The sequence below is a fragment of the Colletotrichum phormii genome, assembly GCF_030913505.1.
Source record: "Colletotrichum phormii strain CBS 102054 chromosome Unknown BDP81scaffold_6, whole genome shotgun sequence".
NCBI lineage: Eukaryota > Fungi > Ascomycota > Sordariomycetes > Glomerellales > Glomerellaceae > Colletotrichum > Colletotrichum phormii.
In genome coordinates this window covers 1744667-2275504 of record NW_026851448.1, presented here as the reverse complement: position 1 = coordinate 2275504, position 530838 = coordinate 1744667, and the positions used below count along the sequence as shown (strand labels likewise).

The 530838-nt window shown below is 53.3% G+C and overlaps 136 protein-coding genes and 2 non-coding genes across 138 annotated transcripts in view; 68 read left to right on the top strand and 70 right to left on the bottom strand.

Annotated features, from left to right (window-relative positions):
- BDP81DRAFT_405066 (Rad17 cell cycle checkpoint protein) overlaps nucleotides 1-2658 on the top strand; it is a 2995-nt gene extending 337 nt beyond the window's left edge. The window contains exon 1 of the mRNA XM_060588924.1: nucleotides 1-2658. This exon is cut by the window's left edge and continues 337 nt beyond it. Within this exon, the coding sequence (XP_060447839.1) occupies nucleotides 1-2409 (2409 nt within the window). The 3' untranslated portion in view covers nucleotides 2410-2658.
- Nucleotides 2659-11444: 8786 nt separating this feature from the next.
- Nucleotides 11445-13228, bottom strand: BDP81DRAFT_459733 (protein phosphatase type 1 complex subunit Hex2/Reg1; the record flags this gene model as incomplete). The annotated part of the gene is made up of 2 exons (XM_060593576.1): nucleotides 11445-12480; nucleotides 12528-13228. 2 exons carry the CDS (start codon nucleotides 13226-13228, stop codon nucleotides 11445-11447), a joined length of 1737 nt encoding a protein of 578 aa, XP_060447838.1.
- An 18721-nt stretch (nucleotides 13229-31949) lies between these two features.
- Nucleotides 31950-32608, bottom strand: BDP81DRAFT_199029 (uncharacterized protein). Its single transcript, XM_060582526.1, has one exon. The coding sequence runs from the start codon at nucleotides 32480-32482 to the stop codon at nucleotides 32099-32101; it is 384 nt and encodes a 127-aa protein (XP_060447837.1). The 5' UTR covers nucleotides 32483-32608; the 3' UTR covers nucleotides 31950-32098.
- A 465-nt stretch (nucleotides 32609-33073) lies between these two features.
- BDP81DRAFT_515149 (Met-10+ like-protein) lies at nucleotides 33074-34758 on the bottom strand (the record flags this gene model as incomplete). The annotated part of the gene is made up of 5 exons (XM_060595851.1): nucleotides 33074-34088; nucleotides 34137-34214; nucleotides 34268-34369; nucleotides 34429-34684; nucleotides 34753-34758. 5 exons carry the CDS (start codon nucleotides 34756-34758, stop codon nucleotides 33151-33153), a joined length of 1380 nt encoding a protein of 459 aa, XP_060447836.1. The 3' UTR covers nucleotides 33074-33150.
- A 446-nt stretch (nucleotides 34759-35204) lies between these two features.
- Nucleotides 35205-36301, top strand: BDP81DRAFT_459731 (2OG-Fe(II) oxygenase superfamily protein; the record flags this gene model as incomplete). Its single annotated transcript, XM_060593575.1, has 3 exons — nucleotides 35205-35285; nucleotides 35352-35614; nucleotides 35665-36301. The coding sequence occupies 3 exons, from the start codon at nucleotides 35205-35207 to the stop codon at nucleotides 36299-36301; spliced, it is 981 nt and encodes a 326-aa protein (XP_060447835.1).
- Nucleotides 36302-36337: 36 nt separating this feature from the next.
- On the bottom strand, nucleotides 36338-37448 carry BDP81DRAFT_448061 (Di-trans,poly-cis-decaprenylcistransferase; the record flags this gene model as incomplete). The annotated part of the gene is made up of 3 exons (XM_060592251.1): nucleotides 36338-36828; nucleotides 36885-37296; nucleotides 37365-37448. The coding sequence occupies 3 exons, from the start codon at nucleotides 37446-37448 to the stop codon at nucleotides 36338-36340; spliced, it is 987 nt and encodes a 328-aa protein (XP_060447834.1).
- A 6250-nt stretch (nucleotides 37449-43698) lies between these two features.
- Nucleotides 43699-46530, bottom strand: BDP81DRAFT_480108 (uncharacterized protein; the record flags this gene model as incomplete). Its single annotated transcript, XM_060594909.1, has 5 exons — nucleotides 43699-44096; nucleotides 44183-44999; nucleotides 45052-45482; nucleotides 45573-46313; nucleotides 46492-46530. The coding sequence occupies 5 exons, from the start codon at nucleotides 46528-46530 to the stop codon at nucleotides 44049-44051; spliced, it is 2076 nt and encodes a 691-aa protein (XP_060447833.1). The 3' UTR covers nucleotides 43699-44048.
- Nucleotides 46531-48316: 1786 nt separating this feature from the next.
- BDP81DRAFT_345536 (uncharacterized protein) lies at nucleotides 48317-50798 on the top strand. The gene is made up of 2 exons (XM_060586094.1): nucleotides 48317-48902; nucleotides 48964-50798. Exons 1-2 carry the CDS (start codon nucleotides 48787-48789, stop codon nucleotides 50525-50527), a joined length of 1680 nt encoding a protein of 559 aa, XP_060447832.1. The 5' UTR covers nucleotides 48317-48786; the 3' UTR covers nucleotides 50528-50798.
- Nucleotides 50799-51566: 768 nt separating this feature from the next.
- Nucleotides 51567-55558, bottom strand: BDP81DRAFT_198951 (uncharacterized protein). The gene is made up of 2 exons (XM_060582525.1): nucleotides 54086-55558; nucleotides 51567-54028 (listed from the first exon to the last, which is right to left on the bottom strand). The coding sequence occupies exons 1-2, from the start codon at nucleotides 55409-55411 to the stop codon at nucleotides 51809-51811; spliced, it is 3546 nt and encodes a 1181-aa protein (XP_060447831.1). The 5' UTR covers nucleotides 55412-55558; the 3' UTR covers nucleotides 51567-51808.
- An 8436-nt stretch (nucleotides 55559-63994) lies between these two features.
- BDP81DRAFT_198917 (uncharacterized protein) lies at nucleotides 63995-65010 on the bottom strand. Its single transcript, XM_060582524.1, has 2 exons — nucleotides 64290-65010; nucleotides 63995-64232 (listed from the first exon to the last, which is right to left on the bottom strand). Exons 1-2 carry the CDS (start codon nucleotides 64859-64861, stop codon nucleotides 64214-64216), a joined length of 591 nt encoding a protein of 196 aa, XP_060447830.1. The 5' UTR covers nucleotides 64862-65010; the 3' UTR covers nucleotides 63995-64213.
- An 850-nt stretch (nucleotides 65011-65860) lies between these two features.
- Nucleotides 65861-68472, top strand: BDP81DRAFT_314114 (exocyst complex component Sec10; the record flags this gene model as incomplete). The annotated part of the gene is made up of 2 exons (XM_060583965.1): nucleotides 65861-66056; nucleotides 66116-68472. The coding sequence occupies 2 exons, from the start codon at nucleotides 65861-65863 to the stop codon at nucleotides 68470-68472; spliced, it is 2553 nt and encodes an 850-aa protein (XP_060447829.1).
- A 2643-nt stretch (nucleotides 68473-71115) lies between these two features.
- On the top strand, nucleotides 71116-71829 carry BDP81DRAFT_423703 (uncharacterized protein). Its single transcript, XM_060590092.1, has one exon. It carries the CDS (start codon nucleotides 71294-71296, stop codon nucleotides 71600-71602), a length of 309 nt encoding a protein of 102 aa, XP_060447828.1. The 5' UTR covers nucleotides 71116-71293; the 3' UTR covers nucleotides 71603-71829.
- Nucleotides 71830-77335: 5506 nt separating this feature from the next.
- Nucleotides 77336-79092, bottom strand: BDP81DRAFT_423701 (major facilitator superfamily domain-containing protein). The gene is made up of 3 exons (XM_060590091.1): nucleotides 78430-79092; nucleotides 78266-78365; nucleotides 77336-78195 (listed from the first exon to the last, which is right to left on the bottom strand). The coding sequence occupies exons 1-3, from the start codon at nucleotides 78671-78673 to the stop codon at nucleotides 77682-77684; spliced, it is 858 nt and encodes a 285-aa protein (XP_060447827.1). The 5' UTR covers nucleotides 78674-79092; the 3' UTR covers nucleotides 77336-77681.
- On the bottom strand, nucleotides 78836-79407 carry BDP81DRAFT_515124 (uncharacterized protein). The gene is made up of 2 exons (XM_060595850.1): nucleotides 79363-79407; nucleotides 78836-79282 (listed from the first exon to the last, which is right to left on the bottom strand). Exons 1-2 carry the CDS (start codon nucleotides 79392-79394, stop codon nucleotides 78907-78909), a joined length of 408 nt encoding a protein of 135 aa, XP_060447826.1. The 5' UTR covers nucleotides 79395-79407; the 3' UTR covers nucleotides 78836-78906.
- Nucleotides 79408-81367: 1960 nt separating this feature from the next.
- On the top strand, nucleotides 81368-82950 carry BDP81DRAFT_459726 (uncharacterized protein; the record flags this gene model as incomplete). Its single annotated transcript, XM_060593574.1, has 5 exons — nucleotides 81368-81466; nucleotides 81536-81702; nucleotides 81757-81944; nucleotides 82016-82566; nucleotides 82618-82950. The coding sequence occupies 5 exons, from the start codon at nucleotides 81368-81370 to the stop codon at nucleotides 82948-82950; spliced, it is 1338 nt and encodes a 445-aa protein (XP_060447825.1).
- A 2159-nt stretch (nucleotides 82951-85109) lies between these two features.
- BDP81DRAFT_423697 (uncharacterized protein) lies at nucleotides 85110-86604 on the bottom strand. The gene has a single exon (XM_060590090.1). The coding sequence runs from the start codon at nucleotides 86391-86393 to the stop codon at nucleotides 86139-86141; it is 255 nt and encodes an 84-aa protein (XP_060447824.1). The 5' UTR covers nucleotides 86394-86604; the 3' UTR covers nucleotides 85110-86138.
- Nucleotides 86605-90000: 3396 nt separating this feature from the next.
- Nucleotides 90001-91474, top strand: BDP81DRAFT_448054 (uncharacterized protein; the record flags this gene model as incomplete). The annotated part of the gene is made up of 2 exons (XM_060592250.1): nucleotides 90001-91158; nucleotides 91430-91474. 2 exons carry the CDS (start codon nucleotides 90001-90003, stop codon nucleotides 91472-91474), a joined length of 1203 nt encoding a protein of 400 aa, XP_060447823.1.
- Nucleotides 91475-92365: 891 nt separating this feature from the next.
- Nucleotides 92366-92653, bottom strand: BDP81DRAFT_423692 (uncharacterized protein; the record flags this gene model as incomplete). Its single annotated transcript, XM_060590089.1, has 1 exon — nucleotides 92366-92653. A coding segment is annotated over exon 1 (256 nt), but the record flags the coding sequence as incomplete, so codon positions are not given.
- Nucleotides 92654-94094: 1441 nt separating this feature from the next.
- On the top strand, nucleotides 94095-95734 carry BDP81DRAFT_459723 (uncharacterized protein; the record flags this gene model as incomplete). Its single annotated transcript, XM_060593573.1, has 3 exons — nucleotides 94095-94154; nucleotides 94211-95523; nucleotides 95557-95734. The coding sequence occupies 3 exons, from the start codon at nucleotides 94095-94097 to the stop codon at nucleotides 95732-95734; spliced, it is 1551 nt and encodes a 516-aa protein (XP_060447821.1).
- Nucleotides 95735-99662: 3928 nt separating this feature from the next.
- Nucleotides 99663-103337, top strand: BDP81DRAFT_515114 (RNB domain-containing protein; the record flags this gene model as incomplete). The annotated part of the gene is made up of 4 exons (XM_060595849.1): nucleotides 99663-99800; nucleotides 99878-99953; nucleotides 100023-102133; nucleotides 102647-103337. The coding sequence occupies 4 exons, from the start codon at nucleotides 99663-99665 to the stop codon at nucleotides 103010-103012; spliced, it is 2691 nt and encodes an 896-aa protein (XP_060447820.1). The 3' UTR covers nucleotides 103013-103337.
- Nucleotides 103338-103471: 134 nt separating this feature from the next.
- BDP81DRAFT_314467 (uncharacterized protein) lies at nucleotides 103472-105256 on the bottom strand (the record flags this gene model as incomplete). Its single annotated transcript, XM_060583994.1, has 1 exon — nucleotides 103472-105256. The coding sequence occupies one exon, from the start codon at nucleotides 105254-105256 to the stop codon at nucleotides 103472-103474; it is 1785 nt and encodes a 594-aa protein (XP_060447819.1).
- A 938-nt stretch (nucleotides 105257-106194) lies between these two features.
- On the top strand, nucleotides 106195-106959 carry BDP81DRAFT_314232 (uncharacterized protein; the record flags this gene model as incomplete). Its single annotated transcript, XM_060583978.1, has 1 exon — nucleotides 106195-106959. The coding sequence occupies one exon, from the start codon at nucleotides 106195-106197 to the stop codon at nucleotides 106957-106959; it is 765 nt and encodes a 254-aa protein (XP_060447818.1).
- Nucleotides 106960-107538: 579 nt separating this feature from the next.
- BDP81DRAFT_198774 (uncharacterized protein) lies at nucleotides 107539-108996 on the bottom strand. The gene has a single exon (XM_060582522.1). It carries the CDS (start codon nucleotides 108890-108892, stop codon nucleotides 107588-107590), a length of 1305 nt encoding a protein of 434 aa, XP_060447817.1. The 5' UTR covers nucleotides 108893-108996; the 3' UTR covers nucleotides 107539-107587.
- A 2037-nt stretch (nucleotides 108997-111033) lies between these two features.
- Nucleotides 111034-111887, top strand: BDP81DRAFT_423682 (uncharacterized protein). Its single transcript, XM_060590088.1, has one exon. It carries the CDS (start codon nucleotides 111110-111112, stop codon nucleotides 111686-111688), a length of 579 nt encoding a protein of 192 aa, XP_060447816.1. The 5' UTR covers nucleotides 111034-111109; the 3' UTR covers nucleotides 111689-111887.
- A 4145-nt stretch (nucleotides 111888-116032) lies between these two features.
- Nucleotides 116033-117265, bottom strand: BDP81DRAFT_459719 (uncharacterized protein; the record flags this gene model as incomplete). The annotated part of the gene is made up of 1 exon (XM_060593572.1): nucleotides 116033-117265. One exon carries the CDS (start codon nucleotides 117263-117265, stop codon nucleotides 116033-116035), a length of 1233 nt encoding a protein of 410 aa, XP_060447815.1.
- Nucleotides 117266-119579: 2314 nt separating this feature from the next.
- BDP81DRAFT_314818 (inosine-uridine preferring nucleoside hydrolase) lies at nucleotides 119580-121082 on the top strand (the record flags this gene model as incomplete). Its single annotated transcript, XM_060584031.1, has 4 exons — nucleotides 119580-119619; nucleotides 119692-119794; nucleotides 119860-120029; nucleotides 120091-121082. 4 exons carry the CDS (start codon nucleotides 119580-119582, stop codon nucleotides 121080-121082), a joined length of 1305 nt encoding a protein of 434 aa, XP_060447814.1.
- Nucleotides 121083-121354: 272 nt separating this feature from the next.
- Nucleotides 121355-122251, bottom strand: BDP81DRAFT_198724 (LSM domain-containing protein). Its single transcript, XM_060582521.1, has 3 exons — nucleotides 121961-122251; nucleotides 121812-121888; nucleotides 121355-121730 (listed from the first exon to the last, which is right to left on the bottom strand). Exons 1-3 carry the CDS (start codon nucleotides 121986-121988, stop codon nucleotides 121536-121538), a joined length of 300 nt encoding a protein of 99 aa, XP_060447813.1. The 5' UTR covers nucleotides 121989-122251; the 3' UTR covers nucleotides 121355-121535.
- Nucleotides 122252-122820: 569 nt separating this feature from the next.
- Nucleotides 122821-124062, top strand: BDP81DRAFT_392549 (uncharacterized protein; the record flags this gene model as incomplete). The annotated part of the gene is made up of 3 exons (XM_060587724.1): nucleotides 122821-123042; nucleotides 123114-123501; nucleotides 123569-124062. 3 exons carry the CDS (start codon nucleotides 122821-122823, stop codon nucleotides 124060-124062), a joined length of 1104 nt encoding a protein of 367 aa, XP_060447812.1.
- Nucleotides 124063-124436: 374 nt separating this feature from the next.
- BDP81DRAFT_371075 (ubiquitin-conjugating enzyme E2-binding protein) lies at nucleotides 124437-126724 on the top strand. The gene is made up of 2 exons (XM_060586623.1): nucleotides 124437-125206; nucleotides 125713-126724. Exons 1-2 carry the CDS (start codon nucleotides 124538-124540, stop codon nucleotides 126430-126432), a joined length of 1389 nt encoding a protein of 462 aa, XP_060447811.1. The 5' UTR covers nucleotides 124437-124537; the 3' UTR covers nucleotides 126433-126724.
- Nucleotides 126725-126752: 28 nt separating this feature from the next.
- Nucleotides 126753-127478, top strand: BDP81DRAFT_198666 (uncharacterized protein). Its single transcript, XM_060582520.1, has one exon. The coding sequence runs from the start codon at nucleotides 126823-126825 to the stop codon at nucleotides 127273-127275; it is 453 nt and encodes a 150-aa protein (XP_060447810.1). The 5' UTR covers nucleotides 126753-126822; the 3' UTR covers nucleotides 127276-127478.
- A 470-nt stretch (nucleotides 127479-127948) lies between these two features.
- Nucleotides 127949-130599, bottom strand: BDP81DRAFT_198664 (pre-mRNA splicing factor CLF1). The gene is made up of 2 exons (XM_060582519.1): nucleotides 130461-130599; nucleotides 127949-130403 (listed from the first exon to the last, which is right to left on the bottom strand). The coding sequence occupies exon 2, from the start codon at nucleotides 130308-130310 to the stop codon at nucleotides 127971-127973; it is 2340 nt and encodes a 779-aa protein (XP_060447809.1). The 5' UTR covers nucleotides 130311-130403; nucleotides 130461-130599; the 3' UTR covers nucleotides 127949-127970.
- A 6782-nt stretch (nucleotides 130600-137381) lies between these two features.
- On the bottom strand, nucleotides 137382-139588 carry BDP81DRAFT_459714 (TAP domain-containing protein; the record flags this gene model as incomplete). Its single annotated transcript, XM_060593571.1, has 3 exons — nucleotides 137382-137417; nucleotides 137473-138912; nucleotides 139088-139588. 3 exons carry the CDS (start codon nucleotides 139586-139588, stop codon nucleotides 137382-137384), a joined length of 1977 nt encoding a protein of 658 aa, XP_060447808.1.
- A 1358-nt stretch (nucleotides 139589-140946) lies between these two features.
- Nucleotides 140947-144336, top strand: BDP81DRAFT_392545 (uncharacterized protein; the record flags this gene model as incomplete). The annotated part of the gene is made up of 2 exons (XM_060587723.1): nucleotides 140947-141150; nucleotides 141208-144336. The coding sequence occupies 2 exons, from the start codon at nucleotides 140947-140949 to the stop codon at nucleotides 144334-144336; spliced, it is 3333 nt and encodes a 1110-aa protein (XP_060447807.1).
- Nucleotides 144337-147091: 2755 nt separating this feature from the next.
- Nucleotides 147092-149513, bottom strand: BDP81DRAFT_315379 (uncharacterized protein; the record flags this gene model as incomplete). The annotated part of the gene is made up of 3 exons (XM_060584086.1): nucleotides 147092-148430; nucleotides 148482-148708; nucleotides 148770-149513. 3 exons carry the CDS (start codon nucleotides 149511-149513, stop codon nucleotides 147092-147094), a joined length of 2310 nt encoding a protein of 769 aa, XP_060447806.1.
- Nucleotides 149514-151631: 2118 nt separating this feature from the next.
- BDP81DRAFT_198521 (uncharacterized protein) lies at nucleotides 151632-152360 on the top strand. The gene has a single exon (XM_060582518.1). The coding sequence runs from the start codon at nucleotides 151810-151812 to the stop codon at nucleotides 152200-152202; it is 393 nt and encodes a 130-aa protein (XP_060447805.1). The 5' UTR covers nucleotides 151632-151809; the 3' UTR covers nucleotides 152203-152360.
- Nucleotides 152361-154914: 2554 nt separating this feature from the next.
- On the bottom strand, nucleotides 154915-156153 carry BDP81DRAFT_448040 (uncharacterized protein; the record flags this gene model as incomplete). The annotated part of the gene is made up of 3 exons (XM_060592249.1): nucleotides 154915-155308; nucleotides 155368-155533; nucleotides 155715-156153. The coding sequence occupies 3 exons, from the start codon at nucleotides 156151-156153 to the stop codon at nucleotides 154915-154917; spliced, it is 999 nt and encodes a 332-aa protein (XP_060447804.1).
- Nucleotides 156154-158621: 2468 nt separating this feature from the next.
- BDP81DRAFT_459711 (uncharacterized protein) lies at nucleotides 158622-160904 on the top strand (the record flags this gene model as incomplete). The annotated part of the gene is made up of 1 exon (XM_060593570.1): nucleotides 158622-160904. The coding sequence occupies one exon, from the start codon at nucleotides 158622-158624 to the stop codon at nucleotides 160902-160904; it is 2283 nt and encodes a 760-aa protein (XP_060447803.1).
- A 341-nt stretch (nucleotides 160905-161245) lies between these two features.
- On the bottom strand, nucleotides 161246-162440 carry BDP81DRAFT_423645 (cryptococcal mannosyltransferase 1-domain-containing protein). The gene is made up of 2 exons (XM_060590087.1): nucleotides 162252-162440; nucleotides 161246-162158 (listed from the first exon to the last, which is right to left on the bottom strand). Exons 1-2 carry the CDS (start codon nucleotides 162369-162371, stop codon nucleotides 161487-161489), a joined length of 792 nt encoding a protein of 263 aa, XP_060447802.1. The 5' UTR covers nucleotides 162372-162440; the 3' UTR covers nucleotides 161246-161486.
- Nucleotides 162441-163777: 1337 nt separating this feature from the next.
- Nucleotides 163778-166274, bottom strand: BDP81DRAFT_448037 (dolichyl-phosphate-mannose-protein mannosyltransferase; the record flags this gene model as incomplete). The annotated part of the gene is made up of 3 exons (XM_060592248.1): nucleotides 163778-164205; nucleotides 164262-165897; nucleotides 166017-166274. 3 exons carry the CDS (start codon nucleotides 166272-166274, stop codon nucleotides 163778-163780), a joined length of 2322 nt encoding a protein of 773 aa, XP_060447801.1.
- Nucleotides 166275-167784: 1510 nt separating this feature from the next.
- On the top strand, nucleotides 167785-168623 carry BDP81DRAFT_423637 (endoribonuclease L-PSP). Its single transcript, XM_060590086.1, has 4 exons — nucleotides 167785-167977; nucleotides 168051-168064; nucleotides 168142-168345; nucleotides 168398-168623. The coding sequence occupies exons 1-4, from the start codon at nucleotides 167821-167823 to the stop codon at nucleotides 168512-168514; spliced, it is 492 nt and encodes a 163-aa protein (XP_060447800.1). The 5' UTR covers nucleotides 167785-167820; the 3' UTR covers nucleotides 168515-168623.
- Nucleotides 168624-168661: 38 nt separating this feature from the next.
- On the bottom strand, nucleotides 168662-170013 carry BDP81DRAFT_423635 (ubiquinol-cytochrome C reductase). Its single transcript, XM_060590085.1, has 5 exons — nucleotides 169835-170013; nucleotides 169740-169762; nucleotides 169529-169594; nucleotides 169333-169381; nucleotides 168662-169209 (listed from the first exon to the last, which is right to left on the bottom strand). The coding sequence occupies exons 1-5, from the start codon at nucleotides 169835-169837 to the stop codon at nucleotides 169150-169152; spliced, it is 201 nt and encodes a 66-aa protein (XP_060447799.1). The 5' UTR covers nucleotides 169838-170013; the 3' UTR covers nucleotides 168662-169149.
- A 179-nt stretch (nucleotides 170014-170192) lies between these two features.
- BDP81DRAFT_345472 (calcium-translocating P-type ATPase) lies at nucleotides 170193-174440 on the bottom strand. The gene is made up of 4 exons (XM_060586093.1): nucleotides 173272-174440; nucleotides 171375-173215; nucleotides 170939-171324; nucleotides 170193-170886 (listed from the first exon to the last, which is right to left on the bottom strand). The coding sequence occupies exons 1-4, from the start codon at nucleotides 174164-174166 to the stop codon at nucleotides 170409-170411; spliced, it is 3600 nt and encodes a 1199-aa protein (XP_060447798.1). The 5' UTR covers nucleotides 174167-174440; the 3' UTR covers nucleotides 170193-170408.
- A 577-nt stretch (nucleotides 174441-175017) lies between these two features.
- BDP81DRAFT_198419 (uncharacterized protein) lies at nucleotides 175018-175556 on the top strand. Its single transcript, XM_060582517.1, has 2 exons — nucleotides 175018-175483; nucleotides 175542-175556. Exon 1 carries the CDS (start codon nucleotides 175070-175072, stop codon nucleotides 175313-175315), a length of 246 nt encoding a protein of 81 aa, XP_060447797.1. The 5' UTR covers nucleotides 175018-175069; the 3' UTR covers nucleotides 175316-175483; nucleotides 175542-175556.
- An 835-nt stretch (nucleotides 175557-176391) lies between these two features.
- On the top strand, nucleotides 176392-177334 carry BDP81DRAFT_198411 (uncharacterized protein). Its single transcript, XM_060582516.1, has one exon. The coding sequence runs from the start codon at nucleotides 176572-176574 to the stop codon at nucleotides 177196-177198; it is 627 nt and encodes a 208-aa protein (XP_060447796.1). The 5' UTR covers nucleotides 176392-176571; the 3' UTR covers nucleotides 177199-177334.
- A 2238-nt stretch (nucleotides 177335-179572) lies between these two features.
- BDP81DRAFT_392535 (vacuolar protein sorting/targeting protein 10) lies at nucleotides 179573-184158 on the top strand (the record flags this gene model as incomplete). The annotated part of the gene is made up of 2 exons (XM_060587722.1): nucleotides 179573-183465; nucleotides 183522-184158. 2 exons carry the CDS (start codon nucleotides 179573-179575, stop codon nucleotides 184156-184158), a joined length of 4530 nt encoding a protein of 1509 aa, XP_060447795.1.
- Nucleotides 184159-189474: 5316 nt separating this feature from the next.
- BDP81DRAFT_315230 (glycoside hydrolase superfamily) lies at nucleotides 189475-191380 on the top strand (the record flags this gene model as incomplete). Its single annotated transcript, XM_060584074.1, has 2 exons — nucleotides 189475-189640; nucleotides 189777-191380. 2 exons carry the CDS (start codon nucleotides 189475-189477, stop codon nucleotides 191378-191380), a joined length of 1770 nt encoding a protein of 589 aa, XP_060447794.1.
- A 1572-nt stretch (nucleotides 191381-192952) lies between these two features.
- Nucleotides 192953-195458, bottom strand: BDP81DRAFT_198350 (WD domain-containing protein). The gene is made up of 2 exons (XM_060582514.1): nucleotides 194259-195458; nucleotides 192953-194200 (listed from the first exon to the last, which is right to left on the bottom strand). Exons 1-2 carry the CDS (start codon nucleotides 195327-195329, stop codon nucleotides 193034-193036), a joined length of 2238 nt encoding a protein of 745 aa, XP_060447793.1. The 5' UTR covers nucleotides 195330-195458; the 3' UTR covers nucleotides 192953-193033.
- Nucleotides 195459-199423: 3965 nt separating this feature from the next.
- Nucleotides 199424-200363, top strand: BDP81DRAFT_198294 (uncharacterized protein). The gene has a single exon (XM_060582513.1). The coding sequence runs from the start codon at nucleotides 199723-199725 to the stop codon at nucleotides 200245-200247; it is 525 nt and encodes a 174-aa protein (XP_060447792.1). The 5' UTR covers nucleotides 199424-199722; the 3' UTR covers nucleotides 200248-200363.
- Nucleotides 200364-201337: 974 nt separating this feature from the next.
- Nucleotides 201338-205076, bottom strand: BDP81DRAFT_314470 (chitin synthase 4; the record flags this gene model as incomplete). The annotated part of the gene is made up of 2 exons (XM_060583995.1): nucleotides 201338-201771; nucleotides 201824-205076. 2 exons carry the CDS (start codon nucleotides 205074-205076, stop codon nucleotides 201338-201340), a joined length of 3687 nt encoding a protein of 1228 aa, XP_060447791.1.
- A 3603-nt stretch (nucleotides 205077-208679) lies between these two features.
- BDP81DRAFT_198268 (uncharacterized protein) lies at nucleotides 208680-209627 on the bottom strand. Its single transcript, XM_060582512.1, has 3 exons — nucleotides 209239-209627; nucleotides 209072-209183; nucleotides 208680-208733 (listed from the first exon to the last, which is right to left on the bottom strand). Exons 1-2 carry the CDS (start codon nucleotides 209508-209510, stop codon nucleotides 209162-209164), a joined length of 294 nt encoding a protein of 97 aa, XP_060447790.1. The 5' UTR covers nucleotides 209511-209627; the 3' UTR covers nucleotides 208680-208733; nucleotides 209072-209161.
- Nucleotides 209628-214225: 4598 nt separating this feature from the next.
- BDP81DRAFT_198195 (uncharacterized protein) lies at nucleotides 214226-215469 on the bottom strand. Its single transcript, XM_060582511.1, has one exon. The coding sequence runs from the start codon at nucleotides 215297-215299 to the stop codon at nucleotides 214601-214603; it is 699 nt and encodes a 232-aa protein (XP_060447789.1). The 5' UTR covers nucleotides 215300-215469; the 3' UTR covers nucleotides 214226-214600.
- Nucleotides 215470-215671: 202 nt separating this feature from the next.
- On the top strand, nucleotides 215672-217970 carry BDP81DRAFT_314165 (uncharacterized protein; the record flags this gene model as incomplete). The annotated part of the gene is made up of 2 exons (XM_060583973.1): nucleotides 215672-217655; nucleotides 217711-217970. 2 exons carry the CDS (start codon nucleotides 215672-215674, stop codon nucleotides 217968-217970), a joined length of 2244 nt encoding a protein of 747 aa, XP_060447788.1.
- Nucleotides 217971-220249: 2279 nt separating this feature from the next.
- BDP81DRAFT_314141 (uncharacterized protein) lies at nucleotides 220250-221666 on the bottom strand (the record flags this gene model as incomplete). The annotated part of the gene is made up of 8 exons (XM_060583969.1): nucleotides 220250-220422; nucleotides 220558-220578; nucleotides 220632-220832; nucleotides 220941-221028; nucleotides 221106-221145; nucleotides 221210-221297; nucleotides 221358-221472; nucleotides 221541-221666. Coding segments are annotated over 8 exons (852 nt in total), but the record flags the coding sequence as incomplete, so codon positions are not given.
- A 1307-nt stretch (nucleotides 221667-222973) lies between these two features.
- BDP81DRAFT_423609 (uncharacterized protein) lies at nucleotides 222974-223417 on the top strand. The gene is made up of 3 exons (XM_060590084.1): nucleotides 222974-223021; nucleotides 223082-223204; nucleotides 223287-223417. Exons 2-3 carry the CDS (start codon nucleotides 223087-223089, stop codon nucleotides 223325-223327), a joined length of 159 nt encoding a protein of 52 aa, XP_060447786.1. The 5' UTR covers nucleotides 222974-223021; nucleotides 223082-223086; the 3' UTR covers nucleotides 223328-223417.
- A 371-nt stretch (nucleotides 223418-223788) lies between these two features.
- Nucleotides 223789-225460, bottom strand: BDP81DRAFT_459699 (major facilitator superfamily domain-containing protein; the record flags this gene model as incomplete). Its single annotated transcript, XM_060593569.1, has 5 exons — nucleotides 223789-224345; nucleotides 224394-224410; nucleotides 224474-225213; nucleotides 225269-225339; nucleotides 225412-225460. The coding sequence occupies 5 exons, from the start codon at nucleotides 225458-225460 to the stop codon at nucleotides 223789-223791; spliced, it is 1434 nt and encodes a 477-aa protein (XP_060447785.1).
- Nucleotides 225461-226156: 696 nt separating this feature from the next.
- BDP81DRAFT_314727 (major facilitator superfamily transporter) lies at nucleotides 226157-228090 on the top strand (the record flags this gene model as incomplete). The annotated part of the gene is made up of 5 exons (XM_060584024.1): nucleotides 226157-226457; nucleotides 226538-226670; nucleotides 226758-226965; nucleotides 227042-227498; nucleotides 227591-228090. The coding sequence occupies 5 exons, from the start codon at nucleotides 226157-226159 to the stop codon at nucleotides 228088-228090; spliced, it is 1599 nt and encodes a 532-aa protein (XP_060447784.1).
- A 301-nt stretch (nucleotides 228091-228391) lies between these two features.
- Nucleotides 228392-230207, bottom strand: BDP81DRAFT_314964 (uncharacterized protein; the record flags this gene model as incomplete). The annotated part of the gene is made up of 3 exons (XM_060584049.1): nucleotides 228392-229563; nucleotides 229626-229887; nucleotides 229941-230207. The coding sequence occupies 3 exons, from the start codon at nucleotides 230205-230207 to the stop codon at nucleotides 228392-228394; spliced, it is 1701 nt and encodes a 566-aa protein (XP_060447783.1).
- Nucleotides 230208-231618: 1411 nt separating this feature from the next.
- BDP81DRAFT_314647 (uncharacterized protein) lies at nucleotides 231619-232695 on the top strand (the record flags this gene model as incomplete). Its single annotated transcript, XM_060584016.1, has 1 exon — nucleotides 231619-232695. The coding sequence occupies one exon, from the start codon at nucleotides 231619-231621 to the stop codon at nucleotides 232693-232695; it is 1077 nt and encodes a 358-aa protein (XP_060447782.1).
- A 488-nt stretch (nucleotides 232696-233183) lies between these two features.
- BDP81DRAFT_392527 (uncharacterized protein) lies at nucleotides 233184-234771 on the bottom strand (the record flags this gene model as incomplete). Its single annotated transcript, XM_060587721.1, has 4 exons — nucleotides 233184-233534; nucleotides 233604-233910; nucleotides 234009-234532; nucleotides 234622-234771. The coding sequence occupies 4 exons, from the start codon at nucleotides 234769-234771 to the stop codon at nucleotides 233184-233186; spliced, it is 1332 nt and encodes a 443-aa protein (XP_060447781.1).
- A 1506-nt stretch (nucleotides 234772-236277) lies between these two features.
- Nucleotides 236278-237697, bottom strand: BDP81DRAFT_392526 (uncharacterized protein; the record flags this gene model as incomplete). Its single annotated transcript, XM_060587720.1, has 7 exons — nucleotides 236278-236513; nucleotides 236629-236870; nucleotides 236950-237049; nucleotides 237114-237171; nucleotides 237255-237300; nucleotides 237359-237510; nucleotides 237575-237697. The coding sequence occupies 7 exons, from the start codon at nucleotides 237695-237697 to the stop codon at nucleotides 236278-236280; spliced, it is 957 nt and encodes a 318-aa protein (XP_060447780.1).
- A 465-nt stretch (nucleotides 237698-238162) lies between these two features.
- Nucleotides 238163-239991, top strand: BDP81DRAFT_371029 (cytochrome P450; the record flags this gene model as incomplete). The annotated part of the gene is made up of 5 exons (XM_060586622.1): nucleotides 238163-239073; nucleotides 239153-239340; nucleotides 239397-239479; nucleotides 239561-239742; nucleotides 239829-239991. The coding sequence occupies 5 exons, from the start codon at nucleotides 238163-238165 to the stop codon at nucleotides 239989-239991; spliced, it is 1527 nt and encodes a 508-aa protein (XP_060447779.1).
- A 135-nt stretch (nucleotides 239992-240126) lies between these two features.
- On the bottom strand, nucleotides 240127-240828 carry BDP81DRAFT_448022 (oxidoreductase; the record flags this gene model as incomplete). The annotated part of the gene is made up of 1 exon (XM_060592247.1): nucleotides 240127-240828. One exon carries the CDS (start codon nucleotides 240826-240828, stop codon nucleotides 240127-240129), a length of 702 nt encoding a protein of 233 aa, XP_060447778.1.
- Nucleotides 240829-241318: 490 nt separating this feature from the next.
- Nucleotides 241319-242540, bottom strand: BDP81DRAFT_314631 (alcohol dehydrogenase GroES-like domain-containing protein; the record flags this gene model as incomplete). Its single annotated transcript, XM_060584013.1, has 3 exons — nucleotides 241319-241735; nucleotides 241815-241926; nucleotides 241990-242540. The coding sequence occupies 3 exons, from the start codon at nucleotides 242538-242540 to the stop codon at nucleotides 241319-241321; spliced, it is 1080 nt and encodes a 359-aa protein (XP_060447777.1).
- Nucleotides 242541-247669: 5129 nt separating this feature from the next.
- BDP81DRAFT_t121 lies at nucleotides 247670-247747 on the top strand. The gene has a single exon. It is a non-coding gene; the product is annotated as a tRNA-Gln (tRNA).
- Nucleotides 247748-249361: 1614 nt separating this feature from the next.
- Nucleotides 249362-250618, bottom strand: BDP81DRAFT_480078 (uncharacterized protein). Its single transcript, XM_060594908.1, has 4 exons — nucleotides 250316-250618; nucleotides 250100-250189; nucleotides 249877-249995; nucleotides 249362-249773 (listed from the first exon to the last, which is right to left on the bottom strand). The coding sequence occupies exons 1-4, from the start codon at nucleotides 250581-250583 to the stop codon at nucleotides 249456-249458; spliced, it is 795 nt and encodes a 264-aa protein (XP_060447776.1). The 5' UTR covers nucleotides 250584-250618; the 3' UTR covers nucleotides 249362-249455.
- A 498-nt stretch (nucleotides 250619-251116) lies between these two features.
- Nucleotides 251117-260839, top strand: BDP81DRAFT_515006 (uncharacterized protein; the record flags this gene model as incomplete). Its single annotated transcript, XM_060595848.1, has 11 exons — nucleotides 251117-251626; nucleotides 251695-251815; nucleotides 251880-251971; nucleotides 252098-252323; nucleotides 252379-252705; nucleotides 252763-255547; nucleotides 255608-255828; nucleotides 255897-257839; nucleotides 257873-258875; nucleotides 258938-259058; nucleotides 259118-260839. 11 exons carry the CDS (start codon nucleotides 251117-251119, stop codon nucleotides 260670-260672), a joined length of 8904 nt encoding a protein of 2967 aa, XP_060447775.1. The 3' UTR covers nucleotides 260673-260839.
- A 468-nt stretch (nucleotides 260840-261307) lies between these two features.
- On the top strand, nucleotides 261308-261379 carry BDP81DRAFT_t122. Its single transcript has one exon. It is a non-coding gene; the product is annotated as a tRNA-Trp (tRNA).
- An 853-nt stretch (nucleotides 261380-262232) lies between these two features.
- Nucleotides 262233-265410, bottom strand: BDP81DRAFT_448018 (kinase-like domain-containing protein; the record flags this gene model as incomplete). The annotated part of the gene is made up of 4 exons (XM_060592246.1): nucleotides 262233-262772; nucleotides 262823-264512; nucleotides 264566-265014; nucleotides 265072-265410. 4 exons carry the CDS (start codon nucleotides 265408-265410, stop codon nucleotides 262233-262235), a joined length of 3018 nt encoding a protein of 1005 aa, XP_060447774.1.
- Nucleotides 265411-266678: 1268 nt separating this feature from the next.
- Nucleotides 266679-267596, top strand: BDP81DRAFT_392518 (optic atrophy 3-like protein; the record flags this gene model as incomplete). Its single annotated transcript, XM_060587719.1, has 2 exons — nucleotides 266679-266744; nucleotides 266835-267596. The coding sequence occupies 2 exons, from the start codon at nucleotides 266679-266681 to the stop codon at nucleotides 267594-267596; spliced, it is 828 nt and encodes a 275-aa protein (XP_060447773.1).
- A 407-nt stretch (nucleotides 267597-268003) lies between these two features.
- On the top strand, nucleotides 268004-269100 carry BDP81DRAFT_405022 (uncharacterized protein; the record flags this gene model as incomplete). The annotated part of the gene is made up of 3 exons (XM_060588923.1): nucleotides 268004-268066; nucleotides 268133-268428; nucleotides 268554-269100. 3 exons carry the CDS (start codon nucleotides 268004-268006, stop codon nucleotides 268924-268926), a joined length of 732 nt encoding a protein of 243 aa, XP_060447772.1. The 3' UTR covers nucleotides 268927-269100.
- A 6646-nt stretch (nucleotides 269101-275746) lies between these two features.
- BDP81DRAFT_198039 (uncharacterized protein) lies at nucleotides 275747-276834 on the top strand. Its single transcript, XM_060582509.1, has 3 exons — nucleotides 275747-276056; nucleotides 276116-276432; nucleotides 276490-276834. Exons 1-3 carry the CDS (start codon nucleotides 275999-276001, stop codon nucleotides 276547-276549), a joined length of 435 nt encoding a protein of 144 aa, XP_060447771.1. The 5' UTR covers nucleotides 275747-275998; the 3' UTR covers nucleotides 276550-276834.
- Nucleotides 276835-278425: 1591 nt separating this feature from the next.
- On the bottom strand, nucleotides 278426-279705 carry BDP81DRAFT_423573 (shwachman-Bodian-diamond syndrome protein). The gene is made up of 3 exons (XM_060590083.1): nucleotides 279363-279705; nucleotides 279005-279128; nucleotides 278426-278944 (listed from the first exon to the last, which is right to left on the bottom strand). The coding sequence occupies exons 1-3, from the start codon at nucleotides 279524-279526 to the stop codon at nucleotides 278888-278890; spliced, it is 345 nt and encodes a 114-aa protein (XP_060447770.1). The 5' UTR covers nucleotides 279527-279705; the 3' UTR covers nucleotides 278426-278887.
- A 920-nt stretch (nucleotides 279706-280625) lies between these two features.
- On the bottom strand, nucleotides 280626-283866 carry BDP81DRAFT_515000 (RhoGEF domain-containing protein; the record flags this gene model as incomplete). The annotated part of the gene is made up of 7 exons (XM_060595847.1): nucleotides 280626-281524; nucleotides 281602-281802; nucleotides 281856-282090; nucleotides 282144-282362; nucleotides 282414-282614; nucleotides 282675-282995; nucleotides 283057-283866. 7 exons carry the CDS (start codon nucleotides 283864-283866, stop codon nucleotides 280626-280628), a joined length of 2886 nt encoding a protein of 961 aa, XP_060447769.1.
- Nucleotides 283867-285778: 1912 nt separating this feature from the next.
- BDP81DRAFT_197984 (calcium-translocating P-type ATPase) lies at nucleotides 285779-289405 on the top strand. Its single transcript, XM_060582508.1, has 4 exons — nucleotides 285779-286133; nucleotides 286199-286356; nucleotides 286425-289048; nucleotides 289106-289405. The coding sequence occupies exons 1-4, from the start codon at nucleotides 286016-286018 to the stop codon at nucleotides 289194-289196; spliced, it is 2991 nt and encodes a 996-aa protein (XP_060447768.1). The 5' UTR covers nucleotides 285779-286015; the 3' UTR covers nucleotides 289197-289405.
- BDP81DRAFT_197980 (proteasome component PUP3) lies at nucleotides 289085-290418 on the bottom strand. Its single transcript, XM_060582507.1, has 4 exons — nucleotides 290317-290418; nucleotides 290221-290239; nucleotides 289693-290144; nucleotides 289085-289625 (listed from the first exon to the last, which is right to left on the bottom strand). The coding sequence occupies exons 1-4, from the start codon at nucleotides 290317-290319 to the stop codon at nucleotides 289482-289484; spliced, it is 618 nt and encodes a 205-aa protein (XP_060447767.1). The 5' UTR covers nucleotides 290320-290418; the 3' UTR covers nucleotides 289085-289481.
- On the bottom strand, nucleotides 290128-290660 carry BDP81DRAFT_371015 (uncharacterized protein; the record flags this gene model as incomplete). The annotated part of the gene is made up of 2 exons (XM_060586621.1): nucleotides 290128-290239; nucleotides 290317-290660. A coding segment is annotated over one exon (264 nt), but the record flags the coding sequence as incomplete, so codon positions are not given.
- Nucleotides 290661-291210: 550 nt separating this feature from the next.
- Nucleotides 291211-292769, top strand: BDP81DRAFT_314149 (UBX domain-containing protein; the record flags this gene model as incomplete). The annotated part of the gene is made up of 2 exons (XM_060583970.1): nucleotides 291211-291344; nucleotides 291398-292769. 2 exons carry the CDS (start codon nucleotides 291211-291213, stop codon nucleotides 292767-292769), a joined length of 1506 nt encoding a protein of 501 aa, XP_060447765.1.
- Nucleotides 292770-293194: 425 nt separating this feature from the next.
- BDP81DRAFT_315468 (60S ribosomal protein L36) lies at nucleotides 293195-293533 on the bottom strand (the record flags this gene model as incomplete). Its single annotated transcript, XM_060584090.1, has 2 exons — nucleotides 293195-293357; nucleotides 293439-293533. Coding segments are annotated over 2 exons (258 nt in total), but the record flags the coding sequence as incomplete, so codon positions are not given.
- A 1691-nt stretch (nucleotides 293534-295224) lies between these two features.
- BDP81DRAFT_423563 (uncharacterized protein) lies at nucleotides 295225-296628 on the top strand. The gene is made up of 3 exons (XM_060590082.1): nucleotides 295225-295504; nucleotides 295561-296083; nucleotides 296160-296628. The coding sequence occupies exons 2-3, from the start codon at nucleotides 295719-295721 to the stop codon at nucleotides 296338-296340; spliced, it is 546 nt and encodes a 181-aa protein (XP_060447763.1). The 5' UTR covers nucleotides 295225-295504; nucleotides 295561-295718; the 3' UTR covers nucleotides 296341-296628.
- A 745-nt stretch (nucleotides 296629-297373) lies between these two features.
- On the top strand, nucleotides 297374-298681 carry BDP81DRAFT_459683 (lipase; the record flags this gene model as incomplete). The annotated part of the gene is made up of 1 exon (XM_060593568.1): nucleotides 297374-298681. One exon carries the CDS (start codon nucleotides 297374-297376, stop codon nucleotides 298679-298681), a length of 1308 nt encoding a protein of 435 aa, XP_060447762.1.
- Nucleotides 298682-299428: 747 nt separating this feature from the next.
- On the bottom strand, nucleotides 299429-300539 carry BDP81DRAFT_197895 (uncharacterized protein). The gene is made up of 2 exons (XM_060582506.1): nucleotides 300052-300539; nucleotides 299429-299918 (listed from the first exon to the last, which is right to left on the bottom strand). Exons 1-2 carry the CDS (start codon nucleotides 300243-300245, stop codon nucleotides 299582-299584), a joined length of 531 nt encoding a protein of 176 aa, XP_060447761.1. The 5' UTR covers nucleotides 300246-300539; the 3' UTR covers nucleotides 299429-299581.
- Nucleotides 300540-303495: 2956 nt separating this feature from the next.
- Nucleotides 303496-304855, top strand: BDP81DRAFT_459682 (14-3-3 family protein; the record flags this gene model as incomplete). Its single annotated transcript, XM_060593567.1, has 4 exons — nucleotides 303496-303507; nucleotides 303903-304252; nucleotides 304339-304426; nucleotides 304496-304855. The coding sequence occupies 4 exons, from the start codon at nucleotides 303496-303498 to the stop codon at nucleotides 304853-304855; spliced, it is 810 nt and encodes a 269-aa protein (XP_060447760.1).
- A 1012-nt stretch (nucleotides 304856-305867) lies between these two features.
- Nucleotides 305868-306575, bottom strand: BDP81DRAFT_448007 (uncharacterized protein; the record flags this gene model as incomplete). The annotated part of the gene is made up of 1 exon (XM_060592245.1): nucleotides 305868-306575. One exon carries the CDS (start codon nucleotides 306573-306575, stop codon nucleotides 305868-305870), a length of 708 nt encoding a protein of 235 aa, XP_060447759.1.
- Nucleotides 306576-309749: 3174 nt separating this feature from the next.
- BDP81DRAFT_345425 (phosphoinositide 5-phosphatase) lies at nucleotides 309750-314347 on the bottom strand. Its single transcript, XM_060586092.1, has 6 exons — nucleotides 313541-314347; nucleotides 312201-313493; nucleotides 311618-312153; nucleotides 311447-311556; nucleotides 311282-311391; nucleotides 309750-311229 (listed from the first exon to the last, which is right to left on the bottom strand). Exons 1-6 carry the CDS (start codon nucleotides 314164-314166, stop codon nucleotides 309987-309989), a joined length of 3918 nt encoding a protein of 1305 aa, XP_060447758.1. The 5' UTR covers nucleotides 314167-314347; the 3' UTR covers nucleotides 309750-309986.
- An 817-nt stretch (nucleotides 314348-315164) lies between these two features.
- On the top strand, nucleotides 315165-316841 carry BDP81DRAFT_197785 (uncharacterized protein). Its single transcript, XM_060582504.1, has 2 exons — nucleotides 315165-315451; nucleotides 315512-316841. Exons 1-2 carry the CDS (start codon nucleotides 315260-315262, stop codon nucleotides 316670-316672), a joined length of 1353 nt encoding a protein of 450 aa, XP_060447757.1. The 5' UTR covers nucleotides 315165-315259; the 3' UTR covers nucleotides 316673-316841.
- Nucleotides 316842-318166: 1325 nt separating this feature from the next.
- Nucleotides 318167-320890, top strand: BDP81DRAFT_514993 (pre-mRNA-processing factor 39; the record flags this gene model as incomplete). Its single annotated transcript, XM_060595846.1, has 5 exons — nucleotides 318167-318238; nucleotides 318322-318537; nucleotides 318622-318725; nucleotides 319129-320334; nucleotides 320393-320890. The coding sequence occupies 5 exons, from the start codon at nucleotides 318167-318169 to the stop codon at nucleotides 320565-320567; spliced, it is 1773 nt and encodes a 590-aa protein (XP_060447756.1). The 3' UTR covers nucleotides 320568-320890.
- Nucleotides 320891-324152: 3262 nt separating this feature from the next.
- BDP81DRAFT_423545 (heme peroxidase) lies at nucleotides 324153-325334 on the top strand. Its single transcript, XM_060590081.1, has 2 exons — nucleotides 324153-324623; nucleotides 324723-325334. The coding sequence occupies exons 1-2, from the start codon at nucleotides 324315-324317 to the stop codon at nucleotides 324939-324941; spliced, it is 528 nt and encodes a 175-aa protein (XP_060447755.1). The 5' UTR covers nucleotides 324153-324314; the 3' UTR covers nucleotides 324942-325334.
- A 536-nt stretch (nucleotides 325335-325870) lies between these two features.
- On the top strand, nucleotides 325871-326202 carry BDP81DRAFT_423543 (uncharacterized protein). The gene has a single exon (XM_060590080.1). It carries the CDS (start codon nucleotides 325967-325969, stop codon nucleotides 326192-326194), a length of 228 nt encoding a protein of 75 aa, XP_060447754.1. The 5' UTR covers nucleotides 325871-325966; the 3' UTR covers nucleotides 326195-326202.
- Nucleotides 326203-327448: 1246 nt separating this feature from the next.
- Nucleotides 327449-328426, top strand: BDP81DRAFT_314724 (ATP11 protein; the record flags this gene model as incomplete). Its single annotated transcript, XM_060584023.1, has 1 exon — nucleotides 327449-328426. The coding sequence occupies one exon, from the start codon at nucleotides 327449-327451 to the stop codon at nucleotides 328424-328426; it is 978 nt and encodes a 325-aa protein (XP_060447753.1).
- A 314-nt stretch (nucleotides 328427-328740) lies between these two features.
- Nucleotides 328741-333066, bottom strand: BDP81DRAFT_392500 (peroxisomal biogenesis factor 6; the record flags this gene model as incomplete). Its single annotated transcript, XM_060587718.1, has 3 exons — nucleotides 328741-329368; nucleotides 329442-332823; nucleotides 332886-333066. The coding sequence occupies 3 exons, from the start codon at nucleotides 333064-333066 to the stop codon at nucleotides 328741-328743; spliced, it is 4191 nt and encodes a 1396-aa protein (XP_060447752.1).
- A 2065-nt stretch (nucleotides 333067-335131) lies between these two features.
- BDP81DRAFT_197683 (uncharacterized protein) lies at nucleotides 335132-335577 on the top strand. The gene has a single exon (XM_060582503.1). The coding sequence runs from the start codon at nucleotides 335181-335183 to the stop codon at nucleotides 335469-335471; it is 291 nt and encodes a 96-aa protein (XP_060447751.1). The 5' UTR covers nucleotides 335132-335180; the 3' UTR covers nucleotides 335472-335577.
- Nucleotides 335578-335682: 105 nt separating this feature from the next.
- Nucleotides 335683-337896, top strand: BDP81DRAFT_315046 (Alpha/Beta hydrolase protein; the record flags this gene model as incomplete). Its single annotated transcript, XM_060584056.1, has 1 exon — nucleotides 335683-337896. One exon carries the CDS (start codon nucleotides 335683-335685, stop codon nucleotides 337894-337896), a length of 2214 nt encoding a protein of 737 aa, XP_060447750.1.
- A 202-nt stretch (nucleotides 337897-338098) lies between these two features.
- Nucleotides 338099-340241, bottom strand: BDP81DRAFT_423538 (uncharacterized protein). The gene is made up of 2 exons (XM_060590079.1): nucleotides 339797-340241; nucleotides 338099-339720 (listed from the first exon to the last, which is right to left on the bottom strand). Exons 1-2 carry the CDS (start codon nucleotides 340055-340057, stop codon nucleotides 338383-338385), a joined length of 1599 nt encoding a protein of 532 aa, XP_060447749.1. The 5' UTR covers nucleotides 340058-340241; the 3' UTR covers nucleotides 338099-338382.
- A 395-nt stretch (nucleotides 340242-340636) lies between these two features.
- BDP81DRAFT_423537 (uncharacterized protein) lies at nucleotides 340637-341336 on the bottom strand. The gene has a single exon (XM_060590078.1). It carries the CDS (start codon nucleotides 341266-341268, stop codon nucleotides 341020-341022), a length of 249 nt encoding a protein of 82 aa, XP_060447748.1. The 5' UTR covers nucleotides 341269-341336; the 3' UTR covers nucleotides 340637-341019.
- Nucleotides 341337-344036: 2700 nt separating this feature from the next.
- On the top strand, nucleotides 344037-344978 carry BDP81DRAFT_197658 (uncharacterized protein). Its single transcript, XM_060582502.1, has one exon. It carries the CDS (start codon nucleotides 344377-344379, stop codon nucleotides 344854-344856), a length of 480 nt encoding a protein of 159 aa, XP_060447747.1. The 5' UTR covers nucleotides 344037-344376; the 3' UTR covers nucleotides 344857-344978.
- Nucleotides 344979-351470: 6492 nt separating this feature from the next.
- BDP81DRAFT_197630 (uncharacterized protein) lies at nucleotides 351471-352076 on the top strand. Its single transcript, XM_060582501.1, has one exon. The coding sequence runs from the start codon at nucleotides 351510-351512 to the stop codon at nucleotides 352035-352037; it is 528 nt and encodes a 175-aa protein (XP_060447746.1). The 5' UTR covers nucleotides 351471-351509; the 3' UTR covers nucleotides 352038-352076.
- Nucleotides 352077-352115: 39 nt separating this feature from the next.
- Nucleotides 352116-354249, bottom strand: BDP81DRAFT_447997 (dual specificity phosphatase; the record flags this gene model as incomplete). The annotated part of the gene is made up of 3 exons (XM_060592244.1): nucleotides 352116-353629; nucleotides 353684-354001; nucleotides 354222-354249. 3 exons carry the CDS (start codon nucleotides 354247-354249, stop codon nucleotides 352116-352118), a joined length of 1860 nt encoding a protein of 619 aa, XP_060447745.1.
- Nucleotides 354250-356120: 1871 nt separating this feature from the next.
- On the top strand, nucleotides 356121-356574 carry BDP81DRAFT_447996 (transcription factor Pcc1-domain-containing protein; the record flags this gene model as incomplete). Its single annotated transcript, XM_060592243.1, has 2 exons — nucleotides 356121-356164; nucleotides 356274-356574. The coding sequence occupies 2 exons, from the start codon at nucleotides 356121-356123 to the stop codon at nucleotides 356572-356574; spliced, it is 345 nt and encodes a 114-aa protein (XP_060447744.1).
- A 396-nt stretch (nucleotides 356575-356970) lies between these two features.
- On the bottom strand, nucleotides 356971-359304 carry BDP81DRAFT_197619 (helix-loop-helix DNA-binding domain-containing protein). Its single transcript, XM_060582500.1, has 2 exons — nucleotides 358651-359304; nucleotides 356971-358596 (listed from the first exon to the last, which is right to left on the bottom strand). Exons 1-2 carry the CDS (start codon nucleotides 359212-359214, stop codon nucleotides 357109-357111), a joined length of 2052 nt encoding a protein of 683 aa, XP_060447743.1. The 5' UTR covers nucleotides 359215-359304; the 3' UTR covers nucleotides 356971-357108.
- A 3625-nt stretch (nucleotides 359305-362929) lies between these two features.
- Nucleotides 362930-364438, top strand: BDP81DRAFT_392493 (velvet factor-domain-containing protein; the record flags this gene model as incomplete). Its single annotated transcript, XM_060587717.1, has 6 exons — nucleotides 362930-363183; nucleotides 363243-363297; nucleotides 363355-363434; nucleotides 363494-363786; nucleotides 363845-364112; nucleotides 364171-364438. The coding sequence occupies 6 exons, from the start codon at nucleotides 362930-362932 to the stop codon at nucleotides 364436-364438; spliced, it is 1218 nt and encodes a 405-aa protein (XP_060447742.1).
- Nucleotides 364439-365106: 668 nt separating this feature from the next.
- On the top strand, nucleotides 365107-365503 carry BDP81DRAFT_423525 (uncharacterized protein; the record flags this gene model as incomplete). Its single annotated transcript, XM_060590077.1, has 1 exon — nucleotides 365107-365503. A coding segment is annotated over exon 1 (215 nt), but the record flags the coding sequence as incomplete, so codon positions are not given.
- Nucleotides 365504-365978: 475 nt separating this feature from the next.
- On the bottom strand, nucleotides 365979-370754 carry BDP81DRAFT_315178 (RhoGEF domain-containing protein; the record flags this gene model as incomplete). Its single annotated transcript, XM_060584069.1, has 3 exons — nucleotides 365979-366095; nucleotides 366163-367257; nucleotides 367308-370754. The coding sequence occupies 3 exons, from the start codon at nucleotides 370752-370754 to the stop codon at nucleotides 365979-365981; spliced, it is 4659 nt and encodes a 1552-aa protein (XP_060447740.1).
- A 10199-nt stretch (nucleotides 370755-380953) lies between these two features.
- On the bottom strand, nucleotides 380954-381880 carry BDP81DRAFT_197559 (uncharacterized protein). Its single transcript, XM_060582499.1, has one exon. The coding sequence runs from the start codon at nucleotides 381604-381606 to the stop codon at nucleotides 381040-381042; it is 567 nt and encodes a 188-aa protein (XP_060447739.1). The 5' UTR covers nucleotides 381607-381880; the 3' UTR covers nucleotides 380954-381039.
- A 686-nt stretch (nucleotides 381881-382566) lies between these two features.
- BDP81DRAFT_423519 (uncharacterized protein) lies at nucleotides 382567-383289 on the top strand. Its single transcript, XM_060590076.1, has one exon. The coding sequence runs from the start codon at nucleotides 382646-382648 to the stop codon at nucleotides 383144-383146; it is 501 nt and encodes a 166-aa protein (XP_060447738.1). The 5' UTR covers nucleotides 382567-382645; the 3' UTR covers nucleotides 383147-383289.
- Nucleotides 383290-385336: 2047 nt separating this feature from the next.
- Nucleotides 385337-387066, top strand: BDP81DRAFT_314656 (uncharacterized protein; the record flags this gene model as incomplete). Its single annotated transcript, XM_060584017.1, has 2 exons — nucleotides 385337-386021; nucleotides 386075-387066. The coding sequence occupies 2 exons, from the start codon at nucleotides 385337-385339 to the stop codon at nucleotides 387064-387066; spliced, it is 1677 nt and encodes a 558-aa protein (XP_060447737.1).
- A 1249-nt stretch (nucleotides 387067-388315) lies between these two features.
- On the bottom strand, nucleotides 388316-391274 carry BDP81DRAFT_470282 (uncharacterized protein). The gene is made up of 4 exons (XM_060594544.1): nucleotides 390539-391274; nucleotides 389942-390454; nucleotides 388961-389884; nucleotides 388316-388903 (listed from the first exon to the last, which is right to left on the bottom strand). The coding sequence occupies exons 1-4, from the start codon at nucleotides 390989-390991 to the stop codon at nucleotides 388796-388798; spliced, it is 1998 nt and encodes a 665-aa protein (XP_060447736.1). The 5' UTR covers nucleotides 390992-391274; the 3' UTR covers nucleotides 388316-388795.
- A 617-nt stretch (nucleotides 391275-391891) lies between these two features.
- BDP81DRAFT_423514 (uncharacterized protein) lies at nucleotides 391892-392627 on the bottom strand. The gene has a single exon (XM_060590075.1). The coding sequence runs from the start codon at nucleotides 392441-392443 to the stop codon at nucleotides 391991-391993; it is 453 nt and encodes a 150-aa protein (XP_060447735.1). The 5' UTR covers nucleotides 392444-392627; the 3' UTR covers nucleotides 391892-391990.
- Nucleotides 392628-397057: 4430 nt separating this feature from the next.
- Nucleotides 397058-398580, top strand: BDP81DRAFT_197459 (uncharacterized protein). Its single transcript, XM_060582497.1, has one exon. The coding sequence runs from the start codon at nucleotides 397463-397465 to the stop codon at nucleotides 398366-398368; it is 906 nt and encodes a 301-aa protein (XP_060447734.1). The 5' UTR covers nucleotides 397058-397462; the 3' UTR covers nucleotides 398369-398580.
- Nucleotides 398581-401615: 3035 nt separating this feature from the next.
- On the bottom strand, nucleotides 401616-402855 carry BDP81DRAFT_197393 (uncharacterized protein). The gene is made up of 2 exons (XM_060582496.1): nucleotides 402127-402855; nucleotides 401616-402038 (listed from the first exon to the last, which is right to left on the bottom strand). The coding sequence occupies exons 1-2, from the start codon at nucleotides 402620-402622 to the stop codon at nucleotides 401752-401754; spliced, it is 783 nt and encodes a 260-aa protein (XP_060447733.1). The 5' UTR covers nucleotides 402623-402855; the 3' UTR covers nucleotides 401616-401751.
- Nucleotides 402856-407349: 4494 nt separating this feature from the next.
- Nucleotides 407350-407966, top strand: BDP81DRAFT_392486 (uncharacterized protein; the record flags this gene model as incomplete). The annotated part of the gene is made up of 4 exons (XM_060587716.1): nucleotides 407350-407375; nucleotides 407536-407611; nucleotides 407719-407795; nucleotides 407888-407966. 4 exons carry the CDS (start codon nucleotides 407350-407352, stop codon nucleotides 407964-407966), a joined length of 258 nt encoding a protein of 85 aa, XP_060447732.1.
- Nucleotides 407967-408020: 54 nt separating this feature from the next.
- On the bottom strand, nucleotides 408021-408737 carry BDP81DRAFT_423500 (uncharacterized protein). Its single transcript, XM_060590074.1, has one exon. The coding sequence runs from the start codon at nucleotides 408502-408504 to the stop codon at nucleotides 408118-408120; it is 387 nt and encodes a 128-aa protein (XP_060447731.1). The 5' UTR covers nucleotides 408505-408737; the 3' UTR covers nucleotides 408021-408117.
- A 20-nt stretch (nucleotides 408738-408757) lies between these two features.
- Nucleotides 408758-410421, bottom strand: BDP81DRAFT_423497 (uncharacterized protein). Its single transcript, XM_060590073.1, has 6 exons — nucleotides 409966-410421; nucleotides 409790-409855; nucleotides 409663-409678; nucleotides 409415-409540; nucleotides 409093-409317; nucleotides 408758-408887 (listed from the first exon to the last, which is right to left on the bottom strand). The coding sequence occupies exons 1-6, from the start codon at nucleotides 409966-409968 to the stop codon at nucleotides 408841-408843; spliced, it is 483 nt and encodes a 160-aa protein (XP_060447730.1). The 5' UTR covers nucleotides 409969-410421; the 3' UTR covers nucleotides 408758-408840.
- A 2067-nt stretch (nucleotides 410422-412488) lies between these two features.
- BDP81DRAFT_314820 (caspase domain-containing protein) lies at nucleotides 412489-414090 on the top strand (the record flags this gene model as incomplete). The annotated part of the gene is made up of 4 exons (XM_060584032.1): nucleotides 412489-412873; nucleotides 412928-413753; nucleotides 413828-413997; nucleotides 414065-414090. The coding sequence occupies 4 exons, from the start codon at nucleotides 412489-412491 to the stop codon at nucleotides 414088-414090; spliced, it is 1407 nt and encodes a 468-aa protein (XP_060447729.1).
- Nucleotides 414091-414646: 556 nt separating this feature from the next.
- BDP81DRAFT_447984 (uncharacterized protein) lies at nucleotides 414647-418293 on the bottom strand (the record flags this gene model as incomplete). Its single annotated transcript, XM_060592242.1, has 4 exons — nucleotides 414647-416690; nucleotides 416741-416959; nucleotides 417007-417419; nucleotides 417478-418293. The coding sequence occupies 4 exons, from the start codon at nucleotides 418291-418293 to the stop codon at nucleotides 414647-414649; spliced, it is 3492 nt and encodes a 1163-aa protein (XP_060447728.1).
- A 1528-nt stretch (nucleotides 418294-419821) lies between these two features.
- BDP81DRAFT_392482 (uncharacterized protein) lies at nucleotides 419822-420470 on the bottom strand (the record flags this gene model as incomplete). The annotated part of the gene is made up of 2 exons (XM_060587715.1): nucleotides 419822-420235; nucleotides 420384-420470. 2 exons carry the CDS (start codon nucleotides 420468-420470, stop codon nucleotides 419822-419824), a joined length of 501 nt encoding a protein of 166 aa, XP_060447727.1.
- Nucleotides 420471-421414: 944 nt separating this feature from the next.
- Nucleotides 421415-422554, bottom strand: BDP81DRAFT_392481 (ATP phosphoribosyltransferase; the record flags this gene model as incomplete). Its single annotated transcript, XM_060587714.1, has 3 exons — nucleotides 421415-421785; nucleotides 421843-422412; nucleotides 422482-422554. 3 exons carry the CDS (start codon nucleotides 422552-422554, stop codon nucleotides 421415-421417), a joined length of 1014 nt encoding a protein of 337 aa, XP_060447726.1.
- A 2508-nt stretch (nucleotides 422555-425062) lies between these two features.
- On the top strand, nucleotides 425063-426959 carry BDP81DRAFT_314795 (sucrose transporter; the record flags this gene model as incomplete). Its single annotated transcript, XM_060584030.1, has 5 exons — nucleotides 425063-425151; nucleotides 425212-425237; nucleotides 425297-425608; nucleotides 425670-425741; nucleotides 425806-426959. 5 exons carry the CDS (start codon nucleotides 425063-425065, stop codon nucleotides 426957-426959), a joined length of 1653 nt encoding a protein of 550 aa, XP_060447725.1.
- A 585-nt stretch (nucleotides 426960-427544) lies between these two features.
- BDP81DRAFT_197187 (ER protein Pkr1-domain-containing protein) lies at nucleotides 427545-428614 on the bottom strand. Its single transcript, XM_060582495.1, has one exon. It carries the CDS (start codon nucleotides 428150-428152, stop codon nucleotides 427574-427576), a length of 579 nt encoding a protein of 192 aa, XP_060447724.1. The 5' UTR covers nucleotides 428153-428614; the 3' UTR covers nucleotides 427545-427573.
- A 2130-nt stretch (nucleotides 428615-430744) lies between these two features.
- BDP81DRAFT_470274 (F-box domain-containing protein) lies at nucleotides 430745-434532 on the top strand. Its single transcript, XM_060594543.1, has 3 exons — nucleotides 430745-431523; nucleotides 431587-433497; nucleotides 433663-434532. Exons 1-3 carry the CDS (start codon nucleotides 431245-431247, stop codon nucleotides 434218-434220), a joined length of 2748 nt encoding a protein of 915 aa, XP_060447723.1. The 5' UTR covers nucleotides 430745-431244; the 3' UTR covers nucleotides 434221-434532.
- Nucleotides 434533-440440: 5908 nt separating this feature from the next.
- On the bottom strand, nucleotides 440441-441346 carry BDP81DRAFT_423479 (uncharacterized protein). Its single transcript, XM_060590072.1, has one exon. The coding sequence runs from the start codon at nucleotides 441223-441225 to the stop codon at nucleotides 440764-440766; it is 462 nt and encodes a 153-aa protein (XP_060447722.1). The 5' UTR covers nucleotides 441226-441346; the 3' UTR covers nucleotides 440441-440763.
- A 540-nt stretch (nucleotides 441347-441886) lies between these two features.
- Nucleotides 441887-442645, bottom strand: BDP81DRAFT_197121 (uncharacterized protein). Its single transcript, XM_060582494.1, has one exon. The coding sequence runs from the start codon at nucleotides 442479-442481 to the stop codon at nucleotides 442032-442034; it is 450 nt and encodes a 149-aa protein (XP_060447721.1). The 5' UTR covers nucleotides 442482-442645; the 3' UTR covers nucleotides 441887-442031.
- Nucleotides 442646-447411: 4766 nt separating this feature from the next.
- Nucleotides 447412-447933, top strand: BDP81DRAFT_423475 (uncharacterized protein). The gene has a single exon (XM_060590071.1). It carries the CDS (start codon nucleotides 447482-447484, stop codon nucleotides 447755-447757), a length of 276 nt encoding a protein of 91 aa, XP_060447720.1. The 5' UTR covers nucleotides 447412-447481; the 3' UTR covers nucleotides 447758-447933.
- A 1030-nt stretch (nucleotides 447934-448963) lies between these two features.
- BDP81DRAFT_423473 (uncharacterized protein) lies at nucleotides 448964-449212 on the top strand (the record flags this gene model as incomplete). Its single annotated transcript, XM_060590070.1, has 1 exon — nucleotides 448964-449212. Exon 1 carries the CDS (start codon nucleotides 448975-448977, stop codon nucleotides 449209-449211), a length of 237 nt encoding a protein of 78 aa, XP_060447719.1. The 5' UTR covers nucleotides 448964-448974.
- A 611-nt stretch (nucleotides 449213-449823) lies between these two features.
- Nucleotides 449824-451306, top strand: BDP81DRAFT_314460 (uncharacterized protein; the record flags this gene model as incomplete). The annotated part of the gene is made up of 4 exons (XM_060583993.1): nucleotides 449824-450236; nucleotides 450303-450367; nucleotides 450437-450920; nucleotides 450994-451306. 4 exons carry the CDS (start codon nucleotides 449824-449826, stop codon nucleotides 451304-451306), a joined length of 1275 nt encoding a protein of 424 aa, XP_060447718.1.
- A 7817-nt stretch (nucleotides 451307-459123) lies between these two features.
- BDP81DRAFT_197006 (uncharacterized protein) lies at nucleotides 459124-460021 on the bottom strand. The gene has a single exon (XM_060582492.1). The coding sequence runs from the start codon at nucleotides 459838-459840 to the stop codon at nucleotides 459379-459381; it is 462 nt and encodes a 153-aa protein (XP_060447717.1). The 5' UTR covers nucleotides 459841-460021; the 3' UTR covers nucleotides 459124-459378.
- A 1030-nt stretch (nucleotides 460022-461051) lies between these two features.
- BDP81DRAFT_423462 (Cullin family protein) lies at nucleotides 461052-464138 on the top strand. Its single transcript, XM_060590069.1, has one exon. The coding sequence runs from the start codon at nucleotides 461217-461219 to the stop codon at nucleotides 463968-463970; it is 2754 nt and encodes a 917-aa protein (XP_060447716.1). The 5' UTR covers nucleotides 461052-461216; the 3' UTR covers nucleotides 463971-464138.
- A 9051-nt stretch (nucleotides 464139-473189) lies between these two features.
- Nucleotides 473190-473990, top strand: BDP81DRAFT_196909 (uncharacterized protein). The gene has a single exon (XM_060582491.1). It carries the CDS (start codon nucleotides 473240-473242, stop codon nucleotides 473747-473749), a length of 510 nt encoding a protein of 169 aa, XP_060447715.1. The 5' UTR covers nucleotides 473190-473239; the 3' UTR covers nucleotides 473750-473990.
- Nucleotides 473991-475810: 1820 nt separating this feature from the next.
- BDP81DRAFT_314865 (uncharacterized protein) lies at nucleotides 475811-477989 on the top strand (the record flags this gene model as incomplete). The annotated part of the gene is made up of 3 exons (XM_060584037.1): nucleotides 475811-476618; nucleotides 476679-477023; nucleotides 477085-477989. The coding sequence occupies 3 exons, from the start codon at nucleotides 475811-475813 to the stop codon at nucleotides 477987-477989; spliced, it is 2058 nt and encodes a 685-aa protein (XP_060447714.1).
- A 4536-nt stretch (nucleotides 477990-482525) lies between these two features.
- On the top strand, nucleotides 482526-484570 carry BDP81DRAFT_196884 (cytochrome P450). The gene is made up of 2 exons (XM_060582490.1): nucleotides 482526-483048; nucleotides 483123-484570. Exons 1-2 carry the CDS (start codon nucleotides 482774-482776, stop codon nucleotides 484546-484548), a joined length of 1701 nt encoding a protein of 566 aa, XP_060447713.1. The 5' UTR covers nucleotides 482526-482773; the 3' UTR covers nucleotides 484549-484570.
- A 1379-nt stretch (nucleotides 484571-485949) lies between these two features.
- BDP81DRAFT_196865 (uncharacterized protein) lies at nucleotides 485950-486337 on the bottom strand. Its single transcript, XM_060582489.1, has one exon. The coding sequence runs from the start codon at nucleotides 486292-486294 to the stop codon at nucleotides 486070-486072; it is 225 nt and encodes a 74-aa protein (XP_060447712.1). The 5' UTR covers nucleotides 486295-486337; the 3' UTR covers nucleotides 485950-486069.
- A 1-nt stretch (nucleotide 486338) lies between these two features.
- Nucleotides 486339-488366, bottom strand: BDP81DRAFT_196864 (protein phosphatase methylesterase 1). The gene is made up of 3 exons (XM_060582488.1): nucleotides 487827-488366; nucleotides 486874-487706; nucleotides 486339-486800 (listed from the first exon to the last, which is right to left on the bottom strand). Exons 1-3 carry the CDS (start codon nucleotides 488051-488053, stop codon nucleotides 486634-486636), a joined length of 1227 nt encoding a protein of 408 aa, XP_060447711.1. The 5' UTR covers nucleotides 488054-488366; the 3' UTR covers nucleotides 486339-486633.
- Nucleotides 488367-489409: 1043 nt separating this feature from the next.
- On the bottom strand, nucleotides 489410-491782 carry BDP81DRAFT_447973 (uncharacterized protein; the record flags this gene model as incomplete). Its single annotated transcript, XM_060592241.1, has 3 exons — nucleotides 489410-489771; nucleotides 489826-491403; nucleotides 491464-491782. The coding sequence occupies 3 exons, from the start codon at nucleotides 491780-491782 to the stop codon at nucleotides 489410-489412; spliced, it is 2259 nt and encodes a 752-aa protein (XP_060447710.1).
- A 7734-nt stretch (nucleotides 491783-499516) lies between these two features.
- On the bottom strand, nucleotides 499517-502942 carry BDP81DRAFT_314701 (C2H2 finger domain-containing protein; the record flags this gene model as incomplete). The annotated part of the gene is made up of 1 exon (XM_060584020.1): nucleotides 499517-502942. The coding sequence occupies one exon, from the start codon at nucleotides 502940-502942 to the stop codon at nucleotides 499517-499519; it is 3426 nt and encodes a 1141-aa protein (XP_060447709.1).
- A 4501-nt stretch (nucleotides 502943-507443) lies between these two features.
- Nucleotides 507444-508062, top strand: BDP81DRAFT_392468 (uncharacterized protein; the record flags this gene model as incomplete). Its single annotated transcript, XM_060587713.1, has 3 exons — nucleotides 507444-507452; nucleotides 507512-507636; nucleotides 507708-508062. 3 exons carry the CDS (start codon nucleotides 507444-507446, stop codon nucleotides 508060-508062), a joined length of 489 nt encoding a protein of 162 aa, XP_060447708.1.
- A 1786-nt stretch (nucleotides 508063-509848) lies between these two features.
- Nucleotides 509849-511571, bottom strand: BDP81DRAFT_514957 (uncharacterized protein; the record flags this gene model as incomplete). The annotated part of the gene is made up of 3 exons (XM_060595845.1): nucleotides 509849-510803; nucleotides 510858-511088; nucleotides 511262-511571. 3 exons carry the CDS (start codon nucleotides 511569-511571, stop codon nucleotides 510232-510234), a joined length of 1113 nt encoding a protein of 370 aa, XP_060447707.1. The 3' UTR covers nucleotides 509849-510231.
- Nucleotides 511572-521621: 10050 nt separating this feature from the next.
- BDP81DRAFT_392465 (superoxide dismutase) lies at nucleotides 521622-522492 on the bottom strand (the record flags this gene model as incomplete). Its single annotated transcript, XM_060587712.1, has 3 exons — nucleotides 521622-522106; nucleotides 522168-522366; nucleotides 522421-522492. 3 exons carry the CDS (start codon nucleotides 522490-522492, stop codon nucleotides 521622-521624), a joined length of 756 nt encoding a protein of 251 aa, XP_060447706.1.
- Nucleotides 522493-524586: 2094 nt separating this feature from the next.
- BDP81DRAFT_196729 (uncharacterized protein) lies at nucleotides 524587-525521 on the bottom strand. The gene has a single exon (XM_060582487.1). It carries the CDS (start codon nucleotides 525274-525276, stop codon nucleotides 524773-524775), a length of 504 nt encoding a protein of 167 aa, XP_060447705.1. The 5' UTR covers nucleotides 525277-525521; the 3' UTR covers nucleotides 524587-524772.
- A 2140-nt stretch (nucleotides 525522-527661) lies between these two features.
- On the top strand, nucleotides 527662-528076 carry BDP81DRAFT_392464 (uncharacterized protein; the record flags this gene model as incomplete). The annotated part of the gene is made up of 3 exons (XM_060587711.1): nucleotides 527662-527699; nucleotides 527772-527922; nucleotides 528002-528076. 3 exons carry the CDS (start codon nucleotides 527662-527664, stop codon nucleotides 528074-528076), a joined length of 264 nt encoding a protein of 87 aa, XP_060447704.1.
- Nucleotides 528077-530838: the final 2762 nt, after the last annotated feature.

Genomic DNA, 530838 nt, shown 5'->3' with positions numbered 1-530838 from the left:
TCGAACAAGAACACAAAGAGCCCGAGTACCAGCCCCGAAAAGTCCAAGGGCAAACCGACGAAGCGCGTCAAGGTGGAAGAGAAGGGCCGAAATGGAAATCTTATGACGCTGTTCTCGAAGCAGGCATCAAAGTCCAGCGCAAAGCCAGCTGCTTCTTCGAGGACCGTACCTCTCGACGACATAATAAGCGACCCCATATCCGAGGACGATGATGTTGCAGAGCAGAAAGCTAGCACCTCGAGCATTGTAGGGCAGATTGCACGGAAACGCTTTCGAGACAGCACGCCCGTCTCGTCGTCAACAGGTCTGGCGTCAAGCCAGAGGTTCCTCAAGCCTCCGCGCCCGAATAAACCGGCGGCTCTCGACGACGATTCGCGACCATGGTCGGAACGCTTTGGGCCCCTGAACTTGGACGAGCTGGCGGTACACAAGAGGAAGGTCTCGGATGTGAGGAAGTGGTTGGAAGATGTCCTCGCCCGACGGATGCGCCAGCGGCTTCTGATTCTCAAGGGTGCTGCGGGTTCGGGAAAGACTACCACCATGCGACTTCTAGCTAGGGACATGGGCTACGAGCTCCTGGAGTGGAGGAATCCGACCGGTGCTCTCGGCGCCCATCTCGGGTACACATCAGCATCCGCCCAGTTCCAGGAGTTCCTGGGCAGAGGCGGAAAGTTTGGCCAGCTGGATACCGATCTGACGACCGAGGCACCGCGTCCCGCCAGCACGAAGCCCGACCTCTCCGGGAAGATCATCCTCGTGGAAGAGTTCCCCAACACCTTTTCAAGGTCTTCGACAGCTTTGACATCCTTTAGAAACACCCTCCTGGAGTACTTGGCGTCGAACATGCCATCACTGTCGAACTACGGGCGGCGACCTGCAAATGAGCCCATCACGCCGGTCGTCTTGGTCATCTCAGAGACACTACTGACCACAACGTCAGCCTCGGCAGATAGCTTCACTGCGCACCGACTGCTTGGCCCCGAGATCTTGCGGCACCCTGGGACACGAGTCATCGAGTTCAATGCCGTTGCGCCTACCCTGCTCGCGAAAGCGCTGGAGTTGACCGTGATGAAAGAAGCACGCAAATCCGGGAGGAAGCGCACACCAGGACCTCAAGTGCTGAAACGCCTGGGCGAGATAGGGGATATTCGCAGTGCAATCTCTTCTCTAGAATTCATGTGTTTGAAGGGCGACCAAGACGCGGATTGGGGAGCCAAGATCGCCTTGAGCAAGCAGTCCAAGGGCGCCAAGGCGGGCATCTCTCTTACAAAGGGGGAAGAAGATACCCTGGAGCTCATTTCTCAGCGCGAGGCGAGTCTCGGCATATTTCACGCTGTTGGAAAAGTGGTCTACAACAAGAGGGAGGAAGCGCCCTCAACATCGAACCCAGCTGAGCGCTTACCGAGTTACCTCGCGCATCACTCCCGCCCGAAGCCGTCAGAAGTATCGGTCGATACGTTGGTGGACGAAACCGGCACAGATACGCAGACTTTCATCTCGGCTCTTCACGAGAACTACATGTTCTCCTGCGAGAACGTACCTCCCTTCGACGCGTCGACACCCCTGGATTACGTCAACGGATGTATAGAATACCTATCCGAGAGTGACCTGCTCCTCCCGTCATGGGACTCCTTTTTCGGCGGCAGGGGCACTTCCAACTTTGGCAAGGACTCGGGAAGCCATGTCCTTCGACAAGACGAGATTGCCTTCCACGTCGCCGTTCGAGGCATGCTCTTCTCTTTACCTTCACCCGTCAAGCGCAAGGCCTCGACAGGTGCCAAGGGCGCGGACGCCTTCAAGATGTTTTACCCGACCAGTCTCAAGCTGTGGCGGACAAAAGAAGAGTTTGAGGCCCTTGTTGATGTCTGGTCTACGAAGCTCATGAAGGGGGAAGAAAGCGCTCCGCGGAAGAGTCTTACCGAGGGCGCCAGCGCGTTTCGACGGCCCAAGCAGGCAGATATGGGCAGCTGGATGGCTAATCATCAGTCAAAGCCCAAGTCAGCCAAGGAGATCTCATCAAAAACGGACGCGAGCGCGGCATCGGCGCCGTTGCTCTCCCTTGGCAGCTCGGCTCGCAGGGAAATGCTTCTCGAGCGCCTGCCGTATATGGCCTCCATCGTCCGCGGACGCAAGTCGACGCTCCACTCCTTCAAGCTTAAGGATCTTGAAAAGGTTGTGTCGTTCCAGGGCATCGGTCCGCAGACGGGCGACGACGACGAGGCGGAAGCCGAGGACGCGCAGGAGAATGATGGTGTTATGCCGGGCGATGCTTGGGCTACGGATAAGCCTTCGGAGGAGGCTTCGCCGCGGAAGAAGGGGTCTGCGTTCCGGCATAAGGGCGATGGGTCTGTGGCTGGGTTGACGGTGCAGAATTTGGTCATTAGTGATGATGATATTGAGGATGATTGAAAGTGGTGAAAGTGTGATGGAGGAAGAGACATGGATTTAGATTTGTACAAACACGCTCCGGAGACATGAGTGTTTTCGGGTTGGGCTGGCGAAGAGTTCTTTTTGGTGTGGGGAAACGGGGTTTGCGTTTGATGTCCTTCTAGAGGATTGAGACCTGAGGACTCCGCCTTGATGTAGACGCGGCGTCTTTGCTGAAGAATATATAAAGATTAAACCGTGTCTTTGGTCGTCATATCATCTCGTGCGAAGTATCTGTGTTCAGGGATTGGCCTTCTCGATGCTTGCGAGTTGCGTGTTTGGCGTTTTGCTGTGTCAGAGAGAGCCGTCTGTCGTCGGCACTTTTCCGCCTTGTGCTCTGGCGATGTACGACTACACACATCCTCGAGACCCTCCCGTCCTGCGTGGCTCCCAGGCTCCTCTTCAACAGGGTTATCTAGCTGCGACAAGGTGGCTGCTGACTGACGGGGTTTTGAGGACGGAAGCAAGCGATAGGCTCCGGTATGTCCCTATAAAAAGGCCGATGTTGACTGCTTTACGGGTTAAAGAAGGCAGGGCTGTATTGTCGCGAATAGACTGCGAGCGCGTAGTTGTCTCTGTTGTGAAGCCAACTTGAATACTCTGGTCGACTGGTTATAAGCTGAGGGGTAAGTCTGCCGCACCATCTCGGCATCTTCTATCTACATTAGACCCTCGTACCTTAACTCAAGTTCGCGGCTCGGTAGTGTTCAGAGTGGAATACTCCGAAAGGGAGGATTGAGTTTGAAGAAGTATGTTAGGGTGAAGTTTTATATGCGAGCCAATTTAGTGTTGGCCATCGTCATTTTGTTAAAGAAGGATCAGGAGAACATTCGGATACTTAAGGTGCCTCGAAGCGCAACCAGCCCAATAACCTGTGGGGATGAGGAGGTATCAGTGCTCTATGAGCAGTCTTTTTATAGGTGCTTCTAGACGACGGTGAATGGAAGGCATCAGGGGTACAATTGCCAATGATGTGTGGCGCGATACCATCGTTGCAAAGGGACTCGCGTCATAATGCTGATGTTGTACGCGACATGTCTTTTAGGCCGTCGTCCTCTATGATCTCAACCGGAGCTACTAGTCTAAGGCCGCTCTAGGTTCGTTTCGTAGCCCGCCTTCCCACGACACTCCCGATTCTAGATTCGCAGTCGTGTCTGCGTAAGAGCTGGCACTCTAGAGTCGCCGACACCTCAACACGGAGCTCCAGCCAAAGCGTGCCGTTACATTGACTAGTTCAAGTTCTGCGGCCCGAAGACTATCTTAACGTCTTGGAAGACATTCGCAGAATGAGGTGAAATAACTGAGCACAGATAAGTCACGTCTCGGATGGCATGTTGCTCATATCTTCTCACCGCTTGCTGCCCAATCACCTTGGTCAATGTCTTGCGAGGAATAAGATGTGGCCATTCCGACGAGAGCATCAGTAGGAAAGAGAATCAGAGCAAGGCATAATAGTTTCGATTTGGCAGGAAGCTGCCCGCGGTACATTCTGCACCACTTACTCAGACAGCGTGTGCCCATAATCAATCCTTCGACGAGGTTTAAAAGCTCAGCAATATAGATCTTTTGAGAACAGTTACAACAAGGCGCAACATGGACTTGACCCCTTTTACTTTACTGATCGATAAGTTGGTTATGAAAGCGCTGTTATTAACGGAACATACTCACTATCCAAATACCTAAGTCACAAACGCTCTATTCCTACCTGGTATATAGAACCTATACTAAGCATCTCGAACTTCTAGTCATCCGGCATATGATCCATCTTGAATACATACTCACCAATGATTCGGGATACGCAGTAATAGGAGTCTATCTTGGTGATAGTAATGAAATATAGAAGTACAAGCTACGTTAGCTCTTATGAGTTCGCAGAGAGGCGTGCTCTGTACTGATGTCAGCCTCCTGCTTTGGCTCTGTAAATAGCGGAGCAAAGGCAAAATGATAGCTTCAGTCTTGCTCTGCTGTCCTAGACGTACGATCGTGCAGAAGCTTTATAGTCCTCGTTACCGCCAATTACAGCAGTACAGAAGTTGGCCAGGGGCTGGTCTTCATGTGCCGCCGCGCTGAATTGGTTCAGAATATCGCCGTTCGGTTCATTGTGTCTAAGCCGCATCTACGGCTACGATACTCAACAGTAGCCTTAAGTATTCTCCTATACCCGCTCACCATATAAAGCCCGGGAAAACTACAGCCTACTGCCCGAGCGCGGTAGGCCTATAACAGATCTCAAAAGGCACCGGTAGGACTGGGTGTTTTTCAGAAGTATAAAAAGCCAATGGATACAACATACTAGATTGTAATTTAGCAAGCCTGCCACGTGCGCTAATTCTCGTGGTAATCAAGGTCGTCTACAGTCCACTCTATAGTCTCTTCGAAGACAGAGTCCTTCAGTACGGTGATGGTCTTTGCTCGCCTGGCAACATACATACAACACTCAACCTTAAAATACTTATTTCACCGCTCGGCGACCCTACTTTCTATCTTCTTACATTTATACCGCTAGAATACTTTAGAAGAGATGACCAGGGGAAATGAACCGAGTCGTTTGGTATAAAGTCATGTGAGTTGTCGACTGCTTATAAACTCCTCTGCTTAGTCTCCAACATGTTTTGCAAGATCTCAAACGACAAGGCCTACAAAAACCACAAGCCTCTGAGCTTGTGGAAAGTCGAAAGCGAAACTTCTGGACAGAACTCTTAGTTATTTATGTATAAGACTAATGCCCTGATCCCACAAAGATCGGTGTGAACAAGTCAGCCCCTTCCATGTCCAGCTCTTAGCGATCGTGTGGGCACTGTCGAAAGCCTGGTCACACCAAAACCTATATCATGGGATTGGGTGAGTGATCATACATGTAGGCTTTAGTCTACACTACTCGAGCTGCGTTTGAGATGCTGGCTTTCCTGTCCGTCCCCTACTGCTTTGGGTGGGGGGGCAACATTGAACGAGTCGCAGCAGTTCTTTTCTTCGATTCAGGTCACTTGGGGCTGTATCAATAAGAACATGGTACTGACCCCCAGGGTGGATGGGTGACTGACGAATCTCGAGAGAAACCTTGCTCAGCGCGAAAGCAAACATCTACAAGACCACGGAGGGTCTCAGCAGGACTGTGAGATTACTCAGGTCCTGGCAACTAGTTTTAGTTGCTGCTTTGTCACCACCCACAATCTCTGCTGCGATTCACTTCTCTATCATACCTTGATCAAATTGGCTTCATATAATAGTCAAAGAAAGCTTCCGGAAAAAAATGTGGACCGATGCCTGGCTGGACATGTCTGAGAACGAGTGTAGAGATTTGCCTTCTCACCAGTGCTATTGTTATTTGATGGCTCGCGCCCTACACGGTACAGCTCAAGTCCCGGGGGCAAAGAACCTCGGTCACAGAAGTGTATCTTCAATACGCGGGTTCGATATCTAACTTGCAGTAGCTCTGCTCTGGTCCTAGCACAACGGTAGCACTACCGTATTTCGTTCCAGACTCGACTTCGTAAAACTACTCTGATCACTCGCATCTCCAAGGACGAGCATTACTCCGTTAGTCCCATCCACTCTAGTGAGGCTCCAGCATCCTTAGCTGCGGCTACTTATCAAGTAACACTCCATCTCATAGAAAGACTGCATCCCGGGTAACCTATGCAACGGTTCCGCTCGCGCGGCGGCAAGAGTGTCAGCCTCGAGTCAGTAGTGCTACATATACCAACCTCTATATGAGGCTTGCAGGGTTCTCTCAACCACATGTGAGAAGAGACACCCGAAACTGTCGGTGTCGCTAACAATTTTCTATCAAAAGGCAAGTACGATACGACAACGACTCTGGGAGTCATGACTTGGGATCATATGCGAGCGCCTAGTCAGTCACCGAACCTTACACTTCGTCGGCTGTAACAGAATGGGATTCTCCTCTCAACCTACTGGTATCTTTACGCCTCTACTCCCAAAGCCAAATTTCATTGGCATCGATAGAGACAGCAACGCAATCACTATTGGATACCCCCTCATCACCTTCTAAGAGAGTCGATATCTCAAACGAACACAACTGACGTAAATTGAGAGTACAACGGAGCTTGATGATCGACACAAACACGCACGTCGTCAATCTTGACTCCTTGGGTCTCTCTGCTCAGGGCAGAAAATCAAATCCACGCAGAATTCCATCATCATCCCTTAGAATTACGAACTTCGTCGCACATTCGCGCCGCACCCCCTTTCACCCCTCGTGTTTGGTTGCACAAAATACACAATCACACAGGACGCTGGACAAACGGGTGGAACACGCGGCTAGCCACCAGAAGCCCAGATCAATGTCTCACTGATCCTACCCACCCCCAAACTGCTTACCATCTCCACGTTCTTCTCCGCCTCTCCCCCGTGGAGAACTGCCAAGCAAGGGAGTCGGAGACATTTGCAAACTCAGAGACAGGACGAGAGCCAAGGCGTGCTAACCTAGTGTTACCATGAGATAAGGACCCCCAAACTTCAAGGGGCGTCAAGCCATGTCTTCATCTAGATGTGAAGTAAACAATCCAGATCATTCTCCACATCTAGGGAAACAACATGTCTCTTGATGTCCACACGCCCGGCGCCGATGCCATCGAGACAAGTCAATTCCTAGGATAGTGCGGCTCCCTCCCCAGGCCATCCAATCTCGTCAAACAGCACACCATCCGTCCCGACAGAGTGTGTGAGTGCGTACGACACAACGAACGGGCACGCTTCCCTTTCCAGCACTCTCATTGGCCAATGGCTCATCTTCTTGTCAAGATAAAGCTACGGGCGTATGTGTTACACGCTCGAATTCCCTCGAAAGGACCATGATAACAAGAACCACCACCACCACCACCGCACAAGCGCACACCATCCAGTCATCTACACCACACCCTCAGACTCCTTCCAGGTCTCCCTCCTAAGGTCGCTCTGGCGCTGAGAAACTTTCTCCTAGCTGCTTTGCTAGACCTACACACATCACATCGTCCAGAGTTATCAACAGCCACTACTTATTCCCTCTCGCACCCCTTCCCACCAAGGAATTCACCAAGCCTTTCCAGAGCCGCCTAGCTACCATGGAGCCATGGCACGGCCCCATGGGGCCACCCCACGCTTGACCGTGCAATATCTCTCCAATGTAATCATACCTTCCAATGCCCCGCCCATCGGCCGCCCTTTTGCGTCAGCGCACATATCTCGGATCCGTCTATCCGTAGCTGACGCATGTATCTCTCTCCCACCCTCACACGTATACACTATCTTTCTCTCCTTTCCGTTGATACTCAAACTAGTCCGTACCTCGTAACACCAGAATACGTGCTCTCGATGCATCTCGCCGGCGGGATTAGTCTCTACACACGCACAGCGACTACACACCCCGTCTCCGGCTCAGCCACTCACCACCACGCGGTCCGGCAGACGGCATCTTCACCACGATTCGCTGACTAAACTCGGCACCCGGGGAGAAGATCGGCACGGGGGGGGAGTGGACTTTTGTGAGGTGTGTGTTGCCCAGTCCGAGCCTATCCTCGGCACCCATTCACCGAGGGAGGCGGGATCTCAGGGTAAGGTACGGATACGACAGAGTCTGAAAGTATCCAGAAGGGCGTACGAAGAGAGCTCCTCCAGACATCCACCCATTCAGCCACTTTACATGGTCACGGTGAACCGCAATCCCCCTTCTGGAACTCCCGAGATCGTCGCTGCAACATGTACGTAAGCAGGAGCAGCATATGCGACATGTAAGTAAAACCACGCCTCACACCAGAAAAAGCGGGTTTCTCTCCGCCTTTCCTAAATTCTTGAAGTGATCGACACGGGTCCAAACTTGACAGCGGAACCACTGCCAATGCGTGTTTTCCCTCTCGATTCCAGGTTCCGTTTCGCCACCTCCACCTCCACACGAAGCTCTTCTTCCCCCCAAAAAACCAGAAACACGTCTCCAGACAACGTAATTCATACTCCAGTCAAATCCCCCTGTTGCCCCCCTGTCATGTGCATTTGACCTTGCGTCCCTGGCTCCAGGACCCTGATTTTCAGTAGGGGCACAACTCCGCGTCCTCCCGATACCGTCCGTTTCGGTATCATGCTCTCATCGTGCATATCATCATGAACTTGTCACATGGATCCTTGCTTTTCTACTGTATGTATCCGTATTCACCTTGCCACGTCCAATGCCTTCAGATTGCCGCTCCGCGTTGGTGAGTCGGCGCCAAAATATCGGTGCAACCCGCAACCTAAAATCGCCAAAATCACCGAATGAAAAAAAAAAAAAAAAAAAAAAAAAAGGATAGATAAAATCGTCCGATCAACGTAGCATTGGTTACCTTCCCTGTGCCCCCCCTCCTCTCCTCCCTCAGGATTTTCCGCGCGTATCTGAGATGGACCCTTACTCAAACCACCCCGATTCATGAGATAAGCCGGCGGGCTTAACACACTTCAGCTCAAAACTAAACGGAAACCGAAGGTGAAAAAGAAAGAAAAAAAAAGGCGCGGGAAAAGGCTAGATAGCTAGAGAGAGTAGTGACACGCATATTGTCAGATAAGTCTGCATAGCCACGAACGATTCAGGACACTGCAGATGTACAGGTAAACGCAACTATCCCCCCAAAAGGTCCAAAGGAGGAAAATCGATGGAAGTTGGTCAAAACTATGGGAAAAGAACCATATGCAATGTCGTACATAAAACACTGTTAGCGACCAAAAAGTCCACAATTTATCAAAAACGCCCCGAACGACAAGACGGCTTGAGGTAAACTTTGAGCCACGTATTGGACCCTGAACATCTATTTCTCTTTGCAGAACTTGCTTCACACGGGAGGAAAAAGCCACAACTTGTAAATAAGAAATAAAGCATATGGTATCGAAGTTTCTGCCCCCCCCCCATATACACCCGTAGCAGTACTTTTTACCATAAGCCCCTCGTCAGCACGCAGAGAATGGCGTTTACATCATCAGCCACCGATATCACGCTTCCACACCGCTTCTTTACCGTCACCACCACCACTACCATCACAACCTAGTAAGCACATCAAGCAACCTTGTACAACCCCCCGGAAGGAGCCGATAACCTTTGAGTTCCAACGTAAGCAGCCTAAACATCACATCACATCACATCACATCTGCCTTGGGTTTCCTTGAGAAATCAGAAAAAACAAAAAACAGGGTGAAATTCGTAGCCAGCTACCTAGATAGACGTGTCGACGGAAGAGAGAAAGATCTCCGCAGGGGTCAAGGGAGCCTCATCATCGACATCAGCCGCATTCCAAACACCTCATCTAGGCGTGCTAGGTAGGTATATCCACCTCTGCCTTATGCTCCCTTCCCTAGCACGCCTAGCTAGCAAAATCTAGTTCACGTCTCCCCGTCCTCCCCGATCCCCATCCCGCGTCGTAGAGGTTCTCAGGGTTCTCAGGGTTCCCAGCGGTTCATCACCCGGCGGCCGCGGGAAGGCCAAATGGATCCCAAAATACATACCAAAACAAAAAACATCCCCAGGTACACAAACGAGAGTCTAACTCCAGCCCCCTCCCACCCCAACGGGATAGGTCCAAGGGCAAATGGGTGGACGGAAAGCTCGAGCAAGAAAAATCCATGATTTGCGTACACGAATGATCTAGAAGCACGTCATCCCGTACAAAAAACAAAAAAACAAGAACACACCTATATCTCACAGCCGTCTAGACTCCAATCGAAATCGAATAAACACACCCTCGCACAACACCACTCTGGACCTGAGATGCCCCCCGCCCCCAAGAACTTACATCCCACATAACGCCGCACCTTATCAGTAGCAGGAGGCGCCAATCTTCCTTGCCTCCATGGCGGTCAAGCCCAATACCTAGCTGTCCACCCCATCCCTTGCTTCCCAGAGATGGCAGAGGAAAAGCAAATATACTGAGACATTGGAGATGCTGGGAGACATTTGGCGTAATGATACACGTAAACCACGAGGTAAACGGCCGGGACAGGTACACAAGCACAATCTTTCTCATAGTAATATCATCCTGAACGTCAGCGTGAGGAGAGAGGCATCACAAGAAAACGTACAAGCATAACAAATGTTGTTAATCGTGTAAATATTGGCATCTTTGCCGCGGCGAGTTCATTTGCTCGAGCCTTTTTCTGCCTTTCTAATACATTGGACCCGGGTCTCATCCAGGTGTATGTATCCGTTCCCCTCGGCGATACACATTTGTACGCCACTTTCCCACTGCTCATCCCTTGATACCCGGGGGGTTTTCCTGCAAGCCATCGCTGCCAAGAATGCTCGACATCTCCACCCAAGACACGCCGAGCCCGATATGGACGAGACCAGCATTGCGGAGTCGACGTCAAGTTTGCAGCTACGCTATGCCTGGGATTCCACCTCTTCCCACAGTCCAAGCTCCGAGTGCTACAATACAAGCACATCAAATTCGACTGCACCACACTCTGATGAGACCCTGCCAATTTTTTTTGTTGTGAAACAAATCATTTTCTTTTGTTCTCCGCCCATCTTTCCCGTTGCGCCATTGCTGAAACCCAAATACCTGGACCCAATTCGCGTGCCAGGCCTTGTTGGTGAAGACCAACTAGTATCCAAGATATCCCCAAAATGATTGTTACAAGCATATTCCGTGAATCGTCATTAAACCCCTACGCAACATTCATTGCTGCCGTGATAGTGAGGGTATTGACCAGCCCATTACCATGATTCGCAAGCCTAAGCGCCGGTGCCCACCATGTACCATTCCATATTGAGCTCGCGACCAAATGTGATGGAGCCGTCGACTCGCTGTGTGATAATGCTCCCCGTGTGTAATGGTGTGATTAGACCAGAACCGTCCGTGACCCGTTGTGCTGGCCTAATTACATCCTCGTAGTCGCTTCAAGATGTGAAAATCCTCCAGCTTCTCGCAGATGCATGAGGATATATGCGTCCGCTTTTCTCCGTATCGTACACCCACTACCAATAACGACGTGCCGATTGAGTTTCGCTGGAGTCGAGCTAGGAAAATCCGAGACCCAAACCGCTTTCAACGAGTTCTTTACTTCCTCCATCCAACGTTCCAAATAACATGAGCAATATCCCGGGCTGTATTAACTGTATCAATGACCCGGCCGATGATTCCTTCGTTGGAAGATGATTCCCCCTCTTCATATGGCATGAACATACCTGACGAGGTCCGACGCATGCCAGCTGGTTCGGCGTTCAGACTGTTGGTGGACGATGATCGTTGTAAGCCTGTGGATTTGTCGTCGGTTTTTGTTGGTGACTGCCAACCCATGGAAACGGCTTCCTCCTCTTCATCGTCATCATCATCAAAGAAAAACTTCCCAGAACCCTTGCAAGGTCGAAGAGTTTCTTGAGATGAGGATGGCGACATGACGGGGCTTCTGTACGAAGTGCTGTGCTTCATGGCTGTTTCTTGTGGCTCGGGAGTATCTTCGCGGTACTTAAGAGTGGTCGACGGCAACATCGCGATCGTCTTGCCCTCAGCGGCAGCGGCAGCTTTTGACGACTTTTTTCTGAGCAGGGGTGCCTTCTTCTTTGTTCGGGATCTCTTCATCATGATAGCTCCTTCGTCCGAGTCGCTGTTGTCGTAGCGCTCAGTGTCTGCGTCATCATCATCATCATCGTCGCCCTTGATATCAACTGCGATGCATTGAGACACCTGCTCGTTGAAGTGGATGTGCTTCTTCTCACTGGAGGGAGAGATGATGCCGGATGATGTACTTGACGGGCACAGGTTGGAGCTGTCGCGACTCAGTCTTCTCGATGAGAATGGAAACGTGACGTAGTCTGTGGTGGCTCGCTCCAGTGTTGGTCGAGCCAAACGTCTCCGTCCGTCCTTTTCTTGGGCTTGGACTGCCGCGGCAGCCTGCTTCAGCAAAGAAGACGCGGATAATGACCTCTGTAGCATGACTTCCGACATACTCCTCTTCTTGAGGATAGGCTTCTTGTTGACAAACGAGTTATTCTTGGTAAGCCTGGCGCTGTTGGGGTCGGTGGTGATGGGGTTCAGGGTGTTTGGACCCGTCTGTAATGGTCCATAAAGCCAGGTAACATCACAATCCTTGAGCCTGCCAGGAGTTAGTTTGGACTGACGTATGCTTCCACGATTACCTACCAGTTCAAGGTCTCGGGGGAGACGGTTTTCAGCTTGTTCTTCGACTTCATCCAGGTCCTCCATGATGCGTTTTCTAAGCGAGCCGCGTTGCTGTATTCGGACCTCCGGGACACGATGAACTTCCATGACGACCAGATATCCTCCTCTTTCCAGTTGTGCGAGAGATAGTCAACGTGACGCGAGGGTTGTACTCGAACAGCGGTATCGTCTTCTGCATGTTCTACATCCAAAATGAACTCTGGGGTGTTGGGTCTGGAAGTGTTTCCATCGGTGTCGTTGTCGACGGGTGAGACAGTGTACGAGTCACCAGTCCGGGGACTTGCTGGTGCTTCCAGGTCTTCTTCAACTTGGTCAAAATAGCCAGACTCCTCATAGTGGGGAATGACGAAGTGGTCGTTGGCGTGCACCGCGAGGTCTAATGTGTCGTCGCAATCGGATGCAATGGAGACATTGCTGGCAGGTGTTGAGGAGCAAGAGAGGTCGGTAGATTCGGCGTGAATGGTCCTGGGGGATGAAGGGGCAGACGATGGTGCTGAGTCGGGATACACCTTGGCGTCTGCAAATACGTCGCTGATATGGCTGGGGGCAGGAGCCGAGTGGAAGCTCGATTGTTTTGTGACGAACTTTGGTTGTGAGTGCGAACGTCGCAGGTTGGATGAGGAGAAGTAGGTGTTCTCCTCTGAAGATAGAACGACAGCCATCGTGAAGGTGGTTAGGCGAATTGAGGAACGTTAGTCCCTAATCGCCGCTAATTCGGTACAGAGGCGAGCAAGATCGGTCATAAGTATCCAAATGGAAGCTGTGCTCGTCGGGTTGGTGGTGTTTTTTTGTGATAGTTGTTGTTGTTGTAGGTGGATAGGAAGGAGGTGATAGCAGCAGGTCGTAGATCGTGGACCAAAGAGTCGGGATCGGGGCGACCGGCTACGCAGGACGGAGAGGGGACTGTTTTGTCCGGGATGACGGTCCCTTTTTCTTACTCCTCCCACACCAGGCCGTTGGTTGTACCGTGCAGGTTTTCGGTGGCTCAGGACCTAGCGCGGTGGCGTCCCAAGAAACAAAGGCGGTGACTGGAGCGATGCGCGGGGAATTCGCCAGTGGAAAAGGCGGAGGAGTCGTAGATCAGGTAGGGCGAAACGGAAGAGCAAAACTGGCTGGCGCGAGCTTGGACTGACGGTACACGCGTGAGGGTCAGTGACGACGGTCGAGAAGAGACGACGGCTTGGAAACGCAAACGAGAAGGTGAAAAACCAGGCGAGTCGCGGGCGGCAACGGGAGGAAGCGGGAGGGAGGCGGTTTGTATATTTGCTCGAGTCTCGAGTCGGGTAGGTAGGTGGAGAGTGAGGACAAGAAGAACACCCGAGGTGTGAAGGGAAGAAGGGATGGGTGGACGGATGGAAAGGGTAGGTAAATGTAATCCGTGGTGTATGGAGAATTTGGGCTGCTCGATAGCCAGGCACGCCAGGCAGGGTAGGGGAAGAGAAAAAAGAGGTAAAAAAGTAAAATACTGGATAGGGAAGCGGATCGAGAAACTGGAACGACAACCGGCACGTTCGAGCCCCAGAGGCTGATTGCAGGTCTCGTTCTTTTGCCCGCCCCAGTGGAGTCTCTCAGTGGATTAGGAGGAGAGAGAGAAAAAGGTAGGAGAAAGAGTGGGAGGTACGGACACCACTCACATACCGGTACGCCAGGTCAGGGCAGGTATACGACCGGGGAGGGGGGTGAGGAGGAGGTACCGGTATCCGTACGAATACCTACTGCAAAGATGGAAGATGAGGGGGGGTCCAAGTCAATGTGGAGGGGGTCAGAATGCAGAAAGGCAGAGCGAGGAGGGAGAACTTGAGAAGAGAGAGAGAGAGAGAGAGAGGGGGGGGGGGGGGGGGGCGTGGGAGATGACGCTCCGGGGTGTGTGGGAGACACAAGATTTTATTTTTTTTGCCTTTGCGTCTGGTTATTCGGGAAAGGGCTCGATGATGCAAGCAAGGGTGATGGTGGGCAAGGAGTCCAAAGGGTGGCAGGGGGAGACCTCGTCTGTGTGGAGAAGTAGCGAGGACTGGACCCGGGCTTGGAGGGAAGCACTCATTATTATTGAGACTTGGAAACGGAGAGAGTGAGTGAAAATAATAGTTGATCGAGGGGATGAAAGCTTCACATGGTGTTGGATCACAGCCTGCTGAGCCGCATGGAAGACAGACACTGGGAATCTGGAGACCGAGAGACGAAGACAAGAGGAGGAGGAACTTGAGGAGAGACATCTGGGGACTTTGCGAGATGTTCTGGGGCCCGGGGATGAACAATGTGGATGGGACTGCGACGTGGACGTGGACTGGGGAGGAGGGATCAGGGCACTAGCAGCAAGAAAGCAACAAGCAACAAGCAAGAAGTGAATGTGCGGTGCAGTTGCGATGCGAAAAGAGGTACTTTGCCATAGTCCGGCACGCCACCGACTACTTCACGTACAAGGTAGTTCCTTACGAACAGACAGACCTAAAGATACGTACTTTTGTATCTCGTGAAGTGCCTACCTACCTCGGGATACCTATGAGCAAGTGGGACAAGGACCTCAGTCTTGTAGCCACTTAGCAGGGACAATATACGTGGATGTGGATGGGTAGCAGATGGACATACGCAGGCTGTACGTAGGCAGAGTAGCCGGAGTGACGGATGCAAGTACAGAGTAAAGATACCGGTAGATTGGTGTCGTTGAGGAGGCAGGTATGATGCTGAGGGAATTCGAGGCAACTGAAAAGTACAGGGGCTATGCGAAAGAGAGAGAGAGAGAGAGAGAGAGAGAGAGAGAGAGACAGCAAGAGAGAAAGAGGCGCAGGTGTACAGTAACAAAGTAGGGGCGCAACGCGACGCAACGCTATGCTGCGCTGCGCAAGCGTTTATCAGACCCCTGCAAGCCAATGCACACACCAGAGATGCAAGTGTGGCAGCTTGCAGCCAGACCGACAACTGGGGTGAAAGTGGGAGGGTATCGGAGGAGAGAGATCCAAGGTGCAGGAGACAGCGAGTAACAAACACACCGGTACCTACCTCGATGTCTATTCGTCAGGGCTCGTCCACCAATGCGATGATGCTGGTGGTGGTGGTGACGATGATGATGATGATTAAGGTGATAAAGAAGGGGGGAAACTTGTCTCGAGGAAGAGGCCATGAGAGGGAGGCATTATGTCTATATATCTGTGTTTCTGGGGTTGGAACTCCTACATGCAACTTCAGGCATGTAGAATTGAACGAGAACAAGACACAAGACGGCGAGGCGGCGAATGCGGCGTTCAGCGAGTGGTCAATTGATTGGTTGATACGGCCAGGAAAAGGTCGTCGAAGCAGAAAAGGAATCCGCAAGGAGCTATCTGGGCGAAATGAGGATGATGCGGAGGCGGGAGATGGGGGCTCTCTCTATGGATACACAGGACGTTCAAGGGAAACTCCAAAGACAGATTCGAGCTTCATCAACCTCAATCAAGTTGGATTCACCCTCCCCGGAATACAAGGGATAGACAGAGCTTAAGCACGGACTGATACTGAGCAGCGGTTGAGCAGCCCTCTACGCCGTCGTAGCGGCGGCCGGGGATAATAAACAAGAGACATGGAGGATGATCCGGGGCAAAGCAAGATAAGGGCATTAGAGGGATGTGAGCCAACGTCACTCAGGTAAGCCAAGGTCTGGAGATGAAGACGGTCTCAGCAGGGGACAAAGCCCTCGAGAGAACGGATTCGTCCCGGCCGTGGGCGCGCGGGTACGACAACCAAGGTGAATCGTAGACCTGCGCAAATGAAGGCATGCCAGTGTCTGGTGAACGATACCACCGAAACGGACTTGGGAATGGGCGTTGATTCTCCGTTACCGCAAGGAGGTGAGAGAATATGTGGGGGGACACTTGTTCAGCACTGTTGCCAGACCGATGAGCATACGAAAAGCGTCAGGCAGGTAAGGCGGTCGTGGCGGTCCTGGGGAAGTGGAGGTTGCAATCCCGGAATGCCACGACACATTGGACGAAGAGAGAGCGAGACAGGCTCGTCGCGGATGTGGTGCCAATGAGAGCAACCTAAAGCGTGTGTTGGTGCAGTGGTATCCGATACCTAGTGCAAGCGTAAACCATTACGGGCGAGAGTGACGAGATGACACATAACCCAGCCAAGTGCACTGTATGAGGTACCAAGCATCGATGAGTGGAGGAATGACGGTCGAAGGAGTGAGATACCCGGTGATCTTCAGGTCTTTGGGTCTCTGATCTTTAGCCATATCCAGGTCGTGCAAGCCCGTCTCACGTTTGTGTTCCTGGCACAAAGACGTCAACGTGGTGACGTTTTGTCGTTTTGTCGAACCCTGTCGGATACATCGAATCTTGTGTGCAAGACACGAATACGTTTTGCCGAGGGAATAAACGCAATAGCAAATGCCAACAGCTCTTTACGTGGCCCCAGGCACTTGACCGACTGGTCCTGCAGACCTGCACGTACAGCAGCGATTTGTAGGTTACGAGGGCGGATAACGGCGTGTATCTCTGCAGTATCCGTACCGTACGGAGGCATCCGAATCGAATCTCTCTTGGCTGTGGAATGCCACTAGGTCCTGACGAGGCCTGAGCACAGTGAGACCTCGTGATAAAGCCAAAAACCGCTCGAGTGATGATGGCGCAAGAACGATAATGGGAATGGCAATATCCAGTGACCTGGGCCAAGTTGCGATCCTCGGATGGTCGGACGCCTCAATGTCTGAGGGTTCGAGTAGGGCCAGCTCCCCAGCCCCAAGCCCCAGGCCAGTGTGAGTCTGGCCCACGGCTGGCTAGGCAAGCCTCAAGCGAGGGAAGCAATGGGCCTTCTTGGCTGCCTTTCGGCAGGCTCGAAATTGGCAAGACGACTGTGGTCCTAAACGACAGGGGGGTTGTCGGCTGGACCCTGGGCATGAGGGCGAATGGAGTTGAAAATTATTTTCGAAAAGAATTTTTCCTCCATCTGTCGCGCTCTCGCCCCGGTCAAATCCCACGTTGCTGCACCCACTAACAACGTGATCCCCGCCCTCACCCTCGAAACCTCCCCGACGGCGGGGACAAGTTGGTCGGTGTCCATATGTCTCGCCCGTAGGATTTTCGTTTTCCGTATAAGTCCGCGTAATAATTCCTCATGGTCCGTGTCGATCCCGGGAGACTCAAGTCGCCGCCGTCGTTACCGGAAGGGATGACCGTTCAGGCCGAAAGACCATCTGGCCCAAGATGGGGATTCCAAGACAGGCCTGGAATGGATGCTATGGCGACAGGCGTGGGCAAGGAAAAGGAACGACCGAACGAGGCCGAGAGCTGATATCAAAGGTGACAAATATGGTGCGAGGAAACCCAAGGGTCTTTGATGCGCTAGCATCAGACATAGGGCGCACTTGCAGTAATACTTTCTCTCCCTTCACTCTTGAAGTTTGGACCAAGAGTTTTGGATGCCGTTTGTCAAGCTCAGATATGCAAGTTGGGGGTTTTCTCTTGCTGATCCCGCCGGGAGATTCCAGTCAGCAGTACGGAGTAGAGATGTCAAATGCAAGTGACGTTAGCTGGCATCGATCGTGGATCATTACCTGGGCAAGCAGAGTAATGCAGAGTATGTTCGACATGCAGCGGATTCGGAGGCCTGATGTTGAATTAAAACAAGATATGCAACTCTGCCCTGATGTTGACGTTGAGCAAAGAGCAAACGAAGATCCAAATCCAGAGCCTCCTTCCTGGGCTGCGCGTCTGTCGGACAGGCCGTCCAAGATACGGATACGTACCGAGTCTTAGTAAGGCAAGGGCAAGCCGATGACAAGGGTCACGTGGGGGTGTGCGTCGGAAGTAGAAGGTCACGACGGTCAGAGCTGCCCCGCAATTTCGCCGCGATGATGTGGATCCTGGTTGTGGCTGGCCCCAGATGGAGACTTGCGCATGACCGGAACCTTTCCCCGGGCTGACGGTCTGGTCACTCGGCGCTGTAATTTAGCGTGTCATGGACTTGGACATTGCGGGGCAAGCTGTACCTCGCTAACAATTACGCGCAGGCCCCTTTTCTTTCCCGGGGAGATGGCAACAGCCAACAGGGCCAACAGCGACGCACATTGACGATGTCGTCAACTCGCGTCGGCAAGACCCCATCGACGCAGGCCGTACCTGACTGTTGGGGACTTCCAACTGGCAACAGCGAACAAGACATTGTGTCAAAGTAAGATGGGCAATCGCTCAATGCTCGAAAATTACGCTCAACTTCCAATCTTTACCGTCCGTCTATCCACCTATGAATAAACGCCGAATAGCTGCATCGCCTCGGGTCTTGTCACACAGTCGTCGAACGCACTCGGTAGCACAGCTCAGCCGAATGTCCGCAGGTTCAATGCGTCTCTCGTCTTGGCTCCATACGCTCCCCCACGGAGACCCCATCGACAGGCTCCACGGTTTCTGGGGACTCGGAAGTTTGGTGGTCTCGCCTCGTTTCTTCTCCTAACCTTACGCCATCTCCCAGCTCACAAGAACGCAATGTACCTTTGCTGTATCCGTACGCATTAGGTCCAGTATTCAGGCATGCCAGGGCGTTTGCTTAGCATGGTCTGCTCACTGGAGCCGCCCTGCTTATCTTTCCATTGTTACGGCTCGGCTGGTCGGGGCTTTTCGATCGGACACCACACCATAGCATTGAAGGAAAGACACAACCCACCCAGGCAGTATGGTGATATCATTTGGTCCCCAGCGCCGGGCTGTGGCATCATTGCTTTCAGAATTGGAGACAAGGTGAATGCTTCTCACCACAAACCACAGTCATCTCGATGCTCTATCTCGATGCTCTACTCCTCGGTCCTACTGTATGCACTACGCCTTGTGCACTACGAGCACGCCCGGTCCTAGCTTCGAGCCCTGCAGTGAGGGGAGCATACGGAACTGCCTTTTGGCATGCTCTTTTGCCGCGATGGCAAGACCACCAGGCGAGGAAGCATGGCTTTCCTAGCCATTTACATGTACTCGTGCGTCAGCTATCTCATCAAGCTCGCTGATCGCCAGCTCCAGCTTCGTCGGGCCCTGACCGCCAATGTCATTTCGTTGGCTGCCAATATCAGACGTTCGCTATGTTCGATGGTAGCAAGTAGCGCCAGCTTCAAGCTTCCCCTCGCCGAACGTCAACATCGATCGACATTTTGTTGGGGACTCGGCGGCCGGTCCACCCCCTGGTGGCTGGTTGTTCAAACTTCAAGGGTCCATGTCTCCAACCAAACAAAGTTACTAACAACTGGGGAACATCTGAAAAGGCAACAAAAGCAAGCGTAGCAGCGACCTCCGCACATATCAGACAAACTCTGTCGACCTACGACTTGGAGGCTTGGTTAATGTAACCCGGATTTCCCCCCAGTTCCCAGTATGTCAGATCCGCCGGCCACTATGCTGATAGCAGTCGCTTTAACCAAGATCGTTATCACAGGCGGAACGCACCATGGTACGCCAGAGTCTTTACCCCGCCTCGCCTGGCGTTAACCCTCCTCACAAGAATGGCGAGACTGGGAGCCAGCCTCTCTGAGTTTTCATTCGTATTATTCAAAGAGCCCTCGATCAATAAGACCTTACGCAAGAGGGAACTGCAACTAATCGCTAGCTGCGCAACATCGAACGCACCACTGCACTCTGCTTTTGCTTCCGGCCGCTAGGGAGCGTAGTGATTGCTAGGCAATTCATTTGTGCGAACTGGTCTACGGCCTACCTGGCACACCGTCAGCGAGCCCAATCATTGGCCGTGAAACATCCTTCTTTTCGCTCTTTTCTTACGCATACCTCGCCCCTCCCGCGACCGTTGTGGAGCTGAAGTAGCAGTACGGATAGCGGCTAGAGGCAAAGAGCGAGGGCCATGCGGCAAGATTGACCCTTGAAAGTTGAGGCTCTAGAACTCCGAGGCGTGAATTTAACGTGGGCTAGGCTGTGTGCAGTTCGCTTGCTTCCACCATGGTTCCCAATGCCCCGCAGATTGATATCAACCTGGACGTATTATAATAGGAAACTCTTGGTTCAGCGAGTTAGTGCTTTGTGCTGGTGCTGCACGCGACTACAATCCACGCGCGACCTTGGCTTCCCCGGTTTTCACCAAAGTCTACGATCATGTAGGCAGCGAGCCTATCTGTGTCTCCGATTGTGCCCAGTGGCACTTCAGGATTTGGGTACACGCATACACATGGATGAACACTCTGGGATATACGCAAAGTCAACTTGGTCAGTGCCATCAACAGCCCTTCTTCGTGAGCCCGGGAGAGGCATGTCATGCACGGAAGGTGTAAGATGGTGAGCACCACTGGGCACGGCGCGAGGAGGAGACCAGGCTGAAGCCAAAGGCAGGGGGTCATTGCAGACAATGCACTGACTGACAACCAATAGGAGATTGGTAGTTGATTCGGTTGCGACTCCAACAAGACCCGAATCACGCCGAGCTAGGCTGAGGTTAGGTTCAGAAGAGATGTCTCATGAAACGTAGGCTGTTCTTGTCGTGGCATCTCGCGTGTCACTGTCACGGCCACGGAACCTGCTGGCGAGATTGAATTGACGCATCCAAAGTCTGGAAGCAGTGGTGGGCGAATGGGGAAGACGCCATTTCGACGCGGTTGACAGCAATGGTCCCTGACTATCTCTCACTGGATGGGTCGGCCTCCCCGGGGAAGAGATGGGACAGTCGAGCCGGCTTGGCTTGGCTCTGGAGATCCCCCACAGGTAGCACATCACAGATCCAAAATCCATGTAGCACTCACCCTTGGCCTCGAGCTCGGTTTACAGATAGGTATTGCATCCTCTACCAGTCACACTTTAGTGCAATGGGATACCAGAATCGATAGCTGGAGAATACTTTCCACAGCGCTTCGGCATGAACCGGACAAGCCAGCCCATTCAAGGAGCTGAGCGGGCTTCTCAATTTCCTGTATCTCTAGTCCTTTGCCTAGCTGATGACTCTCCTTAGACGCGTCCGATGATAGCTCAGTCTCACTTCCAGGGAAGCAGTCATTGCAGTTCCTGTCAGCGCCAAACGGTGGAGCTTCGCCATGAATTTGCCTCTCCCGCCCCGCCATTCTCTTTCTCTCCGTGTCTCGCGGAACAGGATAGGCTACCTTCCAATAATACACCGCACACTGCAGATACTGATGGCAGGCCTGTATGTAGCAGCAACTGTTTGGCACCTGTTTCCCGCTGGACGAACTACTCATTGCCGTCCTGAACAGCGGGCGGAACCTCTTCAAACTCGGTCGGGAAACACGGCGGCCGTCAAGAGCAGGGATGCTGCTAGCCACGGATACAATAGTCTGCTGAGACGCTCTGGCAGATCGGTCCAGACCACGAGTCGCTGAGGCAGAATAAACCCTGGCTGACTGTTCTTTCGTTTCTACCTGTCCGTACGTTTCCTGTCCTGCGATGAAATGCGCGGGCTAGAGGACGACTGCGTTGAACCTATCATCTGCACCTGGGTGTACATGTCTAGACAGCCAGTGCATCATCTGGCACAGGTATGGCGAATCCTATGTGAGTTACACTAATACGCAGGTTGCCAACACCTCGAAGATTACAGTTCGAGTTCTTCCCCTCGCCCTCGGTCTGCCTACGTACACACCCAACCCGGCATCGTCCGACAGTTGTCCCCCGGTCTTCCAGCTTCTCCGGTTTCTCCCTCCACCATCTGAAGCAACTCCACACTCCACACTACAGGCATTGTTCATCGGCCAAACACGAACCTTTGGAGCAGAGGCCATTCGCTGGCGGTTGCTTGTCGCGCGCAACAAACCCACGAGGCTCTCCTCTCCTCCTCTCCGCAAACTTACAGAAGAAGCAATACTGGCTCCAGATTCGTACAGCTTGCTACCCTGCTCGGCCTGTTTTGTCTGGTCGTCGTCCTGCCTTGGCCTGGCTTGCCATGCCATACCATGCCATACGATGCCATACTCTGTCTTTTCCGCGCCTCGCCGACTACGGCTTGAGTCGTCCAATGGATGGCGCATGTTTCAAACCGTGCCTAGCCCGGGCGTCTGAAAGAATGCAGCGCTGCAGGTCGACGCGACGGGAGACAGAGTTCACAGCATCCCGACTACACACAGCTGTATAGTCCGCTGTGACACAATAGGACGCTTCTCTTCTTCGTCGAGAACTGGCCTGGAGGCATCCTTGCAACGGATATCTTGACTGCCTATGTAAATTTGCGGATAGTCAGACTTGTTTTCAAGACCTTGGTACGAAGTCAACCATTCTACAGACAGTGCATGACCAGGACATGGACTAGTCAGCCGTCCAGCCAGCCAGTCATTCCGTATCTTCGTTGCAATGCTACTTGTCTCTCAGGCATTCAAAACGACGCCAGTATCTTGCGCCGTCACCTCATCAGCCCCGCTCAGCCTGTGGCAGCGCCAGGTAATCGAAGCTGTGCGACCTTGCAACTGGACGCAAGCCACACAAGCTAATGTCTTCTTACTTAAGACTGCCACTAAAAGACGCAATGGCGGGATGCTTCTACGGGTACTTAGAGGGAGACTCGAAGGCAAACCTGGCAACGGAGAAGACCATCCGCCACCATTTGCTCATCGACCGGCTGATATGCATAGTTGCTGTTTATTAAGAGTCAGGTCACCAACCTCGTCCCCGACTGGTAAAGTATGGCAGCGGGGTGCGTGTGTGTGGGTGCCAGCGACGAGATAAGGACAACAACAAACGGCTGCAAGATATCAGAACTGGGAAATCCCTGAGTGCCGTTCGGTTTCATTTGTATGCTGTCCCATGCTGCCAGCCATCTCGAACAGTCAACGGCCCATGCCGTACGACTGTCAGCCACCTCTCGCACAGGAGACGTCTCAGCGGCGCCCGTCTGCTGTGACTTCAACCCAGTAAACGACTTTCATCTCTCTCATTGAGATGGGAACGTGAACTTCTTCCCCGTTGATCATGTAGCACTGATCACGCCGTCAGCAACGAGGCAAAATGCAGCAAGTATGTGCTTGAGAAACCTGAGCGCGTTCAGCATTCCCTTCTTGTACGATCCGGGGCGACGGGGTCCGCGCCGAAGCCGCCCGCCCAAGGTCCGGGCGCGGCCAGTGTGCGGTGGACACTTGGGTGACTGGGTGAGGATGGACCCAGATCCTACCGCTAAGCCGCACTGGCGACAGAGTTCGCTTCGTCGAAACTCTCTTCAGGGTGTAGGGCACACGGGAGCCAGGACCCTGATCGGCGCAAGTGCAGTACTTATCTAACTCGGTCAAGTCTCTACCATATAATGCCTCAACGCAGTTCAGTGGATTTGAAGCACTCAAGAGTCCAAACTTCATCCGAGTCGAAGCATTGATGATGGGAGCACTTTGACAAGGTGCTTACTTGACCGCGACGGAACAGCTCCCCGTGGCAGACGGAGCTCAAGTCAATGGAACAGAGAGGCCGAACGAATGCGAACATTGGGAGGGCCATGCCAAGTCCTCCAACGAGTCCAGGCCCGGCAAGGGCCAAAAGTACGAATTGGTGTCGACCGTGGCATCGTGCCAAAGGCCATGACTCCCGCACCGGGCAGCACATCGAGGAATTAGCTCCTGAGTACTCAAAGAACAGGGGATCGCCAATTCTGTGAAGTGGTGTTTCCATGTTGCCTGGCGAAAAGATCACATAGAAGAAACAGAAAGCTGACAACCCGTTTCCGCTTACTGCGGTTGCCGGACTGAACTCCGCAAAGGGACTTTTGCTGCACAGACAACAAGAAGCTCTCACGTCACTGCCTCCTCTAGGTATTTGTTACCTTTCGGTGCCCGTCGTCTTATCACAGGGTAGTAGTAGCAAAGACAGTACGTGGGATAGAGCTCTGCAAACGCGTTGGCGCAATCAGAAGGACCAAGTGAATCCTGAGACGACATGCAGCTTAGGAACTGACGCCGCTCGTTGGCCAAGGCGTCCTGCACGTCTTCAACAACGGTTGAATGGGTTTCGACCGGTGTGGTTCATGAGTCTGGCCTAGCACACCTAGGTGCGCGCATCCCAAAGATCTAGGTCTTCTATATTGTGACTCGTCACATTGAGGCACTCTCGATGCGGTGCTTCTCAAGTTGACGACTTGCCAGAATGCTACCCACGATGCAGAGAATCCTGGTAGACGTACAAGGGCTGCCACCCCTGCCCGCTGCCCCCATCTCGTCGGGGAGGACAGCCTCTTGCATCCAGAGTCTGCAACGAGACGCCTCTCTGTGTGTGGAATGCCCCCCACTCCCACGCTACCTCCAGACGCCCATCTGGATGACTTTCGTCCAATCGAGGTCTAGATCCATCGACGATGGTGTTTCTGTCGTTGAAAAAACACGAACAAGCCACGCCACTTCTCCTGCGCCTCTTCGTTGCAAGTCGTTCACAGGTCAGCACTGTGGCTCAATTTATGGATCTTGATGGGGGGGTGGACTTCCGCTCTCGTCACTTACAGTCTCTGCGAGGTCTTCGCCAGAACGCCTAGAATCCCCAAGAGCACGCAACTTGCGCGGCCGCCATCAACACCAAGCTTGTGAATTGACGTCTGCAAACAATCATATCAGGCAGCTGGAGGTGAAAAACTCGGAGTGCCCTCGGCTTCTTACGCGCGCAAGTGGGGTCAAATATCCTTCCTGGAGCCCTTGGAGACCTTGGAGACCTTGTTGCCTCTTCGCGTTTTCAGCACCGTGGTCCGCGAGAACAAGGACGTAGGCGCCGCAGCCTCGCGGCAGCTCCGCCTGCAGACACATGTCACAAACCCCGGTGCCCTTCAAGTGTATCAATCTTGTTATCGTGAAGATCACAAATGTCCCGAAACCAACAGACCCCCCCCACAGAGACTCGACGATCCGGCATGCGTATCTTTCAGCCCGAAGACGCGAGATACGGACTGCCTCGCTTAAGTACTCTAGCGAGCCAAGGAGCCTCACCTCAAACATCTTGAACATTAGTATCAGTCGAAGCCGTGGTCACTAGCTGACGCATACATCGGCTAGTGTACACATTGCCCATCGCATGCCTATCACAACTTTTGATTATTCGGCGGCTTTGTGAGTTCTCCACGGGCTATGCGACAACGTTGGACTCATGTCGCCTTCTCCACCTGGCAAAGTTGATGCAAGTGGACTCCGCCGAATCCCTTCACGTCACTTTGGGTACGGGGAAGATCTGCACTCCCGCCCTTTCCCCGGCTGCAAGCTGACGGCCCCCCCCTAATATCCTCATCTGGTAACCCGATATCAGTCACTGAGAGAGTCTCGTCGCTGTTGGCTGGCTGCCTGGCTGCCTGCGAAAGAGGCTTCCACAGTACTCCGTACACCACTACCTCCTACCTGTTTTGACGAAGGCCGAGCCCCTCTGCCGCACACCCGAGAAGTATATGCGGCGTGACGGCCTCGACCGTGTTCGGGAGATGGCCGGGACCCCTCCCGCCTAGAAAACCTAGTCTATAGCTTACTGTGTACGGACTATCCAGTCCAGCCTTGGTGATCAACTCGCGGCGTTCATCTGATCCCAGAGGAGAATCCTGCGCTGCAACGAGGGTGCACGTCATGATACCTCCAAGTTGTCAACAGCCAGCCGTCTGTCTGCGAAGCTCGAGGCCGAAGTCAGCTTACCTTTGGGATATCACGCCATAACCAGCCGCATTTGCTCGTGCCGGCCGAGAGAGAAGATTATGATGGTCCTTGGGGCATGCTACCTGGACAAAGCGGGCCAGGAACAATTGGCTGGAGCTGCTTACATCGAAGCGTAACTTCACTGAAATGCGACGCTCCGTAGGCCTCTTTGCGGCTGACACTAAACCAAGTCATTGCAGAGGCGTCTACACTACAGCTTCGGCATCGAGCAAGGAGCGCGTTTGCAGGGAGCAGTTCTCCTGAGCCCGCTGGCCCGAAAGAGGTTCGGAACGTGGGGACTGGCTACCAGGGATGCCTTTGGACGGTGCTACGCAGGCTTCTGGACGGAGGAGAGCCGATTGAATGGCCGGAGGCGGTCCGTAAACTCTCGGACGGCCCGGCGGAAGCCTCCAAACGAGAGCCGAGTCTTTCCGTCGAGTTAAACATTCCAAAAGGGGGTGGGCATTCACAGTCTTCAAACGAACAGTGCTTTTGCTTGCTGACTGCAGTGCTGCCGCTGAAGCCAAAGCTCAACCGGAACTGCTGATGCTGCTTCCCCGCGTTTTTCTTCCAGCTTGCATCCGTCAGGTTGCTCAGCCTGGAACCGGGCGGTTCACGAAAACCTGGAACTCGCACACACACACACACCCCTCTCTATCTGTTGTATCTCGGACTGTGCGCCGTATTCGCACGCAGGATTCTTGCTCCGAGCATACCCGTCTCATCATTCTTCTCTTCTCCGGCGTGACTGTGGTGGTAACGGATGTTCGGTCGCACGCCCCAATACTAGCCCGAGCGATCCCGATCCAATACGTCCTTGGAACTTTTTCCTTTTTTCCTTTTCCCCATTCTTCCCCAGACGTTGGGGACATCTTACGTGTTTGAGATCTCTTCTCGCTGGAACCAACAAGATACTTTCTGGGGTCGGCGATATACCACAAAAGTCAACAGGGACAGGGGTTCATAAGGTTCCCTAACGGATGCCTGTTTGTCGCTGACTTGGGGCGGCGACACGCGGGGTTGATCCTCGAGCGTGAGCTTACTTTTACCTGGAGACGTACGGATACAACAAAAAAATTTGTCTCTTACTTTACCAACGTGAATGTATGTACGGCAAAAAACGGGTTTGCCACGTTTCTGCAAAGGAAAAAAGTCTGTAGATGACAAGACACAAGAACTATGTGAGTTGCAAAACGCGGGGACAGGGGAAAGCTTCGTCGTATAGTTTGACAAAGGCTTATTACACAGTTAGAACTTGTATTCCGTAAGACCAGTCGGTAAGAAAAAACGAACGAGTTCAAGTTCGAGCCAAGGCCTTAGCTGCGGAAACTCTGTTCATTTGACGTCGAGCTTCTTTCCCTTTTCCGCGGGGTAGAATCCTCACACTGCCTGATGGACCACACTACAGAGCATGCTTCCAGGGATGTGGGCAGAAATTATTTTCCTGGTTGTCCTTGACCTAGACCGTTCGCGATGCCTGCAATGGTGAGCAGCTCGCATTTACAATAAAGCTCCGGAACGAAAAGGCTCAGCCGGGATAATGATGGACTTGTAGCGGCTCGGTCTAGGTCCAATAGCTATGCGCACTTCAATGCAAAAGCCGATGGGACATTACCCTTAACTCCTACATACATGTACGTCTGACCTCGTTCATGATCGAGGAAATGGCTGCGACGTCTTGGAGGCATGTAAGCCAGCATGGCATTACAGCATCAGAGAAGCCCCCCTGCCAAGATGCCGTTGCTTCCCCGCGCCACCGGCAATAGATCCAGACTTCCGCGGTGGCCGGCATCCGGGGTAAGGGAAGAAGATGGGATTATCGTCGCCAACAGCTTCTCGATGAGGAACATCAAGGGTGTTAGGTATGTCCTGTATTGGACAGAGTTTCCAGTAAAGAGGACTAGACTTGGACTCAACTCAACTCGGCCGGGGAAGGCGTTCCTGAGCTACACGGGACTTACAGGTCTGAACTAGGGCTAGCCAGGTACAACCGGCGGCGCGGATGACCGGACAGGTCGGGGGAAGCTATGGACAATTTTGTCTTCTTTTTACCTAATTCACTTCCTTTAGACGGTGAGGAGGACGGAAAGAGTCAAAGGGGTGTGTGTGTGTGTGTGTGTGTGTGTGTGTGTGTGTGTGTGTGTGTGTGTGTGTGTGGTGTATATGATTATCTGTGCTCTTCCTGGGTGCAGGGCATGGGCCATTTTCCCACGATCTTGCAACAGATGATGGGCGAGTGCGTGCGTGCGCTTTGCTTAACAAACCGGGGAACCGGGGAAGGGGTACCGGTGTTGTAGGTAAGGTATGCTGTTTGCAATGCCGGACGGAGGACGTGCTCTCGCGGGGCAGGGCGGCGGGGTGCGGTTGAAGACGGCTTGTTGGGTTGTTGAACCTTTGGATTATCCCTCTGCGCGGCTCTGTTCCCCAGAGATCCTCACAGGCTCACACATACTCTCTCTCTCTGTGTGTGTAAGTGTTTGGACTGGAGGGGCTGAAAGGGAAACGTCATGTTTACTTTCCCCCGCCTCCGCTGCCTCCTCCTACTCTCGGGGCGCGGAGAGTTGACCGAGCAGATGTGATGAAGTTGGGATCGTTTTGGGTTATGCGAGGGGTATGGTCTAGGACTTCATTAACAGGCTACGGAGCTTTTACCGGAGGACTTCCGATAAGGTGGAAGCTAGGCAACTGTTGGTATAGAGACGATGGAGGGGGTACGGATAGATTGTAGGTTTGATAGAGCTTGGACGGGGTGGGCATTCTTTCCTTGGGTTCATGATCGGGCGACGATGGAGGATCCGGAGGTTGGGCAGTGTGAAAAGCAAAGCAGAGCAAAAGATGTCATTTGCGTTAGGAATAGCTAGCGAGCCGACAAGTGACGGGACGTTTCCCGCGAGGACTTTGATCAGTCAGTCAGTGAGTACGGCCGGCCGGCCATGTCGTCTTTGGGATGGGGTGGTAGGTTGGTTGTTTCCACACACACCCGAGCCTCATCGAGGCTCGCTGGATAAAGCATTTACCAGATAGTGTGATAGCAAGCCCGGATGGTGAGATGGATGAGGCGAACGAGGCGAACGAGGCGTGTGCTGAGTCGGCTCGCTCTTCCTTTTCGGCGGCTCTGTTGCGGGTCCTTGATGGACGACGCTTATCTATGTCTTCCGCAAGCGAAGGGCGGCTCTGGCGGGCGCGTTGTCGAATTCGACGGCTCACATCTCCCTACGCGAAGTACAGGTAGATAGGTGCGTGATGTGGTGGTTGGTTTTCCCTCGAGAACGAGATGGCTGGCTATGGCTGAGGTTGCGACTTGCATGGCAGTCTCAAACTTCTCTAGGTATCATCCGTACGGGTACAGTAGGTACTACAGACAATCAGTATTCCCGGCCGAAAGAGAGGAGTCTTTCACTCTGCGACGGGCTTCGTCCGGGCCTCGATATCTCACTAAGCATGCCCAAGTAGCCCAGTAGCACCTAGTAGAGGCTCGTGAAAATGGCGCCTCCGCCTCCGGGTTCGTTATTTTGCCCCCCGTTTGCGGAGCATTTCCCACGACCGGAGTTTTTCACGGTGGTACGGCGGCCGAATTTCAAAGGGGGATCGCACGCATTGGAGGGGGGCGGGCCGCCCCCCGTTTTATTTTCGTGGCCCGTCGAAGCCGTCGACCAGTCAGCGGGCGGTCCTTTTGGCTGCTTTTTTTTCTCTTCGTCATTTTGTTGTTCCCGAGGGAAAAGGAGGGCCGAGACGGAGATCATAACGGAGATTCGCCGCGAACGTGCTGTGTATTCTTAGGACTGGTGAAGTTCTAGGCGCTAAGATAATTCACCCACGAGTACGCCCATTTGAGGGTGTACGAACTAGAGAATGTGAGACACACACACACACACACACACACACACACATACACACACGCAGAGAAACGGAGAGAAAGAGAGGATGCTAGGCTCGAGTTGATCAGATTCTAGTCTTGGTCTAGGAGGAGATCGTCGATCAGGGCGCTGAGGCGTTGAATTTCCGTTCGCTGCGTAGTTTTTGTTCGTTTTCCGTTCTTGTACCTTGCGCCGGCGCGTTGGCTTACACGCTGGGCTTGGTTTGGGGATGTGACCAGCTTCAGTTGTGGTTCTTCTATCCCCCGCTTCCATCCACTAATCACGGATAAAGAGACTTGGACTTCACTTGATAGACGCAGACGGAGGGGGTTCTTGGCCTTTACGTGATTGAGCCGCTGCCGCCCCAGAGAAACATGGAGGCAGAAGCGGAGTCTTTCTTTTCCCTGTGGGAAAGCAGAATTGAGTCCGAGGTAATCAGGAGATTTTTAGTGATCTCAAGGTGACTATCCGGGTTCTGAGCTACTGCTTCGAGTTCGGGTTGCCCAATTCGTTGGTTATGATTGTGATGTGATGTACCCTAAGAACTGATCAACAATACCTGCTGCAAGAGTCAGATCAGCGAAACCAACCAACTGTGCCAATGTGACAGGGCAATTCTTTCGGGGATTTTTACCACGTATCTCTCCATAGAGGTTCTCTCCGTAGAGGAAATACATACAGTTATTTTTTGTCGACTTGATCAATCGGTGCCAGGATTCAAGAGGCTCTGCAGATATAACCTCGTAGTTTATGTACATATACGCCCCTTCTTCATCGCAATTGAACTGAGTCGAACTACCAATCCACGATGTTGACGTTGCATTACGTTTTCCGATGTCAAGATGTGTAATTCAGTCGTTTACGCACATCATCATGCCCAACACCCAAAGTCCCGAAACTCGCCTCGCATGACGGCAGGACAAATGGTGGGGGAGGGTGTCTCTCCTGCGAAAAGCTGGCGCATACGGAGTTCCCTTCTCTAGGTACAGCTCTTAACTTGTGTAACCATGTCTATACGTTGGTCAATTGGGACCGTTCATATGGCTTCGGAATGTCACTCGTCCAAGTTATCTGGGCGGCATATGCGACGAATCGTGAAACGGCTCAGATCTGTACCTATGCTGTAATTGGGATCTTTGGAGGGGAGTATGCTGAAGCTCATACACATACACAGCCACAGATTTACACGCATATGTGCTTCGCTGGCGTTGCTGACGCCCCGGGGGATACTGCAACGTCGCGGTATGCGTTCTACGGGCGTACATCGTACAGCATGCACGCCATGCCTCGTGCCCATGCCCCATTTTCCCAGTCCTTTTTACAGATACTTGCACGCTCGCGAACGCTGTCTCTCTATTCCCTATCTCCTAGATTGTCCTCATGTCATGCATACGATGGGGTACCCACAGTACCTATGCAAACCGATATAGACATTGCGACGAGAAATTCTACGGTTGGATGAGAGTGCGATTATTGGAGCCCGTGGAGAGAGAACCTCTCAATGACGAGCGCGATAGGGAGTGGGTTTCCCCGAAGACAAGACTAGAATGACGTTTCTCACAACTCAACGGTAATCTTGGTTCGGGGAATAGGTAGCAATATCATTTTGGCTTCTGAGTAATATCTATCGCCCGAGCCAGAAATGGTTCCCTCCCTTCCCCTCCCGCCTTCTCCCCGAGAGGCTGACCAGGGCAAGGGGGACGTAGGGGGCCCCTAAGCGGCGCCGCGCCGCGGCAGGGCGCGGACCCGCTGCCGCTGCGACGGGATTTAGTAGATAGTGATAGATGCGTGAATGTGGATGCTCAATGTTGGGTGTGGTGTGTACGGAGAACATTGTTTATGGTGTTGGAAGGACTCGATGTATTGAGAGGTCGAAAGGATACTGGTTTACTCGTGGTACGCTGAACACACCACGAACAGCCCATTGAGACATATCCCCGGATTGTCGCAAATTTGACAAGAAGGAGACCCATAAGACATGCACACACGCATACAGCTTTGACAGGTCGCAGTAGGTGTTGAAAGGTGGTGGGATGGGACAACCACAGAGAGCCGGGCCTCCTCGCGTTCTAGGCCCTGCCGAGCCCTCCTCTGGGCGACACCCCGCTTCACCGGGGCAAAACCCCTCGTCATCATCTACATGTCATGGTGCAGCCGCCGCGGCGCCTGAAAGTACACCAGAGGAAGAGAGACGCGTTTCGTGTGAGTGTAGCTGTACCAAGCCATGGCTTGAAGAAGTAGAAGGAGAAGTAGAAGAAGCGGGGCGATACGGGGCCGGGGACGAACGGGATGCACGTCGAGCTTCGGCTGGGCGGGACTGGGGTGGTTGCGAAGATGGGGTCGCACGGCGTCGCGAGATGGAGGCTCGGTCTAGGTGAAGGGGCTGCCCCTTCGACGGTTCGACCACGCCGAACCCTTGGACTGGGCGGGCCTGGGCAGGCGGTATCACATGCTGGACGTTGTGGTGGTTTTGGCGTTCGACGACAACGACACCCACCACTACCTCCAGGGTTCATAGATGAAGGGGGATGGGACGCGCATATGCATAACTGGGATGGAAGCAAGTAGTCATGATTGCAGGTGTATCGGGGGGGCAGATATAGGAATGTGCGATTGGAGGTGGGTATTGGTTGGTATCGAAGCTGGAGTCGCCCAGACACGACGAGTCGAGACGAGGTGGACCTGCCTCCTCCTCATCCTCCTCCTCCGCCATCTCCTGTTGTTGTTTCTTTTCTCTTCACTTTGCAACCTCTTCAATCTCCGCATTTGATGAAGGTGTGGCCAGGTTCCCCGTCACGACACCGTCAGGTTGCCGTACGTTATCTCTGCCGGCCAGCCCCCTCTCCTGCACGACGGTCGATCAGGCAAGTCCTTCATCTAGGTACACCAGATATACGAAAGGCGCTGAAAAGCTCTTTCCTGGGAGCTTTGTCAGCCTTACACCGGCTGCAAGTTGGGCGAAGCGAGGCGGGGTTGGCCAAGGCCTGGAGGACGCGGTTGGAAATCGGTCACGGCCGTGGAGGATGGTGATGCTTCCCGTATGGCGTGAGTGACAGTGGTGTCGCCGGGTAAAGGTGTCACCGAGAGGTTGTCACCAAGCGGACATCGACACGTCCATCTCGGTGACAGTGCCATCGAACTATGCCTGCGGGGGCGGCGATTCTGAAAACCGAGCGGGCGAATCTCAGCTTTCCGTCGCAAAGGCGACCTCGGGAGGGATACGGAAGCTCGCGCAGAACATGCGCTTCTTCGGAGCCACGTCCCGCACGTTGTAGATAGTCATCTCCCCTTGCTTGTCCGCGTCCCCAAGCTTGAATCTGACGCCGATCTCGGCGTAGATGCGTTCGAGGATGTCATTCAGGGGTACCTCGTCGTCGCTCTTGAGGGCAAAGCAGTGGACGTGGACCATGGGCAGCTTCGCGCACGTGTGAGGTTCGAAGAGCTGCTCGTGTCCGCGGTAGATTCCCTTGTAGTGGTTGACAAAGGTGTAAGCCGAAGCTGGTAGGTTCATGACAAAGTGCGAGATTGTAGGAGGGATCGGGATGTGCTTCGGCTGAGGGGGCGGGTTTTGGGGCTTGCTTCTCGATTGCTTGGGCTTGAGGACAGCACCCTCTCCCTTCGTCGAAGCATCGTAGACTTGATGGACAGCCTCCTGGATGAACTTGCGGCCGTCCATGTTGTACGGGCGGACATACTGTTGGACCTTGTTCTTCTGGACCGCTGCGTTCAGGTATTTATAGCTTTCAGGGTTCATGTCGTTGGCGAAGACGAAGACGCCCTTCCTTCCTGCCGGCACGGCAAAAGGTCCGATTCCCGCCATGACATCGGCGACAACTTCTCCCGGCTTGAACATGCCGATGAGCCTTGTGTGTTCCGGTTCGAGCTTGCTGTTCCAATACACCTTGGAGTAGTCGAACTGGAAGACGCAGTCGTTCTCCTTGACCTCGACGTTCATGTCCTCGGGTCCGCAGAGGACCTCGTACGCAAATGTTCTGAACTCTGAGTTGCCGCCGACGTCATCCACCTTGTTGATAACGGTGGTGATCTTGGGGTTTTTGTCAAGGATGACCTCTGCGATGATCTTCTTGTAGGGGAGGTACTGTTCCTTGAGGTTGAGGTGGGCTGTGAGGGTCAGTGGCCGGCTTCACCGCGTGGCTCCGAGCAACATACCAACATGTCCAGCCGTATTGAATCCAACTGGGATCTCTACGTGAAGTTCCTTGGGCAAGATGGATGTCATCACGTCAACTTCGTCAGGGGTTAGCAAGTCCCATTTGCTGTTCGGGACAAATCACACTCACGGTAGCTCCAGTAGTCATAGTCGAGCTGCAGCTCGTAAGGAACCACATCCAACTCTCCAGTCTTAATACCCTCCTGGAAGACAGGACCCCATGTCGTCGGTGCTGGGTTCCGTGTTAGTCACAGGTTCAAGACATGTAGCAAGCATCGGCGGGGCACATACTATCAGCTTTCACGCCAGGTCGCAGCAAAAGACATTTCAAATTTGAAGACTTGGGATCAGTCCTGCACGAGTCCAAACGGTCGAGTCTGAGGAGCTCATTGCCCTTCTCCAGCTGCTTGCGGTACTTGGAGATGTTGCGGGGGTCCTTGACCGTAGCGGCAGCAAGTTCCAGCTTTTTGGAAAAGAGGGAACGGTCAAGAATTGTGGCCGCGCGGGCAAGAGGCGCACGGAGGCTAATCATATCGGAGTTTGAATTCTTCAGGATGATATTAGCACGATATTCAACTATCAAGGCTGATCGGCTGTGCAGGGGTCTCGACTTACCGCCATGTTGATGAGTCGATGGTTGGGCACAGTCATGGAGGGGCAAGGCTGAGGAAAAAACTCCGTCTAGGGCTGAGGGGCAGGGGTTCCCGGATGTGGCGTATCGACGAGGCTGAGGTTTTGCGGGTGAGAGAGTGGGGTTTGGCGCCACAGTGTGATGTCACTGGAGCTTCGCGATCTAAGCGTCATTGATGATTGGTCGACAGGCATCTCTCTGAGGAATGTAAGGGACAGATCAGTGTACTTCGCTTCAGCTTTCGTGATAGCCGTGGACCTTGTCCCTTATTAAGGTTCATATCCAGAGTTGTGTTCGGTTCAGAGTAAAATATCGGCTACTTCTGATTGGTTAGAGCTTTCAGTTCATGTGGCTACTGCTCAACGGTCCCCGGTTCACTCACGCTCGTCCTCAACTTACACGACACCTCTTACTATCCCGAAGCCTTTTATCAATCATGTCGAAGAAGCGGACCTTAGACTCCTTCTTCGCGCCATCTGTGAAAAAGCCACGCAAGGAAGATGAGCCAACTGAGACCGTATGTTCGGTTACAGCTCCAATGCATTTGGTAAACTCCCTACTAACAGGAATTCATCTTTATCAGATCGGCCAGTCCACTCACGCCAATTATCCCATACCCATCTCAGAGCTTCCCTCAAGAATCAGTAAAGAGCTCTCGTCACTTCCTGCCCGCCCAGGTAAAGATATGAATGATCAACTAGACCTCGATCTGGTATATTTTGAGCCGTACATTCCTTCGTACCTGGCCAAGGACCTCTTTGAGTTTCTGCGCTGCGAATTACCATTCTATCGAGTCGAGTACGATATCAAGAGGGGTGTCTTCCAAACTCATATTCGCACACCACGGTAAGCAGGCCGTTTATTCTTGGGCGCATCACACCGACTCACATGAACAGGTACACCACGGTATTTGGCTTGGACGACACATCCCGATTTGACGATGATGGTTCCGTCATAGACAAGAAATCCGGCTTCAAAGTTGTCGACAAGCTGTACCAGAGGTATCCGCCGCGGCCAATCCCCAAATGTCTCGATGACCTTCGTCGCTCGGCCGAGACAGCAACAGACTGCAAGTTCAACTTCTGTCTCGTCAACTACTACGCTTCAGGCACAGACAGCATCTCCTTCCACAGCGACGATGAGAGGTTTCTTGGTCCCGATCCAGCCATCGCCTCCTTCTCCCTCGGCGCGAGGAGGGACTTCCTCATGAAACACAAGCCGATACCTCCAGATGATGAGCATCAGGATAGACCGCAGCCCAAACAGATCAAGTTGCCCCTGGCCAGTGGCGATATGATTCTCATGCGCGGGCGTACTCAGTCGAACTGGCTTCACTCAATACCCAAACGAACAGGTAAGAACGCAGAAGACGGTGGGAGAATCAACATCACGTTCAGGCGAGCCATGGTGAAGGAAGGAACTGAAAATTACTACAACTATAACGTTGGAAGCGGACCTGTCTATCGGTGGGACAAAACGATGCGGGAAATGCGGGTATCTTCCGCCAAAGACCAGCTCAAGGGAACGTCATGACAACTCTCATGGGGTATACGCAACCTGAACACCTCTCTATTTGCCTTTGCGGAACTGTGCGCTGGAAAAGTTGACCAGCGCTCTCAAAAAGACTTGATATCCGACACCCTGATTGTCCGGCAAGCAGAAGATCTCAGTTAGACGGATGGGCCAGGGCGGGTAGCCATCGAGGTCGACATAAGGACTGAATGAAATGAGCAGATCGGGTTCCGGCATAATTCCCTCGGACAACTCTGCGTCGATCAGATCTGTGCTGATATCACGGGGGTGGAGCTTGCCCTTTTGAGACATCTCGGTCAAGGTGCGAGTAAGATCAACCATGGATTCCCGCCCGTCCTCGGCGGAGATGAAGAGGACTTTGAGATGTCTTGGGTCGTTGCGCGCGAAATCGCCGTGAGCTGGGGACTCAAGGACGTCGTCGGCGTGCGGCATGGCTACGGTCAAGGCTGGCTGGTGTCTACCGAAATAGGACCGCGACTTCTGGATGATGGATTGTTGGAGGTGAGGGAGGTAATGCTTCAGAAGACCTGGAGAGGGAAAGTCAGTGACGGGATAGAATACACGCGTGTAATCAGAAGCTTACCTGTCCGCTCGTACACCGTCAAGACGGGAATCTTGGCGCAGACGCACCACACGGCAATCTCGGCCGCTTCGGCGACCAATCTCTCCAACTCCGCTCCGTGTCTTCCACTCGGTTCGCGCTTCAGTATGACGCTGAGGTGTTTCGGCTTCTTCTTCAGACCAACTACGTCCCGCTCAATGTATTCCGGGGTACGGTGGTGGTAGAACATGATGGAGGATATGTGGTAGCACACGAGGTGCCATGCTTGTCGTATCCGAATGTACAGAGAGAAAATGGCGTGAAGAACTGTGTAAATCGCAAGGTGTAGTTTCGAGCGGAGGGTGCGTCTCAGGCCGAACCTGCCCTTGGGAGGAATATCATCGTCGCGCCATTGTCGTCGTGTGTCTTGAGGTGGGCCATCTGGGAGGTAGCTCTGGAGGGGCAAAGCTGTCAGCTAACGATCGAGCTTTGGGCGTGGGGATTACGAGTAGCTCAACGTACCTCGAGCAGTTGCTCCTTTTCTTCGTCCTTGAGGTCCACGACATCGTCGGTCCTGTAGACCTTGCGGACCCTCGTACTGGGCATGCTGTAAGTTGTTGGTGGTGTCTCTCGGCGCGATCAGTCGGGAAGCGCAGTCGTGGGCGTGAAGCTGCAAGGTGGGATGCTAGGAAATCTGTTGAGCAGAGGGAGGGAAAAGCCGATGTAAAAGTTGGCGCGAGAGTAGCTATGCGCTGAGTGGGATATATGAACAGGTTTACGTCGTACGCGGCGTGTGTTCGCAGTTTGCCGTTCGTTCTTGGCAGGATGACGACGGCTTTGGGCGAAGGAAACTTGTCGAAGTTTGGTCTTGTTGCCCAGATTCAGTTCGGTTCAGCGGCTGCCATGGATTCCCACTGAGTACAGATGCAACGCGGTAATACGACATTGGCACAATGGTTGGGCTGGTGGATTCCTAGTGGATGCTGCGCCGCTACTTCCAGCAAAGCTGCCCGTGGCTGAGGGCTCAGCTGAGGTGTTCTTTCCCCAATCTTTCTCTTCCGTGGGGCGTGTGGCAGGGCGAGAAAAGGTACGTATTCTGTCCAAATTAGGCAAGGTCTAAGAACTCCAGCCACCCGGTGGCAGCGGCCGGTACAAGCTCCGGTAGACCCATAAAAGTTGAGCACACTTCCGGGACGCCGGGGCCAACAGCGTTGGCTTGACATGTACCTTACCCATTCAGGTACGCGCGAATGGCTTTGATCGCAAGACAAAGTGAGTCAACTGTTGGCGACTCATAAGCTCTCGAGGTCGTCACTTACAACACTACGGTCTCGTAGTCTCTTGCAAGACGCTGGTGTTTCGAAGGGGATCCAGTTGTCGACAAATACTCCAGGAAGTAGACATTATTGTTCTTCTTGGCAGTATAGCTTCTCGGGGGCCCTATGAAGCAACCAATAATAGGGTCCTGTTTGCGGTTGGTCCAGTGCCCATGGCCAAAAGCGTGGCCGGAGTATCATCGCCTCTGCCCATCGTAAATACAGAGAGCCTACTCTATAAAGCCAGTGCTCTTCCTCAAAATATCCCCCCACCCCCCCTTTTCATATTCGGTTGAGAATATAGAGTAAGAGAGGATTATCGGAAGAATAAAGATAGAAAGACGAAGATGCTAATTAACCGAAGGGCTAAGGCGCTGATCGAGGATGCTATCGTAAACGGCGCGAGCTCCCAAGATGTGCTCTCACGGATAACTTCCTTGGTATCTATATGCTTCTTCGCTTGTCGAGCAGGAAGAATCACCCCATCCGGAGGTCACGCTTCTGCAAAAAGATTTGCCGTTAGAGTTTGATTGAAAAGGGCTCCTGCTATGGGCAGCTATGTGCTCCTCGAGCAATGGTCCGCTTTGCGAAGGGCAACAAGTGAGTTCTCAAACACTGGAGGTATAGATCCACCAGCAGCTAATCAAGACACAAAGTACACCACCTTAAATCAAGTTCTAGCTTTAAGAGCAGGATGATGCATCTTATCTGATAAGATGGGTCCATATGCTTGCGTTACGAGTCGGTCGAGTCAAGGAGACTTCTATCAGGGACCTAACCAAGATCCCCTATCATCGCTAGTCTCATGCAAGCGTAATCCAGTGAGTCCATCTCTATTTGCCATTGCTAATTGTGCTCTTGACGTCGCTGAATGCTATTAATCATGAGTGTCCGGCTGCCAGAACCCAGATCAATGCATCACTGAAGAAGGCAGCGGACCTGGTCGACGACAATAGGCCTCTCCGGTACAGAGGAGCTTTAACAAGGAAGCCGATCGCAGGTCTAGGCCTCGCACTCCCCGGAACTGACAGCGAGACCAGCGACAAGGGAGCACTATTGGCAAGCTTCGAATCGAAGCCGAAGCTGTTGGGTGACGCAGAGCGGTCCGCCGCGAACTAGAAGATCATCGCCGCTCTGAAGACGTTCCCCGAAAGGAGAGAACGGAAAGCATGAATGGTTGTTCGGACTCCACATGAGCATGAAATCCTGACAATATCACCAGCATCTCACGATATAAGAAGAGAGGCTGCTGCATACCTAGCAGGTCCGCAGGCTCCGGGCTCAGTGGGGGGGTACTTTGGTCGAAAGGTCAATACGGCGTGGATGAACGTAAAAAAAAGCGTCACTCTATCCTGCATTGAAGTGAATCCGGTCGACAATCTAAAGGCGTGAATGAGAGCAGCCAGGTAGGTAACAGATTATCTATCGCTTAGCATGTCCAAATTTCTATCCCTGCTGCTATCGTTTTCGCTAATACAATTGCTCTCGTCCACTTTGTGTCTATTTCTTTGACATCATACCTCAAAAGGCCTGGGAAAGGGGCCACGACTGAAGATGCCGACGTATAAGACTTTGGCTCTCGCCCGGCCTCAACACCATCGGCGTACCACTAAGATGGGCTCGACCCGGCCGATCGTGATGATCGAACCCGCGCAGCAAAACAAATGCGCCAACGGGCCAGAGACGGCTGGGTGGTGTCAGAGACAGGATCTGCGCCACCAACGAGCGGCTACGATTCCGACATCGAAGAAAACAGAGAGAAAGATAATTATAACCTATAGGATGAGTTACAGAGTCTCGCCGAAAGTTTCACCCGAGATGATACTGACCTCCTGCCCGATGACGACTGGACGTACTTTACATACTCGACCAGCCACCAACGCAAGTACGCAAATTCGAACAGGATTCAATCACTTTGTCGCATTTATCTCAAAGATCTATATACTTTTTAGAGGCTAAGGTGAGCAGCGTGAACGTAATCAAGGGGTATTCACGGGCCGCCCTCTCAACGGTGGTAGGCAGTCACGACCCGGCAACCCGCTTCTTGCGACAATGTAAAGGCGCAGGTTTTCGGCGACAACGGTCAACTCTTGCTGCTGGCTTCGACAACGGAGCCTGTATCCTTCTTACTGACCACAAGTCTATTCTCAGTCGACAGGAAGATAACAGAGAGGTGAAGCTTTGCCGATCGGATGTCGAGCGAGTGTTTCATGCGCGGCCTTGTACGAGACGAAGGCATATGATGACCTTTAGTCGACCACCGCACCAACTATCTCTCTTCCTGCCACTAACCATCCAAGTCTACATCCTGACATCCTTATCACGCGCGTATAGCAACTGCGACTTACTCTCACAAGCCGACTATCGGGTCTTTGTGAGTCAGGTCATCATTCTTCTAGGAAGTCATTAGTAGAAAAGAGGACAGTAAAAAAGGATAGTTAAAAAAGGATAGTTATTTATAAAAAGGATAGTTAAAAAGAGGATTATTAAGATGACGGTAGTTGAAAAGACGATAGCCAAGATGAGGATGTGTAAGATGAGGACGGGTAAGATGACAGCCATTGAGGCCAGCCGGTTCACTATTTTCTTGCTTAGCTTCATGTCTTAGCTTCAAATAATCGCGATTGGAAACTCTTAGATCACTTGGAACTGTTCCAATCGAAAGTCTTATGCCTTAGACGGTAGCAATCCGGCGCCGTGTCGCAAGCAAACCGATCCTACATACCTCTCAAAAGAATACCAATGGTGATCGGTCTGATAGAGGTTCTCTCTCAAATCATGTTCGGCGATTAGGGTACAACTACATACAGCGGTATTGATAAGTATCTTGGTGCTAGTAGATGACTCGATGGCCAGGAGGTGACCCAGTCGAGCCCGAACGGCGAACGAGAAGGGCTCAGAGGGAGACACCACCCTAGTCAAGATGAACTCCGTGACGGCAATGCTCTGTATTTTAGTGTCTCATATAGGGGTGAGCCTGCGCAAGGAATAGTCTTTTGAGTTGATGCGGACGTCTAGGTGAACATGGGCCTTAGGTAAGATAACGTCTAAGCTTTCCATCCGAGGAAGGGCATCGAGCGTATCAATGAAGTTGCCGGCTCTCAATGACCGGTCCATGTGAGTCCGTTTCGTTGCACTCCGGCACTGGCAGGTTCGGCTCTTGGTTCTCAACTGGGCCGAACGACACCGTCCGGATCAGTCGGTATAGGTGTGCCCTTGGGGGAGGGGAACAACAGTATGTGCGTTCTACCTGCTTCCAAAGCCGTTTCATGCCTTCTTGGGGAAAGGAATCTGACGGCAGCACTGCATCCTAATTCAAGCCAAGCCGACAAGCGTCACTGCTGAGCTTGGTGATCCCGAGATGGCCTCCAGTTAGTTGGAGTAGAAAGGCGACGCAGAGTTTGGCAATATGGACAAGTCTTCTCTAAGCTTGTGCTCAAAATGTTGATTGAATAAGGCGCGATATTGTCACGGACTTCCCGGTGCATTTAGGAGAGGCTCGAACACTGACGATACCATACACCTGAGGCGAATGTCTTAATACAAGATGCGGGTACTTGTCATTACTGCCAGGATCGAGGCTGCCCACACTGCCCATCAAGAAAGCCCTTCAGACGGTCTAGATAAGGTCGAAGGTTCAGAACTTCGTACGCTCTTTCCAAGTATCCTCATTCGAACAGACTTATAAATATATACTATCCCTTTTTACTATCCCTCTTTTCTACCTCTTTTCTACTATCCTCTTTTCTATTATCCTCTTTATTTTTACCCTCGTCTTTCCTTCCTATATTTCTTTCATTCCTTATCTCTTACAATATATTCCTATGCGTATATAAATACATTATAAGGAATAGCTATAAGTAAGAGGGCCGGTAATGAACTATAGGTTCATTTGCGGTGGGCGAGGCGATGTCACTTTTGACGATGAGATTCCCTTACCTTCGGGAGCAATTATCGGGGTTATACACCACCTAATCACTCGAACTCAGCCCACTTGGGCACGGTATGCCCATTGAAAGTAGTATAGTCGAGTCCTGTATATTCGAAACGTGAAGCGAGTTCCATCATTGAGCCAACGAGCTATGTGTTGACACTGGGACACGATCGCTTTTCGTTGGGTGGCTGGCGGAAGGAAAAGCCGCACAGGTTCCGGTTCTGCGACCCTGCGGGATTCAAAGCCCACAGAGGAAACTAAATAACGCTGGGCAGAGATGACGTAAGTTCTCAAATGGGTTTCCAACTGAGCAAAAGTTATCTATGTCGGGATCGCGGACGGTTGCGGACAGACAGGTTGATACGACCACCCACCCACGCCATCCCCATGAAGTGACTTGATATGTTCTTGCGCCGGTGAGTTCGGTGAAGCAAGCAAGTAGGCAGCTGGGTTATGCAGTTTTTTGTGCCATCCACAAATTTGCATAAACGTACATGACAAGATGGCATAACACTTTGAACAGTTGGATTCTGTTTGTCACATTTTCCCACCACCAGACCCCATAGACCGCAATCGACCAGCCGGTCAACAAGGTAAACCAGAAGACAGTGGATACAAGAAGTCTCAATAAGCCAATGGTTATCGTTGTCAAGGCTGACCGTCTGTTCGTGGTGGATGTTTTCGCGTAACTCACCGGAAAGTTGACCCAGGCAAACAGGTGGCTGTCTCTGGTCCAACAAGCTCATTGGACATGTCAGTAGCCAATTTCCGCATGTATCCACACGGTCTAAGGTTTCTCCCCGCCCGGAATGACTCGTGTCCTCACGCATTCTGCCGCCTCGCCCCATCCGCGCCTCGCAACACCGCCCAGCAGATTTCTATATAAGTGCAGTCTGTCGGCCTTCCTTTACCTGTTTTCTTCCTTTCTTCTTTAGCTCTCTTTGCCTTTTGGCTTAGATCAAGTGTAGTATCTGTTCTTTTCAGTTTAATCTCTGAAAGGTCTCTAAGGAGACCAATCGTGATTATTCCTATTTTTGTACCTAGAGAGAAGTCCTCTGTGCTTGCACATGGCTCCTCTCACAGTGTCCCTGGTATTACACTGCCTCCAGGCGACGCGAACCTCTTTTTTCATTGTGTGCTCTGGCTTGCCCAGTGTCATGAGGAAGAAACATTAATGCCTTACGTCAATGTTGAGAAGACGAGCAACACCGGCACCTGACATTATGAGACAGTTATCATTGGAAAGCCCAGGTCGAGCACAACTTGCTGGTAAAAACTGCTATCATGCGGCTCGAATTTCGACATGGTGTGGAATTTCCATTGTGTGCACCGGAATTCCGAAGGAGGCGGCTCGGTGATATCGGCGCTCGGCGCTAACTCTGCACCCCACACTCGAGCTCAGTCGCACATGCCACGGACCCACTTCCCATGCGCGGCCCGCCAACGCCAGACCAAAGATATATGAAATTTGCACGTGACATTCGACTTCAACTCGACCACCATTGACGTCACTGACCATCAATTGACCATTGAAGGGACGGTCGAACACCCAGAGCGAATGGTCATCAGTCCACGAGAATCAATTGCTTCGAACCGCTTGACGCGAACACTGATTGCATCGTATGGAACAGTACCAAATGGCGGATGCCTACGCATTCGTATGTTCACTCGTTCTGCTACATTTGCTAGCTGGGTCTGGCGACGGGCGCGAATGTCCCCTGGTGGTACCACAATGACCTGGCTGCCATCTCAGTGGATTCTCAGCCGGATTCAACCGCTCACTAACTGCTCACTGACATGAGACCAAAATTCGAAAACAACGTCCTTGCAATGGCCACAAAATAACGATGTCCGGCCAACCCTGGCAAGTTGAAGCACTGAGACCGCAAAGATATGCATCAATTGACTTTCTTGGTCTACATCTCGTCGCACTTATCGATCCTCCTGGTACCCGGATCAACTCAGCTCCCCATTGTCGGGATTTCGGACAAGCAAGTAATCGTTCTAAACGCCAAATCCAGTTTAGCCAGTTCCACGTACCTCCGCGATACTTCATGTTCCCCGCGATGGACGTCGCAAAACTTGTTCACGCAACCGAAAATGTTTTTCTCGTCCCACCCATACGCTCGTGTGAGCCGCCGAGAGTAAATCAGCGTCCTGTACCCTTCGATCTGAGATTTGTGAGGTCGGTGGATGGTGAACGGCCTCTGGACCGCCATAGTATCGGGCGGCATGAAAGTGAAGACCGAACCATACTTGGGCAGAACCGAAAACCCGAGTTCTGCCATGGCGCCTTCGAAAGCCGTCCAGTTCACCGCACCTCGGGACTCAGACTTATTGAAGAAGGCATTGAAAACCTCGGCAGTCGCTGGCGAGACCTTGAAAGTCTGTTTCTCAACAACCGGCTCTAAAGTCGAGGCCTCAGCCTGAGGACCGACCTCATACGCAGAGACGTGAGCCGGACGTGTCTTTTCCTTCTGCTTGCGCTGCTCCACCAAGGTCTCTCGCGGCTCGGGGGCTGGCACCGGTAGGGGCGTCCACTCCTTCTGGCCTTGGACAATCTTGGCTTTGAACTGTCCATATTGGTTCTCAAGGTCGGAGAACCATTCGTCAACGAGATCTTCGTAAAGCACACCGAGCTTGGCTCCCGCATTGTCAACGACAAATTGGTCGAGGGTCTTGAGAGCTTCGACGGTCATACAAGGCTCCAGAAGCTTGTCGATGGGGACAGCAAAGTCTCTCAAGTCAAGGCCGGTCTTGAGCTTGTTCAACTCGATTTCCAGCTCTTGAGATCTAGAGACAAACAATTGCCCCTTTTTACGAGATGGAGCTGGCGCTGAGGTTGTGCTGATTACATCTTGAATGAAGGCGACGGTGGTGGCCAGGTCACAAAGCAACTCGAACTCGCTCAAGTAATTTCTCTTGCTCTTCAGGATGAGCCTGGTGAAGATCGCCCAACTTCTTCAGCCAATCGACAGCGTTGGATGCAGTGGTATCAGGGTGACAAAGACGGAGAATGTAGTGAAGCTGAGGATCACTCCTTGTCAATTCGCCTGGGTTGCTTTTCAGCGTCACACGCGCGTTACCGGCGCCGTCATACGCATTGGACATTCGCTTGTACCACTGGGTGCCCGAGTGCGCTTGGATCTGCCGCTTGAAGAGGGCTTGGGCGGAGGCATATGCGAGTTGGACGGCGTTGGCTATCTCTTGTAGCATAATCGTCTTGTGGGCCTTGTCCTTGTTCAAGGTTTGGAAACGTTCGAGAAGCTGATGTATGTAACTCCACAGGGCGGCTTCCTTGACAGCGTTATGGACGGCGTCGAAGACACTAGCACTCATGAACTTATCGGAAACCACTGGCAGCCGGCGTCCTTTCTCATCCGGAAGTACCTCCGGCCGGCTGAAGAACCAGAAGTTGACGTCGTGGGCAAGGACGATCGGTTCTGAGTACAATTATAGGCGTTCCTTTTGCGAGGCCACCTGATCGCGAGCAGCGTTGACGAGGTCATCTAGAGAAAGCTTGGCGGAAGATCCCTTGACGCTCAATTTTGAGAACGCTGCAGTGGCCGTCTCAGCGGACTTCTTCCGGGGCTGAGTTGTGATTCGTGTCTTTGAGCCCTGCTCCAAGATTTCGTCCATGAGAATATCGAGCGACTGCAATATGCTCATTTGACGATGCAAGACTAGCTCGCCATTAGCTTGGGGTATGAAGAGTCCCGCCCTGGTGACCGATTGAAGAATAGGAAGAACAGACAGCAGTTTCACGCCTTCCAAGTCTTCCTCGGTTAGATGGCACGGTTTTCCGTACATATAACCGTCGGCGAATATGGTGAGACAGTCTTCGTAACGCTCACCATGGCGGAGATTCTGAGTTCGCATACTCTCAACAATGATGCCGTGATCGCCAGCGCCACCGTTAGGCCCGTCACAATACTGCTCCATGAGTGTCTTCTTGGCGCGATGCTCGAGCATGTTCAGAAGATGTTCGGGTCCTTCAGTCAAGTCGCGCAAATTCCAGTCGGGAACATACTTGTAGACGTCACCAAAGGTAGTATCCCTCGAGTGTTTGAGCAAGACACCATCCAACACCCCGTCCTTGACACATTGGGCGCGCTGGCTTGCGTCAAAGTCTTTCCAAATTTCCCGGATCGCAGTGCCATGTCTCATGTATTTTCGGACCAGGTCACGATGGAGGTCTGTCACCACATCATGAGGCGGTAGCTATTGCATCTTGACCTAGTGTGCCCGTGGAGATGAGCACAGCCGGCCTGCCGATTGGAAGATGTGGTGGGACACGGAGTCGCTCTTCATTCAACAACTAGATCTTCCCGGTGAAGTTGAAAATGGAATCCCTTGTAAATCCAGTCTTGAGCTTCTGGTCGGTGCTCCAACTAATGACCTGACCGACGTCCAATTTGCTTTTGGTCGGAAAATACATGTTCCCGCGATACGTGCTGAGTGCTTTCCATTGTACTCTGAACCCTGCTTGCCTTATCCACAAATTTCTCCCTTCCTCGAAGCGTCAACTTGCTTCAAGGACACTCATGACACCGCATCTCCTTCTCGCACCTCGTTGTGTTCAGAGCACCTCTCAGACGGGAAGCACGAGCCTTCGCCGCCTCCCCGAATGTACCCTCGTCAACTTGGAGCATGTCTGCTGGATTCATCGCGTTGAGGCCATCTCAAATGTCTTTTGCTGCCTCTGGATTGGGTCCACGGTCCGCAGCTACTACCTAGACATACTATGACGGCTTTGAGCACTTGGGCCTGCATATGACTCTATGCCCGTAGACTGCTATCTGTGCCTTTTGAGCTATATCCATATGTGATCAGTAGATTCTTATTACGAAGTCTGCATTGTTCAAAATTGCAAAACTGCCACGATCTTAAGAACCTCAGTAGAAATTGGTAGCTGCCACGGTATGTGCACTGATTCATTGGTGCAAAAACCTATTGCCGCAGACCCCCGGCTTCTTTCCAACTTTCTACCTCTCAATGATGGCAATCTTTTAGATCATCACCACAAAGCTAGTTCGAAGGACGAGCAGGAAATGGGGCTCGGTAGCATCAAGAGTCGAGGGCGTGGGCTATTCAACATCGAATGATGCTAGGTTTCGGGAGGAGCCCAATGATAGACTTACATCGACCAAGCCCAACCCGCTACAAGTTAGTGCCGTACGAAGGCCAGCCAGGTTGTTGATTACCCAACTGTCTGGAAAGGGGCATATTCCTCGGAGCAAGGGGCGTGTAATCAAGTTCAAGCCCTTCCTTTCAGCCTTAAACCTTGCGATCGTGATAGGTTTTTCATGAGGAGGAAGAAAAAAGTTCAGAATCCTTCGGGTGGTTTAAGATGACCGCATACCTACTCCCCTCCAATGAGGACCGCACACCATCAACCATGGACCAGCCACAGCCCTGTAACGGTTGTGAAATCCCACAGGGCTGTTAGCTTCCGTTCCTCGTCCACCCTTCGGAGCCGGAAGCTGGTCCAGTTAAACCTACCGACGAGGGTTCCTGGTCACCGAGTCGGCGACGTTATGGAGTTCGCTGGGGACAGCCTGGGACCGTAGGACGGCCGGGGGCGCTGCCCCTCTCCCGCGCGCCCGCGCGGCAACTTGGAAGTCGAACGTGGTCACACAGACACCCACGCGGGGCGGCATAGTTATCCGATCATCGTTTGCCGACCTACCTTAGCTAGCAGTTCTAGACTGTGCCAGACGTCCTGCCCAACGGCGGCGCAGTCAGGAACATGTGCGAACACAGCCACGGCCCCCAGAGGTTTTCGAGGCTTACAATAGGATAGTTTCTACACATGCCCAGCGGCGCTTAGAAAGTCGAACTCATCGATGCTTAACCGATGTTAGGTAGTGCTTGTAATGTTGTGATCTAGCCGTCATCGATTCACGATTCACTGCTGCCTGGCTCAACCCCCCCGTACCCGGGGCGCCTCTTGATTGACTTTGGACAGCCAAACAACCCACCCATGTTGCACTCAGCCAAGGGGTCTGATCTCCTGGCACCCATGCGTGCCATGCCGCCAACTCGTGCTAACGGGTGGCGGTGCGCATTTCCCGATGTTTCCAATTCCTCGATCTCTACGGAATCCGTGTTCTCCTCACAATCTTTTTGACTTCATAGCTCGGAGTCCGAGATAGTGCCCCACGTTTTATCCTCCACGAACCCCCCTCCCTCATGTCAAATTTCCCCTTCTGTCAACCTGCCTGACAAGACAGCTTTCAAACCTGTTGACTTGCGGAAGGATTCATCTTATCTTCTTCTTTTCCTCTTTTTTTCCTGCCCGTTCGTCATACGAGATAGACCAGGGTTATTACGGATGATGTAAAAGCGTTTTTAGGCAGCAATAATACATCGTTCCTTCGTTTCCTTTGAGCGCTTCCAAGGTTACAACAAAGAGAAGGGGGGAAGAAATATCCAACCCCCAGCAACATCGAAACCTTGTGTAATAACCGCTGCTGCTGCTGCCCGTCAGAAAAAGGCGCCAGGTATCTCGGTTCAGGAAATGCGTATAGTCTACGGCCGGCGACCTCGCATCTGTACCAAGACATTTTAGCGGGAACACACAGTCTCCGAGACCCGAGTACCCGGAAACTCCAATAATCCTTTCCTATTAGGCACTTTTGTCCTCACTTCTCAGCCTCTCACTTATAACAAGGCCAACAAAACTCCGGCCCTGATGCCCTCTCCCGGTCCCCAGATTCTCACCTTTGCGCTCGAGAACTGGCCTCACAACGCCGGGCCTACAACCAGGGCTAGCAAGCCCAAGGTCCGGACGGGATGCGTCACATGCAAGTAAGTCAACTCATCCATCATTGACATCTCATCTCTTCTCATCGTACTAACATCCTTCCAGACGACGCAGGATAAAATGTGACGAGACGAAGCCGTCATGTGAAAACTGCCTCAAGCGGCGGGTGGAATGTGAGGGGTACAAACCCAAATCACCAAACGCCTCCTCCTCCCTCGGCGCAGCCTCATCAAAACAACTCATCGCAACCTCCAACGGCAGCTCCTCCTTCTCCATCGAGCCGGGCTACCAAAGCCTCGTCTTCACAACACAGCTGCAAAAGGACCACTTTGACCAATGGCTCTCCTTCGCCGCAGACACCCTCGTCTTCCCCTCCCAGCTCATCACCGAAACCATCCCGCAAATCGCCCGCTCCGACCTGGCCGTCCGCAACGCCGCCTTCGCCATCGGCGCCGCCGCCCTCGGCAGCGGCACCCGCGAGGAGCGTCTCACGGGTAAGGGCCCGTACTTCGCCGACGCGCTGGAATACTACAACCGCGCGCTGCAGCTGACCGTCAAGTCCCCGCCCACGGAGGAGACCTTCCCCAGCGTCCTCATGACGTGTCTCCTCTTTGTAATGTTCGAGGCCCTCCACGGCGACAGGAGGTCCGCACTGACGCACCTCAACCACGGGTACAACATCCTCGACCAGTACGAGCGGCGCCGGGCCAAGAAGATGAAGTCCCAGAAGCAGACGCAGGCGTCCCGCCGCGATCCCCTCGTCAACGCCATCGCCACAAACTTCCAGCGCCTGACTCTCCAGTCCTGGAGCCACAACGGAGACCACCCAAAGGAGACGGAGAAGCAGGTCCCCTGGTGTTGCCGCGGCCAAACCGCGCGCTACGCCGTCGATGAGATGCCCGACGCCTTCGACTCCCTCGACGAGGCGCACCGCTGGTGGGAAGTAACCCAACACCACGTCATCCACCACGCGCCCCTCATCATCGGCTTCCGCGTCGAAGGGACGGGTAACAAAGCGCCGTCCTTCCCGCCCAACGTCAGCCTGCCCATCAACCCGGAGCAAGTCAAGGCGCACGACCGCTACGTCGAAGCCTGGCGCCTGCGCTTCTCGCCCCTCCTCGAAGCGCAAGAAGCCAAAGAGGTGAAGTGCGACAGAGAGTACCTCAAGGCCCTGGGCCTGCGCATCCACTCCACGTACCTCTCGATCCCGATCCTCACAGCAAACTACTGCGACACGGACATCCTCGCCTCCATGACACCCAGCTTCCGTCTCTACGTCGACCTCAGCGCACACTTCCTCGCCCTCCAACAGCGCCTGCTCAACGCCTCGGGCGAAATGTTCACAATGGACAGTAACAGCCCCACCTGGCCCCTCGGCGCGGCGACGATGCTTTGCATGGACGAGAGCGTGCGGGCCGATGCGCTGCGGCTGTTTAGGGAGTACCCGCGGCGCGACGGGCTGTGGGATACGCAGACGTGGCTGAGTATGCTGGAGAGCTACAAGGAGGCGAACCAGACTATCGTGAAACAGGTTGGCGAGCGGGAGTCGCAGCACATGTTTGATGTCGAGGTTGTCTATGAGGATAAGTCTGTGGTGTGGATTAAGCAGGTGGAGGATCCTACGAGTGTTAGTCCGGATGATTTGAAGTATAGGATTAATCTCCCTTGAGGGGGGGTAATGAATGAGTTAAATGAATGCTGAGATGTCATGCGTGGTATTGCAATGCTTGACCAAATAATCGATGGTCTGGGTGTGGTTCCGCCATATGAAAATGCATGTCAAGGCTGTAAAACTCGTAAGACTTGAACTCATCGGGTGAGAAACTGACGGGAATCGCCATCGTGGGACAGATAACATTGACGCCTAATTTACTAAGAAGTCCGTCGGCGTACTTATAAATACAACACGAGCTAGCCTAGGGTGCTGCGAAATATTCAACACAATCTCATGGTCACGCTTCTGCCAGAGAGTCTCGAGAGCCCGTGAATGCGAGTTAAGAGAAGGTCACACAAGCCGCCCGATTATCCTATTATAAGGTAGGTAAAGAAAGAAGGGAAGTATACTCTACCCACAAAGCAAATCCCTTTTCTCCCCGCTTCCACCTCGGCGCTTATTCAAATCAGAATACTTATAAAATGACCCAGCTGACCGAGTAGTTACGAGGTTTCGAAAACGAAGGAAATCCTTGTCAGCAAAATAGTCAAGTCGATGATCCTCGGCACATTACAGCAGAATTTTTGACGGAGCTAGATGTAAAGACCACCTTCCAAGTCACGGTGCTGCTGATGCTGCTGCTAGAATAGACACCTCTGCTGCAGCAAGAGGGCAATTTATATCAAGGCCCTACGTGATAGATGCGGCGTCAGGCATTGAGCATTGAGCCTTGCGGCCATAGTGAGCCAGGTTCCGGTGGTGTACTTCACGAGCCTGATTGCATCGGAATCACTCGTAATCTACAATGCATAGGTTCAAGATGTGGCTCGGTCAAAAGATTTTGTATTCATAAACCTCCTTCTCGCCTCTATCCACCGAGGCAGATATCATTATCGATCTATGAAAAAGGGGGGTTTGCCATCATCCTATTGAGGCCGCTAATCTCCAAATATCAAAGATGCTCTTTTTTTTTAGGGGGTCTCATGTCCATGAAACAACCAACGCAAACTACACAAAACTGTCTTTTTGATGCTGAAAGCCCCTTGAGGCAGTCAACCAACCAAGTCTCCCCTAAATGGACGTAATCGTAAATGCCGCTGTGTTCTCCTTTTTTATGCAGATTCAAATCAACAATCACCCGCAATAGCTTGGTGGAAATGCAGGTATCAACCGTGCTTGAAGGCAAAATGTTGCCCAACCAAACGCATACGCACACAGTATTAAGTGGGGGTATAAATACAGGTCTCTCGGCCCATACGACGGGCATGAAAGACCTCATGGCAAGTGGTAAGTCGCTTAGAAGAACTTGCCCTTCTTCTTCTTGGTCGTCTTCTTCTCCTCACCTCCGCCTCCGAGAATGTCGTCAAAGGTCATGGTTGACGTGGCGGGATCGTGGGTGTGGTCAACAGACATATTACGCAAATTCGTGGCAGAGGGTGAGCGCGGCATAACCATGCTCAGAGGACGAGAGCCGGCCGAGCTGCTTCGTGCGCTGCCGACGCGCGAGTTGCGGTCACCAGGCAGGCCCTCATCAAACGGAACGGGCTCGAGGCCGAAGATCATGCTGGAGCGGTGCGCGGCGTTGCGGCTGCCAAGCTGACGTCCGCCTGGCGAAGCATTACGCGGCCGGAGATGGGACTGTGGGGACCCAGGCGTGGGCGGAGTGCCACTTGTGCCGAGAGCCGGGGGGCTGCCGACGATGCCATCCGGACCAGGGAAAACTGCCCGGGGCGGTTCCAGAGGGGACATGCCAGTGTCTTGTGGGGGTGGGGCGTCCGCGCCGCCCAGTCCTTCCCACTCCTTGGCCGCGAGCCAGCAGTGGCTGCGGTGGTAGACCGCCTCCACACTGAACAGCACGCTGTCGGCCGAGAGCTCGACATAGCCATTGCCGCCAGAGACTTCGTACCACATCTTGCGAACCTGGCGAGCATCCTCGACCCACGGGAGGTTACCCATGGGCGGCTCGCAAAGGAAGTACTCGACGCCTTCGTTGAACCTGAGGTTGGGCGCGTCAACCACGAGCATGGGCAGCGACTGAATGACGACGTAGAGGAAGAGCCAGTAGCCAATGCGCTGATCAGCGAGATCTGCCGCGCTCTTTCCCTTTGCCTCGTGCTGCTCAAAGTCCTTGAACTCCATGAGGAAGGGAATGTTGACGCTGTTGGCATCCCAGTTGTACGCCTTCTGGATGACCAGCGTCAACTCGTGTTCCTTGATCTTTCTGTCAAACCTGGCCTGCTCCTTGGCTGACAGGTTGTCGTACGTCGCAAGAATCGACGTCATCGTGGGCAACTTCGGAACATCAAATGGAATCGGCGGCAGTACGGGAGGCGTAGAGTTGTCGAATTCGGTGAGCATCTTGCGCAGGTTGACAATCGAGAGGGGATCCGTGGACTTGGCAGAATCTTCATCGGCGTTTCCATCCATTACTCTGGTGGTGATGTTTTCGCGGTCAACCAAAAGGTCGTACATCGCGGTCATGTCAGAGTAGAGCGCCTTCAACACCAAACGGTTGAGACCGCTCTCAGAGAAGGGGTTCTTCTTGCTGCTAGCCTTGGGGGGCCAGGCGCCAAAGCTGGTCTTGTAGTAGCCCATGACGAACTGCTTCATCTTGCTGAAGTACTTCTCCCACACTTTGAAGCGGACAGCCTTGAGCCCTGGGTCTGATGTAGAGCTGGCAATACCTGCAAACAATGAGGGGAACTCGAATCGCTCCAGTCTAATGTTGACGTTGTGTTGGCGGTTGACGAGATCCAGATGCGCGCGCTCCAACCGCTGTCTGGTGTACAGTGATACCTGCTCGAACAGAGGAGAGTTCAAGTCCAGAATGGCAGTGTACTTGCCGACGGCGTGCGCAAAAGCCTCGTTGTACAAGTCCATTGACTTCATACTCTCACCCAGAATCAACGACTCGAGCGTCTTCTCGCGGCTATGACGGACATCTGCAAGCGACAATTGCTCCATGAAGAAGCCGAAGCTGAGGTCAACGGCCTCGCCGAAAGACTGCCCATCCGCGTTGGTGAAGCCATACTCCTTCAGCAACTTGGAGATCTGCAGGAATGCGGCAAAGGTGGTGGGGTGCGCCTTGGTGGCCACCAGAGGCTGGCCGGTCAAGAACGCAAAGAGGTTGCGAATGGCGATTGCGCGGTCGACCTCGGCACGGAGCTGGGGTCCCGGCGCGGCGAGACCGTTTCCGGGCTGCGTGTATTGTGGGGGCGTCGCCGGCAGGTACAACTTCAGTTCGCCCTCGCCAGGGCTGTCTGGGTCCTCCGCAGGAGGCGAGCCGGACCCGGAAGTGGTCGCCCTGACAAGCGCATCGTCGACGGACAGACTACCCCCGAAACTTCTCCCACGGCTCCGTCCTGATGGCGACGACATTTCAGCTTGAATAAGCTCGTTGAAGATGATGGAGTTTATAATGGAGAAGCTCGGAACCTTGAACGAAGGTCCGGCATTGCTGCTTCTAGGTTGAAGGTAAACGTAGACATTGCCGTTTTCATTCCACAACTCCGGCACCTGCGAGTGAATTAGTGTCTCCATCCGATGTGGTGCAGCACGCGACAGAAAGCTTACTTTTTCAGCATTCAGCAAAAACGACGTGTTGTACTCGCCAGGCGTATCAGGCGACAGGACCCACGCCTGTGAGTTCTTCACAGCCGCGGAAACGTCGTGCGAATTCGACCTTGATCTTCCACCACCTGGCAGCCAAGATCTGCGCAAGCGTCCACGTCTCTCGTCGCGGGTTGGGCTGTGGCTTTCGTTCGACCCGGTGGTGTCGGTTCTGGCCCCGGGTGGGTGTGCAGAGGTGCTCCTGCCCCGTGCATCTGGCGAAGGGGCGCGAACGCCCAGCATGGGGAATCCGGATTTTCTGTTCTCGAGGAAGGAGCTGCTTCGCTTCCTAGGCTCGGCGGCATTTTCTTTCTTGAGTTTCGCAGGTGACGTCGCCTCCGGGTGGGAGACAGCTCTGGGTGAAGGAGCATCGTTGGTGTGTGATACTGCGGGAGGCGTTGGCAAGTTCTTCTCCTTGCGCAGCTTGGCGGGAATTGGCGGAGGCGCCTCGGAAGGCGGCAATGGGGCAGCCATCATACTCGGTGTTGTAGGTGTTGGAGGTTGAGGAGGAGAGACCAGAGGCTGATCGGCAGTGGGGGATGATATTATTGAAGAGTCTAGAGGTGCGGGGGCGATTTTTCTAGGAATAGGAGGCGGTGCATCAGAGGGAGCAGCCGGATGAGGTGGGTCGAGGGATTCAGATGCCGCAGGAGCAATTCCGAGACCCAGGCCGGAGCTCGTCACAGATCTCACGGTGGGATGCTCAGCCGTGTGGTAGGAGGGCGCGCTGTCGGAAGGAGACGATGCGGGAGGAGTGTCGTCGGGCAGCGGCTTGCGGTGAATCGGTACTTGGTGTTGTTGCTGCAGCTGAGGCAGGGCAGGCGGTGATTGAGTCTGAGGCTGATCTGTGGGTTGGATGATGAGCGAGGGGAACAGAGCAGACAGACGGTTGCCCCAAGATCGGGACTTTCTGTTGTTGGGAGGTCGAGTGGGAGCGAGCACTGGCTCGGAGGTCTTCTCCTTCTCTTCAAGCGTCACATTCAGGGTTCCGGCATTGATTTTCGCAGCAGTTGTTGGCGAGTTGACGGTAGCATCAGTCTGTGATCGTTTCGGGGATGCGGGACGCTGCGGGCGGGAGGACGTGTAACCGTTGGCGTTGGTAACGGCGGCGTCTCCGTGGGTAGCTTGGTCGTATACGGGCTCGGATACGCTGTGGTGTCTTTCGCGGCGTGATTTGGGCGAGACGGGGGTTGTGAGGTTGACTTGTGAGGAAGAGAAGGAGAAGTGGCTTAAAGAAGACTTAAGAGAGGCGCGAGAGACCGACAACTTACTCGACGTCATGCTGGGCATAATCAGCAGCCGCGAGCCGTCTTTCAGTCTTGCTAAGTCTAGTCCTTGTCTGGATCTGGCGTGAATGTCACCTCGCTGCGGCGCAAGTAAGAGAAACGTGTGGTGGTAGTACGGTAAGGTAGGAGCTGAAGGAGCGATCTCGCAGCCAACAAACAGCTAGTCTTTTTTTTTTTTTCTTCTCTCCCGTTTCTTTGCGCGAGCAGCAGAAATGGAAACAAACAGTTCAGTCCAGACCAGAGATAGCAAAGCAGACTTCCAGGTGGCAGGAGGGAACGGCGGGCGGAGGCGGCTATTATGAGTTCAAACAAAGGGCGGAAGTACAAGCCAAGAGACGGCGACTGCGGGACTGAGACCTAGTTCCTTGTGAGAGACCGAGAGAGAAGAGTGGGAATATGGAATGGAATGGCGTGCACAAGCCCATGTACGAGCTACCTAGACCATGAACATTGCTCGGGTCTAGTGTAAGAGGTAAGACACAAGAGACCGGATCCCTGGAAAGAAAGTTTCTGGGATAGTGCGGATACACAGAGCGAGCGAGTTAAGGTCGGTAAGGTAGGTATTGCAAGACAGGACGGACCAGGAAGAGACCTCAAGACGTGGATGAGGGCGAGAAGAGGGGACGACGGGCTCGGGTTGACGAGGGGAGGGGTGTCGAGGGAGTGGAGGTTTACCTGGTCTGGTCAGGTCAGGTTAGATCCAGTTGTCTGTCTGTCTGTCTGTCTGTCTGTCTGCCCGTGTGAGGCTTTGCTCGGGATGGCGCGTTGTGCTGTGCAAGTGCTGCGCTTTTCCCTCAGCCGTTGGTGCTGGCGGTGGATGGGAAACGGGGCCGTTACGTGTTTGGCAGAGTCAATTGAAGGTGAAGAGTACGTAAGTTGGTGAGGTGAGGAAAACAGAATAAGAACCCAGGGCCAGAGCTAGGAGAGAAAACGGTGCCGGTAGGGACAGGGTACGTAAGGCGTTCTAAGGTAAGGTATCCGTACGGACCAGGGAAGTTGGGAAGGTGGAAGGTACCTCACTCCACGTCTCTTTCCTTTCTCTTTCCTTCTCTTTTTCTGGGGAGCCTGATGATGGCCGACGCCGCGATGGATGTGGATGACATATTCCCACGGCGCGGCGGCAAGGGCAGCCCCGGCTTGGTGCATCTTTCTCTTTCTTCCGCTGCTGCTTCCATCATTTCTGAGTCTCTTCCAGGTTGTCACTCTGATTTTTACGATGGGTCCAACACGGTAAATCCGCAACAGCGTTGTTGGCAGTTTTTCGTCCCTTTGGAGCACTGTGCATGCGGCAAAGGCCCCACTTGGCTCACCTCACATCCTCCGTTCATCCCTCCTTCAAAACGGTACGTACCCTCTCTCCATGTACCTCCGTACCTCCTCCATCCCTCCTTGAGTTCCTCCCTGTGCCCTCCATCCCACGGTACACGTACCTATTGAGGGCCCCCAGGACCAGCCTTTGCGTGGCGTTTTTAGGGGAAAGGTCACTCATCCGACTGAGGGATGACGTTTTGGGGGTGCGGAGTGGAGACAACAGGCTTGGATGGAGGGACAGGATGGAAAAGAATGCACACCAAAAAAAGGCACCACTCATGTGAGGTCTGGTGGTCTCTAAGAAGTACATCTTGAAGTACCTCGGACGGCAAGGTAAAGGGGGCTCTGCCAGCACAGGTTACAACGGGTCAACGGTGGAAAAGCCATGTAACAGTAATCGCCATTTCGATCGACAGATCTGGGGCCGGCGGGCAAAGAGGGCGACGTGTGCTTCGTAGCCTTTTGAGGTTCGGCTTGCTCCAAGATGAGATTTCACAACAAAGGACTCTCAGGACTGTTTGCTGGGACTCTCTGAATGAAGGGGAGATGTCTGCTCCGTTCCATCAAGCCCCATGTCCCTCACTTACTCCAGCCCGGTTCAGCTCAGGCTCACCTCATCTCAACTCACCAAGCTGCAAAGCCCAGGGCAGCCTCGTTCTTGCATTAGCCCAGCATGGCCTAGCCTGGGGTGGTCCCTCAACTCCCGGAACTGGGAGCTGGGCGCCGGCATCGACGGTAGTCGTTCAGGTAGCGCCATGCAATTGCGATGGGCCCTTGGATTTTTTGATTTTCTTCGCCCCTCGCGCATCACTCATCTTGCCCGGTTCCATTTTCTTTGGCGGAGAAAGCCCTTACCTTTCCACTTCGTATAGCTCTCATGTGATTGTGAGCGAGAATTGGCAACTCTCCTTTTCTTCAGGTGACTGTGGGTGCGACTGAATCTGCACCACCTGGTGGGTGAAATTGGGCAATTCGTATGGGACCAACCGGACTGTGCTGCATTGAATTCGCACCTACATATCCGTAAGGGATCCAGTAGTATAAGTTGAGGCGATACCGAAACCGGGTCGGGCCACATGAGCGCTGCGTGTCTTTGTGCATACTGCGTACGGATGGTGTCAGTGTGTGTACTCCGTATATGTGTGTCCAGTGATGCGCACTCTTCGGGGGTTTCTTTCGTTCTTGCAGATTCCAGACTCCCCAAGGTCAAAAGGTCGAGGTCCGATGCTACGCTGGCCCAGCTCGGGGTTGCAGCCAGACCTGCGATTGGACCCGACCCCGAGAAACCGGAAACACGGGGTCCTGCCAGTGCCCTTTCCCAGGCGTCGCGTGCCGTTGCAATGAAATGCCCGGACTGCCGAATGGACGCGTGCTTTGCGGCGTACGAAACGGAGTCTATTTTCTCGTGCTTTGTGCGTCTGTTGTTCTGGCTTTTGTTTCGCCATTCTCCTGCTTCAATGTATCCGTATACCAAGCTCTCGGGGAATAGGTAGGACGGCAAACGCTGGTTGTTGGTATTCTTGTTGTCCCTAACCTTACTTCCACAACTTTGCTTATTCTTAGTTGCTGCTGGTGACGGGGCATGTACTTGAAACTTTCCCCTCAATTCCCAATGTTAATGCCACTGGGCTCGGATGACCCCCGGACAGCGGTTCTCTTGGCTTATTGGACCCAAACAAATGGCTCATTGGCGTCTGCAAGCCTACATACAGATACCTGGATCACCATTAGCCGTCTGCCATGTTCGAGAGATTCAGGGGGATGGGAGGATCAAGAAACAACCCAACCGAGCTCGTGCTTCGCTTGATTGGAGGGCAAGGCGCTGTAAAGCCGAGAAGACGTGCCAGTCGAGTCTGCTGGGCCGAGGATCACACAGATATTTCTTCTCCCTCTGGAACATCATGTACTCCAGATCTCACCACAGCGAGCTAATTGTCTATCCGTTGACTAAGGGCCATCAGACGGCCTGGTTGGCAGGGCAGGCGAGCTGGCAGTAAGGCGTCCCGCGGGGTTGTCTCTTCCCAGGTGAGGTCGAATTGAACACGGCCATCTAATCCATGTCTGGGGATAATTGAACTGGTGATTTGGAACTTGAAAAACAGCTACGTATGTGAGTCGTTTGGAAGTTGGTACTGCCACTTTTGCATCTGGCGCCTTCTCTTCAAAGCCTGACACACATTTTGAGCGGGAAGGCACAGCTCTGCCCGGGTCCTACCACGTCTGACCTTGATGGCTCCTTCCGTCTCAATTGACTTTCGTCCCGTTTCTATTTTCCGACCTTCCTTTCCCAGCACTGAGATGAGATTCTAGGAAGGAACATGTTCGCCATCCGGAACCTGCCTTCCCTCCATCATCTAATGTCGGTAGCTGCACACCTAGTGACGTGATGGGGATTGAACATCACCATGCGCTCCGCTGAAGGCAGCTTGTTCAGCATCTTTCATCGTCCGGTTTCTCACATGAGATTGAGGCTTTCTTCTTGATGTATCACGCTGCATACAGAGCAACCTTTACGTACTTTGATACCAGCCATTGGACGACGTGGTGCCGTTCTTGCTATCCCGTCTGATCCTGCTGACCTGGGATCTCATCTCTGTTAGTACCATGATTACTCCCTCTCGATCATCGCATCTGTTTGCGGCTCAGTTCCTGCAGCAACGTGCACTTTGCCCCCTCTCTCCCTTTCCTCACGCATCTTCCTGCTTCGTTTTTTTCTCGTTCGTCATTCGCTAGCGTCCGGGGCAACTTTGTCGCTGGTGCATCCAACCAACCTTTCCTGACTGACAGCAACAACAGTAACAATCACAACAACAATAGCAGCCCGTACTGAACAGGCCGAGCCCGGTCAATTTGACGAGCGGCTTTCACTCGTCACCGACCCCCTGCCCAAGCCATCGAACACGAAAGCTATCGAGGCCAGCGGGTGGCCCAACAAAGAGGAAAACCGTATACGCGGCGTCCCGCCAGACCTCGTGTGCAACAGTGCAAATCCCCCGAGTCTTCTTACTCGATCCGGACACAAGGTTTTGGTCTTCCCAGCAGGGCGGCCCAGGAAGGGAAAGCGAACGGTAGCACCCTACGGATACACGTACAAAGCGCACAAAGAAGGCCTCGTCCCACCGCATTCAACGACCACACCCCCAAAGAAACAATCACAAGAAGCTTTAGGTAAAAATAGCTTCGCGGCGCCTCCCTTCCCCAGTTGCGCCCCGTCCCACGCATCATCTCATCCACAGTCCACACCATACCCATTCCATTCCAGTGGTCCACTGCAGCCCGAGGTCGCGGCAAATCCACCCGCTTTCGGTTCATCCTCCCACCTGTCCGCCGCGCTTGCCCGCCTCGTCCCTCGCAGCCGGACCTAGCACAGCCACCTTTGCACCCTCCTTGGAATTCGAGAAAGGGAAGCAAAGAGAAGGAGAAAAGTTCGCCATCTCCAACCGGCCCGTTCAGATCTCGCCATTTGGCAACGTGCTCTCACCAGCTGACGGCTAGCTAGGCCCTTCCGAGAGGCCGAGACAGGACAACGCACATCTCACCAGTCTACGAGCCTAGTCTGCCGGTCCACGCAATTTTTTTTATGTCGATCTAGAAAATACATCTTTGCGACTTGTTCTAGCGCCGATCCCGGCATTCTTGGGATTTCCGAGCCGTCCCTTTCGTCCTACAGTACGGATATTCTGGGCCCATTTTCGCTCCCTAATAATGCTCCCCGCCGCGGCGGTCAACTCTACTGCCCGTCATCTCGTCCTACCTACGTATTTAGAACGAATCTTGCCAGCAGCTGACGTCTGATGCTCATACTAGGGAAGCCAACGAGTCGTGCCTCAAAAAAGTACCACAACGCGGCATGGCGTGTTGGCCGCATTTGATGAGGCTCCGGGCATGAGCCACCAAATCTGACTTGACATCCGATCACTTCATATCCAAATCTTTCAATGCGGCGCCGCATTTCTGGATCCTCATCTCCCTCCGCAAAAGTGGATGGGAACAAGGGGTGACCCTTTTCATTTTTCACACTCAAAAGGGGGACTCCTGTTTTTTCAGGGACCGCGTTGTGATGCTGGCAGTGGAACCCGGAACCTTTCCAATCTTGGATCAACGTTGCAGTGCCATCCCCACACTCCGGCGCGACTCGGCCAACGTCGTCCCCGCCGTCGGAGCTCGGGTCCTGCGAGAAAGAGGCAGAATGCTACCATAACAACCGGCCGCGCTGACGACTCCGGTTGCGTCGTCTTCGCAGGGCTGAGCCGCTTCGCACGGTCTGGCTCTCGCCATGTTTACAATAGACCTCGACAGATTTTTCTTTTCGTCGTCTCGCTGAGTCACTTTCTGAGATTATTCAGAGTACGTTGCACTGGCATGCCGTCGAGGAAAACTTGCGCAATCTTCTGCTGCAGTCAAGAGGTCCGTCCGGTCGAGGCCGTGCTTGCTCCGGTGGGGATGCCGCCCCTCCGTTGAAGCTTTTCGGCACCGAGACTTGTCTTATACGGTCTGGAGACATGCCCGACTCGGCTGATGGCGATTGATAGCTAGCCGCGTCAGTCAATCCCCGTAGACTCCAGCCCGCTTGCGGCTCAGGACACACGGGAAGCCATCGTTAGAGTTCCTATCCAAGTGGGTATCAAGCTTGGCGAGGTTGGCCAGGTTTACGTTCCGCGGCTTAGCACTACAAACGGCCCACGGGGTTGCGAAACCTAGAGAGGCTTAAGCATGACGTGACAAGCCTTGACCCCAGCGTAGTCCGCTTCATGACTTTTGTAACAAGGTGAATTATTGCCGGAGTCTCATAGACTCACCTCTTAGGGTGGGCGGGCGAGGCGTACTCAACGTGGGCTGTATCTTGAGTCAAGGGACATTCACTGACGCCAATTGCAAAGTCGTACACTTTCTCTTTCACGACCTAATCCATACCAATGCTACCTTGAAGCTCAAGCAAGGCTTTCTTGAAAAACCTCTTTCTCTAGAGACAGTCCGTGAGTGTTACAGGGCTGCTGACCACGTAGCGGGATCGGTGTTGAACACCAGCGGCATGAATACGGGCTTCCTGTTACACGGTCTATGAAGTAGCCCTGTGGTTCATGTCTGTGAGGGGACATGAATAGAATCTTAGCCTCTATCATGGAGACATGACTGAGGTGTTTTCTTCGAAATATGGTGTACGTGAATCGCACCAAGGCTCGTCGCCTCTCGGGCGAGTGGTGACGAACCAGGGGTACTCTTCCAACAATATCCAGTATGGCCTGAGTCAAACGACTTTTTGGGTTTCCGAGATAAGTCTTGGCAGTATGTCATTATAGTTGCCACGGCCCTTGGTTTTTACACTGCGAGGAGTACTGCAAGAGTGGTTGTAAAGAATGTCAGGGCTAGTTCGTCCTCGATGGATATCAGCCAAGCAGAGCCTCATACACACATCTGATTGAAAAAAGGTATCTTGATTGTCACTTGCACACAGCCTTGGACGGAATCGATGGCGTCTTCTGTCTGTGCTCGAGCACATGTAGTAGAAGGTCACATCTACTCTGATGGACACGGTCTCTCGGGGGTCTCTGTAGTTTAACATCTCATATCTGAGGAAGTTCACAACCGTAGGGAAGTGCTCGAAGCCGGTACGCGGACTCGTCAATGTAAATGCTTTGGGCATATAGGAAGATTGACCCGTGATTCCTTCGGCCTTTAGTTTAACAATGGATAGATATCTTTTTACATATTTATACATTTGTCTAGCGTGATCATTTGACAAGAAGCTACCGGAGGAGCTCAATTCAGCCCAGTTCCACTTCAAAGTGAGATTGAATTTGGCCTCAGACAGTCTCAGGTCCTCGGTCAATTTATACCGCAATCCGGTGCCGAATTGCCCGGCCCCGGGCGTGGGCAATTGTGAATACTAGTGCCCTCCACGTCCCACGCTGCGGTTACTTTCAGACCGCCTATTCTGAACGGAATATACAGGAATCAGTCAAGCCTAGTAGCTCGGGGCGAGACGTAGACTGTGTTGACGTTTGTAAGGGACATGATGTGGCTCAATGAAAACTCCCTTTCTCTGCTAAGGGCATTGAAGCGTTTGATGACAGCGTTGAAGAAGCGAGTCACGAGGCTGCGTTGAGGGGCAACTCGATTCAGCGACGGTGGGCCGGCTTTATATACCTACTACTGGCAGGTAGCGAGACGGCGTGGTTTTAGGCTGGTCAAGCTACAGAACGAGTGCCATGACCACGTACTCAAGTATATATAGCAAATGATTAGGCCACCTATATAGAACCGATCATGTCTATCTAAGAGACTAGAGGTTTGGACAAGTAGCCCAATCTGTCAATCATGTCTCGATGCATTCCTCTCTCGTCTTCCAGCTCTCTTCAGAGTACACCTGGAAGCACTTTTCGCACTCGCCACAGTTACCGCATCCCTTGAGCTGCCACTGACCATCAAACACATTAAACTCTCGCGCGCTGAATCCGGTGCCGGTCCCGGAACCATCAACTGGGGAGTCTAAAGACGAAGACTTCAGCGCGGCCGCGTCCCCCGGGACAGCAGGGAGCCCGATGTCTGTGTCGTTGTGTATCCTCTTCCTGGTCCCGCTAGCCGTACAATTAACATCGACCCCGCGCTTCTCACCTAAGGCTATGAGGCGCTGGAAGTAGAGGTTGTTAGGCGGCTTATGCTTGGAGCACCGCGCCCGCTGGCATCGTTCTCGTCGGACAACATCATCCTCAATAAAGATTGCCTTCAATCTAGGGAACCTGTCCGACTTGAGGAAGCCGATGAGGAGACTCTCCGTCATCTCCGGATCGCTCTGCTCTGTCGAGTTACCTAAGAAGAGAACCTCCATCGTCGCGGGGAGGCGGGAGATAATCCGCTCTAGCGCTGCTTCGGCGGGAGTCTTCCATAACTCTGGCACCGTGTGCATATCGTAGTCGACCGCCTGCTTAATAAGGTCGGCGTTGTCGAGCCAGACATGCCGGAGGTGTGGGAAGGTGTGGAGTTCGAGCAAATGGAGTTGATACAGCGTACAGCCGGTTCCGCGCGTAGTTCGCATCCCCCACGCCCCGTGAATCATGAAGCTTTCAAGAGAGTCGGCATGGGCATTGCGGGCACTGAGCAGGAACTTGTCGATTTCGTCCCAGTCACTCTGATTGCGCCTGACGTTGCCGCGGAGGTGGAGGGACTTAAGGGAGCGAGGGGCGTTGAGGAGGGCCACGCGGAACTCTGCGTTCAGAAATTCTGCCCCGTCGATGAAGAGGTGTTGTACGCTTGAGCAGCCGCGCGACAGGCCGCGGGCCGAGTCTTCGGTGCGATCATGATCGTATAGGCCGTGGATGTAGACCGTATCGATGCTGGGGAGCTTGAGGATAGTTGCGAGATCGGGTGGATGATGGACTCCGTATCCACAGTCTAGCCAAGTTCCGGAGCGCACTCCGATGGAGACCTCACGAAGAGCGCGTAACCCTGGTGCCCAGGATCCGAGAGACTTACTCTTTTCGATGAGCGAAGCGAGCTATACGAGGCTTTCATCTCTGAACCAAATGTGTTAGAATATAGATTATATGTGCAGATCGTAGGTTCAATCTCACCTGTTGCCCGCGTCGCACAAAACGTACTTCACACTGTTTAATCGAGGGCATATAGCCGTGAGTAGAACCTTAAGGATGCCATCTTTGCCTTCGTCGAGTTGTTGTTTGGCCATACACGTATCGTAGTGGTCCGGATGGAACATGTCCTCGAAAAGACGCATGTATTCCGCCCGTTCCTCGTCTTCAAACAGCCACTCCAACGGCAGCGCATCTTCATCAAAACGTTCTCGCGGCTGGAGCATGAACGGCCGCCAGTCTTCCCAAAATCTTCGGCGACCCCATATCTCTAGTGAGCGTATGTGACATGTGATCAACGGATCCCGGTGCGTGACAATATTGCGCAACAACGTGGGCATAGTTGCCGGCTGGAGGTCCGAGACGACGCCATACTGATTATGGGCTTTTCGGTGACGGCGAAGAATGCCTGCTGAACACTTGGCAATTTTCTTGCAAGTACAGGCAAGGTTCAGGTGGGAAGCGACGTCTACATGCTCGATGATGTCTACGAGGAGCTCTGCTGGCAGGAGAGTGAGACGGTCTGCTTCCTCGGCTTTTTGGTGGTCCGTCGCCATGGCGGCTAGAGAACAAGGCTCAAGTTGCGTAGGTTAAATAAGAAAGGAAAAAAGACACAAATATTTCTGTCAATATATAGGGGGATGTGAAGACTTCGCTGAAGACTTGTACGGTCTATGCGATGAGACTAAGGGTGAACTATTAGGCATGGCCTCACCTGCTGCCTATGACTGCCCGTTGCTTTCTTGGCAGGACAGTAGAACGCAACGTTGCAGGCAGGAATCCTCTGTATCTTGGTAGTTGCCTCCGAGTACCTATCCCGAGGATGGGAGCGAGTTGTTCAGGGGCGATGGGCATTTCACTTTAGCAGAGGGCCTCGCATCAAGGCATCTTGAGTCGGCGAGCATGGCTACAGATGTCGGGCAACAATTAGTGACCAGCGGCTTTCGACTTTGTTGGGCGATACAAGATACTGTGAGGTCCTGAGTCAGTATATTAAATTCACCAACCAGAATCGCGAGAGTCGAAGCAGGCAACTCAGATGTTTGCCAGCCTGCTATTGATTTAGGTCCTTCGTGATAAGTAGGGGGCATCAGCTCCGCAGGATATCGAGGGTTGTTGTTCGTATTAGGCATGTTTCTTCTGTCTCGGGTTACATCCGTAGATGTGCCTGATCAGCCGGTGGGAGGAACTAGCTAGAGAAGTCTCGTTGAATTGCTCGTCAGAATGTCTAAAGAAAGGGACCCTTGATTATCACCATTGTTGGTGGTGAGTCCCATCACGTGACACAATCCAGATCAAGTACACACAGACCAACAAAGGCGGGGCAGTGACTTCCAGTGGTCCAAGCTCAAGCAAGGGACAGACAGTTCGTCACTCGCTGGGAGCAACGCGGATACCCGTGCTCCCGAAACATAACCTCGATCATGATACCATACATTGGGCGACAGGCTGCTGACGACAATCCGATTACACGATACCAAGACTTCAGAGCCATGTAGCAGATTGCCGTCCATTAACTCTGCACAAATAACCTCGCTCCCTGCCCGACCGCCGATATGGAGCGGGCCCCCTCTGGGGCCAAGTCCCTGTTCCCTCAAGGGCCCAGCTTCACCCTCGAGGACTTCTCGAACCAGGACTTTGTGGTCCGCGAATTCGTCGATACTCTTGCCGAGAATGCCGTACCTGCAAACCGTCGATCAGGTCCATCGCAACCCGCCTTTGACCCCAAGCCACTCATTCGCACCTTTGAGAGTATGGCAGCTTCGTCCCCTTCATCGTCTCGTGCCTTCCTTACTAATCCCCCCCTACAGATGCGCTGTCGCAGCTTGGATCGTTGTCCGAGGAACTCCAGGAGAAGGAATCGGAACTCCAATCCAACGTACGAAGGGCCGAGGCCCAGCATGACCAAACACTCGATACCCTCGGCCGAAAGCTCGACCAGTCCATGGCCTCCTTCGAGGCACTCGACCTATCATTAAATCAATCCGCGACGAATGGCGACAGAAATGCGAGACAAGAAGCAGGTGGTAATATTGCCGTGCAAATTGGTGAGAAGCTGGAGGAGCTGGACAGAAAACGGAGGCGAGCCCAGGATGCCAACTTTCTCATCCAGTGCTGGATCGAGGTTAGCGAGACGGGCCAGCTCACGTCGCTAGAGGAGATCCAGAGGCAGGGAGGAGCAGAGAACAAGGTCCGATGCGCAGTCATTTCCCGCCAGCTCATGCGCATCAGTCAGCGGCTAGACCCGACCTCGTGGGGTCAGACGAATGGAACAAACGGATTCCGAGGAAACGGTGTTACGAACGGCGTCACAGGAGCGAATCGCGTGCACAACACGAGAGAACTGCTTGAGAAGTTCTCTGAATCCTTGGAACAAGAGCTCCTCAAGCAGTTCAACAGCAGCTACCGACGTCAAAACTTTGACGACATGATGGAGTGCTCCAAGGTGCTATACGACTTCAACGGTGGCTCCAGTGTCATTGCCACCTTTGTCAACCAGCACCAGTTCTTCATCGACAGGGATCAATTGATTTCCGATGAAGTCATGTTGGACGGCGACACATGGGACCAGATTGCAGACCCTGATTCCGATCCACCGGGCGTCGAAGCCAGCCTGCAATCCCTTGTTGACGAGGTCAAACTTGTCATGCAGGAGGAGTCCTTCATCATCAAGCGCGCTTTCCCCTTTTACGAAACCGTTTTGATCAAATTCATTCAGCGAGTGTTCCAGCAGTCCGTCCAACAGAGGCTCGAGATGGTGCTCGACAAGGCCAATGAAATTTCTTCTCTGGCGTTCCTCAGATCGCTGCACTCGTCGAGGACATACATCAGTTCCTTGATCGAAGACCTCAAATCCCACGGCCTTACCGAACATCCGGAGCCGGCTTCTCCCCAGATCTCCCAGACACTGGACCAGCAGATGGAGGAACTCTTCGTCCCCTACCTTGTTGGTAACTCGTACATCGACCGAGAGAGAAAGAGTCTCGAGGAAACGTATAACTCGTTGCTCTTCAAGTTCACAACATACCACTCCAAGAGGAAGAAGGCACCTACCGGCTTCATGGCCTCACTCGCACAACAAAGTTCACAGATGCTGTCATCGGCCAAGGATGCATACCTCGAGCGTCTCGACTCCTCTGAGTTGACAGCCACCCAAAAGGCTATGATGCTTCGTGTTGCAGGAGTTCAAGATAACAACGATAACAAGAACGACGTGGAGGTGTCAGAAGAAGACGGTATGCTGAGCATCGCCAACGCCAAGAGAATGATGAAGTGGCTCGCGGAATCCGTCCGGCGAACCCTCGAACTCGGCTCCCCCACCGATACGCCAAAGGACGTCAACGTTCTCCTCAACCTTTTACTCACAACAATGGGCCGCGTCTACGTGGAAACGGCCCTGGACGCCGCCCTCGACCAGGCGACTTCTCAGGAGAATATCAAGTCGGAGCCCGACTTGAGTTACCTCCCTTCGATCCGTCCCGCGGTGACCATTACTAGCATCATGGAACGCTTCATTACCACCGTGCTTATCAAGTTGGCCGAATCCAACACTACAGTCCGCCGCAGCATGTCCACGCAGACAAAGTCTGCCATTGACGGCATTGAGCGCAAGACCAACGCCGTTATGCGCAGCTCCATCGATGTTGTCACCAACTGGGTCACGCGCTCTCTCTCTAGTCAGAAGAAGTTTGACTTCCGTCCTCGCGACGCCGACCTGGACTCCCTTCAGACGCCTACGTGCTTGCAAATGAGCCAGTTCCTCTCCCGCGTCTCCAAGCACGCCGCTCAAGCCGTGGACGGCCAGAACTTGGAGGTCTGGAGCTCCGAGGTTGCGCTGGCTGTCCTGGCTCTACTCTTTGACCACTTCAAAAAGTTCCAGGTCAACGCGACGGGCGGACTTATGGTCGCGCAGGATCTGTCCAAGTACTCGTCCACCCTCAAGGAGTGGTCACTCGCGCCGGACATAGAGACCTCGGCCGAGCTCCTCACCGATATTGGCTCCCTCTTCATTGTCGGACCTGAGGCGCTGAGGGAAAAGTCTCGCACGCTTGCGGCGGGCCCCTCTGGCCAGGGCAAGAAACTTACCAAGGCCGACTTCAAGGCCTTTGTGCAGCGGCGCGATGATGCCAATAGTGTTGGTATCCAGAGTGTGCTGGCCGGGTTTTGAGAAGCATGGGAGTGGTCAAGGTTTGGGAAAAGGGGTATTAACGGGGGACGTTTGTGGGTTGACGCATGTACTGTCTTATTAATGATCGAATATGATACCAGGTTTCATTGTGCATAAGTACTATCGAACGACTGTGGTTGCCTTCATTATCGCCGGTCCGAGGTTACAAACCTAGAGACTCGGGAAGGGGGGCGCAAGAGTCGCCGACTCTGGAAAAGAAAGCGAGAAGGAAAGCCTCACAAGCGCGCGCGCCATGACAACCTGTCCGATCTTGCGGAGATTCCCGTACGGATAAGTCCCAGCTAACGAAAATGACAAATAATTCTCCGTTTGTTAGCTTGGGACCAGGAAGAGCCTAAAGGCATCTTAAGTTGAGCTAAGTGGTCACAAGTGTTGGATTTTGGCAGCCTTTTTTTTTTTTTTTTTCCCTCTTTCGTTCGGTGACCAATATGCTGCCATCAGACCAGAGTCTAGCGTCGTCTCGAGACTTGGACGGCGTCGTCGCACTTGCGCTTTAAACTTTGCGCGCCCACCTCACGGACAGGAGTCTACGGCCGTAAGCGCCAACGGTGTGGCGTCTTTTTGGTCGTTTGGTTTGCAACGGTCTTTGCGACGACGGATTTTGAAGAAAATTGTGGTTTGGTGCCTGGCTATTTGGAGTGATGATGGTTTCTTCAAGGATGTCGCAGGGGGCTTGAGGTATGTTCCGGGGTGAGAGTCAGAGGAACTTTGCATCTCAAAGAAAGAAACTACGGAGTATCGGGGTTCAATATCCTAGAGAAACTCATGGTGGTTCCAGAAATGTAGTCATTATGTGAGCACATGTAAGAATCGGGGTTTCTTCCTGCAGAGTGCTTGTGGCCTTTTCTGGCGGGCTCACGAGGCTTCCCCGGCCCGAGGCTAGGTGGCCGATATCCCGGGCCAGAGTTCGTTTCAGGGGAAGAAGAAGATCTTTGGACCCCGACGACGTCAAGTAGACCCTCACTACCTTGCGTTTAGTTGTCCCTACTCTGGAAGTCGTTCATAGCCCCGTGATGCAATCGCCCGTAGGGATTGACTAATTTCTAAGCGTCGACAACCCTTGAACTTCTCTTATGAGTTGATGGTATTCTCTTGCGTCTTCATGGTGAAGCCGATTCCCATAGTCTGGGATTAAATTTTCATAGCTTATCCTCCATTCACCTTGGCTACTATGCTGATATTTGCCCAATACAGGCCTTGCGTGGCCGTCAGCACGCTCTTCCCGGCACTTGAAGCCCGGAACCCATCGGCGATCGACCTATGCAGGGGTTGACGGGCAGCTAGTGGTTGGAGGAGTGCTTTGATGACCTTCACAGGTGTGTATGGGAATTGGGAATGCCGTTTCCCTGAAAGTCGATGGTTACTCTGAGATCAGACCTAGTCGTCTACGTACATCTGAAAGTGGCTGCCTGACTGGTGCAACCTCAATGCTTCGAGTTTGCCATTGCCCCGTCAGAGGCTTGGTGTCTCCAGTTCCCACGTTGAAGGTATCGCTATTTCTACTGCTAAATCACCATGCCGTAGGTTATGACTGCGCTGGGTGCATTGTCGGCAGTCTCGCTATGTAGCGATGCGGTTCTAGTGAAAGTTTGATTTATAGTGCTCTGGTTCAAGAGTTTGAGAATCTACTTGAACTATCTGAGGCTCTGGTTTGGGAAGCGAAGAATCTGCTTCAGAGTCCTGAGAATCTGGTTTAGGATCCTGAGAATTTGGGTTGAAAACATCAGAGAGGATGTAAAAGAGCCGTTTCGGGGCGTGGACGAAGTGATTAGCTTAGTTGTAGGGGGCTGTTTCAGGGTATGGGAAAGCTAAAGATTTGCCTGGCTAGTCATTCGATAAGTGTCGAACTCAGTTGGGGGAGATCTTTAAAGGGGCTAGCGGAGGGTTGGGCAGGCCTTACTTGAGCAGGCCTTACTTGAGCAGGAACCCATGTATGACCTGGTGAAAGCTCTGTATCCATGTATGATGTGAGATACCTCCTCTCGCTGCGGATGAAGCATGTGAAACATGTTGAAAAAGTGGCTGAGCGAGAACGAAGCCTGGTTCGAGAGTGTTTGAACCGAGGCGGGATGCTAGGAGTCAAGAGAAGCAGCTGCCTTTCCGGCCATTGGGTGAGCGGTCATCGGAGCATTTCCACATATAAAACGTTCAGTATCACGAGAGGTACATTCGGCAATGCTAATACCCGACATGATATCGCGAATATGTGCTGCGGGTATATAATATCAAAGGAGTAGCGGGGTTGTAAAAGCCCGGCTTGTGCGGATAGATGGAGGTGTACTACGTATTTTCCAGCTGCCCATGCAATTACAGCGTTGGCTGACTTCCATAACGACAAGAAACAACTGTAAACTAAGGTGCCTAAGAAGTCAACTTTCGTAGGCCCGTGGTGCGGAAGCCTTGACTGTTTAGCTCAAAGTCTTCTTCCTTCCCGTCGTTGAGGGGGAACGAATGAAGCCAAACATCCCACAGGCCTTACCCAGGGACTCGGGACCATGTGTAACACCCAGAACATGTTCGAGAGACACAGTCTCGGCATTTTTGCGAAGAGAAAAGAGCTTCGGGATGGAACAAGATCCTTGCTGTCGCTCAGCAGACCCATTTAGCGGAGCAGTGGCCCCTAAGGAAGATCCTTCACTGTTTCCTTCTCATTTGGCTTCACTGACAAGATTAGTCCTGGGACAGGCCGGGTATGGCATTTCCAATTCTTCTCGCCTCCAGTCAAGGGTAATCACAGGGCACGGCCAGCGATGGGAAGTACGCAGTGAATAGGCTCATCGTGCCGACAAATGCCACGAGTATGACAGGCGACAATACAGGGGTAGCAACGCACACGTCCAGTTCTAATGATGTCTATGCAGAAGAAACCGCTATTGCTTCTCCTGGGTATTGGATGGTTCAGTTCGAACCCCTCATCTTGGCCGCCACGGGTGGTGGCGGAACCCAGGCACACAGCAGAGCACTTCAGGGGTATGCCTCCAGCGCCCGTCCTGAGATACCACGAGGGACGAGCATCGCGACTGCTTCCTTTCTTGGTACCCCAAGGAGAGGAACAGGTTTTCCGTCATACTACGCTAGTATTGTCGCTCTGCCCGATGCGTTGGATTGAACTTGCGGCGTGATTGGCATCCTTCGCGGGGAATGCAGACCAATATAGCTGCGTTCCTTGGTGCCAGTGGCATCCTCCACATCCCGACGACTCAGTGAGGGCCGATTCTGACAGAGACAAATAACCGTATGGAAGCAATTATCCAAGAAAAGAGACATGTTTCGGCAAAGGGACTCGAGTATGGCAAACGCCCTGCACCATTGGTGTACCACGCGCCTTGGCGAGCGAACCTAGACGGCAGAGATCTTTGCCGCGAATGGTGACGGAGGAGAGGCACGTTATATGTAGGAATCCTTCTACGAAGACATATCCGTAAACAGCTATCCGATGAAACCTCCGTCAAGAGCAAATGCCGCGGTTCGTGGCGACCTGAACGTGGCAGCTGAGCGACCCCCACAGAGCTTTCTTGGGCCTTGTTCCTCTCCCCCTCGGTCAAGATGGTTTTGGTCTAGCCCTCGACCACCCTTGAACGCTATTACAACACTCTCGAGCTTCTCCAGGGACCTTACGGCCGAAACAATGACTATGATCTCCGGGGCCAGACTACAGACGCCGCGCTACGATACCAAAGATGTCACGTCGGCGCCCGCCCACCAACCTGATCTGATGTCTCTGGCCTGCAGGACGCAGTCTGACGGTGAGCACGTAGTGAGACCAGGAAAACGTGTCCCATCTTCGTGGGCGGGAGAGCACACCGAAGACCCTCCGAGATCTCCCCCGGGCCTACGTGGAGCTCACATCTCATATTCACAATTGGGGCTTCGACCAGGTCTTCCCGATCCGTCAACCTCTGCGTCACCGACTCGGCTCTTCTGCACCCCTTGTAAGTTTATACTTCAATTCAGACATTCATCTCGCCTTGGCACGCGAGATAAGCAACAGGCATTTGTCCACTTTCCAAGGGGGGCCAAAGGCGGAATCCCGTATGTCTTCGAGCTTGGACGCCCAAGTCCCCATATCGAAGCGAATTCGGTATAGCAAAGTGGCGCCCACCCCTTACTCAACTATCCAAATAGAAACATAAATGTCACGACGGAGCGTTAGAGTCAAAACGTCGACCGCTGTTTAAGGTTTCGACTAGTTTCTCGATCGTGACATTTCTGATACAGAATAACAAAGACAGTCGATCACGTCGTTTCCCCCTCCCCAAACTTGAGCTAACGGGCCGCGCCGAAACCACCGCCCTGGCGGGATGAAGAACTCGAACCGGTGCAAAGCCCTGGGATTGCTTTTCCTTCCGTTCCAACGGGTGTGGCTTGCCATTTTCAGAGGAACCGCGTCTCGCGGATCTGGCCTCGTCCGAACGCCTCGCGCCCCTGTGTTCCTTTCGTCAATCCCAATCTCGATCCAGGCCCCCCTTAAGAGGTCACCCCACACAACCGATCACCCAATTTGGCCACTTTTCGAGACTTCGCATTCTGGACTTCATGGCGGCGAATTGGTCTTTTAGTGGCACAGCGCTGCTAAAGCTGAAATTCTGAACACATGCTGGTAAAAGAAGCTTCTAATATATCTAATATTACCGTTAATTCTATGATTTTCCGTATAGAGCGTACTGCGACCTCCTTCTTTGTCCTTATAATAGTCTTAATTTATATAAATCATTTATTTAGATCTTACTTAACGTTTACTTATGGTACTGGCTTATATAATCTAACTTAAGCTTCTAATGCCTTTATAACCCCTTAAGTATGAGCTAGGGCAAAGTTTTGGGCATCTAATCGCTTACTAACCTTATTAAATATAAGTTATTATATTACGGGGTCGTAATCGTCTCTCTCTTTACGGCTATTTTAGAGTTACTGATATCTTCTAAGGTCTCTCGACTTTTTAAAACTTAAAATATTTCCTAAAATTCTAAAACTTATACCTAATTAGTACCCTAAAACTAGTACTCTATAATATAAGAAATATATATTAATATTTTAATGAGTATAAGGGCTACATATGTTTCATAAATATATCTAGACTCAGTAATTTTCTTTAATTTTAATGATATATTTATAATTTATAAATACAGGTATCATAGAAGTTACGTGCTTAAGACGTTACATGGTAATAAGAGGCTCAACTGAAGTACGTATCTATTGAGATACAACGCTTTGTACGCACGTACAGCCCGAACGTAAATACGCTTTACACATACATGTTAAAGCGCCGACAGGCACATATGCCTGTATAAACTTAATAATAAATGCTCAAACTTAAGTATCACATGTAATTACATGTGATTACATATAATTACATATAATATTTATATATTATATATAGACTACACTTTCCCACCATATCATAAAATAATTATCAATACAATTGATTCTCTAATTATCCAAACTCGTACCTCAACTTATTTATCTTTTTTCTTTTTGCCTACCTCTAACCTTTTAGTTTAAATATAATAATATAGTGTTCTTAAGGTATCTTAGAAATCTCTAGAAGTAGTGGCTCTTATAGGGGGGCCCATAGGACGTCTATAGCTACTAAAATAACTAGCAACAGGTTCTCAAGTGGCTTACTTATATCCACGGGCTATAATCCTGCTACCCTCTATCTAGAGTATATATTCCGACTTATTAAAGCTTCTTCCCGTGCCTGAAAGTAATAGCAGAGGAAGTTCTGCTTTTCTATAAGTGCTGAATTAATTTAGAGGCCGTACTTGCTGATAAGCTTGTGGTAGGTGTTCTTGAGCGGCGAGAAGATAGATATATCTAGGGGCTAAGTAATGCGGCTAGAATAGGCTAGTAGATAATACAGCTAAATGTCCTGAGAGTAATATTACTACGTAAAGTCGTTAGAAATATGACTTCCGTGGCCGTCGATAATCAAGAGCCGCTTGGAGCGTAGTCTCTTGGCCTCTTCTACTATACCAGGTATAAAGACCTTCTGCAGCCATTCCACGCCAATTGAATTCGAGGTCCACTTATTGGCCAACGATGTGAAGCTCTAGGAGGCATAATCCGTCAATTCCTCAGAGAACCACTAGTACTAGACCGTCTCCCCCTTAAGAATCACTAATAATGGAAGGTTGTCACGGGCTGGAGCCCGGCTGAGATCTCCGGCCTTACCGGAGCCGCACGCTGCTGGAAGCTGCCCGACCGCGACCTGTAATAACCGATTATTACATTGGATTATTACATTCGGTTATGTTGCAGGCCGGAGCCGGTCGAGATGTCCAGCTTTGCCAGAGCCACCATTCTGCCGCATTACACCGCCTAGTCCGGGCACGTTATACTATAGCTATACGCGCATCCTTGTAATTCCTTTTTTTTCCTCTTCAGCTTAGAATAGTCAATCGACGGCACCTCTACGTTGAACAAGCCTAGGGGCCAGCCCCTTATAAAGGTGACGGCCACTAGCAGAAATATACTCGAGTATTATAGTCTAAATACAATCCCCTGGGTTCTAGACATAGATCGTTTACTTCTTGGACTTACCCGGTACTAAATAATCCTTACTAGTCTCTTTTATTAAACCCGTTCGTCTATATTCTTGCAGAAGAATATTAAGGCCTTTTAAAAGGCTTATAAAGACTCAACGGTAACCGACTTAACGCGCTTAGAGTCCGTTAACCGTGCCCTAAGCGTCTTTAGCAAGGGATTTCTATATAGGAAGCCCTCAAGCCACTTCCTGCCTAGTAGGCGGTTATCGCTACCTCTACGTCGTAAAGTCTCGTACTTGAGTATAGGTTAGGGCGAGTCCTAATTCTCTTTAGATAACTGCCTATCGTACCAGAGAGGTCTCCTGGTACTTGCTTAACCTCTAATAGTCTTCTTTTAACTTCCGCCGCGTAGTTACGCTATTAATACGGCCCGAGAGCATTATATAGAGGATTCCCTAGTCGGTAAAGGCCTTCCGGATCGACTTACCCTCGCGGATATCATTGACCGCGTTTTTCACTTATTCTTCCGTATAATTAACTATAGTGAATCTATTGGTAATTTCAATATAATATTTGCGATTTTTTTGATTGATTTTGACGTACCTAGTGAAAGTGGTGGTGGTGGTGTTGAAGGAGGAAAAAAAGTGGCCAAATTGGGTGATCGATTGTGTGGGGTGACCTCTTGTTGAAGTGCGGAAGTGGAATTGGGCGGGTATGCTCGGACCAGAACGAGCAATCTGGACCCATAATAATATGGGTGAGACCAACCAATGAAAATGCAGGAATCCAGGTGCCTCAGATAAGGGATATACTCCTGGCTGCATCTGGAAAGGAGAGAACACAACATAGACAACAATACGATTACGATTATCTACAACACCTCTTATCCCACCGACAGCTGTTGTTTGGTACAAGACATACCTACAGCAATGACTCGAACCTCTCACCGAACTTCCTATTCCAAGCCGGCCCAGTGTTATCTCAATGGAACATCAAATGACGCTCAGCGGCCTTCTCAGCGGGTCACTGCCGACTTCGTCATTACGTAGGCGGCGAGGTACAAACTGCACGTTTATACCAGGGTGCTTAACGTCGTTACCGGTACGAATATATGGCATATGTCTCGTCTCTTGATCCCCCACAACTTGCCACGTCGTACAATGTCACAACAACGAAAGGATAGCTTGTATGTCCCACTTAGGCTTGCAGGCTCGCGGCGCAGCGGGCATGGGAATAAGCGCCCGAACGGGAACGTAGCAGTGACGATCTGCTTTCTTTTTGGGCAAAATGCCCAGGAATGGCAACGGCAGAAGGAGTCGGCGTTGACGTCTTCGAAACCTAACTCTCATTGTCAAAGGCTGCCGACTCTAGCATGGGCTTAACTCAACAACGGCATTCCCTGTGTCGGCGACTGGGTTCACTCACTAGTCTGCCACCCCTGGGTCTTTCCCATGCCCTCATACGATCCTTCTTTCCCACCCTATTCATTCAAACGCGGGACACATATCCCGCGACTGGCCGAATCTTTTCGATAGTCTTACCTCAAACCCCGGTTGCTGGTGAAGCCTACCTTAGTCTTACCTTAGTCTGATTCTGTATCCGTAGTCGCGTAAACGTTGTCCCTTCGGATATGTAACTATTAGTGATAGTGAGTCTGTTTGACCGGATTTCTTGATCCGGACCTCGTCTCGCGGTCTCCCTGGCAGACCTCGACCGGCCAATGCTCATCCCAAGAGCCATGCCGACGGCATCTCCCAACGTCTCATAGTTGCCCCTCAAGCTACAATCTCGATCCTAGTTTGACTCAGAAGCGATATCATGTTTTGCGCAGTAGGGAGTTCTCAACTGTGATGGAATCCACTCGTTCCACTGGAATCTTGCCCTTTGTATCGACCAGCAGCCTCAACCGCCGACAGCCAATTCAACTCCTCACCGCACTCAATCACGACGCTCACAAAGTCCCTAGTGATAAGTGGTCAAGGTGTGCAAAAACGGGGTAAGCTGGCTTATACCCGGTCTTGGCCCGTCGGGCCACGTTGGCTGTATCCGTACCATGTCGACTTGGCCTTGGAAGGCGTGGCGGATATTCCGGACAATTTCCCCGTGGGATTGTAGATACGCACGTCTGATAACTTGCATACTCAGATCTTCGATCCATGTGGGCGAAATGTGCATCACGGTAGGTATATCAAGGAAGGCACTGTATCGTTGCCAGCCTGTGAACTTGATGACAAGCAGTGGAGGCCGCCGGGTTTGGACATAGCGTACTCCGTACTATAAAACCATCACGCGAACATGATTCGAGGACACATTCCCATGGTGAAAGTTTGGCTAGGCCCCTTGGGTACAGTAAGGTCAGTAAATATATGAACTCGAGGCTACTAAGGGAGTAAAGCATGAAAGCGCCCAAAACCAATTCAAGTTGCGGTGTATGTCATTCCGCTCGCTCTGACCAGCTTCACTCTTGCATTATCATACGATTCGTAACCGCTTTGCGTTGGGCGGTCATCGTCCTGCAACCTTTGGTCTGATCCTGCAAGTCATTTTCGACGAGGGCTGCATGAGGCGCTCCTTAACTCAGATAGCCAACGCTGTCGTCAGCCAACCACGTTGGAACAGTGCCTCACTGGGATAGCCAAGACTGCCGGTCTACCCAGTCATCCTTCATCATCAAAACGAGAGGATCCTTGCAGACTCCAGTTATAAATAAGAAAGGAATTTTCGGCCCTCGTGGTCAGATGGTTGGAGTCGACATTCCTCGAACCACACCTTTGCCAACCATTTCCAGCTGCGTTTCAAACACAACCAACGAACCAAACAGCAACTCACGAGCGCCATTGCGAGAACGATCGCAAGAAAGGCAATCATCAAGCGAGGACGGCTGCCCTTACCGTCCCCCAGGACAGCCTGACTGGCTGGGTTGCCGACCAAGGTTGCCAGACTGACCACAGCATAGCAGCAGCCGATGTATGTGCCACTGTCTTGCGGGTCGCAGAGTCGTCCGAGACATGTAGCAGCCGTCGACACAAAGCTACCGGTACCGAATCCAAGACAAAAGGCGACGGCATAGAGCGCAGGTGCGGACGTGTCTCCGAACGCTAGCCACAACACAAGCATGGCCGCCTCTGTGAATATGGTCATGGTTATGGTCACATTGAAAGGGCCTATTTTATCGGTGAAATGTCCAGGAACAATCCTGCCGAAGGAAGACCCCCTGAGAAAGCATAAGCTGAAGAACAAGCGCCGGCCCTGAGATCCCACGGCGATCAAGGGGGTGAACTTACACACTGAAGACAAGGGTCAAGTAGAAAACATCGCCGAGCTTGACTATTCTGGCATACGTGGGCAGCAGACCCCACGCTACGAACAGCACCAACTCGAAGCCTGTCATCACATTGCATTAGGGCTACTGATACTTGATGAAGTTGGTGTGGTACAACTGCCATACCACAGACGCTGAAGGTGAAGAGGACAAACTTCCAACGCCTGAAGCAGGCAAAGTCCCATATCTTTCCTTTGCAAGCCTTGAGTACTCTGGGCCTCGTCAAGGCGCACCCGAGGGATAAAAAGGCGCAAATTATGGCAAAATGGATGAGGCTTGCCGTCGTCCACTCGAAGTTCTTGGTGGTGAACCGAAGCACCACTGAGAAGATCACGCCACCCAGTCCTACACCCATGGTGCAAATGCCCATGGCCAGTCCCTTCTTGTCGTCGAACCAATGATTAATAACGGCTAGCGCAATGGTGGTCAAAGCCGCTACGTCCGTAACGTTAGGATACTTCTTGACAGTTACGCTTTACCCGAGATGGACAAGGAACCTACCGGCACCTATACCGGCAGCGCAGAAGCATTCCATGAGTTGCCAGTATTGGCTGCTGAAGGCGACGCCTAGGAAGGCCGCGCTGTACACAATTGTTGCGGGGGTCACGAGCCATCGGGGCCCGAACGTGTCGAACAGGATGCCAAAGGGGCCGCAAAGTAGAACAAATAGAAACCCAAAGATGGATATAATCCAAGATATGTGTCCGTGTTAGACCACGGAGGCAGCTGGTTATCCTTCCAATACACCTGAAAGATGCCCACGGTCGTCATTAAGCCGAACGTCGGGATCATGAACGCCGTTGATCCTACAAGAACAGACCAAGCCCTCCATCCACGGTCTACAGGCTCTCTTGAGAGCACCTTGACCTGATCGTTAGAGGCATGATGTACCCTCGAAGGCTGCTGAGTCTGGGGCAACGTCGGGCGGCGGGTTATGCCAGCGGGGCTGGTGCAAGTAACGGGTCGTAACGGCGGCAGTCTGCACAGATGAACGTCAGTCAGGTCAGTCAGGTCCGCTAGAAGAAGCAAGGAAGAGAGCTGAGGGGTCCATGAACATGCCCTATGCCTGTTTTATGGCGGAGTGACGGCATGCCACACGCCCTAGAGCGAGTGGTTTCCTCGACATCCATATTTGGACTGGCCGCAACCTGAGACACTGATGCTGTACGCTGATCGAGCTGACTTTGTCTAGACATGTCTACGGCTGTGGTAGGTACTTGATAAAAGCTGGTGATTCTTTTTTTTGGGTTTCTTCAGAAAGAGACGACAACAGTAGACACCAGTCTGGCACAAGCTTCACCAAGATCGGAGCAAGGACGGCGGGCTTCTTTAACACTATACTCAGCCTTAGCCATTTCTTTCTTTGTAAGCTGTAAACCAACATGGCTACGGGCAGTTCCCGGACGCTTTCCCCTTGATTCACTCAGACCAAGGGTGGGACTACAAATTTACTGTTGGTCCTAAGTCCGGCAACTCCAAGGCCAGATCAGCGGACAGCCCAGGCAAGGGCCCACACCCGGTCAAAATGAACCTTTGTTGTAGTTCAGAAGTATCACGGGAGACTTAGCCTTGACTCGTTGGTAGAGGCTGTAGGTTTCTCCCGCGCAGCGCAACTGGGCTCAATCTGTTAGACAAAGGCCAATATCATAGCCTGGTGTACTTGACCAGGACATTGGTCTCGAGCGCATGATATCCGGAAGTCGGTGTGCAACAACAGCAGCTCAGCCGGCCTTGCATTGTCTTGGGTTTGTGGAGAGTTTCTAGGGTCCCAACCGCTGGCTCTCGAGGGATTTTTCTCGGAGTTGAGATGCTAGAACAAAGAACGAGTATGCGTGACCAGACACCCGGTAGCTAATAGGAAGTCAGCGTTTGACGATGAGGGAGAGTGGACTAAGCTAGGATATATGCAAATGCAGCTCGATTTGGATATTGCTCAGATGAATGCTTGTATAAGCGTGATTTCATCGGCATATTACTTGCACGAGACGTGGCAACAGTGCAAGGTTGTGGTGGTACCTTTGGCCTCAAGCGCCGCGGGGAAGTGTAGGTAGTAAGGGGTTGCCGCCGTCGTGCCTCGAGCTACTGTGATAGAACGCACAGCTCGACTGCCACCCTGCGTAGCAACTTCCTAGTCATCGGAATAAAAGTCGTTAGTAAAAGGTACTCCGAAGTATTGTGAAGCAGAGAAAGGTTACACAGGACGAGGTTGTGTTGCGCTTTCCGAGAAGTCATAGCAAACAGTCCACTTACTCCTGGGTACAGTACCTACCTTCCGTGTCGCCTTTAGATGTCTAAACAGGAAGCTCATCAAGAGAAGGAGGGCATGGCTGTGCTTTCCCGTTGAGCTGGTAAATACTCGTTCCGTTGAAGGAAAGTTCTCCGTGTAACCTGTTTGCTAAAGGCCGATCTTGGTGTTTGCCTTCCGTCCCCTGCCACATTGTTGGTTGTTCACCAACGGTTATGGATGGAAGTAGGTCGAAACGCCCTTCGTCCTTTCCAAGCTTGCCATATGTCGAGACAAGTCCTTGCAGGAGTGAAATATGGCAACACCTCCACTACCCTCCCCCTCTTCCATCCCAACCTGCATCGGGATATCTCTCTCAGAGATTCCTTATCTGATGATTACAACACCCTTTTTTCTGTCAGTTCTGACTCGTTGCATCGATCTTCCACCAACGCGCCTTTCAACAATCTTCCGTGTTGACAAGAGGCACACGACGAAACGCTGGCGGTGATAACCCGCATATTGGCCACGCCTAGGTCATTTCCACCGTCCTGTAACGGGTTTCTGTCAGGCCCGGCCGAAGGTTTCCACAACGCCCACGAAACGGCGACCATTTTCTGTAGCGTTGGCTGCTCAAAGAACCCCAAAGGCTAGGAGATCTTTGAGATGATAATGTTATCGCCCAGTATGCCGGTTCGAGCTGCGGCTCGTTTTATCCGAGCAACACAGTATGGCCAAGGAACTCGCTGGATTGCCACTACATCATGTTTGCAGGCAGCTCAAGCCGCTGCTGCTGAAACGGTGGTCGAAGAACCAACGTACCACGATCATGTTGCAGCCATGTCAACATCAATTCGAGGCAGACGGGACGAGTTCTGGCGCAAGATCCCATGGTGGCAAGACGTATCCACAGACGACTTCCTGAGCTATCGTTGGAGCGTAAGTTGACAGGCTGTTCCATCATCAATTGATTTTGCTGTTGCATTCTGACACCACCCCCGTGTGCAGAATAGAAACATGGTCGAAAGACTTCCGAAGCTGCGAGGCTTCCTTGATGCGACCTTGCCCGAGTACATCCCTGTCCGTGGTTCCAGTAGTGAGATGGGGCCTCGCAATGAGCTTGTCAACGACGTCCTAGCAGGAATCAAGAAGGCAACCATGTCTGTTCGGCTTACGTGGGTTAAATACTAGTCGACATCTGGTGAAGGTGTTAATTCGAGTTGCCGCAGCCCGTACGTTCTCAGCCGTATCGATTGGACTGACCCTCGTAACGATCCCATCTTTCGCCAGTTCATCCCGACACAGTCGACAATGTTACCCGATCATCCGCGACTGACGCTTGATTCTTTGCACGAAGAAGCCGATTCTCCAGTCCCCGGGCTGGTTCATCGGTACCCAGACAAGGCTCTATTTCTCCGTAAGCTTGAACAACAGACATAAGCCAAGAACGGTCCCCTTTGATGTATTGGCTAACATCGTTTCCCGAAGCCGTGTCCGTCTGTCCGACATATTGCATGTTCTGCACGCGCTCCTACGCGGTAGGCGCCAACACCGAGACGGTCGACAAGCACTCTTTCAAGCCCATCCTTGCCAGATGGGAGAAGGTGTTCCAGTACATCGAGAATACACCGGATTTGCAGGACATTGTAGTCTCTGGAGGCGACTCGTACTACTTGGCGCCTCACCAAATCGAACTAATTGGCGACAGGCTGATCTCGATGCCCAACATACGCCGCTTCCGGTTTGCCTCAAAGGGACTCGCCGTCTGCCCAACTCGGATTCTTGATCCCAACGATGCTTGGGTAGATGCCCTTGTCGCCGTGTCCAACAAGGCGAAGAGGGCTGGCAAGGCGGTGGCGCTTCACACCCACTTCAACCACCCCAATGAGATCTCCTGGGTCAGTGAAGAGGCCAGCCAGAAGCTCTTCGAAGCCGGGGTCATGGTACGGAACCAGACCGTGTTACTCCGCGGGATCAACGATGATGTCGGCACCATGTCGACACTAATTCGCAAGTTGGCGAATAACAACATCCTCCCAGTACGGTAACCCCTCCTCAAGATTTCTGTTGTGCAGCACTGACTGAACCAGTACTATGTCTATCAGTGTGACATGGTCAAGATGGTGGAGCACTTGCGAACGCCTTTGCAAACGATTCTCAACTTGGAGTCTAGAATCAGGGGGTCGATTGCTGGTTTTGTGATGCCGCAGTTTGTAGTGGACCTCCCTGGAGGTGGTGGCAAGCGGTTGGCAAGCACCCATAGATCGTACGACCGCAAGACGGGTATATCGACGTATTTGGCACCTGCAGTGACGGGCCGTGACAAGGAAAACAAGGTGTATGAGTACTACGATCCCGTCGACTCTCTTCCCGAGGGCCAACCAACCGATGTTCAGGACGCGGCGTTCCGACACACTGGTTGAGTCCGGTCTAGATTCTGCGAGTCGGCTCAACTTAACTTCCGAGGACCTGAACATGCCGGCCACTTAAGGCGACTGCCGGCCTATCAGCTTGGAAACGATATCTTATTCCATTGGGAGGGGGGAATTTCTTCTTGCGTTGCATACACGGGTTACGGATGAGGGGCCCTTGCAGCGACCTGGCGAGACTTGAGGCGTTCCCTTCCTTGTCCATGATACGTATCAAACCCCGGCGTCAGGCCCAACAACCATTCTGGTCTTGAACTGCATGGCTTGGTAATTGCCGTCGTTGGTTGTAGTTACAATGAAGCCGGCGATTGGTTGCAGACCGCGTGTGGGCTTATGTAAGGCCAGTGTGGTCACCGTGTGTGACGAGAGCTGGGTTTGACGGTTGAGCAGTACTATGGCGACTATGGAGAGATGGAAAGTTTCCCTGATGGGAGAGGTTTGAACTATCTCATACGTCTATATATAAAGAGGAGAGTGCCCAGAGCTGATCTGATAGTCTCACGTTGTGAAACCTCGATATCGTTCCATGCGGACGTTTTGCTCCTGTGTAGAAGGGAACGGCCCGGTGCGATGACAACTGTATCATGCGCTCTTCCAGCATGGCATGAGGTGAGCCGGACACAGTGTCTGGAGAGAGAGAAGGAGAGGAGGCGAGAGGGAGGGAAAGATGTATGTTTGCTTGTCAAGGGTCTCACACACCCTCAGTGACAGTCGAAGCTGTTGTTTGGCGGCTGGAGGCTGCCAAGGTAAGATTTGCCAATGGGACGTTTGGCATATGCTGTTGGTTTGTTCATCGCTACGATGGGTAATCGGTGTGATGAAAGAGGGGTAAGGTGTTGCGACTTCATATCAAATGGCTAGAAGAGCAGAAAAAATGGCACGGCAGGTGGGATGGGATATAATCTCTCTTTTGTCTAGAGCTGTTGCCAAAGGAAGGGAACAACTCGAGAGGGAGCAAAAGTCATATTGGAGGAACAGCACTACGTAGCTATTACGGTTTGCTGCGATGTTCACACGTCTCGAGAACTTCCGAAGCATCTCGAAGAATGAGACTGTCTCTCATAGCAGGAACCTTTGCCATGTTTGCTGCCTGCATGTACGGATAGCCAACAAAACAATCTGTTGGCATATCACCCCCTCTCCGGCTGCATTCTTACCGCTCGAGAGCAGCCCACACGGTGACAGACCGAGAGACATACAGAGACAACGTCAACGAATGACGTGCAGCTCTTCCATCCTACTGGGCCTGGAATCGGATTTCAAAGTGAACGGAGTAATGCAATTTCGTTGGTCGACCGGGGTTTGTCTTGCAGATAACAACGTCTGGTCGTGGCGCGTGTGACTGCCCGTAGCCCACTCCCGAAGTCGCAATCGTGAAGGAGGGAACCGCGAAATGAGATTTCTCTCGGGACTTTTCTCACTCACCTGACGTTATTTCCGTCTTCTCGTTTCCCAGAAGCTTGGTTTTCGTGGTTCGCCAGCGGTACTCCGTACCAAAAAAAGATTTGTTCCCATGTCTGGTGTAACATTCCCGGACGCTATGGGAAAGGCGGAGGTTATGGCTGAGATGAGGTTAAGATTGGCTTTTCTCCGTCTTCACTCATTGGTTTTTGTTTGTTTTTTTTTGAAATTTTTTTTGTTATATCTTCTTAGCGACGTTGCATTGGCATAGTTCTGGAAGCTCGCGCTTTGTTCATAATGGCGATGGGTAATGGGGAGGCCATTGCACAAAGTACTATGCTCGTGGAATGGGAATTGCACGACACACGCCATCAATCTGGGACTTGAGCTCTGTGCGAGGGCCACAAACGTATTTCTTTGCCGTTTTGCCGATGGTAGCGCTACGTTAGATCCTTATCAGTTTCTGGACTCTCTCTCTCTCTCTCTCTCTCTGGCTGCAGCAATTTAGGCGGAACTCGGCCGTTGAGCGAAATGGACCAGTCGCATGCATCTCGGGAGACGAAGAAGGCAATGTCGGCGCGTGGCGGCGAGCTAAGAAGGAGGCGGGAAGCAGAAAAGATTCCGACCATTTTATTGGAGAGTGGCTTGACAATGGGGTGGGATTGCAAGCCACAACAAGACTTGACTCGGTTTCCTCGATAACTTCCCCCCCTTTCCAATTTGCATTTCTATCCATCTCGAAGGATGGATCAGCGGGCACTTTTTGACATCAATATTCCGAATCCACAGGAAAGGGAACCCCAATTGCCCTTTTTGGCCGAATGATGCCTCTTTTAGGAACGGAGAGAAGCTTATCTCAATACAAAAGGCTGAAGCTGCGCTCAAGCCCTCGTACGACCAACAATACAATAACTCGCTATTGATTGCTTTCTTTTTGCGAGCAGACGGGAGGGTATTCGTACAGACGACAGAGATGAGTGCGAGTCAAGCGCTCATTACCTTCGTGTACGGAGTACATCTCGACGCGGTATGTCAAGGGACCTTGTGGGCGGGCAACACTCGCTCAAGACGGGTTCTCACTCTTACGAACTCACGGAACGAACTTCGACAGGACAGCCCGTGAGAAACGAGGGTCGGCGGTGAAGATTGCTCCCCGTCGCGCAAATCCTTTTTTTTTTTTTGTCAGAGTCGCGAAACGTGCCGCATGCGCGTAACAGGTGTGAAGAAGCAAAGAAACACGTCTGCAGGCGGGCACGCAGGGAAGAAGCCGTGTAGAAGAAGCATCTTGCCGGGCTTCGAGAAGCCCGGCGGCACAGACACGTCACACCCAAACATCAAGGAACACTCTTCCCTCGACCATCCTAGGCCAGTGAAGTAGGATATCAATCAAGTTGTGCCGAAGACCCTGCTTGAAGGACCCTGCTTGACAGCGAGGGCATGTTTGCTTGTTTTCGGGCTTCATCGACAAGCGAGGGCATGCGGTGAGGCCCTGCCCTCGGGCATTCCGTCGGTGCGGGAGACCCAAAGTTGGAGAAAATAGCGGAACGGGTGGGCAACGAGGGGGAAGGGGAATCGATTTCCAATCGATCAGAACTTCAGAGGAGTTGACATGATCGTTAGAGTGGGTTTCCTGGAAGATGCCGAACCTGCGGTGTGGACATTGCGAATCTTTGTCAGTTCTTCGGTCGTTGGATCAACAGTTTGATGAACAGATAGGCTTCGACCACGAAAGCGGTCAAGCGTTTCGTCGCCAGGTTCCAGACTCGCCTCTCGTTTCCCCTTCACGCTAAGGCTTTCTGCAGGGGCGAAGGGAGGCCAGCCATGGATAGATGAGGCTTTGGTCGTCGATGACCTACGGATAACCTAGTAATCCAATCATTGACAATTAGATGCTGAAACGGAGACCCAGGGCGCGAACAGGTCCCACGATTCTCTGGGGGTTTAGCGCTGTGGAGGAGGAAGAACAAGAAGAGAGCTGGGATGAGGATAGGAAGGGGCCCCATCGGGTCTTTCGGCTCTCTTGCGCGCGGAAACATGGGCGAGGAATAGAGCGATGGGGGGGGGTTGGTGTTTCTAGATCACGGTGAAGGCGACAACGTGTTTGTCAAAGGATGGACCCGAGAGACGACATATGGAGAAACGTAGTATACTGTACGGATACTCGTACGGGGCAATGGCTGCAACAGAAAGGGCAGGAAAAGGCTTCCAGAAACGGGAAGAAAAAGGAGATAAATTGCCAGTGGACAGGGAGACGTTGACTCGTTCTCGGCCGGAGGGTCTCCGCCAAATCTTCACAACCCGAGTCGTGCGTGGCCTTTGTGAACCCCAGGGCCAGGTTGTAAATTGGTGTTTCAACGAAAGGGAAACCAGCTGGAGAGCTGGCGTGAGAAATCCTCCAAATTTAGCTCTCGACGACCCTGGATCTCCTCTGCTCATCTTGGAATGCTAGGAAGGCATAGGGTTTTGCACCGATGACGATGATGTGTAAAGATTGGCGATACTCGAGATAAGTCTGTCTCCAGAGAGCTGGAAAACGAGGGGATGCTCGCAGCTGCATAAAAGCTAATCACGGGCCTCCACTGTTTCGGGAATCGGCGTCGTAGCAGACGTGGAGTTTTCGTCGTCTCCCTGATCGGATGTGCTTTTTCAAAGGGTTCGCGGCCAATTTGCATACCAGTGGGCTCCAGCAACTTTATGCTATCCCATTTGGTATATTCCCACTTTCACCTTATGCGTGGGGCTTTCAACGGTTCGTCCGGTTTGCTTCTGGCCGTGTCCCTTTTGGGACGAGCCAAAGCCATAAGATCTGCGATATAGTTATCCTATTTCGTCCCAAGAAGCCCCACGAGTCAATACTCAACGGCGGGACGAAGGCCACAATTTAAAAAAAAAAAAAAAAAAAAAAAAAAAGGACCAAGAAAGAAGGGTCGATTCATGAGCCAGAATGGAGGCGTTCAGTTGACGGGAAAAGTGGAATCGGGGATCGCACAGGCGGAAGAGCCAAGCGACTCACGGATGGGGTTGCACCGGCAATGAAACTATCGTAGGAATAGAGCCTGTCGAGGGTCCCGTATGATTGCTTGTTCAAGGGCCCAAGGGGTGCAGCCGGCAAGGCTGGCGTCGTCATGACCGCTCTCGAGTCTCTGCCATCGTTGCTGGAATGCCGAATTCCGTCGGACGGTGAAAATAGGGGCGCACATCCTTTGTTGCAACTTGCAAGTTTTGTATCCCTCCAGACTCCAGTTCTCTGTGGCTCCTGAGCCCATCCCCTCGTGGAGTCGTGCCAGGTTCCATTGCGTCCGTATTTCCCGGAGGTACCCTCCCCATGGAGTAGGGTTGCTTTCTTGCTTCCCCCTTGGGCCCCTTCTCCATGGACCTCGTCATATCACTCCATATCATGCGGGCTCTATAACAGCAACGCGCAATGCCTACTCGCACAGTCGCGTCGAGCATGAATTCTGTAAGCGCTCACAGCTGACAATCACACTATGTGATAACACCTTTAAAGCAATCTACCTCACCGGCCGCCGTTGGACGTTGCTGACGGGAAAAGGCAAGCGTCTGAAAGCTGACTATGATACTTGTGACGAGACACGGCAAGGGGGGCACAGCCATTCAACGGCTCGTAGTGTGGGGGGCCGCGATAGTCGAGAGAGAGAGAAGGCTAGAATCAAGCAGCCACGCAGCCTTGTTGGACTGAACGCCGCGAGGGTGCCTTCTGCTGACGGTTCATCTCGGACTCTTGAGAACTTGCCTTCGTAGGTCCGTAGGCTCATGCAGTGCGGCTGGTCTGGGCTTTCTCCCTAAGCCCTCATCTTCACTAGCTCGAGTGTTCAACGTCGCGCAAGGCTTGCCTCGAATAAATTGCAGGCTCTCTGCTGTGTGTTTTTTTTTTTCTTTCTTTCTTTCTCCGGTTTCGTAATCTCACGACAGGGAAAGAGATGCGAGAGTGGAAGAAGGGAAAAAAGCAAAACTTTCTGTGTTCCCCGAACTAGTCGCAAAAGGGCTGGGCCTCTGAGTCTGAAGTTCATTTGCTGATCAGTGCTCCGGCTCCCGCTACGCAAACCAAGGTTGTCCCCCCCGCGACGTCGGTGAAACCGTGAAGCAAAAATAACGATGCTTTTCTCTTAATTCATGTTTCTTCGCTGTCCCGTGGAGCTACACCTCGGGTATTCATGCTTGTAGGGCTCTGTTGACTGACTAAACGACCATGTCCAATGATCGCCCGTCAGCAGGGGAAACAACAGGGCCGCCGATGGTGGCATTATCCTATCCCATTCTCGAGACTCCCGACACTTGCTGTGTAACTTTTCAGAGAGTCTACCGTGTTGCCAGGGTTGCAATTCGCCCCTACCGAAGAAAAGAAGTGCCCGGGATGAACGCGAGAGCAAACCATCCGGACTTGACGTCGCGGAATAGATAGATAGAGAAGGGTTGGCTGGACTCCGCGACACGGCATTGGGGCTGAACATGGGACGATGTGCGATTCGGGGCCGGATGATGATGATGTTCAGGCACACAAGCAGGGGTGGAAGTGACGAGGTAGCACAGACTCACGAGATGGATGTGTGGTTTGATTTTGCTTCCGTTACTCGACAGAGACCGAGACTAGAGTGTGTTCCTGCAAAGAGTGGGATGAAGGGTTGGCAATTTGCGGGCGCGGCATCCATGTACGACCACACTAAGAAAGTCTTGCGGGAAGGAGATGAAGCCGTCACGCTGTCTTCACAGTACGATGGCATGATTGTGAAAGCTTGACGAACCGACGGTCTTGACTGCTTCGGGACACGGGACGGCGAGACATGCAGACGAGCGGAAATGTTGTGCTACAGCCCGAACGTATGACAAACCTGCGCGGCCCTCCCTCTCGAGGAATTTCATCTACTCGGACTGGCTGCCGCCTCAACAAGCTGCAGAACCGCTGAAGATTATCCGGTTGTTACTAAAATTGCGTTTGGTGTGCTTCGCGAAGCGCTTATCAAATTCGCTACCTGCAGCTTTGGGAAGCTCATTTGCCGTGCTGTCCTTGTCTCATCAACCAAGAGACGGGCGTTCCGGGTCAGCAGCAACCATTGGGATACGAGATATATGATGTAGGTGACACCTCGATGCTGTCTGTCTCTGGCCGAAGTCTTCGACCTGTGATGTTGACATCTAAATACAGGATGAACCCTTCCCGGGACCTCCAAATTGGCAATGCTTCATGTTTCCTTTATTGCAAAGTCATGCCCGAATGTGTTGGTGATCAACATTATCAATACCATTCTCGAGAGTTTCACCCCGGTCCCTTAGAGTGACCGACCTTCTTTCTGGACTCTTGGACTCTCAGACTCTGGAGCCCTGCTTGTGGATTGAACCATACTTTTTTCTTACCTTAGCTTTACGCTACCACTCTATTCGCCGTTCGGCTGCATCTTCCCTTGGCTCCCTGGTTCCTCTTCACCCAGTGGATCCGGAACCAACAGGAAGAGGAAGACCCTCTCACGCATCCCAGGCACAGGCACAAGGCCCCCCATCAGCTGGCAGGGACTCCCGGACTTTGTGAGGTCAGCTCAATACCAGATCCGACAGTATCTCGTTGGACCTTGGTGACTTGGTGCCTCTGGCATTGCTCTCGCTGCCCCGGCGCGCGTACCTGGCGTGATGGGTGCGCTGCCGTGGGACCCATCACGATTGTCACCATCGACTGGTAGGCTTGGACCGGGGGAGATGGAGAAGGAGGAGGAGGAGGAGGAGGAGGAGGACAAGTTATGCCAGCACCGCCCTCGTCCCTGGGCGGCGGCGGCAACGATGGATAAGGACATGGGCAGCGTTGCCAGCGTGGACCAGCATGAGCTCATAAGTTTCCTTGACGACACGGATACGGACGCGGACGAGTTTATCCTCTGCTCGTCTACTAACTTGTCCCCTTCTTCCATTCCCATTGCGCCCTTTCCGATCGACGAGGACGAGATCGACAGAGATCTTTCATCAACAAGAACAAGAACCAGCACCAGCACCAGCACCGACATTATTTTCAATAGTATCCGTAATAATACTTCATTCTACTCTTCCGCACGCTCAAGCTTCTCGTCATCGACAACAACAATAACAACAACAACAAATTTGACTTTTACGACGACATCGGCTGCATCAACCACCACAACGACAACGGCGACAATGGCGCCAACGACCATTACCAACAGCTTCCTCAGCATTGGGGGAGGTGACAACAACGCCGCTAGGAACAATGGCAAGAAGACAGCAGTAGCAACAGCGGAGACGGCGGCCGGTGGACGGACCAGCGAGGATAGCGTGGACCGGTCTCACGGCCTCTGGAACTATTTGCATCACGGACTCGACGGGTACAGCTCGCCCGATCTGCGTCTGCTCCAGCACCACCAGCAACAGCATAAACAATCCCCTTCGTCATCGTCATATCATAACCTCTACTTACGGCCCGACTCGTCGAGGAGCCACCAGCACTTTCACTTTCCCCGGACGAGCTCCGAGTCGGGTTCCCGCTCTGGCTCTGGCACTGGCTCTTCCGCGACCGCGACCGCGAACTCGACGACGTGGACACTGAGGAGCAGCAAGAGCCACGAGAAGAGCAATAGCAGCGGCAGCAAGAAGACCACGGCGACGACGGTGTCTGCCGCGAACTCGGCGACGATGCCAGCGAAGCCGACAAAGGTCAATACCACCGGATCAGCAGCAATTGCTGTGCCGCCTCCGCCGGTATCGCCTACATCGTCGGGACCCTTTGGGGCGCAGATGACGAAGCAAGAATTCGAGGCGTTGCCGGAAGCCATTCAGCGAAAGGTGAGCAGAGACATATCTTATTTGTGTGGGGTTTTTTGTTCTTCTTTTCTTTGTGGACCTGATTTACCCCGAGACTTCCCTTTGTCTTCTCTGGTGCTCTCTATTTCTGATTGTTCTGTTCCTGATTTTGCCCCCTTTGCACATCATCTTTCCCTCCACGGCCCTTCGCTCGAGCATTTTCTGTCAACCCCGATAATCTGCCATTTCCATGTGCCGTCCCGATGGGCATTCCTTTATTCGCAAGTGCCGAGTCTCTCGTTGCTTTACTTAGCGCAGCCAGCCAGCCGCCCCCCTTCCCCCAGCCGAGGAAGTTTGAGCCGAGAGACACGCCGTCTCTTCCAATTTGAGGACGGAACTGCGGCGCCTGTTTTTATTTTATTTTACTTCATTTTGTTTCTTTCCCCCTCGGCCCTGCTCTGCACGGGCTTATTTCCCGTGACCTATTGGCCCAGCCCTGGGCAGAATACCTACTGTGTTAGAGGCACAGGCGTGGCCGGGAGAGTGTCAGGGACACGGATGAAAGTGCGCTCGGCCGGTCATAGGGAAGAGACGAGAATGGCGAGTCGAGGCGACTTCTCTCCGCCTTCTTTCCGGGTTCCTGAGCGTTCGAGTGAGATGAGATGGGATGAGATCATGAGAGATGAGAGTTTCTCTGCCCGTCCGTTCTCACACTCATCACCGCTCGCCCTTCTGCTACCTGGTGGAAAGGCCCAGACCGACCCCGGGCAAAGCTATCCGTTTCCTCCAATGAGTCTGCGACCCAAGTCCAGGGTACCTTCACCTCGCCAACCGCAGCCGTCTGAGTTCCGCCGTATAGCTGCAGCGGGGACTCGCGGCTTGGGGGGGGGGGGGGGGAGGGGGGTGGCCGCCGTTCAGGTACCCATCGATGCAGGTTGGCTCGCCGAGTGGTTGCCCAACTGCAGCATCGGCGGCTCATACCTGGCGCGGAGAGAGAGAGAGAGAGAGAGAGAGAGAGTGAGCGAGACACACACATACACAGCGAGTGAGAGTAAGAGTGAAGTGTCCACTGAGACATGCACCCAGGAAAAGAACAGCCTGCTTCGGGCTCTCTTCCCCCCTGGAGAGCAGCTCATAATCATCACCTCCTTTCCGTCCAACCAACATCCAGCATCTCTCAGGCTCTTGTTCTTCAATCTCTCTCTCTCTCTCTCTGCCCCCAACTCGCATCTTCGCCCCCACATTCTCATGCACTCAGCTCCCAATATCACCTTCATTCGCTCTGGGGGGGGGGGCCAGTCAGCATTGGCGCCAGACCCTTCGTCAGGCACAAGGCACAGGCGCGGGCGGCACAAGCTATCCCCTCTTCTGTCCATATCTGCGTTCATGCTCATGCATATGCATAGCTGCCAACCGCTGAAGAGAGCGTTGTCCCCTTCCGCGCAGCTGAAGATGAGGGGATTGGGGGCGCAGGCCACGATGCAGACAGACGCGGCGGCGTTCACGAACTCGCATATGACGAATCGCATCGTGTTCCTGAGAGATGTCATGAGCATTGTCATCACAACATCATCAACAACACCATCATCACCACCAACAACAGTACCAAAATAACCCATCTCATCACTCGCTTCACATCATGTCTGGTCTTTGCATCGTCTAGCCTGGCCTGGCTTCCATCTCCCGCCCCTACTCCACACACGCTGCACAGTTCGATATTGCGCTATCAGCACACTCATTATCCCTCAGCACAGCATGGAGGCGTGTCTCTCTCATGTCTCTCTCACCCTTACTTTCACTCACTCTCACACACAACGTACCCCGGCCCGCCAATTCAGCCATAAACAGTTCCCGTGCCGTTGTGCAACCCAAGACCGAACGACATGTCTCATTCCAGTGCAGAACCTGGGCCCGAACATCCGTCATGTCTCTCCCCATTCCCTCGTTTGTCCACTCATCCAACCCCCCCGACCTTCCTCGGACTCCCTCCTCACCCATCATTATTGCAACGGCGGGCCTATCTTTTTTGGTAGGCAGCACATCCCAATTCCCACATTCTATGGAACCCACCCGGGCCACCAAGTGGTGCCGCTGGCTGAACGGACAAGCGAGCTAAGCCGCAAGTGCTCTTGGTGAGCTTGGTGCGGCGTGGGACTCTAGAGCTATTCCCGCATGGCGTGTGCCGTCCGTGTCTGCGTCGTCTTGTCTGTCGTCTCTCATCGAAAAGTCACTATGCACGGCACATGCATCCGCACTGACGCTGAGCATGGTGCTGATGCACTGACCTGACTTGACATGCATCACGGACTCTCACACTCACTCCCTCCCTCACTTTCCCTTACGCTCTCTCCCACGCAAGTCTTGGAACCACTACCATAGCTCCCTCCTGCTTGTCTTTCTCCTCCGGCTTCTTCCCCCCCCCCCCCCCTGGCACCCAGCCGCCCCTCCTGTCTCAATTGACGGTTTGGAGCTTTGCGTCCAAAGTCATGGGTCGGCTCCCGGGCTATTCCTAGATTGCCTGTAGAAGCAATCCCAATCCCAGAACCCCGAGCTTGTCCCTTGAGGGCCGGGGGGCTGAATTGAGTTCGAGCGTCGCTGATCTCGATGTATTGGGTTGGCGTTCAAGTTGATTCGAGCAAGTGCTCCTCTCTCCTCTCTCAAAGTATCTATGCCTACGCATACTGCAGCTTGATGACTGCGGTATCGCACCCACGCCAGACAGTGTCCATCTTAGAGAGTAATTCCTTCCCGTACTTCGTACCTCCGTACATCCTCAGTACGGTAGCTGCTCCATCCGTCATGCACCTCAGCAGATGCAATGCAGGTCCCGCTCACAAGCACCACCGCAACACGACGCAACACGATACAGGTGCGGTGCGGTGCGGACGAGCACAATCTCCAGTCCCATACTTAGTGGTGCAAGTGGAGGGAACACGACGTCCTCCCTCCCTCTGCTCGTTCCTGCATTAAGACACTACATGCCCTCCTTGTTTCTCCATTCCATTCTTGCCCCCATCTACATTCCGGTCTACGCCTTTGTATCTTCTTTTTCTTCCTCATCTCACCTCACAACTCTTACTAAATCCTTCCTCAGTACTTTAGCTCCCTCGAACGCCTTCACTTTGCCAGTCTTGCTCCGGCTCCCCCTCCGTCATCCACACATATCGACATCTACTTTGACCATCCAGACACTGCACCCACACCAAAGACATTGAAGCAGCGCCGCAAGGAACGTCAAGCTAGACTTGCATCCGACCAAATTTCCGACCGCGTCAAGAGACGGCCTTCCCGCCGTGCCAATTTCCGCGCTTCGACGAGCTCCTCCGTCTACGTACGGCTGCCCGACAAGATTAGGAAGAGGCACTTGACTACCGAAGAGCAAATTGTTGCTTCCCGAAACCGGAGACACGACATCATCCTTGACCCGGCTGATGAGGCCATTTACAAAGTTCGAAGACGAGCCTCCAGCCTGATTGTTCAAGACGATTTGTGGAGTCCGACTCTATCGGTGAGACCTTCGACGATGGAGTCTCGACGGCCGAGCCAGGAGACGAGGAAACAAATGCCCAAGTCGGAAGAGAAGAAGTCCCCTCAAGTTCAGAAGAAGCGGGACTCATTCTACGACAGCTTCCGTTGGTTGGAGGAGGATGACGACCTAGACCTGCGTTTACATCTGGACGACTACCACGCCAATTTGCGAGAAGATCTACCGGCCAACTCGAAACAGCGCAGGCCGTCGTTTCGCAGGCACCTTTCCATATCAAAGATACCTTTTGGTCGCAACTCTCTCTCTACCAACCGCCCCGGTACGACACCCGCCGGTGCCAGCCATCCCACGACTCCGCTGTTTTCGAGCTCTCCGGTCAGCCCCCAGACAAGTTCTCCGGGCCACGGCCGGCGGAGATCGCGGGCGCTGTCCCTGATTACACCGAAGCATAGTCCCCGGGACACTGTGGCCGCCTTTGACCCAGAGGCTGCACACTACCAAGATCCCGAGGCCCGCCTGAAGCTGCGGGTATATCTGGCCTCCCCTCAAAAGTTTGACGAGGCCATCGAGTTTGGGTTTCCTTCAAAAGAAGCCATGGTCACCAAGCCTGGCAAGGACGTCAAGCAACCGAGACACAGACAATCCAAGGCAGCGTTGGTGGACGAGTCAGAAAACCTCCGCACCTTTCTCGCCGACGATCGGTCGTCGATCTTCAGCGATGATGGATCCCTTGATTCGGATTCTCCCAAGACACCCCATACAGTGGAGATGACAGCGCTCCGGCCGCCGCCCATCAAGAGCGATCAGCTTCACTCACCCAAACCATCAACGGAATACGCACGGATGCCGGCAGAGGCGAGAGAGATGACACTTCGCATGACCCTCACCCGACCCGACCTCCGAGCCCACGAAGATCAGATGTACGGCTGGCAGCAGAAGCCGTTACCGCCCAGGAAATCCCAATCCAACGGCTTACGAGACGAATTTCCGACGTCGACATACGTCCGAGATGCATCGTCAAAGGAGAGCATAGAACGTCAGTTCGCGGCCATGGACCAAGAAAACGCTCAGGCCAACGACCGAGGCGTCATGAAGCGTTTTTGGAACAAGGTCCGGCGAGGGCCGGCATAGCGCTCGCCATCTCCTTTTTTACCATGCTCGGACCCGATGCTCTCGAATCGCAAATCTCATCTACCCCCGCCCGTTAGACACAGGCAGCAAGATTGCAAACAACAACCTGCATAATGAACTTGAACAGCACTGTTTCTTATACCCCCATTCAATCTGTATACTGCCGAAATTCCATAGTGTCTATTATTTCCTATCTCGACAAAATTCTTCCAAAGCGGCCTTTTTTCTGGGGTAATTGTATTGAGGCTAGGAGTAATTGTCAGAAGAAGCATATGGGGGGAGCGGGGGATGTGGTAGTTGGTTTGAAAGGAACGAGGCCCTTTACCGCCCTTTCCGCTTGTCGTATCTGACAAAACATCATGTTGGAGAAGAGACAGGTCCTACAATGGTAGAGAGATGGTAGATCCTTTACCTAAAAAGGGGGGGGCAAAGCAAGGAGTTGCATAGGGTAGCATCGTCAATCGGGAGAAAGGGAGGCGCTCGCGCGCAAAGCGTCAATCAGATATGCCAAACCAAGATAAAATAAAATAGAACAATAATCAAAACAAAACAAAACAAACCAATGGTCCGCTCAGTCTTCTATGTGATGGGGTGCATGGCCACGAGGGAGTGATGGGCTGCATTGGTGACATGCACCATGTGTCACAGAATAGGGAGGGGGGGATGGGATGCAGTGTTACGGTACCGTGAGCACGGCACGCACGAGGAGGACCAACTGCCAAGTGTCAATCACCCTGGGCGGGAGGAGACACGAGAGATACCGAATGATGGGCGCTTCATGGCACGGCAGACAAAGTCTCGAAACGCGGATCAGAGCAGTAAACATTACGGAAATACGGATTATGTGAACAAGTGAACCGTGGCTCTGAGCCTCTGACAAGGGTCTGACAAGGGTCTGACTTGACCCAGGAACCTGGTTGATAGCCAACTAGCTTTTAAGCCTACTAACGGTCGGACCCCCTTCCTCTCCCCTGCCTTTGTCGGAGTTTCCGAGGTTTGGTGTACAGTAATACAGGTTATGTTGTAGGATCACTGAGAAACGAAACGGGCGGACCGGCATGGAAAGACTGGTGGTATGGATTGCATGGTGACGAACATTACTTGATGTTGAGATTGTTAGTAGACGTACTAAGTCGCATACGCCGAGGGGGTCCTTCTTTGATTAGAACACGCCGTATGCTTGGTAAGACGGAAATTATTGAGCGATTCGTTTTATCTGGAACATCCTTGTCCGAAAACCTGGGCCCCGAGGACTTGGAATGGGGTTGAACTTTGACGGGAGTTTGAACGTTTGGCACTTTGAGGTGTCAGTGTGGTTTGATTTGTGATGGGATGGACCCTGGGGTGACTCTGCAAGTTTCGTTGTCATGGCGAGCCGCTCGGATTTTTTTTCTTCTTTTTTTTTCTTTCTCTTTTCTGGTTCTTCCGTTCTTGTTCCCTTGCTTCAATCTTTGCCAGAAACATTTGCGTTGGAAACATTTACGGGAGAGAGGGGGCGGGGCAACATTTTCAGACTACGTTAGTGCCGTCCTTGATGTTGGATATCGTGGTGCGCAAAGGGATGGTAAAGTGAGGTGACGTTGATGGTCTTTAGCACGCGCGGGATGGCATGATGTCAAGTCTTCTGTCTAGTGTCCATCCGTACCTACTCTCTGGAAAAAACCATGGTGGGTTTCCAAGGAGGGAAGGGTGGCATCGGGAAGGGTGGCATCGGGAAGGTCGTGTTCCGTTGAGCACCTTTTCACCCTTCCCGCCTTGATGGAAATTATCCCGCGGGGACCATTTTCTTCGGGGACCATTTGGCGTGATCAGCCACAAGAGTCAGCCCCCCTCCCCTCCCCGGTTCTTGTAAGTGGGATTGTCATTTTTGGTGGTGGAGGGCTGGACGATCCGACGAGGTGGACGCGGGAGGTGGGGAGAGGAGGCTTGAAACCGTTCATGGCGGGCGTTTGTGTTAGCCTCCCCTTGGGTAAGGTACCTTGGGTTTTTTGTCTCGGCACTTTTCACCTCTTCCTCCTTGTTTGGGGAAGAGCGGGAAACGGAAATAGGAGCTCAAGCTCACGAACCAAGCTACCGATATCCTTCCAGACTTCGTAATCTTGATTAAGTTTTGAGACGTTTGGCACTAGAAGTCGTTTTAGAAAAGGCAGAGAAGGGGGGGGGGGGCAATTAGAGGTTCGGAAAAGCCGTTGACTTGCAAAACTATGCGCGCGCGCGCGCGCCAATGGTTCAGATGAAAAAGCAAGCAAGGCTTTTTTGTACCTTGTGTGCTCTTTGACCGAAGAAAGACTTGAAAATAACCTTGCTATTTGCTGCAGTTTTTGAGACGAGAGCTCGGGCCGGGGATTGGGGAGAAAGATGTCATAGCGTATATGAGGGGGATAGATTTTGGACGAAATTTGGATGTCCAGCTTGGACGCACCGTCGTGACACATGCTTATTGTGTGTGTGTGAACCATGTGAGCCAGCCACGTGCGCCCTTTGTGTCGGTTCTCCGGTTTTTGTTTCTTGCTGGCTTCAATTCGTTTCGGGGTTCGTGGGTGGGGGGTATTAAGATTTGAGAATTGAAACATGCGATGATTTGAGTGGTGTGGAGTTTTGCGGGTTGAAACATTGTCGATGAAAGGGACTTTTGGGGGATGATCTCACTGCAAGGCCTGGGGCAGATACCAATACCTACCTTGCCTGACGTGTGGGAGACACGGGTCAAGATGGAGATTGACTGTAGACCATGGAGAGGAGCAGGAAATGGTGAGCTACACGAGACCCGTTTTCAAGCTGTTGTAACTGACCCTGAGATAATGTTGATCTTGCGGGTGGACAGCCGTCGCCAAATCCTCAGATGAGTTAAGAAAAACGAATATTCACCAAGTAATTCAGCGGTTGATGCGTCGATGCGTCGATGCGTCGTTGTAGAGGCAATAGGGCAAACATGGTAGCCCAAGTATGCCATCTCGCCCCGGCCGATGTGGGGCCGTCTGTCACCGGCGCCGGAGGACAGCAGTCGGCGGGCTCCACTGCCCATTTTGGCATATGGGAGCGGGACTCAATGACCACGCCGACTGACCTCCGTTCAAAGGTCCTAAGTACCGCTGTCAGTGTCGATGAAGGGCACGTGTCTGATGTATCTTAACAATGGTGTCCTTTAGCAATCTGTGACCGCGAAATGACGCATTGCTACATACCTGACATCCAGTGCTTTCCTTGTGCATGTTTATCCAAGTCGGAGTTTCTGGGTTTCCCATGCCCCCACATATCATTTAATTTCTTGGTGATACTGATGAAGCATGCGAATGAAACTTTGCTTCTTTCTTCAAAGCTGATGAAGACCAAGCTGGAGGTACCTTACCTACTTCACTGTGCCTCGAGGGATACCACCTATGCGGGAGGGGGGGTGGCCAGGGCAGAGGCCGTTCTTTCTGCTGGCTCTATATCGCTTAATTGGGCAGTAGCCCCCCCGTGTACATAATGCAGTGTTTATGTTGACTTGACGGCAAGTGCGCCCCTTCCTCTTATATTCTAGATTATTATGTTAGTAGAGTTACCTTCCTCGAATAAAGGAGCAAATTCAGCAGAGATCCTAGGGTCTAGGGAGCTTAGGACATTATTTAGAAGAAGTAAAGAGGGAAAATAGGGCGCTTTTGCATATATACGGACCACGAGCAAGACGAAGGGTCACCCAACCAGCAGAGTGGCCCTTTAGGGACATAACCCCCCTATGGAGCAGTCGAATAGACCTCTGTCGAGAGCACCCCCCCCCCCTCCCGGGTAGGCAGTCACGTGATAGCGCGAAAGTGGACCGAAGAGTGGACACCGTGTGGCGCGGCCAAACGACCAGAAATTTTGGTGAGCCGTTAAGACGGAACTTCGTGGCGAGGGACGTCGCTCAATATCACGTCCTCACAGCATTGCCACAAATTTGCCCGCAATGTTGCGAAACTCTGGCAAGCCATATGTGTGCTGGAGATGTCTTTCATCCAGGCCGTCACTATCGCCAGTCGCCGGCGGCTTGCACTCCACCCTACCACTCCAGCAGCTAGGGACAGGCTCCACGGAGTCTAGAAGGGTACGTCTCACTTTTGACGAGGGCTGCCTCATCAAAGATTACCCAAGGTCTTTGAATCTCACTAAACTCATTCACAGTCATATGCGGGTGGAGGATCCCATTACGGTGGCAACCAGGGCGGGAACTATCGCGGGAATTATGGCCACCAAGGCGGTAACGCTCGTGGTGGTAACTATGGCAATGGCGGTGGCAGAGGTGGGCCTCGCAAGCCAACGGTCATAGCCACGAAAGAGGAACTGAAATACATCCGTCAAAAGTCGGATATCAGGATGCGGCTCCGGGACTGGGAGAGCGCAAACTACTCACCCTCGAAGCGTCTGCTCCAGGACCTGCCTACGCAGGACACGCCGCTGTTGAACTACCTGACCAGACCGGATCTGCTCCCTGCCTCTGTGGGATCCATGGCAGGTAGAGAAAGGGAACTACACGATAAAACCAAGCAGAACCGCGACTTGTCCGAAGGCGACGAACTTCAGGATCTACGAGGATCTACATTCGCCCTCAAACCTGGTGACCTGGTCGAGACAAAGTACAACAGCGGCCGCTTGCCCATCCTGGCAATCTGTGTTGGCCGTCACAACAATTCGCAGTACTTCTACATGAGCACGGGTGAACTCGTCCCAGAGCGCAACATCGTCACCCTCTTCATCCTCAAAAACTTTGTCGATCCGTACAGACTCAAGCCCCTCGCCGACATCTTGCCCGCGGAACCCGAGACGGAGGAGCGGCGCAACGCGCTGTTTCACAACCATACGCCGGATGCGCTCAAGACCGCCGCTCAACTGCAAGGAGACTTGATCAAATTCTACCAGAACTCCGTCTCGTTCTACCAGTCCCAGCTCACCCTGGACCTCGCGAGCAAACACTTGGCCACGGACGAGCTGCAGTACCTCAGCCTCGAGGAGATCGCGGACAAGCTGCTGCCTCAGCACGTAAAAGTGGGCGACAGGTTCCTTCCCCATCAGCTGTACGCTGTGCACACCGCCCTGAACCGTGATGGGTGGGGGTTCCGCCCGCTCAACATGAAGTGGCACAGGCGCAACTACATCTACGAGGTCAGGTCCACATCCGACCTCAAACTCCTGAACAAGGTCGAGAACCAGGTCCGCGAACTGGTGGAGGGCGCCGCGCTGCGCGAAAACCCGGCGCAATCCCTCTCCCTCCTTCGCCAGAACAGCCTCGGTTCCTTCATCCTCAAGGCTCGCGGAATAATTCAGGCGAGCCGGCTGAGACGAGAGTGGACACCTCATGGCATGATTGGACCTAGCAATGACGAGGTGGATAGCCTCGCGACTTGGAGCAAGCAGGATCTCGATTACATCCGCTTCATGGAGCTATGGGCGTGTCACCGCATCGTGCCGAAGCCATCTCAGCTCGAGAGTCTAGGCTCCACCATTCTCAAGTTGACGGACTGCTACAAGGATTCCGACTGGGTGGCGTACTGGACGGCCTTCACTTTCCTCCAGGAGATCGGCTGGATTCCACCCTGGGACATCCCAGCTCGTTACGAGTACAAGCTCGCGGGCACCACTGTCCAGCGAGGCGCTACCATGGGGACGCCCCTCGTGGACGTCAACGCATCACTCCGACCTGATATCGCTGAGGGCCACAGGCGTGACTGGGGCAAAACGACAATCTTCTGTGTGGACTCTGAGCAGACGGCCGACGTGGACGACGGCTTCTCGGTCGAGGCGGCCGAGAAGCCTGGGGAATATTGGATACACATCCACATTGCCGACCCGGGATCCCGCATCGACCCCAAGTCCGCGCTTGCTCGTCAACTTGAAAAGGCGCCGTCGAGTTTGTACATGCCCGGATACACCCAAAAGATGCTGCCGCGGGATCTCGAGCAGGAGTTCTCGCTGAACCCCGGCCGACCGTCGTTGACCTTCAGCGCCAAGGTCAACGAGATAGGGGACATCCTAGACTACAAAGTCGAGCCGGGCACCGTGCAAAACATCTTGCACATCCCCAAGGGAGAGGTCACTGGCATCCTGCCCGGCCTTGAAACACAGACCGTCAGCAAGACCTTCGTCGTGGGCAAGCCACCCTCGCCGCCCAAGCCTGTGAAGCACATCACTACCGCCGCAGACCTGTCCCAGGAAGATAGGGACGACCTACTCCTCCTCAACCGCCTTTGCAAAGCCCTCGAGCATCGCCGCGTGGAAAAGGGACAGCTGCCCCCCTTCGAAACCAGATTCGACTCACCCAAGGTATCCCTCGACCACATCGTCGTCAAAGGCGACTCCGATAACCTGACCAAGTCCATGGCGTGGCAGGGCGACCCCTTTATCGAATTCAACACGTCCACGTACAGCAAGGCAGACCGCCTCGTCGAATCCCTCATGCACACGGCTGGCGAAGTCGCCGCAAAGTGGTGCCAGGCCCGCGCCATCCCCGTCCCCTACAGCACTCAACCCGACGCCGTCGCCAACGCAAAGGGCCTCGCCGCCTACCGCCGCGAGCACATTGACCCCTTGACGGCGCAAGGCAAGCCCATTCCCGCCGAGCACATCCACCGGCTCCTCGTCTATGTCGGCAACTCGGAGATCTCGGCCAGCCCGGCGCCCTTTTACGCCGTCGGCGTCGACGCCTACGCAAAGTCCACCAGTCCCATCCGCCGCTTCAACGACCTCGTCGTCCACTGGCAGATCCACGCCGCTCTCGCCCACGAGCGCGAGACGGGCCGCTCCCTCGTCCGTGAGGACGTCTCATCCGACGAGGCCGGTGCCTACGCCGGTGCCGACGCCGGCGCCGCCTTCCTCCCTTGGACGCACCGCTCCCTCTCCAACGCGCTGCCGATGCTCCACGCCCTGCAGCGCCAGATCAAGCAGGTTGACAACAAGAACGCCCCGACGCACTGGGTCGCGCAGGCGCTCTTGCGCGCGTGGCGCTTCGGCGAGGCACCGCTGCCAAAGACATTTAAGCTTGTCGTCGACGCCGTCTACTCGTTTGGTCTGAGGGGTCGTTTGAGCACCTTTTACAACCTGGGCGCCTCTGTGAACCTGCTGGGGCTGGATGGTTACTGTAGGCTGGCGGACATGCAGGTTGATGATGTGCTTGATGTCGAGATTACCGACATCAATGTCGTGACCATGCAGATTTGGTGTCAGCCCGTGGGACGTCGACGTGTCGACAAGAAGAAGAAGACGACGAAGAAGGACGATGCGCCTGCTGGCGATGCGGTAGCGGCTACTCCCATGCCTGCTTGATTGCGCTGGGTAGCACAGCCTTGCGATACCTGTAACACCACCCAGAGAGGAATCTCGTGTAAGATGAAAGACAAAAACAATTGTACAACATAACATAGACATGATTCGAATTTGTAAGATAGTAGGAAACGTTGGGAATCATCCACACACTGGATCAATATGTAGGGTCAGGAAACAGCCCTTTGGAAATAGAGATAGGCTGGCTATCTGTATAACATTGCCATGACCTCAACACGAAATTCTAGCCTCATCTCAACTACTGGAAAGAACGTTGCCTCAAAATGGTATCTGTCTTACATCCGAGATATAAGTTTACAAAATCTAATTTCCCACCAAAGGGGCTGATGATAGGGGAAAGCAGTTCTCCCTCCAGCGTTCTTCAACATATTATACACACTTCACCCTCCCACTTCTCTCAGAAAGCGGAACATCTAGACACATCACCCGACTCTATCTCTCTCAAGCCTTGACATCATTCCCGCCATCACTCTGCCCATCGCGAGGCGGCGCATCAGCGACAAGATCACCCCTCTTCTTCTCCAACCCATCAACCCTCGCCCCCTCCACCTTGCGTCCCGTCACGAACTCGATACCAACCAACCCAGCCAACATACCAAACAAATGCGACGTCAAATCAATCGTCTGCTTGCCCCGCCTAAAGAAGGCATAGATATGGAACCCCAAGATCAACGCAATGAACCCCAGCCCCTGAGGCCCATTCATCGGATCCGGCGGGAACCCAAGCACCTTGAACGAATCAAACCGATGCATCCAAAAGTACGCCGTCGCAACACCAAACACGGCGCCCGACGCACCCACAGTCGAGACGGTCAACAACCCCCGAAGCGTAAACGCCGTCAAACTACCCAGGAACCCAACGGCGCCAGAAGCCAAATAAATCGCCAGGAAATTCGCCCGCCCGACCTCGTCGTGCAACGCGGTGCCCATGAACCACAGCCCCACCATGTTAGTCGCCAAATGCCCCAAGGAACTATGCGAGAAATTCGCCGTAACCATCGTCACGGCGCGCGGCATGCCGTGCACGAGCACAAAGTACCGGTTCAGGAACCGCCACAGCGGCGGCACGCGCCACGCGATCGAGACGACGACGTTGAGCGCAATCAGCGCGCCCACCGTCGCCGTCGAGGCGCCGACCTCGGGGAACAGGCGGTCGGCGTCGCGGGGCGGCGTATACACCGCCGCGAACGCCGCCAGCGCGCCGACCAGCAACAAGACGACGGCCGCGGAGGGGAGGATGCGTTCGGCGAGGGTTAGCGGGGGCGGGGCGGCGAGGTCCGAGGCGGTGCCTTGTTCCGTCCACTTTGCCATGCGCGGCGTCATGGGGGGCCGCTTGATGGGGATGGAGAGCGTGCCCGGGTTGTACTCGATGCCCTTTGCCTCGGCCTCGGCGATGAGCCGGGCCTCTTCCTCGGCGGCCTTGGCTTGGTTTTTTGCGCGGATTGCGTCAAAGGCGCTGTAGCCGTATACGGGGTCTGGTTTTACGACGGGGGCGGGTTCCTTTCGGAGGGACGGTGTTTTGGAGCCGGCGGTTGCGGTTGACGAGGTGTCTTCGTCGGCGCTGCTCTCCTCCTCCGCAAGGTCCTTCTCCAGCGCAGCAAGCTCGTCCTCGGCCCGGAGTCCCGCGTTGAGGACCTCGTCTACGGGCGTCTTCTCGCGGAGGTAGGCTAGCGCGGCGTCGCGCTGTTGGGAGGTGAAGGCGGCGGTGTTGATGGCGAAGGCGGGGTCCTCGAGCGTGCCGGCGACGCGGCGGCCGTGCATGATGCGCAGCAGCCGGTTCGCGGCGGCGGGCTTGAGGGAGGCGCCAAAGACGGACCTGACTTCGGCGGCCGAGAGGTCCTTGTTTTCCTCCCTGAAGCGCAGGCCTAGTTTGTCCTTGTAGTCGAGGGGGAGATCTACGTAGTCGCGGAGGACGGGTTCGTTCTTGTAGTCGGTTTTGGGCGGTTGCGATGGTGGTGATGATGCGGAGGAGGCCCGTTTTTGTATCGATCTACCGGCCGTCATGGCGGTGAGGCCGGGGGATGGCCATTGGGTTCGACGCAGGGGGGAGGGACCCGGTGCGTATGGTCGGCTGGCGGCGGTGGACGCTCGGTAGGTGATGGTGCATGTTGAAAGAAGTCGTGACGCGGGCGAACAGCTTGTGGTATTCGGCGCGGAACGGCATGCGGCGCGCAGGCCGAGGTGGAGGAATGACCTCGAGGGGACGAGACCGAGTGAGACGTTCATGGCTTCCTAGAGCCGCCCTGGGTGGGCGAACAACCTTCTTTTTTCCTCGTTTCGCGGAGCGCACTGAGAAGCTAGACACTCATCAATGCGCCAGTTACTTGTCGACGAGGGAAGTTTATCTTTCGTGAAGGCTGTGGGCGTGTGTCACCTCTCGTATTGTAAGTGCCGTTGCACTTTTGCGCCTGTTCGCAGGGGTAGTTGGGGTGGTTGCTCGTCGTCGTCGTCGCGCGCGGGCGGCGTTTGTCGCAGTGGTTCGATCTCAAAGACGCAATCGAACCCGTAAATTCTTTGGATAATTCCGACCACGGGGATCGGGACCGCGGCAGCCGGCCAAGGGCAACTTCCGGCCCACCCCCGGGGTACCTAAGAACCTTACTAAGGCAGGTAATCGATAACGACGGGGAGCGGATAACTCCGTCGGCGGTAAGCCCCAATCGAAGCCCCCCCTTTCGTCATTTTCCATCAAGGTATCCGTACCTGACCGCTCCCCCCTGCTCATTCCCCACCGCCGGAACCTTCCACTGCACCTTCCACCACCTTCCCATCCAACCCACCCCGCGCTCACCTAGCTTTGGAGGGAAGCTACCTGACCTCCTCTACCTTACCAGCTGGCAGAAAACCTGCGGTGACGTTGCACGGCATCTACATGGAAGACGTTCCTTTCTTCTACCTTACCAAACACCAAAGCCCGCACATCGTCATCGTCCTCCCTCCCTCCTTCCCTCTGTCCATTCTTTCAATCATCACTCGCTTTCACCTTCTTCCCCTCTCCTCCACCTGGGGATCCCCATTCCTTCTCTTGCCCACCTAACACCTCCATCCTCAACAAAACCAAACACATCCAAAGTCGCAAACTCACCAACCACCAAAAACCCAATACCAAACCCAAGAAACCAAACTTCCATCCTCCGAACGGAAATACGACCCAACCGCCCAAAATGTCAGCAGACACCCGCCCAATATCCCCAACCCACTTCGCCACCGCCCTCCACGACCTCTCCCTGCCAACCCTACACCTCAAAGCCCTCGAAATCCGCAACTCCATCCTCCACCTCGAATACTCAAACGCCCAGCTCGCCCCCTACGCAGCAGGCGACGCCACGACCCTCGACTCCGCCACCGACGCATCAGCAGGCCACGGCCCGGACCCGACCTGCGTCGAAGCCATTCGCGAAAACGACGTCGTCATCGCCCGCATGCGCGAGCGCGTCCAGATTATCCGCGACGAGGTCGAGAGCAGGGGACACTCGTGGAACGAGTTCAAGAGCAAAGAGGAGGTGGAGGAAGAGGAGGTGGAAGCAGCGCGAGGAGGAGCGGCGGCGGATCGGAGGGGGATCACGAGTGAATCCGTGGCTGGTGCGCATGGCGTCAATGGGAACGGGATTCCGGCGACAAACGGGCTTGGCGCGGCGGCGGCGGAGGAGAATAGGATTGCTGCTGGACGTCAGGGCGCGCCGGCGAGTAATGGCAGTGGTCCTGTCGCGAGCTCGTCACACCCTGCTTGGATGGACGGTACATTCCAGATGGGGACGATACGCAACGGCGTGATCACGATGGATGGTCCACCTGCGCAACCTTCTCAGCCAGCTCAGCAAGCAAGTGGGACCGGTGGTCGCCTGACAGATGAGGAACTGCGCCGGGCCATGGAGGAGCGGATGAGGGGTCTCGGCGATGATGACGAGGACGGCGGAATGCATCTGTGAGAATGTGGCAGGAGCGGCTGGATTACACAAGGGATTCACTATCGACGAGGCGTTTGGTCTGGTTCGAGGAAACAGACCAAACAAAAAGGAAAAGGGTCTAGTGGACGTTGCGACGCCAAAAATTCGGACAGAGTAACAATACCCTTCTTGTTCCTAGTGCTACTTGCTAGCAATGCCATGACAAAGGGAAAATAGGAAAGGAAAAAAAAAAAAGAGAGGCATAAAAAAGAAATAAAAGGCTTCATCGCATCTTTGTGTGCGGCCGAATGTGTAAGATGTAGAAACGAAGAGATGAAATAAAAAAGACCAAAGAAACAAGCCATGAATCTCGTCCTCTTTAAACAAGACCAACCCAGAGACCCCAGACCCCTATTTTTCAAATACCCAATTGCCCGCCGTATGCTTGCTCTCGTGCTTTTTGTGCAACACGCCTCTAAACGCCTCGATGCCGAATCCCATTTCCGAAAAATGCAAATGCTCCTTCCCTTGAACGCTATGCCCCTCTCTGGGAGTAGAATATGCTGTAGATGACCCTCGTTAAATGATGATGGGGAGGGCCAGAGACAACTAGAAAAAGTGTGTTCTGGTCGGCTATCTGTTCGACCTAGTTCATGAAAGGTGTTCAACATCATGATACTGTCGTGGTAGTGGCGACAGTGGTAGGTGTGTTCTCGTCTGCGGTGCGGTTGATGATAGGGTTGGCAGACGCTTTGGGCGTGACGTCAGAGTTGTCCTTGACTGCGACGTCCGGCTTCGTGCCGTTGGGACGTGCCTTTAATGCCTGCCTGGAGTTGGAGCGGGAGCTTTTAATGGTCTCCAGCTTGGGCCGTCGGGGAGGACTCGACTTCCCCAGCGAATCCCACGTGCGGTGCTGGATAAAGTCGTCCTCGTCCGAAGAGGTCTCTTCGGGCGTCATGGGAACTCGTCGAGCACGGGCGATGCGCCGACGTTCTACCAGCTCGCCGTCTGAAGATACTTCAGAGTCTAGCGAGAGGCTACGGCTACGGCTACGGTTGGACATGCCCCTGCTCGATACCGTTGTTCGCCGTGACCGCCTGCCAATGAGCGAGTCGATCAACTCTGATTCCGAGGGCGTCTCCTCCAAGGGCAGCTTCTCTCCCTGTTGCCGCAACTTCTTCTTCAAAGCCTTCTCACGGACCAGCCTGTCCAAGGGGGTGTCCTCAGACGCCATCGTTCTCCTGCTTCCGACTGTGCTGGTGCTCTGCGTTCTCGCGACGGGAATACGGCCCTCCATGAGCTTGGCAGGGGGCGGCGGCTGCAACATCCACTTGAGAGCGTCCGGACGGGACGGCTTGCTTCCTACTATCGGCGGGTGGTACTCGTTGACGGGCGGGTTTCTCGGCGTACGGTAAAAGTTCTCGCGGTCCTCATCTGTGATGGGCTTCTCCAGCCCCAACTTCTCCTCCATATAGCGGCCGGCCGTGTTCCCAGCCTTTGCGATGTTGTCCATCAGCTTGTGACCCATGCCGGTGAAGTTGTGACCCCAAAGCTCCTCGTCCTCTCGTTGATACAGCTCTCTGTTCCAGCCCTCGCCGGACAGCTTTCGACCAGCTGGGGAGGCACTTATTGTCGGGGTCGCAGGGCTGGTGCTCTCGGCGACGGTACTCGCGCCACCAAAACTCGCGGCTGTGCTCGTCCGGCCTGCGCTCGCCAGGCCTCTCTGGCTCGAGTTTTTGTTCATTGACTTTTTGGGTAAGTGTGGTCCTGCAGCCATCTCCTCGGCCCAGAATGGGTTTGTGTGAAAGGGGTCAGGATGACGGTACAGTCCAGGCTGCTCCATCTCTATTTTCCGCTTCACCTCCCTGTCCTCTTTGGCCTTCTTCTTGGCCTTTCGAAAAGCCTTCATCTCGTTACATGGTGTACATGCGAGGTAGTAGAAAATCGCCGACTGGATGGCGACTGGTAATGACATATTTGCGGTATGGCCGTAACCCCGGCGTGGGGAGAAGGTCTGGAGAGTGTTCGGTGCCCGGTATTTCTAGTACACATGGAAGGCAAAGGATATATTCGGGGGGCGGGGGGGGGGGCGGTTCGAAGAGGTGGTGGTGAGTTGGTTATGGGTGTCGAGGGGGGTGATATAGACGAGGGTGCCGACTTGTTGGATCGAGTGGTTCGCGGGGAGAAAATAAGTGTCCAAGTGGGAGGAAAGTGACAGGAACCACGAGGAGGAAAGGTGGTCCAAACAGGCAAAGCGGATGTTCAAGGTACCCAGGATAAGGTGAGGTACGGACCGGGTACGGGACGGTAAGGTCCTTAAGGTAGAATAGGGCGCCTTTGAACCTAAGATGAGTTGCTCAGGGAAGGGAAAGGAGCGCGTGCCAGCAGCAGAGGGAAGTCTAAAGCGCCATTGAAGTGAATCACCGGCGCAGAGTCCAAGACACAGTTTCGGTACGGGGGCGCGAAATGCTTTAAAAGTGGCTCGGCCTGTGCGGCCCCTCCAGGTACTGCGAGTATCGAGGATTGGTGTTGGGGAGGACGGAGGACGGAGTGAGGTTTCAAGGTTGAGTGACGGACGACCTAGACGGTGCTATTCTCGAAGAAGGGGGTGCGTGTAAGAGGCACAAGCACAAGCACAGGCGTAGTAGGCGCAGGCGCAGGCGTGACAGCAACCGGTGCAGTCTGCAGTCCAATCCAGCTGGCAGGAACTAAAAAAGAAACTTGCAATGCAGTCCAGTAGGTAGGCGAGCAAGCCAGAGGTCGTAGAGTACCTTGGTCCTTGGGGGTGAGTCTGTGAGGTGGTAGGTAATGGCCAGGACCGTAGCGCAAGGCGGCGGTCGGGGTGCCGGATGAGGATGGATGGACGGGCGGGCTCGGACGGAACGGTTTAGAAAGTAGGGAGGACCAGATGATTGTGGTTGAAGATGAGGGTGCCTCGGAGGCTTGCGTCGCGTGAGCGAATAGACGTGGGCGTATGGCGGATGCGGTACGGAGTATGTTACTGTCGAGTGTGTAAAGGGTGCTGCTGCTTGTCTCCCTCTCTCTTGCTATTATTGCGCTACCACATGGAAGGATGACGATGGATTCGATTGGCGGTATCGAGTGGGTTTGGGATGAAGAATTGAGACACAGACACACAGGACATACAAGAGGGAGAAGAGGGGGAGGGGGAAAAAACAAGAAAGGGAGCGGAATCAAGTGAGGGAAAAAAAAGACGAGTGAATTGAAGGCGAAATGGAGTTGAACTGCTTTAGAGACGACGTTTCGAAAAAGGGAGGCGCAAGCCGCAAGGTAAGTAGTACCTACCTCACCTCACACTCACACACCCAGGTCTCCTCTCTCTACCTTACACCATGGGCAGGTCCCTCCCCTCTCGGTCTCCCTCTCCCTCTCCCTCCTTCCTTCCCATCGGGCATTCAATTGAAGGGGGTAGTGGGTGGAGGTACCAGTCGCATGGAGACCGAGAGCCTAGTGGACAGAGTGCTCCGTACACTGCGGATACACAGGAGGACTGGGGGGAAATTGTGGGTTTCTAGACGGCAACTGGGGGGAGCGATTTGAGGGACACGGGGGGCCTGTCCTCTGCTTAGAGGCTAAGGTGGGAAAGAAGGGTAAGGGGAGAGGAAGAGGAAGCCACCAAGCGAAGAACAAGTACTGTGCACCTGGTACATGTACCTCTACCTCACACGCACACGCGCGCTCTCTGTCTGTTCCTCTGCCTGTTCCTCTGTCTGTTTCTTCCTCTTCTTCTTCTCCTCTTCCTCTTTTGAGTCCATCTCCGACCGATATCCAAGATGATCCAACAGTTCGGATCCCTTAAACTCTACAGTGTCTTCTGCCACCCTTCTCCCTGCTAACTATCTGGGACATTGGAAATGCATTTGAAAAATGTATCGAGCAGCTCATTCCAACGCCTGAGTCGTTCGCTTGATTACGGAGCGCATCTTCATCAGACACTTTACGAACGTCCACTTTACGCCAGATGATCGCGAGAGATTGCGGTCCCCTCTACAGGTTAAGCGGACGGGTCCTGGACACCGTGACAACCCCGACTATGGATCGAGCACGCACGCAGTCCGGCCTACCAGATATGGCACAATTTGAGTTGGGCGTGCCAATCATCGCAATCAATGGTTCCAAAGTTCGGCCTGTCTGAGGCGCCTGGGCGGACCTGTCGTCGTCCTCGCCATGCATGCAAATGCGCCTCCATTCCACAACTCTCACAACACTACGAATCGTCGTCTGCTGTACTCCGTATCCGTACATACTACAGTTGCACAGTCCCAAGCTGCGTCGTCCTGCAAAGGCTGCAACTGAACAGACCAGAACGAGAACAAGGTGCTACACCTTCCCCCTCCGGAAACGCCAAGTACCCAGGAAACGCCAATCCGGGGCAGCTCTGTGCCTCGTGCCTGCGTCTGGCTGCTGTGCGCTGTTTGGTTCATCCGTCGCCCGCCGTCCCACACGATGCAAGTCGAATCAGAATGCGAGTCGAGTGTGCCTGTTTGCTGCGCATGGTTACCCGACCTCGCGTCACTGGAGTCTTGGAAGTTGGAGGACAGGCCAAGTCGACGTCAAGACGGACAACCTTGAAAGTCGGACAGACAAAGGTGCCGCTGCCCCACGGAGCGCATTGCATCGCACCGCAACGATGCCTCGTCCACCGTCCAGTGTTTCCCACCGCCTCTCGCCCGAATCCTCGAATCCTGAGTCTGTCTGTCTGTCTGTCTGTCAGACTGTCTCTGTCCAAGACGCACATGGACCGAGGTAGGAAGACTTGCCAGCGCACCACCTCAAGCTGCCAATACCGTCATGGCCGAAGAGCCGTCTTGTCGCGCCTTCAACGTCTGCAACTGGCCCGTATTGTCATTCCTCTTGATAAACCGTCCTCTATGAATACTGCAAACAACCAGGAGACGTCCGTTCATATCGGGGCGGCGCAGAGAACGGGCGGAAGATCTCAATCGGCCAAGACTTTCACTTGTTTTACGCACTACGCTACTTGGAATGGGAGAGCCATAAGTACCCGATACTTACATCAGATCTCTGGCTCTGTCTCTATGCCACTATGGACCCTGTCACCCTCCCCTCCCTCTCCACGACAACCCGACCCCTCAAGGGATGGGAGTGCTAGGCTCGGGGAACAAGATTGACCAGTGTTCGAACTTGAATACCATGCATCTGCACATGCACCACACACCACGACTATGGACCGATTTACCGCAACTCTCCTCCTCCAACAACCCAATTGCCCAATGCCGCTCGAGTCTTGCCTGCCCGACCCTACGCCGAACGGCCTACAGGCTACGGGGACCCGGAAGCGGGACGGAGCTCCATGAATCTGCAACTCGGCCAATCCTGCGCCGCGTCGCGCCTTTGGTCACAATGGTTTGACTACTAGAGAGGCATTTCCTCTCCATGGCGCCCATCGCGCGTACAATCAGTTCATAACCCGTATGTCATCATCTACCACCGACTTCAACTTAGTCATGAAGACAATTGACCCGGAAGCGTCGAAGTGTCCGGCCTTAATTTCACTTTTCTGCTCAGCTCAGCAACCCGGAACCCGAACCACCAACCGGAATGCCACAACACGACAACCCGTAAAACGAAATTGTTCAATCTTGTTCTCCCATTTCCACCAGAAAAGTCCGACAAGACGGCCTCCGTCCGCCGGACGACGCCGCGGACGCCGCATCCCCCAAACTGGCAACTTGCAACTGGCACCTCGTCCAGCCAGCACCGTTGATGTCTCAAGCCCCCCCTCCCATGACCAATCCGCAATGACCACTGGTTGTTCTCAACTTCACCATGGCGTACGGCCATGGGCGGCGGTCTAAACCCTCTCTGCTAAGCCTCCGATGGAAGTAGGGAGTCGGCGTCCCTAGCGCACGTTTGCCTGCGCACGCTGCCTTCTGTATCTCTCTGTCAAGTCTTGTCTCACTCGCTGCACCATTGTGAGGCAGGCAACACCACAAAACGCCTCAGCGTTTCGCGCGCTAGGTGAGGTTTTACCTCGACGGCTCTCACCTACTTTGCTTGTGCGTGCCGTCGCCGCTGCTGCCGCTGCCGCCGCCGGCACCGCCTGCACCGCCTGCACCACTCCCTGGCCCATGGGCAATACCAATGGTCCGATAGATTCCTCAACTCTCAACGCCATTTGCAACTCAAGCTTTGGCCGGCCCCCTTTGAGTTCTTGGGCATTATTGGTGACCCGGTTGATCTGATTGACAGGTCTGATGGACTGCCAATGGTTGATTACTTGATGCCTGCCACGTTCTCCAGACTAACCTAACATACACGTCAGTGACCACTATTGCATCCCGTCGAGGGTCCCTTGCTGGAGGGATATTATCGAACAACTGCGCCTATCGATAATCATGCTCCCCCTCCCCCGTACCACCTCACTCGACTCAGCCCCTCCAGCTCCCACCACTACGGATACTCTCCTCGCGTAACTGATTTCTCTGTATGTAGCGAGTTACACGACAGCTGGACCCTTGATTTGCTTAAATGCGTACGCAAACGCGCAACGAACGAACGCTCGCACGTCTCGGGAGCCTTTTGATCGACCGCCCGCACGCCACACTGCTACGGTATGATACACCCGAGTCCTTTTATAGGACATAGAAGTCCCCGCTGTTTCGATTGTCTGCAGGATGCACAAGCGTGGCCGCAGGGAGTAGATCCCGCCAAAGACGTACGGATAGGTATTCCCGCGGATGAACTGCCACTGTCAATGCTACGAAACCACAAGGTAAATGTTACCCATGCTGCCCTCCTCAATGGGCAAGGGAACATGGATCCATTCCCATGCCACTTCATCGACGTTGAGAACTAGCAAGGCTAGGGACGACAACCATTGCTTGCCAAAAGTCAAATCAACCTTCCGATGCGCCCCCCCCCCCCCCCAAGGCCTGGCAACTGGGACAGGAAGACACCTACCACGGCAGGAATCATAAACATGAGCAACCTCGTCATCGGTTTTTTTCGGGAAAAAAGACTTTCGAATTAACTTCCTTGAATTATCGGATCTTGTCCAAGAGGGTGTGAGGGAGTTCAATTCAATCCTGAGTAACTTTGACTGTACCAAACGACATTTTTGAGTCGCATACTCAACACACCAAGCTAAGGTAGGAGGAACACATGGCATTCTATCCGTACCAACGCACGCCGGAGAAAGAGAACTTCTCTGAGAGACGTCGAAGACACGCCAGCTGAGTCCGCCTTGGCTTAGCTCACATGAGCCTATGATCCAAATCACAATAGGATGGGAAAACGCAGACAGTCAACAATACAACCCATCGTAAGAAACACAAATCACGCCTCACAAGTCGTAAGCATCAACTGGCCGTTCAACCATCATATAATCCTCCACCTTGTACTCTTCTCGCACGCATGATGCAATTCTCCAGACTCGATCTCTATCCGTAGCAGACTCGGTCACAAGACTGCAAGGGACACAAGCAGCTTCGTCCATTCTCCCCATCGCCCCATCGCTTTCATTGCCCCGTCTCTCTTCTTCTTGCTAGGATCCAGCAAACGTCGCTTCCAATCCTCCAGACTTCTTGCCTTGGATAAACATGTGAATACTGCATGTCTCACCTCCCGCGTCTGGTCTCGTCCTGCAAAGCAAGCTTTCCCCCCACGGCGTGTAGGCGTACAGTACCTATACTGCACCAACCGACATTAGTAGCCCAAGTTCTAAAGCTAGTCTATCCGTCAAACCCGTGATGCCGCGATTTCCCTTCCCACCGCCTCGGAAAAACACACACACACACACATCCCACTTGACCTCGCCATCTACCTAGTCACATTTGGTCAGGAAGCCTTACCTTGGGCTGGGGCTACGTCTCCTTCGTATAATCCCATCTTGCCAAAGCAGCCTACAAATTCTACCCACGCAATGCATGTCTAGGAACTGGATCGCGGGGCTAACGATCCATCGTACACCCTCCTCCTCTTCCACCACCACATCGTGTAGCGGTCAAGGCCAAAGCAAAGTAAACCCCACAAGCCAGTATCCGGTACCTTAAGCTCCCCTCCAATCTACAAATCACCAAATAAGCCAGATCACTTTCCAACGTCTCTCCGCCAACGACCCGCGAGGATGCGCTGTACCTAGCTTGTGGGGGAGGGGGGTAGCCAACTGGACAGAACGAAAGTCGACTTTCTTCTCACATGCCCAACATGCCGTGACAGCTTGACCCCTCCCCCCCCCGGCTACGATTACCTCCTAGCCTCGATCGAACGACGACCCAACTACAATGCATAAGGCTCCTCTTAGCGGGCAAGAGATCGTGACGATATATCAAGGTGGGGGCGCCCAGCATGTGCATTGTAAAAAAACGTGGAGAAATGGCATGATACACATCACACTGTCATCACTTGATCTGGCACCATCCCGGTAACATGACAACAAATCATTCACAAAACAAACAAGTCGCGACTGCCCAGGAAACGACAGAAAATACTTGTGGTGGGGGTTTACTGGTGGGAAAGAAGACTCATTGAAAGTTATCTGGCGGGAACCTGTGCTAAGCACACAACGACTGAAGGGGCATGGCCATTTCCCATGTGATCCAACCAATCTGCCCTAAAGGAAAGGTTTCATTTTTGTGTTTCTTCCCGCCCGAGACCATTCTCTTTTTTTCAACTTCCTCGTATACATCGTGAACCTGCGTCACTCTCTCCTTCGTTTCCCCCCATCCCCATCAATAGCTGGCTGGTCTCGAGGCCAAAAGGAAGAAAAGAAAGCATGTGCAAATCACTCAGCCCGCTGGCCAATGTAATCCCCCAACTCCAGATCTCATGCTGTGGCCGAGATCGTTGTTTTTTTTGCGTGTATGCGATAGCAAGCCATGTCGCCTTACTCGATGACGCCGCCGTCTCGCGGAAGCGTGATCGAACCAATGCTGGCGTCTTCTTCATGACGTCAAAAGGATTGCATGTGTGAGAGAGTTTTTTTAGGTGTGCCGCACTCCAGGAAGAAGTATTGTACAGTTAGAATAACAAGTGACATCCAGACGGCGCGAGGACGATGGGGTGAGGTTGAGAAGAGCGCGTCTGGGGGCGGAATATCCTGGAGAATGACATTCGTAGGTATAGTGATCGCTTAGACATCCCACTCCTCCTCCTCGGTGCTGAGGGCGGAGAAAGATCCAAAGTTGGACGTGACGGGCTTCGCAGCCTTGCCGTTAGAGGCAGGCTTCTGGACAGCCTGAGCGATGGGGCGAGCCGGAGCAGCGGCGGCGGCGGCGGCGGCAGGCTTAACAGCCTCGGGGGAAGGAGAGCGGTTCTCCTTCTTGGCCTTCTTGGACTTGGCGGGAACAGTGTTCCACTCGTCCTCCTCCTTGAGGCGCTCCATCTGCTCCTCCTCAGAGGGGAGCGAAGAGATCCAGTTGTTGTTGGAGGCCTGAGCAGGAGCTGCAGAGGTGCCATTCTGGGCCGGAGCCTCAAAGGTGTCGAGAGGCTGAACAGCAGCAGAGGTACCGTTGGTGGAGGCACCGTTGGGAGAGCCGGCGGTCCAAGCGGACTTGTTGCCGTTGACGCTGGCCATGAACTGGGAGCCATCCTTGGCAGGGATGCCGGCAGCCTCGCGGGCGGTACGGCGCTGCTTCTCGAGCTTGACCTTGCGCTCCTTCTCCTCCTCCTCGCGGGCAGCTCTCTTGGCCTCAACCTTCTGGCGGTTCTGGCGCTGCTTCTTGGTCTCAGCCTGCTCGGGGGCCTTCTGGTTCTTGGCCTTGGGCTTCTCCTTGTCGGTGCCGGTCAGGCGGAGAACGGAGGGACCGGATGCGGTAGGCTCGAGCATGTCGCTGACGCCGCTGGGGTCGGCAGGGGTGACCTCGGGGGAGGCGGCAGGGGAGCTCTCTTCGGCCTCCTCAACAGCCTCGACAACGGGGGCAGAAGAAGCGGTGGGCTCCTCCTCCTCGGTGACCTCAACAGGCTTCTTCTCGGCAGCGCGCGATTGCTTGACGGACTTGGTCTTCTTCTTCTTGGCATCAGCAGAAGACTTGCCATCAAACTTCTTGCCCTCCTTGACACTAGCCATCCTCTTGACGAAATCGGCATTATCAACGTCCTCCTTAGGGTCATTGCTCAGCCATGTGCTAGGAGGATTGACTGCGCTTGTGGAAGCCTTCTCTTCAGGCTTTTGTGAAGCAAACGCGGCCTTTCGCTGCTTCTTTGCGTTGGCGTCCTTCTTGGGCTCAACATACGCCTTGACACTCTTGGCAACCTGCGCAGGCTTCTTCTTGCTGGAGTAGTTGTAGATCAAGCCACCGGCGACAAGGAAGCAGACAAGGTAGCCGCCCACGGTTTGGGTGTTGAGGAAGTCGGAGACTGTCATTGTTGCGATTGTGGATGGCGCAGAACGCTACCAGATGGGTATTAAGGGGTATGGTAGATTATGCAACGTGGTGCAGTTGAAAAAACAGCAAAGACAACGGCTTGTCGGATCAAGGACCGCAAGCTCAGAGTACCGTTGAGGGTCACGGAGTGTATTCGATGCCTCACTGATGGAGAAGTTGTGGAGAGAGATTCGGATGCCTGGTTAATGGGCAGGTTAGCAATGGAGTCCGATTTGTGCTGAGCTCTGCACGGGAGCAGATGATCCGAGATGTCTGGGGGCAAGCGCCGATCAGGGGACATACAGGTGGAAGGTGCGCAAGGGAGATGTGGGCGCAACAATGGATGGACTGCTGGAGGATGAAAGGTAAGAGCGGTGATGCTCGGGGGGTGGGTGTGGGTTTGTTGAAGGGGAGAAACAACAAGAATTGGTAAAAGGGAAGAAGGAAGAAGGGCGATTGAGGAGGCGTTTCGACCACGCGGTTGAAAGACGGCTTGGATGTCGTGTTCAGATGCAGGTAGCTTGGCAAGGAGAGACAGGCCGAAGAAAAAAAGTTACCAGGTGGCTTCTCAGCAATGGAATTGTGCCTGCCGTGCCGCCAGTGGTCCAGAGCCAGTAGCAAATGGGGGTTTTTGGCTGAGGCAAGCGCCCGGGGTTCATGCCACGGATGCAAAAGCCGACCGCTGGAGAGGTCCCACGGGTATCTGCTGCTACCGCTGCGGCTGCTCGGTGCTGCTAGGTTGCTAGGTGCCCCCCCCCCCCCCCCCCCCCCCCAAATGGAAGGTATCCAATCTGTAAGGTGCTGCATCAAACCCTGACCTGCGTCGGGACCGAGTCTCCAGGAGTGGGAATTGCGGACGGAGTACGGAGTACGGAGTACGGAGTATGAGGGTTGGTGTCCTCTTTTGCCGCAGGTCCCCAGGGATGTGTTTCTGGCTGGCCGAGCTCAGATGAAGCAGCAAAGACAAAAGGCGAGACGAGGGAGTGTGTGATGTGAGATGCGATAAGAAGAAAGCACAATTGAAAGGGAAAATTGCACTTACTTGCTGCGTGACGTTTATTGTCAGCGATCTGGTGTTTCTCCTCGAGTTGAGCAAGGTATGTAGGTGAGGTAAGGGTAGGTAATGGATGGAGGTAGATGAGGTTATCTCCAGGGTGCTGTTAGGTAATTTCCTGGATCTCCAAAGTGACAGCTTCGCGTTTCCACGGGGTTGAGGAATGTGGACCCACCTTTCTGGACCTTACCTTAGCACGGACTCGGGCGAACGTGAAAATTGGAGACTGGTCACGTGTGGAGAGGCAACAACTTTGTGGGAAGGAAGGGAGCAATCACCAACCCGGAAGGTGTCACTTACACGTGACTGCGATGACCTCGCTCCACAAGAACGCTCCGTGATTGGGCGAACTGACATTGAGGTCACTGTGCTCGCTGTCAGGGCATCAAGCCAATTGACTGCCAACCAAGGTACCTTGCTAAACATTGTCATTGGAAACTTGTCGGACTCGGAGGTTACCTGGGTATCCCGCGGGTCTATCAACTACCTACCGAAAAGAGTTCAGAATAAAAACAGTTTTTTGCAGACAGCTTCCTCAAGGTAGCTTCACGTGAGTAAAGTACCCTCATCCAAGCAGACTTCCCGAGGCCCTCCATTCCCACGTCTCATCCAATCTTTGCAAGGTCCAGAGTTGCAACTTGCCGCATGTCAGATTCCTTCCCCCTTGGCTTTCCCGATAAGTGTCCGTCTAGGTGCCCAATGCCCCCAAGTCCCTATTTTCCAAGGTTTCCCGCAGCGCCCATGGACTTCTTATCGACAACAACTGGATCTCGGTAGCTCGAAACGGCTTAGCGCGTCCTTTCTCTCCATGATTCACGCCGCCGCGCTGGCGCACTGCGCGCAAACCACAACCCCACCATGGTCCATCCCCCCCGACGTTTCTACAATGAGGGGTTCGGCCTGCCTGCCTACCTGTGCCAGTTTCTTAATGCGACACCGACGCCCTGCTCTTGACACAAAATAGGCCCGGCGAGAAAGGACACGGGAGTCACACACGCATATTCCTCCGAGACCCGGGATCTTTTATCCATCTACACCGGAGACAGGCGGAGACCGGACACCTCCGTTCGAGCTTAGCTCACGTGCCCGCCGAAGTCCGCTCCCCCACTTCAATCAACATTTGGTTTCCTATATCACTAGTGCTTTCCCAGTTGAGTGATTGAATCAACTGTGTATTTTGAGACGAAATCATTCTTCGTCTTCATCAAACACTTTTCACACCAATTTCAGGGACTTCTCGTAAATCAAAGACCGCAGCCATGGCTCCCAAGAACCGCGTCATCATCGATTCCGACCCAGGTGAGATATGAGTGAACAACCCCGGATAAAGCGCCGTGATGTGCAAGTAGCTCATATACATCTCTCTGCCAGGTATCGACGATGTCATGGCCATGCTCCTGGCCCTCTCGGCCTCACCTGAGGAGCTCGAGGTCATGATGATCTCAGTCACCTACGGAAACGTGCCTCTTCAGAGGTGAGTTCAAACGCCGTGCAAGGGGGTTTTGCATTTCTAGAGTCTAACCCTTTTGATGACGAAAGCTGCCTGAAGAACGTTGTTGCGCTCTTCCACGTCCTGGAAAAGGAGATTGCGTGGCGCAAGGAGAATGGAAAGCCCGAGGGTTTCGAGTCCCTCAAGGCTTACAAGCCCATCGTGGCAGTCGGTGCCGAGCACGCTCTGGAAGATGACGAGCTGGCCGCTGACTACTTCCGTAAGGCAATCCTTCGTCTGAACCCCCCTCCGTGATACACACTCGCCTGACCCCTCAACAGACGGACTCGACGGCCTTCACGGCGTCCACGAGAAGCACCCTCACCTATCCCCAGACGACCGCTGGCAGTCCCTCTTCCACACCGAGAAGGACGTCGACCACGATCCCTCCCCCTTTAACCAGTACTTCAGCCCGGCCAAGCAGGTCGCCCACAAGGAGATACTGCGCATCCTAAAGGAGAACGAGCCCAATACAATCTCCATCTGCGTCGTCGGCCCCATGACCAACGTGGCCCTCGCCGCCGCCGAGGACTCAGAAACCTTCCTTCGCGTCAAGGAACTCTGCGTCATGGGCGGCGCCGTCCATGTCGAGGGCAACATCACCCCGCACGGCGAATTCAACACCGTCGCCGACGCCGTCGCCGCCGCGCGCGTCTTCGCCCTGACCTCCCCCACCCCGCGCTCCACCATGCCGCCCATCTCGGACAAGAAGTCATCCTTGCCTCCCTACCCGGCCAGGCTGTCCAAGAAGCTCAAGCTGACGCTGTTCCCCCTCGACATCACGACCCCGCACTTGCTCAGACAGAACTACTTCACCGAAACCATCAAGCCCATCGTGGCGTCTGGAAGCCCCCTCGGCCAGTGGGTCAACCACTTCATGTCCAAATGCTTCGACCAGATCGTGGAGATGGAGGGCGACGGACAGGAGCCCGGCCTCTCCCTGCACGACCCCCTGACCGTCTGGTACCTTCTGACGCAGTCCGACCCCAAGTGGAAGGCCACCGCGGAGCCGGAGGATATCCGCATCGAGACCACGGGCCAGTGGACGCGCGGTATGCACGTCATCGACCGCAGACTCCGCGTCAAGTACAACGAGGCTGCTCTCGAGGCCAGCGAGACCGGCGACAGCGTCGATGTCCTGACCCTGGCCGAGGTTCCCGGCGACACTGGCGGCTGGCTCAGCACCAGCAGGGGCAACAGAGTCAACAGGATGGTCGAGTCCCCCGGTGAGGAATTGTTTGCCCCTGACCTGATGAAGAGAGTTTTCGGATAAAGATGGAAGACAAAAGACGTATATTTCAGCCCCCCCCTCTATGTGTGAGTGTGGGCTCTTCTTTTGTTGTTGTCTCGTGTCAGCACAGACATCATTTGAGATTGTAGCATGATGGAGGAAAGATCTGGATAGAAGAAAGGCAGGCGCATACCCCGTAGGAAACCCAATGTCATTCTATAGCAACTCCAAATATGTGCAAACGCCGTTGTTTTGTGTGTAGGTGTAGGTGTAGGTGTAGGTGTAGGTGTGTGCATGCGCATGTGCATGTGTGCATGAATGCGCGCACGCCTGACTGCCTGCCTGTCTCAATGGCAGCAGCGCAATCCCATGTCCTTCCCAACACTCGGGTATCCCGCTCGTAATCAAACATCCCGTGACGCAGTATGTCACTCTCATCCTCGAAAACCACCTTTGCGTTTTTCCTCTCTCTCTCTCTTGTGTTTACGTGGGCTTTCATACGTGCTTGGTTCCTCCAATAGCAGAACCTTTGACTTCGGTCCAGTTGATGCTGTCGTCTAGCGCTTCGTCTACTAGGCCGATCGTGCAGACGTTGTCGCCTCGGACAAGGTAGAGGCCGAGAGGCACTTCGACGGAGGGCTCGCCGCTCTCGGGGGTCTGGATGACTCGCTCTTGGGCACTGCTGAGGACCTGGGGCGCGAAATGTATGTTAGCTAGGTGTAGTTTAGAAGATCCTGGAGGGTTGCGAAGGGGCAAGGGGAGGGGCATTACGAGGTTCGTGGACTGGTCCGCCGCTTCCAATGTGCCCACCAGAATTCTTGAGTCTGAGGTCACAATGAGGACTTTCTCTGTTTGGGGGAGGATCGTCAGTATGTCATCGAGGAAGCAACACTCGAGGTTGGTAGCTTGGGGGGACGTACTGTTGAGGTAGCCTCCGAGGGTTGCCATGATTGCGGGGGTCTTGAGGTCTGAAAGAAGCAAAAAGGTTTCGTGTGAAGCTTGAGTAGGGATTCTTGTCGAGAATTGGGTTGTCTGTTGCTTGGATTAATTTGATCAGAGGGTGCTCGGATCTGTCGTCGGTGGTATTATCGCAATGTTGAATCGAGAAAGTCGACTGGTGAAATTCGGGAATCTTGAGTGGAGGGACCTTGGAGCTCCTAAGCTAAGCCGCTTCGGGCCAAGGTAAGCACGACAAGGTCTGGTCCGTGCACCCCCGGTCGTTCGTCCTTTCAAGCCGTTAAATGTCACTAACATGGGAACTATTGCAACCCATTACTTCAAATCAACCGAACATGAGTAATCAAGTCAGGACCCTGCCATTTTCAACAAGCCGATGAACGGTATCCTTCTGCTATTCAATCATGGTCCAGAAACATACCGTTGGCGCCAGTGACGAGCAATCGCCCACACTCAGCCCTTACAAGCGACGACCATTCGCCATGGTACCGAGATTGCTGGCCTCAAAGGGGGATGGATGCCAAGCTCCCAGGCTGAAATATCAAGCTCACTAGACTGCTGTGCCGCATGAGTCTATTCAGCCTGCCATACTCACTGGGCGAAGAACCCCGGCAGCGACATCACCTGCTTAATCGGGTGGCAACACGCTATATTTCCCGCATTTCGCTTTAAAGAGTTCGCGATGGCCTCTCACCGCTATGGATGGATTACATCTGAGCATGTCTCGAGACGAGAGACGTATTTCACTGTTCGCCGAGGCAACAACTCCATACCCTTTCTCCCCAGGTCAGGATGTATAGCGGCATCACCACGTCTCCTCGATATGAACGCTTCTGTCCAAGGTGACAGGCCTAGCCAGGACAAGAGGTACACGCTCAACCATACTCAAGAGAGAGCGGTACGGCGCTTACTGTTTCTGTGCGCGTTGGTGTTTGATGCCCTCACAATAATCCTCGTCGTCTTTCTATGCGTCGGCGCATGGACAAAGTCGGGTTATGTGAGAGAGTTAAAAGGTATCAACAACAGAGAGGCCCACCTTGCTACCGTAAGTCGGATTCGGGATCGAGGGCACAATTCTCTCCCTCTCCATCTGCCTATACTGACAATGGATGGTAGTGGTCAACGGCATACAGCCGGCGCCCGTCAGACGAAGAGACCACCGTCGTCATCAGTTGGCACCTCAGCAGCTGCTGCTACTCACAGTCCGACGAAGACATACACTCAGGGCAGGATGGATGTATCCGCCGGGCCCCCGGCACCCCCTTCGACCTTGAGAGCATCATGGAGGACGTCGCTTATGCAATAGGGGGATACTCGATGTATTCCTCAAGGGGGGGCAAATTCTCGGCTCTAGAATCGCAAGACATTGACCTCTCGAAGGCCCCCATAATCACCTCGTCCAGAACCGCGCTCATTACCTACATCGTCTTCACGTCGGTCACCGCGTGCCTCTGGTTTTGGCACTTCTTCGTCGGCATGATTCCGGACGCACCTGACTGTGGTCGTTTCCTGACAGTGTCGCTTACTCTGACGGGGGCGGCCTTGATCGCCGCTTCTGCTATCACGACCAGAACGGCCATTGAGGTGGACGACATCCTCAGGGAGGGAATACGAGAGTGTCTTCGAATACCACAGCGCCGGCATTTCAATGCTGGTCGTCACCTGGATCGCCTCGGCAAGCCATCTGCTCGCGGTTGCGGCATACATCGCTGCCGTGGTCATTGGCAAACGACTGCAGAAGCCGGACCAATACCCGCCAGAGTCAGAGCCGTCGGACATGGGATCGATGATTGACGAACACCGAGTGAGGGAGGTAGAAATGCCAACGGAAGCCGAAAGAGATGAACATTATAGGAGGCGTCTTGAGGAATTTGTTCGCGTGCGCGGCCAGAGGCGACGAGCAGAAGCAGCTCCCTCTCATTTGGATCGCATTCACGAAGAGAGTCAGGCGAATCATGCCGATGACGATAGCGGGTTGCCTTCGTACTCGAGGGTCGATCCGTACGCGAAGCATGCGCCGGTGAAGCCAAATGCTGCGACGGGTCCGCCTATAGAAATGCACTGATCTGAGGACGGCTGCGAGTGGCCAGTCTCGCGAGGACAGCGTGGATGTGCCAGCGCCGGGCTATGAGCAGCATCAAACCGCGTCACCTCGCGGTTCCTGAGATCGATGGTATCCAAGGATCAGGGTAGATGATGATGTCAAACGTTGTGTATGAAAAGAGGATGCCCACATTATACCCAATTCAGGTTCCAATCTTGAAATAAGACTATGCACATTGTGCTCACTTGCAATTTCTATTTGCAACATAATCAAAAGTCGCTCGGCAGCGGCGCCGTCGACCGCAACGGACCGCTGGACCGGCACCAGCTGCGCTAAGTTCCACAAGGGTCGCGCGCCAAAATCCAACCCTAGCGCGACCACTCCTGAGCTTCAGCACATCTTAAATCTGACCTCATCCACACGCGCACGCGAACCCGCAACCTCAACCACCGCCGCCCAAACTTCCACCAGCCAGACACACCTGTCGCTGCCCACAATGTCGTCTCACAACACACCAAATATCTACGCAGAACTCCTCACAAACATCCGCCAGCTCTCCATCGCAGTGACCCTCCCATCACCAGCAGGAGGACGAACAAGAGCGCTCATCGCCGCAGACGGCTCAACGCTGCACATCCACCACGCAGGCACAGAAACATACTTCCCGCTACCCGGAAGAGTCCTCGCCCAGGGAGGCGCTCCAACAGCCTTGCCCACACCGCCGCCGTCAGCATCATCGCCACCAGCCTCGCACACGCTTTCATGGCGCCTCCCGCTAGCAGACTCCCCAGCAGCACCGCGCACCGGCACCAGCCTCGCAGATGACCCCGTCCCCTGGACGGCGCGGGACCTCCTCCCCGGCTCGGCCGTCGCGTGCAGACGCTGCGCCGCGGTCGTCGTGCCCGGCGGTAAGGCGGGGGAGTGGAAGGACCTGCCGAGCGAGAACTGGGCTGAGATGATGGACTTTTGGCACTGTCATAAGCCTAGCACGGATCACGAGCATGAGCACGGCGGCGGCGATGGGCAGGGGCAGGGAAAAGAGGACCACGAGCATCTGACTAGGCGCGGGTACGGAGCCAACTCGTCCATTGCCGCGCAGCCTGGCGTCGGCATGGTGGATTTGACGTCGTTTCTGTTTTGCGAGGCTGATTGTGTTGGTCTCAAGGTAAGCGGCTGTCTCCTTCTCTCTCCATCTCTTTTGTCACTCGTATCATCAACACCACGTTGAGGATCCCTCTATCACATACGGTGAAAAAATGCCGTGTATTCTCAAAAACGGGGGCATCAAGAAGGAGGCCATGTCGGCAGCAACACGCTACCAACTCAGTGATCTGGTCACCGATACTCCGCCCCTAGATGAACTATCCAAACAAACACGCCGTTGTGCCCTGCCCTCGCGCAGGGGGTTGCTTTCCAAAGTGCAAGACTCCGAAACCTCCTACGCCCCTCGTGTGTAAGATGGTTTCTGGGTCTTGAGCTTGGGTTTGCAAAAGACGGTTGGCCCTCTTGCTTTCACTGGGGTTCTTTCCAGAGCCTCGGAAACCCCGGGATAAACAGCGAGGGACATATAATCCATATTCTTCTCCCTTTACCTGTAGACCTTCACGATACGTTTCCTGTACTCTTCTCTCTTCTCTCCTTCTCTTACTTACTCTTCTTCTCTCCACCCAGTTCTCTCTCCCATCATCCGATGCCGCAACCCCAGCACCCTCCAGCTCAGAAGTCCTAGCTGGAGGAGAAGGCATCTCTGGTCCTGGCTCTGATCCCACACCACCTCCCCGGATGCTCAACATCGCCTGCTCCGCCTGCGCCTCCCACCTCGGCTTCTTCAACGTAGCCATCTCCTCCGTCGTCCTGCTGAAATGGCAAGTGTCATGCCAGACAACCACATCACACCCCGCCACGGCGGCGGCAGCGGCAGCGGCAGCGGCAGCACTGCCCACCAGCTCAGACTGTCTAGCCGCAACCCTCATCGCAACCCTCTCCCGCTCAGGCTCCTCCAAAACAGTCGTCGTCCCCGCCTTCCAATCCACCCAAAATCTAGCTTCCTCCGGCGATGGTGGGGTCGTACCCGCCCTACACCTCTGGATCCTCAACAGCAACATCACCTACGCCTCCTCCTCTTCTTCTTCTTCTCACCAACGCACAAAACGCGCAGCCATCAAACTGCTATACAAAGAAATCTCCCAAGACGAGGCGGACACCATGCTCGAGTCCATGACGTGCGACGTGCAAGAGGTCAACCTCCCCTTACCGGCCATCGTCGCCGCGGCAGAGGGATTGAAGCGTAGCAGTGAGGTTTTGCCTCCCGGTGAGCGAATGTTCAAGGGGTGGAATGTAGGGATGTTGGATAAATGGGAGCCAGGCTTCGCAGGAACGGCGAGCCCGTGATGATTCGGCGCTGGGGGGGGAGGAGCTGGGAGAGTTTACAGAGTATTGACCATCGGACCTTGGAAGTGAGGGTAAATCGACATGTGCGATTCTCACAGTCTATACCCGCTTCATTGGCGGGGGGAAAAAGGGGACCGCGGACTTAAAAGGAGTAGCTAGCGAAAGGGGAAGAAAACTGCAAAAGACAGATGACATATCCGAGTACACCTCATCGTCCTGAGAGCTTGGCCACGAGCGCGCGAATCGAGATTATTATTAGGTTTCCACACGACAGTTCACTGGTGACTTGCTTGGCTCTGCCAATGCTCCTCCACCATCATGTTAATGAATCCTGCAACCAAAGGCTAGTTCTCCAGAGTGCCTCAATCATGTAGCGGTCGAGTATTCGCAATGGAACCCCGGTTCCTTACACTATGCCACGTAAGATTTGAGATGCCTCAGCAACAAAATATGCACTACAGGTGTATTCGCATCTTCATCTCACGTCACAAAGCAACCAATGGAGTCATCAAATGTTTCGTAACTTGGCAAGCCATCAATTGGTGCAACAGCCTACAAGTTGCTTGGAATAATACAATAAATCCTCCGCACCGCCATTTTTCCTTCGTCTTTTTTCATCAAAAAAGAGATCAAAAAAAGTATTCAACAACATTCCCCCTCCTCCCATTGCTCCTTTTCTTTCTCCTCCTTCCCATTTCCATTCATCAGCCATCAATCCCCACTGTAGGGAGAACATGTAAATGGCGGACAGCTGGAGAAAACAACAGGGGAAGAAAAAACAACCACCGCCAAAAATTCACCAAGTTTGGCAACCCATCAACATCCTGGAAATGCCTCCCCTAACCCCCTTTGGATATGATAAACAAAAATTCGGTAATTACATATTCAACCCAGACAGCGTGGCATGCGCGTTGTGTTGTTGGTGTTTTGAGTTCTCTGCGATATTGGTATCACGGAAATGACTGACTGCGAAGGGAACGACCTGTCCCGGGTCTCGCTCTAATAAAAAAAAAAAAAAAAAAGAGGCATGTACAGAAGAGATGATGCTGAGAATGGAAATGGATAAGGAAAAGGAGAGAGAGAACGGAAGACAGCGTGAGATAAGGGAAAACCATGTTCACGAGCGGATGAAGATAATTACGCCGCCCGGGAGACATGCCATGTCTGCGGTCGTAGGAGTTTGGAGTAATGAAAATAGTGTGCGCGTCGGATAGTGAGATGGGTCGAGAGTGATTTTGCGCAGGATAGTATGTGTATGTGTATGAGTATGCGTGTGTATGAGAGTGTCGAGAGAGACGCGGTGATAGGTGTAAGGGATGTAACGAGTGGACTTTTGAGTGCTCTAAGCCGTCTATGCTGGAATGCAGAGGCCCCCCCGCCGAAAACGATGCTCCGGAAAAGACCTGGGTATAAAAAAGGACGGATCATGATTTTAGGTGTCGTGAAGCGCCATGGACGTGAGCGGAGCTCGCAGGTGTCGCGCAATGGCCATTAGTGTCTCATCACCGCCATGGCTTCAAGGCATTTGTCGATTGAACCTAGCGACGGTTTTGGTTTTGCTTGTTGATCTCGCCAAGGTTCAACCAGCTCATGTCTGAAGACGTTGCTGCCAGGGCGAGGGGAGGCTGTTGACTAACACCGTTGGGAGCACTGGTCTGGGTTTGCCGTTGCGGGAGGCTTGGAGCCAGCGACGTAGGGTAGAGGCTCTCGGCATAAACACTGCTTGGAGCGCGGTCCGCACCCCAGGGCCTTGAGGGGCCGGTAGGATCCCATGTGTCCCGAATGCTCTCGGGAATACCGCTCGAGTATCCGGAAGATGCGTTCGACGTGGTTCTTTGATGAGATTCGATCTTGCCAGAGACTCCATCGCGGAAGGGAATCTGGTTCGAGTAATTTGACACCGTCGGGCTGCCAGAGACGACACGGCTCAGTTCTGGCCGGCCATCGTGCTGAATAGGCGGAACAGTGGACAAGTCCTGGGTGATGAGGTGCAGAGGAGGGACGGTGGCGGAGTCTTGCGTGATGCGGTTCTTGGGAGTGTTTGAGTAGTGAGAGGTCTCGGAGTCGACGGTTGTCCGCTTCGAGTTGCCAAATCCGAGAATGTTGAGCGCGCTGCCGCCTGACCAGTAACGGTTCCAGCCAGAGCTTCTGCGCGTCTCACCAGCGCGACCGACGGGAGCTCCTCGGGGGGTAGGGCGAGGCTCGACCACGTCGGCGGCGAACGAGACACCCTTCTCATCACGGGAAGGGGGTGCGAGGGCCGGTGCCTCGTTCATTTGGGGAAGGGGCTTGCTGATGGTGCTCTTGAAGAAGCTGTTGGAGGTATCGGGCTTGCTTCCGCTGCGAGCAACATCGGCAGACTTGGGTGCGTTGCCGCCGTTGACCTTACCCATCAGGATCGCCATGGAGGAGAATGATCCAGCTGAGTCCTGTTGCTGATGACCACGGAAGTGAGGAGAGTTGAATTCGTCGTTGCCGTATCCAAGACCAGCCTTCTCATCGGGGAATCCCCTGGGGCTCGTGCCTCTCGGGTCCTGGCCGCCCTCCACGTTTTGCTGGTTCTTGCCACGACGCTTACGGATGCAGAAGAGGATCAGGCCAAGGAGAATCATGATACCGGTGATGGTGCCAAGAACGATGCCCAGGATGGCGTTGGCACTGACTGCGGCGGGAGCGCCAGCAGCAGCAGCCGTCTCGGAGCTGGCAGAGGAAGATGCAGAGGCGGAGAGCGTTGCAGAGGCGGAGGCGGATGCGGATGCGGATGCAGAGGCTGACGCCGAGGCAGGAAGAGTAGACATGGAGCTGGAGCTCGTGGCGGTCGAGCTCGCAGTGGTGCTGCTTGTCGATTCGCTTGTGGCGAGAACCTCTTGCTCGTTCAACTTCTGGGCGGCATCTTCCCAGCTGTTCTGACGCGCGTTGAAGATGCAGAGAACATCATCGACGGCACCTGATCCTCCCGAGAAAACGACGGTCCCATCGGAACCCTGAGCAAGAGCGTAGTTGGATCGCGTGCCCGTGGGCGCCAGGGTGCTGTTGTAAGCGGGCCAGTCGCTCAGGGTCAGAGATGCGCGCTTTTCAATCTCGCCCGTCACGCTGCGCGCCTTTGCCTTCGAAACCGCTTGGGAGTTGGTCACAGGTGCGCCAGCCGCATCGATAAGAACCATGCGCTTGACCACGTTCGGCGTGACGGAAAGGTCAAAGGTGTACAAACTCTTGCTTCCGTCGTCTCCGTTCATGATAATTGCGCGGATCGCAGTCGTGTCCTTGAGCAAGGGCTCCCCGAGGGTCGCACCCGAATCAATCCATTTCGTATCCGGGTTGAAGAGCATAACTTTGCTATTTGTCGTGCTGCCTCCAACGACAACGGCCTGAGTGTCAGACCATGTCAAGACGATGGGGTTTACGACGGGTGGTGCTGATGATTCGTAGGCTCGGGTGCCGTAAGGCGCGGACGCTCCGACAACAAAAGTCTGCGTTGAAGGACCAGAGTAGCCATCCTGACTACCGCCGTACATGATGATCTGGTCCGTTCCGGGGAGATATGTTGCTCCATGAAGAAGACGGTCCTGCGTGACGTGGTCTTGTGGTGCGATGGACTCCCATTTTCCTGTCGCGTAGGTGAACTTTTGAAGTCCGTGGTAATCTGTTGACGTGCCCTTGCCTCCTACAATGTACAAGCCAGCCTTGCTAGCATCCGTGGGGTTGGAGCCCACACAGACGGCACCCGTCACTGCCTCGCCTTGCGCCAAGGTCTTCCATTGGGCCCCTTCTTCGAGCGACAGCGACTGGAAAGCACCGGCGGAATATGTGTAGAGAACGTTATTGTAAATGACCGAGCAGATGTTGTCCAAAGCGACTTTGGGCTCGGGGAGCTTCATCGTGATCGTGTCCTATGATGTGTATTTAAGAATGGTGGATGTTGTCGTCGAGGTAAATTCGTTTCGGGGTTGAGTGGGTAAAATGCGTGTAGTCTACCGCATATCGTTAAAATGCCTGCAGAATCGCTGAGTGTTGATGTAGTTTCTCACAATGAAAATGATATTCCGACGCAGACGGTAAGATGGCTGCTGGCAAATGGCCTACACAGCAACGGTCCAATGATCCAAACGCAATAGCCAGCGCCCTCGGGGCTTCCAAACGGTCGAAATATCGAAGTGAGTTGGGTCGGCTGGTCCTTAGCTCGCACGACGGGAAAGCGAAGATGAAGATCGAGCGGAGGTCCTAAGGGAGGGAGAGACTGAGCCGTCGAGGTCGAGGTGGACGGGAAGTGGTTCCCTTGTCTCGGAGTTTGATCTGCAGAACAAAGTTTCTGGTGTTTCTCGACAGACGGCTAGTTCCAGACAAACAAGAAGGCCAGGACAAACGGCCGGACGGTTGGGTAGAAGGAAACAAGAAGCTGCTAGTTCTCCCGAGTCCTGAAGACCTTGGTGTCGCAGGTTTTGAGTGTGGCCAAGCGGGTGCCTCGCAGTCGTTGGTCGGATTCGTTTGTGTGTGTGTGTGTGTGTGTGTGTGTGTGAGTGTCGTGGATATGTCGTATCGCTCTCGGGCTATTACTGCAGTTCGTGTCGGTCGGGTCGGGATGTTCGGTGGAAGAGGGAGAAGATGGGCAAATTGCCGCGTCTAGGAATCGAAGAGGATATTGCAATGAGCGACTCTGCGTTATTTCTTTTCTTTCGATCTCGTGAGATTCAACGTTCCAGACGATGAGTAGCAATTCCACCTCGAAAGAGCGAAAAATGCACACACGGCACCAGAAGGAGAGAAGGAGGAGAGGAAAACGGAGACCAAGGGAGAGACCATCAGAGCCAGAGAGGAAGAGAGGCGAATGGAAAGTGGTACCCTCGCTCACCCTCGTCCGACTGTTGCGGCCCTCTCTCTCTCTCTCTCTCTCTCAGTAGTCGAGCGCAGCAGCACCCGCAGCCCGCAGCAGGAGTCGACCAGGTACAGCCCAAGTTGCAGGCGAAGGAAACACGAGACAGGGATTCGGGGAATCGTGACCGGGGGTCGCCAGGAACGTCCTGGTCCCTGGCCCGGGGTGGCTTGGACTGACGACGGACGAATCAGACGGTGTTAGAACCATCAAAATGGGGGACAGACCAGGGGGTTCCTGGACATCCACGGGCACCGGCGCCAAAGTAGAGGACGAGCCAAGAATACTTGGACAGGTGGTGAGACATTGCGGTGCCGCCCAGGTACAGGCCGACGACGCAGCTACCCTTGAGGCTGGATCCTAGTGCCCTTTTTTACGGTCCAGCACGAGATTGGGAAAAGGGGGTGCCGGGGTGATGAGCCTATCAGCAAGCCCAATTTCATCGTTCCTGGACACAGGTGGAGGGTGGCCCTGGATGAGAAGGGGGGCTTTGACGCCAGTCGGGTGGTACTCTACTACAGTACTCTCAGTCAGAAGTCTCGTCCTCTTTTCCAAGACACATCGACCGGTAGCCGTAGCCAAACGGTTGAACGGCCAGCAGTCAAACCAGTCAATCACTACGTTGACAACGGGCGGACCTCCCTCAGCCTAGTCTCGCTCTAGTCCTGAACGGTATCTAGTGCTGGGGCTTGACAATGCTCATTGCTGAGTGTGTTGATGCGAGCCTGTGTCGCGCAGGTGTAAAAGTAAGTAAAGAGCGCGTCGGTGAGTGTAAAGCAAGGAGAGAAAAGTCAGCCGTTGCAACTGCCAGTCAGTTATCCGTAGTCAATCATCTGCCTCTCTTCATTTTCTTCTTCCTCGGCCTCGTGCCGGATGTTCGAAGCTGCTCGTCACTCGTGGCTCGTGGTCCGTGGTCCGTCCGGGGTTCGACAGCCTTTGACTTTGCGTCCAAGGATTGGGTGGGAGGACGGACGGGCACTGGCAGTGACGGACAGATCACACCAGACGACGGCTGACTGACAGCGGTCCGTTCGTTGCTTCGTTGGTTGGCTTGGCTCCTTCAGATTGATATCTCTCATGTCATGTGCATGTTCTCCCGTTGCTTGTCTAGGCGAGGCATCAGACCATGCCTCGAGGAGTCGAGGGCCCCAACGATGCCAGATGAATCCAATCACGATCTTTTTTTTTTTTTTTTTCCAATAGACCAGTCGATTGACGACAAGCAGTGCCAGATCCGAGAGCCCCCAAATGGGTCAAGGGGCCGCCAAGTGGACGCCTGCTCCCGGGTCTCGGCCTTCAATAATAATATCGAGACGCCTGCGGCCCTGCAACGGCACGGCTAGAATGGGGCCTTTGAATTCCCAACAAACGGGGGGAGGCCCGGGAGGGCGACCAGGAAAGAGGCCAGCAGCAGAAAAGAAAAGAATGAGTTGAAAAAAAGAGAGGCCCGTGGCAGACTGTCAGTGGGCAGAGAGTTCGAGAGTTTGGACAAAACTGACTGCCTGGCGTCATACGGCAGTCTCTGTCTGCACCATGCTCATCAAATCGAATGAGGATTCCGGTGGATGAATGGGCCGGGAAAGCTGGGGAAACTCGAAAGCCAACGGGAGAGCACCGGCAGCGCAAATTGGGAGCAATCAAAAAACGGCATGTCGTCCGCTCGTTGGATCTTTTGGGGCCCGTGGACGAGGGGAGATTGACGCGGTGACTACCCGGGTTTGTCCAGATTCAGGTCTAGCGTGGCACCACGCACCGCATCCGAGCAGGTCCAGCATCCAGGACGAAAGAGAAACTTGAAAAAGAGTCTACTGAGAGCCGCGTTGAAGTTGCGTCTTGCCGTTTTGCACCTCGTGGGACAGTCCACCGGGATTGGGTGAGTCGAAAAACGCAGTGCAAGACCGAAAAGAGGGCGATGATGTGAGCAAACGGGCATGGTCGCCAAGCCGCCTTCAAGGAGAGTGGGAGAGGGAATCCTCAGTTCCCATTCCCACTGCTACCGATGGCCGGGGGGAGGCCAGCAAGCCGCGGCAGGTAAATGCCCGTCAGGGTAAGGCCCGGATGGCATGCTTCGAGCCTTTCCCGTTGCTGGACTGGACAAACGTGGGCGTTTCCATGCCCCGTCCTGGCTGGCTTGGCATCTCTTGACTCTGTCATGCCCCGAGATGGAGTTGAGATTGATGAGCAGGTGAGGTATTCAGAGACTGTGTACCAGATTGTCCGCAAAAGAGAGAGATAGAGTGGGAAAAAAGTGCCCTGCAAGGTGAGGTGAGTACGTACTGCGAAGCACCTACGGATACGTACCTAACTTAGGCGAGATACGTACTCCGTACAGAGAAACGGCTGTGGATGACGGATGCAAAGTACGTACTGCCTGTCCAATGGCATTCTGGCTGAAACGCGCTAGGCAAGTCAGCCCCTGCAGCAACCGACGTTGCCCCTGAGCCACCATAACCGGAAACCGTCAAGTCCCCACCAGCTGACGATGCAACCGCAGCCCCTCCATTGGGGGACCAAAAGGTCGACTATTTCCATCTTGGCGAATGGAGTGCCCACCACTCACTCCCGTCACTCACTCACTCAGCACCATGAGCACCTGCTTGCGGTGTGCCTTCTGAGGCTTGACGCCTGTAATTGTGCCTTCCTGGGGGGGCATGGGGTGGCCTGCTCTCGGGTAGAGTGAGTGTGTCCTTTTTAAGAACATCTCTCGATATATCCCCCTTGTGCATGTCCGCATATCCAATGAACCCCATCCGCCTGCATCGGTCACATTCTAGTACACATGGTAAGCCGTTTATTGTAATTTATATCTGTCTCTGTATGGACAGACGAGAGGCATTTGAGAGAAACGGGAAAGATGTGAACGGCACACTGGCCGGATTTGCTCGAATCCTTCTCATTCGCTTCGAAGCACCACCCTCACCCCATGTACGGATACACCAGGCCCGCGGTCCACTGTCGCGCCGGCACAGCATCATCGGGAGGAGGAAGCAAAGGTCTCGACCCGAGTTGGGTTGGGCTCCAATGCCACGCAGCAGACTCGAATGGCCCATCTGGTATCATCCACTTTTCACGCTCTCAAAGACTTCATCGTGATCAAAGCGGGAGTCGCATAGAGAAAGAGAGTCCACACAACTTGGGTAATGACATCAACCAAGATCTTCTTACTTTGTCACTTTGTGTAGAAATGCGCCAACGAGATGTAAGCTCATAATCTTTCCAACATCAAAGGTCTTCGTTTCTGTGATTGAAATCCCCCCTCCGTGACTCCTGTCCCCTCCCCTATTTTCGCCGGCCCCATCTCCTTCCCATACCCGACCGCGATCCTCGCCCATTCCACTGTACGCGACACAAGACGATGTCTGGTCTCTGTGGAACGCCTCAAGGAACCCAGGAGAGAGGAGTAAGAATGTTCAATGAGGGGCTACCGGGCGCGCGCCCGACTACCGAGTAAGGCAGGCCTTCACCTCCTGGTTCTGACGAGGATGCGTGGGTGCGTATCGTAGAGAATGGCTGAGCAAGGGCTCAGGGGGGGGCGTTGTTAAACTCATCAATCTCGAATCTACGATTCCCCTCCTCTCTGTAAGAAAATCTCATCAACCTCCAACGTCTCTGCCGGCCCATCCATCCCTCATTCACTCAAGGAACGTGCCTGCGTACTTGTCATTCCCCCATCTACCGCAGTAGGCTTTTCCGAATCGTCCGTACTGTTCCCGGGGACACCCAAACTCGTACTTGTCAGTGCCAACAGTTGTCACCAAACATCCGAGCACTTGCAAAGCAAAGAAGACAAGACAAGACAAGCCAGCCCTTCCTTCCGGCAACGATGAACCGGTCTGAAGTTTTTGCTGAACATTCGATCCGATGAACGACCCTCCCGTCCTCTCATCTCGTCTTTTTTTGCCCCTCCCAATCATCATGCCAAAAACCCCCGCACAGAAACTTCGGTTCTCGTATTCACCTACCTTACCTCGCCGCATAAATCATCTCAAGTCTTGGTCGTTTACGTGCTCCCTTCCTATGACCGATCCCGTTCAACCCTTTCCTCCCGCTTGGCAAATACTCTAAAAAAAACCCTGAATATGGCTTTTGCCTTTCTTCCTTGGCTCGGCGTGGAGATCCGGGCGATGCTTTGCGAAAAATGCAAGACATTGGCTGTGCGCCAGACTACGCATACCAGTGACATACAACCGAAGATGCCGACGATAAAAAAAAAATACAAGACGGCTTTATCTCCTCCCAACGGTCGACGTCTCGGCCAGCGCTATCTCATCGTTGATGGCTTTCCCACATCCAAGGAACTCATAATCGCAAGGCGCCAAAAGAGAGTGATGATTTTCCGTCCCGGGCGGCTGCGCAAAAATAGTTCCCATCACGAATCGCATGCACGCTGAACTAATATATCCAGATGAGCCTCTCAAGCGCTGCATTCTCCTACCATGGTATTCACGAAGCACACAGGCAGACACACAAACACCAAAGACAGGACCACCCTTTCTAAAAAAGATGCGGTGTGGAAAGGGATCACCCGGCACTCTGCATGACATCGAATCGGAGACTCTCCTTTCCTCCTCCTCTTCCAGAGGCACTCCGTACCTCGCCGTTGCATTAGTCATCAAACGTCAACTCTGCAGCGGAACGGGCGAATGCACATCATCATTCAGAAGTGGCCTCTTCCCAGCATGAACCAACCCCCCCCCCCCAATCAATCAAATCAAATCAATCAATTGCCCTCCTCTGCATCGCCACACACCCCAAGAGTCAAGACACGAAGTCCAAATTGTGATTCGCGCGCGCGCCCAGCACTCTGTCCATCCACTCACTTTGTGTCGGTGAGCCAAAAGCCGACAACCTTGGGGCATGTGATCTTCGCGCCGACCGAAAACCCCCCATCGGCACTGCGTAAGCGCCCGAGATATGGACTTTGAATCACATCGACGAACCGATTCACCAAGCCACTATTATTACAACGGTGCTACTCCGGACACACACACACACACACTCGAAAGTCTCACTATGAACACTTCGTACACTCACTCTTCGGATCCGATTCGTTCAGCAGGAACAACGTAACAAGAATGTCACTCACCGTCGAACGCTACTAACCACAGAAAGTATCCACGGGCTGCCCTTGACCTTGACCTTTCCTTGCCGCTCTTCATTAAACTCAGAAACAAGTAGATCATGTCTCTCTCTTTCCTCGTCACCTCATCACTCTTCGTTGTCTCGTGACCGTTCATTAGCCAGCGCGCGCCTGCGGGATTCTACACTCGGCTCTTTATCGACTCATACCCCGTTGCTCCTATTAGTTTACTCAAGGTTTTCATCACTATCATTCAGCCTTATAATTGAATATGCATTTTTTCCTAGCCTATGGTCCATGCCGAATCAGTTGTTTTGCGAAATGTCACTACAGCTTAGGATCCATCAATGACGTCTGTTTTGGCCGTCTGCCTGATAGACGTCTTTACTCTTTGTTTGATCATTGGTTGATAAAGTGAATTCAAGTTGTCAATCGAGTCACACTCTCAAATCGTTGATGTTAACATGGTCACTGTAAATGGGCGATTTCATGAACATTTCAAGTGGGTGAGCAATCTCAATGGTATTCTCCCGTTCCACCACACTACGTGACTGTAATAGCAATATTCTGCTTGAACACCAAAACAACACGTCGCTGCCCCTATGATGCGCTTCGCTTTTCCTTGCGGCCAAGTGTATATAGGTATTCATACGAATGCCGTTCGGGAACCTCCCCAAATCCATCGCCAAGCCGATCTCTGTATTTCCCATCTACACAGTAGTTCCACCTCACGCCTGGGGTAAATGACTATTCCTCCTTTCCTCCGAGCCTTGGACAATTGTCCAGGGCCCCTTCCTAATATTGTTCACCACTTCAAGAGTGTGGATGTTTTTTCTGATTCGCTTCCCCTTTGCGCATTTTTCTCTTTCAATATATCGCCCGTGTGGGCCAGACGGCCGATGTCGTACTTAAACGGCCCCATCGTGATCTTTCCTAATTCACCCTTGTCCTCCGGGCCCCTCATTGCCCCCAGAACGACGGAGACGAGCACAGCATTTTCTAAACACTGGCAAAGGCATCTGGTGGTAACTGAGACTACGCGAGGCTTAGTATTGGGTTTCGAATGTTCCAGGTTTCGGGGTTTCTTTACCTTTTTCTCGTGGAAGACTGCCAAGGCTCTGGTAAAGTCCCACGCGACATCGGACAGGCACATTTCCGAGTAAGTGGGTGTCATGGTCGTTTGCTTCGATAGCTCGACGATCATGGCTTGTCGTTGTTCTTGTTCCTGAGCAGACGGGGCCGGTGCTTGGGCTTCGGCGACAAAGACGTTCGGAAGGGGGTTGAAGGCTCTGAGGGAGAACATGTCGCTGACGACGCGGATTGGATTGGTGTTGGGGCGTCCGGGTCCCAGAACGAATGTGCGGGAGAAGCTTCTCAGTCCCGTCTTGCCAGCTTTGTCGCACTCTTCGAATTGACCATGTACTGAAATGATCATGCCGTCTACGCCGCTTTGGGTTTGACCAGAAGGGTCGGCGAGGCCAGGCAGGAGATGGCAGTCCATGATGTACTTGCTGATATCCGCCTTGATGTCTGGGTGCTGTGTCTTCGGGAGGTCGTTCCACAGGTTCCAGATTGCCTCTCTACCCGTGATCAGCCTGGCAGCTCGAGCGGCCGGGGTCGTAATCTTCATCAGATTCCGAGACTGTTTGATATATGATGACCAGGGCATCGGCTGCGGTTGGCTCTCGTCTCTAATAGCACGCGTGTCGACGGCGAGAGAGAACTGGCTGTTGTCGTCGTAGTACTTGGCGAGGAGAGCAGTGCGGTCGGTATCGAAGCCAAGGAAGAATTCCAACAGGAATGCTTCTCCAATGCCGTTGGCGTCCCTGAAATCGGGCCCGCGTTGAGGGATCGGTTTGGGACGGCCAGCTGCCTTGAGTTCCGCAATTCGTTCCGGTGTCAATTGCTCACCGTTCAGAACTTGCAACTTGGGAAAGAAGTGGATGAGCTCGAGCACGACTTTGGGATCCGCGATCGGAATGGGGTTTCCTGTCAGATACAGAGTCTCGAGCTTCTTGAGCTTCGATCTCCATCTTGACAGGCCCGCGATGTTGTCGATCTGGTTCCCGCTAAGATCAAGATTTTTGAGATCAGGGAAGGTATCCGCCATCTCTTCGACTTGTGCGACTGTGTCAATGTTGTTGTTGGCTAGACTGATGCTGTGGATTGCATCAATCTTTGCCTGTGGTGTTTTGAATAGTTCGTCGCAGATTCTCATCATGACCTTGAAAAGCTTCTCTGCTCTATCCTTGGATTCCAGCATTCCCATCTGGATCAAGCCTTCATCTTGGTTCAAAGCGTCAAGTCGCAGAAGCTTGTTCTCCATATCATAACGGAGTGACATGATGCCTTGGAGTTTTTGTTTTGTCTCCTGTGCGGCAGCAGATGCCTCATTTGCCTTGGCCATGGATCCGTCACTATCGGTGATCTCCAGCTGAGTACCGGCAAAAGTGAAAGTGTTGACCTTCAAGATTTCTTCCGCATCTTCCTTGCTTGCTGCAACACTGACCAAATCCCCCTTCAGACTTGACTATTGAATGTTAGCGATTTTCGTAGTTTTAGACTTCACCCCAACTAGGAGGGGGCATAAGCAGCCGGTATGAGCTATTTGTTTCTCGTTTCGCGGAGTGACTGGCGTTTCAACGAGGCTGAATCATTCGGCGTCCATATGTAGTTCCCCCAAGCCTCACAGCAACGCAACATACCTTCTTGATGTGCACCGTTTTATTGCGGCCGGACAGAGTCGTGGCTTTCCGCTCCAGAAACATGATCAGATCCCGCAGTCCACCGTCGTTGTTGCTCGCTGCTTTGCTCTCCTTCAAACCCTTGACACTCAGCCAGACGAGACCAGGTCCCTGTCCTTTCCTTCTCGAGACCAGGTCATTTCCATCGCCAGTATCCAAGTGTCGAGCAATCGCCTGGTGTACTTTCGAGTCTGGCTTGGTGGGGGGACCGTTGGATCTCGCCGGTCGCTGAGGTCTCGAATTGTTGGAATCGTCCGACGCTCCCCTGTTGTTTGGACGGCGTGTGCCGCTTCCTCCAGCGCCGCTTCCCATATCGAGATCTCCGTCTCTGTCGGGTTGGGTTCTGCCACCTTTGCGCTTCTGGATTCCACCGCCGCGCGAGCTTTTGGCACCCAATGTGGAGCTACGGCCCTCGCGCGCTGGCTGCGATGGAGTACCGCGAGGAGCTCTTGGAGGCGCCATGTTTGTAGTGGTGCAACAAATAAGGCGTGGCTAGAGGCGATTGTATGTAGAGAACGTTCGTGGGTATAGAGTATCCGAAGGTAGTTTTCGCTTGCTGTTCCGCAGAGGGGTGCGCGTTGAGCGGGTGCGAGATGACAGCGCGCTTCCGAAGAAGTCAAATAAGGACTGTCGGATCCTCAAGGGTTTCGGTGGATTGGTGTAAAGTGAAAGACCGTTGTTCGCGGTGTCGCGGAGAGCTTCAGAGGACAAAGGCCGGATGGGCCAAGACGCAGACTCGTCGACTGCTGCAAATAGAATATGTAAAATCGGGATCGCTTTGAGCTCTCGACAAAGAAGAATGTAGGAGAGCCGTCGATTCGGATCTCTGCAAAGAATGCCCAGTTTTAGGGGTGGTGTCGCAGGTAATGTGTGAGTGATGAGGTGAAGGAGAAAGCAGTGAAGAAATTCGTCGCGAAAAGCAGTGACGTTTGGGTCAGCCCCACTACAGACCTCCTCCAGCAGGCACACAGGCAGGAACGCTCCGAGCGCATGCGACCTCTCTCAAATAGGACTAGCCGGTTTCCCTCTTCGCCAGCCACGCGCCTCACTTCATGTGCTTGGTATCCTTACATAATCATTGGAAGGCAGGCACGCAGGATGTCAATGGAAGGCAGTCATTGGATGTTGATTTCTTTCCTATGGCTGCCTATTCAGTCTGCCTCATGCTAGGACTTGGCTTTGCACAGGAACAGTTATCAATACATAGATAAGGTACAGTGAAAACTGGAAAGCAGATGAATATATCCGTACCTACCTGGTTTCCCTTGTTTGGTCACCCACGTGTCAACCATCCACCACCGATGGTTGGCCCAGCAGTATCGCGAATGAGTGAGGGGGAAGCTTTCCATGAGTCTACGGCAAACATAGAGATGAAAGATTACGGGAATATGACGCTTGGCGTCCAAGTGTCGCTTTGTTGGAGCTTCACCTGGTAGGGAATACAAAGCGTTGTGGTTTGGTTTCAGGGTCGGGCGGGCACCTTGGTAGGTAGGTACCTTGTCCTAAAAACCACTGCCCCGCCTGAGACCCTGAAGGCTTGAGCTTGAGCTCAACTCTATTTTCAATTACATAAACAAATACGGTCATGTGACTCAGATACGCTTTCGCGCGACGACGCGTCTGTCGTGGAAAGTGATGTACGGGGCGTAAAGAGGTCGCCACCGCGCCTTTAATCACTGCCTTCACTGCTTCACGGAAATCCTTGCCAGAGCCCCAGGCATCGTGAGATCGCTGTCTTCACAAACAGGCCACACTATGATCGCATTCCGAAGGTGAATCAGCGACTGATTGTCTGAGTGAACACAATCGCTCTTAGCGAAATGGATTCCGACGAATACGACGACGATCTCGCAGACGCGGATTTGGTCGAGGCACTCAGTCAAAGCCAAGCCTTACCTACGAGCTCGAGCATCAATTTGCCAAATGGCAGAACGACGTCTGTCGCGCAGGCTCTGGCACCATCTTACAGTCGGGCCAACGCTGGACGTCAGGCCCATCCACATGGTCCTAATGTAGGACCAAGAGTAAGCCTACTTGATTGTTGAGTGTAACAAGATGAGCATGTGCTAAAGAGCATTTAGAATACGGCAAAGACAGTGGTTCAGCATGTAGGGACCGAGCTGGATGATTTGCCTTCAGACGCATTCTCCTCTTCACCGCAGCCAGTTGTACCAACCGTCAGAAACGGACTAACACGAACTGGATCGTCGTCAAAATTTCGCCAGACGACGTTACTAGGCGGCAGAGTGGCAGATAACGCCTCTACTCAGCCGCAACAGCCAGGATTTCGTCGTGTCTACCGAGGAGACAAGCCAGTGGAGGCTCCTTCTCAACACGCCATAGATCGCGAAGCCATGAAGACATGGATATATCCCACCAACCTGGGAGCCACGAGAGATTACCAGTTCAGCATCGTCAAAAACGGTCTGTTCAATAATACACTCGTCGCGCTACCTACAGGTCTCGGCAAAACATTCATTGCTGCGACGGTGATGCTCAATTACTACCGTTGGACAAAGGACGCCAAAATCGTGTTTGTTGCGCCTACCAAACCGCTTGTAGCTCAACAAGTTGACGCTTGCTTCAACATTGTGGGCATACCTCGGTCAGAAACCACTCTTCTCACTGGCGACACAGCGCCCACTCTCAGAGTAGACGAATGGGCGTCAAAACGGGTGTTCTTCATGACGCCGCAAACTCTTCAAAACGACATCTCACATGGTTATGCTGATCCGAAATCCATTGTACTCTTGGTGATTGATGAAGCCCATCGAGCAACGGGCGAGTACGCGTACGCAAAAGTGGTGAAGAGAATACGCCAATACAATCCCTATTTCCGCCTACTAGCCTTGACAGCAACACCAGGGTCGAAGGTCGAGACTGTGCAAGAGATTATCGACAATCTCGGAATATCCCACATCGAGATTCGCACAGAGGATTCGATCGATATTCGGCAATATGTCCATTCAAGAAATGTTGAGCAAGTAGTCCTCGACCCCTCGGATGAGATGTGCGAGATCAAAGAGCTGTTCACAAAGGCTTTGAAACCGTTGATGGACAAGCTCACCCAGCAGAATATCTACTACGGAAGAGATCCAATGGCGATTACGACATATGGTCTGGTGAAGCAGCAGCAAGATTGGTTCGCCAATGTCGGAAGAAAAGCCAACCCTGGGGTCCAGTTCATGATGAGGGCTATCTTTAGCATACTCCAAAGCTTGGCCCACGCGATCAAACTGCTCAATTTCCACGGCATCAGGCCCTTTTACGAAAATCTCAAAGAATTTCGAAGCGAAATTGAGGACAAGGGAGAGAAGGGCTCCAAGTACAAGAAGCAAATTGTTAACGACTCGAGCTTCCAGGAGATGATGACCAGGGCGGAGAAGTGGCTTCGCCTGGACGGCTTTGTCGGTCACCCAAAGCTTGCCGCTCTCCAGGACACCGTTCTGAACCATTTCATGGATGCCGGTGCAACCTCTACTCGAATCATAGTGTTCAGCGAGTACAGAGACAGTGCCGAAGATATTGTCAAGGTACTGAATGTCCACAAACCGCTGATCAAGGCCACTGTCTTCGTGGGACAAGCAGACTCGAAGCGATCCGCAGGCATGAAGCAGTCCGAGCAGATTGCGACGATACAAAAGTTCAAGGATGGCGACTACAACGTTCTGGTCGCAACGTCCATCGGAGAAGAGGGATTGGACATTGGCCAGGTCGACTTGATTGTTTGCTACGACGCCTCATCCTCGCCCATTCGAATGCTGCAACGAATGGGTAGAACAGGTCGAAAGAGGGCCGGAAATATCGTGTTACTACTCATGAGAGGCAAGGAAGGGGATGCCTTTGCCAGGTCGAAAGACAACTATGCGGAAATGCAAAAGTTGATCTGTGAAGGGAGTAAGTTCAACTTCCGTCACGACCTCTCAACTCGCATCGTACCTCGAGATATCCGACCAGAGGTAGACATGCAGCACATCGAGATCCCCATGGAGAATACACAGAACCCGTCGCTCCCAGAGCCCAAGAAGGGAAGGGCGAGGAAGAAACTGCCGCCCAAGAAGTTCCACATGCCGGACGGCGTCGAGATGGGATTTGTCAAGGCGTCCGCCATCGGCAAACCCGGTGCGGCGCCCAAAAGAGGCCGCCCTAAAAAGCAAGAACAAAAGCAAGAGCCGACGGAGGCCGACTTCATCGCCGACGTGCCCTCGCTCGACTCAGTCGTGCTCACAGAAGCGCAACTGGCCGAGCTGGACAAGGTGTACCGGTCGCTGCCTGCCAGTCGGACCAAGATTGAAGAGACAGAGATGCCGGAGCTGACGTCGTACCCCTTGCTTCAGCGCCGGCTTCGACCGGTCAGTAAGGTTCAGCACAGCCAGCATACGAAGAGGTACGTCAAGCTGTGTCAGAAGTTTGCCAAGAATCAAGATGAGAGAAACCGATGGGTGCGCCGTTTCGGGGAGGAAGACACGAGCCGGTACGAGGAGATTCCCGTGCCGTCGTTTGCGAGCGATACAGAAGATGGAGGAGGAGGCGCCTCATGTCTTGGGGATCCGGGGCAAATCTCAGTGTCGTCCGACGAAGACGAGCCCATCGAAGAGTCGCGACCAAAGAAACGCCGGTCAACCGGCACGACGAAGCGCGCAGCATTCACATCCGCTTCAGCCCTAGTCGACGACGGACTTGACGAGATGCACGAGACAATGGACGAGGAATCGCCTCCCCGCCGCGCGCCGAAGAAAGCCGCAGGAAGGGGACGAGGCAAGAAGGCTTCCAAGCGGGTCGCGCGCGGCATCAACAGCGACGAACTGGGCGACGCCTGCGACAGGGACAGCGACGTGATGGATACGGACGGCTCGGACAGCGGAGGTGACTTGCTGGACTTTGTCGTCTCGGACGACCATCCTGTCTCCAGCATCCAGCCGACGTCGTCGACGCTCGCGACGAGTCCCATTGTGGTATCTACCGCGCCCGCGAGGCCCAAGGGGACCGCGAGGCCGTTTTACGTGCCGACTGAGTTTCCAGGGACGCAGGAGTCTGTGGATTCGCTGCCGGATCTTGATGGCGTACTGATGAGCAGTAAGGGGAAGAAGATATTAGGTGTCGTGGATACAGGGAATGATGGGTCTGATGTGGATGCTACCTCGCGAGCGCAGGGTGGTGGACGGCAGCAGAGGAGGCGGCCGGTGTTTGATAGTGATAGCGATGAGTGATTTGACCTTTGGTTCACTTGGGAGGGTTGCATTGATTGCATTCGGAGTACGGTCATGATGTACAAGGACGGCAATGGGACATCACTAGGGTAGCTCCAGGATGCAGTCACAAGGGACGGATAAAGTAATGATTCGATAAAGATGATATATTTCTCGCTCTCATCTACCTCGGTCCTCTCCACGACCATAATCCTCCCGACACCGCTCATATTCCCAACCCTGCAACCCAACCCCTCCAACGAACGACGCTCGCGTACTTTTCTAGTGATAGCAAAGTCAGTAACTTCGTCCACCGACTCGAAAAGCGATTCAAGAAAGCAAATTGGACCAGCAGTGTCAGAAACCCGATTTAAAAGCACAACGTTCCCACCCCACCCCCCGCGGCCCCCTACCCCCCCCGACAAGAACCCAAGGACAGCACATGACGATGCAATCTTCCCCAAGCCCCAATAACGCCGAAGTTTCAAGATAAAAGGTCTCACGAGAGGCAAAGCCAAGGAGCCAAAGAAGAAGGTCCCGGGGGGAAAAAAAGATCCAAAGTCGAAAAGAGATGTTAAGAAAGAAAAAGAATAGTGAAAAAAAACCACGACATCTTTACTCACCAAACTCAACTCCACGCTGCACCGCATTCCCCCTTTCCTACAACACTGACAGTACTTAGAACCCTTCTCCCCAAAAGGTGCAGAGCTCCCAGTGGAGAGTGTGCCTGATGAGTTTGGAATAAGAAGGGTGTACTTTTGTCGGCGAGTAATCGGGTTCTGTCGGGCAGCGCTTGAAATGGAGAAAAAGTTCGGGTTGGAAGATTGTTTGCCGCGATTCCCTCCCGTTCTTCCTTCCCTTCCCCTTCCTCTCTCCTCTTCTTCTTCTCCCCTTTTCCCCCCGAAAGCCCCCTTCTTTGTTTGGAATGCTCGGGGCGTCTCAGACGGCTCTTCCTATGAGTATAAAAGGTTTTGATGGATTCATCATGTCATGGTCTTTTTCCTTCCCCCAGCCACGTCTTGGGTGGAGGGCGGGGGGAAGGAATATTTCGAAAAGAAATGTAGAAGTGGAAATGAAGCTTACCTTTTCTCTGTGCAGACTTGCGCGAATAGATTGTCTGTATAACAATCCAAGGGGAGAAGAAACGTAACGCTCGCGTCGTAGGTCGAAGATCGTGGGTGCAAAGGTATCCGGCGGTGACGATTACCTCGAGGTTGAGGTAAGGTGAAGATGAGGTTGTGGAAAAAAATTCGCAGCCGCGTTTTTTTGGAGAAAAGGTGACGAAGGTGGGGCACGGGGACGGGAGCTCTTGAGCGGGCCAACCTGGTCGGGTCCTTCCAACCAAAGTTCCATCCTCAGGTCGGCGGCGCCAGCTGCCAGCCAGAGCTTGAAGCGACGGGGCCAACTCAGGAAAAGGTCGGCTTACATAAGGCAGCAACATACACTACCTCCAGAGCAATCGTCACGATGGAATGTATACTCTCAGAAGATGGGCAGGAATAGGGCCCTCTTACTAAACTTGGGTTGTTCCAATGCTTCACTCTCGCATGTTCACATAAATAATCCCGCCGGGTGGGAAAGTCAGTGTCGTCATGTCACTTGATGTGTACTCCGTAGACTCTCAATCCGTTTCCCGACTCGGGCGGAAATCGGTCCAACAGGCATCAGACACGGTACGAACGGCCACATTGCTGACAACGGCACACCTACACTGCATTCATAAGTCACAATCAAAGCTGAACCAAGCACACATGTCTCACACAATAAGCGCTGAGATTTGTCCTATCTACTTTTTTTGGATGTTAGGGGGAGAGGGGGGGGGGGGGGGGGGGGGTATCTATCTACTTCCATTTCGTTCCTCCAAAATGTCCACCATCAAATCAAATCAGTCTGTCGAAACAACCAGACAATAAACCCCGTGCAAGGAAAAATTGACGCAAATCATCCTTTCCAAAATACCTCAGACCCTAAAACCTTGTCCTCGTGTTCAGATGCAGATCGCATCCTCAAATCTTTTTGTAGTCCATGTCTCGTAGCCCGATCGGGAGGTGAGGCCAAATATACCACACCCGGATCTTCCCCGTGTGCCCTCTGACATTGAGGGAAGTAAGACACTTGGCTTCGCCGCAAAGACTCATACCGGTGGCTACCACCACCACCACCGCGTCATTCATGTACCTCTCCCCGCGGGGACCCGAATCAGTTTCGGGGCGCTGCTCTCCAAAGTTTCACTCCTAGAGCTGGTGTGCCTTTGCTCCATGTTTTTGGTGTTGGTGTGGTGTTTTTTTTGTTCTTTGCCTCTGAGGACCCAGAGCAAACTGTCCATCAGTGAACACGAAAGACTACGCAGTGATAGTCACTTCAGTGAATCATCTCATAGCATTGCTCAACGGGCCACTCGGAGACGTTTCTGTTTTTGTGGCTTCAAAACTGCCATATCAAATTGAGCGAGATATGTCTCTAGACCCTCTTCCTCAAATCGTGGGGTGCCAAACCAAGACCCTCTCTCTTGTCTGTCTGCGCTGCCACCACGTATCCCGCTACACAAAACCATCTTCTCTATCGTCAATCTCATGTGAATCAAAAATGAGAAACAAGACAAGTCCTAGAGCAAGCAGAGTAGATGTGCGAGATCAATAATACAAAAGTACGCAAAAGAGGAAAGGTCGAACATCCAACCTCCTCGAATCCATCCAATCATCAAATCATTAGCTGGCCCCGCGCCAGATCAACGTTTTTGTCACAGGTTTCCAACACACCGAGCCCTAGTACACATTTACTGGCTTTGAAAGTTCTGATAATCCAAATTCCAGTCGATAGACTGGAACGGGTCCTGTGACGCTTGCGAGTATCCCAAGCCAGCACTTGGCACTTCGCCAAAGAGTGGCTCGTACATCTTGGTCACGTTGTTGGCGGGGAAGAGCTGGAAGTCGTTGCCGCAAAACTCGTTTCCACCACCAGTGTAGTTGTCCTCGAAGCCCTCATCGACTTCGGCCAACGAGTTTGGCGTGAAGAGCATCGCGTTGCCCTGGCCAATAGGAGAGATGTGTGGTGCCGTCTGGGCAGGAGCAATCTGAGGCTGGCAAGCAGGGACGGGCTGGTAAATGGGGAAAGCCATGTTCAGCTCCTTCTGAGCGAAGACGGCTCTGTCTGGGGTGGGGATCTGGGCGTGTGCGCCGTAAATGTCTTCGTTCACAGTAAAGTCGGGACCGTCCTGGTAAATGTACGGGCCGTTCGAGATTTCGGTGGCAGGGGTATTGTGGTCGGAGGGAGACAGGGACATCTCCAAGTCCATCTGTCCATCGAATCCACCACCAACCATTTGGTCAAACTCCTCGTCCGAGATGTAGGAAGGGAACTCCATGCCATCAATGTGGGAAGCAAAGTCGCCCACGGGGCCGATGGGGTGCATGGGAGCCAGGAGAGGGTCGTTGAAGTTGAACTGCTGAGCCTGGTCCAGCGGAGCAGGCGGGGTAGCGGCACTGCTTGTAGAGGGAGTAGGCATTTGGTTGAGCAGAGGGGTGGAGTGGGTGACACTGCCGGTGACACTGCCGGCGACGCTCGAAGGCTTCTTGCCGTTGGTCTTGGTGCGAACGTATTGCCAGCCATGGGCCTTTTCCATGTGCTGTTTGCAGTTTGACTCCCGCTTGGACTTGTACGGGCAGGGCTTGTACAAGCACTCGTACATGGGCGGGGCTGACGAGTGCTTGTCGTTGTGGTGGCGGTCCATCTCCTTCTCCGTCGGCCAGCCATAGTTGTGATATTTGCATGAAGAGACGGGGCACTTCCAAGGACGAGAGTGGGTCTTCTCGTGCTTGGTCAGGTCGCAGGGACGCTTGAACTCCTTGTTGCAGCCAGGCTCGCGGCACTTCTTGGGAGCAAGCTCCTCAGGGCTGGCGTTCTTCTTGCGGCGGGCCATGGAACGCATAATCTCCTCGTCATCCTCCAACTGCTGGCTCAATGAGCGCTTCATCTGAATGGGGCTCTTGGGGTCATCCAGGTCGACCTCCAGACCAGTAGCCATAGAAATGGCCTTTCCGTCCTTGCGAATGCGGATGAGCTCGGCCGGGCGGCCATTGTCAGCGATGCCTCCGAAGAGCTTGATCTCGTCGGTGCTACGGAATATGTTAGTTGAGTGAGGGGCAAGTTGGGAACGGGTGTCGTACGGGTCGACGTCCATCTCGGCAGCGTCTGATCCAGTCTCCTTGGCGGCAGCAAGTTGTCCTGCGTACTGGCGAATCTGTTCCACGAGATCGATGAAATATCCGTTAGTGTAAGGGCGGTCGTTGGGTCGAGTCTGTTCTCGGTCGCTTAGGTATTCCACGGTTGCTTGAATGCAGTGGATCGACGTCAGGCAGAAATCCAGGTACAAGGCGGCGGTCTTGGTCCTCTCCTTCATCAACGATCGATAAGTAATTGCCCCAGTTTCCAGTTTCAGTTAGTGGATGACTTACGGGTGCCATGAAAACAAGTGTCTTTTCGAGATCTCTCAAGCAGATGATCTCCTTCTCTCTGATGCGTCTGGGGATGTCAAGAACAATCGGCTCAAAGTCCTTGAGAGCAGGCTTGGCCCTGAGGGGGCGAAGGACGTGCTCGTGGATGCGGTTGACAGCCTTGGAGCTGAGAGCGGGAAGCTTCTCCATGGTGGCAGAAGAAGTGTTGGCAGCGGACCTGGTGATGGCGGATGCCTTCTTTGATGCGGTGGTTGCAGGCTCTGTCTCGGTGGTGGGTGCGACAGAGGTTCCGAGTCCGCTGTCTGATTCATGATGTCTCGAGGAACGGCGGGTTCTGGGGCGCAGAATGCGACGTTCCGTCTCCTTTGACTTTTCCTTTGCCATGGCGGGGTCGACAACGGGCAGGTTGAGGAAGCCTCTGGGAACGGGAAGGCTGTCGTCGCGAAAAGACTTTGTCTTGGGGGAGACAAGGTTGATGTTGGCAAGCGACTTGTCAATGTCGTCGACAATCAAGGCCATGCGGCGGCAGTGGGCGTCGACAACGTCGTCCAGGTTGGTCTGGGAGCGTCTCAGGCTTGGAGGAGCAGCAGTCAAGGCATCGTCCAGAGAAGAGGTAGGACTGGTGGGAGAGTGGAAGGTAGCGCCCTTGCGGAGGCTGTTGGTCTTAAGAGTGAGGCCAGTGCCGGCAGGAGACTCCGGGCGAGTCACCGGAGTCCTGCGTCGAGGGTTGACGGAGACGGACATGGTGACGGTGATGACACGGGTGTCCAGAACTCTGTCGGCTAGGATGTGTTAAATCTCTTGAGGGTTCATCGAGTTGCAGGGCTGAATAGGACACGGAGTGTGAGTCACGACTAGGACCTCACTGGTAGGTCTGAAGTAGTAGTAGTCCTAGCCTCTTGAGCAAGCCCAAGGTTTAGGATTGGCCGATGTGATGAAGTGGCGGGATAGGTTTGAGACGGAGATTGTGTGGACAAGTGGATGAAGAGGGGAAAGATGAAGAGGAAGAGACGGGGCCTTACGTTGAGATGGAAGATGGTATCGAAGGCGATAACGATGTTGCGATGGATGACAACGGAAGGCCAGACAAGGCGAAGAGAAGAGCGAGCAGAGCAGGCGGGTGGATTTAAGTCGAGGCCGTTAAAGTCTGCCTGATTTTGAGGGGTCTGTCTGCGGGTAGAGGAGCAAGAAAATGTGCGATAATGCGCCTTTTCGTCCCAGCTGTCGTACGCGTCGGCGTGTGCACACGAGGATGAAAAAGGGCAGACGTAGGTGGTGGGAGTTTGCTGTGTGCGATATTCTTTGAGGATGTGTATCCGGGTGGAGGAAGAAGCGGACTGAAGTGCGGCGGCCTCAGTGGGACAAGACGGGATTGGGTTTGGTGTCGAGTAAGTATGCGGCTTGGGTGTCCTAGAAATCAAGGACAGCGAAAAATGAGGAAGAAAAGTAGGAGGAGGAAGAGGATTCGGTCGAGGATTGAGGGTGGGTGGAAGGAGAGAGAAGAGGCGTCTGGTCGTCGCGAGCGAGGAGGTGGTTGTTTTGGTATACCGGGGGGGGGGGGGGTCGAAGGTCGTCGAGGTGGTTGATTAGAAAAGCAGCCCTGGAGCAGTGAGCAGACGGGAGTGAGAGTCCAGCAGCCAAACGACGGGAGCACAGGTGGAGAGAGAGCGCTGCTGCGCTGAACGCTGAAAGCCGAACGGGGAGCGACAATTGAGAATGAGCGGACCAGAAACTCTGAAGAGAGCGCCCGGGGCGAAAGGCTGCTGCCTAATCGACCAGCCAATGGGAGAAGGTCGCCGCCAACCAGTGGAGGCGGAGTCTGGGCTTTGCGGATCAGGAAGGATCCAACCCCCAGTCACCACCTTCCTTACCTCATAATCAAAAGATACGTACCGCTCCCAAGGTACCCTCCACCCTTGAACCCCACCGCCTTTGGTACGTACTCTATACCTTACTCCGTATCCGTACCTTACTGCCCATTGAATTCCATCATCTCCCACAGCTGTCAGTCCCATCCTCGGTCTCCTCGGTCTCAACCTCCAGAGTCCCATCGTCTCGTCTCTTTGCGATACATCATTCGTCCAAAATGGAAATGAAAGATTCTCGCCAGTATTATCCGTTAAGACCGCCCGCCGGCGCCTACCTAACACTTCGTACGGACACCAAGTCAAACTCCACTCGCTCCAAACAATGTTGGCTGCACCTCATTCCGTTCCACCTGAACATTGAAAGACCCGCTGTTAGCGTCACCGCAGCTCTGCAGGCCGCTGCCCAAACTGCACGGCGGTGGACAAACCCCATGAGCACAGCCCCCCGAATCAAGCATCAAAGTACATGATTAGCACTGATTGCCTTACCTCTCACCACCTCGCATCAATTTCCCTCTCAGGAATGATACCATCACCATTACTCTGCCCCATCAAGAGACACCCAGCCGCCAGAGTAACGGCAACCCGGAATACCACAAGCTAGCTGTCCTCGCTGGGTCACTGGGTTCACTGGGTGTCAGAAATGAACACCATGCACTGCAACTCGACCGCCCATGCTACCAATATGACGCTGCTGTCAGCAAAATAATGGGACCTCAACCAGCCAATGGCCCCGACTCCGACTCCGTGTCTATTGTTGTTGCTGCCGCCGCTTGTCACCTTCACTGCTGTTTGTCACTCGCTGTCCAGTTCGGGAGCCCTGGCACGATTACCTACTGTTCACCATTGTGCATGGCACCTATTCAACATCCATACCGCCGCGCACCTCACCTAAGGCAGACGAATTCTCTGGTCCCTGAATGCTCCGTTCGAGGGGCGGGAAACGCAAACCCATCACAAACTACAGATAATACAGAGTGCATTACGCCAGAACGGTGTATCGGATTGACGGCTGCCTTCTCCAGCTCGCAAATCTAGATGGGTCCCGAGAAGCGGGAAACGCAAGGGTCTGGCCCGGTACTGTATTCGAAAGCAGGGTGCGCCAGCCGGACGGGCGCCAGAACATCTCCCTGAGTCCCCCTACGAAGTACTTGCACAGAGTCACCTCACAAATGGAGACGGCAGCAAGGCGTGACCGCAGTTGGGGGTGTATCGCAAGGTTCGATCAAGTTTCAACATGCACCGCTGAAGATGAGCTGAAGTGGGCTATTGGGCATCCTCATCTCTTGACGTTGCCCACAGTACTCCGGAGTGTACACTCGAAACCCCAAGGAGACGATTCGGCTGTACAGCCTCACCTGCGTCGTGAGAGTCGGGACGCGTTCGTCCAGATCAACATACGAATGACCAGAAACGCATCTTGCATAGCCAAGCTCGCCAGTCACCAGTGTCATCTATTCTCACGATGCCGCATTGCACAGCACTCCTCCGTGCCATACCACCATACCAATAGAGCACAGCACAGCACAGCACAGCACAGCACAGCACAGCACAGCATAGCATAGCTCACTCTGATTGCTCTCCATCATGCACACCTGTTGCACCGGTCGTGGCTTTGAGGCCGCTAACGGTAGGGCGGCAAGCTAAGAGTCCTCAAGAGAACCAAGACACGAACAAGACTGGGCAAGACTGGAGAGGGACTTATAGTCTCATGCACGGTACCTTTTTTACACTCGGAAACTGGGTCAGGGATTAGACTTAATTTGGCCTCTCTCTTGAGTCTCTCTGAGTCTCTCTCGCTTACCCCGGTCGAGATCAGCCCATCAGAACCAAAGTCCCAAAGCTAACCCGCTCATCAATCTCCACCCGCCAGCCCGATCCATGACTTCCCACTGGGTCGTTTCATTCTCCGCCAACCTGGGACCATTCCCAAGCGAACTGTTGGCTGGTCTTACTGTCTTACATACTCCAAATTCCGCTCTTCTGTCACTCAAAGTCTCAAAGAGCACTCAGCCTCCTCCGCAGGCCCTCAAGGTCGCAGCCATGCCATGCTGCCATCCACTCACTCACCCACTGGACGGAGGGTGTCTTTCGACAGGCCTGCTGAACGATGAGTAGATCAGGGCTCCCCTTGCGTTTACCAAAAACGGCAGACGAGGGCCCAGTTTGAATTGAGACCAACATCAACCCTCTCATTATGTCACCCTTCAACGCGGAAATTGACCAATGACGACGCCCTTGGCGGCCGTACGAAGTACGGACGAAGTACGGGTACCATTTCTCGCCCGTTGCTGATACCTATCACCAGTATCCATCAACCCGTGGTCCGTGACATGTGGAGTTTATTGAAAACGGTCCACTACGGACCAACTGCCATGGCCTCTGCTTACTGTTGGGGGCCGATCGAGCCAGCTCATCCACGGACCAGGAGAGGAGAAACGACAGAACAGACAAAAGCTTTGCTTCAACTTCCGGTCAAGGTCGGCATTTTCGTCCGGCCTGGTCACTAGACCACGGGACAGGCAGGGGTCGGAATGGCCAGCGGGCGCTCTGGTTCTCTATCCCACCCACCAAGATTACATATCCAGTCTGATTAGCCAAGCAAAGCCCACCAGTCTGGGTCTGGGTCGGCCGAATGACGTTCGGGACAGAGCACGCGGTAACAGGGTTACAGTTTGAATAATGAGAATTCTGAATCTCTGGACTCTGGTGCGGGTTACGATTGGTAACTCGCAGCGTCGCACGAGCGACCGTTCGCATTTCACCTAATCGGGATTCAGGGACTCTTGGGGTCTGGGAGTCTGGGACACGAACATGAGCAGCAACATGGACCTGCATGTCTTGACTCGTCAGTCGTCACCTAGCTTGCGTTGGTTGAAGCTTGGCGCTTTGCTCTGACGGTGCTGGATTGCGCGGTTGCGCACATCACCAACGAAATCCGTACCTAGGGATTCGTAGTCTTGTCGTGTATGCTTGTCTGCTGCACAGGACTTTGGCGCAGGGAAAGTCGCATGACGGATGCGCGTCTGCTCGCAGGAACACATTCAAACGAACCTTGGTCAACCAATTGCTCACCACCATCACCACTCGCACTCGCACAACCCTCCCGGTCCCTCTCCACACGTAGGGCTGGCGTGGCTGTCCACCTGTCCCAGTGACTCTAAAAGTCTCCAATTCAAGCCAATCCAAGGTGTTTACCGACAGACGAAAGAAGCAAGAAACTCAAAGCAAGCAAGCTTTTTGACTCAAAATCGGTTCCCGGCTCACCGTCCACACACAGTCACTTACCCCGAACGCAGGAGAGAGGCGGCGTCCCATCGTGGTGTACGGTGCACTCGATAACTTAGCCGCCTCGTCAGCACCTACATGGCCGTTCCTGAACACGCCGAATCCCGCACCCCGTATTCCAGGACCCTAAAAAAGAATGCAAGAGTTAGGACTCGTTAGGAAACAAACCCCCTCATTCCAACGGGTATCGGTTCATCCGCAAAGCCTGCGCTGCTGTCCCATTGGCTCAAGAAGCCCATCGTGTATCGACGACACGTAGGCGGTCACGAATCAACGATCCCGACCCCAACTGTCTGCCCGCCGGTCAGCCCTATGGGTGTCCATCTTGGCCAATCAGCTTTGTGGAAATAGAGCAGCCTATCACCAAACTCCGCTTCGCCGATCAATTGCGGCCACCTCTTTTTTTCTTGCCAGGACGTTCGACCGCGTCGTAACAAGGCATCAGCATTTCGGCTTCTTTGTTGGGCCAGTAATTGCGATACGTACCGTTCCCTCGCATCTTTGAACCGATGCAGTAGACAGACACACACCCGTTTCCCGAGACCACGTTCGTTCCCACCTGACGCACAATAGACAAGAGCTGGTGTCAAACAGATCTAGGTAGAGGAGCCCGTCACTGATTGGACTAACACAGAGGCCACGAATCTGCATCAACGCAAAGAAACCAGGAAGCATTGTGACACTGGTGTTGTCTATTCTCTCTGCCTTGCGTTTGTTTCCTTCCACTAGACCCTTTGAAGGGTTAATCCGTTCCCAAGTCATGCACGTCAGGTTCCCAATGGGCCTCCAAGTTGAACCTTCTCTCAAGCGGCCCTCAGACATGGTACACACTATGATTTCTTTGGGGAGACGATGTGCCAGCTGGGGACAAGGATGGCCAGATCGCAGGAAACATGGCCTACTCTATTTCTCTACTTTCTAATCAGAGGAATGCTCTCCCTGCCTCTCCCCCCTTCACCAGCCACGCGGCTGAAGCTCACCGTTGCTCTCTAATTAGAGACCCTTCGCCACAGCATCTCGACCTCGTCCATCAGCTCCTCCAGTGGCAACTCGGGGGTCCATCCCGCTCCTTCGATGCGTGGCTCCGGGCTGCTGCTGACTACTGCGCGGTGGTGGTGGTCCACCTGCTGCTGATCCCGGCTACTCCGTGCTTCTCCTTTCTCGTGGGTGGCGTTCACTTGTAGTAGAGGACGGCTTGCGTGCGCGGTACTACGGGTTAGCCCTCCGGTTCCTTCGGCCGTCCCTTCCACCGCGCGGGGAGATGTCGCTTGTTTGGTCGTTTTCTTCTTGATTTTCAGGGGCGTGGGGAGGAGGTGGAACGTGGATTCACGGACGTATGAGGGTATTGGCGAGGGCTGGGTGGGAGGATGGGATGTAGGACCACTTGGTCCCTGGTGTTGTTGATGTTGACGATGCTGCTGCCGTTGTCTGTCGTGACTTACCGGTATCCGCTGTTCTTGCGGCTGCTGCTGCTGCTGCTGCTGCTGCTGTCGATGGTAGGGTTGATGGGCCCCTTGGTTCTCTCCTCGACGATGCTGCTGGGAGGTTTCCCCCTCGCGGGCCTCGTGAAATCGCTTATTAAACCACGGTGAGGTTGGAGATTTCTCCCTTGAACACTGTAGAGCTGCACCAGCAACACCGCCTCTGCCGTCTCTACTCGTACTGTTGCCATCGTGGCCACTCCTCGGCCGCTCTGGAGCCCCCAGGTCCTGATACCGACGCACATCCTCCCCCCGCCGCGAGGCCTTCTGCCCTCGTTCTCCTGGAGCACCGTAAGCATCATACCTACCAGTACCTCTCAAGTCCGGACGCCTCTCCTGCTGCTGATGCTGGTGGTGCTGCCGCGTCCTGCTCGGCGCCGGCGTCGACGGAACGGCCTGCATCGCCGCGACGGCCTTTTCTTGGACGCAGCGGGGACACTTTCCGCCTACGGGGCTCAGGCAGCGTTTTCTTCCGCGGCAGGTGCTGGATGTGAACGATTCGTGAGCTTGTGGTGGTGGTGGTGGTGGTGTGGAGGGGCAGGCGAAGAAGCATGGGCAGAGGAGGAATATCCAGGAAGGGTTTTTGCGTTTTTGTCGTGCTCTGTTGTGGTTCCGAACCGAGTTGACGGAGGAGGACGTGAAGCTTGACGCGTAGTTGAGTTTTCGGGATTTGTGGTCTGCGCAGTCTATGTCTTCAAAGACGCTGTGGTGGCAGTCTGTGTAGATTATTTGTTTTTCCCAGCACATTTTCGTCTTTGAGGGCTTGCACTGAGTTCCCCAGTGATGTTTGAAAAGTTGTACTTACCTCTATGTTATGTATACCTTTTGCCTGAAGTTGATATTGGGATTTGGGTTGGTTTAGTTCCGAGACTTTGAAAAGCCTCTGAAGGCAGGCAACGGTGTCGTTTCGATTTTTGGCTGGTGTATACGATTGGCTTCTCAAGACATTCTCTTCTTCTTTCCTAAGCCGAGAGACGGAGAGAAGTTTTGACTTGCCACTTTTTGTATCGACGAGGGGAGGTAAGTTGGGAGGTAAGTTGGGAGGTAAGTTGGGAGGTATGGGAAAAAGGAGGCTGGGACAATGCCTTGTGTTCTAATTTAACTTGATCCCTATAGTTCTTTCAAAAGAAGATGTAGATGGTTGACTATCACAAGGACTTTGTCTTCGAATTATGGTTTGTTTCTCTTAGTTGTGACGCTCGACAACCACATTGTTCACTTCGAGTGGTCTTTAATTAGACGTAGATGTCAACAGACGGCCTAGATCATTGCTCGCTGGATACCTGGCCAGCGGCTATGTGGTAGCTTCGAGGCAGACCATCCCATTTTCCCCGTGTTATCGAATTTCTCATTGCACGATTTGAAGCCGAGCAGACATACCTGTTCGTCCTTGAGAGTTTTGCTTTACTGGGGGAAGAGAGACCCAAAAGAACAGGCGGGGGTACCTTGAAGTAAATCAGCCGGCTAGACGTCGTCGGGAACAATTGCAACAGTGCAACCTACTTCCAATTGCAATGCAACAGTGCGACCTACTTCCAATTGTCACAGAACAAAGAGGTTCCTTCTTCCGGAACATTCGTTGTTCTGTTCCTGGAAACTCTGCTCCGTTCGAGAAGGGTTCTCGAAGAAAACGTCCGGGCCTTCATGTTTGCCCTGGATTTGTTTCCCTTCTTCTTGCCCTTGATTGGTGAAGACATGGATCTAGAAACCAGTTCCGACTACTGTTTTGTTGTTGAAGAAAGTCGATGTTTCAAAATAAATAAATAAATAAAAACCCCCCTTTTGGATTTTCCCAAAGATCGAGGCTGAGATTCTACGAGATCAAAAGACGGCTAATGAGATTATTGTCATGTTCGTTCCGAAGCTGTTCCAGGGCCCCGAGAAACGGCCAACCTTCCGTTACAAGCCTATTCGAGGACAATGGAAAGGTAAAGAGTCTCACGGGAAACCCATATTTCTTTGATAGCACGGATTTTGGTGCTTCCCCTTCCCTTTTGCCCTAAGAGCAAGGGGTTAGTAACAATGCTGCTTCTTTATTAGGTAGATGCCCGGTTTCTGGTAACAAGTAAAGGCAACAAGAAGGGAAAATACGCCCTTCCTTGAGTTCCATCTGAGTCAAAAAGCAGTCAGCCCAACTCATTTCAATCGTTGACTGTACATTGCTTCCCCTTCGACTTTTTCTACTCTTACCAATTTCCGTTTCTCTAGACCGAAAAGCACAATTACGGGGAAACAAGTTGATTCTTCAATCTCAAGGAATAATGGGTTTCACCTGGCCATCACTAGGACGCTGGACGTCCAACAGAAGCAGAACCTCGAGATCATCACGCGAACCCTACCGTCACCGCCCTACAACGACGACGACGACCAAGACGATGGAGTGTTACTCTCCCACCACCGATCAAGCCCACGAAGACAACCAGCAACCACAACATAACCACACTAAAGGAATGTACATCTATGACGCACCCGATTCCTCCGCATACGACGACTCGTCACTCACAGAAGCCCAATCGCATCGCCCCTCGGCCCCTCCAGCCCAAGGTGTCGAGGAGACGGAGTCGTTGCTCAGAGGTGAGTCCCCCGCGGCGCTCATCGAGCTCATCCGGTGGACGGAAGGCGCTGAACGGCGGGTGAGGAGAAGTGATAAGCTCAAGTACCTCAGTTCGGACGACGACGCGCTACACGTTCGATTTGGAACCACGACGACGGTCTACGGGAGGGGAGGAGAAGGAACCGCTGAATACGACGATGACTTCTTTTTTTCCCCCGCGAAGGAGGACTACGGCCGAGACGAGACGGCGGATTGGGAGGAGTACGACGACGACGTTGACGGGCAGGAGTTTGAGGATTGGAAGGGCGGTGGATGTGGGTGCGAATGTGAAGGCGGGGGACGTGATGAAGAGGACGAGGAGCTTGAAGAGGAGCGCGATGAAGCGGAAGAGGTAATTCGTCACAGTCATGGCCGGCGCGGGTCACAGGTCGTTGGTTCTTCACGTGGTGATCAAGAGGGAGAAGACGGTGCTAATTCTCGACGTCATAGGTCGGAGGCGCAAAAGGGAGAGACGGGGGAGGCGATGCCTTCTTTCGAGATGTGTAGGGGGATTATGCGAGACGGGCTGCGTTCGCACCCGACCAACGGCGCGGTCTCGGGTTGTTTGATGACGGTCGAGGAGCCTGGGAGATCGTTGACGGCGAGGGAGGAGGGGATGGAGATGACGTTGGTCGATTATTCCAGCGAAGAGACGTCTGCTGCGGAAGAAGACCCCTCTGATGGTGAGGGTAGTCGGCCCCGTCTGCCGTCGCTCTACTTTGAGGATCTGAGGAGTATGGTTGAAGAGGCGGGGAATCCGAGCCCCTTGATCTCGGGGGCGGATGTAGTCGATGGGAATGGGGATGAGCAGATGGGCGAGGAAGAGTCGAGCTCCTCCACGCTGGATACGGAAGTGTTGTTTGATTTCTCCGAGTATGACACCGTCGACGTACAAGGAGAGGGACATGAGAAGTCGCTTGGGGACATGTTGAGCTCCTTTCCTGGAGAGTTTGAGGGGTGGCAGACTGATGCTGATGAAGAGGAGAATCTCCCTCCGACGGCAGCTCACGAGATTATTCGTCCCATCACCGGGCTGGGTTGGTACGACGACGCCGAAAGATCAAGTTGTTCTGATATTCGTCCCCAGGTTTTGGTGACGAGCATCACCAGAGAAGACGGGGATTCCAACACAGCATCAGACAGGTCGTCAACGTTCCCTGCTCGGAAAGATTCGTTGAAATACAGTCCCCAAGCTCTTACCTTTTCCGAAGCGTCTTACGCGGCCGAGAAAGCGGATAGCTTCACCACGTCGGAAGAAGGTGGTTTCGGTGGCACGCCTATGAGAGCCGTCTTTGACAATACGAGCCACTTCTTCCAGTCGACCACCGTGGAAGACGAACACTGGATATCAACGCCAACATCACCAAGGTCCCCGCGACGCTCGTCATCCGTCTACTCCGAAGACTCCTCAGAAAATGAAGACTCTCTCTCCCCCACCTCAAAGACATCCCCAACTTCCCCGAGCGAGGACGAAGAAGATGAAGAAGAGATAGACGATCTCCTAGACATCTACGCAACCACAACCTCCTCCCACCCCTCCCACACCCTCTCCCCAACAACCGACAAAGACCTCCTCCCCCCCTACCATCCCTCCTCCCCATCCGCCCTCATCCCTCTCACCACAATCGCCCGAGGCCTCTCCCTCCCACAAACAACCCCCTACAACGCCCTCCAAACCCACCTCGCCCGCAACGCAAACATCCTCCGCTACCTAACCCTCCACTGCGTCCCCTACCCCTCCATAAACCCGCTCGAACCCCAAACCGACCTCGTCGAACCCATCCTGCCCCTGCCCCTGACCCCCGGATCAGGAGAATACACCCAAAACTTCCCCTCCCACCCGCGCAGGCGCGGGTACACCCGCCTCCTCCAAGCCATACGCTCCGTGCAGTGGTCAGCAGACGCAATCAACGACATGCTCGCCGTAGTAGACTTCCACTCCCCTCTACCACCCCCTTCATCTCCGTCATTCTCAACGTACACTTCGCACAGACGAACCTCAGCAGCCCTCCCCGCCTTTCGAAAACTCCGCGCCGCGGATGCAGAGAGGCGGGGATACCTTACCTCGGCGCAGCTGCACGAGCTCAGCACGCACGGTATCTCGCTCCTCGACGTGCTGCAGATGAACGACGTCCCGCGGGTCGTGAGCTCCGGGTTGGGCGGGCGGCTGGTTGCTGCCGCGGCGTCTGGGGCGTTGGGCGTGGCGAGGGAGTGTAATCTGCTTGATGAGGAGGGGGCGTTGTTGGAGTTGCTTGCTGATCCGGAAGAGGAGATTGGCACGAGGTTGAGGATCCGGGGTCAGGGGAGCCGAGGGGGGGCAGGGAGCGGGCTGAGGTGTTGTGTTGGTGTTGATGATGAAGATGAGATGGATGTTGAGAATGGAAGGGTGGATGACGATATGGATGAGGATGAGGATGAGAACGAGGATGGGGGGTATGTGGAGGGAATGTATGACGGCCTCGTCGACGAGATGGGAGCAGGGCACATCGTTGATGATGGGTCGTACCTCGTTAGCCCCTTATCCCCCGAAACGTTCACCGCAGAACAGGACTGGGAGGACCATGGTGGTGTCCCCCTAGCGGTGACGATGTCTCAACCATCAGAGGACCTCATGACGTTCTCCGACGATGAAGACGACGAGGAGGATGACATCTACGATCCATTTACAGACTCCAATCCGGAACAGCCAGAGACAGACCTCCACGTCAAACCGCTAAACATACCGAGAAAGAAACCCACGCTCAAGAGGTCACATAACTTTCGAGAAATCGATACCACTGGCGATGAGACTACTACCGCGGTTCTGGTCGACGAAGAGACGGGCGAGGACCCGGAGCTGCGGCGGTTCTTCAACGAGATTGGGGCGCGAGTGGTTGCTACCAGGTCAAACATGGTTATCGAGTGAGGTAGAGAAGGGCCAGTAAGGAATTGACGACGATATGCCATATCCCATTTCGAACAAGTCTGTAATTCTCATCGAGTGGCCCCAGAGAAGGAAGGAAGAAAGGAAGGCTAGAACTATACATCGACGAGGCATTTTTGTTCCGGCGTGAGTACCTACCTACCATACCTTAGAATGAGAATAGAAATACTCGGAATATACAACAGGACCAAAGGTATATACCCCCCCTCAATCCCGATTTCCGTCACCACAACCAGCAGGCACCCGTCTAGGCCGACGGGTCAGGTCAAACTGGGATGGGTGGGGGAGTGGTATATGGTTAACAATAAATCCCAGCATGAGCACCAAGAGATGTAGCCCCCAGTTCAACACCGGGGAGGGGTTGGGGGGTGAACTCTTTTTTGTTCAGTCTTTTGAGACCATCTAATACCTGTATGTAGTCGGTCTAGGAAGCCAACAGGAAGAGCATGGGCGTCTTGACTTTTGTACACCATATAAAACATCTGTAGAAACCTAAACAACACATCCAATGGGTATCTTTTTCCTTTTCCATCCTCGTCCTCACCACCCTTTCGATCCTCTCCCTCATACATGAGCCCATCCATTGTACACAAGCACCTGCCCCTCATTAATCAAACAATCAACCCCCTTCTCACTCCTCTTCTTCTGATCACCACCTCCACGCGCCTCCCACTCCCCAACCCTCTTCCTAACAACCCACTCCTTAACCCTCTCACTCGTCAAAGCCCTCCTAACCCTCCCCTCCCAAACACCCACCACAATTCTCCACACAGAAAGCCAACTCCCCCCACCAGCCGGATTCATAGCCTCATACGCAGCAGGCGAATAACCCACCCTCACCCTCGGATTCACAAACACCCCCAACTCCCGCGTCAACGGATTATCAACATGCACAAGACAGCACTCGCTCGCCTCGAGATGCGCCTCCTCCGCCAACGAATCCGCCACCCCGCGAAACTCGAGCCTCTTGCCGCGGTTCGCGAGAAAGGGCGCCGCCGGCATCGCAACGATCCCGTTCCAACAGCTCCGCACGGGGACGGCGTCCGAGTACGCCATCATCGCGAGCCGGCTCGCCTCGGAGCGGAAGTACGGCCACCGCTGCATCAGCGTCGCCTGTCCCGCCGAGTCGCGCAGCGCGAACGTGTCGTAGTAGGATGGCGGGTGGGCAAAGTCGAGTGAGCAGGCTGCGGCGTAGAGGCCGCCGTTGGTGTCGAGCAGCGCGAGGACGTCGTCGGTCTGTTACTTCGTGTTAGCTCCCCCCTCCCCTGAAGACCTCAACAACGGTTTTCGAGCGTGCCCATAGCAAACCAGAAAGAGACACAATCTTACCGTAAACACAACATCATTCAAAAAAAGCACCGTATCAAACATCTCCCCCTCCTCCCCCAACTTCCACAAATCCCTTAACGTCAAATTCCTCAACCTCGCAAGAAACGGTATCCTCCTCATCTCCCTCTTTCCCCTCGGTGTCCGAATCCACCCCTCCCTCTCCTCCCCCTCCGCCGGAACCTCCTCCACCTCCTGCGCATGCGTCCTCTCATCCAGCACGACATTCCTCCTCACCCCCCTCTTCCCCAACACCCCGTCCAGCTCCCGCAGCGCCGCCTTCGTATCGTCCCAGCTCCCGCTCTCGTAGACCGAGACATAGACGTTGTCCCGCCCCAGCGCCTCGACGAGGTCCAGCACCGCTTTATTCCAGTGCGTCCGGATCACGGAGGCGTCGTTGTAGTGCATGCCGGCGATGTACACCCGCTCCGCGCGCCGCGGGCGGGTTGGGTCGTGGCGCGGGGCCGAGGTGATGCGGCGCTGGTAGCGGAGGGCGTCGAGGAGGATGTAGAGCGTTAGGAGGAGGGCGATGTTGCGGAAGGTGCGGGAGCGGAGGAGGCGGCGGGCGCTCAGGCGGAGGCCGTTGAGGAGGCCCATGGTATGTTTTTTTTTCTTTTCCGATCTGTTTTTCTCGGAGGTGATGTCGGCTGGCGTGCGCTCGAGCTACCGTCTGTGGTCGTTCGTTCGGGTGGTTCGAGCGGAGGGGAACCGCCGTCGAAGGACAAGAAATATACACGATAAGTCAGTGGGCAAAGGGAGAAAATGTGAGGTATGTCATGGACGCCATTGAAGCAGCTTGAACGGCAGAAGAGAGGAAAAAGAGGATCCTCCGGGTGTAAGAAGTCGATCTCCCCTCCTTCCTGCACTGGCCAAGACGAGCGAGCGAGAGAATCTCGTATTATCCGTAAGATAATAGTGGTAGGTAACACCAGGAGGCCGCGGGGACCTCAATCGTCAACGTGCTCAGTAATGGGAGGTAGCTTTCGACAGGGATCAGGTAAGGGTCGCTATTGTCAGTCTGTCACTAAGGTGCCTTATGCTGCAGCCTGCGGGCCATTGCCGTGGTGTCATTGGGTCCTGGCAGGGTTGACAGGGTCCGTTTTGGAAGCCTGGAGAAGACGGGGAGGCACGCGATTGGCCGCTACAGCACAGCTCGCCCCTGCACAAGACGACGACTCGACACTGGGCCAAGGCATGGCATTGCATGAGTTTGACTGATGCTTTTCTCTATGCACAGAACATGCTTTCACAAACTATCCGGTACCTTAGGTAGGTAGGCACACCATAGCTTCACATGAAGAAAAGGTCATCTGGAGTATATCATTGGACTCAAGAAAACTACTAATACACTCGACGCCCCCAATCATCCCCATTTTAATCCTCTACTGGACTCTGTGGTCACTGTATTCCCTTGACCTGTTCACGCTAGGTCGTTGGAGGTGAGGGCCCATCTGACTTCTGGGGCAATATCGTCTAGTAAGGTATCTGTATCAATCCCGCGTGGGGTCATGATGTACACGGCTTGCCCTTTATTTGGCAAAGTGCAGGTCGTATCCGAGCCACTTGCGACGGACAACCTCCTCAACAGTGAGGCCGGGGTATCCGTACGTCAAGGGCAGGAAGAAGTACCAGCCGGCGAGGGCAATAAGAAGGATAACGCCACAAGCGATCCAGGCGCCAGCAAGACTCTGACCGGCGAAGCGCTCACGGGCAGAAATGTGTCTCTTAGGTCCATCGGCCTTCTTGTTGCCGTTGATAGCCTCGTAGCCCTCCTCGGGAGCGGGCTCGGCGGTGAAGATGAACTCTAGAAGAGCACCAGCAACCAAACAGGAGGCTAAATGCGCCGGCAGGTAGTGGTGAAGGAAGAGTTGACGGCCCATCAGGTAGAAGGGGAAGTAGTGAGTAGCCCAGGCGAGGAAGAAGAAACCCGTAGAGTTGTACAAACGGGAACGGGTACCTACTGATGGTTAGCGACGGTGTTCCAAGACAGAAAAGGGAACGCACGGTACTTACGGTGGTCAAGAGCGTCAATGCCTCGTCTAAGTGACACCTGGTCCGCGCCGATGATACCGGCAAAGACTGCCAACAGACTGCTGGCGAGCCACCAGCCGATGGGGTTACCGAGGAAGTAGATCTGCTGGCGGGTGTCGTTCTGAGTCCAGAAGCTGACACCGCGAAGCAGGAAGGGCCATTGGTAGGGGTGGCTGGCGTACGGATGGCTACTGGTCAACTGGTTGTTGTGCCAGAACATGGAGCGCTGAAGCTCGAACCACTTGCGGAAGAAGGACAGGGTCTTAACCTCCTTCTCCGGCTTTTCGCGTCTCTTAGAGTCCAAGGGGATCGCGGGGAGATCCTCGACAAACCAGATATTGGAGCTCGGCGCCAACTGCTTGTTGCCGTTGATTTCCTGCTGCTTGTGGCCCCATTCCGGCAGAGGAGTGGTGTGCGTCCACATGGCAACCTTGCTGGGGTTGTGGATGAATTTGAAGTGACTCGAGATAGTCTTGAACTCCTGACCAGGCTTGCCGTTCTCAATGCGGATCTCAAATAGAGTATCGTTAAGACGGTCGCCGTAAGCATCAGCCAAAGGCACCGCGGTGAACTCCTGGTTCGTAGGGTAGTAGGGCGAGGCGACGTCGTGGGACAGCAACATGGTGTCGGTAGCCACGTGCCTGAGGCGGACAACGTCGTTGTTCTTGACTGCCTTGCCCGTCTTCTGATCGTCGATCAAGGGGATAATTTGCCAGTAGTTGTTGGTGTCGTTGTAAGGGTAGCCGGTGACCTGCTGGCCCTGGCTGGAAACACGACCGTCATCGTATCGCAGAGGGTAGTGGTCATCGTGGCTGTGCAGGTAGGTCTTGGTCTCCTTGTGGCGGATGCTGATGCTGTCGTAGTACTCCACGGTCAAGGAGTTGGCCAACATGACGTTGTCGCTGAGCGTCTCCTGGAACTCGGGGGTCATGAAGTCGTCGCCAGGACCAGATCGGGTCAGGACGGCGAAGTGGACCTGGAACCAGAAGAGGTAGAACAGGAAGGGCATGATGATCAAGCCAAAGGCGCGAGCAGCAAAGTGCTTGCCAAAGTCGGGGAGACTCAGGGCACCACCGGGTCTCTTGATATCCAAAAGACCCCAGAGATCGATAATCACAGCGGAGCCAATAGTGACGAAGGCGAAGAGTCCAACGTACTTTGTCGAGATATCAGCGGACAGGGCGAATCCGGTGAGGACCAGCCACTTCCACCACTTGCGCGAGAAGGGCTCGTGGCGCAGCTTGTAGAACTTGATGTAGCACAGTAAGCTGCAGGCCATGGCGAAGACGAGAGTGGCATCGAGAAGGACCAGACGCGTCTGACCAATGTGAGCGTTGTCGAGCAAGACGAGACCGGCGGCCAAAAGGCAGGCGGGCAAGCTGTAGCCAGACTCCCACATGATGAGATAGGTGACGGAGACGGTCAATGCGCCGAGAATGGCGGGCAGAGCTCGGAAGGCGACATAGGGCACTTTGTTGGAGATGTAGGAGTCGCCAATATTCTCGAAGTGGAAGTGTCCGTCGTAGCCAACGAGCCATCCCATAAAGGCAAAGAGGAGCTTTCCGAACGGAGGGTGGACATCGAAGAAGTAGGTTCTCTCGAGGTAGTAGGAGGCAAACTGTGTTAAAGGACAGTGTTAGCTGTCATGTGTTCTGGTGATTCTGATTCTGCAATATTTTTTCTCTCTCCATCTTCTCTTTTCTTCGTTCCCCCATCGGAAGACAAGTATAAACGTACCTTGCCAAAGTGAACTTCGTCAAAAACGACTTCATTGGGATGGCTGATGCCCCAGAAACGGGTGACGAAGGCGAGAATGGTGGTGATGAGAAGTCCGACGCCGTACTCGGGCTGAGAGACGGACCGCTTGGTCTTTGCACCGGCCTTGTTGAACGACTCGACGACGGCGTCAGCTGCACCGGCGGCGGGCGTGGTAGGCCGCTTTGCATTGTTGCGCTGGCGAACGCTGCCCTGCGGGGTGGCAGTCGTCGACGCCATGATGGGGGGTGGACGTGAGGGATTCGATGAAGGAGCTGCTCGGCGATGGAAAGGGGTTGTCAGTCCAAGCCTTGAGGCTGAAAAGTTTTGGGTTGAAGGTGTTTGCAAGCTGGGAATATTTGTTCCCTCGGGGAGCAGGTTCACCACAGAAGAAGGACAGATAGCTCCAACTGATTTGACCCTATGAGATTGGATTGGATCCAATGGATGGGTGGTACGTTTCGCACTAGGCGCGGTACCTTGGAGCTGTAAGGGAGCGAGCTCAGGGGCTTGTAGCTTACTTACACGCTATGAGGAAAAGTGGAGCGCGTCAGCCCTCACGTCACGTTTGGACAAAAGTCGAAGAGAAGGAAGGGAACGTAATGCAAAAAGGTGACGCGTTAAGGAATGACTTGAAGAAGAAGACGAAGAAAATTGCCGCCGGAAGAATCGAATTCTCACGATAATGGAGAAGAAGTTTTAGAAAAAGGCAGAAAATGGACAAGGAAGATCGATTATCTCCCCCGGTAACTTTGGCGGAAAAACTTGGGAGACCCCCTGACGACGTGCAGACTGCAGACTGACACTGAACCTTCCCGAAGACCAGATGGCCCTATTATCCGTAGTCTCAGGCTAGGGAACGGGATAATTTTTGGGGCAGGGATTGCTTTCTCTCTCTCTCTCTCCAGGGACCACCATGAGGACTGGACACTTGGCCAAAGTGAGAGAGCCATCAATATCATCCAGGTATTCACGCACTCATTCTGGTTCCTTGCCGGGCATTCAGTTCATTCCATTGGATGGAGTTGTGCTAACAATTTCGGAGTAGTGTTCCAAGGGCGGCTTGGGGAGACTCCTTAGAATTGGGAGAGCAAGGGCAGCTCCAGCCCACCTCACCTCTTCCCACCTTCCGCCGCGATAAGATAACGATCCCATGATGCTTCGTGGACGGTGGAGCGTCTGAATCTCCGACACAAAGCCACTATAAGAGATACATTGCACGCGCAGGCAGAGCAAGCTGTTACCCGGGATTCGGGAACATGTGCCTGCCCCCTTCTATGATTTGGTACCCAGAATAATCTGCCATTTCGACAAGAACTGTTGAACATGTCCAAGTTCTTCCTAATCCGTGATCAATACCATGTCCCCGAGCCTACCTCTGTAGTTTTAATACAACTTCAAATATGACTGCTGCGGAAATTCCACGAATCCAGCGTTCAGATATTCAGCATCGCATATTTCACAGGCATCTATCTACCTTAACACAACAAAGCTTACAAATAATCATGCAAGGTCATGTCAACCCAGGGCTGAAAGGCGCGTTCGACAGCATTACAAAACCGCAACTGGCCGCGCCGACAATCCACCCCTCCCGCACCGGGCCCAGCGCCGAAGAACGGAGGGCGTGCCGCACCACACATGCCACCAACGGCACCCCGCCCGAGCCCGCCCGTCCAATCGTGAAGCTCCAACTTTATATGTAGACCCTCAATTCGCCGCGTCCGCCCTACATCTCTACTCCAATTGCCCAATTGCTCATAACCCCGCGATAGTCCTCTCCTTCCCAATGTCCTCACTCTTCAGATCCGTCACAAGACTCTCATCCCGCGCCGCCGTCCGCTCAACACCACACATCATAACTAAATTTCACATCCAGCCTTTCAGTGTCAACGCAGCAAAGATGTCTGAGCAATCCATCGTCTTCACCAAGAACGCCCCGGCCGGTGAGTCCTATACCCCCATCCCCAACTATCATGGCCTCTGAGCAACCCAGACTGACAATCCAATTTCAACTAGCTCTTGGCCCCTACGTATGAAAACATCCCCCGCTTACCATTGAGCACCTTGAGAAAAGTCCTCATCTAACCATTATGAACCCCCCAAACAGTCCCAGGCCATCAAGACCCCCACCGCAATCTACTGCTCCGGCCAGATCCCCCTCACCCCCGAGGGCACCTTCGTCGAGGGCTCCGTCACCGACAAGACCAAGCAGTGCATCTCCAACCTCAAGGCCGTCCTCGTCGAGGCCGGCTCCTCCATTGAGAAGGTCGTCAAGGTCAACATTTTCCTCGCTGACATGGACGACTTTGCCGTGAGTTCCCCTCTCGTCTTTTCATCTCATTTTCCCCTAACAATCACGACAGGAGATGAACGGCGAGTACGAGAAGTGGTTCACCCACAAGCCCGCCCGCAGCTGCGTCGCCGTCAAGACTCTGCCCAAGAACGTTGACGTTGAGATTGAGTGCATTGCCCTCCCCTAGAGGCAAGGCTTATCTTCTAGGAGAGCTCGATCTGTGAAGGGATGAGCATCTTCTATAGATCTCAATGAATACCAAAAATAAAAATAAAAAATTAAACATCCATTCAGACGCATTCAGATTCAAGTGACCACCCAGGGTAACAATGCCGTGTACAAGAGTGCGAGATGTATGACTCTCCCCATGTGATTACTTCAATTATGGCTCTGGTTGTCTGTCTGCCGGAGTGTACTATACGCGATTCTTAGACTGTAATATTTGCAGAAGCTTGATTGAGCGAGCTCCCACCAGCAAGGCAGGTTTGTAGCTTCATGTCCACTTTCCAGCTGCAACAGAGAGCCTCGAAGGGAACCTTATTGCAACCAAACCTCAGCAACTGACGGGACAAGTAGTTTGCAATCCGCACACCCTACTAGATCCTCACCACGTCCATCTCTCACGAAAAGCAAAAGGGGAACCTCGAATGTAGGTAATATGCAGAAAGGTAGCTTGATGTTCTACACGCCCTTCCGTCTATCGGTACAAAATACACGCCCGCCTAAGGAAACCCCCCCTCTACCAAGCCAAAGCTCTGAAAAGGAAAGGAAGGCCCCTCGTCCTCTATTTCACGCCCCCCCCAGTACAGTCGTAGATTTCGTCTATTCCTCGTCGTCATCGGCAGCCTCGACGTACTTGTGGCGGATATCCTTCCATTGGCGCTACACATCGAGTCTCTGGTCAGCAAAAGTCCAAACCTACAGCCACGGTTCAAAGCCACTCGTAAACCCGATAGGTTTCCACAGTGACGCTGAAACCAGATTGCACCCGATGAGAGTACTTACGCCGCGGTTCAGGTAGTCCCAGTACTTGTTCATCGCACCGTTGAAGCCCCTAGAGCGCAAAAACAAAACATGTCAGCCCACGTATAATTCCCTCTCGGCTGCCCCGATACCTCGGACCCATCGGCCTCTTCGCTCCTCCAGGCCTCACCAAAGGTACCGGTATATCTCGAATTTCGCAAGGGGGAGGGAAACTCACATCTCGAAAGCAAAGCCCGTCGCAAAGACGAAGCCGAGCATGGAGAAGTTGTTCTTGAAGATAGCGCTGTACGACCAATCCACACGTTAGCACATGTCCTTCGTTCGCTCAATCAAGACTGCCTCTGTCGGATCCAAGTAGCGCAGTATCAAGCTGATATAATCGATATCGGTCGGCGACACAGAAGGGTGTGTGAGGAGGGAAGACTTGCGAGTAGAAGGGGCGAGCGGCGGCCTGTGAGAATCAAAAGTGAGTGATTAGCCAATTGCGGTCGCGCGACAGGTATCTGCAGGATGTTCAACGTACCATTTTGAATTTCGTCTGTCAATTCGCACGTCTCGAGTGGTGGCAAGTGTGCTTCGTTGCGGTCGGCGAGGCGATGATCGTTCGGGGGTGGGTTGAATCGGATGGTGTTGGGAGTCTTGACGAAATTCGCGATGTTCCGGGAAGCACTTGGCTTTGCCGAAATACATGGGCTCTGATTGGCTCTGCGGTCTACCTTCCCTTGGACCACCGACTACTGGATGACTAAGACGCATCAGCCTCATCTGTCACCCCCAGCCACATTTCCAACACGCCACAGATTTCTAGACAACGTCGGTAATCGCTTGGGAGCTGCGACTGTGCTGAAGACATGCCATGAGTATTAATCAGGCGTTCATTTGACGTACGCCAAATTAGACGCTCATGTGGTCACATCATCACATCTTGTTGTGGTTTTTGGTGAATACGGTACGACGCACATTTTCACTACTACGTCCAAACACTTACAGCAGTCGAAGAACGATGTGACGAAGCAATTTAATCAAAGGAGTTCTCGTTACTAATTACTACTATTATTACATGGCTGCGAGCCTATTGTTGCTAAGATTCCTATGCCTCAACCTTCCTTGATAGGCGAGACACTGTGGTCGTGGCCACCAATCTTTGCCTTCGCGTGGACTTTGGCATTGTGCATCCGCTGTCGGAATGGCATGTGCTCCTGCGCTCTGCGACCTCTGAGTCCAGTGTGTGTCCGCAGAGGAGGTTCAAGTCCGCCCGTGAACTTGCGATGCTCTTCGAGACGCTTCTCAGAGATCGTATCAGGCGCCCACCTCTTGCGGATGAACCACGGCAGGCATGACGCTACCCACGCGTCGGGGATGAGACGGATGAAGACTCCCCAAGGAAGAGAAATCGCGCCGAGACCAATAGAGAGACCCCATTCCTTGCCATTCAAAGCATGGATCTGGAAGGCCTCACCTCCCTTGAAAACAATGAGAACCTGACCACCAATCATGATCAGGTTGATTCCGATGAAGAAGTAATTCTTGGTGATGTTCTCAAAAATGTTGAATCTGTTGTCCAGGCGGCGGTTGCTAATCGCGAGTCAGTTGATTGTTCACCATTCTTCTACCATGAAAGACTTACTTGAGTTCGTTGAAGATTTGCAGCCAGACAAATGTGTTGAAGACGAGGGTATTCAGACTCTTGGTATCGTCTTCAGATGTGCCGTAGCCCAGAAGGCTGCGTCCAGCAAAGTTCAAGACAAAGGTGATGACGAGCTGTAAAATGGCCTGTCCGATGATCATCTTTGCCATTCTTAGCGTGATAAGTGAGGCAGATTTTCGGTCAGGCTTGCGGTCTAGGACACTCCGCGTCGGCGGGTCTGTGGCAAGCGCGAGTGCCGCGAATGTGTCCATGATCAAGTTGACCCAGAGTAATTGGACGGCATTGAGCACCGACTCTTGGGTGGGACTGGCGACTGCAGAGACGAATGTCAAGACAACAGCGGTCACGTTCACGGTCAGTTGGAACTTGGGAATGTTAGCGACTTCATTCGACTCTCCATACTGGTGAAACTTACCTGCAAGAACTTCTTAACGGAGTCGTTCACAGCTCTTCCCCACATCAAGGCTTTGACGATCGAAGCAAAGTTGTCATCCATCAGAATGATGCCAGATGCTTCTTTGGCGACTTCAGTGCCAGCAATACCCATGGAGAACCCAATATCTGACAGCTTGAGCGCGGGCGCGTCGTTCGTGCCGTCTCCAGTCACAGCAACCGTCTCGCCAAGATCCTTGAGAGTCCGAACAAGGATTCTCTTGTCTTCAGGACTGGAACGTGCAAGAACTTGAAGTTTGGGAACGATGTTCTTGAGTTCTTCCTCAGTCTTTCTGCGGAAAGTTGGGCCTTCCATGGCAATGCCGCCATCTTCGGGATGATAGATGCCACATTCCTTGGCGATTGCTCTTGCCGTCAAGATGTTGTCTCCAGTAACCATGCGGACCACCACACCAGCGCGGTTGCAGTCCTTGATGGCGTCGATGACGGATGATCTCAGCGGATCTTTGATGCCGTAAATCGCAATGAGGGTCATGTCTTGGTGAATCTTGTCAAAGTCTGCACTCCTCGAATCATCCTCAGAGACGGCTTCTTTTGGCGGCCAAGAGTCGAAATCCCGGAAGGAAGAGCCAATGGTGCGAAGGGTTTGGCCAGCGTACGAATCAATGGTTTGCGCAAACATGTCCTTGTCTTCCGTAGTCAAGTCCACAACGTTGAGCTCGGAGCCGTTCGGGTTGTCCAGCACCTTGGTGCATTTTCCGAGGAGAATCTCAGAGGCTCCCTTGACGTAAGCCCTGTATTTCCCGTTCGAGAGCTTGACAACAGTAGCCATGTACTTGACTGCCGAGTCAAAAGGAACAACTTGAACAACATTTGCGTTTGATCGCTCTTCCTCGACTGGCCCGGCTCCCAATTGATCCCGGCTGAAAGTGAGAAGAGCAACTTCAGTCTTGGACCCGATAAAAGTCTGCTCTCCGTCTTGGTCGCCCTCGAAGGCAGTGGAGTTGACAGCATTGCCTTGAATGAGAAGCTGCTTCGTCTCAGAGCTGAGGTCTTTGGCAAAATCTCCGGCTGAGACATTTCGGACCGAGTTGACGTGGGTTTCGTCGGAAGGGGACGTGCTGTTCTTGGGTTTCTCTTCTTTTGACGATTCGAGAGGAGCGTCGGTACCACCAAAACTGATGCTCTTGCCCAGTGTAGTGGCAACAACTGACATCTTGTTCTGCGTGAGGGTACCTGTCTTGTCTGAGCAGATCGTGGTCGCGTTGCCCATGGTCTCGCAAGCCTTGAGGACTCGCACCAAATTGTTGTCTTTCATCATACGCGATGTTGCGAAAGAGAGCGCCAGAGTAACAGCCAGAGGCAGTCCCTCGGGAACAGCCACAACGACAACGGTAACCGAAACAATAAAAAGCTTCAGGAATTGCTGGCCTTTCTGTTCAGGGGTACCATTGTTCGTGGGAAGTCCAACGCAGAACTTGATGAAAAGGACGACGAACAGCAGTAAAGCTGCGGCAAAACCAGCTTTCGCAATCCAATCAGCAAGAATGTTGAGCTTTCTCTGCAATGGAGTATCTTCTTGTTCGGTTCTCAGAGACATGGTAATGCGGCCGTATGAGGAATTGACGCCTACTGCAGTGGCCATGAAAGTACCCGTGCCTTCTTGAATCTTGCTGCCGGAGATGATGAACGGATCCATCTTCTCAATATCGGGATGATCGACGTTATCGTTCGCCATTTTGTCAAGAGCAGCGTAGACTTCGTCGGCGCCGACCTTTTTCAGGAGATCAGACTCGCCTGTAGCCGATGACTCGTCGCACTTGACCCCGTGACCTTCAATGAAGATGCCATCAACAGGTACCACTAGAGAGTCGGATATTAGCCAGGAATCGACCTGAAGTCCCAAAGATTATACGTACTGTCGCCAGTTGAGAGATGAACCACATCGCCAACCACAATGTTGTAGATAGATATTTCCACTGACTTGCCAGACCGGATGACCTTGACAGTACGATCATCATTCTTCTTGTTGAGAGTGTTGAACTTTTGTTGCATTCGCCAGTCATTGATCGAGCCAACCATGACGACGATCACAATGGCAACCATAATGGCAACACCCTCGACCCATTCGACTCGAGCTTCACCCGGTTCATGGCTTTGTCCAAAAGTCTCGTATAAGCCCAGCGCAAGAGAGACGACGGCGGCGATCGACAACAAAATCAACACCTTGTCGTTGTAGGCGATCCACACCATCTGCAAAAAGGACTTTTGCTTTTTGTCGGGCAGTCTGTTGTCACGAAACGCATGTTTGCGGTCCGAGAAGCCACCAGTATACTCGCTTGGAGGAGGCGGAATGGGAATGTCATTCTTCGCTTTTGGGTCTGGCTGGGGGACTGTGTTTCCAGCTGCACCGTACTTGGGGACGCCCTTGAGGGCCACCTCCTCGAACGAAACGGCATGATCCAACTTGTCTTCGTCAACACCCAAACCGGTCTTGCGGTTGGTTTGAAGACCCTTTTCCAGACCAGCAAGACCACCGAGAGCGTAAAAGGCGTTATGACTTTTCGGGTTCAAGAGCTTGCTCAGATGACCGGGGGCGAACGCGAACTTGTTGTTTTCTTTCGTGTTAAACATGTCTTCGGTGCCGCGATCAGGAGTCAGAGCATCTGCCGTATCCAATGAGAACTTCCGGGATCCATGGTGGTTCTCATCCTTGGCTGTCTTGGCCTCGATATCAAGTGGCTGTTGCTGACTCTTTTCGTCCTGATCCGAGACATTGACGCCTTTCTCGGCATCTTTGTTGGCTGTCGCCATAGTAGCAATGGGGACTAAGCGATGTGGCGAGTAGCCTTCGGATTGATGCGGTATTCAGATGCTCAAGTTGATTTCTGTCGGGTATTATTCCAGAATTTTCTGTCGAAAGAAGATGTGATTGGGCCAAGAAAGGTGTTGTTGTTTGATCCAGACCGTTACTGAATTAGGAATGGAAAGGCGTAGAGGCAACGGGCAGATGTTGCTAAAGCCTGTGAATGTAAGCTGGAAGGAGTGAATGTTGTCGTGCTTGCCCAGTGAGTCGAACGAAGTGCGGAAGCTGCTCCGAATTTTACCTGGAGAAGGCGCGGTGATGCTTCTGGGAGGCCTCCTCTAAGGTATAAGGGAAGGAACAACCACCACAGAAGTGCAGAGCAATTTGGATAGAGAAGGAGAGGAAACAACAAGACAAGCAAAAGAGAGAGGAACGGGACATGATGTTATTGTCTACTCCCTACGAAAAGTCACTAAGCAGGCACAGCATCCTTGGCAAGCCTAACTTGTACCTGGTAATACTTAACCACAGCATCATCAGCAATTTCACCTGCCGTCACAGCTTTCACTAAGCCCGATGCCTACCTTTTTACGTGCATAAATCGCGGCACTCCGGGGATGAAGCAAGCTGTACCAATCATCGGACGAACAATGACGATGGAAAAGTGTTGTTGACCACAAAATGGTCCGGAGGAAGCTGACCATGGAACGGTCAATGCCAAGAACGAGCGTGCAGGGCTCGGACGATTGTCGCGAGCGCATTCGCTGGCTGCTCCTTCAAGTGGTTTCTGGTTTGATGAGAGCGAGACCAATACGTCGCCTAAGTCTTGGCAAACGCGGACTGAGTCCAGAAAGCTTGACTGGTCGAAAGAAGCTTGTGTTTTCTTGGCCAAGTCACCTGTACGGACGAAGATGGACGGCTATTTGGTGTTATTGGGAGAATTCCCCTTAATATCAATTCTCCCTCTCATTTCATCAGCGAGCCAAGGCGCGGTGCATTGCGGTTCAGAAAGTTGCCTTGCCTCCCTCAAATGGATATGGCGGCATGCGTTTCTTGTTTTTCATGGTCTGAAGTCTGGCTCCCCCAATGATGAGGGAGGGCGCGCCATGTGCCACTCCCTCTCAGCCATGGTTGTATGTCTACATCATGCTGCCTGATGAGGGAAGCGCCATTCATCCACACCTTTATGCCGACGGGAGACGTTGAAAGGTGGCTTGATGGTAACCACCCAGTCTGCAGGGCAAGCAATGCTGATACTTTGCGTCTAGATAGCGGTTGATACCAGTTGCTTAAGAAGCTACCGCCTCAGAGAGCGGGTGCAACCCGTATGGATGACAATCTGGTTGAAACGGGTAATTAGGCAGCTTGACTTACAATGGCCAGACGGAACGGCTTGGTGCGCTGTCGCCCACATTCCACCCTGTCAACGATTTCAGTTGCCAAGACCTCATTGTTTTGAGACAGCACAGCTGGACAGGCAAACCGAAGTGAAAAAAAACCTGGCAGCACAGGGATTGGTATTCGCTAACATGGGATGGCACAGAAAGCACCGTACTTCCCGTCGTCTCCCTAAATTCCTCCTCACCGAAAGATACGCCGGCAGTCTGCAGGTCTGACCAGCCCAGAAGATGCGACACACGTGGCGTCATCCTGGCCAGATCGGTCGTCCACGACTGTTCTCTCGGCGCTGGAGAGTGCGAGTTTGCTTGGTCGTCCAAGAGGTGGCTGCCTCCCTCTCACCTCCTCTTCCTTGCCCAACTGCCATGACAGATCTCTGATGATCGGTATTCGTAGTGTAGATACGGAAGTTTGGAACGTAAGGTGAGGTGCTATCCTTGCTGGTTTCCTTCTCGTTTGGTGTTCCTGAATCCGTCAGAGTAGATCATGTGTTTGCAGCCAATCAGCGTCTTGTTTATCCAAAGAAGGTTCAGACCCCAGAATGGTCAGTGCGCGACGCAGGAGGGGTTGTTTCGACCTCAACTTCCACACTCGCTTTCTCTCCCACCAGCCAATTCAAAACTGACGTGAGAGCTGTCGACCGTAGCTTCGCATCGAAACCTGGCTTCAGCCGGCCCTGTATGCCATCTCAGCTTGAACCGCGCAGGTAGATCATCACGCTGCCCCGACGTCTGCAGCTCCCCCGGCTCTCCGCGAAACGGTCCAGCTGCACGCACATACCCCGCCATCCCCTTGTGCCGAGCTTAAGCTGCCAGCTGCCGCATCGCATAAGTGCCAGGCCATCACCGAACGCTTTGGGCCGCTGGTGAGCACTCGCCTCCAGCCTGCCTGAACGGCACAGCCTTGCGACGAACCCACGAAGCTCTCGATTGGGGCAGTTCCCCAAACACAGCCGGACAGCTTGTAGCTTCTTGCTGCGGCCAGCTCTATTGAGCTGTCAAGGTTTCACGACAAAATGCCTTCCGAACCTACAAAGGCCTCTAACGCAGGCATCATCACGGATGATGCCGGCGAACGCCAGATCCCCGAGTCGAAGCGAGCGGACGGCAGCGTCCGCAAAGCCATCAAAGTTCGCCCCGGCTATCGCCCCCCTGAAGATGTCGAAGTCTACAAGAACCGCACTGCCGCAGGATTCCGTGATCGCGCGACAAGAGGCGGTATTCCTGGTGCGACGGGCCTGAAGGAGGAAAAGCCGGACGCCTCGTCTTCCGCCGCGAGTAATAAGAATGCAAAGCGTCGAGAAGCGCGAAAGAAGGCCAAGGCTACCGGCGAGGAGGAAGGGGACGATACGAAGCAGACTGGTGGTGACGATAATGCTGCCAAGGCCGAAGAGGCTGACCCCGAAGTCGAGAGAGAAAAGAAGGCTCGGAATCTTAAGAAGAAGCTGAAGCAGGCAAAGGACCTCAAGGACAAGAAGGAAGGCGGAGGGACGCTTCTGCCCGAGCAGATCGCCAAGGTCATCAAGATCAACGAGCTTATTCGCGAACTCGATGCTTTGGGATTTGATGCTGAAGGAGAGCCCAAAACTGGCAATGGGGCCGACGGAGAGTCCAATGCGAAGGAATCATCCAAGGAAGCCTGATAATTTTCTTTGTGCTTCTGGCGTCTTTTCACTTCGATGTTGGCTCTGCCATGCGATTGATCACAGTCCAAAGCAATCCATCAACTTCACTGCCCTATGTGCACCGCGTATATCGAACGGATGCCTCACCTACAAAGCGCACCCATCAGGGAAGAAGCTCTTGAATAGAGCTTTTGAACTGATTGGCAGCCAAAGAGCGGTCACTAGATCAGTTGGCCTTTGCAAGCTCGATACACCATTTTGTCTGGTTCTGGGGTAGAATTAGGATTGCATGATGTGCAATCCCAAGATCATCGACGACCCCGATCTTCTTGCGGCAACGTCGGATCCGAATTCACATTTCTCTCTGGGTTTTCCTGAAACTACAGAATGTGCAACTTGGAGATGGAAGCAGGGCATGACTTTGTCTAGTCGTTGGCATAAAGATGCTTTCCGGCGTGCAATGCATGACGATGGTGGTAGATCAGCATGTGGACAAAGCAGATATGAGAATTGGGGAATATGAGGCAATTGCCTATATAAACATAGACTGCTTCCAATACGAAAAACTCTTTACTACAACACGCACAATACAAGTCTTGTTCGCATCTCGATGTGATATTGTTCTAGAAAGTGGCAATGCGGGTAGCGGGGACCCCCAAGCGCATTGATCTTGCGGGGCAAAGCGTCTCAGCCGTCTCGCGTCGAGGCATCAGGTTGCATTGTTTGCCTGCGTCTGCGACGAAGAGAAGCAGCACTGACATGTCTCCTGTCTTGGTGTTTCGTATTGGAGACTAGGAGGTGGAAAGGGGCCTTGTCAACAAATGCTTCTCCTTCTCTATCCTGGGGCCGATCCGGATCACAATGGGCCATCTTTTCCGGAGGCCGATCGGAGCCCAGCCCATGGCATCCAGGTGGAGAGGGATCTGTCCCAACTTCCGGATCATACCCGGCTCGCGCCGTGGGGTTCGGCCGGGGGGTCTTTTTGTAATTTCCTCCGGGAGAAGTGGAGTTGGCAGATGCTCGGTTCCACCAGGCAAGATGCCATCCCGTCACCACTCACCATCACCCTATAGCATCTGTTCCAGTAAATAGGTCTTGCAAGGCGCTGGGAAGTCAGTAAGTCAGTGCATTGGAATCTTATCAATTACCTTTTGCAAGCTATAGTGGTGGCATGTCATGCGTATTCCAGACTCGACTTGAAGTGAGGCTGGCTGTGAAGATCGTTCAAGATGCTGCCAACTTTCTTTTGTTCCTGATGCACCCAATGTGCGGAATATTTCGTTGAAGATATGGGCTGATGCGAGAAAAGAAAGCTTCGTTACCGATGACGAGCCAGTAAGTGGATCCGGAGAAGATGCCCAGAAGATGCTATCGTATCCTACCACGCATGTTCGGAATTCGCCATCCAGTAACATCGGCGGCCGACGTGACCTTACTATTGCTCTTTCTCACTCATCTATGAGATATGCAGGTAGATATCCCTTGGTCTGACAGAAAAGATGCGTAGGATCAGGAGCGATATATTGTTGTCTCAGAATCTCTCGTAAGGCATGCTACTGCAATTACAGATAGCTCTTGAGGTACTTATTTAAAACAGAGTTTCCAATAATTCTCATTACTACCGCCGTGAAGACTTCATTCGGCAGGAGACGGGTATTGACCAGGGCAATCTGGTTTCGGTCAAGTGAAAGATCTGTAGATCGTCCCAGGGACGCATTCATCTTTCGGTCAACCACAGAGTATCGACGCTGGCGACAGTAGGTAGTACCAATAGATCATCCTCCGGATGAGCCGGAAATAAGGACAGCAGTGACCAAAGATCTAAATCAAAAGTCCGACTAGGCCACTGATGAAGCCTCTGACGAAGACGAGATCCTATATTTCAATTATCAAAATCCAACGCTGAATTACTCACGATAACTCTATCCTTTAGCAGTGGTGGACGGGAAGCATTCTATATAAAGTCACAGTGCAGCGCGGGGCGAGGCAGCGCGGCCGCGGCCAGGGAGACAGCTGTCGGCATCGCACCGGGACCATCCTGACTTCCTGATTGGGGGGGGGGGGGGGGGGACCCGGGGGCCGAGCAACACTCTTTGATGCGCTGGTGTGGCGTCAAAGCTAGGGTGGAGCTGAAGCTTAGCCACCCGACTCGCGTGCTGCGAAACATACCTCCTACGCTGACGTTTCCCTCCGGACATGTGTTTGACTTCGACGACTTTCCAACCGACACGTTAATCACCCAAGTCAATTACCACTGGGCTGGCCCGTACGATCACTCCTGCTGTCTATCGCGTCCGCCTCGGGACGAATCTTGTTGCTTTTGGGCGACCCTTACATCCCCTGATAACCTGTTCTTTTTGATGATCACCAACATCCAGACGAAGCTCCGAACATGAGGCTTAGGGGCAAGGCTGCCGCCCCGTGGCGCATCCTGCTGTCGGTCTTAACCTTGACAGCAGTTGTCCATGCAAAGGACGAGCCGTCAATCAAGGTCACCGCCATCAGACATCCTCCCATCAACCTGAATTACTTCGAAGACTCCGACTCCATCCTTTACCACGATGTCTCCGAACGAAACATTTATCGGTCCGACGATGCGGGCGTGTCGTGGAACAAGATCTCAGACGTCCCTGGCGAAAAGGCCTACATGCTCACCATGCACGAATTCGACAAGAGCCGCGCCTACGTAATCACCGAAGGCAAAGAACACTGGAAGACCTCCGACAAAGGCAAATCATGGCAGAAGTGGGAGAGTGTCGCCGGCACCAGCGCCTTCCGCGAGGACATCCTCCATTTCCACGCCGGCGACCCGGATCGCATCATCTTCAACGGCATGGACTGCGCCGGCATCTTTTGCGAAGAAGTCTCCATGTACACGACAGACGGCTTCAAGTCCAAGGCGAAGCCCCTCAGATTCAACACTGCGGGATGCTGGTGGGCCAAGTCCTCGGACCTCTTCACCACTGGCAAGGACGACCTCGACAAACAGCGGATTCTCTGCATCGTCCGCGACAGCTTTTCGCCTTTCAAGGAAGACCAACGCCTCTTTGCGTCTGATAACTACTACGAAAAGGTTGACAACAAGATTCAAGAATTCGAGCCGAACATGGATACAACCCGGGGAGTGCAGGGTGTCGTCAATTTGGCCGTGGTCAAGAAATACTTGATGGTCGCCACGTCATCCCTCAATACTGATGAGATGGCTCTCTTCGTCACAGACGACACTATCAAATGGCATCGCGCCATGTTCCCCACCGATCATGGCCACAAGATCAACCAGGAAGCCTACACCGTCTTGGAAAGCACAAACTACAGTATCCAGATTGATGTCATGAACACGAGACCCTCGAACCCAATGGGTGTCATGTTCACAAGTAACTCCAACGGCACTTTCTTCATCGAGAATCTCGAGCACACAAACCGCAACTCCCGTGGTCACGTCGACTTTGAGAAGATCTCTGGTGTGCAGGGCATCTTCATTGTCAATACTGTGAAGAACTATGAAGAGGTTGAGAAGGACCCCCGGAAGGAGAAGCAAATTGTCACCAAGATCACATTCGATGATGGTCGCAACTTCCACGGCCTGAAGACGGGTGACGATGAGCTGCAGCTGCATTCTGTCACTGATCTCGACAACGTTGGTAGAGTGTTTTCTAGCCCTGCCCCTGGTCTTGTTCTCGGAATCGGAAACAAGGGCAAGGCTTTGACCAAATTTGGTGAAGGAGACGTTTACGTTTCCGACGATGCGGGTGTAACTTGGAAGAAGGCTCTCGACGGCCCTCACAAGTACGAGTTTGGTGATCAGGGCTCCATCCTGGTAGCCGTCAAGGACTCCAATAAGGAAGATGTGGGAGAAATTCAATACTCCTTGGACCATGGCGAGAATTGGAAGAAAGCCTCGCTCCCGGATGACCTGAAGATTAAGCCCGAGCTGATCACAACGACACAAGACTCGACTAGTCTCAAGTTCCTGCTCGTCGGCAGGACAGGAGGCGATAATGCCAAGTACCACATCATTGCGATTGACTTTGAAGGCCTGCACGAGCGAACGTGTAAGGACGACGACTTGGAGGACTGGCACGCCCGCCCCGATGCCGATGGCAAGCCTACCTGCCTGATGGGCCACAAGCAGACGTACCGCCGCCGTAAGAAGACGGCCGACTGCTTCATGAAGCAGGAATTCAAGGACCCTGTTCCTGTCACTGAAGACTGCGAGTGTACGGATGCAGACTTTGAATGCGACTACAACTTCGTCAAGGATGGTGATAACTGCAAGAAGGTTGGCCCCATCGTCGCGCCTGATAATGCCTGCAAGAATGCCAAGCCGGACGACACGTTCAAGGGATCATCGGGCTGGCGCAAGATCCCCGGAAACACCTGCAAGCGGAAGAGTGGCGCGCAAAAGGACGACGAAGTTGAGCGAAAGTGCTCTGACGTTGGCGGCACTCCTAGTGCCCCTGCTGATGGCAAGATCAAGGCGGTCCAGCACGTCTTCAAGACAGACCTGAAGGACTTTGAAAAGATTTACTTGGAGAGGGGCGAGTCGAGCACTGAAGTTGATGAGACCATCCTTGTAAGACCGGTCGAGTACGCTGGCAACAGCATGCGAGCCGACAAGCAAATTTGGCGAACAAAGGACCATGGCAAGACTTGGGATAAGATTCTTGAAGACGAGGAGGTGCGCGGCATCTACCCGCACTACTACTTTAAGGATGCCGTGTTCTTCACCACCGACTCTAAGAAGGTCTTGTACACGATCGATCGCGCCGAGCATTTTCACTCGTTTGAGGCGCCCACGAAGCCCGGAACGAGCAACCCTCTCTCCTTCCATCCCGACAAGAAGGACTGGCTCATCTGGATAGGCGAGAAGTGCGAGAAGATTGATGGCAAGGACCAATGTTTCAAGGAGGCGTCGATCTCAAGGGATCGCGGTGACAATTGGAAGACGGCCATGCGCTACGTCCAGAAGTGCGAGTTCACCGGTCACTCGGCCTACAAGTTCCGCGATATGCGCCAAGTTGTTTGCCTTGCCCACAAGCGCGAGGACAATGAGAAGGATAACCCAAAGGTCATCGTCTCCAGCAAGGACTTCTTCGACGAGGACAAGCAATTTCACCATTCAGATGTAAAGGACTTTGCCACCATGGCCGAGTTCATCGTGGTTGCCGCAGAAGACAAAGAAAAGGACGGCCTTCGTGCTCTTGCCAGCTTGGACGGCGTCAGCTACGCCGAAGCTCACTTCCCCGTCAACTTCAAACCGGGACACCAGAATGCCTACACCGTACTCGACAGCTCCACGCATGCCGTGAACTTGTTCGTGGCCACCGAGACTACCGAAGGGCGCCGTCAAGGAAGTATCATCAAGAGCAATTCGAACGGAACATCGTACGTCATGAGCGCACAGGCTGTCAACTGTAATGACGAATACTATGTGGATTTCGAGAAGATCACCGGCCTCGAGGGTGTGGCGCTTATCAACACCGTCGCCAACAAGGACAAGAAGAACGAGCCGAAGAAGGTCGTCACCCAAATCTCTCACAACGATGGCTCGCAGTGGACTTTCCTTCCTCCGCCAAAAGCCGATATCGATGGCAAATCCTACTCGTGCAGTAGCAGCGAAGGCGATGAGAAGTGTGCGCTGCATCTTCATCACTACACTGAGCGAGCCGATAAGAAGAAGACCTTCTCGGCTGCCACCGCGGTTGGACTTATGTTTGGTTACGGCAACGTGGGCCCGAATTTGGGTTCTGTCAAGGACGCCGATACCTTCATGACGACCGATGCCGGCATCACCTGGAAGAACGTCAAGAAGGGTGCGTGGACTTGGCAGTACGGTGACCAAGGATCCATTGTTGTCCTTATTCAGCGGGCCAGCCGCGAGAACCCAGTCAAGACAAAGACCATCCAGTACACCACCGATGAGGGCAAGACCTGGAAGCCATTTGACTTCACGGACAAGGAAGTCACTGTCTTGGATATCTCGACTCTCCGCTCCGGGGCTTCGCGCAACTTCCTCATTTGGTGCAAGGACGATGGCGGCGAGATGTTCTCCGTCAACGTCGACTTAACTGGCCTGAGCGACCGCCCTTGCAAGAACGACGAGAACGGTGATTCTGACTACTACCTGTGGTCGCCCAAGCACCCCTCGCAGCCCGATGACTGCCTCTTTGGACACGTTTCGAAGTACCTGCGCAAGAAGGACGAAGCAAACTGCTACAATGACCTCAAGGTCCAGCACCTTTACCAACTCCAAAACTGCACTTGCACCAGGGCCGACTATGAATGGTAAGCATACTACCACACCTTAGTATTACGCATCATGGCTAACAATATATCTACAGCGACTACAACTTTGAGCTGGATGGCCACAAACAGTGCAGTCTTGTTGAGGGCAAATCTCCCTTGTCGGCTGAGCAGTGGTGCAAGGAAAACCCTGACGCCGTTGAATACTACGAGCCTACCGGATATCGTAGAATCCCGCTCACCACCTGTGATGGAGGTCAAGAGTTCGACAAGCAGGCCAACGTACACGCCTGCGCCGGCAAGGAAGAGGAGTTTGAGAGGCGGCGCAGAACGTCCGGCATAGCCATCTTCTTTGCGGTCGTGATTCCCATCGGACTGGCAGGTGCCATTGGCTGGTGGGTGTACCAGAACTGGAACGACAAGTTTGGCCAGATCCGGCTGGGCGAGTCGCCGAACCTTGACAACGACGCGCCGTGGATCAAGTACCCGGTCATTGCCCTGTCGGCGGTGGTTGCCGTCGCGGCGGCCCTGCCGCTCGTGGCCTCGGCCTTGTGGGGGCGCGCCACCTCTGCTTACGAGAGTGTGAGCGGCGGAGGCGGGGGCAGCTGGCTCAACGGGCGGGGCAACCGCAGGTTCACGACGAGGGACAGTTTCGCGCGGGGCAGAGGAGATTACGACATTGTCGACGACGACGAGGGCGAGCTCCTTGGTGACGATAGTGACGAGGACGTATGAACGGGTTTCTTATGACTGGGGGGAGGGGAAGCAATGGGGCTGCTCGCGGAAGGTTCCTTTTTGCCAGAGGAGGTAAACGCAGCACCCAATCGATACTGTGACACTATTTACTGTTGGATTCTGGAGTGGACGGGTTATCGGGCAGGCGGGGAATCAGGCAAAGGCTGAAGAGAACACTGGTAGACCGCTTTCTTTCCTTAGAATGTGTATTTTCTAGGCATGGCGTTGACTTTCAAGCCGTTTTTTTTGTTCTCACTCATTGATTGTGACATGTGCGGTTCAAGTTATGCGCATCGTGACCTTGTGGACCGCTGTCTACCTGCATGTTGGGGTGGGATGGGTGTCCTAGGCTGGCTACGGAGTACGAAGTACTCTTCACGAATAACCACTTTGAACTTGGCAGCGAGCAGCAGCGGCGCGGAAGTGCCGAAATGATCGACAACGACTCGTGCTCCGAGGAGGACTGCGGATGCTGTCTGTCAAGTCTGTCATATTGTTGACCCTGTTGGTCCACGATACCTAGGCGAAGAGTGCCCCAAGAGCCTCGCTGGCTCCGGAAGTCGGAAAGAGCGGATATTTCCGGCTGCCCCGGGCCGGGGACTGGGAAACTCGACTCTGTCAAGAGGAACCGAGAGCTGCCCCCTTTTTTTTTGGTGCCAAAACCTCTCTCTGGTCCAGGAGTCTAGAGTCTAGGGACCTTGCGCGGTGGGGATTGTGACCGAGTCGTGGGCTTTTGCTTGGGATGTGAGATGAAGTTGGCTTTTTGCTCATGGCGGTCTGGTTTTTCTTCATGATCCGTTTCTTGGTCTTGGAAGTTGGAAGCAAAATGCCCTAAGATGGAACCTAGGGCTTACGTGGTAAGAGAGCGAGAGCTTGAGCAGAGATATGTTGAAAAAAAGGGGGCCTACGCATGGTGATCTCGAATGGGCTGGACTGAGTGATTCGCAGACGACAAAAGGTTCAAGCTTTTGGGATCCTTAACATTGATCTGCTAGGCCACAATTCTTCACTGATACTCGATGTTCACCAACGTGTATCCCATCTGATATCCCGTGCCCTTCCCGCGACCATGTGGGAAGTTGTACTCTATAGAGCACGAACAAGACCGTATTGGAAGGAGACCAGTAAATCACTTACTCGAAAAGGGTCTTGAGTCTGGAACTACAATCTCTTGACTCCCCACCGCCTTACATTTTTGATTTTGGGTAGCTCTGGCAGCTTGGCGCTGGAGAGGTTACGGCTCTGAAGGGAAATTCGGAAGATTTGGAGGAGATTGGCAGATCGTGACCGTCTTCAACTAGGCGAACATTGGGGAAATAGATCTGCATAATGTTTCCTCCGGGATGGTTGTTATCTGGAAGGGTTGTCAAGGTTCACCAGTGACCAGACACGTTGTCGCTGCACGTTGCACGCATTTGTGCAGTGACTGGGATGTTGCGTTGTTGACCATTGACCAACTTGCCAACACTTTGCTTCTTTGGCGAGTCTTAGGCCTCGAGGCCCCGGAGGGGAATACGAGAGGGTGGTGGGGATCACGAGTCCCCGCCCGAAAAGAGTCTGGTTCAGCTCGGCATTTTGTCTGGGGGGGATGAGGCGGAGATGGCCCGGGTGAATGAGAATTCAGCGCAGAGGGGGCCCGCCAAGGGCCAAGGCTCGAGAGTCGAGCAGAAGCTGGCCAAGCTGGCTGCCAGGCTTGGGCTGTTGCGCTGGAAAGCAAAAAGAAAAAGGGGTTGCGGGAAATGGGATCCACAACTGACGACGAGGGTGCGTTTTTGTGCAGTGATTTTGCTCTGCACAATTAAGCGTGGTAAAACATTTCAGACTTGTGCAGGAGTGCTACCTTACCTGACGTAAGTACCTGAGCGTCCAGGGCATGCCAGATTTTTCCTATTCCTTCGCGGCAAGATTCGAGGCTTTTTTTTGTGTTCAAATTTTGGCAGTTTCCGTTTATATCGGAAGGAACAGAAGAAGGCTTCGCACGTGCCTGAGCTCTGTCCAAGCCGAACCACTGGGGGCTTGCTCGCGTGTGGTGGAGAGTGTTTGTGCGATGGCTGAGCTTGATGATGGCGTTCCTGGGTTTGGGAAGATTGCAGATTTGTTTCAACGGGCATCGACGATTCGAGATAGATATCCGCAGTGTATAGAACGCAATGCGCACTCTGTAGCGTCGTTGGGCATCCTGTATCCCGATATGCGCTCTCTTGTCTCTGTCTGTTCCGTACGGTGTATCCCTACATGCGGAGAGAACCGTTCGATGATAACAACCCCCTGGCCGTTGGAGATCCACCCCGCATGGTAAGAAACTTGGAGCAGCCAGAGACAGACTGCGGCAGACAAAAAAGCAGTTGCTAGCAGACTAGTTGCAAGGTAAAAGGTGTGTTTCGACTACCTTTCTCTGGTGAGGCGTTTCTTAGTGCTTCAGATAGTCTAGCGACTCCAAAGTCTAGTCCGAGTCTCGCGCGCCAGTCTGTCTGGGTGGTCCAGCTCGTCTAAAAGTAGGCCGTCGGGTTATTTTCTGCCTCCGGACGGGCCTTGCATCTGGCGCCAGATGCAGGTACGAATCATCGGGCCAAACCATGCCTGATGAGAAAAGCATGCACACCTCTCTCGCATGCCGCCTCGAGCATCTCGTGACCGTCATCTCTCGGTGACGCGCCGTCGATTTCCTTTGGGCAAGACTGTAAAATTGCTTCCCCCCCCCCCCGATACGCCGTGGCTTCCAGAGCCGAAGGTTGCAGATGATCCATCAAGAGACATCAAATTTGCCGCCGAAGCGCGCCGGGCGATCAGCCACGAACACGAGGTTCAGACTCCATGGGATGGCGGGGTGCATCAACACCCGCGAGAAGTCGGGATTGGCCGATGTACATTGTATGCGTACCATGTAATGGATTATGGGGGTTCATCGGAATTGTCGCGCTTGGAGATTGAGCAAGACAATGGATTGACCAAGTCAGACGAAACGGCATTCTCGGCGTCCTGAAGAATCGAATCTCATTTTATTCTTCTTTCCCAATTCGTACGGATCATCATCATCGCAATCAGCGTAGGGCAGGAAAGTTGTACGGAAGTTGGGAGGCCCGGGCGACGGTTCATGTTTTTCTTTGACAGTCCATGCAGGAGAAGAGGGAACCCTTGTTGGAGGGTCCCCCCCTCTCGAGTGAGAGAGAGAGAGAGAGACGATACGAAAATAAACTGTCATCAAGATTATTAGCCCGATACCAATGAGAGAGAGCGAGAGACTCGACAGAGCATTGACCCTGCTGCGAGATGGACAGCGTCAGGTCTGAGGTCACCGGTGCGAGGAAACAACGGCCGGCGCGACGGTGAGGTATACAAACTAAGGTAAGGTGCGAAGTACAAAGTAGTGTACGGAGTAGTGTAAGTACCGTGTGACTGATGATGGACGGTGAGGTGTTCCTGGATTACTGGATGGACCGGGGTCTAGCGTAAACAGCTTGGCATGGGCGCAAAAAAGAAGGCTCCCTGGCTGGAAAGGAGGAGAGTGGGAGGTTCATCTCATTTTCCGGGTCTGGTGCTAGAGTGTCTAATGTCGCTTAGCTAATTTCCCGGACGCACCACTCGCTCCTCCCCCCTTCTCAACTTTCTGACAGAGTCACAACTTCTCCTCCAGCTGGGAGGCAACTGCAGTTTACGAGGCCCAACTCGCTCCTTTGCCCCCCGCTGCACCCGCCGATCCCTCTCCAATCAGTGGACTGCGCACCTCGGGTACCTTGCAGCTCCGCCTCTGTTAGCTTCTGCGGGCTGCATTGGATCCTTCTTCCTTCCAGGTTCGCTTCCAAACCCGTTTTATTCCATTGTGTGGGAAGGAGAGAATGAGAGACATTATGTATGGTGTGGTACTCCGTACACCTTACGGATACTTCGCATAAGGTAGTCACTGGTGTTGCAGCTCACCTCGTGCTCACCGTCTACCGTCCCTTCTTCGTTGCTTCTTTTGGCCCTCCGCCACTGGCTGATGCAAGACTCAAGAGAGCCCAGCCCAGGCTGTATTCTTTCTCGAACCACACACACACAGTCAACTAACAACGTCGAGCCTAATTTCACCACACCATGTCTCTCAATCCCCTCCAAGCCCGTCAACGGTGGATTCGGTTGGACCGTTGGCCAAGGGGACTTGACCACGCCTTTACTCGCTCATTTGCTGTCGTGTCTGCCTCTGGACTGGATCTACTTGGCCCTCCCGCCTTGCGGCCTTCCAAGAGCCCAAAACGATAACCCCAACTATGCTTAACCGGGATGGCCATTTCGCCTCCCTTTTCCTTGCTGTCAGTCTGATAGTCAACCATGACGAATCGTGAACAAGGTGCTTCTGGTCATCTCATTACTGCAAGCGCAGTCAAGATTGCCAGCCCGTATTGATTCTTCAAGCCCCCTGACCGAAGCCCTCTCCGGATGGCAACGTCTCCATTGTGATTCTCAACCGACAGCTTGCTTCCCTTTGCTTTTCCCGAATCCCATGGTCCCGAGAATCCCCAGACACTCCACCAAGACGCCCAGGACTCTGAAGCTGAGATTCGTTTCTGGCTCCTACACCAGTGGTCCCTCTCCACCTCCTTGTCCCTCGCCTCTCTGTTGTGACTTGCTGCCGAGAACAGGGGCTTGTTTGCTGTCGAGTTGCTGCTTGTATCCGTATGGAACACAAGAAACCCCTCAGTCTGGGTTGAGATAGTGTTGCTCTTACATGTTGCCCATTGCTTCTTTATCCCGCAGCCAACAGCTCATGGTGGTCACCAACGGTTCCCCGACTTCCATGGTAAACAAGTGTCACCACCAGCATCATGGAATACACAAGATGAATACACACAACACAGTCCCTCTCAGTTCCCCCTCTCCCTCCTCTACCAGACTGCCAATGGCCCAATGCCATCCAATGTAAGGTCATTGGACGCTAGCCTGCCCGCACTTTGGTCCATTCATCCATCTGGAAGTGGGCACACACACCGTCGCGCACACACCCCGGCCCAGGGCCCCCCAGGGGACATGCTAAACTTCTCACGGTCGTACCCATGAAAGTACGGATACTAGCCTTCTACCTAATCTAACCACCATCACAATAATAACATCCCGGTCCCGCCAGTTTCTTTCCTACTCTTTCTCCTTCCCTTTTCCTTTCCTTACGAAAACACCGTCAAATGAGTTGATACCGTCAACGTAGTTTCGTCGTCCCTTTCGTCTCTACGCGCGCAAACCTTCACTACCGCTTCACTCTTTTAGCGGGCACTCGCTTCCCAAAGTCGATAATACTCAATTCCCCCTACTCAAGAAAAGAAAAAAAAGGCAACTTAATTCACCATGAAGGGCTCCATCCTCGCAGTCGCAGCCGCGACCGTCACCGGTGTCACCGCCGTTGCTCACCGTCACGCCCACGCCGACCTCTTCAAGAGAGGCGCTGACCAGGCCTCCGTCTGTGTTCCCGGCTGCACCACCATCTACACCACCATCTACGGCGAGGCTACGCGTATGTCTCTCTCCCACTTACACTGTCATCCGTTATCATCAGTCAGAGCAATCTCACTCTGTAGCCCTACAGAGCCTTGGGAGTGGAGGCGGATGAAGCTTGTATCGATCTTCGTGGCTGACCTGACGATCAACAGTGGTTCCTAACCCCCCCAGCAAGCCCAGCAGCAAATCCGTCGCCAGTGCCCTTCCCTCGGCGCCTGCGCCTGCGACCACCAAGCCCGCGGAGAAGCCCACGTCCACCGCGAAGCCCGTGGTGCCCGTCCCTACTCCGGTCCCTGAGCTCTGCCCTACCCCGGGTACCTACACCTTCCCGGCCACGACCATCACCGTGAACCAGACCACCACCGTCTGCGCTCCCGAGACCACAAAGGTCCCTGCCGGTGTTCACACAATCGGTGGTGTCACCACCGTTGTTGTCAATGCCACCACCGTCGTCTGCCCGTACGCCACCGAGAAGACCAAGGATGGTGTTGTCACCAGCGTCGTCGAGACCACCACCTACGTCTGCCCCACTCCTGGCACTTACACGATCGCTCCCACCACCACGACTGTGACCGCCCCGGCCACCTGCGTCTACCCCGTCGTCACCGAGATCGTCCCCGGTACCTACGTCCGCCCTCCCGTCGTGACCACCATCACCGAGACCAGCGTCGTCGTTGTCTGCCCCTTCACCAGCCAGAACCCTGAGCCCACCAGCTCGGTCGTTGTCCCTGCTCCTTCCAGCCCGGCTCCCGCGCCCACCACTGAGGCCCCCAAGCCTGCGCCTACCACCGAGGCTGCCAAGCCCACCACTCCGGCTCCTGCTCCCGTCCCCACGACCTCCGCCGTTGCGACCCCCGAGCCCGTTCCCACCTCGGCCAAGACCTCCTCTGCTGCCGCTCCCTCCTCCTCTGCCCCCGCCACCGGTGGCCTCGGAGGCGACAAGGGTGACCACTGGGCCATCACCTACACTCCCTTCACTGAGGATGCCTCTGGATCCTGCAAGAACGCCGACCAGGTCGATGCCGATATCTCCGTCATCAAGAACTCTGGCTTCCGCACCGTCCGTGTCTACTCCACCGACTGCAGCACCCTCGAGAACGTCGGTGCCGCATGCAAGAAGTACGGTCTCCAGATGATCATTGGTATCTTCGTCAAGGAGTCTTGCGACCCCAACTCCGCCGACATCAAGAACCAGGTTGACGCCATTACCGCCTGGAAGCAGTGGGGCATGGTCGAGCTCGTCGTCATCGGTAACGAGTGCATCTTCCAGGGCCGCTGCTCCGCCAGCTCCCTGAAGCAGCTCATCGTCTCCGCCAAGGCCTCCATCACCGCCGCTGGCTACACTGGTCCCTACACCACCGCCGAGACCGTCGGCGTCTGGCAGCAGTCTGATGTCATCTCCGAGATCTGCGACGTCATCGACATTGTCGGAGGTCAGATCCACCCCTACTTCAACGCTGAGACCGCCGCCGGCGACGCCGGTACTTTCGTCAAGGGCCAGATTGACCTCCTCGAGAGCTCCCAGATCTGCGGCACCAAGCCCGCCTACAACCTCGAGTGCGGATGGCCCTCCGGCGGTAACTGCAACGGTAAGGCCTGCCCCGGTACCGCCGAGCAGACCACCGCCATTGCCGCCATCAAGAAGCTCGCCGGTGATAAGACTGTCTTCTTCTCTTTCCGCAACGACGAGTGGAAGGACCCCGGCTCCTGCGGTTGCGAGCGCACCTGGGGCTGCGGTGATCTCTTCTCCTTTTAAGAGACTAGCATCACGAGACAGGAACAAGAAGGAAATCGATACCAACAAAAAGGATAGCCTCCCAATTACTTCTAATTTCAACGTTCGGCATTTGAACAAAAGAGACCAACCTCCCTCCGACGTTGCCTTGAGGTGTAACCCATGAATCCAGATAAGACAAAAAAGACCCCCTTCTTTTCCACAAAGACGATTTGCAACGTTTCCCCTATCAAGTGTACAATGACAATCGGATACCCCACGCCCCAAACAGCAGAGGACTTTCAAGTGATCCCTCCCTACGGTTTCGAAATTTATATATGTATTGCCTATAGCTTAATTATTTGTGTATGTATATATATTTGCTCTATTTTGATCCTTGTACAGGAGCGTAGGCCAAGTTCTTACCTACATATTTAAACAACTCTGCATGGTGACCGGCTATTGGTGCGTGCCCTCAATAGTAATTCTCATGCGTTCTTCCATTCACATTCGTCCTCAGGTCTAATCCACATGTCTACCAAGCCTGACAAGAGCTCTATAACTGCCTCTTCAGCACACTTCTCTATCTCTGTCTTCTTGCGAGGGGGGGCTATCAACTGTCAATGTCAACGTTGGAAGGGGAAAAAGTCCGTCTGTAACATGACGTTGCACTTGTCCCTGACCACAACCCCATGTTCTCGTCCGAACTGTTGGTCCGTGAAATAAACTTTGGCTACAACGTTTCGCATACCCTACGTACCCTACGTACCCTACGTACCCTACGTACCCTACGTACCCTACGTACCCTACGTACCCTACGTACCCTACGTACCCTACGTACCCTATGTGCCTACGTAGTGTCCAACAAAGACAAAAGGGGGTAGGGAAGAAAAAGTTCACAGAGAGTGATAGTGCACAAACGAACCAGGCAAGGTCATGAAAAGTGGTATTTCGTCAACGTCTTTATCGGGATATATTCCGCCCGCCTCCTCCTCCACATCGCCCTTCCATATGGATTAATCCCATCTCCCCTCTCCCCTTTGCCTTTCATGAATCTAGTAAATAAACCAAGTATGTAAAAACAGCCAACTCCCCAGAATATGATAAGCCAAAATGCTGAAGAATCCAGGTTCCAAAGGTTTTTCATCCATCATGTCAAGAGAAAGATGTAACAGTGTGTATCCGCATGTCCCTCCGTGCCGAAAAGTAATGCAACCAGGAAAACCCACATCGGTTTCTACACGTCCAAGATAGAAACCCATGGACAAAAAAGCCAGGAGACACCGATGTCCTGCCCCCTTAACCTCCCCCACCACTCCTCCGTGACGTCGTTAGTAATCCTCCATGCAGTATGAACAGTGACTACGCTGTGCTAATTGCAAAAGATGAAGAAGGAAAAGGAAAAGAAGATGCTTGTCAAGTCTCGGACCCTGGAAAAGCTTTCCCGACCGTCTTTCCCAAGGCCAGCGCCCCAGGGCACCGGCACTGTCTATATATCAAACACGCATCGAGTACGGGTCGATCCAAAGTTTGAAAACCGAGGTAGAGCTCGAAATAAAACGCCCAGTTGACCAATGTTGCCACGGCACGGTGGCCGAAACAACGCCAAAAACGCCGCCGGAGAGCAACCAATGTATTCCCGAAGGGACCAGCGTTGGTAGATGCAGATGATAACAAGTGGGGTATCAGATCTTTTCAGAAAGGCTCCAAGTCATCAAAGAGGTCGTACCCTCTTTCGCGCTGAGCCGATAGTTTCGGTTGAACCATCTCTGCATCAGACAATAATACTCCGCTGTGGCTAGGCCTCCACCAAGGGTCCAAGGCCGCAGCTTGATGTGCGTACTCAAAGTCGGAGCTGGATCCTATGTCGCAACGCTCCAGTTGTACCAGCCCTCCGCGAGTCCGGTCCATACAGAGAATGTTGAGGTCCTGGCCATCGTTGGTGAACTCGACACCTCCAATCTCCCCAAAGATATCGAAAGACTGCTTATGGGCTAGAGTTTGAATGTCGATGATGTTGACATAGTCGGCTTCCTCGGCTGCGACGAGGACTTGAGGGCCGCTACCTGTAGGAGAGAACCTCAAGCTGCGAACACCTGCCATCTCGGAGCGAATAGTGGTGAGTGGCTTGCTGGTACCGTCCGAGTTGGTCCACATTCGAGCGTCCCAAAGCTTCACGCTCATATCCTGGAAACCGGTGGCAACGGTCCAGCCATTGTCTGACCAGTCGCACGCGAACCCAAAGTCCCGGTGGCCTCCCAGCTCTTGCAAGATTTCACCGGTGTCCGCGTTTGCAATCAGGACGTTGTAGTTGTCACCGACCATTACGCGCAAACGACGATCAGCCGACAGAGCGGAACAATTAATTGGACAGCCGTATTGCGTGTCCAGAACAAACTTTTCGGTAGCCACATCCATGACACGGAAACCCTGGTCGTTGGACGCAAAGGCGGCTAGCGGTGAGGACGAGTTCCTCGAAGCATGGATCTGCAAATGGTTGGTTATGCCACTTACGTGGCTGGTGATTTGTCCCTCGGTGTACTTCTTGTCCTGACTGTAAATGTTTCGCATACAGTACTCTCCGTTGAAAGTACCCGCAATCAATATGCCGCAGTCAGCATCTAAAGTTGAAATTTGGACACCGATCATGTCGTTGAGATCCATAGCCACCTCGCTTTCGCCAGACACAGGGTTGACCTGGTGAACGGCTCGCTGACCCGGGTAGAAGGCGTGGCTGCGTCCAGAACATGCTAGGATGTTGCGCAGCTGAAAATGAGCCAGATGAACGTTTTGACGGATTTCCATGCGACGAAACCTGAAGAAATCTTCGGTATTTCGTATAATCCTGTCTGGTAAATGGGGCTGTGACGTTCGTGTTAGCTACAGTTTCGGATTTGCATTGTTCCACGAGGCGACTTACAGCCCATATATCTGAATCTGTCCTGTTGGTGTAATTCTTGTAGTCCAGGCATCTCCGTTCTCGAGCATTCTTGCGTGTCACCCCCAAGGCTTCCCAGTCGATGCCCTGCGCGTCGCATGCGTCGCCCTCCAGTTCCGAGTATCGCACACGCGTGACATCCCGCGAGACCTGTGCATTGATTTGACGAATGCCAGGGCTAGGCCCTCGAGACTGAAAACCATTACGCCACGCCCAGCCCTTGAGGAAGTCGGTTAGGCCAGGATTCTCTGGGCCGAGGGTGCTTGGGTTGGGATTGCTGAGGGCAGGCGGACCTGCGTTTTCCCAAGCTATATCGTCCTCGTTGGTAATCACTGCTTGGAACTGCTGAAGCTGCTCGGCAACGGGTGGGTAGAAGACATCATCATCGTCGTCATCATCCATGGCTCCAGCATGAAGCATGGGATGAAAAGGAGTCGTATCAAGCGGGGTGGGATGATGAACTCCTATCGGATCGAGAAATGCATGCCCGGCTGCAATAGATATGTTCCAGTAGTTGACCATGTGAGCAGGCGGCCCCGTGGACGTGTGTTGCTCTTGTGACGGATGTGCGGGGTGCTCGAAGTGATGATTCCCAGGAAATGACTGAGTCTGGTCCATTCCGGCCTCGTTGTCGGACATGGGAGGAGACAGAAGGCTGGTTACTGTCATTACATGATCCAAGGGAGCACCTCCGTCGCTGTCGCTCATGTCTAGGTCGTCATCCTCATCCTCCACATCGTCGTCGTCGTCATAGTCTTCGTAGTCGTCGTAGTCGTCGTGTATGAATGAGCCGGGCTCGTGGTAGTAGGATGAGGGTATCACGGGGAAGGTTTGGCTGTGAGAAGAGTATGCGGCTTGGCCATGTGTCGGCGGATCGTGAGGCTGTTGTTGTTGCTGGCTGGGCTCGCGGTGGAGGTGGTATTGTGCTTGCTGATCGGAGTAAGCATCGACTGGCGGCGGGGCGGACCCGAGGGCTTGGTGATGGTTTGAGGAAACGGATGCCGCCTGAGCCTGAGAAGGCTGGGAAGCCGTTTCTGAAGTTCTCGGTCGCATTGTGGTGTCTTCAAGTGTATGCCGTAGCCAGTGAAGGCCGATCGAAGAACATCGAGCGTTGCTGCACAACAAGGAGAAATACCCGCGGTCGGGTCGGATAGATGCGTCTTCTCTTGTGGTTGCGGCTGCGGCTGCGAATGGAAAGATGACGGTTGTCTCCCTCCAGGGCCAACACCTCTGTGGACAAGGCAGCAGTCAGTATTGCCAGTCAGGCGTGCGACTTGTGTAAGATCCGTCTCTTGTTCCTTTTCCTTCCAAATCAAACACACTTGGTCCCAAGCGGCGCCGATGTAGAACGGTGTGCAACGTCTCTACTGAAGGCGGTAACAGTAGAGGGTTTGTGTCTGCAGTTGAGCTCGAGCAAATGACGGACGCCAATGTGCACACTGGACAGCCAACGTGCGAGAAAGGTGCAGAGATTGAGAGTGCTCGTCGGGGCGGTCGTCGGCGGTCGTAGGCGGTCGTATGAACGAGTGAATGGGAAAGATGAGGACGATTGCTGGTGGCAGTTTGGTACTGGGTTGGGAATGCGGTCAGGCGGAGAGGCGGCGAGATCGAGTCCAGCAGTACTCCGTAGGGTTGTAGTAAGGCGGGAGCGGGACTGGGACCCGAGCGGGATGTCTTTGGCTGGGATTCCAATGGAAACGACAAGGGAGGACAACTCCGATAGTGTGCACCAAGTATTATGGGAGCGCCGGGTGGATGGGTGGGTGTTGGCGCTGGTGTTGGCAAGCAGGCCGTAGCAAAGGCAATGGCAAAGGACAATACTCGGTAGAAAATCCAAAAAATAAAAGGCGCGCCAACCAAATGGAGCAGGGCAGGTGAGGTCGGGTGGGCAGTACGGAGTACATACCTAAGATACCTCAGCCGGGCCCGGCACAGCAGCACCTGGCAGGCAGGCACACTTACCTTAAGGTACCTTACGCAGCAGCCAACAGGGAAGGAACTGCAGCGAGGCGGCGAGTTGGTTGAGTCGCAACTGAACCCCTTTGGGGCAGATTGGGCAGGCACCACCTTCCCACGCTTACATCAAGGCATGATAGGTCTGGTACTTTCTCGACACGGAAAGATACTTGATCTCACATGGATCATGCACCACGCCACAGGTACTCACGGTTAAATCTAAGTCGATAAACCTTCGGTCTTTCATCCTCGGGGTGCTGTGACAGGGTCTGATCCCTCAGCTCTGCTACTGTCTACCAACTTTACCTTACTACTCTTACCAAGCATAAGTTCAATTGCAGACGCTGCATGAGCAGAACCACCAACCCATCCACCCTTCACGGCCACAACCTGGTACATTTACGTTTACTTTGAGGTATCTACAGTGTGCGGACCTTCTCCCTTCCGACCACAGAGTACGTATGCCAGCTATTGTTCTCCAGATTCGATGCGGTTTGCTGCCTCAATGGCTTCATTCCTGAGATGACATCCACAGAGCTGGAATTGTCAACAATGCCTCAGCCACAGCAGTCGAGTGGCATTCAAAGGAACGACAAGCGAGACATTGTGACTGAGCTTGGGTTGATGAGAAGCCCTTCGTACGAATAGAGGAGCAAAATAGCAATGGCGAGCGACATCTCCACACACAGATGCCGGGGGTGCACACCCACTCTCACCAGCCAACCTTGTCCTTACTCCTGCCGACGTGGACCCCGGTCCCGGTCTTGTCTTGTCTTGTCTTTTGGAGGTCACTCGGCCTCGAGCAGGAGCTGTGCCTTCACCTTCACCTTTTGCATCAGAAGCAGAGAACGAGGGAGCGAACCGCTGAGTAAAAGGGGGCGCTGGGTCTGGAGAGCGCCTGGGCATGAGCTGCCTCGCAACGAGCGATGCTATGGGACGCCACCTCCCAATATCATATGCATGGCTGACTCTGACGAGAGAATGGTGTGCGTGTGCTAGGCTGGCACGCCGGGCCACTGGCTCCTTGGGACTGCCTTGCACCTTTGCTACGAATACAGGCCGAACACGCATGAGTAAAGTACCGCTCTGCCGCTCTGGACGGGAGCCCCTACTTGGCCAGCTTCACGTTCCCGTCCTGCCACCTCATGTCGCACAAGAAGGGTGCCTTGCTGGCTTGCTTCCCAAAAGATTGTCTTCGACGAAGCAAGTCGCCGCAAGTAGAAGGCAGCCAGGGAAGTGCGTTCAGTTTCATGCTGAACAATACGGATGTCCCGCCCGATGAAGGCAAAGATGGAGATGCCCTTGGCTCATTCCAACTCCCCCCCCCCCCCCCCCCACACACATCAACTCACCTCACCTCACCTCACCTCACCGCACATGTTTTGTGCCATTCTCGGATTTCCCTCGTGGGCCTCAAGGGCCTGCAATGCTGCACTGCTCCTTCAGCTTTGTGGCTTGCCTGACGTCACGGCCGAGGTGCCGTTGTGACGGGTCAGCAATGGCATCCAACGGCTTCGATTCAAACTGACTCTCGCACTGCACTAGTTGGTCATGAGCAGACTCAGAGAAGCCACCCACCTTGACAATGGCGTCCCGACCTCATTCTAGTGCGCGAATAAACCTTTGACCTGCCGCAAGCCTCCTCGACACCGCAGATCCTACCCCGAGATCCAATCATCCACCGGTCGCAATCCGATGGCCCATCTTTGCCATTTCAAAAGGATCTCAACCCGGCGCTTCTCGTGTTCAGCCTCTGCGCCTCCCTCCTCCGGCTTACCAGGCGTGCCAGGCCTCCATCTGGCATTGCTCACCTCGTACGATCACCTTGTGTCAGTCATATTCGACTTTGACGAAAATCGCATCTCTGAAGTGCCTCGCCCGGTCTCGAATACGTGCGATGTGATCTGTCACCCGGGGCTTGTCTCTGGCCCTGGGGCCCCTCGGGTCTGGGCATCCCGGGATGCTAGCCCACTCATGTAAGTCGTTGAAATAGGAAAACGGCCAATGACTAGACCTTCACCGACTGCCACCTGTGACCTGGCAGCTGCGACAATGGGTGAAGGTCTTAGGCCCTTTGGTGGTCGGTCTTACTCCCCGCTCGCTACCTTGTTACAAGCAGGTGTGCAGAGCATCGATGGGTCGGTCGATGGGTGTTGTAGACAGTAGAACTGACAGCTAGCGCTGCTTAGACTTCCTCGCAAGTTGCAACGTCCCGAGTCATCCAACGAGCATCAACTAGATATATTCTTTGGCTACGCATTCGCCCAGGCACACCTATAGAAGCTGACATAACCCGGGAATCCAGCATCCTACCCAACATGTGACCCGGCTGCAACCTCATCAGGATTTATAAAGCCGCATCGACCTACCGAAAGAGCCCGACTGCATCCGGATCCTCCAACTTCCCTGCCAGCCCGTCGACCATCGGAGCCCACCCCCAAGGGCCCCAACCACGCGCGCGTGACAGGAGGACCGTTGGGGGATGATAAGTCACATTCGACAGCATGCGCTCCCCGAGTTTCAACCTCCCACTGCTAACCCATTTCCTCCATGACTCCGGTCATCAGCTCCGCAGTTCTTTTCTTTTTCCAGCGCTCGACATTGCCCGTTGTCTCTGCCTGCCCGGTCCCTTGCCTGCTGTGTAAGCAGTGACTTGGGGAACAGCAGGGGAGGGAGGGCTATTATCGCTTCTCGCACATACTAATACTTGGTGCTTACATGCGAGTGCACAAGACCTGTCGGCTCCAGTCAAATCACTTCTCTCCGTCAGCAAGCAGGATATTCCAGCAAGTGCGTGCGGTGCGATGGCCAGAGCTGGGAGGTTTGAACAAATCAAGAGCGTCAGAGACCAGCATCCTGTCATTGCCATCGGCCGACCCTGTTGAAGACACATTCTGTATCCGTATCCTCAGACGATGCACGGCACGTTGGCAAACTGGAGGTCTGGAAACCTTGCCAATAACAGGATTCGACATGGCCGTTCTTCGTGCTTACTAGCCGTTTCTTTGCCGACCTCATCTACCCATGTCGAAAGAGAAGTAGTACTTGTCATCGACGCTCCAGCTCATGAACTCGGATCCGTCTCGTTTCGTGGCCTCTAAACTTTCGAAATCTGAATAATTCGAGTGGCGGGTATTCAGGGCTGGAAGCAAATCCAGGGCCAGGTCACACCTGGACGACCGACACAACAAGCTACCACCCAAACTCGTGCCCCTGCGCCTCGGGTAGAAGCATACGACCATCCCACAACCACGCCGGATATGAGGTGGTAAAAGAAATATTTAAGAGTGGTGAAGCCTGAAGGGGGGAGATCCAGTCCTTCCAGTCCCTCCCGATCCCACCGGCGAGACTTGGCAGGCCAAAGGCCGTGCGCAAAATCGTCAATCGACAAGCAAAACCCGCACCGTTGCCGCGAATAACGCACCCAGAGACATTGCAGAGATGCGAGTGAGAATGCGAGCGGCCAAGCAAAGAAGAGAGACACTTGCAGATGGTAAAATGCAAAGTGCCACGGGAGAAACTGGGAAGGACCAATGTCTCGGCTACCTGCAGCTATTGTATCCTTCTTGCGCCGCCCCCCCCCCCCTCTCTCTCTCTCTCTCCGGTCATCGCCTTCAATATCAACCGCCGTTGCCCGCCCCCCCGTCCAAAGTCTGTGTGGTGTTTAGAACATCCTTTTCTTCCTCGGGTTGATCATCATATCTTTTCTCACTCCAGTCCGTCCGTCCGTTCCCGTCGGCGGGAGGCCCCCCTTTTTTCCCTTCTCCACAATCTCACCGGTTTACCGGGATTTCACCCACACCTGGTCGTACTGGTCCTACTAACAAGATCCGTCCCGTGTTTTGTTTTCATTTCCAACCTCCCCTCCCCTTACCCCTTGCCCATCCCGCCGCATCCATGTGCGATGGGAGGCAAAATTGTGTTTAGTGAGCATCGCTCGTCGGTGGTGTTGGAGAGTGGACACACCCAGATTCGAGCAACAGTCAACTGGCCCGGGAAACATGCTTCGGCTTGACACCACTCATCTAGACCACAGTACCATCATACTTAAGCCTCACACTACATCGAGATGGGGCGACGGAGGAGGGAGTCAGGTAGAGAAAAAAAAAGAAGAGGAACGAGAAAGGAGAAAAGAACTGCTGGCCCTCCTTCTCATCCTCCCTTCCTCTGTCCTGTCTCTATGCTTCTCTTCAAAACCTCGCACACCAAAAACTCATTGTCCCGTCAAATCACAGCCCGCTGCGAGGTCACACGACACTTACGCCCGTTACTGCTTCTTTTCCAACATTGTGTGTGTGGGAGGAGTGTATGGATATGCGTGCGTATGGTGTAGTGTGTATGAATGGGTCTATCTGGCCCCCTCTCCCCCTTCCATAATGTGACAAACGCCCGACTTGGCAACTTTGATGAATAAATAAACGGTATCGTATTGGTTCTCTCGGCCGAGTCATTGCAGATCAAGGCTCAAGGGCACTTCATGACAATAGTGACATTGGAGGGGTGGGATGATGCCTCGCAAACCTTGCCTTCTTTCCTCCTTTCCTCCTTTCCGATAATTTGCAAGGATTACTGCGTTCATATTAACAAAGTTGACCGAGCAGATTGAATCGATGTTCAGGAATGAGACTATCCAATCCGCGATTCCAATGCTATTCACGAACCGAGGCGATCGGTCCGTGACGATGTATCTACGCCTACGAGACTAGACGTCTTCCATCTCGAGTACGGAGCGGTGGCCTCCATACAACTCTTCAAATAGCCACATTCGCCTCTTCACTAACGGAACGGACACTGTGAGGCAACACGGATATGCAAACAATACGGAACACGACATGACAGCAAAAATCAAAGCTTCAAGTTGCGGCAATAAATAACAGTGTCAATACAGTTCCGCTCCACCCGGCTTCTCTCTCCTTTATTACAAGTTGGCCGAGCCATTCAATTATACGCAATGCTCATCCCTCCTCCCCATTTTGGTTCATCATCAGAAAGTGAAAAAGAGGCCTCATGTGATGATATGCGCCTTTTCGTAAAAGTCCCCAGTTAAGTATATTCCTCATGCTTTGAAACAGAAAAACGCCCGGCCCCGTGTGTGATTTTGCTTTTTATGCGTCAGAGTAGTACTCGTCTTGGTACTGGTGGCCCAGCGGCGCCGACCAGGTGTTGCCACCTCCGACGACGTTCTCCTTGGATCCCCAGTAGTTGTTGCGCGTCCGGCGTTCGCGCTCAAACTCGGCCCATCTCTTCATTGTGATCTTGCTACTGTCAAATTCGCCCTCGTACTCGAGACCGGCCTTCTTCGTCTTCTCGCCGGCTGTCTTTCTGGTGTCTCCCCAGGAGAAGTCATCAAACTTCCAGAACGCGTACGTGGGAAGGACAAAGTTCCAAAGGGGCAGCGAGAAGAGGTAGATCATCATCCACACGACGTATGACCAGGAGTGTGCGGTCAAGACAATGAGCACAGCAGGAAGTCCAAGAATCAAAGCCAGCAGAACCAAGGGGATGATCTGCGGAGGCGAGTTGACAATGGAGATGATAACTGGAGCAATCATTAGCTGATATCAAACAAAATGGACACTGTAAATACTCACCGACGTAGAAGGTGAAGGCAATGGCGGCGGGCAAGACGAGAGTTCCCATGAGCTCGATGAAGATGATAAACTGCATACTGAAGCAGAAGGTACCGCAAAGATCACGGACCAAGACCAGTTCCATCAAGTTGTGGATCGTCGAGTTGATCCATCGTCGACGTTGTGAAAGCAACACGGCAAAAGAATCAGGCACCGTCGTCTTGCAGACGGCCTGGGGAACAAACACCTGCTTACGCTTGGGGAAGGTCCGCAACATAAGAGTTGTCAGGTATCGATCCTCACCGAGCAGAAGCAAGTTCTTCTTGTGCAGGGTGTCAACCACATTCTCAGAGTAATGCTCAACAATGTCCGGGTTGGCCAAGATGGGCACCCAGTAGTCCTGGGCTCCCTTGGGCGCCTTGATGCGGTACATGCAGAAGCAACCGGGCAAACAGGTGACACCGCCAAAGACGGACTCGAAAGACTTGGACAGGTGGTGGGAGATGAAGTACTCAAAGACCTGAATGGCGGTAACCCAGCTGTCGCGCTTGTTGGCAATCTTCGTCTCACCGCATAGACCCATGATTTCGGGATCCTTGACCATGGCAGAGACCATGTGCGTCAGACTGTCGGGAAAGACCTTGGTATCGGCGTCGACCATGAGAACGATTTCGTAGAAATCGGGCGATATACCGGTGACCTTCCATAAACCGTTGAACATTTCGTACTCGAGCTCTGTCATGCGCTCATCGAACATGACCTTCTGGAGGAAAGACATGAGAATGATCTGACTGTCACGCTTGCCACGGTTGCCTGGCTTTGACTTCGTCGCCTCATCGGGTGTACCGCACTTGACAACAAGAAGAACGGGAACTCGTTGCTGCTTCTCGAGAGGGATCGCAGATTCGTTGCCGTAGTCGTAGAAGCCGGAGTAGATCTTGGCCATGTTGTGTCGCTTGGAGCCGCTGGCAACCGCAACGTAGGAGAAGGGTTCGACTTCCTCGGGAAGGATGGTGTGATCCTTCATCATTGCCAAGCAGTAGTCAGGAGTAGACATGGTCTCGCCCTTGCCCTTGATAATACCGTCACAAATAATGACGATAACCTTGTGGCTGTTGGGGTAGTCGGTCATGGCGATGGAATCAAGAGTGGTCCGGATACCAAGGTGACCTTCAGAGTAGGCGGTAACAAGGCACATGGTGTGGGCAAGAGGGTAACCAAAGGGCATCCAGTCGGCGGGCGGCTGAGGCACAACAGCTTCGTGAATGAAGCCAGCAGGCCCAGGACCTTCGGTTGAGGGTACATTGCCCGTGTAGGGGTCTGAGCGAAGGAAGCTGGTGCGGCTGTCGTTGCCCTGTCGGTACATGGCGTTGGAGGACATCATGTTGCTGCCAGCACCTGAACTGGCCATGGTAGTAGGCATCCTGCGTCCGCCGGCTTGCGGGGCTGCGCCAGCTCCATAGGCTGCGGAGAACCGAGACGTTGTGGGCAGGAAGGTACTCTGACGTTTGCTCGTCCGGTCAGAAGAGCCGTTAACACTGCTTCCGATATCGCCAGGCAGTCTGGGAGGTGCGCGGTAAATGTCTTCAGACCAGTCTTCAATCTGTTGGTTACGCTTGCGCTTGTCCTTGGTCTGAGATGTCTTAGCCGCGGCGTACGTTCGGCTGATAAACCATTGGAAGAAGAGAGCGAGGACGAATCTCGTCAACACGACCGCGAGAATCAGTACCAAGGAGACGTAGAGAACGACTTTTGATGCGATGCAGCCAACGGTCTCAGTATCGACTGATCCGACCTTGATAATCTCCTCGAAGCATTCGGCAATCTGCTTATCGCCCGAAGCCTGGAACGCTCTGGTAACGTCCCGTCCGCGAATTGCCTTGTTCACAGCTGTAGTCTTGTCCTTGAGCTCGTTGAAACGATCAGGGACCTTGACCTGGGTAGTGTTAAACCAGTTGAGCAAGTCGAGGTCGAGGACAGTGCCAGAGTACACAATCAAGTTTCGGGAGCTGTTCTTGATATCATTCCACGTGAAGTAGACATCGGCGGTGCCGTCCAATTCCAAGTAAAAGGTATCGCGACTCTTCTGCGTCGTGTGGCAGGAATAACCCAGGTAGTAAGGGATTGTAAGGTTGGGCTTCGAAGAGCCGTCCTGGTTGAAGACGGTGCAAGGGAAGTACCACGCCAGGTCACCATTGCTGTTCGTCGGGACATCCGAGTTGTCGGCCAGGGTGATGAGGTTCTTGCATCTACCATTGACGTTTTGGAACAAGAAACTGCCGTCCTTTCCGCCATTCTTCTCAGGCAGGTCGTACAAGACGTTGGCGCCGGTGGTCCTATTAATCATGGGCACGCCATCGGCAGGAGGGTGACGGGAGCGCGTCAAATCGTAGGCCGTTCCGTGGAAGATCATGTATCCCCCATCCACATCGTTGACCTGAAGGCGCGGCGGCGGGGTTCCGCAGACAACCTGGGTGAAACCGAAAGTGAGGAAACCGACGAAGCCCATGATGAGCAAGATGATGCTGATCAAGCCAATCTTCTCTCTCCAAGCTCTTTGCTGCTCCTTTGCGGCCATACCACAGCATTTCAGCATAAAGTTTGGACACCAGAAGGTGATGATGGCGCAGTAGACGTTCCAGAAGCTCGGAGGACGGATCTGCTCGACCTGCTTGTTCTTGTTTCGCTTTCCCTTGCCATCCTTAATGAGTTTGCCAGACTTGTGGCGACTCAAGCGCTTAGCCTTGGTCATGGAGTGTCCCTTCTTTTCCTCGCCACTATTCTGTCTGCTGTTAACTCCTCGCGGTGGTGAAGCGTCCGAGAAGTTGTCGTTCGTTTGCGAGCGTCCAGAAACGTCGGTCGTTCCTTCCATATCCTCGACTATCGGATCGTTTCCGGTCGCCGAGGGCAGAACGTTCATGTTGGCGGCATGTTTGCGGTAGTAGTAATTGGGATGGTCCTTGTCTATTCTGTGTCGCTCCGGTCGAATCAAACTTCTCTTTCTCGTGAAAGGCTGATCGGCGGTCGAGGGTCCTGCAGCCGGCGAGTCGTGGGTTGGGGATAGAGGCTGGTTCTCTGTATTGACATTAGGAGTTGAGATCGTCTCAGGGAAAGATGTCGCAGATTGCCCACGTTGGTGCTGAGGTCGCCCTCCTACGGGATAGTAGCCGCCAGTCTCAACATCGTCCGGACGGTTCCGTCGCGACGGCGAGTTTCTGTAGGCATTCCTATTCTCGAAGGGAGAGGTCGCTGCAGGCCTTTCGGGGAGAGACATGGTCCTGTGTGGAGATGTAGGTTAGCTAACGATTCCGAGGTGAAGCTGAACCCGGTTCCGGCGGCAGCAAAGATGTTGTTCGAGGAGGGAGACTTCACCCTTCCCACAGAGGCGCCTAATATCTGTCGCGAGTAGAGAACAGGCGACAAAACGAGTCGAGCTCGGTTTTCTTTTCGTAAGGGGAGGGAGGAGAGTGGATCAAACGCAAATACTGAGGAGATACAGATATGCGGTGTTGAGTGGGATGGGAAGCAAATGTGAAAGATCAGGAAACCACAACAGCAACAGCAACAGCAACAGCAACAGCGAAAAGACAGCAGCCAGTTGCAGGTCGTTGGCGTTGGCGGGAGGTCATACTCACAGGAGTTGTTATTGGGGAGGAAAGCACCTCTAGGCAAGAATTGTGGATGTCTGGGCCTGGCACCCCTGCCAACAGCGGGGGGGGGGTGGTTGTTCCTTGGGAGACGGCGAATCAATGGGGAAGCCGTCCCTATTTTCGACCCGGCTTTTCTCTGTTTCTGCGCCAGCAGGTCGGGGGTGACAGCTGGACAACGAGGCCAAGCAAGGAAGTTGCCAGCAAAGAGTCTCAAGAGTCCTTGTTCTCCAAGCACGGAGTGACTGCAACTTGCTTGCTTCCTTGTTGCTTTGCGCAGTGCCGACGGGTAACTCAAAGCAAGAAAAGCTGAGATGGCTGTGGTTGTGTGGGCAATCCCAGTTTTGCCCTTTACACTGATGGTCGAGACTCAACAAGCGATGAACGGTCCAAAGGGTGGTTGCTGCGTTTCTGTCTGTCCTCCTTTTTCTTGAGTCTGACTCTGATCCTAATCCTTCTTTTCTTTTGCCTTTTTGATTTTGTCTTTCTTCCCGTCTGGTTGCTGCGTGCTTGCTTGTCTGGTCTTTCTGTTGCTTTTGCGGCCCTAAGCAATGAGACGCACGGCTTATGTGCTCCAACTCGGTACCTTGCACAACTACTTGGAGACCAGGGGTGGTGGTGAGTCGTGTCAAGGAGTGGTGATGGAACGATTCGAGAAGATTATCCGCTATGCAGGTATTAAATTGGATGGATTGGAGGGACGAAAAGAGCGGATGGAAGTTTCGTCGCAAGTGCAGCGGAATAGAGAGAGGGTTTCCAAATGGCAACCGACACGACGATTGAGCAGCAACAATTGCAACAATGTCGATCTTTTTTCCGGTGGTCCAAGAGCCGACCGACTGTTTCGATGATTGAAAAGCCCAAGAGGATTGACTGACTGGCTGCGCGACAGTACAAACAGGCGGGTTCGGGGTGCAGGCAAGTGCGCACCACCTGTTGGGAGGGTGAGCGATGGATGATGGGAGCGAGCGAGGAAGCCGGGGCAACAGATGCGATCGTGCGCACAGTCCGTCTTGATTTGCCTCCTTCGTCAGCCGATTCGGGGGAGGCAATGATCGAAATGGGCAGAGTTTGTCGTCAGTCTTGAGGTTGCGACTATCGCCCAGAGTGTAACTAGAGTGCCCAGAGCAAGGCAGGGTAGCCAAATTTGAATCGCCGGGAAATGAGGCTGGAATCTCGGTTCTGCAGACGCAAGACGAGCGGAAACGAAGGTAGGTACGGATAGACGTACTCCAAATGTCGACTGATTTCGAGAGCCAAGAACAACGAAGGTTGGCGCGAAAGGTAAGGTAAGTGACAGGTGGTAAGAAGGAACAAGACTGAGCGTCGGACGAGGAAACGAAATGTTCGGGAGGAACGACGGCCGACGACAAGACAAGCCAGTAGTCACAACACAATTTGCTTTCTCAAGGCTTCAAGAACTCAAGAGGGCGTCTTGAAGGAAGGGATGGGCAATGATGGGCGATCAGCGAGGGCAGTGGGCACCGAGAATTTACTTTGGGACAGCCCAGACCAGACCAGCAAGGAAAGGGGAAATCAGAAGAGAGTCCGGTGAAGCAGGCCGTCTTAGTCCAAGAATCCGTCGGTACTTTGTCCAGCCATAGAAATCACACTTGGAATGAGGTATTGTCCTTCATCACGCCGGCTGTCCCATTGCGTTCCAAACCGCCACATGGCCTAGCACCCTCGCCTCACCCAAATCTCGTATTATTGGTTTTCTGGACGGCTGGTTCGCGTTGCTACGTTGCTGTCTGGCGTGGCTGGCACCTGGGTCTCCTTCGCCAATGATACTACTAAAGTACTCCTTACTTCAGTTATATCGACATCGTCTCTCTTGACTCTTTCTGAGCTACCCTAAATCCGAATGCACCTGCCACCATTGGGCAGATATATTGATCGCAGGAGACGTCTAGCATCCTTCTAGTCGGCATCACGAACCCCACGACATTGCGCACGGCTCGACCGCGGGTTGTCTTCCAGTTGATGGGAAAAGGGCAAAGATTGAGTTTGGCTTGACATGGTCAATACCTCAGCGGAGGGGCAGGGGGATTTGGGCGGTAGACCCGGTGCACTAAATTCTGGCCCATGGGGTACATCGGAAGTACCATCAAAGTATCCGGACCTCGGCCTCTCTATGGAAGTTGGCCCACGTACCCTCAAGTACATCCGGAGTAAGGGCCATAACAAGCCAAACATTGACGACAGAGGCGCCAGTCAGCCATTCTTCTGGCACGCGAATGACTGCTTTCAAACATCCTTTGGCGGCTTCGACTCATTGCTCTCGTTCCATGCTCATTGATATTGTCGCAACGGCCCAATGGCGTCGACCCTTTTCTGCAACAACAGAATCAGTGCACTTATGATCCCATAGCCCACTTACTTTGCAATTCGTCATAGAAGATAGCCCGGGGGGCCGGATGAAATACGGACTCCATACGAACTGATGGACACTCCCACCCACTCACAACTCACGTATTGCCTGGATACGCGCTTGAATCCGCACCTCGCTATCCACACCAGGTAGTCTAAAAACCAGATCGGCATGCAGGACCAGGGTTGCTATTTTCGAGCTCAAGCCCCTGTTGCCCAGCCGACCAGCCGGCCAGCCGCCCCCAAAAGCAGCTCGGAAATGTTCACCAGACCCGAAAGAGAGTTTGTCTTTGCTTACCTGCATCTCAGAGCTTGGCTCTACGCTGTGTGCCTGCGCCTGCGCCTCGCCCGACCTCCGCCAAAGCCGGTTCTGGTGACAACCGACTGTGTATCCGGAAGAAGTTTTACCAATACCAGAGAGCGGTCGGATTTCCCTGCACCTTCTTAGTCAGCTCACACACAGGGCAAGTTGGCCACCTCGTGTTCTCAGTCTTCATTGCCGTTGGTCGCTCCTAGCGCCGGATTTCGAGATGAGATGTCACCCTCCTCGGCTGGCACCGAGATTTTCAGACATCAAGACAGGACGCAGAGAACGTCCAAGCCGTATTGGTACCGAGATGATGAATAACTGCCCATTTCAGGGCTCGGAAACACCGTAGGCGTCCAATCAATACCCTCTCCCCAACGGCAATTGCATGCGGATACTCTTCTGCCATCGGCGACTTCAACTGTCGTCAAGGGACTCAGAGTTCACAAATGATATTGAACTCTAGCGGTGGGCCAAACGCATACGGATAACACGGCCAAGAATTGTCATGTTTTTCTTGTTTCAAAGGGGCTCTACTCCGTAGCCATCCGAGGAATGCTGCCCTCCAACTAGATATGGGAATTCCACCTTCGCATATGCCGCTGTCCTGTCGTACCGGTTAGTATCGTCGTCGTAGGCCGCTAGATAAGTACACGAGCGCGCCATGTCGAGGAAATCCATCGTTTACATGCCACACTCCTATCGGCTCGTTTCCAGCATCTGCTGCCCTTGCAGCTGCCACCGTATTATGTACGTACGGAGTAGTTGTCAAGATAGAGACCCTTGGCCAAGAACAGCGGCAGCGCGATAATCACGATCCTGATCCGCGGCCCCGGCGCTGTTTGGCTTTTCGCTTCTTTGCCGCCTCCACTAGGAACGAAAAACTTGGTTTTGAGCCTCCCTCGGAATGGAGCCCTGCATCGTTATCGTGAAATCCACACCTACCAAGGTAGCCTACGCATATCGCCATTCTGCGTACCAATGCCCTCTACTATTGCCGAGTGGCCGCCAAACGCCTCATACCCGCATGGGGCTCTAGGTGTAGTGTATGCACAGGCTGATGTCAGTTTGATACTTCTGCGAATCGTGGGTTCTAGGTTTTGGGGTGTTACCTTGCAATTATACGGACGAATGTCCGTATCTTGGATCGGGTGCTTAGATTGGACAATGGCAGCTTGCAGATCGTCTCTGGTTGGCGTCGTGAAGCTCCGCCAGTCGAATAAGAAACACTTGACACCTTAGACCTGATGATTGTAGGGTGATAGATCATAGAGGTGTCGAAATTAAGCTGTTCGTGGTGAAGTTCAGACGGATTTTCGTCTGGTCTCATCTCAACATCGAAACGCTGGGAACCTGGCAAGGCTCTTAATTTTGTATGTCTCATCTCAAAACACCAACCTCAGCACGCATTCCAGGTGTTGTTGATATCATGGAGCATGCCATACTCGTTCTCTCTCCTCGTTTTGCCAAAGTGGCTCCTGGGAGGCCTTGTTGCAATTAAGTGCATCTTCAGGCTGTGGCTTTTCCGGACTTTTGACAGGATAGACTGGTTTGCTACAACGGCCTTTCGCACGGTTGCCAGCTTATTGCCGCACCTGGTCATTTCCACAAGGCTGCTGTCAGGCCAGTGTCACCCTTGACCAAAGAACTTCAGCCCAGGTGAAGATTGATGAGCTAGTGATCCCGACCTGGGGTTGAGGGAACTGAATTGGCACCGAACGGCCAAATACATCCGTACTCCGTACAGAAATGTAACTTGGGTCTTTTATTGGCGGGCTTGGCAAGCAGGTGGCACCGGGATGACTAGATATCCGTAGCTGTCGATGCTTAGACGTGAGAGGGAAGAAAAGAGGCGAGATGTTTGTAAACCAAAGTGCTTCTCGGGTACTGACGCGAGACATCAGTTGGGGAAGGCCAACTGATTCAGCCTGGCGCCAAAACCGCCCAACTAATTTGGCACCGACAACGTTGATGAGATTCGCACCAGGCTCCGGATGGAAGATGAAGTTGACCATAGAGGTAGCTGATCCTGCTCTATTCAGAGACGTGGTACTTGCCTTCCGTTTGATACAAAGATCTTCAGCCGTTTAATCAGCCAGCCCAGAAGACTTCACATCGTCATCTCGACAGCGAAGCACGAATCAAAACTTTTGGAGCGCTTTCGTTCGGCAAAGGAGGCTCGCCAATCGATGGCCACTTAGCAGAACCAGCTCCAAGGTTCCGGGGTCCTTAATTTCCAAATTGAATCTGCCTACAGGCGCCATGCGGGGAATAAGAAAACCGACCATGATTGGTGCCACAAGCTGCAGTGGCTGCGTCGTACGTCGTGGCTGTAGATCCGCGATGTCCGCCGTGGTGCCGCTGCCTTTTCACGTTGGACCCACGGACGACGGGGCTCCATGGACCGACATGATCGACCCCGGACTGAAGCAGAATATGCAGTGTTCTCGAGGAGCAACGCTGTATACTATCAAAGGTGTGCGGTCCCGAATGTGCAGGCTTTTGAGGTTGCGAGACCATGGAATTTCCAATATCCGTAGTTGTCGAGACAGTTGCGTATTGAGCACTGCGCGTACTTCAGAGTGGTAGAGCGCCTTTGGATGGAAAGTCTTGTTCAAAAGTTGGAAAGGGGCTTTTCAGCTCGGGGGAAGCACTGGGCTTGGTCGACTTGGCAATGCACAACGGTGGATTTGCGGTGCTGATCAAAGGTAACCTATTCTGCTTGTACGAGGGGCGCGGTCAGCCGGTCATCCATGCCCTGCATGCGATTTCGCGATAGCGACAGCATCGTGCGGGATGATGCCTCACATGACGAGCAAAAACCGCACCACCCGCTTTTCCTTGTGGAATCCATCCCAGGCTTTTCCCGAACGCTCGGTCAACTTGCACTCGGTAAGGTGTGACTGGTGTCTAGAGGAGAATGGGAAGAGGCGCTGGGTGTCTGGCGGCGCTTTCAACGGCGCTTCTGAGTTCACACTCGCAGCCATTTTGTCGTTTTCTTGCGTCAGCCTGGTTTGCGTGCTTGTTGGAGGTTTCTGTTCCCTTCTCGTTGGACTAGCGATTGTCCCTGGTCCCGAAGCTTCCCCTTTCCAGACTCAGACCTCCATTCAATAGCGGCTGCAGGGTCGTCGTCTGGCGCGGCCATTACCCAGGACCCAGAACTCTCGCCGATTCGGCCGTCAGACCCACGCTGGGACGCTCGACCGCTGGGGCTGACCAGTCTGTAGAATCCACATGAATATTCATGTAACAGCGGAGACGCTTAAGTTGGAGACGCCCAAAATTGGACAACCATGCGCTGTGCACCATCAGATGCCGAACAAGTTCATCAAGGCATATGCCTCTAAGCTGTTGAGAAGAGCATATGAGCTGTTGTTTAAAATGCCAGGCTACCTGCTCTTTGGGATCCGCGTGCGCACAGAAAAGTTTCGAAACGAACACGGGAAATGCGGGATGCGCAAAGAGTCCTTCGTATCGAGCCTTGTCGCGAGGCAGATCTCTCGCGGGAGTAGCTTCGGTCTCAAGTGCTCTAACCGTTCTTAGTTGTAGCCAGAGGTGACGGCAGTGGGTTCTCGAACGAACTTCACTGCTTTTCTTCTGCGGGGATCATGTTGGATCCGTTCTTCTGGCAGGCGGCAGGCCTTGGATGGTGGAGGCTACCCTGAAGTCCCTTCTTTTGGTTCTTCCTTTTACACAGGGTCGTGCGGCGGGGAAGGTGACGGGATCCTGGTCTCCAATGCCCGTCACACGGTCACAGTAGAGGTGAGGACAGGGATCTCGGAGACAAGAATCTTTGCAAGCCTCAGGGTGGTGTTTGCGTGCCTCGCACGTTTGGATATCCCAGCGGATGCTTGGTCGAGGCAGATGTGCCGATGCGGATAGGGGGTTGGGCGAGGTCGTTAATAAGAATGAGGCGAAGAGAAGGCCGAGGCTGGGCACCCCTTCGGATCAAGGTGAAACGAACGATTTCATTGCTTCATTAGCTACGCGCGTCGAGCCCAGAGGCAGGAAGGCCAAATAATAGAAAGAAGGGATGCGATGCGATGGAGCCCAAATTACGTGCTACGAGTTCGAGCAGCCGACACCAACAATGTCTGTATGCTTTGGTGTCATTGAGAGGAGATGCTGCAGGAGCCGATAGGATCACTGGTTTGCTTCACGCTCCCGGCGAGCAGAATTGTCCTGCATTATTTGGGTTCTTGTGTCTTCCAAGGCCCAAGAACAGGCGGTATGCTCACTGGGATAGGAGTGACTTGCCTATCCGTACCGGCTCTGCGGAGAGGCGGTGACCGGAGGTGACATGACAGCGTAGCGGCGTTGCAAGACAGGTTTGACAGAGGCGAGATGAGTGGCCATGTTGGCCTGGGGTCGGGGGGGAACCCTTGGCATTGATGTTGATGGAGTTCCGGTCGGATCTAGTCCGTCTGTGTGCCGAAACTTGAAAGATGGACGTGGATCCGAACTGGTGAGGTCTCTGCCACTTCGATGGAAGTTGGCGATGCAGATGGAAGTCGCGGGGTTTCCAGGCGGTGACACCGTGCCCTGCCTGCCGGTCCTTCCCAGAGAAAGAAAAGACAGCCCAGACCTGGAAGGAAGCGACAAAGCTTTGCAATTGCTTGCAGGGCGGCATGGCGGCTGCCTTACGCTTGCTTTTCCCAATGCACGGTACGTATCCGTACCTTCTAGTTTGGTGTGGTACGGAGTACCTTACCTGACCGTTCTTTCCGTTTTCTTCGTCTTGCCGCTGCAGGCCGTACTATGCATCTGCAGTAGCTGCACGTTGGACACGGGCACAACACGGGGCAGGTTGCATCGGTCCATCTGGTCGGTCGAGGAAGGTGCGACTTCCGTCCAGAGAGGCCGCAACTGCCTTCCAGGTTGTGAACTTGTGAATCGTATACACCGGAGAAAGTACCTCGGCGCCGATCTGTTCATGGAATCTGTACCTTACCCTGCCTTAGGCAATGAGTTCTTTCTTGACATGACCATCATCATCATAAACCTCCACTAGAAGCTACCAACCACCTCGCCCTCGCATCGACTGCATCAGAGCCGCGTCTTTCTGGCAGCTGGGTTATTGGCCACCCACAAGCCATCGAGCGGTATGAGAAGACGGTGGGTCAAAATCCCGTGTATGGCAGGCAAGCCGCAAATGTCTGTATCGGAATCAATAAGGGCAATTGTATTCGTACCGTACTTCCAGAGCCTTTCCTAACACAACGTGCTGGAGGCTCGTGTCCACACCAGAAGCCGTCAGAGTTGCTCCCTCACAGCCACTCGGCGCCATGCAAATCTTGCCTCCGGCAATTCGAGCATTGAGAATTGAGCGCCACTCCATTTACACCGTCGGTGTCATTGGACCTGACCGCGGGGCACATCGCTTGACGTTCCCGCAAACTGCGGGCATGAGGCATGAGCGTGGCCGTTGTAATTGCACCCGAAGCCACAGGGTCGTCTTTTGTTCCTTTTCGCCAACACAACCAAAGTACCTTGAATGGAAGTTTTCACTCTCGGCAAGGCTGCGGATACTCCGTACTGAGATTCATCTTGGTTGTCAACTCTAAATTGGTTCAGCTTCGACCCCAGCTCCAGCTGTGGCTTCCCAAGCTTGGCATTATCGTGGCTCATTGTCTGCCTGGCTCATCATCCTTTTCTTCTCCTCGTCATGCCTTGCGTGACGTTGCTTTTCGCTTCTCTCTGTCCACACATATCCGTACGAAGTAGTCATCAATCCCTTCAATCTTGAATGCTCGTCATATTCTTATTCCTTCTTCCTCCTCTCATTCACACCCTTTCCTAATACATACTTTCAGCACCCGGCCCTGTTGGTGTTTACTCTTCCATCACTGTTGCCCTTCCTCATTCCTGCGCAGCATACCTTTGGCCGCCCTTTCCGACCGCCCTGGACCCTGCTCTGCTCCAACATATCCAAGTACCTGAGGTATTAGCCCTGTGCTGACTCTCTCACGTTGTGTCCGTCCGAGGTTGCTGCACGAATTGTTGGTCCCGGGCTAAGAAGACCCCAAAGCTGAACTACATTATTCATGCCTCTGCGCCATCCCCTTGTCCGTTCTATTGTCATTGTCTGAATTTCGGGCATCGCTCATCTGCTGCCATCTCTTTTCCAACCCATCTAACTTTCCATCCGTACTTGTTCAGACTCAAGATCATCGGCAAACAAACCGACACTTCTTACAGAAACACAAACGACGTGACGTAGGCGACGTCAAATTCTCAAGAGCTTGTACTTGAACTATCTTAGTTCTGGGATACCTTGCCTCAATCTGTACGTATTCTGCGTCTCTCTTTCTCTCGCCTCTTCCCTTCTCAGTCACAACCTTACCCTACCCTGGACTGTATCTATGAGGTGCTATTCCTGTCCTCCCACCCCTTCGTGTTCCCGTACACCTCTGGACTGGTCAATGGACGGCCTGGTTTGTGAGTCAGCCCTCCCTCTTTCACGACCAGCCAAGGCTAGGCCTCCTTCGGCGCAAGTGTCCCTCTGGTTCTTGTTCGCTCCCAGGCGCTACAGAAGCAGGCGCACCCCCTAGCAAGGCACCATTGACCATTCCCCACCCATCCCACGCCAGTCCAACCTGAACAGGGCCCTGGTCTGCTGCAGTACTGTACGAAATGGGTATACTGTCCTGTGTGTATCCCTCCTTGGTGTGGGTGGGCGAGTGGGTTGAGTGGGTGAGAGAGAGAGAGAGAGAGCGGGTATGGTGGGCTGGTGCTTGTGGGGTCCGCGCTGGGCTGTCTCTCGCAGTCTGAGGTGCCCTGGACTCTCTCTGTGTGCCTGGCGCTGGTGCGGCCATGCTCGTACTGCCCTTTTGGCCCCTCTGGGCGACTTCTTTCCGGGAATTCAGGTGGGAGGGATCCTCTGAGTTGCTCCTCTACTCCTTTGCTTCGGCCTGCTTGCTGCCTCCGCCTCTTCCTCTCGTCTCCCAGGTTCCCCCCCGTCTTTGACTTACATAACAAGTCAAGCATGCCACGCACCACGCACCACGCATTGCGCTGCCAAGGGCCCATTTCCAAAACCTCAACTCCATGCCTACCAGTATTCAACTTGATCATTAACTCATACACGCCGGTGGTTTGGCATTTTTCTCCCCTGGAGTTGCTCCCACTAATCTGGTTTTTCTTCTCCTTGTCTACAGTTTCTAGTTTGTTCATCTACGCAACGTCTCAGTCGGCTCCCAGCGCATCTTTGTCATTCGTTCCTATCCGGCACACCGAGGAAGAAACACAACCAGCCCACATTCAACGACCGCTTCCTTTCCCCTTGCCTCCCTCACAACGAAGAAACACCTCGCACGAACACCGAGGCCAGAATCTCGTCTTCTTTCTTGTCCATGTCCTAGAAAAGACTTTTGTGTCAACAAAAAAAAAAGAAGGGGTCTATAGGGCTTACGCAACAACCATAATATAGTCGGACCAAACTCTGCCTACCATTCGACATCCCTGCGACAAGAAAACATTCGGATACCCGGCTGTTCAGCTTTCGACGATTCAATGGCAGCCACGACGGCTCCGACACCGCCCGTCATGACTCCGACTGCAAGCCCGAACCATCTTCGAAAGCACATTTCCCCCGAGCGCCTTACTTTGGGCGACGACGTCGGCCGCAAATCGGTGTCGGCAAGAATTCGGGACGCTCCCGCTTCTCCTGTCAGGGTGAACTTTCAAGCCGAGAACTGGGCCCAGCCATCCAATGCGAACATTGAACTGGCACAACCCTACCAAGCAGAGTTTTCTACAGTTGATCGTTCCCGAGATTACAACGCTTCTACCCCTCCTTCGCATACCTCGGCCTACGACCAGGCTGGACGACAAATGCAAAGCCATGACAGGACGAAGCTGCCTCCCCTCAAAACCTCGAACTCCTACACTGCCGAACCCGATTACCTGAGTCCAGCGAGCTCCCTCACTCCCAACCACAATGGCCACGATCAGGGTCACAGGCCAAAGCGGGGGACCCAGGGGTCGGACAGCTCCAGCGCTCACAGCGCAACAAGAGCTCAAGATGCCAACCGCCACAGTCGGGAATCGAACACCACTACCTCAAGCAACGCCCAACAGCAAGCATCGGCACAGTCCTCCGCGACAACGAGCGCGAGCTCCGTCTCTGGCATCAACGAGTCATCCGAATACAAAGATGAGTCTCCCGAGAGCTCGATCATGGAGGATAACTTGCCAGAGAACAACTCTGTCCCCATGTTCCAGTACTACCACCATCAGGAGTACCCTCCCCAGCGAGTTTCGAGTGTTCCCCAGGAGCTTGATGCTCGTCGTTCTTCTTCGAACCCCAGTCTCAACGCTGACGGAACCCCCATCAACCGTCATCTGACACCTACCGGGTTTACCAGAAGGACCTCCATGCCGCGTCCTTCGTCAGCCTACTCTGCCATCTCGGATTATGCCCCGAGAGGACGATCCCCGAATCTGATGCCCGGAGGATCACATATGCGGACACCGTCAGGCACTCGCAGGTCTCCGGAAACAAGACCAGCATCATACGCAGAGCTATTGAACGTGCCGTACCCTCAGCCAGCACCTGCGCCGATCAGCTTCGACAACAACCAGTTGCGCAATGCCGTTGGCAACAATGCTTCCCTCCTCGGAGCCCAAAAGACACTGGAAATGTACCGCCAAAACGTCAAGAAAACGAATGATTTTTCCATCCAATACTCTTTCGCAGTTTTCCTCATCTCTACCGCCCAAGAGCAAGGCCTAGACCCCAGTGAACCAGCTTCTCGCAAGGCGAACTCAAGCCCAAAGAACTCCGCGGCGTCAACGCCCTACGACCTCCTGCGAGAAGCAAAGGGTATTCTACAGAAGCTAGCCAGCGGCGGATACCCCTTCGCTCAATACTACCTCGCAGATGGATACGCCTCTGGTCTGTTTAGTAAAGGAAAAGAGGACTATAACCAAGCATTCCCTCTCTTCGTCCTCGCTGCGAAGCATGGCCATGCCGAGTCTGCTTACCGCACGGCGCTATGCTACGAGTTTGGTTGGGGTTGCCGCAAAGATCCTGCCAAGGCTGTCCAGTTCCTCCGCATGTCTGCGTCAAAGCGTCACCCTGGCGCCATGTCTCGACTCGGCAAGGCTTGCCTATCAGGTGATTTGGGAGAGAAGCGGTACCGCGAGGGTATCAAGTGGATGAAGCTCGCAGCAGAGGCTGCTGATGCCGTCTACAGCGCAGCTCCGTACCAGCTGGCTTGCTTGTACGAGACGGGATACGGCGACGACATCTTCAAGGATGAGGTCTACGCAGCAGAGCTTTTTACTGCCGCGGCAGAACTTGGCCACCCAGAGGCCAACTTCCGCATGGGTGAGGCATACGAACATGGGAAGCTCAGCTGTCCTCGCGATCCCGCACTAAGCGTACACTTTTACACTGGTGCTGCCGAGCGAGGACATGCAGGTGCTATGATGGGCCTCTGTGCATGGTACATGGTCGGCGCTGAACCGATCTTGGAAAAAGACGAGGAAGAAGCTTACGAATGGGCTCGCCGTTCGGCCGAGATGAGTAAGTTGGGAGACTTCTGCTGAGCAAGTTGACGAGGCTAATCATTACTGTGTAGGTTACGTCAAGGCGCAGTACGCTGTGGGCTATTTCACAGAAATGGGCATCGGTTGTCGGCGTGACATCTTGGAGGCCAACGTCTGGTATGTCAAAGCTGCGGACGCAGGTGACGAGCGCGCGAAGCAGCGATTGGCGATCATCCAGGCAGCTGTCAGCGGCGGTACCCCGATGGAAGTCGCCCCTCCTCGCAGTGGGAAGATCAAGAAGGGCGGCGAAGAGAAGGACAAGGACAAGGACAAGGATTGCATTGTGATGTGAGGAGTCACACCCAAGGAGCAGTATCCACGGAATCATACCAAACCACATCGGCGTTGGGCAGGAGGTCAAGAAAATTCAACTTCACTAATAATGATGAGGAGGGGCGCCTCTATTTTCGGAGAATGTTCAAGGGCCGACTTTTTGCCAACGTTACTCGACTGTTGGATAACGGACAAGGGCCGCGTCAATTGGCATATCACCGGTTTTCTTCGTTTTCTCGCACCCACGGGCATCTACAAAAGGGGATTGGAATTACGGGCGGGTGTTGACAGGACGCAGTGCGGGAAGTCGCTGCGCATTGAGGCAAGGGGCTGGTTGTTTTGCCTCTTTGCATGTCTGTCTCTATGACTCAAGGACTCTTCATCTTCCTCTCTCCCATCACATTTGCTGTCTTTTCGTTTTGTTTCTTGTCCTTTTCTCATCCAAGGCGGGGGGGCTGTCATGAAACTGCATTTGCATAGCATGGGAACCCGGGCATAACGGGTGCTTCATGATCTAAACATGATCGGAACTTCTAGCCTGGGAACTCCATTGAACAAGGCGTTTGGAGAAGGGGAAACACATTGCGATTGAAGACAGACAAGAGTTGCGCAGGTGTGTACACGACTGGCTGAGCTTTCAGAGGAGCCTGTACATACGAGATACCATAATCCCCTGTCTCGGACAGGCGTTTTTGAGCTTTGAAATTTGGTGCTTGATGGGTGACTGTGATGAGACGATGGCGTTCGTGGTGGTTGTGGCCTGGTTTCTGGTTGATCCCGGCTTTGGGCATGTTCAGGCCACTAGGCGTCTCGTTCATTGAGGTTCGAGACAGGTTTTCCCTGAAAAGAAGCCGCACACCTGCGTTGCGTGTTCGTCTGTACTCGGCCGATCTCTGTCTGCCTCGATATTTTTTCCCGCGGTGATCCAGAATCCGGACCAGTGTCGGAGGTTCCTCTTCATACTCTATTGTGGATCGTCGCCGTTGCGTACACACACACGTATTTCGTGTCCGCCTTTTGAGGTCTCAAGTTTGACGTGTTACGTGCCAAGACAAGATTGACTCAATGTAGGCCCGATGAGAGGCTTTGAGGACGACTTTTTTTCTTTCTGCCTGCTTATCCCAGCCTCATCTTCTCTTTCCACACTGACATCCTGTGACATGAGGATGGAAAATTCTGGGGATGATGCGCCGAATTGGGCTTGAGGCGTTGAACTTATGGTCTTTGCTTTCCAACTTGAGTTGATGAGACTGTGTGAGACTGTGGTCTTTGTTCGATGGTCCCACGTCAGAGATGTGTCGAAAGAGCACGGGGCAGCACCGTTTTTGTTGCCTCGTCAGCGGGTTTTCTTCTTCTTGGCGTTTTCTTCGGATTGTGGGAGGAAACGCGTAGGCTGAGGGCGGTTTTGCGACGTGTTCGGGGAGAGAGAGAGAGAGAGAGGGGGGGGGTTGTTTGCGAGTTGTGACGTGGTTGAGACTTGGTCGTTTACACAGGGTGAATGTTTTGTGTTGAAAACTCTTTCGCATATCGTTCTTTCCTGAGTTGTTTAGGTTTCGTTTGTTGTATATGGTAGTTTGTGTAGTCAGGTTTTGTCACTTGTGTGGTTTGGGTGTTTCGAGGGTGTCGTGGTGTGTTTGGAGTTGGCGCTGGCGAGGTGATCTTCAGAGCTCGAATTAGTTTCTTCTACGCATGCATCAGCACAATTCGTCAAGACTATCTGGAATGTCTTGGCTTTCGGGACTTGTACCACGAAGCTTCTGATGCTGGATTATTGATAGTTCGCATGAATCTGATGAAGGGTGTTCGTTGTGAGGCCTTCGTCGCTAGGTGGGCTAGTGCCTTTCCTTAGCGGCCATCTACTTTGTCTATGTTTCATCAGAATCGCATATATGATCATAGATAACAAAACCTCTCATCATATCTTGTCGTTTAGCTGACTGTGCGCCTCGAATCGTAACTGATGTGTCTTTCTTCCGCAACATATTGATGACTGAGGACTGAGATCACGGCCCGTCTGCCTCCGGGATATCATAGCAGCAGTTGATGCTGCTAGGAATGACTCCAGGAGCGAAAGATACCTTCGAGTATTACCCATATCTGCTCTTGAGGTAGACCGCTCTTTCTTCTTTGTAGTTTCGAGGTATATTGCCGATGCTCGGAGCCAGGCAATCATGAACTCCCCCATAAGTCACGCAAACGCAAAGCCTTTTCCGGCGCTCAGAATCTTTCCAGCTTGCAACCTCAAGATTAACCAGTTAAACACATAACTTGTGAGAAGAAGCTCTTTGACTATTCTAACTACTGCTTGACGTAAAACGACTTCAGGTACTCTTCCGCCGCCGCCTCCCCCAAGGCGAGCCCCTGATCTTTCGCCCACTTCTGATACTCTGGCGTTTTGAAAAACTCCTTATAATTCACGCCTCCCTCCTGATCTACCCAGCTGAACTTGCCGTGTTCATTCAAGAAGTTGCCTATCGATGTTCATCAGTAACGGTCTATTTCGTGCTGAAACTTATCGAGGATTAGGAGAAAGAGAAAGAGAGAGAGAGAGAGAGAGAGAGAAACGTCATGCACTGATTTGAATGCCGAGAACCCTGTGGACGTACCGTATATTGGATGTTTTGTGTCTATTTGAATCGTCCTTAGCCATGATTCATACACTACTTTCAGTTGTACTCACCGGTGAACTGAGATATGGAGGTAGACTTTCCCACGGAATGCTCCGAACCCCAGTCCATCAACTGCGACCAGTCTGCACAGGTACGTTCGACGCCATCCCAGTTGATGACCGAGTGGAAATCATGGAGAGTCCAGTGAAGTAGAACGGGCGTCAGGTCTGCCTGGCATTTTACAGACTCCATGATGTGGTGGAGGCAGTGTCCTGTGGCAAGTTCGGAGTCAGCTACAACTCTCTCTCACATATTTGCCCACCAATGCCACCAAGCTTCAGTCCGTCTTCCGGCACGCCTTAACCTGGACTTCAACTAACCTATGTGACTCTTCTGAGTTGCGTCTTCCTTCTCTGTGGTATTGGGAGTGTAGTAGTAGTCTCTATGCGCAACCTGGTACAGACAGTTCTGACGCAGATAGGAAGCTTTAGTCTTTGACACGCCGCCGTAAAGGGGTAATTGCAAGGATCAACCTCAATACTCACGATACAGTGTAGGTTATGCACCATGGCAAGACCTACGAGGCTTCAAATAGAGTCAGTCAGATCGTAATGTCAACAACTGGACTCTCTCTAGGTGCTTGACATACTAGCCGCCTTCCCCATCGTTGAAAGGTATCGCATCTGCTTCCATACCAAGGCGTCGTACCTCGGATTCCGGGATTCGGTTGGCAAACGCTACGATGATTCAGTACATGATCCTCGAATTCCTACAACCTTTGGCGCAAAAAGGCTTACCTGAGAGCAGTGCAGACCAGTTTGCATCTACCTCTGGGGTCGGATTGCCCAACAGTGGGTGGTCATGACCTGGCGTCACCGGATTCACGAGCTGCGGGTTGAACTCGACCTTGTCCTGGAAGGGGGACCGTTAGTAAAAGAACAAAGAAAGGACAAGAAGTGCTTCAAGATCCTTCCATATACCCACACATGTACCGTGTCTGGTGTCGTTAGTCGAGGGCAAAATGGCTTGTAAATGACTTCCTGGGCGTAGTAGAGGACTGCCCAAGTATACGTTGCTAGAGCGAGGAGAATGGCAATTATCTGGAGTGCTCTCCTTAGCCTCGATGTGCCTCTACTCGAAGACCATTTTCCCTTATCCAGTAGGTATTATTCGTGGTCGTCGTCGGTCTTCACGTCCTCGAAGCCATCATCAGAGACTGGCTTGTACTTTGCTGAAGGTGCTGCAGGCATGTCTTCTGTGGTCGTTGTTTCTAGGTGCGCTGCAGGCAGCAGGAACACCAGTCTATGAAGAATGTGTAACTTGATCAATGGAAAGTATAGAATGTTGTGCTTCTACGGAAGGGGGAGCGATGTCAAGCTGAACGAGGCCGGCCGGCCGTGTCTCAGTGTCTATTCTGATACCATGTACAGGCTGTCTACTAATCTCTGGGCAGGCAGAGATACCTGCTGAATCTCTCGCTTCTTGGGAACGATCTAAGAGAAACCCCTGGCGTTGAACTAACAGGATGCGAGAATTCTCCCACCGGATGCGAGTCATATGGTGAGAGACCCAAAAGATAGAGTTCGTCAGATTTCAGGTGGCCATGCTCGGGTGACTAAAGGGCAGTCACTTCATGATCCCGGAGTGGGGTGTATTCTCACGTCAAGGTTTATCGACACCGGATGGAACGTTGATTATGAATCCTTGTATCATTAACACACCCCAAGACTAAGTTCTGTATCCTCCGTGCCGTTACTCCGATCTCCAAGTCTAAGTGTGGGTTCAGTGGATGCTGGTCTTGCTGTAAGGGAACGGTGAGCCCGCCTTCGATAGCCGGTCGAGTTGGAGCCGACTGCCTGGGCAGTCTTCCTCCCGTCATCTTTGCCTGATTTGATTCATGCCGACCTGCCCGCCATTACGGCTTTCTCCAGAGGGTTCCTCTTATCTCAATCAAAATCAGACTTCAGAGTCACCACATGTGCTACACGCTGCCACACCCAGGCTTGCACACTTCCAGACTCTTTACAGCATGTCTTCTCTTACCGAAGACGCGAAGCCCTTCTTAACGAGTGAAAGCGGTGAATCCAGCTTCGACTTGGCCCCGGCTGAGAGATCGAGATTGCAACAAGACCGATCGACTGAGCCCCGCTGGCGGAGGAGACTCTGGCTCAGCCATGTGATCTTCTTGGGATTCAACGTCGCGTTTCTCATCTACAACATAGGCGATGTTGGGAAACACGTTGGGCCGGAGGCTGCGGTGCTCGAAAGAGCTTACTGTGAGGAGCCTTTCCCTCCGCCTGATACCATGATTACGCGAGGGTACTGACATATAATCTCATAGCACCGGCGCAGATGGCTATTAGTTATACAGTCAAAGAAGAAGCCCCCATGTTACCCGACAACGTGCTCACTGGCCCACCCGGCCCTGAAGCTGACAAGGCATGGGAGGAGCTTGAAAAACGTGAGTTCCATCGCCATCAATCGATATCGACTACATCAGATTCTAAATAGAGTTGCGAAGCATTCATGCTCAGGTTCTCCGAGGTTGAGATGAACCGGATGCAGAAGACGTCGCTCGCTCTCAAAGACGGAAGTGGATATATCGGTTATCTGGAGTCCTTCCATATGCTCCATTGTGTCGCAAGTAGCTTCTCCTTGAAGATCTCATGTTTATCCCTGAGAACAGTCATATCTTCTTCGTTATCGCGTTACTGACTTGTCAACAGAAGAGTGCTTGGAAGTCCCAGTACATGGATCACTACGGTAGCGGACATTCGACCAAGCCTGGCCACCTAGCTCATTGTCTCAATGTCCTGATCCAGGGAATCATGTGCAACGCAGACATATCGATCGGAACATATCATTGGAAAGAGGGCGGTACCATTAAAGGGAAAGAGATGATGGACATTGAAGCTAACAGGACCGGGCATCGCCAATGCACCGACTTTAGCAAGCTTCAGGCCTGGGCTGACAAGCGGACTCTCGATTTTGATGTTCACGACACAGACAAGTTTCTGCGTACCTTGAAGCCGGAAACCTAAGATTTGGTATCATCGTTGTTAGGACGGGATATGGAGATACGAGCGGAGTGAAGTCAAAATACCTTCCATGATGGCCCGATCGCCATGAAAGTAGTCGCTGTAGCTACGTTCCACATGCACGTTCAACAGAGCGGCCCGCTCTGGATAATGAGATGATCTTTACGCTCTCTTCTTTCATAGACCGCAGTCACTGAGACTTCTGAATTAGATACGTTGACCAAAATACAGCTATGCTGGCTAGCCGAAAGATCCATGCAACACTGTCCTGGACGGCGAGACCTTTCAGAACTGCCAAGATAACTGCGCAAAGTAGAGTTGAGCCGATCTGAGGTAAAGATATTGCCATATTGTGCAGCCCCAGGATCCATGCAACCTCGCTGTCTTGCTTTCCCGCGGATAGCTCAGAGATTTCTGCACTGATCAAGGCAAACGGCGCCCACATCGTTACAGCGGCTGTAGCCCCCATCATGGCGACCACGATGATGGCTGTGGCGCCGTTGCGAGCGACAAAGGTGAGATGCATGCTGTATCCCAAGAAGCACTGTGATGCAAACCAGACTCTAGGGAGGTTGCGAGAGAAGGCCGGCATGACGCGGTCGAGTATTTGAAGCAAGATACTCGCAGCAAAGGCCCCTATTGCGAAAGCGAAGGAGGCAAAGAAGCCAAAGTCCTTTGCACTTTCGACGAGTTCTCGGTCAGGCTGTCCCAGCTGTCTTTGTCTTTGCTCGAGTTTGTCAGAGAGGGCTAAGAGATGTCAGTGTTAGAAGCACCACAAAGGTTCGGAACATCTACCTGTCTCATAAGCGAATCTGATTCAAATCCACGAGTTAGCAACTTGGTGCATCAAATGTAGGTAGAAGCCGGGAACTTACGTTGACATGTAGTATAACACGGGGAACCATCCTGCCCATGCCCAGAATTGGATCTCGCAGACCCGGCGACTGCGTGGAGGGATCTGTTTCCACCGTTTGGCGAGCCCTGTCGGTGAGATGATGGACCATGATCGTCGTGCAAAAGAGACCTGGCGGCCACGCGGGGTTGTGGCGTCCTGATCAGTGATGAAATAGCACGTGAGACCGACAGTCGTGAAGGTACAAGCTGCAACTACAAGAGCGAGTATCTTGAACCGCACGTTGCTGTTTGCACCAGCCAAGGACCACTGGGCATCCACGAAGCCGACGGAAGAGAGCACCACGTTGCCCAGCACATTCCATCGCATGGCCCAGGAAGCCGCGACAGACTGTTGACTTGAAGGGGAGTTATCTACTATTAGAGCCCTCACGCCGACTGCGTATGCCTGCAGTGCGAACGTGGTAACAACTACACAGAAGACTGCGAGAACTTGCGTCGGTAAGTACGCCGAGTTATCAGAAACGTCGGAACTGAAACTCCATGTCCAAGCTGTGAGCTCTTCGGAGTACGCCAAAGCTAGCAGGAAGGTAGTTGCGCAAAGCGAACCACCTACGATGAACGGCTTCCTCCTACCCCAGGTATGTTGTGACTCGTCGCTGAGCACACCGAGAATAGGCTGCGCAAAAGCGCCGGAAATAGGACCGGTGACCCATACCAAGGAGATGATGGATTTGGGGATACCGAGCGAGATCAGGTAGGGCTATGGGCTGTTCGTCAGTCGCACAGCTGGGGTAGGGTTGGAAAAAAAGACTAACAGTGCCGCTCGATGTCAGGAGAAACCAAGACACTTGAAGGCCCAGACTAGGAGACGTGAGGAGGAGCAAGCCTGAAAGCTTGAGCAAGTCGTGCTTCTGGGGGGGTTCCTCCCCAAGCTCTGCCAATTCTAGGTCCTCCGTACTAGACGCGGATCCGGAGGAATAGAGAGCCCCAGAAGTAGACTCGCCCATAGTGATACGGGGCATTTCCTGTGCGAACAGGAGGAAGTGAGTGACGCTGCCTACTAGTACTGTTCCATAGTGTTGATCGGAGATACGTGAAAGAGCTCAGCAATGATTTGTTATACAAAAGGATGTCAGCATGACCTGGTGTCGCCGAGTCCCCGGCGGAAACCGCTACCTCTCCGGTCTAAAAGAGCCATGTACTTCCTGGCCTTGGTCATTCAGATATATTGCTGCGGAACGCCCCGGCGGCACCGGCATGCTGAGTCGGATGCACGGGATGAATGTCCTTGCAGGGTGTAAAGTGTAACTTCTCGCTTTCGTTACTCCTTCTTTTTCGTACACGTATTACGCACACCCATGCGGGCGGGTACCTTGTAAACTCTGTTTATCAACCGAGTTCCTTGGCCGTTCTCGTCGACGAGCCACCCTTGTCAGGATCAGCACAGTGCATGATGAATGGGGCTGGACACAAGGTTGAAATTTTGTTATGAATGATATGTACAATGTGGCTTGGCGGGAGAGAGGAAGTTGCTATTCGAAGAAGCGGTGGTGCCAATGGTCTTTTCAGGTTCCAAGGCATGTGGCCTGCCAAATTTGCCCTCCATCAAGCATCACTCTTACATGGCACGTTATCTCGAACCAACATACGACAGCTACCGCTAAGGTACTCATATCACAGAAGTTAGAGTCTGACATCTCAGTATGTCGGATGGTCACGCACCGGTAACCTGGTCTTCTCTACCACGAAAGGACCAGCTCTTCCTTTTGTTCATGATCCGCTTCAGTGAACCTGTCGTCAGGATTTCCATCGGAGCATACATCTACTACCAACTTCAATCTCTTGATGCGACATTGTCTAGTGCTGAAGTAATCACACAATCCGCGTATCTTCAGACAGCATACACTATTGCGCAAGCAATTTCATCTTTACTATGGGGCGTGGTGTCGGATTCTCCCCGAGGAGGAAGGAAGCTCGTTGTGCTAACGAGTTTATCGGGATCATGTAAGTCGCCACTTCAGTGACATCCTCTGGGATGTTCGAACAATTCTTTTAATTCAGATGAGAACTGACACCATTCATAGTTATAAGCTGTTCGCTATTTGGCTTCATCACTAGCTTCAAGCAGGCCGTATTGCTTCGTGTATTTGAGGGAATAACCAATGGGAACGTTGCCATGGTGAGGACAATGGTCTCTGAAGTTGTTCAGGAGAAGCGGTAAGTCGATGTTTAGTAGATATGACAGCCAAAATAAGGAAGCTTGGGAGTTTTTACAGCTTAGACTGACTTAACATGTTCAACTAGTTTCCAAGCCAGGGCCTTTGCACTCTTACCAATTGCCACTCGTATGGCTATAATCATCAGTCCGCTCGTGGCAGGTTGGACTGTTCAGCTAGAAACAACAGGCCAAGATGATAGTTTTGTAAGGAAACACCCATATGCTCTGCCGGCGTTGCTTAACGCTGGCTTCTTGCTTCTGCTATTGCTTGCCGCATTTCTATTTCTCGAAGAGGTATGTAGTCATTCATATATGCTCATATTTGTCTTGATGAAATGGTATTGACTTGTTTGGGACTGACGCAACACAGACATCGAAATCTCTAAGAGGTCGATTCGATCCTGGAATTGCCATCTCAAAGAAAATTATTTCTTTGTTCCGCTTGAACCCATTCAAAAAGTCGGAAGACGCTCACTACTCACGCATCAACTCAGAAGAAGATGATGGGGAAGAGATGGGTTTCATAAAGGAGGCTGATGGGGACGATCCGTCTGGCGCTTCCACGCCCCCTGACGTACCTAACGGACCGAGTGAAAAGAACTTGAGACTCCCAACGCGTCGCATTTTCACAACTAACATGCTGCTGGTCCTAATGGCAACTCTCCTCTATGAACTACATCTGAACAGCGTCAGTGTTGCCATGGCCAACATGTTAGTTGATCCTGTTTCTACCAAGGAAGCCGAACTATCAAGGACTCTGCCGTTCCGTTTTGGGGGTGGCGCCGGCTTTAGGCCGAAGTCTCTTGCCTGGTACTCCACGGTGTTTGGTAAGAACTTCTCTATTACTTTCATTGATATCATTGTTATCATTCGAAAACCAGTTATATGAGACAACATTAGCTGACTCAATGTGATATAGGGATTGTCGGTATTCCCATGCAGATCTTTGTTTACCCCTGGCTTAATCAGCGCTTTGGCTGTTTAGGACTTTGGCAACTGTTCTACCTCGGGTTTCCCCTGCTTTACTTTGCATATCCTTATGTTGCCATCATTCCATCTTCTACTCCGCCACCGTCGGAAAAGACTGGCGTGGCGGTGTGGGCTTTCTTGGTGTTTATCCAGACCTCAACATCACTCATTACGAGTGTGGTGACGCCCTCACAGCTCTTACTGGCAAATTTCTCCTCGCCCCATCCATCGGCGTTGGGAAGAACCCATAGCATCACTTTCTTCACATCGATGGCGGTTCGAGCTGCTAGTTCAGCCTTGGCAGGAAATTTGTACGCTTTTGGGTCGACGCACAACTTGACTGGAGTTATATTTTGGTCCAGTAGCGCTGTATCACTTGTAGCTATCGTTCTTACGCGATTTGTAAGAGAAGGAAATGGCCATGAGATCAAGCTCCCGGGAGAGGAGTAAGGTGGACTTAGATTAGTAATTGCTGGACTCGAGGGAATCAATTACACTACTCATCTTTTCCCGGTAACCCTGCTTTTCTTCGCCCATACAGGACCATATATGCGTCTTTTTCTTTATGATCTTTTCTAAGATAGAAGAAAAAAAAGAATTGAGAAGTGAACTAAAGGAGCAAAGGCTATTATGGTGAACTGATCAAGTCGTTGAGTACGTTCTGCAAATGGAAGCTTAGAATCTTCATGTCAATTACTCTTCTGTGGACTAGAGCAATTTAACACAGTCTAAAAAACTGATGATGTACTATCTAATTCATGTTCTGCACGAACTTCTCACCTGTCGTCTGATTGCTTCTAATCTCAAGCCTCTTGTATACACCCTCAATCTCTTCCTTGTAGTCCTTCTCGACCTCCCTCCGAAGCACCAATTGTTTGACAGTTAGCTTGATAGGCTTTGACTTGCTGGCCAAGAACACAGTCTGTCTCGGGATAGCCACTGCTTTCGCAGAAATCTCATTGTGCCCCACAATGGTCTTCTCGTAAATATCGTCAAGAAGCTCTTCGTGGTTCTTGTCAAGCAATTCATCCTTCACCTCTATCAGTACGTATGGTGCAATGCGTCCTGCCCCGCCAACCATGACGTGCTTGATACCAGGGTACCTGGCGACTTTAGTCTCGATGTCTTGTGCGTGGAATTTGGCCATCCAAATCAGCTTCGTCCAATCATCAGTTCTGGCTACCGATTCCCAACGGGTACTGCCATCGCTGTCTTGAACCGGGCGCCACAACTCTTTGGTATCGATTGTCTCAACGTCCTTGAACATCTTGTAGTTCCAGAAGGCACACTGATAGATGGATGGTCCATAATCGGGTGGCCTGTCGATGAACATTTGGTACACATCAGAGTCATCTCCATCACCCAAAGCTTCCCCAGATCCCTCTAGTTTGACCAAACGAACATGGTGCTCTGGAATGAACTGGAAGCTGTACCATAGCTTCCTTTCTATGGGGTGCAGAGAAAAGCGGCCGCCAGACTCTGTGGCTCCCATGACGGAATTGAGCCGGGTGTGCTCGCACAGTGCGTTTCCAACAACTCGGTCGAGAGCAGATCCCAAATAAGTGATGAACTCGAGCGACTTCAGTGACTCCCGGGTCTCTTCATTGTTATACAGGTCAACTATGGTAAAAGGGAACCCCATCAGGCCATCAACCTTGTTGAGACGGAGAAGCTTGTGGAAAATGGCCGGTGGGACTCCAACTACGTCCGGAGGAGGTTGGATAACACAAGTGCCGGAGAAAACGGCAAACATGTTGATCAAGACAAGACCGGGCTGTAGCCTCATGGGGATTGCCAAAATCAGGGATCGGCCGTAGAAAGAATCCGTAGATATCCCCCTAGGCCAATGACGGCGAGCCAATCCGGCAGATGAACACCCAGCTGCCCAGAAGCCATTGTTCATGAAGATTGGCTTAGGTGCCCCTATTGTGTCGACTGGTCAGTACACGCTACTATGTGAACATGACAGACGCACTCTGTCTTACCTGTGGTGCCACCAGTGTGGATGATGAGAATCTCATCGTCTTTCGCCTCCTCGTAGGTCTTCTCGTAGACGTAGGGCGCGGTTCCTTGGGCAGATAGACACCAATCGAGGCTTTGAAATTGCTCGACGTGGATACCCGATTCTGCGAGCTTAGGCTCAGGACTGGATGCACCCCCCTCAGAATATAGCCAAATCTTGCAGTTTGATGACTTTAGCAGCGCGTCAAGACCATCCTTCATGAAGCGGCCATCTGGAACAAGAAACTGGGTTTATGTCAGCATGAAGTACGCTCCGGTTGAGGAATATCGGTGCATACCTTGCGACCTGTCTTGACCGATGCTGCAAACAGAAACGCATATCGGACGTCGCTGGGACCAGAATACGCCACAGTATCATTGTCCACAGACTTGCCAAAGGTCTCGTCAAGCCAGTGTGCAGTCTTGTTGATGCCGTCGGCATATTGTTGCCAAGTCAACGAACGATAGCCCTCTGTCTCCCAGTCAGGCCCGCCGGCAAATCGCACAAGCGTATGATGAGGTTGCCATTTGGCATTTTCGTCAATTTTGCGGACGAAGAGCTCCATTCCTGGAGTGCTGGTATTGGAACTCATCCTGGTCAATGTGACAACTGGCAGGTGTGTCGACTGTTTCTGGCAAACAGGAAGCGTGAAGGAGAATTTGAATGATACGAGAACAAGATTGACGCCTTTCAAACAAGGTACTCATTCAATTCAAACATACCGTGCTCTTGAAGTATACGTCAAGTCTGAGCCTCTGAGGTCTAGTCCCGGCCATTCCGAGACACAAATCATTTGGCAAGGCTGTTCGTCTTGTTCTCACTGCTCAGGAAGCGGGCTTTTGTGAATGAATACGGAACCAGACATGTCAGATGGTGAGAACTGATTCAAAGACTGGGACACAGGACGGAATTCTTTATCCGAGGCTCAAAGCTGTATCGACTCCATAAAATTGGGTTTGTTCCGTGACCCGTCCAATTCACCGCACATGCCGCTTACCTATGCCCACCGCACTCTGCATGGATGATGGGACCCTCTAATGGCGCGCGCAACCGAGGATATTGCCTCTGAGCTCTGGAGTTTTAATACGTCTTAGGACCTCATATGGTCGGATGGGTTGTGGTAGTGGGGGGAACAAGGCGGACTGGCCCTTGTAAAAGGCCCGGGCGAGCATACGGACACGTAGAACTTGGCCAAATCCACTGTGGTCGGATATTTGACAGTTGTGAAGTGTAAAAAGGAGATGCTCTCGCTTATTCAGGCTGCTCCCAGAGTGAATGTTACCTCTTGGGGACTCCTTGTTACAGAGAAAGCGGGCCTATGCGTGCTCTCAATGACGCGGCGGAGGAGCTCAGTACGGTTTATGACATCTTTGAGTTAAAGGAGGTCAAGGACAGGAGTCCGAGATATTCGAGATGTGGCTGGAGACTTACAACGCCGATGTGACATTTGTTATTGGCACCCCCGGTGCTAGATGCAAGTTATCATGGGCGGGGAAACTGAATCTTAGTCAGTGGATCAACCCCAGGTCGATCCTACGGCCGAATTGCCGGCTGTTCTACTAATTTATTTACTTTCACACTGGCACAAACTTACGGATACAGCACATATCTACATGTAAGCCAAGACGCTACTGACAGGTAAGCGTATTTGTCTCTAGGGGAATTGACAAACTTTGCGACTTGTCACAGATACCAGAGTTAAGCAGGTCTATTTCAACCCCTCAGATCGAATCCTACCATGAGCGGAGGCTGATGTCTGACTTAGGGATAGTGTCACTACAGGGTAGACTGAAATGTGCTGAACTCTAAACCCTAGCCACAAGATTTCCGCTAAGATAACTTTACACACTGTGTTCCACGAAGAAAGACTAGAGAAAGGTGTAATACCGATTGCAACGAACGATATCCATTGTGTCGACTGCCACAGTTCGTATGGAGTCTATTGACGACACATCAATCCCAAGGACGCTTCCATGATGTCTTCCACGCCGCAAGCACCCCCTCATCCCCGAGACTGGGAGGTTGAGGTCGACGAATATCTCGCACAGAACGAAATCTCCTATGAAACAGCGGTACCTCTCAACACTGGCACATCATGCTACATTTGGCGACTCGAAGGATTGGTCGACGCGGAGGCCTCAGCCAATGGTCACCAGACAGGCCAGCCAGTCATAATGAAGTGCGCCGACAGCACGCCTAAGGACCGGAACTTCCCAGTCTCACCGGAGCGTCTTCAGTTTGAAGTCAAAGCTCTGAGATCGAGAGCAGTGAAAGAAGCATGCTGCCAAGAGCCATCAGTCCAGGTTCCACGCGTGCTTAGAGAAACGAAGAACGGCTTCATCATGAGCAATGTCGGTGAGACCGATCTGAGGACGGCCTACAAGACGTACGAATTTCTGGACGCGCCGGGAATTGGTGTACGCTTGGGTCGATGGCTGGGTAGCCTGCATGTTGCCGGTATTAATCTGGGCCACGACGGATGGAGCTCTCATCACAATGAGTTGGACAAGTTCTACGTACCTGGCGGTCTGGCGGAAAAGGCGATCAAAGATGCAATGAACGATGAAGAGTCAGAAAGGGTACTGGCAGCAATGCGTGCCCCCGCTCCTACTCATACGCTGACGCCTTGGGACTTTCGCCCTATGAACATTGTGGTTCATCTTCCCGAAGACAAGAGGATGGCCCCGGACCTTGCGGTCGTGGACTGGGAACTATGTCACTACGGTGATCCTTCCAACGATGTCCGCATGTGGTTTGCTGAAGTTATAATACTGGAGGCAAAGTTTGGCAATAGGGGCCTACTATCGTCGTTCTTGTCGGCATATAAACAACAGGTTGGCAATGCTGTTGTAGATGAGGCATTTGTGTCCAGGGTTGCTCTGAGCGCTGGCATCTACATGTTGTGGCTTATTCCCATCAACCCTCGGGTTTGGGATTGCACAGAGGAAGACGTGGAATCTTGGAAAAGAACAAGCCTAGACTATATCAGGGCAGGCGCAAATGAGGATGTCGCCTGGCTGAGAGAAAGCTGCTTGGGGCCTTTGCTGGTATGATGTACATCATGTACTAATGTAAGGTAGATGATGAATATGAGAAATAACAGATTTTCCCTCATCGACTCATCTTACTCTCCACTGCTCTAGGCACGAGAAGAAAAGTGTACATTACAGATTGTCTGACTTGTCGTACGCTGTTTAGATAGCGGCACGGCACATCATATGCCCAAAGGGCGCTCTGGTTGATCGGGCTTAGTTACTTAGATAGCTGGGTCCTGTCCCTGATGATGTTAAATACTACTACTACTCATTTTACTTTCCCGTATGCGTTTCAGGTTATTTCAGAATAAACAATGTGAGATTGATATTAGAGTGAAGAAAACAGAAATATTTTTAAGGTATTTGGAAGGCTGGAATCCCAAGGAAGGTACTTTACCTAGCAAAAAAGGCTTTTTGGGACAAAGTGAAGACAAGTTTTCTCACGAAATCTTTGCGTTGCATTATTCTACTAGATGAGAAATGTCGAATGTCCTGGCACGATGAATCTAAGATTTTCCGTTTGTCTTGTTGGGAAGCCATGCAGCATCTGCTGACGCCCTCGACTTTCCAAAATCCGCGCCTGGGTAATTATAAGCGGTGTACGCCTGCGCCCGCTTTCCATCTCGCACTGGAACGCGGAATCCCAAAAGCCCCAGTTGCCTGTCAGACAGTTTTGCCTTGGTCTCCGCACTCATGAGCTCTGGGTAATTCTCCATGGCCTGCAAAAAGAAGCGGCAGAATGCTGACAGGATGACAGGCCGTGTCACGTCCGATGTGTTCACACCAGTCGAGTGCCAAGTTCGGCTGTCCAAGAGCACACATGTTCCAGCAGGAGCAGCAGCCGGAACAGATCCTCCCTAGTAATGATTAGTGAGACTTCAATTCGCTGAGAATCTTGTGAGGCAAATTAAGGGACAATTACTTACAACTTGGTTGATAATACGAGGTGCGACATTCTTGTTGTGAGACTCGGGATACATACGGGTGGCGCCCCTCTCTTCCGTGACATCCACCAAATACCACATAGCGTTTAGAAGATAAGGATGATCAATTGTCTCGGGAGTGAGTCCCATCTGATCGCGGTGCATATAGATACCGGACTTTGCAGGTCGAGCAATGTTAGCGCCCATAGAATGGAGCTTGAACGCATTGCCCAGGAACCAGGGCATGATTGCGTCGATCAAAGGATGATTCAAAAGATCAAGAAACTCATCGCCCTTATTCGGAAGACTCCTATGTTGTTGAATCAGTTGGCTGAGTCTGACGGAATTTGCAAGACGCCGAAGAAATCTTGAACTAGAAAGGCGCAAAAGAGTTGACTGATGGCTTACCATACTCGTTGGTTCGGCTGATCGTCAGCCTGCACATGAGCGCCGTCCATGTGAGCTACACCAGCAAGTCGCTCGCCAGCTGCTTGTTCTTCAACAGCAGTCCTGAGAATCCCAACCTGCTCTGCCGAAAGAGCATTCTTCACCATTGCGTATCCCCATTTCTGAAGATCGTGTCTAATTTGCTCAACGTTCTCCGTGGGTTTTGGTAAGTCCTGAGAGTCCAGCTCATCCGCGTTAAGGACGGGTTGAGGACGTCCGCCTGGAGCAAAGCACATTGGGAAGCTTCCACGACACGGGGGCTTCGCTCGCTTGCCAAAAGCATGAACGGCGTGCATACGACCTTCAATGACATCGAGGATGTACTCGGGCATGATCGTCACCGTGACACCAGGCTGCACATCATCTGGGATGATGTCAAGGAGTTTGGCACCTGTTGATACAGAATCAATGAAGATAGGGGGGCTCAAGTATTGTGATCCGTCCCCGAGCTTGAGCTCAACAAGAGTGTCAAGTCCATCAAAGTCCTAAGTTTCTAATAAGCTATGGAATAGCTATAGAGGAATGATGATGATAACAAAACGAGTTACAATTATTGTGAAATGGTCTAACATACTGCCAGTCTTTTCTTGATGTATTCACGAACGCGAGAGACATTCTGCTGAAACACGTTTAGAGGGTCCTCTCTAGTTACATCGTAAGGCTTGCCTTCAAAGACAAGCCCAGAGGTGAGAGAGCCAGTGGGAGGCGGAAGAGTCGATGCCATGTTGGATCGTTGGAAGCAACAATCGAAGTAAAGGTTTCTTTTCTCAGAACTGGGGAACGTTGTAGCCTTGGAGAGTTCTGATGGCACACATAGTCACGCGATGATCAATGAAGAATGCTGGAGAAGTGTGGCTCAAACCCAACAGTATGCACCGCATCGATGAACAGATACGCTTCATATTGTCCGCACTGTGCATGCACACTTAGACCCCGCCTTCGGCATCGTGAATGATGCCGTAGCCGTCTTGGGTTCATGACATTTGTCCACAATGTTGCATCGAAAGATCTCCATTTTCGCCAAGGCTGTACTGCGCGGCTTTGTGACTTAAAGTTACGTTTCAGACTCAACTTCTGAATTTTTTGCACAGGAAAGATGTTGCACGACCGTGCTTGTTGATGTTGACCGCTTCACTCACCGGTCTAGGTTTCGAGGTTCTCCCCACTTTCGATACAAACTTCTACTTACAAGATTAGTGATAGAAGGTAGGTTCTCATAGTGTGGCTCTGTCTGCGGATGCGGGTCTGTGAAAAAGTAAGGCAAAAACTAGGAGTGTCGATAGAGTTAGGCGAACTTGTATCTGTACTCCGTACGGATACAGCGAACATGGGAAGTGGGTTGAAATAAACTTTATAGGCGTACCTCGTACCATAGTATTCGTATTTTAGTCTCTTGGTGCTAGTCGGTTATATCGGGTTAGCGCCAAGCGGTCTACGTTGCGGATCATCCATGTCCCGGCCGGGTATCGAAGGGCTTGGTGAACCCTTCTCCCCACAATCAATCCGGCCTCCCGGAGCCAAGCCCTGCGCTCCGTTCTCTACGCTCCGTTCCTCTGAGTCATGAACTCCCGTAGCGACCCCGGTTCGGACCTTTGTACTCCCGGCTATGGAGCACATGTGTAATGACAATCAGGGTCTACTGATTCGTCACTCTCGGCTGGTGATTTAGGCAAGGAAGTTACGATTCAGAAACTTGCACCGGGGTTCTCTCCTTACCTAGTTCTGACAGCTCATGATTCACATCCGAAATGTGAGATGCTTCCGGTCACCGTGGATCGCGCGGATACGGGAGGTTCTTCAGGCCGACACTCCGAAAGCTCGCAAGCAGAGGGAGCACGAGCCTTGAATAGAATATTACAGAGTTTCCTGCCGGAAGAGCGTTTAATAAACAGTTGCAGGCAACTTTTGCGGAGCTGAACGGCGTTTGCCGCACGTCATTTGTGCAGTGCGGAGTAGGTCCGTGGGATCATACCCCAATACCCGATTAGATGCTGACAGTTCCACCAGGTCGGGACGAGAATAGAGTTTAGCGCCCCAGCTGACGTGTTTGTATTTGTACCTCGACTACAAAACTAGGGATCCACGTTGAGACTTCGGTTGCATACAGCGGAGCCCTCCATGCTCCATGCCAAGTATTCTTATTTTTGAGCTATGACAGTCGTCTGGACCCTGGAAGCGTATTCGGTCTTTACCCAAAGCGAGACACATGCTTACAGTTCGCGCCATCAAGTTAGAAGTACATTGGCCTCGCATCAGCGGTGGGGGCCGGGACAGGCTTCGGCTCCGGCGGTGTAACCCACTCCTTCCACGGCTGAAGTCGGCCATCTTCTGGGAATGGACCGTTAGGACCAGGACCATCCTTCTGATACGGCGCGGGCTCCAGGACGATGAATCGCGCCTCGACACTGTACCGCGTTGGGCAGCCGGGCCTCGCCGCTCCATTTCGAAATGCAGCGTGGGGAACAACTGGGTGCGGGGCTCATTAGTTAAGGTTTATCATCCCTTGATCGACTAGAACAGTCTCGGTCATCACTCGCCGCGCGGCGATATACTCGCGCCAATTAAAAAACAGGTAACATACTGTTGAAAAAGCCACCTGGCGGGTGGGTGTCGTACTGTGTCATGATAACAATCTCGTCAGGGGTCTGGTTGCTCATCCAGTACCATCTGTGGGCAGGATTCCACGAAAAGTAGGCGACCTCCTTGGCTGCTTCGTGGGTGATGCGGTCAACCGAGACAACATCGGCGAGATCGGTGTTAGTCTTCGGGTCGCACACGGCAAAGGGAATGTCCTCGGCATGATTGAACATCGGGCGCCAAATGCTAAAGCAAAAAAGTCGCCGTTAGCGGGTCGCTCGCGGCGAAGCCGAAGGGGAGGTCTAATGGCTGGTTGGCTGCATACTTGATAATTCTCGCCCGGCTTTGGCCTGTGAGGACGCGGTGACGCTCTTCCTCAGTCAAGAACAGGGATATTCTGCTCCAAGAACTGGCTACAGTATTGTCTGTGGGAATGGTTGTCATTAGCAGCAATAATATGCCCGTTGGAATAGTGCAGAGTTTTCTTACCCAAGTGTGCAAAAGGAAGATGTCCTGTGCGGCCTCCCTTTGAACGCGCATCTCGGAACTGAATGTGCGTGAAGTACCTATGATTAGTATATATGATCTTAAAATCTGATGAAGGCCGTTGAAACTAGATGAATTACAAACATTGGCATTGATGGGGGAAATCTCATCTGTACCAAATCGAGATTTCCTATGAATTATCAGCGTCTCATTCGCATTTTTGTTGCACAGGTATGGTGCATACGTACAAAAATTCAGCCATCTCTTCCAAGTACGGCTTGCAATCATCCGCTCCAGTCATTTTTGAGAGCTCTTTGGACTTGTTCTCGAGGAAACAGAAGCCATTCTCTTCAATGGTGGGCTTGAAATCGGGCAGCGTTCGTATGTCGGTCAGATTAAGCTTACATCGCACACTCGTCAACATCGCTTGTCACTTTCTTCAACGAACTTTTGCTTAAGCTTACTTCCATGTCCTTCATAGCGAAATTCGCCTTGGGGAATGACTGCCCGTCGGGGCCATCCCAAGAGTACGGCTTAGCTGTATTGTGGAGATCAGTTCTCTCAAAGAAAGCAGTAACTGCTGCCATGACTGTTGATGATAGTTGGAAAGATACAAAATCCAGAAAAGGTTGCGTGTTACCAGAGTTTGCCCAAAGAAAGGGATTACCAGTGCCATCTTCGATGAGAGGCGTCACGGAGTATACTTATGCCCACCTCAGTGCCGAGCTTGTCACAGCCTGGTACGAGCTAGGTAGTGGCGTGAAAGCACAAAATGATATGACTTGAGAACTGCTCCTGGGTACAGGGAATGGGGACCGAGCGGGGAACCAAGGATGGGCAGATTTGTGCGCTTTTTCGTCGCCGTCTCATTGTCAGGTCGCAGTCCCTGCACGCCCTCAGTCGCCTCAAAACACCGGCCCGCCTCAAGCGACGGGTCTTCAATATACATCAACTCGACTCGGGCGAGACTTCTTCAGCCGAAGCGCCGAAGTACTGTACCGGAACTATCATATTCTCACTACACTCTCTTTTATGCAAAGTAGCACTTCAAGATGTTGTCTTTGCTATCATCAGCAGGGCTGTTTTGGCTAGTCATCACGTTGTGGCTTGTGACAGTTGCGATACTGCGCGCCTTTTACAACCTCTTTTTTCATCCACTGGCAAGATACCCAGGGCCGCGACTGGCAGCAATCACCCCACTGCTTCATGTCTACCACTTCGTAGCTGGCGATGCTGTCGGCTGGCTCGACAGGCTACATGCGAAATATGGCGAGGTTGTGCGCGTCGAGCCTGGCCGTCTGAGTTACATCACTCCTCAGGCTTGGAAGGACATATATGGGCATGCGACGGCCACTCGTAAGGTCAACTCAAAAGAGAGGAAGAACAGCAAGAACCTCTTCTCCAACGGGAGTTACTCAATTTCCTCCGCACACGGCCCCGAGCACCAACGCCTGCGCAAGATCTTCAGCAATGCGTTTAGCGACCGAGCCATCACGAAACAAGAACCCATGCTGGCGCTCTATGCACAGAAAATGGTCGACTTGGTCCATCGAAAAGTTTCTAGCGAGGGAAACTCTTCTGACGTTGCTGTCATGGATGCAGTCCAGCTTTTCAACTTCGCCACGTTCGATATCATGGCGGATCTTGCATTCGGCGAATCACTAGGCTGCCTCGATGACGGTGGATCAAATGCTTGGGTCGACGCCGTCCAAGTGAATTTCAAACGAATGATAGTCAAGGCAAGATTGAGGCCTTACCCGGTAATCTCATACTTGTGGCATCTATTTCAGCCGGAACAAGATAAGAAGGCTGCTGCAGTGCACGTTCAAAGCTCGCACGAGCGTGTCACGAAGAGGTTGGCCAAGGGCGCTGATGCCAGGAACGATATCTGGGGACTCGTTCTCAAGGCCGAGGGATCTAACACGCTGACTCGTACCGAAATGAACAACAATGCCAACAACTTGTGAGCTTCTCCCAGTACCTAAGTTGAGTCTACTCGTTTCAGTTACTGACGCCCTTGGCCTGCCTTCTCCTGATTCTAGCATGATAGTTGGAACCGAGACATCAGCGACAGCGCTGAGCGCTCTCACATATCTTTTACTAAAGACTCCGGAGAAACTTGAACGACTAGTCAAAGAAGTGAGATCGGTCGGCGACTCAAGCCAGCTCAAAGGCGATGTTCTCAAAGACTTGCCGTATCTTCAGGCTTGCCTCACTGAATGCCTCAGGTGTATGAATCATATCCAGTCTTTTATTATCATGAACACCACTAATGAGTCGTTGTAGTACATCCTCCTGTCCCGACAGGAGGTATGCGTGTCATAGGCGAAGGGGGCAACGCCATCCTCGGTCATCTTCTCCCTGAAGATGTGAGTATTGTCTTCTGCAGCACCAGATTATGGCTCTTGTGATGAGGCTCCGTCCCGTGGCTAATTACGTCTATCTCCCAGACCAAAATGTCGATAGCGACCTGGACTGCCTTCCGTATCTCTCGGTACTGGAAAGATGGCAACGAGTTTATCCCTGAAAGATGGATCTCGGGTGAGCGCGGCTACGACGAGTACCACGCGTTCGACCAGCATAATGTGTTCCAGGTATTTGGCACCGGTCCTCGCGCTTGTATTGGCAAAAAGTAAGTATTTCAAACTTTTCAGACCGTTTCTTGAAGTCCAATTCCATCATCTTGAATCATAGTGCCTTAGCTAACCTATTGAACAGTCTTGCGTTACAGGAGATGCGCCTCCTATACGCCAACTTTCTGTTCCATTTCGATATGGAATTATGTCCCGAAAGTAACCGATGGATGGAAGATCAGAAGTGCTGGACTTTATGGTTCAAAGATAACCTTCACATTCAGGTTTCCCTCAGAAAAGACACATAAAGTTACTCAAAAAGACCAGTAGTTCACCAAGATTCAGATGAAAATGACGTTAATAGAAAAGTCTGGCTCAAGTGAGGTGTATGAAGTAGATGCTATCGCTAGATACATGAGAATGAGTAAATCTGAGTAGGGAAACTAGTGCATGTTGTCCGTTTTACCAAGGTGTCGAATGTGGTTCGTCATCTTCACAATATCCTCCCTTTTCTGAGGAATATGATGTCCCCCTTCGAAATTGATGACGTGAGAGGCATTCGAAGAATAATGCGTTGCAAGAGTGTCTCTTGCCTGTCCGAGGTTGCAATCCTGACTCCCATGTAGATGCAACGTTGGCACCGAAATTTTGGCAATCTCACCGCCGTCTGACTTGCCGCGGATGTAATCTGTCGCGACATCACTATAAGCGCAGCAGACCAACACTCCAAACTCCAATCGTGGGAGCCACGGCAGCAGTTCCATCTCCTGCTCCCACAGCAAGACCGTACTCGCCAGCCCGCCCTGCGAGAAGCCTAAGACCCCGACGATCTTGACGTGTTCGTTCTCCAGCTGCCAGTCCTCAACTGCCATCTTGATGGCTTCGTTGAACACGGCAACTTCCCCTTCGGTGTCGGTTGCGCCCTTGCGAAACCAGGAATAGAATGACTTCATGCCGGCAAAGAAGGGGAGGACGTCTGGACCGGGGACCGCGACGTGGGGCCCGGTAGCAAACACGAACTCGAAATCCTCTTTGAGAGCCGCGCGGAAGCCAGCGAGCTGAAAACGGAATATGTCGGGGGAAGCACCACCGCCATGAATGCAGAGAATTGCCCGTGATGGCGACCTTTTGAGTGATGTGACCATCGTGACTGTGTCTTTGATGGATATTGCTCTTCCCGTAGGTGAAAGTATGGGATGATGGAAGATGAGAGCACGACCTCAAAATGTATAAGATTTATCAGAATAATGCAGTGAGTGAGTCTTTGGGGTAAGGTTATTGGGGCCGGAAGTTTGAGTGGACAGGTGAGGAGAGCAAACACTCGGGAGATATTTATGTGCCTTGGTGAAATTAGTGAATCGGGTAGAAAAGAGCCCAAGCCCACGGAGGCCTTGAACAAGGTACCTGGGCCGAGTTCAGTGGGGCAAGGTACTTCGATTTGAGGAAGAGAGCACTGTATCACACTCTCCTCAGACCTTATCGCTTGCTCCTCTCGCATCTTATTGACCTTGGTCGATGGATATCTAAGAAATGGCTTCAATATTCTATGACCATGATATTATTTTGCTTTGAAAAGCCCGGCACGATGTCAGATCGCTTCAATATGCATGTCTTCTTCATCTTCTCTACACCAAATCAGGCATTCATACGTACAACCACCTTCTCCCCAGAGAGTACCTTGTTTCGAACCATTTCCATCCCGGCCAAAATTGCTTCAAATCCACCATCCAAAACACGCAGCGGATGATGCTGCAAATTTCCCTCGTTGACCAACTTCTCTACAGTTTCCCAAACAGAGACCCCAAAGACACGCAATTCTTCCGACGGATCGCTCTTGTAAGGCTCGGGCCAAGTGCATCCTTCGCCGAAAATCCGAGGACCGACTGTGAAATCTGCGGTGACAACTTTTCGAGTTGCAGCGTGCTGTTGCCAGGGGTCGAGAGACACGTATTTCCCGCCGCCTCGCCCGATGGCAGCATAGCAAAAGGCTGTAGACTCAACGGTCGTGATACAGTCCAAGGCATATTTCAGGTTCCCTTTCGTGTATGTTTTCTAAACAAGGAAGACCATCAGTCAGCTGCTAGTTTCTCTATAATTCAACAAAAAGGAAGTTTGTGTTATATCAACTCACAATCTTTTTCGCCAGCTCCTTGTCATTGCGATCGAAAACTTCTACAGCGTGATTTCTTTTCGCCAGGTCGAAGTTCTTCGGGGAACAAATAGCGATCGGATCGAGACCGGACCTATGTACGATTACTGCGTTAGATGTGTGCTCGATGATATATATGGTGGACGATTTGACTCACAGTTTCAGCATTTGCATAGCAATCGTCGCAGTTGCGGTACTCGCACCATAAACCAAGACAGGGGCAGACTTCGCAACTTCCTGACCAGGCAAAGGCAAGCCAAGCAGCTTCATCGCGATTCCGGCGGTGCTCACGCCTACAGGCAGAGATGCGGCAGCTTCAATGCTCCAAGACTCCGGGATCTTTGCCCACATCTTCCCACGAGTCACGGCGTACTCGCAAAACGCGCCGCGTTCAGGCGTGGCTCCGTACATCTCGTTCTGGGCACCAAAGACCCTATCGCCAACCACGATGTCATCAACACCGTCTCCCACAGCGACCACAGTTCCTGCGAAGTCTGCGCCTAGGATGCCGAACTTTGTCGCAAAGGCTCCTCGCATCTTTGTGTCACTCGGGTTGAGGCCAACGGCCTCAACGCGAACCATGACTTGGTCTGCTGGGATCTTGGGACATGGTGCCTCGTCCCAAATGACGACCTCGTCTTTTTCGTTCACAACAATGGCCTTCTGGGTCGTCGGAGGGACAAAATTTTGATGCGAAAGACTGCCCATCGTGAAATGTGGTGATGTTGAGCAGGAGCTTAGCCTCGACTACCTCGTTTACCTTATTCTACGTCGTTGATTCATAGCCACACAACTACCTCCCCTCACTTACTCACAAGAAGTCCTCCCCTTGAGTCCTTAGGTGTTCTTCAGACGGTCTCGGTTCGTTCGCCCACTCGTCCACTGTACCCGAAAGCATACCCCCCGGTCAGCTCAACTTCGACGACATCCCTGAATCGGGAACCCCGCTCTATCTTGCAAATATCCTCGGGTCTTTACAGGAGAGTACGTAACCGATGGGATGCGAACCCGGATAGATCTGTACAGCCATACGGATAGACACCCTCGCAAGTCTAGGAAAAGTGTAACCGGTTGAACTACAGAATTATGGACCCGGGGACTTGTGGAGATCGCGATAAGTATTACCGTTTCCTGTAGCCTATATCTGCAGGCTAACGACTCATGGAATCGTGGATCCCAATGGAGCCCTTACGGTTCGGGTTCAAACTCTGTTTTGACTTTGTAAAACTGAAAATTCAATACGTGTTTCCTTTTTCGTTGGGCACATTTACGTTACTACGGATACTTCGTAAATGCATCGATCTGATCCCTCCCCTGTTCGTCCAATCCCCCACCAAGGTCATCGTTGATGATAAAGACAAGTCATCGCGGAGTCATACAAGTCCTGTTGCCGCTTACTACTGGGTAACTTGTTGTGATGCTTTGACGCAGCTCACCTGCCATGATGCATACAACCCTTTGACTTTGCAAGGTACCTAACTATCCCATCGAGTGCGGATTAACGTCAAAAACGCCAAGGCCAGAACTACCCACTATTGTATCCACTCTTACTCCGCACTTCAATGAGTACATGACGAAACATCATTTGAACCTTTGTTTTCTTCCTTATTGTCACCACCAAAATCATCATTTTGTTCAATGCCGCGATGTCTTCTAGCGATTCCGATGCCTCCGGGGCTTCCGGGGCTTCCGTACGGAGCTGTATTATGGTTGAGCTCCTTCCTGAAGACCTCGCCGTCGCTTGCACTGCCGATTGTACGCAGCGCAGCATCCCATCCAAGCCGAATCAATCAATCAATCAATCAACTAATCAATCCAAGGCCATTTCCCCATTCAATCAGACAAGCCTACAGCGCCGAAAGCTTGGCTGACTTGATCAAGCTAACGTTGCCCGGAAAAAGGGAAATCCGGGCCCCCAGACTAATCATAGTTTTTGAAATAACTTTCAAAAAATCTAAAAAAGTCCATCCGCGTATGTTACGGACGTCGAGTTGGTGATGCCCTCACGTTAACAGGTGGCCAAGTGGGGCCGGTACTTCCTGGCAGTACTAACCTGACTGCTAGGTCCTGCCAGGAAGTGCCAGTAAAACGCGCTATTTGCTGTAAGGCTTAATTAACGCGTTTTTGGGCCCCTTGCAAGGGGTTGAAAAACGGGGTTTTTCGACCCCTTCTGCCAGCCCTTGAAAAACGGCGCTTTTTCGACGTCACCACTGCCCTCGTTGACGACGCCGTCAATCCCTCGAAATCCTACCTATACGCCATCGTCAACGCCTTCTTCAACCCCTCAAGCCTTGCCCTGATGCCTCTGCCGGCCCGCAATCCATGTATTGATCACTTCGTCGGCCGCGAGGCCTCGACTCGCGGGATCGCCGCTCAGATTCGCGTGTAATCTACTGCTGCCAGCAACGCGTCGATAGCCGACCTAGCCACGCGCAATACTCTCGACGCCTTACCTTACGCTATATGGAAGGGCCGGCGGTTCGTTAACGTTGACGCCATCTCGAGGAAGGGTAACCGAGGCCGTACCTCTTGGATCACAAACGAGGGCATCTTCGTCTACGAGATCCTTGCCAACGGCGTGAGGGGTAATGCCTACTGGGTTTGCCGACGCTGCGACGAGGCAGGGTTTCTAGACCAGCCCTTCAACGCTAACGCCACATCTGCTGCTGCCAGGCATCTCGAGAACGAGCACTCCATCTTCCGAGGTGGCAAGAAGGCTGGCTATACGTCTTCTGATGAGGCTGACGACCCTGGGCCTCCATCCAAGCGCCACCAATCTCTTCCTATCGCCATACCTAAGCGGACAACTACCCAGATCGAAGAGCTAGCTGTGGATTCCTCGTTGATACCAGCAACCCTCTCACAACGTTCAGCAACCAGTACTTGCAGCACACGCTCAGCCTATTTAATCACGACGTCAACGCCCAGATCCGGTGGTCGAGATCTAGCCAGAGGGAACAACTTCGACGACTCTACATATCCAAGAAGGAACAGATCGAGACCGAGATACAGAGGGCAATCTCGAAGATCAATATATCGTTTGACTTGTGGACCTCACCCAATCGATACGCTATCGTCGCCATCTACAGCCACTTCATCAACCAGTCGGGTAAACAGACGCAGTACCTCTTAGGTCTCCGCTGCCAACCTGGTGCTCACTCTAGTGAGAATGTTGCTACCACGATACACACTATTATGAAGGACTGGGACCTACTCAACAGGATTAGTATGACAGTCTCTAACAACGCCAGTACTAACAACACTTGTATCAAGGCTCTCTACCCATCTCTATCACATTTATATACAGAAACTGACGCTGAACAACGTCGAGTTCGATGCTATGGCCACATCCTCAACCTCGTTGGCCGTGCCATCATTCATGGCGTTGATGAGGAGGCATTTGAGGAAGAGTCTGACCGTCTTATTAACGCTGGAAGAGTGAAAGAGGACCTAGCCTACTGGAGGACTAGGGGTCCAGTCGGCAAGCTCCGGAACATCGTCAAGTATATCAGATCATCGCCACAACGTTCTGAGAGCTTCTTAGCTATTAGTAACGAGGCTGCTGATGATGATAATGCCTTTACTCTGTGGGAGGAATCGTCACAGGAGCTGAATCTGATGTTGAGTAACACTACTCGATAGAACTCGACATACAACATAATCAACCGGGCCCTACTCAAACGCACCCAGATCAACGGTTACGTACGCCACACTCTGGGCCTCGAAAATGACGAAGATCATGTCCTAAGTGAGGATATCCTCACTAACGAGGATTAGCAAGTCCTCGTCGAGTTGAATAAGGTTCTCGAGCCCCTCTATAAGCAGACCAAGAGATGTGAGGGCTGGGGCAAGGGTGACGGGCATGGTCGACTCTGGGAGGTTCTGGCAGGCATCGAGTATCTCTTGGATCGACTCGAGGACTGGCGCAAGCTCTACGATACCCCTACTACCGAAGAGATTAACCTCACGGCTACCCAAGTATCCCAAAGTCTTTCATCACAGCTATCTCGACCAGCAAGGGCATCGCATCGATCTGCCAGAACGCCAGTCTCGCAGACCCCATCAATCAACAGTATCCCAACTCATACCCAGTCTGACTATATCGCTACTTCGCAGCAGAGTCAACCGCGCCGCCCCCAGGGTATTAACTTCGACTCTCACGGATACTTACGCCTATCGATTATTAATGGTTGGCAAGTACTTAACAAATATTACCTCAAGCTTGGAGAGTCTCCTCTCTACGCCGCAGCAGTGATCTTACACCCTGGCCGGGGCCTACGATAGCTCAAGAAGCGTTAGAACACCCCAGAGACGCGAGGATGGCTTCATGACGCCCAGGAAGGACTTCGAGACTATTAGGAGCAATAGTATGCCGAGATAACTACCCGTCCTAAAGAATCAACCTATCCAGAGCCTCCTCCAGAGCCTCCGCGAGGCTCTTTTATATCGATCGCAGTTCCTCCGAGGGTTGAAGACTCTGACTATCGTCAATGGTTAAACAGCAGCCTCCATGACGCTACTATCGACGAGGTTGACGAGCTGGATAGATACTTCACCCTCTCAGTTGCCCAGCCCGTCGACGATCCTATTCAGTGGTGGATTTCACATCAACAGACCTTCCCAACGCTCAGTAAACTTACCCTCGACGTCTTTACTATCCCAGCGATAGCGACCGACTGCGAGAGGGCATTCAGCCTTGCCAAACTTACGCTAACGTCACAGAGGCTATCCATGAAACCATCACTACTTAAGGAGACACAATGCCTCCAGAACTGGGTTCGAGGGGGCAGCGTTGCTGTTAGTGGGCATTACTTCAAGCGGAAGGGTTGACGGAGGGCAGGATGACATCAGAACATCAGATAATGTAAGTTTCTGACGCATAGAGATATCGTGAGAGCTTCACTGACTTCCTAAATAGGTAATATTAATCAATTCAATCCAAGCCAGTCAAATCAAGCAAGCTTCTTGTGAAAAATCAGTCAATCAGACAAGCCCGTCACCCAAGCTTGGCTTGATTGATTGGTATGCAGCGCTGAAATTTGTACGCCGGAGCGGTGCGATAACAGCACAGTCCGGCCCCACGAACCCCCGGCCGTTGAACGCGGGCGGCCGGGCACCTTCAGACCCTTTGACGTACCCGCCCGGGGCCGAGGGATACGGGACCTACCGGCAGCCCCGCTTGACCTATTTCTCCAGTATGTCCCCCGGGACCTTGTTGAGCAGTAGGCGTAATAGACGAATACGGCGCCGTTATCTAAGGAAAGGCCCCCGGGCTAAACGGTCAAGAGTGTATGAGTAGAGAAAGACCTCTGTAGAAGAGATTTACCTCTTCTTAGGAATCCTACTTTATATAGGGATTTATAATGAATCTCAAATATCAAGATACTAGTCAACTTAATAGCAAAAGGAGGATCCTATCCATTTATTCACCCGGTTTATCTCCCGGGACCGCTTCTAAAGTCTACTCCGGCAGCTACGTATCTTTAACACCTCTGATTTCCAGCCTAGCCAGTCAGGTCAACACCAAGCCCAAGCCGGGATGCCGGATATATACCGGAAGGTCAACGATTGGTCAGCCCATATTCAAGAGACTGGAGATTCCTTCTACATAGCCGGCTCTGACCTTACTGTTGATGAGGCTATGGTCCGGTTTACAGGCCGGTCCCTAGAGACGACAACAATACCAACAAAGCCGACCCCAACTGGCTTCAAGGTCTGGATTCTTGCCCAATCAGGCTACTGTCTACGATGGCTACTGTCTACGATGGCTCTGGCATGTACACGGCAAGGGCCCGTACGGACTAGTCCCTCAAGCCCGGCCAGCAGATAGTCAGGCTGCCGGCGTGGTGTAGTGGCATACACCTGGCAAGGCCTCTGGAGCCCAGAGGTCGCTGGTTCGATTCCAGCCGCCGGCAACTGCTTTAACTACCTGTGGGAAGGGTAGGGCAGCGCCCAATGCGGGGCCTAGGACCCTTCCCGGGCCCTCGCCAGGGTTTTCTCATATCCACACCCTCCGACCAAGAAAAAGTGGATATGCGGCGAGTACACGTCGTCAACCAAGTACTGGGGCAGGAATGGTCTTGTACAAATCAGAACATGTACGAGGGGCCTGTTTCGGCAGGCCGCCCTCTCCAGACATATCCGGCCTTAAGCCGCAAAAATTCAAGAATGGAACTGGGGCACCAGCGGGAACCAGGGACAGATAGAACGCATAGTAGCCATAAGGCACGATTTGGAGGACGATTTGAACTGTATCTAGCAATAGTTATAGGGCGACGGCTCTCCACGCCATATACCCTTCGGGAGGTCGGCCGCAAGGGCGGCTGCGCCCTTGCCGCCACGGCGTTAAATATAACACACAAACACACACACACACACAGATAGTCAGGCTGGAGTAGCTATCACAGTCCCATTGACACCAACGCAGCGTGTTGTAACAACACTTATTACCTTACTTCCAGCTGCAGTCTACCATGTGTTTCTGGATAATCTCTTCGCGTCTGTACGGCTTCTTCGGGCCCTCCCTAAGCAGCAAGTCGGAGCTTCTGGAACCTGCCGGAAAGACAGTGGGATAGATAAGATCCTTGTCACCGAGAAGGAAGCAGAAGGTCAAGATATCTTTTGGGGGCAGACCCATTGTATCCCCACCTTAGATGGGGAGGTATGATATTATAAATTACTTTCTATAGAAATCTCTATACTGACTAGTATATCTATTTTTAGGTTAACCAATTCACCTGGAAGGATAATGCTCTTGTCCTCTTTATGACAACTGTCTTCCGAGACGGCCAGGAGGTTACCCGTCTCCGGCGCCGGCCGGCTGGAAACTCTGCAAGCAAGCGGGCTGCCCGGCAAGTCTTTGGCCCAGACGTCCGCAAGAACCTCCCAGTACCTAAGGCAATTGATGAGTATAATCATAAGATGAATGGGGTTGATATTAGTGACCAGATGAGGTCCTATTATCAATACAGTCACCCTATTCGTCGAGGAGGCTGGCAGGCACTTGTTTGGAACTTCCTGCTAGAAGTAATTATTGTGAATAGCTTCTTTCTACAGTTCTGGGGAAAGCCTGAGTGGCAAAAGGTTAAGACCCAGTACCAATGGCGGCAACTACTTGCATCCCAGCTTATTCAGCAGTTTGGACCATTAGCAGGAGGTCGAAAATATTCACGGTCTCAGCGGGCTTCAGATAAGAAGAATAATTCTATTCCCTGGCAGCAGCATCGTCAGGGGTCTAGGAAGGCGTGTTCGCCATGTTCCTATTGTAGTAATACGGCAGCACTAAGATCTCGCCAGGCTCTTAGTAATACAACTGGGAATAGCCTCAAGCGGCAACGTAGGTTCACTCGGAAAGGCTGCTTAGATTGCGACGTAGCTTTATGTACCAGGGGGGATTGCTGGTACCTCTGGCATACCCAAAATCAATAGGGAATAGAGGTACTGGAAATCCTAGTTATTCATTGGTTGACTCCAGTGGCCTCGCAAGCCCCTATTGGCTCTACCCCGCCCTTGGCGTTTTTGACGTTAATCCGCACTCGATGGGATAGGCTAATCGAGGACACCTTAAACCTATCAAGTAGAGTTTGAAGATCTGAATAGAGTTTCGAGTGGCTCCGCTGATTATCATGGTAGTGGGATCCTTTCACCTCCACCTCTGAGAATACCCCAGTTGTTCGAGTACCTGTACTTCTCTGCCCAGGCAACGATCGCATCCCAGTCCTTGCACTGGTGTTGATAACCCCACCCCGTCCCGACCTGTTCGTTGTACTTGCGCCACTCGAGCGTCACATCCGCATTACACATGATAGTCTGTCGTAGGTAATCCCAGCAATGATTGAGATGCTCAGAATTCCAACCAGGATCTGTGGGCAACTCTCTTTTTCCCGCCTCGTTCTTGTTCAGGCGGTCGATAAGCTCATAGTACGCGTCCATGGTGCTGTACTGTTGCGGGGATAACGTCAACCAAGGGTCAGCAGCGATTCAGTCATCTCGAGTGGCGGGGCTGTGTACGGAAGAGGGAATGAGGCTATTCGGTGTGACGTACAAGACAATGCAGTTGATGAAAGACGGATGGATACGCCCGGTGTTCCGGAAGTGATTGATTCAGCCCCGGCAAGTCAGGCAGAGCAGTTTCGTTTTTGACCGTGACCCAGCCACGCCCAACTGTTGTCAGATATCAGCATTCTGACCATTTTCAAACGTTTAGACTACTACGGATAGATGATCTCCTGAGTTCTTGCGTGTTCAATCCGGTGAAAATTACTTACTAGGCAGCAAATTATTCCACGCCTCAACACTTTCAGGGTTCGGAGGCTGACCGTATAGTTTGTTCCCATGCAAGACCTTTTTCACAGGGACTATGACACGAAATTCAGTGTCATATCAGTTATCAATGCAACACGCTGTCCACTTTGCTTGGACATCCACGCTTCTTCCTGGTCATATTTATGACTGCCCAGACAGAGGAGATTGGGTCAACGTACTCTGGGGTGGGAACCACTTCGGTTGCGGCGGGTAAACAACCGTTGCAGGAGTCTCGGGGAGATTAGAGGCCGGGCCGTTGAATATGACGAGAATTAATACAGCTGCGATGGATATGACATTCGAAAGTGATAGGGTAAGGATGATCAACTGAGAGCGCGGGAAACGACCAGTGGCTTCAGTGGGCCGTTCGTCGTCACAAGGTTCACGAGAATGGAGTAGGCCGGCGTTCTCGTCCTCCGTATTCGAAAGTCTCGGTGTATCAACCATGTTCGTGCCGTTCTCTTCGTTTGAGAAGTCCTTGGCGGATTTCGCCATTATGCTTCCCTGTCGTCGGAAGTGGGTAGCGCGAATGGGGGATATGTTAGGTAGCAGCCTTGATGTGATGCAGTAGGGGGTTTTTATAACCGTCTCAGTGTAAAAAGCTGTTGGGATTAGGTCAAATCAGGCAAATTCGCCGTAGGGGAATATTCCTTGCACGCAGGCCATGCCCACCGCAGGGTCCCCTATCATCACATTTGACTGAGCCACATTCATGTACAGTGTTTGAGTACACTGTGACACTTCCATCTTGATAGAGATGTCCAGGGCGAAGACGAGATGCTCCGTCAGTTTCACCAGTCGACGAAGTCAAATGTCATCTCGAGTCGCGGGGCTTGAATACTCGTGGCAGAAGTCTTTTGCTATATGAATCGAGGAATGTTTTCTACTTAACTCGTGTTCTTCCCACTCGCTGACTCATTGTTTCCGAAATATTCATCCAAGTCACTCACTCCGGCTTCTTCCCTACCATCATCAGCGTCATGTCGCCGAACGAGCCTATTGTTGTCGTTGGAAGTGCATGCCGGTTTCCGGGCGGTGTTGATAGCCCAGCAAAGCTATGGGAACTCCTGGAAGAACCCAAGGATTTGCAATCTGAGGTTCCAAAGGAGAGATTCAACATCGACGCATTCTATCATCCCAATGGCTCTCACCATGGGAGGACCAACGCCCGCCACGGATACTTTCTCGATGAGACACCTCGGGCCTTTGATGCGTCATTCTTCAACATTCAAGCCGGCGAGGCAGAGAGTATAGATCCGCAGCAGCGGTTGCTCCTGGAAACCACCTATGATGCTGTAGCCGCTGCTGGATACGGACTGCACGATCTTCGCGGGTCTGATACCGCAGTTTACGTCGGCTTGATGACCCACGACTTTGAGCTCGTCAAATTAAACGACATAAGCTACAGCCCAACATATTTCGCAACGGGTGCCGCCACAAGTATCGCGTCGAACCGTTTGTCATACTTCTTCGACTGGCATGGTCCAAGTGTAAGCCAGACTACTCAGTGAAATTCACAGCTGCTATGTCGGTGTCTTCAAGCTGATCATAATCATAGATGACCATTGATACTGCATGCAGTTCCTCTTTAGTTGCTGTGCACCTTGCGGTGCAACAGCTGAGGAACGGATCGAGCAAGACAGCTATCGCAGCTGGCTCTAACTTGATCTTATCTCCAAGTATGTGCACTCCCTTTCCTGAAAGTGAAATGATTCGGCAAGACTAATACTACATCTTTCATAGTGAATTACATCACGGAGAGCAAGTTGAACATGCTTTCACCCACGGGTAGATCCCGAATGTGGGATGCTGCAGCCGATGGGTACGCTAGAGGTGTAAGTCTTGTCCCCAATTGGCAATTGCCTGTCGTATGGCATGGCCTATGAGACTATCATTCCCGACTATTAGATTGGCTCGATGATCGAACTTCCACTAACCAAATACGCGATGTCTGTCAACAGGAAGGTGTCGCCACTGTGGTTCTCAAGACGCTGAGCCAAGCACTTCTTGATGGCGACTCCATTGAGTGTGTCATCCGTGAAACAGGCATCAATCAAGACGGGCGCACAACGGGCATTACGATGCCGAGCCATGTTGCTCAGGAGACTCTCATTCGCGAGACTTATGCTCGGGCTGGTTTAGATGTTGCGCAAGCTGAAAATCGCTGCCAATTCTTCGAAGCTCATGGTAAGTTCTAAGCATGAGTGTGGAATCGGGACCTTTGCTTATCCTCGACTCACAGGAACTGGAACGCCAGCGGGTGATCCTCAGGAAGCTGAAGCAATCTCGAAAGCTTTCTTCGGCAACCAGGACAGTCCAGACAGCGAGCCCTTGCTTGTCGGAAGTCTCAAGACCGTCATTGGCCACACTGAGGGCACTGCTGGTATTGCCGGGTTGTTAAAGGCCTCACTTGCCGTACAGAACGGCGTTATTCCTCCCAACTTGCTGTTCGAAACCCTGAGTCCTAAGGTTGCACCCTTCTACAAGAATCTCGCTATTACGAGAGAGGCTCAATCGTGGCCAGAACTTAAGCCTGGCCAACCGCGGAGAGCAAGTGTTAACTCGTTCGGTAAGTTCTTCAGTGACGCCAGTTCTAAGCATTCCGAACAACGCTAACAAAGGAAAGGCTTCGGTGGCACCAACGCCCACGCCATTATTGAGGAGTACAAGCCCTCGGCTTCGAGCTCGGAAACGACGTCGAAGCCAGAGTCTCAGGATATTTCAGCAGCGTACGCACTGCCTCTCGTACTTTCTTCCAAGTCAGAGCGTTCGTTGAAGAGCCTGATGAAGCAGACTGTCCAGTTCATCAAGTCAAACCCGGATGCCGATATGCTCGATCTCTTCTGGACGCTCCTCCGCAAGCGATCCATTCTGCCTTACCGCCAAACTGTCGTCGGATCTTCCAGGGAAGCCATCATCCTGGCGTTGGAAAACGTCATCTCGGAGAACGCCAGCTTCGAGCCCAACTTGCGCTCCTTCACCACCAGCCAGGAGAAGTCTCGTCTCCTGGGTGTGTTCACTGGCCAGGGTGCTCAATGGCCTGGCATGTTGAGATCGCTCATCTCAGCAATTACTCATGTTCGCGACATCGTAGCTGAGCTTGACCACTCGCTTCAGACGTTGCCCGTCGAATATCGCCCTTCTTGGACCTTGTATGAGCAGTTCTTGCTCGAGGACGAGGCCTCCAATGTCAGTAAAGCCAGCTTTTCTCAACCACTCTGCTGTGCTGTACAGATTGTTCTAGTGCGGTTATTGGCAGCTGCTGGTGTTGAGTTCACCACGATAGTCGGTCACAGTTCAGGCGAAATAGCTTGTGCCTTTGCTGGAGGCTTCATCAGCGCCTCGCAGGCCATCCGAATCGCTTACCTCCGTGGGCTCACATCTAAGCACGCTGGCTCTCCTAACGGAGGTGAGGGAGGCATGCTTGCGGCCGGTACTTCACTAGAAGATGCGCAGGAGCTCTGCGAATTGGAGATGTTCCAAGGCCGTATCAGCGTTGCTGCCAGCAACTCGCCAGACAGTACTACCATTTCCGGTGATGCCGATGCTCTTGCCGAACTGCAGACTATCCTGGAGGATGAGTCCAAGTTTGTCCGCATGCTCAAGGTCGATAAGGCTTATCATTCACATCACATGATCCCTTGTTCGTCGCACTACATCAAGGCTTTGACCGACTGTGGCTGCGATGTCGCTGATGGGGCCGGTTCTTCGGTGGCATGGTACTCCTCTGTGCACCAAAACAGACGTATGAAGGCAAGCGACGTCACCGCCGAGTACTGGAATGACAACTTGGTCTCTCCTGTTCGGTTCATGCAGGCTGTTGAGGCCGCCGCCATCGAGCACAAATCACTCGATGCATCCATTGAGGTGGGCTGCCACCCAGCCCTAAAGGCACCCTGCCTGGCGACCCTCAAGACCGTTCTCTCGGAAGACATGCCTTACACTGGCTGCATGCAGCGTGGTTCCGATAATGTCCAGGCTTTTGCCAGTGCATTTGGGTATCTTTGGGAACGTCTGGATATTGGTGCCGTCAATCCTGACAGCTTCATCTCCAAAGTGCTCGCGCCAGGTAAGAGTCTTCGGAGCCTGTCCAAGGCCCTGCCACGGTACCCCTGGGACCACAGCCGAACTCACTGGAATGAGACACGTGCGATCAAGGCCCATCTACACGGATCAAGGCCTCACCTCTTGCTGGGCTCCTTGTCTCCCTCAAGCACCGGTTCTTCATCGCAGTGGCACAATACTGTGCGGCCTAGGGACCACGAGTGGCTGCAAGGTCATGCGCTCCAAGGCCAGGCCGTTTTCCCCGCTGCCGGATATATCGTTATGGCCATGGAAGCTGCTCTCCAGATGGCCGGTGGACGTTCAGTTCAGCTCCTCGAGGTGCTCGATATGAGCATCGACAAAGCTGTTACTTTTGAGGATGAGAACAGCCCGGCAGAACTCATCGTCGCGGTAGACACCCTTATCTCTCAGCCAGACCAGATCAAGCTCGGCTTCACGATTGGCTCGTGTCTTGCCAAAGAGTCCAAGCCGTCAACGTCTGCTACGGGTCAGCTCGTAGTCACATTCGGGGACTCTTCGTCAAACGTCCTACCACCCGCGAATGAGGACCCCCCACACCTTACCACTGTCAACATGAAGAACTTTTACCGTGAATTGGATGAGCTTGGTTTCTATTACAGCAAGGACTACCGCTGCATCTACAACCTTGGGCGCGCTGATGCGAAGGCCACTGGGGTCATGGCCTTCCCGCGTCTGGATGATGGCTCTCGTCCCATTGTTCTGCATCCAGCTTCTATGGACCTGGCATTCCAAACTATCATGGGTGCCTATTCTGCTCCTGGAGACAAGCGCCTGAGGTCCATCTATGTGCCTGTTCACATTGACCGGATCAGTCTCGTCCCCGCGCTCTGCGCTTCTGTTGCAGAATCTGATTCGGCTCCTGTCGTTCACTTCAACACGGCGAATACGTACGACAAGGGTGACGTTTTGGCCGGAGAGGCCACGGTCTTCTCCTCGGGCGACGACAAGCAGGTTCTCTACCGCATTGAGAACTTGCTTTTGCAGCCACTGTCCAAGCCGTCCGAGGCCGAAGACCACAAAGCCTTCACCAAGACGGTATGGGGTCCATTGAAGCCCCAGTCCCTCCTAGACAACCCGGATCTCTGGGCTACTGAGCAGGACAAGCAGGTGATTCCCATCATTGAGCGTATCTGCTACTTCTACATGAAGGACTTTGTCAGCCAGCTCACAGAAGAAGACCGCGCCAACGCTACGCTGCCTCACCAGAGATATATCTACTGGAATGAGCACGTTTCGGCCAAGGCGAAAGAGGGAACCTGGCACGAGTGGTACGATCCATCTTGGGAGTCAGACACGCGCGAACAGATCGAGCAGTTAGTCGTAGAGTAAGTTCCGAATAATCCTCTGATTTCGGCGCTGATTGTTGCTAACCACACATGCTGCAGGAACTCCTACCACCCTCACGTCAAAATGGCTAAGAGAGTGAGCGAGAACACTCTCTCAACGATTCGCGAGAAGAGCAATCCGTTCTTGTGGATGGACCACGACGGATTACTGACAGACTTTTACACGAGCTACTTGACCAGCGGTCCAGGTTGGCTGTATGGCCAGGAACTTGTCAGCCAGCTCTGCCATCGTTACCAGACGATGGACATCCTTGAAATTGGCAAGTTCAATTTTAACGACCTACTGTCATGACTTGGTCATTTACGTGCTAACAGTCCTTACCTACAGGTGGCGGTACCGCTTCGGCAACGAAGTACATCTTGGACATCCCGCAGCTGGGCTTCAACAGCTACACATTCACCGACATTTCTCCAGCGTTTTTCGAGAAGGCCCAAGAGCACTTCTCAGCACACGAGGACCGTATGATCTTCCAGAAGCTAGACATCACGAAGAAGCCTGAAGAGCAAGGTTTCAAGCTGCACTCGTACGACATGATCATCGCCTCCTCTGTCCTTCATGCCACCCCGAAGCTGGCAGAGACGATGACAAATGTGCGGTCTCTTCTGAAGCCCGGCGGTCATGTTGTTCTGCTAGAGGCTACTCACCGAGATCACACTCGTGTTGGCTACCTGTTCGGTCTATTCCCGGATTGGTGGGCCGGAATCGATGAGGGCCGTGACCTGGACCCCTTTGCGGACATCAACCAGTGGGATGCCATCTTCAAGCAAACCGGGTTCTCCGGTGTCGACACGCGCACGCTGGATCGACATGGCAATCTCTTCCCCAACACCCTTTTCTGCACACATGCGGTCAACACAAAGGTCGCGCGACTCGACGCGCCGCTTTCTGCCCCTCCCACCGACAAAGCACTCCCTCAGGTAGTTGTGATTGGCGGAGGCTCAGCGAAATCAGCTCGGATCCTGGAGGAGGTCCGGCAGACGTTGCCCGGTCGGGATATCGTTTCTCTCAAGCGGATTGAGGACGTTCTCAAGTCTGCCATCCCCCCCAAGTCGACGTTCCTTGTCCTTTCGGAGCTCGATCATGAGACCTTCTCTGGGATTGATGAGGTCAGATTTAGTGCCATCAAGTCCCTCCTGGAGCTCGCCGGCACGATTCTCTGGGTCACTGAGAATGCATGGATCGAGAATCCCTACCAGGCCATGACAGCTGGTATGCTTCGATCGGCTCGTCTCGAGTACCCCGCCACCCACAACCAATCGCTGGACGTGGACGATGCTGAGAAGCTGGATACCCAATTTGTAGTCGAGCAACTTCTTCGCCTCGAGGAGCCTTCCGGATCAAAGGAAGACATTCTGTGGACACTGGAGCCAGAGGTGTACATTTCCAAGTCTTGTGCCTACATTCCCCGCATCAAGCACGATATCGAGAGGAACAACCGTCTCAACTCGAAGCGTCGTGCCATCACAGCCACAGTTGACTCTCGTCAGACGCCCGTAAATCTACTGGCGTCCAGCGATACCCTGCATTTGGAATCATCAGAGACTTTTGGAGCAGACTCCTCCGCGGAGGCAGACCTGGAAGTCAAGGTAGACTTCTCGCTCGGAAACGCTGTTCGTGTAGGCGATCTCGGGTTCTGGCACCTCTTGCAGGGTACCATTGTTGGCACGGACAAGGCAGTCATTGCCCTTTCGACTACCAACGCGTCTATCGTTCATGTTCATTCCAGGCACACCTTTGTTCTCCCAACATCCGAGGGCGTCGCTGAGAGTGCGTCTACCCTGCTTTCGACTGCGGCGAGGCTCGTCGCTCAGAGAGTCTTCAATGGCATCGCTTCCGGCGCGTCGGTTCTCGTTATGGAGCCGCCAAGCTTCTGCGTCGAAGCCATCATCGAGGCAGGGAAGAGCAGAAAAGTGCAGGTTCACCTCGCGACAACGAGAGCCTCCTTATCGTCCTCGCTACCATGGATCAGGTTGCACTCCCTGGAGACCGATGCAGGAATCAGGAAGGCTCTGCCAGGGAGCCTCTCAGCCTATTATGATTTCTCGGACGAGAAGAGCGCCATCACCAGCCTGGGCTCTCGTGTGGCCAGCCTTCTGCCGTCCGTTTGTCTCAGGTTCAGCCGGGGTCACATTTTCCAGAGCTCTGCCGAATCCATCTCTTCTCTTGAGCAAGATGGACTCCAACGACCATTGGTTGAAGAGGCAGTTCTCGCGGCTGCAGCAGAGGTGCCACAAACCACTGCATCTTCTGAAGCCGATGATGAGTCTATCGTGAGATCAGCCCGCAGCATTACTAACCTAAAGGATGCGCTTGCTACCTCTACCATAGTCGATTGGAGAACCGAGACCCGTGTAGCAGCGCGAGTCCGTGCTGTTGACTCCGGCAAGCTATTCTCCCTCGACAAAACCTACCTCCTCGTGGGTCTTGCCGGATCTCTGGGTCGATCTTTGGCTCGCTGGCTCATCACGCACGGTGCCCGCCATGTCGTGATCTCCAGCCGTAATCCCGAGACCCCTGACCCGAAATGGCTGGCAGAGATCGAGAACTTGGGTGGCATCATCACCGTTCTGTCCATCGACGTCTCCAAGGAAGCCTCCATCGATGCTGGGCTCGCTCAGATTCGACAGACGCTGCCACCTATCGGCGGAATCGCCTATGGTCCGTTGGTACTCCACGATGCTCTGCTAGCGAGCATGGACCTTTCAATGATGAATGTGCCCGTCAACTCCAAGGTCGTCGGAGCGCAGATCTTGCATGAACGCTTCTCGAGCCAGGCCAAAAACCCCCTTGACTTCTTCGTCATGTTCTCGTCTGTTGCGACGGTGGGAGGCAACCCGGGCCAGGCCAACTACACAGCTGCGAACTCGTACCTCCAAGCCCTCGCCCAGAAGCGTCATGCTCAGGGGCTCCCCGCATCGACGATTGCAATTGGCGCCGTCATCGGTGTCGGATTCCTGTCGCGTACCGGCAGAGAGGAGGAGTTCAAGCTCGCGTCTGACACTGACACGATCTCTGAAGATGAGTTCCTTACCCTGTTTGCGGAGGCGGTTGTTTCTGGACGACGGACACCAGCCTCTCAGCCGGTGGCCATTACGGACATATCCGACCTTGAGGTGATCACCGGTATTCCCGAGTTCAGCGCGCGCCATAAGGATACCGTCAAGTTTTATGACGACCCCCGATTTGGAAACCTGAAGGTTCCCGAGAGCCGCGCCAACACGGATGGCGCTTCAGGGGCTAAGAGCCCTGTCAAGGAGCAGCTGCTGAAGGCAAGGACATTGGATGTGGTTCGCGAAATCATTATTGGTAAGATCCTTCCCGATAATGCGAGGCATTGGAGAACAAGCAGTTGCTAACTTGGACAACAGATGGCTTGTCGCAAAAGATGCGCGGCATCCTGCATATCCCCGCCGATGAGAAGGTCAATGCTACGACACCGTTGATTGATCAGGGCGTGGACTCGCTCGGTGCAATCACTGTCGGATCATGGTGAGTATCTTTTCGCTTCCATTAGACTGAGGATGTGATGGCTGACGTGAAATTTCCAGGTTTTCCAAGACACTCATGATTGACATCCCGCTGCTGAGAGTTGTCAGCGGTGCCTCAATCGCTGAACTTGCCGAGGAGGCCGCAGGTCGACTCTCAAGAGCCGCCATTCCCCTGATCGAATCCGCCGATGGCATCGTCAGCAGCGAAGATGATAACCGCAGCGGTAGCGACTCGCCCATGGACACGTCAAATGCCACATCGATCTCAGACTTGAGGGGTGACGAAGTCGTCTTGGATGATAAGGCCGCCACCTCGCGCCAGATCCCCTTGTCTCTCACCCAGGAACACTCGTGGAAGCTCCTTCAGCAACTGTCTAGCGAGCCAACCATATTCCACAACACTATTGGGGTGTTCATGAAGGGATCCGTAGACCTGGAGCGACTTGAGAAGGCGCTGAACAAGTCCCTCCGCCGGCATGAGATCTTCCGCACATCATTCTTACCTGAAGGAGAGCAGGTCATCCTGCCTAGCCCAGTCACCCGTGTGCGCTATGTCGAGGTCAGCGATAGGGCCGCAGCAGAGGAGGCATATAAGCAGTTGGAAAATGAAGAGTACGATCTTGCTGCAGGCGAAGGCATCAAGATCGTCGACTTCCACTGGGCACAGGACGAGCATCTGTTCGTCATCGGCTACCACCGCCTGGTAGGCGACGGCTCGACAACCCAGAACTTCCTCGATGAGGTTGGCCAGCTATACGACGGCGCGCAACTTTCGGCGCCGCCACAATACTCCAGCTTCGCCGCGCGGCAGCGATCCGACGTCCAAAGCGGCCAGATGGACGCCGATATCGCGTACTGGACCTCCATGTACAAAACCCTCCCCGAGGTCCTCCCAGTCCTGTCGCTCCCCAATGCCCAGAAGCAACGAGACGCAAGCAACCGCGTCGCCTGGAAGCAGCACGTCGGCACCCTACGCCTAAGCGCGATCCTGGCCTTCCGCATCCGCGAGCGCTGCAAGAAGCTCAATGGTGTGACGCCCATGCACTTTTATCTCGCGGCCTACCACCTGCTCCTCGCGCGCCTCTCGGCAGCAGAGGACGTGGCCATCGGCATCGCCGACACCAACCGCGCCAGCATCCAGGACGTCTCGACCATGGGCTTCTTCGCCAACCTGCTCCCCGTCCGTCTGGCGCCCTTCGAGCCTGCGCAGACTTTCGCCGACGAACTCGTAGCCGTCAAGGAACGCCTGCGGCAAGCGATGCAGCACGCCCGTGTCCCGTACGGCGTCACGCTCGATCGCCTCGGCCTCGCGTCCTCGTCCGCGGAGCTGCCACACGCGCCGCTGTTCCAGGCCGTCTTCGACTACAGGCAAGGTGCCGCGGAGACCGGACGGCTTGGTGGGGCTTCTTTTACCGAGATTTGGGCTTCGCGCGAGCGCACGCCGCACGATGTTGTCCTGGAAATGTCGGACGACCCGGCCAAGGAGCCGCTTGTCACAGTCAAGCTGCAGAGCTATCTGTACGGAGAAGAGGATCCGAAGGCGTTCTTGAGTGCTTATGAGGCGACTTTGACTAGCTTCTCTGAGAATACGAAGCTGGCGGTCGCCAAGGATTGAGGGGTATGCTGGTGTTCTATTAAATAAAGTTCTCGGCTTTGGAGGCCTGATAGAGATCAGTGCCATGTCTTCTTCTTCTTTTTTTTTTAACAATGCCGGCATTAATCGAGTCGTGAAAGTCTGTGAAGACCTTTGATCCAACTCTGATTTGAAGAAGCTGGGCCTTGTCCGATTCGCGTATTCAGCATGCGTCTGACAAGCTGTCTGGCTTGCTCGTTGAACTCATCGACATTGAGACTTCAGTCCATGTCGGGCTGTGCTGAGACCGCGTCGAAAGACACGACTCCTGCCATGGTGCGCCTTCAGTCAGTACACAACCTAAAGTGCAGCAATCGTTACTCTAGAAATAGCCAAAAATAGGCAACGGCAATTGCAATATTGCAAATGACTCTATTGTTGTCAACACTGAAGCCAACTTCCAAAAAACACTCAACCTCCTCATGTCTCCCCACACATAAACCCGCATATCCCACCCAACTCCACAAGTACAATCTCACCTTACCCGAAAGAGGGCTTCCGTCTCCGCAACTTTGCAGAATTGCGCACGAAAAAAAAACCATGTCTGCAAGACTTCATAATCAGGATCTCGACCTAAGCCATCAATCATCCCTGCATCCTAGGATACGGGTGATGCAGGGCTGCTGGCGCAACGGTAGCGCGTTCGACTCCAGATCGAAAGGTTATCCGTTCAAATCGGGTGTGGCTCATTCTCTTTTGTTCATTGTGAAGCTATTCACAGAGATTGTCTTTTTACTGTTGTTGATGAAGGTTTTGGCGATGGTGGTGTGAGTGAGAGAAAGGAGCCTTTTTTTTTTTTTTTGGACGTGGGAGACATGCGGGGAAAATTGGGCTTGCAAAGAGCTTGCCTTCCAGTTATATTTTTGTTCGGCTTGTCCAAGCGCCCAGAAAGGGAACCAATATGTGTCAGGTTCGCAGTAGGACGTATCAAGTAGACCTTCAGCTGAGGAGGTTTGCCTCCGAGTGTTTCTGACGAATCAAGATTTTTTCAGCTGTAGGCAAGTCCTTTTCATTTACCTGAATTCTTTCATTCTCAATTCAGGCTGGTTTCGGGGGAGACGGCCGTGTTCAGTGTGACATTCGACATACAGGAAGAAGAAATCGTGATGTGGGCTCTTCCTCTCCTTGCTCCCCTCATGAGTAGATGACTGATGTTCATCGTCTAGTCTAAGGTATGAAGAAGGCCACAATGGCAGTAGGCTACCTAGGAAGGGAACTGCCTAGACGGATGAATGATGGAAACAGCGCCTCGTGTACCATCTCTGTAAGAAAGATATCATAGAACAAGTTAGGATATATACTCGTAACACTTTATTATGCTCCCAAGACGCCGTTGCTATGTCTGCAAAGACCTTTAAACTCCAAGTATGACCGACAATGCCATCTCCCCTCGTGGCGACCATGGCATGATCTCGTGAGCGCCACCACCCGGGCTGACCGGGGTAGCTGAAATATAATAAACCATAACATGCGTAACAATGCAGAGTCCGCTCTCGCTCCTGAATTGCACAAAACTCCATCACCATCGGGAAATTCAGTCCTTCAGTGGCGTCGTCTCTTGGATTCGTCAATCTCCTCACCCATTTCCATAGGATTGGCAGGATCAATGTAGGCCGACAGTCTAGTATCACCCCACCGAGCGCCAACAGTTACCCAGACACCCTTGATAAAGCTGTTGCCCATGACGGTCTCGCGGTGGCCTCCCCAGCGCAGTCTGTGGTCACGGTCCATAGCACTGTTACCCAGACCACCATTTGTGACCCATTCCTTGATTGCGTTCTTGATGAATTCGATCTTGTGACGGAAGTCGTTAGCGACGGGTATTCCCTGCAATTCGGTTGGGATCTCCGGACGCCGTCGTGATGTCGTGGTCGTGCGAGTAGAACGGGCCGCCGAGGGCTTGGTCTGGAAGTTCAACAACGTCTGCAGGGGGTAGGACAGCATGGCCCTCTCGTCGAGAGCGGCAGCGCCCAGGCTGCCAGTAGTTGCAAGGTTCTGCGCCGCGTCCATGGGAAGGTGCCAGAAGTGACACCAGGTTCCTGCGGCGTTCAGAACGACCTTGGTGTGATCAGGGAAGTTGAACTGTTACTTTGTTAGCCACGTCACGTTATTGATGTGCGACCTAAGCTTACCTGAAGGTGGCCGTCGCCAAAGACCCAGCAGCCAACATCACCAAAGCGTTGGTAGAATGTGACCAGATCAGAAGGCTGAGAGTTGTTGACGGACAGTTCCATCGGCCGAATTACAGTCTCCTCAGCAGGGACCGGCTCATCTCTGCCATAGGCAATCATGTAGTTGGCGAACTTTTTCCAGAGAATGACGCGTTCTCGCTTTCTGTGTTCATAGACGTCCTTTCCAGGATTCAGCTTTCCGGGAGTTCCGTCTTCGTAGACCGGCACGCGGAACTGCTTCGAGGAGACAGAGACTCGAGTGAGACCTGTCTCGCCGTTGTTCTCGTAGAAATGGATGTCTTGCTTGGGCGGCAATGGTTGATGTCTCTCGGGGTACGAGTCGTCGTGACGTCGCTCAATGTGTCGCTCCGCATCACGCACAAGCATGCAAGCCGAAGGCAGTGTCAGAGTCTTGCTGGCCTCGGTCGTAGGAATATCCCTCAAAATGCATCCGACACCGCCATCATTCAAGATATAGCCAAGACCAAACTTGTTGGTGTAGTCGACCCACTTCACGACTACATTGGGATGAGGCGGGGTGGTGTCCTTGGAAGAGATGATAGCCATAGTTCGAGCGTTGAGAGCGCGCTCCAACTCTGTCTGCAGCCTGCGAAGTCTCTCAAGAATGACATCCGGCTTCGAGCCTGCTACCGGCTCCGCAGGTTCGGCTGGGCTAAAAAGCGATGCTCTCTCGTTTTGGTCGGAAGAGATCTTGAGGTTCTCCAACAGCCCCGTCATGGTGACTGTAGCTTGGCTTGAGGACTGGGACGACATGGCTTGGGTGGGCAGAGCGCCTACCGACTGTGATGTCGGAAGTGGTGTCCTTCGCGCACTAGACTTCCTCAATGGAGCTTCCGCAAGCTGGTTCGTCCGAGACTCGGGCGCACTATGCTGTCTAACAGATCTCGGGCGAGGTGCCTCTGCAGGTTGAAGAGGCTGGACGGGGACTTCCGGAGGTGGTCGGGGCCTAGAAGAAATGGTAGAGCTGGCCATCGGCGGCGGTCGGTTCTGTGCTCTTTGTTGGGCCGCAAAACTTTGAGGAGGTTGGCGCAACAGGCCTGTCGGCGCCGTTTGCGAAGTTGTCATTTGAGACTCTGAGGCCGCGTCAGGACGCGAAGACGTGGAGGCAGCAAGCGCGCGAGCGTGTCGCTTCTCGCGAAGCCAATCGTCAAATGGTCTGTAGACAACGTCCTCTCCCAGGGGGATCAGGGGAGTCAACCCAGACTTCTCCTCAGCGGCCATTTCCTTCCACGTTTGGGTGTGAACGACCTGCACTGGTGTCCAGGGACCAACACCGCAATCTCTGCACATGTCCTCCATGTTTCTCTTGGTGACTGCCTGCAACTGAGCACTCATGCGGTTGGTGTAGAATTCGGATCCGTCGGGAGGCAAAGTGAGTAGTCTGGTCGTAATATCGGTCTCGACGGGGAAGTAGCCGCAAGTGAAAAAGGGATGCTGAACAATGATGTCTGGATCGGGTCTCATATCCGCGTCCTCGAGCATAGTGGCTACACAATCCTTGGCCTCCTCGCTGATGTACTTTTGCGACGTCTCCGGGTTCGGCCATTCGTAGTCTCGTTCTCTCGCTCGGCGATAGATTTCCTCGGTGCTGGTCGATTGGAAGGGCGGCTTGGATGTCAACATGGCAAACCTGTTTCAGTTAGTAACGATCGCGGAGACATGGTGAGGTTGAAGAATACTGACATGATGATGCCCAAACTCCAGATATCCACCTGGTGGTCATGGCCCTTCTTTCCCTTCTGGAGAATTTCGGGGGCGATGTAATTGGGCGTGCCGCATAGAGTTGTCCTTCTTATGGTCTGCATATCGCGGCCGGTAACAAGCAAGGCAGCCAGTCCAAAATCGCCAACCTTGGCGTTCATTCGGTGGTCGAGGAAGATGTTACCCATCTTCAGATCTCGGTGAATGATACCCTTTCCATGCATGTACTTGATGGCTCCGGCGACTTGCACTGAGTAGAATCGAACCTCAGGCTCCGTCAACCCCTTGCGCTTCTTGACCATGTCCATGAGAGAGCCGTTGGTGCAGAGCTCGAGAACAAGGTACATGCAGTCATGGAAAGAGAATGCCCTGAAGAACTGGACAATGTTCTTCTGGTTCATCTTCGAGTGGATCTGGAGTTCGGTTTGGAACTACATGGCGCGTTAGACTTGAGCCTGAAAATGAAAATAGAGCTGTAATGGGCTGACCTTTTGCATCATCTTGGACGGCATCTGACTCCGCACAATCTTCAGCGCGTACTTCTTGCGTTCCGGCAGAAGGTATCCCTGGTAACACACAGCGAAACCACCCTTGCCGAGCATTCTGCCGACCTGGTAGACGGCTCCATTGGGACGGTCGTTCGCCGGAGGCTCGTCAATACTCGCGGGTGGTACCGGTGGCGGCTCCTTGTCCTTTGCAGCCTTGAGCTGGGCGACAGGCTTCGACGTCTTCATTTCGATGGCCTTGGGCAGACGCTGAGCGTTGGCGTCCCTAGGCGACAATGCCTCCAAATCGAGGCCCCCTTTCGCCACTAGTCTATGGGCCATGACTGTGGCCTCGGGCTTTCTGGTAATCGATGCAGTTTTGAGAGGAGTGTGACTCTCAAAAGCGACGGGCGCTGAAATGCGAATTCAAGGTCGGCCCAGGGTGGTGTACAGGAAGGACCTGTTACGGACTTTTGTCAGCACACATGGGGGAATGCGAAAGATGGCAGGAGGTATAGTGAAGTTTGCACTGTCGAAGAGTTGGAAAGAGAGGCCGGACGGAGTCCAGTCCATGTGCCGTCAAACGCATCCTCAAGCGCAAAAGACCACAACCGAGCGGGCAAGGCAAGTAGGAACAACACGGACGAGGGTTGTTTACGTACCAGTCTCACAAAGAGATCATGTGCAGCAAACGCAAATGCTTAAAAAAACGAAGCTCGCAAGCAATACAAGAGCGACGGCGAACTCACGGCTGCTGACGAGACGAGGACGTCGCAGAGAACTTACCACCTCAGGAAGTCAAGAGTTGTCGGGATGAAGTGCCGTTGAAACGAACGGTAAACTTTTGGTAATGGAGGTGGAGTGAAGGACCGGGTTGGTGTGTACCGCTGCTGTTGACCTTCGCTTCGCGCCGTTGCCTGGGGAACTACGAACTGAAAGCGCTGTGGGGAACAACTAAGACTGGCCGATGTTACTCCACAACGAACCTCTTCCATTTCCTTTTTGGCAGTCAAAGTGAATGCCTTAGGTAAGCACCATCGGACCACAGAACAGCTCATCTTCCTTTGCGACCTCGCCATATGTTTGTTATTTGCATGTCTCCAAAATCTTCGTTTATTCAGAAGAATTTTTGTGGCTACCTTTCTCATTACTCAAGAATCCTTTTTTTGGCTCCAAAAGCAACTTGGCCAGATGGGCACGCCTAAAGACAGCCCAACTCACCATCGGGAGCTTAGAGACTAACACTCCGGGTGGCCGGGGTCCGCTGGACATGTCGGCTCCGAAGGTGGAAATAAGCGGAATATCAAATCAGCGTCCTCCGACTTGTTCCTCCCCGGGGCCCCTCCAGCAGCCCCAAATGTCGAATCTCGACGTCAGCTACCTAGAATGACTCCGATAAACCCGGATCACCAAGCGTGTTGACATTTCAAAGCATCCAACTTCTCCAATAGCTTCTTCATCGTTTTCGCCTTCAATTGGCCATCGAATGCTTCAATTGACTGGAGAAACAAACCGTCAAGACGAGGCCAAGCGTAGTAGTACGGAGCTCCCGGAGCTCTCTCCCGACCAACCCTTCCGTCACTCATTCGACCCTCGACCATAACCCCACCATGGTGCCATTACCTCTCTTCAAGCTCGCTGCACTCTTTGTGCGACACATTTCCAAATATGGTGCCGTAAGTTGGCAACCTCCTACTCTCTACTGGATGCCCTCAACAATCTTCCACTCCTCCCGGCCCCGAAGCTAATCTTGACATCGTGAACAGAACCAAATAAAAGCACAAGCCCACGATCATCCCAAGTTCCGCGCCTTCGCCGCACGTTATGGCCAACACATACATCAGCTCAATATGCGCCTATCGGTAGCCCTTCTCCGCAATCCAGACGCCGAGCAACGCGCAAAAGAAAAGGCTGAGTCGGCGACCGTCAAGACGAAAGAACAGGTCGAAAAGGAGGAAGCTAAAGCACTGAAGGCTAAGCTCGCAGCTGAGAATGCTGATCTTGCGAAATCGAAGGCCGCAGACTCTATATCGGCCTCCGCAACTCCTACCTCGTCATCCTCCTCTGCCTCCGGCACCAGCAGCGCCAGCAGCAGCACCACTAGTGGTAGCGGTAGCAGCAGCTCGACCAAAGACCGCCCCAGATTCAAGAGCGTCTGGCGACGAAAGTTCCGCTCCCTCCCCGAAGCCAAGGCAGTCGACCTCTTTGCCGACGTCATCGGAGACACCTTTATTCTCGGCGTTGCGAGCGCCATCATCCTCTACGAGTACTGGAAGGCGTCCCAGAAACCGGACCAGAACGCGGAGCGCATAAAGGTCCTCGACGCCAAGCTCGAGGAGCTCACCCGCCGCGAGGAGGCACTCTCGCAAAAGGAAGCGGAGCGGACTGAGAGGTATCATGCGCTCGAGACCGCGCTCAGAGAGCTGAGGGATCCCAAGACCAAGAAGCCTCTGTTGCCGACCCTGCAATTATTGCCGGCGTCGACGGAGACTCGGGAGACGCAGACGCCAAGTGCGTCCGCGGCGTAGAGGTTTTGTATCTCTTTGCTTAGCGGGTAAGAAGTAGGAGAAGGGGGGAGCGAGGTTTCTGTACGAATTTCATCATGATACCAATCTAGCGGGCGACAAATGTCCCCGCGCTGTACCAATCTTATATGGGCAAGTGTAACTCAAAATAGCGAGGAGTTTGGAAGGACCATCTCACTCTCGGAAAGGATAGAAGAAAGAAGTTGGCAAGAGTGGTCAGGTAGCTCTTGCCATCTCTAGATCACATACCTGACTTACCTCACATAGAAAGATCCCAAACAACATTCCAAAAACAATTCAACAACAGTACAAGCTATTCCCATTCTTGAATCTCATCCAACGTTATTCTATCGCAGGATCGCATCCAACGTGAGCAAATCAACAAACACAAGCAGTCTTCATCATACAGAATGTCTACAGCCTCTACCATGTTCTTCTGCTCCTCCCTCCGCCAACGTCCCGAATGGTCACCAGTGATCTCCCTTCTAACAAGCAACACACCGTCCTTTCAAGGTACGGAAAAACACTGAGAAATCCAGATATACCATACGTTCCTTTGCATTCTCCTTCCTTCGGCGTTTACGTTCACTGACGGGAGGGAAAACAACAAAGAAAGCAGACTAGACACACACGACATTGCCCTCCCCATCTCTCAAAACCGGACCTACCGCTTTATCCTTCTCTCGCCAAAGGATGTTGGCCAACGAGCCACCGAGAAGCGCCTCGAGCGTCTATACAGCCTTGACGGAGGCCGCAACATTGCCGTCATCTTCCTCATCGGTGAAGTTGCCGATCAGTCTGATGCGATGCAGGCTTTCATGGAGTTCAAGATTGAGTAAGTTGTGGGCAGAAGCAAACTGCCATTAGACACCTACACACAAACACATGTACCAATACCTCTTCATTTCGGGCATGTTTTGCAGTATTGTAGAGAAAACTAACAAGAGTTCCACAATAAAGCCTGATGGAGAAGAAGTTGGACCTACTTCCAGTCCCTCTAACGTCACACATGGAGCTCCCGTCAACGCTCGCGTGTGTCCGAGAGATGCTCGCCGCAGTACTGCCCGCCTTTGAGCCCGTCTTCGACTCTTCTTTGTTCCTATCTCTAACCCCAAATCTCTCCGTCGCCCTAATCCAGTATATGGCCGGCAGCAACGAGCCCCTCTCAGAACACAGCGCCAACCTTCTCAGCGAATTAGGCCAGTCCCCACGCGAGATTGCCGCCCTCGCCGACACAGAGGAGGGCAGGGTGCGAATCTTGGACGTATTGGGTCCCCAAGACGGCCAAGCCGTTTTGGGGTTCCTGGCGCTTGAGAGGTTGGCTTACACTTGAATATTGGCCGTGAGCTCGGGAGGACTGAGGAGGAATTGGGGGTTAAGAAAGCATGGTTAGCCGTTTTAGACCTTGCCGGTGCCACTGACGGGTGGAGAGGAGATGATCATGGTGCGACGATGGGCTATCTTGTTCTTCGGATGGCAGATCGGTATCCGGTCTCTGGCGTCACTTGACGTGTGTATACGACTCTAGGTACTCCGTAGATAGGAGGAATACCGATATCCTGGGGCAGTTGCCCAGCCGCTCAACTCGGTATCGCGCTCATCTTGGTAAAGATCGTGATTAGGGGGAAATGGGGACTGGAGAAAGGGGATTTGGGGAGGCTGTGTTCTGGGTGCATCACCAAGGGTAGACATGAGACGAGTCAACGGAGAGAAGGGGTTCGGTAGTTGAGCATCAAGAGGCGATGGATGTCATCACCATTCAAACCTGTGGGGGGGGTGGGGGGGGGCGGCTTGGACCAAAGACAAGGCTCTGACAGCTCTGACAAGCCACAGAACCAACAATGCACACGGGAAATGGCACAGGAGTGTTGAGACTCGAGAGAGGGAGGGAGGGAAGCTCGGAAGGATGGGGAAGGGAAACGGCTGCCTCTCCCAAAAGGGGACCACTTGACAGGTCGTTCGTGCCTCAGAAAAGACCAGTTGACACTGACAAGCTGACAACCACGGAACAGAGACGTTTGGAACTCCTGCTAGAAATTCAACCCATCTACGCCTTTTCGTCTCACTAAAAAAGACGGGATGAAAAAGGTACCATTCCCTCCCAGGATCCGTGCTTGGGCATAGTGAGAGTTCTCGTGGTTCTGTGCTTGTCTTGATTTTTTCTGACGGCTAAGACGGATCATGGCTTGCTCTGGGTGCGTGGCATATTGCGTGTGATGGGATCTGGGAATGTATGCCAGGGGAGCAAGAATTGTGAAGCATTTGATGTCGTGGTGTGTGCTTGGGTCTCCCCTTCCCCCTCCTTTCCCGGCTGTGCTGAATAGCCGTGCTGATCAGGGAAAACCATTATGGGGCCCTTGTCGGTTTTTTTCTTTTCTTATCATTTTCATCCGACGAATATCAGAGGAAAGGAAGAGGGATGAGAGGTGAGAAAGCCTGCCAAGTGAGGGGATGATCTGGCATTCTAGCGGAATGCGATGTTTGATCAGACAGGATCAATCGGGCTTTCAAACGTCGATAGAGGGGAGGGGAGTTGCATCATGAAGCCTATCCGGTCTTGGCTCTTGATTGATGTGCAACTCTCATATTGAAGCACGCACGTATTAAATCTCCAAAGTCTTGGTTTGCAGTTACTGTTACGTTAGTCTTTTTTTTTTCTTTTTCTTTTTTCCCTTTTTGGTCGTTTATTAATCGTTTTGCCTTGTTGGGAAGCGTCGTCGATCTTGCAAGTTGTACAAATCTTGACTATGTTGGAAAGAAAAGCTCTAGAAGTGTTCTTGGGCCCCACCTCTTCTCACCCCCTTCGCTTTCTGTGCCTCCTGTCTCTCTCTCTCTCTGCAATGCAGAGACGTTCGAGGTGGGGATTGCCATGTTTTTCCAAGGGTCTGGTTCATGAGGGAACCGGGGTGAACACTGGAGGGAGAAGTGGTGGAGGACTGACACGAGGGCACACGTTATGGTGACTTCAGAACGGCACTCATCACCCGATCCTCGACTCGTGCCCTGCAGAGACCATCACCACACATCCGCACCACATGCAAAAAATCGTCGTCGGTGTGTGACCGGATGCCCCGGCAGGGGAGCCCTGAGGTGGTCCGGACCAAGGGCGAGGGGGCGGGCAATCCCTTATTGCTTCCGTATTGCAGCCATATTGTAGCCGTTATTGCACCCGTATTGCGCTATACTTGGCCGTGATATCGCTCCAAAGCTTGTCGACAAGACGCTTAGCTCGGATCGGATCCTGAGAGATATGCTTATCTGTCTGTTGAACTCTGCACGCGTGATGGGCACAAGCTTTGGCTTATCAGTACTGCTAATAATACTAAGAGACAGACAAAGTGCTAAGCGAAGGAGGAGCATCTCTTTGCTTCGTTCTCGCATCCAACAATTAAACTAGATGTTTGCCTGCCAACGTCGGTGTAAGCAGCTCTCGGTCGAGTTGATCCGGCGCGGGGAAGTGGCGTTAGGTTGCATGGCATGAGCAGATCTCGCCAGCCATTGCCGTGGTGCCATGCTGCCAGAACAATCTGCTCATGGAGTATCTATTTCTGGCTCGGATATCGGTGAGCTACCAGTGCATCCAGAGTGGAATTGAACCAATTGACCGCCTTTCAAGGGTTCAATTGTTCAAATCGACAGTCCAGCCTCTGGCATCCAGTCGTGCCCAGTAGGAAGCGAAATCAATAATGCTGTGATTGATGCCAGGCGGTTGCAGTAGTACAAGTGACGACTCCTCCTTCAATCGGAAGCAACAGCTCTGCTGGTTGGTCAGGCCACAAAAGAGGGTGGGCCGCCGCCATGTGGGTTCCTGCGAGGGGAACCAATGAGCCGCGCCGCTGAACCGCCCTCCTAAATAGAGTTGAACACACCTCATTGTTAGCGGCGGGTTTTTCCCCTCCTCTGTTCTCGGTAATACTTTTTATTTTTAGTCTTGATCGAACAGAACTGCGTTCGATGCAGCGGAGCGGATGGGCGGGATGTGCTGCAACTCTCATCGGTGAGAGAGATTGCAGATTTGCAGATTTGACGTTGACCAAGAGTCAAATAAGACCCTGCAGGCCAGCCACTTGTCTGCCGAGGCGACCTCGATGTGAGCAGTTTTCTCGCCATGCTGCTGGGGTCCTCTTGGCCATACCTAGACTATCGATTCGAATCGTCACAACCCAGCAGTCGTGACGACGCTGAATCAGGCAAGTAACGAGTATAGCAAGTTGCTATTATCGGAGAGCACGCAGCATGCAGTCCACCGTGCTCGACCCAAAAGCACGTCCGCACATGCGTCTCTAGAGACGTAAGTGACACACAAGGATTCGTTGCCCACGCCAAGACCGTTGATACCGAGGATTCTCTCGGTGCAGGACTGGCGGCGAGAGGCTGATACCGTGGCACACCGCATTGCAACTCCGAGCAGCCAAGGTGAGGGGAAAGAGAACGACGTGCACAATGGCACCAAAGGCCCTCCACGCGGACGCCAAAGCTTTAGTGTCTTGTCTCGAACGGTCGATCGGAGCTGTCAGCATCGACTCTCGGGCACTTGCCGCAGAAAGCTGACGATGCCAGCCAACGTGCCAGCTCATCTCGGCGCTTTGAGAACAACGGCTTTACATCCCAAAAGGATCATCTGAAGAGTCAGGAACGCTCGGTCTTATTGCGCCGATGACGGGGTAAGCCAGCAAGACGCCCAGACTTGAGCGTCACTGGTAGCGGGAGCAAAGCCGCCTCCCAGAATGCCAGCTTGTGCCCTTCTCCTTCACGGCTTTAAGGTTCTGTCGACAGGGGTTGCTTGACAGCTTCTGATGGCAACGTCACAGTCCCTAGTGTGGTCTGTTCTCAGTCTGAAGTGCAGCGTTCATCCTCAATGCTTCGAGTCGTCTGTTGATCGGGTCAAGAAGACGTCGGCTAGACTCAGCAGGGGCCTGCTCCGTGAGACGGGAGGCGTTGAGGAGGCATGCGTTCATGCGGGTTTAGAGGTTTGCTGAATAAGACGACACCACCGTCTTTCCTCGGTTGTCTTTCGCGCCGTTAGCTGGCAGCCATAGTAAGGCTTCGTTCGGTTCAGCAAGCAGTCTTTCCGAGAATGGCAGCGGGGCTCTGTGATTAGGTATATCATATGGCATGTCGGTCGGTCGGTCAAATAAGTCATGGAAGCTGCAGTCGTCGGATTTCGATTGATGATTCTCAATCAGCTGCTGTGCCGTACACTAGTCCCCGTCATCGCGGGTTTGGGACTTTGGACAACGGTGAAGAGCGTGGCCGCTGTGGAGTATGCGACGGACCCCAAGAGCAGGCGAGCAAGGGGGGGGGGGCAAGAGGGAAAAAGAAAGAAAAGCCCGATCCTTGTCAATATCTCCCATGTGGCATGCCCAGCTTTTGCCAACCTCCAGCCAGAAAGGGACTTTCTCGAGGGCAACGGGACCGGGGTCTGTTGTCCATGTTGCGTTGCGGTCCAAAGGTGGACAGGGGGGGGGGGTTCGTGGTGGTGGTGGTGGAGGACAGGGTTGGGTGTCGGACGAGACGGTGACTGCGACCGGGCAACGAGCAGCCGTCCCATCTTCTCAAACCAGCTGTGCCTCAGCACAGCCATTCTGGAACTTGCGTGTGTCTGAGGCGGTTTTGATCAGCCGTCTCAGAGTTTTGCAGAGGATCAGATGGCATGAATTCAGCGTGGGCGTTGGTAACTTGGGGATGGGAGGCTCGAAGGGCACAATGGGACATCTTTCTTCTGGTCTGAAGTTCGGGGTGGCCTGGGCTGTGTCGTGTCGTCTTGTCGAGTCGAACCTAAGCAGCCCTCCTTCCTCGAGTGCCTCTGTGATTACCTAGGTACTTGGAAGGAGAAGACCACGATCGTTCGGACCGCGATGCTTTTCTTAGACACTTCTGCTGTCGTACCTTGCGAATAAACGCAAGGCAAGAGCTCGGAAACAGGCAATGGCGGGTATTGTTTCTTTTGGCCTGTTTATCCTCCCGCTCGACTTGCCTATCGTAGATTTCTCTGCATTCTCATTTGCTGAAATGACCGAAGCTAGATTAATTAAATCGACCTCTGGCCTGTAAATCATTGACCTCTCCTCCAAAAGTGGCACATTACTTCGCTGGAGGCCGGGGTCTTACAGGGCACTTTGCTCACTGCTACGACGGCAGATGGCCTGCTGTAGTGTAAGTGCAACCCCTCTGCGGAGTTGCAGTGGTGAGGTAAAGTGCGCGCTGTGCTGTCCATCTTCTGTGCGTGAGGTGGCTGACCAGGAGTAGGGTTCGTGAGGCGATACCTAGACGAGAGGGCAGAGCTGGGATGACAGGAGAGGTACCTGAATCTGTCGTGTCTTTCTCGTGAGAAAAAAGGTACCCATCTCGTCCCTTCCTCTCACTGGGATGCGATGATCTGACGGCACACCAGACGGCCCCAGTCTTACCCCTGGTCCCTTGGCAGGTGCGCTCCACCCTCCGCCTGCCAGAGGAGAAGCGGCAAGGGGTCTCATTGGCCCGAGCTCATTCTCTAACCGCCCACGTCTTGTGCGTACAGGTCCAATCACGTCGATGCGTTAACCACCTCTGTCACTCGACCCTTTCCTAGGCCCCTCCGACCTCGTCAACTCACTCAACATTGCACACCAAAACTCCCATACGGATGCTCTCTTACTTGTTCGAACCATTCACGCACACCGATCCTCAACTCGCCTAGCCCCGCGCCTCGCCTCGTCCTCCACTACCTATATTGCTTGCAGGAAACAATGTCCCTCAACTCTCTCACCGTGGCCTGGCCTCGCCTACCCATCCCGGGCAACATTGCACCCGTACCCGCCCGCCTACATCCTTCACCCACGCATATCCCCCATCATGCAGTCAAGTGACGGCTTCAACCTCCCTGGGGGCCCTGGCTGAACTATCTCTAGTGCCTAATCGCCCTTCTCCAAAACCTGTGTGACCACTTTCAACTGGCTCTCGATTGAGATTCCATGGCCGTGGCTGGGTCGGGCGGGTATGGTAGCGCCGTAACGCTGCCATGCCAGACGGACGTATGATGCCGCTTTCTGCACTGCACTTCTTTCTTGCATCCAATTCCGCCTAGATGGACCGGCCAGATCACCTACCCCGGTTTTTCTGATCCGACCAGACTCTCAAAAGCTGGCGTTTCTTAAAACTCGTCTACCTCCATCTTTCGCGTGTGCGACCAGCCGTCGTTTCTGTCCCTCTTCCACCTCCTTGCTTCACCAGTGTCCCTGACAGCCGTCCTGTCTGATCATCAAACAACCTTCATGCGACGGGGGCGATAGAGCACAGATCCCTGACCAACATCACGTACCAAAGACTCCACCACAACGCTTCACCATCCCGACTACTGCCTCATACCCCGTACCTCACCACGGTCTCCCGGCACTAGGAGAATATCTCCCACAGAGCCTCAACGCAAAGAGCTTCAGCCTTCAGATCCTACGATATCCTGGTCCACGAAAATCACACACGCCGTCACCGCTGTCCACATTTTCTGCAACACTGACCACCACCTCCACCAACATCATCGTCAACGCCAGCCTGACCCCCCGGCTTCGCCTCTTAGTTCTGCTGGCTGGTCTATAGCAGAACCAAGACCCCTCGCGCAACAAGAAACGTCTCAATGCCGCTCGGATGCCCGCTGTCATCATAGATCAGATTGCCCGTACCTGGCTCTCTAGAGAACTCGCTCCAGCATCGAGCCAGAAACACCCGACACTGATACCCTGCCCAGCAAGCTAGCCCAGGGGCCCATTCTGATACAAGCCTCAACCAGCTTTTCTGTGCGGCTCGGCGTCTTGCCCACTGGGCTGGACCAAGCCCACATCATCCTCCACCTCTCACACAGCCAGGCACACACCAGCATCCGCACCCTGGTCTGGGTCTGCACCTTCAGTCCAAGTCGTCTCATCCATCCCGACTCTCTCGTCTCAATATAGATCTGTCGTCCTCCCCCGCCTCATTGATCGGTTGACACTTCTTGCCCTTCCTCTTGACCTTCTCTTCTTTCCTCGCCAGCGCTGCGCACTTGCCTGTCGATATCCTTCTTTTAATATCGACACTCTTCGGTTCGAACGCCTTCACTTCTTTCTTCAACCCGCAGGTCCGGTACCTATTCCTTTCCTTTCGCCGTTGCACGGTTTGCCTTTCGACCTAGTCGCCTTTTACACCACTACCCGATTTATTCCAAAGAGAGGGCTTCGATCTCGACGACCGCTTCCTTCATTCCTTTCATTCACTGGTTCAACGGGTTTATTTGGGAAACGAGGACGGACACAGCAAGGTCGCAGCAAAGGTCACCAACGCAACAGGCAAAAGAGGGATCAAAAGATTTCAAAATACAACTGAGCAATCAGAAAGAGAGAGGAAAAGAAGGCTCCACGCAAAAAGTCGACAACATTATTTAATCGAGAAACATGGGTCGTCTTATTAAGAACCATTGGGCTCGGCTCATCGTCATGAGCGCGGCAGCTTGTAAGTTGGACATCTCCATGAGGGCCAAAGCATCTTGAATACTAACATTCAGCGAACAGACCAGTTTGCCGCTGCTCTCGAGGGCTTCTTCTGGCCCAAGATCTTCTGGGACTTCTTGACTAAAACGCTGGACCCAGCTGTCAAGCCCGTGCCGGTGTTACAAATTATCAATCTCATCATGGCGCTGTTCATGGTGGCCCTGGAGTGGCCTTTGGGATTCATCGCCGGCTCAGCAATCCACCGCAGTCTCGAGTTCCGCCTCATCATCCTCCCTCTCACCACCCTCGCCGCCGCCCTCATCTACCAGGGTACCAACTCTGCTCTCTACTACATTGTCGGGTTGGTTGTTTACTTTTGGGCCTACAGCGAAGGAGAGGTACGGTTCACATGCAGCCCACAACACACTGGACATCATACTGACTTTGGTAACCAGATTATCTGCGCTAAGCCCTGGACCCTTCCTCAAAGAAGCCGCAATGGCTCTCGCGTATAGACTGCACCCGCCTCTTCCTCGCCGCGGACACAATCGTCTCGACCTCGCACGGTACAATGAACTACCTGTCAGAGAGACTTCCGTATACCCCCAGGGCGAGCAAGTCCAAACAAACTCGGGAGAATCGACGAATCCTCACCATTCTTTCCCTGAGCTATCATGACAACATGTTTACTACTTTTCCTTTCATGTTTATAACGATCCCAATCGATATCACGGCATCCAGCATCGGCGTTATTCCTGACGACAAAGGGTTATATGATTCTTCCTCAACTCTCGGTTACGGCGGCTCGATAACGGTATAACCTTATTCGGCCTTTTTCCTCTCCAAGTCATCTCAGCGTGGGCACACTTTCTCGTGGCAGTTGCGGTGGTGGTGTGTATGGGGGTGGATGTGGTCGTCGTTCGTCCTGTTTCGCATCGGCTTACCATGGACTTACACACAGTGGGTGGCGCGTGGACCGGGGCATGGGTCAGTTGGGGGCAGCCGAAGGACTAGAGACAGGAGGCTCCTTGGCACGTCGCTTTTTAGAGCATGCCACCTCCCATGTTCTGGAGGGTGCATTGTATCATCCCGAGGCTCGGCTCAACAACACAATCGGGGTGGGGGATCCTGGTCTCGGGGGGATGGGATGAGACGAGAAAGGGAGACGGACACTGGAGAGAGATTCTGCCTGGAATAGCCGCCGCCCAAAGAAAAAAAACGCTGTCAAGAGACGTGGCCTTGGTCTATAGAGACCGAAGCAACCAATGCTACACCTAATATCAAGACAAAAGAATTCCACTGAAAAAAAAAAATCAGCCAGGACCAATGCCCACTTGCCACCCCATCTCCATGAACTTGTGAAGTGACACGATGTGACGGCAATCTCGGCAAACAAGCTTAACATGCGGTGACATGTGGCATACCGCGACATGGGGTTCATCCCTCTCAGATTACATCTAGGGACATACCAATTCAGAAAAAGTCAAAGAATATTAACTTGCCGTTGTACCGTAATGGTCTCATGGCTCATGGCTCTTGGCCTTTTCTGTTTCTCGTTCGCACTTATACTTTTCCTTCGCAGCCAAGGAAACCGATGGTTTACAAAGAAGCATCAAGGTTTTTCTTCTTCGTCATGTTGCTTTGCATCGAACCGTCTCTCCCACCTGAAAAGTGGTGTGTGGATGACCTCAAGGTAGGTAATCAGTGACAACACACTGTCACACACACAACCTAATCGTCCCCCTCCCCCCCCCGACGAAAAAAAAAAGATCAAAATACCCCCTTTCAGAGTTTGAGGCGCGTGGAGGCAACGAGCGAAGGGGCGGGGGGCGGCTACAAGCAGGGGTCGGGGGGGCCAAGGCACCGCAGCGGCTCCCCGAAACACTTTGGAAACGGGCGCGCACCACATCACGAGTCCACGAGAGAGAGAGAGAGAGAAAACCAGCCAACAGGCCAACGACGCAAGGTCCAGCACAAGTAACACCCAGCGGACAGCTAACAGGGACCGCCGCCCCCAACGACTCGTATCCCCACTTTTGACAGCCTTGCACATATTCGAATACATTAAAACCGTCTTTATATAGACTGGGTTTCTCGCCCGTTCCTGGTGGACAATTTACATGAAGTAAGCCTGACCAAGCCGTCGGAAAGAGCTTCTTTTGAAGAATCGCCCGGTCGGTCAACCATATCGCGAAAGCTTGCTCAATAGTCGGTCAACCTGGTCAGTTTCCGGGTCTGTCGGCCGGATTGAGTGACTGGCCAAGCTTTTGGAACTTTGTGACCGCGGTGAGTTTTTCAGCAGTTGCGCAACAGAATATTATGTAGCCATCAGTCCCACGACCGTTCGTCACAACTAGTCACAATCATGAGATGCACAAAATAATACAGTGATTTGAGAGAAGTCATGTGCTCATTATTCAGCTATTCGCTAAGTAAACCCACGCAATGGACGCCATGCTTGACCATGGCGTCGACGTTGAACCCTTGTCGGGCTCGAAGGAGATTTTTTAAGGTTATCACACCTTGTAGATCATCCTCCGTTGCATGTATATTGGTTGATGAGAGACGCGATTAATGTTCCCTTTCAAGACATCTTCTTTCGGATTGTCGTTGTTAGGCACGCTCCGCCGAGCGCAAAGCCTCGCTGCCATCGCTGCACACACCACCCCAAACCTCAACGCCTCAAGACACAAACGCCCGCCTTTGGCCGCTGCAACGTCGAGCGCCAGGAAATCGTCGGGGTCGGCTCACATGAAGTCTAAACCTTCTGGAAGATGGTGTCGGCCGAGCGTATGCGACAAGGCCTCCCCTCACGTCTAGCCTCACGCGACTGCGGCGGGGGATGGAAGACCTCTAGTGGGCGACCATGCCTCCTTGGGAATCGTTCTTGGGACCCTGGCGGTCGGCAAACTGTTGATGATGTGTCAGCAAATTGCACTTTGGACGATGGATGAATTTCAAGTGCCTTACCTCAACGTGTTGAGTGTCACCCTTCTCAAGGATCTGCTCGATCACCTTGTCGTCGACGCTGGTGCCAAATTCGTTCTCGAGTGTGGACTTGGAAGCGGTGTCGTACTGGCCCTGAGCACCTTGCCTAGTTTATCGGGTTAGCCGCTGTGCATAGTGCGTGGACATGCGGGGCAGGCCGTTCAGGTGTCGAATGTTTGGAAGCAAGCGACTGAAGGTCCAACCGCTCCGTCACCATGCCATAGGCCGGGGCCAACAGAGTGGCAGGCTTCAAATCCAATTGGCCCGATGACAGAAAGACAGCCAGGTGGAGCAATGGTGATGATTGAGAGGAAAATAGAAATGTAGAACCACTACTTACTTGTGCGTGACGAAGATCTTGTACGAGGAGATGAAGTGTGCCAGAGGAACAGTCTTGTCGGTCTTCCACTTCTTGTAGAGCTCGGCGTCCTCAACGAAGATGATGAAATCGTCCTCCTGGCCCTTGAAGTGGACCTTGGTCTGGGAAGCCTCGCCGCGAACCATTTTGACTGTGATAGTGGTGGTGTGTGGTATGTGTTGGTAAGTGATTGAATGATGAACTCTCAATGGAGGTCTTGAAGATTGATAGTAATGTGCGTGTTAGACGAAAGTCGCCGGGTATCTCAGGAAGTTGTTTGTTTTGTTGATTGATCTGAAGAGAAGAAGACAGAAGGGAGCTCAAGGTACGCCGTACCCTTTTAATATGAGACCAAAGCTGAAGAGGGGGAGCTTCCCCCAGCTACGCTAGGAGGAGAGGGCGGGAGCTGGGAAGCTCGTGATTTGGAAGGTACGTCATAGGTGCGGGAACACGCGACTGCCTTTCATCACTGCCCCGCCATTGGGGAGCTTGCCCGGGCAGGGAGCGGGGCAGCAATGTGCTCCGTGCATCGCCCAGCTGGTCCAGGCACGTCGCCAAATTCGCCCATTAGGTACCAGGAACTCTGAGCGTTCCTGCATCGCACCACTGTAGTACGTCACCGCTAATCTCAGACCAAGGAAAATAGGCCAAAGGGGTGTTTACACGTTGCGTGAACTTGCGGCTGGAATGATCTAGATGGGGAAGGAAGCGTTTGGCCCAAAGTACCTACTTACCTTGCCATGTCCTCTCCTTCCTCACTGCCCGCGCAACTGAACCGCCCTTGTTGTCCCGAGGTACCTTACATCAATGCAAGTCACCTCACTGGCCACGGCAGCTTGCTCTGGTGGGGCTGACAACGGGAGCTCAACATCCACTGTCCCAAGAAGGTCCAAGACATGGAGACGGACGTCCGCAGAAAGAGGCATTGCCAGGAGTCAAGCCTCACGATGGCATCACTGACATCATCTGGTGTAACTTTAAGGTGTGTAACTTATTGCGGTGGATAATGAGCAATCTAACGCAAGGGGTATCATTATACTCTCGTCAACTCGACGACAAAAACAATCTGAGCTAAGAATAGCCCCAAATGAACTTGGTGCTTTGCCCCCTCAGAGTTCCTCAATGAATATAGCCAATAGGCCTAAGATAGTGACGTGCAACCTCCTTCTTTCGCATCCAATTCCTGTCACTCTGTCATAATTCACTCATTGACGCGTACGAAGGGCCAAAAGCTGCGGCTGGTCTTCATCGAAAGAAGCTTCGGATGCCCTGGACCAAATCGTCTCTGTTCAATGTGCCAACCTTTCCCCAGCGCATCGACGCCTTGTGGGACAGCTTGGGCGCTTTTGGTCCCCGATTTTGATGCTCCCTGTTACCTTTCTCTGAAGGGCAGGGTGATCTTCTGTCGGTGATTTGGTCTCGACGCACTCGCGGCAAGTTGTTTCCCGACGCAGTGCGCAGAATGGACGGCCTCGACGTATACGTGTCCCCAGTGTACATGTGCTCCAGCCGCAGTTGTTCGACTGGATCTGCATGAACAAGAAATTTGGCCGGATTCAACATCGGGGTTGCCGGAGCGCTAACCGTGCTTATAACCTCGACATCGTCGATTTTGGGCAAACGAGTCTTTGTTGTTTCACCAGCTTCGTCGTCGAGACCGTGCTCAATGTTTGAACTCTCGCCTCTACAGAGCTTGGAGGCATGTCCGTGATGCGTGTTTTCTTGCTTTTCTCCCACATCGTCGTCAGGGATGAGCTTCCCCATGCTAGCGACGCTGTTCGACCTCTTTGCAAAGGAGCTGGCGATGCTTGCAACGCTGAGCTTCCGCATCATTGTACTGGCCGAACTTCGAACCAAGTGTTCAGAGCGAGATCGACCAGTCATACCGGGGAACGGAAGAAAATCTCGGCTCCAGACATCAGACATGAGAGCTTCAAGTCGAGCTCTCTCACCTCGTGGAGGCGCAAGAATTGGAATGCGAGGATTTGTTGTGAGCAGTGATTGCGAGCGATTGATAGATGTTGTGGATGCAGCATCTGAACTGTCTCGCATAACACTGGTATTCTTCAGAATGACCTGACACAGGGGTGATTTTGGGCCAACTGTGGTGGCGCGATGAATCGATATCCGACGGGCAACAGTGCCTGGGTAGTTGTCAACAACATGAACCCAAGACTTTTTTTGGGGGGGAAAGACAAACCTGGTTTTCTAAACACCGTACCAAGACTCTTCATGTTCAAAGACATTGAGCTGTACAGATTAGGATCGATCTGCTCTTGCTCTCCCGTTCTGGCAACCGACAACCGGCTTCGCCATTCTTCTTGCTCTCGAGGCGAACAGGCAGTCATGAGTATTTCGTATAGTTGGGAATCGCACTCAAATACCAGTTTCCATGAGAATGGAGCTGTGTGGCATTGAAGACCTTTAAGAATGTAAGCAGAGATACTCGGGCATTCATGGAGGAACGCTACAAACCTCTCCCATTATCCGTCTCCTCGATCTTGATACTGGCCAGGTTGATACATGCTTGGATAGTGTAGATCTGGTCCACTTTGCTGGCTGAAGCTAGACAGAAGACATTGTGATAGAGGAGACAAGCCATGTACTGTCCTTTTGCGCCGTCTTTTGTTTGCCAGCAAACATGCAGTGCACCGCAAAGCTCAACATGGCCAAATGACCTGATTCGGTTTTTCGAGGCTGCGTCAAGTTTCTTCCCAAAGCTGTTAGTCACAGTTTCGTGAGCGCTTTATGCCGCCATCTTACTTGTTCAGGGAAAACCAGCCTGTCTTGAAGAACCCAAGTTCTTTCCAGTGTGGATTTCATTCGCCTGTCGTTCGTTGCTCGATTGATCTCGGCTGTAGCCTCTCGCAATCGCAAAAGAGCGCTTTCAACCTCCATGTGGGAATTCGGACAGTCTGCCACAGGCGTATACTTCAAAAGTTCGGCAAAAAGCAGAGGATACTTGCAGATCCGCTGAATGGGCTAAGACTTCATCAGTAACATGTCTGATACCAATAGGGGCGCGTCGCTGACCTTGACAAGGAGATCTCCAATAGTCAGTGACTTCTTCGCCTGGTCGGCATGACTGTTTGCAGATCCCAACGATGAAGCCAGTGTCTCGATACCTCTCTGATAGGTGTCCCATTGCGGCATAGTCCGATGAGCTGAAGCAACATCCTTGATCATCATCTCATACTTTGCGCCGTATTCTTCGTAAATGAAGAAACGGTTCATCTGCAGAACAGGGTCAGCAATGACTTTTGGTCATGTCGAGATTTCGTCTCGAGTAGTTACCTTTCTACTGAACACCTTTGCCACATCTCCGGCAACCTGTGCTTCGGATATCATCCCGGGCACTTCTTGAAGCCAACTTATGGCCCTGTCATCGTCTTCTGGTACAGAATCAAGACTCCTCATTCGCTGGTGTCCACGACCAAGAGGCTTTCTGGGCAACGGCGGAATCTCCATTTGAGTGTACTCTGAGTCCGGCACAGCGCGATGCAGGTCGCCCAACAGCTCTTCATGGAGTTCAACAATGTCTGTGAGATTGCGGTTGATCGAGGACCTAAGCCCCGGGGGCAGAGTGGGCAGAGAAGCGAGTATCGTAATGTAAACCTATCAAAGTCAGCTTCTTGTACGTTGTGTGACCTTTTGTTAGACAGCATTGGCGACGCACATTCATCAGGAAGCGGACGTCTGCAATATAACCTTCCTCGGTGCTGATGAGTTCCTCCAAAATGCGTCTACGCTGCAAAGCGCGTTCGGTCGCCAACGGATCAGCCTGGGTTGGCAACCCGACATCACAACTGTCTTCTGAAAATCTGGTTGCAGTGAAAGAACCTCTGCTGCTTCGCTCGGTTTTGGAAAAGGCCAGTGAGCGGCGGCTGTTACCTCGAGGGCGAATTATAGCACTGCCGCTAGCAAGGCTGACACTAGCACTTTTCACCGCAGCGACGAATCCAAAAGATGAACCTGATGATGATCTCCTATGGCGAGTCCTCCGAGAAAGTGCTGACCTATCAGCCGAATCCAGAAGCTTCCAAGGTAAGGCACCATCCACGTTCATAGGCCGCGGTCGCTGTTTGGCGCGTCGATGAAGAGTTCTCATCCATTTATGGAAAGGACCTCGTTTGGAGGAAGTGTCTGGATCCGAAAGCTCGTGGTCGTCGTCTTCGCTGCCATCAACTGATATCCGAGGGAACGGGATGAGATCGTCGTTGGAGTCGCCGTTGTTGGGCTCTAATCCTAAAGCAGCCATGCTGCTCAAAGTATTCCAAGCCGCGACACCGTTAATGCGCAGACCGTCGAGACCGGATGAAAGGTCGACATTTTCGAAAACCTCATCAGACTTAATGGAATCTTGTTGTGACCCGGGCGATGGGGGATTCGATGTGGCGCAATTTGTCTTACGGTTGATTCGGACGGAGCTGGAGCGGGAGCAGTATCCAAGAGATGCAGAGTCTGGTGGTGGTGGTGGCAAAGCCATGGCGAAGTCCAAGAAAGAAGAGGTAAGACTGGGTTCCAAGACACCAAAAAAGGAAGCAATAGCGGTTCCAAGAGGATTCAAAACATGATGTATGGTATCAACACCAAGAGATGAGTGATGCAAATTTGCTGGGACTGCCAGCTGTGGGAGGCTCGAGAGGGTTGAGGCAGAAGAGGATGATGTTCCGTCGCCGGCGTGGGATTTCTTAGTCCAGGTACGGGAGGAAAGCCAGCGTGGGTCACTAGAACGAAGGAGGGAAGGAGGATTTCGAGGCCGGAAAGCTCTTTCAAGACGGATGACGGGGAGGGCCAGAGGAAGGAGGAAAGGAGGAGCAGGCACAGCACTTTAGACACTACAAAAAATATGAGGAAAGCGGACTGTTGGCCGAAGGGACGACTCCGGCCGAACCACGGAGCTGGAACTCAACATTCATCGTTCTTCCTATGCCGGCTTCTACATATTGACGACGATCAAGCTCTACATACGGTAGTCTTGCTTCTCGTGAGAAGTCACGGCGTGGTACGGACCTGCGGTGGACAGTCGCACCCGGCGAATCTACCAACGAGCCGGTCGGGAGGAATGCAGCTGCGACATGCAGCCTGCCCGCCGGCCCAGAGAACGCGTCTCTAGTGTGCATCGTTGTCGGGTCAAGATCTGTGGATCTTGCGTCTTGGACGTGAATTGGATGCCATCGTAGCACATGTTCTGCCGGAAGATGAAGCTGCCGCCGGTTCGGAGTTCCTGCTGAAGCTCGATGCAGACTTTGGTTCAGCATGGCGCGTCCGAAGATGAAAAACTCAACATGGCGGTGACGGGCCGCGGCCCATCAGCGCCATCAGCGCCATCAGCGCCATGTCTTGATGCGCGGCGTAGCGAGCGGGAGACAAAGAAACCTCCTCGTCAGTCTAGTGATCTAGTCGTCCATCAATCTGGACCGAACATTTGTTCTCGCTGCCCACCATACGAGTCTCGGTGGCTTGACAGTACGGGTTTTCCATGTCGCTTGACTATAAGTGTACGGCAGGACTGCATGGGAGACCTGATCTCGAGACCTCCAAGACTTCAAAGTGGGTGTCAGTCGCCTCCATGGCCCACGTCTTCGTCCTGCCTTACGCAAGACATGCGGACGATGTGGATGCAATGGTTGCAGGCCGTTTTCCGTACGTTGACGGCGTTCCTAAACCCTGACTCGGGCTCGGCGCGAGCGCCCAAGTGGCTCCGGAACGGCCTAGTGCTGGTCCACTGAAAGACGGGGACGGCGGGCCTCAATCGGAAAGGGAACCTCTAGCCAGTCACGTGAGGAAGTGATTATGTCATTGCTGGTCCTTGACTTCCACTCAGTCCCAGGCACCGGGCGGCACGCAGCACAACAAGCCAGGCACGACCAGGCACATTTGACGGTTAGTCAGCACTGGAGTCGCACTAGTGTGTAAGCTTATCAGGTCAGCTAGGCGAGTACGTACTCCGTACCGTATCCAGGTTCACGTCAAAGAGCTCCCCTTTCCCCCTCCACTCTGCCCTACGCTCCGGATTATCGGCTTCGGTTCAGTGGTTCTAATTGGCCCCTGCCCCACGTTTTCTTGCTTCGGGGCCGCAGTGGCTGGTCCCCGATATGGACAGATATGGGCCAGTTTGCCAGGGACGCACAGGTGAATTGCTGGGACCTTGGGAGTCTTGTTTCTTGTTGCAGGGGCTCCCCCCACCAGCGCTAGCCCGAGAAGGACAAGCTCGGGATCTTTCCTCGACGGCCAAAAAAAAAGGTTCCAGAAGGGGCAGCTATCCGTATCGCACTGTTAGGCAAACCTGCCACCCCGTCCACGGCCACTGAACGAACACGTAGAGCGTATTGGAAACCCGGTGGGAGTTCGGCGACGATTTCAGCTTCCTGCCCCACTGCAACGGCAATAAGATACGCTGTCTGTTTGATCGCAACTTTTCCAGCACCTTCCTCCTTTCCTCCTTTACATCCTTAACCTTTTCTTTCACAAGGTTCGGATCTCGATTTTTCCTTTCACTCTTCAACACTCCCTGAAGAGTTCCTCCGTGCCCATCGTCTTCATTCGACAACAGACTCTGACAGCCGCTGCAACTCGGCTAGATAGTGACGGTTCTCGACATAACACGTCCCGCGCGCAGCGCAGCTTTCGCGATGGAGAGCGCATTCGCCTCGCCCACCGAAAAGGTCCTCTCGACTCTGGGAGTGAACCCCAAGACCGGTCTTACTGATCATCAAGTCATTGCCTCACGCACCAAGCATGGCAAGAATGGTAAGTTGGCTCTTGCGACTTGAAACGAAACCCACGATAGTTCCGTGCTAATCGTCCGTCCGCAGTCATCCCCGAAGAACCTCCGACACCCATCTGGGAACTCATTCTCGAGCAATTCAAGGACCAACTCGTCATAATCCTCCTCGGCTCTGCCGCTGTCTCTTTCGTTCTGGCCCTCTTCGACAACGAGGAAGGTTGGAGCGCCTTCGTCGACCCAGCAGTGGTACGTAATCTTGGATGCGAATACCCACAATGCCCAGACTTTGCCCGGCTAACAATGCCGACTTCCAGATTCTGACCATTCTCATCCTCAACGCCGTCGTCGGTGTCTCACAAGAGAGCAGCGCCGAGAAAGCCATCGCCGCCCTGCAGGAGTACTCTGCCAACTCTGCCAACGTCATCCGTAACGGCCAAGTCTCCCGTGTCAAGGCTGAGGAACTCGTCCCCGGTGATATCGTCTCCGTCCACATTGGTGATCGCATTCCTGCCGACTGCCGCATTATCGCCATCGAGAGCAACAGCTTCAACGTCGACCAGGCTATCTTGACTGGAGAGAGTGAGAGTGTTGGCAAGGACTGCGATCATGTTGTCAAGGATGAGAGGGCTGTGTTGCAAGACCAGACCAACATGCTGTTCTCCGGAACCACTGTTGTTACTGGTCGCGCAAAGGCTGTCGTTGTCTTGACTGGATCTCAAACTGCTATTGGCGACATCCACGAGAGCATCACCGCCCAGATCTCCGAGCCCACTCCTCTCAAGCAGAAGCTCAACGACTTCGGCGACAGCCTCGCAAAGGTCATCACGGTCATTTGCATCCTTGTCTGGCTCATCAACATCCCTCACTTTAGCGACCCCAGCCACGGATCCTTCACCAAGGGTGCCATCTACTACTTGAAGATCGCCGTCTCTCTCGGTGTTGCCGCTATCCCCGAAGGTCTCGCCGTTGTCATCACTACCTGCTTGGCTCTTGGAACTCGCAAGATGGCCGCAAAGAACGCCGTGGTCAGAAGCTTGCCGTCCGTTGAGACCCTTGGAAGCTGCAGCGTCATCTGCTCCGACAAGACTGGTACCCTCACCACCAACCAGATGAGTGTGAGCAAGCTTGTCTACATCAGCGAGAACGGATCAGACCTTGTTGAGCACGATGTTGAAGGCACCACATTTGCCCCCAAGGGCTCTATCTCTCTCAGAGGCCAGACGGTTACCGATCTTACGCGCTCTTCTGCCACTGTCCGCCAGATGACTGAGGTTGCTGCCGTCTGCAACGATTCCAAGCTCGCCTATGATGCGGCCAAGGGCAACTTCTCCAACGTCGGCGAGCCAACTGAGGGCGCTCTGAGAGTTCTTGTTGAGAAGCTTGGACCGTGTGCGCCTTCCAACAGCAACCCCGAGGACTGTCTCCACTATGCCAGCTCTCAGTATGAGAGCCAGTTCCCCCGTCTGTCTACCTACGAATTCTCTAGAGATCGCAAGAGCATGTCCGTCCTTGTTCAGAACGGCCAAGAGAAGAAGCTCCTGGTCAAGGGTGCCCCTGAGTCTGTCCTTGAACGCTGCACTCACACCCTTGTTGGAGCCAACGGAAAGCGCCAGCCTTTGAACAGCAAGCTCGCCGATTTGATCGCCAAGGAAGTTGTTGACTATGGTAACCGTGGTCTCCGTGTTATTGCCCTTGCCAGCGTCGACAACATTGGTGAGAACCCCGCCTTGAAGTCAGCCAAGTCTACCGCGCAGTACGCCCAAATCGAGCAGAACATGACCTTCCTTGGATTGGTTGGTATGCTTGATCCTCCTCGCCCGGAAGTTGCGGCTTCTATCCGCCACTGCAAGAACGCTGGAATTCGTGTCATCGTCATCACTGGAGACAACCGCAACACCGCAGAGAGCATTTGCCGACAGATTGGTGTCTTTGGCGAGTATGAAGACCTCAATGGCAAGAGTTTCACTGGCAGGGAGTTTGAGAACCTGAGCGAAAGCGAGGCAAACGAAGCCGCCAGAAACGCTTCCCTCTTCTCCCGTGTCGAGCCCAGCCACAAGTCCAAGCTTGTCGACCTTCTCCAGCAACAGGGAGAGGTCGTCGCCATGACTGGCGATGGTGTCAACGATGCTCCTGCTCTCAAGAAGGCTGATATCGGTGTCGCCATGGGCTCTGGTACTGATGTCTCCAAGCTCGCCGCCGATATGGTTCTCGCCGATGATAACTTTGCTACCATTGAGGTTGCTATTGAGGAGGGTCGTTCCATCTACAACAACACCCAGCAGTTCATCCGCTACCTGATTTCCTCCAACATTGGAGAGGTTGTCTCCATCTTCCTCACTGCCGCTCTCGGTATGCCGGAGGCCTTGATTCCTGTTCAGCTTCTCTGGGTCAACTTGGTCACCGACGGTCTTCCCGCCACCGCGCTCTCTTTCAACCCCCCTGACCACGACATTATGAAGCGCCAGCCCAGAAAGCGTGACGAGCCCCTCATCGGCGGTTGGTTGTTCTTCCGCTACCTGGTCATCGGCACCTACGTCGGTGTTGCGACTGTTGCTGGCTATGCTTGGTGGTTCATGTACAACCCCGAGGGTCCTCAGATCAGCTTCTACCACCTCTCCCGTTTCCACCGCTGCTCTGCAGACTTCCCCGAGATCGGATGCCAGATGTTCTCCAACAGCTCCGCCAAGTCCGCCTCGACCGTGTCGCTCTCCATTCTGGTCGTCATCGAGATGTTCAACGCCATGAACGCGCTGTCCTCGAGCGAGTCTCTGCTGTCGCTGCCTCTCTGGGCCAACATGAAGCTTGTCTACGCCATCACCCTCTCGATGGCTCTTCACTTCGCCCTCCTCTACACTCCTTTCCTCCAGAACCTGTTCTCCATCCTTCCCTTGAACTGGTTGGAGTGGAAGGCGGTCTTGTACATCAGCGCCCCTGTTATGTAAGTATACTCCCCATTCTTGCTCGCTCGTGTACTGTTGCTGACTCTGTGTTTTAGTCTCATTGATGAGGTTCTCAAGGCTGTTGAGAGATCATACTTCAGTCAGACGAAGGCGATCAAGTCTACCAAGGCAAAGAAGGAGAATTAGATGGTTAGAGGCCAGCGCAAGCTAGACCATAGATCGCTTGTACCATAGTAGTAGCCCTGGCAACATTGCACAGAGCTGTACATAGACCATAGCAGCCAACGTCCAGACATAAAAGTCACACAAATAAGGACGTAAATCAAGGTCATTTGTCTAGTTCATGCAGGCTTCGGTAGCCATCTCATAGTGGATCACGTCCATCTATTGGTACAAGCTAGGTAGAAACCGTCCACTTGTAGCGGTTCTATCAAGTTTTCTCTTCCCCAACACCGAATTCCTCCGCGAGAATTAGTCTTGTCTGCCCTTGAGCAGTCTCTTCGTGACCTTGTCCTTCTCAATAATGTACACGTGCGCTCCCCATCCGGATAGTGCATCTCGGTCAACAGCGTTCAAGAGCGACTGGGAGATGGTTTCGAAGAGCTCATCGGGACCCTGCGTGACGTTCTACGTTAGTTTCTGCTAGCCTGCTTGGGTGATAGATTTGCCATGTGTCACGTACCAGATCCGGCTCCCATAAGCTCTCGCACATGCCGAAGAGCTGTTCAGACGCCGTACCAGATACGATGAAGTCCTTGGCGAAGTCGATGCAGCCGATGCTGTCGAAGCCGCAGATAAAGGGCTTGCCCGTCTTGGGGTCGAGGCCGGCCACGACGGGGGAGACAAAGTAGGGGCCGAAGCGGCGCTCGTAGAGGGAGGAGCTGACGAGGTTGGCGAAGGTGGTCGGGGCGATGTTGCGCTCCTCGCGGAGGCGGTACATGTTGACCTTGTAGCGGAAGAGGTCGCCGACGGTCGTGACGTCGGTGGCGAGGCCGGTGAGGCCGAGGAAGACGTCGCCGTACTGGAAGATTTTGGGGAAGTTGTTGGAGACGGTGAGGGCTTGGAGGCCGAGGCGGAGATCGCAGGCTATTGCGACGCAGTCCTTGCCGACCATTGCGACGCAGGCACCGCCATCTGTGGGGGGAGAGAGTTAGGAATTGGACTTCGATATAGAGGCAAAAGGACCTAGAGGATTAAGAGGAAGACGAACTGATGGAGAAGGGAGAGCTCTGGACTTTTGGTTAGCTGGAGGGGGTTTCCTTTTGCACCTCGAGGCTGAGGAGGGGAGGGGGAATGACGAGCGTACCATTTCGGGCTCCTAAAGCGAGTGACCGCTGGGTTCTCGGATGATTTGGAGGATTCTCAAAGTCGTTTTGTCGGCCGTGATTACTTCGTGATGGATCGTAGGGTTGGCCGTGTGGTGGTGCGTCGTGGGGTCGTCGTCGTTGATGGGGAGTGCTTCGTTTGGAGGTGGTTGTAGCTGCAATTGACGTTGAACCGATGCGGAATGCTGAGGTGTAGCGCTACCTGCCTGCTCTTGCTGGGTGCTTGGGTGCTACTGCAGGGCAAGGCAAACACGCATGGCGCGGCCGAAGCGGTCGGAAAATCCACGTACAGCAGGCCGGAGCTCGCTGATTGGCCTGAGCTTGGCTAGAGCAGCTTTCAGCGTGGTGGTCCTTGATGATGCACGTCCCACTTCCCCTCCCCGGCCAGGGCCCGGCTCCCGTCGCCTCTGCTGACGGAGCACCCTGACTGCCTACCTCCCAGCCTTACGTACCTCCCTTACCTGTACTTTCGTAGGACCTGTTGAACGACTCCGAGTACCTAAGAAACGACTGTTTGCCGTCTACAGTTTCTTGTTTCTAGTATTATCTATACAATAAGTGTTACGTACGGCCGACTAGCCAGGCTCAGTATTCGTACACACATTCACTTATCCTGGACACCTGGCCGGGCTGGGCTTTATGTCATTGTGTTTCGTCGTCCTTCCGCCAACTTCTACCTAACTAATACACTACCTGAGCTTGACGCAACGCCGCCCCCCCGCCGAGACTCGAACCCCGCCAACAACATATTGAACACGATACCCCAGATCAGATACCAATCCTGACCAAACAACCACTTCTTTGCGACTGATTCCCTTTTTTGTTGGAAGAAAAGGAAACTGCATTTTTGCCCACGGCATTTCTCACTCGCTAAGATGTCGCACGTGGTGGTCATCGGCACGGATTTGCGGAGAGCTACCGTCAAGGTCAGCCCAGGCACCTACATGACAGATGTTCTCCAAGAGGCATGCAAGAAGCTCAACGTCTCGAGTGACAAATACCTCTTGAAGTACCTTACTCGTCCAGGCCTTGCTCCATCGCATTAGGCTAATCGTTTGGTAGGCACAAGCAGAAGACAGTCGACCTCTCCGTGGTCTGGCGAGTGAGCGGCCTCACCCCCGGCGCCAAACTCGAGCTCGTCCAGAAATCCAAAACACCATCGGCCGTCTCCGTCGCACTTCAGTTGCCGATGCCCGAAGCCAACTCGGCACCTAACGGTCGTTTAATCGAGAAGCTACCCAGCGACTTTACGATATGGAAGGTACTGCGTCAGTTTGAGAGCGGCGTCGCTGGGAATGGAAAGAACTTCAACATCACAGCGCGGGGCATCGCGCAAACAACAAGCGGAGGCGCGAGCGGAAGCGGCCAGATGTACTATGAAACGCCAGTCCTGAACATTATGGGCCGGGACCTTTCCACGTTTGAGGACTTTCAGAAGACACTGTCGCAACTGGGATACAACTCGGGCAGCGTTCTGATTCGCTTGTCGTTCAAGAAAACGGATCGCATGCTGATCCAAGCTATGGAGGAAATAAGTCAATTCTTTTCTGAGGTTGAGGCAGAGGAGAAGAAAGCGGCCCCAACTCCAGCTCCGGCGCCCGCTACCGAGGGAACAGAGTCCACGGCAGTGGAAAGTGCAGCCGAGATGCCAAAGGGTACAACTGCCGAGCAGACAGGTGACATCCCAGCGCAAGACGAAGCAAGTCAGGAGGCGCCGGTAGCGGATGCCATGGATGTTGATCGAGCAGAGCCGACAGACCCTTTGCAACCTGTCAGCATCTTCCGGGCCCCAAGCGGAACGACTCCTGCGGCAGCCCTTGCAGATGTGCCAGAGGATGACTACGCCCCGACAATTGCTCACGCTCAGCTTCATCAGGCTCGACTCCAGCAGAGCGCAGTCAACAAGAGACTCCCTTCAGACAAGGAGCTGGAGGCGCAAAGACAGGCGGAAGAAGCCCGTCTAGCAGCTGTTACCACAGTTCCGATGAAGGTGCGGTTTCCGGACAACACATCAGCGCAGTGGACATTCGGCCATGAAGCTACTGGTGCAACCCTCTACCAGGGCGTGAGATCTGTCATGGCCCACAATACCCAGCCCTTCAAGCTGGCCATATCTGGCAGCAAGGTAATCATCAAGGATGACGAAAGCGCAAAGAACCGCTTGATCCACGACTACAAGCTCACGCGTAGTGTCTTACTGAATTTGGTCTGGGACGACAGCGTGCCAGTAGATATCCGCAAGAAGCCCTTCCTCAAGGGCAGCTTCGCTCAAAAGGCCCAGGATGTCACAATTCCTGACATTCCCAAAGGCGATGACACGAATGAGGGGCAGGCTGTTGCTTCGTCGTCGAAACCTGAGAAGAGGGAGGGCAGTGGGGATGGTATCGTTGCGAAGAAACTTCCCAAGTGGCTCAAGTTGCCTGGAAAGAAATAGACTGAGCATCTCTTGTACAATGTTGCAGTACTCGGCCACTTTCACACGGCGAGCATATTCATGGATTGGAGTTTCATGGGGCATAAGGTAAACCAGATAGAATATGGCCAAGTCGGCAATCAAAGAGCTCACGAAAGTATACCATCACGTCTAGGCAAGTGAAATACGGGCAAGGCCAAAGTGAATAGTCTGAGGTAGCAATGGGGTGTGCTTGAAATTTTGGTATTTGTCGTGAAGGCATCATCATTCCATGATGACACGGGGGAGTGTTTCCGTTAATTTGTTTTTAGAAATAGACCACAAACTTTTTCATGCTGTGACCACGCCCTTGACCCATATAAACCCAGTAGTTTGCCAGTCCAACACAACAACCCCGTTGCGCCCCATTTTGGTTTTGTCAACGACTTCTCTCGATGGGAAATCGTTTAGTGACCGACACGGCGGGACTCGGCGATGACGCGGGTCATTTCCTCGACCTTTCTCTTGGCGCGGCCGAAGGTGCCGAGCCTCTTCTTGGCGAGCTTACGGGCACGCTTGTCCTTGGAGTTGCGGAGCAACTCAATGACGCGGCGCTCGTAGGGGGCAAGGCTGTCGAGGGAGGAGTATGGTTAGCACCCAGAGTTGATGCGCAGTGTACGACACTTCGTGATGGTGTGAATTGGAACTTACCCGGAGACTTCCTTGACGACGTCACGGACGAAAGCGGTGCGCTTGCTCAGGTGGCCCTTGGTGCGGGAGACACGGGGCTTGACGACACGAGCGGTGGTCTTCTATATTTCCGAAACAATCACGACCGGTCAGCGTCCATCTTCTGCAAATGAGGTCCCCTCGTGGAGAGAGGTGTTGTGCAGAGATCCTCCACGAGGTGAGACGAAGCGGGTGTGGGGGGAAAAGGGGGCATTGCCGCCGATTTCCTTTCCTGATAGAATAGCCGATCCTTCTGTGTGTTCATCTTTCAATGTGTGTATCCATCTTCGAATCGTATTTCCATATCGATGTTCGAAAATTTCGTTTCGCAGAATTGTCGAGGGGCTTTTCTCTCAGGTCGGGACGGCGGCAATGATGATTGCGGTGGTGGTAATGGTTCGACATACGTGTCCTTTGTTGAGACCGGTGATGAGACCGGTCTTGACGGGCGCTTCCTTGGCCATCTTGAATGCTGGATGACGATGGGTTGTCGGGTTAGTATTGTCGTGATGGTCGGAGGGGGGAAGAGCCAAAAAGACGTCGACCGAAAAAAAAAAGTTGCAATGGTGGATTGGGAATTTCGGCGGGTGGGTTTGTGCGGTCACGTGCTTTGGGGTTTATCAAAGGCTGCATGTCGTTGGATTAGGTTTAATGGGGCTTCCCGGGTAGTGGAGACTTTGACAGGAGCTGGTTGGATTATGTCCTATGGGCTCTGATTGGCTCGTACTCCCAGAGAACGAAATGCCCGAATGCGCTGTCTACATATTCCGGATATGTCTGATGACCTGGTCCCATTGCAATGCCTCAATTCCGCATCCTCATACTATTAGTATGAAGCAGGGCCATTTCCTTACGCAAAGACATGACTGGTAGTCTTGAGGGAAACGACGTCTATGCAATGGACGAGACAACTTTTCAGGCAGATACCGGTGCTCACCTTGGGAATAGAGGCATCAGCAATGATTTGGCGGTTGTTTCTTTCTTCCACTTCGCCGACTTTCCCACACGACCAGCTCGCCGTGTATCCGTACGGTTTTGAAACCGGAGGTTACTATGCGTGTATGCCTAGGCCGTGTCTACGTGACTTGACTCGTCCATGGCATGCATCTCGTATCTGTACCTGAGCTCAGCCAACACGAGCCAGAGAGAAGTTGAGAACAGACGCAAGGCAGGCCCAGTACCTAATGTTGTTTCTTCTTTACTTCTTTGAACGGCCCGGCCAAGCCAGCCAGCCAAAGTGTCCACTCTGACAGCAGAGCCGCGCATCGGGATCGTCCGTCCAAGCTTGCCCGTTTACTTCGTCACTTGGTTGTCCCCTTACAGGATGGTGCCATGATCTTAGTCCCTCCAATTCCAGGTCCCTCATGCGCTGGAGCCATACCCGTACCATACTTGAGACTCTGGAGCCCCAGCCCCCTGAGCACAGCCTCTCGTACGTCCCTTGATAGAATAGTGCCGTCCACCCGCCTCAACAGCATTCGGAAAACCAAGGGTAGTGGGGCAGAGATCTACGTTTACCCAAGTGCCAACTTAGCCGTCGTATGGCGTCCGCTTCCAAGAAAGGGGGGATCTCAGATGTGATCAACAGCCCAGGCGTGGACCAGCGCAGGATGCCATGCTGGGAAACATGAAACATGCAGTGGCCAATCAGATCCAACATTTCCCCTGAATAAGGACCAAAATTCCCAGCCGACGAGCATCAACCTTCCACGCAGCACCGCTACTACTGCTACCATTCGTATATGCTACGTATGGCCAATCGTAAGTCCTGCACTAAAGCAACCTAGAAGTCCATCTTTAATGGCGGGCTGGGAATGTTTTTTCTCCCCTAATATGGAGCTAGGAGGCCACCTGCTTGGACCTCAGCCATCCCATTAAACGCGGGCGGGCCGGACGATTACATCAGGATCTGCGTATTGTTCTCGCCCTCCATGAAAGTTTAGCCATGCACCATGTCATCGTAGTCACTCCTGAAGAGCGTTTTCCTGCAAGGAACGGCATAGCGATCTTCTTTGTAGGTCTATGATTCTGTGCTTAAATCGGGTCTTGTAAGTAAAGGTCCAGTTGGGAGGCAGCTGCCTGCAAGACTAATAGATCAGCATAGTCCTTGAATTCTGATCATCCCATCTTTTCCGTCTTTCCATCTTCTCCTCAGTTCTTCGCACGCTTCATCCTCCTACCTTGGCACACTTTATCCAAAAGTCTATACCTACAATCCTTGATCATACCTACCACCATCGTAAATCAGAATACAGTCAAGTCATGAAGCTGTCACTACTCGTCATCGCCGCCCCCGCGGCACAAGCTGCGGTCTCATACATGTCAACTGTTCCCGACACGCTTATGGCCATGGTCGAGTCATCAGAAGACTGCAACCTACCCGACGACTTCCAAATTCAAAACTTTGCCGCCGAGTCAGCGGATGGCAAGACGACGGACTCGCTCGGCTTTACGTTTAACGACGACAGCACCGTCCTCAACACGCAATGCCACCTCAACGCCTCATCAGTGCCGGTGCCTGGTGACGGCCGGACACCGAGGTACGCTTGCGACAACGCTAGTGTGCAGTTCATCTGGCTGAATGGCACAATTACCGTCATCGAGAAGATTTGCCCTGGTGACGACGGGTAGGTCAACTGATTTCATTCACACGTAGAGCTGTGACGAGAATCCACGTAAAAATTGCTGACACATTTCGCGCAGTGCCGCCGACTACGAGGCGTCCGGGACGGCTGCGGTCCCGTTGGTATGCGACGGAGGTGCCGCGAATGGGACGGGCAACGCCGCCAGGTCGCACAGGCGTACAAGGAGGGCCGCCGTTGCATGCCAGTCTAACTCGGACGACATCCGATCGAGATTCTTCAGCATCCAGCCGGTTGGTTGAGAGGGCGGGGGAGGATAATCATGGGATGAACGTAAAAAAGCAAACAAGAAAAGACACAACAGCACTGTTCATGGATGATGAAACAGACATGAGTGAACGCACGCTGAGAGGTTGTTGGGTTACGGTTACAGATGTAGGCCCGAAACAGAACCTTTCCTGATGAGAGGAAAAGCAAAATGGAAATTATTCGTAATGAAGGCACGAGAACTACCAAATAGAACAATCAATAGACCTAGGCTTCCGCCCACTTTTCGCATGAGATGATCGGAATTGAAGTCACCCACCCACACTTCTCCTCAACACTCAGGTCCCAAATGGTCAGCAGGACTTCCAAGAGGGTGAGAAGACCCGCCCCCTTGACAGCTTTTCGCGGGGCATGACAGCCCGATCCTAGGTCCTTCCCCGGCAGCCACAGGGGAAGAGGGGCCTAGAGGGCCACCCAGGACCAACCGTTTGTCGGCAAGCGTCGCTTGGCCGCGCCTCTCCGCATTTTGCATGGAAGGCACTCCGTGCTTAGCACCTTCTTCACTGCCGCTTCCTTCAATTCGCTCTCTGCATGGCGGAATGACCTCACCACGCTCACCCTCACGAGATCAGCCCTGAGACGTCGGTATCCCGTCCAATTCTCTCTCCTCTTTCCATCCCCCTTCACAATTACCCCATACGAATACATCGTTGACCACACGCACCACTCGCCTCCATCTCAACAAAATACCTAATTTAGCAGGAGCCTGCACGGGTGCAATCGTCATCATGCGCTTTTGAAGGGTCAGGCTTTGAGGCTTTCCCTGCCGTTAAACGTGGTACATCGTCGCAATCGTCACAATCACAATCCAATCTCTCAACAATCCTCTTCCCAACGTCGCTGTATCTTCTAATAATCCTGCTCGCCTCTCCTGCTACATCTGGACGATTACCCTGCATTAAGTAAACAGAACGATTCTTCTGCGCAATGTCTTTCAGCCTGCGCGATCAATCATAGCCTACAATTCCGAAGGGACTAAGACGAGATTGCGAAACCGACCAGAGAAGAATGCTCCCTCCGATGCGACATCTCCTCTATCTCCTCCAGCTTGCGCCACTGGTTGGCCTAGCTTCAGCGACACCGTTCGACACCGCGCAGCCGCAGCCGCAGCAGCAACCCTTGCTATCGAGCAACGACACCAAGCACGCCGCACCCTCGCTGCCCGTCTCCGTCGAGCTTTTCCGATCCCTCGAGCGCACGTCGCGCATTGTCGACATCACCTACTGTGTCGGCACCTCAGGGATATCGCAGCCCTTTTCGTGTGTCTCGCGCTGCAAGGAATTTCCATCCTTTACACTCGTCTCGACCTGGAACACGGGCGTCCTGCTTAGCGACAGCTGCGGCTACATTGCCGTCGACCACGGCGTTCGCAGGCCCGGCGACGAGGACAGGTTCAATGGCAAGGTCGGAGAGAAGGCCATCATTATCGCCTTCCGTGGCACCTACAGTATTTCCAATACGATTATCGACTTGAGCACCATTCCGCAGGAATATGTGCCGTACCCATCTCCCGATGAAGGTGGCGAGGCACCCAAGGAGCCCCAACGCAAGTGCAAAGAATGCAGTGTCCATATGGGTTTCCTGACGTCGTGGCGCCAGGCGCGGAGGCTGGTCATCCCAGAAGTGAAGAAGCTGAGGGAGCAATACCCAGACTATGCCATTCACCTGGTCGGTCACAGTCTCGGTGGCGCTGTCGCCATGCTCGCGTCTCTCGAGCTCAAGGTCTCCTTTGGCTGGGACAATGTCAAAGTCACGACCTTTGGCGAGCCCAAGGTTGGCAACCAGGGCCTTGTAGACTATGTCGACGAGGTCTTTGGGTTGAGGGACGAAAAGGACGAGGACGTTTCGAAGCGGACCTACCGTCGCGTGACTCACGCCGACGACCCTGTGCCGCTGCTTCCGCTTACAGAGTGGGGATACAAGCCTCACGCCGGCGAGTTCTATATCGCCAAGGCTGAGCTATCTCCGTCTCTCGAGGACGTCGTGGCTTGTCGCGGCGACAGCGACGCGGGCTGTATCACCAAAGAAGACGATAGCTTCTTCGGGGCCAGGGTGAAGGACTTTGTCGAAGTTGCTACAAAGTCGACGGTGGCGCCGCCAGAGGGACTCGTCGAAGAGGCCCTCGTCGAAGAGGCCAACAGGTGGATCAAGAGGCTGCCAGGCTTCTCGGCTCGGCTGAAGCTTTGGCAGCTGCTCTTCGCGCACCGGGACTATTTTTGGAGACTCGGGCTGTGTATGCCCGGAGGCGACCCGGCGAATTGGGGGAGAGAGAAGTACGGAGGCGGCCATGATAGTTTACTGTCAGAAGAACTGTGAGCCCCGGTTCGATTTGCTAGCTGTCGTGTAATAGGTGTATATATATATATATATAGTTATATATATATGTGATAGTATGGGTACGAGTATGGGTTTGGCTTAATGAGTTTCGAAAAGCTGCGGTTTGTATAGCGCTTAAATGGAATGGCGGGCGTTCTCTTTCTGGTTACGGTTTCTCAGTACCTTGGACGTACCTTACCTAGCTTCAGACAGAATGAACGGGAAAGTCAAAAATATCACAATACCAAACATTGCTTTACGCTGAGCAACTCTCGACTAATGTGATTGAGTCGTGGCACACCAGTAAAGTCTAAGTCGCTCGCCGGCCGCCTTCACCTCCCTCACGAATCAGCATCAGCCACGGAGCTATCTATGACAACTTATACAAAGTCATTACTCGGTTTGCGTTCCATTGAGGGGATGATATCAGTTTGCCGTTTGTCACGCCATCAAAATCAAGGGACAAACACAACGAGCTTGCTGATTTTATATCTGCCATTACCGAATATCTGTCTTATACGTCGAGGAAGACTTATTGCTTGTTCAGGACATGCCGTTCTGATGATTATATTCAAGGAGGGCTTCGGTCGTTGATGTAAAAGCCGCTCGCCGTGACTAGAGAGAAGATCATGCGGACGCCGGGAACAGCCCGGGTTGAGTGGATATCGCTTCGTTGGATCCCGAGTTTGGCTTGAGGCTTGTTGGCTCGAAGTGCTTACTTAAACCTCGCGGGTATCGGCTCCCCTTCCAGTCCATACTAGTTCCCACACTTCCCACATTTCCCACTGTTCAGTGTTCGTTTGCTGACAGTTGTGGGTTCCCGGATTTTCCATGACCAGGTTGGCTTGCCCTTCACATGAATTTCGTCCGCACCTCCGGGTTCGAGCATTCATGTCATTGTCACTTGGAAGGGGTCGAGAAAAAGAAGGGAAGGGATACCAGGGCGAGAGATGAGGGGTAAAACGGGAAGCAGCTGCGCCAGCGAGGAGCATGGCTCGCAATAGGGGCCGTGGCATAACTTAACGCCAACGGGTAAAGAAGCTGGGCCATGGTCGAAATCGCGTACGGATACTGGGGATCGCGGAATATTTCTTGAGAGAAAGCTGCAGCCTGCAAGTGCTGCCACGCCCACCGCGGCACCGCCCAGAGGGTGCCACGCGATAAGGCGGCGACCAAGGGCCTGTCGCATGCGACACGCCTGTTCGACCCGACTGCATGGAGGATCCCCCCATGGGCTGTGCTGGATGTGAGTCACCCGAAAGCTACCTATGATGGCCTCGAGTTGGTGGGGTGGCAGTGGTTGGCTTCGAAGTTGGGACGAGAAGGGCGGCCAAGAGATTGGAGATCAGAAATCAGAGTGTGACACTTATCTGGGTTCGGCCATAGAGAGTCTGCTTCGTCTCGCAGCCCGAGTTGAGTTGACGTGAGTTTGCTGTACGAAGTAGGTATTCGTACATAATGATGATGGCGCGGGAGCCTTTGACGTTTCACTCTCATGACCTCTGAGCCTGCGAGGAGACAAGCCGGGGATGACGGATGGCACGCTGATCCAACGGGGGATCATCCCTTGGGTTGAAAGTTGAAACCGGTTTCTTTGGGGTTTAAGTTAGAAAGATACGACAGCAGATTGATGAACGATCGGACATTTTGCAGATTGGGCGTAAGCGGGTGGGCAAGGTAGTTTCGTGCATGACACAGCACAACGCTCTCGACAAGCATGTGCGCGAGCGCAACAACGACGCAGGGAGAGCCACCGATGGAGCATCTAGCAGTAACGGGCACCAATACCTAGATGAATATCGAACTGAGAAGAGACCGTCGTGGTCAGGCGGCAATGTAAGCCGGATGGGATTGTGGCTTAGTCGACCGGGTGGCTGCTGTTCTCGGCATTGAGGCGCCGGGTTCTACGAGGAAAGCAGACTGTACGAGACCGTGACCGACAGCGATTGGCCCGAGGGCAAATCGCGTAAGACATGGAAAAGCAGAAGTCGATGTCGACAGCTACAATGTCGTCGTAGGATTTCGGCTCGCCGTTCCAATTCCCAATTTCCAGGGCACAATCTGAGTCCAGTGGGTTAGTGTCTAGGGTCTTTTGACGCTCGCAATAACGCTTATGGCCTCTTCATTTGGTGTGGTAGACAATTTCCCTCATTTAACCACAGGATATCCAGTTTAGCTTAGCAATCGGATGATAGATTTTGAAGAACAAAAATCTGGGTAAGATAGAAGATGTAGTTAGGGGCGACTCACGAGCCTGGTATGGACAATGTGAGTTTGAGACAACATGGGATGGCATTTGATGCCCGTCTTCGAGCATTTCGGCGAGATGAGGTAAGCCACCCAATCCGGATGGGGTTCTGGAACGGTATCCGTACACGAGTGCCTGTCAGTAGCTAGCCACGAGATATTGCTGGCTTATATCGTCAGGCCCAATGGCATTGGACGCCGGTGATACGTCGAATTGTGTTGCTGTACTAGAAGTTACGCCATTCTCGTGCTGGGTATCCCTATGGGTAGAGCAAGCGACAACAAGTTGAAGTGAAGTGGATGCGACAAAAGATGAGAGGTGAGGTGAGGGGAGTGGGTTGGTCTTTGATGGAGAGACTGCAGGGTGTGAGGTGAGGCAAGGGCCAGCGGACTCTATCACGTGTGGATGTGCTTGGAACGGGAGAGAATCACGGTATCACCAGAGGGAAAGAATCACGAGACTGCAAAAAAAAAAAAAAAAAAAAAAAAAAGCAGTTGTGGTCAGGGAAGGAGATATGTACATGGTGGGCGTGTCGCAAAAGCAGGAGCGGGGAAATGCATGGAGAGGGTGGGGCTAGCCCCGAAAACCAAATCAGCCAGTCAGCAGCCAGTATTTAGGATGTTGCTGTGCTTGTGTTATGCTGTGCTGTGCTGAGCTGGCCATCCGTCCACCACACGCGCAGCATCTGGAGGCTGGAGCTCGCATTGAACAAGCCAAAAAGCAAATGACCTTCACCAGAGTTATCTGAGTGACCTGAACCCTCCCCCGAGTTCCCCCCCTTCTCACGGACTCATTTGCCAGGTCGTTTCTTCTTCTTCTGATTCATCCTCTTCTCTGTAATTTCCTGGCCTGGAGAGGTCATTGTGGTGCTAATTTCCATCAAGATTCCCATTCCTACCCGGGCGGCCTCAAGATAGCTCTGAAGCTCAAATGGGTAACTGATCCATCCCACCGGTAATTTGGCAAATAGACAACAGCTCGGAAAAGACGAGTCCAGACTCTTTAAATGCTGGTTCCAACTTGGAAGCAAGTAGAATAAACTAACGATGGAAGGAAAGTTGAGGGTATCAGAAAGCAGTTGTTCGCTCGAGTTGCTGTTCAACCGTCAGGTACGGACTCTCGGAGTACTTCTGCGGTACATATCCGGCCCAGGCCAACCGGATGGGCGTCAGTTGTGGACCAGGGAGATACATCATGGGCCTGGTTCTTTGGAGGCGGAATCATGCCTTTGATGTGCTCGGCGGGCAAGCTAATCTCAGGGCCACTCTCCAACAGAAATGAGGACCTCACCACATGCAAATGTAATCTGGGTTGACTTTCCCGTCCGTCTCTTGTCTCTCTGAAGCTCTCCTGTTCACCCTGTTTCCGTGCCTGGCAGCCACTCTGGGGCCCCGGCAGTAAACTATACAAAGGATGCAAAGATGGGTGATGATAGGTAGATAATTAGGGAAACGATAACGCAAGAAGGCATTCACTGCCCTGCCACTGGTCACAGCCCATTCACCAGGTCTTGGTACCTTTGGTTAGGTCGTGTTTCCTCAGCTTTCCGAGGCACGCAAGGCGAAGTATCTTGGGGCCCAAAGTATTGACGATGGAGAGCCTAGCCCAGCCCAGCGCCCCCATTTCTCTTCCCTTCCCGCCAAATGGGAACCCGCCCATGGCCTGGGGGCCCATTTGCCAGAGTCCCCGAGCCCCGAGAGCCTGACCACGTCCATAGGTAATATCCAATTCACTCGATCCGTCCATTCCAATCCAATTCCAGGGTTCCTCTCTCTCTCCCAGCACAGGCCAGCGCAGAAGGGGGCAAGCCGCAAGCAAGCGAGGGGAGGGGAGAAAAGGGAACATAGTGGGGTCGAAGCGGCAGGTGCAGCCAGCAGGCACAGGGCAGGCAAGCTCAGTCGACGAGTTACAGTACAGAGAACGGCGCGGCAATGAGGTACCTACACCGTACCGAGAGAGCAAAGTGGATGAAGATTGAAACTGCCTACCTTATTCATAGATAGGAATTGCATTTTCTGGTGCCATGGATCCCAAAAAATTCATGTACCTTGTCTTGCCGAAAGGAAGTAACATGAGCTGCCCAGCCTCCAGGTGCAAGTAAGGTAAGGTAGGTGGCAGAAATCTAAGCAGCAAAGAAGTGACCCCAACGTGCGCAGGTGGGAAAATCAACAGGTGGAGGGGGTCAATGGGCGGCACCTACCTAAGGCTACCATAGCTGAGGTGAGTAAGGTAGGTAGGTACCTTGGGGTGAAAGACTAGGAGGGAAAGAGCGACCTTGGGACTTGGGACTTGGACCAACCCAATTAAATCTTCACTGGACAGGCCTCGCAACTTCCCTTTGAGATTCCCCCCCTCTCCCAAAATAATTCGTCACACGTAAACACTCCCTCCGCCTTCCCTCCTTCTTCCACCGCACACCTTTTTCCACTCTTCAACAACAAAACAAAGCCGCGTCAACTTTCTCACCACTTCGTTGCACGCCTTTCGCAGTATCCATTTCCGCCTTCTTTAATCTTCTTCCAAACCACCTCAACCTATCCTCATCACCTCAATCCACGAGTTCAACATGTCTGGCGATGTAAGTACCTTTTCCCCCACGCTGCCCAACACAACCTCACCCCAAAACCCCTCCGGAACCCCTCGATCACTCTGCCTGCCTGTGTCACGGCAACGAAGATGCCCATGATGCGATCCTCGATCCACCGCTCTGAATTCCCCTGCCGATGCTATTTTTGCTTCGGTTGGCTTCTCCTAACCCGATGGCCTTCTTCCTCCCCTCTCAAATCACTCATGCCTCCTATCGCCCGCCACGGGAACAAAGTATGCTGACTTGTGCCCCTCTTCTAGCGTGAAAGGTTTGTGCCGAGCCCTCCTCGTCGATGGACTACGTCTCATCAACCACACCTTCTGGCCTCGAGGTCTTTCGCGACCTTTTTTTTTCTTCTTCCTAACTGACCCTTTCCTTCCAGCAAGACCTTCCTCGCTCGCCTTTGCGAGCAGGCCGAGCGCTACGATGAGATGGTTGGCTACATGAAGGAGGTCGCCAAGCTGGGCGGTGAGCTGAGCGTCGATGAGCGCAACCTCCTCAGCGTTGCCTACAAGAACGTCGTCGGTACCCGCCGTGCCTCCTGGCGCATCATCTCCTCCATTGAGCAGAAGGAGGAGAGCAAGGGCACCGACAAGCACGTCGGCACCATCCGCGAGTACCGCACCAAGATCGAGCTCGAGCTTGAGCAGGTCTGCCAGGATGTCCTCGATGTCCTCGACGACAGCCTTATCCCCAACGCCCAGACCGGCGAGTCCAAGGTCTTCTACCACAAGATGTACGTTATCCGGCGCCGCCGCCGCTGCCGGCAATCTTCCTCAATGGCCCAATTTCCGAAACTAACCGTGCCGTTCCGTGATATAGGAAGGGTGACTACCACCGCTACCTCGCTGAGTTCGCCTCTGGCGAGAAGCGCAAGGGTGCCGCTACCGCTGCCCACGATGCTTACAAGGTGAGACTGATCCGGGTTGATTGCTGCCGCCTGAGAGAATATTGAATCTAACAATACGATCCTCTTTAGAGCGCCACCGATGTCGCTCAGACCGAGCTGACCCCCACTCACCCCATCCGCCTTGGCCTGGCCCTCAACTTCTCCGTCTTCTACTACGAGATCCTGAACTCGCCCGACCGTGCCTGCCACCTCGCCAAGCAGGCCTTCGACGATGCTATCGCCGAGCTCGACTCTCTCTCCGAGGAGTCTTACCGCGACAGCACTCTCATCATGCAGCTCCTGCGTGACAACCTCACTCTCTGGACCTCTTCCGACAGCGGCGATGCTGAGGGTGCTGCCGCCGGCACCACCGAGGCTGCTGAGGAGAAGAAGGAGGAGCCTAAGGCCGAGGAGCCCAAGGCCGCCGAGGAGACCCCCGCTGCCTCCTAAATTCTTGTCTTACCCTGATACCACTCCATCTCGGCTCGCGACGAGGCTGAGATGGCTCGTCTGCTCGGCCGTCGGTATGCGCTATATGCGGACCTTCTGGCGGCCTCAGTCTAGCCGCCTAATCGGTGGCTAATATCTGTGACTCCCTCGGAGTCTCGCAGCAAAAGGGGAGGGGTTTTGAGGATTGGACGCGGAGAGAGGAACAATGCGTGGCATGATTTCTATTGGTGTCTTGGATGTCCAACCAGGGTCTGGAACAGCTTCGTTTCTGTTCAGGGATTCTACTTGGCAACTAACTACTGATTCCCCCTCTATATCCGCCTACGCTCAGAATCTCTTCTTTTGTTCTCCTCGATTCCTGCTTTTACCTCTGTGCTGGATGGTTTTACGGCTGTCTCGTGTTCTCTTTTCGGTTTTCCTCATAGTGGTCCTTCAGTTGTCGCGCGTCTTCTCACGGAGAGAAAGTCCTTTTGCCCCCCTCAAATGCCCCCTGTCTATTCAGTCTACAAGACCAAAAAGAAAATAACAAATGTTCATCAATAATTGCGTCCGTCGACATGCTGTGAAATGACACTGGGGTCTTGAAGTCTTGGGTAAAGAATGGATCAAAGACAGCTTGTTCAACAAGTGACACAACTGAGGATGTCATGACTGGCAGCGGGACGGCTGTGAGATGCGACGATGCTGCCATACATATACCCATGACAGGCGTTCGGTACCAAGAAGGCGAGGGAAGCAGTCAGATTGTTTATGAAGAATGAACAAATTGGTATTTCCTAGTATTTCCTGAACATGCCAGGATACAACCATGTATGTAGATAGCACATTTCAAAAACGCCTACCAGCCCACCCAGCCCACCCAGCCACCCCCAGAACTCATCCGTGTTTCCAAGAAACCAAACCCAAAATTATGATATGCGCCTCATGGTATTCGCAACATCCAGACATTTCACCCGCTCATCTTTGCCGGTTCACCAGCTCCTCTCGTACCCCATCGTGTACAAGTATGTTTCTAACGGGCCGCGTTTGTCCTCGCGAGCAGCCTCTCGGCTCTCCTGAGCCTAGCTTGCTTCTCGGCGATCAGCTTCGGCACGTGGCCCCGGCCCTCAGAATCCGCCTCGTCAACGGCGCAGTCAACGTCTTCGGCCTCTGGCTCATCTCCTGCCGCCATCGCTGCCTCTGCCTCGGCGACTAGCGCTGTGTTCGTGGCCGTGGGCCAGCCTGCTAGGATTGCCCGTCGGTACATCTTGGTTGCTTCCTCGACGCCGCGGGGTGGCATGGGTCCGCTTGCCTTGCTCCCGCTGAGCTTGCGGACAAAGTTACGCATGCCGCGGAAGATTGCGTTGTTAGCTGTCTTTGCGCGGAATATGCCCGGGGCGATGTGGCTACCGGGGAGGACCCCGCCGGGTTGCGTGTGGTCGAGGTAGGCGGACGAGGGCTCCAGACCCAAAGCGGACGGGGCGCCGAGACGGGAGCATGTCGGGCAGTAGGTTCCTTGCCCGGGCAAGATGTCGCTACGAGGAAAGGTGAAGGCGTCGCCTGCTCCCGGGGAGGATGCGGAGGATGATGCCGAGGAAGAGGCCGCGGAAAGGGAGATATTTGTTGAGGAGGCGGATGCGGCTGGGGAGGAGGGCGGACATGTGCATAGGGATGCTGAGGCCGCTACCTCTTCGCGCCAGACTTGGATGCGCTGTTGCTTTGAAAGGGTTGGGTTGGACATGTTGGACACTTTTTTTTCTTTTTTTTTCTCTTGGGTCTTAGTCCGGGTCTTTGATATGTTGATATTTGCCGTAGTTGAAGAGTGTGCTTCGATTTATGAGTATGCAGCGGATGTTGGTGGCCGTTTCCTCCTATGAAGTATTGGGTACCCGAGCATCCAGTGGCCGTTCGCAGTTTGTTCGTAACGGGGGTTGAGGGTCTCGGTTGCTAATCCTGGAATGAGGATTATGCTCCAAGCCAAGACCGAAAGCAGAAGTATGTCGGAGGCGTGAGGGTCTTCGAGAAGGTCTGCGCTTTACGTGACAGAAGCCCAAAACATGCGGATGAGAGAAAAATTAGGTGTTGGGCGTTGAGAACGGGTATTGCCAAGGTCCGTCCGTTTTGATGATATCGTCCAGAGGTAAAACAGACAGGAGAAAGTGTAAGATGGGAGGAGAAAAGAGGAGGTTGAAGGAAACGGAGGATATTAGAGTAAAAAAGTTGGTGGCCGTCTAATAATGCGTAGGTAACACGAGACCTGTTCGGGTGTTATGCAAGGCTGTCGCTACTCGGTAGATGGTCTCTAACGTCCCGTTCATGTGCTCTTCCGTCGTGTGTGCAAGGTACACTCCGAATGTGATTAAGTCGGCGCCAACCCCGGATTCGAAGATAAGATGGGTAGTGTATGCGTGTGTCGCATGTGCGTGTGTGCGGGTGCTGGTGTCTGTTTTGTGAGGCAAGTAGGTGTGGCCGTTGACCAGATGACTTGAATCAGGTCGGGGATTGTCGAGATGGGTACAAAGATAGGGAGGTAGAGATAGGGAGGTATCCGTAGACTCGGATTTTTTCCTGTCTCGCTTCTCTAGCTTTTTCAGAACAGCGGCAAACGAGGACAAGAGTGCAGGACGATGGATGAACGAGTCAAGCCTCTTCTTGTCACCCGGTCTTCTCTTTTGGGTGGTAAGCAGGTCTTAGCGGTAGAGTGAACGCCTCCGGGCGTATGAAACAAAAACAAAAAGAGTATTTAAATTGAGAGGTGGTATGTTGAGCGGAGCTTCAAGACAGGTTAGGGATGAGAATAAGAAATGAAATCCCAGTAGCAGCGGCGGTGATGGAAGCACGTTCGGAAGAAGAAAAGATATCAACCGGGACAGCTAGGAGATGTGGTCGACGGCGGTGGGCTTGTGATTATGTTTAGGTAAGGGTGTTTTGGTAATAGAGCCTTGGTATCAAGCTGAGGAGCTTAGGTTGCGTGATGGGAGAACTCGGGAAGCGATATCCGTATGGTCGAGGCCATGCGTCTTAGTAGGTGAGGTGCTTTGCTGCAAAGCGTCTCTTGGACAGGAAACAAAACAAACCACCCCTTGAAGAGGAGCAGCGGCAGCCAGCAACTAGGAAGACGAACGACAAACGGGTAGGAAACAAAGCGGGTGGGGTTCGTTCGTTCGAGGTCGTTCGTCGCGACAAGCGTCCGTCCGTTCGTCTGGCGTTCGGCCCTTGCAAACTAAAAAAGGTCTGGTGGAAGAAGAGAGGGGGGCAGGCAGGGTAAGTTCCGGCAGGTGACTTTGGTATTAGAAACACATACGAACAGGCGAAGCGGCAGTAAGGTAGGGGTTAAGGTAGCACCGATACAATCTGCAGGACAGTTGAGAAAAGCTTGGATGTGTCTGGGAAGAAGGGGTGTGTAGACTGCAGCGTGCTATGCCGGTGGATGGACGATTGGGGTGGGAAGCGGTTTAGGTTGTGAAGAAAGAAAGGAAGAAAGAAACGAACGAACGAGGAAAAAGGAGGGTTAGAAAGATGGGACGGGATGGAGACGAGCCGGACGATGAAGCAGACCGGCTCGTACGCCGCTGGGGGAACGAAAGAGAAAAACAAGACTTGCGCAGTAACCGGTTAGACGACCCCTAGTGGAACAAAAGGGAACGGGGGAAAAGTGCAAGGCAAAGGCAAGTGTCGAGCGTTTCGAAGGGAACCGGTTCTCTCTTGCTTTGCTACCTCTATCAAACTAGGCATGCACGACAATGCCACCAACTGCCTCTACCTGCGTATGGAGGCAATTTGGGTGGGCTTCCCTTGGCGACGTTTGCCTGGTTCGGGCCTCGTCTGCCCCACGATCGGCAGGCCCAGCCCAGGGAAGACTGGCAGTGACAGGGTCGATCGTAGTAGGCCCCTTGTTCTTGTTCTTGTTTATGTTTTTATGCTTGTCAAATCTCTCTGATCGTCTGTTACGCTGTTGGAGTCTTGGAGAGGAGAGTTTCCCGCGTGGGCTATTTGAGTGAGTAACCTACGTAACCCCCGGAAGCGGTTCATGGCGGACAACCGAAATAACGAAGGCGGCGCGGCGCGTGCGGTGACACTTCGTCTTCGTGGTACAAAACCATGGGTGATCTCTCTCTCTCTCTCTCTCGGTTTCTCCCTCCTCCGTCCCCCTCTTCTTCTTCCAGGTCACACAAGTCAAGGGGAAGAGATGGAGAGACAGAGAGCTCGAATATCCCCCCCTCTCCAGTCTCTTGTTTTGACCAGCAACCCCCCTGTTCGCTGCTCGCTGTGGCGCTCGAGGGGCGTGACTTGGACTTGGACTAGGGCGGTGCGTTCATGCTTGGACGGTGCCGCTGTCAGATGTCAATGAACTCCTGAAGCGTACGCACAGAAAGGCGGAGGAGGCTTCGACTTCATCCTTCTAGACCTTGAGAAAGCGGTGTGGTGTCTCAGTCATTACGGACATTGGTATCGTGAGGACTGGACCTCCGTACGGATGTACGGAGTACAGTAGGTAGGCAAACAGTAGACGACTTGCAGCGGGGTGGAAAAGACCATGCATCGGACAGAAATGGGTGTTACAAAAATAAGGGTATCAGCTCTAATCCTTTGCCCCCTGCCAGAGCTGAGCTCCAGGGTCCATCCGTCCAGATTCGGTGAGGCCGCTTTGCGATCAAGGTGAAAACTGAAAGAACGCCCTGGGATTTGCTTGGAATGACGTTGTGATGTGGGTGGCTGTGGTATAGAAGCCGATTGGCGTTCGGGCGTCGTCACCCACTCCCCGGCTCACCCACATCGGCTGGCTTGCTTCTAGATTTACTTACAGCCAGCCTCCTAGGCGGGGCATGAACGGTCAATTCAGTCTCAAAGGTATTGTAGCCTCTTCGCTTCATGACGAACAATGCTGAGCGAAGCGGTGGAAAGCACCAGTGGGTTCGTGGAACACGGCAATTGCATTTTCAAGCCTTCTTGTACGACATTTGCTTTTTTGTATGCTTCACTCCGTCTAATCATCCGCTACAGCGCCATAGCAACATGAGCCCGCCCGAATCAGCCAAATGCTATTATCTGTACACATCAATCATCAAAGGCAGTCTCGCCGTTTTTGCTTCTAGCAATGCCCACTAGCTTGTCCATCATTTTGTCATGAAAGACTTGTCAGCCGATCCTGTTATCTCTGAGAGCTGGGAACCAACGTCTCCCAGCTTCCCATGTCGCTGGGTCCATCATCGCCCAGTGAGTCTAGCAAGTCTACCGGCGCCTTCTTCTTTGCCGGGATCTTTGGTTTTGGTCGTTCCTCCCCAGCCCTCATCCCCGGTAGAGCGACGGCTCCAGCCATCGGGGTGTGCCTCCCGGACTCAATAGTCATAGTTCCCGCTCGCTTGGGAGGCTTAGCCGGCGTGCCTACTGGCTTGCGCATAGTGCCTTCCCTACTCGCACCAAGATTCGTGAAGCCTGTCGAGGCTCGGACCGGTAGCGGTGGTTTTTCTTCCGGCTCGTCTCTATACTGACTCGTCCCGTTGCTACTCGGAGCTGGAGATGCCGCAGCCGGCACCGTAGCCAGGTGTGCCGGCTTCTTCGCCACGGGTGGTGCCGGTTTGGATTTGGATTGTGACGACACCTGTGAAAGCTGAGAAATGGCAGATGACGGTCGTGGAGGGGGAGGCGTCGTCGTCGTATTTCGCGATTTATTGGAGAGTATCAAAGGTGGATGCTGGATTGCCGCGCTTGCTCCCGTCTGTCTTCTAGGCGGCGGTGGCGGTGGCGGCGTTTCTCCGCGTTGCGATTTTTCATCTCTGATATTGAGGCCGTTGAACTTTCCTGGCAGAGCTGATGGATCAAAAGGTGGCGGCAGCTTCCTCGTTATCCGGTTCGTTGCCGACGACGAGAGATCATTGGGAGCAGAAACATGCTCATACGGCGAGGTTGAGACGCTAGAAAAGGACGATAGTCTTGATCTGGGTACGTTTACCCAGTCCGGCTCTCCGGTTGGCGTGAAGGGATTCGGCGCCCTATTAGGGTTTAGGATTGCGACGTGGCCCTCGGGAGCCGTCGGTTGCTTGATGTCGACTCGGGCCTGCTGTTTGTTCTCCAGCCACCATTTCTGGCGGTCAGAGCTGGCAGGAGGTAGCCCAGGCTCGATGGCTTCATATCCAATCAGATCCTCATCGTCGGTTTCCTCTGAATCCAGGTTCGCTGTCGTGTCTCCAACTTCGGCCTTTCGCCGTTGATATAGCTCTTTGCTGATTTGATCTCGGAAAGCTTCATCGACAATGCTGACGTTGCACTGGAATAGAGCATACACTGGTCGGTGGTCCGAAAACTTGAGAGGAGCTGAATTGTACGCCAATTGACGTAAGTTCCCACCCTTGCGCAGGATACGGTCGGTCCAGGCTGGGATACGGGCTTTCTCACTGTGGACCATTAGTTTATGCGTTATCAGACATATCGACCTCTTGAACATACGAAGTATCATAATTGTCCGTGCCAAGATCGAACTTGTATGTAGGCAAGAAATTGATACGGGCCTCTGAGTAAAAGGGAAACGCAAGTCCTGCGATCATTTGGAGGTTCAACTACGAAGCAGTCAGCATGTTGATAGACAACACCGGAGTAATATTCATTGCTCACCTGATCGTTCTCGTAAAGTGTCGCCAGATCGCCCTTCTTGATTAGGCTTCGGGCAGCCTCAGAGCTGAGACCAATCCTGTAGTTAAAGTCTCCCAGCCAAACAACAGCATCTGCTTCGACGTCAGTTTCAAGCTCATGGGTGCTACAAGGCTCTGGGATGAGTATGCTTACCGTGATCATCAATACCACGGTTCCGTTGGAAGCGCAACCCGTGATGAATTGTCGCGTAGTCTCTGTTTCTCTCGTCGTAATTCGAAAATCCGGCGGCCAAATGGGCTGTCACGAAGCAGATATGGGTATTTGCGTAGTCAAATCGTATGGCAACCGCGCCTTTGTTGCCGGCCATCCCCGAAAGCCCCGTCTTCTTGACGCTTCCCTCAACGTTCTTAATGTTGGCCAATGCTGATGCCTTGACAAAGATGCACAACGCCGCGCCGACGAGTTGTCCACTCCGGAGCAACACGTATCTTTCTCCATCAAGCGACTTGGCTCGTTTGTTGAGGCACCTTCTCACTGCAGCTTCCCAGAGTTGTTTCCTCGAAGGGTCGCTGTTCATGATTTGTTGTGGGCTCAACTCGACTATCTCTTGGAACCCAACAGCAACGATTTCGGGCTGCACGTTACCCAGTTCTTCCGGAGACAACCATGCATCAAGATCGCTATCAACGCCTTCAGTTCGACCGTTGAGATTGAAGGTACCGACCAACCTACGTGGGTTAGCGTGAGAGACCAAGGATACGGATAGATAACTCACATGTTTATGTCCTGTGTGGATGAGAACTCAGCGCTTCTCTTCGTCAATTCACCAGAAACGTAGTCACTGATGGGGTCGAAAAGAAGGACAGGTAGTTGGTTGACCAGCCGCCCAAGCAGCCGGTCAATCGTTGTCTGCCTAGCCGAATCTGTGAAATTATTGTGGTAAAGACGCTGCACCGATTTACGCATGTCCGCAACAGCTCCAGCCAGGGACATCTTCCCAGAGCGGGTGAAGGATGACTTGAGCGCACCAGTGCCCGCATAGATCTTCGATAGGGCGTCTCCGTTGTCTGCCCACAAAGTTGAGTGTCGCATCCAAAAATCCGATGTGGCATATTCGCCTCGGTGGCCCAGGAAAGCCTCTGTAGCCATCTGAGAAATGAGGGTCTGGATCAAATTTGTCCTATCCAAACAGTCGAGACAATTTGTTCGAAACACACCCTCTTGCTGGAGAACCACAACCATACGACTTGAGCTCTGGCCGTCATTGGTGTCGGCGCCTGAATCTTCATTCTGCTCCGCCAGGTAGTAGGCAAAACCGTCTATCGAGTTCTCAATGTATCTGCGGATCTGACGTGCGGCCTCGTACCCTCCAGGGCCTTTCGTCTCGGCATGGAAGTCGTAGTGAGTCTCTCGTAAAAGCGCGTGGTCTTGCGACTCGTGCTCCCCGACCTGGCTCAATGGGCAATGTTCTACGCCGAGATGATACAGCTGACTGAGCTGCGCCTCGCCAGGTTTACCTTCACTCAAAAGATTGACCACGTGAACGGCGCCGTAAGCTTGCTCCAGGTCCGCGAAGTGTTTGTTGAAGGCCGGCTGAGCTCCCTCGGGGGATCTGATAACGGTGATATTTTGCTTGCCGGGAATGAGCTCCGCAGTCTGTTCCCAGAACAGAGGAACTGAACCTCTGACTTGAGCATACGAAAAGAGAGTCCCGCCGGGGCTCCAGTATATGGTTTCTGTCTCGACAAAGTTTGCCACGTTGCCGTCATCGTCAATGCCTCTGGAGTTGAAACGTGTTCCCGCTCTTCGACAAGAGAGTCTTGAAACAACGGTCAAGTACGATGGCAGCCCAGTCGATCGTGTCTTTAGAGGTGCGCTCGTTTGGGGGATGGCCATTGTCCGACAGAAACCACGGATAGCCGATGTAAGGAACCGTGATGAATCCAAAGCTTCGCGTTCCTGGGGCTGCAATCGAGATCTGAACTGGACCAACGGGCTGATCATGTACGAATTCCACAGGAAGGAATCATCAAAGTTGTCAATGTCAAAAGTATATGAGTTCACAGTCCTAGACGGTCAGCGACGGATTGGTGCCGGGAATGGATGCGACCTTACCTATCTTGCAATCTGTTTGTAAGATCGAAGTCGGTACTGTAGTAAAATGTGCCATTTCCCAAAAGCTTCCGAAGGTCCGTACAAGGATGTTCTACCTGAAGCTCCCGCCCTTTGAGGTTCTGGCCATACACCGAGTTGGCATCCGAAACCTCGGAATCCAGAGGATCAAGAGAGACAACATCGTCCCATTCGCTTCTGTTGAGGCAGAAAAATGCAACGCTCGCAATCCGTTCTACAGTCTCTCCCGGCCTAAGGGTAGCGACTCTTGTAGCATGTGTCACAACGGAAAGGAACACGTCGCCCTCGACAGAGATCAGACCCAATGTTCCAAAAATGGGTCGTGGTGTCAGCGGTCGGTATTCGGCGAGCGTCTTTTTTGTGATCTGAGTGAATTCGACCATGCATTTCGACGCAGCAGGGTCGCCGTTGGGTCGTGAGCGGGTGGACGCGAGGGAAGTAAGAGATCCGTTTGCGCCGGTGCTGGAGGAGCTGTAGCGAAATATGAGGGCGTGAGAGGCCGAGACAATTGCGATAGAGCGATGAGGATAGTCGCGAATGTACAACTGGCTAGACTTTTCGGGTGCTGGCACCTGAGAAGGCCAATTCCCAGAGCTGGAGTAATCCATGGTCGTTCGGAGGTGTTGCTGACAGATTCGCACAGGCGTCGCAGGGCATGCTTGGACGAGTTCGGTTGTTCATCGAAGGGTGCCGTCGTCGGCGGGCCAGTGAACTCAAGGTCGATGATGAAGACGTGTGGGAAGGGGAACGTCGGTGCGGTACGTCGTAGTTTTGTTGAAGCAAAGTAGGAGCTTAGAATGGCTTGACAGCCTCCAAAGGTAATGGCGTTTAGCAAAATGTCGCGGCTGACAGTAGCGGGATTTGGGTCGCCAACACGGAGCCCGACAATGACGTCCGTCCCGCCGGAGGTAACCAGGGGCATAGGACCGCTGTATGTTTAGCGCCTACCTTAAGCTCCGACTGGCCAGGCAAGTGGGCAGCTCGCTTCCTTCCAGGTGGTTTCAGCCTCACGGACCACCTTGCCTTGTAGCCATCAGGGAGCCTGGGTGCCTGGGAGGAAGCAGTTGGCTTGCGCCTGTTGAACGGCAGGGATCTTGTCTCGTGCATACCTCAACTTTAAGAATACCATCCATATATCTCAGCGTACTCAGGTACAGACATGAATAGAAAATTAGTATCAACTTCAAGAGATATCGCGAGAAGTCAGCTTTCGGCTGCGCAGAGATTTGATAGCCACCATGTAGTCACACTGGATTCATAGACAGTCAAGGAATGCTATGTTCAGATGCAGCTTGCAACGGCACAAGGTTCTATCAAAAGACAAAGCAGCAAACTAGAATAAACATGCGACGAACCCCATACAGTCCGTCTAGAAGCGTCGGGGAATGCTTTCAAAATATCTGTCCATGGCTTTGTGGCCAAGAGATGGGAATTTACGCTGGCAATGGCTTAACCATTGCAGCTCTAGTCGGAGAAATGTAAGAATTGACTAGAGCTCTCTGATTAATATGGGTCCGCTCCGTGATCGTTGTTGCAAAAGTAAGGACGGGTATCCGAACCTGCCTGGAAGTACCTTACTTTAGGTACCTACTCTGACCTCCAGCTTCCCGTTGATTAATACTCTGTTTCCCAAACATCTATCGTTGCCTGCGACTGCACTTTTTTCCCTCTTTCTCTTCCGATACCCAACGGAACGTGACAATGGCAATGTTCACCTCACATCCCCCAGAAATCATTGCTCGGGTGTTGGGCAGCTGTGCTAGCTTCGACGACGCATTTGCTCTTGCCAGATCCTGTCAGTATACTTACGCAGTATGGTTGGACCACGGCGCAAGCTTCATTGATAGCATCGGCACGAGAACAATGCCCGCGTACAAGTATGCGGTCATTGCCGTAAGTCTCTGCTTTCCCAAACATTGACAGGCCTCGTCGTCACTCACTTCAGCCGCGTAGGTGCGCGCCACAAATCTGGTCAAAGAAGCCTTGCACGCCGGCCAGCTGCCACCTGACATGACACATGATGATATTGAAGAGCTGCAACCTTCTTATCAAAAGTGCCGTTCGTCCGAGTTGGCGGACTTACTTGCGTTCCGACATTTGGCTGCGTGTCTGGAGTACGCGTACTTTCACATTGAGGAAGACGGGTATTCATGTCTACTATGCCCTGAGATCAGAGACATCACCTGGTGTACCAAAGACGAGTCCGTATTCCATCAACGTTTTCTCGATTTCCAAGAAAAATTCCATCGAGTGCTGTACAAGAGCCTTCTCGCTGGCGCTTTCTTATGGAAGTCCCACAATGAGCCATTCATCAAAGCTGCTGGAAACGGGGATGCTGGGGAACGTTTTATCAAGGAGCTCCAGTCATTGCAAGCTCGTCAAATTTGGCAACGTCGTTTAGATCTTTCAGACGACAGCCAGGCATACATTGCAGGTTTCCCGGTGTACAATGTTCACAAGATGACGCCAGCCAGCCAAGAAAAGGTGTTCGGGCATCTGGCTCGGTACTTGGTAGAAGACATCGCCACTGTCTCAGACCCGGGTTGTGCCACTGAAGTACCATGGGAGGTGATGGCTTCCATCTATGCCCACGAGTATCAATCACCCCAGCTCTACAACGCCAGTGGGAAGCCTCGCCATGGCTACACGCCGCTCAAGAACTCAACCGCCTCTGACCTGCCTCCCACGCGTAGAGTGACAGTTGTTCTTTTTGGGGAGTTCCAGCTGGAAGAGGTATCTATGCCTATCCAAATCGAGGACATGCATTGTACGCGACTGGTAGCGACTCAATTACAGGCCTCGTCGTCAGAAAGCGCTCAGGATGGCACCGCTTTCGCTTGCCATGGTTTCGACATCGCGGCAACTTTGCGAGATCGGTACAGGTTACTCGGCGGCGAGGAGTATGACAACTGGGCTCCACATCCTCCGCTCCAGCTGTACACCTTCATGCTCGAGAAGTACTATGGACTCGAGTTCAGACCATGCGCGTTCGACCAGACATATGAAGAGGCGGCTTATGCCACCTTCCTTTGGGAACCAGTCTTTGCTCACGACTACACCACAGGTATGGACCCGACATTTTTAGGGTTGCTGCATGCTCGCAGTAGGAATTGAGTGCTGCTAGAAGCCCTCACAGCGTTCGCGGCTGGTTACGATGGTAGAGCCGGTATACTGTGGGATCTCTTCCATCCTACACACAGCTCGACGGTCCACCGCCTGCTTTGGCGAGATGTGTACACTCAACCTATCGGGTTTGATATCGTAGTAAACACTAATTAGGCAGGTAGTAAGCCGCAATAGGGGAACAAATGCCGGGGACAACCCTTTTCGGCGCTTCAGACTTGATCACGGGTAGGAACAAGGTGTCTGGATAAACACGGCATTCAGAACATGATGGTGGGGAGGTCGAGCAAAAAAAGGGGAAAAGATGTAAAGATGAGACACGGAAAGGATGCCAGCCCTGGGGTTTGGGGAATGCCTTGCGGGCGCCAGAAAGAAGAATAATGTCAATGCTTTGAGGCAAAGCAGGCTTCAGATATGTATATTGAGATCACGCTGCCACCTTGGGTGGTCAGTCATTCTCTTCCTATCATGTATTGTATGGTAATCATCACGAGCCTTATTGTGAAGAAGAGAAGAAAAAAAGAGAGAGGAAAGGTTTTTCATGAATATCGGACGTCAAATAGGATCCACAAGCGACCGGTTGCTTACCTAAGTCTGCCCGCCAAAGATGGCCACCTGGGAAAAAAATCACGATTTGCGCCCTGGGGGGGGGGGGGGGGGGGGGGGGGGACGACCGGACGACGGACGCGACCTGTTCCACACTGGAATGTCGGCTCCGTTCAGTCGGGCGGATTCTAGATCAGATTTGGAAGTGCCATGCCATGCACAGAGTGACAATTACCATACGGATATAAGCAGAGGGGCAAGAAGCTGAGATGGTTGGATGATGCAGCCTGCAATTGACGCGCGCAAAGCACACGCAGTCTGCAAATACACCAAGGTATCCGTATCATCCAGTGTATTTAGAACAGCCCATGCAGAACAAGGCTTTGCTGCAAATAGAGATCGGGACGTGCCTGGCTGAACTGCTGGAGTCTGGAGAGCTGATGGAAGCGGCTCGTTGTGGACTGCCGACCGCCTGATGTCTTCAAGCTGTTAACAGGCCGATCTGATTCGCTTCCGCGCGTCACTGATAAAGCACGGAGAGCAAGGGTTGGCCTGTCAAGGTACATTACTTCTGGGTGCCATGGCACCGAAAAGACAAGTCCCTTCCGTGTCCAAGGCAAGGTACCCTGCCTCAGCCCCATTTCCCCCAATTGCATGCAGAGATACCTGCCTGCCTGCGGTCTGTCCGTACTTCGTACCTGCCTTTAATGCCCGTTCATAAAATTTCCAGCCCCCCTTCCATCCGCGACCTCGAAGCTCGACCCGGTCACCCACGATTCCAACGGCCACCAAACAGACTCGAGACCCGCGGTGCCCTCACTCCACCATCTACAGTCCCTTTCTGCTTCCTGCTGCAGCCCTTCGCAGTTCCGCGCCTCGTCGACTTTTTCCTGGAAACTCAGTCATTCCGCCGTTCGTTATCCGAAATCTTCGCCCGCTATGTCTGATTACGACCACTTTGGGAGCTCCGAGGAGGAGAGCGCCGAGATCAAGAAGCTCCAGGCCGATGTGGTACGTGAAATGCGACACCATCTTGGTCGCACCTGACATCAATGCCGAATTCACAGAATGCTAATCTGATTGCGCGCACACAGGATGTCGATCCCGATAACTTCGAGACCTGGGAGAAGCTGGTTCGCGCCTGCGAGGGTCTGGAGGGCGGCCTGAACCGCAACTCTAGCCCCCAGGCCCTTGCTACTCTTCGCGATGCCTACGATCGCTTCCTCCTCAAATTCCCTCTGCTCTTTGGCTACTGGAAGAAGTACGCCGACCTCGAGTTCAACATTGCTGGACCCGAGTCAGCAGAGATGGTGAGTCGTAGTTGTGTCGCATTGCCTCGCATCGCATTGCATCCCTTGGCTCCCGGCCGCGGCTGACATTGCGCTTCTCTCTAGGTCTACGAGCGAGGATGCGCCAGCATCACCAATTCTGTCGACTTGTGGACCGACTACTGCTCCTTCAAAATGGAGACCACCCACGTCCCACACCTCGTCAGAGAGTAAGTAGTTGATGGTCGGCTTTCCTTCCCCCTTAACATCACCATCACCACAGCATGCCTCACCGGCCGCTCGGCGCATCGATCGAGCCATGCATGGAGTCCATCCACTTGCCTTTCAAGTATCCGTCGGTGAGAAATGCCAACAGCAGCCCCATTGTTGGGATGCCCTCTCACGCTAGTAGTTACCAGGCTCTGCTGATTTCCACTTGACGATGACTGATCCGTTGTCCGCTCCACGTCGCATTCACACCACCACCACATCGCTCTCATTGGAATGCCTTACTTTGGGCTTGGATTCGCTAGTTGATTTCACTTGATACCCCTTCCTGTATAGCACGCCTCCCATTCCCCTATTCACCCCCTGTCCCCTCGCCCTTGGCTGTGTACTGACCATCCGCTCCAGGCTCTTTGAACGCGGCGCAACCTGTGTCGGCCTCGACTTCCTCGCACACCCGTTCTGGGATAAGTACATTGAGTATGAAGAGCGACAGGAAGCCCAAGACAAAATCTTTGCCATCCTGTCTCGTGTCATCCATATCCCGATGCACCAGTACGCTCGTTACTTTGAACGATTCCGCCAGCTCTCCCACAGCCGCCCCGTTACCGAGCTCGTTCCAGCTGAGACGCTGCAGAGATTCCAGGTCGAAGTGGAGGCAGAAAGCGCCCAGTATGCCGGTGTGCAGCGAACGGAGCTCGAGGTCGAACGCGACGTCCGCACCAAGATTGACGCCATGTACTATGAGTACTTCACACAGACGCAATCTGAGACCAACAAGCGATGGACCTACGAATCCGAGATGAAGCGCCCTTACTTCCACGTAACGGAGCTTGAGAGCTCGCAGCTCACCAACTGGCGCAAGTACCTCGACTTTGAAGAGTCAGAGGGGAACACCACCCGCATCGTCTTCCTTTATGAGCGGTGCTTGGTGACATGCGCTTTCTACGACGAATTTTGGTTCCGCTATGCTCGCTGGATGTCCGCGCAAGAGGGCAAGGAAGAAGAGGTTAGGATCATCTACCAAAGAGCTGCCACCATGTTCGTACCCATCAGCCGTCCTGGCATCAGGCTGCAATTTGCCTACTTTGAGGAAAGCTGCGGTCGTATCGACATAGCTCGCGATATTCATGCATCCATCCTCATGAAGTTGCCCGACTGCATTGAGGCCATCACCTCATGGGCTCACCTTCAGCGTCGCCAGAGCGGTCTGGACGCTGCTGTCGAGGTTTTCAAGGCGCAGATCGACTCGCCTCAAGTGGATATTTTTACTAAGGCAGCTCTGGTCACCGAGTGGGCCTTGTTCTTGTGGAAGGTCAAGGGCTCAGTGGAAGAAGCACGCAACGTCTTCCTCAAGAACGTACAGTGGTACGCCGACAGCCGTGTCTTCTGGGACAAGTGGCTCGAGTTCGAGCTTCAGCAGGCGACAAGCACGGAGCTGGAGGATCAGCACGGCGACCGCATCAAGCAGATCTTTGACGAACTCCGGAGCAAGAGCCGTTTGTCAGCTTCGACAAAGAAGGAGTTGTATCAGATTTACCTGTCATACCTGCAGCAGCGGGGCGGCAAGGATGCGATGAAGCAGTTTCTTGCCATTGACCGGGAGATCTTTGGGTATGTGAAGCCTTCTAGTATACTTATTTTCGAGTCGCAAGCTAACGATGACTGATAGGCCAAGTTCGATCTCACTGCTGGCCAAGGACAAGGTTGGCGGAAAAGAGAACGGAGCTGCCGTGGCCGAGTTGGACGAGGTAACAAGATACCGAGCCGAAGCCAGGTATCTCAGATACTACGAGCTCCAAGGCGAGCCAGACCTCGAGGGCCAGGCCACAGCGCCATTCAACTAAGCGGACGTGGCACCACTCGTCGTGGTGTGGGTTTTAATGCTCCAGGAGTTCCCGGTCCCTTGGGTATTTTTACTCCTCGATTTTCTTGTACTATATGAGTCGATTTGACGACAGATGATGTGCGGATGGCCGGCCTCGGGGAAATTGTATTGTATCCAGTGTTATGAAGGTGGTCTACATAGAGACCGGCGACGACCCGTACGGATAGACCATGACTGTTGGGGTGGAGGGGTTTGCTGAAGGCGCCAACTGGGTCGATGTTGTAGCTCTTGAGCACTACAAAACGCATTATCACAGCAGAAATAATAGCTCTTCAAATGAACATTGTTAAGAAATGCAGGGTCTTTAGTCTTGTGACTAATTTTTGGGGCCGTTGACCGGCGACGGAGGGACCTCGGTATCCACGTAGGCATAACGTTTCCGGGGAGCCAGCGCCGGTAGCACGGTAAGGTACCGGCATGGTCAATTTGCCGGCGTCCAGCTACGGTCAGCACCGATGGAAACCGGTGGTCGCCGAAGTCCCAAAGGAAAGGTGGGGACAACGTCGCCAGCCTCGAGGGCTTCAATGGAAAGCACACCTCGGGCTCTATGGGGATTGTCAAAAGTGTAAGTTGAAACTGTCCACAGTGAATTCGAAAGATGTTGTCAATGTGTGATTTTGTAGTCCTGGAGCCCGTCCCATGTCGCCGACATTGGGCAAACAAAATAAGTTGGAGGGTCAGAGAAGTCTCTATTTCTCTATCCAAAGATAGTGGCATAGATGATGCCTAGTGCAAGTGAAGGAGGTTGATTACCAAGCACAGACAGGGGTATACGAATTGAGTTGGCTTAGGAAGTTTTTGCCCGTTCTAGATGGTGTCATGATGAAGGGGCTAGCACAGCAAGAAGGGTTCAGATTTTCCGCCCTATCAGGGGCGGAGCTAGGCTAAGGTAAGTTTCCCGAGGAAACGGTTCTAGCCTGCGAGAGCACCGTTTTTGTTTTGGTAACGGGCCGGCCGTTGAGGAAAGAAAAAAAAAAGGGGACCAAAGGGGTTATGGTTTGCGCTGGAGGAACGATTGGCTAACCGGTCCCGAGGTACGTGTACCCTGAGGATTCTGCCTTTTCTTTAATTATATCCTTTTCGTGGAAGAGAGTGATACTACCTTACTGGAGGATATTGTTAGTTCGGATGTGAACCCGCATCATGGCGTGAGATTGAAGAGGGAGCATCCGAACCCGTGGGAAGTGGAGGGTGGGGGGGTTACCGGAGGAGGTAGCCGGTGGGAAAATGGCAACAATGGCATGCTTCTGGTCGTCATTGAGGGGTCCCTTTTGCTCTCAAGGCTTAATAGTAAGCAAGACGCCGAACAACCGAGAGCGAGCGAGTATTGTGCGCCGTGATGATGATGCGCTGCAACCCAGTTCAGTCCACGTGTTGAAAGCCCGGGAAGAAGGTTTTCTAGGCAGTATAGTAAGGTAGTCATTGTACTAAAGCAAATCCCGAGAAACAATGTTGAGTGAGGCGAGCAGTTAGTTGGCTGACGAGTCAGCGTTGCTGTCGAGTCCCGAGCACGTTGCTCATGTCTCGAGTCGTAGAGAATTAGCTGCAAAAATACATCTTTGGCGTTCATGGGATTTTGTTCAACAGTGTAGCTGCTTTTCGGGCAACTCTCAGATCCGCTGGGGAACGTGCCTGTGTTTTCTTTCCCTTCCCGACTCCCCGAGCGGCGAGCCCCATCTTACCATGCGTCGCCGTCCTGGGGCTCCTGAGTCAACGATGGGGAAACTGGGTACGGCGGGCGATTAATTACAAATACTGCAAGATGAAAGGACAGACGCGCGTGGTACAGTCAGCGGGGAACGTTCGGCCTGCTAGCCGAGGAATAATTGGGAACAACAGCTGTATGTAATGTCATTATATTGGGAAGCGAAAGATATCAATGAGGTTGTGACAAGTGCTGAAGACATTGATACACGGTGTTTGGAGTTGGTCTTTTTTTCTGCTTATGAAGTTATCCCTCGGAGATGTTCGGTTAGGAAGTTCAGCCCATTACGTATCGGAAGTCTAAACGACACAGTAAGGTAAGACTGAAGCAGAATAAGGACGGAAAAGGTTTGGAAGCCATGTGGCATGTGTCAGCGTAGACTGATATCATCCCGTGCGGGCCGTGTCATTTCGCAAGATACGGCGGGCGGTATCGGGGACCGGTACGTTTCGAACGTCGATTAAGGGCTCTGGTTTGCTAGCGCAGCAACCACCACGCACACCTTTCCCACCGTTTTACGGTTTACCCGTAGCCTACATGTGCCCATAAGAAAAGCGAGGAAGAAAAAAGAGAAATGCAACAGATATGGACACCAAACAGCCGCACAAGCGGGCTCCACAACGAAAGAAGGCCTAGAAAACGTAAATGGGAACACAACGCACGCAGCAGCACGCCTAACAAACTTGAGATATCCACATGGCGAGGCGGTCCCACCGTCCGTCCACGTCCATCGATCCTTGCACGCAGACCCCCGACGCAAGCCCTTGGATAGAAAGATGGATGCCCGCAAACACCCCGGTCGAATGCTGGAGCTCCTGCTTCTGACCACTCAGAAGTTCCCAATTTCTCATTTCACAAGTTCACGGGTGCCAGAGGTCCCCTCCCTCGGTTCTTGAACCCCCCTTCCCGATGGGCAATGGACCGTGGAAACTGACTCTACCTCTGCTAGTGTCAAAGGCAGGCTGGTGCCGGTGCAGGGTACATGTGTATTTCTCAAACGCCCCCGGGGCAACGAACATTCGAGATTTATATTCCAAGGGCCGCGCCGCCAGTCTCTCCTTCCATTTCACTTCCCCCCCTTCTTCGAAAGCTTCCTTCCCTTCTTCTAGTTCCTGCAATTGTGTTGTTGATGCCCCCCGGAACTTCATAACCACATCACCAAAGCTTCCACCAAGGTTGGTAACATCCAAACTCCCGCCAGAGCCCTCTACACAATCCCCTTTACCATTGAGCTCCCGTCCTGCCACCTTATCTCATATCGAGATTACCCGACACACTCGTGTCTCTCAATAAACACATCACACACACTCCCACAAGAAACCACCCCAAGTCTAACATTCCAACTCGCACAGATGGCCGCTTCCACAAGACAGTTCGCCCGCGCGGCGCTGAGAACCTCCACTAGAACCTCCTTCGCCGCCGCTGCCCCTCGGCAGGCCTTCCGCCAGCAGGGCCGCCGCTTCTACTCCTCCGAGCCCGCCAGCAAGTCCGGCAGCTCGACCTGGATCTGGCTCTCCGGCCTGGCTGTCGCCGGCGCCGGCGGCGCCTACCTCTTCACCAAGGAGGGTGGCGTCTCCGCCGGCTCCGTCCCCAAGGTCGTCAACCCCACCAAGGCCGACTACGAAAAGGTGTACAAGGTCATTGCCGACCGCCTCGAGGAGAAGGACGACTACGACGATGGCAGCTACGGCCCCGTCCTCGTTCGTCTTGCGTGGCACGCCAGCGGTACCTTTGATAAGTTGACTGGGACTGGTGGCAGCAACGGTGCTACCATGCGCTTCGCCCCCGAGTCTGACCACGGTGCCAACGCCGGCTTGAAGGCTGCTCGTGACTTCCTTCAGCCCGTCAAGGGTGAGTGAAGCCCCCTTCGCCTGCGAGCGACTGCTGCTGCTTCTGCTTGCCATTTGAACCAACCTTCGCTAACCCCTATGCGCAGAGCAATTCCCCTGGATCACCTACTCCGACCTCTGGATCCTCGGTGGCGTCGCCGCCATCCAGGAGATGCAGGGTCCCATCATCCCCTACCGTCCCGGCCGCAATGACGGTGAGGCTGCCGCCTGCACCCCTGATGGCCGTCTCCCCGACGCCTCCCAGCGTGAGAAGCACCTCCGTGACATTTTCTACCGCATGGGCTTCAACGACCAGGAGATTGTTGCTCTCTCCGGTGCCCACGCTCTCGGACGCTGCCACGTCGACCGCTCCGGCTTCGACGGTCCCTGGACTTTCTCCCCTACCGTCCTGACCAACGACTACTACAAGCTTCTGCTTAACGAGAAGTGGCAGTGGAAGAAGTGGGATGGTCCCGCTCAGGTAAGCCAACTTGCTTCTTTTTTTTTTCCGTTCGCGATCGCCGACTTGGCGCAAATTGAAACGCAAGAGCAAAGATGTGCTGACGATTTGACCGCGCAGTACGAGGACAAGGGCACCAAGTCCCTGATGATGCTTCCCGCCGACTACGCCCTGATCCAGGACAAGGCCTTCAAGAAGCAGGTCGAGGTGTACGCCAAGGATAACGAGGCCTTCTTCAAGGACTTCTCCAATGTCATTGTCAAGCTGTTCGAGCTCGGTGTTCCCTTTGCCCAGGGCACCGAGGAGCGCTGGACCTTCAAGCCCACTTGGCAGGACTAAAGCAGTCGCTTATCTTGTAGGGTGACTGACTGTGTTTCCGAGGGGAATTAAAAACAATAGAGCAAAGAAGAAAAAGAAGAAGGAAAAAGAAAAGAGATCTAGACCTTTTGAGACAAGAAGAGAGATATCCACGCGGAATGGCGTACCGAGAGACAGGAGGAAAGAGTCTGTTCGAGAGAGCGGCGGCCACTTGATGCCCCCTCTCCTCGAAGTTGGTTTTTGAGCGTCTGACCAAACTACCTGTAGTCCACTCCTGGACTTGTTTCCATATTTATGTTGTTTTATGTCCATAGTTCTTGTAAAACATCAACACGAACCTTGAAAGACCTAACGTACCGTCCGCACGAACGGAAATGTCCGCCTACAGCGTGGGAAGATTGAGGTGACATGAGGTCGGAATAGAGATGAGATGAGGGAGGGAGGGAATGAATTGTTCGATCGTCTTGACACTATTAAGTATTAGACGGAACCCCCCCCCCCTGGTCCAGTTTCCCCTCTCCCGCGCATTTTGACAAGCGTCACCACGCACGACGCACCCCCGGCTGGACGGGATTGACGGGAGCCGTGCTCGTTGCGCGTCATGCATGGCAGCGTTGTGGTCTGGAACGAGCAGGTGTCGGGCTGGACCAATCCCGGTTGGTGCCTGGGTACCTATTTCGTCCATCATCACCACCACACACGCCGACGCCATGTGCCATCCTAGCGGCCTGCTACCCCGGATTGGGGGGAGGAACATGGGGTAAGTAACGGCGCTTCCCCCGCATTCTGTAGCTTTATTGTTTGGGTGATGAAATGGTACCTTCAGATGACGGTTGTTGGTTTTTGATGGAGTTTAGCCTGTTTGTTCCGTGAACGAGACTTTTACGATCACAGTCTTCTCACCCCTTGTCCAGGAGCGATGCAGATGGATATCGAGTCTACTGAAGATAGCCCGTGACGCAGGACGCGCTTCTACTAGGCGAGGTGCTGTGTTTCGATCCTGGTCCATCATTGCAGATGCGAGACCAAGTCCGACCGGTCTTGAGATGCACACGTTCCGAAGTAATCGGCTGGCGGTGCGCCAAGTCCGGGAAGACTCCTCCGGGTCGTCGATTTGCAAGTCTAGCACACTCGGCATCCCCAGCTCTGGAAAGGAACACTCGCCCGTGAAACTGGGTTGTAAGTACGGTTTCGTTGCCGACAGTCGCTTTCTAAAATTTCGGATAGATTCTTGTACCTTTAATGATGTATTAGCCTCTTTCATTCCAGTTTAGAAGACAACCACATCTTTGTATGGTGTGGAATTCTGCAATAGAGAGATAGCTCGTGAGCGGATTACCACCCATGGCATACTTGTTTCCCTTACACTCTTTCTGTTTTGTTTCTCGATAATACAGGAACACATTGGTCTCCCGGCGTCCTTTGTGAGGCCAGGTCATACTGTATCGAGGTGGAGTGAAACTTGGGGAGCGCGGAACCTGATGCCCATGCATGACAGCGTGACGTCTCACAGATGAAAGGCATTCGCAGGCATCGCATGTTGTTCGTCGCCCTAGCTTCTGTTGAGCTTCCTCAAGTTCAATATCGTAAACAGTGTTTCTATCATGCTAGGTTCCGTGATGGTCCGAGGCATCGTATGAAGCGGCAAGGGGTGATAGAAAGCAGAGATGCCTTGCCTACCATTCGCCACGTCGTGGACTGGATGCTAGAGTGCGCGATTACCTCGGTGAAGTCTCCCGAGGCATCTCGTCTTCCGTTTTCGGATTCATGGCGTGCTCATAATACCCCTTCTCTTCGTGTTTATTATTCAGGCGTGGGAAGAGCTGCTGCAGGAGGTTTCGTTGACGATTTGATGAGGCGGAAGTAGGTTTGTTTACTCCAGGGGACGACTGAGCCAGAATGACTTGAAAGAATTTGGGAGATTGAGTGCCGTCCTTGTAACGCGGACTTGAAGTGCGAAACTAGCCGAGACCCATCTCTCGTAACACCGAAGACATTTCGGAATGGGAAATAGAGATGGAGATGGAAATACAATGGAGAACGTAATGTAACCAAGGAGCGGTTTACTGAGGGTGACTTACTCGAGATGAGTGCGCAAGAGACCACATCAAATCAGAGTGAGGTAGACCTTGAATTTCACTTATTTTCCGCGATTCTCAAGGTCATTAGATAAAGGACGGGAGTAAGTATCTTTTGAATCACCCGGAGCTCCGTACTTTATTTACAACTCCCCGTCCGGCGCAGCTAATCCGTGGTCGGCATCTTAGCTGCACCGAAAACCGGCCCCACCATCCGGGACCCACCAGAGCTCTGCAATTGAAGACGCTGCATCTTCAAGTGACATCCACCCCAGTAAAAATTATTGCCATCTCCCACCGTCATCACCATCATTAACCCAACATCACTCCGCACTCAAACCATCCACGGCCATTGGTCGCTTTCCGCATACGGACCGCATACGAACTGCCACGAGGGCTACACATCGAATTGCGACGCCCGCACGCCTACACACGATACACACACCGACAATGGCCTCCTGCCGCATCCCAACCCTACGGCACCTAGTCACCACCTCCCAACGCGCCTTCCGCGCCTCAAACCAACGCCGCTGGGCCCAGGTCCACGACGCCCGCTTCCTGGCCACGACCCAACAACCCCGCGCCGTCGTCGAAAAATACCGCGCCAAACTCGAGCAAAAGGCCCAGCAGGAGGGCGTCTCCAATATTGACGAGCTCAAGGCCGCCTACGCAGACAAGATCCAGGAGCAGAAGAAGAAGGACGCCCTCTCCGTGCCGGGCCTCGAGCACCTCCTCAACGACGAGCCCGCGCCCGCGGCGATACCCACGACGGCTACGACGAACGAGACGGAAGGCCAGACGCAGCAGACGAAACAAACGGCCACCACCACCCCGATCCCCGGATCCTCCTCCGGCAACGGCGTCAAACCCCTCGACGAAATCCTCGACCTCCCCAAGGCGCGCGAGCTGCCGGACAAGGAACTCATAGCCATCTGGCGCCTCCGCCACGCCTCGGACCCGTCCTCCCTCTGCGCCGTCATCCCAGCGTCAACCTACGCCCAGATGGAATCCCTCGCCCGCCAAAACCCGCAATTCATCCTCCCCGTCCCGCACGAGTCCCAGGGCGCCGAGATTCACTTCTTGCAATGGGTCTTTGACGCCGCCTCGCGCACCGCGACCGTCATGTTCACGCAGCTGGCCGAGTTCAAGGCGCGCGGCGAGTTCGCGCAGCCGCACACGACGATTACGCACCACACCGACCTCGCGGCCGAGAGGGGGCTGGTGCTGATGCAGGGCAAATGCCTCGAGGACCGCGGGGTCAAGACGGCGCATGCGCAGTGGCTTGTGTTGTGTCTGCAGCGGTTTTATGGCGAGGCGGAGGGCAAGGAGAGGGCCGAGGAGAGGAGGAAGTTGTTGGAGTGGTTCCGGTTGGGGGATGAGCGGTTTAGTGTCGAGAAGCTTATGGAGGAGGCGGAGCGGATTAGCTGAGTTTGAGGCTTCTTTGCTTTGTTCGGTGTAGAAAGGGAGGGTATGCCGCCTCGGGATGGCCCTGGTGTGGGTGAAGAAGATAGATCGTGAGCCTACTGAGAGAAGAAGTGGGCTCTTGTACAAATGTTCCAGCAGGACAGTGTAAACCACAGAAAAATATACCATATTCTAGATACATCACATCATTACCTAAATTCCAGCAATAACTCTCCTGTGTAAAACGTTGTGCCCCTTTCGAATATAGAAAGTATACATTCCAGAGATACTTTGCCGATATCTTGACGGCCTTTTTTTAGGCTCTCTTTCCTGAAAGACTAGTACAATCCCTCATCATCACTGGCCGTCCCATCCTGAAATGAAGCAACGGCTTTACCCTTCCCCTTTCCCTTGCCATTCGTAATAGTGCCATCACCTTCAGACCCATAATGATCGTCATCGCTGCCCAAGGCCAAGGCTTTCCCTTTCCCCTTGGACGACGCGGCCGCAATCGCCTTGCCCTTCCCCTTGGAACTAGCCCTCGAAACAACAGAGGACCCAGAAACAGCCCTATTCCCACCAGCCGACGCGGCGGCAGCGGGAGCAGGCCGTTGCTGCTTCTCCGGCGTCCCCTCGAAGCTAGCCCTCACACTCTCATAGTGCGCCAGCTCGCCGGCGCTGACACTCGGCACGAGCTCGTTATGCGCATTCATGAAGTCCTCCTCGGTGACCATGACGGCAATGTCCTCGGGCGTGGCGTGGTGATCGAAAAAGTAGGCCGTCGAGATGGGTCCCTGCGGCCTCTCGGCGTTGATGTCGCGGATCTTTGCGTCGACGGCGGTGGCCTGCCGCGTGACGGCCTTGAGCATCGCGTCGCTGCATAGAGCGTAGAAGTCGGCTCCCGTGTAGGTGAAGGGCAGTCGGTCCGCGACGGCCTGTAGAGATACTGCGGGGTGGAGGGTGAATCTAGGGGAAAACGTCAGTACATACACAAACACACGATTGGTGTCTCCGTGGAGGAAGGGGAGGGGGTTCTTACTTTCGAGTGAGAGCTTCGAGGATCGTCCGCTGCTTGTCATGGGTGTCTGACACGCCGAGATACAGCATCTTGTCGAAGCGTCCGGGACGGAGGAGGGCGGCGTCCAGCAGATCAGGTCTGTTCGTGGCGCCGATGACGAAGACGCCGCCGCTGGTATCATCGCCTCCCGACATGCCGTCTAATTCGGCGAGGAGTTGTGAAACGATGCGATCCATCACACCACCGCTGTCTCCTTGGTTTCCACGCTTCGGCGCCACTGAATCCAACTCATCAAAGAAGACGACGCAAGGGCGGGCATCTCTGGCACGTTGGAACACACGTCTGACGTTGGCTTCCGACTCACCAATGTACATGTTGAGGAGCTCAGGACCCTTGACGCTGAAGAAGTTCAAGCTGTACTCCGTCGCAATGGCCTTGGCCAACAGGGTCTTTCCGGTACCGGGGGGTCCGTAGAACAGGATACCCGACCTCTTCTTCATGCCCTTGGCGAAGAGTTCGGGCCTCTCGAGGGGCAGCTGGATGGTTTCCGTCACCGCATCCTTGACATTGGTCAGACCACCGACGTCGTCCCACGTGACGTTTGGAATCTTGGGCGCGCCGATGGCGCCTGCGAAGTTCTTTCGCGCGGCTTCGACCGCGACTTCAAAGTCGCTCTTGGTGACGCAACGTGCCATTGGTCCGCCGGCAACCTGAAGATCTCGGACTGTCACAGCCTGGCCACCGGTCTCTGTTTTCGAAGAGATCTGCTCAAGCCTCAATCGCTGAGCGATGAGTGCTCGGTCAACCACGTCTACAAGGTCACCAGCCACCAGCGCCGCGGTCTTCAGAGCTATACCATTAAGGTCAACTTCAGGGTCCAGGTTGATGCCCCGGTCTTCGATGATGGCTCTCAGGATGCCTTCACGCTCAGCTTCGTCAGGGGCACCCATTTCAAGCTCGTGGCTAAACAGACCGCGAACTCCATCCGGCACCTTGTCAACGTCACTGGTTGTTGCAATCAAGACCCTTGTGTCCTGAAGAATCTCCTTCATCGTTGAAACCAAACGCTCAGCCGTCAGGGCTTCAACATGCCGGATCAGCAAGGCTGTAGTTTCTGGTCCGCAGCTCATCGCTCTCTCTGCCCTGGTTCGCAGGAGACCCTCTGTTTTTACGTCACTGCCGCTAGTCCCCGCTTCGCTGAGGATATCATAGGCGTCGATCGAGTACGTGTGCAGGCCAATGTCCGAACAGGCATCTGATGCAATAGTCGCTTTGCCAATGTTGCGGTGGGTGGCAGTCACTAGAATCGCGACAGGCGGCATCTTCAGATGAACAGCTCTGGGGCTGGTGGCCGCCGCAAGCAACTCCCGCAGACGCCGCCGGAGAGGCGAGATATAACGCTGGTCTTGTTCGGGAAACGTCAGTGATGAAGCACTCGGCGCCTTTGACGGTAGTCTCTTCACGCCCAAGTAGTATGGCCAGGTGTTGGACTTGGTTGCGGGGATGCGATTCGTGGCGAACCCAGAGCCGTGCATCGCGACAGATGAGCTATCGATGCATGCGACCCTTCCCCATAACTCCTCAGAGTGGTCGTTGTCGGCATCAGACTTTGCGAACTGAATGTGCCCAACCTTGAACCATGCCACTTGATCGTACCTCGATGATCCCTCTTTCGACAAGGCCATCACGTCGTCAACTTCCGATCCATTGCTTCCACTGGGCTGCTCTTGGAGAGCTTTACCCAGCTGTGTGTCGATGGGTACGGCAATAAGATCGCCGGTCCGTACAAGCCGAATCTTCTGGGCAAAGTAACGCTTGAGACCCCCGAGAACCGCCGACTGATAAGCTCGCTCCGCGGTCACGGGCGAACGAACATGCTGTATCGTGATATCACGGGCATAGGGAGGGCGCGATGCGCTTGTGAACTTTGGAAGAGTCCCCTTTCCTTGGTACGTTCCTCGTTTGATGGGTGCTAGCCTAAGATTCGAGGGCTCATCGAGATTGGCCAACAAGACTGGAGAGATATACGCTGCCGGGCTGCTGGGTTTCTGGAGCTGAGACTCAAAGAAGGACAGCCTACGTTCGCCGTGCTTCGCGCTTGGTATGCGCGTCACAGGACGCTGAGTATAGCCCTCTGGAAGACCGTATACTCTCACAGGCCGCCAGTTGGACTCGACAGGCTCGAGTGATGCGAAGCTGCCTAGGCCAAACGCACCGAAGCCATTCGTAGGGGGTTCTTCTGCAGCCTCGACACGGACCCAGTCTCCCGAAAAGCAGCCAATCTTGGATAACGAAGATATGTCTACAAAGATCCTAGCTTCGTCATCGTCTTCCGGTGCCGGTTTGGGATGAAGCAGGTCCACGGGGATAGTACGAACCAGCCCCTGAGCCTTGAAAAGTCGACCTCGGGGCCGGTCTGGGCGTGCTGTAGTCGCAGTGAAGTTGGAAAATACAGAGGCGGGAGTGGCGATTCCATTGGTCTTTCGGCCCCTCCCAAGGGTCATCGGAGTCCCTGGCTGCATTGTGGACACGCCACTTGCTGCAGTGGTAGGCAGCGCTGGCGCCTGCAGAGAGATCATGTCGTCCATGGAATCGTCGGAAAGGTCGTCATCCTGATCGATACCGGAGAGTTCCGACTCCTCTGTCTCGGTCACGGAGTCTATCTCCGTGTTCGCGGCATCGGTCCTGTACCGATCTTCGGCAGCCGAGTAAAACTGGTCATTGGCCGTGTCATCCTCCTCATCCTCGGGAACGCCGTTCAGGCTACGGTTCGGGGGAATCGAAGGAGCGACCTGGCTGCGCTTCGTGTGTGATCGTCCTCGCATCAGAATAATCTTGGTGTTTTCGGACAGGATCCCCTGACTGACAGGCTCGCAAAGCATAATCTTGCCCGGGTTCGGGGGAATATGGGTGACCGGGTGCGGCGGCAGCGGCAGAGGGAAGAGGTCGCCGGAGTGTAAGACCTTCAGGCTCCCCAATGCGCCACGCAAAGCTGAAATTAGGCGGCCTTCAGGAGCATCTGAGAGTGCGGAACCTTGGCCATTGCCATTGCTCGGGTGGTCGCGATAAAAGGTGCCTTCGCCCTGCTCTAAGCGCCTCGTCAACTCGCTCTCCAGGCTCACATATACTGTATCTAGCGAGAGCGTGACTACATCGAGTATCTTGATCTCGATGCCGCTGCGACTGTTGCTCGAGAGCTTCGACGGCGCGACTTGTTGGAGTATTGTGGCAAAGTTCTGCAGTGACAAGGACGAGGGCGAGAACTGGACGGTCGAGGGCTTGAGAGCGGAGGACTTGACGACGGGCACTACAGTCCATGCGGTTTCGGTCGCGGTAGGGCTCGGTTCCCAAGGGGCGATGGCAACATGGTGTATGTCTTCGGAACCGTCTTCGTGAGAGGGCGCTGCGCGTCGGTAGAGTCAGCAGTTGCACATGCGAGGCCGCTTGCGATGGGCGCATTCTTACCGTCACGGAGGTGGGGGAAGAGGTCTGCGAATAGGTCCTCGGATAGAATGCCCACGTCTCCCCTTACGTCGTGGTCATCGAGGATCAGCCTGGCTGATATGGCTGGCTTATCCTGCCGACGCCGTCGTGCTCTCCTGTTTCTCCTCGCCTGAGAGGGCGGCGCGAGTTCCGAGGTCGTCATCGTGCTATTCGAGAGGCGTTGTGTGCACGGCGATGGGTTGTAGCGCAATTCAGTTGCACATCGCACAGAGGGAGAAACAAGAAGTTCTGAAAGCCCGCGGAGTACAAAAAAGAGAGAAAACCACAGGTAAATACACAGTCAATTGGTGTCGGGGGTATCAACAGTAGTAGGTTTGTGAGGCCATATCGTGATCTCCGCGTTGACAAGCTACGGTTAAGCTATCCAATGGTCCCTGGACCGGGCTGTGGTCGGGGCCCGCCCGTCCCCAGCTTCGGCTTGGGGAAGTCTCTAGGCCTCGGCATTGGCGTGTTGCCAGCTGCAGCCGGCTCACCTCCAACCTCCTGGGGTCTCCGCTGAGGGCAGCACAGCTGCATGGCACCACGGGCAGTTACTCTCGGCCTCTCAAAGTCGAGTCAAAAAACCAGTGTGGGGAATGCTGTCTGACTAAGCATCTGGGGTTGGGCGTCAACCCCGAATAACCTCCGATCTCATGTCCGATAGCGCTCCTACAACATTTACATTAGTCTCTAACAGCTGTTCTTTGCCAGGAGCTGATGGCGAGAAGCTGGCTCGCATCCAAATCCTGGGCTCCAAATTGCATGAACGAGGAGCTCTCAAATACCACATCAGCAAAAGATAAAGTCGCGACAACCCAGTCAAGATGACAACATCTTTGAAAAGTAGGATTGTATGCTGGCGCTGAAAGATGAGTAGCTTGTCCTTCAGAAGTGGCCAATAGCACAAGTAATTCCAGCGAACAATACGGAGTAGAATGCCGGCGACTAGACAAGCAGGCGCCAACAGCATGGAGGATCCCACACTGCCACTCAGTAAGCAGCGGTATGTGCATTGCTTGATTCGCGGCTTATACCCGTATACGATGACGACGAAAAGCCCATCTTTGGGGAAGCATGGCACCCAGGCGGCCCGCCCTGACCCAGTCGATGGAGACAAAAGAGGTTCCGAAGTTCAAACTACTCCGTACGTACACGGTACAACACACATAGCGTCACAGCCTCACCTTGATAGAAACACAACCATGGAAGGCAAGGTAAGGCAAGGTAAAGTGGCAACCGCAGAACCTGCTGCAATATTCTCATCACCCTTGATGACGAGATGATTCCACTTGTCCGCTGCCAGTTGAAGACTGAATGGTGGTTTATCGATCAATCGTAGATACAAACTCTGGGTATAACCAAATGCATATTATGAAGGCATCGCAGGTGTTAATGTTGACCAGGTTTCCCTGGGATGTGCTTTTGAACTCGCACTCGTATTTCGCATGTTCAGTATGATTAAGATTTGCCTATGATCGGACGTCATGAGCAGAATTCATGGCAGGCGCGCGGAACTCGAAAGGTTACGACGATACCTTGAGTGATAGAAGGCGGTTGGCAAACGAGTCTCGAATTTTCACAATTCATCCCATTTGCTCGTTTTCCAAAGAACCCAAGGTACGGATTGATGTGTTCAAGATCGAGTTCATCTGGCTGTTGTCAATGCTATCGATGTCATCAGCATTCGTACGCATCAATGATGCTTGTTTTGCAAGGAGGAGAAAAAAACGAGACAGGTTCGTCACATGCTTTTTCGTCCGAGTAATTTCACAGCCTCTGGAGACTGGCACCCAATCATGGCATGGCCTTGAGCAAATGCTCCGAACAACACACACAGCAATGACGCAAGCGGGGCTCCTCCCTCTCTCTTGCTTCCTTCCCGTGTCTTCGGCTCAACTGGTGGCTCGACGCTTCCGAGACCTCAAGGCTCAGCCGGCAGCGGCTGGTCGGCGCCTCAATTCTCACTCTCAAGTCTCGTCTGTTGTTTGTTTTTTGCTGCAGCCAAGGGAAATGACAGGGAAGGGAGGCCCGAAAGAGGCGCCAAACAGAGTTTCAAATGGCAGCGGCTGGACCTCGTGGACTCCAGGTCTCTGCTTCCGTCACCCGTGCTTCGGATGTGAGGCGTAACTTGCTAAGGCATGGTCAATGTCACCTTTGAAGCATGAGATTGACCACGATAGAATTCGATCTGGACCAACATCGACGTCAATCACCCCACGATTCTTGCGGTGAGACCGACTGGTCAACAATCGAGAGCAATCATTAAGACCATATGTAATGGTTGCAACTTGCAAGTTGCCCCTTATCTTTGTTGGTCTCCAATGTCCCTTAGTTCGCCTCTCTCCCTTTTCATCCACCCGCCAACCCGTTCGTGCCGTTTTAGTTGCTTGCCAATTACCAGATGAGGACATTACTTTGATTATCCCTACCCGTACATCCCCAATTTACTCTTACACCCCCCTTACCCTCCCACCCTTCTTCCTCTCGGATCTACACTTTTGCTACCCTGCCTTGGAAAACCCTCGACACCATCTCCGTGATGCCTGTTCATGCTATCAGTGGCTGTGAAAACCACTCTTGACAAGCAGAATTCTACCTCAATCAATCTCTCGTCAACTTCATCTCATATCTTTATTCAGTCGCGCAAAGAAAGCGACTGCCCTACCCCTTTCCGCGCTTGAATCCCTTCAGAAACGAAACTGTATAATTCTCGCGTTCGTTGCCGATCATCGTTTTTCTCGCGCGACCGTCGCATACCATCTTGTAACCCCGAAACGCCATGGGCAACTTTTCCGAGTCCCCGGATCGCGGCCGAGACCGAAGACACGACAATGGCATCGCACAGACTGCCATCAAGTTCGCACAGCAAGCCGAGAAATTGTCACTGCAAAAAAGCGAAAGCAACAACAACGATTCCGAGGTTGCCGTCGAAGCCCGCTTCGTAACACCTCAAGACCCTGTTATAGTCACATCGGACGGCAAGAGACTACCGGGTGTACCACTTCAAGAGGCGCACAAGTTGAACATTTTGAAAGAAGAACTTCGAGACGGTCCTGCTGTGGCCAAGACCGAGGAGGGAAATGACACCGATGGCAAGGTCGCAAACGCTGGTTTGTTATCCGAGAAGCGAGAGATGATTGTCTCTCTACCGACCGATGCAAACGGGAAGTCCATGCAGAAATCGGGAGAAGCCCCTCTTCGTCGCCAAACGCCTCCCTCACATACCAACCCATTATTTCCGCCTTTACCTCTGTACGGGCCTCCGTCAATATTTCGCAATTTCCAATGTTTGGTATTCCGCGTCTCGGCATTCTTCCTCAGTCTGGCATTTCTCGGTGTCATTGTGCTGGGTGCGCTTTTCACCAGCATCCCACCGCTGTGCAAGAGGATCTTGTATCGCCTTACACTGCAGAATCCCGACAAGAAGAGGCCCTTCCACGAAGAGGAGGCATACAGGGCCAACATTCGCAAGGAGGAGAACCAAAAATGGAAGCGCAGCAAGACCAGCGATAAGCTAGGCAAAGTGAATGAGGCCGCTGACGAGTTTATTCCGACCGAAGGGGGACCCGATCCGATCGTCTGCGATGTGGGCTACTATGCTCGCCGTGTTGGCCTGGATGTTGAGGAAATCGAGGTGCAGACTGAGGACGGCTTCCTCATCGACCTCTGGCACGTTTACGACCCTAAGGAATACACGAGGATGAGCGAAGACGACAGGTCCGACAGAGGCCCCAACGTCTTCCAGTCCTCCAAGAAGAAGCTAAAGGACCCCAGCCGGAAGCGCAAGTTTCCCGTCCTGCTCATCCACGGTCTTCTCCAGAGTTCCGGCGCGTACTGCACAAACGACGAAAACTCGCTGGCTTTCTACCTATGCAAGTCTGGCTACGACGTCTGGCTGGGCAACAACCGATGCGGCTTCAAGCCTAAGCACACCTCGCTCAAGTACACCGACCCGAGGATGTGGTGCTGGAACATCCGGCAGATGGGCGTCTTTGACCTGCCGGCTCTGACGTCGCGCGTACTCTACGAGACCGGCTTCGAAAAGATTGGGTTGATCTGCCACTCGCAGGGCACCACCCAGACGCTGGTCGCACTCGCCAAGGAGCAACGGCCAGATCTAGGCGAAAAGCTGACTGTCTTCTGCGCGCTCGCGCCAGCCGCCTATGCCGGTCCCCTGATTGGCAAGATGTACTTCAAGTTCATGAGAATCATCACGCCAGGCATGTTCAGGTTGATATTTGGCATCCACGCCTTCATCCCCTTCATGATGCAGATGCACCAGCTGCTTCACCCAAAGGTCTACGGCTGGCTCGGCTACAAAGTGTTTTCGTTCCTCTTCGACTGGACGGATACGAGATGGGACCGCGGGCTCAAGGATCGCATGTTCCAGTTCGCACCCGTCTATGTCAGCGCCGAATCGATGCGCTGGTGGCTGGGGAGAGAGTGCTTCGCACGGCACAAGTGCATCCTCTCGACAAAAGAGGACGTCCGCGCCGAGGAGAAGGAGGACAACATCAACGGGCATGATACCAACAATAGCAACGGCAACAGCCACACGCTCCGAGCCGACGATGCGGACGGCCTCATGTCGCAACGGACTGTGGACGACCACATCCGCAGACCAAAGGGGTCCACAGCCTGGTACAACGAGCAAGTGCCTCCCTTTGCCCTCTGGGTTGCGGGCAACGATGACCTCGTGGACGGCAAGAAGCTCCTCCGACGCTTCGAGCGTGGGCGCGAGCCGCATGTCAATGTGGTACACAGCAAGGTCATACCTGAGTACGAGCATCTCGACGTCATCTGGGCCATGGACGCTCCGGAACAGGTGTTTAGGGAGGTACGCGAGGTACTATGGAAGACGTGCGACGTCAGGGACATGTGTCGGGTGCCGGTGGCGTGCGAGGAGGTTGAGCAGTGGGTGCGGCCGCCGCCGAGGAAGCCCACCAACGGGGTTGTGGAGGAGAGCCAATCCAGCAGTGACGAGACTGAATAGAAGTCGGGCTGGGACGGGAGGCGGTATTGGCCTCTGTCGTTGTTGTGCTGGGTCGATTCTTTGGACATCATCTTGACTTATAGATATACAGGCTTTGGCTGTCTGTTGGGCAGTGGGCATCGCGAAGGAGTAAACGGTACTGGCGCATTGGGGTACACAACTTGGAAATAGGGACATCAGGCACATAACCTATGAGTAATGGTAATGAAATGAGTTTTTAAAGCGGAACATGGTACCATTGCCAGTGATTTGGAGATGTGAAGACACATATAACTACACCACGCGACAGCAGCACCTAACTTGTTGCGCGTCAAAGGGGACCTGACCAAGCATCCGCGGTTGATTCGACAAGGCCATGTTCGGTAGCAAGAAAGTGTACTGTTCAGGGCCAGAGACGTCACAGTCTGAGATGAAAGCTACACGTATTCCCATCAAAAACATCCAACATCTTCCCAATTCCTCGTCCCAACTGCTCCTGCACAACAACTATGCGTCTCCCACAGGCTTCCCATCGTCCTTGGGCTCTGCCGGCTTAGGCCTGGAAGCTATTTCTGTCTCCTTCGCCTTTGGCCCAGCATCCTCCTTCTTCGCCTCAGTGGCCTTCGGCTTCGTCTCACTTTCACTTTCGTCCTCATCCTCTTCACTGTCATCGCTGCTGTTCTCGCTATCATCTTCATCTTCGTCATCATCTTCCGCAGCCGGCGCTGCCTTGGCTTCTTCGGCAGGGGCCGAAGTCTGTTCCGTCGCCGCAGCCTCCTTTGGCACAGCTGCCTTCTCCGCCACGTCGAGCTTGGTTGTGTCCTCAGCTGCCTGCTTTTCCGGCTCCTCCTTTATGATCCCCACTTTCTCAACCTCGGCAACCTTCTTCTTCTCTGACTCTTCTTCCTTCTTCAGCTCCTCCTTCTTCGGCTCCTCTGTCTTCGGCTCCTCCTTGATGGCCTCCGCCTTTCCAACCTCAGCAATCTTCTTCTTCTTCTCCGACTCTTCCTCGTCAGAGTTCTCCTGGCTGGGCTCCTCCTTGATAGCTTCGGCCTTCTCGACTGCGGCAATCTCTTCCTGCGACGCAGAAGCCACTTCGGCGCCCATATGGACCGTCACGGGCTTATCGACATCGGAGGGCTTCCACCGGGCTGTTGTCGGCGACTGAAGTGTCTCGCGCAGAGCATCTGGGTTGGTTGCCGTAGTAGCAGCGACACCCCAAGAGCCCGTAGTCGGCGACTGTAGGCCGAGGGGCTTGGCGCTCTGGGCTGACGAACCACTGCTAGTGCTTGCTACGGAGGGCTTTCGGGGCGTTTCCGGGGTCGCAGTCGTAGTTTCGGCAGCGGCTTCGGCCTCAGCCTTCTTCTCAGGCTCTGCGGAGGTCGGCGTCGACGCAGTGGCAGTGGCAGCTGCAGCTTCGCCCTCGGCCCTTTTGTCTGCGGCTGCCTGTACCTTTTCGCGCAGCGATTTCAGCCGGATTTCCTTGGCCCTCTTAGCTGCCTCGTCGGCGATGGACTGGTGTGACGCGGTCGAGACGCTCTCAACAGGTGACTTTGGTGTACTGGCAGGCTTCTCTTTGACAGGTGCTGCAGCGCTTGATGCCGCGTCCGTTGGCAAGGGAGGCGCAGGTGGTGGCGCAGGAGCGGAGGAGGAAGACTCAGATGCAGAGGCAGCTGCAGCGGCTTTCGCTGCCAACGTGCCCTTTGGTACTTTTTTGATGATTTTCTTCTTGACGATTTCCTTGGGCTTATTGTTGATATCGGGGATGGTGAATTCGTCGTAGTAGATCTTGACGTGCTGCTTGAGCTCGCCATATTCGTTCCATTCTTCGATCTCGACGATATCCTGATTGGATTGAGGAGTGTCAGAAGACGGTATCTCCTTGGCAAGCCTGACTAAGGGAAGGGGTATATAATCTTACGCCGAGCACAAGGCCTTCTTGTATGAGAGCTGGGAGCTTCCTGGGCCGGCCCGAAGCATCTTTGCCGGCACGGCGGCCCCAGAGCATGCGGGCCTTGTCGTCGGTAGAGAGATCGATGGCTTTGAAGGGGACGCGGTTGGCGCGCAGGATGGTCTCGAGACGGGATGTGGCGGTCACGATGTGCATATTCCCAGCGGTCAAGGAAGTGAAGATCCATAGAGCCGGATCGGTAGAGAAGGTGGTTGCAGTTAACTGCGCCATGATGCTGGATTCGGTATGATTCGAGGCGGGTCGATTCGATGGGATGCAGGGAAGAGCTCCTAAGGCTGAGGAGAGGGGAGAAAAGGGACAGCTACTGGGAAGCTAAAGGGGTAAGATTCGATCAGTATGAGCTTAGGAGATATCGAGATGCAGATGGGGAGAATTATGACACAAGGGAAGAGGGAATATGCATGGTGGGGAGCCTTGCATTACGTACCTTGTGACTGATTGTTCTTTGGGGTTATCGATGACATGTATCCGTAGCTGCGTTCCAGTGAGACGATGCGGTGCTGCTTGATACGCCGGTAGCGGTTCAGCGGCTGCTGGTGGGGGTTCCACGCAGATGAAACTCGAAGGGTCGTGGCTGGAGACTGTCGGTGCTAAGCGTATGGCTCGAGGACATTCCTTACCTAAGGCATGCGGGGGCGGGGTAATGCAATCGTACAGCAGGTACTAACTACTCCGTACTACCTACCTAAGGAGCTGATTCAAGGTTGGCTTTCAACTCTACCCGGTCACTTCAAAGATGAAAGGAAGGTATTCAGACTCCCATTACTCTCACCTCTTGCCTGACTGGACGCTAGACAACGCAGTGGCGCCCGATGGTTCGAGGATTTGGAAAGTAGCAGGAGTGAGGTGGCTTCCTAAATGAGCTGGCAGAGCAAAGCTGCAAGATGAGGTGTTCAAAAGTGGAAAGCGTCACGCGATAAGCGCTGCCCAGAACCAACTTGGCTCCTTCCTACCTATGCTCTCGCATTTTCATGTCCAAGACTCCAGTGTCGCCGTCTCACAGATTTCGAAGAACTTCATCCACACATGTCCCGGACTCACCTTCGCCCGGCCTGACATCTCATGGTAATGTAGCATCGGATCACTGCCGCCATACGCCTCCAACACGACTATAATGCAATTTCACACGACTGCGATGTCAAGCCGGTCAACCATACTTCTTACCGCAAGCTTCAAGAAAACCTATGGTTCTTAACGGGGGGAACAAAAAAGTCACATTTTTGGCTGTCGATGTCGCTCTTGTCATACATTTGGGAATCCCGATTGTCAACAGCCAAGAACAAGCTTATAAGTCTTCTAATACGGAGTACTGGCACACATGATTTGGCAGCCATCAGCAAACTCTGACCAAGTGGGAAACAGCGTGATCCTGAACAGCTACGAGCGCTAAAGACTACCAGCCAGTACATTAAATTGAACATGACAACAAAGACAAAAATCAGCGGATTTGCCGGCGATTGAACAGACACAATGGCAAACTCAATGTGACACCGTCTGAATGGCCTATGCGCAGTCACCAACACGCCGACTTTGCCGTCGAATAGGTCGACGAAGCCATTCACACTTCATTGCAAACAGCCCCAACAGGGCGCCCAAACAGCCGCAGCAAGGGCTTCCCTGCAGTGAGCCGACTCCTCAATCAAACACTTCACGAGAGGCCATTGCCGTTGTTGCAATCAACGTGGAGGCGGAATACACAATCGCACGATGTGACTACAAGGTCTGGAAGCGACAAGCAATCGTTTCAAAGTCCCGTTTCAGCTTCGAAGAGCCGTCCTGGACACCTGGCCCTCTGGAATCAAAGTTGCGATATGTTTCACCACAAGCCAGCTCCACTGGGCCACGAAACATTCGCATCCTCAACTCTGGACCAGGCTGTTGTGACGGTACTCCGTCGCGCCGACGATCGCTGTCAAAATCCGTATTCGGAGGGGCATTCTACGGATACATCATTATCTTCTTCTTCACAGATCCTCATAAAGCCCATCACTGCACAGTGCCCACTTGTTGGCACCTTGGCCTCATCTCGCGAAAAAGAGAAGACATCCACGACATCTACGCTTCTTAAGCCACTTGAGCCAGCTGGATAAGGAACTCCCGGGGCCCTTGCTTCCAAAATGCTGGCACCTCCACAGCGCTGTACATCCATGATTTTCCCCTCTGAACGGGAAATGGCGGTGGAGCCTCCCCATGATTGAGATCATTTCTCGCGCCGATTCGCAAGTGCTCCGACAGGGAAGCACTCCGGAAACAGCTTATGGTTACTCAAGACGACGTCGCCGGATTGGCTGGGCGAGGGTCGACCTGACCGATGTTTCTCGCCCAGGGCCCTAGGCCTGGGGTCACACCGTGGAACCGCGCAATGACCGAGCAAAGAAGAGAGACAGAGACCTGAATCTCAATCGGCCGAACGATAACAGCGGGACGATGCACATCGTCATTGCAGACGTAGACACATTTAGTGGTGTGCCTGTTGTCAACCGCTGAAAACCACGCCAGCGCCTGCGCAAATGCTGTGCTTCTCCCTGCAGTCGCACGATCCCGAAATAAACCGGTCGAGCGGCTCAAGACGAGCTAGATTTTTCGTCGACTCCTCTAACCAGATTCCGTCGGTCAGCGGATAACAAACGGCGTCGGCGCCATGGCGGGAGCGCAGAGCAATGGCTTGATTCCCGAGGACAGTGGCGGCCCCAAGCGGTTTTTACGGTGCCAACCAACAGCTCTGAGTCCCGACACAAAAGTCAGGATCATCTACGGGGTGGGGGAATGGAAAAGACGTGATGACGATGAAAATCCTTGGTCTCGGTGGGCAATGATTGGCAAGCGCATTTCCCACGTCGCCCACGTTCCGACGGAGAGGGATCCAACACCCAACGTTTGCTGCCTCGCCCCCGTCATCCCGTACAGCAAGCCAGCGAAAAGAAGAGAGACATGGCAAACAAGCAACGGCAAGCCGCAACGCAGCATCGACCTTGTCTTGGCGTCAATGATGACCTGGAGATTCTGTGGCGGCTCTGACTGGTCCTGACTCTGCCATCTGCTCACAAGTTCGGATGAGTTGTTTTCCAATGCACCAGGATACGCTGTTCCTGCATATTGCTAGCAGGGGTTCTGGAGGCGATCCGCCAGGGCTCTGCAGGCACGAACCAGTGGGAGCTGCAGGCTGAGAAGACCAAGAAAATCTAGAGCAAGGTCCCGTCAGCGAAGCCGCGAAGCGCAAGCTTGCGCCGTGCAGTGCCGGCCCACCGCCATGTCTGTGTAGCCAATCACCCGGACCACCACCGACGACGGGATCCTGCGTCCTGCGGACCCAATTTTGGACACGATCCCTTCCATGGGCCTTGGTGCCGTTGCCCGGACTGACCAGCCGCTTCTGGTTTGTTGACCCAAGGCCTGGCCCTGGGACATCGGACAACACCCACAGGCCTCATCTCACGTCTCTCTGCGCTCCTCTGGCCATCCCGGGGCTCTAGTCTCTACGGATGCCATGCATGGGGACTATCAATGATTCAATGAGCCGTCTGAGATGTCACTCTCGGAGAGAGACATACGAAAAGAGGCAAACCCTGCCGTGCTTATCCTCTATAGCCCATCTTCCAGCGTTCAAGCATCAGCCTGTCGTGTTCCCGAATTCCGAGTCTCATCTCCTCGGCTCCTAAGCAAGCTCAACTTCTCCTCTCTACGGATAGGTACTGTGGTACGGATAGACTCTCTCACAACTCTGACAGTTTGATCAGGAGAATGCAATTCCCCCAAGGCAAGGTAAGGAAGGCTCCCATGGCCACTTCGCCCCCTTGGCTTGTTCGACTTGCAGCCTTGCTAGCTTTGGTAGCGGTTATTAGCACTAGAAAAAAAGCAAAAGGAAAGCCGAGCAAAGCGCACAGAGCAACGAGTCTGGCCCCCCATGTCCTCGCTCGCGCACCCACTGGCCACCCACACACCCTTCTCTTTGGCCGCGTCGACGACCAACGGGGACCACGGGGGGGAGGGATGGGGGCCATCGGGACGGGACCTTACAGGCACAGGCATACCAGGCACAGGAAACGCCGTGTCGCCCAACGCTCGCAAAATTTCCGCCAGCCCACACGCCCAGCGGCGCTTGTGCTGGTTGTCCACACAGTCCTGCTGGAGACGGGGCGCTGGGGGGCGGTAGGAGGAGTCAGGACTGAGGACTGTGTCGTGGTTGTTCGGCCGAGTCGTGAAAAGGAGAAATACCTCGCCTGCCCCCTCCCACACGCCTTACACTCTCGCTTCTGTTTCCTCACCGTTTACCGCTGCGTCCAGTGCCCACACTCTCTTGCAACTGCTCTTCGTCATCGTGCCTTTTTGCTGCATATTACTCTCATTCAGATTTATCAATATCGACGAGACAATCCCGTCATTCTCTTGACATTGCATTCATTAAAGGCAGACGCCTTGCACACGCACACACACAACTCAGGCCGGTGGAAACTCGTCGGCTTTGGTCATACATAGACTTATACCGATTCACAAAGCACCCATATCTCATCCAACCAACATCAATCAAAATGCGTTTCACCAGCATCTTCGCTCTCCTGGCCGCTTCGGTCGCCGTCGCTCAGTCCTCGGATGAGCTTACCACGACCATGACCGCCACCACCACCAAGACGGTTACCATCACCAAGTGCAACCCGACCAACACGGCTTGCCCCTTGTACACGCCGACTTCGTCTGTTGCGCCTACCATCAACTCGACGACCTCCACTCCCACTTCCACCTCCACCTCGTCGTCTTCCTCTTCGTCCTCGTCGTCCTCGTCGTCCCACTTCTACCCGGCTGCCAACTCCACCAGCTTTGCTGGCCCGACCGCCTCGGCTCCTTGGACCAAGTCTACCGTCCTTCCCATCAAGACCTCTGCCGACTCTTCTGCTCCCACCTCTGCAGGCAGCGCTGTTCCTTCCGCACCTGCGAGCGCCGGCTCTAGCCTCTTCGTCCAGAGCGGTCTCATGGCTGCCGTTGTCGGTCTTGCTGCTCTCGCACTGAACTAGACGGCTTACCTGGCCGTCAGCGCGCAACTCACAATGCGCAACGCTTAGTCACTTAATACATTAATTCGATTCACGACTGATATCACTATTATTCTCCGGGGATAGGCTGATTGGAGACCTTTTATTTTATCAACCACTTTGGGTTTTTTTGGAAAGCGGATTGGAGCCTCGGCTACCGGGTGGCCTTACACTTCTGGCCATACTTATTGTTTGGGCTGTCGGATGAGTTGGAGGAGTTTATACCTACTGGGACATGATTGCAGACCTACCCGACAGATGATGCACATACTCATACTCTATTTTCTGAATGAGACGAACCTGAGATGACCTCACATTTTGCCCCTCATAGGCTCTGGAATGCAGTGACTTTGATAAAATGACGCACCATCGGGCCGTTTCAATGTGAGATGTTTGCAAAGGCATTTGCCTGACTCACCGTATGTGTATCCAAGCACGACAACTCGAGGGTCTCAACATACTCTACTTATGACCCACCTCGCAGCTTTTTCCCGTCTACTGAGGCATATCTAGAGCATGCTGAGCCCAATTTGAACGCTGTCCGGGCAGCCGGGAACTGTCTTCTCGAGCAGGAAGCAAGTGGTTCTTGACTTGCGCTTGCAGGGGTCATACTTGACAGAGTGAGCATCGAATGCTCTAGACTTTGAGGAGGTTTGACTTGCAGCAGAAGGAAGCATCTGAAATGGGTGGCTAAGACAGTACCATTGTCTAAGTCTCCAAGATGAAGCAAGGTCAGGCACTGCCGGCCGTTGGTCCTTTCTAATAGTAAGGTGGGCCAATGGCAAGCCTCCAGACGCCAGCGTTGGTACTCCGTCGGTACGGCAAGGCGTGGTGGCAGTCTCGTCGCGCTGATTTGCCCACGTGGTTGTGATTGCCTTACTAAAGGAACGGGCCGCTGTCTAGGTCGTCTATGGTCTGCCCGCCAACAAAGACTCTCGACGACTCCTCATCTTTGTCCGGATTTCCGCTAATTCCAGCTCTTCTCTTCCCAACCACTCTTACTTTGCACTCCATGCATTTCTTCGCTTCCACGTTGATCTCCGGTGGTACACGGATAATTGGGTCTGTCGATCATCGTTGTCCTAGACGGTAGACTTTAAGCTCACCAGCGTCTCCGACCTCCTCCGGTTCCCGACAGTTGTGTGCCAATCGAGTATCAACAGCGGCACGATCCCGGCGGCATGCATCCCTGCAGAGATCACATCGATTCTCCTCGTGCAGAACAAGTCAACCAACTTCTCCCCTTGATGGCAACCTATCCACTCGATGTGAGGAGTGAAGGATGACAATACTTGTAAGCCAATATATTAATGTATGCGGTGTAATGGTAGCGCAGAACTCGAGATTCCCCTTCCCTCCTTTTTTCAGCTACTCGCACCGCGCCGAATGCGAGACCCAAAATCCACCCTCCAAAGGCAAAGAACTCCCCAAACCTATCCAGCCGACTCCTGCCACGGTAGATGACGCTCGTGGCCGTATTTTCATGCACGAAATAGCCGCAGCTAGCTGCCGACATCCAGAAATATGTCGCATTGTGGTTGCGCCAAATCAACTTGAAACCAAATCCTCTTGCTTCGATAGCAATGCGGTCGAAATTCCAGCTCCATGCGCCACACATGCGACTCAAATTGTGGCGTGTTGCCCTTATAGGGCGTCTCGAGTTGAACTTGGACGGTAACAAGCCACTGTCCAATCACACGAGTCCGGTATAGCTGCTCCTCTAGCTTTCAACCCGAGCAATTGCCTTGCTCGCAGCTGTCGCATAGGGTTTTGTTCCACGGTACTATGTTATTGCAACCGCAGATACCAGACTTGTTGTGGGCGCAGACCTTGTCCGCCATGTCGTTTGCTTGCGGCTTGACATGGGACCGGGCAGGCGTCGTTGGCGTATCAATCATGATTCGGTACGCGATTTGAGTTTGCTGGGTCTTTCTTTCTCTTCGCAATTCTCTTCGCAAAACCTTGCCTGAAGTTGAGACGGTCTTGTCTGGCGCGGTTCAGCCGTTCGGATAGTGTTTGACGGCTCGGCCCGTCGAGAATGCTGTGACGGAGAAACTGGGGCTGCCAAGTTTCGACGACGGGAGTGCGCAATGCAACGAATGACGAGGAACTGACGGTAGGTTCTGGATTGCAACGCGACACGGGGGTCTCTTGAGGCTGAGCAGTTCCGGTTGCCAAAGAGCTATCTGCTGTCGACAAAGTTTTTCTCTCCTGTTGATCGTCGGCTCCATCGTCCTGAAGGAACAGGATGCATACGCTTATATATGTTTTGCATACGGCGGCACCACACACACTCTTTCCACACACACGCACTTCGTCTCCCTCTCGGTTTCTGGCGCGCGCACACACACACATAAGTTCACTTACATCTGACAGTCGACCCGCGTCTACATGCGGGCGACGAGACGCACAGGAGCCATGCAGGGTGGCACTGAACATACATCACTTGTGGCCAACATCTGGCTAGCTCCCACGCACTTGGGTCGCGGCATTTTACCAGTTCATCAGCACCATGGCAGTGTGCCGCTCTCCTGGGTTGAACTATGTTGCGCACCGTGCCGGTCCTTTGCAATGGTTATGCGCATCATCGCAGGATCCTTGGTTTGGCTCATGTATGTTTGCTGCGAACCTCCTGGTCGCGAGCCCCTCCCCGACAGGAGACTTACTACAGAACGACCCTGTCGGCCAGGATGAGGCAAAGCCAAACTTGGCGTAACGACCAGCAGCCTACGGCTTCAGGACCGAGACCTGACACCGAATCTTCAATTTTTGGATGGAGTCCTAGGAGATTCCTTTGTCTTCATGCCAGAGCCGCACTGTTAACACCCTCAACCGCCTCAAGACGTGGCTGTTGCTGTTCACTCTCAAAAGAGCCTTTGCTCGCACGCCTCAAGACAATCACCTGATCCTATTCATCTCAATACACGAGACCAAACAATGAGCTGCTCTGGCGCAATACCGTTGCGAAATTTTTCCAATGGAGGTGCATTAGTGGATCGCAGGAGGACGGAGTACCTGACCGAAAGCCCATTGACATTCCCACTCTATTGCGCAGCGTGGCTGCGTGGTGGAAACCCTTGCTCATGGTCCGACGTGATATGGCCGGGGCCTGGGGCAACGAACAGACTTCTTGCAGCTTTCCAATTCCAGTTCGTTTGTGTTAAACATTGGGCCGGGCCAGCCAGCTGAACCTCGACTTCTGCTCGAGTCGTCTCCTTTTCTGACGCGCAGTTCTGTTCATACACAATATCTTTCTCAATTTCTCGACAATGCTCTCCGCCATCATGTTCGCCAATTCTGCCGGCAAAGCGGCAGCGGAGAAAGCAGACAAGCTCTGGCACTGGCATGAATGATGAGGGACCAAGACTGCGTTGTGTACTCCGTATTTCCTACTTCTTCAAATGGCCGGTTGCCAGTGATTGACAGCATCGAGGGGACGGATGTGTTCTCCTCCATCCTCGAAATGACGACTTACAGCTAGGCGAGCCATACGAGGGCACGCGGTTTGAACGAGGTGAGTAAAGTCTGACAGTACGGAAAGCGGACTTTCTTCACTAGAACGGTGAACCCCGGGGGGTCCAGCACGAGATGGGAGGAAGAAGGGAGGGATGGGATGTTGTGCAGATGGGCCTCTTCTGCGAGTGCGACGGGCTTCGCCATGGAACACACGGCTATGTCAGGCACACTGGACGTTTGCGCGGCAGCAAAACGGTAAGCCCCCGGGTTTCTGGGGGTTAAGCAAAGGATATCCACTCTTTTACCCCCTTCAGACTTCCGGGTCTCCAGAGTTTGAAAAGGTTACTAACCCTCTTGAGGCTTTCCGACGTCGTGTTGAGGGAAAAGCAGGGGTGGTTGTAAGGTATAGGTAAGCTGTCACTTTTCAACTTTTTTCGAGGAGCGCCGAAGCCACCAGCACCAGCACCCCCAGTTTGAATTTCAGTGTGTGTCGAATGTGGATGGAACGTTGTGCTCGTGGTTGAAGAGAGAAAGAAATTTGCCGATTGCAACCACGTGCTGTCGTTGTTGCTGTTGCTGATGCTGCATGAACGACTTATCTATCCAAGTATACGGACGGGGAGCACACGATATGGGCATTAGGAGGGGCATACGTAAGAAACCCCATGGGCACACATGGCTTTTCCCGAATCCCAGTAAGCGAACGTTCAACGGTTGTCTCACGTCAAAGCGTTTTTTATTTTTCACAAACTGCCATGCAGCAGCGCAGCAGTCGGACCCCCACTTTGAGAACCATGTCGCTGGGATCCAATCTCTGAGGAGTACTCTTTCTCGACTGGACTCTGAGTTCCTGACTCCTGGCAGTTCCTGAACTGTATCGGGTGACAGGCCAGGGGGGTGGTGCTGTGGTGCTGTGCCCGCCCGAACTTGATGAACCTGCGGCTATGGGTTTGCGGCACAGCGCCCATTGGTTCTGTACGAAATATTTCTGGCATTTTCGTTATTCCGCTCTCCCCCCCCCCTTTTTTTTTCCCCCCTTTGTGTCACCCTGCTTCGGCGCGGGGTTCTGTTCAATTCTGTAGGGGGGACGTGGAGTTTTGTTGTTGTCGTGCCGCAGTATATCGGTGGACGATGGGTGGTATTGGTTGGGAGTTGTGTGCAGATAACGCTTCATTCTCGGTTAGATGTTTGCAGGTTGCTTACCATCCCGTGCGGGACGGGGATGAAGTCGTTTCTTTGTCTCCGACTTCCCGACTTTGGCAGCTGGTTGTGAGGTGAAGGTCGGAAAGCACACGAGTCCTCTATTTTGGACTGTGCCTTTGGGCAAAGGTTGACTGAGGCTTGGAAGTTGGGTATCTGCATGCCCTGATTAAGCTACTGAGTTTAATAGGGAAAATGGTGATGATGATACTCGGTTCTTATGTCCAAGCAAAGAAAAGTGGTGTTTCTGTCTTGAGATGTTGTTGATGTCTGCTGCGAACGTACTCAGACGCAACGCGTGGGTTTGCACCACGGCTGGCAAGGAGTAGAGTCCGGAAAGGAGAGACATAAGACCAACATACATGGGCTCTTATACTTGGTCTTGACTGTGATGGGGTGAGATGTGATATGATTCCGATGTGAAAACATAAGCAGAGATGTGATAGAATGCGGTAGAAAGACACACTTTCCGTCGCGCATTTGTGTGATTTTCCAATGTGTCTTTTCATCATGTATAAATCCATGTTACCGCTCCTTTGGTAAACAACTTGCCAACGTTGAGAGGAAGTATCTTTCACGGAGAGAGGCGTTTGGTATGCGGGTTCTTTTCCTTTTGTGCCTATGGTGGAGGATGGAGGAATTGGCTGGCCATTAGAGGGGATCCTTACCTCTCGTATAAAGCACCTGTTACTTGTTCTCTATGAATTCGATCTTGCGAGAGGCAGGGTAGAAAGAAACAGACCGGCGGACTTGTAGACGGACCAATGTTCCAAGAGGGACAAGTTTCCAAAGTTAGATGAGGGTTGAAAATGCCTCGTCTATTAGCCTAATAACTATTTGAGAAACGAAATTCGAAGTATCAAGTGACTTCATTTAACCAAAATAACTCCTGCCGATGATCTTGAAAACGGGCATAGCTTGAGGACGTGGTATCTTTCTTAGACGGGCGTGGTAATGTCTCTTTCTCGAACTTGAGTTCAAGGCAAGCGCGAAGAACTATATCCTACGATGGGCTTAAGCTAGGGATGAAACGATGGTGATGTGGTGTGTTCGACGACCTTCAGAGTCATTTGCCAAGTCGTGTCACTAAATCTCCCGGGTACCCAACGGTTGCTGCTCGCGCATTCTGCCCGGGTCGGCTCTAGTCTTCATGCTTATAAAAGGGAGACCATCGGGCCTATAATATAAGTCAGTCCCGTAAGCACGAGATACACAGTCGCAAGTGTATACGGTGAAGTAGTAATAATTCATTAAGAAAGGTCCTCTGAGTCATCATAATATTGTTGGAAAATCCTTCGGAAAAGAAAAAAAACCACTCATATAATTCCTAGAGTAATCTTAGAGAGATCCAGGGAAATCCTCAATTAAAACCCATTGGCCAAGTCTCTATCGAGTCTACTGACGCCTAAGAAAGTACCGAGGTCCGCCAGGGTGATTTGGTTTTGTGCGGTCTCCGAGACAATTGGTCCCAAGTGCCTGGAGAACGCGAACTTGCACTTAAATTCGGCAAAGGACGGGTCGCCTCCAGCCTCGTTCGGTTTGTCCCTCTTCTAGAATATTGCCAGAGGAATATATGCCGGGACATGTCTAATACTACCCCCTGGCGAGAGATGGTTACACACACCTCCTTTTCATAAAAGAGAATTCTCTCTATAGGAATACAAGAGAGACGAACACCTCATTCTGAACCCCTCCAGACGACGTTTGACAGAGTCCCCCGATAAGCCCCACCAAAGACTTCCCGTAGGTGGATGACTGGGTGTCACTTCCATTAGGAAAGAAGATTTCGCATCTTTATATAGCGATCCGAACGTAGGAAGGCCTGTACTCAGTAGTGTCAGTCTCAGTCAACTTGCGCGAAACCTGAGAACGACTCCAAGCCATCAAGTCTCTGGCCCAGTCACAGGGTGCACCAGACATCCCAACACATCATATTGCAATTGTAAAGTCAGACGACTAGTGTTTGTACTTTTGTATTGATGCGGAAAATCAAGCTGGGGCAAAAACAACTCCTCCATCATGTGTACTCTCTCATCTATGTTCTGACAGAAACATCTCTTTCCCAGGAGAACAAGACAATGCCTACTGCCACTTGCCTCGTTCCCTGTTCTCCATTTGCCCCAAGCGTACGAACAGAAAGACCAAAACAATGTCTCGGAGCAAAAACCCGCAGTGAGAAATACAATTACAATACATTTGAGAACCCCAGAATGCCGCCCCGTAAACGCCTTAAAAGCCAAAAGCAAGGTTTGAACCGGCCGATTGCCGAGCCAGGTATAATATGCATAGAATGCTTGGGGAAGGGGGAGAGAGAGAATGCGCCCCAAGGGACCCGTTCATCATCATCGTCATCATCGCCGTGTCATGGACATCATGCCGGTCAAAGCCGGCTTCCACCCGTAAACACCATCCCAGTTTGCCGCAATCTCCGAGGTTACCAGAACCCAACGCCAATTCATGCAGAACAACATGGACCGGTCGTGATCATTATCATCATAAGTGGTTAGTAAGTAGTCGGTCTGAGTCCCGTGGTCCAAAAGAGAGACTCAAGAACGAGGGCCAGGCTGGATGCCTCTGCGTGACATCTAGGCACCAGAGACCTTGCGGGCCGTCGACGCCGCCGTGGCTGACGTTGCGGAGGTACCCACACTGCCAACACGGCCGCTCGTCTTGCGGACTCCATCCTTGGACCTCGGTGACTCGCCCGACCGCTTACTGCCACGAACTTTGGTGAGAATACCAGATGCGCTGCTGACTCTATCCACTTGCTTGACGCGTGATGTTCCGAGATTCTCAACGTCATTGCTGGCATCATTGTCGATGTACGTCTGGTATACAGCGGCAGCCGAGTGACTAACTGAGCGCTTTTCACTGCGACCGGGCGATGCCGAAGGTTTCCGTTGCGAGCGCATGCGAAGGTGAATTTCTTCATCCGACTCGGCGCTGTGAGAATGCTTGTGGACCGTAATGGTCTCGGCGTCTTGGTGGATGCCCGTTTCTTCCTCGACTGTTGCAGTGTATGAAGTTGACCTTTGGTATGGGTGGTGGCGATCTGCCCTGTTGGTCTTCCTCGGCTGGCCAGGTGTCGGTGCCGGGAGGTAGTCTTCCTGAACCCCAATGTTATTGCGGTCATGGTCGACTTCGCTCAGCGGCGTCCGGTTCGAGGTGCTTCTGTGCGGGGGCGTGGATGCTTGGCCGGCACGAATCGACGTCTTCTGCATGGCACGGATCGGGGTGCTGGGAACAGCGGCGTTGGCGGCCATCTCCTTGCGGAGCTTGCGTTCGATGCGCTCTTCGATCCACCATTCACGGAAGATACCCTGGTTGATGTGAAGCCAGTGCTGCTGGGGACCGACGACCATACCCGGGCGCATGAAGCGCATAAAGGCAATGATCTCGTTGGCTGTGAAGCCGTGACGGTAGATGAGGTATGCACCAATGAGGCAGCCTGTCCTTCCGAGGCCGGCTTTGCAGTGGACGGCGATGCCCTTCTTCTTGACGGTGATGGTCTCGTGTGCCAGTCTGATGAATTTGCGAACAGTGGTGAGAGGCGGGCAGGTGCCGTCGTCGAAGATCATGTCGAGGTGGGAGATGCCCATTGACTCGAAGAAAGACGGGGAGTACAGAGGCGAGTTGAGACGGACAACGAGGCCAACGTTTCTCTCGGTGAAGTGCTTCAGAACGTTCTTAAAGGGCTGGGGGAGCGTGTTGTTGGCATCGAGCTGGCCGAGCGACTTGGGAAGCGCGTCAAACTCCTCAGTGCCTTCGAGGAATTTGGCAACGGGTGTGTGTTGGGGCGAGGCAAAGGCCAGGAAGTGTGGCGTGATCCAGTTGAAATCTCCGTGCTCCACTCTCTCGAACTTCTCATACTCGTCAAGGTCAAAGTTGTCGAGAGCGCAGCAGCCCTCCTCCTTGGCCTTCCAAACGCCGTAGACAACATCTTGAACGGTGATACCGTAGTCGGCCTGGGAGTATCCAGCGTCGCGGAAGGGCATCAGAGGTGGGTCGACTTGAGCGATGGGGGCCAGGGCCAGGTGCGGGGGCCAGTTCTGAATGAGGACCATGTAACAGGCGAGCATGCAAGCAGCGTTGGCGCGACCTTGTAGACTGTTAGCTAGCGGTTTCCATGACAACTTGCGATGCTGCGACTCACTTCTGGGGTCGGCTCTGCTCCAGAAAACGATTGGGCGATCCTTGTTCTCCTTGGCACCGAGGACGTCATGGAACTGCAGGGCGAAGCGGTACAGGTGGCCAATATGGAGCGGGCCAAAGTCGTGGTGGAAAGCATTGTACAGGAGGGTATCGTCGACGGTGAAGTAGTAAGGTGTTTGACGGGCGGCGGTCTGGACGGGTGTTGGGCCTTCGGCGGCTCTCTGTGATCGCTTTCTAGGTGAAGACTGGGCAGCTTCGCCGTAAGGGAAGATGGTCTCGGCCGTGGGCGGGTGGATGTAGGCGGCCAGGTACAGGCGGTCTGGAAGCCAAGTTAGAATTGAGACGGGGAAGAAGGCGCAAAAGAGGTAGGGATGAAGCTGGGGTAAGGCATAGTTGTAGCTGTCGCATGCTGCGCTCACGTCGGCTTGCGACGAGCGAGGCGACCGAGAAAGCGCAGGATAATGATGCGACATGATTGCGATGTTGGGGGCGGGCAAAATGCACGATTTGGAGTTGGAAGGGCACGCGCGAAAACTCACCCGGGATATACTCAATGACCTGGCCCATGTTGGCACTCTTGGATGAAGGCGCCATTGGGACTGGCGAGTCTCTGTTTCCTCTCTGAAGCTATTCTCCGGTTAAAGTTGGGAGGAGGCAGTTGCTCTCGGCGCCGGAATTCAAGACGCAACTTGGAGGAGGCTGGAGGCTGGAGGGGGGTCGAAATGATCAAGGCAGGTGCCGAGATTATCCAGAGGCGAGGCTACTCCTTTGTATGCAAAGTAATGCGCGCGCAAGGGAACTCGAGAAGGCGGTCCCTGGGGAAAGTGTCGTGCAGCAAACGGGTGCGGGATTGTGAGCTGGGTTGAGGCAGGAATGTTGAAATGGCTGGTCTGAAACAATAACAACAACAAGCAGCTACCGTACACCTTTTTGGTCTTGATGTTTTTTTTTTTTTCGGGGTCTGGGAAGTAGACCAGAAAAGCTGCGACGCCCTTGCGGAGAAAAGAGAAGGAAGCGCAAGAAAACGGCAACCCGACTCAAGGGAGATGTGATGCTTCAAGGGCGGGCAAGACAATTGTCGGAGTCTATTGGGAGGATGAGGTAAAAGGAAGGTATTGCGAAAGCGCAAAGGAGACCGAGTGACGGTGTTTTTGTATGGTTTGCTGTGTGTTTTGCTCCAAGCGGTCAATATGGGGCCGGCCCAAAACAGCAAGGGTCGGTTGTTGTTCCCTTAGCCTTCTGTGCAGTGTGGCCCCCCCTCAAGTGGCCCCCCTGCACCACAGCGACCACACTGCTGTGGTGTGTTCTGGCCCTGCTCATCCAGTGTTGTGCTGGCTGCCGGGCTGCCAGGTTCGTTGTCACGACAACCTGCCAGGGGAAGCACTGACCAAGTGCGCCTCCTGACGGATGGATCGAACCGTCCTATTGGCTCACAACGCCTGAGGCAAACGCACCCGCCTCAGATCCCGCTTGGCTTACCACCAACTTACTCCGTCACTATGCACATAGATACCTACCTAACTTGCCAAGGTACCGTGGAAACTAATCCCTTTGCAGCATCTGACGGCTGTTGACCATTGCTTGCGCCCCTCTCCAGGTTCTATCGGATTATTCCAACAATAACAAACCAAGGCACAGATAACCGTCTCCGCATGAACTGGTTCTAGGCTTTCTAGGTTGCTTATCGGGCGGCACTGCATCAAACAACATGTGCTGCTGCGCCAGGGCAACCCCACGTTGCGCATCTCCTCCCTCTGCTGTGGACTTTTGAACTGTGGACTAGGTACCTACCTTACCGTCTACGAATACGGATGGGTACGGAGTATGGAACAACACACATCATCCCCAATGGAACCAATAGAGCATGTGCAAGTCAAAGAGGTCACCCAGTCACCTTGGGGACGGCCCGAGAGCCCTGTGCGTGTGCGTTGGCTACATTGCTTGATTCTGTCGTGTGTCACATTCGGTCCTAGACTGATGCCGCCATGGAAACAAGCCCGTGGAATGGCGGGGCACCCTTACTCCGTACACAGATCTTTTTTCTCGGTCCCTCCAAGGTTTGTGCTCACCTCATGTTTCCGTCCCGCTGTCCCGCTCATTGGTTTCTTCAAGGCAAGGTACGTTACTTTCCAAGCAAAGTGTTTGCCGGCCGGACAGGAATTTCTTGCGCCGCCAATGACGACTTTGTCTTCTCTTTTTGCTCCTTCTCAAGTTCCTTGTCCGAAACATCTCCATCCCTCCCCCACAGAGCCGCTGCAACAGCGCAACAGCGACGGGGCTTTCCCATTCCTGTCCACCTACGTTACTTACCTAAGATAGTGTACCAACGACTATCCATACCTATCTCTATCTCGATTGCACCCCTCCCCCTCCCCCTCCCCCTCCCCCTCCACATCCCACCAAGCGCAAAACGCTGCCGGCGCCCAAAATCTCCAACCATGGCCGTCCACAACACCATTGACCAAGAGTTCCCCTGCTCACTGTAAGTTATCGCCATACCCAGATCCCACATGGACCCCTTTCTTCTCATATCGTATCGTATCATTTCCAAAGATGAAGAAAAAAAAAAGCTGAGACATCGAAACGAATAGAACAATCAGCGTCCCCTTCCCGACCCCGCGCCTAGCAATAGTCGCACACAAAGCCCTCGACGTCGACCAAGAACTCTCTCCTCTCGTCCGCCGCACCTTCTCCATCGATCCCGACTCACCGAGCACCGCCGACGCCGACGCCGATGCTGCCTCCGTCCTTCGCGTACACTACAAAGCCACCACGAACCGCATGCTTCGCGTGGCCGTCAATGGTCTCATGGAGAGCCTGAACCTCGTCGTCGAGGTTATGGAGGAGCTGGATGTTGATATTTTGGAACGTAATTGGATCTGTTCGCAATAAGGGAATCATAAACGAAGGAGAGGCAGAGACGCTGCAAGGAGGCTGAAAACGCCTCTACGAATTGCCACTCGAAATATGGAGAACCAAAAGGAGCAAAAAAGCATAAAGCCACCATTGAGAATCTGGAAAGAGAGCGCGAGAGAGCGAGAGCGCAGTCGCACGCGACGGGAAGAGGAGACGGAAAATGATGCATCATGACTTCATATTTTTTACATTTTTTGTGATACCCTAGAATATACAGCCACACGATATGTGACATGATCACAATGTGCCAATGCTCTCTCTGTCAAGCTACAGTCTAGATTTTGCTTCTAGATTCTCCTGAACCGAATACCTTGGCATTGTGCCAGTGATGACCCCTGAATGTGGCCAGATACAACAGAAATGGCAGGGGAATATGCTTCCCAACAGCTTTACAACCCCAGATATTCCTCTATACCCCCCTTAATTACCTCGTATATCATGCTCGCCCGGTCTGTTGATCGATAGATTGCCTTTGTAGCTCTCAAGGCTCGTCATTAGATATGCGCCCTTCTAGCTCTCCACTGTCTCCTTCTGCTCGAGAGACTTTTCCTTGAGCTCCAACTTCTTCTCCGCTTCCTCGGCTCGCTTATTGGCATCAGCGACTTCCTGCTTGAGCTGCTTGATGTACTCAATGGCCAGCTCGACGGTGCTGGCCTTGCTGTTCGGCGCCCCTCCAGCCTTGGCCTCTCTCTCTCTCTCTTTCCTCTCTTCGCTTTCGCTCTTGGTCTCCTTTGGCGGCTGCGGCAATAACATCGCAATCTCCTGCAACGCCGAGTTGATTCGGTTCCGGCGGCCTTGTTCCGCAATCTTGTGGGACGTGCGTTTTGATGTGAGGTTGGTCGACAGTTCGCTGGGATACGTCACACCGGGTACGGTATTGCCCTCGAGGATGTTCTGATAGTTGGACTTTGACATTAATAGACGAGATGCCGTGTCTTCGGCGGACATGCCCGGTGTTCCAGGTAGAAGCGGCTTGATGCTAGGTGATATTCTCGGTCGCAATGCAGGCGATACATGTACCGAGCTCACGCTTCCCCTTTTGCTCTGACTTCCCCTGGCCAACAGCTTTGGCGTTTTCCGCGCCGAAGGGCCTGAAGATCCAGGAGCAAGGTTCGGGCTCGCGCTTGCTGACGCCGCAGCGGTAGGTTTGGCAAATACAGGCGAAGGGAGCGGCTGGAAGGACGAACCCGTCGCCGTGCCGGGGTCCAAAGGCGATTGAGTTGGCGTTGACGTGTCCAGTCTAGGGGGCTTCGTTTTTGGAGCAGAAAAGTTAACGGACTCGGGCAACTCGAACGATTCGATGTGGTCTGATGGGCCTAGATCGAGAGGATTTGATGAGGCGGAGTTGTTTGCGCTGGAAGCAGGCAGCTTCATAAGAGAGGCCGGGGTGGCGGGAGACGGCTTCCCTTGAACGTGAGCCGGAATAGCAGGGTGAGGCTGGGGTTGAGGTTGAGGCTGAATAAAGGGCGATTTGCTCGATTGCTTCTGTTGCGGAAGAGGCGGTGGGGGCATATCTGACAAGTTCTCAGGCGATACTGAGGCATTTTCAGACTCCTCGCTGCTCATCGGGGCTGGCAGAGCCGTCGAAGGAAGCATCTGATCCAAACCATCCTCGTTCACCTCCCGCATCTCTGAGAGAGCCTGTGATACCATCTTCGGCGTGGGTATTGCCTTTTTGCGCTGGGGTTTTGAAATTGGCGACTGTCGAACACTGGCTTTGGCCTTAGCTCTTGAGGTGTTGGTCTTGCGAGCCTTCTTTGATAAATCTACCACTGGCTGTTGCGTGGTTGTCGTTTCAATGTCCATCTCGGCTGGTGAGTTGTGGGTTGAGAGGGACGATCGACGACCATAAAGAAGTCCCTGGTCGCTTTGCGCGTGCAATGCCGGTGAGGTGAGAGGGCTGAAGTATGCGCCTGGAATTGTGAACCCGCCGGCTTCAATCTGGAAATGAGGATCCAAGGGTGTTACAGCTGGTGAGACCAAGGGAGTGAAAGCCATCTATCACGGTCAGCTTAAGAGCTTTGCTGCACTTTGAGGGGGATCAACTCTTACATCTTGCTGCTCCTTCATCCTTTGATACCTGCTGCCAAACATGGGCGTCTGGCTTTGGTCGGTTGAGTAGAATTGGTTGCTGGCGGGTGGCATTTCGAGACTCTGGGGTGTAGGGGGAACAGCATGTGTCTGGCTAGCGTAGTATGCGACCTGCTGTTCTTGTATCTGGCGATGTTGCTGCTGCATCCTTTGCTGCTGCAGGTACTGTATTTGCGCGTCGATTTCGGTGATGGCATCGGTTGACGTCGACGGGGGAATCATTTGAGTTTGGATAGCAGGGTGCGCTGCGGCTGTTGTCATGTTGATAAGCTGCGCTTGCATGGCAGAGGTGGTAGCTCCCATGAGCATGGATGTGTCGGTTCCTCCCATCTGAGTGTCGAGCTGCTCGCGACCAGGCTGGTGCATGATGCCGGTCCCATTGCTAGTCTGATAGTCGTTGAAATCGAAGGGCATCGCATCGCTGAGGTTCCCCATTCCACCCAAGTCCAAGAATTGCTGAAACTCCTCATCGTGATTTGGCGCCAAGGCCGGGTCCTGGGGGTTCCAAGAGGCGGCGTCCATCATGGCTATACTGAAGGTTGCGGCTCCGGGTCGGAGAATTTCAAAGCCCGAGTTGCAAATAACGCTGTCGTGGGAACACCGTCGGATCTTGTGCGCCTTCCTTTTTGCAGGATCCGTTTCGCAAAATCCAGATCAATGACCTCGATTGGTGTGGTCGTAGGTCGATAACGACAGTCGTTGGAGTATGTCGGGGCGAGGTAGGTTGCGCATAAGGCAGTGTATGGAACGTCAAGACACGGCTTGCCGTGGGGTTCTGTTCGAGGTGCGTGGGGAACACGAGATGAAAATGTGCCGGGCGCAAAGTGTAGAGCGCAGTGCCTCGCGCCGAATGAATTCGGTGGGGGACTTCACTCTTTCGATGCCAAGAAAAAGTCGGGTTTGGATAACCTGCAATGTAGTGGTTGGTGGACGAGGTTGAGAAATGGTTTCGGAAACAGGAAAACCTGTCTCTCGTGGTGGAGAGAGAGAGAGGCTGGAGAAGACGAGCCGACGGAGCTGAGGGACTGAGATGAGAGGCAGCGAGCAGGTGTGGTGGGAATGGTGGGAATGGTGGGGGGGACACACCTAGAGAAGGAGGTGGGACGGGGGTGCATTCAGATGGATGGACTGCTATTGGCAGCCGGTGAGTGGTTGACGAGCCCGTGGACACAATTTTTTTTTGCGTAGTGTAGACTGGCGGACCCAAGCTTTGGGGCCTCGATAATCGAATGCTTCCTTGCCCAGGACATGGATGACAAGTGAACTGGCCCGTGCCCGGTGCATATATGCTTCCAAGGACTCCCCAGTACAGGGATTTAATTGTGTGGTTGTTGTTGAGCCATCCGTAGCTGCACTAGGTTTCTGTAAATTGGTCGAACCGACCGACACGCGGTTAAATTGGGAAACCGAAAAATACACAGTACGATAAATGTTACTCGGTACCCAAAGACCCTATCCGAACCATCTTGCCGACGGCAACATGTCATGTTGGCGGGTATATTAAGGTACCAGCAGCGACTCCCGATAGCATCTTCAGACCTCGGATCATCAGCAGGGTGGATGAGGTCACCAGACAAATTCGAGCACCGTTCCTGGCGATCCTCACTCCTATGAAAACCCAACATGGCAGCAAGGTAAGGTATCTTTGCGTTGAAGTCACAGCTGACGGTTATTCGGCGAAACAATTGCCTAACACAGTTCCTTGTCCGATCGATCACTCACTATCCGGGAATATCAGCCTTCGCTCCAAGCACTGTCCGAACCCTCGGGCGATGCCCAGTGTGAACTGTGAAGTGAGCAAGCCTTTCCTTGCCTCTAGGTAGACAATTCCATACCTCCGGAGACAACACCACGAGGTAATTAGGCTACTCTCTGTATGTACGCATCTTGACCAACTTCTACTTGCCTGCCACTGCTTCAGGGGTCTCTCGTCTGTGCTCAACCTGACCCTGTCCACCCTTCTCCACGAGACAAGAAACCTCCTCTTTTCTCTCAAGTTTCAACTGACAACAGTGGAGGTATTACACTATTTCCAGATGGCCCCTCTCGGACTCGGAATGATTGTCGGGGAAACCGCGACGTGTAATGGCTGGTATTTCTCCCCGACCATGGCACTCACCCAGCCATCGTCCCACGACTTCCCAGTCACCACACTGGAGAGTTCAATAATTAAGACGGGACGAGGGGAGAAATTTTCTCACCCGATGTCTTTTTACGGATTGGCGCTCTGATCACACCGAGGCCTTGAGCGAGCAAGATTAACTTAAAGTGGATCCGGCCCCCCATCGGCAACGGCGCCGCCGCGCCACGCAAGTTCGTCGGAAGCGAGCTCGAGCTTTAACCGCTCCAAGCCCCAAGACTCTCACTGTTGCTTCCATTCTGAGGAAAACCTTGGGATGCCAGATGCCAGGTGAGGCATGGTAAGCTTCCTAGCCGCCTAGAAGAGTCAAGAGACATCCCGCAGCCAAGCCCATCACGGCAGACGTCAAAACTGACAGCCCCTAGGCAGAGTGGCTCTCTCTAGCCATCAGGCGGAGTCATGTTCCCACACTACGAGTCCGTGAGCTTGTCAATTCGGGGACCCATCTCGGATCTCCGACTTCGATCCTGACAGGCGCTGCAGTGCGGTTATTTAATATCCAGCCCGGAATCGGTGCTGCACTGCCTGCAAGTCATGAGCGATTACGGGGACCAGAAAACGGGGGCAGACGAAGATTGCAACCTGTCGCCTTTGGTTTAATTTGGATGACCGGTAGTTGGGTACTGTGGACTGACGTTGGGCCCAGGTTGCAGTCGTATTGGTCTCTCAGAGTCCAGGGTCCATTGGGATTCATGAAGAAGAACCTTTTCATCAAGGGATGTCCTTACCGTTGGTTTGGGCCCTCACACGAGCTGCTCACGTTACCGAGTGACGGCTAGAGTTGCTCCCTCTCTGCGATTGCCCGCCCCTCTACGAACGAATACCTAGGCAAGCATCCGTATTCACCGTGAGGTGTGATAGGAAACGGTGTTTGGCCTTTCTATCCCAATGACCTCACTCATGGTTCTCTGGCAGGCGTCACGGTCTACGTCTAGATTGATCTCTCTGCCTTAGACTGCGTTGGTTAAGCGGTGCAGTAGCCTTCTCACTAACCACGAGCATAACCTCGAGTATGAAGTACTCTGTAGAAGTCGTTAGGTAACGGAAGTTCTAGAACACCACCGTTAATGTGCCTCCTGAGCTCCTCGTGGGGGTTGAAGGGCGGGGGCCGAAGGTGCAGATTCCCGGCTGCAACCATGATTATGTCAGCTACCTCACTGCCTCGCTTCACTTTTGCTTAGCTAAGCTAGAGGTGCACCGCCATTTTGTGGCTGGTGTCGTGAGTGAGATGTCCCGAGCTTAGGTTTGGTGGCTGAAAATCACGTGAACGTCCTCCTGACTTACCAATGTCGCAAAAGTGTCGCACAGGTACCAAACCTCATGAATACATGGCTCGAACCATTGCAGGCGCTGGATCATCCTTGCCTTTCGTACCAGACATGGCTAGAAACCTCCGGCTGGTAAGGAAGGCCTCTCGGAAGCGTTCATGCGGGAACCCAGCTCGCACAATATTGAGGTTTTTGTTACGGCTCCAAAGGCCAGATGTAGCGAGTAAGGGCAGCCTAATGGCACGATAGAAAATTAAGGAGTATCGGTAAATTTCCTTCAGAGATATATTCGTTAGCGAAACGATATCCAAAGAAGCCTTCATTGTTCAAAACTCGATAAATTCGGCGAGGAGCTGCTCATACCTAATGTGATTCGTGAAGCACGAAAAGGTAGCTTGCTACCTACCTTAGCTGCTGCCCGCCGACCCGCTACCTACTTAAGCGGGCTTAACGCTGAATGGTCGACGGGAAGCAAGCATTCGAGTGGGTGCTCGCTCGGTCTCACCCAAACGGCAAACCAAAACACTCCTTTCCCCTCAGCTCCCGCCCCCTCCCCCTCCACTTCACCTTGTCCTTCCCGTTCTCCAATTGTTCGGCGGCTTGCTTACCTTAGCTCTGTCCCATCACGTCTCTGGGCTCCTGGAGCTACCTTGCAGTGCCTTGTTACCACGGCACAAGCTCAACCATCTAAACCCGAAACCCAAAAACACCATACCTACACCAATACACCCGCCCGGGCCCAGGTATATAATCCGATCTCCCAAGATCCTGTCACAATCCATCTTCGACACCTGTCATCCCACGGTTGATTGAATCCTCAAATACCCCAACCATGAATTACGGTCATCAGCATCCTAGTGGCGGCTACCACCCCATGCCGCCTGGCCATCCCGCGAACCAGATGCCACAGCTTCCTCCCATGGGATATCCAGCACCAGCGCCTTTGCCGTCTAACATGCCGCCCAATATGCCGCCTAACGGTATGCCCATGCAACATCAACATCACCAGCCGCCTCCGCCCCCTCCAGCCCAGGCCCCTGTGCCAGCCTCCATTTCAAAAACGGATGATTTGGGCAGGAAATATGAGTACGTCGCGCAACTTCTGCAAGGCAGGAAAACATGTCCGCTGACAATGCGATTGCTAGGCTCGTCGTTGTGCAGCAGCCCCAGCGAGCGCGAATGTGCGGGTTTGGTGACAAGGTACGCTCAAGTTTGCCGGTTCTGCGACTCGCAACTCCCACTAACAATTGCCCCCAGGATCGCCGGCCGATTACCCCTCCTCCGTGTATCAAAGTCGTCGTGCGAGATGCGAAAACTGGCCAAGAGATAAACCCAAAGTACGTGCGGCGCATGAATCACAGCATCATTGATTTGCTGTACTAACTGTGGCGGATAGTGATATCGATTCTGCCCACTACATCATCCAGGTTGACTTGTGGTCAGAAGATGGCACCCAAGAGGTTAACCTCGTCCGTCACTCATCCAGCACGGCTTCGATATCGACAACACAGCCCTACTCGTACACGGCGCTGCGCGAGGATCCCATGAACCCGCCACCAGCGCAGCCTTACCAAGATATGCAGCCTTATGGATCAGCGCCCATGGGATACGGGCAACAGCCGCCGCCACCCCAGCCCCAGCAGCATATGATGCCAGGTTACGGCATGGCAGCTGGATCCAACTATCCCCGTCAGTCTCCCGGCTATGTGACTGCTCCATTGTTATAACGTACTGACTCGTGGCGTAGAATACCAATCAACTAATTCTCGGTTTGCGCCGGCAACCCAGTACTACCCGCAACACGCCAATCCAGGCCCTGTGCCCTCGCAGGCGGATATGGCTTACGGCCACCGGCAGTCGCTATCCATGGCGGCGAGCCAGCCCCAAGGAATGTTTACGAGAAACATCATTGGAAGCGTCAGTTCCAGTGCCTTCCGCCTGAACGACGTGGACGATCAAGTCGGTGTCTGGTTCATCATGCAAGATCTGAGCGTGAGAACCGAAGGTCACTTCAGGTAATTTTCTTTCCACGATCCGATATATCAGTAGCATTACTAATTCGTTCCTCCCAAGATTACGCTTCTCATTTGTCAACATCGCGAAGCCCCCAGGCGTGACCAACCCGAACGGATCGATGGTGAATCAGCACAAGGCCCCAATTCTCGCTGCGACTTTCAGCGACGCTTTCCAGGTCTACTCGGCCAAGAAGTTCCCCGGCGTCTGCGAGAGCACTCCCCTCAGCAAGTGTTTCGCAACGCAGGGCATCAAGATCCCCATCAGAAAGGAGGGTGCCGCCGATGGGAAGAAGGGTGGTGACGATGACGACGAGGCCTACCAGTAGCGCAAGTGGGACAAGCGAACCGAACCCGCGGATTGGCGCAACCAACATTACTAGTAATTCGCCTGGAGTTTAGGAGATGCACCATCACAGCATAAGGATACAGTACGCAGAAAAGGGAGTCTTGGGCGGCTACTGTGGTGTGATATTTCCCCCGGATAGTGGGAGTCTGCAGCAAGGCTTGCAACTTGTATTAATTCTCAATTGGATTATGTGCCTTTAGCGCCATCTTTGAAAAGTCAAAATAGTCAAAACGAAACAGACGTGACATCGACGTGCCTGCATGAGATCGTAAATCATCGTACCGAGGAAGTTGGAACAAACCCATGAGAGCACACCTCAGCAAAAACCGTTCTACCAAGCTACTGTAAGGGACCCCCTGCAAGATACAGGATCAGTATCAGTTGGGAAGTCCGGTCCGTCAAGCCAAGATCTCCGCCCACATTCCGATTCGGCCGGGTAACGCTCGCTAGCTTCCGCGTCTTTTTTTCTAGGGTGGGGTCGTCCTAAGAGAGAACGGATAACTTTGGAGGGGGAAAGGAGGACAGTAAGCAGGCGGAAAGCTTGTTATATTGGTAGATCGATTAGATGGCGGGAATCGAGTTGGGTGGAAAGGGGAAAAGGCAGAACGCATCCCGTCAACCATTCAGATGACCCTTTCGCAATTTATTGTAGAGACCTTTATTTAACTTATCCTCGCAGAGTTATACGGAGTAGAGTTATACGGAGTAGATGGCTTAAGAGCAAGACTGCCTATCCGGTTTCGCCTCCTAAGGCTACTTTAGCAGAATGATATTCACAGGGTATACAAAGCACACAAAAAGGACGCGTCTCACACAACACACATGGGTCCATTCAGGCTTCTTCTTCTCCTTTTGAAAATCCGACACATTGTCTCCCATTTGGATATTGAAATCCTACAAAAAAATTTGATGCCTGCAGTTCTGACTGCAAGGCAACTCCAACGCCGTAACACGCCCTGCCCTGCCATTCCCTTCCCATTGCGGGACTTCTCGACTGAACGACGCTCCAACGCTCCCAAAAGTTTTTTCATTGCTGATCCTCCCTTCTTCTGCTTCCTCTCAAGAGAAGCAAAGCCACTGTGGACATGATATCAGCTTCTGTATGATTCGCATTCCAGCCGTCAAAACCTCGTTGTGTCGCCTGTATCAAACGCCATCTCTCCTTTCCATCTCGAGCAAGAAAAAAGTAAAGACAAAAGGGAAAACAAGTCAGGGTGGAGAGAGAGGGGGATAAAAGTGTACATAGCAAGGGTTATGTCCGCCATTGATCCCCTTGAACCAATCCCTGACTTCACTATCAAGTGGAATCAAGTAGTGGGATAAGCCTCCTCCCTCTTTTCATCAGCAATAATACATGCCATGGGGATGGGTTCATCCCGGCTCAATATTGTTTTTGAGCGTTCAAGCCTTTGTCAACGCACACGTGCCTGACTGCACGCAGACATCAGCCTGACCATGGGTAAAGAGAATCAATAGTCTTGAGTGCTTTTGGTAACGCCAGCTGTGCGTGTGCGGAGGCTCTAAGAATCGGCCAGTTTTGCAAAGTGCTTGGACCAAATCCAACCGACTTGATCGTCAGGGTCATCTTGGTTTTTAGCAAGCCAGAGCTCGCCCTTCTCAGCAATAACATCAAAGATCTACTCAAAGGATTAGTCTGATGGCTCTGGACATACACACAATACGAGATAGAAGACATGTGCTTACCTCACCGGCTTGGTACGTAAGATACGGGTAGCCAGCCTCGTGCTTTGTTGTTTCAATGTTGAACTCGAAGAGTGATGCAGCCAGCCAAAGTATGTTGTATCCGTTTCCAGCTGGAGTGCGCTCACGCGATGATGCTCGTGATGATCTTTGGCCTTCTTCCACTCCATCTGGCATTGGTAATGCGGAATGGAACAGACCAGAGAAGCGTCTGGATTCATTGCCTGCATGCTGGGGCGGGTGTGCTGGGTTTGAGTCTCTTCTGCTGTTCGATGTCGACTCTGAGCTCTGTCTCGGTAGACCATTTGTTTCGTAACTTCGACCAGTGCCAGGCCGAGTGGCGGGCGGGGGAGCAATTGCACGTGGCACAGGTGATTGGTCACCTGTAACTGGCGAGGCAGACACTGAAGGTCGCTGAGCAGTTGCACCAGCGTAGTAGTCCCTATAGTAGAACTGGTGGGGACTAAGTGGTGTAGTGCTTGGTGACAGAGTGAACTGTCCACTATGGCGCTTGGCAAAATCGGGTGTCGGCAGCATCGGGGCATGGTCACCATTGACTGACAAGCCTCTGGCTCGTGGAGACGATATCTCAGCTGGCCGCGGGCGGTGCTTAGTCGTGACATCGTCGGTGCTTGCGGTAGTTGACTGTGACGTTCTGCCTCTGTATGCTGGGTTCAGGATCCCAATGTTGGCGAACAGTTCCTGCGCGTACTTGTAGTCTCGTTGGAAAGCAGAGACAATGTCGGGAACCTCTGGTGGCGGCCCCGTCTCTCCGGTGACCTTCTTGACCTTTTCCACCCAGATGGAATACCAGTTCGCCTGAATATTGACGAAGTTGCCGAGACAAATGTTTCCAATCCTCTCTGTCAAGGCGGACAACTGAGGCAACTCCTTCTTAAGGGTCTCGTTGAGGGCGTCGTACTGTTCCACCAACTCCTTAAGTCTGGCGTCTACTGTCTTTCCGCCTTTCTTGATTTGTTCTGCTCTCTCATAGTCAAGCCGTCTCTTTGCTCTCTTCTTCATTGCCAACGAGGGGTTACCATAAGCTTTGATCACATGTTCGAATGGCTCGATGACATGCTTGCGGACCTGCTGAAGCTACTTGGGTGTTAGTGTGTGAAGCCTGGCTTCTTGAACATATTACTCACATGATCTTCTAGGGCAATCTTTTCGATATCTCTCATGGAGACATTGAATTGCACCCATTTGCTCTCCAGCTCCGGATAGCTCCCAGGCTGAAGACGCATGACAAGCTCCATGGCAGACAAGTACTGCAAGAACTCATGCACATAGGCGCTGACTTGCCGAGTGTAGAATTCCACGTCTCTGAGCACAACTTGTAGCCGAAGGTAGTCGTCGCCAAATTTCTCGTGGAGCTTGGCGTATACGGCATCTTCAGGAATCTTTGAGCTTGCAGCCTGAAGCTTATCGACCCGCTTGCCAAACGCCCGAGCAAATCCGGCCTTCACATCGGATTCCTTCCTCTTCCGGCCAACAATCTGTCCGACGAGCTCGAAGTTCTTCTTCGTCTTGTTGATCTCGACAATTGCCAATTCCAGGGTTTCCTTGGCTGACAACAGCTCGGCTCGGTCCGGATGATCCTCGGGCGTGTGTCGCAGAAGCTCTTGGATGAGGTTAGGATACTTTGTAATTCGCTGCATGGGTTTGATGAGAAGAGAATCCAGATCCCACGCCGCAGTCAGGTCCTTGGCCACTTCATTACACTCATTGAGCCAGACCTTGACAGTGGGGTCTTGCTGGATCTGAATCAAGCGCTTGGCCGCGTGGTCGCTATTTCTGAGGAAGCCCTCATGCGCCAATCTCATCTGTTCAATATGCTTATTGAAGAGAGGACCCAGTGACGTGGCTTTGTCGTTATCGTCACCGAGTTCGGGCGCCACTTGATTCGTGGACGAGTTTCCAATCTGCTCCGAAGCAACCGAATCCTCCTTCGGCAAGGGGGAACGCCTGCCGTGAGGCACATAAACCGTGCAAACAGCTTCCTTAAGCTGAGCACAGAACATGGTATGGAAGGTAATGATCTCGTCGGTATTTCTGAAGATGAGCTTTATGGTTTTGTCATCCAGTCGTGGACAAGCTTCGGCGGTGCCCTTGTAAATCTCCTCCACGATATTCAAGTCCCTCACAAAGACCATCTCGGTGTCGACGAGTTCTCTGATCACGTTGCGTCGTTGAACTAGGCGGTGTTTCTCTTTCCCGGTCGGTCCGTCTTTCAGACTGGGTGTTGCTATCGACTCAACCGGAGTCTGGCCGCCCAGAGAATACTCTCTGGTTTCGATCGACATGTGGTCGATGGACTGGGTGGTGGAAACGGGGCGTGATACATCTTCGCTCTGACGCCGAGAAGAGCCCGCGAGGGTACTTCCAGGAAGTGTTTCGGCGTAGAAGCTGCTAGCTGCCGTTCGCCTGTCACGAACTCGTGTAGACGCAGGAACTGGCGGAGGCTCATGTTCTGGCCGTGGCAAGGTAGGATCCGCCTTCCGGTGCGGGAAGTGACTCTCATCGATATAAGGAACCGAAAATCCATCTCCAGTATCCAACTCCGGCAGCTGGTGAATGGTCGCACGGTTGGACGGCTGAGCGGCTGCTGTATCTGATGGCGCAAAGTCAGGGCTGTAATGTTCACTCTGTCGGGCAGACGAGTCTCTGCTAGAGCCCGATCCAAACGTCGACTCCGATGCATAGGGCGGCTTGGGGATCGGAAGAACATCGTCAAAGGCCGAAATCCTGTGGTGGATGGGTTCATCGCTGTCGACCGAAAAATCAGTCCATGCGGATTGTTGGCTGGTCCGGTTCACAGTCGCATGCATCGAGGGAACCATCAGGCTGCGAGATGTGTCGGGAGTTTGCTGGCTTTCGAGGCTCGTTTTATGAGGGTCATCTCGCGGATCAGAGGACTCGCAAGTAGATGCTCGTTGAGACGAATCATTGTCCTTGTGGTGCTCACCGTAGAAGTCTTCAGGCTTCTCAAGGGTGTCGCTCGCTGATCCCAAATCCTTCTCCGCATTGTGGTGGAAGTAAGACACACCACACACGGACCCATCCATATCGCCCATTTGACTCTGATCGTCAAAGTCATCATACGACTCCATTCTTGGAAACGGAATTGTTTCCTGTCTAGGAGAATCATATTCAGATTCCCGCCTGAGAATCTTGACCGTTGTTTCGTACGGTGGGCTCGAGAATGGAATCGGCTCGTACTCAGACATCGGCCGCGAGTTGGCGAATGCACCAGGAACGGTCGGTTCAGGCGATTGATGGGAAGATGTTGGTTCCAACGAGATCTTGATTGAAACCGCATCGTCCCCTGCGGACTCATCCTCCTCGAACGGGGATTGGTATTCCGCCTTTTCTGGTGTCGGCAGTCGTGGCTCTTCCTCGGGTTCAGCCTTCTTCTCCAGCGCTGGCGACGGGGGCTGCTCTTTGGCTTCGGTGGTCTCGGCCTCCAATTCTACCTGAATTTCCTCGGGCTCGTTCTTTTCGGGGGTTGGCGCACGCCGCACTTCTTCCAGTTCAGCCTGCTCGTGGTTACCGTCCGCTTGAACAATCGTCAGTCCAAGCCCAGTAGGAGGTTGCGCGGGTTCTAGCTGCACAGGTGGAAGTTCCTGTGGCTCATTGTCAAACTCGGTAGTCTCCGAAGTGGCCGAGATTGCGGATTGCGGGATTTCTTCTTCTCTCTCGAAAGGAGGGCTCAAGGCCGGGAAACTGCCCGGAATGCCCAGCGTAGGGGAGTCTGCAGCTTGAGGCTGTGGCGGAGAGAGGGAAACGATGGGTGGCAATATCGTCGAAACCGTCAGTGGCTGAGGTGACTGTGCAGACGATGGAGGCTGCGCCGACGGTTCCGGTTCTCCAGAAGGTTCCTCCACCGGCTTCTCGAAGGTTTCGCTATGATCCACTGGAGGCGATTCGGCTTCAATCGGCGGGACTGGCGGAATATCTTCCTCCTCAGCAGCAGCAGATTCTTCGTCCTTCTTGCGTTTCGCGGCTGCCTGTTTTGCATCCCGCACCTGGCTATCGCGTATAGACTTAGTATACGCCAGCCTGATGTGTTCGCGTCGTTGCTCAAAGTCAATAGGGCCCACCGAGATCTTCCGTCTTCGGGTCGTTGTTCCATCGGGCTTCAAGGACTGCTTCGGCGCAGGCTTGTGCGGCGACTTGGACCTGTCAACGGCTTTCAAGCGCGAACTTGCCGTGGTGGCTGTCGATACAGACTGTCGGGGTCGAGAACTGCGCAATGGAGGAGATAGCTTCGGAGGTGGTGCTGCCACATATGCAGTGAGGCGGGTATTGTTATTCGGGGTCACGAGTCCTCGAGGCGCAGGTTTCCGTCCCGGTGTTGCTTGAGTAGGTGTTTTCGCTCGAGTAGGTGTCTTGGCACGATTGACAGGTGTAGTTGTCCGAGTTGTCTTACTTGCAGGCGCCGGGCGCTTGAAGGTCGACGGAGAATTGGCTCTAGAGCTTTCCCGCGTTGATGGCGGGCTGTTCGAATCGCTTGAGGTGGCCAACTTGCGTACAGAAACCGGAAGGCGCGATGTGGGCGAGGCTGCTCGTTCAACCTGCTCGACCTCTGCCATCGGCCGTGATGCAAGAGCCTTTCTCACCAGGGGCGCTCCAGCCTTTGACGCGGCCACATCACTATGTGCCCGAACATGACCTCTAACATTGGGGGCCGAACGTCCTGCTGAAATACTGGGTTGTGTTGTTGCGGCTCGGTACCAATCGGTTGGGGAAGCCGGCTCGACGAGATCAGGGTCGGATTTCGTCCGTTGGTGGAGCTTAGCCACATGTATACTGGACTCTGAAGTCCGCCGCGGTCGTGAGCCCGAACCCTCGATTCCAAATCCCACGGCCGAGGTATCTCGCTGTTCTGGAAGGATTTCGCCAAAAAGTAGACCGGGAGCTCTCGGAGAAGAGGGCGGTAAGGAAGGTGATTTGTTGTGCTGCAAGTTTGTCATAGATTTGGAAGCATGTGCAATGCCCGTAGCTGAAGTCTTATTCCGCGGCTTGGCGATGCGACTGGCGAACGATTGCGAGTTGTTTGACAACTGATCCTCGGCGACATATTTCGTCCGTTGCGTTCTAGTGGCCGTTCCTCTGCTAGTGTCAGGTGTCAGTTCACGGTTCGTCGAGGCCCTCAGTGTAGAGTATGATGTTGACCCGCTTCCACTCGGTGTAGTTTTGTCGATATTTGTCGCAGCTCTGGTCGGTCGAATAGGGACGCCTCGCACAGGGATTCTGGGCATCGAAGGCGCTGGGGACGAGGTCTGCTGATCGAATCTCTTGGTCAAATCCTTGACGCTCGGCTTGCGATTTGTGTTTGTTCTCGGGGCGCCAATTGGAGGTTCGACAGGAGCAGAAGCAGATCGCTGCGAAGGGCGTAAGGGCGTACGACCTGCGGGAGCCGGCGGGTGCTTTGAATCTTTGCCATTGCCGCCGTTTGGCCGCATGGCCGGGTTCTCGCGAGTTCGAGATACGGAGGTCGCCATGTAGTCGTAATCTGAGGAAGGGGTTCGTCGATGATAATTTGACGACTGTACGCCTCGATGGCTTCGGTAGAAATCATCCGGGTTTACTGAATCGTGATCATGACCAGCGGCGGCGAAAGCCCCAGCCGTGTGGGCGGCAGAGGCATCCAAGTTCTCGAGAGTGAAGGCGTTCGCTGTGGGGCTGCTAGGGATGTAATGGCGATGGGATTGCTGAGAGGGTGTCTGGGATGAGCGGTGGTAACGATCGGAATCGGAGTCGAGGTCGAAGTCGGAGTCGTGATGGTCGTAGTGGGAATCGAAGTTTGGTTGACGATGAAGTTGGTGAGGGTACTGAGGAGGAGAAGCTAGAGGTTGCGGTTGGTGGTGTTGGAGACGGACCTGGCGTTGCACATTGAGCGCAGGTGCCAGGCGGTCCTCGTCTTCTGGACTGCCAGCTTCCATTGTGGCCTGAACATCAGTCAGGCGTGTCGGGTGGACTGGGTCGTCAAGAATTCCATAGACCCATGCAGGCTGTGTGGGATGTTTGGGTTGGGAAGCATTGATGTGTTGGCCTGCAAGCTGAGTGGGCAGCGACAGTTTGGAGAGGCGACGGGCAGTCCCTGGTTGGAGAGCGTTGGCAGTGTCCGGGGCCTATCGACAGCAAATCTTAATGCATGGATGGATGGCCGCCGCAGGAGCAGGCCGTGAGTGCAGTGCGACTTTTTGCTCTGTGGGGGTTTTATGGAGATTGGATAGTTTTGCTGGAGTCGAGACGAAGAGAGATCTGCAGGTGCTTTTTCCGCGATTGTGTTAATCTTGTCCCTTTTCCCGGGGGTTGTTTTGTGGTGAGGTGGTGAATCGGACGCAACGAGATGGGATGGCAAGAGCGAGGTTGGAATGGTGGGAAGGTAAAAGGCAAGGCCAAGGGCAACCAACGGGAAGGGTGAGGTCAAGATAGGTTAGTTGGTAGGTAATTAGGCAGGTGAGGTGAAGGTACCTAGGGAGAGGCAGAGAGGAGACGCAGGCGCACGCGTGCACGCACACTCACACTCACACTTGCACACACCACACAGATTGCCTTTTTTAGCGCACTGAGCAAGTGCGAAGCGGGAAGGGAAGAGGAGGATACCTTCTCCCTCTGCGCTAATACATATGTGTGAATGAGGAGGCAGATGCGGGGGGGGAAGAGAGGAGGAGAGGGGCCGGAGAGAGCTCTGTGTGTGTGTGTCTCCTACCTCGAGGTACCTTACTTAGGTAGGTAAGTAGTCTGGTGTATGTGTAGTGGGACGGAGAGAAGGAGCCGTCGTCTTCATTGGTAGGTATTAGCTCCTACCTCGAAAAAAGACACTCGTTGACGATGGGCAAGAGCCTACGAAGCTAGGAAATGGCACAGGGAAGGAACGAGGAGCAGAATTAGCGCAATGCCTTCCATTCTTTGCGAATGCACCACATCACCAAATTGCCAGGCAGGTGCAAGCAGGGTCGGCACGGCACGTAATCATCTGCACCTGCTTCTTTTGCAATAAGCGAGGCAGAAAAGTCTATGGTTATTGCAAATTTATCAGCTACCTGTGGGAAGGGGCGGACGAGCATCCGTAGTGTATGCGCGTTATGCAGTCGGGTCGTGGTCAACGGGATGAGCTGAGACGGCAAGTGGGGACCGTAGATGCGAAAGGTGAGGGTATCGTCCAATCGGTCAAGATGAATGCGGTTCGGTCAGAGTGGCAGCCGGGGCAAGATGGAGGGCAAACAGGATTGGACCATCGGACGTCGCGTGCAAGGTACGAAGAACGAACTGGGCGGCCAGCTTGGCAGCAACTCGTATGCCCATCGCTAGGGAGGGGAAAGTGTCCAGGACTCCAGGTGTTAATCGTACTAGAGAGGGAGACGGGAGAGAAAGTGAGTGGATGATGGCAGGTGCTAGATTCAGTTCGGTAGGTCTGTCCGGACACTCGGGAAAGAGGGAGCGAGACCTGGGCCAGGGTCCGGAAGGCGTAAGGGGGGTCGTCTCTGCACACAACTATGTATCACATAATCCGTGCATGTCTGCCTCTTGGATAGGACAGTCTCAGGAGCGCAAGCAATCGACAACAGTGTTCAACGAATATCAACGGTGTTGCTGGCATCGACACAGACGAAGTAAGTCGGTGGGATGGAGAGTGAGAGACAGAAAGACAAAATTGGCTGCAACGTCCATGCTAATGTGCTAATGTACTCCGTACATCCAGGTCAAACTTAAGGTACGGATACAAAGTACTTTTCGATCGAGTCACATCAGAACCACGGAGCAAAAAAAGACAAAAAGCATACATGTACAGACTACCTTACAGAGTTCCCGGCACCTGATTCAAACTGCGAGTTTATGTAAGGTACGGGGTACAGAAAACAAGACATCAATTTGCAAAATGTCCGTCTTTCCCTGTCAGCCTCTACTCGACTGTTTGGACCTTGGAAAACATGGCATGGGCATGGTTGCGTCTCCAGAGAGACCCAGAGAAACAAACACCAAACTCCACCGCGAGATTGATGAAGTTTGTATCTTGTCCAGAGCATCCGTCTTCGCTCCTCCATCTCGAATCGCTCACTCTGGCCGACAGGCAACAAAAACAAATAGCAATCTCGATTCGAACGATTCAGGATCTATCGTCTTGCGGGGGTAAATTCCTCTGCGATACGGCCCATATGCTCTTCTCCTTCCAAATAGGAAACGTTTTGTTCTTTCGCAGCACAAAGTTAAACCCTGGTGCGTCCCTTGGCCCTCGCTTCGTCCCGTCTTAGAATGGTCTCACAGCGTCTGAGTAAGAACACAAGACATTGGAGAAAGGGGAATGGACTTGGAGTGCATTGACGGTCCCCGTATCTAAGCCTTCCCACCCGCAAGGTACACAGAAACAGCCAAAGATGATGAGAGACAAGAAGCTTGGAATCCAATGCCAAGATCGTACGGCCACAACCAACGTCAGACGTCACCACCAATCGGTCAATACTTTGGGCGGTAACCGAAGCCAAAGAACGGCGGGGCCCGGCTCTTCCAGTTCATGGGTGATTGGCTATGAATGCGCAAAATGACGGCAAACTAGCAAGCATTCCACGAGGTCGGAGGAGTGTGTCTCCATGCCAGGAACCCTCGTCATGGCACGATGCTGTACCGCAAGGCTTAGATCAAAGCCACGGACATGCAAAGGTCAAATAGATTGACAAATACGTACTCTATTAGGTACGGATATCGCTCTATCAAAGTTTCCTTCCTCCATGATCCATCCGTTCGGCACCGACAACGGAGGAGGTGGAGGTGGGCGGGAAACAACACAACAACGCACCTCGTCCCGATATGGTCAAAGTCGGGTCGAGACCGAGATTGTGGTGGTTGTGGTTGCCTGTTGGGGTTGCAATCAAGCCAAGTCCTTCCAGGTCCCGGGTTGGAACATCCGAGAGAGCTAAGTTGCCCTCCGACGACAGGATGACTTCAAGGTTCCTATGCAAAATGGCTCAACGCTCAACAGCCCAATGCGGCTGACCATTGATTCTGTGGCCGATAGCCATTCGCCAACTGATCTGCTTTAGGATCAATATGCACAGGGCACTGGGGAGATTCGTTTCGATCAGGGGAGCGAGGGAACTATGTTGAGAGCCCGGGCACCTATATCAGTGCTACTATCGGCTTGCGTACATACGGATGCTCCATGATTACCGTGTCGCCGTATTGGAAACACTCGAAGCTGACAGACAGCCCACTATATGTACGCGGTCATGACCCGGTGATCATCGAGAGAAGAGATCCTACTTGCCGCTGCATTGCATCCTGCGGGCTTACGCAGGCCGGACAGGTTGGGGAGAACAGGCGCAGCTCGTATTCTGACAGAAGACGGGACGCAGAGACGTAATTCAACGCTCTCGGTCTTGAGGCAGGGAAGTCCCGCCAATGACCCAATGCAACTCCGGAGTCTGTGCTTGTCTTAAGACATGCTACTATGATGTGAGGGCTCAGGGCAATCAATGGATGGATGGCCAACCACGCCGACTCAGCTCGACCTTCCTTGATGTAGCTCCCCCGCCTCTTCCATCTAAGGCTTGGGTGAAGTGGCTTAGTCAGATGTCACAGGCTTGGCCATCTGTGTCCTGCTTGTTGACGTTGTCAAACACACACACTCTCCCGCTGTTGTCGTTGATGTACGGATATCAAGGTTGGTACAGTATGGGGAATCAACAACAATTGAAATGAGATTTAAAAAAAAACAAAAACATAACGGCTAGGCACAACCTGGGGATTCACCAGGACGCTAATACCCTAATTGCAGAAAATCTTTTGGCTATTATGAAACGCGATCCACGTCCGCTCAGCTGACTGGCTCGTTCCTACGAACAATACCGAACCGTCACTACCGCAGACAAGGAACCCTTTCCCCCAGGCGTTCACTCCAATTTTGAGCCGGACGATGTTGAACAAGTCGGTTCAACGTAGCACCGCAGGACCATCTCTCCTAACCGCGCGCCGCCGCCCGCTTTCCGCTGCCCTTGCATACACAGTAGAGCTCATCCGGGCTCTAGTCTCCAGGCAGTGCTAGGCTAACAAATGACGATGCACTTTTTGGTTAGACGGAGGTAGTGCAAGCCCTGCAAGCGTGCAGAGTCGCCTGGGCACAGCATACTCCGTACATGGCATAATACCATAGATACCTATATATGCGCCAACCTATGTAAATGCCGGTGGTGGCTACGGAGTACATCCGTCTGGACCAAGATACCTACAGATACGTAAGGTTTTCCACAACAAATACCCGCTTGCAGGGCCTTTCTTCTACAGACTATCCGTACGCAGACATAGTACACGTCGTGACCTCAAAAAGCACTGGGCTCTCTTAACAGAGTATGACTCCCGAGACCAGGGCAAATTTGAGAGGCCGACGAACCCGCCCAGCCCCATTGTGCCTTGACACTTGAAGAATTTCCACCGCAAGGTAACGGGAGCTGGTGGACCCCCACGACCACCAATCGTCTCACCAGCCCCCCTGGGGTGCCTTAGCGTTCACGGTCTCCGACGGCCTTGCGCCCCCCTCTAGTGGCTTGAGCGTCAAGGGGCCCTGGACTCTGGGCTGTATACTACGGAGTACGGATGATAGGTAGCCAGCATGGCAGCGTCATCGAGCGACGAGTCGAGGACGGCAAAATCTCCAAAGAGGGCAAAGCCACAAAGCAACCGATTGAAGACGGCGCCCGTGTTCGGCAGATCCTGTGGGACGTGCACCGTCGTCCCAATTTTCCCCACTGTTCTACGAGCCCAGACCTGAAAGCCATCAGCCAATCAGTGCGTGCTTTTCCGACCGTTCAGGCTCCGGTACGTACCTAAGGTAGCTTACCCGGTACCGTTAGATTCTTACCTGAGCAAGCTTGGGTCCTCCGTTCACTCTGTTAAACCTTCAAGGGCATTAGTTACCTGATACACTAGGTGACTGGACCAATCAAAGACGCGTTGAGCTGTCGCGCCTGTCGCCCACCAACTACGATCAACGACAGAGCACGAGTCCGATCCTCGATCTCGCCTCCGCAATCTCACTGTTGGCATTCCTCCCACACATGACTTGCATAATCAATTGAGATGACACCTTCTAGCGCGTGAGGTCAGGTCGCGCAATTCTGACTGGTGGTGATTTACAGTGGCTTTCTCATAATCCCCGTTCACCTTAGTCGTGGGTTCACATGAGGATAGAAACTCAACCACATGTCTACTTCCCTGTCAGTGTTGACATGAGAGCTGGCCACGATTATGGCGCCCAAGCGGAAGTTCCTGGCACTTGGGGATCCAAAGGATGGGCATTCTGGGGACAAGAAGTCAAAGTTGGTGCAGATCAAAGGCCAAGTCAGGCATACGCTTCTACAACAGCACTATGATGTCGTGCAGACACTCCGCGAATATCTGCTTTCCAAGCTGCCAGGGTCTTCGAGACTTCGCCGTAAGAAGATTGCATCATTGGGAAAAGACGACGCACCACGGGCACGCATCCAAGACCATGATATTATACCAGAACTGTCTTCGTTGTTGGACACGACCTTGGTCTGCACGCAACAGCGCCCTGGGGCACAAACTGACTCTCGGTGGGAGCAATGGAGGTCTTTTTCTCAAAAAGCCGACGACTCTGTCGTGTCTCTCTCGGGAGGTTTGGCCCGAGCCATGTCCTCGCAGTCAGAGGTAGGCAATTTCTGCGCGAGTAATCCGGCTTCAAGACTGACTGTCAAACACAGATTGTTGACTTTGTAGTATGGCAAATATTCAATAGAAGTGCTGCTTGGCCGAAGCACCTCCTCTGTGATGGCTTCAGGAGGCAGGCTCAGAATATTGCCACTGCAAAAGGCCACGGTCACGACAGCGGGATTCAGGGGCTGGTCTCAGTTGACCCGAATCATTACGTGCAGGCCCTCAAAGAGGCCCCTTGGCCGCAAGCACTCATGCTGCTCGGGAAATCAGGTGAACAGATCATGATAGATCTCCTCATCGATACGGCGATATTTCTTCCTGTGAAAGCCGGCCTCGGTAATATGTACCAGCTCAGTGGTATTCCCATGTCAGAGACAGGTGTAGCTGCCAATCAGGACAACAAGAAGCAGACCAAAAGAGATACCACAGCGCCCACTACACCCCGCGAGCGGCTCCCGTCTGAAATCAACTTCATCAGAAATCGCATGCTCTACGCTCGAGCTGCTCTTACCGCCAAGGGTACGGTTCAGTACGGACTGCGGCACATACGTAAGTTGGCATTTAAACCAAAGGTAGGGAGGCTTCCACTGACGCTAATCATCAGATGTCTTGAGTCGCTGTCCTCGTCTATCTTGTCCAGAACAGGCAATCGAAGAAGAGAAAACAAAAATGACAGCGGCGAACGAGCGCAACACGCTGAAAGTCATGATGTACATGTTCCCTCGACAGTTTGGCTTACACAATGCCTTTACCTCCAAAGTTGACCACTCCAAGACATCGCAAAAGTTTGCAGACTACACTCTCCGCGAAGAAGAGATCTCGACAACATTCAAGGGGCGGGATATTAAGTTTCCAAAGAGACTGCGTGGAGACGCAAAACGACTGGTGCAGAGGCTGCAGCTTCTCCATGGTCGTTGTGCTTACGCTGAGATACTGCGGCATTACTGCCCCTCTGCCATTGATTTCAAAGCCCGGAAACCCGCCTCGAAGAAGCCAGTGAAGCAGTCCAGGAGACTTGATCCTACACAGGTGGCGGGAAGAGACAACAACCAAACAGTCGTGTCTTCTGGTCCCCCCAGGAATAGTACACAGAGCCGCTCTAAGCTTCATCAACCCGAGGCGCCTCCGCTGCTGCCCAAGTTTGATGCGATCACTGACTTGGCGACTCCCGCAGCTCATGTTTCCGCGTTCTGTCAGGCTGTATTGGCCAAGATCATTCCAGATGAGATGTGGGGCACTGGTGAGGACGGGACTTACAACAAGCGTCAGATACTGAAGAAAGTCAATCACTTTGTCAAATTGCGGAGGTTCGAGGCCATGTCCCTGTGCGAGCTCGCAGACGGACTCAAGGTAAGGAAACTCATCTTGCCCTCGTGGAGTTCTATCTAACGCTCTTATCAAGATCACGAGTATGGAGTGGCTAGCGCCTCCAGCTCTCAAAGGCCAGAAAACCAGCTTGACTGACATGAGGAAACGACATGAAATTATGAATGAGTTTTTGTACTACATTTTCGATTCGCTCTTGATACCCCTTTTGCGCAGCAACTTCTACATCACAGAGTCGAGCTCTCACCGCTATCGTCTATTTTTCTTTCGACATGATGTTTGGCGGTACGTCGCAGAGCCAGCAATGGCGACTCTCCGGACAAACATGTTTGAGGAGATCAAGCTTGACCGGGCTACCGCAATCCTCGACTCAAGACGACTGGGCTTCAGTCGTATCCGGCTTCTGCCCAAAGGAAAGGGCATGCGGCCGATCACGAACCTGCGAAGGAGAACAGAGATCAGGGGCAGGAGCTCCGTCCTCGGCCCAAGCGTAAACTCTGTACTGGGTCCGGTTCATTCCATGCTCAAGCTCGAAACGGTGACCATCAGTCAATCTCTGTGTCATCCGCCTACTTGCTAACTATCTTTGCAGCAAAGTAACCCCTCCAGGCTTGGATCATCCATGTTTTCGGTGGGTGATCTATACCACCGTCTCAACGCATTCAGTGCCAGATTTGGCACCCACCGCCCAGTGTTCTACTTCGCAAAGGTAGATGTGCAGTCTGCTTTCGACACAATTCCCCAAGAGTCCGTAATCAGGCTGATGGACGGCATTCCGAGTCAAGAACAATACATCTTCAAGAAGCACGTCGAAGTCAAAGCCGGATTACTGGATTCTCGGCACCAGAAGAATGCAATATCAAAAGTAACGCGACGGTGGCACTCCATCGCCGTCAGCCGCGACGACACGACCGACTTTTCGCAGTTGGTAGAGAAGCGCCTCGGTATAAACCGCAAGAACACCGTCTTCGTGGGTAACACAATGAGGAAGGAGTTGGAGACGGAGGCCCTGATGGGCCTGATGGCGTCGCATATCAAGCAGAACCTCGTCAAGGTGGGCAAGAAGTTTTACAGGCAGAAGAAGGGCATTCCGCAGGGCTCTGTGTTGTCTTCCGCTCTGTGCAACTATTTCTACGCCGACCTTGAGGCGCAGCATCTGTCCTTCCTGTCGGAAGAGGGGGAGGATGATGAGGGAGATTGTCTGCTCCTGAGGCTGATTGACGATTTCCTCCTCGTCACGACGGACCAGGCGAAGGCGCACAGGTTCGTGCGGGTCATGCACGGCGGGCTGCCCGAATACGGCGTCGCTGTCAGCCCCAACAAGACCTTGGTCAACTTTGACATGGAATTTGATGGTACGAAAGTAGCAAGACTTCCAGAGGAGGGTCGGTTCCCTTACTGTGGACTGAGCATCGACTGTGATACCCTCGACATTGTCAAAGACCGAGGCCATGTCAAAGATACAGGTAAGCTTCTTCATGTCTCCGTCGGAAAATGGTAGGAAAGCGCCGCCGCGCTGTGAGCTAACCTTGCCATCAGTGGTTTCCAACGCGTTGACGGTGGATTACGGAAACAAGCCCGGCCAGAATTTCCAAAGAAGAGTCTTGAGTACGTGTTGCAACCTCACCCCCGTAGCTCCTCTCAACATAGCTGCCCCCACTCGTGAAATTCGATTCAACCCCGTCAGCTAACCTTTGTGTCATCCGCTACCAGACGCCTTCAAGATCCAATCCCACCTCATGTTCTACGACACCAAACACAACTCCCTCAAAACCGTCATGTCAAACCTCCACAAGGCCTTTGCCGAGACGGCCGAAAAGATGTGGGCGTACTGGCGCTGTCTTCCCACCAGCAAACGACCCGGTGACGGGCTCGTCATGCGTACGTGTGTCCCTTGCGCCTTGCGAGAGACAAACCCTCCCGCTCATAAGCCCCACCATTGCTTAAAGCTGGGATTATTCCTTCATCCTGACTAACAGTCTTTGCTTCTCTCTCTATAGAGACCTTGAGCAAAGTAATCGACGTGGCTTTCGGGTTGCTTACAAGCAAGTCTCGGAGGCAAAAGTACCCAGAGTACGACTGCGCCGTGGAGAAGACGCATGTTGCGTGGTATGTATTTCTTCCATCCCCAGGCCCCGTACTGTAGACAACCCGCTGTCTTGGAAAGTATGTGCGCGCTAACTGAATGATTCTTTCAAGGCTCGCTCTCGATGCAGTGAGGACGGTCCTCGCGAGGAAACAGGCAAACTTTACGACGGTGTTGTCGTGGATTGATGCGGAGCTCGGGAGGCTCGACTCCAGGAAGACGGCCCGGGCGAGGAAGTACATACGGGGATGAACAAATTTAATGTTACCGCAGTACAAAATACAAATTCGACGACAAGATTTGATGTTACCCTGTGTTTGTGTTCCCTCCGAGGCAGAATCCTCCTTGCCAATCATAAGGGGTCGGATGGGAACTCCCCGTGTTCGTGTTACTCCTTCAATGGCCCTCCTCTGTGCCGCACAACAACCTATCCATATCGACACGTCGACGACCGTTGGCGATAAAACCCATGCCAGAGTTTCCCTCGTGCTACCAGGAATCGTACTGCTTGCTGAGCGGCAGTTGGACTTGGACTTTTTGTGCGATGCGACAGTTGTTCATATGAAGCGAAGCACCAAAGTTATCTCCGAGGCGAAGCAACCCAAACACCGCCTCGAATGACTTCGAAACCAAGGCATTCTTTCAAGAGTAAAGTTGACGTTATCAAATCTCACATAGAAAATGATCAGAGCTGCGGCCTTCTATGAACTTATCCTCGATCGTGCGAAGCCCTCCTGAGAGCTTGGGAAAGAAGTAAATAGGGGTACTTTCAACGTAGCTACGACGATGGCCTCCGCAACCATGGACGAGCAAGAGAGACTCTTCCTAGAGAAACTCGCCGCAGCGTCCGAGTACCCAGACTCCCTTCTCTACCGAGATGAACGACTGGCGACACTCAAGGCACGCAACGGGCATTATGCCGAGAGAAAACATCAAGTATTTGACCAAGACTTGGGGAAACGGAAGGATAACCCGTTGATCATTATCGATTTCGGCAAGGGTGACTCGCCGGTGGCAGACGGTTCCGACGACGAGGTGGCTAGCGGGAAGAAGAGTGTAGAGAATGCCGACTTACACATCATACGCACCATCGAGGATCTGCGAAACAAGCTGTTCTGGCGAGATCCGAAGCAAGGCCTATTGGAGCCCGGGCACCTTGAGAAGGACCCTCCACTACGAGTGATGTGAGTCCTGCTCGTCGAAAGCACATCAAGCGCAACAGCCAGAGACACTAATCGCAGCAAAAACAGCCTGCTAGAGCGCATGTAGCCGACCTCGCTGCTACTGAACCTCAGCGAAGACGTACTGCTAGAGATCCTAACCTACCATCAGATTCCGGCTCACTTCCTGACCTTCGTCACTAGCGGCGGCGAGTCCTGGAGCTTCGCCAGCAGCATGAGCTTCGCGGGCTTCAAAGGCTACACGAATACCCTCCCGGACCCTGGTCGACAGCCCACCAACTTGGCGGTGCTGGGTCGTAGTGGTAGGCATATTCAGATCTGCCTCACCTTATTCAGCATCCGCGAGTATCCCTTGCACGCCTTGCCCCGAGAAGCGGACCCCGCTAGAACGCCGCGCTGGGAGACGCACTCCGCGGTCGTGTACGTTCACTTTGACATTATCGAGGGCACGGCGGTGTGGTTGCTCGCTAGCCCCCGATCGTATCATCCGGAAAGGGGTCAAGGGACGCAGAACCTGCTTTGGAACAGTTTGAAAGACGGCATGGCGGGTGACATGGACGGGCTTCGGTCGCTCGACGTCCCCGAGCGATTCCGCATCAGTGTTGACAGTCTCCTCGCCGCTGCCGAGTGGTCCATCGGGATGTTTTCACATCACGTCCAGGACACGGAGAAGAGGCTCTACGACTTGGTGAGTCCGGTTTGCCACACGACGTGAGAGGTGCAGCAGAAGTCGAAACCATGCTGAGATTTGATCCAGACCAAGCCGTACGTGTATCCGTATGACGACGAGGAGATGGTCGACGACAAGGCAAGCGAATCAATCCACGCCCAGGACCTCCGTAGAATGGCGTTCTTGATGGAAACTCGGCATGGCAGTGTCATGAAAGTTGAGAATAACCTTCGGGTCCTCCGTAGAATGGCGTTCTTGATGGAAACTCGGCATGGTTGTGTCATGAAAGTTGAGAATAACCTTCGGGTCCTCCGTAGAATGGCGTTCTTGATGGAAACTCGGCATGGTTGTGTCATGAAAGTTGAGAATAACCTTCGGGTCCTCCGTAGAATGGCGTTCTTGATGGAAACTCGGCATGGTTGTGTCATGAAAGTTGAGAATAACCTTCGGGTCCTCCGCCGTCTCCGAGAGTTTTTCGTGGAAGAAGTAGCCGGCCATCTCGGCCCTCTGAGAGATTCCCACGCCGATGACATCCGGACGCATATCAAAGGCTTTGCGGAGAAATTGACATTGGTGATCACAGAGATCGAGGACTTGTTGGACATAGCATCAGCACTGGATATCATGGCCCGATGATAGATGAGGAAAGCAGATGGAGAGATAGCCTCAGATCGCAATGTGGCAGTGCCTCTACCTTAGCCTCCGTACTCGTGTATGCACTGTCATTTCTCGAGGTACCTTACCTTAGGTACCTGAGGTTATTACTTGTTCAGGCAAGAAGAAGGAAGGGGTCCAGGGCAAGCACGGCAAGTTGAGTCTCCTGGTGCTGAGGTAATGACGCTGGTGCATAGGAGGTTTTAGCGAATCAGCCCACTACACGCTGCTAGCGGGCGACTGAGTCCGCTAAAAATGGCCCCCATGATTCATCGTCTTCGGATCCGACAGGGAACCACCTCGACTGGCCGATGTTTTCCAGGGAAGGCCCCATCACCCGAAGCAGGTGCCGTGCAGAGGTGGTGGCGGGCTGGGAAGCTTGCGTGGGGCTGCCTTCCACACTCTTGCCTTTTCTGACCACACGACTTACTTATCTTACGGTCCAGTGCAGGGGAACCTACCTTGCCGTGGTGAGGAAGGAGTGGGCTCCGGCTCTTTCATAGACCGGCGGCGTGATTGACGTCAGACGAAAAGAAGCGGCGATTCTGCGGCTGCTCGTCTCCCGCCGGCTCAGCTTACCACGCTTACCTTAAGGCTTACCCTACCGTAATTACCTTGAACCCTTGTTTGATTCAATTCAACAGAAAAACACAAGTGTGAAATGCGAAAAGGTAAACCGAAGGAGAGGCTAGTGTAAACAACAATACCCTTACCCTGTCTCTTAGTTCCATCCGTCTACCTACCTATCCCCTCTTTCCATTATCTCGTCTACTCTCTTACACTCCGATACCCGACTCATCCTTGCTCGCATGACACTGCCATCCCATCCTCCTTCTACAACCTGCTACCTATTTGAGATCTCAGTTTTGTTTCCAAAGGGGCGAAACACATCTTGACTTGCCATGTTCTGTGGACGACAGAAGCACGCACTCTCTCACACCCACTCGCCTCATCCATAATTATCATCCAACTCACCCACACACGCCACACGTCGCATAATTTCAGCCCATCGCATTGCTGCTGCTCCGGGGCCTTTGCCTTTGAACCGTCGTCTCTATCTACTTTACCCCGATTCAAACCGGCTGCGGGCTCTTGAACCATCCCGTTCTGCCCACTCGCGACAACCATACTCGGGTTCGCTTTGCAAACGACGACATCTGACGACCTGGTCCAAGCACGCCGAAATTCACGAGGGCATTGGAGTAAGATCACTGGCAGACTGTCAAACATCTGAACCATATCAGTTATTCTCAAGACGCTTCAAGTGTTTTCTGTTTCCATCTTCCTTAACCAGATAACCCTGGCTGTGGCTAAGCTAACGCCTCCGTCGCCTTTCCGGACTCGGGGATTCAGCCGTGTCTCGTTTATCTCGTGTAATGTGCGAGTCAGAGATACACCCAGCTAGCCGCAATTAATGGCGTTTTTATTTATACAACACTTCGTTCTCCCTTCTTCCAACGTCTCTTGGCTCACCATTCCCGATCACCATTGAGCTTTCGAAAGGTCTATCTCCTGAGGCTATCTCCTGAGGCAAAACATTACCAGCTGTAGTCCAAGGACGGCATCCAGGTCGAGAACAATATGGCAGCCGACATCAGCACGACGCTGGGTATCCCAGGCCTCACCGCACCAATATTGGCAAACGCCACAAAGCCCAATCTCGCCAACATCAGCGCTCCCTTGCTTGCCACCATAGTTCGCGATAGCTATCGTGCTACCTTCAAAGCTCGGGTCGCCGCCGGTGAAGCACGACCTTTTGTACTGCCTTACGGCATATTTGCTAGCTTCATCCTCCCCATCCTCTACTTAACCTTTCCGCACACAAAACGGCCATGGCTATACAAGGCACGATGGCTCGTGCTAGCCTTCATCGTCATCTTCAATATCGACATCTTGTTGGGCACCTCCAGCACCAATATGTCCATATCTTATTCTAGTGGTCTGTCAGCCTTTTGGGGAATCTTGTCCAATTTCATCATGCTAGTATTCACGGCACCACAATTCGACTACGAGAGAGTTGTTCGAAGGAGGAAGGCCACCACTACCCCCAGCAGATCCAATTCGCCTGTGGATCGCGCAGCTCCAGCAAACGGATTCGGACTCAGGAAGCGAGCTGGTAGCAAGAAGCGAAAAGCAGACCGCGTCACAGCCCCTGAAGTTAACCTTGAAGAGTACGAGTACTACTGGCAGACTTTTCCAGAGAAGGGCTCTTTCTCAGAGCGACTTGGCTGGGTCATTGACCTCTACACCAATTTCAGGGGAGTCGGTAAGCAAGCTTGTTCCCCATGCTATAGCAAACCTTGTACTGACATATCTCAGGTTGGACTTGGGCTGTTTCGTCGGTTCCCAGCCCGGTCCCCCCAGAGAATCTCAGCACGGGTGAGCTCGTCAAGATGGATACCATCCCGTTAAAAACATTTGTGGGATGCCAGACCTACAAAGACGAGAAAGAATTCTTGCGCCGGAAAGTCATCCCCGTAGCAATCTCGTATTTGATCCTCGATATCTCTAAGGTTGCCATCATGGAGGACCCATACTTCTTCCTCGGACCCGAGTCGTTGCCCCTTCCTGCTCATCTGGCGGCTCTCCCACCATGGGCTTTATCCATATGGCGGCATGCTGCCGTGCTCGGTATTCTCTACGCCGCACTCGTCATGGTCTTCTCCGTCCATGACCTGTTCCAGTATTACGTCCTCAGCAAAGTGTTCCCCATGCGGGGTGAGCTGTGGCAGTACTCGACAGTATTCGGTTCCTTCACACAGATCCTGGACAGAGGCTTGGCTGGGTTCTGGGGAGCTTGGTGGCACCAGACCTTCCGACATGCCTTCTCTGCGCCAGTTAGCTGGGCTGTAAAACGTGGTTATCTCGAAAAGGGGACGCGCAGCACAAAGGCAATCGGCATGTCTACTGCTTTTCTTCTTTCCGGCTTGCTCCACGGTGCCGGAAGCGTCAGCGCAATCCCCGAGACCAAGTGGTGGAAGCCAGCGCTTTTCTTCTGGTTGTCGGGGTTGGGCGTCCTCACTCAGCAGACGTTCTGCATCGCCATGAAGTCCCAGATTACAAAGATGCCTCGCACGTTGAGGAGAGCTGGGAACCTCTTATTCGTGCTCGTGTGGCTGCACATCACAGTTCAGCCATTGGCCGACGACTTTGCCCAAACTGGCCTCTGGCTCATGGAACCCGTTCCCGTGTCGGTCGTGCGGGCCCTCGGCTTCGGACGCGGAGAGACATCGTGGTGGAAGCCTGATGTGGAAGCGATTGGACACTGGCATGTTGGACAGCATTGGTGGGATTCTGGGTTTAGTTACTAGAGCATCGGCGCAAGCCTCATCTCATGTTACCTATGATGCGAGGAAGTAACGTTGGTAGCTTCTTTTGTGTATAAACTTCAAGAGAGATATTCCTTTTCTTTCGCCCGTTGCTGTCCCTCCGATTCGGGATCGCCATTCACTTTGCCGTGACCTGCGCCTCCGTTCTTCTGATACTCTGCAGGATCATTTCCTGCGCGGAGCTTCTCAAGTCCATTCTCCTCCTCACATGTGAGTTTTCGCGGAATATGCATTCCTAGTGGTCATCATCCTAGTTTTGTGTTAATGGGCCTTGCACATCAATCGGTAAGATAGGTGGGTGTGAGTACACACCAACTTGACTATAACATGCCCGTGAGGAAAGACCTGATTGAAGTATGTCTCGATAACGGGCTTTCCGAGGCCGCAAACGGGGGTTCTGTAACCGTAATACACCCTCGAGAGGAAAAAGTTGCGTACGGTGTTGTTCATCTTGTGCGTTTCGAGCATCTTGTTCCTTGAGTGAGCTTGTTTGGTGATGATGTCAGGGGGTTGCTGTGGCTTGCTAGTTTCCGTGGAACGGGCAGAGGCTGTCATATTCGAAGATGACCTTGTTATGTTTACCTTTCCCTTTTTTATACCCTATCCGGGTGACTTTACTTTGTCGATTTCTGCTGACTCGAATTTCACAAGATAAGGCAGGCAGGCAGGCAGTGGGTAAACAGCCCAACTGGATCGTCCCTTCCCGCACACTGCAATGAGAGAAGGACCAAAGGTATATACCCCCCCTCAATCCCAATTTCCGTCACCACAACCAGCAGGCGCCCGTCTAGGCCGACGGGTCAGGTCAAACTGGGATGGATGGGGGAGTGGTATATGGTCAACAACAAATCCCAGCATGAGCACCAAGAGATGTAGCCCCCAGTTCAACACCGGGGGGGTGAACTCTTTTTTTGGTGGCTTCGTAAATTACCATTGCATAGTTGAATGAGTTTACCTTCTTCTGCTGGTCCGTATGAGGGCTTTCTAAATCCTTCCCTCATATCGTGTGACTGCGATGGCCATGTGGAAACTCACCTTGACACCAGGAGAAGAGATACATAAGCCTATGTCTGGTATCTCACATAAACAGGTTAGCTTAGAACCATAGTGGTTTTGATCCTATGCCTTGCCATTCCGAATCACTCACAACATACATGCTTCATCCAGCCCGGCATAATCACATCACTCGAGCGAGACCAATCATTATGATGAATACTGGTATGCTTGAATGCTGCATACTAAGGTACTAGAAGCCTGATTATCTGGCTTAGTCAACGCCATGAGCCCTCCTAGGTAGAAAAATGAGAAAGAAAGGGGGTATCTGAGCCGAAGGAGAAAAGCCATCCCAAACCCTGGTCTGTCCTGAACCTCTGCCTCTTCCAACGCCAGTCTGACCAAATGCAATAAGAGAGATGGGGGTATCTCGCAAACCCAAAGCCAGTCCCAAACCAACCCAGAGTAATCCTCAGCCAACCGATGCTGAAGAATCCAAATCCATGACGATTAAGAAAGGATTATAAGAAAGGGACGTGAAACCAAGACCAAAACGCAATGCTCAAACCAAAACCAAACGACGCGGAAACCCAATGCCGATACTAAACCCCAAGCCAGTGTACAAAAGTTGCTATTCGAAGGAAATGCAGCCTTTCGATGTCGTAATACTAGTAAGAGCGAGAATCCTCAGTGCCAGGTGGTGTAGGTCGTGTGCGTATTAGTTGCCGTGGCCGCCAGCCGACATGAACATCAGAGTGTTGGCACCCACCACATCCTCGCCATTGATGGGGAAGGTGAGGCTAGGCTGAACGGCAGACTGAACTTCCTGTTCGAATATTAGCAAGTCAACCTTTGAGGTCTTCAGAGAGTTTGCACGACTTACATTGATCTGGACAATGTCGGGAACGAACGCAGCGGTGGATTGGATGTCTTTATCAGTTGCGTCCATCCAGTTTCTCGTCAGGGGACATTGCCCCAAGTTCATATTGACTATGATGGTGTTGGTATAGCCGCGAAGGAGCTGAAATGCGGCCAGCTCTCCGTTTCTGCGCTTCATCAGCGTCAAGACGATGTTGGCCACCCAAGCACCGTGGACGACCTCGCGAAGGATGCTGTCATACTGCTGGGCTGCGGAGACACCGCCATTTCGGACGTGGAGCTTGACCTTGTGTTGAATCGCATCCATGATATCGACCATGCTGGCGGTGACGAGGCGGCGGCTGGCTTCACGCTCTTCGGGGGTGACGTTCGGGGCAATGCGCTGGGGTGAGAAGACGTGCTGCTGCTGCAGAACCTGGATCTGTGACTGAGTTGGGAACGGGTTCCCAATCTGCATCTGCTGCTGAGCCTGAACCTGGGTAGAGGACTGAGTCTGGTTCGAAGACTGAGCCTGGGAAGCCTGAACTTCCTGAGAGGCCTGGACACTCTCAGAAGCTTTGCCCTTCTGAGTAGCCTTAGCCTTCTGAGGAGTCGCGATCTTGTTGGGAGTATCGATGGTGCCAGCAGACATGGAGCTCATTCCGGCAGTGAGAGAGTCCATCTTTCTCGTGTTCTGACGCTTCGCGGCCGGGGCCTTCTCAGCAGCAGTCGCCGCACGCTTGTTCTCGATCGCAGGGCTGGCGAAGGCATGACTATGGACGGCTTGAGTCTGATGGGCGGAAGAGGGAGAGGGAGAGGCATTGGCCTTGTGAGCGACACCAGGGTGAAGCTGCGGCAGACCGCGGTGACGGTAGCCCTCGCCGTACTGAGGAGCATGGAGGTACGCGCCTCCGCCTTGAACTTGTCCCTGCTGGGCGTAGCTATGGTCCTGGGAATATCTTGTGAGTGGAAGAACTCATAGTGAGGAAGAGGGTGCTGTTATTACCTGGGCCGGGATGTTGGCCTGCTCGACAGCCGAGTCGCCGTAGGCAAGGCGAGAGGTCTTTCCCTTGGAGGCTTGGGACTTCTTGGCCTCGGGGATTTCGGACATCTTCACCTCGTCCTGAGCATCGGGCTCCTCCTTCTTCACGCTGCCGCTGCGCATCTTCTCGTACGTGTTGATGGCAGCGGCGCGGACGGGACGGGACTGCGCCAGTCCGACAGGAGCGACGCCCCTGCCCGCGGTGGCGACGGCGGCGCTGGGGGTTGAACCCTTGCCGCCGACCTCCGCAGGCGGAACGTACTCCTTGTCGGAAGGAGCGCTCATATCGTCGTCGTCGAAGTCGGAGTAGGAGTCGGAATTGTAGTACGTCTTCTTGCCCTTCTTCTTCTTCTTGCTTGCCTTATTCTTCTTCGAATGCTTGGCCTGCGAAGGGCGAAGCTGAGTGGCGGAGGGATTCTTGACCTTTGTGGGTGTATATAGAGCAAGGGACGAATTCTGGTTGGAGGTGAGGGTGGTCTGTAGAAAAGGGAAGGAGGGGAAAAATCAGCTTTTGGGTGAAGAGAGAGGGAGAGGGGTGTGAGTGGGTGAGAATTGGCGTACCTGGGTCATTCGGCTTGCGGAGTCCTTTCCAAAAGCCTTGCCGCCCTTCTTCGAAGAGCTCTTCGAAGCAGAAGACTTGCCCTTGGTCGCCGAGGCAGAAGGAGTGTTGGCCTGACGGCCCGGGGCGACGATGGCCATGGACGGCTGGCCACGAGCGCCCGAGCCGGGCTGGTTCAAGTGCTTCACCCAGTCGAAATCGCCAACCTCGTGAGGGGCGTGAGAGTCGAGGTTCGAGATCTCGCCCTTGGCAATACAGTCGCGGCAGACGGTGATGTAGCAATCGTTGCACATCTGATGGACGGTCTGGGCGCCAGTAAGCTTTTGGCAACAGTCGCAGGCAATCCCGGGGAGTTGAGTCTGTTCCCAGTTGTCGTGGGGATCTTGCCAGAACACGTCATCGTCGCCATCCTTTCGGCCACCCTTGGACGAGATAGGAGCGTTGAACCGGGACATGGTGATGATGCTGATGATGTCGAAATTCTAGTCGTGATGGGTAAGAGACGAGCTCGTCGAGTTGCTGCTGGTGTAGCGAATATTGAGGGTTGAGCTACGAGAAAGAGCTGAAGGTGTCGAGAGAGGAAACGAAAACTCGAGATGTCGAGGGAAGAAAGAGAACCAAAACAAGAGAAGGTGAGAAGAAAAGGAAACAAAAGTCCTGAGCTCTCGCCCTTCTTGGAAACCCTCATTATCAAAAGAGCGGGTACAACAAGTTGTGAGTTCCCGCCTCATGAGGAAGCCCTAACCTCAGTGAGAGCGAGAGCAGTCGAGAAGAGGTGGGCTCCCCGTCCTTGAGAGGGATCTTCAACATCAACGGGGCCGATGAGATGGGGCGAGCCCCCGTCGGATGAGAAAGCACTCATCGCAAGAAGCACTCATCACAAGAACGGCGGTTACAGGAAAGCATAGGAGCTCTCGCCCTTCAGTAAGGCTATCAATATCAAATGGGCGAGTTTTGGGGAAGGGGGACGCACCATCAGCTCACAGAGACTCTTGATGTGACAAAGAGAACAGTTAACCAATTCACAGACTTTCGATATCAAAAGGGCGAGTATGTGAAAGGGGGTGGGCTCCCACCATAGATAAGCCACAATCGTAGGGACGGCGAATAGACATGAACACAATGATCAAGGGCAAGGCAAGATCCTGTACTATGGCAGAGACTCTGATCAAGTGAATGGCATGTTGCAAAGGAGCCAACGTACTCCTTAAGCGAAACTTATCACATCAAAGAGTCTGAGTGGTATGGACATAAGGACCCCTCGCAGTTTTGTTAAGGGAAGCTTCCACTTGCTTTTCATAAGCAAGAAACCTTGGTATAAAGCAATTGGTTTACCTCACATCCAAGGCTGGTGAGCCCTCGTCTCATATGTAAGCTCCAACGACAACTATGCCAGATAAATAGCAGAAGATGAGATTGATATTTAGTGGCGAAGAGGCCGTATCCACATGATCTCAGTGTGCGTTTGATAATTGGATGATAGGCAGCCTGTCCATACCACGAGAAACATTACTGCGTTGGCTGAGGAGGATCCGAGCCAAGGTGGGTATGATACTACTGGAGATGAACGATACTCTCGGTAAGTACATACTGAGTTCGAGGCACGTTTGACTACTAAGATGAGCTCTGGATGCAAAAGCAGGTGGGCAAGGCCCAGTACCCGAAGCTTCGCCGACCATCCAGTGTAGCTTTGTCAAAGAGCAGTCATCTCTCCACATGAAGATGGGATCGAACGAGACGAATGTTGTTCTTGAATAGAGATTGCGGAAGTTGAAGAGAAATACGATCTGGTATGAAGAGCATATTGCCTTCCTAAAGGTTGCACAAGCAACGTTGGGTAGAGTCCGATATAAGCGATATAACTTGACCTCGTCATATCTGACATGGTGAAGAGGAGATGCCAACATTAGGTATCAAAAAGTTGTGAGACTTGTCATGTAAAACATAGTCAAAAAGGCCAGTGGCGATGGCAGTTTCTAACTATGATCGTGTGATACAGATGAGAACGCCAAGAGTTGAACTTGTTGGAGTTGAAAATCGAGCGATTAGAGAAACGAAATACCACTTGGTACACACTTTGAATAGCGAAGGAGTTGAATTGTCGGAGAAATGTATTGCAATTGAAGAAGACGAAAAGAGGACTGGATGGACAACTTATAAGAAATAAACTGAGCGTGAGGCTTGGCAATGAGCACGAAAATAAATATGTTGCCATTGATAGTCTCCGCTTGTCTATCAGAAGTCTTCTCGACGGCGAAGGACAGGTGCCGCTCGGCCCGGGGAAATCTGTAGAGTCAAGCAAAGTAGTCATCGCCTTGTGCGACAAGAGACAGTGCCGACCGCTACGTAATGTGATCAAGTACTCCGTAGACTTACATTGTATCCTGCGCTGCGACACTCGTCCAGAACAGGCTTGACCCCAACGGCTTCGAAGAACAACTGGAACCGGGGAGTTAGTAAGGAAACGAACTGTTGAAAGGGATGGTGTCTCATGCGGAAAGAATATAGTTGAAGTCGAACGCCTAGCTAGCACGCTTCGTCTGTCTGTACCTTGAGAGGGGCAGAAAATGCTGGGTCTTCGTAGACCATTGCTTGCGCACAAAAGCCCATCAAAACCTGTCCCATGACCGTAGTCACTGAGGCCGAGGCTAAGGTACACGGCGAACTGACGTTATATTGGTTGAAAGCCCGGCGAGAACGTGGATGCGCATTGCGTTAATATCACAGGCTTGCATTTGAAAAAATATGTAGTCAAGAATTTCTCAACTTAGATCACCAGAAAAGTCGGCATTTATGAGTATTAAAAAGACAAATCGCTTACACCCGCGGTCAAAGCTTTTGCAGCGCGGGGCACAGCGGGCGGGAGGGACATATCCGATGATGGACAGGTGTTGGTGGATAGCCTGGAGTTCGATGCGTGTCCCTCCCGCCCGCGTGCTCCCGATCGTTGCCAGGACGACTTTTGCACTCGACTTTTGCGCAACGAAAGAGATTGGCTGGGCGCATAGGGTGGACGACTGTTACCATAGTGACACTTGACGGATGGGACGATGGGGGTCTTCGGGAGAGGACGGGAAAAACGGGTAGGGTCCACGAGAGGGCAGAATTTGCGCACAACATGGACGGGACGAACGGGGCATTTGTCATGCCCACCTCTCTCTGTCCAAGTCTCCAGTCCCAGAAGATGACTCCGCAGGCCGTCGGGCCCAGAAGCCTTTTCTCGAAACAGGATGGTGGACTCCTTTCTCACGAATCGGACGTGGACCACGTTTCGAAGTACGGATACACGATTCTGTCTGTCTGCGGGAGTTGAAGGAATAGTCGACGAGTGACGTTGGATGAGGCGGGTACGTATCTAGCAGGGATCCACCGAAAGAGAGCCAGCGCACTGTGTCGGGTGAAACGGTTTGAGAACATTCGGCCAATGGTGTGGGACATGACCTGTAAAGAGCTCGCTGATTCGTCAATGAAAGCTGCAATCAATTAAACGCGACCCCGCTGATGGAGACGTGTCAGACGCGTCAGGCGCGTGCGGCTCGCGACGACGCGCCGACCGCATCGCAAAGTTTCGCAACGGGCACCGCCCACCTCTCTTTCGAGTCTGAACGAGGACGTTTTGTGCTTTCTTTCAAAGTCGTTTGTGGCGCAATGCCCTACTGGTTGGGTCACGGCGGCAATCGCGGGATTCCTTGTCCTTTCCTCGGTGTAGTCGTTCTCCTTCACCGCTCACCTACCGCTCTCACCTTTATGCAAGTGCTGAAGCCGGCTGAAGCTAGATCCGATGGTTCGGTCAATCTTTGACGATTCTGAATCTGGCGTTGCGTACTTGGGCTAGAGAAAGCCATCGATTGACCTTTTGCTGGGACTTCCGATTTCGCTTTCCGACAGCCGTTGAGAGCGAGTGGGAGACTGAGAGAGCGCCCTTGTCGCAATCGCGAAAGTTGGAAGAGGCGGGGCTTGATAGAGCGGGTTTACCCACGTTTCTGATGCAAGCCATTAAAGACAGCCCCTCTTTGTGTCCAGGGCGCCTGGCATGCGGAGCTCGACGGGAAGTCGAACCCATGTGGTGGTGCGCCGCTCATCGTCACAACGTGAGGTTGAAAGCCACCACCACTAAGAATACCATCACCACACCGCCATCTCACGCGCTCATGGAAAAACCCCGTGGCTATCCTGAGGATGGTCTCGCATCACAGAGTTGGGGGTCATGAGATCGTTTGACGGTGACATGAGAGGCTGGCGTTTCGGAAGCAATGTACCGACTTTCATGGCCCAGAGCATCCTCGAGTCATGCGTCATACCTTACAAGGGAGGCTTCGGGCACAGTATGTGTGACTGAGTATTTCGTCGTCTAGCAGGTACTCTGTACAGCGTACCATACGACGCAGAACAAACTTCAGGAGGAATCCGGTAGGCCTCTCAAGATTTGATTGCGACCTTCGAAGCCGGGAGAAGGTGGTATCCGGAATTAGAGAGATATGATGTAGTTGGGGTCCGATCGGAACATGTGGCCAAAGACGTCGAGTATGGCTCCCACGGATCGCTCGAATCGAGACCTGGAGAATGTGACGGCAGCTGGCCGGAGCACAGACGGAAGCCGCTGAAGCCCCAAGCCCAGTTTCTTTGTGCATTCCTGACTCCTCGGCAGTCTCTAAATGGAGGTGGTGAATGGTGATTGCTAATTGGTAAGTGGCATGGAATGAGCAGCACGTTTTCCCTCCACAGCCTGGCTGAGGGGGCACAAGCGTATAGACCTTCGGATACTCTCGATGGCAATCATCTACAGTCATTTGCCCATCTTCAATGCAAAACTTTGAAGCAATCGCAGCAACCTAGGACAGGCGTGAGGGCGGATGAAGTCTCGATTGACAGTAGGCAATCTTGCAGGGCCAAATCGATTGCAAGTCTGTCGGTGTTAGAAACAATAGGCGCCTCGAAAGTCGAAGAGTGTGGAAGCCCTGACTCGAACTAGGCTCTACAGAGACTGCTATGTTGGTCGGCCGTCCGTGTGTCCCATTGTGTGGGAGTTTGACAGAAGGGAGGGCGCGAGCCGCGGCTCCTTAGCGATAAAGTCTGAGCGAACGCAGTAAGCCAAAAGGGGAAGGGTAGGTTTTCTCTACATTCTTACGCCTCCCAATAGAACGGGGAGTCTAAGCTGAGGTAGATGGGTGTCATGAGCCTTGTGAGTGAGGATATCTCGCATGTCTTGCAGGTTTGCTCTCGGCCGGAGAAGCCCAGGGAGATGGATGCTGTCTGATCGTTAATGGACTCAAAGGTTGTTAATTGGGCAAAGGAGGGGATGGGGGCGAGATGAAGCAGAGACAATAAAGATGAATGGTCTTGTGCCTTAGTCTTACGATCACCCTGCATGAACCGGAGGAGAGACACTTCGAAGTAGAGACGGAGAAGGGGGTAAGATTGACGAGACAAATAGGAAGAAGCAAGGAGCAGCAAAAGAGCCGGCAGGACAGAGTATTGCCTTTAATCGGGAGCAGGTGTGACAAGAGATCAGAGTCGCAAAAAACGAAAGGGCTAAGAAGGGGGAGGGGGGATCGATGGTGAGTTTCTTTGCTATTGCGAGTTGACCCTTGCAGATGGGCGAGGGACGATGGTGCAGGCCCGAAGGTGAGAGGGGAGCTACTGCAGGTCGGTGAGGGACGGAAGAAAGAGGTGTGGGAGGGAGGGTGATGGTTGAAAGGGAAGAAGCAACGCTGCCGTCCCAGACTCGAGGTATCGCCCGAGGCGGTTGAGACACGCAAGATGGGCCCTACGAGACAGGTTGGGAGAAGTCGCGATGGCGTACCTATTCGCGTGGCCTGGGCAGCTATTCGTCCATGAGGGCTACCTCGACCGTACCACCAGTCCTGATGGTGTGTATGTACGGATACTGCAGACTGTTTCGGGTGCTTCCATCATCATCATCACCACCGCCATCAACCGCATACCAGTTGCCTCGTGTCTTTTAGGGCTAGGTATTACTGATGTACGAAGTACGGATGCCATGGATTGCTTACCTCATGTCTTGGAGGTATGGAAGATACGTTACCTCATGCCAGAACCCAAGGCAGGTAAAAATTATATGACATAGGGTAGGTACCTATGACATTGACGTTGGACAGAGGAAAGAAAGAGCGACGCGACGGAAGGGTCGGTCTGAATGAAAAGCTCAGACCCCTCTTGCTTCCCACTTCCATTAAAATCCCTGGCAAAAGCGGTACGTACCGGACAGTGAAAGAGCTGCGCATCGGGACACAGGTTGCTGGGCCTTTTCCAAGCACTGTGATACCCACTCCAGAGCGACCACGACCCAAAGTACTTGCAGCAGCATGCAGTTTGCGCGCCCACACCCCAGGGCCCCAGTGCCCCAGCCAGTGGACGGACCCTTGTCAGATGGTCCACTCTTGACTCCAGCGCACTAAGAAAGCCCATTTTCGCCCTTGCCAGACATATTAGTCCTCCCCCCAAGGGCCCATGAGCCTTTCAGTCCTCCGCCATCCCATCTGCCACCTGCCACTCTGCCGCCATCCAGGTCCCAGCCAGCTAAACTACCTACACTTCCCCTTCCTTCCACCCTCCCGTCTCCCGTCCAAACTTCCTCACCGACACACCACAACTCTCGCACACATTATTGCTTCACCCGCATTCCTCTCCCTCATTGCAGAAAACAAGACGACCCTGTGATTCAATATTGAAACACTCGTCACCCTAATATCCTCGCCCTTAAGACCCCTTCGCCCGCCCCCTACAGTCCACCGGCGCATTCCAAGCCTCCTCGCTTTCTCTCCCGTCGCATACTCGCGCACAGTCGCAAAAGTCTTTCCGTCGCATACCAATCAACCTCACCAACTCGTCATCGCATCGCTCCCATCGCGCGACACCCAATAACCCACGAGCGCATACTTCGACCACCCATCAAATCCCTCAAGATGCTCATGCCATCCGCCTTCTCATGCGACACGTCGCAGCCGCCCCTCACCCGCCTCCAGGCATCTCTCTTCGCATCGCCTCCCTCCAGCCCTCCCACGCTGTCAACCAGCAGCGGCTTCGGCCACATCTTGGACAGCTGCCGCTCCCTCCAAGCCCTCCTTTCATCGCCTCAGCACCATAATATCCCCAGCGCCGCTCTCTCGTATGACGCGCAGCAACAATACCTCCCCACGCCATCCCAGCTTCCTACGCCGCCTCTCGCCCACGCGCCTGCTCCTCACAAGCTGCGCTTGCGCTCGCGCGCAAAGCAAGATGGCGCCATCAACAACGATCACCTCCCACGCAAGCGCATCGCAAAGCGCGCGCCGCCACGAGGTGTGAACAAGCGCCGCCGCGCGGCAGATGACGAGACGGGTCGCGAAGATGGCCTCCTTACGGACGAGGACGTTGAGAGCGACCTCGATATCTCATCTCAGCGTCAGTCCTTCGAAGCCACCAACGACAACCTCATCCCGTCCAACCCATCCACACCCAAACGCGCGCGCATCGCACCAGAGGTGATCCCTCTCGGCCTCGAGCGCTCCGACTACCACACATTGCACCTCCTCAACGGCGACGGTGTGAACATGAACCACAACAGCATGGTGGCCGAAGACACACAGAACGTCGAGGTCGAGGCCGATGGAGAGCGGTGGAACGTCGAGGAGGATAGGATGCTCGTTGAGCTCGTGCTGGAGAAGCTGAAGCTCTCCAAGACGGAATGGCAGGACTGCGCGCGCAGTCTGGGCAAAGACCGGAACTGTCTATCACGGCGATGGAAGAGCCTCATGGTGCAGGGCGACGTCGGCCTCAAGGGACCTCGGAGGAGTAGCCGCAGGGCTAATCTCCACGGTACCTGGCGGTGATTGACTCCGATTCTGGCGTCATCGTCGATAGTTTGATTTTCATTTGTCTTGGTGTTCGAATTTGGCGTTTACAAGTGCCCAACGGTTAGAGCCCGGAAACGGCTTTTATGGGACATTTTTAGGAGCGGTTGTTCAGCGCCTCATCTCGCGCTTGATCTCGAGCTTGGAACTAGCTTTTGAGTTGGAATATGTTGGTTTCTTTACCTCCTCTTCTCACGTGTGCTGCGTCACTCGAGAGCACACCTTATCTACCAGAATAGGTCGTCGGAATCTCAATGAGCGAGATATCCTGTCGCCTTATGCGCCTTATTACAGAGAGGCCCAAATACAAGAACTAAGATACACTCAAAACCTTGACGCACTTTACATTCCTGTGACATGGGTCCGCTACGATAGAGATGGAAGTCTATCTTACATCATTTACATGATGTGCAATGAGCCCGCTGCCCTCTGGGTGATATCACGAACGCCATATATTAGTCTCACACATGCAGCCGTGACGTCCAAGTCCGCATGCGTATGTCTGTCACGTACGTCCTTGCCGGCTGCCACCATCGCATTCCTGTCCAAGGTAGATGGGAAGGAGTTTCGACGAAAAGAGCCTCTTGTCGGGGACTAACCTTACGACTACACTAGCTACCCGTTCTGTCTTGTCGCACTTGGAGCTGTCAAAGGAGCTGTCACGTTAAGCCCCGCGCCGTTGGCTTGTGGTCGCTCAGACGGCGCTCAGCTTTCAATGTTCTCTGGTACGCTCCGCTCTGGCACCATACTATCCGTACCTAACTTTGATGCCAGACCCTCTTCACGCGACAGGTTGGAATACAATATTGCCAGTCGCGCAACGCGCTGTTGCGCAGCTTCTTCTGTCATTCCCTCCCCCGGTTCCCCCGCCCTCGCCCCAGCCTCCCTTTCCGCATTACTACTATCGCCAGGTACGGATACAGATTGCGATAGTTGTTTTCGGTAGCGCAGTGGATCTTCCCGCCCTGTGTCGTGATCGTTGCTCCAAGGCATGGTGGCAGGTGGGTGGCTGGTTTGCGTGTTGGGGGAGGGGGGGGGACCTAGCGCTTTCCCCCGCCATTCCCAAGTCACAAACCCTATCCGTCCGGATGCGGCGCTCTCTCTTTCTCTCACTCTCATCTCTCACTCAGTCTCGCTTCTCCAGGACGTTCATTACCTTACCTTGGCCACCTCAACAACAATCCGCACACTTACAAACGGGCTCTAACTTCACTCTCTAACCCTGAGACAAGAAGACCAACATGTCAGGACAAACAGCGACTGGAAGCAGGAATCAGTAGCGATCGCAGGGACGCAAGGGGTGGCTGGTGTTATCGATAGTTATCCCGTTCCTGAACATCCTGCCCGGGGGTGTGGCCTGTACGGCGTACTCGACCGAACCAACCACCGCGTCCCCAACCTCTGAAACGAGCCCAGATGAACTCTTTTTTCAGGGCAAGGGAACAGGGTGTGGGAAGGGTTCGGGCGGGATGGGATACTGATACTGATAGTGCGAACCCTTCCCCCCGCCGTCCCCCTCCATCCGCGCCAGCTGAACCTATCGGCTTGACGATGTGCCTGAATCGGCCGTGGGGTGCCCCCTCCCAAAGGCCTGGACGGCTGGCCTGGGGCCCTGGGATGGCCTTTTCTGGGGGGCAGGCAGGCACCCCGTCACCCTATTCATCTTTTCTGGCCGCCTGGTGGGCTATTACGTGACCTCGAGCGTTATAGCTGAATTTGAGTCGAGTCTGGTCGAGTCCGAGTAAGACGAGAGCGGGAAGTGTGACTAGTCAAAGATTGAGGTCGTTTATTTCACGACCGAGCGTGTGAGCGAGCAATTGTCTGAGTGACGAAATGAGTGAGCAGTACGGAGTATGATACGTGTATACAAGCGTGTAAGTCCAACTTCACCATCAACTCAAATCACGTTCTCTCTCAACCTCGCCATACCTCGGCAATCCCGCACTTGGAAACGCGCATCATGATAACCAAGATAAACATCTCTCCAACATTGTCTCAACTCTCAAATCGCAGGCTACTTTCTTCTTCCTTCACTTACATCACATCTCATCTCACACACGCCCCCAAACGCGATCTTGCTCAACTATGCTAGTAGTAGCAGAGTACCTTAGCTCGCGAGGTACCTTGGATCTTCTGCCCACTCCTCAGCAAGCCCTACTCTATCATCTACGGGATACATGGTCGCACAGAAGAAGAAGAAGAAAAAAGAAACTTCAAGAAGTAGAGTACAGCACAGCTCGAGATGTGAATGCAAATGCAAAGAGGGAGCTTTTCTCACCAGGGTTAGCATCACACGTATGCATGTCTCGCGAATCCGGGGTGAAGCGCAGCAGCAGCAGCGTCAATCATCACCCGCGTCCTGGGAATCCTCGCAATCTTCCGGCCAAAGAGTACCTAATAACTGAAAAGAAAAGAAAAAGCAATACTCCTTCGGCGACGAGGCCGACGCCGCCGCCGAAAAGCGCGAACCCTCAAGGTCACGACTCGTAGTCCGCCCACGCCCCCCTCCAAAGGTAAACATGATCGATACAGTGCAAGATACTCCGTACCTCATGTCTTATACGCCGGCCATCGCGTCCGACGATCCAAGGGATGACTGAGACATTTGCTCTTGTCCACCACACCTCCCCCGTCTGTCTCTTTGGCTAGTGCGCTTCAAGTCAGGAACCAACAGGAACCAACAGTATTGCGTGAGTAGTGCACTTAGTCAGGTACGAACACGCGCCTGTGGCATATCCTTCTCCCTGCGTTATCGATCAGCTCCCTCTCCCGACCCATTATCGCGGTTTGCCCTGGTCTGTAGTGATGCACTAGTTTGGCATCATCTTTCGACCGAGGCTCTCCAAGGGGGCAAGGGGGACGCGGTACCCGCGTCAGGGTCGCGTGATGGACTCATCTCCATCTGTATAGTCACTCTGTTCGGAGTATAGCCAGTCTATTGAATTTTTCAGCAGCCATCGTCAAGGAGGCAAGAGGAAGTCCAAGTCGAGTTGCCCTTAGACCCTCGCCTCCACATCGTCACGACCTTTTATCGATTCGACACCCATCGGTCTGTGTTTGTCTCACGCGGTTGGGAACCACTCCTTATTGAATAAACTACGCAGAGACCAACACTTGCGTCTCGCGTTTGAATTTCAAGGGGCTATGGATCTCGCAAGCTATGGAAAAAGGTAAACGAACGATCATGTTCCCGAAAACCACCAAGCCGTGCTCTATCCTCCCTCTCGAGGCCGTCACAACTGCCACGCAATGCTGAGCCATCATGTTTTTGTCGTCAAGTCGTCATAGCAAGTTTCGCAGTTCCAATTTGACACTCTGACCGCGCGCAAACTCCAGGTTCAAAGTTGCTCGGGATGCTGCGTCTAATCCTCGTAAACCTCCTCGTACGCCTCCTCGTACTCTTCTCTGGCCTCCTCGAGGCGCTCGTGGTCGCTGCTGCTGGCGTCCGAGTCCGCGGCGTCGGCGAGAGCCTCCTCGTACTCCTCTCTGGCCTTCTGGACCTCCTCACGATCACTGGAAGAGACGGAGGAGCCATCCGCGTCAGTAGCGGGGAGCACGGCAGGAGGCTGGTTGTAGGGGTCCTGGTAGCCTCCGTACTGAGGCTGCGCTGCAGGGGCAGCGGCGGCCTTGTGCTCATCATCAGAGTCGTCTGCGTAGTAATTGTTAGTGGTTTGATCTCAAACAAGAGTGAAGCGCAAATGACACATCGCGAAGCATGTTAAAAGAGGTTGACTTACCAAGGGCGTTAGCAATCAACGCGCCACCAACGGCACCGACAGCGAGACCACCGGCAGCTCCAAGGAGCATACCGCTGCTGCTGCTCTTCTTCTCCTTGTCCTTGGTGCCGTACGGGTTCTGGCCCTGCTGCTGAGCGTACGGGTCCTGGCCGTAGGGAGCTTGGCCGTAGGGAGCGGGAGCGCCGCCGTACTGAGGCTGGCCATAGGGGGCGGGAGAACCACCGTAGCTGGGGTTGCCTCCGTAGGGAGCGGGAGCACCGCCGTACTGGGGAGCGGGTGAGCCGTAGCCGTGACCCTGGTCGCCGAAGCCTCGAGTGTCGGAGGAAGGGTGGGGGGGAACGGGAGGCGGGGCGTAGGAGGAGCCGCCCTGGCCACCGGTAGGAGGGGACGGGTGCTCCCACTGGGAACGGCCGGTGCTCTGGTCGACATAGAACCAGCGATTGTTGTTGGTGTCCCACTGGACCAACCAGCCGCTGGAGACGGAAGGAGCGGCCATGGGGGGCGCGGCAGACTGGGGAGCCGGAGGCGGCGTCTGGGCGTAGCTGGGCTGGCCGCCGTAACCGTGGTCCGGGCCCGATTGAGGCTGTGCCTGCGAGGGGTAAGGGTAGTTGGAGGGAGGAGCGCCGCTACCGTAGCCGCCGTATTGTTGCTGCTGCGGGTGATCACCGAAGCCGCGTTCGCCTGGTTCAATAGAAGCGCGAGTCAGTAACCTTAACGCAACGACGATGGTACTCCGTAGATCTGTTGGGATCTAGACGATATCGGGAGGTCGAGAAGACAGATGATGGTTCGGTCAAGGGAAGACGATGAAATAGGCAGGGTTATAGTGACAAGGTATGAGGGACGTGTACATGATTTATGACTGTTCAACAAAAACAAATCTGGAGACTTTGTCCTCTTTCCCCTCGTTTGTTTGGTGCAACAGGCAGTAAGAGGAGAGATTGACGGGGGGAAATATCTTTCTACTCACCGGTCTGAGGCTGCTGGTGCTGTTGCTGTTGCTGTTGCTGTTGCTGTTGCTGTTGCTGCTGCTGGTACTGTTGCTGCTGATCGTCCTTCTTCTCGGCAGGCTTGTCGTCGGAGAAGGAGGTTTTGAGCTCCTCAAACTCCTTGGTGAGCTTCTTGAAGAAAGACATGGTTACTCCTTCGGTTCGGTTGTTCGGTTAGGCTGTCAGGTAGTAGAGCAAGGTTGGTAGACTTGGTACGGAGTATCTCTCAGGTAACGCAAGTGGGATATCCGTATGTGAGGTGAGTTGGTGTAAGGTAAGGTAGGAACAGCGCAGAGCTGAGAGAGAGGGACGGAAGAGACGGCAGAAAGCCGAGAAAAGAGCTGCGAGAGGGGCAATAACGTGTTTGAACAGCGTGGCACGCTTCGTCAGCCCTTTTCCTTTTTATTCTGATGGGCGGTCAAGGAGGGAGCCCTTGGAGATGAGCAGTATCCGTAAGGTATGGAGTAAAGGTAGAGAAAGAGGAGATGCGGCGGGCGGGCAACGGGAAGGTTCCAAGCGAGGAAAGCGGGATGGGGAAGCCAAGGAGATTTGACGAGATGGGCGCCCGGTCGGGTTGGTAGGCGGTCCACGCAAGATGCCTTTGGTGTCCTCGGACAAGACTTTGGGGCACTTGTACTGCAGTGTCTGCGGAGGGCGACAGCGGTACGAGTGGATCACCGGATGCTTCGCAGGTTAATTCTGGGGTGCGAGACGTGGGCGTGGGTTTTGGGCGTGCGGGCGGGCGCGTGAATAAGTGTGTGAGGCGTCTCTACGAATACCTGTAAGCCCGTAATACCTGAGGTAAGGCAGGTGAAGTCGGGTGTGAGGTGAATGAGGTGCTCCTGCCTGCCCTGGTGCGGCGTGCTTGTATGAGGGCTCCGATGGGTTCCCTCCCGGCGCAGATTATCCAGCGAGCCGAGCTTCGAAGACAACCCGACCTTTGACACCTCACACCTCACACCTCATACCCGACCTCACACATCAATCATCAGGCCGCAGACCAAAGATTGGGCCAGTGAGGGAAGGAACGGGCCGTTGATCGTTGGACGAAAGCTGCCTGCCCCGTCGCAGCTCAGGGGGGGTACGGAGTACGGAGTGTCTGCTTCAGGATCCCTCCCATTTTCACCTCAGACTTTGGACGAGAGTCACAGTGATCCATGAGTGATTCAGTGAATGAAAACAACCGCCCTGGAGTTTATTTGGCTGAGGCCGCCGGGTGATCGTAACGGCTCGATGAGGTTTCAATTCACTCGGCTCCATCTGCCGTCTATCCGAATCTGGTCTGGTAGGAGGCCTCAAGCTAACGATTTATCTCCTGGAATACTGAGTATTTTACTTGTTAGTAGCTGCAATTCCATGTACGACTACTCCGTAGACTGGCCATCTTCCGTACTTCGTATCGTGATACGTATCGTGATGCGGGCCATGTTGCCAGGTACGGTGGATGAGGTGCTCGCTGGCGGGGAAGTAAGAGGACCACGGAGATCGCATTGTGGCAAGTGCCAGGTGAGAGTCTGAGAGAGAGGAGGGTATCTGGAGAAACACCTGATTGAGCGAGACAAGTGATTGGCACACATCTGCTGCAGAGCTCTGCAGACCTGGCCTGGTAGGGCGGGCGCCAGGCCAGGGGTCCAACATGGGGCTCCGTCGGCCCCTACCTTATCCTGAGGTCCCAGAGCTCTCAGTGTGAGTTGAGGTACCAAGGTAGAGAGAGTACCTACGGAGTAGAGATAGGCAGATCACCAAGTCATGACATGTGCGTGTATATGTGGGTGGGTAAGTGAGATCAGGCTGATCAGCAGCAGGAGGTGAAGTGGCAGGCCAGAGAAACATAAACATGAAGCACGTCTCGAACTCGACCTGTTGCTGACTTTGCTCCTGCCGCCTACCGCTGCGCGCCACCGTGCCTGCTTGCTACCCTTAGGTAAGTTGCTCCTGAAGCTGCGCCGCCTCGCCGCACCCGCGCTCCGCCCTGTCCGCCGCTCTCCACCCGACCGGTTTAAACATGGCGTTTCCGGACCCCAATCTGGCCTAGCTTATACCGGAACTAAGGTAAAAGGCCCTCCCACCTGAAGCTCTCTTCCCTGCAAATCGAAGGTTCTACCCTATTAGTTAACGTGCCAAAGAGAAAAACGGTTGGATCTAACCGCCTATGGCAAAAATACCAGCAAAAAAGCTAAAGAAAGAGGTGTCACCGTGTCATGTCTTTCCTTGGACCTTGCCTTTTTACTTTAATGCCACCTCTTTGCATATACCGACCGTCTTGGACGTCTTCATAAACGCATCTGCAGGATGCAGAATCGCCTTGCTTGTACAGATACGGGGGGTAATACCATGCAAAGGAAATAATCGAGTGGGCTGACTTGCTGATTCTGCAGGTAAACAAGTCAGAGAAGAAAGAAAGAAGAAAGAAAAACGAGTCATATGGCTCTTGTGTGGTATCAAACCACAGCCACATTGATGAATCAAAACATCGTCTTTCAATCAAAACGAGGAAACCGCATGAGCATCGCCCTCCTTTATGTCTGCTGCGGCCTGTTTTTTCTATGACTGACCAGATGGTGGGTTTTCAGGGGTCTGGTGCCCCCATCTTCTCAGAGGAAGAAAGAACAACAGTGTATCAGTGCCTCATCCAGGTCCCCCCGTTCGTGCCGTTCCAACGGGCTCGGCAATGGATCTTGAGAGTCACCACCACCCACCGGGTGAGTGTGAGACTGCCCATTTGTTCGCCAAACCGCCGTGCCGAACTTGAGGAGCTGAGGAGCTGCAGATGTCCTAACGCTTTTGGACGGTGGACGCGTACGCTTGCCAAGAGGGAAGGAAAACCTTGGCTTCTTGGCTCTGCGGTCTTTTGGTGCCGTCATATCCACCCCAGAGCCTTGTCCCGTTCAAAGACGGCGCAAGGAAAAAAAAACACACAAAACACATAACACGGTGATTCACTACTAACACAATCGGTATGACCGTTGAACGAAAAAAAGATTGGTACCGCCGCACCGGTGGCTTCTCTTTCCACATCCGGTCTCCATGGGCGGGATACCGAAATTGTACAGCCACCAAACGGTTTATATTTGTACAAAACCAGCGAGCGATCTAAGTCCTGACTCTGAGAACATATACGGACACTATCGAATTAAACAACCAGTGGTGGTCATCCCCCCTGCTCCCCTGCTCCCCTGCTCCCCTGCTCCGCCCTATCAACTTGTGCAACGGCGACTCCCTATCCCATGTGTGAATGCCCAGAAACTTTACCACCAGATGCCACTGCCGAGAGCCCGGCATCCCGGCCGAGACCCTCTTTTTCTTTTTGGTTGCTCGTCGTCGCTCCAACTTCTTTCGCTCCTTCCGTTGAGTGCTGACATCCCCGGTCCCCTCCTCTTTGTGGTTTACGGATACCTTGCCTTACCTGACTGGCATTGGACCATCAGCCACATGGCTGGCATTGGGTTGATGCGACTGGAACCAATACTGGAACTGGAACCCTTTGCGTGCGAACAGCGATCCGCGGGCCCGAGAACAGGACCCTTTTTTAAGGAGACACAAGGGGGGACCATCCATGATCCAACCAAGATACGGTTGGACCAAATGAGAACATAATGAGCAGAAGGGGGCGCACACGGGGAGGACGAGAAGGGACCCTTCCAGGTTGAGTGAACCCTATCCGCGTTATTCACTGGCAAGACTGGGTTCCCGGCATGTCCAAGGATGGACGGCAAATGTCTGAGGCGTAGCGTTTCTTGGTGCGAATGGGTTAGATGGGTATTCCGTACGGATATACCGTATCTTACACGTAACGCGCGTGTACTATGTGTAGCTGTCAGCGAATCGCCGGACACATGAACCCGGGAGCGAGCGAGCAAGACCAAGAGAGAGCCACTCAATCAGTTCACTCTGAGCCTCTGAGCCTCTGAGGTTGTGTCCTGCGCCTCGACGAGGTATGATCCCAGCAGCACCACCTGGAATAAACATTGGGATTGGATTGTGACCGACGGGGAGACATAACCCACGCCCCATCTCATCTCATCTCACCTATCCCACACCTACTTACTTCTTTCCTTCCTTCACATCCCACGCACCACTTCCGCGCACCCCTTGCACCTTGCACCTTTCAACTTGCAACCTTCACTCTCTTTCCTCAATTTTTTCCATTCCTCACTTTTTGCGCCGCCATTCGCAAATCGTCAATTTCTTCCTTTCGTCGATAATCAAAAACCTTCCTAATCAACAAGCCAACATGTCTCAATACCCTCCCCAGCAGCAGTAAGTTCTCCCAACACTCATCACCTTTTGCGCGCCCGCCGCGCGCACCTTCCTTCCTCACTCGGATGGCCTGGCTGGGGCTGGCTGGACCAGTAAAACCAGCCTCACCTTCCCAATCCTCACGAGAACCCTCAAAAACTGACAACTCCTCTTCTTCAAGGCCCTACTACGGCTCTCCCCCGCCTCCCCAGGGCGGCTACCCTCCCCAGGGCTACCCTCCTCCCGGCCAGCAGCCCGTAAGTTTTCCAATCCAAACACCGACCGTCATCGAATGGGAGAGACATGGACATCGTCTCATCCTCGGTTCGCAAATAGCCTGATAACTGACTCGCACTGCTTGTAGATGTACTACCCTCCCCAGGGCCAGGCTCCCCCTCCCCAGGAGGAGAAGAAGGATGACAAGGGCTGCCTCTACGGCTGGTAAGTCCCACCTCCATCCAGCCTTGCGACCATCACGCGCGCGCGCAAGACATACCCTACAAGACAAAATACTGACCACACAAAAAAAACAGCATCGCCACTCTCTGCTGCTGCTGGCTCTGCGGAGAGACCTGCGAGTGCTGCCTCGAGTGCCTGACCTGCTGCTTCTAATCCACCACACGAGAGCACGCACAAGCACACGTGTAACACGCCAAGCAGACGAGGAGATGAAGAAGAAGAAGAAGAAGAAGAAGAAGAGCAACATCCGAACAAAACGATTGATACCGAGTGCGACCAAAGCAACAATAACAAACTTACAACATCACAAAGATACCAAACCCCCGAACGCGATAACGGCCTTTATTTGGAGAACGGGAAACGGAATGGGGGAACAGGTGGAACGGGGAGGTTGTTTTAACTCGGCGGAAAGACGGATTGCTTTCTTTTCTTCCTTCCTAACTTCCCCCCTTCTTTGCGATGCGGCTTTCTTTTGCCCCCCATTCACACAACCACATGCTAGTTTGTTCACTCGAGCATTGAGAGACATTCTTGCTCTCACGATTACCCCACATGGCGATTGCGTTTCGCTCATTTGTCGTTTCTGGGATAGGAGGTTTTCGGGCTTTTTACTTGGTGAGGAGGACTTCGACAACGTAAGGAGGGTCACCTCAGTCATTAGCAGAGTAAACACACGAAAAGAACCACCCATCTGTCAAATGTTTTCTGTATCAGACAGGAACCCCCCCCCCCATTGTGAAAATGTGTGAAAGAATCTGTGTCAAAAGCTGTCAATCAATGTCTTGCATTTATTGTGTCATGTGTGTGATTGTGATGTGTATTGCCAAGTCGTTTTCCTCCACTTTCAAAGCACCCATATCCATCCTCTCTCACTGTGCCTTATGAGGAAAGGGTATCAAGGCGGCAGTGTGTGTGCTTTTCCCCTTCCCCCCACCCATTAGACCCAAAATCAAAGAAAGATCGCCCCGCCAAACCGTTTATCGCTGCTGCTGCTGCTGCTGCTGCTCGCGTTTGCAGACTGTTGTTTCTACTTCTTGGGGTCCTTCGGGGCCATGAGCTGGACGAATTCTTGATCTGTTGTGTTTTTGCAAGTGCAATGTCAGCCGCAATCCTCCGAAAGTGATGGTGCTAATTAAAGAAACATTGAGTGGGGGCGGGGTGGCAAGCGAAATGCGAATGGGGTTGGTGATGCAGGGCCATTCCGGTGGGCGAGGGACGCGACGGCCGTAGTGATGCGATCGCGGCATGGGTACGGATTCAGAACTTTGGGGTTGCCTACAATCAATAGAACCGTTGCCGTCGAGATCGGCCCCTCTGATCATCTCCTCAATCTCCTCGTCGGTGGCGCGCTGACCGAGAGACAGCAGCACCTGGCGCAGTTCCGAAGGCGAGACGGAGCCGCTGTTGTCCTTGTCAAAGACCTTGAAGGCTGCGACGAGCTCGGTGTTGGTGTCCGAATCTTTGCTTGACGGCGCGGGTGCCTCGCTCATGAGTTGAAGGAATTCTACACTCGCTGTTAGCCGCGGAGGTTCAGGTATGCTACGGCAAACACCATGGCGACTGTGTTTCCAGTCGCACCACGGCTGAACATGGGGGCGCACCTTCGAAATCAATTCCACCGTCGTTGTTGGGGTCGACCTCGGCGATGAGCTCGTTGACCTCCTTGATGCTGGGGTTCAGACCAAGAGACTGCATGGCAATCTGGAACTCCTCCGCGTTGATGGCGCCTAGAGACGCAACCCTAGTTAGCTGGTTGAGCTGATAATTCAGCGGAAAATGGCAAGCCTGGCAGTTTGGTTCGGTATGGGCAGCGCAAGGCTGTTGTGTGCGTCGAGTCGGGAGTACTGACCGGTGCCATCGCGATCCTGTCAGGGAAGAAACACCACTGTCAGCGAGGAGTTCATCCCAAGGAGAACAATGCACAGCAATGCCATTGTCGGGGTAGGTATGTGGGAGGCAGGGTTCTTGCAACTTACAAAGATGGAAAAGACCTGCTTGTAGTCTTTGTACTGCTCCTCAGTGAGGCCGTAGGGTGGAGGAGCCTACATGGTGATTGAAGTCAAAATGTCAGTCTTGTGATGCCGGCGAGGAGAAAGCCATATCGGAGCTGCGACGTGAGGGGCAGCATCATGGGTCGCGACTGACAACGCACCATTTTTGAGTTTTGCGGGGTCGAGAAACGAGTGTGTGTCGTGGACGGAATAGGTATGTTGACGAAGCTACGGAGAGCTTCCGGGCGATTGGCGATAAGTATAGTTTTATGCGTAGGTCGTTTCGTTTAGGTGATGGCGTGCGACGAGCAAGAAGAATCGTGTGTTGACGTTGGAGTGAAGATTCAAGGCAGGAGGGCAAGGTAGGCAAGGTAATAGGTGGGAGGGGAGAAAAACAAGAGTCGAGGAATGGTAGCCCCTCGTTCTCTCGCCTGGCCTCAGCCTGATTGAATGGTTCTACAATTTTAGTGCTGGGCTACCTTGCTCCCACCTGTTTTTGCTGTGAAGAGCAAGGTACCTGCACATGGATGCCGATGGGCTGGATGCCGATACCGAGAAGCAGCGTGCTATCCCTCTAGCAGCCCTGGCTTGAGACTGAGCTGATGCTGGTTTGCTCCGTCCCTAGCTTCGTATTACTTTATTTTAGTCAGTTGTAGCAACATCAAGCCTGGTCCAGATCCAGTTCCAGGCTGCGACGCCAAAGACCCAAAGTGTGGTAAGGTTGACAGATGTCAGACAGTCGCCAGCTGAACCTGCATCGTTGGTGACATTCTCCTATCAAAGATTTAGGTCCCTTCCCCTCTCACACCAAGAGATAACTACATGCTGTACCTTGGCTGCGAAAAAACTGCCTTACCTAAGATACTGCCATACTGGACATGGTAAGGTAGGTAGATACCCTGTGCACCCTGATCACCGCCAGCATGTGAGGTATGACGCCAGGCTGCCCTACGGCACCATCTAGCGCCTGCGTGGCCTGGGAAAGTCTTGGCATCCGAGTCTATTTCCGCCCGCGGACCTGCAAGCGTACGCGGCCACGTCCACATCGCCATTGCTCAAAAAGGATTAGGTCCTGTCCCGGTGCTTCGAATTGGATTCCGGGCTTGGGGGTGGGTGGCAACATCAGACAGACATGTGTACAAACGATAGGATGCACACTTGCGTAGGTAGAGTTGCAGAGAAGCGCAGCGCAGCGATCCCTCCGCCTTCCGCTCTCTCTTCCCGTCAGACCAGCTCTGGGCACGTCGTCCCTTCTCCTGCTGCCGTCCGCGGGAAGGGGAGGAACTGACAGTCGCTTGGTCTTGGCGGACGATGGGGAGTTTGGCGAACCATAACAGACTATTATGCACCTAGCTAACCCCCTGCTCCATTCAAATAAGGTGGTCTTGGTAGTATATGTCATGATTGGGCATTGACATTGCTGGAGCTGTTGCTGATCGTGGGTTACTGGTGATGTATCGAGTTCACCTCACTTCAACCGGCAATTGGGCTCATCGGCAATGATTTCCTGAGACCTGCATTTCAGCGTGGCTTGGACTTCTTCCTCCCACTGAGCCCAGCGGTAGCCACCATTTGAGTCACGGGCCATCTGTATCAGCCTTGGAGGCATCCCGACTGTTGCTTGTCGTTGGATTTGACCAACGGTGTGTGTGCCTCGCATCCGGAGCCCTCTCACGCTTCGCGGCAGGACCAGGCGACAAGCTCGGCAATCCGTTACGACGTTTGGCTTTGTAGCCCGGAGCAAGACGTGAGAGACTGGGGCTTATCTCGAACACGCGGGAGAAAGTGTAAGAGCAAACCTGAACCTCCCATATTTGTATTGATGATCAGATGATGTGGAACAAGTTTCTGGAACTCCTTCTTTCTCTTTTGGAGGCCGGTGTGAATCCCAGCTGAAAACCCCAAACACTTGCCCAGAAACAGACAAAACGTCGCGCCTTTTGTGCAACTGTAACCGAGGCCTCCTCCCTTTCACCTTTCACCTTCCACCTATTCAGTTCAGTTTCCCCTTACCGCCCCTCCCCTCCCCTCCCCTCCCCTCCCCTCCCCTCCAAGCTCCCCCCTCCAACCCCACCACTCTGACCTCAAGACGTCTCATCCTGGGCTGCCTCGCCCGTTGCCCCTCCATCGGAGCCCATCCCTTTCCCACCTCAACCTAAGTGCTGAGGTACCTAAGCTGCCAAAATCCACGCTTCCCTCCCAGCTCTGATGTGAGCAGGAGCTTCCCGCAGTGCCGCGCTACCGTTCAAAGACCTTGGCAAGGTAGGTACCTGACGGACCCCTCCTCCTGCTGTCCCCAATCCGACCACCCGTTTCTCTGCGCATCGCTCTCGCATCTCACCCAACTGGAACCCCACAATCTTTCTTAACACCCTTCGCATTCCATTCATATCACCTCTTAACCTTCCGAGTCCGAACTTCTGCAGCTCTTCAGACCCTCCTCTGTAGAACTTGCACCTTCCCTGGCTTGCCGGGAAGTCTCCATTCAATAACAAAGGCTTGTTCTGAACACAGCTTATTCGCTCATAGTGGGTTTGCCCCTCACCCCGCCCTTTCCGGGGACACCACCTCATCTCACTCACAACTCAACTCACCTCTGTTCCAGCGAAGCCTGTGTAAACCAAAACACGTCTTGCACAACACTCTTCACCCTGCACAAGCACAGCGTCAATTGACTCGGCAACATGTCTGGCTACCCAGGACAGCACGGCTACGGCGGCGGCGGCGGTGGTTATGGTGGAGGAGGCTATGGTGGCGGACAGCACCAGCAGGGAGGTTATGGAGGTCACCAAGGAGGAGGAGGCGGCGGCGGCGGCTACGGCGGATACCAACCTCCCCCCGGCCCCCCTCCCTCGCACCACGGAGGTTACGGCGGCGGCGGTGGCGGCGGCTACAACCCGCCTCCCGGTCCCCCTCCGGGCCAGGGTGGCTACGGCTATAACCAAGCACCGCCCAACCCGCACCCGGACCAGGGCTACATCGGAAGGTATGCACCCCCTTCCCACCCTCCGCCTCCGGGCCTCGACGTATACGGCTACCCTGTCAATTCCGGACACCAGGGAAGACCCAGTGAGTATCACACGCCTCGCTTCTTCGAGTCTCATGAGTACTGATTCATCTCAGATATGCCAACGGTGAACTCCAACGACTGGGCTCACGGCAACCGAAACGCACCCCCTCCCCCGCCTTCAGGCGCCCAGCAGTTCGGCCACGGCGCCCCCGATGGCTACAGCTTCCAGTACTCCACCTGTCAGGGTAAGAGGAAAGCACTCCTTATCGGCATCAACTACTTTGGCCAGGATGGTGAGCTGCGCGGCTGCATCAACGACGTCAAGAACCTGTCGGCCTTCCTTGTAGAGAAGTATAACTATAAGCGTGAAGACATGGTTGTTCTCACCGATGATCAGCAGCAAGCCATGGGCCAGCCCACGAAGAACAATATCCTCCGAGCCATGCACTGGCTCGTTCAGGGCGCACAGCCCAATGACTCTTTGTTCTTCCACTACTCGGGTCACGGAGGCCAGACTGAGGATCTTGATGGCGATGAAGATGACGGCTTCGATGAAGTCATCTACCCGGTCGACTATAAGGAAGCCGGCCACATTGTCGACGACGAGATGCATCTCGTCATGGTCCGACCCCTCCAGCCCGGCGTGAGACTGACGGCCATCTTTGACTCTTGCCACTCCGGTTCCGCCCTCGACCTGCCCTACATCTACTCCACCAAGGGCGTCCTCAAGGAGCCCAACCTGGCCAAGGAGGCCGGCCAGGGACTGCTCAAGGCATTCTCGGCTTACACCTCGGGCGACCTTGGTGGTGTCGCGAGCTCCATCTTCAGCTTCGGCAAGCGCGCCATCGCCGGCGACGACGCCTATGAAAAGACAAAGGATACGCGCACCTCTCCCGCCGACGTCATCATGTGGTCCGGCAGCAAGGACAGTCAGACATCGTGAGTTTTTATCCATCGTGCTTGGGAGGAGGCAGAGAGAGAGACTTGGAAGATCTAACAACGTTGTTTTCTAGTGCCGACGCTACCATTGCGAACCAAGCCACGGGCGCCATGTCATATGCTTTCATCACGGCTCTTAAGAAGAACCCTCAGCAAAGCTACGTCGAGCTGCTCAACAGCATTCGCGATGTCCTGGAGGAGAAGTACACCCAGCTGCCCCAGCTCTCAAGCAGTCACCCGATCGGTAAGCCGCGTCCCACTACTGTGTTCTTCATGTACATCTTTGAATGTTTGTGCTAATCCTCGTCTAGACACGGATCTTCTCTATGTGATGTAAAATCTTTCGGTTTGACATGGAAGCCACCCCCCAAAAAGCAAGGCACGCAGGAGAGAAAGCAGTGCTTTAAAGCGTAGTAATGACAAAGTCATACAAATGATTCATGATCAACATCGTTTTCCATTTTCTGAAGTGAAAGAAAAAAAAGAGCATTCCATTTCTGATTCTATAACGTCTATTGTGATGGGTATCGTGCTTTTTTGCCTATATACGCCTCTCCGAGGCAGGAGAAGCAAAAAGATGCCTTGGTCGAACGCCCTCCCGTAATTACCGTCCCATCCTGTCAATTCAGGAAAGGCAAACCTCTTTTACCAATGAAATTTCACCAAGCCATGTCCAGTGAAGTGGATGCTCACCGATGCCCAACGCGCTGAGCTCAAGCCAAAAGAAACGAATACCAACCCCTTCCTATGAATCCTCGCCGAAAGGGTCATCGTCAAGAAGATTGAAGACCGGAGTCGTCTTCACCCTCTTGCTCCCTCCGTAGGATCCTCCCAGACGTCCTCCGAGAGAAGGACCATCATCGCCGCAGAGGTCAATAACCTCATCGTCGGCATTATCCTCCATCTGTCTCTTGCGAGGAATCGTGCCGGAAACGGCTCTGTCCCGGCCTCACATTATGAGACCGTGGTGTTAGAGCGCTCGACGTGGCCCTCGCTCCTCCAACCGCGCTGCGCGAACCTGGGGGGCTCTTCTCGTTCATAAGAGATGTGAGCCGTGGATTATCCTGTTCACTCGCGTCGACAAGTCTGCTGAACCGCGACCTGTTCGCAGCAGAGGACGCCGTGCCCGAGCCCACGACATTACCCGACGCCGTCCACACCTCCCATGACGAGCCGGTCCGACGCTTCTTAGAGCGTTCCGCGTCCAAAATCGCCGCCATGTAGTCTGGCTGGTTGCTGCTGCCGGTAGCTGGTGACGGACTGCTTGAGGGGCTTCTAGCTCTGACACCGAGGCCCAGTCGACTTGTGCTGCTGGAGGTACCTCCTGCTAAAGCATTCAGACGTGGTGTAGGCCTAGGCGTAGGGCCACCTAACATGGCATCCAACCGCGGGGTTTTGGAGGGCTCGTTGGGCGTGCTTTGAAGCGACGACGTAGACTCCCCCGTTAAGCCGGCTCGTCTGTTGAACGAAGACACGGGTTCGTTTCTCGAGCCGCCCCCTCCGAACGGGGCCAACGGGTTCCGCGTTCTCGACACGCTGGAATCGAATCTATTGCTGTTGCCGCTTCGAGGTGTCTCTCTTGGCGTCAGACTCTTGTCTAGTTTCGCCCGGAGTCGGGCCGTCGATTCATCGTCAAACTTGGGCGTAGACTCGAGCTTAATCCTGCCCAAGTTCTTGAGTCGATCTCTTGTCGAGGTGCCGTTGGTGGCGGGTATACCATGTTGGCTGCTACTATTTGGAGTAGTTATTGACTTCTCCTTCTTGACGCTCGCGCCAAACATGTCTCTGATATCCCTGTGACCTGACCGCCTAGCTGCTGAAACGCCAGTGGACGAAGGCTCTGGCTTCACAATGCTCGCCATGTCTATGCTCTCAGTCTTGGGCGTTGCCTGATTGTGAACTGCGTTGTCGCGCGAGGGCAAATCGTCTCTGGTTGAAAATCCTTGGTAACTTCTTCGAGGTGGCGAGGAAGAAGCTGAAGGTTCTGCGGCGGTGTTCGTGGGAGGCCCTTGCGACTCGGCATCTCCAAGCTTCCACATAATGTTACCCTTGTCTCCAAGGAACGACAGCAGAACATCTGGGTCAAATTGATGGACAGCTCTGGTTGCCTCCTGTCTCCTCAATGCTCCAGTTGTGCGGATTCTTTCGTTGACAAGCGAAAACTTGACAAGCTGCATCGTCAGACTAGCCTCGTTCTTACCGTATATGGCCATTTTGATGGGTTTATCTTGTTTGTTGAGCTGTTCTTGGATGTGATCCACGATTGCCCTCGGCTTTACTAAGTGAATCGTTTTCCAACTTGGTTGCTCCAAGAAAGAGTCGAGGGTCTTGCAGTGGCGGCAACATTCGGCCATTGGAGGTATCGACCTCGGCTCCCGCTCGATCCGCCCTGAGATATCCTCAAAGACTGCGCTCTCATAGTGCTCAAAGATGGCCTGAAAGAGGCGCTGGTACGCCGACTTATCGGGGTCCACCACGTCCTGGAGAGTCCTGAGCAGTGGTAGCCAAAGAGGTGCCAAATAGATGGGCGCAATCTCGGTAACATGCTGGGCAATGTGGTTTGCGAGATCGGATACTTGATCATCCATACCTAGACGATCAAGGTTTCGGAGTAGTCCAGCGATTATAGTGTGACTCGCCTGGACCGGCTTTGAAAGGCCGTTAAGAAGTTCTTCTGTTGGTTCAGCAACGCACCAAGCCTGCCGAGCAGCCTTTGCTTCAGTGCTTTGCTCTTTGTGGGTATTGCTGACCAAGTTCTCTATCTTCCATAGCGTTCGTGATGCGACTGGCATTCCTGCGTGCCTCTCATAAAACTCGGCAACTTGGTCAAGGGGCAGGTTGTCTCTCTTTGCCACCTCAAAGAGTCTGTTGAACATTCCAAATATGAATTGACTCTGCTTTTGGATGTCTCCAAGTCGGCTCACAGCTTCGTCCATCCTGTCGAGCATTAGTATGCGAAGAAATCAAAGAATGGAAAATGTGCTTACGTGTCTCTCCACTTGCCAAACTCCTTGAACAACTTCAAGAGGTTCACTACGACCCGGCCATGGCTAGCTGAAAGAGGGGCTTCCAGCATTCTGATAGCCATGATCCCCAGTCCCTGGGTGTTTTCGCTCGAAATGTTGGCCTCAGAGCATGCAGGCAGCTTGTCGACTATGCTAGCAAGTTGCAAGAATTTGTTGCCCTCGAACAGAAAATGTCGGAGCCTAAGCTTTTGTTAGTCAAGGTCTGTGATTGGAAATTTTCAACTTACTCAAAAAGAGCATCGGCTGCCGAGTAGCCATAGGAGGTCGCATTTTGGCATATCCAATTGTAGTCTACAATCGGCGCAGATCGGATGTTGGCGACGAGATTCTGGAAAAGCTGATGGTCTTTGAAAACCAGTGAAGTCAAAATGAGGTCACCCATAAGACCGGGGTCGATCTTGTTAATGAGATCTTCACGGTTCGTAAGTCGCAGGCCGAGGATCTGTGTCTCTGATAACTCGTTGCCTCGTTGAGGCCAAACAAAGTGACAAAGAGACCTGAGTGCTCCAAAGTAGAATGCCGACTCTGAAGATCCTTTGCATTGCCGCAGGAGATAGCGCCAGAGGTTTCCAGCAAGCTGGGTCTGATCGGCCATGTTGACAAAGTCTAGTTGTGTTCGGAGAGGTGTAATGATGATTGCCTGTGAATAGTTAGAATGTAATCACAAACACCGTGATGGCTGGTCACCTCGAACTTACCGGTGCCAAGTAATATCCTATATCACCACTAGTGCCTGGGACAATGTTCTGGTACCACTGAGGGTTCGCCTCACGATATCTTCGCTCTTCGTCAAATGCCCGCTCCTCATAGGGCCATCCCCATGAGAAAATTGAACGACGGGCCCTTTCCCAGAGGATGTTCCTCTCATCTAGCACATTGCCCTCATGGCAATCGATGGTTTCGGCAAGCGTGAGCTCATCAAATCTGCCAAAATACCGGATACTGGGTGAGTGGGTGACATGCTGATTGACCTGCCAGAAGCCATTCTGCTCAGGGGCTTGCGACCCGGCGTTGCCGTCTTGCTGGAAGGAAATCCAAGCTTGGTACTGGCAGTGGGCTCCTGTATATTTCATGACCACTGGAAGAACCTCGAATCCTAGCCGAGGGCACAGGTCTATGAGACGAGCCATGAGGGTAGAGTCAGCAGCAGACATGTTCTGCCCCATGACCCAACTCTCGAACTCCACGGCATTTTTCGGGGCGTGGAAGTGGTAGACAGCATATTGACGTGATAGGGATCGGTCCTGAATCCTAGAGTCCCAGTGCTTCAAAACCTCCGAGAGCCGACCGTATGCAGTATCTAGTGCATGACTGGAGGCTGATTGCTGGCGTTGATCTGTTGTAGTGGGATGGCGTTCTGTCTCTGACTTAATCGCGTGGGACGTGTCGGGCCCACCGACCGCGTAAAGAGCCTCGATAGCTTGGTATAGCTCTCCTCTGAGGGCACTACTCAATGGCGCATTGATGCCGTGCAAGATGCCGGGCTTTTGAGGTGCAGGCTCCGGCTCTGACATGACTTTGTTTTCATGTGTCGCATTTGCCGAATCTCTCTGTGACGTGTTTGCGATGAATGAATTAATCTGTAAAGGCAGCTTGCAAGCTAGGTTGAGTGAGTTGGAGTTGAAAGAGTTGATTGGAGTGGGCGCATTGAGAGCCAAAAAGGAAAGGTGCAAAGAGGAAGTCGGCACGTGCGTGGGGTAAGAGGGAAGACCCAGAAAATTACCAGAGCCGGCAGGGGAAGCAGCGTTCCTTGAGGGTGCTGGGCCCACTCCACTATCTGCCCCACTTGAGTCCCCTTCCCCGGCAGTTGACAAGCAAGAAGATGCAGTGCAACAAGCTCTTCTCTGAAAGACTTAAAGACAAGAGCATTAGAATTCTAGAGGCCCACTATCTGGTACTATAGAGACGAAAAAAAGGGTTGTGAGAGATATTTGTGTACGCGTCTAAGAGCCTGTGTTCTAATCGTCTATAGGACATGAAAATCGGGACTCTGAGCTGTGCACAAGTAGAGAGTGCTGTGAAAGCAGAGATCTTGAATAATTAAAAAGCGATGAACAAAAACCATGCTGGAATGATCAAGGATCGGATATGGACCCCGAAATATACCGGAGACTTCACGGCATAACCGGGCTCTGTACAGCTCAGAACCCTTCAAACAAATAGCCCAGTGCTTGGTGGAAGATAAAGATATGAAGCTACTCAAAAGGTAAGGCTCGGGGCGATTTGATCTGATGTCAATCTAACACCTGGAGGAAGGAGCGATCCCAATCTGCGTCGTTCCTCCCAACTCGATCCGTATCTAAGACTGGACCGCATGATCGCGGCTTCCTTGTAGTAACAATAACATGACCTCTTTCAACTATCTTTTTAGCTTGAAATTGGCTCCCGTTATAGGGAGGTGCCCTTTTATAAAGCAAACTCTTACCCATGGGCATTTGAATATCACAGTCAATGTGAGATGCTTTAAGCACGATGCCCTGGTTCTAGTGACATGTTCGCTTCTTTCTTATGAAGAGTTACGACGAATGCTCTAGACAGCAATATGATATGTCCGACAGGAACAAAACTTGGCTATCCCAAATTCACCTCGAGCAAGTTAAAGACTTTTGGTTCTATCATTAACTGCAGACAGCTACAAATCAACTCCAGGGTATAATCACACTTCCGAGGTTTCCCCTCTACGCCATTTTATCCGAACCATCATCCAGTCTTTTCATCAAATCCAAACATCGTAGTCTACAGGCCCTGATGAATAAAACACCAACACTAGGGTAAACTTTGGGATGCTCCCCGTTGCCCCGTTGTCGGGTTGTCGAGGGCGGGCCGAGTCAGCCACCCGTTGTGTCAAGTGGGCCCCAAGGGAACGCCTCTGGCAGAGCCCTTGGAAGACAGCCGCATGGATAGAAAGTCATCCCAACTTGCGTCGCCTTCATCCCGGGTGCGCATTGATGTAGCCGGGAAGGGCGTTGAAAATCGACGAGCTGCGACCATATACCAGACATCTCAACCCGGCGGATATTTCCTATTCTCATTCGCAATCTTTCAGATCTCGAAAGCTCTCTCGCCAAAGCTCCTCCACGCCCAGCTGGAAACGATCCAGCCACCCCAAGCAAAAGCAAGCGACGTGGCAAGCAACACGAGCGCCATCACCACGAGAACATGGCCCCTCAGCTGGAACGCATCGTCCATTTCCATGCGCAGCAGCTTCTTCTGTTTACTGTGATAGTAAAACTCCTCCCGCTCGTCCTTGGGACTCGGCGTCGTTGTCGGTGTCGAAGTCTTTGAATCCTTGGCATCTGCGTAACGGTACTGTGATTTCCGGTAGAGGATGCTGTGCAGCCAGGAAGGCATCCAGCCTTGCCGCCCGTGGTTTCTTGACCTCCTGATTGTGTAGGTGAGGTCTACCCATGCGAGGGAGAGCAGAAAGGAGACGAGGATGATGGGCGTCATTACGACCTGTGGTGGAAATGTGAGCGTCTTGCACCTCGAGCACCGCGATATGCCACCCGAGATACCCAGCTCCGTCCGGAACCACCTCTCCGGCCTCTTTAGAGCAACCATAGGCTTCATAATCCCATAGGTAATTGGGCGCGTGTGAGCTTACCTTGTAAATGGTAGACTGCTGGACGGCTCCAGCGTCACTGCCGCCTCGCGTGGCAGTGACTTTGGTGGCTGTTGTTGATGACGACATTGCCTCCCGATGGCCGAAATACTTACAGAGTCCGTGGGCGATGGACGTCTAGTTGTAAGTGATTTATGAAGCTTGGAATCGGGCCTTCTGGCAATCTGCCAACGACGTTTGGTATTAGAGATGAGGTTGAAAATCAAGATTTCAGAAAAAGGGAGGAACGTCAAAGACGACGGCGTGCGGAGATAGAAATATATCAGTAAGGCAAGGTGAGGTACCTGATCATTGGTAGCTTCGGCGCGGGCGGGCAGCACCACCGCCGTGCTGCCACTATCCGTACTGGGCCTAAATTTATTACCACCGCCTCGGTTTCGGTTGCCAGGTGGTGCGCCTTACCTTACGGCACCTCACCACTCACCTTGCGCGCGCACTGCGGTTGGGATACGGGAGTGACGGAAGGTACCCACTTGGCGCCCATTGGGGATCACTGATCAGCAAGACATCACATCACACTTCTCCCAACACAAGCTAGAGAATTGCAGTGAAAGAAAGCCCCGAAACACACACACACAACTCACGCAGAGCATCGACCGATACCCAATTCGCTCGTGCGGACCCGTGGACACGAGCCCCCAGAGATCCTAGAGCTCTGTTGATCCGGGGTGCCCAGTGCGTGGCTCTGCTCGTTCTAATTCAGCCCTGTGTCCACAGAGGGAGGCCGAGCAAAAGTGCAGAGCCTCGAAGTGCAACGCTAGCGACGCAAGCAATGTCGACGCCTCAATGTCATACGTACCCATAGGAAATACCGTCGCCTCAGCCACAACTGCTCAGTTGTATCGATAATCGACGGCCGTTTCACTCAGCTTCACTTTCGTTTACGTCTCGCTGGTTTCACCTCTAATTGCGATATTTTGGTTGACTCTTGCACCTTTGCTGGCAATTCTTGCAGGAGCATTACATATTTCATGGTATTCATCTATTTTTCCTTTCCAAAATACTGCAAAATTCTATCGAGTGTTGTGGATATCGAGCACCAAAATGTCCTGAGCGCCAACGCGGGTCAAATCGTCCATCACCAGCGCAATCTTCTTCTTCTCAACCATTGAGCTGACGGCGACCCAGCCCTCCTCGTCCAGTGTTGTGATGGTCGGCGCCCGCTTTCCAGGGGTAATCGACTTGGCGTCGGACAGACGTGATCTCTCAATGTTATACTGGCACAGGACGAATCGCTGAGCGGTAATGACACCGCGGATACGGGCGGCGATGAGCTCGATCAACTCGTTGTTTGACGGCGACCGAGACTTGATGAGGCAGGCTTGCGAGTCGACGACGGTGTCAATGGCCTTGAGGCCGGCGGCCCTCATGGTCTCACCAGACTCTGGATGCGGATGTTAGTGCTTGTTTGGATGCTGGCCATTCCAGGACGACTACTCACCAACAAGATCAACGATGCCATCGGCGACGCCCAGCGCACAGGCAGCCTCGACACTTCCACTGAGATCGATAATCTTCGTGCGAAGCTTCTTGGGCGAGGTGTTGCTGTTGCCATCGGCGTCGACGCCCAGCTCCAGCTTGGCAAAGTGCTCAGCCGCCAGGTTGACGAAGCTGGTACCAATGGTCTTGCCAATCAAGTCCTCCGTTGTCGCGTAGGGGCCCTTCTCGGGGACCTGGGTCTGCAGCTTGCAGTGGCCGAAGCCGAGCTCCATGACCATCTCGCAGCCTCCGACCTTTTGAAGCTCCTCGCCCTCGGTATTCAGTTCGACAGAGGCTCTCCGGGCCTTGTTGCTGCTGACGACGCCGGCATCGTGTTCCTTGACCTGGTCCCAGCCTGTGATACCAAGGTCGACGCGGCCCTCGCCGACAAATGTGGGGATATCGGCGGCGGGCAAGAAGATGAGGGCGATGGGGAAGTTCTTGACGAGGGCGATGTCGAGGCGGTTCTCGCGGCGGAACTTGATGTCGGCTCCCTCAAGCAGGTTCAGGGTAGCGGAGTTCAAGCGGCCCTCTGTGGAAAGGAGTCACTGTCAGCATGTGCGCCTTTCGGTTCTGGGATGAACATCATGGTTTGACTCACTCTTGGGCACGGCGAACAGAAGGCGGCCCTCTAGGCTTTGCTTCGTCATTAGCTTCTCTGCGAACTGGTCCATGGCGGTTGCGATGGAGGGGTAAAAACCAACTGGTTGACCAAATCCATGGTAGGCAAAGGTATGTTGCAATGACGCGATCGACAGACGGGAATATAATAGGTGGAGAGAAGTCGTTCCCAGAGTTGAAACGCTTCAAGAGGTTAGGTGGAAACGGTCGGGTCGGGCGCGCGTGTGGAATGGAGCACAAGGTCGCAGTGAAGCCAATGGCGACGAGAATTTCTGCAGCGACAGCGGCGGGGTGGTCGCACAGCACAGGTCGGTGTGGTGTGTTCGGAGTGGTGAGAGTTGAGGCTTGGAAAGCGAGCGTAATTTCGAGTCAATTGGTCTGGGAATCGGGTAATGATATAAGTCGAAGTCTGCGCGACTTTGTTCTTGGTCGTCGCGGAAGCTGTCCGTAGGAGGGGCACTGCACTTGTTCGATTCTGCGGTGAGTCAAAGGCCGGGCCAAGACTTGGAGAGAGAGAGGGCGGAAATTTTGTGTGGTGGATTGGAACCCCGCCGTCTTAGTGTGCGGCAGCAGTCGTCACTCATCACCGCGGGCCACCACCACGTTGGCCTATGTCGGAGCTGCGACTGGTGCAGACTCAGAGCAGAGAGCGTGGATGGCGGGGCACGCCGTTGAACGCGGGGCAGTCCTTGGACCAAGTGACGGCACATGCCGGAGGGGCAGGCGGCACCCGAGCCCGTTCTCACAGCGGGCCCTCGCTGAGGTAAGCTACCTAAGGTATCTTACATTTACCTGCCCGTTCCTATCACAGTTGAAGGGGAGAAGGAGATGTATGTTGATGCACCCAGCTCAGCTTAAGGTACGGCAATGTGTGGTAAACTATGGAATGCGTTGATGAAATTTACCCTCAACAGCACGTGGTCGTGTGTCGCAATTAGGAGAAAGCCAAAGCAACGGTGAGGTAGAAATCGTCTCTAACAAGTTCTGGGTGTGGGCATTGTATGTTCAAGTTGCTCTGCTGGGTAACTGGTAGATCTCAGTCAAGGCATGACTGGCGCATGTGTGATCCAGTCAACCGTGAGCTTGGAAGTCTGAACCGCGTAACTACCTTATCCACCAATGTCAGGCTATGTCCACGCCATGATACTCACAGACCATCTATGTACACCAATACGATGCGTCTTGATAGTTGAACCTGGCTTCTTTAGATGGCCAGAGCTTCCAACGCGAGAAACTCCCCGTGTAAGCTTCGACGTGGCTCCAACTTTCGAGCCAGTTCGCTTTGGTCAACGAGGAATCGGCAAACAATAGAATGAAACCTGAAAGGTAATCCCATTGAACGGAGTGCGAGTGCAGGGCAATCTAAGTTACTTTCCATTGTTTCAAGCCACATTAAATCAAAACTCTTGATACCGCAGGCGTCCTCGTTCCCACCACTTCTGGTGGTCTCCCTAGCGTGAGCTACAAGGTACTCCCTATTTCTACTCCTAAATAGAACGATTGTACAACAATACTTACCTTGCCTCCCAACAAGCCACGCATCCTCATCTATATGAGGAAAGCACAGCACAGCAAGCTGAGATATTGCTTCCCTGGCCGTTGGATTGACGTTTGCTCCCTCTCCTGTTCTTATGCATCTCCCGAGTCTTGGGCTGTCTTGTCCCACCGGACCCCAATCATTTAGGTAGTACCTAATCATTACATTATCCCAAGCTCCCGACTCTGCACAATCCATCAAAGTTGGACTGTGAATGAATGTATTTACCCGCCCTGCCAATTTCGTATTGCATTCCGGCCGCCCAGCTGGCCCCCTACCTGATCATCTCCCCCGTACCTTACGTATCTTAGTCCCTAGATGCGCCTATTCCATGCTGGACCCACCATAGCTCGAAGTTACCACCACTCCTTTCGCCTGCACATCTCGAACCTCCGTTGCATCCATCCCCAAACCGCCAGCAAAGTTGACCCCCGTTGGCTGATCTTCCTTTCACAACCACGGAATTGTGGGTATGACGCGCACCCGGCCCTGATATCCGCAGCGGCCGCGACGCCCGGATTACTTTAAATTTGGTCCTGGTCCACACCTCGAAAACCCCCCTGCCCATACGCAAGCCGCCCGCCCTGCCCTTGGCAGCGCAAGCAGCAGCCTGCAGTACGGAGTGCTGCGCCGGCCCCTTCAAATGGCCCATAAGTCGGCCTCAACGACTTCGTCGCACAGTTCCCCGTCCTCACACCTTCATCCTTCCTCCTCGCTGTACGACCGCGACTTTGACTACGATTACTCGGGCGGCACATCGACACCGATAAGGACGCCCTCTAGATCTTCCAGCAGCAACATCGACGGCGACGACAAGGGCGGCAACGAGCTCGATGACGACGTCGACTTTCCCTTTGCAATCCGCAAACCCCCAGAAGTGCATCGCGAAGGGGACACGAAGCTTCCCGGTCTTGGCAATTTCGCCCGACACCATACGGACAGATTCAAAAGCGGCGAGAGCGACGACACTTACGACTATCCCGAAGACGACGACGCTCTCGTGTTAGAGCAAGATCCCGCAGGGATGTCTAGCTGGGCGGGTCAGCCCTCCATCAGGGGGAGCTCGGAGGCCATGCGAATGGTGCTCTTGACCTTTAATACCCTTGGTATCACGTACGTTTGCTAGCGACAACTGCCAATGGGCCTGCCATGCTGACGTGATTCTGAATGCAGCTTCACGTGGGGAATTGAAATGACATGTACGTCGCTGTGCATCCACTGTCACTGGTCTTTCCATACTAATCCACCCCGACAACAGATTGTACACCATACCTATTGAACCTCGGCCTGACAAAGAGCAACACCTCGCTGGTATGGATCGCGGGACCGTTATCGGGGCTCGTGGTCCAGCCCATTGTAGGAGCCATCGCGGACGAATCCAAGTCGAAATGGGGCAGGCGGCGACCATTCATCGTGGTTGGATCAATTATCGTTGCAATTAGCCTGCTGACCTTGGGGTTCACGAAAGATATTGTCGAGATGTTCGTTTCGGACAAGGAGACGGCGCGAATCTTCACAATTATCCTGGCGGTGTTGGCCATCTACTTTGTGGATTTCGCCATCAATGCTGGTGCGTCTAAACATGCCTGCACCCAAGTCCATCGTTGATTCCCCTGCTGACTTCGGCACAGTAATGTCTTGCGCACGAAGCCTGATCGTCGATACCCTCCCTATTGAGAAGCAACAGACTGGCGCCGCTTGGTGTAAGTGAAGCTCAGACGCGCATCATCACCCCAGGTTGCATCCCGTCCGCTAATCCCCACAAAGCTAGCAGAATGTCCGCGATTGGACACATGCTGGGCTATGGAGCCGGTGCCATCGACCTAGTCGGCATATTTGGAAAGGCAATGGGCGACTCGCAATTCAAGCAGCTCACGCTCATCGCCACTTTCTTGATGCTCTTCTCTTCCGGCGTGACTTGCTGGGCCGTTAACGAGCGGGTCTTGGTGTCGACAAGACACGACCCCCGCAAAGCCACCGGGCGGTTCAAGGTCTTCCGCCAAATTTGGTCGACGCTGCTTCATCTTCCCCCTCGAATCCAGGCCATTTGCTGGGCCCAGTTCTGGTCCTGGATCGGCTGGTTTCCGTTCTTGTTCTACAGCACCACCTGGGTTGGCGAGACGTACTTCCGATACGACGCTCCGGCAGAGGGTAAAGACTCCAAAGATGCCCTGGGCGACATTGGCCGCATCGGCAGTTTGGCGCTGGTCATATACTCGACCATTACCTTCATAGGCGCCTGGCTCCTACCCATGGTGGTCAAATCACCAGACGATGACAACTTCACGGCTCGACCGCCCCAAGCCATTGCGCCATTCCTAGAACGTTTCAACAAGAACAAGCCCGATCTCATGACCGCCTGGATATGCGGCCACCTCATGTTCGCTGCGGCCATGTGCCTGGCCCCCTTTGCACAAAGCTTCCGCTTCGCAACCTTCCTCGTCGCCTCCTGCGGTTTGTCTTGGACAATCGCCATGTGGGCGCCGACGACCTTCCTCGGCGTAGAGGTAAACAAGCTCAGTGGTGCCCGCGAAGGAGGCGGCAGCGGGACGGCAGCCTACCGCCGTCTATCAAACGACTCCAACATTGAGCTGCCCACGCTCGGCCAGGACCAACCACTCCACCTGGAACACGGCCCGGACGAGGGTGGCCAGCAAACGACGTCGTCTACGGGCGAGCTGTCGGGCATCTACTTTGGCATACTCAACATCTACACCACTCTGCCACAATTCATCGGAACCTTCATAAGCACCATTGTCTTCACCATACTAGAGCCGGGCAAGAGTCCCGAGCTTTCAGACGCACCCGAACACGAGCAGCACAACACCGACGGACCCAACGCTATTGCAGTGTGTCTCTTTATCGGTGCCATGTGCGCGGTAGTGGCCGCGTTCGTCACGCGAAAGCTCAAGTATCTTTGAGCCTGATGTACGAGTCGGAAAAGAAGAAATAGCACGCATTTCATTATTGTACGGGCAAAGGTAGCGTAGAGGATATGGGATGGCGTTACGGAAAGGGGAGAGACCATGTTCTCTCGCATTAGATCATGTGTGGGATAAAACATATAGGGCTTTGGTTTCATTTAGGGAATTTCGAGGGGATGGCACATGTCGAGGCTGCCGGCTTTTGCTAGACGCAAGAGACCTATGTTGCTGCACAGCCTCCAGTGAATACACTCGGGGTCATGTATGAATGAGAATATGGGTGGGGTGAATCGCTGTTTCCGTAAGTATTTGTACGTGGAGCTGCTCGCGATGGAGCACGCTACCAAAGCCCTATGTACAAGTCCGGTTCGTACAGTGGTAGCGCATGTGTCGACGCTTGCTCAAGGGTATCTCAAATCTCTCGTCGGGCGGATGCGTCCCGAACATCTGTCTCTTTCTCCCCACAACCCCCCGGTCCCTTCTCGCTCTCCTCCTCCTCCTACATTGAAATATTCTAGTGGTGTGCATCGCTCGACGAGTGGTGTTGGTTAAGCGCATCGTCGTCGTCATGTGTGTTCCGTACGTCGTCGTCGTCGCGCTTCGAGATCAGTTCACTTATCCTTCTCGTTCTCGTTCTCCGAAACCTTCTCCCACTCATCCTCGGTGCTCACGCTCGACTGCGTGCCCCCATTCGTAGCATCTTCAGCCCCAGACTCGGCGGCGGCAGAAACGGCGGTGCGATGCTTCAAGTCGGCCGCTTGCTGCTGCTCCGCAGCTGTCTCAACCTGGCTGCTGCCGCCCACGACGCCCTTCCTCCCGCGAGCGCCACCCCTTACCCCTCCGACAACGGCGCTGCCCTCAACCTCGGTGTCGCTATCATCCGTTCCTTGAGTATTGGCTCCTGCCGCGCTGCCTCCTGCTCCTCCACCGGCGGATGTATCGGTCCCACGCGCCTTCTTGGCCTCTTCCTCTGCGTGCTGTGCCAGCTCGATCACGAACCAGTTGATAGCGTACCAGAGGCCCGCGCTGAGGAAGGAGAGGATGACAAAGTGGATGCTCCAGGTGGCGAGGAGGAGGACGCCGAGGAGGAGCTGGAGCGCGGCAAAGGTTGCGTTGGTTGCGCGGAGGAGAGTCGGTGTTGGGCCTGGGGTAAAGATTGAGTCCCAGAGGTTGGTGACGAAGGCCGCCATGATTGATGAGGGAGGGGGTGTCGGTGTCTACGTTGTTTGTGAATGCGAAGGTTCGTCTCCGGCCGATAAAAGGTTGTACTCGTTTCGCTCGATCGTGTATTCGATTTCGTGGAGTTGATGTGCGGCCTGATGAAGTGAATACTGGCCGCGGTGTGGTGTTTGAAGTGGATGTGATGCTTCGTGGTGGAGTAATTTGCCCCGGGGGTAAGGAGCTTCGGAGGAGTGGACTCCGTTATGTTCTAGCTTATGGGAGCCACGAAGATGACCAGGGTAAGATTTTCTGTATTTTAGAAATGCAAGACGACGCTCGCGACGACTTTGTATTTGGCGATGATGCTGTTGTTTCGTTTGGATTTGCAGTCAGACGGCAGAGTCAGTGCGGTAAGAGCGCATAATAAATAGCGTTTCTGGGTTGAGCAACAATTGGGTTGAGGGAGGGGGGACAGGAAAGAGAGGGGTCCCTTCCGGCTGCTTAGGAAGGTCAGGGAAGGTTGTAGGTGATGTAAGGTAAGGTAGGTGCAGGCGAGGTACCATTTGACAACACGCGCGGGTTGTGGCGGGGGTTGGGAGAAGGAGGGAGAGGGGGAACGGTCGAGATAATGTACCTTTTCTTTTTGACCAACAGCAAGCCAGAAGAGACACGGTATTATCTCTCTCTCCTTCTAGCTCTCGGAGGAATGGTCGCAACGTGGTCACTCGGTGGTTAACAAATCAGGACAGGTGGCACATTAGAGAACAAGAGGTGACCGTGGCCTCGCGATAGTTGACATCAACGTGTTTAGATGTTTACGGGGCTGACTGTGGTTGTGAAGAGACAGTGGAGGGTGCAATCTAGAGTCATAGGGTTGCCTGTTAGGCAGAAAGACAGGCAGGTTTCCTCTCTCGGTGTGGTCACGGATTGCTCAAGTCAAAGAAGATAGCAAATGCCGTCAAGCAACGCGGAGGGATCGGTCACAGCACGCGGCCCTTCGGAACATGCTTCTTGGACTGTTTCTGTGCGACGCAGCGATAGCAATGGAGCGGCGGGAGGCCGGAATGACCCCTCCATGGCTCAGGAAACGTCACCGTCGCGTTCTTTTTTCCTGAGGTCGTGGGGTCGTGACCTCTCTAACGCAAAGCTTCAACTGAGCCGAGGCGAGGCGAAGGGGACCTGCTGACCAGCTTGTTGGGGTCCGTCGAAGATGAGTTGCGGGGTGAAGCATACAGAGCATCCGCATCCGTACTAAGTGGTAATTTATCTTATATTGACCGCGTCCTGCCAATACACGAGAAGTCAACTCCATCCCTTGATCCGGCACTGCTGCTTGCTTTGCTTGGTCTCTGCAGGCTGCCGTAGGTATGGATGTATTATATCTTCCATGCGCAAAGTATATGGTGGGGGTCAGTCATCGGCGATAAACGTTGCCGGATTTCGGTTTCACTCTGAGCCAGACACCAAGAACAACTTGTGGGAGCGTCAATGCGGCCGGCCACCATAAATATTTCCCATTTCTTACCCTACCATCTTGGAGGCATCACCCCCAGACTATACACATTTCCTTTGAGTGTCAACTAATACAGATAGCACGCAGGTCATGCAAAAAAGCTTAAATCCTTATTGTCAGTGCTGCCAGAGCCAGGTAAGAGGGGCTGCATGTAGCAGCGCCATTCCTTGCTTGTATCATCGGCCATGGTGTAAGACCGGCGGGAAGAAAAAAGATGAAATGATCAACTTGGTGCGCAGACATCTGTTCCTACCTATGCATTGCCCCCTGAAAACGATGGGGGACAGAATACCTATTTCGACGGAAGATGAAGAAGTGGCTAGGAGCTGTTTGCCGTATTTGCATACGGATATGTATTCGTATGCGTGTCTTCCTCCATAGCCGTCGGAGAATTTGAGCTTGCAGTTAACCTATCTCATTCGCATGGCAGGCCTGTCTGTGTGTGAGATATCGGCCGTCTCAAAGAAAGTAGTGTTAGGTTGTGACTAAGGGAGCAGGTCCAAAACAACTGAAATGCCATTGCCGCCAACGTTCAGGAACCACACGTCGCAAGATGATCCCGGGGTTCCGCCCCCAAATCTGGAACTGAAGATGCGGGACCGAATAGTTATGGGACCCGACGAATATACCCCTACCTATCCGTGTTCTTCTAAATCCGTACTGCCGCCGGATTGCTTTGGTTTTTGATGTACCTACCTATCCAACTTCGGGACTGCTCTCACTCAGGTGCAACACCTTCCTTGTATCCATTTGCTAACGACTTCCATCACCCCCAAACAAGCAAGAAGGAGATCCTTGAAAGGCAAGTTCTCAGTAACCCTGTCTCTTGTTTCCCTTTACCAATCAAATTGGGAAACAATTCCGTTCTCTTCTAGTCGGAGAAGTCGGAGTTTTTTGCCCCAATCTCTTACCTTACCTAAGGTGCGGATACTGAGAGAGGCAAGACCAGCAGTTGCGAGAAGGTACCACTTTGTACGGATAGGTACCTTCCTGCACACGATATCCGGGGAACGTGTGACCGGACCACCCACCTTAGCGCGGAGCACATTGGGAAAGACCTTGGCCAACCTACCTAAGCTGGTCCACCACCGGATCGACGACTGACGACCTGCACCGGCAACCAACGCACCACCACCACCTCCGCAACTACCATCATTTACCGCCGTCGCCGTCGCCGCTTCCTCCTCACCACAGAGCCGCATCGAACGAAATTTCATGACACCCCATGTCGGCCATTTCTGACATGACATGATTGGCCTCGCGAGACCTCTGCTGTCGCCAGCCTTTCTTTGATTCCCTCAACAAAGCATTTCCAATCATCTTCTTTCAGCCAGGTACTTCTTTTAATCCATTTTACCATACTGTTGTTCTCTGACCCATCCGCGGGTTCACAAAAAAAAATAACAAGACCAAAACGCGCCTTCCACATCCGAGCCAAGATACCCACGATCGCTTCCTCTGACGACTCACTCCTCACCCCGACAGTACAGCATATCGCGCCATTGGGAAACGGGAAAAGCCACGCCATTGTAGCAGTAGCAGCCTACAATACCAATCGACGACCGCTGCCATCGCGATCCGAAGCATGCGCTGAGGCCCCTCGCGATCATGGCCCCAGCCCTGCAGACCAGCGATCCTACGACCCATCAAGCCGCCGAGCCGCATCCGAACGAGGTCGAGCTTCCCTACCACAACGACGTCCCAGGCCACCCCGCCCCCGTTGGCCACGATGGCGTCCCTGATGCTTCGATAGACCCCTCGGTTGTCATGCGCAAGCTGATGAAGGGCAAGGACAAAGAATGGGATGCCGTCGCGCCCAGCAAGTCGGGGAAGAAGCTGACCCTTCTCGAGTTACCGGTGGACATCTTGCGCTTGATTATTAAGGAGGCAAGTTGAACCGCTATTCAACGTCTTGGTCTCTTCCCCAATACTAACCTTTGCGTTTCCCAGATTACGCACACGAATGACCTTACCTCGCTCGCCTTGACTAACTCGAACCTCCACAACCTCGCGATCCCCCACATCTACTCGAGATTCGACATTGTCTGGCCCGACGCCACCCAGATGACCACGTCCGACTCCAAGAGCGTCGATGCTCTGACCTATGGTCTATCCACAATCTGCCTTGGCAGCTCCTTCGCGCATCGCACCCGCAAGATGCTCAACCCGGGCTACATCCCTACCTACGGTTCCAACGTTCGGAGACAGAAGAACGACTACGCCAAATACACGAAGAAGTTCTCATTGGGCAATGGGCCACAGGACTGGGTGGCGGAGTACATGATATCCAAGGAGAGCGGCAAGATGCTGGGCACGCTCGTCGCTCTGGCTGTGGAGAAGATGGTCAACCTGGAGTCTTTCGTCTGGGATATGCCGACTGGTGTCCTTTCCGAAATCTTCATGGCTTTGGCATCCATTCCGGAACAGAGCTCGGACGGCGATTCGAAGCTCGAAAAGGTTTGGGTGAGATGGCATGACAACACCGACGGTTCCAGTCCGTCGCCATCCTCGAGTCCGCCTCCCCCGATTTCGCCCGTTGTTCCGCCCGGCAGCCACCTCACTACAGTCGGCATCTTGATTCCTTCGGACTCTTCCCATCCGACACCGCGGGGTGCGATCCCGTATGCGGAAACAAATATCGAATTTCCTACCTTCAGCGCCTTGCCTCCGCTCAAGAGTCTGACTGTTCTCGACATCGACGAACTTGCTTACCTAGACGAAATGGCCATAGCGATCGAAAGATCGCAAGACCGCCTCCAAGAGCTTCGCGTCGGCATATCTCCGAGGGCCGTCTTCAAGGACTTTGTCCAAGCCTGGGATGGGCCCGACTTGCAGCAGATTGATCGGGATGCCAGATGGCCCGGTGAGAGCTCCATTGGCGAGAGGAGACTAGGCGGCGTTTTGGGCGTGCTTGTCGGCCGTATCTATGACATTCGCCGCAAGCCGACATCGAAATCGAGAGAGAAGACCACTGTTGCGCCGACGCAAGCGACACAACAGTCCAATACCGCGACCCCTGTTGCGGATACCACGGAGACCTCGAATGCCTCGGAACAACCCAACCCGAACGACGAGCCGGAGGCTATGGACGTGGATAGCTCAGTCGAGCCGCTTTTGGTCAATGCCGTGGCTCATTCAACGGGAACAACTCATGCCACAGATACCAACAGCGATGATCGAGCACACCAGGAGGAAAACTCACAGCCTGCGAAAGACCAGGCGATCAGCGACGTGGACCTTGTGGATACATCTTCAGGGGTGCCGAGAAAGAGGCTGGACGGGAAGCTCAAGCTACGATCGCTCGAGCTCGAAAGAGTTCATCTGTCAATTCAAGTCTTTAGCCAGGCCTTCGACTGGACCGTCCTGACCACGTTGACCATACTCGAGTGCGCCCAGCACGATAGTCTCTGGAAGGCATTGCGGAAGCAATTCGCTCCCACTCCTATCGTCAGGCTCGGATCTCATCAACACCAGGTCAGCTCCAAGCAAGCTATGGAGTACCACCTCAACCTCAAGAGCATTCATACGGATATCACTTCGGCATATTTGATCAGCTTTCTCAGAGACACTCTAGCCCCCAACAGTTTAGAGGTCCTCTTCTTGCAGGATCGGAGGCGGCCCAGTGGGCCGCCAGCGGTGACCATCGATCAGATCTTCAAGGGAGTCATCAAGAAGCACCGGGCGAGCCTGCAAAAGGTTCTTCTAGATAGTTCAGACCGGAAGCGTAGCAACAGCAACACTGCCCCAGACGCCGCTCGTTGGCGCAACTGGGTGCTGCCGACAGACATGTTGCTTTACATGACCAGTGGGCGTATGGTGAGCCTCAGGGAACTCGCCGTTTCCTTACACTTTAAAGACTGGGTAAGGTTTTTTTTTTTCTTTTCATTTTCTGTTTATTATCTTGGAGCCGTGTGCCTCGTATCACGGGTTCATTCAGAAACAATCATGGCCTCATAACTGCCGTGATGCCCGGGGTTACCAAAGAAGCAGCATCATAAGAGCTTTCATTGCTGACTACGACCACAGCACACATTCCTTCAGCGCTTGCCGAACACCCCTCAGCTGCGGTCTCTCAACCTACAGCATATTGCTGACCATATACTCGGCAACTTTGACCCTCGAGAGTTGGCGTTGCAGATGGTGGATATTATCACCCTCCGCCCTGATATTCAGCTCTGTTACGTGGGCATTTCGACTAAGTGCTTCGAGATCCTGGAGAGCAAGCCAGCAGAAGAAAGCGGCGCTTCGACCACGAGCGTCGCGGCTGACCAGGGTGTTGTGGGCCATGAATCTGGAATTGACGGCGAAGACGATGACGAGGAAGATGAGGTCCCTACGGACGACGACGACACGGCGAGTCAGGTGGATGAGGACACCTCTGAGGAGGAAACTGGTGATACCCCGGGGAATGCAGTACATGCAGATGACTCGCAGTCGGAAGCGTCTGCGGCGCAAGACTCGGACGACGATGACTCGATGCGAGACGCCGACTACGGCACCTCGCGTCCACGTCTCCGACTCCGTGAGATTCTATTCTATGACGACAAGGTCGCAATATTCAAGGCTCGGCATGGCAGACTGTGAGAGAGTCTCTGAAATGGGGCTAGGAAAGAAGCGATTGATGGGGAGGGGTGTTGGAAGTCCGCCAAAGGAAGCATATGGATTAGGCCAAACTTGCGTACAACGGAGGCATATGCAAATGGTACAGCGAGACGGTTGAATACCAAGGCGAAGGAGGTTTTGCAAAGTACGTTATCTTGAGGTTTTGGGAGCAGCCTTGTTTTCCCTCCCCCCAGTGGACTAGCCTAGTCGTCTTTTCCTTTACATCAATTGATATCCCCTCCCGTGCTGAATAGCAGCGTAGGGAGCTTTGTTGAATCCATCCTTTTCTCTGGAATCTTTCTGCCATGGCTCGAAACTCTTGTCTGTTGTTTACGTCTGGATCAGTAAAGTCAACTCGGTTTATTTGGTAGAAGGAACGGCATGCTTGTCGTCATCTCGTCAGTTTCCCTCTCTCGAGGCCCCCAAGAGGTGGATGCCATGGTTCTTACCCTCTATCCATCACACTGATCCCGTCTAGTGGCTGACTCTGCAGACGGTTCACGATGCTTTGATGCCAGAAAACAGATATGCGGCAACGGTGCCCCCCGCACAAGCAGGTCTGGACTCCTGTCAAGGGGACATTCGTTATACAGAAACTTTTACTAATCCGTCTAGGCACGGCAGGTACGTACGAACGTCTAGGCTAGACCAAAGATTTGAGGTCTCATAACGTTGGGAACGTTACGTCCAAAGTCCCCCCTGTATTTTCTTTCCTGTCGTTCTTTTCTCTGCATCTGTTCCACCCGCCAACCGGCGTCTATTTTTTGCTCTTGGAAGGATGGGGGGAGATGAGATGAGTATTACAGAGACGAGATAGGCGCAGACCAGAGGGATGGGGTAGGAAAGGTAAGGGGGGGAGGGGCGTGTGTCTACGTATGGGACGGACGGGGGTACCTACCGTAGGCTTGGTCGGGAGGAAGGTGTTGTTTCCCTTGTACTATGGAAAACTTGCCACCCATTTTTCTTCAGATGTAGATGCAGAGGATAGGAGAGAGAGGGCATGGGATGGAGGGACGCAAGCAGACCTTGCATGCGTTAGCCGTTTCGTGCCTGCGGGAAGGAGAAGCTAGGGAAGGCAAGAAGCCACCACCACCATCACCACCGCCACCAGGGAAGCACGGAAGCTGCGTTGGGGGGGAGGAGAGACATCCGCCTTTCCGTCTTCCGTTCCGTACGGCGTGGTGTACCTACTCCCGCGCTTAGGAGGTGGGTGATGGGACAAGGGGAGGGGGGGGGAGGTATCTGGATAGGTAGTGTAGGCATGTGCCAATCCAATGGGAAGTTTGCATCTCCATATCCCAAGACGAAGCGTTTGGTCGGCATCAGGTTTCGCTGTTATAGAGTGATATGTTGGACCTGTTGGAGTTGGGACTACATCAAGCTGCATGTGTGTAAGTATGTGACCTCCCCCAAGCCTACGGAATACCAAGATTGCCACTATGCCCTGTCTTTCTTGGGATCAACTTTGGCTTTGTAATTGCTTGGGAAGGGGGGGGGGGGGGGGGGGGAGTTCAATTACCGCGAGTTCCTCATGAGTCCAGGTCAAGAGCTGTGAATGGTCTGATGGAGAGAGGGGAGGGGGGTGATGGAGGGTATCTACGGAACTTGCCCTGCTGTCACCACACCCATCACCCCCCTTCTCTCGTCTTAGTCCTAGTCCTAGTCCTACTTCCTCATCCAATAATGAAGTTCTTCTCCTTGTATACCTTAACCCGGTCTCATGTAAGTGTACAAAAACCGTTGAGGGGAGTTGGGGGAGAAAACCCAGAAAAAAAAGTCCTACGTCTAAGCTTGATCGAGAGGGGGGATACAGACGTCCATCGATATGAAGGTGGGCAGAACTAGACCCTTTCTCCTTCCCCCTGGCTGCTTCTACTTCCCCTTCTTCCCGCGGGAAACCGGCGGGTTCGAAAGGGAAGGTAAAGTAGGCACCAATGTAAAGTGATGAGGCGAAGTGCAGAAGCCAAACGTAGGAAGGACTAGATGAGGCAGATCTCTTCTGTTCTGGGAGTATTCTGAACTCCCCCTTCCCTTCATCGCTCCGAGTCTCGGGGAAGATACATACGCCCTTCTTCGTACGCAGCCCCCCGCCAGCCCCGGTGGCTTCAATATTAGTCAAGGAGTATGGGTATCTGTACTTGTACACGTGCGTCGGTTCTTCGAACTCCTGCCAGAAGCGGAGTTCCAGAGCACCCTCTAGGTAACGATACAACATTCTCGGCCTCCAACAAGCTTAACTAGTCCTAGACCTGGAGATAGATGGGGAAAGAGAGAGAGAAAGTGAGGTGGGGGTGGTCGTGGCGGTGATGGCGGTTCGTGGTGGTGGTGGTGGACATGGGGGCTTGTGCACTGCGGCAGGAAGGAGGAAGAAGCAGGGAGGAAGCAGGTCAAGATGAGTGTGTATGTGAGTGGGATATCCGTACGGATACAGAGAAGGGTGGGAGAAGAAGAAAAAAACCAAACCCAAGAACGAGGGAGAGGAGTCGAGCGGGAGGATCGAGATCCTTGCCTTTTTCCCACTGAGGCCATGGCGGAAGGAGACCCAAGTGGGATGGGGATGTGGAATTGTGGATTGGGATGTACGGATGCTCGAGGAGAAGAGTGATGTTGGGGGTGACGAACGAAGAACCCCCTTCCCTTTCCTTCTTGTCTGTGTCGTTACTCCGTACTCTCTCTTTCGACCTCTTCGTGTACCCTGCTCATCTCCTTGAGAACGAGTAGATCAATTTACAGTTCATCGAAAATCTACAGCTCGAGTAGACGGGACGACGAAATGGAAGCCTGATATAACTTGATAAGTCCAGCCGAAGTTAGTCGAAGTCGTCCAGCGACGAGGCAGCACCCGTACATAGCTAGAGGAAGTCATTTCGTTTACATGTTCAACAAGGGGATGATTACGATTTACCTATTGCCAAGCCAGTAAACCAAATATTGGACAGATGAAGAAGGCCAAGGAGGATGACCTCCCACGTCCAGGGAGTAATCCATGGCCTCCATACATGGTCTCCTTGTAGGGCTGCCCTGGACAGTCGTTGTAGACTCCGAGCACTGCAGAGGCGGAGATCCCTCCATATGGATGGCCATTGACATGCTGTTGCTTTACTTTGGGGACTCCGCAAAGGTAAAGTAGCACCGAGAGAATGGGACTATTAGGACTGCTTGAACCGGCCAAGGTATCTGAGGATGTGCATCCCGGTCCCAGAAACTTCCCCCTTGGGATGTGGTATTTGAAATATTAAGAGAGGCTATGATATCTCTAGGATTGTAATGAAAGGGGTCCTGCTTGCGGTGTAGCTCAAAACGTCATTGCCTGGCACGTAATGAGCAAGGTCGGGACTCGGGAAGAGGACATTTCCAAACCGGGTCGAGCTTCAGTCAAGACTTTGATAGCTACATGAGCCCAGAACACGGCCACCCCTTGCTCAAGGCTCCTTCGTTTGCCTGCTTCGTCACTGTATGGAGATTGTTTGTAGGGCGGACTTACTGTGCTTGGCCCTTCTTTTCTCCATTCACCGTCTGCTGTATATTCTCTTATGAGTGAGCACCTAGCCCGTAAAGCCGGACCTAGGTCCGTCTGACATGAGCTATCGTGGGGACGATATAGGTTGGTCGATGAATCCTCCTCATCGACCGGAATGGCGGCATTGTGCGCTGGCTTCGCTGTACCTTGCGCCACCCATCGCTCGACGAATCCTTCCATCTTGGTCTTTCCCCTCCCCCATTTCTTGTCTACACCCTCTCTCTCCCCGCGAAGACTCGCACTCGTTCGTCGGCCCAGCGCCTGACCCGGACACTAATGGAGCACACCCGCTCTCCGTGAAATCATAATCGAGCCATCGAGATGTTGTCCACCGTCCAAAATAGCAACAAGGTAATTCTGGAGCCTAGAATCTGTCATTCCCCTCAATGCCCGGACGATGTGCGGTGGTTGGTCCGTGAGGGCCATAGGATCGACCTCCCTGCGCAGGTCACCGCCTCGTTACCACCGGGACCCCAGCCACAGTTTTGGGAGGATCGCGTGCATACCGCTCAAGCCACGCTCGCGGATCCAGAGTGCGATCATGTAGTTGAAGTTGGCCAGCTCGGGGTCGGGCTGAGGTGAGAAGAGATATCTAGGACACACAAGGCTGACTTTTCCCCCTTCGTGAGACGGGCTTTTGAGACGTGGGTCACACAGAAGGCTCACGTACATTCTTCCATGTCGTGCCCTTCGATACACATCGTGCTTCCAAATCGTGACTACCGCCAGAGGCGGGGGCGTCCGGCTTACCACCCCGTGACGGCGACAACAAGACGCTTCTGCATTGTACGCATACTGCGAATGCAAAGCTTCAAGATCGGATCTTTTCGCCGCTAGTCCCTCAGACGTTGCCGCTTCCAAGTTGAGACATACCAGGTCGTCCACCACCGTCAGCCACAATGCATCAGTCGCCTAGCCCTACAAGCCGTGCGCCCCCTTACCAATTCCCCGGACGGCCGTATGGTAAACCGCCCACGAGGTCCGGAGGACCTGAGGCGAGACCAAGTGCTCCGAGTCACATCGGCGTATGAGCCGATTCGGCCACATCCACGGGGTTAATCTGAAAGTCCGACCGCGAACGCAAGAAGGTACCTAGCGGTGCTGCGTTGGCCAAAATTGTCCTGTGGTGTCTGAAGATGCTGACCTGTTGTCTACGAGAGTTCCTTGCTGACGCTCGTAACGCGCTTGCCGAACTTATTTTCGTTGATTATGGCGATGGGCACATTCATCTGACTTGACCACCGCCATGATTCGTCTGGAGATAATGATAGAAAACAGATGCCATCGGTCGATAATGTCCGTGGTTGGCACTGCAATTCCAGTCTATCTTCGTTTCCACACATAAACGCCGCATCGAGTCGACGGCGGAGGGCACCGACTACGAGTGGTCAGATGCCGTCACCACAACTGGCCAGACACATGTTGTGCATCGAAGAAAGCGCGACAACAATGTGTGCTAAGTGCGCCATTGCAAGCGGGTGGTGCGCCGCCAAGTTGATCGATCTCTCGACATCAGGAGGGGGGCGTGCCTCTGGCACCTCTTGATCATGCCCCTCGTAGGGCGCTTGGTGCGAGACGTTGAATCCTCCCGATGAGCCAAATCATCCATGCTCGCATGAACCTGATTAAAGGCGTTCGGGATGGATCGCGCCGTTGCATTTCACGGCCAGAAGCCACGCAGGCCAGGCCAGGCCAGGCCAGATTGTAACAATGTTTTCTTCGCACTCTTGCGGGGTTTTGGGTGAAGGCGATTGGCAGGTTCGGGTTGATATATCAGGTCCCGCCATACCAAAGTGCCAAAAGAGTCGTAAGCAGAGTGGACTTGGATATCCGTACAGAGTGCAATGGCAATAATTCGTTAAAGTCCCCATAATAGAGAAGGAGCCAGGGTCTGGCCAACGATCGTGGATAATGTGGTGTGTCTGTCTACTCGTCTGCGGCACAGCCGCAGCATCTCAAGTCCACAGGGCAACTGGATGTAACAGTGCTGGGCCACGTCGAGCGTGCAGATGACGGCCATATGTCAATTGGGATCCAGTGCTTCAGCTCATCTTTTGACAAGGGGTGTGCTGCAAGACGCAGTCTTTCCGTTTGAGAGTGTACGGGCGAGCGTGTACTGTTTTGGAACCTGACGCTGCATGTCAGACTTTGGAGCAACCCAAGACGCAGATGAAGAGCGGTCGGCCCCTCGTAGGGCTGGGAGGAACGCTTGGGGGCGGCAGCGGAAGGATTCTGAGTGTGTCTAATGGCCGTGTATGTACGAGTGTACGGAGAAGGGTTTCGTTGGTCAAAGGTGTAAGCGTAAAATACGTGATGAGGGCGTATCCGTACGGCCACGTACAAAGGCCCCGTCCGCCTGGCCAGCCACGGTACCGGCTGGTCTACGAACAGACCATGACGTCGTAGGCGCAGTACTCGAATTTGGGGTTAGTACGGATATCTCTTTGCCAAAAAAAAAAATTTGTCGGATCGAAGCCATTCGGGTACAAAACAGCGACAATTCGTGATGGTTACAGTTTGAGAATTTGTGAGGGTACTTGAATCTTGGATGACGTCGAGGCAGCGAAAGCCGTGCCGCCCCTCTGCATATCTTGTCGACGAATCGGCAGGAAGAATACGCGGCTTTTCTGGCTGCGCTCGTGAACACGCAGAGCAAACCAGAAGAGGCAGTTCAACCCTTTTCCCAACATGAGCATGCAGTCTGTCGTGTGGTGTGACCTATGCGTCTCGTGCAGGCAGCCCTAAATCGCCCCGCCCTACAGGGCCAGAAGACGTCGGGTACTCGGCGTACTCAAGAATACCTGGCTGTTTCCCGCCTGTCTGTGAGGTCTGTGAAGCCGCAATGATATTGGCGGCGTTCGACCTAGAAACGCCATGGTTTGAGGCACGGCGCCGCCATTATCGCATTTCTAATCTGCTGACATATAACGACGAGCGCCCGCAACTCGGCCTATGATGTCTGTGCCGCCGCGAAAAGTCCGGAGGTCGGCCGAGGGTTAGAAGAGCTATTGGTGGTTGTGCGTGGCCTCAAACCTGAATCTTCCAGTAAACGCCCGCGTCTTGGTTTCAATGTGAGCCTTCAGGGCATCAGAGCTCGTTCGAGCCTTCATGAAGTCGGAGATTTCGACAGCCGCTCGGCGACCTTGACCCGGTCGAGGTGAATCCGGGGTAAGAGGCACAGTCCTCCCCCCATCGGCCAAACATTCCGAAAAGTCGATCATGCTAACAGTAAGGTTTCCGTTGAAAGACTGTGTCATTTGGCCGGGATTTGGTGGACCTTGTAGCATCATAGATTCGAACCCCTTGGAGTAGCATGGCAGATTTGGCAATTTGCGCATAGAGGCCGTTTCTGGCAAATCATCAGGAGAAAACCATGATCTGATCCCCCAAGAAGTCTGGGAAATGCAAAACACCGAAGAGTCGGTGACGCTAACAATTTTAAGGTAGCAGACGAGCGCCATTTCCATCTCTTTGCAGCTCCGTGTCGCAGTTGTATGTGGGAGGGCGCAGAGAATCTCAGTCAAAGTGGGATTCTGTGGTGCACACTGCACGCATGTGGGTTTCTTGGTCGGCGGGGATGTTCACAGGGCACTGTTGTATGCCGCGTGCCGTGTGCTGTAGAACAACGGGGAACATGAGGAGTCCATAAAACACCCCTAGCCCTGTGGGCTGCAGCCGCGTGAGCTGTGAAGAGCGAGATGTGAAGATGCAAGACCCTTCTGTGATTTCTCTGGCGAAATTTCTAGGGCCCGTAATACGAAACGCAATAGTAAGCAGTACGTTGTCCTGTGAGGGTTTTCATTTGGTGAATGTTCGTGGGTGGCAGCGTCGTCGGTGCAACGGTACAGTGAGGGCCCCTGACCTCGCGTGCCGAGTGCTTTCGACAATGTTTGGTTTTACGACCTGGTAACCTCGGCCTTTTCCTCATTGAGTCGTTTACGATGGATTAACTGCCAGGTCGTGCACTGTGTTCGTTGCTTTTGAAGGGTCCCAAGGGGTCCATCAAGCTGCCCATCCATACTGTCGGAGCTTGGGGGCGAGTCCCGAGATTTTGGAGCTCACTCGTCCGTGGCCTGCCGCATGAGCAGTGAGCTGTTCAAAAAGTAAAAGTGCCAGGCAACCCTGGTCGTGTCGTCTGGTCTCCATTTTGATGGGCAGCCACCAACGTGGCAGTCGTTTCTTCACGTACTTCAGGGGGTCAGAATGCAAACTGCACTCGCGTCATTGCTGCTTTGGGGGGTGAGCTTCTGCTGTGTATTCGTGGTGATTCGGGTTATCCGTACGGACACAGCCAAGTCCGGGTCGGGTACGGAGTGGTTATTGCAACCTTGGTCAATGTGACTCCGTTGGACTCGGACTTGGCATTCGTTGAGCAATACTCCGTATGATGATGAAAGCTAGACTTCAATCGTCGACAGCCAGAAGTCAGGCGTGGGGAGCCAGCGGCGAGGCCGAGATTCACATCGCTCGCCACAATCGGTAAGTTGGCGATGTCTCCTTCTGAGAGTGACAGGTGTTCCCTTAGCTTCCAAGAGTCCACGCTGATGACGAGTTTGGGGCGTGGGTAGGAATGCAGCGGTCCCGGGACTGGATTCAAGCGTAACATTGCAGCTTGTCGTTCATCGACCCGAACTTGTGTTGAACCTCGAGATTCGTCCAAAGTTTCGCAGTCTTTCCTAGTCTGGCAACTCGTAAATCTGGCCAACGATTGTCCGACCGTCATCTTCGATCTTTCCCGCTTCTTGCGTCTTCCATGCGCATGCGTACATCTCACATCATCAGCGCAATGATCCGCGATGACAGTGGGAGTGGTGAGAACTCAAAGCGTCATATTTGATGCTCTTCCGCTCTCACAGGCATGGGTCTCGCAAGTAAACAGTCACTTCCTCGCAGCTTGTCGCCGATTCGGCCCCTGTGCTTCCTTGGCCGATGGTAACATCTGGCCGTTAGTACGGCTTCACCCTGCGGCACTCTTCTATCCCTCTCGATTTGAGTTTCTCAGCTCCTGCGGTCATCACATTGTGTCCGAACGCTTATCTTTTGGGCGGCAAATCAACGAGCCACCGGGGATCTATCTCGTGGCTCGAATGCTGTCCACTGCTTTAGACACACACATGCGCGCCATGGACCAGGCCGCATGGTGCAAAGAGGTGAGCCAGAGATAATTGGCTGAAATAAACGCTGACCGTCAACGCCATCGGATGTTTCCACCGAGCAAGGTGTGATATGGGCCGGTGTGCGTGAAGACGCTTTGTGATCCAAAAGCCAGGGAATCATAATCCTAGTATCCGTAAAGATGCTTCGGATATGGTACTGTGTAGCCAAGGAGGAAGCTAGAGTTGGTGAAAACAATATGGTCACCAATACCAAACCAACCCAACCCCGAAGTCTAAGCCTTGTGGGATTAATATCGCAGTAGCAGGGACTTTCCCGGTAACGTCGACGATGGGCTGCATATCGGGGGGCTGCTCGCTGTATGACTTAAGCTCTCGGTACCCGTCTAATGTGTCAGTCGGGAGACCTCCGCTTGGAATGTGTGGCTCATCTCATAGCCTGAGCCCGTTGCTGATGTGAGTAGGGTGACTGGCGTTAGTACAGTCCACAAGCCCGGGCCTCAATGGGGCCGCACCTCGTCCGAAGGTGTAGCTCTGGGGGTCCAGCTCGAAGCGGCCTAAGAGCGACGATCGTGTTTTGCGTCTCAAGGCAGCAACAAAATGCACATTGGACCAGCTGGCCCTAGGTCTCTCCGTCTAATTTAGAATATGCAGCACTTTCGGGACGCCAACCCAGCGGCTTGAAATGTTGCCGGGCGTCAGATGCAATTCGATCACAACGGAAACCAGCCGCTACATGAAGGCGTTGGTGTAAGACCACGGATGGCCACTGGAGTGACTTGAAACAGCGATGAGCGGCGAGGGCTTGCGACAGGTGGAACGCCGCCAATGGTGACAGTCGACGTTGGCTCAAGTGAGAGTGGCGTCAAGACTCGTGGGTGTGGTGTTCCAGAGGGACGGACAGCTCGCAGTATGCGGGTATGGTAAATAGCTACAATAACGCTGGTGGTGGTGGGACTGTTTGAGTGCTTTTAGAACTCTAGAGTCGAGTCGGATAAGCAGTTGTGCGATGCGAGGTCCCTTTGTTGCGGCGGTTGAGTTGTACCGCTGCAGATGTGCTGTCTGCTGACGGCCAAGCAACACCCTTCATCGGCATTGATGTGCATCGTCTTGTCACTCAATGAGATTGGGCCGAAGACAAATGTTGATTGAAGGCTCTTCCCCACAAGTTGGAGATGATGACATGGCGTCGATTCGAGGGGGACTTTTGTCGGCTGTTGAGCGGTAGAAGCTTAGGGAGGACGACGGCGCATCTGATGAACGCCCGCGAGAAAGAACTTGAGAAGGGCACTGCAAAACCGAAAGACCAAGCCACGCCCCGAGTTCCCGGGCGAGCCCTATCCGTGATTTAGTTTAGTGAGCTTCGAAAATGAGTTGGGTGTGCTAGGAGCAGGTAGCGCGGCAACGATGCGGTAGGCCTGAGGCTCAGAGTCTCCTCATCCCAGCCTGACGCTGAGGAGACGAGATGATCAACTACTGCGTAGACAGCCGAGCTGGACTGACAGGCTTGACGAGGTGCAGAAGGATGAAGCGCAGCCAAGGACTTTAGAAAAGAGTCTGCCTAAAGGCGATGCAAACATGCGAGAATAGCGGCGACGTGATGGGCGGGGGACGGAGCCTTGTCGTCGCGATGGCAGTGCAGCGGAGTCATCTGTATCCGTACGGATACTGATAGTGCGGTGAAGGCAACCTCGAAACGTTTTCCATTCCAACGACTTGGACTTTTTTCGCTTGCTCAGGTTGCCGATGGCTGAGTGAAGTGATTGGGCGGCTTGGATGGCTGGTCGTGCGTGCTCTGTACGAATATCCGTACGGAGCCCAGCGGGAAAGATGCAACTGTATCTGTTTCCGTATAGACATTCCCATCAGTACCTCAGCAAGAGTGGTAAGGACGATACGACGGGAGGTACTTCGTACCTTAGCCAACGTTGACGGGGGAGGGGTGGGTGTGACTCTGAGCCGTTGACGTTACCGGGCCCGCCCTCGCTGCTTTGGATCTTGACGACTGCCTAAGATACCTGGCCTGGCCTGGCCTCGCCCATCCGCACCAAGATCTCGGGACCGGACGAGGTCAAAGCCAGCCGGCGTCTGGCAGTAGCCACCAAGGGGGTAGTCTGCCGGCGGGAGAGAAATTGGAAGGGAGATGGGGGTTGAAGACTGTCAGTGCCTGAGGTGAGTGAGCCTTGCCAAACGCAGCTGCATCGCTGAGAGGTGGGTTTGCGTCCGTACTCCGTACGCAGTAGGTATGGTCTGTGCGCCCCTTCCGCTTCTGAGCACCCAGTAAGTATCGATACTCCGCGCGTATTGACCAGCGGAGCGGCGGCGGCAGGCAATTTCCAACTTCCATGTCCAACTTCCACCTCTCGAATCGCAGGTTCAAGGTTGTCACTGCTCAGGCCAGCAAGGTGTACGGAGTACGTATCCGTATACCGAGGCCGGCTGCCTTAGGTAAGCCCGGTGAAGTGCTCCGTACCTACCTGCTCATAGATCCACTTTAAAGTCGGAGTTGGCCTCGTCCAGCACGGTCTGTCGATCAGAAGCTGACCAGTTAGCATCTCGAGCACGCACGGTTCACTGCTTGGCATGGCAGCAAGCTGGGGTTGTTGACCTTCATCCGACATCAATGGGAGAACGATGTTCGAAGTATCCGTACAGAGTAGACATCCAGAGGTGTCCACATAGTAAGATGATGATTAGATAGAAACACCAACCGAGTTGTTGCAGAGAAGCTCGACAGAACGGAGTGAGCTTCTGTCAATTGCATCAAGCTGAACTGATAGGCGGCCTCGAATAATTCAGCCCAACTCGGCCACGGCAGCAGCAACGGCCCCGGGAGCAGAAACTTCCCGTAAGACCTAGAAAAGCAAAAAGGAAACTCACTCATCGTCTGACTGGATGTCTCCAAAAGAAACTTGATGCAAGGTGCAACCGTGGAAGGCAGAGTACACGGTATATCCGTACCTAGTAGGTGATGACGGGTCAGGCTCAGGCATAAGATTGGTCAAATAAGCCGAGACGCCCGAGTTCCTCACCTCATCTCACTACCTTACCTTGGGGAATTTGGGCACGAGTCACTATTGTGTCTTACGGATATTTACAGTGTGGCGTCCAGGTCGGTCTGGGAAACGTTATTGGCTTGTTTCTCTATGCTGACGCCTGACGGACGCTATGTGGTCGTCCCGCGCGGGAGAACTTCCCAGATCCATGCCTTCCATTTGTTACCTTGATCATAAGGAGGGAATGCATCTGTCGCCGCCCAACGACTTCCGTCGAGTTTTGACATGGCCGAGGTACCTTGCTCAGGTCGTCCGACCTCCCGCTCCTGGAAGACCAAGGAGAAAAGAAAGTTGTCCCAATTTTGGAAAGACGAACAAGTGATTAGAAGGAGGTCGGGAAATAGAAGAGAGCGGCAGTCGAAAAACAGAACAGAAGCCAATTATTGACACACCAAGACACCCACCCACATCTTGGACGTGTGTTGAATTTGGGACTTTGACATTGGATAGCAAAACGCCTAGCGCACGTAGCGCACACACTGCGGCTACCCTGGCGCAGACATCTCACACGCTCGTCTAACCTTCTAAATCGAGCCATTGCAGGTCCCATTTGCCGCTGCGGTACCGGTCGGATTGGAGGTGGTCATAAACTAAAGTATTGGTAATCCGTCATCCGAATGTACATTGCCCCAATATGCGTACTGCGTAAGGTTCTCCGTACGAAATTCTAGTGCTCATCATCGTCCGTACACCCACTTCCATGTCTTGCCCCGGATACGGACTCGGAGCAATGAGAGACGACACAAAGCCGATGCGCGGCGGAGTCTGTCAAGTTGTCAACAACCCCATATTTGACGTATACCCGTATAGTATTAACTCATTTAGTCGTGGTTTGCGCTCACCCAGGTTCAGTCATCTTGGTGAGATACGGATACTCCGTACGGATGGAATGAGAAAGAGAGCCCAGACTGTGGACACGGGATACCGTTGAGTCACTGCCATATCTACCGTCGGTACGAACGTAGTTAATGGCAGGCAAGGTAACTTAGACTGAGGCGGACCTACCTTACTTTCTTCACATTAGACGTGGCATGCAAGAACGGAGTCCGTATCCGTATGGTAAGGTACCTTCCATTGGAGAAGATTCGCAAGGAAACAATCGTCGTGATTTCCTCCGGGCCTTGCTCGTTCCCAAGGCGGCACCTTCCTTACCTTGCCTCGCCTTACTGTGCCGTACCGCCCGTAGGAACGTACAGGTAGGTATCTACCTTACCTACCTGCCTTACGGATACCTTGGGAAATACGTACTCTTCCCGGTTCCTCATGAGGCGCTCCTCTAGACCTGAATGGGATTAGCTTCAGACAACCCACACAGGACGTACCTCACCTCGCGCTTTCCCGAACAAGCACCGTACATCTCCACTCCGTACGAACGACAGCTCCATTTTCCAAGGCCTTTTTTTTTTTTTTTTTTTGCTCCCCTTCTTCTCCAATTCTCGTCTCACCCAACCTGCTCACGTTCTCTCCACCACAATATCCAAGACCGGGCCATATGCGGACAAGCAGCGACAAGGATCCCGATCCTTTGTTTTCAACCTCTGGGGGGGAGTTCAATGGACTTGTCTTTCCCTCGCCATTTGCCGCACCTAGTTTTTCACGTTCTCCTCGGGTCTCCTCTCCTGTCCGCCCTCCGTTTCGCGCACACGTCCTGCTCGAGTAATCTCTCTGTTGAACGCCGCCTGCACTTCGATGGAGACGGTCAATACCTAGCTCGTTCTAAACCGTCCTCCCGTGTCAATCTCTCGTCTTCACCTAACCTATCCGGGCATCTTGTTATTCTGCAATGCAACGGTATGGATTGGCTTCCGCTTCCTTCGTTCCCAATTTGAGTCGCCCGTCGTTGTGGGCACTGCTCAACCCGCCCGTTGAGAGCATCTGGTGTCCGAGTCCTTCGTCAAACGGTTTCCTTCTATCGAAGCAGTTCATTCTTCCATCTGGAGTTGGACACTCCGTACCGGTGCTTCCTGGTCTCTGACTTGCTGTCGATGCTGCCAAGAAAACAGACGAATCGGAAAAGCAAAAAAGAAAAAGAAAAACAATGAATGAAAAAAAAATTCGGCTCATGTCGTTGGACAGGGCAGCGTCACAGCCCATCGGACCAACATCAAGTTCTCGCTCTGCCTGTCCAATGCCGGGCTAGGTTTGCTACGCAAAACCGCCGTCCCGACATACTGGCTCCCGGCCCAACACTGCCATTTCCTGGGGCCCAGTGGTCAGTCACCTACTGCAACTTGGACAACCTGAAGAGGGCATGGATACACAGGATGCCACACACACATTCAACCATACACAGTCTTCCTCGGCACACACACACACACACACACACACACACACATACACACACCGGCTGCTAGGTCCAGCATCCTGATACCACATCATTTCATCTTTCCTCAGTCCTAGCTTGCTGGAATTGCACCTCGTCGGATCGATCATCGAAGACTCTCTCTCAACTCAGGGTACTCATACAAACACGGCCCCTGGTTCCCCGTCAACGTCGAAACTGCTGCCCCAATAGGGAATAAGGTCAATTGATGTCCCATTACCCACTCTTTCCCGATCACAGACCGGCTGGGACGGGTTCAAGTCAAGGGCTCCCCTCCCCGTCACCAACATCCGTGGACCGTCGTCTTCCCTGAGCCCTTCCCCTCGGCCCAGTACCAACAGAACAGACCCGGAAACCAGAAACCCAGAACCCAGTGGCCCGTCTCTGACGGCCAGCCAGGGCTCGAGCGATGTCATCCATGATCCATCCTCTACTTTCCACACCTCTTTCACCTTACAGTGCCTTAGTGCGCACTAGCCATAGCCCTGCAGCCCGTCCCAAGCTCGAAGCAGGGACGTTGACCAGGGCGTTTTCGCTACGGCTGCCAATGCTTTTGCTGGAAATGCTGGAGCCTATCGATCCCTTCCCCGTCCCCGCCACAGCCCCATGTCTTTCTTCACTCGTCAACTGTGCCCATCTGCCCATCATTCCCCTCTACCTTAGCAACCCTCACTCTCACTCTCACTCTCACTCTCACTCTCACTCCCCCAGGTCCTATTAATTATGTATTGCATGTCACTCTCACTCGCTCACACACCTCTAGCATCGTGCCTCCGCTCTGCGCGCGCTTTCGCTCTTACACCATGCGCTAGGAATTCTCTCGCCCGCTCTCACCCGCGTTTACACCCCCTCCCCTCTCCCCCAAGCAGTAGTCTGCCCTTGTTCCCCATCTTACAGCACACGCCCCCCTCGTCCACTTGGTTATTGCGATCACACCCCCCCCCCCACCCTTCCCCATAACATAACAGTATACACACAATGGGCGCTGGTACCTTACTCTGTTCTCCATCCTGGTCACTCAATCCCATCTCTCTTCTTCTTCTACCCTGAACCCCTGCCCACCGTCTGGACTTACCTCCATGTAGTGTAGCTCGTCTCTTTGAACATGCCCGTCTTGTGTCTTCTCTCCTCTCATGCGATGGAAAAGGTACGTCCAGAGGTCGGGATCTGGCTACCATCTCCACAGCTTTCACTGCCCGCTTGCCATTTATAAGACAGTGCCCGCTCCTGGGCCTGTGAGGCTGAGATCTTTAACCTTCTGGTGATATCCAAGTTTAGCATCTGTGATCTCGTTGAACCGAAAGCCTCCACCTGGCAAGCAAGCAATCCTTCCTTCTCCAGACCTCAAAATCGTTGCCTGATCGCACTGGTCTCGTTATAAGTCGTCGATCCGGGTCTTCGAGTATCAAACATCGTCACTGCCTTGATACAACTCTTCAACTGGTAACGACGCTTGGACATACGCATCAAAGGTAGACTCTTGCAACAAGTACATCTCGACATCAACTCTTCAACAACCTCGCCCGTATGTGCCATCCAGAGTTTCTTCATCGTCATCCTTCTTCTTTATCAATGGCTTCCAGTTTTTCTGAGCAGGGTTGCGAGGACTCTTACTCACTTCCACCCAGATCCAGAGCAGGGAGCCGTGTATCAGCTACTGCTGCTCAATTCGCCAACATCCAACTAGTCGATTCCCCCAGAACGCTACCGTTAGAGTCCAGCCCCTCGGTCAGGTCTGAGGCTCTCCATTCCTCCGGCTATATCAGTCCCAACCCGCCCAACTCCGCAACCTTTCTCTCAACCTCCAACTCACAAGGATACTCGTCCTTCCCTCTCTTACCACCCGAGATCTTAAACGCATCAGAGTGGAACGAACACGAGGTACATCACACTTCGGATTCGACCCCTCTAGTCAGAGTGGACCCCGCCCAGGACTACTCTTCCAACCAGTCCTCTCCGCCACTGCGAACTGGAGCAAGCATGAGGTGCGCTTCCAACATTGTACCAACCACTAGACTATAAAGACCATCTAACACTTCCTCCTTCTTCAGCACTGTTGCTATTCCATTTGACCCTTCATTTACCATGGGAAGCCGATCAGCATTCACTTGGCCTGGTAATTAACCCTCCACTTCAACTCCCCTTTTGTAACCTTCTGGGATCCTCTAACATGCTCAACTTGAAGGTCTCGACAACCCCGAAGCAAGCGGATCACTACTCGGACACAACCTCTCTTCTCTCGGACATCATCACCAAGACGTCAGCCTCACACCCCCAAGTGGATCCAGATCAGTAACAGCAAGTCCACCACGGGGAACTTTGACGCCAGAGCAGAGGGAACTGAAGAAGCAGAGGGACATGGCTCGTCGAGACTCCAAGACATCATCACGCGTCCACAGAGCTGGTAGCAACCCTTACATCCATTCGCCTCCCCTCAGCCTACCCGACGTCTCTTCAACGATGGGCGTACCCGTGTACACGACAGCACCGGCGCCGATTTCCCTCCTCGCAGAGCCAACAACGTCAATGGGATCATCATCATACCTCCCATCTTACAGCCCACCTCTATCAGACCATGGCTACCAGAGCGGATACCCGCCAATGGCTCAGGCCTACAGCATGGGTGGCATGGATTACTCCAACCAGTTCCAACCACCAGCGCAATACGGGTATGTTGTGAGAAACTCAACCGAAAGGGGGCTGTCCAGAAAGACGTTTTGATACTAATAACAACCAATGCAGAAGCCGACACTCGATGCCTGTTGGACAAGACCCGAGCCTGATGTATGGCGTGCCGCCATCGATGGGCCCCGGAGCCCCGGACCAAGGGGGGCACGTCAGAGTGGTGCAGAGCCGGCCCAAACCTCAGTGCTGGGAACATGGCTGCAACGGAAGACAATTCTCTACCTTTAGCAACCTCCTGAGGCACCAGAGAGAAAAGTCTGGGCAGGCAACCAAGGCGACATGCCCTAATTGCGGCGCAGAGTTCACGAGGACGACGGCAAGGAACGGCCACCTTCTCCACGACAAATGCAAGCAGCGCCGAAACACGTGAGTGCTGTTGGTTATTGGAACCAACAGCACGCGAAAGGGGAGAGAGAGCCAACAATAACAACAACAAAAGTCCCTTTTTTCTAACAAACACGCAAGCCACGCAAGGACCTTACGGCCGTGCTATTTGCGGAAGGAGGGGGGAAAACCCAGATCCGTTTTACCATTCGAACTGTACATGTTTGGGACATTGAGCATTTACTTGAAGAGGATGCGACAGAAGCAGACGTGAGAGGAGGGTTTACAAAAATATCGCTGGAAAGGAGGGGGAGTCACATAGGTACAAGATGTCCAATGAACTTGTCATTGGCACACCTTTTTTTTTTGGGAGGAGTTTATTTTTGATATTCTTTTTTTTTTTTTTTTCAGTTTGTCTGGGTTATTTGGATTGGGATTCCGGGGAGGTGTTTCTTGGCTTGTTTTCGCTTATTCTTTTTTTCTCGTTCTCACGACAATTTTGGAAGGCTTTTTCGGCAGTAGCAGCACCAACTGCTCAAGACGATCAGACCGTCTAGATGGCATGTATTCTTCTACTCATTTTTCGATATCGATGTCGATAAATCTTGAAATATACCCTTTCACTAGCGTCACAAGAACGCATCTTTCTACATCATGTTCCCATTTCGCTCTTTCAGTGCATGCAACACCAAATTTGAGGACATGCAAAAATACAACAAGTCTCGTGGAAATAGAATTAGATCATTGTCCGTCTTACCGACAACGTGGACTGTCTCGTCTCGTCTTACACTCTCATCTGTAAGACGGACATGACATCCGAACTTTTCTAGGTGTGAGAAAACAAATCTTGTTGCCTTGAAGGATAAATTACAAACATCCTTGAACGCGCACGTCATATCGAATACCTTTTTTCTGTCTCGCTCTCTCGCTCTCATATCCGCCTTATCGTTAGTCTACATGTGAAAGACATTACTGGGGTGTCTGGCGGAAGTGGTGAAGCGGGAGAAGGAAAAAAAGAAAAAGCCTCTGCAACCCCGGCACTTTTTCGCTTGAACCCCCCTGGTAATCTTGAAATTGAGTCAGTCGCCCGCAACCGGCAGCCCGCAATGTCTCTCAAGTTCCCTCACTCACACCCCACCCCTTTCTCTGTTTCGGGCATTTGTTACCACCGACCGTGGAAAACGACCAAGCTATCCGAGCTAGGGCCCTTGCAATTCGCGAGAGAGAGAGAGGGGGGGAGAAATGGCCACTATCCAAAACAATGGGAACTTGAAGAGGGGCGGGCCCAAGGAACAATTGTTGTTATTGTTGTTGTTGTTGTTGTTGTTGGCGGCCGCCAAACGACGCCGTGACGCTGGGTCCCTTGTCAAGGCGGCCGCGGAAGCAAAGCAAGAAGAGTGAAAACGAGGTTGGCAAGGCGAACAGGGTCCCGCCCTTCTCTTTCCCAGACACACAAAGGAGGGAACAATAAGCATTTTTGCTGGGAGGGTGTTTACGAGATGACAATGGAGCTCCCCCAATCATGCGGCGTTAGTTGGATTTGGAATGCGGTACTCCGTGAGGGAAAATGGGGACTAGCAAACTGGGAATTTGTGTACATTACCTTACGTTGCTTTGCATCCAATGTCGTTGGATCTTTTGTCAATTCGTCAGAAATGGAGATACGACGGGTTGTGGAGGGTTAGATGTCGGATGGACCAAGGTTTAGATGGACGAAGGAGGGGGCGGCGACGACGTTTCCAGCGAGAGCCATGGGAGGAGAGGAGAGGTCCTAGCTTTCGGAGTCGCTCTCCGTCCATAGGGGGGACGCTGATGCATAAGCGCCAGCGCCAAGTGAGCTATGAGCCGGGGGCTTCCTAGTGATGTCAAGATCAGTCGAGCGGAGTTGGGGAGGAGACAGTCGTGCTTTATCCGACTTTTGCAAGGGCGCGGCGGAGACTCAAAAGCTCGGGGGGATCCCCCGGTTCCCAGCCGTGGAACCCATGGATCGTGGGGCTGTAATTCCAGGCCACCGGCGGGAGCAATCTATCGTCCACGTGTACTTCGTACGGGGAGGCGCGAGGGAATGGCATCTGTGATTCTGGTAGACTGGTACGCGGCGCGCCCAGCATCCCATCTCGCTTGCTTGCTACCGTTTGTCGAAATCGAGGACCATCGGATGATATGAAGAAAATATAGGGTTTCTTGGTGGTGGTTGGAGGTCCCCTCTTCGCGCCGGTGCCGGACCGAGACGGCTCGGAGCCAGTAGGGGGCTTTGACGCACGCTGAGGATCAATAAATGATGCCATTCATGACTTGGGATGGCCCCAAAGCGTATCCATTCGCGAGTCGTAGTCCTGGAACTGGCATGGCTAGCAGAGCCGCTGTAAATAAGTGCCTGCCGTGCAACGTTGAAAAGCCGTGGAGTCGAAAGATGCTTTACCAAGTTTACGGGTCGACTGGCGTAGGATCGGCACCGTACAGACGGACAAGGCAAATTTCAGACGCTCAGATTGGCCGCGGATGAGAATGCTTTCTTCTCGAATTCTCCCTCCCCCATTTGACATCGACCACTTGGCCTGTGATAATGGGACAATAAAGTCTGCAACTTCTTGAGAAGTCCTGACTTGACGCCCATCGGACCAGATCCGTGAGGGAAATGCTAGTTGGTAGACCATCCAGAGATGAGCAACACATGCAATGAATACTTGGAAGAGTATGCAGTTGGCCGAATCAGGCTGACCGACTTGCATGCTGCCATCGGACAAGGAAACGCAGGAGGGGCCAGTCGACTCGACCCAAACCTCTTCTGTCTAGTGTAACTGGTCCCGGCGGGCAATTGAAGACCCGCCTCCCGTCACAACGGACCTGGACCTGGACCTGGTTGGGGCTAGGAACCTGGGAGCCGGGCTCCCAGGGCTCACAAGGGAGAACGGGCAGCGATCGCCGTCGCAGACGACCCAGCTTGCCAGACAAGCCGGGTTCAGTCAAGGCAACGAAGTCTTCTTGCAGATGGGCTGCTTAGAGGTGTCTTGCTAAGTTGCTCGACCAGCGTATCCGTATTCAACCGTGTGACTCTAGACCAGGAGTGGCAGGTTCGATTTCGTATGAGCAGGAAAGCATCCATAAAGCTCAGGGTTATGATATCTTCCAGGCCAGGCGGGCTGCATTACGGTGAGCAAAGAACGAGCAAGGTGAGAGGAATTTGACCGGGATACGTACCGAAAAGTGAAGGTAAGGTGAGGTACGTACTTATTGGAGAAAGGGAAAATGCTGATGATGTGGTGTGGTTTTTGTGGTGTAGGTGGTGCAGCTCCCCCCGCCTTCACCCCTCCCCCCCCCGTTCGACACAGCCGCGATGGAAATAGTACGGGTCCTAACTTGTAGGGAAGACGTTGGTAGGTTGTAGCGTCCCTAACGATGTTCGGTTTAACGTCTATTAAGTCCATCTGATTATGGAAGGGGGTCGGGGTTGGAGGGTTGATCACGCAAGCCTGTCTTTAGGCATCAAAATAAGGTCGAATTGAAGATGCACGAATCTCGTTTGAGCTGAGATGAGTTCTTGCTTTTGGGGATTTGAGGCTTGGAACGGCCCGCCAGGGCGAGAAGGAATAGACGGGCGGGCGGGCGGCGGCGGAGGCGTACCGCGGCTGTTGACGCAGGTAGTGCGCAGACTTGCGCGGTAGTCATGGCTGTGGTGGTCATCGTCGTTCTAGTTCGGGCTCCTCTGTATCCGTACGGATAGACGATGACGATGACGAACTATTCGCTTGCTCCTCTGGCCGTGAGGGTGTCCCGTCGATGGCTCCGCGAAGCCCACGCGCCTCTCCGAGGTCTTCCGCGGGAGGATGGAGCACAGGACCAAGTGATGCTGCGTCAAGGGCGTGTCATCCTCCGAGTCCGAGAATGACAAAGGAACAAACGCAGCCCAGTCCGAGATCAACGTGGGATTGAGGAGCCATGCAATGCAGATGCAGTGCGAGGGAAGACGACGTGGGTGCCACCCGGTTGGTGTCGACGACCCGGTGATGGATCAGAAAGGGCTGGCCTGGCGAGCCTGGGTTGGTGTGGTTGTAACTTGTGAGAGAGCGACACTGCAAAGGTGAGAGAGACATCTGACTGGACCGCCCGGACTTTAAGAGGGTCGCCCCCGCCGCCTGTCAGCCCTCACCCGACAGACGAGGAGGGCAGGCCGCAGGCGTGGGAGGTTGCAGGGGACGCTGTCCTGTGGATGAAGGTGAAGAAAGTGCAGTGCAAGGCCACCACAGTGGGTTCCTTACCTTACCTTACCTTGCTCTGTTCGTTATGTACGTATGGACACGCCTCACACCCGTGGGTACGTAGATATTGCTTGTATGGATACGTTACCTCCTTTCCTCTCAGTTGGCATAGGTGCCGCGAGGTACGAATACAAAAGTGATACCCTTGCTGTGCGAGCCCGGTCTGGAAGTGACGATTGTAGGTAGTGTATCAGCAGTTAGGCAATCTCGACCTACCTTGGTCAATGCTCGACATACCGTTCTGTCTTCTTATTGCCACTTCTCATGGGAGCGTCGAGACTGCCAGATCCCGTTACCCCCAGAGACATCATCCTTACACATTGAACTTTCGGTCCCGAGGCAAGCTCTCGTCCGAAATCCTTGCCGGGTTCACTGAAGACGTTCATCCTTGGTTCTGGCTCGTGCTTGTCGGAGACTCTCCGCCCCCAAATTTTAAATCCTAGGGTGGAGCGAGCGGTTCAAGTCGCTAGCCGAAACTCTCGCAAGGGCCAAAAGTTGGTACCTATTGCAACCTCAGCTTCGCCAAGTGCGCAACGTCGTAGTACTCTAGCCATAGTGTATCCGTACTTCGCTCTTCCTCCACACCCCGAGAGTGGCCTTCCCGTACAACCCAATCTGCTCTCTGCTGGACCCCCTTTCTGAGGAGACAACTCGACACCCTGCCCTATGAGGCACATGGCTTACAGGGAGAAGCCAGGTGTGGAAGACGAGGCGAGAGACCCGTGAGCATGGAGATAAGCGGCTTTTGTGGGATGAGGGGAATATCATCATTCATGCGCTGAATGTTACCGCATCTGTACCAGTGATACAAAGAAGACGAGAGGCGCCTGACATAATCTGATGTCATCTTTCGTAAGTTGCCTGCCTTGAGAGTTAACGTGCGGTAAAATGCCAAATCAGAGTTGAAAGTGAGTGAGTGAGAGTAAGGATAATATTGTACCCGTTTTGGGACATTCGAACATTTGGTCTTTGCTTAGTGGATTCATGGGGTATCAGTCCAATATAACCAGTAAGAAGAGAGTAGAAACGAGCCCACTGTTCTGAGCAGTCCCCTTCCTCCCCTGGCGAGGCGAAAGTTACCCCTTCCTGGCGTCCATGGATTATCCGTCATGCCGGGAATTCCGCCTGGCACTCAACCATACTTCTGAAGGCCCGAGGCCGACCGTTTGATGGGCAGACCCTATTCGATATGGTTCATAGAGAAAGCGCGACCAAGACCCAAGAGACCCAAAACCCCGTGAATATGAGCCAAAGAGGGGTGGGGGGAACGAAGGGGGCCAGTATCGGTGGGGGTTGGCGATGGCAATCATCCGTAAACCTGCTCGTCCGACCACTCCATGAGCACAGGTACTAGAGGTGCCTGGCTGGCTGCAACACAAACACATGGGATGTGCGATGATTGGTCCCTGCTTTCTGGATCCAACCTCTAGGTTACGGAGTTGCAGAAGACTGCAACCTCGATTTTACTCCCGAACAGGCTCGGGAGTAAACACCTCGAACGCATGGTAACCTTGCGAGTATCCGTAGCCTGTACTTCGTGGTGTACAGATACGGACAGGTATCAATAATCGGGCCCCCTTGAGATGTGATCTGGGGGCTCCCCGTGCTGGGTAATCGCTAGTCTGGGCGGATGACTGCCATGCTAACCACTCGAGATTGCAGTCATTAGAGTGGCCTCATGCTCCACATGAACGTGTCGGCGGACCCAGAACAACTACAAATGATCCCCGAGCTTCCGTGGCAAACCGACCCTAGTCCCGAATTCTGGTGCGCGTTCGGCTCCATTACGCCCGTCGGTGAATCACTGCGAACGGGGCAGACTGGGACCTACGACCGTCGGGCATGTCGGTGTTGTCGTCCGGGCCTGTTTTGCGCGGCTTGGTGTATCAGTTGCGACAGGGCAATCCGCATCCCATAGAAGCGCCTTCGTGTCGCAAATGAGAAAGATCGGGAAAAGAAGAAAGGGGCCGCCGTTCGGCAAAATCGAGAATTCCGCGACAGTCCATGTAGCTATCAGCTATGAACAAGACGATATGCACGATTGTTGTAAAGACTCGATTGTTCTGCCCTTTGACCACCCGTCTTGAGACAGTCCACAACTGCTTCGATACATTCCGCATCATTAAGTGTGTCCAATGGGAAGTTGACCCTTTCTGCAGTTACTGAAACACCAGCGAGTATGAGCGTCTCTTACTAAGGACACAGAGCTTGCGTATATCCATGACGCCAAATGGTTGATCGCAAGCCACCCTAGACAGACAGCTTGCGACAGCTCATCAACCAACCAGCCAGGACATGGTGTTCCCAGAGCGTTCGTCGCGGGGTTGGGGGCCAAAACCCAACTTCTACTGTATTATATAAGCAGAATATGCAACAGCCAAACATTCACGTGGAGTTGCGACTCCAGCGACCCGGAAAAGTAAGGGACCCATATCCTACCGGTTTGGGGAATCACCTTAAAGTGAGGTTGCATTGGTGATGGCCCACTTTGAAGGCATGACAAGTTGACAATAAGCTGTGACAGGTCCTGACATGCTGTGACCGTCTACACTCCTCGCGCGCATTGGACGAAATACTCGACGGCACTCGTTGCATCTTGGCTCTTATTGGTCGCCATGCGAGCTGCAAGTTGAATCCTTCGAGACTCATCAAGCGTCTGCTATTCGATGATAGCAATAGCGAAGTAGGCGCAGCAAGTTTGACCTAAGACGCCAGAGCATAGTCTAGCTAACTGCGGCTGCTTCCTTGCCTGGTCGTTCGGGATTTCTTGGTATACCAACGATCCCCCTCTTGTTGCTAGGAGTCTCCGTCTCAGAGTCAAATGGTGGATTTCTGGCGTTTGCCAGAGCTCGAAGAACTGTAGCTGTCCTTCAGGTCACCAAACGTGAAGCTCCCTCTCTTTTAGTGACCTCGGTCCACGGCAGTTGTTTGGAGTCGCGATCTTGCTTGCAGAATAAGCTGCGGCTAATCAATTGCTGCTTTCAGGCTCCGAAATCACATCCGTAGACATGATAATATGTTGGTATACCCTAAGGTCGATGGAGGTCCTGGCGATAGACTCGAAGAGCTTTCGCTTACGAGCTTCTGGAAGACGCCGCTCTACCAGTCAAACGATAATGCAAATCGTCTGTCGAGATACTCGGTAGCCGCTCGTCGGCTCTCTTGTCGCTTACGCTCTGCGGGTATGGCGACGACCTGTGATGCCTTCCAGGCAGCAGGATTATTCGAGATCCACTGATGGGCTAGGCGGAAGAATGTGGACAAGGTTGGTGGCTTGATCCACTGCCGTGCCGGTCGGGAGCATCCCACAGCCCAGTCCGTCTGCATCCATATCGATTCACCCTCCATCTTGTCGAAGGCTGGTCGCTCAGAAACCAGCCCTGTTGGGCGCGAAGTGGCGAAGTCACCGGCAGGACGCTGATGGACAACCGCGGCGGGGCGAACAGGTGGCACGAAATCGGTGCCACTGTCACTTGCAAAGGATCATGAAGCAACGGCGGTCAACGGCTAATGGTGGTTAAAAAGCAGGGGCCGGGCTCATAGGGCCACAGTGGAACAGCCACATGGAAGCTCTGGAAAGGACTGTACCGCCTTCAAGCATGCTCTATCTCGTCTACCGGCTGCTTTGACTTGGAGGCATACCTACGTTAAGGGGAAGCCATGGAGCTGTGACCCCTGATGAGCGGGCGTTCAGATCGGAAGGATTGCAATCGGGGTCGTCTTCTGAAGCACCCATTAGTTGATGGGTAACGGCGGAACGTTGACGACAAGTAGGTACGGCAAGCATGACCAGAAGCATAGTAAGTCCCATCTTATCCGTGCGGTCAAAGTTGTCAGTCTGTAGGGTCCAAGTCAAAGACTAGACAGCTTCGTCGTATAGACAAGCGTATATTGAATGACCAGGGCACCCCGTGGTATGCTTGTCCATCATGTCGACCTCGCTCGGGGGTGATGATGGTGAACTTGATTCAGCCGGAAGATAGCAGCCGTCTGATTGTCTCGGGGCCGAATGCCTCCTCTCCCTCGATACTTCCGTGGACTCATGGGGGTCGCATTTCCCCGCTTCGAAGGAAGAGGCTTGACGACCCGTGAAGCTGTGATCGGTCATGAAAGTGGCCGATTGGGGCAAGGCCGCAACGGTTCGGTGTTTGAACCACTTTTTGGCCAGGTTGTCTTGGCCTCGATTCGTTCGTGTACTCCCGAACCAATCTTCCCATACGGAGAGACGAGCCGACAGCGAGCGATATTGGAATGCATACGTATTGGAGTACCCGGATGACGCGACAGCTGCCGGACGTTGAATGAGAATCGCCCCGGCCATGGATGGCTACGGCGCCCGTTGCTTGGGATGGCCCTGCCTCTTTGTGCTGATCGAGGAGCCAGCCCATTGGCAATCAAGCCTAGATTCGAATCCTCGGACGGTTTTGAGATTGCTCTTGATATTGCGCACTGGCCAGCAATACTCCACGTCTGGATACGAAACACGGTTAGTCGCTAGTGATCTATGGGAAGAATGCGTTACAAGCTCTTGGCGGTATGATTGAAGCTTTGGGGGCAGGAAGAAACGTTCGTACCTGAGATTTAGATCTAATTGCTCCCTCGTTGTGTCTCCTTGGGGTTTCGCGTTCTTGTTCAAACCCCCTTCCATGGCCCTTTTCTCTGGTCCGACGGTGGTACCTTGTCATGTCTCCTGTCTCCTCTGCGTTCAAGCATGCAAGTGCTGCTGAGGACAGGTTCGACGCAGCTTGTCTCGATCCTTCGTGTTGTTACCCCACACTTGTCGTAAGGGGAATACCGCTTGAAGACACGCCCTCGACCATGCTCAACGGAAGAGCGGCTGCGGGCTCTTTAAGCGAGTATTTGTGGGTTGGTGGCAACGACACTGAAATGACTTGTTCATGGTCTTCAGGTAACGCGCCTAGCTAGGTACGATACTTTCTTTCGGCGGTTTTGAGTCTTCGTAGCTTGGTCATAGGCCGCGAATTATCATCGGGAGTCGTCCGCGAACGTGATGAAATTCTGTGGTTGCTTAGATAAGGTAACAGGGAAGATGTTGGAGGTGTGCAGGAGACAAGCGAAAGAGAGAGAGAGAGAGAGAGAGAGAGTCGTATTGCGGTAAGGAGGAAGGGGTGATTGTAAAAGTGGATCTTGAGGGCAGAGGGTGTGAACCTAAGGCCACGCACTCGGAGCAGGGTGCCTTAGGTACCTAAGATGGCTACCTGTGTATACCTACTGTGCTTGCTACAGTGCTCCTTGGTGATACATACTGCTAGCCCCTCGAAGCTCACCACCAGCATGTGCGCCTGTCTCGCTTCGTGGCTGCCGCTCCGGGCGTTCCTTCCCCTCGGGCTTACCAATTGGATCTTGGGAGCGGCGCTAGCGCCTGTCGCCAGCTGCGGAAGAAATAAGCGCGACGCTGCGATAGGCCCACGTTATCCCTTCCAATTTTTGAGGCACTCTAAGCGCAGCGCTTAATCCACCCATCAACGCCAAACAAAGTAAACACCTCCCTCCACCTACTTTGGAATCAACAACAACTGGCGACAGCACGGCAATCCTCCACGATAGATACCGTCGACCGACATAATTGCAACTTCCTCATTGAGTGTCACCGCACCATCCTTGCCGAGACTCTTCAATGAGGCAGGCCTTGGATCCTTCCGCTTGAGCGCATCTGGATGCATTCAACAAGCAGTCATGGCCACGATAGTGAGCGCCGCGCCGTCGAGGTGGAGCGGCAAGAGACAGAGCGTGTTCAGATCAGTTTTTGACTCCGAAATCTCGCAACCCACTCCTCATTCGATACCTTCTCAAAGGTTCAAGTCGCATGCAGAGCCGTTTGGCGGCGCACCATCACCACCACTACACCGTCAATCACCCTCCCGCCCGCACTTCCCTGGTCATGGCAAACCTTCAGACATCCAAGCATCGTCTTCATCTCGGCGTTCACAAACTTCTGCTTCCATGCAGACCAGCGATCAAGTCCGGTGGGACCAAGCATGGCACATTGTGACGACTCGTATTCAACTTCCGCCGTCGGTGGCCGCTGAGGACTCCTTTGGCACTCTGGCTCCGGAATCTCAGGACTACGACGCAGACTTTTATGACAGTCTAAATGTGGTACTCCATCCAGAGAAGCACTCTGAGAACGCCGCTACAACCGAAGATATCCTTTCCTGGCATACTCAGCAGGTTCGCCACCACTTCGCCCAACATGTCCTCCCCCTACTTTCTGCTTGCAACACGTACGGTGACCAATCCCAGGTGCTCCTAGGCAGCATCCATACTCTGGAAGCAGCTCACCGCCAGTATCTTTACGGACTGTCTCTTATCGTGCGGGGCCTTGAGAACAAGCATGCAGACATCGCCGTCGACAATTTCCGCCGTGATCTACACGCAGTCATCGGCAACTCCATGTCGCAGGCGCTTATGGAGTCCCTCCGAGCTGTTCTGAGTCGTCAGATGAGGTTGGTTCTGGGCATGCAGCAGACCAGCCCTCCCCCGGGTGCCTCTCGGACAACCGACCTCGAAGCAGACCGTCAGGCAGCAGCGGCAGCGGCAGCGCGGCAAGAGCTCCTGCAGTTGATTGAGGCACTGCACAAAGTAGGACTGGCAGGCGAGAGGTTCCAAGTCCTATTCGCTGAGCTCATGGACGCCATGATGGTGGAGCACATCAGAACATCATTCGCCGGCGCCTGGACGCAGTCGAAATCAGATGGCGGGAAGGATGCTCCGCGCGCCTCGTCTGTGCCTCGCGCTACCAAACTTGGCACCCCTTCGCGCTGCATTGCTGCGCTATGCAACTGGGTCGAAAACCATTACTCGCGGCTAGCAGTCGAGGTGTTCGCTCGCCTCGGCAGCGGGGACATTGCCTGGACCGATGTCGAAAAGTGGAAGGAGATTGCCGTTGGACGTTTAGCAGTCATGCGTATCCATGAGCTCTTCGACATCGTTCTCCAATGGCCCCACAGCAGAGGCGCTCTTGACGACCTCCGAATGGCAATAACAACGCCGCAGAGACGGCTGCAACTGACGGACACGTTTTCGGCAGCGTTACAGAAACGGCTGTTGCATCCCGGACGGTCAACACTGGACATACTACGCGTATACATTTCTATGATCAGGACCTTCCATGCTCTGGACCATTCCAAAGTGCTACTAGACCGTGTGGTCCATTCGCTGCAGCTTTACTTATGTCAGAGAGACGATGCGATCCCGATCGTCGTGACTGGACTCCTATCAAACCCAGATGTCTCCAATACTGAGGCAGGCAATACTAAGCTCGTTGAGCTCGCCGTTCTACTCAATGATCCGTCACAGCAGAGAAGACCTGCTGTTGAGGATGAGGAACTGGACTGGGACGATATGGAATGGATCCCTGATCCCGTAGATGCCGGAGTGAACTATAAGCGTCCCAAGTCAGAGGACGTCATCGGGACATTAATCAGCGCTCTGGGCTCTCAGGATATCTTCATCAAGGAGTTCCAGAACATCATTGCAGAGAGATTGCTGTCTACACAGATGGATTTCAGCCAAGAAGTCCGTGTGCTCAATCTACTGAAGAAGCGGTTTGGGGATAATGCCTTGCAAAACTGCGATGTTATGATAAAGGACATCCAAGACTCGAAGAAAGTCGACTCTATCATCTCGAAGACGATCAGGACAGGCGTCATCGGTGGTCCCATCCGTAAGGTCCACAACACTCCGTCATACCATACCAAGATTCTTTCTCGGCTCTTCTGGCCAACTATGGACAGAGAGCATTTTATCTTACCTGGACCTGTCATCGAGGGCCAAGGACAGTACGAAGGCGAGTTCGAGCGCCTCAAGTCCAATCGCAAGCTTACATGGCTCAACAATCTCGGAAACGCCACTGTCAACCTTGAACTTGAAGACAGAACAGTTGAGAAGGAGTGCAAGACGTACGAAGCCGTTGTCATCTATGCATTCCAAACAGATGACTCTTACAGCGGACCGCTTCCCATACGTCGCACGGTTGACCAGCTTGAAGAGATGCTACAAATGGACGACGATTTGATTCGTTCCGCCCTATCGTTCTGGGTCGGCCAGCGTGTCCTCCGCGAGATCGAGTCGGGCACCTTTATCGTCATTGAGAAGCTGGATGCCGATGCCGAAGATGGAGGGAATCCACCTGGACCCGGTCCCGATGATGCTCCAGCGCCCGATTCAGGCGACCTTTCGCCCAAGAAACCGGGCGCGTTGGATGCCAAGGAGAAGGAACGTCGACAGGTGTACTGGCAGTTCATTGTTGGTATGCTGACCAACTCGAGTCCAGCCATGCCACTGGTTCAGATCGCCATGATGATGAAGATGTTGATAGCGGACGGGTTCCCATGGAGCAACGAGGAGCTACAGGAGTTCCTTGCGGAAAAGATGGCGATGGATGAGTTGGAGCTGGTCGGTGGAAAGTACCGACTGCCAAAGAAATGAGCGGCATAGACTTCTCCAACAGTAGAAAGGAGAATTGTCGCGATATGGAGGTGCTGGATGGATCCCCATGGTGAGGGACCTTTGTAACTAAGTAGATAACCTGCGGCTCACCTGCAGGGCCACACTTTGCTGCAGTCAATGATAGCTACGATACCCAACCAAGTCATGCTCAGTAGCCGATATTCTGTGACATGGATGCTGTGACTGATGAGTACGGCTTACAGTGAACAAGTTGTCTGACTCCGTAGGCTTTCCGAACGCGTTGTTCTGGTGGCGAGACGTTTCGTAGAGTCGCCCTGACGCATGTACTGCTTTGTGTCGGATCAATCCTATGACCGGATCCTCACGGTCGTGAGCTTTGATTCCTTCTCATCCATCGTCAGTCTAGCGATGGCCGTAACGGCGTCGGATAATCTGAGCGTTGTCGGGAGATGGAGGGACTCTCTAGTTTATTCCAGTCCTCGCTTCGGCTACAGTGGTCAGCAGGGCCAGCGGGGAGCTGTATTCCGAGTCCCAATAACTTCCCAATAACTTCCCAATAACTTCCCAATAACTCTTGTATCCAAGTCTTCCCTGCTCGTCCCACCCTCACGGATAGAGGGGCCAGAACCAAGAGGGCTTCCATCGCATCGTGCTTTACTTCGCTGAGAACGGGATATCTAGAGAGTTAATATTGATATTCGTGAGTATTTGTCATCAGACAGGACTCTGAATACATTGTCTTTTGACGTCTTGGGACGACCAGTGCGTTGCATAGGTAGCTGCCATGTTGTACAACGCGACTAAAGTCTTCGACGGTCGTCAATTTTTGGATTCACGTGCCTCCCTGGGTGCCATATCTCGCCATGGGTTGGCTGCTATGAGGCTTGGTATAGCCAAATGTGAATTGCCCCCCTCCCCGGATCATGTATGTTTGTCAGTCGCCATCATCATGCTCGAGAGACTGTCCGATTAGACGACAGCGGCTGCGCCATGCTTCCCTTATCTTTCGCTTCGGGCTGGCCAAGATACTTAGGACAATATAGATTGCAATACACATGGCTAGTCAACGGTGAAAACTCCAGACTGCAAGAAGCGCAGCATGTCGCTTTTGACTGACCTCGGATCCGGTGTAGAGGTGATCCGAGTAGGACAGTGAAACTTGGATAGACACCACCGAGAAACGCAGAACTCTTTGGGTCTTATTTCAAGAGCTCGCTAAGTTTTGTTGACATGGTTGACTACTTCAAACCACTGGAAGTCTATAGACTGTCAAAGCTACCTCATGAAGAGGCATCAAGCAGTGTAATCGCCTCTAGACATGGAGATGTTAGCTGTCATTAGTCCGAGGAACTATGTGTGAGGGAAAAGACTTTTGGCATCAGCCTTTGGGTTAAGGAATCGCGATGGAGTAACATCAACTTGTTCAAACAACTCTCAACTCGCATCCGTATGACTAGACTAGAGATATCGCACCAAGCATATCCTGCGATCATAATAGTAGATCCTTCCTCTCCGGTATCAGCATTATATCCTGAACAGATGACAGCAGTATGTGTACGAGGAGGAAGCTCAAGAACTACGGAATCAAAGGGAGGGCCTGGTTGCTGTGGAGAAAATTACCTTACATAGCTGATGCTTCCGTCCACCGTGACAGGCTTGCAGCTGTATGATAACCCCTCAGTCATCACTATATTCAATAAATCTTTAGATTCGACGACTGTAGCGATTCTACTTGCTCCAGATGATGGCAGCAGACAGAGGACACTGACCAAAATCTCCGGACACCCCAGAAGCCATGTTGATCATGCCGCTAGAACTGGCACCGAGAGTTTCGGCTTCACGGATATGATGGAATGGTATGTACTCGACTCAGGCCCCTGATACCTCATAATCTTCCTTAAATTCCAAATGAAACCAAAAGCTAACGAGCCTAACCCACGTCTTTCTTTCCACCTCTTGATTAGGAACATCGGAGATTATGTGGGGTTGCTTTGGATACATTTGATGCGGCATAAAGCCTACAGTATAAAGACAATGAGGCTACTATGAACCTTCAGTCTCGCCAAGAGTTCAGTCTTTCACCTTTGTCGATGGCCTGGCCTCCTTTTGAGAGTTGCTCGAAATACTTCCCTCTGCGGGATAACCAATGACTTATGCCACGGCTACATTTCACAGTATATGACCTGGCCTGCTTCACAAAACGTGGGGAGGAATGAGGACAGAAGAATAGGATGAGAACCATCTTCCAGCTTCATGTTCAGCGACTACATGCCATGCAGTCGAGTCGCAGCTATGGCCATGATACCAGCACCTACAAAGAGTACTCGAAATATTGAAAAGTATGGCCTTTTGTCTTCAAGCGAGAATTCGATAAGAGTTCCCCAGTCTGCATCAGTTACGCATCGTCGAAGGAAATGGCTTCAACTGACCCTGCAGATCCTGAAAGGAGGTCGTGTTTTCAAGGAGAATGCTGTCAATATCTACATTGTTTAGATATAATTCCTTCCACAAATTACCAAGTACCGCTCATCCAGAATGGATCGTGGGATGTAAAGAATTAGAAGAGAGGAGAGCTCGAAGATAAGTCCCGAAGTCTTCCTTGGGCACGGCAGAGATGCGGCGTCTATTCCAACACAGCCGTAATGTACTCATTCTGGATTGCTTGGGCCACGTGGTCCACATCGGAACAGTTTAACACAATGGTTTTGTTCTCAAAGCAGAGGTTGAGATGAAAACTCGTCCCAGATATAAAAAAAATCATCTTGGACTTTGGACATCAGTCTATATAAAATCAATTTCTGAAGACGCAGTCATCACCGACCCTCAAAATAGAAGCCCCTTGACTTCGTTTGGATCTGAAGGCAGAAAACTTTCTATTACTGTCGACACGATGGGAGCAAGGACGGTCGACCCTGTTGCCTAACCTCACTACAAGTCACATCAATCATCGGCCACTTTCCGTGTTCACGATACATGCGTTCATCGATTTCCACATGGAAAACAGTAAAGACAACGCCAATGCCGATTTCACTTACAACGGTGAGGCGGATGCTGGGAAACAAGATGTCATGAATCTCGGGCCCAGAGAGTGATTAGACAATCCTACTACTCTTTTGCGACACCGCAAGTTGCGAAATAGGAAAAAAAACAAACCAGAACCACGGAGCTTTCGGAGTACATCATTTCACCTATTCATTCACTCTCAATCAGCTCGCGCGGTCAATTCGGCAACTATCTGAGCTGAACAGAGACTAGCGAATTGCGTGACGACAAGATGCGGTGAGATATTGCTAATGAGACGTAACATTGGCGGAGGTTCAAGGGCCGACAAATCCGAAAAAAACGTGAACCAAACGTCATCATCGTCCAGCGGCAGTTCTGGGCCCCCCGCCCCAGCCAAGCGATGGTCCAAACATGGGCCCCGAGTCAGCAGCCGTCGGCGCAGGCCTTCGGAGCAGATATGCTTGGATTGTGGACCATCGGACCGGTTGAGTGCCTCGGAGGGGCGATCGGCGACTCGGGGATTGTTTGTTCAATCATGCGCGGCAATCGAAGACGGCACAACCAAATGTGGTAGGTGAAGTGCTTCCCACCATAGAGTCGTCGGTGTTTTTTTTCTTCTTCTTCTTCTTCTTCTTCTTCTTCACATGGTAAACGAGTGAGTGCTCCATGCATGGCGTCGATGGCCTCGCTATGGTATGGATGTCGACAAACGGTAGATTCCGGCTTACCTGCTAAACCTGTTACGTACCTCTCCGGCTGCCGTTATGAAAACTTACAAGAAATGATAAGAAAGGAAAAAAAGGCAGTCTGCCAACCACAACATTAATGTAGCTCGCTCCGTGTAACTCAACCTTGCCTTGTGTAGTGTTTGCAAATTCAGATGCCATTGGTCCTGCAGTCGACCACATGAACGCCCCTAGACAAGGCCCAGAGCAGAGACCTCAGACTGGAACAAAAGGGCCGGCATGCTATGTTTCCGGCATTCGTTGGTGTGGTTATAAGGAAAAGCCTCGTAAGAGTTTCGACCATCAGACTGCTGAATGAGAGTGATGATCATAACCCTCAAAAGCCCACTCAAGCTGGCTCCCGTGTTTGAGGCTTGGGTCTACCTCAAGTACGGTAGATGGATGCCGAGGGGAAAAAAAGTTTGCTGATGGGTGCATCCTCCACCGCCATGGACGATAGCAAGGCGAGAGAGAATAGACATGGATGGGCACGCCTGGGCGCTTGCCACGGTGCTGACTCGAGGTCCAATAATGAGGCAGTCCACCCTTGTGGCGAGCCTGGAGCGCTGAATGATGAGACGAACATCTGAAGCAAAACAAACTTGACTTGGCGGGAAAAGTCTGTGAAATGAAGTAAAATCTCACTTGGTCAGGCGACGGGGACGAGGGACAGGGAGGTGGGACAAGAGAAGGGAGGGACAGAGAGAAGGCTCACAAAAGCAGTCGATAACAGGTAGTGTCGAGCGCAGCCGGGGACACTTTATCTTAGCGCGAACCAGGGCTCAGAAGATCGTCGCGGGGATCCCGCTGCTTCGAAAACGAATGAGAGACGAGGTTAGCGACCAAAAAGGGCTTCAGCCAATGGATAAGTACCGTCTCCTCGAAGCTAGGTCGTCTTGCAGCAGGGTCATGACTGGGGTCTTGTTAGGACAAAGCCGCGGGGTCCTTGCATTTCCCTCGTGTCTGTTCCTTTCGGAGGGGGAGCTAGAACCTGTTATGACGTAGCTTGCTGGTTTGAGGTGTGTGAAATTGCGAGAACGCAGAATCGGAGAAGTGAGATTGTGGGTTATTTTGAATCGGAGAAACGCCTGGTTCTTGGCCAGTTGGGAATAGTGACAGGACGTGAGGACTTGGAGGACCCAAGACTCAGATATGAAGTGAGTCACCGTCAGGGGTCCATTCAAATGGGGGCCGGTAATGGGTATCTTCCGCCTAGGACCAGAGCTGAATGCGCTGCTGATGCAGATGAGGGAGCATACCTACGTTAGCATGGCCCAAGGCGGGGGGGGGGGGGGGGGCACGCCTTGAAGGTAGGAGAGAAGTGGTTGGTTTTCCCACAAGAGGTGTGGTGTGAACGGCCCGGCGCAAACGGTCCAAGTTGATCATGGCAGGCCCCCACGACCCCTCCTCTCCCGTAATGTATCCGTACTTTTCAACCACTGCCCGGGTGACAGGGTTAGTAACGGACGTGAAGTGGGATTCGTGAAGAAGGCCCATGGGAAAGAGGGACGAGAAGGGGGAAAACCGAGGAATACGAATGGCGTACGACACTGTGAAGGGGCAATGAATGAGAAAAAAGTCATGGTTCCTTGATGGCTGGTCCCAACAGCTGGCCCCTCCCTGCCATAACGGCACCCTCCCCTGCCCCTCCTTATCGTTATCGTGTCTACGGATAGGTGGTGCACACCGGCCGGCAAGTCGGCGGTCAGTCCATAGGCAAGGTAGCGCGAACCAGGACTTGATGATAGGATTCGCAATGATGCTGAGGAACCAGGTCTGGTATACGTCGATCAATGAGAAAACGAGCGAGAAACTGCCGAAGGGTATCGACTTGAGAAAACCTTCCGTATACGTACGTCGCTGGCTATTAGTAGGTGTGTGTTGGGTATCTTGAAGCATCTCTCTCGATTTCATCTTCTCGGCACACTCGGCGGATTGTCGGGCCCCTCGTGCTTTCCCAGGAGGGCGGCCGCAATTCCGCAACAATCAGGGTGCTCACACCCGCCGGGGAGTTGGAAAGTTAGCCATCTGACGGATACACTACATGTGGGCAGAACAAAAACCACGGCCGAGTGAGACAGCGCACGGTGTGGACCGAACAGGAGCTTCGTCGCCTTCGGACCTTGGTTTTCTTTTGGCAAGCAGGCCAGTAAACCGGTGAGAGGCGGGCAGGGAGTCCGCAGCATCATGGGCTTGCTGGGTTCTTTTAGGTGCATTTCGTGGTCGAGGGCTGTCCGGCTGAGGGGTCAAGTTGTGGAGACGCTGTGTCTCGCAAATACCGGGGAGAAGAGGGCAAACGCAAGGGAAGCCGTCGGATAGGGTTGTTTGAACTTTGACCCGGGCAGCCTGAGCATTAAGCCTCAATCTCAATACTGCTAGTGAGAGTTGAAGTTGCAAGAGACGGTACAGGAAGGTATTGCAAAGAGGCTGGCGACAGCGTGTTTTGTTTTAAAGACGGCTAAGTTGACGAGGGCGATAGCAAGGAAAAGAAGGCCTGCCGGCGAAGCAAGCTTGAGATGACAGAACCCCGGTCTGGATGCAAGTTCAGGGTCTCTCCTTCTATCCGCCAGATGAGGCAAAGTGAGCGCAAGACTGGCCAAGTCAGAACTTATCGACAAGGAAGGACTCGATGAATGTCTGTACAGAGTGCCACAATTAACACTGCGCAAGGTATCCGTAGCTGCGAGGCAAGCCGCAGAAGACACCTTCTGGTAAGGGAAGGCGGCAAAGCCAGGTTTCCGAGGCAGAAAGTGCGAGATGACCACAGGTACGGATACCTCACTTGTCTTAACAGGTAATTAAAACCACAGCGCAGGCAGTAGAGGAGGATGGACAGGCCGGCAGGGTACATGGCGGGTGTTAAGGCGGTCTTCATGTATAACAAGCCGAAAACATGCTGGTGCTGCGAAGGGCTCGCATATGGCGCGTGCGACTGGTCGATCAAGTTGAGTTTCGTAACACCTGACAAGCCTGCGTTAGTTGTGTGTTAGTCTCACTCTCACTCTCACTCTCACTCTCATTCTCACTCACGCTGTCGCCCGGCCCTGGTTGCTCTCAGGCCAAGTCGAATCACACGGTCCCCCAGACAGTCTCCCACACCTGAAGCCATACTGCTTCTAGTGCAGCCACCTGTGAGAATTCAGCCATGAAATGTGGTTGTTTATGGTGGCAGTGAGCTATTGAATAATGTAAAAAAAAATTTCTTTCTTTCGCATGGGAATTGGCTTGCGTCTGTAGTGCCACCGACAGAGACCAGGCAGAGCAATAGTGGTGAGTGAGTGAGCTGGTGAGCAATGATCTTAGAGGGTCGCCAGCAGCCTCTCACTATTGTCATGCCAGTATCCTGCAAGCCCAGTTAGCCATGCGGTGCTCATTGAGGTGGGCACCAGGGCCGCCCATGAGGCCCAGCTAGATGGCAAGCCAGCCAGCCTACCAGGTGTGCTGTGAGCAGCTCGCGGGATACGGATAGAGAGAAAAATGCCTAGTCATAGCCTCGTAGGCCATTTCGGCAAGGATGCTGAGCCGTATTTATTGATACTTGATACCTTATGGCGGATGCCGTGAGTGTGTGGTATTATTGAGTGGTTGTCTTGCTTGGACCGGCCGAGCTCAGGTGGTTGGTTCATGTGAGCACTTCACTCACACTTAGATGGAGCTGACCAACCGAAGCCAGGACTGCCGCTGCCGTTGCGACCTACTGACACACCCCTTGGCCCCCGGTCGTTGACGTTTACATACATACCGCTTTAGCACCACGGCCGAAAGGTTTCGTCCTTTCAGGACCCGGTCACGACATGATGACACCCGGTGGAATCACGGCGGAGTTTTTTGGGACTTTCCTCGGAGGACACCTAGAGTGGTGAGTGAGTGGGTTCTCACTTCCGTCGGTCAGTCTGATCAGCGGGCAGAAATGTGCAGACACTAGAGAAACAAATCTCGGGAAAGGGCATCTGGCCATACTCATACTCAGACGCTTTCGGCAGAACAGCATACCTACCTTATCGTCGCTTCCAAACCATAGGAGTAGTAATCATAATCTGCTAAGCCCGCTGCTGCTAATTTTGATGCCAACATGCTGATGTGCCGATGCGGTGCGCTTGCATTCCCGTCAGCGCCCGCTTTTCCTGATACACCTCACTCTACACGCCTCCAGCTTCGTCTCCCTTCATCTTCCTCCTGTTCAGGTCTCCAGCTCATTTGGATCATGGATGTGGTCGACAATGATAGACGAGGTGCTCTTCCTTTGCCAGCTCCTTCATTCTTCCCAACGGTTCCGCGGCCCCATCTCAATCACGTATCGTTCTTTGAGAGCAAAGAAATTTTCAGTCTACCGCCCAGGTGCATCATCAATTCGTCCACATATGGTCAACAGCGGATACCAACTTACATGGTTTCTGCAATGACCAATGTATGGTTCCAAGAGAAAGGCGCAACCTGCTGGAAATGACGAGAGCTAGCTGCAACTTGCAGACATCCTCAAGCCTCTCCCTGTCCACCGCCGCCACCATCAACCACCGCCCATCCGCCATTCGGGACGGTGCTTGTGACCTGGTCTCGACCCGGTCTTTGGCGTATCACAATTCGTCTCTTCCTTCGCCGCCTCCAAAAGTGTTTAGGAAAGGAAAGGTGCCTTGCCGCCGCCAACTGACACCCGCCCGCCCCCGTAGGATCCGAACCTACAACAATGGCACAAACGCACCCGCTCGCTACCCATGTCTGGTAAGGTTGCTCACGTCTCGCTCACGTTGGTGGCTCGTCTCGGACGGGGCACTAGCCAGGCAGGCTGCAAAAGGTTACTCTCAGTCTCAAGGGAAGGGCAACTTGGCAAGGGGAAGTGTAGGGTACGGATACGCAAGTACGGTGTATTCGTGGTTCACAGTTCACTGACTCTCAGATCCGAACTTGTCTTGGCTTTTTCTTTCTGCCTCTTCATCCGCTTCCAGCTTCCGCTTCCACAGCCTGATGCGCACCCGACAAGGGACTATTCATTTAACCCTCCGCCCAGCGCAGTCAATGTCGCATATCTTGCCCCTCCAAAGAGACGGAGCCACGGACATACCAGGGCCGGGCCTGTTTACATGTGGAACATTGACGTGGGAAAGACCACTGCGAACAAAATGAGGGCATCGCATAAGGTAGCCGTACCCAGTCACCCAGCACGGTTCCGCCGTATTAGTAGACTGGCATCCGCATCAGCATTGAATGATAAACCCTTTTGCCAACAGCGGCGCCAGCAATCAGCACCCGCCTGGCCTGGACTAGGCCACGCGGTCGAATTTCCGTCATATTCTCCTTCCAGACCCATCCTGCCACTGTTCCCGACAGCCACGTCCAATATTCGGTCTGCTCTTACTGCTTTTTGTTGTTCTTAGGCCGTACCAAGTACACTCGGTTCATTGACCGGGAAGACGACTTCGTGGGGTTCCGAGGCGAGATGAGAGGGTCAAAAACGATGGATGAGTCGGATGCAGCATTATTGTGAGGGCAAAATTCAAATCCAAATCCTTTGTTGGATGGGAACGAAATGGCCCTCTACTGGGAACTGGACTGGACCGGCGGATGTGCATGGCCCTGCAACTCTCTTGCTCGGCGCTCGCCCAGTCGTCCGTCTCTGACTCTCACACTCACACTACCTTACTTCCGCACCCGTACCCCCAGCGTGTGTCGTCCTCTCACGGCAAGTCGTCTTCTGAGTCCCGGTCTTTTCTGCCCTTGCTCCCTGACCCGACCCCCCATTGGGTTGTTGTCTGCCGTCTTCCCTGGCGGGGAGTGCAGCGCCATGCCATGCCACGCCCTCCTACCTTTGCCTGCCCTGCCCCATGTTGTGCTGTGTGTGCCTCTGCTCTGCTGTGCTTTGCGTTGCTGCACTTTGCTTCGTCGTCTTTGGTTCGCTCTGGTCCAATCCAATCCTGTTCGAGCAAAGCAATCCAACCCGCCCTTTCTGCCCTGCAACGACATGACTTTCCGGACATGGAACATGGTCCCGGTCATGGGCTGGCTGCTGCTCTTTTGATCGGAGGACGAAGAGGAGTAGCGGTAGTAATAACTGGCTGGCTAGCAGTACCGTAAAGTAAAGACCGGCCGGTCCAACCCAGCCCCAGCCCCAGGCCCAGGCCCAGCCGTATTGATTGTCCAGTCTACCAACTCGGTCCCGTCTTGGTGCATGGTTTCCCTCACTCTTTCTGCACATGTACGTATGTATTGTATTGTATGCTCTTACTAGTTCCCCGTCCCGGTGCCATTGCCCGGGCATTCTGCGAGGGCTCCATCATCAGTGGTCTTGTCTTGTTCCAAGCCTGTCCTTCGTGAGGGTCGAGTGTGAGCGAGATACCTAACTTATACCTCTGGGGGTGGTGAGGTCCAAGGTGGGCTTTTGCTTTGGCTTCCGGTGCCTTGTCTGGACCTCGCCTCGTCTTCCCTTCCGGTTCCCCCCCATCCATTCCCATTGTCTCTTAGACCTTGCCTGACTGGAGTGTCTCCTCCTCGTCTCTCGTCTCTCGTCTCCGTCGTCCATGGCCCTGTCGACCTGACCTTCTTACCTACACCTTGCCTCAATAAGTGGTGGTGCCTTGTCTGGCGTCTGGCGTCTGGTGTCCCCAAGGTTCCCTTCCTTCTTGCCTGCGACGAAATACAAAACCCAAGACTACCTGCCCACCCCTCTCTCTTTCCTTGCCGCGCCTTCCCTTCCCTTTCCCACCCCCCAGTGACCGTCTCCCATCTCTTCTTCCCACTTCCACCTCTCTTCTCGAGCCATCGTCGTCTCGCCGATACTCTTCGCCGCCCACCGACCGCTGGTGAACCAAACCTAACCTCCCAGCGTCTCCCTCCCTCCCGACGACCCCATCGACCAATATTCCTTGCTCGGCGACATCGGCGTCACGACGTATGCGGCCTGTCACAAGAGAAACCAAACCCATCGAGTCACCGTCACCCCTCTTTTCGACTACCTAATAAGAAGACGAACAGGCTGCCTTCGACCTCTCTCCATTTCTTTCACTGCCTTACTTGGCGTGTTGGCCTATCTCACCTTACCTAGCCTCCTACTGAGTTGTCACCCTCAACCAAACTCTTACATACCACATCCATTTAAGGTATCCCATCCCTCTCGATGCCCCCGCCTTGAACGGCTCCCACGCACAATCCTCTTACACGCTCCTCCTTTCATCCCTACTCCATCACCGCCCTGCGACAAGAGCAAGAGCGAACAAGCAGATTAAGAGACACAGACCGCTCTTCATACTAGTTTGTGACGAGGAATTCCCAGCAGTTGTTTTTTTTCTCCCTCTTTTTTTTTTCTTTTCTTTTCCCCACGGCATTAAACTTCGTCGCCCTTACCCAGGCTGCATCTTACCTATTACGGCCAAACGAGACAGACGCCTGCATCACGTTCTTTTGCGAGCATCCGACTAACTTATGAAAGCGGCATGATCCAGCGGCTCATCCCAGTGTATTAGCAGCAGCGCCCCTCACCTCACACTCACCTCACTCACCTCACACTCACCTCACGTCACCTCACGACCCGACTCTTCCATCGCGGTACCGCCTCTACCTCTCAGGTACACCGAATTGTGGGCTTTGAGTTTTTCACCCAACACCCTGCGATCAAGCTCAGAGGACACGAACTGCACAAAAATAAACCTCGATGGGTTACTGGGAGGACAATATTCTGATCCGACCTTTGAAACTCTTCATTGCGAACCGATAATAGCAGCAGCGACTCCCAGTTGAACGCATTTCGGCTTCCCCCAAATAAGCCCCCAGACTTACCCGCATCTACCCCTCCTCCAGTCAGTCCACGACGACTTGCCAACAGACCACATTCATTTCGGACCCGCTCACTTCAACGATTCGCTTGCCTCGACCAGCGGCAGCTTGTACGACGAAGAACGCACCTTCTGATCGAACGAACAAGGGCTTAGGAAAAGCAAGCGAGCGACGCCGTGCAGCTGCATACAAACAGGGGGAATCAAGCGACAAAAGGAGGGTCATAAAATAAAAAGAGCAAAGTTGTTTGGTGAAAGAGAGACCGTGGTTCTCCATTACAGGCAATCCTGGCCACGACGAAGAAGCCAATCTCACAGTAACAGTCGGTAGGACTTTTCTCGCACAGCAGTAGAAGGGATTCACAGTATGGATGAAGCCATGGATTACGCATACCACCATCCGGAGCAGTCTCAGGGCCAGGCACAGAATCCGTATGCACAGCAGCGTCCGCGATGCCCTTATTTCCTTAGCAGAGAAGGCCAACAGCAAGTCCCTGGGATACCACAGCACCGCTCGACAATGCACTACGACCCAGTCCACTCCTCAGCGAATTACCCAAGCTGGCAACCTCAAGGACCACCACTGCCGTCTGGGCCGTATCACTGGCAACACCAACCTCACATGACGAACCACCGAGGACCTCCGGCACTCCAGCACCGGCCTTCAAACTCGGCCTCTGAGGCGCCTTACTACAACCATGCGCCTGTTCCGAACTTTGGCAATATGGCTGGTGGCTATTCGGGGGCAACCCCAAGCGAGATGGGGGGCCCTCCGACCATGCAACCGTCGTTCCCTCATACGCAGCTCCCTCCGGTGAGATTTAATCTATCGACAGCCCTTCCAGCAGGCCACCCGGCACAAGGCCAGCCGTTCTATACTAGCTCTGAGAGGAACTTTGGTGGGCAGAATTCCGCCCCACGCCACAGCACCTTGAACACAGCTGCACACTCTATGAACACATCGACTTCTGCCGTAGCGCAAACCAACTCAGAACACCTTGCAGCGGCTCCAAATCCCCCCCAGCCCGAGGCACAGGAATCTACCAGTGGCCCAAGTCAAGCACCATCTTCCGGGGCTCGTATACAGTTTGGATCTGCTCCTCCTTCCGCTGCTCCCCACCGCGGCCATGCGACCTTCCCCAATCCGCCACATGAAGTTCACCAACCTACTTCAGGTGAGTGGAGTTTGCCTGTATCTGAGAGTCTACATGCTAATCTTGCCTGGAACATTACAGGCGCCTCATCTTCTGGAACCTCAAGCTCTTCAAGTAGCTTGGGCTCGTCAAATCATCACCATTCAGAGCGACGCCGTGTTCCTGCTATTCGCCGCACAATGTCCAGGAGACAAAGCCCACTGTCCGACAGCGACGTGGATTCCGACCGAGGCGCGCTCGAACAGGTCATAGCAATGGCTGGAAACCCAACCCAAATGGCACGTCATATCATGACTCTGGAAGAAGACCACGTGCGGGCCGCCCAATTCATGCGCGGCTCCGTGACCACGAAATATGTGGCATCCTCATCAGCTATCCAATCTCTTCAGAGCGTTCCGATTACCGAGCTATCAGAGAGCGAGAGGAGTAAGTTATGAGGATTTCTAGCTCTATTGTGAGAGAAGAAGACTAACATGACTTTGCACAGCCTGCGTCATCTGCTACAACGAGTTCGGTGTAGAAACACCCGAAGGTGTGAAGGAGGCACCACTTCGACTGCCCAAATGCAAGCACATATTTGGTGACCACTGCATCAAGAAATGGTTCGAGGAGTCGGACAGCTGCCCTTACTGCAGAGACAAGGTGCCGCACGAACCTAGGATCACGTCCACACACCCAAACTTTGACCGGTACTTCCGTAATCGCGGTCATGTGAGCCTCGGAGGCATTGCTGGCTACGCTGGCTACATGCGAGATAGGGACGCCAGTTTGGCACAGGACGACTCCAACCGATCGCAAGGATCTGGGTCTAACCATGGTGAACGCCGCTCTCCCCCAACAGACAGCGGTGAAAGTCGGCGTAGGATTAGACCTCGTACTGGTGTTCAGGGGCCAGGGTCACCAACTTTCAGCAGCAGCCGGCCCAGACCGGTGTCCAGCACGTACGAAAGTAGTCGGAGATCGCATGCTGCCATTCCAGCTCGAGGAGCTTTCGCACCCAGCGGCTCCCATCGTACGCACCACAGTGCTATATCACAGGTGTCCTTTTCTGGTTCCAACATGCATCAGCATCAGCACCAGCACCAGCACCAGCACCAGCACCAGCATCAGGCGACTGGCTTTGGAGGTTTAGGAGAGCCTTCGACTGCCTCGGCGCTGTCAGTTCCGGTTTTCTCACAGCTCACTAGTGGAGCCATGCCCACCGCTCTTGGCATGCCAGACGGACTCCATGGTAGCGAATATCTGAACTCCACGAACCGAACCTCTTTGCCGGCAGCCCTCCCGAGCCCTTGGACCATCGGAGACCCAGCAGCACCTGACGAAAGCCATCGGCGTATGCTGGGCGGTGAGAATGGTGTGTCGCTCCATGCCAACCCATGGGTACGGGAATAGGGAAGTCAACATGGACTTGGCGGGCGTGGACGGCGTAGGCGTGGACGGCGTGGGCGGTGGAGACGTAATTGGCATACCGGATTTGGGGGACAGTTCTAGTAACCAGTCTGCAATTTGCTTTCGTGGACAGGCTTCGGTTCGGCATGCAGGATGGCCTTCAACACGGATCGATCACGGCGTTTTAATTTTCCTTTGCGTGGTTATGGCGTTTCAGGGAACCAGGGATCATCATCTTCGTGATGGCATGGATTCAGGATTCAAAGTCTTTTAGTCTTTTAGCAGGATTCAAGGGGTCCGTTGGATCTGACAGGTTTTGAGGGCAGACCACTTGAGGGGCCAGCTCGAGTGTACACATCATGAACAAATTTCAGGGGGGGCACTCAACTTATTTGGCGGTGCGCTGCAGCCACGATACGCAAACAACTCGACACCGCACACATGGCGGAAGCGACACAGCAAGCTAGTCTAGTTAGTTCTAGTTAGTTGAGCGGACGACTACATGACTCTATCCCACTCATCTTCCGCATCTAAATATTCCCGTTGTAGGATAGCTGACCACATGGTGTTTGAGTGTACAGGAATGAAGCACAACTTTTCTTGAGCTAAGCGGAGGAGTCGGCAGGCACACAGGTATTCATACGAGACATCACGGGACTTGGTTGACACACAGACTCGTAGCTTCTAGGTGATGATTGGACGGCAGAGTCTTTCCTTTTCTAAACGTTGGAAAACGAAATTGCGGAGAATGCAATGTAGACGGCACGGAACGGAATTTGGGTTCTCCTTAGCCCGTGTGAAATCCGTCGGGACGGAGGGGCGGAAGGTCGTGCCGTTTTCGTATGCGGGTTCTCTGGACATCCTGGCCGATTCGGGGGTTTGGGTTATCCCGGCGGGGTTTATTCCGTCGGGAGCGGAGCAGGAGAATAGGAAGCTAGGGGGGGGGGGGGGGGTGGTTGTTATTTCTGTTCTTGGGCGTGCCGCGTGCGGATGGAGAGAGAGAGAGAGGGGGATCACGAATCATGTGAGTTTTGGAGAATATCAGATGGTAGTATAATGATACCCTTTGGAGAAAGCGGGTGGCTGGGGTAACGTGAGGTTACGAAGTGTGTGACAGGTGGTTAGATAGACAAGGCGGTTAGGTTAGATGGACAGGTAAAGCGGTTGTCTTACAGCATTTAGCTAATTTAGGATTCGTCTTACGGCATCGTTCTTCAGTTGTTTTCTTTTCTATAAACTTACTTGCCAGATGGAAAGCTGACCAGCAGACATGCATCGATGCACAGGCGTGTAAGGAGCCCCCGCGGCCCGGGCCCGGGCCCGATGAGGATGACGATGGGTTTGGCCATACTTCGATTGGTTGGGGCCTTGTTGTCCATGTGGTCCCTTTGCGTAGCGTATCCGTGCCGTATCAGTCGCTCCCGTCATGAAGTGTGATTCTGCCCAGCCAGCGGGAGATGTACGGTTATGGGTAGGATTTGGGTACATTTGGGGGGACCGTGATGATGGTTTTCTTCAGCCGTTCAAGCACCCACCCAATCTTGGACTTTCGTTCTGATGTGCCACGGAAGACTACCAAACCGAATGTAGGATGGACAAGTTGTGTGTAGGACTGCAGAAGTTCACTGCCACAGATTCCCCAGTTGACAATACAATGCCGCTTCTCCCGAGCGGTGCAGCATTCGCTTCGAAAAGAGCCGGGCGGTGGTGCATTATCAATGGGGTTTTTATTTTTTGGAAACAAGGGGGGAGAACGGACTGTGGGCAAACTTGGTATGGACGGACGCTTGGGTTTATGGCAGGCACGCAGGCAAAGACGGGAAAAGGTTAGTGACACGAAAAAGCCATCTTTGGCGTGTTGGAATGGTAGAAAAAAAAGATGGGTTGAAGGGGTTTTACTTGGATTTGAGCCTCACCTTTCACCCTCACCTCACGGGCTCACAGACAGCGGAACGGAAACGAGGCCTGCCGTAGAACTTGGTGGCGAAAGGCTGGAAGGTGGCGGTGCCGCTCGTGTTTTCTTGCACTTGATTGTTTCCCGTTTGGAAGAGAGAAAGATGGGTTTGTTCCCTTTTGGGTTGTTTTAACCGCCTCTTGGTGCTCTGTGAGTATTTGGGCCTGTGCCTGCCTCCTGTAAAAGACAAGTTCAGGACAACAGGTGAGGTGAAGGTAACAGCCCGATGTTTTTGTGTCGAGGTCGAAGAACAGCAACAAACTTGGGGGCTGAAGTTGGACTGTTCATGGTCAAGGTTCAGTCATGGTTCTTCTTGACAAATCAGTCCTAATTTGGCTTTTCTTCGGTCGTCTAGACGGGACGTTTCTTCATGCTGGACTATGCTCATTCGTAACTCGTCTTGCAGAGGATGGTTCAGGGCTCTGCTTGTTTGGACATATGAGGGGCTAGACCGAGAAGCAAGAGAGTGAGAGTCTGTGAGAGATATGTTCCCTTATTTACCTGTTTGGGTCAAAGTCACCGTATTCCTGCAAGTCGTACTCGTCCTGGAGCTGGAGGCGAGAGAGAAAAAACACAACGTCCGGATAGAAGCAGAAGAGCACTGTCCACGCGATTGAAACAGGCATGCTATGCGACTTGGCACTCTTCTTTTCCCCTTGTGGCACCTGTGCGTTTGTCGTACTTGTCCCGCCTTCCAATCGAAGGGACCATCCGAAACGAACAAGTCGGACTTTTCCTGGCTGAGCCAAATCGCCTTTGCCTCGCACGGCCAGGCTTGGCGTGGTATCGGCATGGGACTGGACCGAGTCGCTGGAATCGCAATAACGTTGTGTCCTTTGCTTTTTTTTTCTTTTTCTTTTTCTTTTTTTCTCTCTCTCTCTCTTTCTCTCTCTTTGGTCCGGGCAAAGGAGGCGCTGCGACTGCGACTGGAATGCAAACGGAACGACACTGGCTTGCCACACTGGACAGTGCTCCCAAGGTTACCCAAGCCGGCAACATCCCGCCGGGTCTTCTAAACAAGATGGAAGAAGAAGAAAAGAAAGACAAGGGAACGAAGGGTTGGATCGGGCGAACAAATCATCCCAGAAGCCCGTTGGACTGGGACGATGGCGGATACCTAGCCCAGAGATTGGGGGGACCCCCAAATCCCGTCCCGGACTTTTAGTTCCCCTTCCTAACTTCTCCCAGATATCTGGGCAAGCTGGACCTTTTTCCAAGACACGAAACAACCAATCCACGGCGAGCTAGGACGAGAATGGCATTCAATTCGAGCTGGTGTCTCCATCAAATGTAAGTTACGCAGTCTACTCATCATCCATAGAATCCCTCCCCCCTAACCATCCCACCTTTTTCAACAACCACCACTCGCGAGTCATGTGCCGATTCGTTCATGGCCTTTTGCGGATGAACTTTTTGAAATCCCGTGCGTACTTTCTCGCACTCGTAGGGAAATATGAACATATCCGTGTAGAGAAAAAGAGAGAGAGAGAGAGAGGGAGAGAGAGAGACTGAGTAAGACGGGGACGGAATGCTGAATTGACATGCCGCATACACCACAAAATCGCCCACTAAAACGGATCGAGAAGAAACAAGAAGCTCCCTTGTCAAGCAATCGAACCAAGCTCTCATCTCTCTCCACCAAGCTGCAGAAAAGCCAAAGTATCCGCTAGGGGCTCTTTTGGGGGGGGCAGACCGGCTCATTGTCATCACTCCAGCTCCGTCCCCCAGCATCCATCTCGTTTCTTCTTTACTTCCTCCTCCATCCTTAACCCTTGCCGCTCGGTGACCTCGGATGCCACGTGCTTTTGTCGTATAGTTGCTCCATCGCCTTTCATTAGAAATAACATCTCAGATCTTGTCAAGATACACAATCAAGAGGTTTCGATGATGACTCGTCTCTGTTGGTTGAACTAAAGACCAGATTACAACACGCCGGTCGTCGTTTTGGAAAGCTTTCATTCCACCCCTTCTCCTTACCCCGGTATCCCGTCGCGTCTCGTCTCATCCCAACTCCGTTGTTCATCGTCTCGCCCATCTCTGGTCTCCAACAGCCAAAACTCACCCACCCCACGGCCCCTTGTCTGAAGAGACAACCCAAGAACGGAGTTCTGGAGGAACACCAAGTGGCCTTACCTTACCAAGTAACAGAACTTGAACAGCAGAGAGACAGCAGTGGCCGTAAGGACCCCCAAAAAAAGAAGAAGACGCGGTACGTGCGTGGGCCTTCTCTTGTGTCTCCGTCCCTCTCTCTTCTTGCCTGGGTGTGCATGTGCTGGCGATGCTTTGGTTCCATGTCTGCAACCCCGTACGCATGAAACCGATCGACCCGGCCCTCATTCCACGCGGGTTCTACCTCGCCTTGCCTGCCCTTCTTCTACCACACGCACCACCTCTTTTTCCTTTTCAATTGAGCTTAAACTTCAGGAAACAGCTTTGATCCTTTTGTTGCTTTTTTTTTTTCAAAAAAAAAATTAAAAATTTCATCATTTACCTTACATAACCTTACCCTTACCCGGGAGCTTAAACGCCCGTCTGGCCTCGTCGTTTGCTTGTCATCGAAAGTAGTGCTCGCGACTTACGCAAAACTCCCAGATCAACGAGACATAGCATCAGAGCCGTCACCGCAGGCTACTCATCGACGTTGACGTCTTCCACAAGAGGTCTTTAGAGGTCCAACGACGCAGTCTTTGACAGATCTCGCTTTGCCCAACTCGAAACTCGGACAGCTCGCTTTTGCGTCGCAACGTGGACGTCGTCGTCGTCATCGTCATTGAAGAGAACCAGCTACGCTGGCATTGAATCTCCAGAAAAGACTCGAATAACAACCGCAACAATGAGCGTCCCCTGGCGCGGAGTGTCTGTCAGCTCGGCAGCAATCGCCGTACTATTGGCTCTGCGACAGCCAGTATTTTCTAGATGTCATCTCCTAGTCGCATTCGTGGGCGCTTTTGCCTTGCAGATGCTGGTTTGGGGCATCTTTGTCGTCTTCTTGTTCCCCCAGTACTTTTCGTCTCTGCGCTCGCTTCCGGGGCCCAAAGGTGATCACTGGTTGATGGGACAGTACCCGAGGATCATGCGCGAGCCGACTGGAGTGCCCATGATTGAATGGTAAGTAGAAGACCAGAGAGAGAAAGCTGTCTTCCTTGGCGTATGAAGAGAGAGACTAAATGTGCGCCACTCAGGATCAACACCATCCCTCACGAAGGCATCATTCGCTACCGCGGCTTGTTCAACCAGGAGCGCCTCCTGATTACGTCGCCCAAGGCTCTCGCTGAGGTGCTCGTCACCCACAACTACGACTTCCACAAGCCTGGCGCCGTCCGCTCGTCCATCGGCCGCATCCTCGGCGTCGGCGTGTTGCTGGCCGAGGGCGACGACCACAAGGTCCAGCGCAAAAACCTCATGCCAGCCTTTGCCTTCCGCCACGTAAAGGACCTGTACCCGCTCTTCTGGAGCAAGGCGTGCGAGGGCGTCCAGGCCATTACCGATGCCGTCCACGCCGAGGCCGCAAAGGGTGCGACCGAAGGACTGACCGACCCGGAGAAGGCTGCCCTGGGTCCCAACACCGCCGTCCTGGAGATTGGCAACTGGGCATCGCGCACCACGCTTGACATCATCGGTATGGCTGGCATGGGCCGCGACTTTGGCGCCATCCGCGACCCGGCGAACCCCCTGAACCAGACCTACCAGCACGTCTTCAAGCCCAGTCGTCAGGCGCAGGTCCTCGCAGTCCTTGGCCTCCTCCTCCCCGGTTCCCTCGTCCATCACCTTCCCCTGCAGCGCAACGGCGACATCGCAAAGGCCGCCAACACCATCCGCGCTACCTGCCGCGAGCTCATCCGCGAGAAGAAGGAGAAGCTGGAGCGCAAGCAGCTCACCGACATTGACATCCTGTCCGTAGCGCTCGAGTCCGGCTGCTTCACCGAGGACAACCTCGTCGACCAGATGATGACCTTCCTCGCCGCGGGCCACGAGACCACGGCCTCGGCCATGATGTGGGCCATCTACTGCCTCTGCCTCAACCCAGAGGTCCAGTCCCGCCTCCGCCTCGAGATCCGCGAACGCCTCCCGACACCCGGCACGCCAGGCGACATCAGGGCCCTCGACATCGACCACATGCCATACCTCAACGCCGTCTGCAACGAGGTCCTGCGCTACTACTCCCCGGTCCCCATGACCCTCCGCGAAGCCGCCGTCGACACCGTCATCGATGGCAACAAGGTGCCCAAGGGCACGCGCATCATGCTCTGCCCGTGGGCCACCAACAAGGACGCCTCGCTCTGGGGCGCCGATGCTGGCCGCTTCAACCCGGACAGGTGGCTTCCCTCGCGCGAGGGCGATGCGGAAAGCAAGAAGGCGGCCAACAGCGGCGGCGCGACGAGCAACTACGCCTTCATGACGTTCCTTCACGGACCGCGCAGCTGTATCGGGCAAGGTTTCGCAAAGGCCGAGTTCGCGTGTATCCTCGCCTCGTGGATCGGGCGGTTCGAGTTCAGCCTCAAGAACAAGGAGGAGTACGACGAGAAGAACATGGCCATCAAGGGCGGCGTCACGGCGCGTCCGTCAAAGGGGCTGCACGTGTACGTCAAGGTCGTGGATGGCTGGTGAGATTACTTTTGGATGTGGAATGTAGGATGTGCCTTGTGTCGTAATTAATGATATGAGCATGAACTCAACTCAACTGAACTGAACTGAACTGAACTGAACTGAACTGAACTGGGCTGGGTTCCTGGTGTGTGTTTGGAAACACAAATGACGTATATAATGGAAAAGGGGCACGGCAGACGACCAAGGTCTGTCCTCGCAAAGTGTTCTGGATAGCATTTGGTGCTTGGGAAAGGATAGAAGAATATGGCGTTGAATCCAATAACACATATCCGCTTTGAAGCATAACAAGCTGTCAAGGTTCTCTCGAGGCAAAGTGCCAGTTGGCTTCGATCAAGGTAAGAGAGGCCTCCGATTTTGAAAGAAGGCCCAGTTCTTGCTGAAAGGGTTGGTTCATCGACGTATTGCTCATCGAAGTCTTGGAAACCATGGTAACGCTGAACCTTCCATTCTCCCATCCCGTTCCTGGTGCGAACTTGCCTACATCGCCAAATTCAGTGGCGCATCTGAGATAAGGTAAACAAGCCTCTGCGCAACGGCAGGAGCAGTGCCTATCGTGTATCAGGCAAGCAAGGCAAGCAAGGCAAGTACGACCGGACCATACCTTCCTGACCTTTTCCCCGCCCACCCGAATACACGACAAGCCTTCATATACCCACCCCTCCAAGTCCATTCCTGTCACCAGCCAGCAGGCGCCCGTCTAGGTCGACGGGTCGGGTCAAACTGGCTGGGTGGTGGAGTGGTTAAAGGTCAACATCCATTATCTACACCAACCAGCCTACTCGACGACAGGCTTAGCGATCGAGTTCGAGTCCCGGCATGAGCACTATAAATTTCCCAGCATGAGCACCAAGAGATGTAGCCCCCAGATCAGCACCGGGGGGGTGGGAGAGGGGAGAGGGGGTAGGGGTGAACTCTTTTTGGCCCCTCTGTCTCTTGGATATCTATGATTTTAGCTGATGGAAAAGGGGGGGGGGGGCCGAGGGGGGGGCTTGCTACTTACGTGAGTACTATCTTCCTAAGTAAGGTATTACTATGATAACTACTCTGCTCACCTTCTCGAGTACCCTTTCATCAGCTCGCCACAGGTGCAATCGCCTAGCCCGTTACTGCGAAAGGATCTAATAGCCGCCCTTAAATAGGTCCGGCTTGTAACTGGTGTGAGTAATGGTTCCTTAAGCCCGTTGACTGTTGGCAGCCGTTTAGCAACTTGTTACCTCTGCTTCTTCAAGGTAGTGAGTGATGCAATTACTTTACACCCTCGTAACTCTCGAGATTTGTTCTACACACACTACCTAGGGACAACATAGTACTGGGAGCTTCTTCTTGTATATTCTATACAGAATACACACCCCACGGCATACGCCAGTCAGCAGGCGAAGACTGGATCAAAAACAATTTAGTTACTGCTCGAGTACGCTTTCGTCGACAGCCCCCCACACCAAATAGAAGCCTTTGTCCCCATTTCACATGCTCGAGAAAGCTTCCAAGCACCGAATATGAACCACGGAATCTTGAAGAAATTCAAGCTGCCTTACCTCTTTGCCGACAAACCGTCGGTTCAGAGCCATTTAATACTCTTTTCAGAGAGCATCCCACACTAAAAAAAGACTTAGCAAAGCTGAGAGAGATACAACGCGAGTAATTTATGTGGCAGGAGTGAAAAGGAGGGGGGTTTCGATGGGGCTGAAGGCGGCGTAGGTGCAATACGATCAAGGTCAGATCAGTGACCCAAGACCTAAACCTCATGGTAAACTACGTTTTATAGCTACTCGAAAGCTAAGGGATATATATACCTTGCCTGTTTTCAAATAGCGTGTACTCGGAGTGTTGGAGAATCAGCCTGAGTCCATGATAAAGTGTCCCAACTTCGAAAACTTTTCACCAGGAGATCTAGGTTTATATACTAGTTGGACATCCTCTGGACCATTTGCTCGACTTGATGGTTCACTCATTGCATGACTTGCTTATGATCTACTTGACCAAGCTCACAAAAGCTAGGGGGGGTATAACTATGAACGTACGAGAAAAGAAAAAGGGGGCTATATGCTTTCGCTGTGGAATCGTATTTAGACAGGGACAAGATTCCTAGACTCTCTTGCCTTGCTTCAGCAAATCGCCAACCTTGGGCGGCATGACGAAAGCACTCCTGTCGTTCCGCCTGTAAAAGTCGACGACTGCCAGCGCCGTCTTTTCTGGAAGATCTTCTTGAATGAAATGCCCGGCTTCTGGGAACACTTGTAATGCGTACTTGCCTGTTTTCAGGGTGTTAGTCTTTCTTTCTGGCTCTTCAATACCTCGGGGGGGTGGGGGCAACGGGTGACTTACCCTGCATCTGACCGATTGTCAACTCCGTGTCTAACCTGTCCGTACCCGCCAGCAGAAGCAGTTTCCCACCTCTCGCCTCGAGGAACTTCTTGCTCAAGCCGACGAACCAGCCTTCCCAGAATGGTTGCGTCGCCGCCAGATCCGTTCGCCATCTCCACGGCCTCGTCGGGTCGATGGAGTCGTCGTACACCAGAAGCGCTGGCACCGACGTCCGCGCCGACACCGAGTTGCGGACGGTGCGCGAGCGGATATGCCAGTCAATTCCGGACTGTAAACTAGCGAAGCCGGTAGGTCGTGTTGAAAGGTACGTGAGCATACTTTGCAGAGCGTCCATCGCAGAGCCCTCCACCACGTCCAGAACTCCGTACCCGAGCAGGGAATTGCCCAACTTCCCCGACTTGGCCAGATCCGTGACGACGGCGCCGCCCAGCGAGTGTCCGATGAGTATGACGGGAGGAAGCTCCGGCCAGGACATCTGGGCTTTTGTCAGCTGAATGACGCTGAACAGGTCCTCTGTCAGGACATCGAGCTTGAGATCGAGCTCGGTGCCGTCCGTGATGACCGTCGAGCCATGGCCGCGAGCATCCGGAGAGAGAATGCCGGCCGAAGGGAGGCGTTTCCTAATCTCGGATGAGAGGGCCGCAAACGAGAGGCCAGAAGAGCCGGCGCCGTGGTGCATGACGAAGAGGGGTCCCTTCCCGACAGGAGAATTGAGGTAGGCATGGTAGGTCACGGTGGCAGAAACCTCATCTCCGACCTTGGGCTTCAGAAACAGCTCTCGCTCAAAGTAGGTCGTCCATGGGATTTGCTCCAGCGTGCGGCCCCTCGACACACTAGAAGCGAGAATCAGCATCCCAGTGCAAACCGCAAACGTGCTCTCCTTCCTCGAGCCACAGGGCAATAGATGGAGAGGGAGGGGAAAGCAGCAAAGGGCAAAAAGAAAAATACGTTACCCTTGCGGCCGAGCAAAGAGGTTCTGACTCGGAGACGGGATGATGGTGCCGGTAGAAGAAGCTGACGAGGCGGACGAGGCCGAGGAGGAGTCTCCGTCGTCCATGTGCTCCGGCAACTCGGGCAGCTGATCGGTCTCGGGTTCCTCGTCGAGGTCGTTGAGGGGCTCCGGCAGAGGATGCATGGGGTCGAGTTTCCTCTTGGCCCAAGCTCTTTGCAACTCACTCATGTTGGGCGGGCCTTGGTTCTGTTGACAGCTTCTGTCACAATAGATGGGTGGTGTTTTCCCTCCTTTTTCTCTTTCTTATATCTTCTGGATTTAGGTAGGAGCAATTTCGGCGCGTCTCCCGTTTGTGTGTGTGTGTGTGTGCTGCAGGCGTCGCCGACCAGCCGGGATGCCAAGCCGTAGGTTGCAGATGCAGGGAATGATCGAGGAGGTAATAAGAGATCAGAGACGACCAGAGCTGTGTAACTGCAACGGCCGCAAGATGAGGCCTGTTAGACGGGGGCCGGAAGAAACGAATGCAGAGCAAGGCTGGAGCCGCCAACTTTGAGCCAAGTTGGATGCCGTCGTGGGGGATGACGTTCAGTGGGGTGATGAGGGGCAGCCATTTTCTCTCGCACCGTGTATTGGGAGCAATTGGCGCTATGGTCTACAGTGCCTACACTCAATCTCTCGCACACGCCGGTCCAATGGAGGCAATTGGACCCCAAAAACTTCGCTGAAAGGAATTGGCCCGTCTCTGCCACGAGTTGTTCCTTCCTCGGGCAGCGTCAAGACAAAAGGCGAGTCTTCCATTCCCGAACAGCTTCTTTGTTGAGCTGCCTCGCGCTTCTTACTCATTGGGGAAGACTATTGTCATTTATCCCGAAAAAGAAAAAAGAAAAAAACTAAAAAAAAACTCAAGAGTCAGAGCAACCAAAATCACGTCAGGTAACTCCTCGACCTCAGCCTCTCACTCATCACTTTACAATCATACACTTCATACTATTAATTTGCGTTCCATTTGTAGGTATATACTTATCCGAGGCCCATATTCCTCCGCTATGCAAACCCTCCGCCTTTTGACCCCCAAAGAAGAAGATTAACTTGCGGTCATAAAACGTGTATATCCCCACAGGGGACACTGAGCCTGTTTGGGTTGTATATGTTTGATAACGACTGCATAAAAGGGTCCCCTCCTATTTCTTCTTCCTCTTCCCCTTCACGACAAAAAGGCAAAAAATAATAATTTGAGAAAACACTAGAAGGCAGCCGTCGATATCATAACCATTGGTGTTTGCAGAGGGTGTAAAACGTTGTTGTGTATATCCGTAGATATCTTGAGAGAAAAAAATGAGAGAGACGGACAAAGGATGAGCAGACCCAAGGAAAGAAGTTTTTTTTGAAAATATAAATAAGAAATAAGGAAAGGAAAAAATAAATAGGATATAAGTGGCTTCCTTTCTGGAATCTCTGTGAAGAGCTAAGAGAGATCCATATGTCATACATTCCACACTTCTATGTTCATCGTCATTCCAACAGGTACACCACACACACACCCCCAGTCAAGGCGTCTCCCTCCCGATTCTTTCAGTTTTTCTTTCAGTGATACACACCCCGGTACCCGCCACCACCATAGCCGCCGTGGGGGTTGTTGTTGAAGTCGCCGCCCACGTTGGGCAGTGTTGGCGCCCTGTCGGCAATAGGTGCAGCCCCAAGGACGAGGTTCTCGCGGCTTTGGTCGTGGTGGGCGTTGCCGTAAGGCGTGCTTGGCGCCAGGGGGCGGTAGGGAGCGTTGCCCGCCGCGCCCATGTAGTGATCGGGAGACTCGGGGCGGTGGTCCTTCTTCTCGGGGACGCTTGACATGGAAAAGGTGGTACCGGCCTCGGGATCCTTGCGGTCCATGAGGAGGGAGTTGCGCGCGTCCAGAGGAGTGAGGGTGTCCATGTCGCGCTGCATCTTCTCTGTAACGGGGGTCAGTAAAATGATCCATTGAGTAGCGTGGAAAGTAGACTTACCCATCTCCTTTCTGCGCTTGCGGTGGGGGTTCTCCTTGCAGCAGGCGTTGATGGCGTTCCACATAATCAGAAGAGCGAGCACGCCGGTCAAGGCGGATTGGACAGCAATCAGGACGACACCGGTGACGGTCTGGGTGGTCTGCGCAATGCCAAACTCCTCAACAAAGACGAGGATGCAGGCAACAGAGAGAACACGGACGACCTGGATAGTGATGTTGATGACGTTGCCCGACTTGCGCTCAAAGGGACGGCTCCACAGCAAAAGGCAAAGCATGAGACCCTCAACGACGAGCTGGGCCGAGGTCTGGGCCATACCGTGACCATCACCAGCGGCAAGAATGCAGCCCTTGGCGAAGAGGTAGACGATGACGGGGACAAAGATCCACCAGTAGTCCTTCTTGTAGGACTCGTAGAAGAGGCTGTACTTCATCCAGTTGCTCTTGTCGTCGTAGAGACCGCTGACATCGCCCTCGGCCTGCTTCAGCTTGCGAGCAGTGCTCCAAATCTTGTAAGAGAAGAAAGCGAGGATGCCGGTAAAGATACCCAGACTGACACCAGCAAGGACCTTGGCAGCCCACGAGTCTCCGTTGGTAAACTGGAAGATGCAGTACAAAACCCAGATACCGTACAGCAACATAATAAGCGAGGTGACGGCGCGGGCAATGGATCCCCAGTAGTGCTCACGGAATCCGGCAAGACCCTTGGGGAAGTTGCCGAAAAGGGCCCAGAATTCGAGAATGACCTTGACGAGGAGAATGCCAACAATGATGGCGGCAATGACGATGGCGACGATGAGAAGAACGGTCATGAAGGTGTTGGACTTGGGGACACTGAGAGTGTTGACAAAGGCAGTGATACCCTGGACCTTCTGCTTGATAGTGGTGACCGGGTCGTCAGAGTCGCCGCTGGTGGTTCCGTTGACGCTGGTCTCAATCTCTCTCAGGACGAGAGCGTGGAATGTCTCAACGGCACGCTTGGTCTTGAAAAGGGCGCTGCCACCATCGACGGTGGAGCCATCGGCGAGAATGAGAGTGCTGTTCTTGAGGATCTCAACGCTGTCCTTGCTCAGATCACCGCCGGTCGCACCGCGGAAGTTGTCAATGGCGACCTGCATGTCGGTCCAGGGGATGATGCCGCAAGAGAAACCGAAGTTATTGACGAAGCTGCTGTAGACGGGAGGGTAGCTGACGGAAAGCATGCCGTTCATGGCCATGCCCTGGAACCATCCGAAAACCTCGGTGAAACTGGGGCTGATGGTACCAGCACCTCCAGTACCGCTGCCACTGAGGGCGGCGCTGCCTCCAGCGAAAGCAGAGCTGACTGCAGAGACGCCGGTGGCGACGAGAGCGAGACCGGCAACACCGGCGGCGATGTAAGAGACGGCAGCGACGCTGGCGGTCTTGCCGTTGGTAACCTGGGACGTGATGCAGGCAACCTCCTCGTCGGAGTCGAGGCTCTTGAGCTGAAGCTTGGCCTGAGCGGCAATATCGGGGACTGCGAAGGCGATGTCTGGAACCATGCTGGCGTACTCATCGGGGATCTTCTGAGTGCCACGAGCAGAGAAGCTGCCAGCGGGGACTGAGATTTGTTAGCATTTCCATAATCCAAACGTTAACTCATCCCACAGCCGGCACATACCAGGGCAGAGCTGCTCGACAAAGGTTCCTGCTTCGCATGGGTTGAAGGTTTTGGAGTAGATGGGAGTGCCATAGGCGCTGACATCCAAGATGGCTGTGACGTTCTGTTCCTTGGAGCTCGTTCCTGCTACATCAAAGGTGACGGTCTTGTTGTCGTTGTTATACTGAATATCAATCTTCTGAACGGTAATCGCGGTATCGTTACCGCAGGTCGTGAAGCTGCTTGTCTTGAGGATTGAGTCGGCGAGGGTGCTAGAAGCAAATGCGGTGGCCAAGGCCAAAAGCCGCTTCGGACCCCAGTTGGGCGCGGTTCGCGTCATTTTGTTGTGTTTTATATAAAAAAAATTTATATAAAAAAAAAAAAAAAAAGTGGTGGTAGAAAATTCGTTGTTCGTCGTTCTGTCGGGAATCGATAGTATTCCCCAAAGCCGTGTGATGGTGGGTATATCCAAAGTCTATACTTTTTGAGCCTCTTTGTGCTTCTTTCTCCTGTACTCCCAGCGATTGATGCCGTCCCTTTCCCAGCTTAATAGATTGATACGCTTTAACAACGAGGTTGGTGGTGAGAGGGGGGTTCCGTGTTCGTCGGATGACTTTGCTGAGGAGCTTTCTTTGGTGAATCGATTGATACTATTCGAGTCGTCGTCGTCGCGTCGGGAGGGTATATTGCGAGAGTCGTGGACCAAAGGAAACAGAACAACTGGAGTGTACTAGTGAAGTCGAAGGATTGTGAAATGGTAAGAGGCTAACAAGAAGCAAGCACAGCTTTCTACAGAATGACACGAGAGAGATGAAATAAAAGAGGCCGAGGATCAACCTGGAAAGAAGGGGAGTATGGGCTGGCAGCGAGGTGCCTATGCAGAGCCCGAAGGGTGTCGATGGGATGAGCCCGTATGAGGCCTCTTGTACGCTGAAAGAGATGGATCAGCGGAAGCAGGTCGAGAACCTATGGTGGTGAGGTGGGCGTCGGAGGCTATGATAGATCGAGAGAGTGAGCAGTGTGTTGGAGTGAGTAAGAGAGAGAGAGAGAGAGAGAGAGAGAGAGAGAGTTTCTTCAACAGCCAGATAGGCGAAGAGAGAGACAGTGGCTGAAAAAAGAGGCTAAAGTCCACGGGCGGGTATATGAAACGAGCGAAAGGTGACGATGCTGAGAATGCACGCCGGTCAGGAGGTGGTGGTGGAGTGGGAAGAGGGAGGGAGGGAGCAGAGACAAGACGTAGAGAGAGACAGAGGAGGAAAAGGAACGACACGAACGAGCAAGAAGGGGAAGCGATTGGCGATCGATGGTTGGCGGGAGATGGGGCCCCAAGCCTGGAAGCGACCTCAGCGTCGTCTGTTCTCGTCCACGGGCCCCCATGCAAAAAGGGACATGGACCCTGGGATGGCGTGCGGATTGGTGTGGATGGGGGCAACGCACGCACACGAACAACGGTACGAACAATCTGGACGGTCTCCGAGTCTCTCGCGCGCGCTCTCTCTCTCTCTCTCTCTCTTGCTTTGTTGCTTGCTGGCGTTCATCCACAGGACCACAGTTGCCAGTACTCCGTACCGTCTCTGGTCCGTCTCCTCGCCTCCTCCCACTGGGACAAGACAAGACGGGGAGAGGAACCATCTGTGGGCGGTCGTGTTCAACATCCTGGTCACCTCCACCGGGCGCAAGTTCGATTGGAACCTCGTCCCTGACACGATCCTTGCCTCATCCAGGCACATCCAAAGGCTCCAAAGGAACGTCAACCAGCCGAAAAGCCGTCAACCCTGGTCAAGAGTGTCTCTGCCCTTGCACTGGCTCATATGTCCAGTAATAGCCAAGGATTGGGTCGACCCACGCAGCGGCGCTGACGAACTGGGTCCTTGGTTGGGTCCTCTCTGGAGCCCAGCGCGGCCAAACCAGCCCATCATCTCCTCCCGTTCCTGATTTCCTCAGCGTAGTCTGGGGGAGGATAGTGTGAGGATACCATGGCGCCAGGCTGGCGGCGGCACTGGCATTAGCATGCCATGGGTGCGGCTTGCTTGTCGCCCGACTCTATCTCTCTTGGCCGTTCGACGGCGCGAGGCGTATTAGCGGTGGTGGCGGGCGGCTACTGCGAGGAAGAGGGGGCGAGTAGTGAATACGACCGGACCGGTAGATGGTAACTGTGGTATGTGAAAAGGCTGCAAATGCATGTCAGTTTTTACGAAAGTCTGGTGTCAAAAGTGCAGTACGAGCAAAACCAGACGGGGAAAAAAGGTCAAAGACAGCACCCCCGTCCCATCTGAGCCCCCCCGCTGGCATCTGTCTAGACCAGCCGCGGTGTCGTGTGGTCGAACAGTCCAGACTGGCCCGTCTTGGTCGAAGTCCTTGCAAGTTGCTGGTGCGAGGAAACAAGAGATTGAGGGTCCGGGATTGGAGCAAGGAACAATTTGCCTGGAAGTGAGCGACGATACGTACCGACAAGCGACCTCAAGGCTCAAGCCCCAAGCATCAACGCAACGAACCCAAGGGAGGGTACCTCTTCCAAGGCCCAGATTGCCTGAACTTCTGGAGTTCTCAGGTACCGCCTTACATAAGACACTTTACTTTCCACAAGCAATCACGCAGAGATGGGGACCCGCCTGACCTTCCCGCCTGCGATCAAATTACCGTTGGCCAGGGCCGCGGCGGGCAGCAAGGAAGGTGATTGATACCCAGCTTCTAATCTACATGCAGCTTACGGATACATACGGAAGCAGGTACAGTCTACGAAGTATCATACGAAGTACGGAGCATTTGAACGGCTATGAGGCATACGGCTGTATAAACCATCGAGGGCTTTCGCACACCGTGACGCCATGCCGTGGAAAAAACGTCTGAACACCAAGTTAACCTTACATAAGGATACACGGTTCACCCATTCTTTCTTGTGGAGTCCGAAACAATGCCTCGAGGAGGAGCAGGTCTCGGCAATTCCGCTCTACATCAGAGACACTGAGCCTCTAAGGTGACCAAGGTGAATCATGAACATTCTCGAGTAATCCAACCTCCTCCGCCGTTTTCCCGTACATTGTCTTTGTCCTGTTGCCCGGTTACTTTGGTTCAGCTGTCGTCAGCGACCACGCATCACATGGAGTGCCTCCTTGGCCTGGCAGATACGCGAGCGAACCTCTGGGACTCAGGGGCAAAAACCAAAGGCTAATGCCAAGTGGAAGCAAAACGGTACCTTTTATGTACGGTGATGGACAGGCACAACTCAACTCTGCATCCCACCCGTCCCAGCCCGCAACAACCGCACTCCGTCCGCACTCTGTCCGCGCCCCTGCATTGGCGTCAGGGGTCCCCGTCGAGGGGCTTAGCCGGAATGGGACTGGTGGATCGACATGGGAACTGGTGGATCGACATGGGGACTGGTCGGGACGCCAGACGGCCTCGACTACCAGAACGGGGGGCTTCCTCATCTTCTACGTCTGTAGTACTACTACTCCGTACTCTTTTTCTGCCAGGTGGTGAGCCATAGGAGCCATTGGCTACCGCCGTTCCAAAAGCTACGCGGCAGAGGCAGAGAGAAGAAAGAGAGAGAGAGAGAGAGAGAGAGAGACAGAGGAAGCAGGGAAACCCGTACCAAATCATTCCCTGCACCCCCCGGTCCTGTCTGAAACTGCGCCATCACGGAGAAGGAGGAGCACCCTCGTCTTTCACCAACGACATTGTCTTATCTCTCATCAATTATCCAGCTCTCAGCTGTGAGTGAGCCTGTGACTCTGGGAGGCCGATGGAAAAATTCTTGATTGTGGTCGATTCATGAATTCACTGGAGCCCATCCAAGTTTCGATGCTCCGTCACTGAAGAAACAAAACAACAGTGACTCGAACAGCACAATACGAATACCAATCGGTGGTTTTGACTTTCATCCTTCCTCCAGCGGTCCAGCCCCCAATTTGTCTTGGACGAGACAGATGAAAATGATCAAGAGCCCAGGCGCTACGGGAAATTCTTGCCGCTGCCACGTTGATCAATTCAGGCCGGTCAATTTCGTGAGTTGCCGAAGGGCCTGTCGAGAACCACAGTAACCACAGTGTGTCCTCGGGCTTAAACCGACTTTGGTCACGATTGTGATGAGACCACTCTATATCCAGGTCGGCACATGAAAGGGAACAACCAATTGATGGAAACGGTTCGATTCAACCGGATGGCGTTGATACCCTAATAAGATTAAGAACACGGATTACCGTGTAAAAATAACCGTCGTCTACCACGCTCATATCGCGATGCTGTGTAAGGATAAGGATCGGTAGGCCTGCATTATCATGTACAAGATCCGTCATCCTAGGTCCACATCAGCAATCAGACTTTCTCTCAGATCTTGGATTATCATAGGACAGAAAAATAAGGAAAAGAGCACGGTAGTTACAATACCTACTCGCAGGCACAGCCGCTGCACTGTACCTTACCTTAGCATGTGCGGATACGGATACCTGTGCGTTCTGACGGCATTGCCAACTTACGCACTCACGGACTACGACGTGAGGTGAGGCAGGGCAATCCTGATCTTTCACACACGACTTGAACCTAAAGAGATGATGACTTCGGATCACCCACTTTCTTCCCATCCCATCTCCCGCGTTCGCGTCTGCTTCCCCCCACCCACCTTTCCGCACGTACGTCTGCTCACCTGCCATAGGAATGTAAAGTTGTAAACCACGAAAATACCTATGTTAGGATGGCCCGTGTTGTGCCCCCGGGAGGCCTGCCAAGCCACATTTCAAACCCCTCAAAGCTTGCTTTGCCATCGTCCAACATTCCACACCTCTGCCCTACGTGCCTACCCATACTCGACGCTGGCACCGACCATTGCTTGTCCTCATCTGGTACTGCAGCCTACATACGGATACCTACCTGCAGACTTCGACAGCCAAGTTGACGAATTTTACCCCTCCATCCGTCCACCGGCTCCCGTCCGTCCCGTCAGTTGGAAGAGAAAGTCCGGGCAACAAGCCAACGCGCACTCCGGCTCCGTGCCGTGCATATGCCACAGCACTCCTCCTCCAAGCCGGACATACCACGCCGTCTCGTCTCATCTCCTCTGGTGTGCAGATGTGCAGATGTGCAGATACTTCCGTGCTCTGCTCTGCTCTGCTCTGCTGGGTATTCTGAGCTCGGCTCATCTCAGCTCTGAGCCTCGGACGGGCAAAGCAAACGCAAAGCAAACGACTTGTGCCTCAGAACAACCCCCCCCCCCTGCCAAACCTGCCTAGACGGACGCACCGCCCCCTTGGGCCTTGACTTGTCAATCTTTTCATCCGATATCGACATGTCATCTGCCGCACCCCTTTAACCCCAAAACCTTGATTCTTTTTTCCAAGGGCAACCTTCTTCTTTTTCCTCGAAAGGTCACTTCCAGTCGACGCCGTCGTCAAACAAAGCCTGTTTCCTTCCTTTCCCCCTCCAATGGTTCTACGGCAGTATTATCTGCAGTTTCTCTACTCTGTACAAACGTCACCGAAACTCTTCGAAGCCCCTGATTTACCCCCCCCTCCTCCTCCCATCCGTCTTTGTCTCACGGCTCTACTTCCCGAACATTGGCACCGTGTGATTGGAAACACTCTCCACCGGGGGTTGCTCATCAACACCTATCTAGTGCCTTTCAAACCTGCCAGAAGAGCAAAGTGACTTCATCGCCAACCCCAAAATAAGGCTTCAAGTACCGTGATGTCTCCCCAACTTCCCAAAGCCCCGAATACCCAACACGTCTCGGGCATTAAGCGCCTTCTATCGTCCCACCAGACTGGTTTCGGTGGAAGAAACGCATGTAGGCCTCCAGGACGGCCTCCCCGGACCCCGCCCGACCTCTCTCTCTCACGCGCACGCACTCAGCTTCCCTCCCCCGTCATTGTCAAGCATCATCCCTCGCTTGCTTTCCTCACTGCCGTCCACACAGATACTCGTACACTCTCACTATCCCGTAGATAAACCCTCCACCAATGTTCCTCGCTTCTGACCCCGTACCATGTCCGCGGTATCTTTCCAAACTCCCCAATGGCTCGGGGGGAGGGGGAGGCTATGACGACGCGTACATTGACACATTCCAGCCATGACCTCTTAACACCCCGCCCAGTATTGAAGCCCAAACCAAGACCTGAAATAATCATTGCTCGCGCTCTGGAATCAAGTCCCGAGAAAAAAAAGCAATCCAACTGATAAGGCTTCATCCCCGCCTTCTTCTACGTTGTCAACTTGCGTTTGGTCGGTTTCTGCTTGCTTTACTTCTTCAACGAGAGGCATCCCTTGACTTTTCGAAACCAAGTCCGAATAGCACGTTTTGCGGTTTTTTTTTTCTTCTTTTCTTTTTCTTCTTCTTTCTCATCCCCTTCACTACTCTTCATTCCAATCGCTTTCTCGACCTCTTTTCACTCACCTTCCGGCCCAGAAATATAGGTACAGTATCGACACAAACGACACGGACTCACTCCCACGGCTTGGGCTCTGGTTCACCCTTCACATCTGAACCCACCCCCCTCTTCCGAGGGCCCCCAACCAACCACAACCCAGAACCCGTGATGGAAATAGATTAAATGAAAAAAAAAAAAAAAAAAGGAACAAGCAAGCAAAAGAAGGGCAACATTACACGTAACGCCAGTACTTATTCCCAGCTACCCGGCCCGCGCCCTTCCCTGCTGTTCTTCTACCCGTGCCTTATGCAAAACGGCAACAACGGTAACAAAGTATTAAAGGTAGCCGACAATCAGGTACCAAATCCAGAATAACCTCCGTCCGTCCCAGGTCCCGGTCGACACAAGGACTTTTTCTCTCTCCCAGTCTCTCTTCCCTCCATTAGTACTGTGTAAACTTGGATTTCCGCCTGTTAGCAAAAACCTGAGAAAAATAAGAAACATTTCACTTTCCAGCCCACCAAACACAATCACCCGTTCGTTCCGCCCGGCTTTCCAGCACCCGGCCCGTCATATTTCAACTACACTATCCGTACACAAAATGTCTACCGCGAATCTGCGGTCGTCAGTCCGGCCCAGCCCGGGGTAAGTATTACCGCTATTGCGCCTCGTATGAAGCGGGTCTTCCCTCCTTGGGTATACAGTAACCTTCTCCCCTTCTCCATCCAAAAACCCCGTAAGAGAGCCCCCCGAGACTGCGACGCTTTTGCCTTGGAAACTGTGGAACCTCAGAACACAACAAGCGCACCAGCGCAATGTTGGCAATTTAGGGGGACGAGGGGGGCGGATTCGCGCCCAGATCTTGGAAAGGCTTGTTGCTCGATAAAAGTCGGGTAGGTAAAGCTCCACGGGAGAGGAGCGTCCGACCATTCGACCCGGGAGAGAGGGACATGAAGACGCAAATCCAAAGGGAGATCAGAGCATTCGTACTCCGTACTTCCATAGATATTTTTGAACCATACTCCGTACTCCGTACCGCTCATTGGAAATCTCTGGGACATTTGAATGGACCCAAGTCACCCAGGATGCTAAAAATGCTTCTCTGGTGGAGACCAAAAAAAAAAAGCTGGGTTAGCAGCAACTTGGCACACGGAAAGGGCATGTCGCGTACGTGTTCACGCGCGCTATTGAGCGGGTAAGATGGCATTGGGTACGGAGTATCAGGCTCTTGTCTGTCCTAGCTGGTTCATTGGAGGCACAGGTCTCTGCCAATAAAGCTCAATTGATTATACTCTACTGGTTCGCAGATATCCCGTTGAGGTCTCAGGATACGGTGCAAAACATGAATAGTACGGATACATAAAAACACTTGCTCCGATTGATTTAGTACTCAACACTCGCACTCTTTCTCTTGCTTGTCATCCTTAGCCACCACATTGCATGGCATCATTGAGCTTATACAATTCCGTGACTCCGTTGACCGTCTATATTTCTTCCCGTTCCTCCATCCTGAGCACCGCCGTGCTTGCTCCGATACTGGTGTAGGCCGTAACATTGATATATCGTCAAGCGAGGGCCATGTCCGGCGTTCGCATTCCATACAGATGAATAAAATACCAGACTAACTTGCTATGAAAAAGGGTATCTAAATACGCGATAGATTGAAGCGAATATTTGACGGCCTCTTCGTAGACACACAGATACTGCGTGACTTACTGAGGGGGGTAGAACCCTGATCCACCTTGGAGAGGAGAGTGCGAGTAGGGTGAGATGGATCCCTGAGAATTGTACTGGTTCTCGTCGATGTTGCTCTGCCCCATGAGTCCATCATAGGCCATGCCTACGCCCATCTGCCCAGGTTGGTGTAGTCCCAGGGCGTTGTGGTCCAGTGCAGGGAAGGGCTCCGTCTCTTGCGCCAACGACATGTATTGTTGCTGCGCTCCCATGTATGAAGCCGCAGGCACGGCCACGTTGTTTGGGTTTTGATATTGTTGGTTGAATCCTTGGGTTCCTCGGTTGACAGGCTGCATGCCCATCAAGTTCTGAGCCACCGGCTGACCGGTGTTTGAGTACTGGGAAGAGTACATATAGTCTGGAAACTGGGAGTTACCCGCAACACCCGAGTACCCAAGGGGGTTCACATTTTGGTATAAACCATTGCTGTTCGCCATCATGGCGTTAGGTTGATACGACGACTGCTTCCCATAGTTGTGAAGAGAATGTTCACTCTTGACGACCGACTCATCCAGAGGAGTAGGCGCATTGAAAGGAGCCCTGGGCGGGGGGTCTTGCACAGGACTGATGATGGTGTCTGGCTCCAGCTCCTTGGCCGCGACCAGGCGTAGAATGGGCAGACTGATGTGCTCCATGTGCTTGGCCAGGTGGACTGTCAACTTCTTCCATGTTGGGAACTGCTTGGCACAGAATCGACAAGGCTCCTCCTGTGGCCTCTTTGTTGTTTCGTGACGACACTGTTCTACCTTTTGCCAGGTAGGGTCGATGCCACCAGCTCGTTTGATGGCGGCCTTCGTCTTATTCTTGGGCTCGATAAACTTGTGTTCGCGCACGAGATGCTGTAAGAAATTGTCCCGGCGGTAGCATGTGTGCCGACAGTCCTCGACGTCGCAGGTCCACCACTCTAGATGGCGATGGCCCTCATTCTCGTGGCGTACCCAGTCAGCTTTACGCTTGAAGATCTTGGGGTCACGGCATCTGTCCCAAGTGCAGGTGAAAGGCTGCACATCCTCGTGGACATGTTTCGTCCAGTCAGATGGTTTCTTGGGTTTCTTCAGCGTGAAGCACAGCTGGCACTCAAATTCCGCCGGGAGGGATTGCGTAGGCGGCATAGGTATGTCCTGTGGGAAGCTGTCCTTGGTAATAGCACCCTCCACAGGAGTTGAGTCTCCGTCTCCAGAGTCGGCGCCCGTTGACAAAGGGTCAATGTCTCGTGAATCGCCCCTATGGTCAAGCAGGACTGGACGACCGCCGCGAGCCAGACAGAATGATCCGCACGTGCAGGCTTGGCCGATCCCAAGATGCTTCACCTTGGCATTCAGGAGGCTTTTGTAGCGAACGACCTGCTGATGGGCGATCCGGTCAACGAGATAGTTATTGGTGCTTGCCAGATCCGGGTTCAGGCGGAGAACATGCGTTTGAAAGCCTGCGAAGTTTGGCGAGACATCCTGAATCAGCTTGCTAGACTCAGCATTCATGTCACCATCCTCGTAAAGGTCATCCTCGTCGTCGTCATCCTCATCCGGGTCAACATTTGTCGAGTTGCCCTTGGCAAGGACAGCTACAGGTGGGCCGCCTGTTTTCCTCCACATGCCAACAAGGTTTGAGTGTGTTTCGTTTCCGCTAGCTTTTGGTAGATCCGACTTGCTCCTTGGCCGACGAAGTGTGTTTTTGACCTGAAGACTGCCAAAGGGACTCTTGGGTGATGTGATGGGCGTGCCGCCGCCGATCGAACCATTCCGCGCGTGTGTTGTACCAATTGAAGCAAAATTGCTTCCCATATTAACGAGGGCGGTGTTAATACTAGGCGTAGGTGTCTTCTTGGACCCCCAGCTGCCAGTACGCGCAGTAGGCAGAAGATGAGGCAAACTCTCGCGCTTCTCGAAAGGAGGCGGATCCTCCGACTTGGGAGCGTTCTCGCCGTTGGTGCTCCTAGACCGCTTAAGCAGATGGCTGGCACTCGGCCGACGAACGAGGCCACGCAAATCCTTGAGGATGCTTGGCCTCCGACCACCCTCGCCTCTGCTGATAGACAGCTTCTTCAGTAGGTTTCCACTGGTGACATTCTCGGTGTCCATGTCGATAACGCTGGGCAAACTGCGTCTGCGCGTGCCCCACGTAGCCGCTTTGGAAATGATGGATTCGTTGTCCATACACATTCTGTTGAATCGAGCCATCGCAGCTTGTGAAGACTCCGGCTGGTACCGGTCTGTGTCTGGGCCACTGATAGGGTGTACCACGGGCGAGTCACCCCAGACGCGGTTCGAATTCATGATATGGAAGTCCGTAGCCGTCATCTCGCCGCCGCGAGCTGTGAAATAAGTTTGTCCGGGTTGATGGCGGTTTTCAGTTTGATTGCCAAGATGGATGCCGTCTTCCCCAGCCATGGCATCGGGGCTTGCATGCAATCTGGTCTCTGGCCCGGAAGATGCTACGGCTTCGTCGTTGTGTAAGCTACGAGACAGCCATTGATTAACTTCTTGGTTCTTTTCTTCGATCTCACGGCGAGTCATTATCTCGTTTGCGCTTGAAACTTCGGTAGACGGTCTATTCGTCGGATCCAACCCTCGTCGGCTGAAAGATGAGCGTCGTGGGGTCGTCGTATCAGCGACTGGTCCCTGAGACGAAATCAAGTCACCGGCGGAGTTGACCCCGGCATGTGCTGTGGTCGAGTTCTCGTCGTCTGGTGTGAATGTGCGTTCAATTGACTGCACGGGCTCTGTGGCATCTTTTCCCCACATGGAGACAGTCACTCGAGGGCTCTGCGCAGCCATCATGGGAGGAGAGGGAACTGCACTGTCCTCACTGGAACGACCACTGCCACTGAGATCTGGTGTCAATTGAGAATTGGACAGTGCGGCGAAAGTGGAAATCTGAGGAGGCTGGAATGGCCTTTGAAGTTCCTGAGGTGAGATGGAAAGAGGCAGTCGCTCAGGCACAGACTTGGCAATCGTTCTCATGTCGCTGCGCGGTGAAGTTGTGTGTAGTGATGCCGTTTGTTCAGGGGTGTATGGATAGGCGTTGACGTCCAGGTTGTTGCTTCTCGCCTGGGAAATTATGGCCTGGCCAAAGCTGTCGGTTCTGTGTTCCGGGTCCAGGAAAGAGGGCGTACCCGCTTCAGTATTGCTAAAGTCGACGCCAAAGAAAGGGTCCAGTCCATCGTCCATATCGCTGTAGTCGCTCGAATGATATTGACTGAAGTTGGAGATGGACTCGGCTGGGGTATCGTTGTAGTTGGGTGAGACGGAGCTGCTCTGCAACTGGGATGAAGGCGAGAGATGATTCGGGTCAAATGAAGTGGCAGTCAGTCGTCGTTGACCACTGCTTGGTGGGGAGGGGTTGTGGGTATCGCTAGCTTGTCCATCGTGGAAGGCTGCGGGAGGTACGGCGTATGTCGAAGCCATGGCCACGACACGACGCGAGTGCGTATGAGAGATTGTAGTAGAGGCTAATCGTGATGTGTAGGTCGTCTTGATGTAGTTGTACGGTAGATCAGGCGAGACGGAACCAAAGCCGAGGGCGGAACTGCTCTTTGAGAGTTGTTAGGAGACAAGCGCTGTCATGTTCTGACTTGCTTGAGTTGGCTAGGTTGCATGCGATGAAGTGAGCAGGCTGAAGGCGGGGTTAAGCCGCGGTCGCAACAGGGCTCCAGGAAGCAGTCTTGCACGAGTTTGTGGATTGAAGAAAGGCACGAGACTGTGTTGACAAAACGATGCGATTCCACAGAGCAGTTGGATGTGGAGGAGAAGAGGAGTCGCCAGCGAGCAAGGGAAAAGCCACAAGAAGAGGATACGGTCGTGGAGGGCGGCGGCGTTTGCGCGGCCTAAACGTGTTGGTCGTCTCCTTCGTCCAGCGCTTATGCTTGGGATTCGCTGATTGTGTATTCGTACAGGCGCCGTGGGGAACAACTGGGACAAGCAGCAAGAAATAGATCAAGTGCTTGTCTAGGTATGTGAGCGTTAAGGTACCGGTTGCGAAAGCTAAAGAGTTGTTTGCGGCGTTTCGCGATCAGGCTGAGTTGAAGTTGGTCGCAGAGAAGTATAGCCAAGATGGAGACAGTGACAGTGGGACGGCGCAAGAACGGGGGGGGGGGGGGGGGGGGGGTGCGAAGCGGGATATGCGAAAGAGTATCCGCGGTCTTGTGTAAAGAGGCTCGGAAATCAGGGGTATGCGAGGGGGTGTACAAGACTCGATGAGATCATGCAGAGACAGCAGAACGAGGCGGAAGAGAGCCTAGGAGAGCGGCGCATGTGTTGAGAGTGGCAGAGTCACGAACCAGACGGGAGACGAAGGAGGGGGGAAGGGAAGAGAGAGAGAGTTGATGAGACTGTGTGAGAGAGAAAGAGGGAGAGATGATCTTAGGATGACGAGGGGAGGGCTGGTTGGATGGGCGCGAGGTACCTAACAGGCTAACCTTTGGAGAAGTAAGAGACGGTTGGGGGTGGGGATGCGATTGTGACAAGACAAGCACGAGACAGGACGGAATTCAATCTCGAGGAGGGGCGGAAACCAATTAGAAGTCAGGTACCTGACCTACTTACCTTAGTTAATAAGGCAATTAGGCGGACATTTGCAGGTGAAGTGGTGCATGGCGAAGGTGCGAAGATGCGCCGTAGGATCAATCGAAGGTCAACCTAGATGGGAAGGGCTAAAAAGTACGGTAACTTTTGGTAGAGATAGAGGTACCTTATCTTTTACTATCCGTAATGTAGGTAAGTAAGGTACCTTGGGGATGTGATTTTCGATACGAGCAGAAATGGAAAATGAGAGAGACACACAGGGAGAAAGACACAGCAAAAGTGTGAGAGTTTCGGTACCTTTTCCCACCGCCCGCCAACCCACACACCCATTGAATTAGACTCGGGGCTGGTCGGCCGTGTGTCTGGCAGTCTGCCTGGTCGTCTATCTTCCAGGTTCAGCTGTCACGTCCGGTCCGCCGTCGACATTCAGGTTCCATTGTCTCAGTGAAGCGCGTGGGCGGTAGCGGTACCTTAGCATGCCGGCCACTTGCGCAGCCCACCGAAGCGGGAATGCGCCACAACGCTGCCCTCTTGTCACCAAGGTTCTTTACCGATGCTCTGATATCCTGACCATACTCCGTAGAGATGGAGTGACGGAGGACGGACTACCTAGTGGCTAGGCCCCGAGAACAACAAGGTAGAGATGGCATGCGGATTTGCTGCCCGTCTGTTCGCATCGTTGGTTCAGACATGGTTTCTCAAGTGTTCGGCCGAAACCTGGAGGAACCACGCCTTCGTGATCCCGAGTTTCGGTTAGGAGCGCCACTGCTGGATTGTATGATGCCCTGTAGAATCGCGTGGTTGTCAAATACCTGACGTGCTGACCCAAGATATAGGAGATATGATATCTTCCCAAGGTACCTTGCCATAATGATGTGCGTCATGTAGGTTCAAGAAAGTAGTCCCAAAATGCCTTGCCTTAGTAATGCTCCTGCTGCCACCTGCGTGCTTCCTTCCCGTTCACCACTCACGTCGACTGCGACTTCCTTCCTCGCTCCACGGCACCTCATGCAGCAAACGCTGCCCCGCTCCGACATGTGGGGCATTTGGGAGACTCCGAGAGACAGAAGGAGCGTTCACGTCTCTGAGTGGTTGACACCTCCAGGCGCACTTGCTCGTAGGGCGGAATGGGGGCCGGGAGCGAACCAGGAGCGAACCAGGAGCGAACCAGGAGCGAACCAGATGGCAAGGGACCTGAGACCACCACCCACCCACACCGGAAACTAAAGTATCGTCTTAATTCTTCCATTTGCGCGAGGCGTTCTTCTTTGGCGTTGTTGGGCGCATTTTCTCAGCCCCAGCCCGCCAGGACAGTTTTACCTTTCCACTGCAACTTTGCAACTGGGACACACGCCGACTGTCCTCGACTTCAGAGTCACCTCAGACCTCACACACTCACCCACTCACCCACTCACCCGTCTTACATACGCCGCCACATGAGCATGGATCCAATACCCAAGGGGCTTCGTACATCCCACCTCATGTCTGCCATCTGGCATCCCACCACATCTCGTCGCACAGATGCAAGCTACTGTGGCTTACCTTCATTCCTCCACTCAAATCACACTCTGCCGTCACCATCAGCGTCCGTCGCCGTACCTCACAGTACCTTGGTGGAGTAGTGGCTGGATTCTTGTCCCTGGCTTGATAATGCCTAAAGAGTAGTGTCATCTCGACCTCAACACGACATTTGGCCATCAACCATCAATAACCCTTGGGTCAGCCTGTGTTCACCGAGAAGGCAGATTTCCACTCCCGGCCCTAGCTCCGGATCGTCCCTCGCACATTCTCTCGTCGATGCTGTGTGCCTACTGTGTACGGAGTACACCTTATGCCGGCCACAGACCAAACCCTTGAAAAGCGCTCGTCAGACCTACCGGCTTGCAGACGCTTGATGTCATCCGACGGCATGTAGGTGCTTCTCGCTGAAAAGCTGCATGCTACAGTAACATAAAGTACGAATGCATGCCATGTGCCAAACGCTACGGATAGGCATCAGCCCTCGAGCAGAGTGTCGCAAATATCGACAATTGTTTCCGCTTAAGGATTGCCCGTCCAACTGGCAGCAGAAACGCTCTCAGCTCGGCTGTCATATCGCTCTCGCTTTCAAGAGTCTAAAAACCCGAAAAACCCATCATCCGCTCTGCAACGGGTACGAAAGTACTGGGGAAAGCGACATTGGTCAGTGGGGCCTAGCACCATTATGCACAGCCGCAGCCGCCGTGATGGAACTCGGATATTTCAGTCGAGGAGGGGACCCTGGACGAACTTGCGAAGCGCTGCGTCGTCTTTGAGCTTGACCGCTGACCTGGCGGTGCACCCCGCCGGTCACCGCTCGAAACCAGCGGCATCAGGGTTGCGCAGCGCCACAAACATACCCGACCCGTCCGTCAATGTCGGCGACGCCTCACGCTTCCCATGGAAATACCGGGATTCTCATGCTCCCGTCGCTTGTTGACATGCGCCTCCGTGCCTTATCTGCGGCTAGTGCTACCGCAGACCCTGATCCCTATGTCTATTTATTCGTGCTTTCTGAGTGTGCCTCAAGATGAGCTCTCCCCATTCTTCCGCCTGATCCGCGAGTGACGGTAAGATCCCAATCGATAAGAGGCTTCCATAAACGCGATCTCCTAGCGGTTAATTTGATTAAGGTAGTGCCCGTCGATGGGGCATGCTCTCCTGTGAAATAGACGCAGCAAATGCGTCGGTTGCGCCACGGTGCCGAGTATGGAAAGCTTTCGGCGACCTCGCACCTTGAATGGACCCTCGGATGCGTGAGGATTGCCAAGGCTTGAAGCAGACCTCTGTTAAATCTCCTAGACCATGAGAACCTCTCGAGATCTCAATGAGAGCTCCATGGGCAACAGGATATGCAAGCGACCAAACCATGCGAAAATTCATGTGTATCTTGAGGTAGCCAGCTATAGTACTCCGTAGGCAGAAAGAGATCATTCTGGGACACGATGAACGCATCCTCGGGGACGTCTTGGCAGGCTTATCTAATCACGGCACCTGATCCACCTCGACGACAACCACCACCACCACGAGCAAGGGTGGAGATCACCTGCCCAGAAACTCAAAGGCACTACACCTCACACCTCAGCTTTCCATTGTGAAGTGCGGAATCTATCAACTCTGGATTTCCACTGGGGATGGAGCCATTTCAGCCCTGAATTCCGCCAGTCGTGACTTGACTGTTCAGCCCCTGCCGCCTTGGCTTCATTTATTTTTTGTGAAGAAGCCGTACAGATACTACCCAGTCGCAAAACTGCCCAAGTCGCACATCCAAAACGGCTCATTGAGACTGCATTTCTCGAAGCCATCTTGACCCGGACTGTTCGGGATAGCAACACAGTAAAGAGCCTCTCAAATACACATCATCACAATGTTCCAGGTTCGTATTCCCATCTCGAAGGAGAGCATCTCCTGCAACGCTAGATCACGGTCTTGAAGGGACTCGATTTCGTAACGAACTACCGCGGCTCACAATCAACTTTCTCATCCCCACAGCCAAACCCCCAAGATCACCTCCACCTGCGCCTACACCGCGCCCGGTCAGTAATCCTAACCGCCGAAGAGTGAGTCTCACTGTCACCTCCCTATCATCCATCTAGGTACCTAAATAATTGACCCCCTCCCCCCAAAAAAGACTCGTCGAAATCCGCGCCGCCCAACGAACCTTCGAAGGCGCCTACATGCGCACAGCCCTCTCCCAATTCTCCTTTGCCCTCATCATTCTCAAAATCTTCACATCAGAGTTTTACGCCATCGGCGCCTTATTTGCCGTCTACGGCGCCGCCGTCATGCTCGTTGCAATCTTCCGCCGCCACGAGGGGAACCGCCAGTTCTTTACGAGTCCGAAAGTGGACGAGGGCAGCGGCGTCGCGAGCGGCGGCCTGGTACGCAAGTTTCGGACGAGCGGGAATAGTGTTGCGTTGCTTACTGTGTTGAGTCTTGCTGCGTATGTTACGCTTTTGGTGCTTACTTGGCAGCTTGTACAGTGAGGAGTGAGCCAGTGGGTGAGGTCTGGCGTTTGAAGGGGTTGAAGGGTCTTGCAATGGGAGACGGCGGGAGGGTGGTGGAGATTGAATCGGGTGATCACCACTGCTGGTCCGTCCTTCTCGCCGCACAATGAGGAAGACCGCGGCGATGTCTTCTTTTTGAGCAGATATCCCCCGGAACCCTCAGTCATCAATCCTAACCCACCGACGAAACCCATCAAAGTTCTCTCAGGGCAGATATGGGGCAAAGGATGGCTTTTCACGGAACTCTCCTTTTGACAGGCCCTCCGCCTAGATATCAGAAACTCAGCGCGATAACAAATGACCAATGTTCCGGAACAACAACCCACATTTGGATTACGGGCGTCAGCAACACCAAATATATAGTCCTTACCGATGGACATCGGAGGGGGGCATCGGAGTCCTCGAAGAATTTAGACACCACAAGAAGGTGTATTGCTACGCTTGTGCAGTCTGTAAGCTTGTCAGGGAGATGAATCTCCGTATACACCGGCGATGGGATATGAAAGATGTCCGCGAAGTAGAAAACCCCGAGCTGAAGGCAGTCAAGAGGGGGCATACTGTGAATGATCTCTGAGAAACCTCCTGTCTCCGGTACATATTACTCATATACTAGAGCAATTCTAATCAGACTCAAACCAAGAATCACTCGCACACCCAACATCACAGTGAGGTTGATATATACCCCCATTTTCTATGCGCTGGGGGCTGGCAGAGTTTGATGCCTGAAAGCTAGTCCGCTCGTCTAAGACCCAGCATGTCCTTTCCAGTTGGTCTCAATCTTTATCGACTTTCACGGTCATCATCACGTGGGTCTGAAAACTGGAGGCTTTGCCAGAGACAGGCCCATGAACGAACCTCTCGGGATGACGCGCAACTCAATGTGACATCAATCCTCAACCATATCACTCGTTGCAAAAGATCGTGAGGCTCTGGCTTATTCTCATGGGGGGGAGGGCTGGAAAAGCCCGGGGTAGGTCTAGGAACAAAGCCGTCAAGGGCCAGGAGGGAATAACAGACTAGAAAAAAATCTGTATCGAAGTATTTGCCAATTCCGAAAGGAAAAAAAAAAGCCTTCGGAGGTTAGAGGAATCTATAATCTCATATGACGCGCGCTTGAGAAAAGATGAGATGGGGCATGGGAACCAACAGCCAGGAAAGTTGTAGAGTACCAAGAATGTTGTACGGTGAATTGAAAGAGTTCTGCTGAGGATGAAGGCGAGAAAACAAAAGAAAAAGAACTAAATGATGAGCAACTGGTAAGCGTCATGATGACGCCGGTGGTATAAAATGCGTGTGTGTCCAGTCCCTGAGTGCGATCTCCCCCATTTTCTTTTCGAATCTTCTTTTGTCCACTTGCCACCGCTCCTGGCTTTCTCTGGCTCCTCAATGCTGACTGCCAATATGGACATGAAGAAATAAAATAAAAGAGACTCCTGGTCCAACTATCCGGGGTTGCGGGTCGTCGCGCCCGGCCCGAACCCCCCGTCTCACGGTGCGATCCCGAGACAAAAGTGACCTCGTATTCCTCTTAGGCTCCTCCCCCTCCCCGCTTGCTCGGCATCGGCCATGCGCCTTGCGCTCGGGGCCCCGCAACATTCCTTCCGCAATGTGCTTGCACTTAAATCTGACGTCTTCCGGCAACACTCATCACCCCTCGACCCGTCTATCATTGACTGGGCGTTTCGTTCGATTCCGGTGTTGCCGGTCGTCGAGGATGGTGTCCCTTGCTCCTCCTTTGAAACTGGGGTATATGGTTGCTGTTGCTTTTGAAATCCTCTCAACTCCCATTGCTTGCTTTCTGTCGTTTCTCGTTCTGGGGATCAGCTCCATTTTCGAACGCTTCGCGCCGATCCAACGCCATGTCTGATGCATCGAAAACACGACTCCTTCCAAGGGACTCAAAGCCATCGCTTGGAACACACTTTTCCGGTTTTGCTGAAATAGAACTACCTTCCTACTCAGCCTCATGTTTGCTAAAGATATTTATTTTTTCTTGTTCTTCTCTCGTTTCTCAACCACAAGCTCCGCCTCATCCTCTGGAGGTGATATATCACCTCCAATGGAGTTTGGAGCAGGAGGAGAATGCTCGGGATCGGGTTTCCCAAGATTTTCCGTTGACGATGCAGGACGGTTACGGCTACGAAGTGTCTAGCTTCCGCTACTATTATCATAAGCCGTCCAAGTATCGTATCCCTCGGATGGCCTAGAATAGCCGTAAGGGGGCTGCTGCTGTTGCTGCTGCTGTGGCCAAGTACCGTAACCGGAAGGCGGGTTCGCACCTGCAGACATGGAAACAGTGTGTGGGTCCATAATTGGGAAGTTTGTCGCAATTGGGGTGTACATGTCAGTCGTCATCGGCGTCGAAGACCTTCTCGGGAATTGCCGGCTCTGCTGCGGCATCGTGGGATATTGTGAAGGTATTTGCGTGCCTCTTGGGTATGCCATAGAGTTCCCCATTGCGAATGACGAATATCCCATGTTGCTGTGAGCGTTGGCATCTGCGTTGCTCCAGCTAGCTGACGATAGGGCTTGAGACGTATACGGCGAGAATGACGGAGACGGAGTAATCGGGGACTGTTCAGCGTAAGACTTCTTCGTTTCCTTATAGTCGCCTGACTGTGTTGCATAGTTGGAACTAACATCTGGTGATACCCAGTTCGTGATTTGGGGGTTCGCAAAATCGTAGCGCTGGGAAGAAGTCGAAGTGTTCGAAGCAGGCACTACTGCTTGTCAGCTATTTGACATATCTTCGGGTCGGTCGCGCGGAAACTGACCTGTGGGCTCCTGGCCAATATTCTCAATCGCAGAAGTCTGGATAGTTGTCGGCAGTACGTTTTGTGACGAGGGCAGAACTCCTCCTTGACGGTGCTGATAGTGTTGGGATCTCTCTAGGGCTTTTCCAGGAAGTACAACGGGAGAAGACGATGCGGAAGCGGTCTTTGATCCTCCGGCAGGTGTCGGTTGCGGTTTGGGTCTTGGTTCAGTGGTTTGAGACGGGGCCTGGTCTACAGGGAAGAAGCTGCACTCTTTCTTCAACCTGATGCAGTTTCTACATCGGCCGTCGCCTTGTACCTCTGACATTATGCACCGAATTTTCCGCCTGCGGCAATGTCCTTGACGTTGCTTTCGTCAGTACAAACCCAAAAGAGACGCGAGAGGACAGGTTACAGCCACTTACCACAAGCTACCGAGGTGCGGTGATAGCCCAACTTGTTTCTCTTCTTGTCCCCAGCTTGGCCAGACTGGCTGGAATCAGAGATATTGGCCTGCCGCAGTCTGACATTAGGCTTGTTCAAGGAGCGTCTCGATTTTCGACGACTCGCCTGTAAGATGGAATCTCTACGCTCCTGGTCTGTTGGATCATGGGCTCCGTGGCCCGTCGATGCTTGGCCCGAGCCTGATGCGCCGAAGTTGGGCGCGAAGCCAGAATGAGGAACCTCCATATCGGAACTGAGGGGAAGCAAATGCGTAGGGTATGGGTAAGACATGATGGAACCCTATGCTCCAAAGAGTCGGTGACGTTGCAAAGTCGAGTCCTTCTCGGGAAGTGAGGTCCATACAAAGGTCAAAGACCTTTGCTGCTATATCCTTGATAAACCTTTCGATGTCGAAGCGTCACAAGATGGAGATGGGGAAAGGCGTTTCAGGGTGTTGTCTCCTTTTGACTGGGAAGACAACTTTAGAATCCGGGCGTAACGTTTAGTTGAGACCTGCTGATATCGAAGAAGCAATCAAGGAGAATGCAGTGCGTTCCTGATGTTTGTCAAGAGATGCTTCGCGAAGGCGTTAACGAGTGGACTACCCGAATGCCGGGTCAAGATTTGCTGTCGATGTCGTGTTGGGTGCGGTGCGGATAGAGCGCGGTTATGACCGATGCGGACACGGCACAAAGCGATGCCAGGGACGGACCAATCGAGATGATTTGAGTGGTCCAGCTAAGCTGCGAGTGTGGTAACGGCCAGGATGGTGTACCAAAGCCGGGAAGCTTTCTGAATGGGCTGCTGTCAAAATTGGGTCGGCTCCCCAAGTTTTTCCCGTTCCCCGTGGGCTGATGATTACCACCCAAGTTGGGTAGGAAGGGGAGTCTAATAACAACAACTGTAGAACAGCGTATTCTCGAGTTCTCTGCGTTGGGATGCGTGTCATGCAGCTACGGCAGTTATATCGAGGGTATATTGGGTCGAGTCGGCCAATGGTGATGCTTGGGAGGTGTGACGTGGAGACAGAAAGGCGAAGGTATCGAGCCTGAGAATGAGACCAAAACGTGGTCAGACAAAAGATTCAACCCTAAGTACGTTTTTGCATGATGTAAAGGCCAACCACGAAGGAGGAAAGAACGCACGAGGGAGAAGTGACGAAAACATCCGAGAAAAGAAAAGAAAGGCACGTACCTTGCCAGTTACAGGCTGCTGAACGATAGCGACTGCCTTCCTTGCTTCTCTGGAAATTCTGGGACTACAACGGCAAGAAGGGTGTCAACAAACACATTTGCGGACTTGGGCATCCAGCTTAGGTATTCTGGAGTCGCGTTGTTACATGGGGATGGGGCATCGATGGTGTGTGTACCTGACTGATCTTTGGAGATGGTCGTCAAAGAGATAACCGCCAATGGGCTTGCAGTTCTAGACAGCAAATGCCTGTCGAGTATACGGAACCCAGTCCTGGCTGTATATTTCCCTCGACCCTGATATCCCAATTTTGAGTTCTTTCGAGGCTCGAAAATCTGGTAATTGTAAACAGGGTTTAGATTTACTATGGTAGTCGGTCAGAACGTGAGTGCGAGACTCCAGCGAAGAAGTCTATTGAGGAGCAGATGAATAGAAACAGGCAGTTTGTCGAGCATCAGGGAGTCTCCAGGTGAATACACAAAAGGGGGAAGAACTCTGATGGTTTACATACCTTGCTTGACGTGTGGCTGCATTCAAGGAGTGCCCAAGTAGTACCACGCAGCTAGAACGTTGTGTTCGATTGCGAATGGACCGCAGCAGATGGCTGTACCTCTCCAGCGCCGCCAGATGAAAATCCTCGGCTTATTAGTTGAACGTACGCGCCAGTAGGAACGCTCTCGATGATTGATGGACGTTTGGTGACAACTGTACGTGGGGGCCAGGTAGCTTGTCTCAGACAGCAGACAGGATGGTTCCTATTCGCCCGTCTGTTTGCCGCTTCTTAGACTCGTTTGATCGTAGGGCAGTTTCTTCGAGGCTGAGACGAAGACGTCGGGCCACGACTTTGAGCCTTTGAGACTTTTGAGAGCAGTCGTTAAGAAAGTGCGATAAGTTGCAAAGACTCGAGGGCCGAGTTGCTACAGTGTGGAGCTGGGATGGTAGAAGTGGCGGGTTTATAGGGGAAGGTTTGTTGTAGCGATCTCAGTGGCGAGGGGCTCGCTGGAATCCTTCGGTCATTGGAGGAAGCCGGTGTGAGAATTTTCGAAAGAGTCCAGTCCTGTAGGGATGCAAAGTTGGTCAGATGCGGAAGCACTGGACCCTGAAAACCTGGTTCTGGTCCCCTCCTGCTTCGGTCCACCCTGACATCGAATGATGATGCTCGGCCCTCTGCTTGCGTCTGCTGTGTGAGAATGGAAAGCAAAGTGTGAATGAGGTCTCAACAAGAGAGGTTGAACCAAACTCTTGATGAAGAGAAGCGATTCAATAACGACAAGGGGAGATGAGAAAGGAAGTGCGGCGGGACGGCATGCAGTTAGCTAGAAGATGAAGAAGGAAATTAGAGACACAGGCAGAGCCAGAGATCAGGCCGTCCTAATGACCCCAGACTCTAGGCGAAAATGGAAAGTAAAGATGAGCAAATGGGCTTTTGGATTCTGAAAAAGGTATCCTGAAACTGCTTCTCGAAAAGCGCTTGCCCAGAATAGTCTTTGTCCTTTTTCCCTTACCCTTCTGTGACGACCCTATACCATTGATCGTGTACCTAGATCGTTATTCGACTTGATAAGCGCCGGGTAGTCTGGAGTCCCTAGAATCAGCAGATGCTCTGCTTGTGATCTTCCCTCGACACTCCCTGGCACGATCCCTCGTCCGTGATGCGCATCGAACAGACTCCCAAGCCAGACGGTGACCCTACAAAGGATATTGAGTAGCAAGCGCTGGGTACCCGGCGTCTCATCTAAGGCAGAGCAGCTGACGATTGGCTGGTTGTCGTCACACTTCATCTCACCCCATCTCATATCCCGTGCTCATCTTGCGAGCTCTTGGAGGGTGCTTGAATTGACCGGGGGCCACACGCCTTCGAGTTGCCTCCAAGCGGCCCTTTCCTCTAACCCCTGCCCCATCACGACGGGGATCCAGGAAGTGTGGAAGGGTGGATATGAAAAGCCTGGGCAGCCAGGGTGTGTTGGAGGGGTACGGAGTACGCAACTCCAGATGACAAGACAGAAGCCCAGATGCCATTCTCGAATCTCTTGCCGAAAATCGGCCACAAGAAGCACGCGGTCAAGAACTTCCGGAGTCTTAAAATTGGCGGACACTGGCTTCTGATGATGACATCCGTCTTGGGAAAGTGAGCCGCTAGGAGACATGGCGAGGCGAAAATTGGTTGCTGAACCATCTTACTCGTAGGCTTTGCTGCCAATGTTGACCACGATACTCGTCTCGCCGTAGGCGATAAGAGACTCATGGTCTTGACTCTCCAGTTTTTCCGAACGACCGCCTCATCAGAGTCATTCTACCGCACCCGCTTATACCCCTGTTTGAGCCTGTCAGTTATGCGGATCCTGGTGAAAATAACGTCCAAGCACCGGCAGACTTGGGACGAAAGATGTGGGAGCTTGTCCCGCTACTTCCTTGCTCGCGCCATTGCGTCAAAGATAATCTTTAACCGTTACTGCCACCCGTTGTTATTCGCGAACTCCTCCACCTTGAAGTCTACAAGAAAGCTTATTACCTCCGGACAGGTGTCGAACCTATCACTTGATAAGGTAATGCGAGTATGTATCTGGTTACAACTTGCTTCCAAGCCGTAGTCTCTCGCTTTATTGATGCCGCGGAGACTCCGCCGAAAACACCAGGCCCATAGCGTAGGAAGTTGAATTCGTGCGATCCTCTGGGCGATCTACAATCTCCGACCACACTGTCTGTTGGCATCGTAGGACCCCAAGGTTCGGGCGCTTCCGCCACACAGTCGGTAGAGGCTATATGTGACTCAGTATTGTCTTGTCATCTACAATGCTAGACAGGCTGGGCCTAGTTGAGGAAAGATGGGTTGCCGATGGCGGGTTGCAACCTCACCACGTTCGTGGCCCTTGCGTCGTCTCTAAGAGCTAGGCCCGTGACCCTCCGTTGCCGTTGTCAGAAGTCGTTAGACGTGAGGTATCCGCAGAGTGCCCTTTGTGATTCAGGGGCAAGTCGCCAAGCGCGATGGAAACCAGTGGTCTGGACCATTAGACCCAGCAAGGCGCATATGGTAATGCGTCGCGCCCATTGTTGATGGGTTGAACGACCCTTTCATTTCGCTTTTGCTCTTCATGCATGCTTTGAACTTTGTCGCCTCTGCAGCAATCGAAAAGGTTGCAGAGCTAGCGGCCCGCGGCGACACAGCTGCCGAGATGTTCCAGCTGCATGGGAAGTGCCTGAGCCATTCCATGCCTCAACTCTCAAGTGCAGGCGGCATCATCCGATCAAGCGACGCTGCGTTGCAGCATGTAGGGCGGCGCGGTAAAGCAGAGCCTCGACTGACGACCACTGTCACTGCCACAAGGACGGCTTCTTGGTGGGTGTGGGGAGGATTCTTTCAAATCCGGGACCGAGTACCATAAAAGACTGTCAAGAAAAGTTGAGTAATCTCATGCAGGTCCGACTCGGAGAATTGCCATGACAACAACTCTGTGATTGAAGGTTTCGCAACAGCGAAGCGCCCGTAAGCAGGCCGCGGCTCTGCACATTTATTTTGACGTGCCACTCGACAGGCCAAGAACGACCAACATTGGCTTGTTAAAACGATCCGCCAACGAAGTGACTTCCCGGAAGATGTGGCTTCATCTGACAGTTGGGACGAACTAGAGCCGGCGATGGATGGTGATCAATGAACATGTTGCCCAAAGGTTCTGTGTCCGCTTCCACCTTCACTTGCAGGAGTCGATCTGGCATGATGGGCGACTAGGATATGTCATCAAGAAAGTAGCCGCACTTGACGATGTTCTTCCCGAATTATGCTGTGGTGTTCCGCTGCACCCCGCATTTCCTTAGTTGTCGTTGTTGGCCCTGTCGCCGCAAGTCCCGGAGCATCGTCCCTTGAAAACCTTGCCGATCAAACCTGATCTGAATCATCCCAACGTCTTCGGAACTGACAGACATCAGACAACCGAGTCCCCTGGCACCCTGAACAGCAAAAGGATGGCGAAAAAGCCCGGCCCATTGTGTTGTTATTTTCTTCTTCCCCAACAAGCTCCACCCCTTTGTGAAGGAAAGCTCTGATCTACCCAATTCCGGGATGGATCAAGAGGGAGTGATCATGCGTGTCACTATTCATGATTGTTATGCGCCTTCGGTCTCGGCCTGCTTCCGGGGCCACGAGTGCTGCGCAGTAGAGTAGACTCATTGCTGTCACGGTTTTCCCCGCCTTCAACAATAATCCCTCTGCTGTTCTTGGAGCCACGGCTGGCTGCCTCGCTTTGTTCGGCAATCTCGTGTTCAGCGCCGCTCATAGCCGCATCTGCCAGTCGTCGGCCTGGCGTTCAATCTCATCACACCGTGTAGAGGAGGACACTCGCGCACGATATCGCCATCACCGGCTTGCTAGGCACGTGCCAGGCTGAAGACTTAGACCGCAGTCTGAGGTATCATTGTCTTCATGAGATCGCCGGCTTAGCCAACCGACAGGGCTTAGAGGCAACCCGGCTCAGGATACGGTTGGTCGTGCTTTCCCGCGCAAGGCTTTCCTGAGCTCGAGGAGTAGCTACTCGTCTGGTCCTAGCGTAGACGAGCTAGGCTGCTAGCTAACATGGTCTTCTTAGGTGGGGAAAAGGACCGTATTGCCGTGTATGTATGGTCCGTCCACATCTCGCTCCTAACTCCAGATTTGCGCAAAAGACGATCAACCGGGACGGCGTGCATGCCACAGAGGGATCGCCCTGACCTGGCACACTTCAGCTGAAGCCAGACAGTCGACACTGCCGTCGATCTCGCGACAGGGACCGGTGTTAGACAACACGACCAGGATTTCGACACCATCTTTGGCTCGTCCAGATCTAGGGACTTCCTCGAGACGACCGTATGGATAAATCCCTGCCCTGTCAGGCACCTTCAACTCCGAGTTTCCTGTTGTAGATCCCGAGGTTCCTCGCGATACTCGGCAGTGGACCTGCGGGTTCGCCTCACCCACTTGCCAATCTCTAGGCCTTCGGATAACCTCTTTCCTTGATGCAGGGAACCCGTCAACATACTCTGGCTTCCACAGACCCTAGCTCGGCACAGTTGCTCGCAGCGTTCCGGAGGTTCTGCTACAACACCTAGGCAGGCCTGCATGGCGTGCGTCGACGTCACTCAAGAGTTTGATCTTCTCTCCCCCTTGCGCTTCTTGTGTCCGTTGCTAGCCACTCCGGACTCTTTGGTGGCAACCAAAAACTGGTTGGTCACCAGTGTAGGCCGGCCCGTAGTCTGCTTGTAGTCGTGAGGCCGTGAAAGTGAGAAGTCGATCGGGTTCCCAACTGTCCTGCTGGTTGAGTCATGGTTTGGAAACCTCCGGATCGCAGTTTTATCCGACTGAAATTCGAAGTCAAATCCGGCCGCTATGCTTCAGGAATCCATAAGTACGAGGTTCGGAGGGTCGGCACTTTGCATCAGTCGGGACGCATCTGTAGCCGAGCATTCATAGACTGCTTCGGATGTAGGGCCACCACCATGACCACACTATCGAGAACCATGGCACGCTTGCTTCGGGCTCGTCAATGCCGGTTCTGAGGTTGGAGTATTCTTCCCGCAGTTAGTATTTGCTCTTTGAAGCGTGGGATGATTTTAAAGAATACGGGTACAGACGTTATATAACGTGTGATGAGGCTGAAACCGGCCAGGAATCCGGCGTCCATCAAGATGGCTGGTTGACAAGCATATTAGATGCACCCTCAGAAGCCGGAGAGTATGCTCTTTCAGTGAAAACTACACTCATTCCGCTCTTGTGACTCGGTTTGTCCAACGCCTGTTGGTGGTGTGTTTGATGGAGGTGATTTTAGATGATAGTAATGGAAGATGGTGAGCTCCAGCTTTGAGCAGAAGATCAACCTGCAGCAAGGTAGGTGGCGAATAGTCTTTGACTAGCCGAACGAACGCAAGAGTGCCGGCCTCATACGGAGCCACCGTTGATCAAAAGAGGCACCGTATCCTTCCCTTCTGCTTCAGGAAGGACCGAAACGGAAGGCAAGACATTGCCACATGTGTAGAGTATTTGCCCACGTCAACGTGTCGAGGACTTGAGATCAAACGGAAGGCACATCAAAATGGAAGTAACGTCGGTTCGGGTTCACTGAAAGCCTCGAGCTGCTCCTCCTTCGGACAGTCTCCCCGAAAGACGGGAAGGTTCACACGGTTCTCACAGTTCTGAAACCTTTCAAGGCAGGCACCAGCAGAGAGACCGTCCACATACACGAGACAAGAAGGCATGAACTGTCAAGTTCCTTCAAATTTCAGAAATCGCATGACATGTGCAGCCTCAACTCTTTCCCCCCCGCTTTGACGTCTTCAGGTTGTCATGAAGGTTGGCCTCGCCGAATTAAGCACAACATCCAGCCTGCGTGAGTCTACGGCAATGGCACCGATTCAAGAATCTGGTGAACATCAATCCTCCGCGGCGTATGCAATAGTTCTTTCTACTGTACGATACCGATCAGCTCTCCATGAATATTCCGATGGAAAAGAAGATACAGTTCTCGCGAAACGTGTCTCTCTTGACAATGCTCTTTTGGGCTCGCACTAATAACAAACCGGATGTAGCCTAGATACTCAAGTGCATCGAACATTCTAATGGCTCGCGATAGCCATGTCTGGTTCGACCATTTATCCACCTAAGAAGCTCGCCTACAGACTGAACGATGTGCGGCAAGGCTGGTGTCAGCCGAATCTTTCGCCATTCTGGGGGAGGTCCCTAGGTTCAATCATCCTCGACCAACATTCAGCCGATGCCAACGTGTGTAGCCAACTACACTCCCCTCACAGTGCTCCGTTTGACTTCCCGTCGCATTTAGTTCCCTTTGATACCAGCCTTCCCGGAAAGTTTCCGAAGGGTCGAAGTCGAAGTGGAGGGGCGAGGCTTGCCCAAGTCCCTCAAGAAAAGACAAATAGCAACAGCTGAAAGGCTCAGTCTCACTCTTTCAACCATCCCAAGTTGGACACTCCAAACTATGGACAAAATAGGTCCATTCCACCGAGTATCACCAGGAACCCAACACGACCCAGCAGTTTCCATACAATAGTGTAAAAGATCTCACACTATGGCTTCCGTTCGTGGGTTGATCTGGTGGCCTATCTAGGACGCCCTACAAAGTCAAACTTGGATACCTATCGATCACATCAACATTGGCGTTGTAACGACGGAACCTGCAATGCTTCTCGGAAACTACACAATCTAACAGGACAGGCCGATACCTTAGTCGCAACTCCCCGCGTTGTCGAAGCCCTATATCTATCCGTATCAAGGCGCGAGTCACTGCGACGGTCCTGCTGTCCAATGTGGAGTCGGACCGGAAATCACGCGCAGAACTTCTCCTCGAGCGCGTCAGTTCGCCGGCCGCGCTCGGCAAAAAAAGTATGAGGTGGGATCGTCCTACCTACTCAATAAGGCATGTGGGCTTGCGGACGTCCGAACGGCAACCGTTCTCCGTAACGTAGGTGTGGACACACGGAGCAACTGGTGGTCTCCGACCCGGTCCGGCCACTCGTTGGTCAAAGATAACGAACTTTGTGGTTTGAACGGCGAATAGCAGTTTCTATGGTCTAATAATACCGTATCGACACGATTTGCCATGATGCTGAACTTCAACAAGAAACTCGAGAAGAGCGTTTGACCTAGGAGGATCTGATTCGGATACTCAGCTGCGGCAGACCGGCGCCGATTGACTAGCCCCATTTAACCCGGAGAAGCGAAACCAACTGCGGCCCCACCAACCCGCGCCGACCCCCCGGCACTGGCTCTAGGGGAACGGAAAACCATCCAATGGTAGCACATGAAACCAGCCAGCAGCGGCCCAAGCCCCGAAGAAATGGCACACGGCAACCGGGCACATCCGTTTCACACGTCCACGAACCGTCCAAACGGTTGCTCTTCCTCTACAGTTTGCCCTACTGGCTTCTGAGCGACAGTCACGTTCTGGCTCTGCCTTTGCCCGAAAAGATCAGGTGAGAAACCATGAATCCTTATCCAACGACAGCAAAGACTACGTCAAGTCGTCCCCCACAAACCGTAATCAAACTTCTCGCAACCGTATTTCCCATCTTATCAAGCTTTGGTAGCCACTGGAGCTTGAGGGGGGGGGGGGGAAGAAGGATGATGGTCAACACCTCTCGGAGCCCCTCCCCGCGTCGACGTCAGTAAACCACCAACCCAACTCAGTTCCTCCGATCCAGTGCCGTGCCGTCTGTCTCTATGTATTCCGTTCCGTTCCCTCCCCCTCCATCCACTGCCACCCACCATCTAGCTCTTCTGCCTCGGTTTCATCAAAGAAACCGCCCTATCATCGCCAAAGTTGCAACTCTACCCAAACGGGCCCACTCCCTGCTGACGTGCCATTGCTATCTCTAAGAGTCCAACGGGCGACCCAAGCAACCGGTGCGCCGGCGGAGGCTTGCCCCAAAAAAACCAACAGGCAACAATATCGCTGCCAGAGGCCATTCCCCCACCCGTCATAATCAGACAGAAGAGACGATCCAATGGTAATTGACTGCCTTTTTGTGAATTTTGACCTCGACCTTGCGGTAGCATGGCTTCGCAGATCGCGGTGGAAGTTTCCAACATCCTGAGCTTAACGTTGCCTCGATCGACTAATGGATCGTCAGCCATGATCCCTTCCTGCTCCCGTCTGTGCTCCCCGACTGGCCCACGTTCATTCGCCGCAATGTGTGTGTAGATGTCATGTCAGCCAAGCCTGCATATGCGCATACGTTACCAATACAAGTTTAAGCTGATTACGGTCAGGCCTAGGTCCATGTGTCATAGGAAGGAACGCCAGAAAAGATAACGAGGATGATGATGAGAGTCAGGAAACTTTAAATTTTTCTGGGACAACTACCCGAGTTCTGTAGGCCCACTGGTATCATCTAATGCCCGCCCCAATCAAATAGAAGTATGTACAGGGTTTGTTTGGACCTGTGTCCCTGTTACTGGAACGCAGACCCTTATCTGTCGATTAATGTGTGGAATACCACTTTTCCTCCTCTCTTCTATCGGCCTGCTGAAACAGTCTCGTCGTACTCTCGTGATTGTAGTGAAAACTCAAAAACGCCGGTTTGTGATTAAGGTTGATTGTAGGGGATGATGACTCGTCGAGGTTTCCGCAAACGGAGTGAGACGTCACGTCACGCCAAGCCTGCTCATGCTCATAGCGCGAACATGACAGCAGCGAAACCGGCAATCATGAGCGAGATGGAAGCGCCGCTGATCGAGGCGGCACCGGGGAACGGCACGATGGAGCTCGTCGGCGAAGAGGTGGCGGTAGGGGCGGCGCCGGTTCCGCTCATGGTCGCCGCGGTGGTGGTGGAGCAGTTGTCGTGCGAGTCGGGCTTGGTGATGAGCTTGAAGTTGGCGCAGCTGATGCGGGTCTTGTTGGCAAAGTGGAAGACGAAGCTGCGGTTGCCGAAGAAGGAGCCGGGGCCCTCGACGATGGAGAGGTACGGGTCGACGTAGGTCTTTTCGTAGTCGACGGCGACGGCGCCGTGCTTGCCGCTCAGGTCACCGACTTGGCACGTCTCGGGCTTGGAGCTGTCGCATTTGGTCGCCTCGCCGCGGATGAAGGGGTCGAGATGGGCGAGCGTCTTGGTGCAGTTGCCATCTTCGGGGACGGGATCGACGTGGAGGTGGTAAGCTGGTAGCTGTTAGTCGCTTCCAAAAAGAAAAAGAAAAAAAATATGAAGCAATGAACGTACTGAAGGGACCGCCCTCCTTGGGGAGGTTCGAGAATCGGACCTTGAACTCGACACCCTTGCCGTCGGGGGCAGTCACGGCGACGATGGAGCCCTGGACGTTGCCCTCCAACGAGCCTGCCTTGTAGAAAGGCTTCTCGGGAAGGACGGCCTCGTAGACAACACCGGCCGAGTTGGAGACGATGGTGGCATTACCAAGTTCCTGGGAGTCATGTTAGTTGATACCGGCAGGTGACATATACATGTGGTGACATACACCAGTGGACTGGGCAGCGACACGACCGACAACCGCGGCGGCGATGATGGAGACGATGGAGAAGGACTTCATTTTGGCGATGATGATGTTGTCGTAATATCCTAGGTTGCTGGGGAACGGGATAAAATTGGTTGGAATGCGGCGAGCGTTGATCAAGGGCGAGCTTGTAAGGTTGGGGTGAAGTGAAGGGTAAGAGGGGTTGGGAGAGCTTCTTAAAAGAATAAGAGACCGCGGGGATGCCCAGACCAAGTGATGATCCAACTGGGGAGGTAATGAGCGTAGGTTGGAGATGGAAAGCTAATAAAGAGATCTGCCAACGGCAAGAAGGTATGGGTTGCGACTCTTTATGGCCCCCCCACACACACTCACACGAGAGAGAGACTCGAGAGAGAGATGTGATGAGGATAGGACCAACGACAGCCCCCAATGTCACGGTAGCTTGGCACCCTTCAGTAAGGTATGTATGCAGTATGCCAACGGCAGGGTGAATGAACACACCCCGGCTGCGCTAGCTCCAGATTAATCAAAGAAAGGAACGAGAGTCAAGAGTAGGCCATAACATCGGATGCTTTGAGCCATGATAGATTCCGTACCACCCGGGGGGGGGGGGGGGGAGAGGAGTGGAAGGGGATGGAGAAACGGCACCTAGCCGTCAGCGCATCTAGGCGAAGGAGAAGAATGTTTCTCTCGCAAGGTACGTATCGAAGCTTTGCGCTGCCGGGGTGGACCTTGTGCGCCCTGTGCTACGAGAGAAGAGATGATGGAAGGGCAAGCTGCAAGCTGCAAGAGGGAGAAGGAGGGCCAGGGGTTGGGGAAGGGGTTGGGGAAGGGGGGACGTCAAAGAGGCAAGGCAGGCAAATGAGGTTGCGGGCGGTAGAAGGGAACGTCTTGCTCTTTCGTGAGTCGTGATGGGCAAAGGAAAGTTCAACTCGATGACAAGGAGACAGGCCATTCATTGCCTCAATAGCCGACGGAGTTTACCTTACTGGTACGGAGTACGGATACTTCGGTACGGGAAGCGGAAGCGAACACCACCTCCTCAGTACTGAATCTATAGTCAGTAAGTATTCGTATGAACAGTAAAGTACTCTGTCCCTGTCCCTGTCCCACGCCTAGAGATCTCCATGACAAGCACCAACCTCGGGACTTTTGATAGTGTAGCTGTAAGGGCTGGCAGGGGCGGCAAGGCGAGGAAAGGAAACACACAGAGATGGCCGGAATCCTGGTAGGCATCTTGCCCGATTTGGCAACTCGCTTGCTGGGATATGGTGCGGGAGCAGCAGCGGAGGGTAAGACAGGCGATGAGCTCGCGCCAGGAGCAACCGGAGGGATGGGCAGAAGGGAAATCCGTTGGCTGCAACGGGGCAGACAAGACTGGGGTAGGGAACTCTTGAGCTCTGGGCTACATTGCATGGAACACAAAAAAGACCAAAAAATAAAATAAAAATAGGCGGTTGGTGATGTCTGACTTTGTTTTCCCATGCACTGCGCCACCTGGGAAACCCATCTTGCCCCTGCCAATCAGAAATAGATTGCACGCTCCAAAGAAACGTGCCAACGGCGAACACAAGTTCGGGGGCTTTTGAGGAGGCATCACGCAGCACGCAGATGCGTGTTGTTGCTGAACATGCAGATAGCCGCTGAAAGAGCAGCGCAAGGCTGACGAGTCGGTGGCTATGGGGAGAGGCAAGACAGCGAAGCAGTGTCACTACATGTCATGTTCCAACCAAACAACAGTAGTCCAAGAAATGCGCTATAAACGTAGACAAGAGGCGGAAGCGGCGGTTACCCAGCCTGCCTCCTGACACAGTCCCGATATAGTCCGCCTTGTTGCCGGTTTGAACGATGGAAATGAGCCTCCACGATGCTCTTCCAACAGTGGTAGACTTGATCCTTGACCAGAGTGAAATCTCCGCAGAGGACTTGCGGGCGCATGAGCGTGTGACGGGCTATGTCGGTGTTGGTAGGATGAGATGCCCATGATGACGATACTGATGGTTGTGATATTGGTGTTGGGAATGGCAGTCGAGATTAAGGTGGTGGAGACGAAATGGCATCCTGGGGGGCCTCGCTTCAGGCCGCCATAAGCTGTGGGCCAGTGAAAAGTCGGTGTTTCTCAGCGTGCCCATTGTTGAACACCCCGACGACCCAACCAACTTCCAGCTGAGCGCTCCCGATGCGAGTTATGAATGACATATGTGAGCCCGGATGCTCTTCCAGATGCCTGTCTGCTGCATCCAAGCGCGCTGTCTCCTTCGCTCAGATGAGTCCATCCGTCCCTCACTCTTACCGCATGGTATCCGTTAAGGCGCGTTTTGAAAGACAACGGCTTCTGCGAGGTTCCGTATTCGCCTACCCGTCCCTTCCATGCCCTAGGGCCTTGATACAGACTGCTCCCGGTGTGACAGGGGCTAATGAACGGCCCCCCGTAGACTCAGCACAGTTTGATGCCAGTCGGAAGCGGGGACAAAGAGAAATGTGGTCGCTGACTGGAGATTTGGGGGTAGCTAGCTGCAGACACTGGAACTCTGACGATGAACACCACCCAAACATTTGCTCTTCGCCCCCAACGCTGGCCTGACTGGCTGGCTGGTTGGCTTTCTTCTCCTCTGTGCCTCTCTCTCCCCTTCCAATATGTTTCAGCAAGCCCACCCCCGGGCCCTTGGAGTTCGTCCAGCCCAGTTGGACCAACACATCCAGCCAAAGAACAGCTCGGGATGTTTCTTTCAGGTAAGGCGACTGTCGGTGACGATGTTCCCGTGACCAGCCGTGCCGCCTCCTTTCCAAAGCCATGCGGTTGGACTGGGGTTGATAAACCACATTCAATTTCGGACTGTGAAATTGGCTCGCAAACATGCCGCTGAAGCTTTGGGGCTGGGCAAAGCTCAGGAGACTCGACTCGGGCTATTGTCCATTGGCGAAGCGCAAACATGCCTCAAACCACCAAGGAGAAAGTGTGTAGGGCGCAAGTTGTGCGAGTGTGACACTGGAAGATGCTTCCCCGAACGAACTCGCATCCGTCCTCTTGTGTGCGTGCTGTGCCACCTTCACCTTCCTTGCCTTGCCCGCCCCAAATTATTCCAATAGAGTGCTTGTCGCATGCTAATTATCGATAGACTCACCTTGTTGCCCTGGCACCCTGCCCGCCCGCACTGGTTGGTTGACAAAGTTTCAAGTTTCATTCCGAGCCGAAGGGCAGCGTTACTAGCGCTGACCGGCTGGGGGATGCGTGGGAAGCTTTCGGCGCCAGTGCCTTGCAGATCGCTTACGACTCTTGGCATTCCAACCCTGGTTTCCCGATGCAGTCCACCAGTCACCACGTTGTAAGACAAGGTCTTATTGGGCCCCCCTGGCCCTGGACCACCTCTTCCAAAGGCTGATGAGCGCTAGCAGCTCGAGCGAGAGAGTACGGATATTCAGGGCAGCGTGGAGTGGGATTGTTCCGATACTCGGTTGTGTAGAACCATCAGAGATGCGCCAACCTTTGGCGGTGTTTCGAAAAGGGTGCAGCCGTCAACTGCAGAGTGTTCTCGCCGTGTGGGAATGGTTTCCTTATTCGTAGCTAAGCTTGGGTCGAACACCACTCCTAGAGTCGAATGTCTCTCTGTCTATGACCTGAGCCTGCCTGCTCATCCTATCCTGTCCACCTCGCAACACCTTTTCGTCATTCATGCAGCAGTGACGGCTATCGTCCCGTTTGCGCGATCGGCACCTCTGTGCCATCGTCGTCAGAACGTTCTCTCTGCCGACATGACGAAAGATCAACGCTTAGTGTGGACGTGGGTACCTACCTCACGCAGAGGAGGAGAGACATGTCTCTTCTGGGAGGTGCGTCTTCGGGGATGCACAAAGGACAGGCCAAAGGTCTGTTCACCTTTTCTGAGAGCTTCCGTGTACTGCCAGAGTTTCAAAAGAAACAAAATCTGGTGATACCAAAAGTTTGGCGATTTCGTATCGTTCCGTTCGGAGGTGGACCACCCGTCTGGGTCCAAAGTTGTGGTTTCAGCTTGTCATGTCACTGCCCAAGCGATGAACACATTGGCGGCCCTGCCGTTTGGCTGCTTTGCCAGCCTGATTCCAGACTAGGCAACATATACCGCCCAGTCAACCTCTTATCAGGCGAACTGCTGCCCACTGGTCCTGTCAGTGTCGGTGACAAACGGCCGTCTCTTGGCATTCCATCTTTGAGGTTTAAGCTTCTTCCACATCGATGCACCGTTTTCTCCACAATCTGGTGGGCTAGAACCGTTCGGACTTTGAGCAGAGCCTCTACCTAGTACGGATAGATAGCACAGCACACGGTTCCCAAGGTGTCAGGTGACGGTTTAGCACGTCTAGCTCAGACTGGCCTCGGGCTCGATTCTTCGTTACGCTAGACCTGGAGACAGGAGTTGACTCGTGCGGCTCCTCCTCATGGGGGTTTTTTAACCGCTTCTCAATCGGAGCTCTTGCGCTTGGAAATTCCATCGTCGTTTTCAAGTCGTTCGTATTGCCCATGGTCGGGGTAGAGGGAACGTGTTTCAGGCTTCAGGGTTCTGAGCAGACGAAACCTTTGGGGGCCGACTTTGCCTATCGTGAAAGTCCATGTGGGACGGCAAGGGCGGCCATGTCGGATCCTTCCGGCTAGGAACCTGAGGCGGCTAACGACTGTAGTTCAACGGCAGAGCTTCGTATTGTCCAAAACCATGGTTGATCGGGGATGGGTCTGCTGCGATCTCGCGGGGACGATCCGATGCACCTCGAGACCCGGGAAGGACCATATCCGTCCAAATTCGGCGTCACAAGCAGAGATTTCTTAGACAGCAAGTACAGAAGTGCAGATGGGATATGTCGATCTTGAATCTTAAGCTGCTTTAGTGTGAAAACGAACATGTGTGCAGAACAAGTACCTAGTAGGATGATTGAGTTGCAGCGGAGAGGCCCGGGCACAGAGTTGCGAGCGGCCCCACCCACGCCGGCAAGTGGCCGGACAGACGGGAACCTGTATGATCTCGGCGGACCTTTCTTCCGTTCCGCATGTGGCTGGTACGTGGCCAAGGTTCAAGTGTGGCTGCAACCTCAAAGCCTGGTTAGTCAGGCGAGGCTACTGGACGTCACCGAACTGGTGTGGAGCTCGGCGAGATAGGTAGCAACAGCAACAGCCTCGACCATCGCGACCACTGCCAACGACGCAACGAGTACGCATTCTTGCTCCATCAAACACATCGTCAAGAACCCAAGCCTCCGCCGCACACCGTCAACATGAAGCCCGTCGTTGGTGCCATGCAAGCATGGCAATGGTACGCCTTCCCCCGATGTAGTACCCCCTAGAGCCAAGCTCTCCCGAATACTAATTCGTCCACGTTCGACAGCACTGTCATCTCCGTTTTCGCGATTGTCATCCTCGGTGTCCTCGGCATTCTTTTCAAGCAAAACCACCCCGAGCTCGTCGGCAGTGAGGAGGACCCCAAGGACGGTAGCGCTGTTGCGGGCACCATCTTCGTTTCTGTCATGATCTACGTCGTACGTCACACGCCCTATCCCGCGCAAATCAGCACAAGGAGGCTTCTGAAGGATGAGATTGCTAACTGGCTATAACTAGGGGTTCTTCGTTTTCTGTGGCCTGCAGGGCCTTCTCCACGTCCGGGAGAATCGACGAGGCGCGATCGCATTGTAATGATACGAAAGGAGAAGGGTGGTTATTGGAATGTGCAGAGCATGGCATCAAAAACACATTATGGTTTTCCTGGCGTTTGGCATCACGTTGTTGAAATTTTGTAAGGCACAGCTCAGGCACCCGCCTCTGACTTCGACGGGCTTCCCGGGCCGAATGAGAGGAGGGGGATTAGCTCTGTTGAGGAGAGCGTTGGTCCAGGACCCGAGCTTGTAGTTGTTAGCATATCGCTACGAAAGAGCAGAAGGGGATTTGTTGTTGTATTGTTTGACGCCGGTGAGTCCCGTAGGCATAGGGCGTTCGCGTCGTCACCTAGCTGTAACTATTTCTCTAAATACAAGATCATTGATATCAGATGTTCCACCATGCCGACAGTCAATCCCGCATTGATCGCCGATGTTGAACTGGAAAACCGCTAATGTAGGAACAGAAGGGGAGCATGGTCGGACGCCCAAGCACTTAGAAGTTACTGTACGTGGTGATCAATACCATCCAAGCCGGAGTGCCTCCCGCCTGCTCTTGACAACCACGTGCCACCTCACCCGTAGGCAACCGCACCTTCGGAAAATTTCCTAGAGATGCAGATCGCCGGACGCCGGGGCTGAGGCAGCTTGGCCGGGGCAGGCCGCAGACCGACCAAACGGGCTGGGCAAAAGACTCAAGCAAACTTGTTCTTCTGGGCCGAACCATTCGTACGTCCTTACAGAAAGATGGTTTGGTGATGATCCCGAGTAGGCAGAGCCAATCATGACGAGTTTTAGAGCCCCATCTTGTGGCTACTTTGACGTAGTTTTCCCTTTCCCCCGCCCCCCCCCCCCCTCCCCCCAAGGATCCGAGGAACCGACACCGAGTTTTCGGTGTCGCCGCTCCCGCTAGCTCGAAAAGCCAATTTGGACTTTGTTCGGACTCCGGAGCAGGAGGGCGAAAAAAAGGATGGGCGGAGAACTTTCCGAAGCGTGTCAGCTCGAGGCGAAGGACGAAAGGTGCAAGTCGGAATTCTGAAGAGCAGCCACAGCAGCATATCAAGAATTGGAGCATAATCTCCAATTCAGTCACTCCTCCACGCGCGTGCGGCTACTACTAATAATAACATGTGCCTGGACTGTTGTTAGAAACCGAGCTCGTGACTGGCTGGTTGCTCGGTAGAGTTATCATCACGTAGGATCATCAAGTTTGTCCCCGTCGCCCATATGTCTGGGAAATCCGGGGTAATGCTCTGCTAGTCATCCCGCGGGTATCAACTCCAGTAAAACAAGTCTAAGGCTACTCGAGATTTCTCATCTAATATATACGACCGTCAGGCGAGGAGATGGGATGAGGCATCGAGCGATTCACGAGGGAGGACAAGAGTGTAGATTTCAGTCTCCTCGACCACTGAACTTGGAAGAGCAAAGAACAGCGCAAAGGAATGTACTACACTGGAAAGTGCAAAGTTGCATGGGCAAATTTTCTTACGCCCCAGCTTTTACTTACACAGCTCGCCAGGCTTTCGCCCTCGCTTTTTCGGGCTTGCAAAATTCGCGCAATTGCCAAGCGACTACCAACACTGGCGCCCCGGCCTAGAACCACCATATGGCATATTCCATGGCCGCCCCGGACGAAGGCGAAGCGGACCTGGCCATATGAATTGCGCAATCCCGAGGCACTGCCAATAGAGGAAAACAGGGCCAGCCGCCAAACGGGGGGTTTTCAAGTCAAGTGTTCACGAATTGATCGAATGACGCCGGGGTAGGTAGGTAGTTTCTGCAACCTCAAGTATCCGTAATGCAATGCACCCATGGCCAAAGAGGATGCAAAAAAATCCGGGGTAAGACTGACTGCAGCATTGCAGACCCTCTCGATTCCCTGCCGTTGAATTCCACACCGAAGAGAAATCTTGCGAAGGCCTGCGAAGGCCCATACGATCCCATTGCCTCTAGTTTACTTGAAGATGTTGACGAATCAGCCCTACTTCATTTTTTGCTTCTTGCCGTACTGCTTCATCTTGATTCTCGCCACACCGAATGTGCGTTTCACACTTACACGCAAGGCTAACAAAGACACAGCAAAAATGCAACCCCCCCTTACCCGCGTGTCTACCATGAGGCACAAAGCGAGCGACTAAAGAATTGCCATCAAGTGACTCGAATTCTCAAGCCAAAAACTGCAATGGCACCATTCGGGACTTTACCTGTTGTGGCCCCGTATCCTGGCGGGGAGGAGAAAAGCTGTTCGTGCCTGGTCTTATTTAGCGGGTGCGTGGTGTTTTCGACTGGATGTCGTTATTTTCATTACGTTTTAGTTTGTCAACGTTTGCCCCTCCACACACCGTGAACCACCCCCTCTCCCATGACTCTCTCCGCGAACGCCTTCGAGGCCTCGTTTCGTTTTTCTTCCTTCCCCCCGGCTACAGAAATTTTCTGGCTTGGCCCCTCTTCTCCCGCCAGCGCGGTTGAGACGCAAGTTCTCCACCGCTAGAGAGAGAGAGAGAAGAAGAAGTTACGGAAGAGCACCTGGACAGATCGGTGGACCAAGAGGCCAACAAACATGGAAGCTCAAGCAAGATCGTCGCCGACCGAGGCCGTGCGTGGGCAGCGAACGCAGCGTGCACACACCCCGGGGATGGTCGCGTATGTGGAGAAGCCAGCCAGCCAAGAGCCTGTTGCAAAAAGAATGATTGTCCTTGTGATCAACTTTTTGGCTGGCGCACCCTACTACGTCAGGCAGGCCAAGGATGACTTGCGCCGAAGTTGGGAAAGGTCGCGCAATAGTTGCTGCTTGCAGCC

Excerpts from the sequence above, each read along its gene's own strand:
- BDP81DRAFT_199029 (XM_060582526.1), bottom strand. The coding sequence starts at position 32,482 with ATGAACCCTGGAGGTAGTGGTGGGTGTCGTTGTCGTCGAACGCCAAAA.
- BDP81DRAFT_198195 (XM_060582511.1), bottom strand. The coding sequence starts at position 215,299 with ATGAACAAACTAGAAACTGTAGACAAGGAGAAGAAAAACCAGATTAGT.
- BDP81DRAFT_197630 (XM_060582501.1), top strand. The coding sequence starts at position 351,510 with ATGCGGAAAATCAAGCTGGGGCAAAAACAACTCCTCCATCATGTGTAC.
- BDP81DRAFT_423637 (XM_060590086.1), top strand. The coding sequence starts at position 167,821 with ATGTCCTCACTCTTCAGATCCGTCACAAGACTCTCATCCCGCGCCGCC. Across the intron at positions 168,346-168,397 it reads CTGACATGGACGACTTTGCC|GAGATGAACGGCGAGTACGA; the intron begins GTGAGTTCCCCT and ends CAATCACGACAG.
- BDP81DRAFT_198419 (XM_060582517.1), top strand. The coding sequence starts at position 175,070 with ATGGACGGCTATTTGGTGTTATTGGGAGAATTCCCCTTAATATCAATT.
- BDP81DRAFT_198951 (XM_060582525.1), bottom strand. The coding sequence starts at position 55,411 with ATGCCCAGCATGACGTCGAGTAAGTTGTCGGTCTCTCGCGCCTCTCTT. Across the intron at positions 54,029-54,085 it reads TTTTGCTGAATGCTGAAAAA|GTGCCGGAGTTGTGGAATGA; the intron begins GTAAGCTTTCTG and ends ATTCACTCGCAG.
- BDP81DRAFT_197895 (XM_060582506.1), bottom strand. The coding sequence starts at position 300,245 with ATGATCCCCCGTTGGATCAGCGTGCCATCCGTCATCCCCGGCTTGTCT. Across the intron at positions 299,919-300,051 it reads CTCTCTATGGCCGAACCCAG|AGCCCATGGGGGGATCCTCC; the intron begins ATAAGTGTCACA and ends CACATCCAGCAC.
- BDP81DRAFT_196729 (XM_060582487.1), bottom strand. The coding sequence starts at position 525,276 with ATGTTTGCGAGCCAATTTCACAGTCCGAAATTGAATGTGGTTTATCAA.
- BDP81DRAFT_198724 (XM_060582521.1), bottom strand. The coding sequence starts at position 121,988 with ATGGCAACCCTCGGAGGCTACCTCAACA. Across the intron at positions 121,889-121,960 it reads CCTCGGAGGCTACCTCAACA|AGAAAGTCCTCATTGTGACC; the intron begins GTACGTCCCCCC and ends TCCCCCAAACAG. Across the intron at positions 121,731-121,811 it reads CGGACCAGTCCACGAACCTC|GTCCTCAGCAGTGCCCAAGA; the intron begins GTAATGCCCCTC and ends TTCGCGCCCCAG.
- BDP81DRAFT_196865 (XM_060582489.1), bottom strand. The coding sequence starts at position 486,294 with ATGAGGTTTAGGTCTTGGGTCACTGATCTGACCTTGATCGTATTGCAC.
- BDP81DRAFT_198268 (XM_060582512.1), bottom strand. The coding sequence starts at position 209,510 with ATGAGACATACAAAATTAAGAGCCTTGCCAGGTTCCCAGCGTTTCGAT. Across the intron at positions 209,184-209,238 it reads TTCGTCCGTATAATTGCAAG|CCTGTGCATACACTACACCT; the intron begins GTAACACCCCAA and ends AACTGACATCAG.
- BDP81DRAFT_423645 (XM_060590087.1), bottom strand. The coding sequence starts at position 162,371 with ATGAGGAGGATACCGTTTCTTGCGAGGTTGAGGAATTTGACGTTAAGG. Across the intron at positions 162,159-162,251 it reads TGAATGATGTTGTGTTTACG|ACCGACGACGTCCTCGCGCT; the intron begins GTAAGATTGTGT and ends ACGAAGTAACAG.
- BDP81DRAFT_423545 (XM_060590081.1), top strand. The coding sequence starts at position 324,315 with ATGCAGGGTCCCATCATCCCCTACCGTCCCGGCCGCAATGACGGTGAG. Across the intron at positions 324,624-324,722 it reads AGTGGGATGGTCCCGCTCAG|TACGAGGACAAGGGCACCAA; the intron begins GTAAGCCAACTT and ends TTGACCGCGCAG.
- BDP81DRAFT_423701 (XM_060590091.1), bottom strand. The coding sequence starts at position 78,673 with ATGGGCATTTGCACCATGGGTGTAGGACTGGGTGGCGTGATCTTCTCA. Across the intron at positions 78,366-78,429 it reads CTTCACCTTCAGCGTCTGTG|GCTTCGAGTTGGTGCTGTTC; the intron begins GTATGGCAGTTG and ends ATGTGATGACAG. Across the intron at positions 78,196-78,265 it reads TTGACCCTTGTCTTCAGTGT|GGGGTCTTCCTTCGGCAGGA; the intron begins GTAAGTTCACCC and ends ATGCTTTCTCAG.
- BDP81DRAFT_423475 (XM_060590071.1), top strand. The coding sequence starts at position 447,482 with ATGGACTTGTCTTTCCCTCGCCATTTGCCGCACCTAGTTTTTCACGTT.
- BDP81DRAFT_197980 (XM_060582507.1), bottom strand. Across the intron at positions 289,626-289,692 it reads GCTTATGGGAGCCGGATCTG|GGTCCCGATGAGCTCTTCGA; the intron begins GTACGTGACACA and ends AACGTCACGCAG.
- BDP81DRAFT_423538 (XM_060590079.1), bottom strand. The coding sequence starts at position 340,057 with ATGGCGCAGTTAACTGCAACCACCTTCTCTACCGATCCGGCTCTATGG. Across the intron at positions 339,721-339,796 it reads AAGAAGGCCTTGTGCTCGGC|GATATCGTCGAGATCGAAGA; the intron begins GTAAGATTATAT and ends CAATCCAATCAG.
- BDP81DRAFT_423519 (XM_060590076.1), top strand. The coding sequence starts at position 382,646 with ATGAGCTTCGCGGGCTTCAAAGGCTACACGAATACCCTCCCGGACCCT.
- BDP81DRAFT_480078 (XM_060594908.1), bottom strand. The coding sequence starts at position 250,583 with ATGGTTGATACACCGAGACTTTCGAATACGGAGGACGAGAACGCCGGC. Across the intron at positions 250,190-250,315 it reads GAAGTGGTTCCCACCCCAGA|TCCCTGTGAAAAAGGTCTTG; the intron begins GTACGTTGACCC and ends TTCGTGTCATAG. Across the intron at positions 249,774-249,876 it reads TTCATCAACTGCATTGTCTT|TACAGCACCATGGACGCGTA; the intron begins GTACGTCACACC and ends TCCCCGCAACAG.
- BDP81DRAFT_198294 (XM_060582513.1), top strand. The coding sequence starts at position 199,723 with ATGGTAAAATGCAAAGTGCCACGGGAGAAACTGGGAAGGACCAATGTC.
- BDP81DRAFT_515124 (XM_060595850.1), bottom strand. The coding sequence starts at position 79,394 with ATGCCGTCACTCCGCCATAAAACAGGCATAGG. Across the intron at positions 79,283-79,362 it reads CGCCATAAAACAGGCATAGG|ACTGCCGCCGTTACGACCCG; the intron begins GCATGTTCATGG and ends TCATCTGTGCAG.
- BDP81DRAFT_423514 (XM_060590075.1), bottom strand. The coding sequence starts at position 392,443 with ATGTTGGCATCTCCTCTTCACCATGTCAGATATGACGAGGTCAAGTTA.
- BDP81DRAFT_196909 (XM_060582491.1), top strand. The coding sequence starts at position 473,240 with ATGTGCATGGCCCTGCAACTCTCTTGCTCGGCGCTCGCCCAGTCGTCC.
- BDP81DRAFT_197393 (XM_060582496.1), bottom strand. The coding sequence starts at position 402,622 with ATGGCCGCTCCTTCCGTCTCCAGCGGCTGGTTGGTCCAGTGGGACACC. Across the intron at positions 402,039-402,126 it reads GTTGATTGCTAACGCCCTTG|ACGACTCTGATGATGAGCAC; the intron begins GTAAGTCAACCT and ends ATTACTACGCAG.
- BDP81DRAFT_197658 (XM_060582502.1), top strand. The coding sequence starts at position 344,377 with ATGCGTTTCACCAGCATCTTCGCTCTCCTGGCCGCTTCGGTCGCCGTC.
- BDP81DRAFT_198350 (XM_060582514.1), bottom strand. The coding sequence starts at position 195,329 with ATGCGACCGAGAACTTCAGAAACGGCTTCCCAGCCTTCTCAGGCTCAG. Across the intron at positions 194,201-194,258 it reads CAGATTCAGATATATGGGCT|CCCCATTTACCAGACAGGAT; the intron begins GTAAGTCGCCTC and ends CGAACGTCACAG.
- BDP81DRAFT_423682 (XM_060590088.1), top strand. The coding sequence starts at position 111,110 with ATGCAAATGCGCCTCCATTCCACAACTCTCACAACACTACGAATCGTC.
- BDP81DRAFT_423537 (XM_060590078.1), bottom strand. The coding sequence starts at position 341,268 with ATGTTCAATTTAATGTACTGGCTGGTAGTCTTTAGCGCTCGTAGCTGT.
- BDP81DRAFT_371075 (XM_060586623.1), top strand. The coding sequence starts at position 124,538 with ATGTCGTCTCACAACACACCAAATATCTACGCAGAACTCCTCACAAAC. Across the intron at positions 125,207-125,712 it reads CTGATTGTGTTGGTCTCAAG|TTCTCTCTCCCATCATCCGA; the intron begins GTAAGCGGCTGT and ends CTCTCCACCCAG.
- BDP81DRAFT_345536 (XM_060586094.1), top strand. The coding sequence starts at position 48,787 with ATGCCCTCTCCCGGTCCCCAGATTCTCACCTTTGCGCTCGAGAACTGG. Across the intron at positions 48,903-48,963 it reads ACGGGATGCGTCACATGCAA|ACGACGCAGGATAAAATGTG; the intron begins GTAAGTCAACTC and ends ACATCCTTCCAG.
- BDP81DRAFT_345425 (XM_060586092.1), bottom strand. The coding sequence starts at position 314,166 with ATGGATTACTCCAGCTCTGGGAATTGGCCTTCTCAGGTGCCAGCACCC. Across the intron at positions 313,494-313,540 it reads ACAAACAGATTGCAAGATAG|GACTGTGAACTCATATACTT; the intron begins GTAAGGTCGCAT and ends CTGACCGTCTAG. Across the intron at positions 312,154-312,200 it reads TCCACACAGGACATAAACAT|GTTGGTCGGTACCTTCAATC; the intron begins GTGAGTTATCTA and ends TAACCCACGTAG.
- BDP81DRAFT_198039 (XM_060582509.1), top strand. The coding sequence starts at position 275,999 with ATGGGTCGTCTTATTAAGAACCATTGGGCTCGGCTCATCGTCATGAGC. Across the intron at positions 276,057-276,115 it reads CGTCATGAGCGCGGCAGCTT|ACCAGTTTGCCGCTGCTCTC; the intron begins GTAAGTTGGACA and ends TTCAGCGAACAG. Across the intron at positions 276,433-276,489 it reads GGGCCTACAGCGAAGGAGAG|ATTATCTGCGCTAAGCCCTG; the intron begins GTACGGTTCACA and ends TTTGGTAACCAG.
- BDP81DRAFT_197459 (XM_060582497.1), top strand. The coding sequence starts at position 397,463 with ATGCTCATGCCATCCGCCTTCTCATGCGACACGTCGCAGCCGCCCCTC.
- BDP81DRAFT_423703 (XM_060590092.1), top strand. The coding sequence starts at position 71,294 with ATGACAGGCGACAATACAGGGGTAGCAACGCACACGTCCAGTTCTAAT.
- BDP81DRAFT_423497 (XM_060590073.1), bottom strand. Across the intron at positions 409,318-409,414 it reads CGGTGGAATTGATTTCGAAG|AATTCCTTCAACTCATGAGC; the intron begins GTGCGCCCCCAT and ends CAGCGAGTGTAG. Across the intron at positions 408,888-409,092 it reads CGGCAACGGTTCTATTGATT|ATCAAGAATTCGTCCAGCTC; the intron begins GTAGGCAACCCC and ends AAAACACAACAG.
- BDP81DRAFT_197619 (XM_060582500.1), bottom strand. The coding sequence starts at position 359,214 with ATGATGGACGCCGCCTCTTGGAACCCCCAGGACCCGGCCTTGGCGCCA. Across the intron at positions 358,597-358,650 it reads GGATGAAGGAGCAGCAAGAT|ATGGCTTTCACTCCCTTGGT; the intron begins GTAAGAGTTGAT and ends TGACCGTGATAG.
- BDP81DRAFT_423573 (XM_060590083.1), bottom strand. The coding sequence starts at position 279,526 with ATGGTTCGCGGCGAGGCTTCCCAGACCAAGGTCCACTTCAAGGGCCAG. Across the intron at positions 279,129-279,362 it reads AAGATCTTCGTCACGCACAA|GCAAGGTGCTCAGGGCCAGT; the intron begins GTAAGTAGTGGT and ends CCGATAAACTAG. Across the intron at positions 278,945-279,004 it reads GTGACACTCAACACGTTGAG|TTTGCCGACCGCCAGGGTCC; the intron begins GTAAGGCACTTG and ends CATCATCAACAG.
- BDP81DRAFT_470274 (XM_060594543.1), top strand. The coding sequence starts at position 431,245 with ATGGCCCCAGCCCTGCAGACCAGCGATCCTACGACCCATCAAGCCGCC. Across the intron at positions 431,524-431,586 it reads TGCGCTTGATTATTAAGGAG|ATTACGCACACGAATGACCT; the intron begins GCAAGTTGAACC and ends TGCGTTTCCCAG. Across the intron at positions 433,498-433,662 it reads CCTTACACTTTAAAGACTGG|CACACATTCCTTCAGCGCTT; the intron begins GTAAGGTTTTTT and ends CTACGACCACAG.
- BDP81DRAFT_423609 (XM_060590084.1), top strand. The coding sequence starts at position 223,087 with ATGCTCAGGTTCTCCGAGGTTGAGATGAACCGGATGCAGAAGACGTCG. Across the intron at positions 223,205-223,286 it reads TATGCTCCATTGTGTCGCAA|AAGAGTGCTTGGAAGTCCCA; the intron begins GTAGCTTCTCCT and ends ACTTGTCAACAG.
- BDP81DRAFT_196864 (XM_060582488.1), bottom strand. The coding sequence starts at position 488,053 with ATGAGTGAGTTGCAAAGAGCTTGGGCCAAGAGGAAACTCGACCCCATG. Across the intron at positions 487,707-487,826 it reads CTCTTTGCTCGGCCGCAAGG|TGTGTCGAGGGGCCGCACGC; the intron begins GTAACGTATTTT and ends TCTCGCTTCTAG. Across the intron at positions 486,801-486,873 it reads GACAATCGGTCAGATGCAGG|GCAAGTACGCATTACAAGTG; the intron begins GTAAGTCACCCG and ends CCCTGAAAACAG.
- BDP81DRAFT_197984 (XM_060582508.1), top strand. The coding sequence starts at position 286,016 with ATGGAGAGCGCATTCGCCTCGCCCACCGAAAAGGTCCTCTCGACTCTG. Across the intron at positions 286,134-286,198 it reads CACCAAGCATGGCAAGAATG|TCATCCCCGAAGAACCTCCG; the intron begins GTAAGTTGGCTC and ends GTCCGTCCGCAG. Across the intron at positions 286,357-286,424 it reads CCTTCGTCGACCCAGCAGTG|ATTCTGACCATTCTCATCCT; the intron begins GTACGTAATCTT and ends GCCGACTTCCAG.
- BDP81DRAFT_197121 (XM_060582494.1), bottom strand. The coding sequence starts at position 442,481 with ATGACGGTCGGACAATCGTTGGCCAGATTTACGAGTTGCCAGACTAGG.
- BDP81DRAFT_423563 (XM_060590082.1), top strand. The coding sequence starts at position 295,719 with ATGAAGCTGTCACTACTCGTCATCGCCGCCCCCGCGGCACAAGCTGCG. Across the intron at positions 296,084-296,159 it reads ATTTGCCCTGGTGACGACGG|TGCCGCCGACTACGAGGCGT; the intron begins GTAGGTCAACTG and ends CATTTCGCGCAG.
- BDP81DRAFT_198917 (XM_060582524.1), bottom strand. The coding sequence starts at position 64,861 with ATGGCGACGGACCACCAAAAAGCCGAGGAAGCAGACCGTCTCACTCTC.
- BDP81DRAFT_423500 (XM_060590074.1), bottom strand. The coding sequence starts at position 408,504 with ATGGGTGGTTCTTTTCGTGTGTTTACTCTGCTAATGACTGAGGTGACC.
- BDP81DRAFT_197006 (XM_060582492.1), bottom strand. The coding sequence starts at position 459,840 with ATGGCCGGGGCGATTCTCATTCAACGTCCGGCAGCTGTCGCGTCATCC.
- BDP81DRAFT_423543 (XM_060590080.1), top strand. The coding sequence starts at position 325,967 with ATGCACACGTTCCGAAGTAATCGGCTGGCGGTGCGCCAAGTCCGGGAA.
- BDP81DRAFT_423462 (XM_060590069.1), top strand. The coding sequence starts at position 461,217 with ATGGCCACGATAGTGAGCGCCGCGCCGTCGAGGTGGAGCGGCAAGAGA.
- BDP81DRAFT_196884 (XM_060582490.1), top strand. The coding sequence starts at position 482,774 with ATGAGCGTCCCCTGGCGCGGAGTGTCTGTCAGCTCGGCAGCAATCGCC. Across the intron at positions 483,049-483,122 it reads GGAGTGCCCATGATTGAATG|GATCAACACCATCCCTCACG; the intron begins GTAAGTAGAAGA and ends TGCGCCACTCAG.
- BDP81DRAFT_198411 (XM_060582516.1), top strand. The coding sequence starts at position 176,572 with ATGCCTTCCGAACCTACAAAGGCCTCTAACGCAGGCATCATCACGGAT.
- BDP81DRAFT_423697 (XM_060590090.1), bottom strand. The coding sequence starts at position 86,393 with ATGTTTCCGCGCGCAAGAGAGCCGAAAGACCCGATGGGGCCCCTTCCT.
- BDP81DRAFT_470282 (XM_060594544.1), bottom strand. The coding sequence starts at position 390,991 with ATGTCCCGGTTCAACGCTCCTATCTCGTCCAAGGGTGGCCGAAAGGAT. Across the intron at positions 389,885-389,941 it reads AGGCCAACATCCCGGCCCAG|GACCATAGCTACGCCCAGCA; the intron begins GTAATAACAGCA and ends AGATATTCCCAG. Across the intron at positions 388,904-388,960 it reads CCGACATTGTCCAGATCAAT|GAAGTTCAGTCTGCCGTTCA; the intron begins GTAAGTCGTGCA and ends ATATTCGAACAG.
- BDP81DRAFT_198666 (XM_060582520.1), top strand. The coding sequence starts at position 126,823 with ATGGAACCCCGGTTCCTTACACTATGCCACGTAAGATTTGAGATGCCT.
- BDP81DRAFT_423479 (XM_060590072.1), bottom strand. The coding sequence starts at position 441,225 with ATGGAAATGGCGCTCGTCTGCTACCTTAAAATTGTTAGCGTCACCGAC.
- BDP81DRAFT_197683 (XM_060582503.1), top strand. The coding sequence starts at position 335,181 with ATGGTTGCAACTTGCAAGTTGCCCCTTATCTTTGTTGGTCTCCAATGT.
- BDP81DRAFT_197187 (XM_060582495.1), bottom strand. The coding sequence starts at position 428,152 with ATGGCGGCCTTCGTCACCAACCTCTGGGACTCAATCTTTACCCCAGGC.
- BDP81DRAFT_198521 (XM_060582518.1), top strand. The coding sequence starts at position 151,810 with ATGGAGACGGCAGCAAGGCGTGACCGCAGTTGGGGGTGTATCGCAAGG.
- BDP81DRAFT_197785 (XM_060582504.1), top strand. The coding sequence starts at position 315,260 with ATGGCAATGTTCACCTCACATCCCCCAGAAATCATTGCTCGGGTGTTG. Across the intron at positions 315,452-315,511 it reads ACAAGTATGCGGTCATTGCC|GTGCGCGCCACAAATCTGGT; the intron begins GTAAGTCTCTGC and ends TCAGCCGCGTAG.
- BDP81DRAFT_423635 (XM_060590085.1), bottom strand. Across the intron at positions 169,595-169,739 it reads GCCGCTCGCCCCTTCTACTC|CGCTATCTTCAAGAACAACT; the intron begins GCAAGTCTTCCC and ends TTGGTCGTACAG. Across the intron at positions 169,382-169,528 it reads ACGGGCTTTGCTTTCGAGAT|GGGCTTCAACGGTGCGATGA; the intron begins GTGAGTTTCCCT and ends TTTGCGCTCTAG.
- BDP81DRAFT_198664 (XM_060582519.1), bottom strand. The coding sequence starts at position 130,310 with ATGAAGCTCCCCGAGCCCAAAGTCGCTTTGGACAACATCTGCTCGGTC.
- BDP81DRAFT_197559 (XM_060582499.1), bottom strand. The coding sequence starts at position 381,606 with ATGATTGGCAAGGAGGATTCTGCCTCGGAGGGAACACAAACACAGGGT.
- BDP81DRAFT_345472 (XM_060586093.1), bottom strand. The coding sequence starts at position 174,166 with ATGGCGACAGCCAACAAAGATGCCGAGAAAGGCGTCAATGTCTCGGAT. Across the intron at positions 173,216-173,271 it reads TCATCTCTCAACTGGCGACA|TGGTACCTGTTGATGGCATC; the intron begins GTACGTATAATC and ends CCGACTCTCTAG. Across the intron at positions 171,325-171,374 it reads CCGTTAAGAAGTTCTTGCAG|TTCCAACTGACCGTGAACGT; the intron begins GTAAGTTTCACC and ends AACATTCCCAAG.
- BDP81DRAFT_198774 (XM_060582522.1), bottom strand. The coding sequence starts at position 108,892 with ATGTCATTACCAGTCGCCATCCAGTCGGCGATTTTCTACTACCTCGCA.